The following is a 432,887-nucleotide window of genomic DNA, read 5'->3' on the forward strand; positions in this document are numbered from 1 at the left end:
ATTACTGAAAAGTTTTGAAGAAATCCAGTTATTTTATTTTCTTCCATCATTTGCATGTCCTTTTGTATTTTATATGTAATCATGAGAGTACCTTCAATGGCTTTATCTTCACAGAATCTTATAATAATTAGAAACACTGTAATTGAAGACCTGAAAATCTGATCAAGTTCAAAACTACAACAATCCTTCTGTAATCACTTCACAACTGTGTATATACCAAGCTGTGTTTTCCTGAAACTTGTGTATTCAACCCATCAGTCTCTCTTCTTCTGGTTCCCCAGTTGATTCTCGTCTACACAATCTAGATCTACACTCGGAAGGTCCCTATATTACTGCACAACATGAGTGGAGAGTTCAATATGATTGTTAGAAGAAATTTATAAATATCTTTCTACTCGTTTTCTTCCGAATGCAATATTGATGTTTCCCATAAGTTACGTATATTTCCATTCCTAGGCAATGTCTATGACAGTCGAAGTTGCCTCCAATAAAAACTGTTCACATTTAAGTTAAAACAGCAAAATTCATTACATAAAATCTTTGAAAACAATAAAGTTACAATAAAAATTAATGGTGTTTCATCTCCTGTGTCTCAAAATAAAAAATTAAAACATGCACAACAATTTCGTTCTGAGCTGCAATAAAATTTACTACTGCATTGGAACTTTTTGGACAGCATAAAATATGAGAATTCAGTAAAGGAATTATATGACAAGATGTATTCTTTTTTATTTTAAGGAACCTATATATAACAAATCTCAATATAACAAAGTTCAGAGACATCAACTTCATTATAGAGAGGTTTCACTACAGTTGGTAATTTGTAAAAAAAATTATGACACGACAAATGAAATATTGCCTTAATGTTGGTAGCCTAAATCTAGAGCTTTAAGGGTGAACATCTCTCCTTGCGTTCTGTTTTATATATATTCACTTTAGTTATATTACAAACAAATATTATTAATAATGAATAGGGACAGTAATTATTGCTATCAATATTAGTGGCAATATTAATACCAATAATTATTCATTATTAATCACCTTAACAGAAATAATTACACAATAATATACAAGATTAGGATATGGTCACCCAAGTCAGGACTGGGGATCTGGAACAAAAATCTCTCAGCTTATGGCATAACCTCTTTTGCCATTTTGAATATTCTTAGCATGGTCTTCTCGACTCACACAAGAACATTATCTCAATATGACAGGTTATACAGACTTACGGTGGGATTGGTTCTAAAGAAATAAAAATTTGAGCTTTCATCAGTTCACTGGCTTATTCCCATGAACATCAGCTACAAATTCCAGAGATGACAACTGTAAAACTAACAACTTGAAGGAGAGCTATACGAATTGTTTTATAGTTAAGAGAAAATGGTGAAAAAGAGCAGCAATTCACTATTTCCCAGTTTCTCTCTCCATACAAACTTGTTGCTAGCTATCAGTGTCAGAAGGGTGGATGTTGCATTTTGTCTTTCTCAGCATCTGTAGGATTCACAAGTAAGAGCAATTTTCTACGTAAATGAGATTTATAGGCCACTATACATAACATGCCAATGAAACTGGCAGGTACATATTGCAGTGGGAAAGGGTGGCATGTCGTGAATGATCTGTGCTTTTGGGCATCTGCTCATATTTACTGGAAGAACAGAAAGAAAGGACACAGTATTGCAAAATTTCACAACAAAGTACACACATTTTTATACTGCTGATGTATCTGATTATAAGTAGGCCCGCAACAGCAGTATTGTTAATTACGAAATTGTGATGAACACATCTTGCTTACTGCAACAAGTGATATGTTAAAGACGACTAATGAATAATAGACATCAACAGGCTAGGGATAATGACAGTAAATTCAATAAAAATTGCAAACTTACAAAACTAGTGTATACACACTTCTTTGTATAAAGTTTATAGTAACAACAGTGTGCAAATTTTATACAAATTGGTCAATTAACTTAGCAAAAGTTTAGATGAAAAGTACGGTCATATGTCGCTACTTTTAACAGTGCAATCTGTAAAGTAGTAAATACCAAACCAGATGTTCGAAACTTTTTCATATTGCACACATCTTTAAAGCTGTAATGTGTGAACAGGGTTCTGAGGGATGTAGCCACAGCATTTCTGATATTGGTTTTGTTAAACTTTAATAGCCATTGCGAGCAGCATTACCACCAAAATGTGCCATTAATACTTCATACTCTTTTAAATATTTTAGTGTTTGACGTGATGAAAATAAATACAGTAAAACCTGGCTAAAGCAGCCACTCGCCGTTCTTCGAAAAGAAATGGCCAATAGTACAGATGACCGCTAAAATAAAGTTATGAGTGACATTTTCGAAAGGATAAGATTTTATTTTATTACATGATTAGATGTATTGAAAGTAAAATATTAATTCACTGATTAAGAGAACACTCAACTATATTTTGGAACTTTTTTCCTATTTGACCAATCTTTTTCAAATTTGGAGAAAAGGTTTAATATACACATGGAAAGTAACATGCAAAATCTCAGCTCATTAGATCCAATACTTTTCAAAATAAAAATATTTCAATTTTTAATCAATCATTAATTGAAATATCACTTTTAATTATCATTTTTTATTTTTTTGGCTTTGTGCATTTGACTGTGACTTCTCAATGAATAGGGGAAGAATTCTGCGTATTGATTTAGTTCTGTCACGTAAATTAGTGTAGAAATTTAATTTTTCATTTCTATGACACTTTTTCTCCAATTTTTAAGTTGAGTGTGGCCGTTTTAAAGGCTTCCTTAATTAATATGCTATAATAATAATAATAATAATAATAATAATAATAATAATAATAATAATAATAATAATAATAATAAATGCTAATAATGTTAAATCAGACATACGTAATTACTATTTATTTGCACTAGTATGACTTCTTAATTAACTCGTAAAAACAATTTTTCAATATTGTTCGATTACTATTCTTACAACTCTTTTTAGTGACACAAGCCACCCATTGCTAGCAGAAATATCTTCTACATTGAGTTCTTTTGTTTTCTGTCGTGCTTTTTCCTGCAGCATTGGTCCACTGTCATCAAATTTGCATGTGTGCATTTAAACCATTTGTAAACGAAATCGTCCACTACTCCGCACTTCGACTCCCTCTTTCTCTTCGCTCCATGATTTGCATTTCCTTCCCATTCTTTTAAAATGCCTTCTTTGTGTTTAAGAATTTTATTGGCTTGTGTTCTGCAGCATTGGGAAATTTTGGCAAGTTTCCTAGCAGAAATTCCTTTCTCGCTTTTGAGAATAACTTTTCTCCTTTCCTACAAACTTCCTAGTATGACTTCTTAATTAACTTGTGAAAAAAATCTTTCATTATTGTTCGATTACTATTTAAACAACTCTTTTTGGCGACACAAGCCACCCATTGCTATCAGAAATATGTTCTACATTCAGCTCTTTTGTTTTCTGTTGTGCTTTTTCCTGCAGCATCAGTCCATTGTCATCTCCTTTGCACATGTGCATTTAAACCATTCGTAAACGAAATCGTCCACTACTCCGCACTTCGACTCCCTCTTTCTCTTCGCTCCATGATTTGCATTTCCTTCCCATTCTTTTAAAATGCCTTCTTTGTGTTTAAGAATTTTATTGGCTTGTGTTCTGCAGCATTGGGAAATTTTGGCAAGTTTCCTAGCAGAAATTCCTTTCTCGCTTTTGAGAATAACTTTTCTCCTTTCCTACAAACTTCCTAGTATGACTTCTTAATTAACTTGTGAAAAAAATCTTTCATTATTGTTCGATTACTATTTAAACAACTCTTTTTGGCGACACAAGCCACCCATTGCTATCAGAAATATGTTCTACATTCAGCTCTTTTGTTTTCTGTTGTGCTTTTTCCTGCAGCATCAGTCCATTGTCATCTCCTTTGCACATGTGCATTTAAACCATTCGTAAACGAAATCGTCCACTACTCCGCACTTCGACTCCCTCTTTCTCTTCGCTCCATGATTTGCATTTCCTTCCCATTCTTTTAAAATGCCTTCTTTGTGTTTAAGAATTTTATTGGCTTGTGTTCTGCAGCATTGGGAAATTTTGGCAAGTTTCCTAGCAGAAATTCCTTTCTCGCTTTTGAGAATAACTTTTCTCCTTTCCTACAAACTTCCTAGTATGACTTCTTAATTAACTTGTGAAAAAAATCTTTCATTATTGTTCGATTACTATTTAAACAACTCTTTTTGGCGACACAAGCCACCCATTGCTATCAGAAATATGTTCTACATTCAGCTCTTTTGTTTTCTGTTGTGCTTTTTCCTGCAGCATCAGTCCATTGTCATCTCCTTTGCACATGTGCATTTAAACCATTCGTAAACGAAATCGTCCACTACTCCGCACTTCGACTCCCTCTTTCTCTTCGCTCCATGATTTGCATTTCCTTCCCATTCTTTTAAAATACCTTCTTTGTGTTTAAGAATTTTACTGGCTTGTGTTCTGCAGCATTGGGAAATTTTGGCAAGATTCTTAGCAGAAATTCCTTTCTCGCTTTTGAGAAAACTTTTCTCCTTTCCTACAAACTTAAAACCATCCATTTTTATCGCCCATTACTGCACGTATGCACTGTCATAGATTCACTGACTGCACACAACTGAACTCACTAAATTGAGGAGTGTTTTTCTGTAACAGTGATATTGTTCACGTAAAACTGCTCCAAATTTCAACCAGTATTCAATAGATTCCCGAATAAGCATTTTTAATGATCTTGCACATTGTTGGCTTGTTCAATGATGCTGCCTCATTCATTGTTCTGAGTAATTTACAACTTTGTTTACTGACAGCCTAAGGAGTGAATAACGAAGGTGCATTTATTGCACCCCAGAAAAGAGAAAGTGCGATATATTGTACGAATTTGATGGATCAGGCAGGCTTGATGATGCATGTCTCAGGAAAGAACACGGGGGTGTGCAGTAGTAGTGTTTCGAGTAGTTCATGCTGACCATCTAATGAGGTCAATCTATGAAAAATGCCTGGCTGCTGACCGCAGTGGAGGGTGACTGCTTAACTGAAGAATTATTTACACAGACTTTATGGGAAAATATATCGGTTCCAGAGAAAAACGACCATTTATTGAGGTGACAGTTGAGTGCAGGTAGTCATTTCATCAGGTTTGACTGTAATTTGTGACAATTGCTCATTTTTTTTTTCATAGCATAGTTTCGAACATGGACAGTGCCAATAACGTTTATGAGAACGGTGCTGTTGGTTATTGTTACAGTAGCGTTCTTCTTTGGCCTTCGTAATAAAAAGAATGTCAACTCTGAATTCTAGTTAGGACAGAAAAATAAATAATAAATCCACTAGAACCAAAGAGTATTGGCCACCGGTGTAGCTCAGACATTAGCGTGTTTGCCTGCCAATCTGGAGTTGCGCTTGGATATGTGTTCGATTCCCACTTGGATAGGGCTTTTTCCGAGGTTTTCCCCCAACTGTAAGGCGAATGTCAGGTAATCTGTGGCTAATTCTCGCCCTCATCTCGCAAAGTACCATCTTGGTATCACCAATTCCATGAACACTACGTAACACAGTAGTTGATACAGAGTCATTAAATAACAAAGTAAGAAAAAAAAATATTTGTGGAATTTTAAATGCTGGTTGCCACAACAAAAAATAAAAAACAGCCAGCTTCAGTAAAAAATTCTAGTGTAGTGAAAATATCGAAGGATTAAGTTAAAAATAAATTGCACCGTCTATGGACCCAAAGCAATAAAGAGCTTTCAAAGTGAAGAAATAAATAATCTTCCTAAGACACTAGAAAATTGCCATCATGGTGGTCTAATGGCTAGAGAGCTGGGCTTATAATCCTGTGGACTCTGATTCGATCCCCAGCAACCCCTGATTTATATCTTGTGCTGGGCAAGTATGTGATCCAGGTAACACAGGGGTTTTCTTCGGGAGCCCCAGTAGTTTTCTTGTGGCATCCCAACAAATTTCCATCATCATCTCATCGTGAGTATAGCAAAGATCAGCCTTCTATGGTGCACCCTGTGCAACAACTCTTCGGTAAATTGATCTATAAAACTGGCTTCATATGGGTGAATGAGAAATGTCAAGTACCCACCATTAGTTAAAAAGTAATATTCAAAAGTTCGTATAAAGTTATTCATCTCCATCATAATAGTTTTTCGAAGGAGATTGTTCGTAACTCTACATTGTATTCTATTATTTTGTTCTCTCTTTGACCAAGCACCTTCCTCTTTTTGTATTTTGGCACTTTGTTTTCCATTTTATAATTAAAGCAGCTAATAAGCAAGCAGTCAATTGCATTTCATCATACAAAAATCTAACGCAAACATAATCACAAAATTCATTGTAAAATCAACATTGAGGTGCAAAGCTGTGGCTAAACTGTGGTTGCAAAAGCAGCGCCTCGTGTGTAAATCAGCTCACAACCTCAGACCTCAAATTATGCAGCACACTGGATACTACTTTTCGCTTGTGTTGTGAACAAATTGCGAAACTTTTGCAGCTACAGAAGATAAGTTGCACAGCAAAAGTAGTGATGTGTGACCGTCCCTTAAAAAATTACCGGTATTCTCTTTGAATCTGGTTATTAATACAGGAATTAGTTGAAATTCTTACTGCAAAATTTAAGTGTAGATTTGGAAAAGTAAACATTACACAACAATTACAAAAGCAGTCTTGATTTTTAACAATATCAAATATATTCTAATAGCTAAGAAAGAAGATTCCAATAATCTTCAACATGATCAGAATACACTTATGGGTATTTCATAGCATCATGAAACTTATATACTTCCAAAAAATTGGAAATTTCACATTTCAGGACATAGTGGAATACCCAAAAGTCTATTCTCATCATATTCACCACGAAAGTCTAAAAACGCGCATCTTCAACTGAAGAATTTTTTATGCTTGCAAATTGAATTAATCTGCTTGCTATGTATTGTATATTTTCGTATAGATCAATTGCTGAAGTATGTAAACATCAATTGATGAACTGTATATGCTTGTAAGTCGAATTAATCTGCTTGGTACATATTGTATATTTATGTACACCCACCAGCGTAGCTCTGTCAGCAGACTCACTTGCCTGCTGACCCAGAGCTGAGATTCCCGCTTGGGGTTTTTCCGAGGTTTTCCTCAACTATAAAGCAAATGTCAGGTAATCTATGGCGAATCCTCGGCCTCACTTCTCTCCTCGCCAAAAATTGTATAACTGTTGACACCCTAAAGTCTCAATGCAATGTAAGATTCAGGATGCGAATTGACAAGGGTGATGCTGGAGATCGTCCCCTCTCCCCCCCCCCTAGAGAATCTGATATCTCTTGCTGAAAACAAACTAATTTGTCTCTGCCAGGGACGATATTTATCTCTTTCAGCTGCATAATTTATAGTTTCCATATTTTTATATGTTATTAATACAGTACATAACAATTATACTGATTTATTTTTTAATATAAGTTGAGCACGATGATATTAAGAGTCGGCCAACACTCCAAATTGTTATGGACAGTATTTTTATCGGCAATTAACATATTAATGCACCCCCCTCGAGAAAATATTCAATTCGCACCCTGGAAAGATGGAATAAGAGCTTACAATAAATTAAATAAAAAAAAAATCACTAACAATTTTTGGGTTTGACATTCCTGTACTTTAAAGAAAGTATAACCTTAATATAGCTTATTTCTGCAGATCTTTGTTTTGAGAAGCAAAAGTTAAGCCATACAACGACAATGAAGTTTTTACAGTACTACAAATTTTAAAATGGATTAGAAAATTCATTAACATTCATTAATGTGAGACATATAATACAAAGGGAAGAAGACTAAAAAATTCCCATTCCCAACTTAATTTTTGTTGGGAAAATGCATGAGCTCTTAATAAAACAGTATAATAAATTAATATGCAAATTTTCATTTGAAATTTTAGATTTTTCAAGAACAGCACGAACACACATTAATGTCCTATCTTTCTTTCTTCCTTCCTTCTTCATTTTTTCTTTCTGTGTCTATGAGATTTAAGATATGAATGAGCAGGTGCCCCCAGATTTTTCTACAGAATTTTTTTTCTACAAAACTAATTTTAAACACATTATAAATGGAGCAAACTGTGTAACTTAATTGCCTGTACAACCACAGTAAAAGTAGTGGCACATGACCACAAAACATAAGTTAGAATGTTGTCACGTCATCAGGTTTCATAATCACAAATCAAAACACAAGCATGCTCATATTTACACCAAACATGGAATCATAGCTTTTGATTACAAGTCTAAGAGTTAGTTACATCTTCTTGTAATTGAAAGCGATGTGAGCTGGATGTTCAAAAGAGATGCAGACATTAACGAATACTATATATCTGTTCCACAAACTTTTCAACAACTTTGCAAGTTCTCTGGTCCTGGCAACAGATTCACTGGCACATGGACAACATCCGGGAAGTGTAGGAGGAAGGAAATATATTCTCTTAAAAATGTCAAAAGCACATTTCGTTTTTTGAGGTATCACAACGTCACAGTCTAAATCTTGTTCAAATCCTGTGTGCCACCATTCACCTTCAGCAGATCAAGTGGAAATGAGAAACACTTTTAAAACATCGTAGGTTTTCAGATGTGCAAATATTGGTCAAATTTAACTGTGTCAGTAAATCTCTGTGTTGCTATTACCTACAGACTTACAAAAAAGTAAATTCTATGAACATCCTACTCATGGTATAGTAATAATTAAAGGCTCTACCATTCTCTTCGATCTGAACAAGATGGCTTTAATAAATAGTAAACTAAATCCTTACTTAGAAACATTCATCTTAACTGGAATTTGATCAAAGAACACGAAGAGGAGAGAAATAACAATGGCTATTTTGAATTCAGGAAGAAATTATAGTTTTCACCAACAAGGCAATGAAATACTGTACTCATAATATTAAAATTATTTTTCTATCACATATGAACATGAAATACAAAATTTGTTCATGAAATTGATTTCATCACTTCAATAGTGATCTATCTCAACAGGCGACAAAATAAAAATAACTGATTAATTTTAATAACTCCATAGTAATTATTACATCAATAACATATTTGTTTCCGCACTTCTTTAGAAGTAGAAATCTGTATCCAACAGAAATCTTAAAATAGGAGAGGCCTTCAAAATCAAAGTTGATATTGAAAGGTTAAAAATAAAATACAACTTATAAAAGAAAGTACGAAATTCCTAATGATATAGTGAAATCTAAAACGTAAACTAGTTTAAATAATAACATACAAATACGCATATTTAGTTGATGCTTTGTGATAGATCTCTATTCATGTATGATGAGCAATCAAGAGCCCTTTTCTTAGGCATACATTTTGAAATACGAAAAAAAAAAATCAACGTAAAACATTCTCACATGAATATATAATCAAAAACCAATGTCCTTAAATGAGAGAAAAAAAAATAACTTCTATAAAATCTCACTATATTGTCATATTAAGTCTTTTACAGTTAAATTAAATTCTACTGGAAATTGTGCAAATTTGTGTACATTTATCTATACTGGTGGTTAATAAAAATTGATGTTAAATATCAATCTCACAGCAATTATCATACTTATTGTTATATACAGCAATTGAATATGAAACTGGAAGTATCCAAAAGTGCTATATCTCTCAAAATCTTATACTTTTATCATATAATTACATATATATAACATAAATTATAATTTTTTAACAGTGTAACGTGTAATTCAAAATGCATGCCTAAATACAGAGTGCTCTTTTAATCAAGTCTACAGAAAATATTACAGACATATAAACAAAAATATTTTCTGGCAGTATTCTTATGTATACTCTTTTACAAGATGTTGCTTTTAAAAATTGTTGTCCTGAATAAACTATGCAAAACAATTTAACATTACTTAGAGTCATGATAAACTTCACAACAAAGCTTATTTACGTCTTCATGAGTAATCGTACACAAGACAGAATGAAAGGTGAAAATTAAAAGCCAGCACTATATTCTGTCCTTCATTTAAAGTAGTAAGCAACACTCATGTCACATTTCAAAGCAAAAACCAAGAGTATTGCATTTGAAACTACTGGGGTGTGACCTCCGTCCTCCACTTTTGTAATGGTAACAATGAGCTCGATCTTCACTGTAGTGTGAGAAAGGGGAACTATTTAAAAAATCAGCAGACTTGCTGTTTGTACAGTTCTTGTAACTCCAATTTAGCATGAAACCAAGCCACTGTTCTCAAAGTATTTCCTTTCTTCTGTTTTTCTTCTCATTCTTCATCACTATTTTTATTTATTTATTTATTTTATTTTTTTGTTATTTTAGAATTTATATGAAGATAAATCGGCATTACTTACATTAGAAATAAAATGTTATGGACAATTTAATGAGGCACTTGTAAAAGTTCTACAGGTGTATACAAATTGTTATACATGTTCTTCCTAAGTGGATATAACAATATTATGTATGTTCTTCAGAAGTGAATATAACATTTTGCAACCACATATAATACTTCTACAGATGCCAAGTTGAACATTAATTTTCAAGAACAAGTGACTGATTAACTGGTACACATATTTCTTGTGTTTGAAAACCAAATCTGTTAAAAAATTATAATAATATTCCGTATGACTTCTAAAACATGTTCTGTCATCATATAAAGAAGTTATTACACATCTTATACAAACATTACAATCGAAATACCACGAAAGGATAAAATTTTGTCGAATAAAATATACTCAAACTATGTTCCTGACGATTACACTAGTGGGATGAAATTGTAGGCCTACCTCTAGTCAAGTCACAACCCACCTTCATTTGTGCGATGCAGAAATTTGTGTACAATAAAATAATGCGGTACCTAAAAAGTATATTTGTAAAATAACTGTAATACAGTTCACAACTCAAATCAGACATATTTGAATTACACGTATCTGGAAGGGCTGTGTATCTGTATACATTTCTTAAGCAGGAGGGAAGTGAGAGAGAAAACATAAAATTAACGTTTGTATTAATTTTGAATTTTACTCCATTTAAGAGATGTTGCGAAAGCAAAACAATCATTCTCAATGTAAAAGAATTTCTCACACTTTGGTTTGACCAGCTGGTACTATATATTTTTTTTTTTTTTTAGAATTTGTACAGATTAAAAATTTTACAAGGATCAACACATCTACACAGAATTCATTCCAGCCACTTGCAAAGTTTCAATTCTAGGAGACTTGACAGAAAACGAACAAGCTGATCAACCCGAAATTTTGGAAACGTGTTTAGGGCATGTGCCACAACCAGTTCTAGGTATGTTTCTCCTGATGGGTCGCTTGTTAGATGACCACGACCACCACTTGTATCTACACAATACTACTACTGTTGGTGTCTTGCTTAAAAGGTATACACAATTATTACCTAGATCACTGTCTCCTGTGAGGGTAAATTATGGACATTCTGAACCGTCTTCAAGTTCCCCGCCAGTAGGTTCGCAAATGTCCACATGGGAAAAACACTAAACACAAAGGTGGGTTCCCTTTTGTAGCTGCATCATTACAAGGACAAACATTTATATCAATGGAATGCTCATTCTAACACCGACACACATATTTCTCCACGTTTCTTATCAGTAGTAACCCTGAACCTGAGATAAAGACTCATTAGGGGTCTTTGGATGGCACTTTCACCAACCTGACGTCAACAGGCAAGAAACTGCTCCCACCCCTTTCTTCCGGGGAGGATTTAAAGCAAAGACAGATATATATATGTACAATTATTTCATTTCAGTACCAACTGTAAAATATACACTAATGATTTTAAAACAGGATGCTGGTGGGTAATCTGAGCACTCTGTAGCCATCCAATAGAAAGGTATGGTACAACATCTCTTCAAACTTGCTACAATACTACAAAAGATGTTGGCGTGCCAGGATTTCAGACCCACGAGTCACCGCCGGCTGGAGTACTCCTGTGTCCATCCATCACCATCCCCTTTCCCGGTTCTTCATAACCCCACATGTCACCTGGCCCTGGAGGGAGTTGGCCATCGTATTGCGGCTGTGCACCTGCCTCATACTGACGGTTCTTTTTCTTTTCTCGATTCACTTGAGCGTAGAGAGGTTCTCCTGGTTTGGCTAGCTGGAACATCCGCAATATAGCACCTCCATTAGGTTTACTCAACACTTTTCATTTAAAAGTATACTCTTCGTGATAGATCTCACATGCAACACTCGGTTCTAAATGTAGGCAGTCATAAACTATACTTTCCTTCAAAACACATCAACTTTACTGCAGAGATATTCAAGTGTGATATTTATCTGTTGTTTTAATGTATCTCAATGTGTGAACCTTTATCAAATACTGCTCAGTTTTAAATACATTAACAACATCAAATAAAAATATAAATGAAAAAATATATAAAGAAAAATTACTTGCAATGCAGATTGATGTTTCTTGCAATAAATTTAAAGTTATAGCACTGATTTCTTGTTGAGTCCTACAATATAAAATAACTAATAATATAGTTTAAAAAAAGCCAAAAAGCCACAATATCAATTATGTTTATACATTATATAAATAGCTACGCATAGTTAGCTCTCAAAACAGGTCTCTCTTTCATTCCAGATGACAAACATATTGTATGTCAAACATGCAATTTTTTAATGTTGTGCATGCGATCAGATTTAGAAAAAATGGAAGTATCAGTACAAAATTACTAGAAACAACTTTCTTCATATGTATTCACTTAAGAAGATGCGACATGACGACCGTATCATGGGTTACTTTAGAACACTGAACACTTACTTAAAGTGTAATGGAAATGAGATTATGGCGGAGTCAGGAAAACAAGGCTGGTGTAACTAAAAACAATTACAAAATTTGTAATAAATCTTTATTATCTATGGTCATACTGATACTGGATGGGAACAAACAGTCCTAAGTAACGCAAAATATTGTCCTATACCAGAGTTTTACCGAAATACCATCCCAGCACTGTTTTTTAAAGAATTCATGGATACCTAGCTTTAGAAATGGAAATATGATATTAATAAAAATAAAGTCTACGAAAATATTAAATAAGAACATACTGTACCCAGAAAGAATGTGAAATATTCATAAAATGGTTTTTAAGATGAAATACATTTTATTATGAGATGTACAAACTGTATTCATATGCTTGTTTTTACCCCTATAACATATTTTAAAGAGTCCAATTCGTACAGTGAATAAAAAGTAACAAGAGAACAGAAAGACATACCAGTTTATCGTGAAAATTATAAAAAAATGAACACTTCATAATATTCAAGAATATTCTACTTTTATTTTGTTCCTTTGAACGCAAATGTCTTTAGCATACATTTTATTATTTACCAGAATAATGCCACGTAACAATAAATTAAAATTCTGAAAGTGTGTTTCATTTTTCATTAATTTAAGAACCACTTGCATTTTTCTATCTAAAAGAGAAGTTTCTGTCAGCTGTGGTGAACACAACAGCTAAGGTGAAAGTTTTAACAGTATGGTTGTGGTTTAGAATTGAGCCTACAGTGTGAGGTTTGTATGACGTCAATGTGGTCTCATATGTTATGTGCAGGTTGGCATTATGCTATGGAATTGGAATTTACAGGAGGGAGCCACTATGGCCCAGGACTGCAACCTGTTAAAAACTATTACACTAACCCTCAAGCTAGACGCATTCCCAAGCCCACACTGGCTGACTACACCAAGGTTCGTTGAATATCTAGGTTTCGAGCAGGCAACCCCCCTTGTGCATCACAGCAGGCGGTTGGGGAATGCTATGGAAGGATGACGAAATGGAAAAATGGTGATGGAATGATGTAAATGCCTAATATGGGGAAAAATGGGAGAACCCTGAGAAACTCCAACTGCGACCTTGTCTGCCACAAGTGTCACTATAGATTTTTAATGAAAAATCCCAGACCTGACAGAGACTCGAACCTAGGTCGCCTGCGTGATAGGCCGGAGGTCTGACCATTCAACCACCGCAGGGGTTGGCTTTATACTAACTTACATCATACATGTCCTGCCTGAGTATAACATAGCTTGAACAAGGCATCTCCCTTAAAATAATGTAGTTGGAGGGGTAAGGGTAAAATACCAACAGGAGTATGAATTTCTTCCAAATATACAACAGATCGTCTAAAATTTATTCTGTGGAAATGTTAATGTTATGTTTTATTTAACGACACTCGCAACTGCAGAGGTTATATCAGCATCGCCGAATGTGCAGGAATTTTGTCCCCCAGGAGTTTTTTTTACATGCCAGTAAATCTACTGACATGAGCCTGTAGCATTTAAGCACACTTAAATGCCATCGACCTGGCCCGGGATTGAACCTGCAACCTTGGGCATAGAAGGCCAGCGCTATACCAACTCGCCAACCAGGTCGACTTTCTGTGGAAATGTTTAATTACTGCTGACTGGTATAAGAGGAAATAATGGGGAACTTCTCTCATTTTACAGCATGTCAGCATGGTGATAAACAAGATGATGAGTTTTACAAATTCTGTGGTTTTACAAATAATTTATTTTTAAAACACACATTAAAATTCATATAAATTACCATTATATTTTGAACGTCTTTTAGTTTCATGCCAGTTTGAATACACAAAACTAAAAAATTTCGTGGAATGCAGTAGGATAAAATAACTTCAGATTTCTTTTCCTATACATTATATATATGACTGGTTCTTGATAAAATTATTAACCCACAAAATATATAACTCGAATATTACAACTTCCATAATTAAAGAGTGTGAAAATGTACATAATACTACTGACCTATGTTTTTCTGAAAATAATTAGAAACACTTAAATGCTATTCTTAAAAATAAATGCTTCTACAACATACATTTATTTATTTTCGTGGCAGTAATGAAAACAGGAGGAATTTAGACATCATTCCAACATTAACATTCGGTTGGCTTGAAACACATGCAAAACTTAATAATTATGCGATTTAAATAAGCACTAAAACCATTTCAATAAAAGAGAATAACTGTGCACGCTACATAACTGCTAAACTGAAGTCTGCACATGTAAAGTAACTGAAGTTGCAGTAGACTGAGAGAAAATTATGAGAAAAGATGTGCATATTTTTGGGAAGAAAGTATTTTGTAAGAAAGAAATAGTGCCAGAACATTTACACTACTAAAATACAGAGATTTTTTAAAGAGTGTTTTTGTGTTTATTCATGCAGTTAAATTGATAAGCAACCTATTCCATGAGCACAACAACTTGTCACGTTTCCATTGAAATATGAATCAATGATCCTTCAAACATTTATAAACAATCTTGAGAATGTCACACACTCTCGTGAACGTCATATTGTCCACTAACTTCAAAGTAACATGTTTATGAACTTGATATATATTTCAAAGGCCAGAAAGTCTTCGTCTGAAAGTTGTCACAACAAATAATATTTAAAACTGTTAAAAAGGAAACGAAAAACTCTTTTAAATAATTCATAGAAACATCATCTCTCAATAAGATATTATGATGGAGTTTTCTGAACAATAAATATCAGTAACAGCTGTGTATGTGTACGTGGATATATGTGTGTGTTGCCAAAGTGTGATCCAATATTGTTTCATAATATTTTTATAAAACCTGAGAGTAACAACTCTCTATCTTTCATTTACATTTTTCATTGCAGTTCTTTACTTAATTTTGCAATAAAGAAGACATATATGAGAAGGCCTACTTCATTAAGCATGCATTACATTGATTCCATAGTTTAAGGTGCATCATTTCCTTTAAAGTTACATATAAAGGAAAAAAAATACTCTTCATAGTGGTCCAGTTTTGATTTTTATGATACGGAATGTAAGGTTAAGTTTTAAAATAAAGGAGTAAGAAATGAAATAACATGGGATGAAACATGCGAAACACTTCTATGGACACTAAAAATAGTATTAATGTAATTCTAAGGACTTATCTAACTACCTTAAAGTCAAATTACAAGAATTTTGAGTAAAACTGAACACAATATGAAGTGTGTGTACATATTACCCTATGTGAGATCACACTTCTTCACACACATAGTGTAACAGTTGATAAATATTAATGCACAAGCTACAGTAATGTCTGCAGCCTCACTTCTCTCAAATTAATTATTTTGTCATCTTATAATATACTTTCCCACACCTGTCATATCAAAAACTTCTCTTAACACAACTATTACATCTAGAATCTCCACTTTAATCTCGTCATTAGCTGTAAGAATGAGTGACGGAAAATAGAAAGGACAAACACTGCACACAAGTTATATGCACATACACTTTTATACTACAGTAGTAAGATAAAGGGAACATTCCTTCTGTCTTAAGTTGTATAATCGCTACACAAGTTTGTTACAAATGTTTACTCTGTGAAAAGATTTATTAAATCTACATACTTAGACTTCAACAAACAAAATTTAATAACACAATCCCAAGGGAAAAAATGGAACTCTCTGCATCAAAATCCACAGTTAATTCCCGATTTACCACGAAAATCGTCTGTAGCTGCATTTAGATTGGCAACAGGCCATGATTGTTTGGCCAAACACCTGCATAGAATTGGAATATATCAGTCCCCTAACTGTCCATTGTGCAACTCAAACCAAGAAATGGATTCGGAACATCTCAAAATCTGTGCTTCAGTGGCTGGTCATGATAATATCTTTGAAAAATATTGGAGTGCAAGAGGTCAAATGACTTCACTGTCAAATGCCTGGCATTAGAAAACAACAACAACTTAGTTACTCTATTGTATATTATCAAAACAATTCTATTACTCTAATGCTTGCAACATAAGAAAATGAATGTCTGTTTACTAATAAGCTGCCTGATGTCAAAACATAATAAAATCGAAAGAAACATAAGCGACAAAAGAAATGTCATGTGTTCTTGTCATCCTCAAAAGGAAAATAAGTTATCAGAAGTATTTACTGAACAGAACTTCAACGGAAGTTTATAGTAAGGAACAAAAGAGCTAATGCTCTTAGTAAAACTATGTTAGTCATCTGGTTCAGAACTATTTAATTTCCAGCATTTAAACACAAATGAAGAAAATAATCACTCTGCTGTCATGCTGTCATTTTATATTATATGGACTCAGTTATTTTCGGTCATCAGTATCAAAAACAAACATTGCTGGTTGATGAAGTCCTCATATTTTAAAGATCTGTCTTCAAAATAATAATAATGTGTGTTAAATATTAAAATAACCTCAGCGAAAGGGATCTTAGTGTATTCACAAAACTTAATGCTTTAACATGCACATTTATTTTCGAAATTTAATTTAAGAGTCTGAGCAGTCACAGAAGATATAACAAAATAATTCTGATACTTTTCAAATATTATAAGATGTATACTGTAAATGAAGAGAAAAATATGTATACAAAACACTCATGCAAGGAAGCGCCCAAACAGATGAAACTTCATCACCCATTCAAGATTCTTCATGAGACCAAGAATAATACAGTAATAATGATAATAATAATAATGCTACATTATTTTGTAAAAATCCCTGGTGTTATTAAATAACTCAATAACAATAAAAATACTTGCATTTCCATTACATTTAGTGCAGAAGCATTAACAGAATTATATTTATTATCTTACCAAGTAAGTATGACGTGTTAAATAAGAATTTTGAAAATAAATTTCTGTAGTAAATTAATTCCAGATGTCTCAGGTTCAGGGCTATTCATCAAAATGTTCCTTTGCTATTTTGCAGTTAGAGCACATATGAAACTACATGCTTATTAAGGCTCATTCACAATGAAAATTAAACATAACGTAAGCGTTAACTTAAGAATATAAACGTTATGGTAAAATCAAGAAGTCATACCATAATTCACATGGAAACATAAACATAACCGCAAACATACTTGGTAACCATGGAAACATAACAACGACTCCATTTCCTCATATCCTGTTGTATACTTCAGCGCTCCACGATTGTGTTCTGTTTGCAAATCACGTAAGCATAAGCATGAAAGTTTGGAGTTTGCAAACTTTCATGTTAACGTCTTACGGTAATGTTTATGTCAATGCTTATGTGAATCATTGTGAATGATCCCATTTGGTAGCCTGGGCGCAAACTTCTGTGTTTATGTTACGGTTATGTTTAATTTTCATTGTGAATGGGCCTTTACTTGTGACACTTCTCTTCGGAAGTAGTGCCTTCCAATAAAACTCTTGTGACTACAGTACTTTCCTCGACATATGACAGGAGGAGGACGTCACATCATACCAGAAACAGAAGTTTCAAACGAAAAAAAAAATTGATACATATTACAACTAACAAAAGAATTTTGTATGAATAATTTCGGCTGTACAAGAAAGTAGAAGAATTAAATATCAATAGGAAAATACACGTGTTGTAAGGACTTCGAGTTGAAACTGCTACATGTGGAAGAAACCTTTTACAACAGAAAAAACATTTTATTCTCTGAGGGACTGCATTACTTTTCACTGCTTTCATGTACATACAACATACATTTACTTTCTCTACAATTTCGTCTTAAAATTACAAGCAAAAAAGCACTCCTCACCAAACTCAAGGCTCATCTTGCTTATAAATACATGTTTGTCATAGTTTAGAATCTTGCTGACCAATTTAAGTCTACATACCATCTCACCAAGTTGAGCTGAGATTGAACAGAATTTGGAACTTATATTACCATCCATTTCATGTCACTGTTTATATAAACATCACGAAAAATAGTGATATCTTTACACCATTTGACAGTAGTTTACTAGGAACTAAAATTATTTAATGAAAATGAAAAACATTAGTGTTGGACTAAATATTATTTATTGTCACTAATAACTTCATGTTCACAATGTTCACGAAAATCCTTTTGCATATTATTATTTATCTAATATTAATTCTAAAAATAATATGAAAAATTGTATGAAGATTGCTACAATCAGTTTGAAATTGTAGTTTTATTAGAGTGAAAAACAACATTTACTGTACACGAGCTTTGCTTAATAAATGCTAGTAAAGGCTGAGCACACACTTATGCTATTTCAGGTCAATTTTTCTACAGAAAATGTGATATCAGTCCTGAGGAAAACACAGTAAGACATTTATTTCTGTATGGTTAACAGTCATGAAAATAAAAGAAAGTCTGCGAAAGTAATCTTGCTTTAGCTATAATATAAACTTTGAACAGAGTTGTGAAGGGAAAATGCAGTATCAACTATATTAATCAGTCTTGTTAGTTCTCTGGCCTCAAGTAACAATATTTCCACAAATTTAGAAGTCTACAACTGTCAGTATTCGCTTTACACATCCACAACTTTATTTGCAGCAATTTTTTGTACAAATAAAAGCAAGACAAATGTTACAAAGGTGATTTGACTTCCCACAAAATGCAATTGAAAATATTAAAATATTTTACTGTTCGTAATATTAATGGCTTTTCTTTCTTTAAGGGAAATAATATATATATATATATATATATATATATATATATATATATATACACACACATATACATATACACTGTAACTTATATATCTGTGCGTGTGTGCGTGCGTGTGTGTGTGACGAAGATAGTCTAGAAGGAATATGTTTTTAGGTTTCTATACACTGTATCAATCTTTAACTTAACTGGGTATCTGTTTTCTGACTTGTTAAAATAAGAAAACATGTTTTAAACTTCTGTCTATTCTTCTAAGACTTCTCAATATAATAATCACTCAAGTTCACTAATTAAGATTTTTCGAAACACTGCTCATACAAAACAGAAATTTTTACATAACTTCTTACTTCTTAACAAGCATTTTATTTTTAATCTTGCAAATGATTTTTTAGGGAATGTATAGTATGCAACTCAATAGGAATATATACCAAAATTTCAATGAGGAAAGAAAAGTATATGACAATTAAATATTCATAAACCATCTCGTAACACCATAACCACATCAACAGATGCTGTTGAAAATATGTTATCTACTGTAGGTGAAATTAAATGGCATATTTTGTATTAACATTTCAACAGTTTATAATATTAATAAAGTTATTTACATGAGGAACTAAATGAATATCAGTAATTCATATCATAAAATACATCGATTTTTATTCAAATTACCTATGTGTACATTTATGCAACAGTTGTTAAGAAATACTAGATATACAAATCAAAAACTAATACCAAGGGAGGAAACCAGAGAGGGTTCAAAGTTATTTAGGTGTAAATAAATATATATTTATGGTTCTCGTTTCAATTAAATGATAAAGGAAATAGACAACGTTCAATTACTAGGATTACGTACCGGTACTGTGTTTTAACACAAAAACTGCAGAATTTACACACATAACTAATTAGGAGAGGTGACCTTTTATAGTGAAATACAGGGTATGCTTACCCGATACCCTACATTGGTCCCCAAAAATGGATAAATTCTTATATCTTGACCTAATTTCTATGAGAGTAGTGCTCCCAAGTTATGTGTTTGTGAACAAACTGGAAGAAAAGGTCCTCCATAAAAACTGCATTTTTTGTGTCTGACAATGAATTGACAATTGCTACAAAGCCTCGTTTATTTATCTTCAGTTACATGCAATAATAATTCCAGTACATTGCATATAACACTGTCCAGTAGTAAATGAGAGTACAGAACTTTGACTTCGTTCAACGACCTTCGTGAACATTAATTAGCACAAATAAATTGCCCTGAGTAATGAAAGTAACTGCATACTAAGAGTAAGGGGGAAAAATCTCGTTTAGTTTATGTTTTGAATGTAATATATGTAGTCGCTTAAGTATTATTTTTATTCAACTTCTTTAGAACTTAATTGTACCCTTTAATAAAACCTACTTTTTACATTTACTAGGTTAACTGCACGTAATTATTAGATTACTTAAATTTACAATAAGTGGACCTATTTCACTTGTACTTTTAAATATTAATAAATAAAGAAACACTTTTAAGAAAGGAATACAATTATTTTGTACAACTTGCAAAGAATTCACAAAAAAAGTCTATGAATAGCGATATTCTGCCAGAAGTAATACTGAAATAAAAAAAAAAATACGAAATTTTAAGGTGAACTGTTTTAGCCTTCATTTCAGCAATAGGATGGAGTTTCAATTATCGTTCTTACTAAGCATTATTCGCTATTTCATACTTTTATATACCATTATCGTTGAAATTCTACTAACCTTTTTCTCCAGCTCATATACAAGTACAGTTCTTTTAATTACTAATATATGCACAACATCGAGCATCCAAGTATATGTATGTAAGATGCTAATGAAGTCTGTAAGTAGACGTGGTGTCCTTTCCAAACATGTGATCGGATTTACTGAATTTTACAGAATTTATTCAGAATTTCTGTTGAACTCCTGCGATAAATGTAACGAGTTTAATCATTTTTCATGAAATTAAATCAATGTGTGTCAAGTGACGATATTTTTGCAATACATAATTGTGTTCGAAGTTGTAACCTATGTGGCTAGGTTTAATTTTTGGAAATAATTTTGCTATAAAATAGGTTTAAATGATCTGATTATCGTTGTTCAGATAATTGTCGCAGTTCTGTGGCAAAGATTATAGCGGGGATATTCAGAGCTCCAATGTATTGATTAATTTTACTTATTTTTTTAACTATTAAAACTCGAATTACTGAGCCAGTCTTAAAGTTGACAGGTGCACTGTTAGCCAAACAGGTAGAGCATCGGCTTTCCATGCTGTTAACTCAGGTTCAAATCCCAGTAGATCCAACTGGAATTCGTGGTGGACAAAGATGGTGTTTGATGATGAGTTTTCGCAGGGTACTCCCGTTTCCCCTACCAGCATTTCACCATTGCACCATTAATCATCACCATCATATGGTGTTATGTAGTTCACCTCTTACGGTGCACCAAGGGCAGCACCTTCATGGCGGCCAAAAGAACTACAACCTTTGGCGCATTGCCCAGTAGATGATGTGGACACTTGAGTGAATGATGAAGTGCTCGCCATTAGTTAAAAAAAGTAGCCTTTCTTCTCCAAAATATCTTGCACTACAGCTACTTTGTCCACTGCATTTCTACTTAATTTGCTCTGGTATGAACATGGCTTGGCAAATTTCAGTAAAAGAACTACTTTCCATTTCACAGTACAGTTCTGGTTGACCAATAGAATGCATTTGTAATTTTTATGCAACCTCAATTATTATATAACTGAAGTCAAAATATAACAACAACATTTTCTGCGTACTATGCAGTTATCTAGTTACAGGATAATGTTTGTTGTATTTGATGAAAACCTGCAACCAAAGTTGCAAGTCATACGCACTTCATACTGTTTCTTTGTGTTCTGAATTAAATTTACAGAAGAATAAGCAGTGCTACTGTAGTAGCTATTGCTACGTATATGGCTGATCTAGTCTTTATTTTAAGCTACATTTAATACTCTATTAATTTGCTTCCAGCTCAGTCTTAAAATACTAGAACAAAAGAACTGTACTGCATTTACATACATTCTGATTATGTCCACAGTGAACAAAGTTGCCGTCACCATCATATCATCATCATCGTCGTGGTCGTCACCATCATCATATTATAACCACCACCATTGCTTTTAAGTTCACTTCAGTTCTGGCACTTTAAACAATGATGTACATATTTGTCACAGCCAAGTATAAATATTTGCAATAGGTGGCCTACACCAACTCAATAGTTCGTAATTAATAAAAGCTTAGGGTAAATTAAAATTAACTAGTGACAGACCTACATATTTTCAGGGATAAATTTCAATAAATAGGAAATATAATACAAATAAGTACACTCTATTTCATTTTTCTTGGTGTAGTTAGTTGCTCCTAAAGAGTTCTTACCTCCACGCCTAAGTAACTTACCTTATTAAGACATGTTTTACATCTAAGGAAGGTAACAGGAGAAGTTTTCACGAAATAATGAGGGGAAAATCTTTTGTAATAGATAAATAAAAATATGTCCACAGACGTTTCTGTCTTAAAGTCACAAAAATGATTCTTCCTCATATTTACAGCATACAGTAAATTTGTCTATGTAGTTTTACAGATTGTGGATATTGTTATCCTCAACAAGAGTAAAATTAATGTAAGATAGAAGAAAAAAATTAATGTAAGATAGAAGAAAAACATAAGAAGAGAATGAAAAACAATCTTTCAGTGTTATGAAAATTATATTGTAAAAATCTCTCGGAGAGAGAAGTGCAGAGGAAGGGAGGGAGATAGGATGGTAGTAGTAGTAGTAGTAGTAGTAGTAGTAGTAGTAGTAGTAGTAGTAGTAGTAGTGTGGTGGTCGTGGTGATAGTAGTAGTAGTAGTAGTAGTAATAGTAGTAGTAGTAACAGTGGTGCAGTGGTAGTAGTAGTAGTAGTAGTAGTAGTAGTAGCAGCAGTGCTGGTAGTAGTAGTGGCAATGGTGGTGATATAAGCAGTGGTGTTGTAATAGTGGTGTTGGTGGTAGAAGTGGTGGTGGTGGTGATAGTAGTAGTAGCAGTAGTAGTAGTAGTAGTAGTAGTAGTAGTGGCAATGGTGGTGATAGAAGCAGTGGTGTTGTAGTAGTGGTGTTGGTGGTAGAAGTGGTGGTGGTGGTGGTGATAGTAGTAGTAGTAGTAGTGGTAGTAGTAGTAGTAGTAGTAACAGTGGTGCGGTGGTAGTAGTAGTAGTAGTAGTAGTAGTGCTGGTAGTAGTAGTGGCAATGGTGGTGATATAAGCAGTGGTGTTGTAGTAGTGGTGTTGGTGGTAGAAGTGGTGGTGGTGGTGGTGGTGATAGTAGTAGTAGTAGTAGTAGTAGTAGTAGTAGTAGTAGTAGTAGAAGATGAAGATGATTTGTTAAAAATGCTTTCAAATGCAGAGTTATCCAGCATTTAACTTCAATGTTTGCAACATATGGCCGACAAATTTTGCCTGAAGCTCTCTGTAAGGTAGAGGGTTTTTACATGCCGGAAATCTACGACACAGGCCTCCTACCTTTACTCCCTCCTAAAAGTAATTGAGACAGAGAAGGTGGAAGGAAGAAGTCGAAAGTGAAAGAGAAGATTAATTGTGATGAATTGGGGGACAGAGAAAAAAGGGAGGAGAAAGATGGGAGAGGAGTAGGTGTGGAAGAGAGAGAGGTGGGAGGAAGGGAAAAAGAGGGAGAGAGAAGATGGAAGAGGAAAGTGATCGAAGGAGAGAGAGAACAGCATGTATACAGTGCGATTCACAAATTATAATGGCACTTACGGAGCTTATTTTGGGGTAATTTTATGTAAAAATTCATGTGAATATCGATCCAATTCAAAGCAATAATAATGTCACTTCAAAAAAGGTAATATTATGTATGTGATCTATATTGGGTTAACAAAATTTCAGAAAAGAATGCTTTCAATTAGTCCAGACCTGCAGAACTGTAGCTCCTCAGAGCAACTTCTTTTGTACACTTCTACCCCACCCACCTTTTCTACCAGTGTGGTCATAGCATTCTAGTTGCGCTCAGCTATATCAACATTCATTCCCTCGGCGGCAGGTACACAATACGCTATCAAGAATTAAAAATGAATAGATAATAAAATCCTTAGGAACATACTTTGGGGAACTAAGAGAAAAACGAATGAAGGAAATAAATAAGTTAAAGGACATGTAAAATAAACTTTAAATTGTATGTGTGCATATAATGTAAGAAGGTCTACATATGTATGGGCCTATATATAAATTATTGTATGTTTGTAAATGAGTGATAGAGCTATATGACCAGAGATCAATGCTGTCATTCAACATTGCAACGCACTGAAACCATATATATATATATATATATATATATATATATATTTATATTTATATACAAATGCATACTGCGGTTTGAAGAGAACTGGAACATGGCAAAATCTAAATCCGTGAAGAAATACTACTTCCAAAGGAAATGAGAATATGATTATTTTGTTGTTGAGGAAGACGAAAGATTTGCTTATTTACTGTGTCCCATCCAATTTATTTCTACTCGTCATATCAATATTAAACGACATTTCAACAAAGCCCATATTAAGACTTATGGAATAGACAAACTTTCGGGTAAATTCATTATTACGAATTATATATTGAATATTTATTATTTATTTATTTATTTATTTATAACATAAGATGTTGATAAGCATCGTAAAATAACCTACTAACCTCCATCAGACATTCAATGATAGATGAGAAACAGCAGATATTCTCACAATTACATTAAATATAACATATAACTTTATAGATACAGTAGTGTTATAAAGCCTGTTTCATAGTAATGTATTTATGAAAATCAGAAACAAATGAATAGCTATACAAAATCAGACCCATTTTCACATGAACTTTCGTACTCATAATTGCCTCAGGAATAACCTTGACGTATGGTCATATAATTTAGTCAATGTGTACACTCACACGATTCCATCAGTTGGGTTATGAAAATTACTTAAGGGGAATAGTTCTCAACTTGAACTTAAATTTCAATTTACAGTTATACTCCTAAGATGCCAAGTTAATTGTAGAACAATTATTAAATAAAACAGTCGCATATCTCTCTATATTTGAAAACAGTGCTACAGATCAAATTATTCAAAAATTAATTTGTTTGAATATATTATGAATTTGGTAGTATGATAATGGAGGATATTTATATATTTATTCCTTCCTACACAGATATTATTGCATCTGTAATATTATCTAAAAAAAAATCAGTGTCACAGAGGTAATACATTTTCACGGCATACATTTTATCTATTCTGCAACAATTCCGTTCTTGAGGTTGCGAATAATAATGTTTATAGTTTATTTTCTTCAACTATCATTCAAAAGACGAAAATCAAATTATTTACTGCGTATGTACTTAAACAAGGAGATACACTTCAATTTTCTACAATGAACACAAAAAAAAAAAAAAAAAACTTTATAATGTTGGCAAATTAAGAAATCTAAATTCATTAATAATTATATACCAGTAGTTTAAAATAGTCACAAATTTTGCAAATTTCATATCAAATGAATCAGTCGTTCTAAGAAGGGATCATCTTCACTTTTTTTAATTTTACAGAAAAAGTAAAAAACTATTTCAAATCCTTTATAATGCCGACAAATTAAAACAATAATTAAGGATAGTGGACGTGATATGAAAAAGCCTACATAATTATTGTTGGTCATATGGTATGCCCAGGAAAATTATTCTTCTTTCCTGGAGATGACCTGTTGTCAAAATGAATCTCGGTTTTTGAAAGATTAAGTCCACTTTTATAACTGAAATTTATACTTTTATGAAAGGTAAGTTGAAAAAAACACAAATAGCACTGCAAAACCTTGATAAAAGAATGTATAATAGCCAAACTAAATGTAAGGAAAGTTACAGTTCTTCAGGAAAACTTCATCCACTGAAGTTGTCTCTTTAAGGAACGCCCACGCATATAAATTGAGGGAAAGAAGACAGAGGACGGACACTGGAAAGTTTTCTTTTCTCAATCGTACTATCAGGGACTGGAATGCTTTACCTGCAGACTTACTAAAGGCTTTACCAACAACCAAAAACGTATTTAAAAATAGGCTTAAGGACTTTACTAATAGACGATAATTATACACAGTATGTAAAGAATGTAAATGATATTTTGTTATTGAAGTGTTGTATCAGTGAAGAATTATGTTGTGTCAGTGAAGTGTGTTGTGTCAGTGAAACGTGTTCCTGTCACGGAAGCTTTATAGTTTATAGTGGCAGTGCAAAGTATTTGAACAGTGAAATGTTTTTGAAGTGTTAGTGAAATCAGGATAGAATCAGTGAAATGTGTCGTAGTTCCAGTGCAGTAAGTGAGTTGACAGCGAAATGTAATGTGGAAAGGTACTTGTGCAGATATGAACATATCATACTCGTGGGCTTTAGTTCGAACTTAGATTTAAGATACAAATTAGATTTATTTTAAATGTTATTTTAAGTGATCGTGCTTCATTTAATTTAGGATATTCCCTATTATTATTATTATTATTATTATTATTATTATTATTATTATTATAAATTATTGTTAGTATTAATTATTTGTATTAATTATTGGTATTATTATTATTAAGTGTATTTTAATTAATAAGTTTATTATTGTCATTATTGAGTGTAATTAGTTACCACTGTCACCGGGTATATACCCATTGCAGTGTGAATAAATACATACATACATACACATACATATTAGTCTCCCTTAAGGGAAGGGGCACGGGTTAGAGACTGCCCTCGCAAGTAAGCTGCTTATGTGGGCCCATTGTATTACCTGGAATGGAATGATGTGGATGCCCTAAGCTCTCCAATGTCTTTACCTTTCCGCTTAGGCATTACCGTGGTCCCTCAGCACCAGTCCCACGAGCTACCAACAAGAGTCCATTGGATAGCCCACAGTATGTAGCACTACAACTAGCAGCTAATGACCACATACCATGGCATCTACGTTCGGTTGCAGCCAGCAGCCGACACAACGGAGCAAGCCCGGAATATGGGAAAGAAACGGAGAAGATGATGAAAGAGGCAAGTGTAATTATGATGGCAAAATATGTCCAAGATCCAACGCCTAAAGTTAGCCAGCAATTCTGCTTCAATTGATTGAAGGAAAACCTCAACCAGGTAACTTGTCCCAACCAGGATTTGAACCCCAACCAGCTCCTTTCATGGTCAGATGTAAGTGATTTAAAGGATCTAGAACGTCCTGTTTACATATAGAATATCTGAGTAGACGCTCTAGGAATGTGAAACCGTCAAAAAGTGAATTAAAAAAAAATGGAGATGAGCCCTTTTCAAAATGACCGATTCAAATAGTCATTTGTGTGCTGTAATCAATCCCATTATTCCTTCCACTTACGAAAATAGGTATTTAAAGTGAAATAAATGTTAAATACATTATAATTAGAGAGACAAAACATGCTTTCCTTTGTTAATGCAAGGGACATTAATTCATATATCAGCATTAAAAAAACCCAACACAATACTATGTGAATCAAAGTTGTTTGGGAAAGAAATGCGGAGGATGCAATACATCACCAATGATAAAACCTAATTCAGCCTTTTCATGAAACAAATCCCTTTTATTTCGCAAACTGGTAGCTGTAACAAATTCAAATTATTTAATTTAATCACTACATGAATGGAAATGAAGAGTATTTGAAAACTGAAGGAAAAACCACAAAATTTAAAAGTGAACATCCATTTAAATGGAACCTGATTTTCTCCTTGATAATTTCGAAACATCTCCTGAATTTTTATTATTGACTAATATGATGTATTGCACAGAATATGAATAGCCTAAAAAAATACAACCTCTAGAATATAATAGTAGGCTAACTTCTGTTCAGTTACATTTGTCTCTGCTAAATGGTTCAAAAGCCAGGTGTTAACCCTGACTACTGTCGCACCACACTGCAGTGCACTAGTGTTTATAAATGATCTTGCCCCCCTAATAAAAGATGTAGGTCATCCCATATTATTTGCAGATGACACAAGTATAGTAATTACAGCCAATAACTCCAACACATTCCAATCTTCAACAGAGGAAATTCTCTTCAAAATATGTGACTGGTTCTCAGTCAATAAATTAGTATTAAATTGTAACAAAACTAACAAAATTCAATTTAAATCCTGTACAAATTCAAGTCGCAAATTTCTAGCGCAATAATTTATAATAGATCCCTATTAGAAACAACAACAACCAAATTTCTTGGCTTAAAAATCGATAATGTGTTAAATTGGAAAAATCATATTAAAGAAATTACCCCCCAAACTAAATTCAGCTTGTTTTGCTATTAGATCTATGCAAAAGATAGTAAATATTAATACCTTAAAAACAATATACTTTGCATACTTCCACTTGGTAACGAGATTTGGAATAATATTCTGGGGAAATTCCACAGATAGTAACAATATATTTCTATTGCAAAAAAGAGTAATTAGAATAATAGTAGGTGCCAAATCTAGGGAATCATGTAGGACTATTTTCAAACAACTACAAATAATGCCCATGGCTTGTCAGTATATCTTTTCATTAATAATCTTCCTCATATGTAATCGTGAAAACTTTGTAACTAATTCAACAGTTCACAGCATAAATACATGTCAAAAAATTACTTTCATACTCCATCGGCAAGTCTATCGTGCTATCAAAAAGGAGTGCATTATATGGCAGTAAAAATTTTTAATAGCCTTCCTATCGATATAAAAAATGAAACTCAAAACATAAAATTATTTAGGGCCAAATTAAAGAAGTACCTAATTTCTCACGCCTTCTATTCTGTATGTGAATTCATGACATTCAATAACACTTCATGAAATTGATACTAAAACTATGTGTTGTACTAGTAGACTATATTGTAAATCTCGTCTGTATATTTCATCTAGACTGTGACTATAAATTAAGATTTTATAATAGTATTAAGTTCTTTGACTTGTTACATATTCTAGCTGTAAGCATGTATGAATACCATGGAACGTTAATAAATACAATACAATACAATACATTGAGGTAGATTCTTATTATGTAACATAAAGAACGATTCCATATACAATGCTGATAGTTGTAAAATGGAAAAATGCTGTTATACCAAAATAAAATTTCGATAATAATATTCTCAATAAGGAAAGTGGGAAGAGAAAATATGGAAAAGTATTCACGAACTTGCATTCTTGTAATGTATCAGGACCAATGGAACAGTTATGAGAGCTCCAATCCTATTAGTTACACTTCTCACTCTAATGTTCCAATGAATGGACTCGGGTAATTATGATGTGAAAAAAGTACAAAAGATGGCTTAAAATATATGAGGGGCTGGCATATCACTAAGAACTAGTCCATGAAGCAGAATTTCTCCAGTCACACAGACGGATCACTCCTTAGTTTTTGTGAGCAGTGTCATCTGATTATTATAAAATCATCAGGACTTAGGACCTTAAATTTAAGTGATTTCCATTTTTCATGAGCTGGCATTCAAATCACATCTCTTGCATACTCACAGTTCTTGACACCAATGTCAAGAACCAATCAGTGAGAAGTGACCACTTTGGTCAAACCCTTCAATTAAAAAATAAGCTATGATATAAGTACAATTTTGCAGAATTAAATTATACTAAATCACAAGACTTCACTGGAGTATATATACTAATTCCTAGACATTTCTAAATGAAATAACTTTGCAAGATGATAACAATGTCAAGTGCAACAATTCTGTGTATAAAAGTAAGACCAAATATTTGAACAATTTGTTTAAGAGAAAGCTGACAATATACAGTATTATGATTAAATATGAGAAATTACAGACACATAGTTATACAAAATGTTACTATATAGTATTGAAACTGGTGACATATTACTCAAATGAGAGTTAACAGAATTTAATGAACCTCAAAAATATATTACAAACAATATATAACTTGATTTGCAACTGTGTTTCATTCATTTCCTGGTTCTCATTAAATAATAATACTTAGTCCCACATATTATAGAAGGAACACCTAATATTATACAGCTTTATAAAAATCAATACAAGATAAGTCTTAATATTTGTGCTCATACCGTTGCTCACTTAGGTCGACATTAACACTGCACATCTTATAGACCAATTTTTTAACTCTTTACATTTATAAATTTACAGCACAATTCCCACAATACACACGAACTAAAATTCTCGGAGTAGAGTTTAACTTCCTTTGCAGTCTGTTTCCTCCAGTGTCTGCTTGTTGGACACATGACATCCTAAATGTATTCACAGTTTTAGTCCTCCTTGTAAGTAGAAGTTGCCAACGAAAAAAAAAAAAATCCTAATAAGCTGCAATAAGCTCTATGACAAAATTCAACAAGTCTTTACAAAGTAATTGTAAAAGTACAGTTTCGTCTTTAAATGTGCACTGTTCGACAAGTGTTTTATTAACAAATACAAAAATAGTGCTTTTATGGAGGAGAAAGAGGGTCATTTCATAATACAGCACATATAGTGATGTTCAGCAACACTACATTCAACAATACCACGTAAAATCGTTCTATATCTATCTCATTGTAACATTTCTAGCCACAACTTCATGCTAATATTACATGCATAAATTCCATTAACAAATCCTTCACAATTACTACTTCAAAATGAGAGAAGTAAATCCTTTATACAAATAAGACATAGTTTCATATGTCTATATCTTAAAATTAAATATGACCTTTGTTATCTATTAATCCCATGCACTACTGCATCCTACTATCAGTCCTTAGTTCTAATACATTGTCCATGTATAACAATACTGACAAATATACGAGGTAATATTTGTTCATTTTGGCCACCTTTGTCATCTACCACAAATTTCAGAATACCCACCCTTTAGCATGGATAAACTCAGAAATGAACAAATATAAGGAGCTCACGTGACTGTTACAAACTTACAGTGATGGTATAGGTGGTCAGAAGGAACAATTTGTCACGAAGAACCCATGTCCTGAGTCGTACAGTTACACAATAGAAACCCATACATATACCTGCATCTTTCCGCAATATAGGCTACCTATTTGCGATGTGTGAGTGCTTTGTGGAATGTTGGTAGCACAGTGATTGTTACTGCAAGTTATCTGAACAATTTTCTTTCATTTAACTTACAAGGAATACATTTCGCGGAACGACCAACCTGACTGTGGTTTTTCCGTGGTTTTCCACAGTTACTTAGGGAAAGGCTGGGTTGGAATTTTCATTGCCATGGTTCATTTTCCTTCCCCTCCCATGTAGAAAAAGAATTTAGATTTCATATCATTCATCTTCTTCATCTCATTTCATAGACATATTCAGGTCAAGACGCATGTCTTCGTCTGCTAACAGGAGGGGGCGTCCTCTCCGCAACCATCCCTGGATTCCCAGCCTTCCGCAATATCTCTGCCAGGATTCATTACTTAAGAGCACTTCTAAGGATGCTTCGACACCTTGGCAGTATGGACTTAGGGCAGGGTGTAGGAGGCCCCCATTGTGTGAGGGGTCACATCCGATCAGTGGGCTAGTACACCTCATCCTCATTCATTCCATAAATTCGGGGTGCACAATAGGCCTCAGTATGACAGACGTGCAAAGGGTCGTCCCTAAGCCATCTCTAGCCACCGTTACCTAACTGACCTACAAGGAATACATTCTTTATCAGAAGGGTAGCAGAAGTTATTCCAGGAACTTACATCACAAGAGGTGTCCGAAATGGCACCCCCTGATATCAATACAAATTGTGCAATGCCACAGCATTAACTGAAGCATGCTTTCAAGAACACAGCTGTAGATCAGATCCTGCCACAACCAAGACTCCTGCCAGTGGTTTCTTCTTGGTCTCAACAAATGTTTCATAAACAATTGCTTTGACACGGCGCCAGAAGAAGAATTCAACTGAGCTTAAATCACAGTGGCCAAACAACACTACTTGTTATTCCAATCCATCTCGCCTGTAAATAACTTTTCAGACGACGTCGTAATGGATTCACTGAGCTCCTTTTTTACTACTTCCAGCTGTCCCATATTCAAACTGCTCATCGACAAATTTTGCTAATGTTTATTCAGCCATATTATCAAAAAGGTAAACTAGACTGACGACCTAGAGGACAAAAGCTGACATTTAAAAGAAAGCAATACTTCAATTGTTATAAATGTAATAATAATCCGTGGCGCTACAGCCCATGAAGGGCCTAGACTGACCAGCCGGCTGCTGGCCTCACGCACACATGCCGAAGCAGAGGTGGACGATCATCCAACCAGAATGGAGGTATCGTGTGGTTAGCGCGATGATCCCCCCAGCCATTATAGCTGGCATTTGCAACCGGATTTCGCTATCTACCATAGCTCCCCAAGTGCATCATAATGCTGGGTGGGCACCGGTCCCATATACTGGCCGAAATTTCATGAGAAAATTTCTTCTCCCATGAGGACTCGAACCAGCGTGCATTCTGTAACGCGAGTCCTAGGCAGGATGCCTTAGACCGCGTGTCATAAATGTACCTAAATGAAATGGCCTTGTATTCCAAAGCGCCTAAACAGTAAGCAACAAAATCAACAGATTTACCGAAAAGTTTTCCTATTGCAGGATAATATGGACACATTAATTATTAATTGCTTTAATGGCTTATAATGGTTCAACAATACATTACTGGGCACATGTTCCTCATTATTCTCTCTGACTATCATCACTACAAGTTTGTAATATAGTCAAGTGAACACCCTACATATGCAATGGAATTTGATACTAATAAACTCTTATCATTAACTTCAGCTTTGTTGAAACCCAAAAACTATAAGGATCATACTATGTAATAGCCAGAAGTTGTATGAAAAAATATATTCCCCGCCATTTTACTCAAATATACAGTACTCTGCACATATAGTCAGTCATTCAATGTAGACAATTTGGCACTTGGCACCTTATTTAGTACCATTAATGGACACTTGGAATTGACTGCAGTCTTCACAACATTACAACTTAAGAACTACCATTTGAAGTAAGAAAAGAGAAACAATATAAACTGGAAGTAAAAGAAAAGTGCTACTAAAAAAGAACTCATTGCTCATGAACTTGATGAACACTAATAATTTACTGAAGGGAAGAAATAGATTTATTTAATATTTACGTTATATTTAGCATTCTCTTTTAGGCCAACAAATTTTAAATAAATTTTAAAATTCCTAATTTTTTTAATGTTTTTTATCATTTGAAATGTCTCTACAAGTTTTTTTTTAATGAGTTATAAGATAATTTAATACATTCATATCACAAACAAAGGTATGCTTTTAAAGAGCCTAGTTTAATGTATTTACTTTCCAATTCATTCTCTACTTAGTCTTTAATATAAATCTAACACCAAGTCTCTGGTGTTCTACTATATGAAAACAATATTGTGAAGGGCCGTGAATTTTTTTCTTGTATTTCATCAATCCGTGCACTATACTCCGAGTTTTCAAATTTCAATTGTCAGCTTATGATATGGTATGTTAAATGTATATATAGTAATAAATCCATTCACAAAAATGTTGTGTATAAAGAGATATATCTGATAACAGAGTTGCAAAACTAATAGTAGCCAACCAGTGTGAATAAATTTAAAATGGAGAACACAAATGTGTAAAATAATTTTACCACACAAGCTTCTTTGTATTTGAAAATAAAGTAACAAAAAACATTTCTGTGTATGTATAAAATGTATTTCCTACTTAAATTTTGTGAATACTGTAAATCCTACTAAGTATTGTAATTTTACTAATAAGGTGGAAAATCAGATATTAAATAAAGGAACATACTATACACGAAATGAAGAATGAATATTTGACAATATTATCAAATACATGATATTTTAACCTTTAGTCAATGACATTTATTCTTATGTAACATCTACTGAAAGTAAATGTATAATCTTCTACATCGAATGGCTTTATAATTATCTGTCATCGAGAGTTCAAAGGTTAAATTATTACTCACTCAAACACAATTACTTCGTTAGTACAAAGTACAGATCTATACTTTAATTATCAACGACTAAAAATATTCTGTGAAATTAATTTGAAGAAACATTTTTAAAAGCTATTCGGTACTGTACAGTGGTATAGAGTATATTACCTTTTTAATAATGTTGAATGCTTTTAAAAGATTTTATTATTATTATTTTTTATATTTAAAATTCCTGCCAAGTTAATAATACTCAAAATATAATCTCCGATTGTATTACATTAATGTGTTCAGAAAATGAAGAAACTTTGAGCTTTCGAAGGTATTTATTTTACTTTGTAGTTTTCATGCTTTAATAACCAAACTGTAATCGTATTTTACAAGTATCGGTACTGATGGTAATGGAGGTAAATGGCATGCAGTAACACTGCAACTTCACAATATTTTAAGAACGTATTTAAACTAATTATTAGTGTCCAACTAATGCATACGCACAAGAATTATTCTCTAACACATAAGTGCACAGTTCTTAAAAATAAATTCTGTAAGTTACATTATTGATCTTAATTAATTTAATTAATATTTTTTTTGGTCATTATGGAAAATAAATTTGAAGAAAGAAGAGATGTTGGAAGGCCGAAACTGCGATGGGTGGATGGAGTTTTGGAAGACTTGAGAAGGTTAAGAACAGTGGCATATACTGGTTAAAGGGTTTGGGCTACCGCTGACCCTATTATTACACAAAATATATCTAACAATTACTTTAATTTAAATTACTATGGTAAAACTAATAATACAAAATTATTACATTATGTTATATTATAAACTTTTTCTTTTGTAATTTCCTTGGGCTACCGCCGGTAGCCCCGGTAGTCCGCAAAATACGCCCCTGGTTAAGAATCAAGGGATGGTGGCTGGTTGCCAGAGACAGAGAAACCTGGGGAGGATTCTAAGAGAAGCCGAGGCTCATAATGGGCTGTTGTGCTGATGATGATGATTTTTTTGGTCATCAATAGGGACCAGAAGTTCATGCATTTAAAGGGTATGACTATAAGCTTAGACGTTATCTATACAAATTATCAATTTTTAAGTTTATTAAGTGTGGTTCTATGTTACATGTAAGTGCATATTTTCGTCATTTATATAAATGCATGATATTTTCAATACTTTTAAGACCTACACAGCATATTTATAGATTTACAATTGTTTTTCCTTGTGAGTGCAAAAATGGAAAATAAAAAAATGTGTGAATCACCATGATGAAGTACGAACATTCAAACATCACATGCTAGGTCACTGATTCACATGCTTCATAATAGTACATTATGCAACGAGCCTATAATGATAGTAATTAAGACGCAAGGATGTTTATGAAACGAGCGCGAGTTTCATAATTTTCATACGAGCGTCTTAATTACCATTATAGGAAAGTTTCATACTTTCTATGCTTGACCATATTTCTAACTTGAAATTATTCATAACTTTCACGTTATTTTATGTGAATGGGAAGGGAACTGACCTTGTGCAATCTCGTGAATTGTGAGATGTGCGCAGAAGCGAAAGTATTGACTTTTTCCCTGAAACGAATGTCGACGACCTTGATGTAATCTCGTTAAACTTGATATAACCTTGAAATTGAATTGGACATTGAAAAACGAGATGACAAATTGAATTTATTTGAATATTATTTACAATTAACGCTAATTATTATAGTAACAGAACATAACCTTCTGCGACAGTATTGGATTTCCAGCCTGCGTGACGTTTTGCTGGTTGTCTTTTGATTGCATATCCAAGAATAATCGAAAACCTGAACTTTAATGAATAGGTGTACTTTAATGACATGCATTAAAGGACTGCTACCAGGTGTATAATTACTACATTTCGGCATGGTCAAGCATAAAGAAATTTTTTGTTGAATACCCATCGAAGAGTTCAATAGCACATAATACTCCACTTCTACCTGCACCAGTGTTAACCCAATGGAGAATGTGACTTGATACAGCCTTATATTATGCTCAGCATCTACAAGCAGTTAAAGAAGCGATTAATTCGTTGGACTCGAGTAATGCTGCACCTTTTGAGACAGCACAAAATATACTGGCAAACAATGAGTTGGAAAGGAATCTTGTAATTATATCTGTTTATTTTCTGGTTTACAAAGGCGATTGAGTGAATGGAAACTGTTGGCATTACTTTACATGTGTCACTAGCCACTTTTTAAGAAACAAAATCTAATCTGAGCTCTGTTCCTGGCAGTGTAGTGCAAAAAGTAAAGGAAAAAGTGCGTAATACACGAGATATTTGAGACATACTTGAAGAAAAATCTTCCATCACACCAAAAGATTTATCCCCGTCTGCAGTACAATTAAAATAATTTAAGTATGCCCCAATAACCTGGTGAGACATGGAATTTCATGATACAAAAGCATCTTCAGGAACAGCAGATGCAGTTTCTCAATTGAAAACCTCAGCAACATGTTGGTCGTGAACTGCAATTCATTGTCATCTCAGCTTCAACCTCTAAGGAGTAATGTGAGTTCATACTCATTAACATTCGTACTATTACAGGGACCGCAATGTCTCTTCATTTATCAGTGCATATTTTGCATTTTTACGGATATAATTGCATGCATATATAGTGGTGTTCAGAATATTAACTTCTGGGCCCTAGTCATAAAAAATAATAAATAGAGATGAATGGCATCAGAGAGACCAGCACCTTCAGAACACAAAAATATACAATTTGCCTTGGTTTTCTCAAATGTTTGTGGACCGACACTCATGAGAGGTGAGAATGTGTGAGAGGAATGTATTCGAGAGAAGTATTTATTTAAAAATGACTTCAACTGCAGAGGACATTTGAGGTCGAAATTAAATGTGAACTAGAAATGGGGGACAACATTTTCCTGGAGCCCACTATCAGGTACGAGCTTGTTTTATATGCTGTAAATCTATGACATGGACCTCCCAGTTTTCCCTCCATTCCAGAGGAAGCCACGCTAAAGATTTTACTGCCCTCGACCAGATTTGAACCTGTGTATCTCAGATTCAACAGTTAGCATGGTATCTGCTACATTATTGAGAATGACTCAGGTGTATTTGAGAAGCTAGCAAATGTAGAAAAAAGCGTTGGGCAATGAGCTTATTTTGAACCAGTTTAAAAAACTGGAGTTTTCCTAAGAATAAGTAAGCAGTGAGAAGTTAGGTTCACACTTGCTCCAGGTTTAGTGCTGGTGACAAAATTTAATGTATGCTGAAGTACAGTGTAATCGAAAAGTCCCTTTGCAGCTCCAGTAGTTCTAGTAACCCAGGAGAAAGTTGGCAATCCTGCACGCATTCCAGTTTGACAGCCTCACATCCCCATAGTCTTTCAAGACTAACACCCTCACACCCCTGCATTCTTTCCAACAGAGCAATGGTTGTAGAAAATGTTAGTTCATACCAGTCTCCATCTGATTGTGAATAGGCAGGTGTAAAATGTTTTCTAACGAAGAACAAGTGTTTACAGTGGAGAAAGTTTTTTGAAAAGGTGTAAATTACATGCTAAAGTGAAACAAAAATGCGTTGAAAGGTTTCCAAATTCAAAGTTATTGCAATGGCATATTGTCCGTGGATTAGTCGATTTTGCAAGACAGGTTTGGTGCATGATGTCTTTATTTTATTTACTCCCTCTGTCCCATAATAATTGTCCAGTACGCCAAAATGGTATTACAATAATTACAGACGACGGGGCAAATGAGAAGTGCACGCATGAGGAGAAGCGCAGTAGATCAGTGCACAAGGTTATGCAGGGCAATGACGTGATCTTATTGAGACAAGCAACACACACCACCCAGAAGATTACTGAAAGTGGGTATTGGTTTTCAACTCACCGGTGTGGCACTATATACAAACCAGAGTAGCAAAGCAAGCTGGAAATCGTTAGTAGAGCATACTCCTGCAGTGAGTACGTACGTTTGAACAGACATGGACATCCTGGGAACACAACTGGCGGTAGTGAGTGACAGGGGTAGCAAGAACCTTACAAACAGTGAACGGCAGGCAGTATAGGAGTTTTTGTTGAAAAACACTACGGCTGACGTAGTGAAGAAAGATGCCATAACAGAGCAGAGAAATTTCATGTCAGTAAAAGAACAGCACGCTGCATTTGGCAATGGGGGTGGCAATCTTTGGAAAGTGGATCCATGCTCATCACCAAATTAATCCCAGCAATAAATGCAAAATGGCCTCCTGGACTGCGCACAGGGAGAATTCGGGTATCAGTTCAGCAGGGCAATGCGCATCCGCATATTGCTCCCAATGACCACACCTGGATGGACGCTGCAGCAGCCAGTGGAATCACTTTGGAACTCATCTGCCAACTGCCAAACAGTCCGGATATGAATGTTTTAGATCTGGGTTACATTCGGGAATTCAGTCTCTCCAGCATCAGTCAGCTCCTCAAACTATTGATGAGTTGATCCCCGCCATTGGAACAGCTTTCTCTCAGCTGACACGCAACAGGCTCAACAATGTCTTCCTCACTTTGCAGTCCTGTCTCGTTGAAATAATGAAAGTCAATGACGGGAACAAAAACAAGATTCCCCATATGCAAAAGGCGCACCTGGACCACAACATCCTGCCATCTCGCTTGGAGTGTCCTCGGAACATTTATGACGAGACTACAGTAGCACTGCAGCAATAGGTCTGTGGTTCTAGGCAAACTGTTAGAATGACAAACTTCTGGGTCTAACAGGCAGTTTTTTCGTCTTTACTCGTAGGAGAATGTTTTTCTTTGTTTCACTTCTTGGTCAATTTATACTACTCCTGGAGTTAATAAATTTGCACTCCTAGAAGTATTTATTTTTGGCTCAAAGACTAGCCAATTTGTACTGATCCTGGAGTCAAAAAGTTGTACAAGTAATATTCATGTTCTTTTTTGACTCAATGATTGGCCAATTTATACAGATCCCAGACTAATATATTTTTTTTTCTTTTGCTAATTGAGTGACAATTTTGTACCGATTCTGGAGTAATACAGTTGTATTACTCATTCATGTGTTTCATTTTGCTCCTATGTAAACGCCAGTGTAAAATTATGGACATTGGACAATTATTATGGGACAAGAAATAAAAGCGTACCGGACAATTATTATGGGACAGAGGGAGTATATATTTCTATTTATTTGTTCTATATTATTATTTCTCATTTCTGTTTGTTTGTTCAATGTTTATTTCATATTTGATAAATTGTAAGTACTCAGCACTATAGTCCCGTCACTCTAATTTCCGGCAGCCAATCGCGTTGCAGGTCGGCTACATTTAAACGTGTGCGTCTTGTGATTCGCTGATGAAGAAGTTATTCATTTCTTAAGGCTCGATAAATACTTAATATAATCGCCCGCCATTTTGGCTCTTTCGTTGGCGTTTGCAGAAAGCACATGAAGACGTTATTTGCTGCTAAATTATTTGCTGAATTACAGTGCGTTTGATTCATTATCATAGGAGCTATGACATGATAATGTTTAACGGTGTGGCAAATAGATTCCTCATATGGTAGCTCAGCAACGAAAGAACAAAAATGGCGAACGATACTACCTACCTAGACTTTATAGAGCCTTCACTTCCTAAGACGTAGGCAAAGAGGAGAAGTCACACCGGGAATAACAGCGTCGCGACTATAGTTCTTTACTAGAGAAATATAGTAACCAGTTACCAGTGAGTGCTGCCACTTTAATTCTCGTATGTAACGTATTCTTGGCTATGCAAGCACTGTGGAGGGACTTTTCAATCACACTCTCATGTCTGCAGATTTATAAAATTGAAATAAAATTAGAATTGAAAGACAAGTGAAGATAGTATTTAAAATAGCTATGATCACTCCAGTAGTTCTATGCCACAATGTTATGCTATCATATCCAGAACATAGTGACAAAGAAACAACTAAATAATTGCGGAAAACATATTGTGTGTCTTTCTCGTGTTAAATTTTATATTACCTCGTTAACATGTTTCAGCCTGTTATCGACCATCACAACTCTGAAAATGGCTGATGCTGAAACATGTTAACGACGTAATGTAAAATTTAACACGAGAAAGACACATAATACGTTTTCCGAAGAGATATAATGTTAAAAGTTGTGTAATCAAGATTATAAAACTAAATAATAATTAAAAAATATAACTCGTCAAAAGTATATTACACCTGTGAAGGTTGTGACTTCACTAACACAAGCCTACGTAACAGATCCCAATCAGTCATCAATGATCCAAAAATTAATTTCCTGCTAGTTTTTTTAATGGAATAAAAATTAACAGCAGTGACTGCTGCTACATCTCAGTTCTTCTTTTGGACTGGGACTAATGAACTTTATTGTTCATAAACATAATATCTTCACATTACGATACACTGGGATAACAATTTACCAATCTGGGTTATTCTGTACCATTTCTAATTCCAATTCACTTGGTTGCTGTCCCATTTCTTTGCAACATTTATGTGTAATATTGTATACAAATAAGATAGGTGAATATAGTCACTTAAGGGGACACTTACACGAGTTTTAAAACTTCCTAAATTTTCATCCAAAATTTGTGACAAACTACAAAAACAGGCCTGTAGTACTACCATCTATACAAAATTTGGACTAATAGTTTTGAAATTAGATTTTTTGTTGAGTTGAGGGAAGTGTTTGTTTTCTTAAAACTGTTTTTTTCGACTTTAAAACTTTAAGCAAGGCTTGTTCTAAAAATCTGTAGTGCCTGAAGAAGACGAATAATCTGTTGGAACTGAATTACGTATAACTGCTGGAAATATCCCTACTTGAATTATAATAATTTACACATAAGAACATTGCAGACATTTCACCAAACAGCAGCAAAATAAATTACTGTTGAAAGGGAAACCGCTGCTTTGGAAAAATGTAAAAGACAGTAACGTCAACAGTACCTCTAATATATAATATTATATATATATATATATATATATATATATATATATATATATATATAATACAAATTTAAGATCAGAATGTGATCTGATAAGTAGAGTGACCAATGTCCTGCTTTTTTGCAGGATATTCCTTTTTTTTAGCCCCTTGTCCTGCACCTCACATAAAGGCTTTCTATTCACCGAGATAAAATAAATAAAGAGGAAAACAACAGGAAATACTTCGCAGAAGTGAATAAAATGTAGAAGAACAGATAATAAATATAGACTGAAGTCAGAAACCTTAAAACATATGTTGACCATAAAGTGTAATCTGAATTACAGCTGTGTTGAATTCTGTAACTTCCTTCTTGGACAGCGACAGTTGTTGAAAGCAATACATTCAAATCAGAAATAAGTAGTTGCTCAGTAACTAATGCAGAATAATCATGCTACAGCAGCTACATTGTGTATGTGTATTAATCTAAGTCATGTTAGAAAATAGGTTAATAGTGGGCATGAATAATAAATACATAGTATCAATTTATACCTCCTCATAAAAAATTTAATTTTTTTTTTATTATTATTATCCTTTGTTGCAGTTCTATGCGATAGCTACTAGTCTAATATTTGAAAACTTGTATTGTATTAAAACTGGTTCTGCTTTGGTATGACGTTTAAATATTTTAGATAGGTAGGCCTATATGATATATAAGGTGAATAGCAAAAATTCAGGGCCGAGCTTTTCAGTAAAATTTTTACGGAATGCGTCCTGCTTTTATTATCTGAAAATCTGGTCACCCTGCTGATAAGTAGAGTCGATATGAACTGTTGATTTCAAATAATGCAAATATTTTTTTCTTCTGTGAGAAACTAGTTTAAATATATGAGGTAAAATATGTCACTATTCAAAATAGGTAGGTAACCCGATCGGTTTAATAAAGTAACCATGTATTTATCATGTCAAACAAAAGCCAAATTTTTATTTCAGAAAATCTAAATTATTATTTAATTGTTCTTCTAATAATTGTAACTGTCCTATTCTAAATGAATCTCCTCCTCAGAATAATAATCGACCAACATTTACATTGGGATAAACATGTTATTTTCCTGTGCAAGTGATTAAGAAAAATTGTTCACTATTTTGTTATCCTACGAAATTACTTGACTGTTCACACTTTACGACTGTTTTACCTCGCATTAGTACAAGCTATATATTACAATACGACATTATAGGATGGGGTAGTGCTTATAGTACCTCCCTCATGCCAATAACTCTGCTATAGAAAATAATAACAAAAATATGTCTCAATAAACCTCTTAATTATCCTTCAGAACTGTTGTATTCAGAATATAAAGTATTTGACTTCCATTAAACTTATAACAATGTATTATTGAGCAAATCTGGCTTACAGGAAGCTACTACCTGAAAGCCAGATTTGCATAATATATTCATTACTGGAGGTACGTTAACAGGAAGCCACAATTTAAGTCACACAGAATTTGTATGCACTCAAGGTTGGGTTCTGGCGTCTTGTCAGCCCATTTGAGTTGTGTGGATATAAAGGAAAAATTGTGACTGTGTCATGTATAGTTCCTGGGGTAGCTCAGTCAGTAGAGCATTCGTGCGCTAAGCGAAGGGTTCCGGGATTGATACCTGGCCCCGGAACAATTTTTCCTTGAAATTATTCAATGTATTATTGAATTTCGTACATAAAAACCGAAATATATTTAATTTATACTCAAATATAAAACCAAAAGATCAGACAACATATGCTTGACAGAATCTAAATGTACCACAACAGTAGCATATGATCACAGTATCAACTTCGGTTCAAAGCTTTATAACAAGAAATAGCTAAATTCCCAAACATACAATTTGCTAATGCTCATTTTAAAAATTTGCTGTTTAGAGAGAAAATTTAAAGTTCAATTATTGTGATATCTGTGTTTCTTCTTTTTTTTTCACTATGTTATTTAATAAAATGTCTTAACATTATATGGAATGCCCTCTGAGCATGAGTATGTAACTTTTTCTGTGGGTGCTAGAGTGTTTTTATATAAAAAAGGAATGTTCTGGCAATAATTTATTATTATTATTATTATTATTATTATTGATGGAAACAAAATTGTAATAGTTATGAAGTGACTAAAGACAACAAAATAGTGCAGAAAATTAATTTCACAGTATATATGTTTAGGTAATGTGGAGAACATGTGATCACAAATTTCACTAGTATCAAATAATACAGTAACTTGCTTAAATTAGTGAGGGGCACTATTTCTTGAATTGAGGGGGTCAGCGCAACAGTGGTCTAACCTTCCTCAATGCGAAAAATTAAATATTGAGCTTTCTGTTGATTTTGACGTCAACTATCTTCCTACGAAGTGGAATAGACCAATCCACCATTACATAGCTTGTTAGGAAGCATGTAATTTTTCCCCTAGAAATATCACTTATACATAAACTTGCTTTTTCTACATTAAAAAAGTGGCTTAGACCACTGTTGCGCTGACTCCCTCAATTGTAAATGAATAGCTTTATTAATCAGTAATTCTAGACTTACTGTAAAGATTATGTTGCTGTGCTCATTAGACAGTGTCAGCAGTAAAAGAAATTTAGCTTTTTGATGGTATTTTGAAATAAAAATGTAACCTCTTGGAGGATTTGATGTAGGAGAGTAACACCTCCATAATTTTTCATAAAAGAATTATGCTGCGAAAATGATAATTTGTAGATGAACATAGAATATTTATATCTGTTTACTAATTATACCTACTTTACACAACAATCAACATTAAATTATTATGGACGTTATTATGAACACTGGCATAACTAATGTACCAGAAATAACGTTTATAATGTATAAAAGCAACTAGTAACCAGACTTCATATGTTCTCCTAAAAAAACTGAATACTCCAATTATGATTTGATATAATGATATTTCATGTAATTATTGTAAAGTCACATCTTCCTATAAAGGTTGAGCCACACAATTTGAAAAGATTTCTGGTTCCTGACATTGTCCTTTAGGTTAGTTAGTAACACTGAAACCAAAATTTTAATACTATATAAGGATAGGATTTCTGATGCTGTGTATCAGGTCTAAATAGAAACAGTAATTCCCATGTGAATTATTATCACTAATTTCATTACATTATACATAATGAAATAACGGACATCAATTCTATACTGATCATGAGTGGCAGTATACAACATTGAAGTCTAATAACAATAAACTTGTATGTAGTTGATATTGCAGACTTTTCTCCATTGCCTTATGCAATATTCTGAGCTGATGCCTATCAGTCTTTCTCTTCAAAACTACCCTCTGGCAGATGCATCTCAGCCATCTTTCACACTATGCATTCTTTTCCAGATTTCTGGTGCCTATAGGAAATACAACAGTATTTTCACCGCAATAAATTAGTCATATTAAGATGCTCAGAGACAGAGTGGTATATGGCTTGTACATGTAAAACGGTGCTTAAAATGACTGGCCCCTGAAGTTTCTTAGCACTATAACTGGGTAGGGAACAGAAAATAATTTTCATAACCTTCCCCTCTATTCCAGAAACGTTGAATTGTTTGGTTTGACACCACATAATTTACACATGACAAAGGTTGAAAGTTGTATTCACTATTCAGAATCAGCCATACCTTCTTGTTACATAGTTAAGCAATGGATTTTTGTTTCATATTCTATTCAGTATAAAAGTGTAGGCTTAAATAAGTATGTAAATTATTAGTAAAATTTAACTGACAAGCAAACATTCTAATGGGGACAGATAAGAAAGTTAAATTTTTTTCTTCCAGTATGTTAATAATGTCAAAAGAAGTGCTTATACAAATTTTGGCCACTCAACCGCAATTACGAGGCTGTCCAGAAAGTGATTTTACCTGGGGACGTTTACAGAAAAAACACAATTGCATGGAAAGATTTACTGAAACAGATACAGCAATTGTTGCGCTATTTGTCAACATATCACCCACTGAAATCGAGCCATTTGTCATTCCATTGGATCAATTTTTGCATTCTTGTGTTGTAGAAGTCAGCTGCCTGGGATCGGAACCAGTATTTGACAGCTGTCTGCACCTCTCTGTCGATCCCATGATATGACAAAAGTCTCAGTTCCAGTGGGGAATATGTTGAAAAGTAGCTCAACAATTGCTGTCTCTCTTCCAATAAATTTTTCCAATGAAATTGTGTTTTCTTTAATGGCCCCTGGCGAACTTATTTTTTTTACAGCCCTTGTAATTGCAGATGAGTGGCCAAAATTTGTATAAGCACTTTTTTTTTGACATTATTAACATGGTGAAAGGAAAAAATTTAACTTTTTTATCTGCCCCCATCAGAATGTTTGCTTGTGAGAGAAGCAAGAACAATATAATCACAAAATTTCTATTATTACAATACGCACATACTTTTAAAAGTATACATACTATTAGAAATGTGATGATTCAATACGATGTTTGAAATAAAGTATTAATATGAAAAATAAGAAGGTTGTTTACATTGCATCTGCAGTATAAAAAAGTAACACCAAAGCAAAGAATTTCTTTCCTTCACATGCATAACTGTTACAAATATCCTGTATGTTGAAATTAAAACTATGGTTAGTATGTGAAATTTATTTTGTAATTTTATAAATGCATAAATTATATACACATGTTCCTCTTAATTTAAACATATGAAATAATTCCTCAATAGTAATTAAATTTCTGTTAGGTATTTACATATCTAATAAATATTTAAGTGGCAGCAAACAACAAAACAAACACATAAGTGTACAACTTGAGTATAAGAGCGCTTGCAGACTGCAGGCAGAGTGATGGAGGCAACTTCACTCATGCATCATGCAAAGTTACTACAAAGCTGTTCTCACTTGATCCAAACAATTTTTCTATTACACAGTGAAGAGACATGAGATGGAGTAATCTGTAATGGTTGTAACAATGCATTTAATTGTTAAAGTATTGACATTCCACCTTGCAAGGAGAGCTTCTAGATAGAAAGAAGTGCCCCACGCTAAAACTTCATTATCTATCCTTGCAACAATTTTCTTACCTTTCCTTTGTTATTCTTCTGTGTACAACTGTCAATAAAATGCGATCAGTTGTCACACTGGATCGTGAAGGACATTTCTGACATAAGGAATTGACGTGATGCTAGGAAACTTAGGTTAAGTCTGAAAGAGATTCCAGATTTTCTGGCTTCCTTTGCCAATGGTGATAAAACAACAACAGTGTTTCATTATAACGAAGCAATCATTGCAACGAGAAGAGTGTCAAAACTGTGCAACAATCAGCTGCAATGCAACCATCTTCTATATGTGAATCCTCTTTCAATGCAAAAATGTTCACAATCAAATGGACCCTGACCTACTGGAGTCAGTCTGTGAGCACTCTTAGTGAAAACTCTCATCAAATAATGCGGAAATTTGACGAAGCTATCAACATTTGGAAACTGAGCCATGATATCTACAGCTATATGACAAAGAGAAGAGAAAACATACACCCACCAGTACAGTAGATACAAGCAGAGGACAGGTTAGCTGCGTTGCACAAGCTGGCAAATGGAAAAGAACAAAATTTAGTTGTGGACACCAGAACAAAGGTGACAAAGAATCCTTACATGGATTCTTACATCTTGTTCCCAAATGATGGCTCACAGGAAGGTAATGTGTTTCAACTTACGTCTTTGAACACATTGCACTAAAAGAATTATCAGCTTTCTTTTCTTTTTTTATGTATATACACATATAAAATGCAAAATGTAATATTGGAGTAGCAAAACTGTGTTAAATCATATGGGACGTGTTCCCATCTCTATTTGTGCATGCAGCACAATACCTCAAAGTGCAAGAATTGGTGTTGCAAGTCCACTGAATTTAAAAGCAGAAAATGTACACATTACATGTCACAGAACAGTGTGACAACAATTTTTTTTAAACAAATAATTTGAATAAATTGAATGCAAAATAATGTAAAATACAGTATATATTTACCATACAAACATTTATTTTTGGAAATATATAACTTACACTTATTAGAAAGCACGACAAGGTCTGTAGTTTTGAAAACAATTAATTATGAAACCTGCTCTGACGTCACTGTACTGGTCTACATAAGCCCTGCAGTAATTTCCCGTGAATGTGACTGCAAATGTGTCTCACTATAGAAAGCGCCTACAACAATTGTGTTGGATGTACATTAATTGCTCGTTATTTTTATTAATAACCATAATATTAACAGTGATGTGGTCATGCAGTGTCAAATGGTAAATGGCAAGCACAATATGAGTGGTGAGTTGGGTAGGAAATTGAAGACAATGGCGTGGCCAACTGTAAATACTACCAAGGAAACTCATGAAAAATCTTCAGTCTCAATTCAATGTCAGATGATCATAACTATGACATGAGCAGCAATGAAAAGAAGAGAGAATGTCTCAAATTATGAACTGCTAGAAAGAAGCAATTAAAATTCTTATTATTAATCAAGATTATGAGTATAATTTATAAGTTTCCAAAACCAAACTTGCATATTAGCTTCAGATATCTCACTCTAATAGAGTAATCATGTTTTAATTTTTAACATTCAAGTTCCGTGGGATGAATCTCAGCAATTGTTACCTTATTACAATGCGTAAAGAACATCTATCTAATTTCTTCACTGAATCTCCAAGTTCTTTTAACACGTCTATAAGATGTATACAAGTTCCTTTTCTTGTCTCTTCTGAACATACCACAGCCTGAAGGTCTATTGTGCTTGTCAGTGGAACTGGTGATAGCGAGATGATATTTCGCAATTGAATTCGAGGATTCACCACAAGATTACCTGACATTTGTCTTACATTTGGAAAAAACAAACCAGGTAATCAGCCCAAGCAGGATTCAAACCCACGCCTGAGCACACCCTATGATATCGAGTCCATCTCGCTACTGTCTGAGCTTTGCTGGTGGCTTTTATTAGCCTTTTCTCTTAACATATTGGATGACCTTCTTGCTAGCTACCATTTACATAGCTTTAAAGAATTCTAACATTTGAACAGACGTAACTGCAAGATTAAAAAAAATAATAATGGGTTAAATCACATCAAACTAACAAATATTTTTATTTCAGAACTAAAGGCCTTGTCCGGTTTCTAAAGAATTTTAGAAAAAAAAAATGTAATTTTATAAAATATCCTGCAACCAGAACTACTATTTTTCATTAGCATTACGAATATTAAGAACTGAATAGAACCTCAATATCTAAGACAGTAGTATTAAAAAAAAAAACAAAGAAGCTAACATATATAGTTAAAAACTATCTCACCCCATAATTTAGAAATTTCAAAGGATATGTTACTAATAATAGTTATTTACAATACGGACATGTAACCTGCATGAATGGACAAATTTTTCAACAGAGAAAAAATTACATTACACCACCAATGCTTGCTTCCATTCCCTTCTCATTTAGTGCAACTACAGGTGTCAACATTATTAGTCAACATTTGTTAAGAACACGGAACATAACAAATGGGGTTACTGTAACAGATCGATATTAAGATATAATACACATAAAAACAAACATTCACCATAGTGAAGGATGAGTAGTGAGTGTGAAGGTCGATTAAACAAAAGGAAAGCAAGACAAGAAGCATACAGTGATAATGCGCCCCATCTTAGTAAGAAGGAAATGGATAGTGTGGTTACAGAAAGGGGAATAGAACCAATAACCCAAAAGAAAGTTTTAAATTAAAAGAAGTCTGATATCTTTTCAAATGGAATTTAACTCAACCTATGTATCGTTTTGTGTTTATAATTAATCAAATAAGTTGAACTGAAAATTTCATGATCATGTGATGAACTGCATTATAATTCTTACACAGCTGGACAGTGAATATCGTTCCAGGAAATAAAGAAATTTCAGTTAATAATTCATCAGCAAATTAATTAAAAACAAGATAATTTAGTTTTGATATCCTTAATAATGTCAACAACGCATCTCGACATTCAAGAGTACCTAATTCAATGAAGACCCAAATGTAAAGTCTAAACGCACACATTTTTAAGTGTACCATAAAATGAACAATAAAAGTGGAGAAAATACATGCAGAGGAGAGGAAACAGAGATGGAGCACACCTGTATGTTTGTACACTCAAAGTCTTTGCTTCAAACACAAACAATAAAAACAAAAATAAAATAAAAATAGTTATCTTTAATTACATGACAATGTAAAGAACTTACATGAAAATGTTAATACTGAATTCTTTCAAGTCTATGAATGTACAAGACATCATCTAGTTGACTGTAATAGTTGGATTTTTTAACGTAAACCATGTAGAATGACTACTATTTCGTCCATCCAACTGCCAACAAATTAGATGTGTTAGAAAGAAAACACAAATATTTCTTGCCATTGTTTTTTTTTTATTTATTTATTGATAACGTAGAACCAAGTGTTACAGACAGTAATTCAAAAAGTAAAGAAAAAAAAGTTATGCCAAACAAAACATTCTTTTTGTCATCTGCTAATATAAATACACATCATATGAAGCTGACTCTAAGGTGTTGGGCAGTAAGGATGTTAATGTGTCTAGTGATAGAAGAGGCAACTCCTATATATATATGTCTGATTATGAAAATAGATATCTTAAATCTTAGTTGTCTGTTCTATCTCCAAATGCACTTTATCAATGAGACTAAATATTACATTCCTAAACATGACTTCACAATACAAAACATAAAAATATATTACTTATATGAAAGAATCGAATTTAAAAAAGCACTGAAATATATGTAAAAAAAAATTATATTGGCCCAAAATTAAGTTCACCTAGCAATCTACTTATCAACCATAAAAATCATGGTTGTCATGCATAAAATCATGTGCAAAAAGGCCAAAACATGCACAATACCAACATGTTTGTTACATATTTGTAAGAAAGTGAATGCGAGTATGTGAGCTTGGTTCTGAGTGTGAGTGTGTCTTTTATCGAGCAGCATCACTTACTGGAGCTGGAGGATAAGCTCGAACTCCTCCGGGAGGTGGAGCATGTGTGCCGCCTTCTGGATATGACATGTCTGCCATAGGAATATCTTCACCCTATAACAAAAGTGATACAAGAGATACAGTGCTATACTGTATTCTAATGCCACATTACAATGATCATGATTTGTCTTCATTTGTCCAAGAAAAGTAAATGCATCACTTCCTTTAAGAGAGAGAAAAAAAAAAGTACAGTACATGCTATTCAAAGTAGTGGGCACAGTCTTCAATTCAAGGCTTAAACTAAGCTATCTGAACAGATCATAAGAGATTTTAGTCTTTCTTAGTTAAATCTGATCACAGTCTACATTTGCTGTGCAGCTGCAAAGATGCGATGCTGTTCACACACACATAATACTATGTTTTCAGCTGCAGTTTTATATTTCTCTATTCATTCCTCATTGCATTTTGTGGTTATGTTCGTGACGTAATATAACTGCGCAGATTGAAGGGGGGAATAGAATACATTAAAATACATGAAAACCTATTATGCGTTTTGTAATTAAGTGCATGGTTAATTAGAAAATTAGGCTGAAAGTCTGTGTAGTTTGGCAACAGTGCACTGTTGGCTCATCTATGAATACACACACGAACTCAGGCCTGAATAGCAACATTCCGTCCCTTAGTCACTGTGTCAGGGTTGCCAGACCTCCTAATTACAGGAAATAATGATACATTGTGTGTTAACTGCAAAGGACTGTAGAAGGTGGTTTTGAGGAATCGCACCAAATTCAAATTTTTCACATTACAAACTTATTTAAGGAGAATAATTACTTTATGCAGTGGGATATAATCTTAAAACAAGAAACACAAAATATCGTAAGACATTAGTTTAACAAAACTAACGTCATCTTTTTTTGTTTCTTAGAGGATTGTTAATTTTATTATGATTTTAGCTCGCAAATTCCATAAGAGGAAGGGAAAGACAATAAACAGAGTGAAAACGGAAATGACGATACTACGTCCCCCCCCTCCCCATGAAAAGGACGCGAATTATCCACAAAGCAAATTAACTGCATACGAATTATTGGGAGTTGACTGTATTTTAGTATTTGGCATAATGAAAAAAAGCAATCTGTGCAGTTGTTGAAAGTACAACATATATCATAACAACACAATTTATTATTTAACTTTCCATAGTAGAATTTCAAACAGAGTTGCCAACACTGTTCTCGAGAAGAGTGCAGTTGGTTATTATTAAACATTAGGCTTATATTAGTGTTTTTCTCACGGCTATACAATAAAAATAACTCAATTAGGAATTCTCACTCACTAATGTCATGTTACTCCACATGGAAGCATAAGGCTGCACTTGAAATATTAGTTATTACAAAAAATAAATAATAGACCTAACTTAACCACGAGGGTACTAGTTTAATTTTACAAATGCCAATTGCCAAAAAAAAAAAAGAAAATAAAAAATGGTCGGCTTCAGCAGAAATTGTTAGCACAGTGCAATGCAAGCGTCAGAAGACGATGTTTAAAATAAATTACACACTCTTTGGACCCAATACATTAAAGAATAAGTTAGTGTGCACTCAGTGTTGGTTGCTTGACGGTTGTCAGCCCACTTTGAGGTCTGTGGATATAGAGGGAAAAATTGGATCGGTGTCTGGTAGAGTTCCCGGGTAGCTCAGTTGGTAGAGCATTGGTACGTTAAACCAAAGGTCCCGGGTTCGATACCCGGCCCCGGAACAATTTTTCCCTCAAAATTATTCAAATCAACTTTACAGGGAGTTATACCTGAAAGCTTGATTTGCATAATACACGTCACTGTTCATTAACAGAAAGCCACAATTTAAGTCACACGGAGTTAGTGTGCACTCAGTGTTGGTTGCTTGACGGTTGTCAGCCCACTTTGAGGTCTGTGGATATAGAGGGAAAAATTGGATCGGTGTCTGGTAGACTTCCCGGGTAGCTCAGTTGGTAGAGCGTTGGTACATTAAACCAACCATTCGATACCCAGCCCCAGAACAATTTTTCCCTCGAAATTATTCACATTAAAGAGTAGTTTCAAAAAATTTTTTTCTGACACTTGCAAGAAGTTCTTACAACATTGTTCACCCACTCCACCATGGTACTCTAAGGAAACTGTAACTTCATAATGTTCTCTATTTTTATACACTTATGACCATGCATCTTCCTCTTTTGGAGTTCGACATTTTGTTCTCAATTTTATAACTGAAGCAGCTGACAAGTAAACTGTCGCATTTTAACATCTGAAAACCTAACAAGAATATAACAAAATGCATTAAAGTATCGACACAAAGCCACAATAGCTGTGGCTGCAAGATTACTGTGAGCAGGCTTAGAACCTCCTGTCACAACTTTTGCAACTCTCGAGTTGTGCAGCACTAAAATTAGCGAGCTGCATGCTACTTTTGGCTTGTATATGAACACGACGTGCAGATTTTGCAGCTGCAGTATCCCTTAACAATTCTAATCATGTGTGTTGTTCTAAAAATTAGACCCTGGTTCTAAAATGTTTGAGAATCATTGCTGCAAGAAAAAAATTGTCATTTCGCTTAAATAAAGTAACAATTTAAATATACAGTAGCGTGCAAATTAATCCGAACACGACATATTTTTACATTTTCTGTCATTGTTGGCCTCACAGCTGCTCATACCGCTTTAATTGACATTTGTAGTACGTGTAATTCCATTGTTGAAGGTCTGTCATTATTTTTTTTATAATATGTGACATTTTGCCTGTCGTTTTGTACTTATAAGCATTTCAGTTGTGTTGAAGACTTAATACTGCAATCCTGTGTACATTCTGTCGTCTTCACAAATGGATACAACTCCATGAAAACGGTCTAAAATTATAACATTAGCAGAGCATTCTTCTATGACACAGAGGCAAATTGCTGCAGAATGTCACATCGGTTTGGCTACTGTTAATTCGATCATAAAACGATACAGGGAGACTGGATCCATCACACCCCAGAAAAAAAGGAAACTGTGGCCGGAAAAGGAAGACTTCACCTGCAGATGATTGTTTAATTGTCAGGAAAAGTAAATTAAATCCTAGACTAACTGCTGTCGACTTAACCCGCGAGTTAATGGCTACCACTGGGGCGAATATTCACGTCACAACAGTGCGGCGTAGGCTTTTGGAAGCTGGACAAAGGGCTCGTAAGCCTATTAAGAAGCAACTGCTAACCCCTGTTATGTGCAAAAAACGCTTAATATGGGCAAAATTACATCAACACTGGACAGTGAATGACTGGAAGAATGTACTTTTTTCCGATGAGTCTCATTTCGAGGTCCACGGCCACCGTGTTTCTTACGTACGGAAAGGATCCGAAAAAGTAACAGCAACTCATCTCCAACAAGCACCCAAATAGCCCCCTAAAGTAATGTTCTGGGGTTGTTTTACACATGAAGGGCCTGGAGCATTAATACCTATCAAGGGAATGATGAATTCTGACAAATATATTCACTTATTGGAAACCAGAATCGTACCCCAGCTGCAAAAATCATTTCCGGATGGCAGAGGTGTGTTCCAACAAGACCTGGCACCATGCCATACGTCTCGAAAAACTACAGAATTCTTCAACAAGAAGAATATTCAGGTACTCCCCTGGCCAGGAAACTCACCCGACATCAACCCCATTGAGAACTTGTGGTCAATTTGCAAAAGAAGAATGCAAAAAATGGATTGTTTTACAAAGGAGAAGATGATTTCTGCCCTCATTGGTGTATGGTTTCGCAATGAAGAAATGAAGAATATTTGTGGGAAATTAGTGGAATCCATGCCAAATCGTCTCAGAGCTATTATTAGGAACAAGGGAGGCCACATAGATTACTGAAGTATGTCTTAGATCCTTTTTTTTATCCCGTTTGAGTGTTTTTGCATAAGTAATTACGTTGTTTGGATTAATTTGCACGCTACTGTAAGCCAAAGACAATATTTAAAGAGAAAACAATAATTATGAGTACTACAGTACTACTGCTAAGGTCTTCTTTTGGCTTCGCTACAAATTACAACATTATATTAAGACAAAAGTAATAACATCACTTCAAGGGTTATGGCACAAAAATTGTCATAACCAACCACCATTTTATGAATAGATGTGTGTAAGACACTACAGTGACCAAGTGGCTAGAGCTTTCCATGCAAGACACCTGACTTCGAATTCTGGCAAAATCAATTTGGACTACAGTCCATGGACAGGTTCTCTAGGAAGTAACCTTATTTATCCCGTCATTAAGCCATTGCTTCTCTGATATTTGCTAGCAATATCTTTAAGGATAAATAGTTCGGTACTACCATAATGTCAGTGTGACGTCCCAACAGATCTGATAACCAAAGTTTGCAGTATTAAAAATGGAGAATGGTTGAAGAGTGTATGAACATTAAGCCAATTAGCAAGGCATAATAAAATCCACGTTGTATGAGTTCCTACACATACTAATGCCACAGGTAAAGAAGAGGTTGATGCCCAAGACAAGGAAAGGCTCTAAATGCCCCTATTGGACCAAAGCCCTGTACTTACTTACTTACTTACTGGCTTTTAAGGAACCCGGAGGTTCATTGCCGCCCTCATATAAGCCCGCCATTGGTTCCTATCCTGAGCAAGATTAATCCAGTCTCTATCATCATATCCCACCTCCCTCAAATCCATTTTAATATTATCTTTCCATCTACGTCTCGGCCTCCCCAAAGGTCTTTTCCCCTCTGGCCTCCCAACTGACACTCTATATGCATTTCTGGATTCGCCCATACGTGCTACATGCCCTGCCCATCTCAAACGTCTGGATTTAATGTTTCTAATTATGTCAGGTGAAGGATATAATGCGTGCAGCTCTGCGTTTTGTAACTTTCTCCATTCTCCTGTAACTTCATCCCTTTTAGCCCAAAATATTTTCCTAAGAACCTTATTCTCAAAAACCCTCAATCTCTGTTCCTCTCTCAAAGTGAGAGTCCAAGTTTCACAGCCATATAGAACAACCGGTAATATAACTGTTTTATAAATTCTAACGTTCAGATTTTTTGACAGCAGACTAGATGACAAAAGCTTCTCAACCGAATAATAACAGGCATTTTCCATATTTATTCTGCGTTTAATTTCCTCCCGAGTGTCATTTATATTTGTTACTGTTGCTCCAAGATATTTGAATTTTTCCACCTCTTCGAAGGATAAATCTCCAACTTTTATAGTTCCATTTTGTACAATATTCTGATCACGAGACATAATCATATACTTAGTCTTTTCGGGATTTACTTCCAACCCTATCTCTTTACTTCCTTCAAGTAGAATTTCCGCGTTTTCCCTAATCGTTTGAGGATTTTCTCCTAACATATTCACGTCATCCGCATAGACAAGAAGCTGATGTAACCTGTTCAATTCCAAACCCTCTCTGTTATCCTGAACTTTCCTAATGGCATATTCTAGAGCGAAGTTAAAAAATAAAGGTGATAGTGCATCTCCCTGCTTTAGCCCGCAGTGAATTGGAAAAGCATCAGATAGAACAAAGCCCTGTACTGGCCTTCTTATAAGTACTGAATTCTGAGCACAGATAGAAGATCTTTATAAGAAATTCCACAGGTCTTATAGTGATGTACCAGCCACGAGACAGTCTAAACTTCTTATCTAAGGACCATGGCCTGACTTCAGTCAATCCGTCCTAGCACTAAACAGAAGTATGACTATTGATGACAAGTATACTGCCAGAAAAAAAGACACAAATCATGGGTTTCATTAATATGATCTTGCATGAAGGCTTCTTCACACATCCTGCTCGTGTCCAGAACTGGATGTAATTGGGTGTGACCTTTGGAACCATTCCTTGGTATCCAATGATATAAAAGGGATTAAACCAACCACTCTAAGTAAGTTCACACCTGCCTCTTGAGTTGTCTGTATAACCCTGTATATGGACAATATGGGCCAAATTCTCAGACCTTAGTGCTTTAGACTCGAATTAGGTAGATCTATTGGTAGAAGAAGAAAAAGAACATCGAAAAGGAGATTCTCATGGTCCTATATAATACTCAAGATAAAACAAAGGGGCATAATACCAGACATTATATTTCACACACCTTCTTCACAACAAAATATCTAAAGGTTTTACACAATATTACATAATTTGCAATGCACACTTGTCCCAGATAGCTGAAAGCATGAAAGCAATTGGGATTTGACTATGTACTAAGCAATGGGTATGTGTGAGATGATTGTGTGCAGCACAAAAGTATTCAACCCACTTCAATTCATCATGTTGCAATCACTATGAGTCGTGATAATTTCTAGTGTCTTTGTTTTTATAATAATACATTTGGGTGGCATAGGTAGTGATGTTGATAGTGACAATATTGCGGGGAGAGTAAATCTGAAGATGACAGAAAATTGGATGGTACAGCTGTGGCAGTTTAGAGGTAAATGGTTACAGTCAATACTTTCATCTCAGCATGTTCATGTCTGTATTGAACTTCTCAAAAACTCTCTCCATAACGTCATCCATGCTTGCAGGTATCTAGCAACGAGTCTAAACATGAGATTATTACTGGCGGAAGAGAAAGAATTCAAGGGAAAAAATCACTGTGGTTATTTGACGGAGAAAGCAGAAAGGTAGAGAGGGAGATGGACAGACAGATAGGTGGACAGACAAAAGCCACGTGAAAAATATTCGTCAGTATCGTGGTTGCTGAAAATATTGCATGAAAATCTCGAAAAGGATTTTTGCACAATCATAATTTTTTATGATCCATATAGTAAAACTGAAATATGTGACTCAAGCACTGTCTGTGTAAATGTCAACTTACCCGTTGATAAATGGAAGGCCCAGGACTCCGAGAAGCACTATTCATGTTGGTAGATCGTTGCATAGTTCGATCTTCATACCGTGTACCTCCCTGGCTAGCCATTGGACGATTCAATGTGCTGTTTGCATTATTTGGAGAATTTGGACCTGCATTTCTTGCTGCAACTGTTTTTGTTACAAAGTCTTGTTCTTTCCAACCATGCTTTTTGTACACTTCTCTTAATTCTTGATGCTGCCACATTGTGAATAAAACTTGACCTGCAAACTTGAGCACCCTTGGTGTATACTTCTGCCGCTGCCGTGTAATGTTCATTAAACGTTCAACACCACCAGCTTCAAGCAAAGACCTGAGAAACACAATGCATTACATAGCAGTAAGTTATGATAAAATAAAAGTCAGGGATACAAAAATAGTAGTAATAATGTGAACAGAATCTTATGAGACTTGAAATGTATGATTTTTTTTTTTAATTTTTGTTGATATGGTTACCAAATAATTTATTACATTTAGCAATAGGCTATCCGACATTTCCATGAAGGAATTAAAAAGATACAAAACAGTTCACTCATGCTAGTCGATCTAAGGATAAAAAACCCCATTTCTCTTTAATTGTAAGCCTCTTATTACACTTCTCAAAGTCAAACTTTGAGAGTTCTATATGGGTAGAGGTGTTCAAAGTGCCAAGTTAATAATTTATTTCTTCCTACAGTAGTTCCAAACATAAAGAAATCATTACAGGTTTGCATTATTACCTTCCCTTGTGATTGTATCTTCTTTATTTTATTTTAATGTAATTAACTGACGAATTACATCGAAATACAAAAATCAAAACAAAAGTAATTTACAAAAGACACATATTAAACAAATTAAGAGGAATTACACGATGTTATAAATTATCACCTATACTATTTACTGTCAACATCAATGAAAGTCTTGGAATGGTAAAGAATATATATTACAGAATTATATTCAATTAATTCTAATCAGTGATTTAGTTGGATTTTTTGGGGGGGGGGGGAGAAACCTTATCAATTTAGCAATTGCCAAATGGACTCTATGCTATAACCGTCTAGTTTGGTATCCTCATGTTTTTGATAGGCATAAATTTTTATTTTCTGGAATGGCATTCTAATGTGTTCCAGTCCAACTAAACCACTGACTAACACGAAGTTGAAAGCATTACTGTAAGGTGGTGGCAATCGTAGTAAGTCGGAAATTAATGTAAATACAAGAATATTTATTCTGAACAAATATTTGAAAGTTTTTAATATGTCAGCTTCCTCTACAAGTCTAAAACAATGATTATATTTTGGTTAATCCACAAGAAGCAAAACTGTTATGGACAATAAAATATTCAAAAAGATGTATCAGATTATATGAAATTCCAGTTACTGTACAAAAGGAAAAAATGGTAGGTTTCACAGTCAGAAGTAAACCCAACATAAGTAGCAAGGGATTAGAATAAACAAACATCACAAGTGATTTAGAATGCAGTATGTTATACTCTACAGAAGTAGTAATGAGAGGGATTTGAGTATTTACAATGTGTCACTGCAGTAAAAAAAAAAAAATGTAATATTGCTCAGCTACAAGATGGTATTATCATAATAGAAGGCGTGAAAATGAGGGAATCTGTTAAATGTTATGTTTTATTTAACGACGCTCGCAACTACAGAGGTTATATCAGCGTCGCCGGATGTGCTGGAATTTTGTCCCGCAGGAGTTCTTTTACATGCCAGTAAATCTACTGGCATTTAAGATCGAACCCGCAACCGTGGGCATAGAAGGACAGCGCTATACCAACTCGCCAACCAGGTCGACATGAGGGAATCTATCTGCAGAATCTATTACCAAGATTTAATCTATACAGAATTGGACATTAAATGTAATACATAGTTAGTACAGACGTGGTGAGCATGAGCAAAAGAAGAACAAATGCCATACAGTGGAGAGGGAGGACTGGAGCTGAAGAATTGCTGTAGTTTTTGAAGACATTCTCTCAATGTCAGTGCATTTATCACTTCATCTCTCATAAACAAAAGAGAGTGATTTCAAGTAAATCACCATTTTGTATTACTTTTCATTTTTTTTTTTTGTAAAATAATATTAAATTAAATTTTCAACATGACTTATAGATATTAAATATGAATAAATTCCTTGCAAGAGTTTGGAAGAAATAGCTGTACGTGCATAATAGGCAGGCAGAAAAACAGGTAGATGTCATGCCAAAATCCATGTTCACAGTAACAGAAATATTGACGTGTATTTTCTATGAAATTCTCCAAAACGATTAGTAGAAACATCGTAATACTTTCTCTTTTCTATTTCGGATAATGAGACGGTAATAACTGAATATATTACAGTGCTTTTCTTTCACACTGCGGCCAGTGCATGGCGGTTCACACGCCGGCCGCTGCAACTCGGACTCCCATCGAAACAGTTATTATATCCCCGCAATCACTTCATGTTCTCATAGTTACAGTTACACTTACAATGATAATAAGCACATACCTTATCATAAGAGATGTTGGAAATGTCCTTCTCTATCCACACATTTCTGGCATCTTCTCAGGAAATTTTCTTTCACGTTCGAGAGTTCAATATCCGAAATTGAGTCAATTTCTCGCTTGATGTTTTCTTTTTGAGTTCTTCCATGTATGGGGGTTTGTTGCATACACTTTATTTTTCAAGTTCCCCCATAGATAAAAATCGCATTCAGTTAAATTAGGGGATTGTGTTACTCTTCGCTTTCTATCACAAATCAACCCTGTTTCCCTGAATTTGTTCACAAGTCTTTGCACAGTTTCTCTGTGTGGGATAGGTAAACCAGGAAATTGTGTTTCAAATCACCTTCTAACTTCCCTAACGAGTTATGTTATGTGTCGTACATAAAAACCCTTTGTGGTAATGTGTAATGGTGTCGAGGCATTATGGAAAACTGCGCAAGCATTGATAATACAGTGAAACCTGTTCAAGACGGAAGTGACATGGTCCTAATTTTTTTCCGTTGTGGACAGGTTTCCGTATTATTCAGGTGTGACATTAAAATGGAATATTTTGTCATTCATATACATGAAAAACAAAATGGCATGTCCCAAACTGCAAGAAGTACAAAATATTCCATTTAACACTCATCACATTAAATCAGCTTTCTGTCGCTTATTACATTGGTGAATCATCTCGATTAAAATCTCATTTTCTGTATAAATATTATCGTAACTCAGTCATCAGTCATTAAACATTACTAAAGTTTACTAATCTCATTCATTTTAATATCTAACACTATACTCTAATACTATACTGCATATCACTGCACATTATTAGTTAAGTGGACTAGAAGCCATCTATTAGAAGCCTTGAATTCTGGTTTATTTCATTTCTTTCCCAGTTCAATAGCTTGCTTTGCAGAACAGATCCAGAAATTGGCTTGTTCTTTGAAAGGTCATGAAGAATCAACTCTCATAACAGTTCATTTATTTTCACATAAACAGTTGCCTTCTGGTTCCTTTTGTGTCACCAATATTGGCCGCACGCCACTCACTCATTATGATCTTTATTTTTTAAAGTGTCACAACTGAGTTTTCCACAATTGAACTTCAATATTATTTCACATAGACTTTGTTTCTAATTTTCCTTTATCTCGATAACTTTTACTTCATCACTTAATTTTAATGCCACATTTTATGCAACTTTTTTTTTTTACCTGGAAATCACTACACTTGCGCTCTGTTTAGCTACGACAGTATACGGGTGTGAAGCATTGAAAATCTTTGAAGGGACTTGTCTGCCTAGTCAACAGGGTAATAAAATTTATGACAGACAGGCCAACACACCCTCATACCCTCTAGAATTTTGCAAAGAAAACTTGTTTTTATCTTAGTGACCTGCATATTTCGTATATTCCTTGAAATTACATGCCGTTTCAAAATATAATTACAAAATATAGTGTGTCCAAAATATTGTTTCCGTTTTGAACAGTAGCAGACAGTTTCCGTTTCCGCATTGGACAGTTTCCATTTTATTCAGGAAAAATTACACATAATACATACAAATTTCGCCGGGACCAATAAATTGTTCTGAAGTAGACAGGATTCTGGATTATTCAGGTTCCGATTTGAACAGGTTTCACTGTACTTGTAACTTAATTAGCACTTAAACTCGTACATTTATATAAATGGAATAGGAACGAAACAAATTTGACAATTGCTTCGTATACGCATGGAAAAAGAGCGAAACAAACTAATAACACTCGTAACTTAATTAGCACTTAAAACTCGTGCATTTATACGCATGGAACAGGAACTAAACAAACTTGACAATGCTTCATATACGAATGGAACAAGAACGAAACAAACTGATAACACTCGTAACTTAATTAACACTTAAAACCCGTACATTTATACGCATGGAACAGGAACTAAACAAACTTGACAATGGCTTCATATACGCATGGAACAAGAACGAAACAAACTGATAACACGTAACTTAATTAGCACTTAAAACCCGTGCATTTATACGCATGGAACAGGAACGCAACAAACTAGACAATAGCTTCAGTGCAACTGCTGTTCACTCACACAATCTGCAAATCTTATGAGTGGGCGACAGGAGTCCCAGCTATGGGGATATAACTGTTTCGGCAGGAGTCTGAGTTGTTGCGGACACCATACAAGCCACCGTGCGCTGGCCGAAGTGTGAAAGAAAAGTATTGTAGATATCCATTCATGAAATTTCCATGAAAGAATGCAGAAAATAGCAATCATTTACAATACCCATAACTACATGTTTTTTATCGACATTAAAGGTCAGCCCTTCGTTCAATATGGGCATGTGTGACAAATTTCTATGTATAAACTGAGAAATGTGTACAGTAGTGGCAAAAAAAACCGGACCAAATCTTGTAGCTGATTTCAGAGCCTTGTTCACTCCAGAGCACGATAGACTGGTAACTAAGACTTTCGTGGTTCGAATCCTGCCTGGGAAGGAAACTTTTTTTTTGTTCCTTATTCAAATTTATTCCCAATACTTTTCGATTGCTGGTAAAATTCATGTTCTGGGAATAATAAGTTAATTAAGTCGTAAAATATCGCTGCAGTCTAAAAGTACTGAGAATAAATTTGAATAAGGAACAAAAAAAGTTTCCTTCCCAGGCAGGATTCGAACCACGAAAGTCTTAGTTACCAGTCTATTGTGCTCTGGAGTGAACGAGGTTCTGAAATCAGCTACAAGGGTTGGTCCGGTTTGTTTTGTCACTACTGTACATTTAGAAAGGAAAAAAAAAATACTAAGTGTGGGAGAGAGACATGTAAAAATGAAGTTCTATTGTACAAAGTATGTTTCTTCAATTAACTTAAGTTTCTTTCGATCATAAATGGATAGAAGGATGTTTAATTATAAATGGAAACACAACAATTGTCCTGAAAAGAAATTGCTGAATTATCGATCTCCTTCCTTGTTATTAACACAAACCTTGAAAATTCTGCATTCTTCTTTATAACTTCATTCAGAGTTGCAAGCACAGCTGCTATCGTGTCGTCCGATGTGCCCTGGTCATGCTGAGGATTTCCCGATGGCAATTTCTGCACAAGATCCCTCATAGCATATTTGCCTAAAATTACCAAGAAAACAGAAGATAAATGTAACAGCACGTGCAGCTTTAATGTTCCTACAGAATGTTCTCCAATGTGAGAGACTGTCCGCTTTGTCCACTTTGGTTAGGCTATGTATGTACATCCAACATGCAATATGTGTTGTAGCAGTGATGCTTGGCGAAGTATATATGAGACAATCGATGCTCTGTAAATACGCAAGCTGTGAGCTCATTCGCAGTCTCATCAGTTAGATATCTGATTCTAGTTAGAGCAGTAACATCATTAACAAGATTCTCAAGAAAGACTTTGTGAATTTTGTAATTTGTGGAGTAAAACTCACTTATTTAATAACCTTTTTAAAAACAGTAAAACCCCGATAAGATGCTGTTCAAGGGACTGGGTGTAAACCACATATTAACCGGGACCATGTATTAGGCGGGTATACTAATTTTGACTTATAATACAGTATCTATGAGCATTTTTCTTTATTGAAATACATGATTCATGAAAGGTAATATAGTATTACTCAATTATGTAATTACTGTACTGTACGTCAAAGACATTTACAATATGTACTGTACTTAATTCTTTCGGAAAAAAGTCATTTATAGTTGTTTGCCATGTGTGTGTTCTCCAAGTCCTCATGTTTACCACACTTCAGTTTTCTGTGATTATATCCTCCCGACGACGTCGCAACTACAGTATAGTGATTGAGTCGCAATTTTTTATTATCGTTCTTAATATCGAAGATGGGATTCCTAATGAATCAGAGAGTTGTTTCGGAGTAAGAGTACTGTTCTCATCGTACTTTCGTAAGATTTCCAATTTTTCCGACAAAGAAAGCGCTTTTCGTTTAACACTCATTGTAATCACATTCACAGACATTTCAATACACAAAAGACAACAAACTGCCCAGCAAAAATTTCCAGAATTTTATTACAGCCGAGTGAGGAATGTTGTTTGAGAGAGAGGGTTAGCAAGAGGGTGAGGTATTGTAACTGTATGTAGGCTTTAACCACGCAGATAAGGAGTCGAGTAAGAGAGCGTAAGAAGAGAGTGGGGTATAATAAGGTATGAAGTATGAAGGTTTAAATGCGCAGGTACAGGGTCGAATACCAATACTTTTCAGGTTAATGGCACCAATGAGTTCGGTGACCAAGATGTTTCATTGCTGTTACAGTACATTGCTGAAAATTACATCGAAAATATTCCACAGAAACAGTGTATTATGCGGGACTTGAGCGCAACAAACTGGGTATTTTATACAGGCATTATATATGAAATGTGCAGGGACTGGACAAAAAAAAGCGTATTACACGGGATGGCGTAATAAGCGGGAGCGTCTTATCGAGGTTTTACTGTATCTGCAATTGACTAAGGACACATGTGATTTCTTTTCGAAATAAATTAGAAGAGAGACTAACAAATACAGGATTTATCATGTACGACACAATCGTCTGCCCACATCTCCCACGGCACATCTACCACATATGTCTAGCACGGTTGACGCATCACAGCCCAGCTCGTCTCCCCTGAGTTGTGCGTAAACTAAGTAATGTGACTAGATTAAGCTTACCTTTATTTACAGAAGGTGCTCAAAATTACGTCCTTCTGCTGCTAGAGAAGCCTGGCACCTTTTGAACACGTTATTATACACTTGACGAAATTCTGTTACCGAAATTGTTGAAATCACAATCACTGAAATGCTAAACGAGGCAATGATTTTCTCGGACATTTTTCTAAGATTGCTACTATCTCGTCTAATTTTTTCTTGGTCAGAATACTTGGTTTTCTAGTTTTATTTACGTTTAACATGGATCCAGTCTCTCTTAATTTTTCTAGTAATCTGTATATCGTCGATTTATTGGGAACATGTACGCTGGGAGATTTCTGTATAAAAGCAAGCTGACATTGCACGTACGACTCTGTTCTTGCATAATTTAACACAATAAACACTTGTTCCTCCCTACTGTAACATAGTGAACGAATCTACACACAATAAGAATGAACAAATGTGTACTCAATCACACAGCAAACTAAACTGAACGAGCTGAGTAATACGCACTGTTTACAGCTAAGGCGCCTGCAAGACTAATCTTGTTACGAGAAATGGGGGAGGTCACCAGCTGCGCAACCGGTGAGTGCTACCTTCCTGCCAAGCTAATGCTTTCCAAGCAAAGTCAGAGACCTCCAGTTGCATCGTACATGAGAAACCCATTATTAGGACAAATTGTAAAGAAGAACTCATTACTCTAAAAAACTGGTAATGACATCATACTGCAGTTGAATATAATAATAATAATAATAATAATAATAATAATTTATTTCTCTTATAGACCTAAACTAGCCATGTTGCTATGATATGTGAAACCTGCCAATATCAACACATTACAGATATATAATTACATTCCCTGCAATATCCTCTCAGTCTCAACACACTCATATTTTTGTGCAATAGATTATCCAAGTCCTACAAATCTTTTCTTTGGAAAACTTCTGGTGTTATTTCTTCACTACTCTCTTCTGCAATCCCATTTTGTGTATCCAGTCATACGTCGCATAAACCTCATCTCAGTTGCAGTTATTCCAGCATTATCCTTCTTCCTGACAGTCCACGCTTCACAATCACATGTCAGAATTGGTGTTGCTTAAGTTTTTTTTCTGGTATGCTTTTGGACCAGTGATGGTTTCAATACAGAATTTATGTTACCCTTAGTTTTAACAAATTTACTAACTTGTTTAATATGCCTGTATCATTCCAAGTTGATGATGTATAACCTAAATAATTAATGAATCTGGGCTGAAAATACCAAGCATTTGTTCCATTGTCTATTCTACAGTATACTGAAGCTTACACGAAAAGAATTTAATTCAGTCAATTTAAAAATTTTTTAGTGTACACTTAATAAATTTCATTTTTTAATTTTTTAAATATTTACTTTGTCCAAAAAATCCTATGTAATTCAGACATGCACAATAGATCTCGAACTAGAATATTATCATGCAATGATGTTATAAGATTTCAAAATGAGTATGAATTAGGAGCAGCATCTTGACAGAATTACACAGATTTTTGGGATTTGGTCCCTTTGTGAAAAAAGGTTTTTAGTCGATTTGCGGAATTTAAGAGGGGATAGAACCTCTCTTAAACTTAAAGTTAAGAGATAAATAGAGGGTAGAAGACCTTTGGAGGAAGTGACTGAAGAAAAAACAGCTGTAGAGAAGACGGTACAAGAAGACCCTGCTTCCCCCCTCCCCAAGTTACATATTGATGGTGTTTAGTTAAAAGGGCTTAACCCCCATTTCTTTAAATTAGACCTTTTTTTTTGCTGTAATTAATGAAATTAGTTAAAATTTAATTACAAAATATGAAGATATGTTTCTGATAATAATGTTTACACTCCTACCATATAAGGTAACTAATAATAATGTGTTAAAATTTAATTTTTTTGTTCCAGACAAAATCTTTCTTTTGTGGGTTAAGCACTTTCACGTAAACATCATCAATATTATGACGATATAGATTGGATCGGTGAATGTTTAAAAAATACTGCATCAGTATTTAAGGCTCAGAAAAATTTCATCCCACTGACTGTTTCACAAACAATGAAAATCAAAAGATCGCTCAAGAAGAAATGTGTTAATGTTAAAATAATGGGGACTCTCTTTGTTTCTAAAAATCATAGGTAAAGTGCCAATCATTGATCTGAAGATCTTTCCCAATGACATAGACACACACCACAGTCTACTATATACAGTCGCGAAGCTTGAGGTGTTTTTTTGCAAATCTCGTGATAAAGCGCTCCAAGCGGTTAGCAACTAGAAACAATAGACTATCCATTGTCGACTTTGGACTGTGTAGTATTTCTATCGAGTGCTAGCTCGTTGCGTATTTCACATTGATGCTTGTGAAATGTTCGTTATTGGTTATAATGAAAATGTTAATGGCTAAAATATAATAATTGGAATAATAATATGGGACAAGGAGGAGACGTTTGTAGTGCTATAAACTGTAGCAACAGTAAGAGAAAGAGGCCAGAGTTATCCTTTTTCCGATTCCCGAAAGATTCAGAAAGGTTCCTGGGTTTCCACAAGAATGCTGTGCAGAAACAAAACTGTTAATTTGAAGTTCTTTGTGACTGTTAGAATACATTATATCCTTAAATTTCACAATGAAATGTTTCAGTATAACCGAAAGGACATTAGATACCGGTTAAAGCTCTGTCACTTAGGCTGCTAAATTTCCAGAGAAATAAAGGTTAGGTCCACTTTTTTTTTCAGAGGATATATTTTTAATTGTAGCTATTAAATTTGTTATTATTTTTATGTGTTATTTTACTAAAGACGTAGAAAAATTAAGTTTGTTTTAATGAAATTTATTGATCACGTTTTATTTCCAATTCTGGTGTGATTATTATTGCTTAACCTCATCCCACTTTGTTAACTACGTAAGCCTACACTGCAAGTACCGGTACACGTAAGTTACTCCATTAATTCATATTTCCATTATTATTGTTTTAAAGAGAAATGCAAATTAATATTTATTGGTTTTATAGTTAATTATCGCTATAATCTTGAATGAGTAAATTTCAGTTCGTTTTGCACAAACAAAAATTATATTAACTTATTTCTTGTAGGTATCTTCGAGTTTATGGTGGAATTTAATATACTTCATTAAAATAATAAATTAACTTTATGCATTTAATATTTCAATAATGGAAGGAAGGTGTTAATTTTTCCAAAAGAACACAACAACGGAAGTGTAACATATTTTGTCGGCTGCTAGGAGAGAGATCTGCAATGATGAGGCGATAGTAGCGATCCTAGTGGTGGGCAACTACCCATGTTTGCATTTTTACTACATATTGAGCTTCGCGACTGTATATAGTAGACTGTGCACACACCCTACAAAAGTTGAATGAGAAATTGTGGGAAAGAAAATATTCGTGACTTTGTACTCTATTATTGGTTACATGGCAAAATTTATACTTCAGGGTCAGAGGACAGTTATTTAACAATGGTACACAACAGTTATCTCCCAGAAGTTTTCAAAAGGAGCTTAGAAAACGGTCAAAAACAGGGGCATAAGACTCCATCACTACAATGCTTCTGCACACACAGCCAATGCCATTCTAAATTTCTTAGAAAGAATCTCCGTAAAGCTTGTCACTCATCCTCCCTGCATACCAAGGCAAGCTCAGCATGAGTGAAAATATTGAGTGGTAGCGAGGATGAGGGAGAATACTTTTCAGAAGCTGTAATGGTCAGTTTTAAATTATCATTAATATTTGTTCCGTACATGGTAACTTTCTGAGTGACCTTCGCAATATCAATACTACTGTCTAAGAGGAAAAGAAAAAAAAAATAAAATAAAAGAAAAAAATATGTATTACGAATTTTAAGACTGAAGTGTAAAAACTCTAGGAATACTTTTTATTCTTACTCTTTGTTCACACATGTTTATTTTAAATTTAACGACATCACAAGAAGCTAAATTTTATAGAAAATCACATGCCAATGATTGATGCATGCTGCAAACTCACTTGCAATTCCTGCACTTTTTTTTACAAAAAAGTTTTTTAAACAAGTTAATAGATTATATAAATCTTTACCTTCGTGAAATTAAAGTTTAAGTACCTATGAGTTCTTTGTTGCGCTGATCAATGGCTAGATTTCTTAAAGCAGTGGCTACTGCACAAACAACACGGTCCACCTCCATCCGTAACAATTCAACAAGGATTGGAAGCCCCTTTTCTTTGCGAACAGCTGCTCGGATTTCAATGCTTGGTTGCCAGTAGCAGGCTGCCAGATTTTGAAGGGCCCCTGCTGCGGCTTCGAGTGTTTCAGGATTCGAGCAACTTTGCAATAGCGAAAGGTAGGACTGCACAACCTGCAAAATTCAATTTACAAATACATGTAATATGATATAATTTAAGTTTACACTCTTCATCCAACATAAGGCTACAATTCAAAACAGACACAAGTTTCTTCACAATCTAATTATTGCTTCTGAATTGCATGAATAATATTCATAAGAGGAAGGAAAAAAATTCTCATAATGATTACATATAGTTTCCTATACGTTTTATACATTTCACAACAATTCAGTTCTCTTAGATCTTGTCAATTATAGTTTGAGACAACCAGGATGACCTTATTTCTTAGAAATGGCAAAGAATCCTGTCCCTTCCAGCCATTTACTTAAAGGTACTAACCTCACACCGACAAAGAAACAGTATTGACCAGATCCTCATTAAGAGAAAATGTGGTGTTGAGAAGTATCTAACATTCTAACCAAAAACATTGTGGAGTAACAATTAGCAGGTCTGGCCGTGAAATGAGTGGGCTCGAGTTAAAATTCTGGTTGGGACAAGTTACCTACTTGGGGTTTTTTCCGAGGTTTTCCCTCAACCAATTGAAGCAGAATTGCTGGGTAACTTTCGGAGTTGGACCTAGGACTCATTTCGCCATCATTAATTCACATACCACCACTCTGCAACTCTTTAAAATCTGATATGTTAAAGCTGCTTTCAGGCAGGCAGATGGAATAACTTTTTTTACAGAAACATTCAATCTGTGTTTGGTATCGGAAGTATGATCTATATACAAGTGGACGATTAGTTGGACGGCTCATATGAGGCAGATAAAGCTTAGATCATGCAGTTATATTGAATACTTCACAATTTTTTTATCTGTACTTATGACTCAGATGAGGCAGATAAATCTCAGATCATGCAATTATATTGAATACATCACAATTTTTTTATCTGTACTTATGACTCAGATGAGGCAGATAAAGCTTAGATCATGCAGTTATATTGAATACTTCACAATTTTTTTATCTGTACTTATGACTCAGATGAGGCAGATAAAGCTTAGATCATGCAGTTATATTGAATACTTCACAATTTTTTTATCTGTACTTATGACTCAGATGAGGCAGATAAAGCTTAGATCATGCAGTTATATTGAATACTTCACAATTTTTTTATCTGTACTTATGACTCAGATGAGACAGATAAAGCTTAGATCATGCAGTTATATTGAATACTTCATAATTTTTTTAATTGTACTTATGACTCAGATGAGGCAGATAAAGCTTAGATCATACAGTTATATTGAATACTGTCACAATTTTTTTATCTGTACTTATCTGTGTCTGCATTATTCTGCTAATTTATTTTTCATGTTTCCATTCTTTTGTATAAACGATTTGTGTTTATTTATTTTTTAATCTTTACATATATTTTCTTACTTTTGTCTGTAATACATTTTAATTCCTAAATAACACTCGAAGGGTTCATAATGTCTTATAACATATTTAGCAAAAATGTGGCAACTTTGTAAAATCTGACGTTTGACACGTGCCAAAGCTGCTTTTAGGCAGGGGGATAGGGCGAGGATGTTAAGACTTGTTTCGAAGGATACATCACTGTTTATAGTTTATTTTCTTGAATATAACAGGTGTATTGTGGAAACAGGTTTTGCTTAGTACCAGTATTTGAACAAGTAAACAGCTGTTAAGTAGTGCTTTACATTGTCTGCTTTCAGCAATAAAATCTCGAGACTTATACATTACATTACAGATGCAATTTATTGGCTTAACTTATATGACTGGGTCATCCAATTATCTTCTAACCAGAGCAGCGGTGGGAACTGCCTCAGCTGATAAGGCAACACCTAAGGCCAGATGGGGAAGTGGGTGGGCGGGGTTAACTGATTTTGACCTAACTCTCGCGTGACACAGTTAGTGTTATTTGAACAGTGCAAGCAACTACACATGTACAGTCTGCTAAGAATAAATAGCAATATTAAGTCTAAGTATCCTATTCCATATCAGGTATTTATTTATGATTCGTATGTCCATACAGAATCCGCTCATGCTGTCATGAGATTATTTCAAGAGAAATTCCCAGTTGATTGAGTTCCAAGTCACGATACGATTCATAAATTACTCGCAGTTAATAAATTTCGGGAAATGGGAAGTGTTCAAGATAAGCGAAGAAGGCGACATACAAACTACAGACTCAAGTATTGCCCAGCTGGCAGGAAGTGATAGCTTATCGGCCGGCACAATCCCTGCTGTAGCTATGGTCAGATGATAATTGGATGACCCAGTATGTGCTGAAACTGTCCACCATGCTCTCTAATATACATTTTAGATGTTTTGAAAATATTCCTAGACATACAGATTTCATCACTATCAATATAAATGAACTGTAGGTGCATAGCACATTTCATTTAATTTATGAACGACTATTGTCTTATAGCTAAACCTCGAATTTGCAACATATGTGCGAAACATACAAAGCATTTTTATTGAATTTAATTACTGTCACATACCTCTGGTTGCCACAAAAGCTCCATCCCTTTGACAGGCTCTGTTCTCTGGGTAGTGCTACGACTGGTACTGGCTGTTTCTTTCTGCTGAACAGGCTGAGTTTCTTTCTTCTTTTTACTAGCACCGAAGCACCCCAAGTTGTCACCTGTAAAGAGGAAAATATCTGTTAATTGTGTTATCTTATATTAAATATTAGTAAAAAACAACAGTAAGCATGATACAAGAGCAAAAAAGATATCATGAAAACACTTTTTATTAAATATGCTCAATTTTAAAATAATATTTATTACCTACATAAAATAGAGTTAATAAAGAAATCTCTAATAACTAAAACAAAACAACTGAACATCGGAATTGTTTCCTGATTTTTATGTTACGATATTAGAAACGGTTTTAACTTGTACAGACCCAGGAACAAAATTTAAGCCACCTGAATTTTCCAAGTTCCAGTTATAAAATACTGCGCATGTTGTACATAATTAAAAAAATTGCTTTATAAAATGATTATGGTTCTTGAAAATGTTTCACGTTGAAAGCCATAGTGAACTGAAGACAATAGTTACTGTTCAGAAAAATATATAAAGACAAGTTACTGTGAAGAAAAATATATGAAGGCAAAATGTACACGACTTTTACATTATTCCAATCATATAATTTATTTTCTCAAAGAAAAAGGTAGCTTTGATTTAAACGGTCAGAGAAAGCATTTTAAGTTCTCTTTGGCATATTTCAAAGAGCATTTTGTAATTTTTATTTTGTATTAACAACTTTTCTATTAACTTATTGTTGATGTTAATTTGTTCATTATTAACATTCCAGAGGTTTTCAGCATTGAGTAGATGACAACTGCTCACAAGTGAGCAAAATGCAAAAAACTTCTAATCAAGAAAGAAATTGTTTGCATTGCATCTGTTGTAAAACAAACGTATAGATTCAAGCTCATTTCCAAAATATTCTCGATGCTGCAGCTATTTAATAAATTTTAAACTTCTTCTTAAGCAGTCGTATGCACTTATGTTCGTTCTAATAATAACACAGAAATGAACAACACGTAATTTTATTATGCTGGGGCAAAAATTATAATGAAGTAAACACTATTATTATTGGAGATAAAATTACACTTCTCTCTCTCTCCCACAATGGGCATAATGTCTAATTATGTCATACCATTCTTTCTAATCTGGATGATCTAAGATAATGGATAGCAGTATGAATGACTAGGGCTTGTTTTTATTCCTTCTGATTAGTTCTGAGAACTATCAAGTTATCAAAATCTGTGTACAGTTCAAATGTAAACTTACTCCATAATGGCCGATTATAATATGCAATGGAAAAAGTCCAACCTATGACAATACCTTGGCATTATTAGGATCTAATATTATTTTAGCATTGTCTACATGAATATATTACATATTTCAATTTAATCTATAATGTAACCTATAAATTAGTAATTTATTCTACTCAACTTGTGACTTATTGTGTGCTGTATAGGCAGGTCCTCACTTTTCTAAATTATCAATTTTGTTAAACAGTACCTTAATGCTTTGTTACTGCACCTGATGTTCCTGTACAATCACTTCATCCTCTTTCCCCCCCCCCCACTATTCTTTTCACTATCGGCTGTTCTCTATTTAAATTTTGCTAAACATTTTAGGTCTATTATAAATCAAAACACAGACTGTTTCTTATTATCGACTACACCGAATAACCACCAAACTAACAATGATATTTCAATCTTCAATATTTCTAAAAAGCTGTTGCAGTAGTAGTGCAGTGTTACAAAATCTACTGAAAGAAATGTAGTTTCAACTTTTGAAATAATAATTATTGTATTTCGGAAAAAAATAACTGTCAAATTAAGCATTTAAAAATATAAAGTACGGACATTTTACTCTCTGGAATTAGAAAATCATGGTGGATGGCAACCCTAGCTTCACAGGGAGCTATACCTGAAAGCCAGATTTGCATAACCCTAGTGTATACCCAGAACATTTTAGATATTACTCACTGTACAGTACTATTAAATACAATGAAACTTCTTGATATAGTTAAGCCTATGAGTTTTGACAGGAAATGTAGGACTCATGAATGGAAAGCCACGACATCAAAGAAACTTTGACAACTTCAGCTGCAACTTTAGCATGAGTCACGGTTTGCTCTGTCTCAAGTCATCAGATTTAGATTACCAGCCCTCTATGTAATGTATACGAGTCTGATAATAAGTGACATTCAGTACACTCCCTTCATGCATGTTCTATACAAGGTGCATCATAATACATGGGACCCACATAACCAACTGGTAGGAGACATCAAAACAAAGAGAAAAATCTATACGAACATGGGTCCCATTGTACCTTGTTTCCGAGTTTTCATTAGGTGCTTGTACTGCTGGATGTTGGCAAGTGGTGGGGAGGCGAGGTTTGGTGTAAGATGGAGGCACGCAAACTGGCATTGTTTGAAGTTCAACTGCCGCCTGTGCACATCCAGCCATACCATACTCCATATCACGTGAACTCTTGACTAGGTAGAGTGTGTGGGTTATTTCAGATTCTATACTTAACAAAAGCAGTTGTGCGCCAGATGTGACAAAGTGGATTATGCAAAGCAGAAAATGGCAGATATGGATTTGATGTGTGCTCTCAAAATGTAACATTACCTAGAAATGGGCTGTGCGCTCCCCAGACTTGAATCCAATGGATTTTTATTTGTAGGGCTATTTCAAAGAACTTGTTTATTCAGAAGCCATTCCCACCATTCATATATTTCGTCAGCAAATACAAAATGGCTGCCAACGAATTGACACACATCTGGTATGTTTGAAAGAATGCGAGATTCTACAAGACGATGACTGCATGCTTACATTCAAGCCACAGGTGATCATTTTAAGCATCTCTTGTAAGGGTAAACATCTCTACCATTATTGCAACAGAACTGGAATGATAACTTGGAAACACTGTACAATAGGATGCATGTTCAAATAGAGTTTTTCTCTTTGTTTTCGTATCTCCTATCTGCTGGTGATGAGGGTCCCATATACTACGATAAATCCTGTATATTAAACCATGTTCTAAAACTGAGTGTTACGAGAATGACACACATGTTCTAATTAAACATAAAATTACGCATTTCGCAACAATTCAGTCTTTTTATCATGTTGTGAATGATATTATTATTTATAATAAATTTTCTTTAATGATTATTTAAAAGGCATGCATAAATAAATAAATTTAATTTGTAACCAAATAAGATGTATTTTTGTTTTCTGCACTGTACACAAAAGCATTCTTTATAGACTACAGTAATTTCAAAAGTAAGATATCTGAATTTATTTATAAATTGTACAGTGTGTTTAGGTTATTTTGCACAAATTTTACACTGTAAACATTTCTAATGTATTTACAAAATTTTTAACTAAAAAAATTATAAACATATTAAAATATATTAGTGGTTTATAATGAGACACGGAACATATTTCTACTGTTTCATTTAAAGAAACACAAAGACCAAGTTGAATGGAAATTTACATGTTATAACAGAGATGTTTACAGCTAGCGCTGTGTTTCTTTTAAGAATAAGAGACCCTCCATTAACTCTTTGTTCATTTAGCCAAATGAAGTAAAAATTTAAGGCTAAAAATCACAACTATTATCATCATCATCATCATCATCATCATAAAGCATCGTTTCTGAATTCTTTGGGTGAATACATGAAGAGCTTCCTTAATTCTATATCTATATTATAATAATTAATTGTCATTAAAAAGCGTTTCTCCATCAATACTCTTTTCTCAGTTTATTGTATGTAACACATAAAGTCACGAAGATAATCTTGCAAATTCATTTTAAGTTTATTGCCAATGTGTGTTTTTGATTTCAAATAAAGACCCATTAACTTTTTACTCACATGTATTATATTTCATGCACATCATTACCAAATTGGATATTAACAAAATTTGTCCAATTGTATCGAAGAAATCGCTGTATACATACAACATGCTCGAAACCATTTTTCCAGTATTATGGTTTTTGAAAACGTGTATTTCCGCGAAAATATCAAAACTGATATCTTACATCATAGTAATATTTTTCCTTTATATTTCATAAATAGAAATAGAGATAATCTTTATCATAAACATAAATTGCTCAATACACCATTTTAAAAAACTTAATCATCTTCTGTTTCTCATACAAATTTAAATGCCTAAGAAAATTTGAATATGCCATTGCGAGAGGTGAGAGAGGTAAAGTCACTGAAGCATATGGTTAAACTGGTTAAGTAATACTCAATGCCTATGAATGTTCTAATGGAAATAGTATGATATAAATACACATGGAAATACATTAACATGTGCAGTGGATTACAATTACAACAAACTTGAGGCTATGAAGCTTTACACCTAAAATACTTGCAGTTATAAAACTGCAATCAAATAACATTGTAACTAAAAATGCTTATTTATTACAAGAAGTTCCAGAATCATGCACTGAATTACGTTCATGCCTCTTTCAATCGCATATGGATAAATTCTTTATTTGAAAGGGACATCAACTAAACATCTGCCCTGCCTGCCTTAAAATTTCCTACTTCTGGAAAAGTAAAGTACTTGTAATTATTTATAAAATCCTATTATATTTTATTTTCTTAAGTAAAAATTTACAAAATTTATGTTCTAGTTTTCATAAAAAATTTTAATGAAGATATAATCGATTTCATTAACTTAGGTCTTTTATTATATTTTAAATTTTCAAAGTTGATTTTGGAAAAGTGAGTGTCCCAACTGCAGATAAAAACAAAATGCAGTAATATTTATTTTTCCAATGAGTGAGATAGGATGCATCATTTTAGGAACAAATATGGGGTTATTGTTAAGAAAAACAGAAAGAAACAGGACCAGAAAATCTCTGATATATTATTTACACAAGAATATTAATTTAATTCAGTCACGAATTATACAGAAATACTCTCGGTCAAGACATATTTTCTAATTTCAACTTTTTTCGACAATTTAGCTTATAGTTCATGTAAAGTAATGGTATATGAGTAGAAAAAAACATTATTATGAAGAACAATGGAGACAATCAAATATGTGTGTCGCACTTAAGATTCACATAAACTTATTTACATAAAAAAAAAATACAATTTTGATCAAAACTCATTTTTGACTACATCTACGAGAAAATTAGACACACAATATACAACAATATACAACATATATAATATACAATTTGACATAGTCTCTAAATATGTTTTAAATATTTCTTAATTTAACATTCTAACTAAACTGCCTATGGCAAAATATTTCATTACTTAAAGGAGATGAAACAACAATACATTCTCTAAATGTTTCTCAAAACGTAAATTAACCAACAAACGGCAAGTTAAAATAATAGATAACTATCACTGAACATTCCAAATTATAGGGGAATACAACATCTAAGCTCATAAGCATTCCTACTTAAAAGCATTCCAAAATTGTATTTCCTTCCACAAGACAATACGTGCATACAGATAAAAACAAGTTGATACAATCAACATACAATCTATTGATATTAAAGGCCAGCTATCATTTTGAAGTCCAACAACAGCTTAGAATTTTTAATAAAAAAAATATTGCATTAGACACAATTCAGTATCTCTGAAAACCTTACATATGAACATTTTTATTGCACTGCAAGCATGGGAGGGAGGGAAAAATATATGCTCACATAATTTCAGCAAGCTTTACTCTACCACCCTTCTAGCATCCATGCACTTCTACAGTTCAATGTAGACTGTGGGGCATACCAGCCCAATTTGACCATTCGGTATAAGTTCCAAATAAATACAAACGAGGTTTATTTACAATTATAATTGGTGAACATAAATTTTATTTAAAATTGCTGCGTCAACCAAAATATTCATTTAAGCAACTTAGAAAATATGTATAATTAATAATTTATTTACTGAATTTCACAAGAACTTTTGAATTTTATTTGGAAGTTGAAACAAAAGTGAGGTGTTCTTTAAAAGGTCATGCTCCATTAAGTATTGAAATTGTTGCTATTTGGAATAAAAATACTAAATTAACATTTTACGAACTTGGCCGAATGAAGCTGGAACGACCCAAATATAAGTGATCATCCACACTCTCAAAAGTAAATGCAAGTTCTACATATTGAAAATTAACTATTTTCTACCATGACAACAAGTCACACGTTTAATCTTGTCTTACCTTGGCACAGACTGTATGCTACAAAAGACATTTCAATGATAAAAAACTAAAGTTGCTAACCTATCACTTTTAAACAAAGTATGACAATAATACCCAAGATATAAAATGGGACCATAGACTTACAAGTATAACTTGAAATAACAAAATACAGAGATATGACTCCCGATGACTGCAGTTAAGAACGCTCAGGTTGTCTAAATACCTACATATGAACCCAACAAAACTGTCAGTAGGCCTATAATAGTTCCTACATTTCTGATATGCAACTAACCATATATGCATGACCATTTCGTGTTTAGTATTAAAAGTATCGGTAGGTTAATCATGAATCACTACTTTCACATGTCACTATGGAGTGTAGAGTAATGCAAACTGAATGGATAGAAATCCACTATGTCCATAACTGGTCATGTTCCACAAAACACAATGCACTGTCATGTTCAATTAACCAAGGCTCAACATAAGTTAAACTGTTACCAGAATCACCATCGCTATAAACTACTGATACATAAATATACTGTAGGGAATTCAGGACAGATGGACACAAATCATTCTTCGCAGATATTATAACTAATCCACTCCCAATCAACCCTAGGATAAACTCAGCACCAGACATTGTGTTAAAGAAATGCAAGGTATCCCTTTTTAAATGTCATGAAGGGACGTGAAGTTACAGCTCCATACTCTCCTGACCTCAGCATCAGAATGAAGTGCTGTGTCAGCATTAAGCTCTGACCACCTTATACTCATGGTAAAGGTGTGTTATAGAAGCCATATAATTGATCATGGCACTTTGTGTAATAAATTTTACAGAGATTTCTACAAAATGTACTTTCCAGTTTTTCTTTTATACTCCACTTTCACAAAGGAACTTTGTCTCAACACCATCACTATTTTTCAAATCAAAGGATTCATATTTATATACAATGATTACAGTATTTCTAAACAAACGTAACCAGGGAGTAATGATTAATTAAAGCACACTGCATCTAGGGTCATTTTCTTCATATACGAAAGTAGTCGATCATTATTTTCAATTAAATGTATTTTACTAATAGTGTGATATCACTAAAATATAAATTTGATCATAACAAATTATTCCTTTCACGAATTCCATTATGTTTATCGTCATATGGAACAATGTTCTATGATATACTCACAAAATGGTTTAAGATCTAATATTTTTTATGTATAAACATTGTTGTTTGTTGTTGTTTAGACAACTGTCCGAAGACAGGTCAGAATCTCACAAGTGACACCAAGAAGGCACCACTTATGAGGCAATTAGGCCAGGAGATAATAGGGTAGGGTGGCCAGTTCCTTTCCCCCTCCATTGCATACAACGCCCAATAGCTACCGTACATATTACACTAGTCAGACTTCAGATGCATACAAAGAATTGTTCTTCTGACACATATCGTGAAGTGAGATGTACTGCCTGATAATAGATGTGCATGTCAGAACCTCGATCAGAGGATTATTTTATTTGGTTATTTAACGACACTGTATCAATTGCTTAGTTATTTAGTGTCGATGGAATTGATAATAGCGAGATGAGGCCAAGAATTCGCCACAGAATTACCTGACATTCGCCTTACAGTTGGAGAAAGACCTCAGAAAGAACCAACTAGGTTATCAGCCTAAGCGGAAATTTAACCCACACCCAAGCACATCTCCAATCAACAGACAAATATGCTACACCTGAGCTACGTTTGTGGCTAATAGTCTATTAAATGTGAATAATTTATAGTTACCATTACCACCACCTCCACCACCACCACCACCACCATTATTACAGCCACTGGTGTAGCTCATATGGTAGCATGTTTGCTTACTGATCCAGAGCAGCACTTGAGTGTGGGTTCGATTCCCGCTTGGACTGATTATTTCTCTTGGTTTTTTTCCAAGGTTTCCCCAACTGTAAGGTGCAATTCAGGTAATCCCATGGCGAATCCCCGGCCTTCTCTCTCTATTACCAATCCCACCGAAGCTAAAACGCCTAACAGTTGATACAGCATTGTTATTATTAGCAATATTATACATTATTTTGAATTAGAAAAACTGTCCTAGTTTCATGATTTTGAATAGTGACTCGTAACAACATTTGTTTCCATGCTATTTTTTCAGAAATGTACTCTATAGAATAGACTGTATGATTTCGAACAATATACAGCTGTTCCAACCTTTATATCATTCCTATCAAACTAAAAACCTGTCAGAGTTGGTTATATTCAGCTTTTCTCAGTATATTAATTATTCAGGCAGGAAAAATATACAAAGAGTAACACTCAAATTAAACCTCGATTTTAATTGATTCTTAAAAAAGAATTAATATGAAGACCTGTCATTCATTTCTATTAAAGCAGATTTTAATGACAAGGGAATTTGTATCATATAGTTGAAACTTTTTCTCTAATCTGGGGGGGGGGACAATATATACCTTAGCCACTTATAATGCTGTTATGTGCTGGTTTCTCCTTAGGTTAATTGAGTAATGGACACAATGGAAAATGAAAATGTGAGGTAAACTACATGAATTACCCTAACAATTATCTAACAGGAGACAGAAACTGCACTCTGCAGACAATGCAAACACTCAATCTTCCTTACCTTTGGGTTGTGCTCCAACTCTGCTCTGTGTTGGAAGAGGATGCTTATCGTAGTTAGGATCTTCCACCTCTTGGCATCTGTAGGACAAGTTGCGCAGAACACAAACGCAGTTTTCTACGCTCTTGTTTCCAATGTTGGATTTCTCTATGGCCGACCTTACGACATAAAGTAACGAATCTACAAGACCTTCACATTCTCTCAGCTTTTTTCTTGCATATTCCCCAGCAGAGCTAACATTTCTGGAAAAATTAAAAAAAAAAGTATAGCAATTATAAAACCGGAGAAAAATTTATATTAAGCAGGAGGCCTGTAGTCTGTATAGCAAACGACCAGATCTAATATGTCACCACTTGTTTAAAATATATGAGGGCTTATCAGAGAGTATAGTGAGAAAATGTAGTCATTACACTTTTGCTCTTAGTCATTACCTGAAGGCACGAAGAAAATTTGTGTTTGATTTATCAACCTAAGTTACACTGACTGATAAGTAGAGATAAAAATTAAATGCAAATACTACACATATTTTTACTGACACAAATGTTAGTTCGTATATGTGCATATTTCGATGTTAAAAGTGTATTTCTTGCATAGGCCTATATTTGTAATTTTTTGTAGTGAATGCTACTTTCTATGTTTTACGGACTTTTGAAAGCATTTTTTTAGCTATAGAGTGGATATAAGGAACAGTTACTTGTTATATTAAAGGTTCGTTCCAACAAGTAGCTCATGGATCAGTTCATGTACGGTTCCTGTACCATCTTATGTGCATGCGCTAGTTGAGCATCTGCTATGGGATTGAAACTGACTGGATGCTGTTGGAACGCTTTCGCGGATCGTTATGTACTAAATCCAGAGATGCTATAAATGTGATTATCTTTGCTAAGAACGGGATGCTTATTATTATTATCGTTTCGCAGCTAATTATAATTGCAGAAAATAGAATTTCGATCATTTTCTATAAAAAAGATGACAAAAAATATGGAAGGCAAGAATTCCACTAATTCAATGTCGTGTACTGGGGAACTCTCATCTAAAAATAGTTCTTTTTTAATTATTAATGCAAGTACGTTATTTATTATACTTTTAATCAAAGCTGCATGTTGAAATTGTAATTAACTATTTCAATACCCAAATAATTTCCATTCCTTTTCATTTTGGTGAAAATTTAAATGAAATCTCTAGTTTTATTATTCGTCTGCACTGTCACTTTTCATCTTAACCTCATTGATGTGAACAGTCGATCATGACTTTCTTCAGTATCCAGGAGACGTTGGTGAGCTTATGCGCATGCGCGTCTTGCGTACTCTTCCGTACATGCCTCAATCCGCGGACTATTTCTGACCGTTCCGAACCCGTGTCAAAAGCTTGTTGGAACGCCTGACTGCAGTACATGTTACCGGTTCAGGACTGGTTCAAATTGTGTTGGAACGCTTTTTCTGTACTGCACATGCTCACGATGGTTACGGACGGTTCCTGGCTGTTGTTGGAACGAACCTTACGTGAAATCTACTGGTATCCTCAATGTTCTGCATCTGAATATGATACACACGACTTTTGCAGCTAATGGACTGCTTAGGTGGTCCATCATTCATTCCTAAATGCGAACAGTGTCATGCCATCTATCAAGATGGTGTTCCTGAAAGCACCTTCCAGGACAAGAAACTACTGGGAGAAATTATCAAATGTTCCTCTGCCTCCAAAGACTCTGATAACAATATATGGTATTTGGCTTGATGCTGCTGTCTTATAGTGATCATTTCTACGGGAAAAAAGAAGTATATCAGTTGAAGTCTGAAATATAAACTAATTTATTAAAAGCTTCTACTACTGAAGGCACAGATGTCGGAGATGAGAGAATGGTGGAACATGCTGGATGCTGCCATGAAATGTGTAAAGCAGCATGCGGCAAGGAAGAAGCCACACAAGAAGATAGACTTAAAAATAAACTCATTAACTGCTTTTACTACTGCAGACAGAGTTTGAAGGTAAGAGAAGTGAATGTGTCAGATGCTGCCATGAAATGGGTCAAGCAGTATGTGGAAAGGAAGAAGTTGTCACCAAACAAAAGACAGCAAACATCTTCGAAAAAAATTAGCAATTACAGAAGATAAGAGAGATTAGTGGTGGTGATGTGGACATTAATTCTACTGTATTACCAGTTTGGCCTCGTCACTTCATCTGATGTGGAGAGAATAAATGCATAGAATAAATACGTTACATTTTGACAATTTGGAAAATATAATCATTTTCCAAGTTTCATAAATCTTTCATTAAATGAGGTGAGGGTTTCTCCTCTGCAAAAATTGACTTCAATTAAATTAGTACTCAGAGATTACACTAATTTTGCTTTCTCTTTTTAAATCCTATAATTTGAACATTAACTACTTCACAGACAGTATTTCTTTAATTCTATGAAAGCCTCTACCATAGTACGGCAGGTTTCTAATTTTAGTGTCTATGCAAGTCCACTAGTTCGGAAATTGTACATATTTTAAGGATTTTACTGCATAAAATTCTGAACCCTGCTGATAAGTAAACAGGGATAAAATATACATCTTATTCTCTTCGTTAACACCAATTATTTTTAATGGCACATATCACATTCCATTAAATTCTTGTAATTATATTACCTTACCTTAGAACCCCAGATGCATTCCGGAATATTGTGGACCAACATGTCTCTCCAGCAGATGTTGGATCCCAGCCAGAATGTGGAATGATAATATTGTTTACAACTACTGACAGTCCATCATCAATTATAGATCTCTTCAGATCCTGTATACAAAAAGTGAGACACATACAATGGAATGAACATATAAATATAAACAGTGATTATTTTAAAGTTCATGAAAAACTCTACTTAAATGCAAGAATAATTCATATAATTTCTAACAGTAGAAAAAAGCCGCAGCTTCCATTTGTGCTACAAATAAACTTACGTTTTATATGCTGCCATATTTTGGACAATATACTACTTAGAAAAGGTACAGTGGGACATCGATCTTCTGAACGTCAATCATCCAATACGTCAAATATCCGAACTCATATTTTCTCTGATTATTTTTTTTAATCAGGTACCATACACACACTACAGTACGTATTTATTTTCTTCTGTAACATATTGAGAAAGATCCCAGCTGACACGAGCTATTAACGAGATACTGTACTGTACACTGTATTACAAGGCTCTTCTCGGAAATTCCTTGTACACATTGTTTACGTCAATCATCTCGCTTCGGTGAACTTTGACAAATTACTGACCGTAAATGCTTAAGAACTCTCTCACTTGGAATGCTTATTGTTTGCAGAAATAACCCAATTGTGTTCACTGCCTTTTAGTGCAAGGAATCTAATGGTACATTGACAAGCAGTAGGCTTATGTTAATGAATAAACACGAACAGTTTCATTTTCAGTTTGAAGAAGTTTGAATGTCTCTGCACTGGATAATATCCTACCAGAAACCTTTCTGCATGCAAGCGTTGAACAGCACGCGAATTAGAAAATCTCAGCACTGCAATACACTAAGTTGAATGACAATACAAAGATTGGAAGACTCAAACACCCACTTCCACTGGATATTCACGTAATAATGCGACAAGACACCTTGACTACCAATTACTTCCTACCCCTATCTAAAGGAAATCGAAAACAGCTGATCAGTGTTGCCATGTCTAGTCTTGTTAGTCAGGCAACAAATTTGCAATACTTATTTAATTTACATGAAAATCGTCCATGCTATCAAAATACGACAAAGGAAAAAAAAAAATTCTTTATTGCATTCTCTATTCTTAAGATTCTATGCATAGTAATTATACACAATGGTGACGTTAAAATTTTCGGGGGGAGGGAGAGGGAGAGATTTTTTTTTTTTCGAAAACTATAAACTTCCCACCGATATTATACTCAATATGACCAATTCGCTCTGCATATCTGCAGGGTTATTTCACTTCCACTCTGTATTCAATAAAATGTACTGTCATTAATATAACACTTTTTCCACATTACGTACCTCACATGATGAAAGATTCCAAAGAACTCCCGTTACCAGTTCTTTTACTTCAGCATCAGATGACTTCCGCAATAGATTTATGAGAGATGGAATGCCACCAGCATTTTTTATGGCTCTCTTGTTTTCATCATTTTGCCTTCCGTATGACAGATTCCTGTGCATATAAAATTACAGAAATGTACAGTGACATCTACTTTTAATGATCCATACAAAAGTACTTCAGCTTATTATTTGTGGAAACTAACAATCGCTTAAATGATGGCAAGTGGAACAAGATTCCAAACTGACGTAGTTTAAAATGTTACACCTCCCTGAATGAATTTCACTTTAATATGTTTATTACTTATATTACATTACAAGCCAGATTTGGTATTTTAACAGCGAATAACTACATCATTTTTAACAATTAGCAATAAATAGCGTTACAGTTAGACTCTCGATGCAAGATTTTGTTTTTGCATGTTAGTAAAGCAAACCACTAAACAAAATGAGGAGACAACTGCGAAATATTTTCACCTGAGCAAAGTTTAAAGATACTGTTATTAGAATTAATGTAATTGCACTGAATAAAGTGTTGTGATTATATAATATCATGGAATAATATCTAATATATTGCAAAAGATTAAATAAAATATTCAGTATGTTTTCAGCACAGTAGCAACTTACTTCATATAACTGTAATTTATGAATTACATCTACAGCTCAATGGTAATGGCTGCAGACACTAATTGCACAATTTAACTAGGATATAAACATCGAATCTAATTATTTAGCAAAAATTCTATAAACACTAGCCGTTTTTAATATTTTTCCAATTTATTAAGACTTAACTCATTCTATTAGATTTTTATTTGAGTTATTTCACTACATTACACAAAATATAAATTACATACCTTACAAAGATTTGCACTAACACTTCTCAATACTTAGAATTACTGGAAATATTGTAGAGTTTAATTTTATGGCAATATATTTCTTTAACGTTATAATACTGGAAGTATCCTTGTATCATTATTTTCAGTTGAAATCATATTCTACAGTATATTTACTTCTCCAAGTCTTAAAAATACGACATAAAAACATGCAATTTCAACTCTTTATCTGAAGCATCTTAAAAATATTTAATCAAATAAGACTTCAAAACTAAATGTAAATGTAGATGTTCTCTCATATTGTTGAGACCTTTAAATACTATGAAGCTCTGCAATTTTCAAGTGCTGATTAAACTTGATCAGTTAGGGAAATAACTGAAACTCGCAGAATACAAGACAGTGGCTGTTCTGTTCTTTTATTTCTGCACTTGATAATTTAGTAGGCAAAAAATAAAGTAAATCTAAAACAACTAATACTGTATTAACTACATTACTGTCTAATATAATCTTTACCTTAAAGCTCCACATGCATTTCGATAAACATCGGGACTTTCATGACTTAGTAACATCACTAGAGGAGGAATTCCACCCAATGATCTAGTCTTCTGCTTGTTGGGGTCATCCATATAACATAAATGTTGCAGGTATGCCGCAGCATTTGCTTTTATTACGTTATTTGGATTATTGAGAAAGCCAATAACTTCTGTGAGGTTTGGGTCACGCCACCGCATTCCTAAAATATACAAGTACCTTAGTGCACACAAACATGCAGTGTTATGCGAACAAATTTACTTTATTAAAAACAATAAATTAAACTGCCACAACATTAATTATTATGGAGCACTATTGGTCTTTACTGTAATGTGAGACAAATTAATTTCATAATTTAGAACGTCTTTAATAGGGTACTTTAATTCATAATAATTTATCAATAAATAAAATCAGCAAACATGTAACTATTATGTTTCGCTGACCGCAAGTTTCATATTCAAACAATGATTTCAACTACCTGCTGGCATTATTTATTTAAACCTCCATTGTTGAAATAGTAACTTTTCCAGAGCAGTAATTCTCGAAAACTCTAGTATGTAACACTCATACATTTCTTCTATTTATGCCCCAAATAATCATATAAAAATCGAAAATGTACTAAATTAAAAACGTACTTACAAAAAAACTTCAAACAAAATCATTCTAAATGCAAAGAAATGTTTGGAATTACTGCTCTAGGAAATCTGAAATTTGTTATTCCTTTTGTTACGAACCGATTTACATAAATATTTGTTTTTGCACCATGTAATTACTTGTAATGAAAATAATAAACTAAAAGCACAGAACACCATTTGATATATCCCATGTTAATTAGTTTATTATATTCCTTTTTTGAAATAACTGTAAATTATGGTAACTTCTCTTTCAATCTCCAAAAACCAATATTGTATACCAAACTAAAACTTATCTTAAATAATGTCCCACGACTAAATTAACTAACTAATAAATGAAAATTAAGTTACAAGTACCATTTTTACTCGTATAATCTCCCCCTTTTTAATGTCAAAGGCGAAAAATTCAGGAAGGAAATTACACAATGACAATATATAGGGAATAAAATGGTTATAAATAACATCTACCATTTCGTATACAAACAGAATTGATATTTAATACTAAAAAACTGCAAATAAACATTATATAAAATTAATCATAGCAAATAATTTGAGTAATTGGCAGTTTTGTTGCTTTTCTATGTACCACTGTGTGTCAGTTCTAATGGCAATAGGCTGATCTTTACTAACTTCGGAAATATTCATCTTATAACAATTTTATTATTTAAGACTGGTAAATTTCTTATATAAACAACTTTCCTGTATTAATTTGAAACTATATTGGTGTTTTATCTTAGTTAATAAATAGTTCCGGCTTGATTTCTGTCTAACTAAGATAAACTACGAGCATGGTTTCAAATTTACACAGAAAAATTGTTCACATAACAAATTTACCAAATCCTTCATAAAATATTTGTATAAAATTAATTCATTAATTACGTAAAGAAAACATATTTGTATTTTACACTTCACTAATTTCATTAGACAAAAAATTTAGATCCTTCACGTCGCGAGTATCACCAGCATTTTTCACTGGAGAAGGTATGGATGATATTTGGTTTTCCTTGTCAATTTTTACGATATTTGGAAACTTCACGAAAGATGCTCTTGAAGGGAAAGGGAGTGTGTAATTTTGTTTGTGTAAAAGGGGGAAATTACGCAAGGAAAATAAAATTTTGAAAAATATGTCCTAAAATCTTGAGATTGAAATTGAGTAAACATAGTAATTCATATGTCATTTCACCGCAGATATGTTTCAGTGTGTGCAATAATAATAATAACTATATTTTGCATAAAAAAAGCATACTTTACATACACACAAATTGTGTAAGGTTTCAGTTTTGTAATTCGTATCTGCAATATACACATGATGGGAATGTGAATTGGAAATTTATATCTTTTACTAATGAAGTTACATTTATTAAAATATGTGAATTCCCCAGAAATTACTTTTGGAGTTCTAAAGCACCTTATCAGCTACAAAAGCGTCCATTACATGGTAATCGTAATATACTTCATAAATTTACACAAATAGAACAGGGACTAGTGCAAATCTAGCTTTCAAGTAGAGCTTCCTGTGAAATTATTCAACTGGAGCTAGTGTTCAGTAATTCATTGAAGCTTGTCTACAAGCAGATGGATATCATTTCGAACATTCGTTGTAAATTACGGTCAGATTAAACACTGTGATATTACTTAATTACACTCTCAATTCTGTTTAATCATAACATTGAAGAGCAGTCTCTGTATGCGTACTTCACAGTAAAAGCAAATCCTGTTACAATGGGTGAAGGTCAGGAAACAACTGATATGAATTGGGGCGCTCGAGATTGGAAACCCTATATAACTAAACTTATTCTTCATGAACACAACTTATGTTCAATAAATTCACTTTAAATTTAAAATTCTGCTTTCTTGAAATAGACGACACAAATATTGGGACTGTCTATATACAAAATTGTAAAATCAGAAGGTTATTGAAGGCATTAATCACAATATTACAGAGAAATGAAATATAAAAGCCACAGAAGGACTAAAGCATTCATCCTAAATGGAGACTTAAGACTTAAAATGTAGTTCGTATTCACTGTAGAAAAATGTGTATGTTATTTGATTATGAATTTCACACATTGTTCCTGGACAATTCTCGTTCATGTGCTAATAAGGCAAGTCTTTGTTGAAAAGATAATGGTTTAAATATAACTACTTACCACTACAAAATACACTTCAACACACCCCATCTCTTATAAACAAATCGTGTTCTTTGTACATAAGTCTTATGACTAGGCAAAATTTAATTTTCATATCCTCTCCGTGAGGGATCTGAGTGTCAAAAGACAAATGAATGAGGACCACACATTCATCAGTTGATTTCAAGGCAAGCAATACACAGTGTTTCACTCCACAATTTCTTGCATGAAGCAGAGTGCATGAAAAGAACAGATTATGACAGAAAATACACACTAACACAGTGCACATCAGCTATCATCACATAAAATGGCAACAAAAAATTTTAGGTCATGGAAATAGTTATTTCCATATTGTGAAGATAAAAACATAACATGTAAGCCATATCATTTCTATTCAGAGAGGAAACAAATTTTGATGTATATAATTATATCTTTAGTGAACATTTCACAGTTTGTACTTTTTCAATCTCTTTTTCATGGGAAAAGAAGGAGGAGATGATATAACGAATTCCTATGAATTTATTCTATACTGAACATGTTCGTTTTTTATAAATATTTAGAAGATATGTTCAATACAGAGTAAAATTTTGATATCGTAAGTCACAGAATATTAATTTCTATAAAATACTATAAGAAGTAAATTAAGAATAATTACTTAATGATTGATATCGAAGAACACTTTCTTCAATAATCCCTCACTTGAAACCATCTTAAAATTACCCAGATTTAAATCTTGAACAAAAAAATGAAAAAATAACATCTACATATTAAATAAAAAATACATATATTTGTTAGGTAATAATAGCTGTTAAAAAACTGTGTGTATTCTGCACCATTATTTTTCTTCGCATGAAGTGCTAATTCTCCAAAATCGAATTTACAACAGTTACAATAATGATACATCACAGTCATTTTTATCAATTATTTCATTATGTTACTTCCAACAGCATTTAAATTTACTGAAGAAAATCAGAAGAATTGTTAAAACTTTCATATGTCATTTGGATGCAATAGATTCCTAAAATTGTAACTTCATTATAACCTTTTTTTCTTCACATCCAAGTCACCTCTAAATTATGTTAACTCATTTTCTGGTTCTATTAAATTATTTTTTCTGCATACATTTTTAAGGATTCTGCATGTTAAGTCTGATGACACATTTCTAATTCTGTTATCACCAAAATACTTTACTCTTTTAAATTCATGACGGAAGTAAATATATTATAACACAATGACACAAAAATAACACACATTTTTACTCAAATTACTATGATTTGTGTTCATTATTCGTCATGATTCTGTAACAGAAACTCGGGTTTAATTTTCTTTAACTTTTAAAAATTAAAATTGTAAGATATTTTTTCTTTCTTTCTACGTTTGTTTTTAATTCCTCTGGGTGAGTTTTCAGCTAACTACGCAGTAATGAAATTAAAGAACACTGTGACATCAAATTTTATTGCACTGTTTAGATTTAATAATGGTACAGTAAAACCTCAATAAGATGCACCCGCTTATTACGCCATCCCGTGTAATATGCTTTTTTGTCCGGTCCCTGCACATTTCATATATAACACCTTTATAAAATATCCCATTTGTTGCACTCAAGTCCCGCATAAAACTCTGTTTTTGTGGAATATTTTCGATGTAATTTTCAGCAATGTACTGTAACAGCAATGAAACATCTTGGTCACTGAACTCATTGGTGCCATTAACCTGAAAAGTATTGGTATTCGACCCTGTACCTGTGCATTTAAACCTTCATACTTCATACCTTATTATACCCCACTCTCTTCTTACGCTCTCTTACTCGACTCCTTATCTGCGTGGTTAAAGCCTACATACAGTTACAATACCTCACCCTCTTGCTAACCCTCTCTCTCAAACAACATTCCTCACTCGGCCATAATAAAATTCTGGAAATTTTTGCTGGGCAGTTTGTTGTCCTTTTGTATATTGAAGTGTCTGTGAATATGATTACAATGAGTGTTAAACAAAACGCCCTGTGTCAGAAAAATTGGAAATCTTATGAAAGTACAATGAGAACAATACTCTTACTCCGAAACTACTCTCTGATGCATTAGGAATCCCATCATCGACATTAAGAACGATAATAAAAAATCGCGACTCAATCACTACAGCTATGACGTCGGGAGGATGTAATCGCAGAAACTGAAGTGTGGTAAACATGAGGACTTGGAGAACACACACACGGCAAACAACTATAAATGGCTTTTTTTTTTTTCGAAAGAATTAAGTACAGTACATATTGCAAATGTCTTTGACGTACAGTACAGTAATTACATAATTGAGTAATATTGTATTACCTTTCATGAATCATATATTTCAATAAAGAAAAATGCTAACAGATACTGTATATAAGTCAAAATTAGTATACCCACCTAATACGCAGTCCCAGTTAATACGCGTTTTACACCTGGTCCCTTGAACAGCGTCTTATCGGGGTTTTACTGTAGTATAAAATGACAACATGCTCCAAAAACTCTAACCACTGAACCAAACAGCATCATTGCAATGTGCATCAAGAATGTTTACAGTGTTGCCATACTCTCAATTTTAATGCGTAATTCTGAGAAAAAATATGCATGATTTGGAATTACAGAACTGTGTTTTTATTAAAAAAAAAAAAAATCGCATGGTGGAGTGTTTGTCCTCCAATTTTTCTTCACTCAGTATGTAATAAAAAAAACCTAGAAAATCGGCAGACTTTGCATTTTATCAACGGAAATAATAAAGTTTGCTATATAAGATACTGTACTAATAAAATAATTTTTTATCAGTATGATGTTGGCATACACTGCTTATGACATCATAATAATGACTGTGATGGGTAATGTTCCAAATCTGTCTGATTAAAGAACGAATATTCAGTGCAAATAACTACGTCATAATAGACATGTACAGAGTAACACATCTGAACAAAATTGATGGAGTTAGTAACAATGCATAATACAGGACATGAGCTGTAAGATGTCAGGTTTCTCTACTGGCCTGGTCTTTGTCCTTTTCTACAAAACAGTGAAAAGAAGATATGGGCTATAATATATCTCCCTGCGTCAGAATTCTTGGAACTATCAATCCCTTTACAGCCCCCTCTTCTTGCTGAAACTGTTACATATGTGACCTGTAGACTTGTCTTTGGTGAACTGTGAAAAAGTAATTTTGTTGTGTTTTATATATAAAAATTTACAAAGTTGCGGGATAGGGGGAAGGAAACTACTTCAAGATTTGTAATGCATGGCAATTTATTTTTACTTCCGAGCACTGCAGCCTGAGGTTTACTGTGCTGACCTCCTTTAGATACGGATGATTATTTTAAGCCTATAGGACCACATTCCTGTAAGCCCTGTGATTCACTGTTTGATGCCATCTACTGATTCCGCTACTCATCACCCAGTTCCGATGGAGTCCGCTATGTGAGCCCCTCCATTCACCTGTATTTCTGCAGCTTCCTCAGATCGATGCCATCTGTATGCAAGTCACGGTACTATATCCTGCAACATCCTCGGTCAAACTGAAATTATTGAATATGACAGATGAATTTGAAATTAAAGAAGCAGAAATATAAGTCCGAATTACAATGTCGAAAGTTACCCAGCAATTCTATTTCAATTAATTGTGTGGGAAAACCTCGGAAAACCCCCAATCAGGTAACTTATCCAAACAGAATTTGAACCAGGGCCCACTCATTCCATGGTCAGACATGCTAACCATTACTCCAAAGTGGTGGACATGCATGGTCATAGTGTAATATGACTTCCATTATACCATTATATCTTAATGCAAAGTAAATAACAAATGGTTTCGTAAAACGTAATTTATGATTTAAAACAGCAATATAAGCGTACTGTTTAATAGTAGTATGGGAAAATAACGGAGAAAAACTGAAGAAAATCTTGCGAGCTAAACACTGAACAGCTTTACTCGGAGATGATGGATCAGTTGATGAAACTAGCGACAGGTTCCTAATTAATTTAGAAAATTCTGATATGGAAAGGAGCCAGGAGCAAGAATCAGAAAAGGAAGCACATTCCACCACTGACACTTCGAGCCCAATGGAAGGTCTTCCTGTCTTATCCCGTGAACATAAAAGAGGGATGTCCAAGATAGAAGAAAACGTCTACAAGTGACCTGACAACTTAAAGTTCACGAACTGTAAAACACGGAAGGATATTGGAAAATTGTCAAGGATACTGGAAATGCAAATTAATCAAGAATACAAAGTCAGAAAATAAAAGACCCAAAAATTAAAACCAACCCCTTTGTTCATCATCAACTGAAGGAGAAGGAATGGAAGGATGCATCGAAAGATGTTTTCGTAGTTCCTCCTCATCCTCAAAGATAGCTCTTGGAGGTGGACCATTTTCTTCGTAAGTTCGGGGGTCTGCGCCATTGCTACCGTATGCAGCCGGAACAGTGCCATATGGAGAAGGGGGAGCAAACCCATACACTAGTTTGGGGTCCTCTCCTACAATCAAGAAACAAAGCAAATAAAACATGCAAAGGCACAATGTGATCTAGGAATTGCTCTCAAGGTTCAACTCAACAACAAGCAGGACTACATTGACTGGTAAATATGCCATGCAAGACTGGATTCATTGCTTAGGTGCAGCACTTCAATAATCAAATACATTAAGTTGTAAACCAAAAAGTTTGCAGAAATTCACAGCCATAGTTCAATTAACCTACCATGTGGTAGTTGTGATGGTTCCCCTGAGTCATCTATGTTCCAGGGATGCGTAATTTGATCTATCAAAATTGCAAAACAAATATAATCACTAATAAACCAATGGTGTACGAAAGTAGACATCAAACACAACATTTTAAAACATTACTCTGGCTTGAATTTACGAGCTTCGTGAGAGACAAACTTTAGTATTCTCAAATTTAATCACAAAAAATCTGATATGATGTCCATTAGCTGGACATAGCAACCAAAGTGTAATAACATGACTGTCCCAAAGTGGATTGACAGTATGACTGATGTTCTGTACTACTAATTTAAACACATTAATTGTTGTTGCCTTTCTAGCAGCGTGACCAAGTGTTCTGTTGTACATTTTGCGACTTGTGTTTTTGAGTCCTTTTGTGCAAAATGTTAAAACAAGAAGATAATTTTTATTTTTCCAATAATTTTTGACAACTACATTCTCAATACAAGCAAGAAGCATTTGAATTGTTAACAAGTTATTTAACAACAATTTAATCAACTGCAAGGTTGCCTAATTGGTGAAATTGATGACAGTGAGATGATATTTCGTTGGAATCAGACTGAGGATTTAGCATATTGGTCGACATTCGCTTTACAGTTGAGGAAAATCTCGGAAAAAGAGACAACTCAAGTGATCAGCGCAGAGGGATTCGAACTATGCCCAAGCACAGTTTGGAATCACGATTCCATATCATTACCGCTAGGTTAAGCCAGTGGATAAGAAGTATTTCATGACAGATTAATTAGTAGGCTTAAAGAAGTGTGGTCAACAAGTTTACTGGATGCAAAACTTGTGATTTCTAGCTTTGGGATAAGCTGAAAAGAGAGTTTACAAATCAAACTCCTATTACACTTTGTAAGACCCTCAAGAAAATATTCAGAGAAAAATTAAATAACAAATCGAGAGGGAATTCCAGAGGTATGAATGTTGTGACGAGGTAGACAGGATGACATTTTCAGCATCATTTATAGAGAAAGTAAGAATTAAATTTATCATACATCACAGTAAAAATTTTCCTGATATTGCGAGGCATCTTTTTGTTTCTGCTGGATTACTCATCAAGAACAGAAAACCCATTCCTTCATTAAATCATATGAACGATACCATTTCTAATACAGTTGAACCTCCTTATAACGAAAACTGATATAACAATAAACTCTATCGCAACAATAAATTTTTATCAGTCCCAGCATATTTCCTACATTTTAAATATTTTCTATTCATCATTATAATGATGGTCAAATTTTGGAGAAACTCTGATAGAATGATAAAATATTATATCATTTACTTGTTCTTAATATGTAATATTTCACTTTTCACTTGGTATCACCCTCTTAAAGATGTTTTCCCGTTATTTCGTCTACTTTCTTTCATACTTTTGCCAAATGATTTAATTTTATTGGGTTATTTTACGACGCTGTATCAACATCTAGGTTACTTAGCGTCTGAATGATATGAAGGTGATAATGCCGGTGAAATGAGTCCGGGGTCCAACACCGAAAGTTACCCAGCATTTGCTCGTACTGGGTTGAGGGAAAACCCCGGAAAAAACCACAACCAGATAACTTGCCCCCACTGGGATTCGAACCCGGGCCACCTGGTTTCGCGGCCAGACGCGCTGACCGTTACTCCACAGGTGTGGACTTGCCAAATGATTTTGCATTCTGTGCAAGGAGTGTGTTACAATAGAACTCTACCTGCTTCAAGGGCACATGACCTTTAGCTGGATTTGTCTTTATAGTTTCTGTCCCTAGCGTCTTTCACATTTGAGAGTTAGTTGTTAATGATGTATGTATGTATGTATTTATTCACACTGCAATGGGTATATACTCGGTGGCAGTGGTAACTAATTACACTCAATAATGACAATAATAAACTTATTAATTAAAAATACAATTAATAATAATACTAATAATTAATACTAATACTAATAATAATAATAATAATAATAATAATAATAATAATAATAATAATAATAATAATAATAATAACAACAACAACAGGGAATATACTAAATTAAATGAAACGATCACTTAAAATAATATTTGAAATATTCTAATTTGTATCTTAAAACTAAGATCGAACTAAAACCCACGAGTATATGTTCATATCTGCACAAGTACCTTTCAACATTACACTCATTTCGCTGTCAACTCACTCACTGCACTGGTAAATGTAAATGTAACACGAAAACAAATCAGTTTGGAGACTAAACTAGCTGCAGTTGAGTGATTTAGGTAGGGAATTGAAGCAGACTGAAGTGACTAAAAAGCATGGAGTTGCGCAATTGACACCCGCAACATTCATAAAGATATGCAAGGAAATACATGACAGTGTGGCAAGTGGTAAAATTAATCCTGACTGTAAGCATTTAAAAACTGCGGCAGCAAAAGATGTTGACACTGCTACCTTGAAGTGGTTTAATGAAGTGAGGTCACTTAACATTCCTAGAACAGGCCCTGTTGTGCATAAAAATGCGCTCAGTTTTTACAACAATTGGCTATAATGCCTTAAAGGCAGACACGGGATTACCTTCATTAAAGTGGTAGTGGGAGTAGAAAAATCAAGCAAGGCAATCAAATGGAGAGTAAATGTTATTTCATAGTATGTCATATTGTTTTATACTTATTTCTACTATATCTCTTTCAGAACATAAATTTTAACAAATTTCGTAACCCCTCAATACAATAGCCCTCATTTAACAGTACAATTTTCTAGTCCTCAGAAAATTGTTGTATGGAGGTTCGACTGTATTACAGGATTTTAAATACATACTGTAATTGTTCCACATTTTAAAAGATGTTATTCACAAATAAACGACACGAGAAAATTTTCTTTACTTTTAATCGAATGCACACTATGTAAGAGTGTGGTTAGCATTAATGCAGTGTAGAATGTACGAAAATTTGCACTTTGATGAAAACTCAAGCATAGGCATCACACTATTTCTCTCTCTCTCTTTTTTTTTTTCAAAGCCTTTCAAGCTAATGAAAAATTTGTTATATGTTACTTGTGCAATGTGTGCTAAACTTGCAACTTGTACTTTAGTAAACTATCGAAGATTTCACTGAAATGGCTTGGTACATTTAGATTTCTTTTAAAATCTTAGAATGCCACAATGTCATCTTAAGTCATTTGCTGCCATATTGCACCTATGATCCAACTTACATTATATGTGAAATATTGTTTTCGAAACTATAAACCGCAAAATGAAATATGTGATTCTGCTTAATCGGCAACCACATGTTTGCACAGTTAAAAGACGCCACTTGTGAAAAGACAAAATATTTTAATAATGTGTTATACAAAACTGTACAATTTACTGGAGGGCCCAGACCGACCAGCAGGCTGCTGGTCTCACGTTCACATGCCGAAGCAGAGGTGAACGATCATCCAACTAGAATGGAGGTATTGTGTGGTTAGTACGATGATCCCCTCAGCCATTATAGTTGGCTTTTGCAACTGGATTTCGCTACCTATCGTAGCTCCCCAAGTGCATCACGATGCTGGGTGAGCATCAGTCCCATACACTGGCCGAAATTTCATGAGAAAATTTCTTCCCCCATGAAGACTCGAACCAATGCGCATTCCGTAACGCAAGTCCTAGGCAGGATGCCTTAGAACATGACACCACAGCATGAGACACTGGAGAATATTAGATATTATTTTATTGCGCTGTACCACTTTTAAATTACAATATACCACTGGGCAGGAAATGGAATGATTTTCTTCTGTAAATAATTTCCCTTTTGTGTATTGTGCATGGTATTAATTGTGTGATTCCTGAACCCTGGTGTAAGGGCAGTATTTAAGTAGTGAAAAATACTTTACTGAACTTCTAAAATAAATACCGGTACTACTAGTACAATAAAAAATGTTCATCTCTTCAAAACTGAACAAGCATCACAAGCATAAGAAATAAGATCCAGTGCGCATTTTGACTTCAATATATTATTAGAGTGTATAAAAGGACTAGGACACTAATTTATGTGTGCAAACTAGTTACTGTAAATAAGATGCTAAAACAATATACGAGAAGCATTTCATAAGTCATGGCAACTATATTATATCTTCCGAATAACCGAAAATGTGATTAGTTCAGTATATACTTTTGAAAATCTGTTGTACACTGTATGGAATGCCATTGCCAGAATGCGTCTGTGTGCACTGGTGGCTCGTTGACAGCACATGCAAAAGTTAGTATGCTAGAAGCTGTGCTCCAAGATGGATGTAAGTAAAGTTGAACCACAGTCATACGTGAAAATTGCAGTGCTTCGCGGCGGAAATGCTCGTCAGTGTCATTCTGAGCTATGAGCAGCACTGTCAATGCCCAATACTACACATTATTCCTGATGTACCATCTGCATCGTGCAATTTGGAGGACACGTCCAGCACTGCTGGACAATGCCATAATCATTCATGATATTGCAACACCCACACTGCAGCTCCTATCAGGAATCAGGTGGAGGTGGGAGATCTTGGAACATCCTTCCTACTCGCCTGATCTCAGTCCATGTGACTATGATCTCACTCTCCAATTGAAGAAGCCACTGCATGGGAAGCCGTTTGCAAACAGGGAGGACATCTTAACAGCATTTTGACGAGAGGTGATACACATAGACGAATTGCACACAGCCAATGGCATTCAACGCCTGCATCATCATTGGCAAAGATGTGTGGAAGCCTTGGGGAATTATTTTGAATGGTGTTAGATGTGAATAATGTACTTTGTTTCCTCTTGTGCATAATAAAACAATGATAACTATTTACACAGCTTTCAATTTCTCTTACCCATTGCCTCCAGTACCCAGACCCAATTTGGTACTAGCACTGCGAAGCACATTCCAGTAACCTTCAATTGCATATAGTGAAATTTTATTCCTGCAGCTTTATTGGCTGATATAATATAGTTGCTATGACTTATGAAATTACCCTCGTATAAGTGTGAAAAGAAATAAACTAATTTAATCCATTTTATGCAATTACCAAGGGTGTAAGTTTCAACATCTGAATTAATAATACAAAATTATTAAACATTTTGTAAACCACTTATTTCTAAAACATTGCATTGGATGTCTAATATTTTAAGATTAAATTAAATTTCTGAACTAACACAAGCAAGAACAATATGTATTTTTTTATGATGCACATTACATGCTGGTTTCAGAGATATTAAATCTTTCGTGTTAGGGAGTAAGGATATAAGTCAAAACATAATTCGTGAGAATTTGAAATTAACAAAATGTCCAAATAGTTTGTGAATCTGATTTATTTGCATTGCATTGTAATTTTTTAAATTCTACTTAATGCTAAATGACTTGTATTGTGAGGAATGATGAAAATTGAATTATTTTACTTATACTCTTAGTCCCTGGCATGAAGGAAATCTTCTGTAAGACACACACACTATTTTCTAAGCAGGAAATATTGAAATACGCACAATTCTGCAGCCAAATAAACTGAGAGAGTTATAGACTAAAAACATTTAATGATTAACACTAATACCTAGATTAACATTATATTAGGTCATATGGAAAGTTAACAAAGGAAAGACGTTTGTAAGTTACCACATGCAATCTTTAACTTTCCATGATTAAAAGAGTCCCTTTAGAAATAACACAAGTTTCAGTGTGTCGAGGGTTATAATTTTAAGTGCATTAATAAATTGGAGCATCGGAAATATTTCCCTTCATTTAGATAAAATATGGATACATACATTGCACCAATTTTCCTCCACATGCTCACAAAAGACAGTCTGGAAAGAAGTGCAACATACTGAAACATGTATATTATAGTCCAAATAATGAAAAATATATCAACAAGATCCACAACCAGTTCTGTGACCAGTATGACTAAACGAAATATATTTTGTTCCCATTAGTCTTCTTACAGAATTCAAGTTACGAACACAGTAATAATGAAAAAGTGGCTGTTCTTTATAAGTACCACTTCATGTATGTGGTTGCTATCAATGTCACTGTAGACTTTAATGCACTTACAGAGGACTACAAAAGACGAGGTTCATAAGGTGGTCATGTACTGGAGCATCTTATTGGAATAATTCAGTTTTCATGGCGAATCTAATTCTCCTACTACTTTCTTCTTGCCAAATCATGTTACTGCCGAAGGGTCATGCAAGGAAGAATTATCAAACCTGACAAAAAAAAATTATAGCCTCTACTAACTGTCATCTTGTTATTTTATACCTGTTGACGGAAAAAAATTATAGGTGTATCTTGTAAAAAACTACTAACCCATTAATGATACAAAAGTGTTACTTATTTGGTCTCCAGAACATAAATATGAATTAGTGCACTTCTTTCTAGGCCATTCTGTATACAATTACGTCAGTTTGAAACTATAATAGGCAGTGAAAAATATTAGACTACATCGAGGAGTAAATATGTAAATTGAAACAGTGGACATACCATATCGATCAACAGGACCTCCTGGAGATGGTGTTATCCTGTAATGATCCTGACGAATTAATGCTGGATCCAATTCATCGTATCCGGACTGAGGGAAGGGAGCACCTTTTCGAATGTAATCTGCAAATAATAATAATAATAATAATAATAATAATAATAATAATAATAATAAAGTTAATAATGATAATAATAATAACTTAAAAGTTATACCATTTAAAAATAAATGCTACTGCTACACATCACTGCAGATTTAATACAGTACAAAATACTAAGGACTTCACGAACATCCTATACCAGTGATTTCCTAAGTACTACGCGACCAAGGTGGCAACCGTCGTGGCAGAATGAGGAACTCCGTGCTCGCTGCGTATGTTTACTGCTAGAGTATCGTCACATCCAATGCCTAGTGTTTTAATCTGGTCGTAATGCCGCGTGTAGAAAGTGTGTTTCGTAGCCAAGCGCAGAGCGTTGTAATGCCATAAAGTTTTGTGATGAAGAAAAGACAACGGGTTTATTCCTACCTCTGTCGAAGGCAACAGAGCGTGCTGCAACTATTGTGAAGACAAATAAGGAAACAATTAGTAGTCCACATCTGTGGAGTAACGGTTAGCGCCTCTGGCCACGTAACCAGGGTTCGATTCCCGGTCGGGGCAAGTTACCTCGTTGAGGTTTTTCCGGGGTTTTCCCCTCGACCCAATATGAGCAAATGCTGGGTAACTATCGGTGCTGGACCCCGGATTGATTTCACTGGCATTATCAACTTTATCTCATTCAGACGCTAAATAACCTAATGTTGATAAAGCGTTGTAAAATAACCTACTAAAAACAATTAGTAGGATTAGAAAGGAAGGTAAAGAATGAGAAATGCTAAGATAAGAAATGCATATCAAATGCAATATCATATAAAATACGGTAGCTACTTTAGTTTACGTTACTTTCGATTCATGTTCTCTCCTTTACGAACACCGATGTTGTGGTGTGTCTTCTGAATAGATTTCTATGTGTGTAAGCATATGATAAATAAAACTAAACAATAAACTATAAATTATAAACTTATACGAAAATATAATATATAAAATGTATTAATAATAACGAAACAAGAGAACAGTTCAGCATGTGCTTCATTTTGCATCTGATGCGGATTTTACAGCATGGCCTGTGTTGTGAAGCGAATCGCAGCGCCACCAAACAAAACGGTTCCCGCCTTGGTCGCGTAGTATGTGGCAAGCTTTTCGTGCCAAACAATACAGAAATATTAATTTTATTACTCATTCCTGTTCAGAAGTTAGGAGCTGTGAAAGGAATACATTTAGTCAATTAGCACCAGACTGTAATGAAATACAATTATTTCCGACTGGCTGAAAGTATTTTACAGTATTAATACAATTCAGTTTCTTCTTGTTCCTGAACACAAATTACATTATTTCTAATCAGATTCAAAATAAATTAAGACATAATGTTTCTAAAACTTCTTCACTGACTGGATATCGAATTTGAAGCCTTAAGTTCAATGTCTGTCAGCCGTCCGTCATATCTCAATTCAACATTCAATAAGCAATTACGATTTATAACACACAAATAGGGCGTAATGTTCAACGTCTCTTAGTATATGATGTTGAAAACTACATAATAAATTTCATTCACAGCACTTACAAAGGCAGTACACATTTAAGAAAACTCGATTACTTATTTTAAGAAACGTTAAAAATAATGAACAATTAATTGCCATCACCTATGAATGAAAATATGAAAATTTCCGAAAATTTTATTTTCACATTACATTTAAACTCTTCATGCAAACTCAAGTCATTTCATTATATAACAGCAGACGTATACATACGTTAAAATTACGAAGATATATTGGAAGAAAGGAGATTGTCGACACAGAAAAAGTGAAGAAGAGAGTGTGATCTGAGGGAAAGTAGGATAATAAATTCTGAATACGAAGGCCAAATACATATTGATTCAGTTGAAATTGCCCAATTAAATTTTACCATTCATTATTACATTTATATTTTGGTGGTCGCAGTTGTGGATTTACAATTCTGTCGGCTATAGGCAAGAAAAACTTTGCATTCCCCGTTTTCCTTCCTATATGCCTCAACATTCATCCTTAATAAGCGTTGGAAAATAAAAAATAATAAAAAACCAAGGCTTGTAAATTGTGAGTTCATTTTCAAGAGAGAATTGGAATTGAAACTTGCATGGTATCAATTTGTAAACACCTCTTGCCTTCCCTTCTGAACTGGTTAATGATTTTGGTCAAGTCCATTTTCTCTCTCTAAACGTCACCTCAACTAAAATTTTCCGCTCCACTGTACTTACAATTAGCCTATTGGCAAATAAGCGTGTCCCTGGGAATAGAATTTGAAACTTCTTTCCGAAACCAGTGGAGGTTTTTCACGTGAAGCTAGTGAAACGTCACTGTACCTATTCACTTACAAGAGTATTTTTATTTCGGAATATGTATTATATGTCTTGTTCGTGTTAAATTTTACCGTACCTGGTTAACATGTTTCGGCCTGTTATTGCCCTTCTTCAAAACTGGTTGTTGCTGGTCTTGGCGTCTTTTGTTTTGTTTCCTGTGGGAGTGTGTTTGTGTAGTGTAATGTGTAATGTTAACCAGGTACGGTAAAATTTAACACGAGCAAGACATATAATACATATTCCAAAGTGATAGTGTTAAAAGTTGTATAATCAGGATGTATAGTATTTTTATTTTTAATGTTTTATATCATCTTTTTTCCTTACAAAGTTATAACAAAAAATATCTGTAAAACTGAAAGTACAGTAGAACCTCTATTATCCGTGGTAGACTAGACGGTTAATCGAAAAAATCGGATAATCCGTACCATAAAATATTTTCGTAAATTAAGTGAATAAAAGCTGAAGTTTCGTAATTTCCTCCGTGATCTTATGTTTAAGATGCTACGTAGTGGATAAGAAGTTCACTAAATTAAGTTCTGTTGTTAACGGCGTGCTTTTAGGGGCAAGGAAACTCCTTGTAATGGCTATCAGCGGAAATATAGGAAAGTAGGCCTAGAGGTCTCATGTTGTAGATTTACATACTCTATACACTTTATCCTTGATTTTTATTAAATCGCGCACAGTTGTAACATCAGTCTCATATTCTGATGCGAGATGAGCCACAGTTTCTCTTTCCCTAAATCACTCAATTATTTGCATTTTTTTTCGATACTTATCACAAAACGTTTTCTTTTGACACTCATGGAAAATTATAGAAGTTGTACAGTACGGCAACTCGAACAGTAGACCAAGCTGGATAAGTGTTAAGGTTTGCAATAACACACTCTAGAAAAAAAAAATGTACTAATTTTTAGTAGGTTATTTTACGACGCTTTATCAACATCTAAGGTTATTTAGCGTCTGAATGAGATGAAGGTGATAATGCCGGTGAAATGAGTCCGGGGTCCAACACCGAAAGTTACCCAGCATTTGAGGGAAAACCCCGGAAAAAACCTCAACCAGGTAACTTGCCCCGACCGGGAATCGAACCCGGGCCACCTGGTTTCGCGGCCAGACGCGCTGACCGTTACTCCACAGGTGTGGACAATATGTACTAATATAACGTACAGTAGTACTTAATATATGTTTCTGTGGCAAAAAAAAAAAGTGAGAGAAAGATAGTCGGATAATCAGTCAATCGGTTAATAGGGTGTCGGATAATCGGGGTTCCATTGTAGACATTAATTTTTGCTATATATAAAGAGGTCACTACGCTAGGTTTGAATTAAGTTGAGAAGCGGAGACGAGAGGGAAGTGAAAGAAACTTGGACCACTGAACTAACCGTCAGAGTGAAGGCTGACGCTACTTTTCTTGCCCGTGCAAAATAGCTGCATGTTTACATCTGTTTGCCACGGCAACCAGTACTGTATAATATATACACACCCGCCTCCGAGAGTAGACTGCCTCGTTCGTACACATTTTGTATTTTAGCTGAACCCTCTTGTACAGTTTCATTATACTACTGAAGGAAATGTGACAGCAACTTGAGCACTGCAATAACACAAATATCAGCTCTTGCTTAGTCTCATCAATTAATTTCTTCATTCTCCTCTTCGGTTTGTGAAAAATCTGAGTAGAGTGGTTACAGTATCAGGCTATTAAATTGTGTTTTTAAATTACCTGTTATGCGATTAAGTTTGTCAATAGTTCACTTCTTTGCAGCTATATAGGGTGTAAGGGGTATAAGTGCCGTCCTTTTCACAGTCGTCACGGACGGTCTGCAGGATCAAAAAATGTCCATACAACATAGGGTCAAAACTTGATAGTTTTCCCAGAAAAAAATATTTCTTCTCTTATTTTATTCGCGTTATACTTTTAGCGTCGACGAGATTGGTGATAGCGAGATGGTATTTGGCGAGATGAGGAAGAGGATTCGCCATAGATTACCTGGCATTCACCTTACGGTTGGAGAAAACCTCGGAAAAAAACCCAACCAGGTAATCAGCCCAAGCGGGGATCGAACTCGCGCCCGAGCGCAACTTCAGATCGGCAGGCAAGCGCCTTAACCGACTGAGCCACGCCGGTGGCTATACTGCTTATATCGTTTGTAAAATTACGAAAACAATTACATCAGTAGGTATATCTAGAAAAGCGTTAATATTAGTTTAAATAATTGTTTGTGTGTTCTATTACATTTTCGCGAAATTAAATAAAATTGCATGCTTAAATTTATTAATATTCTGGCGTGAGAGACGTGGCAACGTATTCAGCAGGCAGTACTCTGCACAGACGTACTGTACGTACATGTCAGCTGAGTTCAAGCTCCCTGTCCATAGGTCTACTGCCGAGCCGACGACAGTTCAGTAGGCTACAGGTATTTGATAAACAACTTATGTCATTCACAGTTTAGAAATATCATATGTTATTAACTTATGGAGAAAGTCGTCGTAATTCAAGTGAGGCAAGATGATGTACAGTCAATGTTTTCCGCAAGGAATAGGAGAGAGAAGGAGGAATACTGTACCTCTGATCACGAACCGGATTGTACACCAACGCACAGGTAAACAAAACCCAACGCGCCACCTCACTCCATCTGTACTCCGTTGCACTGTAACTTCACTTCATTCATAAGTGTCTCGGATCCTAACCCTGGTAATTACATATTATGATAGCAAAAGCCTCTCTGAAATTAAGTAATGTAAACTGGACAATGAATTCCAAATACAAAGCCAAACTACAAGCAGCTCAAATGAGATTTCTATGTACAATTTCAGTTTAAGCAGGATAGACAAAAAAGAGAAATAAAGGCCTTCTGAAGAAATTAGAAGTTCAAAATACAGTAAAAAAAAATCCAGATACATCAAAATGTCGGCTTCGGTAGCGTAGTTGACATAGCGCTGACCTTCTACGCTCGAGGTTGCGGGTTCGATCTCGGCCCAGGTCGATGGCATTTAAGAGTGTTTAAATGCGACAGGCTCATATCAGTAGATTTACTGGCATGTAAAAGAACTCCTGCGGGACAAAATTCCGGCACACTGGCGACGCTGATATAACCTCTGCAGTTGCGAGCGTCGTTAAATAAACCATGATTTTACATCAAAATAACTGGTTAAATGACCTACAGAAAATGAAATCAAGCCAACACGAACCCAAAGGGCCCGAAATAAAAGAAGATTTAAACGATGTTCAATACTAGGTTATTTAGCGTCTACGAAACTGGTGACAGCGAGTCAGTATTTGGAGAGATGAGGCCGAAGATTCGCCATGTGATCAACTGACATACGCATTACAGTTGGAAAAACCTAGGAAAAAACCCAACTTTGAAATCAGCCGAAGTGGGTATCGAACCGACGTCCGAGTACAACCCTCGATCGGCAGGCAAACGCGCCAACCGCCGGGCTTCGTCAGGGGCACTTGAGACACAAGGAATAGGATCAAAAGAACTTAAACCTAAACAGTTCATGGTATCACTTTAAATAGGGCGCGCGGTAACGCTGCAGTTAACGCGTTGCGCTGCATGCCACAAAATCGCGGGTTCCATTTCCGATGGGGTCATGGATTTTCTACATTGACCTAATCCCTAAGGCCCTTTGGTTCCTCAGCATCGAACAAAGATGAGTACCAGGTGTATTTTCTAAGGGTAAGAACTAAGGAAGTGTTTTGTGTGGAGTGTAACATTGTATGGTGCACAAAATGGGCATTACGACGAAGTAAAGAAAAACGCTTAGAAGCACTTGAAATGTAGATATGGAGAAGAATGAAGCGTATGAAATGGACAGAGAGAATAAGAAATGAAACTGTGATAGGAGTGGGTGAAGGAAGTATAATGCTGAAACTGATCAGAAAGAGAAAAAGAAATTGGCCGAGTCACTGGCTAAGAAGAAACTGGCTATTGAAAAATGCACTGGAAGGAGAAAAGGTAGGGGCAGAAGAAGATACCAGATGATCGACAACATTAAGATATATGGATTGTATGCAAAGACTAAGAGGAAGGTGTAAAACAGGGAATACTGGAGAATGATGGGTTTGTAGTGAAAGACCTATTATTGGGCAGAACACTATGAATGAATGAATGAATGAAGGGCGACAAACATGTAGGAATGACATCTCTACTGCTAATGCCGACTATCTACAACATTTGAGAGACAACCTTCTGCTCTCCTGTGTTCCTCCAGGGATGAAATTTTGGGAAGGGGCACTGCGATTCAGCACTGCGAACATTTAAGATCTTTTGTTAACCCTTAAGCTAGGCGCATTTCCAAATCAACACCGACTGACTACACTAAGGTTCGCTGCGTACCCAGGTATCAAGCAAGTAATCCCACTCGTCCCTAGGCCAGTCCCCTTCATGCTTCGCCAGCCGATGTTCGGAGAATGCTGTGAATGGTGACGGAATCGAGAAATGTTGACGGAACGATGTAATGCCTAATATGGAAAAATGGGAGAACCCAGAGTAAAACCCAAACTGCTACCATGCCCGCCACCGGTGTCACTATGAAGTTTTCAATGAAAAATCCCAGGCCTGATCAGGAGTCGAACCCTGACCACCCGCGTTAGTCTGAAGTTCTGACCACTCAGCCACCACAAGTTCCTACAATACGGATACTTTTATATTATCGCTTTTAAATAGAGACTTCGGTAAATGCAAAAACGAATATAAAATTATTATAATAAGAATTATTATAGTATACGAGGTGTGGCTATTTGAAAAGGAGATTTTTCTTATGTCGAGGGTGGAATAAGAGGTGCGGATCGATAGGGAAAGTTGTTAGCCTTGAAGGCTGAACTTGTCGGAATCATGACTAGTGTAAAAATATTGGGCAGCATGTTCATCTCAAAACTGATTCTAAAGTGAAGTCCACAACTGATTGCATGAAATCATTAACGGATGTGTTGTTGTTCAGTCAACTGTCTGAAGACAGGTCTGAACCTAATAAGTGATACCAAGAAGACATCACTTATGAGCCAACTAGGCCAGGAGATAATGGGATAGGGTGGCATGGGATAATTTTTGGGGGTGCGCGGTTAAGTCGGAAGGAATGGGGTTCGAATCCCGACGGAGTCATGGATCTTTTGCATTGATCTAGTTCTCACAGCCGCACTATGGCCTTGGGGTCTACTCAGCCTGTAAGAGACATGGGTACCAGGGACATTTTCTTGGGGTAAAGACGGCGGGCACCTAGGACTGGCATCCCTATTGCCATTAAATGCCGATTTTCCGTAAAGGTGAGAGCCTTAACTTCTCGCCATCCTCTGGGCCGATTTGGCTTGTCATGGGGTTGACTACCTTTAAAGGGATACTTTAATGTCACGCTGACGAGCGTCTGAGTGGCACAAATGGTTTGGCGAAGGTCGGAAATGGAATATGATGAACATAAGGTCGTTCCTTGACTTCAAAAATTGAAGGAACATTCAGAAAATCTCTGAAATTGTTCGTAAAAATCAACGTCTGAGCATCAGACTGAGTCCAGACATAGTAGAAATTGCCAAAGAGTACGACTTTTGCGCGAATAACTGGACATAAAATCGATGCATTGGAAATCTCCCAATTATCAGAGAATTGAAAAAAGAAGGATGGGCGAGTCGAAAATGAAGACGATGCTAATTGCTTTCCAGGACATCCAGGGTCTGTCTTCGTCGAATGGGTGTAGAAAATTACTAAATTGTAAAACTATAAACATTTGTAAAAATTGTAATTTAATATTGTAAAATTTTGACTTGTTCCACATTTTAAAGCTTCATTGCTCATGTAAGATCTATGGAATAAAATAAATGAATGAATGAATGAATGAATGAATGAATGAATGAATGAATGGTCTGACAAATTTGATTTGATTACCTGGTTGGGTTTTTCCGAGGTTTTCCCCAAACCAAAAGGCAAATGCCGGGTAATATTTTGGCGAATCCTCGGACCTCACCTCATCTCACTACATCTCGCCAAAATATTGTAAAAAATTGCACAAAATTGTAAAAATTGTAGAAAATTACTAAATTGTAAAACTATAAAAATTTGTAAAAATTGTAATTGTAATATAGTAAAATTTTGACTTGTTCCACATCTTAAAGCTTCATTGCTCATGTAAGATCTATGGAATAAAATAAATGAATGAATGAATGGTGAAGAGTTAACCAGCATTATTGCATGGAGTTTTTGGCCAGATTGAGGAGGAAGAAGGGACAAAATCTCTAGAAGAGTAAATTCTGCATCAGGACAATGCAGCTGCCTACAATGTCCTTTCCGTCAAGATATATTTAGTCGGTAAACTTACTCCAGTGCATGAATATTCTCCGTATTCACTAGTTTTGGCGCCACGTGACTTTCTGTTTCCGAAAGTGAAAAGAGTATTTTGGGAACTCATCTTCGGTCTGTGGAACAGGTAAAGCGGAAACGGCAGAACTGCTGAAAAGGTTGGGGGTTGATGAACTGCAGTATTGCTAAGAACAATCGAAGATACAAATGTAACAGTCTACAGACAGAGAAGGGAAGTGCAATGAAGGGGATAACGGTTAATTGGTAAGAATCTGACAATAAACCTAATTTGTGGCATCAGTCTCATTTTATATACACCTCGTACTGTACGTACAGCTACATTAAGTAAATTTATGCAGATTTAATTATATTAGTATTTAAGCAGTGTGATATATAAACAAATTCAAATATTTTATTTTTGGAATTATCAAAAATGTCTTGTATACAATCCAGAAAACCGAAGTTGATCTTATTTGAATACATATTATCTAAAGGAAATAAACTATACGCATTAACATCATTCACAACATGATAAAGGAACTTCATTTTTGTTGCGTAACGCTTAAAGCGTGTAATGAAATGAGAACTTACTGATCATCTTCGTGGATCAATTTTGTCTCCACAGGAAAAATTTCATAAGGCGTTCCGCATCCTGCAATTTGAACACTCAGCGGCAATAATGGAACGGGGTTCCACAGACGTTTCGGAATTAGCCCATCAAAGAAGAACAACATTAATTCATTGTAACGGCCAGAGGGGTGGTCTTGGGGCAGCAAGAGGGCCTCATGCTGAGAACCTGCACTCGCGCGCGGGTTCGTATTCCAATTGGCACGGTCGACTTGTTGGATATCCCCACGTTTCCTTAAATATAAGTTAATACCTTAACGAGGCTATTACGAGTTGCATTGACGCTTGATAACCAATCAGCTGATGCAGGGTCGTTTAAGGCACACTGATTATTAGATATATTAAGAATAAGATTCAAAATGTTCGATGCGCATTACATTAAAATACAGCAAGTTAATTATTTTTTCTTATGGGTCTCGATTAATGGAAAATATTTTAAAGTTGATAAATTCACGACACTTAGGTTACTTTAGACATAATAAATTTTCGAAAATCATACATTTATTTATTCATATCTTTATGTACAGTAGTGGCAAAAAAACCGGACCGACCCTTGTAGCTGATTTCAGAGCCTTGTTCACTCCAGAGCACGATAGACTGGTAACTAAGACTTTCGTGGTTCGAATCCTACCTGGGAAGGAAACTTTTTTTTGTTCCTTATTCAAATTTATTCCCAATACTTTTCGATTGCTGGTAAAATTCATGTTCTGGGAATATTAAGTTAATTAAGTAGTAACATATCGCTGCAATCGAAAAGTATTGGGAATAAATTTGAATAAGGAACAAAAAAAGTTTCCTTCCCAGGCAGGATTCGCACCACGAAAGTCTTAGTTACCAGTCTATCGTGCTCTGGAGTGAACAAAGCTCTGAAATCAGCTAAAAGGGTCGGTCCGGTTTTTTTGCCACTACTGTACATATTTTTTTCTAGCTTTAATTTCCAAGATACTTAAGACATCCCAACGTTAGATCTCAGATAATACTGCATATGCATGGGCACGTAAGAATATGTTAATTAATTCGGTGAAAACTGTATGTACATGAATTATTTTGAACATCTAAAAATGTAGTTCCCAGAAAAAGTCAAATTTTTGAAAGAGGATGCAATACTAACCTATGGAGCAGGCCTACATAAAATCGCTCCTGTAACTAAAAGAAAACTTAGATGCAAAAAAATCTCTTACTATTAACTTCCTAAGTACCCAAGGAACATTTTCGTACAAAAAATGAAAACTCATTTTTGGCCATATTTTGTAAAAACTCAGTCATATTATCTCTTAATAAATAATCGACTGAAACCATTCACCATGCATCTTCCAAGAAAGTGGTTTTATCTTAAAAATGGAAATCACTAGTCTTCCTCCTTTATCGCAATAGAATGTGGACGGAATGAAGAGAGACGATTTACAGTTCCATAATTCCGTATGGCGCGTTCTGTAAAAACTGTCACGAAAAGTTACATAATGCAGCTGCTGCCATCTCTCAAAATCATAAAGCCAAATGGTCTTGTAATTGATAAATGGGAAATTTTAAATGTTTCGTAGCACCCAAACTTAACAGTTCGATTATATATAGATTATACGTAGAAAATTGTTAAATTTTAAACATACTATAATATTTATAGATATGTATAGAACCTTGTCAAAATGCAGCTTTCGTGATATTCATAAACAAAGCGACATCAGGAATGAAAATCAGTGCGCAGGACTGGGCGATGAACAGAATATCCCATAAGAATGGATGTTGAAGTTTGCGTCATTTCCCGACGAAAGGCCTACAATTCTGTTTTCTATATGAGAAACACGATCACATAGATAACTTAGAGAAGCATTTTGTTCCCCGATAGTTTCCAAAAAGGTTCTGTGTAATCACCCATCATCCAACGACATGACCTTGATGCCCACCGCTGTCGAGTAACGGTTAGCCTGTCTGACCGTAGAACGAGCGAGCTCGGGTTCGAATCCTAGTTGGGACAAGTTACCTGCTGAAGTTTTCCGGTGTTTTCCCTGAACCGATTAGGAGCAAATGCTGGGTAATTTTCAACGCTGGACCTGAACTCAATTCGCCGGCATTGTCACAGTCATACCGTCCGGACGCTAGATAACCACGGCAGTTGATAAAGCGTCGTAAAATAACCCAGTTAAAACTGACCTTGAGGAAATGGTCCCCCAAGTTATCAGACCTCAGTTCCTGAATAGTACCTCTGAATGCTACAAGATATTTAGGAATTACAGCAATGAATAATTAACCGAAGTGGTGACAACGATATCGATATTAGAGCAAGTACGGCGGGAATCGTACCATCTACATGATGTATGTATGCTGTGTAACACGTCATGTCGACCTGGTTGGCGAGTTGGTATAGCGCTGGCCTTCTATGCCCAAGGTTGCGGGTTCGATCCCGGGCCAGGTCGATGGCATTTAAGTGTGCTTAAATGCGACAGGCTCATGTCAGTAGATTTACTGGCATGTAAAAGAACTCCTGCGGGACAAAATTCCGGCACATCCGGCGACGCTGATATAACCTCTGCAGTTGCGAGCGTCGTTAAATAAAACATAACATTTAACATTAACACGTCATTCTCCCATTGAATAGTGTAATCTAAAACTTAAAAACTTGTTTTAGTAGTTCATTTAATTACTAGGTTATTTAGCGTTGAAGAAATTGGTAATGGCGAGATGAGGGCGATGATTTGCCGTAGATTACTCGACATTCGCCTTACGGTTGGCGAAACTCTCGGGGGAAAAAAACCCAACCAGGTAAACAGTCCAAGCAGGAATCGAACCCACGCCCGAAAGCAACTTCGGATCAATAGGCAAAAGCCTCTGCTGACTGAGCTACGCCGGAGGCTTTGAAAACTGTCGATAATGATTACTGCATATTGGGATAACAAGTTACTTCGTGAATTGCATAAATCCCACAAGTCACAATTTTTCTCAAATTCAGTTTTTCATATTTTCTGTAATATTCATACACAGGCCTTTCAAGTGGAGAAGAAACTCCACACGTCCAGTGCTCAGAAGTTACAGTGAACTGCAGGAAATTGTAGGAACACCACAAGCCCAGGGGATGTGGAATTTTTTACAGACTAAAAGAAATTCAGTTTGCTTTTCTTTGTTATTTTAATGGGTTTAAACGAATTTGAAGGATTGTATATGCCAGCGTTTCTCAAACTTTTTTGAAGTGGGGACCACTTTTTTAAGTTAGAACAGTTCCGCGGACCACCTTACTTTTGTTCCCTTCGAAAGCAAATTTATTATTTTTGTAGCATATTTTAATATCAATACACTTATATTTTAAAATAGAATCAATTAATTAAAATTAATTAAATTAAATTAATGTTATATTAGTATTAACTAATTAAGCTAATGTTAAAAGAAAATTCATTTTTGTTTCTTTAATAATTCAAGGCTATTAGAGTCTGGATAATCTTTAACTTATTAACTAAAAATAAGTAAATAAATAAATAAATAAATGTTGGTAATCATATTAATGAGATGGATGAGCCTGCTGATTCTTGTACAGTTGTTCTATACTTGGACGTATGCTGGTAAGCTTAAGTTGGAGATCGTCACATACATCAAGTCGATTTCAGTACTTTGTTCTCATGAGAGTTAGTGACGAAAACCCTTTCTCACACATATACGTAGAAGCAAACTGAATTATAATCTCTAAACCACCAGTCTCATTCGAGAGTTAAATTAATTGTTCTCTTTCACTCAATGAAAGTTTGTTAGTTTCAATATCGCAATGAAAGTGATCAAGAACTCATGAAAATTCGTCATACTTGGAAAATAAGCTTAAAATTGTGACCTCAGAGTTGTACGTGACCATTTCAATGTGCAGACTGGGTGTCTGTAAATTATTAAGAAAGATTGAAAAGATTCGGTCCTCTGTTATGAATTCGGGTGGTCCCTGGCTAGGTTACAGGGGCGGCGCCAGGGAAAAAAGATGGCGGGAAACACCACGTTGATAGTGCTTTAAATCCCTCTTTTGTTTTTGAGAGTAGAGTGGGAAGTCAGTAGACGAATAGGGTAATAAATTTCATAAAATGCCAGTAACTACTGAGAGGAAAAGTGAAAGGCGATTGCCATGTGTCATTTCCAAACTCTGAGATTTTCAGCTATAGAGTGATATGCAATTCGTTTGAATTATATTTTTTCTTCTGTCTTTTTTGAAGGACCACAAGGGCAGACCTCGAGGACCACAGGTGGTCCGCGGACCATAGTTTGAGGAACGCTGGTATATGCTATTCACATAATTTTGCATTTTTTGTGTGTTTGTGTATCTTTTCCCTATTTTTTGACTTAAATATACATTTAAAGTTCTTTATACGATGAAAAAAGTCCTTCATTTTATTCATCTAAAAACTGTTTTAAAGAAATATAAAATTATTGTTACTAGTCGTGAATTGCAGAAACGCCTAATGTCTAGCCAATTTAGATAATACTAATAAAAAAAATTGAAGTTCATGTATGTCAAACACTAGACCTTATCATTACGCTTTAATAAAATGAATAGCCACTTCAAAATACTAAACGCTTTTGTGTTTCTGAAAATTTTACTCAAAAGGACAAAAGCGCTTTCTGCAATACACAATTCAACAAATGTGTTATTCGCAGTTTCGAGTGATATAAAAGAGATAATGAAACGTCAAGTTGGTCTGAATAGAGCCAGAAAATCAATTCATTATTCATGAAACGGACAACATTGAACACAGAAACAAATTTATTACGAATTCCTTTTAACCTTTCATAAGCTACCTTCATACTGAATAGAAATGCGAAGACAAAAAATCATTTTACGAGAACTACTGTACAAAGACAAGTAAGATGGTGTGGCCGGCCATATCGTGTGAATGCAGAGTAGAAAGAAAAAAATTTGAGCTACTCTATCCTCTCGCAAGACAAAAAATTTATTAAAACACGAAAAGTACAGAATGGACACAAAAGTGTATTTCGTGACCAACAATAGTAATTGTCACCATTTGTATAAAAAAGATAAAATTATCGCGTTCAATGGAACTCGCTAAACTAAGTTATCAATTAATTCCGTTTAAGTGGATATCACGTGTCACATTACTGAGCACTGAAATTATGTACAAGAGTTTAAAAAAACTACTCAACTTCTATTGTGAACAAGAAATTCATATTACGATATTTCGTAATATAGAATATACAAAAGCCGTTAGATGAGTAAAGGTCTATATTAAATGATGAAAAATGTGTTTTCACTAGTAATATATTCGAAAAAAAAACCCATTTACACATTTAAAACTTAATTTTAAGGTTTACGATTCTAAACATAATACTTTGTATATAGACTTCCTGTGATATATGGGTGACAACTGCACAGAAAACTGAATTCAAAATGACGAAATTAAAAATTAAGGAAACCGTTTTCACAATTTAATAAGTAGTTTACAATTACTATGTATTCCTCATTCCGAACGTTTAATTTCAGGATTTCTTCTAAAGTAGTTTCTAAACGGAAGTGTAGTCCCACCCATTCATTGAACTTCACTGTGTCCAACAAAAGTAAACATGGCCTCAACGGTGAGAAATGGTGCAAGGAACCTCATGAGTCAGCGATGTAATTCAGTTTCAACAGCGGAAAGCTTAACACGTCCACTCTGTCGAAGACTTAGACAAATAGGTATCTATACGAAATCTTTCACTCACTAGTAGTTTTTACGTGAAATCAATATACTTTAAAAAGAAACCTTAAATGTTTATCCGCAATGAACACGTTTTACTATATATTACTCGGTAAATTAACAACTGATTTGCAAATGGGGTTCCTAAGATTAACGCTATTTCATTTCTTTAAGAAGTCAAAATTTGTAGGGTTTATTCTATTCACATCACACAAAAGTGCTAAATGTACGTACCGTTCCACTACCGGAAGTCCAGTAAGAATATTTTTTTCTCGTCTAAATCCAGCTAAGTCCTTTCATGAAATCTAATTGTCGTTGCGGTATGATACACAACTTATACTTCTTCCTGTAGTTCACAGATATTCACTGCCACTTATTCCTGATGTAATTTTCGAGATGTCGTGTTTCTCTTTGAGATTAAATCTTAGGGAAAGAAGAAAATCGGATTATTTTTATCTTTAAAAAGGGAAAATTTAGTAGTTTGTGCATAACCCACCGTTGCTTAGTTGAATGTATACACTTGATTTCGGCATCCAGACGACTCCTGCAAGTCAAAGCGGGGAGATATTCCGCATCCAGCATCTCGCGACGTTCGCATCCTCCACTCCTCACGAACTGACACACACTCCAAACTTCATCTCCTCCTCACTCAATGGGTTTGTTTCGTGCTATAAATATACCCAAGGCTACCACCGTATGTACACCGCCCGTCTCTTACTGGTTGGTTTCTCGTTCCAAATATGTGATTCTGCCGATTCGCTTAAAAAACAACCGCAACAGAGGGAAAAAAGGTGCAAAGAAAAGGGGGCACTCCTCGCCAGTTGAAGTACTCTGCGCTGCCGAGAGGATGTCGAAAACTTCCGCGAGGATCAAACGTGCAGAAGCGATGGATCTCATCGAGTGACATCACTGTGATTTATAACCTCCGAGAGCTGAGGTAAGTAATTCAAACGAGCTTTATCTAACTCGAGCACTCCACCCACTTAACAACCCATAAATTCCTCTACTTCCTGTCGCGTATTCGAACGGCCTTTGAAATTATTTTAGTCTCTAATGGCTTCTAGAACAATGTACTGTCATATTTTTAAATGACAACTCATCATAGTACATCACACACCTTCCTAAATACAATTTATATGACTCAAGTGTACGATTATGGTAAAGAAGGTTAAAGGTGTCCGGGTACATACCAAGAAGGCGTATGGCAAAGGAAGGAAACGACAGAACTAGAAAACCATAATTTACCTCGACGCTAGATGGAGATAACATGGTCAACACCACGTTTTGAATGCCTTTCACCCCCGGAAAATTTCAGTACTTAATTTTGCAGGAAGCATAATGACACCGGGGCCGTTTTGAAAATTATGACGAGATGAAATATCTGACATTCTTCTTGACTTCAAAACGAGCACTTCTCTCTGAAGCCTATAGCTTTACTAACATAGTCAATTCAGTTCCATATTAACATAGCCAAGTCAGTTCCGTAATTTTTTATTGTAACTAATTAAGATAACAATCTTACGTACTGAACTAAACTACTGCTTATTTTATTGTACTCTGCTTTTATAGAGAGGAAAACCTCCCGCAGTTAAATTTAAACTTTACGATGAAACTTGTCAATCAGTAACAAGAGGGGTTGGGGGCGTGTTCTTATTACCGCATACCTGTTTGATAGAATGCCCCTACATGTTAACGTTGTTTGTTATCTTCCCCCAGTCAGTTCTGCTTGGAACCTAGTTAAGTTCCGTTTTTAAACATGTCATATACTAGTACATTATGCAACGAGCCTATAATGATAGTAATTAAGAAGCTCGTATGAAAATTATGAAACTCGCTTCCGCTCGTTTCATAAACATCCATACTCGCTTCTTAATTACCATTATAGGAGAGTTTCATACCACTTTTTATGCTCGACCATATTTCTAATTTGAAATTATTCAGATGTATACATTTTATTTGTATCTGGCAAGATCGGAAGTGACCTTGTTCTAGGTCGTGAATTGTGAGATGTGCGCAGACGCGAAAGTATTGATTTTTTCCGAGGAACAATAATGTCATTGACCTTGATGTAATCCCGTTAAACTTGATATAACCTTGATTATTGAATTCGACATTGAAAAACGAGATGACAAATTGAATTTATTTGAATATTATTTACAATTAATGCTAATTATTATAGTAACAGAACATAACCTTCTGCGACAGTATTGGATTTCCAGCCTCCGTGAATTTTCGCTAATTCTCTTTCGATTGCATATCCGAGAATAATCGATACTTGCTGTTTTATAGCGGTACAAAGCTGACTTGTCATTGGCTGAACACCTGTACTTTAATGACATGCATTAAAGGACTGCTACCAGGTGTATAATTACTACATTTCGGCATGGTCGAGCATAAAATTATTTTTCATTCGGGATGAAAAATACTATGATTGGTATGCTGGTGTTGGTGTTCCTAGTAATTACTTTCTACTGTATTTAATTGGTGGTAGATAACATTACATACACTCTGATACAAAAGAAGTCACGGGTCGTGTTTATATGTACTTCGAGATCGAGTATGACAATGCAAGGAATGAAAGACAATCCTTTTCCATTATTCATGTTTTGGAGGGAACAGTTAAAGAGACGATGTGTCTAAAAATGTGGAATATAGATAGGCCTACATGCAAGAAAATTAATCGGGGGGGGGGAAGCTTAAAAGCCCTTCCAGAAAAGCGTACTTGCGACTATCCTGTTACAACATTGGATATATTTAATCAGGAAGCTTTAAGACGTACTGTACTTGTTTTATAAGCTTGTAAAGTAGACTTTATACCCAGTTTAGACGAAAATTTGCTGGAAGCCTCCAAATAGGAAAACTACAAATTAAAATTTCACGTTCCTCATTGTGGAAAGTAGAAAGTACTCAAAAATATTTGATTCAAATATAGCAGAAACAAGGACAATAAGAAATATTCAATCGAACGTGGCGGCATTGATGCCCGTCGCAAATAAATTTTAAGAATGAGAAAAATGATAAATTATGAAAACTTGTAATATTTTCCCATAAAATAATTTTTAGTGTAGTTCTGTATATTATGTTCATATATTTCCTTCAGTTGAATTTGTTTTTGTCAATTTATTGTAATTCTAAAACGTTCTATACAGTAGCCCCGCCTCGAAGTTCAGGTAGTCAGTCCGTTTGAAATTCCAGCAGGAAGCTTCCCTCTGTATGGAAAACAGTACAGCATATTATTTTACTTTGTTAGACGGTCAGACTAAGCATAAACGGAATTTAAGGTACGGTCACACGTCGCTACTTTTGCAGCGATGCAGTACAAAAATCTGCGCAACTCTTGTACTGCGACGTGTGAATTACAGCGCAACCCGAAAAGTAGCGGCTGACGAACCTGCTGCCCGCTACTTTTCCATGCTGCGCGCAGCTTAAAAGTAGCGACGTGTGAACAGGGTTCTCAGGGTTGCAGCCGCAGCATTTTTTGATATCGGTTTTGTTGAAACTTTTGCTGCGGTTGCAACCAGTGTTGCCACCCAAATGTGCCAATGACACTTGTATTGTTTGGATGTGTTTTAATGTTAGATGTGATGAAAATAAATTATTTGTAACAGTTATTAAATGCACAACACAGTCTGAGCATATTTGCTGACGATATAATTCACTTTTTTAATTTTCTGTAGCGTAGTTTCAAACAGGAGGGTTGCCAACATTGATTACGTGAATATGCTGTTTGTTATCATTTAAGTATATAGGCGTTTTTAAAAGCTTTATAGTAAAAATAATGCCAATTTCTGAATACTAGTTAGGACAGAAAAGCAAATAATAGATAAATAAGCGTTCGCATTAGTTTATTAATAATACGAACATAACCACAAAATGTATATTGAGAAGTCAACACGGAGATGGAAACCTGCAGCATGACTGCAGCTGCAAAAGTAGCGCCTTGTGTGTGAACAGACTCGCAACCTCCAGTTGCAACTTTTGCTGCACTCGGGTTGCACAGCACGAAAAGTAGCGTGCAGGGCGCTACTTTTGGCTTACGTGTGAACACGATACGAAACTTTTGCAGCTGCAGTACAAAAGTTGCGCAGCGAAAGTAGCGACGTGTGACCGTACCTTTAAGGTACGGTCACAAGTCGCTACTTTTGCAGCGATGCAGTACAAAAAACTGCGCAACTCTCGTACTGCGACGTGTGAACAACGGTGCAACCCGAAAAGTAGCAGCTGCCGAACCTGCTGTCCGCTACTTTTTGATTCTGCGCGCAGCTTAAAAGTAGCGACGTGTGAACAGGTCCTCATGGTTGCAGCCGCAGCATTTTTGACATCAGTTTTGTTGAAACTTTTGCTGCGGTTGCGACCAGTGTTGCCACCCAAATGTACCAATGATACTTTTGTTGTTTGGATATATATTTATGTTAGATGTGATGAAAATAAATTATTTATAACATTTATTAAATGCACAACACAATCTAAGCATATTTGCTGAAGATATAATTCATTCTTTTAATTTTCCGTAGCGTAATTTCAAACAGGAGGGTTGCCAACATTGATTACGTGAATATGCTGTTGGTTATCATTTAAGTATATAGGCGGTTTTAAAAGCTTTATAGTAAAAATAATGCCAATTTCTGAATACTAGTTAGGACAGAAAAGCAAATAATAGATAAGTAAGCTTTCGCATGAGTTTCTTAATAATGCGAACATAACCACAAAATGTATATTGAGAAGTCAACACGGAGATGGAAACCTGCGGCATGACTGCGGCTGCAAAAGTAGCGCCTAGTGTATGAACAGACTCGCAACCTCCAGTTGCAACTTTTGCTGCACTCGGGTTGCGCAGCACGAAAAGTAGCGTCCAGCGCGCTACTTTTGGCTTACGTGTGAACACGATACGCAACTTTTGCAGCTGCAGTACAAAAGTTGCGCAGCAAAAGTAGCGACGTGTGACCGTACCTTTACTCTAAGGTTCTTGACAGTAGATTACGGATTTTCACAGAAACACGCGTTTGCAGCACCGCTAACAACGAAAAAGTTGTTTTGGAAGGCGTTTGTATGTCTGTCTGCCTCTCTTTGTGCACTGTTTTCACCTACTCAAAAAAAAAAAAATGGTATGAAAGTCATACCCATCACAAACCATCAAAGTCTGGAGTGAGGCGGGAGATTCGGGTCCTTCCGTATCCAGAAAATCGGCACTAGGAACGTCAATCTTACTGTCGAGCTGCCGACCGCCTTTGTCCCTAAGGAAATGCCACTTGTACTCGTTTGTGTTGGAGACCGTGTAAGCTCCAGAGCCCATATTCGGTACATACGAGCAAAATTATTAAAAAATAACATTAATTTTATTACTGGGTTCTTCGTAACTATTTAACGAAACTCTATTCGAAATTAACAACACAAAACGTCAATTTACGTCAAATAATAATGTCTTTTCTTAGAAATTTTCTTCTTTTTAATTACAGATAAACTTACAAACGAAGTGCTATAGTTAGACGCAAAGGAAACACAATTTATCCAAATAAATGTATTATCTACAGAAGTATTTCTAAGTTTAGTTGTAAAGTTTGCGACTTACAGTACAGAATAATTAACACAAAAGGCCACGCGGCATGCAGATACTAAAACGGTCGTAATTTCATATGTATTATCTTTCGATATTTATTATCTCCCCTTGTTTTGTATGAATTTCGTCCTATGTGATCGAACACGATGCAGTCAAGAATAAAGTAGATTTTTTTTTTCAAGTTTCTTACACATGCGTCCCAAATAATTGCAGTCCCTTTTGACATTGTATTCACAACCAGTAGTGTTTTGATTCCCCAAAATCGTCGCCATACCCGTTCCTGGAGAACGAACAAACTTCAAATTTACTTTTTCTTTGTGAGTTCATGTAATTCCATCCCAATATACAGGGACATCATTTTATTTTTACTAACATTTTTAATATTAACTTGCCTATACCTCTGGAGCAACGCCATTTGCTACCCCCTTCCACGACTGGAGTTCGATGATACTGACGTAAGATACAAACAAATCACTTTACTAGGTATAGGAGAGAAGAAAAGTAGTTCACCCATTTACGTAAACTAGGAAATATTGCGCTTTTGAGTTTGATCATTTTCATTAGGTTTTTGTTTAATAAAAATACAGTACAGTATTAACAATGAGTGTTTTTACTTACGAACTGAGCTGTCCATGTGGACGTATTCATTATGCAGTGTATATTATACTGCCTACAGCACATTAGCGTACAATATAGAGAATGAAGTTTAATCATAGTATGGATATTTAAACACATTTTTGAAAATGGTGGCCGTTCATTTCGATACAGGCTTCAGTTCTAATGTGCATATTATCGCACTATAGACTATTGTACCTAATCCCAGTTACCAGTTTCGTTCTTCGTACTAGTAACTCATGTTGAAATAATTCTGTACCTATTCTATAAAAGAGTACCTTACGTACTGTAAATTCAATCTTCACTTCTGCCCGATCCGAAAATATAAAATTACTCAGACATACCATCTACTGTCCGTCCAAGTGGTTATGTCGTAGAGTCGTAGAAAGGGAGAAAATCACGTGACAGTTAATTAACGAGGGCCTTTTATTTAAGTTATTTTAAATAATTGTATGGATATAATATTACATAGACGTCCAATTCCTAACAGAAATTAATGTTCTCAGAAAAGAGCTAAGACAGCCCAGCCAATACCTGGCGAATAAAAGCTGGTGGGGGAAACCGGGATATGACGTAGGCAAATGGACGACAGTACCTGTGCTAAAATGATTCAGTATTGAAAGCTCTTTCGTCACTGGAAAACGCGAACATATTTTTGGAACGTACTGTTTACTATGACCGTAACACTACTATGATTGTATATGCGGCTTTGGTTCTGTGTGGAGGACAGCTGAACTTCATTAGTAGGGAGTGAAGTACATTCAAAAACTCAGGTAAAATAAAAAATTGAAGTAAAAATAAAATGATTTCCCTGTATATATAGGTTTCAAGTTCAAAATGGTGAAGTCATGTTTCAATCCCCGTCACGATTCTTCAAAGAAATTCATCTTCTTCACACAGTTCCAACAATTTGACGCAAATGGCTTTACGATTTTACAACTCGTAGAGACCTTCGAAAACGCCATTTCCAACATTCTATACACGATTCTCCAATATCAAATCGGTTGAGTAATTTCTTTCACAGTGATGCCCCTGCGGAACACGGCCTGCCGCTACGCGGGAAATTGCGAACATCAGTTTTAGTATGCAATCCTACATGAATGAATGAATATTTATCAACTACAAATGCGTTTTCACCCGTGGTAGTTACAGGAAAATTAAGATACAGTATTAAAGAAAATACACAATTTGCGAAGTAATAAAACCAATATGTGTAGTAATAAAAATACAATAGAATAAGTGAAAACAATAGCCTAAATTTTCCAAGTGCAAGATTCAACGCAATGCGCAATGTACTGCTAGTGTTCCAAAGCAGTGGTACATACGAGATCGCTTTGGCAGTTATTGAAATTCATCTTACGTCGATTGTTATAACTAGGGACCGGATTTTTATGTAATATCAAGGTGTGAAATCTGTACATATTTATGTAATAAAAATAAGCTGAATATGTACCAAAATATGTAAAATCATGAAAATATTTAATATCAATATCTGGCAGGTATAGGATAGGTAAAACTCTCCAGTTGTGATTTCATAGAGCACCCGACTTTTTTACCGCACACTTGACACATTACTATTTTTCCATCTGTAGTGAAAGCTTCGTCCATCGCACTCCATGATTTTATTTTTGTCGTTAGGGTTGAAGATACAGGGGCCATTTTAGTTAGTTAAAAGCAGTATATAAACTCACTTGAACTTTATACTGTATTAAAACTAGAGAACTGAGTGAAATGAATGACACAACAGTACTCCAAGCACTGTTTCGCTTTACTGGATTAGGAGAAAATAAGAGAAGATGGGGGACACATGCATTTTAGCTGCTCCCTGTAAGAAACAAAGTACCTACTAAAATCTCAAACTATAGGCATTTACAAATTGTTGTTTGAAAAGTGACATTTCTGTCTCATTCAGAAGGGTAGGATTATTCCAGCCGAGAACCATACTTTCTAATTGCTCGGAAAATCTCATTTCCGTATAGGTCTACTAATTTTAAGTAGAGAGGTCAAGCAATAACCTGAAAAGCTGTTTATTTTAATCTTTCAACATCTTTCCAGTTTATTCTTTTACTCCAGCTTCTTTTCAAAAGCCGGCTACTTTATTGCGGCTCATGTCAGACTTCACACGGGTTTTCCGAGGGTGGGTAAGGTTGCAAATTGCATGAGAAGGACTCGTTAAGACGTGTGCAGAACAATTATTATAGTTCGAGGCAAACCATGTCGTCCTCGTCCCACTTCATCACATGAAGACAACGCTACTTTCTGAGTGATTTTTACAATACAAGGTAGTTGTATGAGAAAGACTGCCTTTTGTTCACTCATATTTACAGTGGGCGGTATGGGATGAGTGCCTCTATTACTTCCTGGAACTAAGGACGTTATGTTTCGTCCCGAAATATATATTTTCTTGGGTAGGTAAAAAGGCCTTTTAAATCTGTGTATTTCAAATTGTAAACTTCCCAGCAGAAGTTTTTTTTTTCCTTTAGAGAAGTAAAAATGAATAAACCCCCTAAATATATAGGTTTATGTAATACCAAGCCATAATATGTAATGTGGGGTAAATATGTAAAAATATGTAGTATCAAATTTTAATACATTAATGGTAATTACAAGATTCGCAAAGATTTGTTATTTATATACGGTTAGTTTGAAAGGAATATAATATGTAATTACATAAAAATCCGGTCCCTAGTTATAACCCCAAAGGCACTTGAAAAGATGCGATGAAAATTGAACGGTTCTTAATAGTATATGAATATTCATGAATCGTGCTGTAAAACAGTATGATGGTAAACGAAATTACCTGCAAAATTAATTAAAAATACTCTTTTCTCAACTGTATCCGAACAAGAAACTTTGTAGTGTGTGAGCAAGCACGCTAGCACAGAGCTATTGGAATGCTTGCGATGAATCGTCATAATAGGGATTGTCGTACTGTATCGTGCTTGTTTAACGACTCTTAGGCATTAACTTGATCTTATTTAAAATTTCAAGTACACAACAATCTGCCTGCCTAGAGATTTCAAAGTGCCAATAAATGATCAAAGTGCAGAATTCCGTGGATTATTTTCTCTACCATGTCAATGCGTCAGCACACAATACATTGCAAACAATGAATTTTCTGCAAAACTCTGGAGTAAAACTGGTGTCCTGCGACTTTTTCCTGTCTCCTACAGTTAAGGAAGAACTCCGTGGCCATCAAATTGAGAATCCATATGAGACTGTTCTGTACCACGAAGGAAGCTGTGGCTGTCTCTAAAGAGACGTGCCGGGGCTACTTCGACGATTGATTCCGGAGGATGCAACTTTGTATACAGTCTGGAGAAAGTACTTCGAGAAAAAATATGCAGTATCGGTGAGTTACAATCCTTTGTTTACGAATTGACTGTTTAAGGCAGCGTTTCTCAAAGTTTTTGGAAGTGGGGACCACTTTTTTAAGTCAGAACAGTTCCGCGGACCACCTTACTCTTGTTCACTTCGAAAGCAAATTTATCATTGTTGTAGCGTATTTTAATACCAGTATACTTAAATTTTAAAGTAGAATTAATTAATTAAAATTAATTTAATTAATTTAATTTTATATTAGTATTAACTAATTAAGTTACTGTTAATAGAAAAAAATTCAATTTGTTGTTTTAATAAATCAAGGCTATTAGATTTTGGATAATCTTTAACTTATTAACTAAACAAAATAAATAAATGTTGGTACCCACATTAACGAGATGGATGAGCCTGCCAATTCTTGCAAGTTCTATATTTGGATGTATGCTGGCAAGCTTTAGTCGGAGATCGTCACATACATCGAGTCGATTTCGGTACTTTGTTTCTATTAGAGTTAGTGATGAAAACCCTTTCTCACACAGATACGTAAATGCAAACTGAATTATAATCTGTAAAGCACTATTGTACAGTTCACTATATTCTCTTTTCACTTGTGATGAGGTCCAGAAATTAACCATACCTTTCGTTTGCAATTTCATTTTAAGTCCGGAATCATTCGAGAGTTCAATAAACTGTTTTCTTTCGCTCAATGAAAGTTTGTTATTTTCAATAAGACAAAGAAAGGAAATACAAACCCATGAAAATTCATCATATTTACTTGAAAAATAATTTTCAAATTGTGACCTCAGAGTTTCGAGATGCGAACATATGTCCTTGCACAATTGTTTTCCAATAACGAGTTCATTTTCAACCAAAAAGGCTCTAGGGTTGGAAATAGTGAAAAAATCCTCTGTTTTACGGAACTGACCTACAAACCAAGTTTCCTCTCGAACATTTTATTTTCTCATGCGCATTGAGAACAGTCAAAGGATTAAAAAATTACCTTGTAGAGAGAGATATAGTTCGTTTAGTTTTGAGAATACATCTGAAAGATATGCCAATGTACTTAGCCACATGTCATCAGCTGATGTGCAGGGAAAAGATGGCGAGAAACACCACGTTCATAGTGCTTTAAATCCCTCTTTTGTTGCTGAGAGTAGAGTGGGAAGTCAGTAGATGGGTAGGGTAATAAATTTCATACAATGTCAGTACTGGGAGAAAAAGTGAAAGGAGATTGCCGTGTGTCATTTCCAAACTCTGAATTTTTTCAGCTCTAGTGTCATACGCAATTCGTTTGAATTTTATTTTTTTTCTTCTGTTCTTTTTGAAGGACCACAAGGGCAGACCTGGAGGACCACAGGTGGTCCGCGGACCATAGTTTGAGAAACGCTGGTTTAAGGTATTTCTGAAGAGATTAACAACACATTACCACCTACATATTTAATGGAATTTACTGCTTTATTCTAGATGAGAAAACTTGCTTTTCTCAACTAGACAGCAATTTCAAAGTTCCATTTAGCCACATTTTGTTAGATATGAATCAAATATTCAACACCATGGAAAATGAAACGTGAAACTGTCGAAAACACAGACAAAGAGTACAAGAAAATGAACCAGTTAGCCTTCCATCTATCCAATGGCTAAACGGCTCAAGTTCGAGCTTTGGCCTCCCTGTCATTTCTATTTTACGCGGCAAGTATCCAGTTGCGACAGCTAAGCAGGTTTGCAGCATCTTCCTTAACACCATCCTCCCATCTTTTCTTCGGCCTTCCAATTCGCCTATTCCCCATAAAACTTCCTGAAAGCACTTTTGGTACTCGGTCTATTGAGAGCCTTTGTATACGATCAGCCCATTCTAGTTTCTTTAATTTAACAAAAGTAACAAGGTCAGATTCATTACATTTGTCGTACAATTCCTTATTATACCGTATCCTCCACTGGCCATTAACTTTTATCGGTCCGTATATTTTCCTAAGTACTTTCTTTTCAAAGTTACTTAAGGCTGTTTCTGATCTTTTAGTGAGGCTCCATGTCTCACTACCATAGGTTAAAACGGTTCTTATTAAACTTTTATACAACCTTATTTTAGTTGTGGAGTGTATATATCACATTACACTCTCTATTCCTAAACACAGAACATCCTTCTACTCTTCATCTTTTACCGTCTCTGCAGCTCATCTCTGGAACTCTCTACCACAACATGTCAGAGACTGTCGGACATTGTCTAGTTTCAAAAATAAACTAAAACTGCATTTTTTCAATTCTGATTCCTTCCAGTTATAAGCCCTTTTCTCTGCGATAGTTTTGTAAAAATATATAAATATCTTTTTTCTTCCTTTCCCCTTTTTGTTCTCTTGATCACCAGATGAATTTATTATCATACCCTTTTTATTGTGAATTTTATTTAATTTTCGTATTTCTTTTTTTTATTATTATTTTATTACATTCCATTTTGTTATATTCTTCCTTACGTTCTTCATATTAACTATTTGTACTAAATGAGTTGCTTTTACTATATTTCAATGTATTTTACTTTTTTTCTATTATGGTATTATTTTCATGTTGTTTAGTGTCGATTTATTATGCTATTATCTTTCTTTTTTGTAATATGTTAGTATTCTGTTCTTTAACATTTTGTTAAATTTTTCACTGATTGTATACTTTGTGACCTGGTATGGCCTTAACTCTGCCAGTATCAACAATAATAATAATAATAATAATAATAATAATAATAATAATAATAATAATAATAATAATTATTATTATTATTACTATTATTATTATTATTATTATTATTATTATTATTATATTATTGTTCTTCATTATTTTGTGTAGTGAGTAGTAGACTTTATTGGCTAGTTTCAATCTCCTTTGTACTTCTATATGTTGATCATTGTTGTCTGTGATACAAGATCCAAGATACTTAAAACTTTTCACAATGTTAAAACCTAGAGGTGCTATTCATAGTCATTTCGCAGCACGTGCTACGAGCGTACTAAGCTAGCCCCGGCTATCCACTGGTTACTTGTACAGAATTCAAATCATATCCTATCGCTGACACTGGTTTATGAATACGAAAAACGATGATCATCCACCGGAAGCCCGCGCTAAAAATGTCTATGAATAAGGCCCTAAATCTTTAATACTGTTAAGTTGCTGTTCTGTCATTGGTTTAACACCTGTCTGTGTCATAACTTGTGTTTTCTGATTATTAATTTCAAGGCCTATATCTTCTGTTGTTACTTTAAGTTCTGTGTACACTTCTAGGACAGCTTTGTTGCTTCTGCTTAATAGACATATGTCATCCGCATATCTTACTACCTGCGTGGTTTGATATTCAAGAGTCCCCCTTAGTATTCACTGATAACTTTCTAATGGCGTACTCTAGAACAAAATTAAACAGGCATGGAGCCAGCCCATCTCCCTGTTTGAGTTCTTGCTCTATTTTAAAGGATTCTGTAAGTTGTGCTTGTATCTTAACTTGGGCCTTTGTATCTGTCATAGTCGCTTTGACCAATCTTATTAACTTTTTAGGGATGTTAAATTCACTCATAATTTCGTAAATTTTATCTCGTACACTATCACAGGGTTGCTTAAAGTCTACATATATTTTATACACACTAATAAACCTGTTAGCCTATAACCTAAAAATCCGGTCACTAACTTCCTGATTCACATCCTTCCTGGCACACCGTTATTACAAATGACCGCAATTTTTATGTTGTGGAACCAAATTCAAACTCCTGCGAGCTCTTGTGAGCATTCTGGTAAACTTATACATAGGGACAGTTCTATCACTATATAGTCATTCTCGCCATTCTTCTAAACAATAATATTATTCTTCGAACTGGACAGAATCATATGTTCGAATACAAATTAAGAGAAACACAAAGTTACCGTTCTCTTCTATGTGTATCTAAGTTCAGAATTTTGTCAATTTAAATGTCGTAATGTTGGGGTAAAAAATAAACAGTTCTATCACGATGGCATTCTTCATTATACGTTTTACATGCTTTATTAACATTCAGCTCAATCGTGTCACCAACTATATTCCTGTTTACAAAGTATATTTGTATTTAACCATCATTCACAAATAAAATACGGTGCACCAAAATATTGTCAGCTTTCATCTTCTGTAGTGCACAAAAGGCATATTTATAACCACAAGTAAACGGTTCGATTTTATTTATATAGTCTACAGTTAAAATGTCTCATTTTCTACGCATTCAAAAGAAACTGTAACTCATACCCTAGATCATATATGTAACAGATAGCCCATCCTTATGTTAAAATTTGGCAGTACTTTGAAGAGAACCGCCAGGATCGCCACCCGTCCGCAGTAAGCGAACACGAGATGGCAGTACAGTCGCTAATGGAATTCAAGTGGAAATTATGACGTGACTCCTTATGTTGCAACTATACCTGGTAAGGTTTATCTTGTCTCAGTAGCAATAAAACCAAGTACCTTCAAATGAGGGTGAAGATTATAGGAGTGTTGTAAATTTTCAGGATTCCTTTCAAAACCTTATTGTACTGGCTACCGGAACTCAGTTTCTTGAAAGACAAGCTCAGTGACGGAACTACACAGTACGAAGAGAGATATTTTGTAATTTTATTTTGCGCTACAGAATGTATCAACTGGTCCCTTCCGCCACTGGATGGATGGACGGCATCGCTCCAATCCCCCATTGCCATAACAATACAGACGAAGTAAGACATATCTCCTTTCTCTCTCTTTTCACAGTGAGCCAAGATAGATCACACAGGCTTTAGATGACAGCGTAGTAAACCTGACAAAAGTTGTTAACCGCAAACCCTATACGGCAGAGCTATCTGGGTATATATGATCTAGGCTCATACACTGTAATGAGAGTTATTAAAAGTTAACGACGGTTTCTAATAAAATTCAAACTATATTAATTACACAATTAGCCAAAAGTACGGGGAAAACCTATTCAATCGTTTCAGGGGATGTTTAAGTGTATTATGGATATTTGCAAATGCATGCGAAAGTAGTTATCTCAACAGTTCTTAATACAGTTTTGATTAGACCTAATTCTCCTAGAAATATTGACACCAGGTGGTTCTTTTCTTTAGCTGATTATTTTACGACGCTTTATCAACTGCTATGCTTATCTAGCGTCTCAGTGAGATGAAGGTGACAGTGCTAGAGAGATGAATCCAGAGTTCAACGCCGAAAGTTACTCAGCATTTGCTCTCATTGGATTGAGGGAAACACCCGAAAAAAACATCAATCAGGTAACTTGTTCCAACCAGGATGAACCCGAGTTCGCTAGTTTCACGGTCAGACTTGCTAACCGTTACTCCGCAGCGGTGGAAACAGGTGGTTCTGCCTGGCCTTTTATAGAAATGCAATTTTAAGAGAAAGTAAAATCTTCATTATCCCACTCCCATAATATATACATTATGTTCACAAGTTATTTCGTCTAATCTACGAAACATAAGTACAGGGACATCATTTTATTTTTACTAACATTTCTAATATTAACCTGGCTATACCTTTGGATTAACGATTGAGAACCGGAAATACCGTTTGCTATCTCCTTCAATGACACTGGCGTAAAATACAAACAGATCACTTTATTAGGTATAGGAGGGAAGAAAAGTAGTTCATCCATTTACGTAAAGTAGGAAATATCACGATTTTGAGTTTGATAATTTTCATTAGGTTTTTGTTTAGTCAAAATAGAGTACTCTATTAACAATAAGCGTTTTTACTCACGAATTGAGCTATCCATTCGGACGTATTCATTATGCAGTGTATATTATACTGTCTACAGCACATTAGCCTACAATATAGAGAATGAAGTTAAATTGAAAAATAATCATAATATGGATATTTAAACACATTTTTGAAAATGGCGGCCGTTCATTTCGATACAGGCTTCAGTTCTTTTTTGCATATTATCGCACTTTAGACTATTGCATCTAATTCCAATTACCAGTTTCGTCCTTCGTACTAGTAACTCATGTTGAAATAATTCTGTACCTATTTTATAAAAGAGTACTTTACGTACTGTAAATTCAGTCTTCACTTCTGCCCGATCCGAAAATATAAAATTACTCAGACATGCTATCTACTGTCCGTCCAAGTAGTTATGTAGCAGGGTAGTAGAAAGGGGGGGATTACGTGACAGTTAATTACTTAACGAAGCTTTTTTATTTAAGTTATTTTAAACAGTTGTATAATATTACTTAGACGTCAAATTCCTAACAGAAATTAATGTTTTCAGAAAAGACCTAAGACAGCCCAGCCACTAACCTTTACAGAGGCGGCGAGCAGAAGCGAGTGGAGGAAACCGGGATGCGACGTAGGCAAATGGACAACAGTGCCTGTGCGAAAATATGATTCAATATTGAAAGCTCTTTCGTCACTGGAAAACGCAAACATATTTCTGGAACGTACTATACTCACTGAGTACTGCTTACTATGACCGCATACACAGCCTTGGTTCTGTGTGGAGAACGGTTGGAAGTTTAGCTACTAGTAGAGGGGGTGGGAGTGAAGTACATTCAAAAATTCAGGTACAATAAAAATTGAAGTAAAAATAAAATGATGTCTCTGTAGTTGTCTTAAGTTTTCAGTGGAAGTATAATTCCGTATATAACAGATTCCTCTGAAATAACAATTGTAAAGTTATATATTATTATTTATTACATTTCTTACTTCATCTTATGTAAAAACATTAATCAAGATGAAAACTGTCATAGTCGATGCAGAGAAGTCCGTGCTTTTTTATTTCTTCAAATGAATTTACTCAAAACTGCTGAATAACAAAGAAATTAGTTTAATACTGGATATACAATTTCTGGATATACAAAACAGATAGACTAAATGCCAAAATCCAGTTTCTCGGCAGCAAGGATGCTGAAAAGTATATTTCTATGAACATATAAAAATAATAATTTCTTTGAAGCAATAGAACTTCGTACAATGAGGAAAAAAATGCTAAAAATTTTTATTCACATACAGGTTGATGGTAGACAAATATTAGGCATTAGTAGGATATGGGTTCACATTGAAGGGTCCACTCAATGTGTACCGTAATAAGTATGCATGTGTCCACTACTGAAAATTTATTCTTGTAATAATCTTCCTCTACTGTTTTTCCTCCGGCCGCGCATGCAATTTTCATCTACCTGAATTATATCTCCCGTAGCTCCATGGCTGGTGCCTCTTGTAAAGCTCTATAACAAACTTCACGAATGTAATTCCTCCAGACCACGATAACTTCATTACAATTTCCGACTAATGGTCCCAGTAATGCTGTGGTTGTTGTGACAGACTTAATCTTGCTCCAAGTACACAGGGTGATTCACGAGGATTTACCGCCACTTACGAACCTTACTTCCGAATATATTCTGAGCAAAAAATGTCATATAAACATGAGTCCTAATCTCAATATTTTCAGAGTTACACTAATTTTGAAGTTCTTAGTAAAATACCTTTCTTCTTTAGTTTTAAAGGTAAAAGAATAATACAAATAGAGAACGAACTATTCAGAAGTATCATTTCTTTAATTGGCTAGTTTTCTGAAGCTAAAAATGTTGATAATTGCTTTGTACAGATTTTGTTTTTCATTTTTTAACTAAAAAATACATCACTCTTACGCAATTATCACAACAATTGTTACAAATCATACGAATATAGAAACTTCGTCCACACCTGTGGAGTAACGGTTAGCGCGTCTAGCCGCGAAACCAGGTGGCCCGGGTTCGATTCCCGTTCGGGACAAGTTACCTGGTTGAGGTTTTTTCCGGGGTTTTCCCTCAACCCAATATGAGCAAATGCTGGGTAACTTTCGGTGTTGGACCCCGGACTCATTTCACCAGCATTATCACCTTCATCTCATTCAGACGCTAAATAACCTAAGATGTTGATAAAGCGTCGTAAAATTACCTACTACTAAAATATAGAAACTTGATTCTTAACAGTTTACTTATGCAACCAAACGTACAGTCTTAAAGAATTTACAACAGTGGCGTGATTTGTAACAATTGTGATAAATGCGTAAGGAAAATATAATTTTGTAGTGAAACATCGGTAAAGAATTCTGTACGAAGCAACTATGGAATTCACAACACATTTTTAGCTTCAGAATACTAGCTAATTAAAGAAATGATACTCCTGAATAGTTCATTCTTTATCTGTAATATTATTTTACCCTTAAAACTAAAGAATAATGGTATTTTACATACAACTTCAAATTAGTGTAACTCTGAAAATAGAGATTTGGACAAATGTTTATATGACATTTTTTACTCAGAATGACTTCGGAAATAAGATCCGTAAGTGGCGGTAAATCCTCGTGAATCATCCTGTATATTAGTGCAAGCCCCAACTTTAATTGACACTTTTGTGTAGGACTGTCAATCACGAGCCACTGAAGCAAAAAAGGAGCGCCTCGTATCTGTCCTCCAACAACTGCATTCCTCGCGGACGAAATCTCTTGCATCCATTACATCTAAAAACCTTCGTAAGATTTACACCTATCTCTACGAAATTGTTTAGCAGTTGAAACGACTTCTGTGCAATTGGGGGTTCCTAACAGACAATGGCTTGAGGTTGCGGCAGTTGACGCTGTAACAGCAATAAACCATGTTCTCTTGCACACACTGTTGCCATATCCTTAGTACTTGCTAATGCACAGAACTGAAACAAGTTTGGGTCCTGCCTGGCCATGTTGACAGTTAATTTAACAGAAGTTTTGAGCTTGAAGTGTTCTAATCAAAGTCACAGTTCAACGTTGCGTAGTAATTGTCAACAATGACACAGTGGACCCATATCCTGCTAGAACATCTCCAAGGATACATCTTCTGTGGACCCATGGCATATACATAAGTGGACCGATATCATACTAATACTCAAATATTCTGTTAAAAACATTTAATTGTTCATTTGCTAGAGTCTACACGCTCAGAAAGACGTTGCTTGCTCAAAACGATTAAATTTCATTCTTCCAAGTCACATTTCGTTCGAAAGAAACGGTTTTCCACAAAGTTTTTATTTTTAATTGATTATTTTACGACGCTTTTTCAGTTGCTATGGTTATATAGCGTCTGAATGATTATCACCAGCGAAATTAGTCCAGAAACCAACGCCGAATGTTACCTAGCCTTTTCTCTTATTGGGTTGAGACAAAATCCCGGAAAAACTTCAAACAAGTAACTTGTCCAACCTGGATTTGAACCCAGACCCGCTAGTTTCATGGTCAGGCGTGCTAACCATCACTCCACAATGGTGGACGCCCATCCCCAAGTTAATGATGCAAGATGCAAAATACTTAGGCCATGTCTCAAAGCTCAAGTCCAAACTACACACTAGTGACTAGCAACTAGGTGACTTGTAAACTACACACTAGGGAGCTTTGGAAATGTATGCTTGAAACATGGCCTTCTTCATAGACTATTTTTCTAAAAACCATGACATCACGGTGCAGCACTGAATTAAGAAGGCAGTGTCCTAATGCAATTTAATTACGAGATATGTGGAAAAGATAAGGGCTTAATATATTACAATAATGTTTAAAACATTGTACAGAAGGTACTAACAATGTCAGTGTTCAAAGTCAACGTGTTATTCTACATTATATTTATATTATTTCACTTCCAAAGGCATTTTCAGATTTCATAACCCCAATTGCTGATAAGGTATCCATGTTTGTTTAGTGAACAAGTCAACAATCAAGCAAGCAAGCATTTTCGTTTACTAGCTACTACGGACTTGATTGCTATGCACTATGTAGCTTTGGATCATACTTCTGACGTCACATCCGGCTATTTAGTCAACAATCTAGTTCACTTCAGCTGAAAATGTAGCTTTGAGACACGGCCTTACTATCGACGTAAAGTAACGAAAGGTTTCCTATACTTCTGTCCTCAAATTAACGCTTAATTGCTTAACCAAAATATATTAATTTTAATCAATATTTCTAACTCAAAATGTACTTCATTACTGTATTTAAACTCTTAAAACAATAATACCAATACTTTTTTCCATTTGTGATTCATTTGCAGTAAATAATAAGACTAGATATTTACGAAAAGATCGAGTTACAATGAATGTATTATTGAGAGTGTTAGTTGGGAGACTGGAGGGAAATAAACCTTTGGAGAGGCCGAGACGTAGATGGGAGGATAATATTAAAATGGATTTGAGGGAGGTGGGATATGATAGAGCGTGAATTAATCTTGCACAGGATAGGGACCGATGGCGGGCTTATGTGATGGCGGCAATGAACCTTCGGGTTCCCTAAAATCCATTTGTAAGTAAGTAAGAATGTATTATTGGGATTAACTTCGAAAGTAAAGAAATAAGAAGTTTGTTAGAATTTATTTAGCTGTAATCTTTATTTTATATCACCAATTTACGGTTTGAAACAGAAGTTTCGAAAATTCATCGGGTTACTTTCTTGCAATATTAACTCGCTAATATTAGACGATGTTTAAATATTGTTGTAAGTACGCTGCAATTTGTAAGGGTATGTAGGTTCCAAAATATTAATACAATGCTCTTGCATCAAAAACTCAATCCATGTACTAGTATTATATTCATAACTAATATGAGTTGATTTAATCCCGAAAATGCAGGGTGTCGGCCTGGGTACCACAGTCGGTATAGCGCTGGCCTTCTGTGCTCGAGATTGCGGGTTCGATCGTATACTTATACTATATAACGTCTTTGGTTCGATCCCGGCCCAGGTCGATGACATTTAAGTGTGCTTAAAAGCGACATGCCCATGTCAGAAGATTTACTGACATGTAAAAGAACTCCTGCGAGACAAAATTCTGGCACACCGGCGACGCTGATATAACCTCGGCAGTTGTGAGCGTCGTTAAATAAACCATAATTCTGAAATGCAGGGTAAATTCAAATGAAACTTGTTACTTATATTTAATTAATAAAAAGTGTGTGTGCGCCATACGATTGCTTACCACAAAGAAGTGTCATAAAAACACACGTCCCCCTGTATTTTACGTACTATTAAAACTATTATGGACAACCTTACGTCAAATTAATTGTGAGCAATCACTCGTAACTCATATTTTCATTCGCCAACTCTTGCATTTCGTCATTCTAACACAGTTATGCCAAAATTAACATTTCAGTTCAAACAAATAATGTCACGTTTTGCGTGTTTCGCAACAATTCAATGGCATTATCGCACATGGCTCTTTAACTTTCCAGTAGTCGCACGCTCAAATGTAAAGCTAGTAGTCGCGTGGATCACAGTTGTGATTCATATTCTAAGTTACTTTTGTCACAAATATATATATATATATATATTTTACTTTTCTGGTTAATTATTAATGATTACACATTAACAGAGTCTAATTACATTCATTTCTTCAAAATTCACAAAACAACTGTTTGTCCAATTACATATTATAATAAATGTGTAAAATCGTAAATTCAGAGACTAAAATTATCTGTGCGGAGCACAGTTGTAATCCAGGAACGCACCAACTTAATTACGCACCAAGAAAATATTTGCTCGTCAGTTACAGCAATTAGCTGAGCGAGTAGAGAAATTTACGAACGAAAGGTGCCCGAACAAAGTTTGTAAGTATTACAAACTCTTTGTACCCAGATGACAGATACAGTAAGTGCTGCCATCTCGGATCACCAATCATAATATACTGTACTAAATCACTATTGTGATCCACGCGACCACTGTAATAAAGTACTGTCCACGCGACCACTGGAGGGTTAAAAATATTATTGAGAAGACAGACATAAATTATGCCTGTGTAAGATAAACTTTGCTTTTCTAGGTTACAATTCGAAAAGTAAAGAGTTTCGACACTTCAAGCAGATTTACATCACAAGTTTTATAGGTACAAATGCATATAGGATACCTAATGGTATATCATTCATTTATAATTTTCTGCCGAAGGGCTGGTTTTTCACTGCAACCCAGAATTCTCCAATCTCGCCTATTTTCCGCTTTCCTCTTAGTCTCCGCATACGATCCATATAGGCCCTATCTTAATGTAATCATTCATGTGTAATTTTCTCCTGGTCCGAACTTTCTTCCCATTCACCATTCCTTACAGTGCATTTTTCAGTAGGAAGTTTTGTCTTATCCGGTGACCCAGTCAACTTTTTCTCTTCCCGACCACTTTCAATATGATTCTTTCTTCACCCATTCTGTATGTCCACTTCACACGCTTCATCCTTCTCCATATCCACGTTTTCAAATGCTTCCAGTCGTTTCTATTCACTTCGTCGTAATATTCATATTTCTGCTTCATACAATGCCACATTTCACATAAATCAATTCACTAGTCTCTTTCTCAGTTATTTTTCAGTGGTCCGCAGGAGATGCTCCTTTTCTACTGAAAGCTTACTTTGCCATTGCTATTCTTCTTTTGACTTTCTAGCAGCAGCTCATGTTACTACTTATAGTACACTCCAAGTATTTTAAGCTGGCCACTTGATCTACTGCCTCGTTTCCAATTCGCACGTTTACTTTCTTATAAATATATATTTTTTCCGGTTAGCTATGGCCTTCGTCTTGTTTGCTTCTATCTTCATTCCATACTGCTCACAGATGTAATTTAATTCCAGTAGCATATCTGTAAGTATCATCTTTCCTCCTGCTAAAAACGCCATACCATCAGCAAATTTTATGCACTTTATTATTCTTCTTCCTACTATAATCCTTCCCACGTTTTGAAAACGGCTCTTTACTAAATCCTCCAAATAGATGTTGAACAATGTAGGTGGCATCAGGTTGTGTAATGTTTTGCAAATTCCTGTGCCCAATTTTCAATCTATTAATCTTCATTCTGCAGCTTCTATTCCCCAGGTCTTCCTCTGCCAATCCCCTTTCTTTCATCAGTCTGTTAATCCCTTGTTTACAAGTAAGTTTAAGCCTGCTTCGTTTCCTTCTTCCTGGTGTATATCAGATCATGGCTTTTCTGGTGTCCTATCCTCTTCCATTCTCTCAACATGTACAGTGGCTCTCATAATTGATCGTACACTATCATTTAAGCGTAAAATTTTATGATATTAATCACTCAGAGACGGTTTTACTTAAATAACGTTAATTATTCCAAGGAGAGTATGTGTTTACACATTACAATTACTATTTTTTCCTTCCACCTCTGTTTGAAGATACAGTAAGCACTACATAATAATTTTATTATGCTTAAATACACGATCAAATACATCACAAAATTGAACGTACACCTGTTAACATGCCTCGAACTCACCTGTATTACTATCTGGAGAGGAGGTTCAGCAGTTGCGTCTTGACCGTCAGTATGTGTACTACACAGAGTGGACTGTATTTCCGTGCGCTAGTTGAAATGGGCAAGAGGAAAGAAACTTCCTTGGAGGAGCGCAAATCAATTATTAATTTGGCTTTAAAAAGGAAATCACGTAGAGAAATAGGTTCAATTTTTGGAAGAACACATTCTACAATTCAAGGGATAGTAAAGAGATACATATAACGGAAAAACACAAAATGAGAGAGGTAGCGGTACAAAAAAATACTTAACGAACGAGATGAACGCCAGATAGTTTCCAGAGTTCGACGTAACCCACGGCTTAGTGCTCCGAAACTGACCTCTGACGTTACTGCAACACTTAGCCAACCTGCATCTACTGAAACGATTCGTCGCACCTCAAGAAGAGCGGGTTATCACGGCAGAGTAGCGAGGAAAAAACCATGGATCACGGAAGTAAATCGACGTAAGAGATTGGACTTTGCAAAAAGATATGTAAATTGTAGTGAAGAGTTCTGGAAATCAGTCCTCTTTAGTGATGAAAGTAAATTCAACATTTTGGTTCGGATGGACGAAAATTCGTGTGGCGCAGAGTTAATACAGAATTTAAAAAGGAAAATCTCTGCCCAACTGTAAGACATGGTGATGGTTCTTCTATGGTTTGGGGCTGTATGTCTGCTAATGGATTAGGGAAACTGGCTTTCATAGAGAGCACAATCAACCAGTACGGCTACCTTAACATTTTGAGGCAAAATCACCAACAAAGTGCGGAGTAAATGGGCTTGGGGTCGTACTATCAATTCCAGCATGACAACGACCCAAAACATACGGCTCTCGATGTTAAGTTGTGGCTGCTATATAATACCCGAAAACGCTTGAATACACCACCTCAATCCCCAGATCTCAATCCGATTGAGAATTTATGGTGGGAATTGGAAAAAAAGGTACAAAAACACCATGTGACAAGTAAACGTCAGCTTAAGGCTGCATTAATTCAAGAATGGTCAAATATTTCTAGTTCCATCACAAATAAATTAGTATAGTCCATTCCAAAACGACTGAGAGAAGTTATTAAAGCCAAGGGACTGTCTACAAAGTATTGAGTTTATTGTTCTGTAAATAATATTATGTTTTTTTTTTCCTGTATACCATCAATTATGTGATGTTGAATTAAGATGTATTTTGTTAAATTTCATTTTATTTAATTAACATTGTAGACAAATTACGTACAAATTATGTTTAGTTGGAGAAATGATAATAGACGTTATAATTATATTTCTTTTGTATGTAAATTATAATGCTAAATACAATATATAATTTTATTTATATAAAAAATGTAAGTGTACGACCAATTATGAGAGCCACTGTAAGTGATGATGAAAATGTCGTGGTAAAAGTTTTTTTTTTTTTTTTTTTTCGAAAATTAAATTAAGTTATTGAGATAAGGAACCCTAGAGAAATACTGATTGCAGGCCATTTTAACACCAGAATCATTTAGGCTAAGACTGTGATGTACCTATCCGAAAATGACAATATTTCACTATTCTGCCTACTACAGTATCTATATAGTGGAGATAAACACTACATTCGCGCCTCTGCGATATATACCATCAAATGTGACGGCTTAGAGTGATTTTGGATAGACAACAGCTGGCTTGAGGGTTTTGGTGAAGAAAGGAAGCCCTTAACTTACTGATTTTAGCACTAATGGGCATTGTGCTGATCCATCATGGCGTAGTCTTCAGGAGTAGATGAGACAGAGAATTTTGATACAGGGTATTTTATAACTTCACAAATTAAAAGGAACGTAGATAATTTGTTTGAGAATAATTTACTGATAATAAAATTGCATCTATTACAGTCTTCGCTCTGTGAGCTACCGAGGCGGTGTACGATCGATGTATTACTGCAGCTGGAGATTAAACAACTGTCTTCTTCAAAAAAGCAATACCATTAAAATACATTTTTATCGTTATAGATATTACGTAATATCACAAATGATTCATTTTTTATTTTAAAATTGCAGGAAACAAATTCACAAGTAAATACAGTAATAGCGAATATTTCACTCATGCACCTATTTATCAATTTCAACTATCACAGCCATCTGTCACTGCAATTAGGTTTTAAATCAGGGATGGGGATAATGTTCCCGAGTGGGCATTACTTACAGTGTAAACAGGAACATTATGCCCATCCCTGTTTTAAATTATTATTATTATTATTATTATTATTATTATTATTATTTTATTTTATCGCTAATGCTTGGCAATTTTTTCTTTCTATGCAGACAAGTTAGGAGATCACAGCGGATATGCTGCATTGAATGATTTTACAGCAACAAACACAAAATAAAGCTACATTTATAAATGAAAGCATCTAGTTTGTGATCAAATGTTATCTCAAATAAAGCTTCAAATTAATCATAGCTTATTTCTTTCTAAAGCTAATGTCAAATGTCCATTAAATTCATACTGCAGGAGGCCAAGCCCATATCGGCCAATTAAATATAACACTAGGATAGATTTTTTACTTGGTTATTTAACGACGCTATATCAACTACAAGGTTATTTAGCGTGGATGGGATTGGTGATAGCGAGATGAGGCCGAGGATTCGCCATAGATTACCCGACATTTCCCTTATGGTTGGGGAAAACCTCGGAAAAAACCCAACCAGGTAATCAGCCCAAGAGGAATCGAACCCGCGCCCGAACACAACTCCGGATCGGCAGACAAGCGCCTTAGCCGACTGAGCTACGCCGGTGGCTACTAGGGTAGTAAATAAAAGTTCATGTAAGAATATACGCTATTTTATTCCGTGCACTAATTATTTACCATTCTACTCGCGAAACTGTCCTAATAACACTAGAGATTTTAATTTTCCTTGGATAAATTTACTCGTAGCTCGTAAATTTATGGACAAAACGAAGGTCCTATTCTGTACGGCAAGATGAAGAGTTGGATACTGATAATTATGTCATGTGACAAAATTGAACTGAACACACACCTGGATAAAACTCAGATAAAACGTGGGTTACTATGTGCATGTTAATTGCGAGAACCAACTTTATCCAGGTGAGGTAAAAACTGTCTAAAGTGATACAGTTTTAGTATCTGTCACGATCAAGTGTGGAATCTATTGAAAGTGGCCTACCTAAGAGGACTCGACCTGGTATTTTTACGAGATAAAAAGAACTATTAACAAGCCTACTCAAATTTCCAGAAGAAATATTTTTGAAGTGTCTGAATTGTTTTAATTCATGTTAAGTTTTTTATTGTTTTTTTGTCAGATTGTTATTTAAACTGATATTTTTTAAATATGATTGCATAGAAAATTTTGTTCAGTTTTTAGTCAATAAATGCATTTTTCTTGAAAATGTGTAATAATTCTGTTGCTACAGTATCTACCTCTTATAAAAGTGAAATGAGGTTATGGCAACTCACTTGTTTCGGAGAATATTTACTGAAAACTAAGCTGGCATAATCTCACCCCCAAGTCATGGAGTGAAATTGGGCCATACAAAGATTTTTTATACTCATGTGGCGTGCTAATAATTCCAAGTAGCAATAATTGAAACGCCGAAGGATTATGATATTAATTTCAATCATGCCTTCAGAATTATTTTACTTACTTTCTATTAAATTAAAAAGAGTGGCACAATCTTACACCAAGTTACATTACCTGATGATGAAAACGCATCAACTGAATAATTTCCGGATTTCATATTGGTAGGCCTAATCATCATATATCATACATGTATTTGTAGTATGTTGCGATCCATAGAAATAGCATATTTCAGCTATTAATAAATAATTGCTTCTGTTTCAGCAGTGAACAGGGACGAATACTAAAGTATTCATATTATGTTTATGAGTCTCCTCACCCATTCCGTTCGTATGATGTTATGCATACGTAAATGCTACGTACTCACAATTAATGGCCTTCCTTGTCATGTGATGAGAATAGCGCCGGGCGACATACAACGAAAACTGAATTACTACAGAAACTGGAGAGAATACCAACCACGTAAAATAGAGACCTATTTTCAACTTCCCCGACTAAAGATCGAATGCCGGCACTGAGTCATAAATAATTCTTACCACAAAACCAATGTAATGTTACACACGTCACATTGTACTTACCGCGACGTCCAATTCTGATCATGGTGCCTCATGATACGTTCTGAGCGCTGTGTAAGCACTTCCACAACAAAAGAGCAAGTGACTCCTACTGCTTCTCATATTATCATCATCAGCAACAGGGACCAGCGCTCGGAACAGCCTTGTTAACGAGTGTGTTGCGAGTTACGTATACAGCGTGTACAAAAACTCGCTTTAGCCCATCCCTGCTAACTTCAAATTAGCTTACATCCGTGTGTCGAACAGTACGCAGAAAAGTTTATTTAACACAGCTTTTCAGCTATAGAACCGATGCGGTATTACCCGACTCAACATCGATTGACCACAAACTGATGGAATAAATCAATATCAGTAAAATGTAAACAAGTATAATATTTATTTACAAGTCAAGCACATATCTATAGCTAGAAATAATAGATTATTTATGGTTTAGACACACCTTCCCGCCCAACTACCTTAACCAAATCCAATAGTGTTATTTGTCCCATTTCTAATTCTGTGCATTTGTTTTCCACACAGCAGTTTTCATTTGAATTCCTTTTCCTAAAGTCAGTGCCGCGTAAGTATGTCAAATTCGATTTTCTTCAGCTTTTAAATAGTCTCCTCTCAAAATTAAGGAGATTGATAGATTGTCTGATAAAAAATAAATTCATTTTAAAACATGGTCAAATATCAGTATTTTCTTGTAACACAAAATAAAAAAATATATATATTATTTATTAGGGAATGTAGGCTAGTTGAAAGAGCATGATATTGTAAACATGAGTTTCAGCAATACAATAAAAGAGAAAGAACATGAAAAATTTAAAACGTTTATGAGCTATGAGGGAAACGCTTTATCACTGCACAGTAACTGCCACCATTTTTAATTTGGAAAATATATATATATATATATATATATATATATATATATATATATAAAATAGTTTCTTTAAATCGTAAAAATATTTTGTTCATATAGCAGAAGGACAGTGTTTTACACATAACTATTTTTATTATTGCACAAGATACAGTAATGAAGGAAAAAAAATACTGAATATTTCCAAAAATTTTACTGCTGTACGCAGTACCTAACCCCTTAATATGACTTCGTGTCAACGAGAAACAAGTGCACGTATGCCTTACATGTACCGCATAGTGATTTGTCCTGCACATGCATTCACGATCTCACGGCCCAAATCATGCCATCGTCCTCAAATCTCGTACCAAGAGGAGAAACTTTCAGAAGACTGAAATGGTGGAATTATGAGAGAATTAGGTCAGGACTATGCTGTATAGTGGCTGCGACAAAACTGTCAAACCAGTTTTGTGATGCCATTTCGAATTTTTAAACTCCTGAGTGCGTGCTTTGTCATGTTGAAACAAAATCTCAGCAGAATGTTTTAAAAGATCGAACTCGCCGATAACGCCTCTCGAGTTTCAATGCCTTAATGAGTTGATGGTTTTCCCTTTTGACATCACATCGAAATAAATCATGTCATCGTAGTCCTAGAACACACAAATCGTCTCTCTCCCTGCGGAAGAACTTTTTTATTTTTATTTTCGAAGACACTGGAGATGATGCCATTTCATTGACTGCATTTATGTCTCTGGTTCAAAATGTTTTACCAACTGTAACAATAAGGGGAAAAAAAAGGCGTCCCTATCAATTTAAAAACGCTGTAACAATTCAGCAGAATTGTTTCTTTCTCTGAATGCTCTGATCAAATATGAGCTATCGCAGAACCCTTCTAGCATACACTTTAAAATGAGAGAATCTGCAAAAATTTCATAAACACTTCCTTCGCTGATTGGAAGATGCATCCCCCGTTGGCGAGTCGTGATGTGTCGATCTTCCTGAATGTCATTCCCAGTACAATGCAACGTATCTGATGTCACGACCATAGAGGGACACGAGCATGACAAATTATAGAGATCAGTTCGTCTTCCATAACATCTTCACTCTTCCTGCTCAGCGACTATTTATGTTTCTATCAATTGAAGAGATTCCATAGACTTTGCAGATACGTCTGTGACGCCCACGCACGTGCATCAACGTCGGTTAGTGTAAACATCGGTTAAAATTGCCACCTAACCCCTGGTTAAGCATTTTTACTGTGCATCGATCTCGGATAAGATTTAAATAGGAGGTTAACCACGGTAATCTCTAACGGGCCATATTAGAGCGGTTAAAGAAGATAACCAGTGATTAATTTGCCAAGTAAAACAAACTGGCGGCCAGATTCACAGGTGATTATTTCAAAGACGATTATTATTGTACAGTACTTGAATTACTTGGATAGAGATGAGATGAGCGTGAAGTTTCTTTAGTGAAAAGAGAGAATTTTTACGAGGAATTAGGTGACAGAAAATTTCAGGAAGGTTTTCGTTTATCAACATCTACAGTGTCACAGAAATAACATAGCAACAGTCATATTAACTCCTATGGATCGGCTGCTTATATTACGATTCTATGCAACTGATATTTTCTGTATTTTAAGAGGGAACACTGGAGTATCTCTTTCTCTATGTCACTGGCTGAACGAAGAGAGGTTATGAGGGATCTTAGGATGATGCACAGTTCCTGGTATAAATGGGATCCTGGATCGTACACACAGTCGGCCTGGTTGGCGCAGTTGGTATAGCGCTGGCCTTCTCTGCCCGAGGTTGCGGGTTCGATCCCGGGCCAGGTCGATGGCATTTAAGTGTGCTTAAATGGGACAAGCTCATCTCACTAGATTGACTGGCATGTAAAAGAACTCCTGCGGGACAAAATTCCGGCACACCGGCGACGCTAATATAACCTCGGCAGTTGCGAGCGTCGTTAAAGGATATGATATGATATATGATATGATATGATATGATATGATATGATATGATATGATATGATATGATATGATATGAATCCTGTACAAGTAATTGGTCGATAGCCGGGGCTAGTTTAGCACGCTCGTAGCGCGGGCTAGCGAAATGTCTATGCATAGCACCCTATTTCTTTAACACAAATCTTCATATTATTTGGAAGGGAAAGACCCTCTTAATTTTATTGAGGGGGGGGGGCGACGCCCTTGGGTATATAAGTTGAGGGGACAGAAAGTGCCTTGCCTAGGGACATTGCGATACTAGGATAGAAGTAGGTATCGATATTTTACTTGCGATACTGACTATAATTGGATTCGATACTGGGATTTAAATATTTTGCTGGTATCAATAGAAAAATAGAAGTCTCGAAACAAAAATAATAAAAGCGGCCAGACAAATCGGATTTGTATTTAACCAAAGTTTATTTGGAAGTATTTGTAAGGAAGAATGGATCAAATAAAATGAATTCAATGAGGAATAAGTACAAAGCAGATGTCAATTCTGTCGGAACCCTAAAATGTCATTCGTTACATCTACTTTGTAAACTCATCTTTTATTGGAAAGTGTGTAATTTAAATATTTCATTCTAATATTAAAGGTTTCTTTGCCAACTGTATCACTGAATATTATTTTATTTAGTAAATGTAACATTGCTCCTTAATGAATTTCATCGATGCCAATCTATACTTTAACGATACTATCCTTTCGATATTATGGAAGGTATCACAACGTCCTTAGCCTTGCCCCACAAAGCCGGCGCCTATGAGCACTGCTATCTCGTGGAATGAGCCGTAACTCTGTTCATAAACATACGAAGCCTGAAATTAATTATATCTAAAATTTCACATTCTTAACATTTTGAACTGAAAAAAAAGCAGTTTATTACTTTCTGGGCAACCCTCGTACAGCGACAAATCCAACAAAATTGTCAGAAAGGAAGTCTGCAACATGTCGGGTACGGCGACCGCAGTAGACGTTGGAATATCGCCCGCCACTTAGCGACGAATTCTGACCCGACAGCTGGGGAAACGGAAGACTTGTGCCAAGTGGAAACAGCATGTGCTTGAATCCGAAGCTCACGTGGTGCTATTCACCATGCATTATCAACGATGTACACGTGTACAAGTAAGGACGCATTCGCGTCAAGCATTCTGGATATGAATTAATCATGGATGTATTCTTTCAATCCGCAACTGAAGCGACAAATTGCGGATTGGCGTTACCCACGGTTACCGCGCAAGAAGGTTGCAAGAGGAAACAAGGTACTCTCAACGCCACTGTATATATGCAGGGTTGCCATATGCCGCAGATTTCGCAGACCGTCCGTGATTTTATAGTGTAAGAAAAATCCGGGCCAAAATATGAAGTCCGCGATTTTGAATGCAGTTAGAAAGAAATTTGGAATATTGGAATAATTTGTGGAATAGTGTCGAAATAACACTCAAGCGGATGCAAAATAATATGTCTTGCAAACTAAAACAGATCATTCTAATTGATCCGGTGATCAAAATTAAAATCTTCCTTATCGGACAACAAAAAGGAAGCTTCTAAAGATAAGCTCTGACATATATCTGAGTAAATTTTCATCATACCTGTGTTTCTACAGAGCAATTTCTGGAAATTGTAGAATTTTATTTCTTTGTACCTGCATGTAATGTAGACGTTGAAAGAGTGCTTTCATTCATGAAAAATGTTCAATGGACAGAAGAAAGGAACAGATCATCACTTAAGTCAGTAAATGCAATTCTGCAGATACAGTATTAATATGAAAAATGCCACCTACCCTGTTCAACATCTACTTGGGGGATTTAGTGTATAACTGTTTGCAGATCATAGGAGGAGTGATAATAAGTAGAAGAAGAATAAAGTGCATAAGATTTGCTGCTGATATGGCGTTGTTAGCAGAAGAGGAGACGATACTAAGGGATATGCTACTGGGCCTAAATGATAGCTGTGAGCAGTATTGGATGACGACGAAGACAATGGTCACAGGAAGAAAAATAAAGGTAAACTTGCGAATTCTAAATGAGGCATTAGAACAAGTGGACAGCTTCAAATACTAGGGGTGTACTATAAGCAGCAACATGAGCTGCTGCCAGGAAGTCAAAAGGAGGATAGCAATGGTCAAGGAAACTTTTAATAGAAAAAGAAGCATCTTCTGCGTACCTATGGAAGAAGAACTAAGAAAGAGAACAGTGAAGTTCTTTGTATGGAGTGTGGCATTGTATGGGACAGAAACGTGGACATTTCGACGAAGTGAAGAGAAGTGATTAGAAGCATTTGAAATGTGGATATGGAGAAGAATGGAATGTGTGAAGTGGACAGACATAAGAAATGAAACTGTGTTGGAAAGAGTGCGTGAAGAAAGAATGATGCTGAAACTGATCAGGAAGAGGAAAATGAATTGGTTGGGTCACTGGCTGAGAAGAAACTGCCTACTGGAGGGATGCACTGGAAAGAATGATGAACGGGAGAAGAGTTCGTGGCAGAAGAAGATATCAGATGATAGACAACATTAAGAGGAGACATATGAGGAGACAAAGAGGAAGGCAGAAACTAAGAACGATTGAAGAATGCTGGGTTTGCAGTGAAAGACCTGCCCTTGGACAGAACACCGAATGCATGAATGAATGAATGAATGAATGAATGAATACTGCATCATCCGTAAAGATCGTTCTCTATCCTAGTGGCTACAATTCTTGTCATCAGATCAGAGGTACGTACACCTGTCCAATTCTGTCCGAGGGTGATTAGCATTTGAAGCAAAAATTTGTACCATGACTAGAAAATCTGTATGGTAAAATTACGGTATGTAAGAATCGAAGTGCTCTCGGGCGTGGCTTCGATTCCCGCTTGGGCTGATTACCTGTTTTTTTTTTTCGAGATTTTTCCCAACTGTAAGGCATTGTAGGTAGTCTGTGGCGAATCCTCGGCCTCATTTCGCCAAATATAATTTCACTGTCACCAATTTCATCGACGCTTAATAACCTAGTAGTTGATACAGCGCCGTTAAATAATCAATAAAAAAATAATAAAAAAAATGGGAGGCAGCTATTTCTAAATGAAGCAAAATACTGTTTGCAGCTTCTTTCTACACGCTTAATACAGAAAAATTATACAGCACACCATCTGTATTTTGTGCGAGATCGTGCGTATTTGCTTGGTTTCCGCACAAAACCAATCCGCGGAAAGTCTAAAATTCCACATTCAGTATTCCCAACGTAACACACATAACAATTTCCCTCTTCTTACCGCTTAAGTGACATATTGATTTTACTGCTTTAGGCTTTTAAAATATTATTTTTAGAGACGTTCAATATAGTAATAATTATAAATTGGCAACTTACCACTGCAATTTCACCTAAATTGCACTGTTAATTATTGTTTTTAAATATTTGCAAAAATTAAGTAAACTCTAAATCATTACATAACCTTACCGTTTGTTTTAAGTTCGCATTTATAGACTGGGGGGGGGGGGGAAGACAGACGTATATCACGACCTGCTGGAGTATAGTAAACACAGAAAACATTTTAAAGCAACAATGTTGAAGATAGATATTTTTGTTTTGCAAATTTGCCGTCATTGAACAGAAACCAAGATGGAGATTTCATTGCAACTAATTTCAGGTATGTAATAAACGATCTTCGCACAAAATAATGTACGATACACGAGCGGTATGTTTTCTTTCAATTCTCGGAAATTAAAAAAGCTCAACTACGTTTCGCTTTTTCAAACTTTTCCTCGAACATGAAAACTTCAACATACAGCTCTTGTAACGCATATTACTATTACGACATTGAAATCAATCTACATGGCAATGACTTCCCTCTCACCTATTGGAAAAACATCCAGTGAAGGGGTTGTTCGCCAGAACACAACAGACTACTGTGCATTCAGCCACTGATTACAGCTTTCCAAGACTGCATAATTCGCGTGTTTAAAATTGCACCTTCTTCTGGAGAACCATCTAAGCACAGCAAAACGGTATGACTTTCGGTCCATTCAGTATATATCGAAGATAAAAATACAAATATCACAGATAAACTGTTCAGTGACACAATACCTAGCGTTTGACAATCAAATCATAGTATGTGAACAAATATTTTTATTAGCTTAAAGAAGCTGGTACCGTACTCAGAGACCAAAATCGACATGGTGCTTCAAATTTTTGTGATGCTGCAGAAAAAAAATCTATATTTTCGTGAAAATACATTTTCAGCATTCCTGACAATGAAGTGGTTTTAGGCATGCCTTTCCTTTCAGTACCTAAGAGTAAACTGATACGGAAATTACGTGCATTGACACAGTATTTCTTGCAAAAAAATCATGACCCATTATTTGAAATCAACAAAAAAAAAAACACTTTTCTCACAATTGTTACCAGTACGTAATATTCTTTGTGATGATTTTGTCGCATAAAATAAACTGCTAAATGAAACTGGTGACTTGTTACCGACGAAAAAGTCTCCAAATTCTATTATTCTATAGTATTCTTTCTTCCCTGTTTCATGATTTCTTTCTTTGTTTGCTCTTTCATGGCAATGGAGGAAAGAAAACAAAGTTGAAGGTCGCCACGTCGTGTATACATGTTGCAGTCAACAGTTCCTGTTGAGGTATGAGGCAATAAACTAACAAAAAAAAAAAGTTATGATGTATGACAAAATTATAATACCTAACATAATTCATTTCCGTTTTAAGGTGTGACAGTGTTATTCGAATTTTCAACTAATTGCCGGAGAAGTTTTTAACTCTTGTCTTGTCATATTCGCCGGTTTCAGTTTAACAGCATTATTACAAAACAGAAGGCAGGAATCTCGGAGATTGAGTATTACAATCTGCAGGTCTAACAATGATGTACTATTCACAATGAAACGCATGACTTTTTTCTAATTCCACAAAAGTGGGCGATGAAGAAACAAGAATGAAAACTTTGGAATTGCCTTTATCATTGACAACAAATTGAGCTTCAAATACATACGAGTTTCTGTTGAGTACCGTACTACTGAAATGATTCCACAACAATCTAAAGAGGAATTTAAGAAGCTCTCCATTGCCTCTGCATTCGCGTATTACTCAATCGAATCAGGAAGACCACAAGAAGTTAACTCCATTCACTAAAGGAGTTATTAACCCCTTGTAGAGTTCAACTTCTAAATTCTTAGCAGTACAGAATTCTAGATGCTTTCGAAAAGCTACTACTGAGAATTGATAAAAAAGCTAGTTCCTGTATCAATCCAAGAATTGCTTGAAGCTTAGTGACAAAGCATCATGTTTTTGTATCAGTTTTTGGCGATCAGTAACATTAATATGCATGCCTTTCCACACCACTCATCAAACTTCCCACCTGAAGTCTACTTTTTGTTCCAAAAAAAAAAAAACAGTAAATGAAGTTCATAATATTTTAAGAAGCAGAACAGCAGCATTCCAAAAAGGATATTTCTGAGGAAATAAAAAACCTTTCGAAAAAACATACAATCGTGTCAGGTATAGGTGTTTATTTTAAATTACAAATAAATTACTTTTCTTTGCCATTTCTGTCAATCTTTCAGAAAAAACTTGAATTACTAATGACAAGAAAGTCTGCACTTAACAAGTGAGAGATCTCTTCACGTATACTGTAGATGGCACCTGAAGATGACCTCGGTAAAAGTTTCATATTCTACTGTTAATTTTTTTTATTGGGTTATTTTACGACGCTGTGTCAACATCTAGGTTATTTAGCGTCTGAATGATATGAAGGTGATAATGCCGGTGAAATGAGTCCGGGGTCCAGCACAGAAAGTTACCCAGCATTTGCTCGTATTGGGTTGAGGGAAAACCCCGGAAAAAACCTCAACCAAGTAACTTGCCCCGACCGGGATTCGAACCCAGGCCACCTGGTTTCGCGGCCAGACGCGCTGACCGTTACTCCACAGGTGTGGACTCTACTGTTAATTACTGATAGTTTACAATACAAAGATTTCCACTAATAACCACATTTCACACTTCAGTGACATCAGTGCGGAGTTCCTGATGTGCATGACATTGGGTGATCGTGTACATTAGTTCGATTCACATAATTTGTTTTGAACTGGAAGAAAACTTTGAGATTATATCGATGGTGTTTCGGTAAAAGGGCTTATCGCACAAAAGAAAATTTTTTTTTCGAAACAACAAAAATTAAATTTTAACACATTATTAGTTACCATATATTAAGAAATGTAAACATAATTGTCAAGAAACATATCTTCGCGTTTTGTAATTAAATTTTAACTAACTACAGTAAAAAGTCGTACTTAAAAATAAGGGTTAAGCCCTTTTATATAAACATCATCGATATGAAACCTGACTTCAAGTTCTCTAGTGAAGGAATTACCTGTATTATAATTTTCCTATATTACATAATATTTCTACATTAATTACATTTTTCCTTGTAAATTTCCTTTCATATGCCTTCACGCACTTCTAGTGAGACATTTCAGGTGCCACAGTAATGGTTGCCAATGGATGACAGCAGCAGTTACACAACAGCAGACTCTTTTTAATTCAAACTCTAAAATAATTCGAAAGAAGTTGGAAATTTATGTACTTCGAAGTAATTAGCAAATTATTATTTAATGTATAAGAATAGAAGAATTGTACACTTGTATACAGTAACTACAGTGTGGCACATGGTAGCATCGTGGTTTAGGCATAATGCTGTAAGCCGAAGGTCGTGAATTCGATTCCTGACGGGGTCATGGATTTTTCCATTGGTCTAATCCTTCCAGTCGCACTATGGCTCTAAGGCAGACGTCTCCAAAAGCGTACTCGCGAGTAAGCCCCTGAAAGGAACCAAGCCAGTACGTAATGAGCGCGCTCCGCCTCACCCATCCCCACCTGTACTGTACTCAATGTTTATGCGCAATCGAAGAGCAGTGGCGGACTGCCATTATCATTGTGTTGGTCGGAGTGTTCCACCATTTCACAATCTCTTCTCATCATGGACGTAGTACATTCAAGGATAAATACAAAGAGAAATTTTTTTGTTAGTGGGGAGAATGTGAAATGCTTAATTTGTTCGAAAAATTTTAAGGGTGTGTTGAAATTCAACATGCGACGACACTACTTGACTCTTCACAAAGAATATCATACAAATACAGGCATGTTGGACATGTGAAAATAATTTATTTTGAGGCTATCTGTATAACTGTTGGGTATACATAATAATCAGTATATTACTCAGTTCCGAATGACAAGCATATAGTTTTTCGTTTAATTTTAGGTGAAATGCGTAGGCCTACAAATATTTTGATAAATATAAAACAAGAAAATACAAACACAAATCAAACACGTGTCCCCAGTCAGTCTTAAACAAAAAAAGCTTCTTGCTAGCTATGTTCTAGCTTGGAATATTGGAAAATCAATGAAGTCCTTTACAGAAGCATCATTTGTAAAATCGTGCATACAGAACACTACAAAAATGCTGTGTCCAGAACAAAGTCAAAGTTTAAGAAAATTAAATTGTTTCCAATTACAGTTCAGAGAAGGAATTTCAAGATTGTAAATGTAATTGAAGTCGAAACCACAATTAACCAGTTTGTAGCTTACTCACTTGCATTGGACGAAAGCACAGATAGAAATGACAAAGCTCACCTAGCGATTTTCATCTGAGGAGTTAATGAACATTTTACTGTGTCTGAATGCCTTCTAGATGTAATTACAAAATACAACTGGAGAAAATCTTTTCCAGGCACTGAAAAGCACCATAGAACAGAAGAGGTTTAATTTGCAATGGCTTGTGTCAATAGCAACAAACGGGGCTCCAGCTTCATAGTATGTCAAAATAATATACAAACGTATGATATTTCTTATTCTTTTGATGTTATTGGTTGTAAACATAAGCAGACCATTGCCGCGATCCTCCACTGACTGCTCCCATCTGTTGAGGTACGTGTCTCTTCCCCTTCTCTAGCCTTACAGCACACTGTGTTCGGCGGGCAGCATCGAGAGCATGAATGACGATACGCTTTTTGGAGACCTCTGCTCTAAGGTCTACTTAGTCTCCAAAAGAAATGAGTATCAGGGGTATTTCCTTGGGTTTAAAAGCAAGCGGCATTTAGGAATGACATCCTTACTGCAATTTAATGCCGATTGTCTATAGAAGTGGGAGTCTTATCCTCTCACTACTCTCTGGACTGATTTGGCCTGTCGTGGGATTGACTTTGCTTTTATACAGTAATGACAATGAGTAATAAATGGTCACTGTACTTTACCTTAACTGCAGCCATATTTTATTCGTAATCACACAAAAATTTGACTATCACTAGAAGAAAACACTTAACTTCTTTGCTAACATTAAAATTGTGTATGCTCCATTCTTTGATATTGTGAATTCAGAAAAACTATTACTACACTAACTTTGGACATACAATAATGACTATTCCCACAAATTTAATCTCTTTCAATTTAATGATTTCTGAGTACGATAGAAAGGACACATGCACTTGTAAACAATAGTGTTGGACATCCCACATGTTGCCTTTACCTGTGATCAGTCAATGGACAAAGCTATGAAATCTGTTAAGAGTAGCAACGAACTTTTCATATTCCAGTACCCGTTCATCACAATGAAGTTTATATGAATTCTTGGAATCATCAATAACAGAGTTTTCCACAAAATGCTTTCGGACTCTCTAAAATTTCACATTGGACACTATTTTAATTGAAATCAATTTCGTTCTGATTTCAAATTATCCAAATGTAAGCTTTGAATATTTAAATGAAATGTGAATTTTTTTACAATGGTTTAAATAGGAATTTGGGAAGAAATATTTACTCGAATTAACTAATGCCGAATTACCCAATCTGTACTGCACTTCATGTTGACTGCATTATGATACTAGATATGTATCTGCATTTTCTTACAACTTCACTCTCTTCACACATGCGTAGCATCATTTCCTATGACGTGGAAACAAAGAAAAAAAATAAAACACGCATTCCACTTCCTGAAATTCTTCTGACATATCTATCTAAGCATGAAACACATATTGAAAATTTTATTGTATTGGTTGTGCTTAAATCACAAAGTGTAGCTCATCAAAAACATTTTGGACCTGAGTTTATCATCACAGCAACATCGTAGTTTATTTAGTTATGCTCCATAAAGTTCACAAAATCATTTCACATACTAAACTGAAATGGATTAATACTGTAACACAATAACACGAAACACACAGAATGCACTTCAACTATTGTATGTATACTATGTGTGAGGCGCATAGTTTGTACACAGTTAATAATTTATGTACATATTATATACACAACATCATATATCAGAACTGCTAGTATATCCCTGTATTAAAGAAAATATTTTAACTAAACTTCAATTTATACAAATAGTTGGCTATAATTCCATATAAACTTGTATTAAGAGTCAAATGTATGTAAATGAGACAACTGAGAATAAAATATTATGGACTGTACACTAATACCAGTTGGTGTATAAAAACAACTTTAAATTACAGATTAACACGAGCAAGAAAAGTTTAATCACCTTAAATAACATGGTTACCATTATCTCCACCTCATAAGGGAACTCACAATGCATACCATTGTTCCCTCTGCAGTTACACCATTCTGTTTAGTAAATGCATTATATGGGCTGCTAAGCATAACACTAAGCATAGCAAATTTCATCTAAAATAACTATTCATGTGTTACTTTTAACTATGCAGCATACATATTTCAAGACACACTAGATCACATATTTATGAAAGAAGCAACATACTGATTAAGTGTAACAAAAATATTACCTGCTACTTTAAATTACCCCATGACTTCCTTAAAAAACAGCAGTATTCAATTTCATTCCTTCACTCCCTTTCTACAAAAAATATACGAATTTTATATATAAAAAAACATTATTGAAGCTTACACACCAATGAGATGTACCACACGAGGAAAGATTTAAATCTGTGAAACACGGAAATATACAGTTGGAATAACATTTCAGTCATATAATTATGAATTCTGCTTCCTATTTAATGAGTGGTTAGTTTTGGCATACAACCCAGCTTTCTTATATGGACTAAACAAGAAATATTGCAGCCTTAGAACTTAATTAGTAGTCCATATGAGTGCTATTCACAGACATTTCGCTAGCCCGCACTACGAGCGTGCTAAACTAGCTCCGGCTATCGACTGGTTACTTATACAGAATTCATATCATATCGCTAACACTGGTTTATGAATACAAAAAACGTTAGTTTGCTGATCATCCACTAGAAGCCCACGCTAAGAATGTCTATGAATATGGCCCTAAGTGTTTTAGCAGTTTTGAATATTTGCTATGAATGAAATTCGATTGCTGACATTGAGACTGGTTTTACAGAAAGGCAGCCCTAAGCAGCACAAGAAAAAATAATGATAACAGTCTTAAATTCATCAATGTTAAAAAAGCAAGCATCACAAAGCTAACCTTTTATTAGGACATAAAAAAAATGAAGGTGTAGGGAGACTTTATTCAAGTATGATATAACTCAATACTAGAACAAGGACTAAAGCACAGATAAGTGGAGAATGATGCAAAAGAAAGATTTAATTGGAAAGAAAGATATGCAAATAAAAATATAATTAAGTTAAAAATGTTGATTATTAAGAAATTCATTGCGCCCATGGTAATAGTCAGTAGCAAATTCACTTAATGTTCATGACTAAATAAAAGGACATCAGCAGCCCACAAAGCAGGAACAAAAATGAAAAAACGGAACTTCTTTATTATGTTCACATAAACATACAGATTTTTTTCCTTCGAAAAGCCTTCCAATGGTGTTCAAAGCAAAACCCATTTTCTAACTCTTCTCATTAATGTAATGCTTTGAAGGAGAAACAAAATATCACTTTGTATCTCAAATGAAGACAAACTTGTTTACCACTAAGTAACACACCAACTTCTGCACAAACACCACCACAGAAAATACTAACGATATTTTTTAATTACGTATAGTAAAATAACACAATTTTTCCGTAAGCATGTTGTATGGGGAATCTGCATATAAATGGTTATATACATCGTGCCTCCTATCACAATTTGGACCCAATTTTGTGTGAGAAAATGGTAATTGAAAGTGAATGTGAGAGGACAGACAAATTGACAGACAGAAAGACAAAGAAACAGAGAATGAAGTAATGACTTATGAAATACTAAAAGAAATTGCCACCAGGAACTGCTATATTTACCCAGAATATCCACCACATATAGTACCAAAAATAAATAAAATTACCAGAACAGTCCAGGGAAGAAATAAAGGTGGAATGTACGTAGAAAATTTTGCACATATTAACTTCACGAAAGTAACATTAACATAGCCATAAATGATAGATTAGTTTTCACTACAAGTTGTTTACAGAAGTTCATTAGTGTCCCTTCTGGTTATTTTCAGAGTACTTTACATGTAGTGAAACAGTATGACAGATTTCAGATAGAACTTTTCAAAGACACTAACGAGGGTAGAACTCGGGATGAATAATTTCATTTGCATGTATGCTTTCCCCAGACTCAGTCTAGTCTGGATAGTTATAAGGAAATGTAAGTGTAATCTAAAGGAATTACTTTCCAGTGACATTTTTATTTTCCGTTCTCTTTGACAGTGCTATTCTTTCAGAACCATATTGCTTTTCAACATTTCAACAGCAGTAATCCAGCTCCAATTCCCAAGACATTCTTTTCTAAACAGAGGAAGAGAACAGCAAACAACATTCCTTGTTTTGTTATGCATGTCATGCTTTTGGAAAATATTTTCGGAAGATTTCCGAACCCATGATATAGAATGCTTAAACCAAAATACTATATTCATGACATGATTGCAGATGAAATTTTACAATCTAGTAACGTAAAAAAATGAGATGTACTGAAAGTACAATTACCAAATTTCTGTTTCATCTCTATTATTCCAGTCACAGCTCAGCTGCCTGACAGTTTCTCAACAAAATGACTGAGGTCCAACTCCCTGCATGTGGAGAAATAGAGAGGAGTAAGTATTTATAGAGGTGGGTTTTCTATTAACGCAATGTGGGTTTGTATCAGTGCTCTGTAATTGCTGTATTACAAACTCATCAATTCTGAATTGACTCAGTAATTAAAAAAACTACTGCACGAGATACACAATGACTATCTCACTCTAACAATATTTTAGATGCATAATAATATCCAGTACGAACAATTGCATATTCATTGATTAACTTTCAAGAAAAAATGGTAGGAAGATTAAAGATCTGGTTAATATTTACTTACAGAAGTTGCTTATTGTTTAGCTAATACTCAAATTTATCTCAGATTTTGAGCAAATGTGTAACTTAATAGGATATATGCATATTCCCACGTAAAAATGGTACTGAATGATTTTAAATCTGATGTGTATTTTAATTTAGGCTACCTACTGAATTATTTATTTCTTGTTGCCCCTGATTGATACCCATGTGCTATGTCACAGAGTAACACTGAATTTTAAAAAGAGATGTAAACTTCCGGTGTAAATTATAACTAAACTTCCAATGAAGTTTCAAAATTAATTAAAAAGTATAGACTGCGAAATTAATTAAATATTTATAAAACGAAAGGTCACGAAAGAAGTTGTATATATTCAAACTTCTTATAGAAAATCTCAATTCTTCAAGTTTAACTATCAGCAAAACTAAACAACAGTTTGCAAGACAAAGAAATAGTTTTAAAATTGCCTCATTTCGAAATTACTACTGTAAAAACGAAGATATAGCTTCATATATCATCTAAACATTTTCTTCTGCATTAGTACTTAAATCTGATCCCACATCATAGATCTATGCTTTATGGTATTAGGTCTTGAACTAGCATTACAGAATGAGAGTTGGTTCAAGTCTTCACGAGGCAAGAAACTGACCCACAAATTCTGGCCAGCGCATGGGACTGGTGACCACTCAGCATCATAATGAATTTGGGGAGCTATGATGAGCAGCAAAATCCGGTTTTGCTAGCCAACTATGACTGGGAGGTGGGGTGGATCATCGTGCTAACCACGTGATACCTCTGTACTAGTTGGATGATCGTTCACATCTGCTGAGACATGTGGCTGTGTGGACAGGAATCGGATGGTAGGCCTTGACCATCAATGAGCTGTCACATCACTGATTTCTTTTACTTATATCTGAACAAAATTCAAATTATTGAGCACAATCTGTCATTTACTAAATGCAGAAATGCACTGTATAATGAACAGTATGACTGCATATAAAGGCAGGTAAATGGGAAATTTTTAGCTTCAATAAAACATTCTTACATTTTTGATTCTATCATACAAAATGGGATTAGGGGGGGTTTTACAGAGGAATGTTCTAATTTGTTCTAGTATTCATCCACAACAATATATGTAAACTGAATTGCAGTTCTTATATTCATCAACATTTTAAACACAGCTGTTGCTCTCAAGCAACAGAAAGGGGGACACATTTATTTTGTGTTAATTGTGAAGAACAGGATATTTGATGCCTTCCTCTCATAAAAAGGACACAAAAATAAATTAGAGGCCGATGATGATGATGATATGAACTGGCATAACAATGTTGCAGAAATTATTGATCAAACTTTCACTAAGAAACTTTGTTTCAGTAAAGAGAGGGGAGTCAAATGTTAAACATGTTCCCACCGAACTTCTACTGAACAGAAAAATAAAGATGCATTGAGATGAAGTTAACCCAACAAACAGAACTGTAGTACATAAGAAAACAGATATATTGATCTTGAACTTTCAGATCAGAAGCATCAACGTAACTGATACAACTTTCACTATTGAGGATGTTGTAGTGCTCATATCATGCACAATGTGTTGCAACAGAATATTCGAACCAAACTTCTGTCTTCCTTCATGCTGGAACAGGACATGCCCCAACCCTCTCATCTGAGCGACTTGTCAAAGGGTAGCTTTACTGACACTTGGCTGTCGGCACATAGCCTGGCTAAAATATGGGGGGAAATGAGCACTCCGGATGACAATATTTTCAGAAGACTATGACGTAAGCAGCATCACTTCGCACCCAAGGCACACTAAGGGCAGTAAGATGGTGCGCAGACAGGCTGGGATATATAAGGGAGTGCAGTTCCTATAAGATTCATTTGTTTACTGGCCAGGGAAAAAGCTACAACACTCTCTCTGCCAGAGACAACATTTTTAGGCGAGCATGCTACCACTTCTTCAGACGTGTTTGCATGAACAATATTCTCTTTGGAACAGAAACGCATGCCAGCTCTGTCTCCGCTATTCCACATCAATCTTCCTCATTCACCTACCTCGATATCTTTCATCCTGCCTTCTTTTTCACGGACATCATCTTGCCTATGTCTTCGCCTTACTCGACCCCCTAGAAAAACTTTGCATTCTGTTCTTGGCTTCCTTCTCTGTGGACTCCGATTGCGGGTCATTGTCAGTGGACCTCATTAGAAGAGAGTAACCCTAATTCCCCTTCAGTGGGCGTTGAGTCGTGGGCCAAATCTGCAGAGCTTTGATAGTCGAGAACCTCCCCAACCTGCTTCCCACCTCTCGTTTTCCTACATGCTATAATCGCCTTGTTAAGTAAGCCCCGTTTTGCTAGCCCTGTTACTCCTGTTTCCTCTCTCTCCCCATTTCTTATATAATCTAGCGCATCCATTCCATCCTCTTCTCTCTCTCTTGCCCAACCTCCACCTTCACCTTTGTTTCTGCCTCACTTCTTTCTAGGCACTCCTATTTCCTTTCCCAACAACAGGTGTAACACATAAGTAACAATAAGAAATCTTCCACACACAAAAAGAATTTTTTCAATCTATGTAACCTCCTCCATAACCTCCTTTCCGTAAAAAGAAGCACCGAGGGAGAAACAACATTCGCCACTGATGAGGGATCCAGGATCAGGGCAAGCAACCATCCTGTCGACGTCTGCAAGTGTGGAAAGGCCACTGAACTCCCATAATACCTCTCCCCAGATATTTTCCTGACTACCTGGTCCCACTAGTAAGCCACTTCCAGAGACTGTACCCCCACCCTCATCTCTGCTGAGAAAGAAGAGAACCTGCAGGCAGCAACTGGACTGGAAGCTCATCTCCATTGTAATCAGCCCCAGACCACCCACTGGCTCCCACTGCTGCTGGATCACACCTTGTCCCTGTATCAGAGGCCTGACCCCAACACCAGCACCTCCAAAGAGACCACTCCCCAAAAAAAAAGAATTAAAAAAAAAACAAATGAATTATAGGAAAAGGATGAGTCAAAATCAAACTCCTGACCTCGGCAATTCATTGGGTTTGTCAGAGGTCCTGTCCCATTCCCGCAACAATGAGGGAAGCAATCAGCCTATGTCAAAGGAAACTTGCAAAGCAACCCATGTATAAAAGGCAAATAAATATCTATTATCCATCATAATTACACAACTTTTAACACTATATCACTTCGGAATATAAAGTATATATATGCTCTCACGTTTTAATTAACTAGGTTACCTTGTCGACTAGTCAATTAGCACGTGAAATCGCATATATATATATATATATATATATATAGACACACACACACACACACACACACACACACACTTTATATTCCGAAGTAAATATCTGTTTATCCAATGCCTACCCACTTCACTTGTGTGATTTGGGTTGCAAGTAAATATCTAAATTCAATTTGAGATATATTGCATTTAGAAAAGAAAAAAAAATCACCTACAGAAAAAAAAAAATCCCAAGCAGCAATCCTTCAACTGCCAATGAAGAATTTGAAGCACAAAATGAGCCCTCTTCGATATAGCATATGTTGTCAGCAAGTTCCAGAGTATGTGTGAAATGTGAGGTATGAACTGTTTAATACAACCAGCTATTGAGAATCCATCCATAATGAAATGATGGTTTAATAACAACGATCATGTACACACGAAAATGTAAATACAAATATCTTCATTCCAGAAATAGATTTAAGGGAAAATGCTAAATACATCTGAAAAATTATCCACATACTATTACAAGTTTCCTAACGCATTGCATACTCAGAAAATACTTACGATTTCTTAAGAGTATTGTGCTTCTTCCATAAAAATGAATGAACCATGAGTCAAGGATAATTCTACTCACCATGTTGTAATGCCTGCTGAAGAGGGGGAGATTCACTGCGCTCACTGGGACTAGGCGGAGTAGGCGGTCTCTCTCCATAACCAGGTTGATCCACGTAGTTGGCACTATCCCCATAGGCTGGGAAGGCACCAGGATATGGCGGGTTTGGATAGGGGTACTCCGGCCGTGGTGGATATTGCTCGTAGTCTGGATAGCTCTGGCGATATGGTTCCGGATACCGCCGAGCTGCAATGGATTGAAAGCAACATGCAGCCACCCCAAATCTCATCGCATGTCCTAGAATGCACTGCCACGTGCCGTAATGCAACTATGAACATGCATTACTTGCCCATGCAAGTTACTAGCATTAATTATTCATGTGTCTAACAAGGTAGAAATGTTTGGTTCATGGGTAAAAAGAGTCGGCATAAAATAAATATGTTTAAGAAACTGCGAAACTGTACCTCTGTATATGTATGTACACATACAAATTCTATGGTGATAATGAAATGCATCTGAGCTTTTCAAAATTATGTATTTATAATATTATGAATGAAAATCTTTTAAATTAATTATATTCATCTACATATTTCTCAAATTAAATAGAACATAACATTTATATTTATATCATGAATAAACTGCGGAATAGGGCATAGACGCACTTCCATCAAAACCTAAGACGTTCAACACCACACCATCTGCTCTTGGGTAGGTCTTGGAATGACCATCAGAGATCTATTATTGTCCCTTCATTGTCTGTATTGTATTAATTTCTTTTGACAAGATTTTGTTTTCCACCATATTGCCTATTTTTAATTTTTCTATCATAACATGATTTCTTTGGTATTTCCTTGATTATTCAAATTTTTCTGAGCCCTGTGAGAGATCCTAATCTGTGTGTCTTCCAAGTTTCGGTTCATTCCTTTCCTTTAAAATCCAAACTTTCTTTTCATACATCAATTGATTATTCTAAACATAATCTGTAATCTTAATTCTACGTATGTTAAACAATATATATAGTCCATCCTTACTATCTATTTGTTCCAGTTTGCAGATTTGCTCATTTGAACGAAATAAAGTATAATCAAATTTTTTCCCATTCATGAATATTTGAGCAGCTATTCATGGTCATGAGCAGCATAAAAAAATCCTTAAAAGTTTTCTATGTTCATTTTTTTTTTATTTTGTAATATTAAATGTTCTGTGTAAATACTTTCAATGACCATTTTCCAGGGATGTAGGGATTTCTTTTTTTTTTAATTTTGAGTGAGTGAGTGAGTGAGTGAGTGAGTGAGTGAGTGAGTGAGTGAGTGAGTGAGTGAGTCAGTATTGGTACAATGAAAGACTGTACATACAGAATTATTGCAAAGGAATCAGTTTTAAACATAGTTATAAAATACACAAGTAAACTGTTCCTTACAAAAAGCATACACGAGATGAGTTTATTGTGATACATAGCAGAAGTATATAGTGAACAGAGCCCTACAGAAAATATAATTTTTCATATAAGATAAGTAGTTCTACATTCACCGAGTTTTCTACATACCTAGCCCACACTAATAGGACGCACTGACTGTATGATGATTCAGATAAACACCAATAAATTTTCAGAAATGACTCGGGACTTACATGAGAACAGATTGTTTGGGTCAGGTCTGGGCCGAGAGAGCAAGCCAAATTGCAGTCAGCTGATGTCATGCCACCTCAAAGCCATATTATAACAAGCATGTAGTTACCTTCATTGTGCAGTGTGACAAATCACTTAAAAATGTGTCATTTCTGTTAGTTTTTTCAAATGTAATTTCAACGTGTTAATTGTTAGACCATTAAAATGCCAGCAGAAAGGTTCACACTAGAACAAAGAATCTCTATGTATGAAAACCAATTAATTTCAAGACTATGTAGGCAATTTAGAAAGAGCTTCTCTGGTGTTCCACTTCCAAATAGAGAAACAGAAAACTGTTCTTAGATTAAGGGAAATGTGATTGCTTATCCCTAGAATTCTAACCCAAAATGAAGAGTTGTAATGGAAGAAAAACTTGAAGTTGGTGCAAAACTGGAACATTCTCCAAAGTAATCCCTACAGCACGTTTCTCAGGAAGTAGGGCATTTCAAAACCTCAGGCCTTATGGCTCCTGAACTTCTAAGACTGAAACCTTACAAAGTGGCTAATGTCCAAAAATTATGATCGCATAACAACTTAAGTTGAAATTTCTGTAATTGGGCTCTACAGAACACTATTGGTTATTTAACGACACTGTATCAACTACTAGGTTATTTAACATCGATGAGATTGGTGATAGCGAGATGGTATTTGGCAAGATGAGGTCGAGGATTCGCCACAGATTACCTGGCATTCACTTTATGGTTGGGGAAAACCTCGGAAAAAACCCAACCAGGTAATCAGCTGAAGCGGGGATCGAACCTGCTCCCGAGCGCAACTTCAGACCGGCAGGCAAGCACCTTAACTGACTGAGCTGCGCTGGTGGCCAGAATATTGTTGATGGTATAGTTCATCCATATCTAATCATTTTCTCTGATGAAGCATGGTTTCATTTTAACGGAAATCACTGATGTAGCTTCTAATAACGATATTGGAGCACAGATAACCACCAAATAATAGGCCAAGTTATGTTGCAGAGAGCAAAATTGGTTTATAGTGTGCTCTAACTGCAAGAAGAATAATAGTGCCTATATTTTTTTAAGAGAGGTTCCACACACAAATATTTGCTGTCTATGCCACATAGCACAGGAACTACAAGGAAGGTAACAGAATGAAATTGTCAATGTCTATGCTGCACACCACTTGTCACATACGCTGTGCTTTATCAGCCTATGCCCAAACTTTATGTGCTCTGTACTGTGAGATAGGGAATATGTAACTGTTGATGTCTTGTTTTGGTGCTGCAGAACAGTAATAATACTCATGTTTATTCAAAGTCCCGTGAGAAAGGCAATCCTCATGCTTCTTAACAGGTTCTTTATGTGCTGCATACCTCTCTCACTGCCCTCTGAATAAGACCATGGGATTCACTGTAAGAGTATAAATCCATGAAAATCCTGTGTAGGCAGGTAATTTTGTAGTTCATTTAGACTAGTGGAACATACATCATTTAGCATCTATGGAAATGGCAGACTTAAATTCTGCATATGCTGCAGTGTGTTGTTTCATCAATGAACTCACATACCTCATCACAGCACCATTTCAGTCATACAACAATGATTATGACAGAAATTTTCCGCAAAATGCACAATCCTCGGTGCACAAAACAACAGTGCAAACTGCAGTATTTCATGACAAGGCTCGCTAACATACAGGTAAGTTTCCATCCACAAGCATTTGAAATACAGTCCATGCCTTGAATACGAGACAAAATACAGTTTCTTACAATTCTGCATGAACAACAGTTGTTGCATCCATTTTATCCTCAAATGGCATATATAATGGGATTGAATGATCTTCTTTATTGTCTTGATTTTGTGCAATAATCTGCCCAATGCTATGTTAAGTAGTCACAGTTCCCTTCTGTCATATTGTGGACAGACAAACAATGCTTTATATAATATAATAGATTTAACATTCAAAGTTCATATCTGAGCAGAGGACAATGCATGTGCCATTCATATATGAAATCGACAGGCAGTTTCTAATAAATCTCTGGACAGGAACTGCTAATGATTATACGAAATCGACAAGCAGTTTCAAATAAATCTCTGAACAGAAACTGCTAATGATTATACGAAATCGACAAGCAGTTTCAAATAAATCTCTGAACAGAAACTGCTAATGATTATACGAAATCGACAGGCAGTTTCAAATAAATCTCTGGACAGGAACTGCTAATGATTATACGAAATCGACAGGCAGTTTCAAATAAATCTCTGGACAGGAACTGCTAATGATTATACGAAATCGACAAGCAGTTTCAAATAAATCTCTGGACAGGAACTGCTAATGATTATACGAAATCGACAGGCAGTTTCAAATAAATCTCTGGACAGGAACTGCTAATGATTATACGAAATCGACAGGCAGTTTCAAATAAATCTCTGGACAGGAACTGCTAATGATTATACGAAATCGACAAGCAGTTTCAAATAAATCTCTGAACAGAAACTGCTAATGATTATCTCAATGGGTCAAGTCTTCCACCTGCACGATTAAATGTGTTTTCTGGTAGAGTTTACATATTTTGCCAACATACCTGCAGGGTTTTTCACTGGAATTGTGTCAACAAATATGATATCAACTGCATGGGAATCCAATGCATTACGAATAAAAACGCAGATATTACCTAAAAACAACATCCTAGTAGCTTGATATAAATTCTTTCGGTTGGCTAGCACATTTATCAGATTTTATGTCTTTCGGCTTCATTTTTCCTGTGGGAATACAGTAAAAATCTTGGATACAAGACTTACATGGAAGCAGAAGAGGACCAACAAGAATTGCAGCTGCATTTGATAATATTCACGATATGCCAGTCATTTTGAAATGGACTCACAAGTCAATGCAATGACAAGTCAGTAGTCAACATTTTGAGCAACTCTGTGAGCCATGCTCAGAGAGTCAGGATGAATAATGGCAAGTTAAGAGCTCTGCCATTGTGTGTAAAAAAAAAAAAAACATTCTGAACAACTTTTACGAATGTTATATGTACCGGATTATTACATAATCCTAGAGCATGGGAATACAATTTATGTTCGTGAATTACAGTGAATAACTTACCTTTAGTGCATTCATTTACAGCATCAAAACTGGCAAAGATGAATATAATTGTGTTCTCTATCTCAAAATCCTCATATAAGTTCCCAAGACATCCATGGAAATGTGCTGATGTTTATATGAATCGACTTGTACATGTGTGTTTAAGAACTGAACAAAATACAGTAGTATGTGGTACAATACGAAAACAAATATGTTTATTAGTGCTCAAGAATGCCAAAAATTGTGGAGTGGTAGGAAATTAAGGAAATGTTCTATTAAGGCACACACACGAAAGTAAGGGCTTCAGTACTTACATAATGACTTACTATTTTAAGTCCCCATATAACAAACACTATTTCAAATTATTAATGTCTCACGTTTATTGTGTTGAATCAATTCTGTTAGTAGCCTTAAGATCTTAAACTTCAGTCTAGAAGTAACAATGACAGACTAAATTACATTCTCTTACATATTTAGTATTTATATTCAGAATCAATCATAACTGAGTTCGTAATGTATTAATATACCAGAAAAATTGTCCCCAGGAAACAATTTAGCAAAACCAGCTGATACATGGTCTTTATCGCTATATTATAACAATAATTAAAATGGCTCCTGATAGTAATTTTCTGTAATGTACTAATTCTTATGCCACGAGCAATAAGTGATTATTCTTCTATGAAGTTTTAACGAGATTGCTCTCAATTATATTCCATTCTTTCAGCAAAGTAAGTTCAATTCTGTTGAACTCGCGTACTTGTGTCATTCCTATTTGATTGCTTATCATTTTATAACATTTTTCCTACCTCATTACATTAGTGTGAACTTCTATGAGGTCTATAATTTGGACAGATCTGTAATTTTGGCGACATTCAAAATTTTGTCTAGGTAGGTGATGTGATTAGTGCATATATTCATTATATTTATATTGTTATATTTGTATTTATTTTAATGAATTTAAATTATGAAAACTGCTTTTCACACTGTTGTTGTTTAGTCAACTGTCCGAAGACAGATCTGAACCTCACAAGTGATACCAACATGGCACCACTTATGAGGCAACTAGGCCAGGAGATAATAGGGTAGGCGGCCAGTTCCTTTCCCTCATTGATAAATATTAATATAATGGGTAGCAGATAAAGAAGAATGAATTATCTATTTTGCCCTCTGTACAGTTAATGTCAACCTGCCAGCAGCAATAAAAATGATCACAAATTGTATTGCTTCTCTTTTGTATAAAATTTAGAAGTATTATATATCATAAAACATTTTCTTTTATAAATTGCTTTCACTGTCGTTTTAACCTTCGTCTCTGATTTGTTTAGAAATATTCTCATATACTTAAAATTTTAATTCTTCATCAACTTCTTTATATTTACACACAAACTAACCTAATTATTTTAGAATGATATTCTAAAGATAAGATTAAGTAGTAAGACAACTAATAAGTTAACTGAATGGCAGGAAAGTTAGCTATATAAATCTTCAATGAAATCACCTCACGACTTAAATTCTGTAAACACATACAATCTGTTCTCTCTAAATGTATGTTTGTTTCGCTATTATTAAAAAATATTTCACTGCAACTTCACTTATTGTAAAGGTCATTTTTGCTTACTCAACTTTTTACTTCAAATGGGTACTTTTCTACAAGAATTCCAGGTGAAGGATTATACATGCATAATTCATTCTAGATAAAGAAACTTATCACACACAGTAACACAGTTATTTATCAGATTTACATTCCAATGCTGGGAAAGGTTATGTCCTGTAATTTAATTGCATGTTCCAGAAAAACACATGCACAGTTAATGTGTTCCGAGCATTTATCCTAAATTTACAGCATGCAATATGCGAAATGTTTTAATATTAGGATTGAAAAACATCCCAGAACATGCAAAAGTTATTTCCATCAAAAAGAGAATTTTTTTGCAAATATCCAAGAAGATGAAGAAGGAACTAATACTGTAGCACTTCACAAAACAGAAGAGAATTTATGTTAGTGACAATCACACACTGTACACACCACTCATACATCTTTTTTTTTTACAACTTTCTCCTCTAATTTTCTATTCGCCACTCAAGTTCACAACATATCATTAGCTGATATACAAAAACCTTGCACTTCACGCATTTCACACGAATGCCTGTTAGATTAAGTTTTATTTATGTTATAAATCTTTGTTTAGAACATATCATCATCTCTCATATCATAATATTGTTCTGAATAATATAAAATAATAATAATTCAAAATAATATCTTGAATGGACATATTTCTGAGTCTGTCAGTGCTAATACAGATATTAAAACATATTTGTAGTTTATACCCTACTTTGTTTAACACATAGGTTGACCGAATGTTAAAGAATGGGGGGAAAATATAAGAGTTATAATTTTCATCACACCAACGAAGCCTTCACCTTTCTGGCTGATATGTACATATCAGACCGAACCTCAATCAGAGGTAATGCTCATGATAAGAGTACGTATTTGTGAATTAGCTTATTTTATCATCCTATTACGCACCCTCAAGGAAACCATTGATCTCAGCCTATGCGCCATAGTTTCAAAACTTGTGTGTCCAGTTTATTTCAGTCATACATTTTAAACTATCAGTGACTTTAGAGTTTTACATTTTCCTTCCGGATCACATCATAGTATCTTATGTAATGATGCTTTCAATTACAAAGATTATACAGCATCAAAGTTAAGCTTATATGAACTACTGATTTAGATTCAGATTTTGCATTACAAATTTGGTATCCATTATTTCATGTGATATCATGAGTTCTCATTATAATCTAAATCCATTTTGTCATGGTTAAACTGCACATGCTTGTGCTTATACAGGGAATAATTTATATGATCTAGCCAAAGAAGGTTTTGCATATTGAGTGGATTCACACCAGATAACAGGAAAACCCAGGGTCAATCACTACTCTACTGCTGTGTTTCGTCCACTTCAATTTTATTATTTCCTCTTATATAAACTTTACGGTAGTTTGATTTCAATAGTCTTAAAGCTAGACGCACTGACGATTTATTTTTTGGAACAATGTGTTTTTATCTGTGGTAAATTTGTCAGGAAAATGTGTGCAAGAAAAGCGCAAAAGAAAAATGTAGAACGAAGATTCTATGACTATCTGTGAACTCATGAGCGGAGAGTATGAGTGCTGCTCACAAATATGCAACACTTTCAGAGCTACATATATTGGGGGTATGGTGGCCGAACGTCATTTCCAATACATTACTTTGGAAGACGATGCAACAGAAGCCCATTGATCTGGAGATAAAAAGAAGAAAATGGTTTGCTGGATTGGACACACACTGAGATGCTGAGAAGGAAACATTGCTAAAGAAGCACTCGAATGGAATCCTCAGGGGAGTAAGATAATAGGAAGCTCCAGGATAATGTGGCGGTGATATGTTCAAGAAGAAGCTCAAAATCTAGGGAAGAACTGAAGAGAAGTGAAGACCTTGACAGCAAATAGGTCAAAATGGCGCTCTTTTGTTGTGGCCCTATGCTCCCCATATGGAGACGCAGGACAATGTATATGTATCAGAACTACATAGCGAATTTAGATCAAAAAAGAAATCTCGATACATTCCTGCCACATTGAAATACTCACGAAAATGTCCCTTAGATGTTTATGACACATGTTTGAAAATATCACCTGATACAGTGAACAAATCACTGAAATATAAAATACATAATATAAAAATTGTGCATTCTTTACATGTTTGTGATTCCGGTATGAGAGTAGAGAGCAGTATTGTGAGTGATTTTGATGAAGAGTTCAGAAAGATGAGCTGGATCCTTGTGCTTATACTTGTTCTTGATATTTTCAGATGAGGCATGGCATATGTCACATGAATATGTACATCCACAGACAGGCAACAAGAAATTCCTGCACTTTTCACAAAACTCTGAGAGGCATTAAATGCAAATTGCATAACTGACCTAATTTATGCCTGAATACGACAATGAAGAACTTGTGAATCTTTTTTTTTTCCAAATGTTAAAAGAAGGCAGAAACATGGTAAGTATTTTTCCAATCAATTTCAGAATACTGCAAATATAAAGGTACTGTAAGGAAGGTTTGATGACAAATTAATTAATGAGGGAGAATGACCAACAAGTTCACTAGATTTAATGCTATGTAAATTCAATCTTCGTTACAAACTAGAAGCAATACCTACATATCACATCTCAGCATGTTTTATGAATTCAAAAAAATATTTGTAGAAAAATTCAACAATAAAGACTAGAGGAATTCCAGCTTGTCAACAGAATCCTTTTCTTCAAGTACGAGGCCTGTGTTAAGGTAAAGGGAAATTTTCAGCATCATTTACAGAGAAAACTGAGAATCAAACACATATAATACAGTATAGTAGAAACAATCACAGACAATATTAGAATCACCTGTGCTTGTGATGCAGTAATTCACTTAGCACACAAAATCTGTCCACATAAAAGTTTCCCTCGATATTAAATTCTTGCAATGTAATAAACATTTCAAGAAATAATCTTCAAACTCAGACATCTTCAAGTGTTATACGAAAATATTCTGAATGCCAATACGAGAAGAGACATCATTAACAACGGAATCACAGTTTGCTATCAACAGAATTGCAGGTATTTCTGAAAAAAATTGAGAAAATATTCTTTCTTAACATAGAACATGTAAGTAGGCATCTATGCACGAAAAATGTCTAATACCATTTCAGTAATAGAGTAATCCCTTCTTATCTGCGGAATCTGTCTTCACGGTTAACCTCAGTGACATTTTTTGTTTTACGTACTTTAGTGCCTAGTGTCTTAATATGAAAAGTTTTATAGAAAATGTAGAATTTAGTCAAAATGTGTATTCACAATCTGTGGAAATACAAATTACCAACACTATCCTTAGTGGCACTACCCTCACTATTTAATTTCACAGTCCTGACTCGTACTGCAGTAACAACCTACCAAAGGGATATTTATAGGGTTCACTGTTATCTGCGGTAGGTTTCAGAACATATCCTCCACAGATATGGGGGATTAGTGTACCCTACGCAATCTTGCTCCTTAGTGGAAGCACAACAATGCAACATACAACTCATTACTCCTTAGCAGCAGCAAGCTGATGCAACCTGCAAGATATTGGAAATATAAATTAAGTTTGAATATGTAATATATATTTATGGCTCTTAGAGAACCCGAAGGTTCACTGCCACCCTCACATAAGCTCACCATCAGTCCCTATCCTGAGCAAGATTAATCCAGTCTCTAAAATCCTATCCCACCTCCCTCAAATCCATTTTAATATTATCCTCCCATCTACGTCTCAGCCTCCCCAAAGGTCTTTTTCCCACCAGTATGTCAAGTAATACTCTATACACATTTCTGAATTCGCCCGTATGTATTACATCCCCTGCCCATCTCAAACATCTGGATTCAATGTTCTTGATTATGTCAGATGAATATAATGCATTCAGTTGTGCATTGTACAACTTTCTCCATTCTTCTGGTAACTTTATCCCTCTTAGCCCCAAATATTTTCCTAAGCACCTTATTCTCAAACACCCTTAACCTTTGATCCTCTCTCAAAGTGAAAGTCCAAGTTTCACAACCATACGGAACAACTGGTAATATAACTGTTTTATAAATTCAAACTTTCAGCTTTTTTGAGAGCAGACTGGATGACGAAAGCCCCTCAACCGAATAACAAGCATTTCCCATATTTATTCTGCGTTTAATTTCCTCCCAAGAGTCATTTACATTTGTTACTGTTGCTCCAAGACATTTTAATTTTTCCACCTCTTAAAAGGATAAATTTCCAATTTTTGTATTTCCATTTCGTACTATGTTCTAGTCACGAGACATACTCATATACTTTGTGTTTTCGGGATTTACTTCCAAACCTATCTCTTTACGTGCTTCAAGTAAAATTTCCGTGTTTTCCCTAAGTCTGTGAATTTTCTCCTAACATATTCATGTCATCCAGAATATATAGTACGTATAATATATAAATATTATAAGTGGCTTAAGGAGAGAATGCTGCATTTATTTTCTTTCCCTGGTTACAATGTTAAGTCCTTTGTTTTATGAATGTTCTAAGATGATTCTCATCAAGTAGTGACATACGATTATTTAAAAATAATTAAACAAAATTTCATTAAGATAACATCTTTTAACAGTTATTTCATACAAATCATAATCAACAAAGTCCCAAACCCACACAATCACACAACCACCAACTTAAAGAATGTCCCGCAATCTTTTTGTTAAGCATTATACTTTACTGTAGTTGCTTCTAATGCTCTTTCATCTTGATAGATAAGACAGATGCGATGTTTTCTCGTAGATTAATTTTAAATAATGATAGACAATTACAAGGCTCTAAAAGAACTAAACATTTTAATAAAATAATATTCAGAACAATATCATGATTTGTATATTCATGCATGAAACATTTTTACCTTCTGCAGGATAACATTTTGTGCACACCACGTAGGGATTTCCCTGAAGCCACATCACCACTTCACCTAATCAAGGACATCATTTCTAAAACACCGCATCTACACTTGCAAGATAGGTTCAAGAAGTTTACAGAATTCCTTTTAATGACACAAATCAGTAACATTCCAAATATTTACACAACTCCTTCAAAAGAATGCCTTTAGAAAGCTACACACTTTTGTCACTATTCGTAAATCATTACTCTTTTACAGTAAATAACAATACAGAAGTAAGAAACAGACGATGCCAAGTCAGGAGAATATGAAAGACACTAAATGCTTGAACAATGACAATTACTGTACTGGTACATGTCATGGAGAAACTAATTGTTTGTTCTACATTTTTACTAAAGTTTCCTTCTGACTGCATCCATAAGGTGACTGAGGATATTAATATGAATTTCTTTACTGATTAACTTTATAACTTATTTACTCTGTTAACATTATAAAATTACCTGAGTGACTAGTTTCGAAGTGGTATTCTTCATTGTCCGAAGCCTAGTCAATTACTGTGAATTACTGTGTGTATGAATATCTTTATTCTTTTTCACCCTACTGCAATAAATTAATAATTAATAATACATTCATGACCAGTTTCTCCAAGAAATGTTTAATTTGGCCTAACTAGTGTTAAATTAACAGTCTGTTTATTTTTAACGTTTTGTTAATGTTTTTTTCCATTTCTTCAACATCGTTTTGTTTAAAACAACCAACACTTAACTACAACAGTCGTTAACACTATTTTAATCATTCAATAGCAGTTGGTAATGATTTTGCACATGTAAGGCAATTTTTTATTGGTTGATATTATTCTTTAAATTCTCTATTGTAGAGTATGTCATGAAACACGTATAAAATCATAGCCTGGTACAGTAGGCCATGGCCGATAAAGAAGAAGACAAATGAAAGTTGCAGGTGACTACTGTTGAATAATAATATTATTACAAAGTGAGGTTATAGTACTAATGCTAATAGATGACTTCTCAAAGAAGCGATTTTTGCTGAAAACTTTTTAATATAATACTCACTGTATATTTTGAAACACTATTGACATTGGCTATAATAAGTTGAAAAGAGCCAGTATCATAGAATCAAGAGTAAATAGTAGATGCTGAATTGGAGTAAGTGGTCTATTTCTGTTTGTAGGATTTCAAATCTGGTTTAAATTTCTTGTAAATTTTGAGGCCTACTTGTTTTGAAAATCTATATTGTCACAAATTGAGTACCATGCATAGTATATAAATCATCATTCCTAGTTACCTTGCCACGTTAAGATCTCACATTTTCTAAACATTCAATAAATACTAGCTCAATATCAAAATAAGCAGCCAATATGACAATCAGTTCACTTTTGAAGATTGTCTTCCCTATATTAGCTTTCTAAAACGTCTTTTAAATGTTATGTTATCAGTAATTCACGAAACTTTGCTTAAAGAGAGAAATAAAATATTATTTTCACAACTTCTGTTTGAACAGCTGTGATGTCATCTGCCATATTTAACTATCTGTTAAATGAGTTAACCAAGTTCAACACCTAACAATCTGTTAAACCAAACTAGTGTTGAAGATATGAAAAAACTAAATTTAACAAACTCTTTAGAGTTTAACATTCGTTAAATGTTCTAACAATACTTGGAGAAACCGGCCATCAGTCTCACAAAAAATTCTCAGAATAACTTCGCCTTTGATCTTTAACAAAGAAAAGTTTCCAAAGTTGTGATAATTTCCATTCATAGAATTGACTTTTAATCTGTGAATCATACACAAAAACCATTACTCATCAATTATAATTATATTATTTATAAAATCATTGTCTTGAAGGCCAGGACAGTCGTGTTTCTTTTATTTCAGGTACTGCAGTTTTGCAACCAAGTATTAACAAAAGTAATGCATGCTGAAATCTTTGTTAACACTACTATGGGGATTTGCAACTCACAAAATGGGCACAAAACTAGACAAATGCAGGTGATCGCGGATATCATATGGGCACTCCCATAGGAAATGTCCAAAGATTCACTGAGATGCCATATGTTTATGCAGTGACTTTCACAGGCCATCACTGCAGCAGTGTTGATGTTAATTTCTGTCACAACATTTGCAGATGTACCTAACTTTCCTTGTTTAACAGTGAAAAGTTAGCCTTCTTTCAACTCTTTGAATCATCTGCTGACAGTATCATGATGTAATGCAAGTTTATAATATGTTTCCTGCAACATCTTTAAGTTTTTAATGCTCTGTGCTTTAGTGGAAAACAAAATGTTACTGCTGTGTATGGCTCCTTCCATTCACTTCTATTTTGTAGAAATCTGAATTCTGTGTACGTGACAGAGCAATGCTATTGCATGTAGTCTAATATAGTGCTGTCATTTACAGGTCCTAAGTAAGAAATTCCATGCTGTTCGAATACAAAAGATGCGACTTCACAGTGTATCTCATTAACACAGTTTCCTAGGGACCAAAGGAATTTAAAAGTCATAAATGGGAAAACTTACTTAAGTTTTAACATGTATTTAATGGAACTGGGATTTCCATATACAGACGTCCTATAGGAGAAAATGCAGCAGTGAGGAATGTACTAACAAGATTCCACTGTTTATTGTTAACAAATTTGTTCTCAGTCTTTATTGATCAGCCTACATAACCATATATAAACATTTCAATGAACACTTGAAAGTAGGCATCCATGTATGTCTGTATTTAACTACTTCCAAAGTATGTATCTAAATAAAATTATAAGCAACCTTAAAAAATTCACAGCAATAGAAGAGGTTAAGTTTCTCTCAAACAAAACCTTCAGAACAAAATTGTTTAGAGTGTGTATGTAGAATTAAATTCTGTCCAGGATACACACATATTTCCTGTCAATGTATTTTGTTTCATTTTAGGTGGAGATCTGGCAATGTACCAACCAGCTCCACGTCAGTAAGAGTCTCAATGTTTGTTCATTCAGTGTATTTTTTATTTTATTGGGTTATTTTACGACGTTGTATCAACATCTAGGTTATTTAGCGTCTGAATGAAATGAAGGTGATAATGCCGGTGAAATGAGTCCGGGGTCCAGCACCGAAAGTTACCCAGCATTTGCTCATATTGGGTTGAGGGAAAACTCCGGAAAAAACCTCAACCAGGTAACTTGCCCCGACCGGGATTCGAACCCAGGCCACCTGGTTTCGCAGCCAGACACGCTGACCGTTACTCCACAGGTGTGGACCATTCAGTGTAAGTGCGAGGAAAGTTTAAGAATGGATTTGGTTAAACTTCATTAGAAATATGAAAACATCGAGAGAAAACTTACGAGTCATGCAACGAATAGGTACCACTGCTGTGGTTTCAATATATTAAATAAGAATTATGTTGGAATAGTACATTATACAACGTGCCTATAATGGTAGTAATTAAGACGCGAGTATGTTTATGAAACGAGCGCAAGCAAGTTTCATAATTTTCATACGAGCGTCTTAATTACCATTATAGGCAAGTTTCATACAACTTTTTATGCTCGACCATATTTCTAACTTGAAATTATTCATAAGTATTCATGTTATTCTTATGTGACTGGGGAGGGGAACTGACCTTGTGCAATCTCGTAAATTGTGAGATGTGCGCAGACGCGAAAGTATTGATTTTTTCCGAGGAAGAAATGTCATTGACCTTGATATAATCTAGAGAGTATAATGAACATTAATCTTGATATAACATTGAAATTGATTTAGACATTGAAAAACGAGATGACAAATCGAATTTATTTGAATATTACTTACAATTAACGCTAATTATTATAGTAACAGAACATAACCTTCTGCGACAGTATTGGATTTCCAGCCTCCGTGACGTTTCACTAGTTGTCTTTCAATTACATATCCGAGAATAATCGATACTTGCACTTTCATATTGCTACAATGGCGTATTCTGATTGGTTGAAGAACTGAACTTTAATGAATAGGTGTACTTTAATAAGGGCCATTAAAGGGCTGCTACCAGGTGTATAATTACTACATTTCGGCATGGCCGAGCATTATAATTTTTAGTGTCATGATGGCTGCAAACTCTCCTACTCCCAATTCGGCCCCTTAAGATTTTATTTGTGGGGAAACCTAAAATGCAAATTTTTACGAAACTAATCTAACACATGTTGGAGAAATCCAGTAATGTCTAAAGGTAAGTGATTATTTTGCACCCTATGTTTACTCTATTTGCTGGGCCTATGAAGTCAGCACTCTTGGAAGTGTTGTTCAGCCTACCAGCTGAAAAGGAACTGTTGGCAAAAGGACATCAAGAAAATAATAGCACTGTGTTACATTATGTACTCAGTCCTTTTCTTTCTATAATTGTGAAAACCAGTCCTACTAAAAGGAGAATACATGCAAATAAATTTGTTGACAATTGAAGAATGGATTTAAAATACACAACCCATAAATCAAACTCGCTTCATAAAACAGATATACCATTAGCTAACAGCCAGAGCTGCAAAGACATACAACACTGGAAACCCAGGTTCAAATTCCTGTGAAGTTCAAATGAAATTTCTTGTGAATAAATAGTGTTTTGGGCAGGCACGTTTTCTTGGGTATTCTCATCTAACTTGCCAACATTTCACCAACCATTGCATAATGATCATCATAATCATCAGCAGTAGTAGTAGCAGTAGCAATACTAGCAGCAACAAGGGCAATTTCAAAGGTGACAAAGTGATCTACTTCTCCTAGAAGAAGATGCTTAAGATCAATGATCAAGGATCGAAGTATCTATCATTAAGAAAATAATTTCTGCATGAATGAAATAATTTTATACAAATGAAATGACTTCCTTATACAGCAACTCTCAGGTAGCTTTAATATGTACAAATAATGAGAAAGATTGTGTATATTCCTTCTTTGTTGGAGTAAATAAACAAATGCTTCCTTGATTCATCAGCTATACACTATTACTGAAAACTCAACAAACACTGCATGTTTCGAAACAGCTATAAAATATGTACTACAGTAGAACTCCGATTATCCGTCACTCTATTAACCGATTGCCGGAATACCTGACTTAATTCTCTCGCTTTTTTTTTGCTACAGAAATATATAAAGTATGTACTGCACATTATATTTGCAAGTTTTTTTCTAGAGAGTGTTATTACAAGCATTTACCCTTACACAGTTTGGTCTATTGTTAGAGTTATAACATTATAAGCTTACTTTATAGACCCCCATAACTTACATATAAAATGTCTTCCACTGGTATGAAAAGAAATCGTGTTGTGCTAAGTACAGAAAAAAAAGTGCAAATCATTGAATGGTTTGGGGAAAGAGAAACTGTGGTTCACCTCGCATCAAAGTATGACACTCGAGTTACAAGTGTGTGCAATTTAATAAAAATTAAGGATAAAGTGTATAAAGTATCTAAGTTTACAACAAGAGGCCTCCACTATTCCTATCTTTCCACAGACAGCCATTACAATGAGTTTCTTTGCCCCTTAAGAACCCGTCGTTAATGGCCAGACTTATATTAGTGAACTTCTGATTCTCTACCTAGCGTGTTAAATATTTTGATCATGGAGGAAAATACGAAAATGTTAGTATTATTCACTAAATTTACCAACATCTTTTATGGTACAGATTATCTGATTTTATTCGATTAACCGTTCAGCCCACCCCTTTCACTACCACAGATAATAGAGGTTCTACTGTACTGAACTGTAAATTCTCTGTGCTGTTCACTCAATGCATCATTGAAGGTAGAGAAATTATGAAAGAATGATACAGAAAAGATTATTCAGAAAATGAAAATGTTCTGGAAGATATTGAGGTTGAAAACAATTACAGGAAACGTGATTGAATAAATAGTGCAGCAAGTCTCCAATCACAATAAAGCTGATGCACGAAGTTGTTCCAGAAGAGAAAAACACAACTTTTAACAAGTTAGTAAGAACCTGAGAATTCTAAATGAGATCGATCCTCAATCATCTGAATACTAATTCAGACTTCTACTCCCGTTGTCAAGTATTAGAGAAGATTGAAATAGGAAACAAGAAACTAGAGCCAGCATAGCACTCATCCCTTACAAAAGAGAGAGTGAAACAGAAAAAGAAAACTACTTAGCATTTTATCCCTCTATATAATGAGTAATGTATGGAATGAACATTATACACCAAAGTAAAATGTGGGGCTTAATCTTCAACACAAACCATTCAAATATTTTCGTGGTTCTTTCAGTTTTTTCGAAAGCAAATATGTATATGAATAGCATATGTGAATAGCACACAGCTCCTACCTTTCCAATCTACTGAGTGATACAGTCGACAATCAACTTCCACACGGTAGTGTGCCAGGGCAAGGCTAGCCTGTACATGTACACAAGCTAATCATCGAGCACTTGCTTTCCATGTGGTCAAGATATAGCTTTTCTTTGTGCTTAACTGAATTCTGAACAAAGCAATATGACAATATAACTACGTCACAAGAGTTTTCATGTCCTATTCATGTATGTTAATGGAGTCGACACATGAAGTTTTAAAGATAAAAGCTAAACAAAAGCAGAGAATGCTAACTGAGAAGACTTTGAATGACGTCAGTTTTCGAATGGTAAATTCTCCTTAACATATTATTTTGGTGCATGTCACAACAAATGGGCTTTTTTATCAGGTTCCATACAAATGTATACAAAGTTATTGAAGTTAAAACCATATTAAATTACTGGAACATAAAAAGTACGATTTTGTGAAAGGGTTCTGAATATCCATTATATAGAGGTAGGCCCCAATTTCATTCATATGTTGCGAGATAGCATCCATTTCTTAAATGAACCTACTGCAACTGATACTGAGTTTTATTAGCAGATGTCAAAAATGCATGGAACAAGATGGTCGAGATTTTCAGCATCTGCTTGCTTAGTTAGGATAGGTACATCTTAAAATGTCTATATTAAACAATTTCTTATGGAATTGGTTGCTGTTGCATTGCATTAACGACAATGAGAAGCTTGTAATGCCAGTATGTACTGGCTTCCTTACCAACAACACAAATACTGACTAATGGTCGACTGGATCACACTGTATATTCACCCAGGTATCACGAAATATCATCTCTGATGTAAGTTAAATGTAGCAGTTCAATAGCATTTTTTTAATTAAATATCAAATAAAAAAATAATTTCAAAATGAGATAGATATTACTATTTAGAAACACGAATATTCAATACTAATATGAATTATGAACGTTATAGTAGGAAGAAAATATAAATACAGAGTGAGTCAGCCAGCGCTAGACCGGCATCGGCAGAAAGTCGTAAGCATAGTTACTGCTGCGCCATTGCAGTGATCAGACCTCTTGCTCGCGTATGTTTCGTATTTAGTTACGTTAACACGTTCACGCATTGAGGGTGCAGCTGTATACCGTACATTTAGAGTACTGCAGTATGTCCATTATGAAATACAGACTTGAACGAGTGTTTATTTACGACAACTTTGTGAAATACGAATCTTGGAGAACAATTGTAACAAACTTCCGTCAGTCATTCCCTGATTCGCCAGAACCTTCTAAAGTATGATTTACAGTTTAGTGTAGAAATTTCGTACAAATGGATCAGTACTGGATAAGAAACGGAACATGTGTGAAGCATGTTCCACTGAGGAGATGTTACATGAAACTGGTCACCAACTAGAGAGAAGTCCTACAACATCATCCTACCATGTGGCTCAGCAGGTAGGGGTGTGATAGTCTTCAATGATAAGAGGTACGAAAGAATTAAAATCAAAACCTTACAAAATTCGTGTAGTTCAGAGTTTAACGGAACCCGATTATCAAAGCAGATTTAGGTTTTGCATGTGGTTCCAGCAGTCAGTGTATGATGGACTACTTGATCCCACCTTAATTTTTTGTAGTGCCAAAGCATGGTTCCACCTCAGTGGTTACGTGAACACTCAGAACAATCATTATTGGGATAGTGAAAATCTACACTTTTTTCATGAACCGCTACACGACATAAATTCGAGCCATTTCGGAGAACTGCGGCGAGTTGCTGGACATATCTTCGAGAGATGTCCAGCCTGGCAGATATCACAAGGACGTCATTTCGAACATGAATTGTGAATTCGGTAAGTACATCATTAGGCAATACTAACCACAAAAGTGCAGAACGAATCCTTTGCATATGGTAGCATCGTTACATATGAATAAGCCACTGTGAATGCAGTTAGGAGTCTAACCCTGGCTGGTTCACCCTGTATTAACACTTCAGATGCAAGGCAATGACAAAATTTAGTATATTCCATACTTTTCAAGGCTATATAACAAATATTTTATCCAAACAAATATTTAAATATTGGAAAAATAATATTCGGCACAACTGGCCATCTCATTTGCATTGATGTAATATAAACAACAGAATTATCACTTGTTACTAATTTCATACAATGATAAGAGGTGTATTAAATTCCATTCTATTAGCTCTTTACACATTAACCTATATAAAAAATAGTGCATAACATTACCCGATACATACATATACTCAAATGGGAGTGATTTCTTCATGCAAGAATCTGACAGAGCACAGAAATACATCAGGTAATTAAATAGAAGTTATCACGAAAATATTTGTGAATTAAAATAATTCCATTACATAAACAACAGCATTTCACATATAAAAGGATTCTATATTTGACTTCTGAAGAATTTATAAAAAATAATTGTGAAAAATTGTTTCAATACAAAAGACATCATTAATTTTCTTTCTTTTTGGGTAAATATCTTGTTTCATTAAGAATTTACACGAATACAGAGTATGTATACATGTTTGTCACCAGTTCCAATATTCGTCTTACATAAACCCTTTCCATATAGGAAAAATCATAACATGCAGACAAGAAAATGAGTGCATATACTACAACAAGACTTTCAGGCACAGTTTCATGTTACAGAGTTTACTGAGAAACCCAAAATATGTTACCAATTCGTCAGATGATGTGTCACTATTTGTGGTAATATGCAAGTTCTTATATTGCTTCTAAAATTAAATAGAAGATCTTGATGTTAGAGACAGAAATCAGTGTGATCATTAAGTTATATACAATATATCTACTAATTTTAAAGTAATACATTTCTAGTGTCCATAAAATATCTTCAATATAAAAATAAATATTAACGACTGGGCTAGTGGTTCGGTTAAGTCATAATCCTAATTTCTGAGTCTTAAATCAGATGGAACTTATAAACCTTGACCGCCAAATGTAGTTGAATCATGTAATAAGTTTAATGCACAAGTACATAACAGTTTCTGCATATTTTCAAAACATCTCATAGTGAGACGCAATAATTTTCAAAAGATTATTACATTAACCTTTTAACATCTAATGTCAACTTTATTCGACAATAAATGTATCACTGAAAAAGCACAAAATAGACTTTATAGTAGTTGCACACGTGCATCGGAATGGTTATTACGACATTTAAATCCCAATCAGCTACATATAACAGAGGTATTTAAATTCTGGTGATGAAGGGTTGAACAAAGAAACATACACTCTTGTATGGAGATTAAAGAAGTTCATTGCAATTTCCACTAATTATCTTCCATTATTCTTACACCAAATTATTTACTTTATATGTAGCCCTACTAAAAAGCATATTACCAGTAGGAGACAAAAGGTATTTATTTATTATTTCCAGTATCCACAATAGAGACCTTGTTTCAAGAAAACTGTGTGTTCACTTCATTTTACTTCCAAAATATGTAATTGCTTTATTAAACGATTTCTGCATAAAATTTGTGATTATATGTTCATTCTTTATCGTAAGATGCATGAGTTCAGTATTTGTTGTTTATCAAAATGGCAAAGAAGCAAAAAACTGTGGGTTTCTACAGTGACAAGTTGTATGCTAGCAGCAACTGCTCCATGCACTATGTCTGAATTACTTCAATACAACAATTAACATGCATTCTATGATGCGAGTGAAGCAGCATATCAAGCTATAGGCTCAGATAAACTTTCACAGATATGGCATAACTGCTAACTGATTCACAAACGAACAGATTACCATTCCTCTTTTCAAATTATTTATAAACCCTTTTCGCTAACTTATAACATGTAGAAACACAGACTTTTCTTGGCTCATGATCTACACATTACGTGGTTTATTTTAATATTATGTAAAGTTTCAGTATCTGTGTTATACAACAAAAGAAAACGTGTACAATTATTTAAAAACTACAGATATGTAGAACTTCTTTTTCTAAAGCAACACCTCCAGTAATGTCAGAAGCAAGAGAACTGCCACAGAAACAAAAAGTTCCAGCTTCAAATTTCCATGTTCTTGCTATTTTTATTGCTAGCATAAGAAACCTGATAAAAAGATTTTTCCAATGTACATGAAACATCAAACATAGTACTAAAATACAGTGGCATTTTAAACACGTAAGCTCAACTGCAGGAACCTCCCATATAAGACATCACAGGTTCCAGAAACAAGAATGTAAAATCAACTTAAAGCTCTTAACAAATGTAAAACACATTATAATTTATAAAAAGAAAAAGATCTACTGTATTATAAAAATAATATAAATATTTACTTGATCCACACTTCTAATAGACTTTCACAAACTGTATTCCTAACAGTAAACACGGAAGTTCCTGTAAGAGCACAATAATTAAAATATTGTTTCAAACTCGCTGTTATTTCATGTTGAATATTAAAGAATAGACTTGTTTATCTCTCGAAATTGTTTAATCTCTTCTCAAGACTTTGGAGTATGGTAAATTGTAATTCATTACATATACTTTGTTGTTTCCTAAATTTGAAGTGCTATAACCTCTATCAGACTAACAAGAAAAGTTGCATTTCATTAACATGTTTGCTAAAACAGAAATAAATAATGGATTTAAAATTTAGAAACATAAAAATATGAATTTTAAATATTACCTCAACATTGCAACACCACTACTGTAGTTGGAAGATCAACACAAACAAAATTAAAACGTGTTAAAAATAGCTATTTTTTATGTTGTGTGATTATCTATATTGTTAGTAAATTTTGTATGGAACTGGCTGCAGATAATATTTATTTTATCTCTCCTGATGAAATTATGGTTGAAGGACGATCATAATCTGTCTCAAAGTGACAAGCAAACCTGCCTCTCAAGACATAATTGAGCAATAGTACGTATAGTACAAACCCAGAAACAAAATTTGGGCCCCTGAATTGTCCAAGTTCCAGGTGGCCCAAATTCTGTTTCTGGGTCTGTACATATTACAATTAATTAGAAATGAAGTTCAATGGAAGTACATAATCTCACCTGAATGCATAATAACGAGATAAGAGGGCATAAAGTAACTAGCATTTAATCACACGAGAAATTTAGCGAATATTTTACATTTATACAGGTTTACAAGAACACAAAGTCCAGAGCCTTTGCTAGTTTCTCCACTTGTCGATTCCAAGTAACAGATTCTTTGACTTCTAGTGGATAGTAATGACAAATATGTCAACAGTTCTGAGAAATGACATCAGATTAAAAGATTATTTGAATAGGGTTAAATAGGATGTTGTGTCACAACCTTAGTAGATAACTCTATACAGAACCATTTCATACAAATCAGAGTTATTAAGCTTGTATTATTACAACATGTCACAATCTGAAAGACGACATAATTCAAAATTGTTTCTACTGCAAAATTTTAGTTATAATTTTCAGCAGTTACAATGTTACTAATATTATTAATTTTCTAAATTTATTTCTCTTGTTTCGCGTTAAAACTCTAATTTTCCCCATGGAGATTAAACGAAAATTTCGACGTAATTCACCGACATATTAATGCAGCATAAAGGATAACAAACTTACTTGGTATCAAACAATATCTGAACCAGACATGAAACATACATAATGTAAAAAATATCAACACACATCAGAGGCTACAGATTGTCCTCAGAACCATGAAACTATAAATAAATATTATCTCCTACATATACATAATTCGAAGTTAAAATAAATTACTCTCCAGGACAAAAAAAAAAATTCAAATGTGGTACATACGCTACTCGAACCAAGAATCACAATCTCAATAGTGCAATATATCTCTGTGTGATTATAAGTGTAAAAATACTTATGAACTAAGGCTCACCTGGATCCAAGGGAGGATATGGCTCTTGACTGGCCAGGAGTTCGTAATTTGGAAATTGCGTATGAGGATAGTTGGAAGGTGCCGTAGATGTGGGAAGAACTGGTACTCCAGAGTAAGGTACACCCACATAGTCAACTGGTTGTCCATCTGGCCCTACATGATGGACTTCTCGTACTACTTTCGTCAGTGTTGTCACCTGCAAGAAATCCTTTTGTCAGTATTCGGTATTATTATTATTATTATTATTATTATTATTATTATTATTATTATTATTACAAAAAATTAAGTTCTCAAACTGGATACTAAAACCATGTAACTCATTATATTTTAAAAATTATTGAGAGCAATATTCATACACACAATCAAATAAAAACTTTCATGAACTAACACTCTGCTATACTGCTATTTAGTTTGTTTAATTTAGAAGAATTTTGTTATTTGTAATTTTCCTCAGTGGTTGAGTGATTAACATTATATTCAAGATTTGCAAGGTTAAACCCAACTAAAGACAAAGGATAATTACGAATGACTATTACACTTATACTACGTCATACTACTTTTGACCAATAAAATGATACGGAATGACGTGTTTCAACCAATCATGGCTGCTTATCTTACAATTTTAATCACCTCTCTAGCATTTGTTTTTATCACCTCCCTAGCATCTGTTTCTTTGTTTTCAACACTGTACTTTCAATAATTGTACCTTTTAAAATGATTCATGTTTATTTCATCATACTTAATTAAAACTTATCTATCATTCATCTTGTTTATATTATTTAGTTTATGTTATAGTTTCTGCTGTATGAGATTATGGACAGTCACATATCGAGATTGTTTAATATATTTTGATAACTAAAATGGAATGCAACTGTTTTATACAAAAATGCAACTAAATCAACAAAACCTTCTTGACTAGTAATTGTTCATAGAGTTCAATGAAGATTGCATAGTTGGCACAGCTGGTAACAAGACAACAGCTCATCATAACACACTACTGCCATTTCGTGGAATATTTGTAATGATGATTTGGTACAATAATACATTTTCAAGACAGTTCAGTATTTTAGTAAGTCAATTAATATTTTATTGTATTAGAGTACTTTATTTCTTCTAATCTTTATATATTTTCTTTTAATCGTGTAATAATCAATTAAATCCCATTCGAGTTTTGATTTTATCAAGATAAAAGCGAAGTAAAACTGGGAGGCCTGTCTCCTACATTTGAGGCAGTGAGATAAAAGATGGGACTAGTCATGCTGAGGTAATTTTGAGTAAAACACAAAAAACTTCACAAACCGCATTGTATTTGCTTTAACCCCTTACTTTTTGTAGTTACCTGGCACTTGGCAACATCTCCCTTGTCCCACAAGGTGTTAATTTTTTTAGAAAAAAGAAAACACAGAAAAATAGGTTTTAAAACTGCTTACATGTTCCCTTTATACACAATTTCACAACAAATAGTAAATAAATTAAAAATGGTAATCATTTTTGGTATTATACTGCATTACTATTGTTATATATATTATTATATTTGTTATTATTATTATTATTATTAAGTTAACACGGCTTTCTCTGAAAGCGAAGTAAAACTGGGAGGCCTGTCTCCTACATTTGAGGCAGTGAGATAAAAGATGGGACTAGTCATGCTGAGGTAATTTTGAGTAAAACACAAAAAACTTCACAAACCGCATTGTATTTGCTTTAACCCCTTACTTTTTGTAGTTACCTGGCACTTGGCAACATCTCCCTTGTCCCACAAGGTGTTAATTTTTTTAGAAAAAAGAAAACACAGAAAAATAGGTTTTAAAACTGCTGACATGTTCCCTTTATACACAATTTCACAACAAGTAGTAAATAAATTAAAAATGGTAATCATTTTTGGTATTATACTGCATTACTATTGTTATATATATTATTATATTTGTTATTATTATTATTATTATTATTATTATTATTATTTTTTTTTTTTTTAAGTTAATACTTGTATAGTGGTATATATTTTTCTGTATGTGATTTGATCCTGGTTGAGTGGAAGAGAAGGCCTGATGGCCTTAACTCTGCCAGGGAAAATAAAACTATTATTATTATTATTATTATTATTATTATTATATACATACACACGTTAAAGCAAGAAATTATATATTTATAAACAAGTAGACACCTCAGTACCACACTATTCAATTAAGTCATCTTCACTGTCCCTTAACTCACTCCCAGAATCTTGGGATTGTGACAAGTCTCACTTTTCAACTTAACAGTAGAATTCTACAATATTTAATTTTTTACATTAAATGATGAAGGGTCACTCATATAATATGGGAGCACTCTTAACTCAGATACCCCAAAATTGATGAAAAGTCCCGTTTTTGATCTCAGAGCATTTATAGCATATCAAAGAAAAAATTCCGTGGAATAAGAACACTCCAAGCAAAGAAACAAACAAACCACATGAAAATGTAACACTTAAACATCAGTAGCACTATAAAACCAGAAACCAGAAGTACCCAACGTACATTTTAAATGTTACACCTGGTTTGAAATTTGAAATAGATTGTACATACACATTTACTGAGATCTGTATGCAATGCTCTTACCTGCTGAGTTGTTTGCTGCTTTTGTGTGCGAGACACCAGTGTTGCATCTCCACTCTGAACTGACAAGTGTGACGAGTTTGGTGAGTGATTGTCTGGATGTCCATTTGTTGGATGGTATGTTACATCCACCGAGTATGAACTAGTCTGCTGCAGCTCAGGCTGCCCCCTGTAATAATGGATACATGGTTTCATAAAAAAAAAATCTTTGCATTCAATGTGTTCTTAGCATTTATGACATATTTCATATTAAAAATTAAATGCTGCAGCAACTGCTTATGTCTAAATTTGCAAATTTCTTATCTTGTCACTCTGTAACCACACCAGTGCTTGCACATGCACGCACACACATATACACACACACACAGACACACAATTTTAAAATTTCTAACTTCTATCATTATTGAAAATAAATTAATACATTCAAATTCTCGGTTAATGAATTACACTATACATTCACAAAACCAAAGAGCACCTAATAATAAAGCATTGTAATTCAAATTACACAGTTTAAAAACTCAACATGTGTGAAATATGTGAAACCCTCTTTTCTATTCAAAATATCACATTCATCTCATATGTATGAGTGCCTAATTTACTAACTGCAAACACCTTTCACAGAGTACTACTCTCATTATTCAGAGATAGTGTTTACTATGGATGGAATCTCACAATAATGCTAGTAAGTCACATATGAGGGGGGACCCAAAAATAACCGGATTTTTTTTTTTTTAACTCTGCATTCACAGTTCTTTAGTCCCCTTCAAAGTATTGTCCATGTGCATTAATGCACTTGTCCCAATGCTTTTGCCACTGCTGAAAACAGTGCTGGAACTCTTGAGGCAGGATACTGTTCAAAGCCGTTAATGTGTTTTCTTTGACGTCATCCACATCACTGAATCGCTTTCCTTTCAGACATTTCTTCATCCGTGAAAACAAAAAAAAGTCCAAAAGAGCCAGATCGAGTGAGTAGGATGGATGAGGCACAAGCACCATGTTGTTGTCAAAAACTGTCTGACCGTCAGAGCTGTGAGGGCTGGAGCATTGTTGTGGTGAAGCAACCAGTTCCCATTTCTCCACATTTCAGGCCATTTTCGTCACACACACTCTCGTAATCTTCGTAACACATCCAAATAGAAATGTTGGTTCACTGTTTGTCCTGGCGGAAAGAACTCTTTGGACAATGCCATTCACATCAAAAAAACAAATCAACATTGTTTTCACATTGGATCGCACTTGACGTGCTTTCTTGGGTCGTGGTGAATTTGGAGTTTTCCACTGGCTCAATGCTTACTTTGATTCTGGATTGTACCCATAGCACCAAGACTCATTCCCAGTCACAATTCTTTTAAGAAAATTTGGATTGTTCTACACTTCACTCTTCAAGCGTGGCAAACTCTCACGCGGTTTTCTCTTTGGTCATCTGCGAGTAAGCGAAGAACAAATTTTGCAGACACCATCTCATGTGCAAGTCTTTGGTTAAAATTGTTTGGACTGTGCTCCATGACAGGTTCGTTTGCTCAGAAACTTCGTCAATGGTCTTTCGACGATCTTCATCAATTGCACGTTTGATTTTGGCAATGTTTTTGTCATTTCTTCCCATCGAAGGATGCTCGGGGCATGGCATGTCTTTAGTTGACATGTTGCCAGATTTGAAACAGGAAAACCACTTGTAGACCTGTGATTTCCCCAAAGCATCATCATGAAAGGCTTGCCGAAGCATCCCAACGGTCTCGGCTGCAGTTTTCCCTAACAGAAAACAAAATTTCACACACACTGTTTGTTCCTTGTGGTCGGCCATCTCACTAATCGCCAAACTGTTGAAACAGGAACGCAAACAACACAGCACCACAGACAAACCACTTAACTCAGACTGATGCCAGCTCACTAACGGTAGCGGGAGAACCCAAACTAACACTACCTAACAGCACAACTCGTAACTACAAAGCATGTGCGCGCAACAGTTCGGTTCCATTTACTTTTGGGTCGACCCTCGTATGCGCATGAGACCAATGAAAAGTTTTCAGCAATGGCAGACAAGTTATACTATGAATACATGAGTTTTACCATTAATACCATGTAGTATCTTATCATGAAACTTCCCTTTCCTAAGTCTAAATTATCTTCAAGATATAATTCAGTAATTACATTGAATACTGTATGACTTCATAGCTTACTGTGAAATGGAATATTTCAGCAGATATATACTAATGTGAGGGCTATTCATAAAGTAACTTCCATTTCATTGTTAACAAAAACGGCATCTGGTTACAGAATTTGTTTACAATAGTTTGAAACTACCGTATTTACTCGCGTAATTGCCTCTCTCGCGCATCCCCCCCCTTAAATTTTTAAGGCATATTTTCAGAATTTTATTTTTCTAGCATACCATATAAATGATGATTTATTTTTCTACATAGTTTCTGGCTAAAATGAAACACTTATCATAGCGTTTAATAATATTTCGAACACTGCAAGCATAAAAGTCTCCAACTGTGGCCGAAGCCAATCTATGATACTGGACTGCAACTCATCATCGTCAAAGCATTGTGATGCAAGTCATAAGCCACTTAATATGCACGAAAAGAAGATAACCACCAGGTGCCAACTCAGGACTGTATGGAGGATGGTCAAACATTTCTAAGTTGAACTATTTCAGTTCGGACAGTGTGTGCTGTGCAGTATGCATGCGGCCATTGTGCAAAAGAAAATCACCCCAGAGTGCAATATGATGAATTTCAGCCACTTATAGTTTTCATCACAAGAAATCGTACCACCGAGCATATCTCACAACTGGCGAGATTCTCAATTAGAGCACACATTTTGAACATGTGTAGCACTGTAACAGCCACATGATCCTCTCTGTACCACTGTTTAAAGCAAACTGAATCATGCAACATTCACTGCAAAGACAGCATCACTATGCCAAATACTGCGCACTCTATATGAAAACAGAAGTTACTTTATGAGTAGTCTTTGTAGGGGGACTACGTCGTAAGTCAAAGCAACAGTTTTTGGAGGGAGGCTAAGAAAACGCATTTAAGTGAAGAAATTTTGAAGGACGTAAATATACTTCACCAATTAACATTAGTCTGATCAGTTATTTGTGGAGGATTTGGATTTTGAACATAGGAACAAGAAATAACGAGCAATTCGAACTGCCATCTTGAATCTCGTTGTGTTAGAAATGTCTTCTCGTGTACAAAAGCATTTCTGATGAAATGGCTCTCTCAATTCAGGTATCACATCATACTCATAATGTGAAATGTCCAGTGTGTATGGTGAGTGCTCTAGAACCTCACACCTTCAGCATCATAAAGGAAGTAACTTAACAATGTTTGCTGTGTGGGCAGTTACACTGTTGCGAAGAATGATGGGACTGTGAAACAGTTCATGGTGTTCATTCCAAATTGCATGGCGCAGTTTATTCTGCTGATAGGTCTTATAGTACACAAGCTAACACCTTCGGTGCAGTATGTAAAATTATCATTAACTTCAGATGAGATGATTATTGTCGAAACTTGTGATTCCACATTGATTCTAAAAGTCGCCATTCAGAGCACTGACATTCAGGTTTAGATTCACAGGCCTTGGCCCAAGGTTCATAAATGGCAATGATCTTATTCAATGTACAGTCTCCTTCATATTCGTATCATTCCAGCTTCACACGTTTCATAACACATTCACTTTTAAACTTTATTCAGTTCGTACAGAACCTGTTTGCAGCAATCTTCAACATGTGTAGGTCTTACACAGGAAGATCCAACGAAAAGAGTATCTGCCACCTGCCATCTAGTTTTGTTACTGCCCATCCCATATATATGGAATCTATTAAATTAACAAATAACTTAAATAATAGATAATATATTCATGAACAATAAAGGAATATACGAAATGCATAAATAATAAATAAATGAAGCACGACTTAGGTCTACTTACCATAAGATATACCAATTTCTTGGTATGAATGTCAAAGATTTTTTGGTACTAAATTCCAAGCACATTTAAATATCATAAAACCCTTTTTCGTCCATAAGCTTTTTGTTTACAACAGCTTTTTATTATTACACAGAGATCCCATAGATCTCCACTTATAAGTTTATAAGCATACGATTGTGAAGGAACTCGTGTTTCCAGATACTATCATCTAAAACGTCTCTTCAATTTTTTGTAACCTTCCTTTCTCACTAAATATTCCACACAATAAAAATTCCCTTGGCTACAGTAACAGCTATTTCACTTTATTTGCAACAGTAACACAAACATTCTCTCGCTCACTCACTCACTCACTCAACTGACTCACAAATAATACCACATTGAACGCAACACACAACCAATACAACCACACTCCACCAAAATGGGCTCTTGACTGCTTGAGGAATTCCCTTGTCACAACTTCCCACAACATTCATGACCTTGTGTGAGCAGCTCGTTGGATCTCACAGTACAAGCTATGCACCGTTATCTGGTCAATAATAGCATGGGTCTCTAAGTCTTTCAGAGACCAGTCATGCAATATGTAATCACTACATGAGCAACACCAGTACCAGCAGTCACATGACATGTCAGCACTTGCTCCTTTTCCATGTTATGATGCTACCCACATTGAGACAGTTGTGTATGGTATATGATATATATATTTCGTGTCAGTGGCCCTCACAATTTCGTATATGGTATAGCATGATTACCTTAATTTTCCACAAGTTCTGAGTGACATTCTCTTGTGCATCAAGAATGCTGTTCCATACAACTAACATCCATTCTTGATGAAAACTGAAAGAGCACTGAGTTTGTGCTAGATTCCCTTTGATGTCTAAACTTCTACACTATCTAGTGACGTCATTAGATGGTAGAGATTACGGTTTCTCAACTAAATGTTTGAAAATCGAGAGGAAGTTTTCAAATAGTAGAAAAGAATATGTTGCCATAACTTACGAAATAATTGTCGTATTCTTTTGCAAGTCTATAGATAAGGAACATAAAACTGCTGCCACTTTTACTGCAAACTGAAGTAAATAACTATGAAATAAGAAGAGTTTATTTGGGTTTAAGCCATTCAACACTGGAACACTTAAGTTTTATTAATTTTTCCAGTAAAACGATATAGAGAACATAAAATTTGCAAAAAAAAAAAAATAAATAAAAATAAAATAAAATAAAATAAAATAAAAAAAAACAAAAATAAAGTACTATCCTAGGTGAGCAATAAAAAACAGGTAGCATGGAATGTTTTACCGTGGTATTGTGCTTCACTAATGACAATGGTTGCTGCGACCTGACACTTGCTAGATCAATTTGGGTGGAAGGTTTCTGATCATCTATCCTACAATCCGGACCTTGCTCCTAGTAATTTTCACCTTTTCACTTTTAATCATCCACCTTACAGTCCAAGCCTTGCTCCTAGTGATTTTCACCTTTTCACTACGCTCAAAGAGGTTTTTGAAAGAAAACGTTTTCGAAGTGATGACGAGTTAAAGAATGCAGTGAAGAAATGGCTTAATAGACTGGAGGCAGCCAAGTATGATGAGGGAATTTTAAAGCTAGTGGACAGGTGTGAAAAATACTTAAATGAAGGTGACTATGTGGAGAAATAAAATAAGCTTCACTTATGTAGAGTAAATACATTTTTTAATAAACATTTATTTTCAAAGTTATTACAGCCAAGTGGTAGTTACTTCCTGGATCACCCTCATATAACAGTATTCTACGCAGAAAGATTTAATTGGAGTTTTTCAATGTAAAAAGAAAAAACCTGATCGTAAATTTACTTACAGGGTAGTAAGTCAAAATTACTTACGTATATTGTGGCATATCAGGGGTTTTCTCCTGCAGCACTCTCCTGTAACAGACAAAAATGTAAGTTGCAAGTCTTGAAAGAGTTTCTGCAATAATGGACGGAAACAGAGCACCATTCCAACAATTCTTCACTTGTTGCTGTAGGCATAAAATAAAATTAAACTCGCAATTACTACACAGGATTTCTGCCACTCAAGTTGCTTTAACTGGTAGTCATGCAGTGAAACATTTTACTTTATTTAGAGTTTATAGGAATTTATAATTTAAGGGAACGTTTGAGTGTTAATATTAATATTATTATAACCTATTTTTATTTTGTCCGTTAATGTTAAAACAGGCCAACCTACTGTACACACACTTCCACATTAGGTAACAATGTTCCAAGCAAAGCCAATTTTTACTAAATTATTTCTACACTTACAAAACATAAAAATTAAAATATGTTTCAACTGGAACTTTGCCAAACGAAACTCCACAGATGTGCCAAAATGATCACCCAACTAGCCAAAAAAAAAACTTACAAGTATCTCAGTACCTTGCAAAAAACACACAAACTAAATATTCTCGAATGGAAGAGGTATTACAAGAAACAGAAACAATAAAAAGCCTGAAACTGCACATGCAACAGTAGTCTGAAGGGAGTTTTATGGCATCTACACCAAACTACCACACTTCAATCTACTATGTTGTCTAAAATACATTTCAATAAAAATCTCTCTCCTTCAAGCAAAATAAAACTCCCAGGACCAACAATCATTAAGATTGTATTTTACTTGCTTAGCTCAAGTCACTAATTACAATATTCACTGACTGTATAGAATTATGGTACATTAACATTAGTTAATTATGTACTATTATCATAGCACATGTATAATAATAATAATAATAATAATAATAATAATAATAATAATAATAATAATAATAATAATAATAATAATAATCATAATAAAAATAATAATAACAATAATAATAATTTGTTAAATCAGCAGCCATGAAAGAATTAGATTTTCAAGAAAACAATAAAACCTAACCATTAATCTTTTAAAAGTACGTATTTAAGAAAAAAAATGACATTATTGAAGACTGCTTGAAAACATGACAATACGTCTGAGAAAAATAAGTTATGATGCAAGATTACAATTCTGAATTTTCAGTTACGATTCACGTAATCTGAAATGAAAAATAAGAATTTCAAATTGCATGCTGTATAAACCCGATATTTAAAGGAACTCCAGAAATCATATGAAACTGGTAATACCACAGTAGATAATAGTTTTACAGAATGCTCAGTTTCTAGCAGTCATTGTGTTGTTGCAGTGAAATGGTGACATGCACTTTTTCTGCCATTATATACAAAAGGACATTTCCATTGAGGACAGATTTGACATGGCAGTCTTACTTATTTCCATACAAAAACAGAGGTCTAAGTAACATTTTTATTTGCAATATCTACAAGTGTGTCAGCATGTTCCTGGTGAAGCTAGGCCAATCTTAAAGAGTTGCATTTTACAAACAGAATAGATTGAACCACAAGAGGCCACCATTAATAAACATTTCCTTCTTAAGACCTCTTGCTATTTCAGCATATGCTTATCATTTGCCCAATAAAAGCTACGAGAAAGGTAAGAACTTAAATAAAATAATGGGAATCTGTATGCAGAAAGTATCTATTCCTGAATTAATTTCTTGGATTCGATAAAAGTTCTTCTTTAACTCTATATAATTTGAAGTGAGCAAATGGTATTACTATAAGTGAAATTTTCCTAATTACCTTTGGAACACAATTGGTCTAATTCGTGTCATAGACTAGAATGTAATCAATTATATGATGAAAGAGTAATGGAACGGAGAAAAATTCTCTCCGGCGCCGGGACTTGAACCCGGGTTCTCAGCTCTATGTGCTGACACTTTATCCACTAAGCCACACCAGATTCCACCCCGGTGTCAGAAGAATTGTCTCAGTTTTAAGTTCCAACTCTTGGGTTCCCTCTAGTGGCCGCCCTCTGCACTACGTCATAGATATCTATGAACCTAGGACCAAAGTCCATACATGTGCTGAGGTGCACTCGTTATGAGTGACTAGTTGGCCGGGATCCAACGGAATAAGCGCCGTCTTAAATCACGGAGTGATTTACGCATATCATGTATATTATTATATCAGTTTTAAATTCCAACTCTTGGGTTCCCTCTAGTGGCCGCCCTCTGCACTACGTCATAGATATCTATGAACCTAGGACCAAAGTCCATACATGTGCTGAGGTGCACTCGTTATGAGTGACTAGTTGGCCGGGATCCAACGGAATAAGCGCCGTCTTAAATCACGGAGTGATTTACGCATATCATGTATATTATTATATCAGTTTTAAATTCCAACTCTTGGGTTCCCTCTAGTGGCCGCCCTCTGCACTACGTCATAGATATCTATGAACCTAGGACCAAAGTCCATACATGTGCTGAGGTGCACTCGTTATGAGTGACTAGTTGGCCGGGATCCGACGGAATAAGTGCCGTCTTAAATCACGGAGTGATTTACGCATATCATGTATATTATTATATCAGTTTTAAGTTCCAACTCTTGGGTTCCCTCTAGTGGCCGTCCTCTGCACTACGTCATAGATATCTATGAACCTAGGACCAAAGTCCATACATGTGCTGAGGTGCACTCGTTATGAGTGACTAGTTGGCTGGGATCCGACGGAATAAGCGCCGTCTTAAATCACGGAGTGATTTACGCATATCATGTATATTATTATATCAGTTTTAAGTTCCAACTCTTGGGTTCCCTCTAGTGGCCGCCCTCTGCACTACGTCATAGATATCTATGAACCTAGGACCAAAGTCCACACATGTGCTGAGATGCACTCGTAATGAGTGACTAGTTGGCCGGGATCCGACGGAATAAGCGTCGTCTTAAATCACGTAGTGATTTACGCATATCATATATATTATTATATATTCTTCTGACGCCGGGGTGGAATCCGGTGTGGCTTAGTGGATAAAGTGTCAGCACGTAGAGCTGAAAACCTGGGTTCAAGTCCCGGCGCCAGAGAGAATTTTTCTCCGTTCCATTACTCTTTCATCGTATGATGATGCAGAATATCTGCATGGATATATCATATGTACTTCGGTATATTATAATAATATAGTAATCAATTATATTTTCTGTAAGGAACAATTGCATTTTGTTCGCCTCTGTAAAATATCATATTATTGACAAATATTGAGCATTTTTTATTGTTCAAATTTGAGTGTAGGCACTGTGTCCCTGTAAATCACAAGTTATATTTAGAATGTGTCACAATTGTAATCTACAATATCTAAGGGGGGAGGGGAAGAGTAGAAGTAAAGAAATAAAAGCATGTACAATAGTCTGGAAGCAAAACCAGTGCCCATTCTTATTTCCATATGGTAATGGAAGAATCAGAAGCAAATCATGAAAATTACACTTGATCATTGTGCACTATTGACCAAACAGCTAGCTCGTTAACTTTCCATATCAGAGACAGATATATTAAAAATCCCCGTAAGTCCAAACACAATTTCTGGTGGACAAAGATGGTGTTTGTGTTGAAGGCAGATTTTTCCTGGGGTATGCCCATTTCCCCTGTCAGTATTTCATCAATTCTTCTATTAATCATCATCAATACAGAAGTGAAATGTAAACTCAACTTTCCTAATGCAACAAAGGTAATGCCAAAAAATGGTGCAGTGATCTATTTTCAGAGCATTACTCCTAAAGGACAATGCTAGAATTTACTGACCAAGAATAAAAACACCTGCCATTGGGAGAGAAAGAAAAAACTCTTGATCGCAATTTCATATATATCAATGTTGTAAAGCAAAAAATTAATTATTCTAGATATTTTATACTACTGTGCTTCCCTTCCTCCTATTTTTAGGCACATACTAAATTTGGCCAGCCCTTGCAAGAACATCTTATGCACAAATACTACTCAAATTTCATTGCTGCACATAGTACCTCAAAGTTACACACCATACAATACATTTTTCAAAAGACACCTTGCATTTGAAGACACTCAACAATACTGTCGACAACCCTCAATGATATCGGCAAGGCTTTCATGCAATGTAGCTTGCAAGGATGCATGTAAGTGATGTGCAAACATGCATGACTGCGTGATTATTAGTGCAGTGCGATACCTCTGTGTAATCTCCGTGTGGGTGATGCTGTGCTCCTGCCGTTGCTCTATCCGCCGGTTCACCAGCCTGCGTGGCCAAGCGGCCGAATGCAAAGCGGACACCAATCAATAAAAAAAAAATGCCACAATAGCATGTTTTTACTAAGTTTCATCACTTTACCCAGATTCTCCAGAAATTAGTCAGCCAAGAGCCATACAAGCTCCAACCTCATACAGTAAGCCTTCAAAATCTACTAGAAGCCAGCATTTCATTGGGTTGGTTAAATAGCACTGCATCACCCCATGTGTTTAGCATCTGGAAAATGGTTCATTTGTTAATTAAGAGTATAAGAACTTAGCTTCTTTCTCTCTCTCTCTCTCGCTCTCTTTTTTGGGGGAGAGGGTCAATATGTGAAATAGTTCTTATATCATGAAATCAGTGTTTAACTAGTGGAAAAAAAAATCCCAACACAGCATTTGAAATATTTATTAGGAAGGAAAATATTTATTCTGAAATTTTGTTACACGGATGTGCATGCACAATTTCATTCAATTCATTGCAACATCCACCTGCCTATAATTTACAGACTCTTATATCTGTCCGTTTTTACAATTCATGGCGCACACTGATGTTTTTTGTATGTATACACAATTATAAGTCTTACTTTATGATTCATTTCCACATTTAAAATATTTTTGTTTTCATTTTTTAAATATTAGAAGTGGCAGCAACATTTTAAGTTAACCCTCGATGCTCAGACACAATGTTGTGTTTCAGAATGTCAGTAGTTCACATCAGCATGAAGTATATAAAGTCCTTACATCATAGGGCCTGAAGGATATAAAATTCAAGTGTAGTTTATAAAAACCACATGCTTTTCTCTCCATATGCAACCCATCACCAGCTCTCCTATTACAGCAAAGGATTTTAATTCCAAAATTCTGGAAGTGAACACTATATTTGGTACATTAGTTAAACAATACACTAATAGTTAATCAATTCTAATTGTAACATTTTAATTCAATAACCATTTCATTTTGAAGAACACCATTACATATGTTAATATAATGTAAAAATTTTTAATCAGTTACTTAATGATGCTCTATTGAATGTACAGCTGTCTACGATTAGTAAAAATGGTGACAACTACATAGTAATTGACGAGTCCGTGGATTCACCATGAGATTACCTAACATTCGCCTTATAGTTGAGGAAATTCTCGGAAGTAAACCAAACAGGTAAGCAGCCCAAGCTTCGCTATAGGTGTCCAACTTGTTATGAATGCGGCATATTGTTGTAGGGTGGAAAGTTTTGGGAGAAAAAAATTACCAATGAAAATTAATTACATAGAATTGTCATATGAAAAAATAACTTGGATATAGTGAGCAGAATCACAATATGATCATGTCAACCTAGCCTGACGTCACTTCAGCTAATACAACAGGGAACCCTTCAAGTAAAATTTGAACTAATACAAGAAATCTCGAAAATTGTGCTGAGAAACTATCATCATCATCATCATCATCATCATCATCATCATCATCATCCGGAGGTGAAGCCATGATACCGTACTTTAATGCGAATTTTTAATATATCAATAAATAATTGCAGTATCCCAGATGACTGGAAATCGGCTATCATAATCCCTACATATAAAGCAGGAGACAAAAGCGATGCGAACAATTACAGACCTGCCAGTCTCACATCAGTTATCTGCAAAATAATGGAACATCTAATAACACAATATATTCGCAACATTTTAGAAAATAACGAATGGCTGAACAAAAATCAACACGACTTCAGACCAGGATACCCTTGCAAAAGTCAAATCACATCCTTATTGAAGTTGATAGGGGGGAAGAATAGATGACGTTGTGATCAATCTCGCTAAAGCTTTCGATGTAGTGCCTCACGAAAAAATTTCAGAGAAACTAAGCCAGCTTTCAATAGATAATCGAGTAGTAAGATGGATATATAAATTCTTAGAAAACAGGACCCAAAAGGTCAGACTAGGAAAAGAAACATCGGAACTAGGAAATGTAATATCAGGCAGTAAGATGGATATATAAATTCTTAGGAAACAGGACCCAAAAGGTCAGACTAGGAAAAGAAACATCGGAACTAGGAAATGTAATATCAGGCAGTAAGATGGATATATAAATTCTTAGGAAACAGGACCCAAAAGGTCAGACTAGGAAAAGAAATATCGGAACTAGGAAATGTAACATCAGGCAGTAAGATGGATATATAAATTCTTAGGAAACAGGACCCAAAAGGTCAGACTAGGAAAAGAAATATCGGAACTAGGAAATGTAACATCAGGCATTCCTCAAGGGGAGGTTCTTGCACCTCTATTGTTTCTTATATAAACGACATAAATAGAAATACTACATCTCAGGTAAGGTTATTCGCAGATGACTGAATAATATATAGACAAATTAGTGATGAATCCGAATCCGCAGCCTTACGAAACGATCTTAACATTATTGAAACCTGGACGACAGGAAATAAAATGAAAATCAATGTGAGTAAAAGTAAATAAATATCCTTCTGTAGAACGCACAAAGAAATTTGTCTCAAATATTAGCTGAATAGTACACCGGTGCCACAAGTGAACACTTGTAAATACCTAGGTATATATTTAAGTAACAAACTGGGTTGGAACAAGTCGCTAATACTACAAGGAAAGCCTGGAAAGCACTACATTTCTCTATGCGTATTCTCAAGAAATCTAACCAAAGGTCAAAAGAATTAGCATACAAAACCCTTGTTTGCCCAATTATGGAATATGGAGCAGTCCTCTTCAATAAATATAGTTGCCTTGACTTTCATATTTAGCTAACTATAAAATCATATTATTCTGTAATAAAATAAATATTAACATACTTTAAGTATGATATAAGTCTAAATCTGTAAATATTTTGTAATAAAATATATATCGACGTAATTTAAAGTATAATATAGGCCTAAGCCTAAATCTAAGTAAATATTTTCTGTCCTCTTTTTTTTTTTTTTTTCAAACAATGTCCTCCTTTTTTTAAGCTTTGTGTCCTCTCTTTCATCGATGTGGGTCTGGTCACCCTATGAAAGATCAAATGGAGATATAACAGATTCCAGTGAGTCTAAAGTGTAATGGTATTGATGACAGTGTATTGTTTGAAGACTACTATATAAATGTAACTTAAGAATTTAAAACAAGATGTACACACTTGAAATTATTGTTGGATGACATCGAGCAGATGCTCTGAATAATAAAATAAAATGAACTTGGATGAAAAACTAAATGACAAGAGATGATCTGCATAACGTGAAAGAATAGTATCAGTTATAAAGCAGGCCACGAGAAATTCTAACAAAATTTGTTTATCTAGATGATGTTCACCAAAAATGAGAGCTAAAATTCTTTAAATTCATTTTACCCTTTTATTCTTACAGTTTTCTTCAACAATAATTATTTCGATGTTGTTAACTTTTGACAGAAGTAATATGACATTCTGAAAATATGGCTTATTACAAATGTAATTTTGTTTGAAGTTCATCACTGACAAAAATTCATCATTCTGTCATGAGTCAATAAATTATAGGCATGAAACATTTCAAATGCATTCTAGAACAACCACAGCAAGTTGCGGTTAATTAAAATGTTATATTTCATTACATTAATGTAATCAACAATGCCTTCCACATCTCTTGAAATCACACTTATATTGGGTGAACCATGCTATATCAAAAGATGTGAAAGCAATGTTCTATGTCTACCTAATCATAACTTGAACTCAAACAGTCCACGTATTGCACAAGAATAATTTCAGCATTCCATTTCCTTAATCTTCACTTAAGGTTTTGATAAAATTAATGTGATGATAAAAGGAATTTCCGTACTCCAAGAAGTAAAACTTGCACAATTCTCAAACTTGAATACACAGTTACAATAATTGCAGGGTAAGTGATTGCTAACACAAAAGGAATTCTGTATGAATTAAAAATGTGGGAATGACACAATCAGCAAATGGTGAACAAGATAGGGTCTTGTAAGCATGCAAGTATCACTTACATCAAGCTAAACACTGCGAAAAAATATCAATCAATGGCTTTAAAATGTTTAAAGCCATCACACTGATATTAAATCAGCGAGTTGAATCTCTGTATTTAACTAATCCCAGCAACCTCAACAGAAGATGTAAGTTCCCATTTAAAATCTGGTAGATAGTCCTTCTATCTATGCAGCGTTTAACAGACAAAATTTAAGGCGGTGACTGGAGAAAGTATCTGAATGCTCTATCACAGTCTAGTATATAAAGTCACGAAGCTCTATACGTAGGGAATATGCATCCATAGATAGTTGCTAACCACTAGGATTGCTACTATAGCCTCATCACAGACAATGCGAAATAGTACCGGCACAGTCTATTGTTCCTAGTACCTTCAACAACTCAAGCTTCGTGACTGTATATACTAGACTGTGGTTCCATGGTATGGAATCAATGGTCATTCAATTTATTTAACTGGTTACTTAACAATGAGGATGTATTTATTTGTATTGGTGCTTTAAGTGTATTAATTTAAGTATCAAGTTAACAGAAGATTTAAGCCTCTTTCTTATGATTTTAAAACATGAGTTTAACATTGATGGCAGTGATAACTGTGAGCTCAGTCTGAAAATTCACCATGGAATTAACTACTGGACATTAACCACATCTGCCTTACAGCTGGGGAAAACATTGGAAAAAAAAAATCCATCCATGTAAACAGCCCAAGCATAATTTGAACCTATGTCTGAGTACAGCCTCGCAACATAAATCCAACTCACTACTGATTGAGCTTCATTGATGATATGACCACTGGAGCTTTGATTCAAGAGTTACAGAGGTCTTAAAATTGCTTTATGACTACCACTCTTCTTACCCTACCAAGCTAGGAATCACAATTAAGATTTCCACACCAATGGATTGGTCATGGTGGTCTTACCACATGGTCATTAAGATCTCCTGGCTTCACTTGTTAGACTTTATTTTGTGGGAAAATGACAAAAGTTTGAATTACACTACACCTACACAGAGTGCAACCTTATTGCTCACATTATTTCAGCCTGTAATGTGATACATGAAACTCATAGGATGCTAGAGTGAGCATTTCAGTTCTTGGTATGGAAATGTACAATTTGGTGTGATGTTTCTGGCAGACGTTTTGAATACCATCACGAAATTACCTTGTCTTATTTATCTTTAATTTGAATAATCATATCTTTTTCTGACGATTTTTTAACTGTTACTTAACAATACTGTACTGGCTGCATGGTAATTTATCATCAGTCAAATTGTTGAAAGCGAGATGATATTTTAGAGAGATGTGAAGATGAATTCCCCACATGATTAACTAACATTCGCCTCATGGTTGGGTAAATTTCGAAAGAAGTACAACTAGGTAACCAGTCCAAGTAGGATTCAAACCGATGTCTGAGTACAGCCTTGGATAATGAGACTAGCTTGTTATCCCTGAGCTATGACATCGTGATAATTTAGTAAGACAGTTTTACCATCCAGAGTTCTTTATCACAAAACATTCAGATACTTCACCAGAACACTCCTAAAAAATTTGTCAGGAGAGTTCAACTAAACCTGGTATAATAATTAAATGTGAACATAACTGAAGATCCCAAATTGAACGTGAATTTTCTGCCACTACAAAAATCACTTGTAGTGTATCTAAAAATATAATTTTACAGCACTGCCTAGTTCATAAGATAGCATCATATGAAAAATATACAGTAGATCAAGATAAACATCTTTTTGGAGGAGGGAGGGCTGAGGGGAAAGAGAGAGAAAAATGTAAAATGTTTTTAGTTTTCTAAGACCACCTATTACTTCAGATGATAACCATGATTCCGTGTAAAATTTATGTAACTATTAACAAAATAACATTTAGATATGGTGATAACTTAATTGTAAAATTCAACCACATCCTAACCTCAAAAATCACTACTACTTAATAGTGTATGACTTTACAAGAACAGAAGTTAAAGGCATTATGAATAGTCTGTATGACATAGGCTACTGCAATTAAAAAATATTGATAATTAAAAAAAAAATCTATATTAACCTTTCCATCCTTATTCAACTAAACTATTACACAAACAAAACTGATAAAATGGCTTCAACTATTTGAACTAGGTACTGATGTTACTGGTAACATTTAAATAAATACACACTACAAGCTATAACTGACGTTCATTTTATGTTCTATATCCTGCAAGTACATTATGCCAACAAATCATAGAACACAGAATGTTACCTCAAATACTGATTGTCTAACAGCAAACTCACTGTGAATATGAAATGTCAATGGTAAAACCCAGTCTGGCAAAAATCTGGTTATTCATATTCCATTTTCTGATGGTATTCTCAGTCTCTCCAGACAAAAAAATTAAAATGCACAAGCAGCTTTGTAATGCATAATTACCTGCTTAAAATGCATAACAATGTTTCCTCTTTCATTTTAAATAAAAAATGTAAGATATATGTAAAAAATGCAAATTATAAAAGATTTACTAGATATAGTTATTAAGTATGCAAAAATGACTATCATGAAGATGACATCACTTCCTCGCCATATTTTTATGCATTTGGTAGCAGTTCAGTTCTTTCATTATGTGAATGATGTTACTGGTTTACAAATTACTTCCTTTTAAATCAATATCTACTCAAATAAGATGAACTTTCCCTCCCTGGATTACTCATAAACGACTTAACAGGATATTAGACTTCATTTATAAACTGTATAGACTGATTAATTAGATATATGCAATTAATTTTATTCAAATCCACATAAAATAGCTGTAAGTATACCATAATAATATTTATACATCCTATTTACAAAAATCGGTATTTAAAAGTAGGGTTGCCTGATGTATTTTTAAGGAACAGTACGGGATTTTTGTTTTTTGTTCTGTATACAGTATAAAATGTGTACTGTATGGCAATTGTTCCTTATTTTTGCTGTTTCAGTTAATAATGATAATTATTTTAAATATTTAAAATCAAAATCGGAAAAAAAAGTGATCCTCACATTACAAATCTCCCTATATAATTTCCTATTTTACAAGCATTGATGATTTTCCAGCTTCTTACCAAAAGGAAGCTCACTGGTGAGTCAGACTTGCAACAAAAAACTGTTACAGAAATATTTCTATACTTCTGCCATAGCTGATAATTGTTTTGGATACCTTGTGTAGTTACCAGTCCTTAAACAGACAATATATACAAATGACAAGAATAAGTATATGAAAGAATTTCATGATGTATAAAGTGTTTGTGAAGTTTACATAAGTTATTTGATTTTAGCAATAAAAGTGTTTTCTCTAAAGCGGAATGAATTACGCGGATCTCTGGAAAAAGAACTAAGGTAGAGATTAGTGAAGTGCTGTGTGTGTGTGTGTGTGTGTGTGTGTGTGTGTGTGTGTGTGTGTGTGTGTGTGTGTGGCATTACGACGAAGTGAAGAGAAACAACTAGAAGCATTTGAAATGTGGATATGGAGAAGAATGGAGTGTGTGAAATGGACAGACAGAATAATAAATGAAGCTGTGCTAGAAAGAGTGGGTGAAGAAAGAATAATGCTGAAACTGATCACAAAGAGATATAGGAATTGGCTGGGTCACTGGCTAAGAAGAAACTGCCTATGAAGGATGCACTGGAAGGAGCAATGAATGGAAGAAAAGTTCAGATCAGAAGATGTCAGCATTCGCTGAAATGGGTAACAGGTAAGCAGTGTATCGGAATATGCACCGTCGTGTAAAAGAGAGAGAGAGAGAAAGTATACCTGCTAGCATCCACGGATGCATGATAGTGCAGTCTTTTATCAGCGGGTAAGAGATGCTAGCTCGAGGGTGCACTGTGCTAATGACCACTGTATTAGATGATCTACGGTAGTTAACATTATGAGACATGGATCATGCACAGACCAAGAGGAAGGTGGGAAATAGGAAAGATTGGAGAATGCTCAGTTTGCAGTGAAAGATCTGCCCCTGGGCAGAACATCACTATGAATGAATGAATGAATGAATGAATGAATCAATCAATCAATGAACTCATTCATGTATAACAAATATTCTTATAGCTAGGGACCAGTAATCCTTTATAAAAAGCATTCTCCAATACCTCTTTGTCGTTGAAATGGGTAGAAACTTACAACTGCATCCGTATGTTTTTTTAAAGCGCTTCATGCCTTTGCTGCAGCAAAATGAGGGTCGAAAAAAAGCGTAAGTAGGTAAACTGACTGCAAAATGGTGGACAATTAATATTGGCTTCTATTACTGCAGTAATAAATTAAACCTTAAATGAACCGAACATGTTAAATAGTTTCGACTCCCATGATAATGACATAGAATTATTATTACTACTAGACGATTTTAACAATAATAAACATTACAAAAGACCAAAACATGCATTCCGCCATGATGGATCGTGCAGCAAACTCGTAAAGCGATGTTTTGATTTGCTGCATGCTTGCTGCAGCGACGGTGAAGCAAATGTAATAAAAGAAACGTCTTCCTGCAGAGCTTTACGTCTTACTTTAAAAAAAAAACGCACGGTATTCCTAACGAAATGTAGACTTCTATATATAATTTTGCTTAACCACTGAACAACTGAGGATGACTTAAATATACTGTAGATAAATCGAATTCTGACAATTATTAATTATAGGTATGGGCACAATTTTAAGGCAAACACGAATTCAAGATTTTCACAAAAAAAATCATTTCAGTATTAATTTGTGGCGAATAATACGAGGGTCATTTCATAAATAATGCACAGGTTGGCAGTACTGGAGACTGAGTGACGCAACAACAGTGAAAATTACGTTAGTTGCAATTGAAAGCTTGATGAAGAAGCATGTGTTTTGTCATCCATAGCATATGCCGTGTTTAAATAATGAGAGCTAGAAATGGGGCCTGTACATGTCTCGGGTGCTGTTACTGTTGAAGATCAAAGGGTGTATATTAAGATCGAAACTTTATGTGGCAAAAACACCAAAGAAATCCACAGTGCTTTAAGTGAAGTTTGTGGTGAGTTCACAGTGGACCATAGCACAGTTTCTCAATGGGCTCATTGTTTTCATGGTGGTCTGACGAGGATAGACGATAATCCAAGACCAGGAATGAACAATGTGTAAAACTTGTGGCAGATGCTCTTGAAGAAGATCGTCGTCCGACATATGGGGAACTTTCTGAAGCTATGGAGATTCCACCAACGTCAGTATTCTGTATTCTGACAAACGATTTAAAGAACAGAAAAATTTCTGGGCGATGGGTCCCTCACTGCTTGACTGCTGAACAAAAGCAGAAATGCCTGGAAATTACAACCTTGCTGAAACAAAGATTCGATGTTGAAGGTAGAATTGCGTAGAATTGTCGCTATTAATGAAACTTGGGTTAGAGACTTTGAGCCAGAGTTGAAATCAGTTCAACAAGTGGAGAGGTTCAGTTTCCTCATGACCAAAAAAATTTTGACGACCTCAATTGAAGGTGAAGCAAATGATGATCTTTGCTTATGATCACCAAGAAATCATCATGACAGAGTCCCAGTTGCAACAAGTGTCACAGCAGTGTATTATCATAACTTGATACAAAATCTGCGCAGAAAAATGCACAAAAACCGACCTCAGTTGCTTGAAGCTGGGCCACTGATTCTCCATGACAATGCTCGCCCGCACATCGGAAATGTTGTAACCCAAAAGCTGCGCAAATACGGATGGGAAGTGTTACCTCATGCTCCCTACAGTCCGGAAATGAATCCACCAGACTTCGACTTGTTCCAATGCTTGGACATCATTTGCTTCTCTGGAAGAGCTTTCTGTGAGAGTTACCCGAATCATTCAACATATGAACAGAAGTATTATCTTCGATGGGATATTAAAGCTTCCCAGACATCGGGATTCGGTCACTGAGAAGCGGGGACACTATATTAAAGGACTGTAAAAAAATAAACGTGTAAGTAAAAAAAAATTGTGTGCATTATTTATGAAATGACCCTCGCAATTTATTTCGTTTTTATTTTGTGTAAATAGTGTATTTTTGTCGTCATCAACACCGTTCACTTCAATTTATTCTCAAAGGTCACTTAAAATAAGAGATGAGCGGTAAAAAAAAATCTCAGAATTTAAGTTATATTTCCTGTTTTTAATACATTTCCACAGTATCAGAAATTTAAATTAAAAGAACTGAATCATTCACCAAGTCTCTGAAGTAAATCCCACTTCCAGTAATTTAGAGTGCATAGCCTGGTGGACAAACCATGCATTTTTTTTAAAGCAAGACGTAAAGCGCTGCAGCAAGACCGTTCTTTTATTACATTTGCTTCACCGTCACTGCAGCAGCGCTGTAGCAAGCGTGCAGCAAATCAAAACTTCACTTTACGAGTTTGCTGCACGATCCATCATGGCGGAATGTGTGTTTTGGTCTTTTGCAACATTTATTATTGTCAAAATCGTCTAGTAATAATAATCCAATGTCATTATCATAGAAGTCGAAATTATTTAACATGTTTGGTTCTTTTAGGGTTAAATGTATTACGGCAGAAATAGAAGCCAATATTAATTGTCCACCATTTTGCAGTCATTTGACCTACTTACGTTTTTTTTCGACCCTCATTTTGCTGCAGCAAAGGCATGAAGCGCTTTACTGAAGCGCTTTAAAAAAAAACGCACGGAAACTATGATGAATCAGGTAACATGTCTAACAATAGCCCTTCTGATTTTGTTTTATTTTCATGTCGTTGCTCTTGTTGCTCGTAACAATACAACAGTGGTGTTTAATATTGGAGATAAATCCATTTTCGTCCTACAATTCGATAAAAATGGTTCTGCTATGCAAGTGCAATGAATGTTTTTCTCGAAAAAAAAAAATGGAAAGAAGGCACCCACCATGAAGTCGATAATCAAGTGGTATCACCAATTTGTCATGACTGGTTGTTTGTGCCAACAAAGAAAGACAGTTTTTTTAATGGAGGCCAGTCACTGGCATATTGTCATGCCTCAGATGAACAAAGGTTCTAAAAATTACTTGTACCAGCAAAGAGCATCTCCCCACTATTACTGTAAAATTCGTGACTATCTCAATCGCACACTTTCCAGGACACTGGACAAGATGAGTGGGAAACATTGACAATGCTTTCGTGAAATGGCCTTCATGATGAAGGTGATGATTTAATCCCCATGAGATTTTTTCTTATGGCGTCAAATAAATAAAGTGTCTATGTGCCGCCCCTACCACGAAAAGTGCAGGAAATCTAAATGAGGATTGAAGAAGACACAGTGACATTTACAAGTGACATGTTATCCATATTCTGACAGGAGTTGGATTATCAATGTACAGTATAACTTTGTTATAGCAACCTCGTTTTATGCGACACCTCACTTGTAACATAAAATATTCTGTGGTCCAAACTAATTCCCCTTAAGACATAAGCTTTTCCACCTTGCTTAATACAACAAACATATATGCATCTACCTCGCATATAACGTCATAATTTCAACCTCAGTTTGGAATACGATTTTCTAAGAACCAAAGTATTTTAAGATATATTTTGTTGAAATCTGGTAACCTGGCAAATTCTTTACTGCCCCCTTCTGTCATAGACCCCTGAAATGCAGGCAGATTCCCCACCCCATTGTAACCCACCCAAATTCATGTGGTATTAATGGTAGCTGCGTGCAATCAATTTCGATAGGAAGTTTTCACTAAATGGACGTATTTTAATGCAGTATGGCGACTAAAAGAAGAGTTTTAACATTGGAAGAAAAAGTTAAAGTGATTCATCAAGTTGAGAATGGAATTAAAAAAGCTTACATGTATCATGAATTTGGCCCAGTTAATTTCACAATCCAAACGATTTGGAAGAGCAAGGATAAAATTGTTGCTGCATTTGAACAGAATGGATCGAAGCTAGAGCAGGAAGCAGTGAAATTGTAACTGAAATGATGAACATACTCATAGAACGTAATTTAAAAAGTGTGTATTGGGCAAGCATGAGACAACAGAGTAAAATGACTGATTACTTGACTCCTAAGTAAAGAAGGTTAGTGAGTACGGAACAAACTGTTTAATACAGAATACTGTATTGTACGTGTATTTTATTATGTTCATGGTAGGCTTAAAAAGTGAATACATAAATCTAAAATAAGCCTAATTAAGTTTGTTATTTTTCATTTTCCACCTCACTAGACTGATAATACTAATCTCGGTTACTACGACACTCGTTTATAACAACATAACTTTTAAGGTCCCTTGAATGTCGTTATAACCAAGTTCTACTGTATGTCGCATCACATACAGTGCTCATATTAAGTCACTCTAATGAAATAAACTAGGAATAAATTGTGCATCATATGAGCCACCAAACATTGCCTAAAGTAAGGTAGTAGTTTAATAAAAGAATTATTAAGTGGGACTTATTTTAGAGACACTGTGCTATTATTTTAATTCATCTCCTTTAGCATACATGTACAAAATGCAATTTCACATTTTTTTGGCAATATCCATTTGTCTCTCAGAATGTCTAAGTGGACAAAGCTCTCTATGAATCTTAACTGTTCAGGAAGACGAAAATACCTTACAAGCAGATTAGAGCAATGCTGTAATAATCTTCCAACTTCATCCATAAGACTTCATGGACAATTACCTACCTCATTATTGGAGAATGGTTTTGCACATTCAACAAAAACTGAAATGCTACCTAACGTACACAAAATGTTATGAATTCTATATATGGAATTTCTTAAAAAAATAAATTGTGTTTTATTTTTATTAGTGAATTAATTATTTTAGTGCGAAAACTTGGGATGTAAGGGAGTTTGAAGCAGGAGTCAAAATGGAAAGTTAATATTTCCTCTCCCTCCTGTCACTGAAAGGTTATATTTTAAAATTCTGCATGATTTTTGGACATATCGCATTTGTCTGTAACAAAATTTTAGTCTCTTTTGAGATGGATCAAGAATGTAGAGGAAAAAAAATGGCTTAATTTAATGTAATAATCAAAATACGTCTTTGGTGAGAGAGTAACCTCACATACCAAATCTTGCACTTGCAAGGTTAGAAATCGAGAAAGAAGACCATTTATGAACAGTAATCAGAACAGGCATAATACTGTGCACGATTATGTTAATGATACATATTGAGGTTGCTGTAGTAAATGACTCTAGTTCACAACAGAGAAACAAAACAACGCAGCAATGGCTAAATTGTATTAATGGCACAAGAAAGGCAGTCTTTCAAAAAAAAAAAAAAGGGTGTATAATGACAAGTATCTAAGAAAAATAAAATTATGTAAAAAACGTAAGGTGATCAATTTCCATATATAATATAATACATTATGTTTCTTATGAGAACATGCTTCAGGATTAACAATCATTCTGGAATCTGCAGAAAATTTCCTGCAATACAATAACAAGGTTATTTTTCCACAAGCCTTAATGTAAGTAAACATGTGTTCAAATTCACTTATGCATAAATTGCTAACACCAAACATGAACAAGGTCTTCATGCGTGGTATTTACACATTCAAAGTGTGCGTAGTTATAAATGGGACAGACAGGGGCACAAAAATTAATTAAGTATGTCTCGGAATATTTTATTCAGTTGTATAATCAGATTGATAGAATGATACTTAATGAACTAATGGAAGTTTATCGTAATGTACTACTGATAACGAGATAGTTTAACTGTGAAGTTAATTCCTGCAAGACTTGCCCTGTACAGATTTTTACAGGAACACATTCCGCATGATTTGATGGGGAACTGAATTCAGATCTAAGAAAGATGCTTCTCTCATTTTCATATATATATATACACAGAGTAATTGACGAAGTTCAACTCATAATTAAAGAGTTCATTCCTTAAGTAATTCATGGTGAAAAAGTTCATAGAAACAGTCCAATCTTAAGCAGTTACAAAATTATTTCTCATTTTGAAAAATGCATCACTTTCAACCCGAATTCTTTAGGCTGACGAAATTCTGGTTACTGACAAAAGGATTACAAGTTTCTGTTACAATTTTACTCCCATACAATACAAGAAAACACAATAATAATGAGACATGAGCAACTCTCAATATAATAACAGTGACATCAGCTAACATCAGTTAGGATCATAAAGTCTCTAGACACAATTGTACTCTACAATCAGCTTTTTCGTCCAACTTATTCATGCTCGTACAGCCAGCCACATTACAGTGGAAAGTGAGATTCCAGAAAATCTGATGTGACTTCATATTGCTCTGGGATGTAATACTCTACCAGTAACACACGTGACATTCAGAAGTGCTCATTAATTTTTTATACTGCATGAACTAAAGTAAGAAAAGCAAATCTTTTCTATGATTAAAATAAATAAAACTAGTATGTAGCTTCAAGTAAAAATGTGTCCAATATTCTCTATTCTATGCAAGCACTTATGATTTAATAAAATATTACTTTTACAAGCTTTTCCTGTAGTTATTCTACTTTTTTTAAACTACTACATCTAATCTTAGGCCCAATAATCAAATATTTAACACAGTAAATACTGAAAGCTGCAGGCCTATCCATTAGACCTCTGCATTCTCTTCAAAATGGCTGACTGAACTCGCCAATCAGTCCTTGGTTGTGAAGAAGGCAGATGGGAGATGATATGCTCGAGCACATGCAGTCGAGAATTTATAACTGGCAGGTTGAAACATTTACTCAGTCAGTTGTGAGCACTCAAGATTGTTGCACTACAATTACATCATATTTTATTGCCTGATACCCAAAAAATCCTAGCTAAGGTGATTACTATTTTGTTTTTATTTCAGATAGCACGAAAATTAGAAAGTATTTGAACATTTAAACAGGGAAACATAATTTTCAAATAACACAATTCTTTGAATGAAATAATGCTTTGTATTATCAATAATGTTATGTCGAACTCATATCAGCAACGAAAATGTTTAATGTAGCTTAGTAAATATGTGAATGCATAAAAGAACAGACATTTTGTGATGTGTCTCGAATTTCTTCAAAAACAGACATAATCAATTTCAGTCACAGTATTTAATAAAAGTAAACCAAATCTACATGTTCACTTTACTTAACATTTTTGCAGTAGTATAATATTAAGAGATGCTTAATTGCAGATAATGATTGACGTTGGAGCTACTAATGGTAAGGCGTATGCAGATTCTATTATTCCACATTCAGCAACCTTATCACGAAATATCAAGGATGGAGCAAACAAAATTCATGCTGAAGTTATTCCAAAATTAAAGGAATCAATGGAAAAATTGCCATTTGGTTTTATAATTAATAAGTTCTGTTCAATCTTATCTAGAATTTTCTCCTTGTTTTCTTTAATGTATTTACTTTTGTCCTGTGCCATTACGAATATGACACTGTTACAAAATAATATAAGTTACCTGTTCCATTCAACTAGAGAATAAACACAAACATATTTTTTTATCTTTTTTTTTTTAGTGCTGCTTATACTTTATATTTATAGACTATTCTTATAGACAACATAGTTTGCTAAAACTTTAGGCCTATTTTATTTTATTTATTTATTATTATTTAAATATTTTATTGTAATTTTTATTCAATCTGATAGACTGTACAACTTCTAGGTTCACTAAACAGGCAGTTTAATAATTTCCATAGTACATACTATAAACATATCGATTGAAGACAGTTTTCAGTCTATGATACCCTTCTTATAACTGGGACGACCGGTCATCCATGATGCTTTGGTTGGGTGTTTTGCTTTCAGCAGAGTCAGGGCACACGGCAGCCAGTCTGCAGAGCAAGGAACCGATCATGTGTATTATCATGACTTTCGGTCGGTTGTTCTTAATGAACAATCCTATCCATATGTACATGAACTGTTTTCAATTGAAACGGACTCAACAATAAGCTCCTTGAGATTAGGTTAAAATCCGTTAATGACTCTGTATATACATACATATGATCCATATATACGCACATTTACAAGGCACTTATCACAGTTTTTGGAATTTAAGTAAAATAAAGACTATTTGTAATTAAAAGTGTGCTTTTTTACTATGAAATATAAAACTCATTTTGTTGTATTAGGATTACCGTTTTGTTTAATTTTGTGTGTCCTTTCCATAAAACAATGTAACAAGGTAATAGTGTTTCAGATGTGAAGTAGAATATTTAAAATGGAAAGTAGCATTACTTAATTATTTCTACTTATAAAGATATAAAGGTGTTATTAGATCTGTATTGCAAAGAAGGTGCAGAAATGAGTAGCATAACACCAATCTGATGTGTTAATAAAACAAACACACTCCTTTCTTTGGTACTGCAGAACAAATGACACAAACAGAAAGTCTAAATAGAAATCATCACCTCTTATCAATAAATATATGGATGACTATGTAACTTCCTTTTCCTCACTGATCACTGCTCTAAATAAATTTTCCTGAAAGAGAGTTCAATTATTCACATCCTTTTACAAACAATGATGTAGATAAATTACAGGCTATAATGCAATATTCAAAGTATTTCAAGGAAATTCATCAATTTTAAGATAACCATGAAGTAAGAGAACAATAACACGTTTTAAAATGAAAAGTGAAAAAGTAAGCAGATAATTGAAAATTAATTATTGCTTTTTGTGACTAACAATCAGACGAACATTTCACCTGTTTTCATTTAGAAAGTCAATGAACCACAATATAAATTGTATACATAACAGTTTACTCACAGACAGGAGTCGACCAACTGGTTGCTACTCGTCATAGCGACCTTCATTGATGTCTGATCAGGCTTGTGATCTGTGGGGCCATTCAAACCCCATTCGAGCTGCTCTTCCTGGACATAAAATTATGGAAAACACTTTAATGTGTATGAATATTTTAAATACCCGTATTAATACTTATGGTAATGAGGTTATTTCAGTGTCACTGTGATGGTATAATTATGTGCAGCACAAAGATACTGAAGTGGTTACGTCCTATCTGAAAGAATATTCGAACAATATTTGGAATGAACCTGCTGAAAATTTCAGTACAAAATACTCCTCAAATAAAACACTTGCAGGGAAAAGTCTTATGATGTATTACTAATTATTTTGTCTCAAAGCTGTAATTTCTGAATAGTACATAACATAACAAAATATACATAGTACATATATTGAAGCAAATATTTGTATTTAAATTAAATAAATAACAACTTCGCTGTGTTAATATTTATTTTACCTGATTGACTAGTTTCGATGTTATATCCATCATCTTCTGAACTGAGACTACAAACTGGTCAATCAGTCAAAACAGTACCATAATTCAAATATTAACATACAGTAGTAAAGTTATTTAATCTAAATAACTTAATAGTCCATCAGTGATTATATAAGCATTCACAGAATGTATTCAAGAATGAACAAATATTTATATGCTGTATTAAAGCATTACAAAAATGTTTACAAAACAACAAAGCAATCCGATTAAAATAAACGCTGAATTAATTTTACAGTCCCTTTTGGAAGGATTTCTTTTTTTTACATGTTTACACTAAATTTATCCGAAATTCCTAATAAAACATTCACATCATCGTCCATTTTCTCAATACTTTTGCTATTAATTTTACTTTTACTTTACTTTCCTTAGACCACTCAATTATAAAAAGGAAAAATTATATTTAACAGAAACTCTAACAACGCATTACATAAAATTAGCACGAAAATCTAACTATGCAACCGGCAACTAAGGCGCTTCCCTGCCGATCCGGAGTTGCGCTCGGGTGAGGGTTCCATTCCCACTTGGGCTGATTATTTGGTTGGGTTCCCCCTCCCCTCTCGAGGTTTTCACCAACCGTAAGACAAATGTCAGGTAATCTTTAACAAATCCTCGGCCTGATCTCGCCAAATATAATCTTATCACCAATCCCGTCAACGCTAAATAACCTCGTAGTTGATACAGCGTCGTTAAATAACCAAGTAAAAAATCTAACCAGAATATACTGAAAATCACATGCCGGAGACTGTTCACCTTAGCTAGTAAAGCTCTTACTCATGCATGAAACCCAACACATTCTGTGCTTACGTTTGGTTCTAAATCGCCACATTTATCTTTTCATCATGTTCGAAACACTTGTACTCGATAAAATTCAACGCAATATTATTTTTAATCTGTAATTTAACAATGGTGTATCAACTGCGAGGTTATTTAAAGTCAATGGAATTGGTGACAGCAAGATGGCATTTGGTGAGACGAGTCAAAGGATTCATCATGGTATTGACAATTGCCTTACAGTTGGGGAAATAAAAAAAATCCCAACCAGGTAATGAACCCAAGTACGATACGAACCCACGCTCAAACACAGAACCAACCTCGGATCGGTAGGTAAAAATGCTACTGCACGAGTTACACTGGTGGCCAGTACTAATGCACTCCAATGAATATATTTCGAACTAAGCACCTCGCATTATACGCCATTTGATTTCACAAATGCGGTATTTCTTTATTATTATTATTATTATTATTATTATTATTATTTATGTACAAGTACTGACACTGCATTAATTTAGACATTCTGAGAAAAATACAGATACAGAATTAATCACACATTGGATATAATTAATTGTCAAATGTACTCACTCCTGTTTTACTTGGGAAGATATAACACTGTTACGGTAATTTATAAATTAAAATTTGTTCATATAACCAGCATGAACATCCATCTATTGAGCTACAGAATGCAAGTTAATTGATATGTCAACTGTTTATGAGAGAGTGCAAACACATGTGTTCATCATTCTTTTCTATGCTTCCTTAAGCTCTATGATAAGATAACACCTGCCTCACCCTCTTTCGTAAGATTATTCAGAAATGGAGAATTGAGTCATGTCGCTGTACAGAACTTCCCTCCAATGGGAATGTGTAACATAATGACGCAAAGTTTCTTCCAGTATCTTTTAACTAAGAGGCCAAGTCAAAAACATTAACCTCGCATAGCAATCACATTTAACAGTCACAAATACCATGTTTCTTAATTGCTTATTTATAATTGATTACAATGCATAAATGTCTTTCATGTTTGTTGATGCCTTTCTAATTGGTTATTTAATGACGCTATATCAGTTGCACGATTAGCTAGATGTTTCTTTGGGGATTCATCATTTGATTACCTGGCATTCGCCCTACAGTTGAAAATCTCAGAAAAAAATCCAATCATGTACCATGCGACCAGTACATCTCAGCTCAGTCCCACATCCCAAGAAGACACAAACTAACTCAGTTCCAAAATACACATCAACTGAGTCACGGGCCAACCATCAACTCAAAAAATGTGGTAAACAAAATTTCTCTTCTCATTTTCATAAACTTAGGACTATGTGCACAGTACGGCTCTGCATTTCATTAAGAACGACTGACTGAGAGTTATGATATACTCAAGGACATCACTCGCTCCATACTACACACAGTACACTGGCTGCTGCATGTCCTGATTCCTCAGAAAGCAAACACCCAATGAAGCATCGTTTAAAGGGTATCATAGACTGAATACTGTCTTTGATCAATGTGTTTACAGTATGCACTATGGAAATGTTAAACTGCCTGATTAGGGAACCCAGTAGGTATACAGGCTATTACAATGAACAAAAATGAAAACAAAAATGTATTTAATAATAATTAATTATTAAATCTATAACATAAAATAAAATGAAATTTTAACAAGGTATGTTGTCTATAAGAATATAAATACTGTATAAGCACAACTAAAAAAAAAAAAAAGATAAAAAAAACATGTTAGCCTTTATCCTCTAGTTGAATGGAACAGTTAACTTATATTATTTTGTAACAGTGTTGTATTCGTAAATGGCACAGGACAAAGGTAAATACATTAAAGAAACCGAGGAGAAAATTCTAGTTAAGATTGAACAAAAATGATCAATTTTAAAATAAAATGGCAATTTTTCCAATTTTGGAATAACTTCAGCATGAATTTTGTTTGCTCCATCCTTGATATTTCGTGATATGGTCGCTGAATGTGGAATAATAGAATCTACATACACCTTACCATTAGTAGCTCCAACGTCAATCATTATCTGCGAATTCTGTGAATTTGATTACCAATTGCACCGTAAAACATGCCTAATTAAAAAGCAATGTTATTCACAGTTATGATAATGGAAAAATTATGTTACCGTGTAATTAAAATTTAAAATAAGTTATACATCTTGATTACACAAAATTTTTAACACTATATCACTGAGAAATATAAAGTATAGCCTATATATATATATATATATATATATATATATATATATAAAGCATAAAGCCTCTCTCTCTCTCTATATATATATATATATATATATATATATATATATATATATATAGAGAGAGAGAGAGAGAGAGAGAGAGAGAGAGAGAGAGAGGCTTTATGCTTTATATTCTTCTTTAAAATAAGTACCATAAAACCAAAGAACTCATTGATGACATTGTGGTCAGTTGCATTTTCAATCAAGATGGCAATTCTAGTGGTAGTTGGAGTGCAGTGTAGTGACGAATTCGATCTTGGCAACATGTAACACTGTCTTGAGACAGACCTGCAAGGACCTGCACCCTCCACTCGGTAGGACGTAAGTAGATGTATTTCGTTTTTTTATTATATTTTCTATTAACTGTCGGACTATTACTCTCTTATTATGATTAGTATTATATTATAGTGTTAGCAGTTATGTCATTTTTTATATTGCATTTAGGCATTCATTCTCCATAAGGCATGACACTGAGGTATTAAATCCAAAAAAAAAAAATATATATATATATATATAAAGCATAAAGCCTCTCTCTCTCTCTCTATATATATATATATATATATATATATATATATAGAGAGAGAGAGAGAGAGAGAGAGAGAGAGAGAGGCTTTATGCTTTATATTCTTCTTTAAAATAAGTACCATAAAACCAAAGAACTCATTGATGACATTGTGGTCAGTTGCATTTTCAATCAAGATGGCAATTCTAGTGGTAGTTGGAGTGCAGTGTAGTGACGAATTCGATCTTGGCAACATGTAACACTGTCTTGAGACAGACCTGCAAGGACCTGCACCCTCCACTCGGTAGGACGTAAGTAGATGTATTTCGTTTTTTTATTATATTTTCTATTAACTGTCGGACTATTACTCTCTTATTATGATTAGTATTATATTATAGTGTTAGCAGTTATGTCATTTTTTATATTGCATTTAGGCATTCATTCTCTATAAGGCATGACACTGAGGTATTAAATCCAAAATATATATATATATATATATATATATATATATATATATATATATATATATATATATATCTGTAAACAATACTGGAAGAAAGATTGCGAAATACTCTCCAAAGATTTACATAAAAAAAAATAAAGCAACATTAGCCCTAATGATGCCCTACTGCAAAACACATTCTTAACAATTACCTTAAGTGTGTGTGGTTTAAGAAGAATGTCAGAATTAGTATCATCAGAGGCCGATGAGATCACAAGAGGTGCGTGGTTATCCCAACTACCCGGCATGGTGTGGAATATGCCTTATTACCCCTGGCCCCTGAAATAAAATTAATATTTACTCCATCATACAACAAAGAATCACACTGTCATAACATGAAACCTCAAATTAAAAACAAATCAGTTGACTATGTACACATAGGATTGTTCCACCCTAGCATCTTCAATCCATTTAATTTCAAATATTATAGCAAAAAGAGGCATGAAAATATCTACCAGTATATACAAATTCGTACAGGCTAAATATATAAAATGGAAAGGAATAAACAAATTACGACGAATATTTGCGGTTATTAGTGGTCAATTATTTATCATGCTGCACTGTTTCAACTGTGTAAAAAAAGTTTCAAAGCCGTCATGTTACAAAAATAAACTAATAAACCTCTGTTACACCAAAATTAAATCAAAATTGTTCACAAATGTCTTGTCCACAAATTAAATCGATAAATTCAGATTTCAACTGCATTGTTTACCAGTTCGATTTCCGAAAAATGTGGAATTCCCTGCTGGCAGTGGTTTTTCCTGGTATGCCTGCATATGTCAATGAAGACAAATGGATAGCAGTTGGTAATTTCAATTGTTACATTAGTTTTATCGTGTGTAGATTATAACTGTTACTAGATGTGTCGATTACAGCCTTTGTATAATCACTTATTACTGTATTTCTTGTTTACATTATTAATTGCCCTTTCTCGTGTAGTTATTTAGATTAATAATATTAATATCGATCTTAACCTTTGTTTAATAGTATATACATTTAAAATGTTTAATGCTTTTGCATTATCTTTTTTGTTTTGTGTTATTGTCATTATAAACGTTCTTGTTTTGTTTGAATGAACATTATTAATTTGTTTTTTTGCTGTATGTATACATATAGTATGTAGAATTGTATCAGCTTCTTTTGTTTCTGGCTAAGTGGAAGAGAAGGCCTGATGGCATTAACTTAGCCAAAATAAATTATTATTATTATTATTATTATTATTATTATTATTATTAATTAGTTGTTCAAACAACTGGGGAAAATATGTGCATGAAATTTATTTCTATTGGTAAAAATATCATTTTCGGCTTAATTCTGTGTAATTAAAATGAAAGGAGAAGACCATAGTTTTCTTTCGTAAACCATATTTCGTAATATATGTGGTACAGTTGTCTTTCTAATATGCCCAAAATGATAGTGACCATCATTTTATATAAAGTGACCAGACGTCCTGTTTTGAATGGGACAGTTCTGTTTTTGAACCTTCTGTCCTGGTGTCCCGACAGTTCTTATTGCAAAGACCATTAGTCCCATTTTGTTGGAAAGTGCAAAAATGGACCCATTTTCAGCTTTTAGACGTGGGCAATATACAAAAATCTTCGACATGTATTATAATATCTTAGCTTATGTAATTGTTTTAACCAATAATAATAGGGGTGCTCGGTTGCAAGATAAGCAAATATGATCAGTGTTAAGACAGAAGGTTATCGGTAGTCAAGAATTTTTCTCCTTTATGCTTATTTAGAAACATTACTAAAATTGTTGAATTTGTCTTACCTCTGTATGGAACTAATGATTCTGTAGAAAGAGTTTTTGCCAAAGTGAACAAGATGTGGACTTTGGAGAAAACATAATTGAAGGTTGACACATCGAGGCATTGTTTATTACCAAAGTTAATTTTAAATGCCATTTTAAATTACCAAATTACTGTTTTAAAGGACCAAAGTTAATTTTAATTCAGTTTCTTGAAGGAGAATAAGAAACTTATGGAAATTCATTCATCAGAAGAAAAAAAAAGTGCCCAATATGAATGTTATCAATAAGCTAATGTAATTTTTGTATTCTGTATTATGAATAATATAATTCTATAATTTCGTTATATAATTATTTCATTTTCAAGAGTTTTTACGAAATAGGTTTTCTTGTAGGATATAAACCGGTTTGGTTCTTGGTGATGTGGATTATATACACAGGGATTGAAGTTCTGGCTGATATGTACAGTAGTGGCAAAAAAACCGGACCGACCCTTGTAGCTGATTTCAGAGCCTTGTTCACTCCAGAGCACAATAGACTGGTAACTAAGACTTTCGTGGTTCGAATCCTGCCTGGGAAGGAAACTTTTTTTTGTTCCTTATTCAAATGTATTCCCAATACTTTTCGATTGCTGGTAAAATTCATGTTCTGGGAATAAGAAGTTAATTAAGTAGTAAAATATTGCTGCAATTAGTTTTGTCCTCTCAATGTGCAGAAATTTTACCCAAACAAATGTAATTTTTCGTTCTGCAAAGGGATTTTACAATGTTACATACATTAATATATTAAATTATAAATATGGGACATTCACACCACCACTTTACTGCATTCTGTTTTCCTTGGCTCTTATCAGGAAAATATTATATATGGCATAGGTGGCAATGTTGTGTTTGAAGTACATAAACTTATTTGTACATCTTGCCAAACTACACTTCATATCACAGTAAAATTAATACAACCGACATTTAAGAAATACAACTGCACGTCCTTAAAGCATAGGAATTTCACCACCTACATCTGACGAAATGGGTTGTCACAGCATTCTGATGATGTCATTCAAATGATAACATACACGGAAAAAGTATTTCAATTCTGTACTGTTACAAATAGAACGTTCATTGTAACCAATGTAGATAAATTAACAGTTATACTAAATGTAAACTATAATTACTTACAATGAATAAATAATTTTTTTCTTGTTATTGCGAAAAATTTGACTGTGAAGACTTGCATAATGACTGGTAATGAAAAATTTTGTTACAGTATATTTATATAGAAGCTAAGGACAAATGAGGGAAATAGTGTCACGACATATCTTTTGGCACATGTTGCAATAATTCAGTGCCTTTACCATAGTGAGAATGACATTACCATTCTTGCATTTTTAAATGTTATTATTCAAAAGGCATTAAAATTAAATAAGTTTATATTGAGATAAGATGAGAAGTTTATGGATATAGACAAATGCATTCTCTATAACCCAAAATTAATGAGACAGGTGAAATTTTGACCACTTCTGGTCAAAAATCACTGTTTCGTTTTAATGCAAAAATAAAATTTCAGAATCTAATCTATGTGTCACCAAAGTGTCAGTACTGCAGCACACTTGTAACTCTTAGTAATTATGTAACATTTAAATAACTGTGCTCTTTAAAATTTTCGATATATATTTTGAAAGTGGACTTTCGGCACTTCCATTTCGAACACAACTCTACTTATTCGAAATCTAAAGGGTTCTACAATTTTAAACCTATGAAGCTGAATTTGTTTTCCATGCTCTGTGAAGTATGGTTAATATAGAGATAGATTCTGAAAATATGTCACATTTTCCAAAAAAGGAAAAGCATACCGGTAATTCAATATTTACAAGACAAAATGTTGTTGTATCTATACATATTGCTAGAGGAGCATGTGTGCAAAAAATAAATTCTAAGACTAAAAAATAGTAGGTGTTAGAATTTTCACACATCTACTATCTTAAGACAAGACTTCTTTACAAATTCAGTTTAAGTACATAGACACGCAATTATTTTTTACTAATTTACATTAAGTAGTTACATGTATATTGAAATCATTTTAATATTATTTCTCTATTTAGAGGAAATCGGAATTTAAAAGTGATATGTTTCATTATGTTCAACCAAGTGTAACAAGTAGGCTTAAAAGTGATAGTAAATTCTTAATAATAAGTCCAATCCATCCTGTTCTAAGCTGCACCCGGGCGTAGGCATTGTGACAGCTGCTGTAGCTTCTGGCATGAAGCCTCAGAAATATTTTGTAACAAAAAAGCAGACCCAAGTCTGCATAATATAAGAGTTAAATTTCTCTTGACATATTGAAGGCATAACTACTGGGCTTCTTCCTATGTGAGAAATAACACAAAAAGGAAACTATTTGAGCCGATTTCAAGTAGTAGTCGATTAATTCATAGTGTTCTGCCCAAGAGCAGGTCTTTCATTGCGAATCCAGCTTTTTCCAATCTTTCCTATTTTCTCTCTTCCTCTTTGTCTCCGCATATGATCCATATATATCTTAATTTCGTCTATCATCTGATATCTTCTTCTGCCCCGAACTCTTGTCCTGTTCAGTGCATCCTTCAGTAGGCAGTTGATTGTCATGCAAGTCGAGGATTCATATAGTTATTTTGAAATACGCAGTAACTAATGGTGAATACATATAGACTGAACTTGTTCCATTGCTGGTGATAAATAGCAAAATCTACGACGTTTTGAAGTTTGGCACTGATTTCATTTCCAGATGAACAAAGAGAACTGAGGTGAGAAGGATGTCTTACTCACTGGGGACATTACAAATAGCTAAACCACTTCACTGACCAATGACTACCAGGAGAATGTGGGGTAATATGGATAAAAGAACCAAGATCGTATGGGGGTTTCGAGACTAGTACGTATATACAGTAGCGGCTGGTGATCGAAATCCTCGGTGAGGCCAGATGCAACTAGTATAAGTGCCTCCAATAGGAAATGTTTATCTATGATATTCATTATTACTGTTATTGTATTATTAATATCATTATTACTGTATTATTATTATTATTATTATTATTATTATTATTATTATTAGTCTATTATTATTACTATTAATGAAAAATAATAATTTCACTCACCAAATAAGCTGTTATGCTGTGAGTTTCAGTGATTGTTTCAGTGTGATGAAGCAACCCATATTATATGTTGAAAATCCCATTTCTTTCTTTTCTTTTTATTTTTTTCCCTTGACAGCAACAAACAAGGCCAACAGAGAAGTTTATTTTGCACCACATTACCACTTAACCATTTATGTTGCCCATACCAGGATGCAGTAGAAACTCGCGTTTTAAGATTATCTGTCAGAAATATTGTCAGCGATGTCATAGGTATCTCGATAGAGTCTCTCTTTATTTAAAACTTACTTTCTTTCAATATTATATCTTCTCGAAAAAGGACACTCTAACAATGAATTAACTACACCAGCATTATTTCTCGCATTTGTTTCTGTTTATATTTTCCCGAAACACATAGCAACATTGGCCCAGATTCACTACTGTACTACGAAGTACAATAGTACAACACCCTCGCTTACGTCATAAACTAAGGCATAAGGGGAGAGAATAGTGTGGGTCATTGCCTGCCAAACAGCTGGAATTTTTGTTATTTATGGCCTATTTAGGAAGACAAGTCACAATTGCTATTCCCACCCCACTCTACCCTTGAGGCCGGCCCATGGATGGGAGGAGTAAACCTGACCAGGCCACGAGGCCAGACGAATTGTGCCTCATCTACAATGTTTTAAGCGCAAACTCAAAACCCGCGAAAATATAGGAAATGCAGAAACCAGACCCGGCACGAGCGATCCTGGCCTCAGGAACAAATTTTACTGCAAAACAGATCTATATACATCACAAGCCAGACCCGGCACGAGCGATCCTGGCCTCAGGAGCAAATTTTACTGCAAAACAGGTCTATATAGATCACAACGTTTTCAAATGCTTCTACAGCAATATATGCTTCATTCAAATAACTAATACATTATATAAAAACACAAAATTTGATTTCAGTTAAGCCAAGTGACTGAGGCCCGGCCTCACTTGCCTCAGTCAATCAGCCACCACTGTGTATATATAAGTACAAGGAATAAAAAGGGAAATATCTGAATTCGTCACCAACACTGGAAGAAGTCCAACCTACATTTCCTCTGAAGAGTCACATGACTGTTTCACTTTCTTCATTGTGAGTTCTAATATTACCTGGCATGCTGTCAATTTGCAATATACCATGTCCATATAGTCTTATTTGAAGTATGATTAATGATCTGTTGCTGTCTACATTCTTAACAGGAGTGGGAAGTGAGATGAATATTTCAATCATGCATACATTTCAGTTACTTCACGTTCACAGTATAATCACTGATATCTCAAATTAATTTCCATGCAACCGATTGCTTAACACAAGCCTACCAGACACAAGACTATCACCAAAACTTTTTGCACAACTAGTCACACCTTTCAGCAATATGATTAAGTTAAAAACTCCACCTATAATTACAGGCCAATGATACGAAACTTCTTCAGTTTCAGGGATGCTGTAAACAGACATAGTTCCCTGGAAAATCTCAAAATCGATTTTATACATCACAATATATCATATAATGAGAAAATACGCTAGTAGTATTCTAGCAATTTAGTAATGGAAATTTTTACTGATAACCAATTCTCCACATGAAATGAAGTGTCCACTACAAGAATAATGGATGTCATTTGGAATACATTTTGCAGGAGAAGCAATTGAAAGTTTGAAATGCTTAGCGCTCAAAGATTAACTGTGATTTTCCGATCATTACTGGACAATGACTATCAGTGTTAATGCCATATAACTCTCTATGTACATTCTATATGTCTTAAGCTATGCATTGACAGTTCATTCATTCATTCATTCATTTATTTTATTCCATAGATCTTACATGAGCAATGAAGCTTTAAGATGTGGAACATGTCAACATTTTACAATATTACAATTACAATTTTTACAAATTTTTATAGTTTTACAATTTAGTAATTTTCTACAATTTTTACAATTTTGTACAATTTTTTTACATTTTTTTACATTTTTTTACATTTTTTTACAGTCTTGGTTCATTTTCGACAAGTGACATCCATCATTCTTGCAGTGGACTCTTCAAATGTGAATAACCTGTCTGCTAACTTCTGGTAAAGAAAACGACTTTTCATATTGAGAAGACATATTATAATCTGTTTAAAGTCACAGAACCTATGTTCTATTTTCTGGTATTCTTTTTACGAATTTTTAATGGTTTATTTTATTAGTTCTCATATTTTCGAATGCAAATTACAATTCTTAGGCTACATTAATTAAATTACTAAACTATTTTATATTATTCTGGTCAGAATAAAACACCAAATCAGAAATACTTTGGCTAACAGTAATTTTTACTCCATAAGATTTGTTCTAGTGCTTATTTAAACAATTTTAAGAGCATAAATGGATGCATATTTTCTGAAAAGTGTGTGCATAAACTTTCGCAATCTAGTTATTACACACAATAATACTGCTGAGTTTGACTTTATTAAAACATGCTGTACTTGCCAATATATGTGGTTTTCAATTAATGGATTTATGAGCAATGATGAAAAAACTCAGGTGTTAACTTTGTTTGAAATAAACTCCCAATAAACTGTAAAGTAAGTCCTTAAAGCTGTTGGATATATGTGTTTATGTGTGTGTATATATATGAAGTCAAAATGAAATTGGAAAAGAAATGTCAGTTACTGTATATATGTGAAAGAAAGTTGTTTCTTTTTAAATATTAAATCTAAAAAACTTAAATCGTGAGCACTGCAACTATGAGTGAAGCGTCATTTAATCTTTTTAAATACTGTATTCCACTGAGTATTTAAACAGGTTATCTGGATAAGTAATTGTTGAAAATGTGAAGATTTCTTACTAAAAACACAGAGCTTCCTTATTCAATTAATTACCGGTACCTACAGTATTTTAAATAAATACTCTGTAAGATTCAGAATGCTGTGTTTGCAGTGAAAGGCCTGACATTGGCAGAACACTATGAACGAACGAAGAGCAGGTTTTCTGAATATATGTCAAAGTTCAGTGTTCTTGTGAAGTTATGCGAGGTTCTTTCTCAATACGTCTGTAATCCAATCTCGTATCTTAAACAAAAGTGAGTGGTGTTTTTTTTACGACAATAGGTATCAATAACCTCAAATGTAAACACTACTACTAGTCAGCGTTTTATTGACCAAGGCTAACAGAATACACATGTTGCACAGCTGTATCAAAACGTTATATTGCAACAAGGCAGTTAAAGTTTTTATTATTGTATTAACTGTAGTTTATATATGAGGCGCTCAACACACAAATGGCCCAACCCACAAAATTTGCATATAGAGTTTATTGCTTTAAGGAGCTCCTCATATCGTTCTCTTCAAAATGTAAATAGGCCTAATCATCATTCCCAGTTTTTCCGTTAGATTTCAGCACAATTTTTGTTTGTGTATTGTATTTCACGCACTGTTACAAAAAGGTAAAGTGGAAATACAATTTTGTGGGTTGGGCCATTTGTGCGCTGAGCGCCTCATATACGCAGCATGAATTTAATTATGCGTAAGATAATTATAGCGCGTTTTCCTTTTTATCTTCTATAAACGTAACTTTAGCCTTCCCTCTCCCAAACCATCTTCTTGTAATAATGATTTCATTCCTTTCTTATCGCTATTCATTATTATTTCAACATTTAATATATATTTTATCATTTTAAATCCCTTTCTAAAGACAGAATTCCTTTATTTAGTATCCTTACATTCAATAACTAGTCGCAATAATTTCGAACACTCTTCTAGTAACTATCACTAAGGCAATTCACTCAACCTACGGAAACTAAATATTTTCTTTTCAGACTTTCACGTATTTATTTGTAAATTTCATGCTTCATCATTTTATGGCACGAACGAGTGAATTTTCTGTACACAACTTTCAATATAAGTCTATCTAACTTTTTATGATATCATTCTTGTCAAACATGTATAATTATCTTTTATATAATTTTCTGATGACAATACTGTATAATTATCATTTACTACTAAATACCACATGATTAAAACAAATGTAATGATTTATTACTATGTTATGATCTAAATGTGAAAACAAGAGTACATACAATCAAACAGAGGATTGTTAAGTTTTCAGTTCAGTTCATATTACAAAAGTTATTTTTGTTTTCATATTCTTTTTCCATATGAAGAGTTCGCGGGAAAAACGATGAATGTCACATTTCTGTTGAGGATTAGATAATGACCTAATTGAGTCTATACTGCAAGATGTAGTGCTGTTTCTATAGAAAATAAAGGAAAGGATTACTGTATTAGTGGTGTTATTCTCCTTTTTTTTTACCATTTTTCATAAGAACAACATTAAATTTCGTAGTGATCCATTGAATTAGATAATGACATCAACCTTAACAAAACTGTGACATTCATCGTTTTTCCCGCGAACTCTTCATATCATATTAAATTTGAAATTGGCTTTATTTACAAACCAAACAAATCGAAGCTATATTCTATTGTCAAATGGATATCAAATATGTACAAATAATTTCATCAGTGTAGGTCATAACATCGGTAAGGTACCTAGCATTAAATAAAAAAAGTTTTCATGAATATGAAACACACCTTCCTTCTCATTACATATGTTGTGTGTTCTGATACAAAAAAAAAATCCTTTTCATATAGTCAACATTTTTTAGTGTTTTTGGGAAAGGGAGCGCAATCATCCACATTTTCCAAATAAGAAAAACATGCGAAGAGAGCATTTTTATCTCATATAGTAAGATAAATCGGACCTCATTTACGAACTGTACAGTTTAAGTAGATGTAATAATTTCTTCACAAATTTGCATAACAAAGTTATTTGGATATTATAAACACTTCTACTATTATTGGCTATTTACAAGAACCAGCACTTTAAAGTGACAAATATATTAAAACAGATTAGTTATTTACAATACAATTTTAAGTATAATATTGTGACAAATAACAAGCACATAGTTTAAGGAAAAGTGGACATTCAGCTTCTCATTACAAAATTAGGTATAATCTTTCAACAAAATGCAGCACTCAAATGGCTTTGACACTGTACCTTGCTAACAAATTGTCCGTAGTAATATAAGATTTATGAGAATAACACAGCAACTACAGAAAATTATAGACTTCATATGAAAAAAACAGCAATTTTATTTTGTTTCATTTCTTCAAGAGTAAGGGTTAAAGCTACTACCACGCACACTGGAAAGATGAGAATAATGAGTTTCAAGGGCTGAGAGAAAGAGAAACTATAATGCTTTCACATTTCACACTTCGGTTTGTTACTGGTTTGTTTATAGCAACTATTAGCATGTTGTGGTAAGTAAAATAAAGTAAATCTACATATTACCTGAACAGAAATGAATTTTTTGGAATGCAGCATTAAAATTAAAAGTAGTGGATAATACAAAGCAATGTGGTACTAGGACAGTGAAAGACACTTCGAACTACCATCAACTGAAGAAATGATTAGTGTGAATGGCTAAAGCCAGCTGCCAAAACAGCAAAGATATTTTTCACTGAAATACCATCCTACAATAAAGGTGCATGTCATTGTTTTGCCAGTCTCGTGGTTCGAATTAATACAATAAAGAATAAAATGATTCAACAAACGACTCATAGCATCATGTGTAGAAATGACAAATCATAATCAAAATTGATGTTGTTCAAGGCATCTTTAATTCAATTGGATTCGAGAAACAGCAATAAATATAGTTCAATCCAAATCACGCTATAGCTGATATTGGTATATGGCAACACCTCTGTATACAAATCTACCTGTCACTTTAACGGAAGAACAGTTACATGAAATTATATTTTCGTTAAACTTTCTGAGAAAATGAAGTGATGATAGCGCAAAATTAATGGAATAATAGAATGCTTTCTGATGAGCGGGATGATATATCTTTACTAGGATAACACATGAATGGAATGAAATGAAATGAAAAGGGAGACCAAAGTAACAATAAGCAACCTGACCCACAGTCACTCTATCACGAAACTCAAAAACATCTGTCCAGAATGGCATATTATTTTGTTTAGTGTAAAGCCAGCAAGTGATTTGCACAGGTGAAACTGCAGCTTTTAATGCGATTGAAAATTCTTTCGAGATATTCATCATCATCAGTAATCACCTCTACAGCCATACATGAGCCGTGGTCTTTTTCAACTTCCATTTGGTAAACAGCTGCGAAAACTAACTGTATATGTATGCAGAAGTAATAGATTTTACAGAGTGAATATGGGGCTGAATCAAAAAAGAATAGCAGTTTTATGGCATATGAAGGAACAACATATATGTTTATACATTATAGCAGACATTCTTCACTAGATTTGTACAGTGAAACGACAGTAACATCTTCTAGAACAAATCTCAGAATTGATGATGAAAAATGTTGCGAATTATGTTAGTGTTTATAGTTGTTTCTTGAACTGTTATTCAAAAGACACATTCACATAATAATATGAAATGATTTAATATGAACCCAAATAAGATGAACATTTCTGTACATAAAAAACGCTCTTTTAACCCCCAAAAATAAGATATTTGGCTTACTTTGAAGTTGTATATGTTAAAATTCCAGGTAGGTATATGTAATTAAATTTTTGTACACTTTACATAAAACTGCTACATACGCATAATAATACAATAATTCCTAATATTGTTTCTTTTTAATTACGAAAATGTGTATTTGTAAGTTACACACAATCTAAAATATGTTAGTGATTTATAGAGCACTGTCTTAAGGTTTTTTCTTCAGTGGTTCATTTACAAATTAGAAATGTTTCACTATTAGCAATGGTGATCCTCTTAACAATAAGGGACAAGCGTCCATCCTCTTTTACTGCCCAATCTGGACATTCACAAATTTGCAACGAAATTTAGAAATAATTATAACCTATGTATACATACCAATAATAATAATAATAATAATAATAATAATAATAATAATAATAATAATAATAATAATGGACTCCTTTTCAAAACACTTTGCAATCAATACTAACACGACTGCCTTATTTGCCAGTTTATTGTGCATAATATAAAATTCACGACGAAAAAACCGTTTGACAATTTTCCAAGTGGAGCATTATTCTAAGAGTTCATATAATATTTTACTGCAGATTATAGTATTTCATGTACAATGTTCCCAAGGTAAATTCCTTGTAATGTTGAATACGAATAAAATCCGTTCAAATTTTTCAGAGAAACTGTTGTCAGTAGATGGTCAAACGAAATGCCATGAAGAACTTTTTGGATATCAAGAATGCTGAAAACGTGAATTTGAGCGGAAACCTCGAAATCGATATTTTGCAAAAAAACTTTTTTTTATACATTTCACATAATGAGAAAGAAAAAAATAATGTAAACAACTACAGACAGCTCAAATGAAATTCTTAATCCCAATTTCTATCAGTCTATAATGGGTAAAATTAGAAAACCCATAAGCAGGCTATGTGGAGAAGAGGAGGAAACAGCCTCCCATATTACCTTCCAATGCGACGCTTTAGGACAAAGGAGACACAACCTTCTAGAAGGCAATCTTGAAGGGAAACTGCTTATAAAAAATGTAGTAAAGAAGTTGCAGAACCTGATTCAGGGAAGTAGGCCCTAACCTGTTTACGCAGAAAAAAAAAAGAAAGTGGGGAATACAATAAGCCTTAAGACTTCAGTATTGGAGATATAAAAGAACGTCTGCTTGTAAATCGATCAATAAATCAGTCATTAATCCAATGAATGAATCCATCAATCAATCAATCTTAATTTTACGATACTCTCATTTAGATGATTAAAGAATTTGCAACATAAAAGTAAAATTAAAAGTTCCATACAGGCAGCAGAAGAAAAACAGAACTGCTCGTCCATTTGAATTCAACGAACTGACATGATAAACGATGATTTACTACAGATGACCAGACCTTCTGAAATTCTGAAGGTTTTGGTGGGAAAAGTTTTTTGAGATTTATGGACCAGCACTAAATAGTCCCGAACCCTCTTCAGCTGATAATGATCTCGAACTCTCAATGTCAAAAGTATCAATTCTTACCCAAATTTATAATCGATGTCTTATTTATTTATCTAGGGAAGTCATTTACTTCGAAATGTAGAACTCTAAAGTTAATATCCGTTACATGAATATGTTCAAACCAAAGTAACACAACAACGAATCCAAACCCATGCCTTTTTAATACATACATTAGACACAAACGAAAGACTATTAATAATTTGTTAGTTAATACTTTGGTTAAAGTTACATTCTTCTAAACCTGCAGGACTCCAATGAGAAGTCAGACTTCAAAATAAGAAAACGATACACATTATTTTAAATTTCCGTACCAATCTCCGGTATACATCTAATTAACGGCCTGTCTCATTGCAGATTAATGAATGCTCCTTGTCCAGGCTATCTCGGTATTCTCTTTTTTACTTTCACACAGCACAAAGTATAAACAGAATATAGGCATGAAACTGCAAAAAGTGATTTAGTGATTTTCGGGTAAATGCACTTTTCGGAATCCTGATACTAAAATAGGGGGTTCTGGACACGCTGTCTGCCATGTGTTTGTGGACAGTAATAGCTCCTAAATTATTGAACGGATTTTGTTAATATTCAGTTTGTATGAGTTGATTCAACCGGGAATGTTACATGTAAAATTTAACAATAAACACTAATGAACCTATATTTTAAATAAAGATATATAATATTGGTTTAGTCGAAATCAATATAATGATTTGTTTCATTTTTATTCTTAGGTAAGGTGAAGATAAAAATGAAATTATAACGTCTGTTTGTCCCTAAAAAAATAACAGTTACAAATTAAACTTATGTTACTTCTCGACACTTACCTGAGGTCTTTTCTGATGCCACACCATATTTTATTGTTAATATCTACATCCATATACTCAGAAACGTTTCAGTAACCTAGATACGTTATCTTTGGTTATTTTCGTTTTTTTGCAATTAAAATTATTATTTCGTAATTGAATCGGTGAGTGGAAAAGGGGTAACATTCCAAAAAATGCGAAAATAAACTGAGATAGCGAAATTGTTCATATATCATAGTCCTACCTATTGAGCAGAAAAAGAGTAATTCCTATCATCCTAATGCCAATGGCATGACCCGTGTTCTGCAGTTGAGTAGAAGAACGGTAACATTCCAGGAATGTTACTTTTATTCCACTCAATAGTGGAGCACTATTGTGTTAGTTTTCATACGGTATGCTTGGAGCGCTGACAAGCACTGTAATAATCGTTTAGTTTCTTAACTGTTTTAGTGCTTTGTTATTACAGGTGTTCCAGGTTATTTTTGATCATTCTTTTTTCAGTAGGTTATTTAGGACGCTTTATCAACATCTAGGTTATTTAGCGTCTGAATGAGATGGTGATAATGCCGGTGAAATGAGTCCGGGATCCAACACCAAAAGTTACCCAGCATTTGCTCCTATTGGGCTAAGGGAAAACCTTGGAAAAAACCTCAACCAGGTAACTCGTCCCAACAGGGAATCGAACCCGGGCCACGTGGTTTTCCGGCCAGACGCGCTAGCCGTTACTGCACAGGTGTGGACTGTTTGATCGTCGGTATTCTGTCTGCAAGATTTGGAAAATAGTTTTTGAAGTTAGTGTCTTTGAGTAAAAAACAACAATGTTAGAAGAGGAAGATAATGAGCCAAGAAGAAAGAAAGGAAAGGTGAACTTGAATACACATACAAAAGAAATGGAGAAAATATCTAGGAGTAGGGGAGAAGAGGTGTATTAGTCGAGACCAAAAAAACAACATTGTAACACCGTTTTTATGATTGTTTCTTTGTCCACATTTGAAAAAAAAAACATTTGTACATTTTTTCCACAGCTATGCTATGAAGAAAACTTACTAATTGTTCAAAATATTTCTGTTCATTTAAACGAATATTCCATTTGACTGGAAAAAGAGTAACATTCCCAAACTTTAAACAATCAAATCTAAAAAAAAACAATTTATATATTAACAAACAAATATAAAGGCTGAGATACTTGTAACTAGTAGTAAATGTGACAAATTATAAGGTTTTTGATTAAATTAAAAATAAAGTCGCAAAACAGTTTTCTTTTATTATCTCGAAAGCATGATTTTGGAATGTTACCCCTTTTACACTCACCGATTCAATTATATATTGATTTTGTTTTCATACTTATTGCTTGGGTTCGTGGATGGCCCCAGCTATGGAACGTCTTTATTTTGTAGTTAGAATTATTTTACAGTGATAGTGTTCCGTTGTAAGCAAATTGAACATGTACTTTGAAAACAAATATAGCATAAACTGCCCTGTAGGCTATGGGTAAAATGTTGGAGATTGAACAGTAGTTGTTTGTATTTTTGTAAAATCAGCTTCTTGTTCTTTTTTCTACAGCAGGGAATGAGACTAAATTAATTAATTGTCTAAACATAATAATTAACACTTGCTGCAATAATTTTGTGTTTTAGTTCAAGGAAAGTGAATGTGTTCTCTGATAATTGATAAAATAAAAACTGAGATACGTAATAGTCTGCCATTAAACTAATTAAATTAATTAATTAACATAGTGAGTAAATCTAGGTACAATAATATTCAATTTGCTTGTAATGTATATGAAACTGCAGTAAGCTACAACAGTAATCTACAAAATATCCAAATTGTTAAAAAAATATTACAAAATATTACAATTACAATAATTACAAATATTCTTGGGGTCAAGAAAGACCCCGGATAAATAGCATGAAATTCTAGAGCAGCTGAGTTGCGAGGATAGAAATGTATCTGAACTGATGAAAAAATTTTAAAACGAACTAACTAATTTACTTTGAAGGGAAATTATCATTTAGGCATAACTACATTAATTAAAATGATGGGAAGCCTGTGAATTTGCGGAGAGAAACATATGGTTAGATACTGCCTGCTTAAATTCAGTTGCCACAATTTTTCGTAACATAGCATGGAATTCGAGTGCGTGTGTTATTTATTTGATTATTTAACGACGCTGTATCAACTAGCCCACGAGATTATTTAGCGTCGATTGAATTGGTGATAGTGAGATGATAGTTGGCGAGATGAGGCCGAGGATTCGCCATAGATTACCTGACATTTGCCTTACAATTGGGGAAAACCTCGGAAAAACCTAACCAGGTAATCAGCCCAAGCGGGAATCGAACCCGCGCCAAGTGCAACTGCGGATCGACAGGTAAGCGACTTAGCCGACAGAGCTATGCCGATGGCTGTGTGTTTTTTTTTCGCGTGCGTTTGTGATACAAGGTGGAGTAATATTACTGTATAGATTTATGCAGATTTTCGTAACTTATTTCTTGGACAGAGTACAACAAGAAATTCTAATACCATGTAAGTCCCAAATTAATATTTTCCCCAGAAAAAAAAAATTTTCTCCTAAATGTTAACACCGTTTTACTAGAAAAGTACTATTCATACAATTATGATTTTTACTCTTAGCATTAGGAATGATTTATCCCTCTGCAATTTTTAAATAAAATAAATGGTTTTCTTGCAAATTGAATATTGCAAAAAAATAACAAATATCGTCATTTTCTGTTTTAGGAAATCTGGCAACTTCACTGCAGTAACTAAGGGACGGAATGCTACTATTCAGAACTGAATTCGTATATTTGAGGATGAGTTTGGGATGCGCTTTTGCCAAAATGCGCAGATTTTCAGACTAATTTTCTAATTAATCATGCAATTAATTACAAAACGCATAATAGTTTATGTTGATGTAATCTATTATCTCCTTGAACAATTTGCACAGTTTAAAAAACACTACAAAAAAACACGCACGCACGCACGCACACACCACACACACACACACACTAGAAGCAATACGAAGAAACAACAACATCGCAAAATACAGGAGAATACAAAGACTCGTGAACATAAAAATTGCTAAAGCCTATCGGATAATCTCTTACGACGCCTCATGTATCATAGTTGGAGTACGACCAATCAGTATAATAATAGAATAAACAGTACAAACCTACATTGCAACGAAATTTCACAATGAAAAATACGACGCCTCTTTGGAACTAACATTTTGGCGACACCCGTCAGAAATTCCTGAAATTCATGAAGTGGGAAATGGCATTAAGTATACAACTGAGGCTTACACAAACGGCAGTAAATCCGGAGACAACGTCGGTGCAGCAGGAATTATACAGGCCGTTAAAAAATTATGAAATATTTTAGGAGAGGATAGTATGCAACAAAACAAGAAAATAATGTCTAATAAACTTGGGTCCTACAACACATACTTTCTGAGATCTGAACACTTGTTCATAGGAGGTGCTGAATGTGACGTCCATTTATGGCAATGCATTTCTCTGCCTACAATACAGCAGACCACCAGATAATCATACCGTAGCTGACACCCCTGGCATGGAATAATGACACGTCGCAAGGAATACTGAAAACAAAAGTCTGGTTGCGGATATGAATGGGGGTTTAGCAGAGATGGTGTTGTGAATTTTCGTAATCAGCATCTGTGGGCCGATGAAAATGCCCATGCAGTTGAAAAAACAAAGCATCAGCACCTATTCTCAATCAACGCATGGGCAGGCGTTCTTGGCGATAGATTAATAGGGCCATACGTGCTACCACAGAGATTAACTGGGGCTCGTTATCAGGACTTTCTTAATAACATTGGATTAGTAGAGGAAGCCGCACACCTAGGCTTGCTCGTTCCTCAAAACTAAATCCCCTAGACCAGCCGTGGCGAAAATGCGACTCACGAGCACATTGTGGCAAGCAATGATAGCTGTGCATTTCCCTTGCTTCCTAACTCCCACAACCCCCACCCTCTCACTCAATGGAGTCAAACTCCGTTCCATCTGTATTTATCTCTGACCTGCGAGTGGCGTATCGTGGCAATTTTATTTTATTTTAGTTGGTTATTTTAAGACGCTTTATCAACATCTTAGGTTATTTAGCGTCTGAATGAGATGAAGGTGATAATGCCGGTGAAATGAGTCCGGGGTCCAACACCGAAAGTTACCCAGCATTTGCTCATATTGGGTTGAGGGGAAAACCCCGGAAAAAATCTCAACCAGGTAACTCGTCCCGACCGGGAATCGAACCCGGGCCACCTGGTTTCGCGGCTAGACGCGCTAACCGTAAGGCTGGTTCACAATAAGCCGGGAACGGAAACGACAACTAACAATTAACTATTGTAAATGCTCACATTTAAATACATTTATTTTAACATTATTTCCGTTCTCGTTCTCGTTTACGTTTCTGGCTTATTGTGAACCAGCCTTTACTCCACAGGTGTAGACTCGTATCGTCGCAATGTCTCTCTCGAAACCATGTACACTTATCGGCAAAAAGAATGAGCCGCTGACAATTTCGAAGTTCCAGAGACATAACTTTGCGCATGCTCGTCTCGTCAAAGCCGTAGTCTACCAGGTAACATAATTAAACCATTTAAATTTGCTGTATTTTGTTTAAGAGTCTAAAATATGTTATAAAATCGAATGGAGGATTGATTCTAGATACATCGGGGCCTCTGAAGAGTGAAATAATAGTAAAATTGATAAATACAAAATCAACCGAAGCGAATAAGAATAGGAAAACCACGGATTGTGGTGAAACGATATTAACAGTCCGAGTAGCGTAAGTCATTAAGGCATTGGTCTACTGAACGAATTAATAGTAGTAGCTCAAGGTTCGAATATCTCTCTCTTTTTTAATTACAAACTTGCTATCACATACTTCTCGCAAAGCTATTTTTATGTGGTGACACCTCTTAGAATATGCCCAAATCCTAATAAATAATAAACTTCCCTCTCTCTTCCAAGCAATACTCCTGTCTGTTAATAAAACGTTGTCTCATCATTACGCTTGAAGATGGCAGAGAGACAATAGAGAGCGTGACATACGGTGTCGTCGACCTGAGGAGAGAACATTTGACGATGGAGGATGCCGTGGAGCGTCTAGCGTATGCTACTCTCCGACAGGACTTCGATTGGAGAAATGTCATTTTTTTCGACGAGGTAAATAGCAACGATGGTCCTGCTCTATTTTATCGTATGGTTGGCCACGGATACGATGAACGCTTCGTGGGACGACTAAACAAATCGGGTCGCGTCAGCGTCGCGTGTTGGGGGTGGATGTCATACGATGGGGTAGGACTTCTGGAACGCATCAACTGTTGGTTTACGGAAGGTCTACGAACACATTTTGGGAAATGTAATGATGCCTTCCGCCCGAGAACGATACCCAGAAGGAACACTTTTCTTCCAGCAGGATAATCACCCGGGACACACAGCCAACCGGATTCAAAGATAGTTTACGAGGAGGCGTGATGTCGACCCAGTCGACTGGCCTCCAAATTAACCACATATGAATCCGATTCAAAATTTGTGGGCTGCAGTCAAAAGGATCCTACGTTCTAATTGGGCAGAACAACCACCCGTTCAGACACTTGAGGAATTGTGGGACAGAGTTCTAGATGCGTGGGAGGAGGTGGCCATGAATTTAGACCTATTCCATAATCTTGTGGACTCCATTCCGCACAGAATGAGGGCAGTTGTTGACCCAGGTGGTTTGTGGACGAGATATTAGTCCCCAACACAGGCCTTTTTTGTTAATGTATAAACAAATTGTTTGTTCTTTGTTTATTTAATTATTTATTTATGTTTGGTATGCGTCCGATTTTTTTAGGATGTGAAACAAGTTTTTTTTTGTATATACAGACCAGGTCTCGCCTATTAATAGCCAACAGGTGATGGGCAATAATATTTTTACAAGGCAGGCATTACGAAGTTTATGAACAAATGCAATTTCATATTTTAAACTAATAAATTAATTAAAAAGTAAAAAAAAAAATAATAATTTTACAGTACCGGGAGGCGAACTCTCACCCGCTGGTACGAAAGTCAGACATCTTACCACTGAGCCACACATAGCTCGTAACATTGACTACCTTGTAGACGTACGACTTTCAATGAAGAGACACTACAGCAGTGGTGAATGCCTTGCAGTGCGTTACGTTTACACGAGTGAACCGCGCGGTAGAACTTAGCATTTCTATCGACCAAGAGTCGGCCCATTCTTTTTGCCGTTAAATGTACACTTAGCGGCAAAAATAATGGGCCGGCCGACAATTTCTAAGTTCCAGAGACATAACATTGCGCATGCTCGTCTCGTCAAAGCCATAGTTCACTAGGTAACACATAATTAAACCATTTAAATTTGCTGTATTTTATTTAAGAGTCTAAAATATGTAATAAAATCGAATGGCGGGTTGATTCTAGATACATCAGGTTCCTTGAAGAATGAAATAATAATAAAATTGATAAATACAAAATCAACCGGAGCGAATATAAACAGGAAAACCAAGTATTATTCCGAACTCATATTAAGAGTCACAGTAGCGTAAGTCCTTACGGCATTCGTCTATTGAACAAGTTGATAGTAGTAGCTCAAGGTTCGAATCTCCCCCAAACTTCTTTTTTTTTAATTACAAATTTGCCATCATATGTGTCTCGCAAAACTATAATTATGTGGCGATATCTCTTAGAATATGCACAAACTCTAATAAATAATAAACCTCCTTCTCTCTTTCAAGCAATACTGCTATCTGTTAATACAACATTCTGTCTCGTCATTACGCTTGAAGATGACACAGAAACAATAACTCATTACCCTGGTTCGCATAGGTTATTCTGCGTATGCTACTATCCGATAGGACTTCGATTGGAGAAATGTCATTTTCTCCGACCAGGTAATTGTCTCCAGTAGCATTCTGCGTATGCCACTTTCCGACAAGACTTCGATTGGAGAAATGTCATTTTCTCCGACGAGGTAATTGTCTCCAATAGCAACGATAGTACTGCCCTAGTTTATTGTATGAATAGCCACCGATACGATGAACGCTTCGTGAGACGAATTATTAACAATTCGGGTTGCGTGAGGGTCGCGTGTTGGGGGTGGATGTCATACGATGGGGCAGAACTTCTGGAACGCATCCACGGGCGGTTTACGGCAGAAGTCTACGAACACATTTTGGCAAATGTAATGATCCCTTCCGCCCGAAAACGATATCCAGAAGGAACACTTTTCTTCCAGCAGGATAATCATCCAATACACACCGCCAACCGGATTCAAAGATTGTTTACGACGAGGCGTGATGTCGACCCAGTCGACTGGCCTCCAAAATCACCAGATATGAATCCGATTCAAAATTTGTGGGCTGCAGTCAAAAGAATCCTACGCTCTAATTGGGCAGAACAACCACCCGATCGGACACCTGAGGAATTGTGGGACAGAGTTCTAGATGCGTGGGAGGAGATGGCCAAGAATTTAGACCTGTTCCATAATCTTGTGGACTCCATGCCGCGCAGAATGACGGCAGTTGTTGACGCAGGTGGTTTGTGGACGAAATACTAGTCCCCACCACAGGCCATTTTTGTTAATATATTAACAAATTGTTTGTTTTTGTTAATTTAATTATTTATTTGTGTTTGATATGCGTCCGGTTTTTTTAGGATGTGAAACAAGTATTTTTGTTTATACAGGCCAGGTCCATTAACAGTCCACAGGTGATGGGCAATAATATTTTTACGAGGCAGGCATAACGAAGTTTGTTAACAAATGCCATTTCACATTTAAACTAATAAATTAATTAAAAATTAAAATTAAAAAATAATAATTTTACCGTACCGGGAGGCGAACTCACAACCTCTGGTACGGATGTCAGACATCTTACCACTGGGCCACACACTGCACGTAAGTTTTACGGCATTATAGACTGATGACTTTCAATGAAGAGACACCACAGCAATGCCTTGCAGTGGGTTACGTTTACACGAGTAAACCGCGCGATAGAATTTACCATTTCTATCGACCAAGAGTCGACCCATTCTTTTTGCCGCTATGTGTACCTCTAAAAAAACGAAAGTTTCAAGTAGGATGAGAGGTTACTACATATTACTGATGAAACATTAAAAGGTTAAGTATTGTTATTATTATCATCATCATCACCACCACCTCTGTACGTCGAACCTTTTTCAGCAGTTGTACGAATAATGCGGTTAGATCTTCAATTTAAACTCACAGATTTACAATGTGATATGAAAGCTAGATGTAAGGACTTGATAAATGTTGAACTTTTCAAATCTTTGCCAAAAAATAAATATCCGAACCTTCGTTCCTTCGCTTGGTCTTTTGTTCGCTACAACTTACGTTTATGAAAAATTATTTTCAACAATGAAAATAGTAAAAACCAAATTCAGATCACGACAGACACACAAATACCTTCGTGATCAACTACGACTGGCAGTAAGTGACGTAATTCCTGATTTTGAAACTCTGTCGCAGAGACATTCTAAAGACAATTAATTTTAGGTTGTGATAATGTGCCCTATGTTTTCTTGTTCATTTATTTCTTCGTTACACATACTAAACATTAGTCTGTAGCCTTGTATTATTTATTTATTTAACCTGGTAGAGATAAGGCCATTAGGCCTTCTTTTCCCCTCTTATCAGAGGATTACAACTACAATATTAAGAATTCAATTACAATTATAATTGCAATTAATATTAAATTTACAAATATAATAAAAAGCAAAGTACTAAAAGATTAACTGATTAATAAAGGCTAGACAGTTTATTGTAAAAGTTAAGAAGAGAGAAAACTTTTCTATTAATTAAGTAAAAATTAAACCCACTCTACGCAGTAAGAAAATGCTTAATAAATTTGCTTTTGAACGCTACTAAATTCAAACAGACTCTGATGTCACTGGGTAAGGTATTCCACAAACGCGAGAGCGAGATAGTGTATGATAATGAATACGATGTCTTTTGTGTTGGTATGGCTAGTATGCGGCTATTTTGTGTGTGTGTGAAGAGATTATGATATGACAGGTAACTGAAACGGGAGGCAAGTTAAATAGGTGTAAAGGTGTGAAGGACTTGGAAAAAGGAGAACAAGAGAATGAAAATTTCTACGTTCGTTAAGTCGTAGCCAGTTCAGAGTTAGGAAGGATGGGGTAATGTGGTCAGATGTATATAATTTTATTTAGTGCTTGACGTAAGGAAAATGAAAAACCGTTAATAAGTCAGACAGTTGCTTCACTTCTCCTTCGGGTGTCCGCCTCCCTCCACAGTGCTATGCACGTTGCAGGTTACACAGTGGCTCGGCGCACGATCGCATTTTCGCCACGGCTGCCCTAGACTTTTGGTTATGGGGACACATGAAGAAATTGGTCTACGTCACTTCAATCAACAATGTGTAGACGCTACAGGATCGCGTCTTCAGAGCATGTCAGTAGATACAAGAACAACCAGGTTAATTTCAAAGAGTGATTCCTTACGCCAAAGGGCAGAGGAATGCATTGCCATAAATGGACGTCACATTGAGCACCTCCTATGAACAAGTGTTCATATCTCATTATTTTCTTGTTTTGATGCATACTAGCACCTCTTAAGATATTGGATACTTTTTTAACACTCTGTATACGAAAATTGCACTGTAACAAGCGAACTAAAATTCAAACTCCACAGCCAGTGTTCCAACAACCAAGCGGAACAAATCGCGATATTAAAAATACTGGAAATATTAGAAGAAATTCAGAATGAAGACAACGACAAACGTGTTGCATTATACACGGATAGTAAAATTAATTTATATTTATTGAAAAACTACAAAAGAAATCAATTAATAGAACTTACTAAAACAAAAATCATTAGTTTGACACGTTCGAATTGGAAATTACACTTCGACTGGATTAAAAAACACTCAGGAATAGAGGGAATGAAATAGCAGATAGATTTTCAAAGCAAGCAGCAGCAGAAGACCGGGAAATCATTTACGATAGAGTAGCGAAAGAGGTTATAACGCAGGAAAAAGAACAAGAAATCGGTAAGTAGCAACAACAATGAACACACACAAGGAATAATTAAGGCTTACTTCCCATCAGTGAAGAATAGACTACGATAGAAAATTTCTTTCTTCCCAGAGTTCACAGCAATGGTAATTGGCCATGGAAAGCTGAGAGCATTCCTTCACAGATTTCGATTTACAAACAACCCAACATGTCCATGTGGAGAAATACAAACTGCAAATTACGTCATATTCCAGTGCAAAAAATTATGTAAGGAAAGAAATTAAATGATTAAAAGAATAAGAAACATTGGCGGAGAGTGGCCTACGACCCATGACAAACTAGTTAGCAAGTATTTACAAATTCGTCAGTTTCATCAGATCGATAAACTTCAATAATATGCCAATTAATCATGATAGATTCCAATTAAAATATAGGGTATTTCAAAATGTCAGTTCAAATATTAAACCGCTATAAATATAATATTTGAGAAAGGGAAAAAACAAAAACATCACAGTGTTGGGCAAACAACGGGGTTTACAAAATATTGGGAAGATGTCAGCCGTTCTCTTGTCAACGTACAGCATTCTGTCTGGGACACAATGCACAGCATTTTGCATATATTGTCCTTGAATATTGGCAATTTCTTGCAAGATGGCATCTTTCAATTGCAGTAGGATTGTTGGATGTGGTAGGAAAACTCGTTCTTTAAGGTAACCCCACAACCAAAAGTCGGCCGGATTGAAATCTGGAGATCGCAGAGGGCACATTGTTGGAAAGTGCCTACTGATGACACGATCGCCAAACATCTGCGTAATTAATTGTTTTGCAGGGATAAAGATGTGGGGTGGAGCGCCATCTTGCATGAAGATTATGTTTTCCATATCGTGATTCCTCAGTCTAGGGATGACGAAGTTCTGTAACATGCTGTAGTAACGCTACCCGTTTACAAAAACAGTCTGTCTTATTCCATTATTGTCCACACCTGTGGAGTAACGGTTAACGCGTCTGGCCGGGAAACCAGGTGGCCCGGGTTCGATTCCCGGTCAGTGCATGTTACCAGGTTGAGATTTTTTTCGGGGTTTTCCCTCAACTCAATATGAGCAAATGCTGGCTTGTACTAGTGTTTCATACATTTTATAATATTCTTTATTACTGTAAACACAATGTGTACAACTTGAGCCATTCTTTATTCATTCTGAAGCTTCTTTATTATTTTGTTCTGGAGACCTCACAGAGCGAGAGTGATTCTAGATTGGTGGGATGATGATAATGGTGAGGGGAAGCGGGAGAGTCACGAGAATAACCTCTCATGCCCGCTTTGTCCTCAACAAATTCTTTAATGACCCAAACAGTGATTTAACCTAGATCGTCACAATGGAAAACAGCAGACTAGCGACTGGACCAAGGATATTTTATTATTTCAGCATGGTCAACAGCTTCTCAAATTCCAGATTGTTTTCGATTAGCATACAAAAACCACAAGGGCATTTTATTATTTCAGCATAATTAACAGCTTCTTGGATTCCAGGTTGTTTTCGATAATCATACAAAAACAATTTTTGTTCGATATTATGTTTTTCGTGGTAACACGAATCCTATTTCAAACCTTTATAGGGAAGACAGGTTTACGTACACGATAACAGTAATTCACTACGTAACCTCTTTCCTCCCTCTTTCACAAAAGCCGGTCACTTGTCACAGTAATGTTATTTTCAAGATCATCTCTTTATGGGCATACAGCATTTCAGACAGGAATAACTACATCTTCATTACATTATATGTATATTATACACACGGTGATTATCTCGCCCGTGGCCCAGCGGTTAGCCTCTCTGCCTTCCGCCATTGTGACCAGGGTTCGCTCCCCATCTAATTCATAAAGAAATTTGTGGTGGAAAATCAGGCGCTAGGGATTTTCCTAGGGGTTCTCTCATTTCCCCTCATTACAGTATCATAATCACTTCACCATACTCCACAACCACTCTCACTCTGTGAGATCCCGTGCCAGACAACCAGGACTAATAAAAAAAATGGATAAAAGTTGTACATATTTGTGTTTAATAAAGACTGTATAATAAGAGTCGTTTATTTAACAACGCTGTATCAACTACTAGGTTATTCAACACTGATGGAATTGATTATAGCGATATGGTATATGGAGAGATGAAACTCACAGTTCTTCATATAATTACCTGACATTCGCCTTACAGTCTGGCAAAGCTTCTCGGAATAAAACCCAACAGGTAACCAGTTCAACCCGGAATCGAACCTACACTACTGTATTATGCAGGTGTATGCTTATACCATGCAGGTAACTGTTACTGCATGCAACGAATATTAGGAATATACACTACAATGCTATCGAATAAATGCCTTTACAAAATGTATCATACGCTTTCTACGATTTGGAAAAATTCAGTTCTTTATCATGTTACTAACGGTGTTTTTGTTCGTATTTTATTTTCATAAACTGACATTTTATAGACATACAGAAGTTAGACCATGTAATTAAAAAAGGTTCCCGCGCCGTAGCATACAGGCACGACATACAGAAATTAGACTATATACTAAGAGAAACTCCCACGCCATTGCAACGTAGTCTAAGGCATCAGACCTAGGACTCACATTATGAAATGCGCGCTTCGAATCCTCACGGAAGAACAAATTTTCTCATGAAATTTCGGCCAGTGTATAGGATCTGTGCCCACGCAGCATCGTGATGAATTTGGGGAGCTACATCGAAATTCGGTTTCTAAAGCTAGCCGTAACGGCTGGGAGGATCGTCGTGCTGACCACAAGACACGTCCGTACTAGTTGGATGATCGTTCACCTCTGCTCAGCATGTGGACTAAGTTCATTAGCCAGCTGGACGGCCTTGTCCCTTTATGGACTGTCGCGCCACGGATTATTATTATTATTATTATTATTATTATTATTATTATTATTAAAACACATTTGCACAAATTTCCGTGACACAGCTATTGTATTCTGTATTCGAAACGAAAATTACTTTCACTATTTTCGAAAATAAGTGATTACCCAAAACAAAGAAATATTAAGTTCCACCTTTCCCCAAACTCTTCTATACAAAATTTCTTCTCCTGTTCTTTAAGTGTCAGTTTATGCTCTATTTCCATAAGTGCTAAGACAATTATATGTTTAATTAATTAACCAATTTTTAAACAAACATAATATGATCAGAATATTTTCAATTTGAGGTATTATATTTATTTATTTTACTGGCAGAGTCAAGGTCATAAGGCCTTCTCTTCCACTCAACCAGTATAAGAACAATAGTAAATATAAAAATTACAGCAATACAGGAACAATTAACAACAAAAACAACGATATTAATAATAATAATAATAATAATAATAATAATAATAATAATAATAATAATAATAATAATAATAGCAAAATGAAGAGAAGTTTAGTAACATGTAAGTCTAAGAATCAAACAATTACAGCAATGTGAATCGAAGTAATTATTAAAATAATAAAGATAATTTTTATATTAAAAATAAAAATTATATATTAGAAAAATTATGTTTTAATAAAGCTCACAGCCTAAGCAGTTTGACAACCGCGTTTTGAAAGTATAAGTGTATTAATGCTAAGGGGTAATTTAAAAATGATTACTTGTCTATTTCCTTAATGGAGCTCTATTTTTTTTATGTTTGAAGCAATAAAATTTTAGATTTGAGATAAAATTACCTACGGCATACATGTAGTAAATATCTATGACAAAACATTTATAGGGACATGCTGTGTGTATCATTTCACTTATAACATGGAAAATTTCCGTTTCCGGGAATATCGCGAGTTTGTGAATGTTTTTTAATACAGAGCGAGCAGTCTTCTGGTTTTATTTCCTGTTTATGGGATGCACAAATGGGCCATTTACACTGAAGTGCTATAGTAGTCTACACCTTTAATTTAGAAGAAGAGACCGCACCGTGTTACGAACTTTGCGAATCATTCCAGACTGCATCGTAGACACTGAACAGGAACAAAATCCGCCCAGGAGTTTTGGAGAGAGAGAGAGAACGACGAAAATTGCTTTTTGTGTGTCTGGGATGCTGAAAACGTATATTCCCGTGAAACTTCTTTTGCAGCATAATAATGCATTTTATGCACTTTTCTTCACTAACACAAACAGAAGAATAATACGCAATCTAATGTGAGTGAGACGGTTTGCCGAGTGTTGCATGGCCTTCGTGCCAGTTGCGCGCCGCCTGGTCGACCTAAATTATGTAAGCGAACGCTCTGTACTTCATATAATTAGATAGTACAGTAAAACCCCGATAACCGGAACTATTTATGACCGGGGTAGTTCGGATTATCAATTCGTTCGGATTATAAAATATAAGGAATTAATCTACCTGAACTAAAAAAAAAACAACTGTACATTACTAAATATAAAAGGTGGTAGAAATCACTGTCTTTCTTATTATGCTTAACATTCCCTTTCATCCGATTTACACAGCAATGAGATCTTTTCCAGTATTCTCTCGTTTTCTGTGCTTTCCGGTATTGTACGCAATTTTGGTAGTGTGTTCGGATTACCGAGGTTCTACTGTACTTAATAGTAGGATACCAATTCGGACATACTAATTTCATGCATATTACAAAACACTTAAAAAGTAATCAAAGCTTTGTCTCATTAATGGAACGATAATTTGGCGCTATATAACAGGTCGGTTTCCTCCTCCACAGCTTCAGAGACCATGCAAACAAAAAGTTGCCACATTACCTTTGTTCGTATGACCATTTATCGACAGGACCGGCTACAACTTCTTCTATTGGGTGGACTGCATTTATTTTCAATATGTACACAAAAACAATTAACTTATTTCATGCAACTAAGCAAAAAAAATATTCATTCACTTCAAATTGATAAATCATAAAACTAAAAAATTCGACAGTTGAAAAAACACATGACCATGACCAACACGTGTCGCTGCTAATTAGGCCACCTCTATATGCAGACATATTACTTCGTTGTGGTTTCTGCGATCACTGATCTTTCCCGTTACTCTTGAACACACTTAGGCCCAATTGTATAAAACTCCCTGACTGAAGATCAACTTTGATCGAAGATCGAAAAGTAAACCGAGTTCAGGAACTTCTTCTATTGTATAAAACTTTTCTGAGATCAAATTACCTTGGTTCAAATGCAATCTAAGTTCACGTGAAAAGGATTTGGCAACATCGCATAAACAGGTGAAATACGTGATGCGCGGACCATGTTATACAGGTTTGTTCAGTGTTGCCAATCTAGCGATTTTAACTCTTTATCAACAACAATTTCTTTTAACTTTTATATTGCTTAAATAGGGATTTAGTGACCTTTTTAGCACCCCATAGTGACAAAATTTAATCTTTCTTTGTTGATAATGAGAAATCTAGCGACTTTACAACTACTTTTTCGCAACTTTCCGTATTACACTCTGTTGGAGACACTGTTTTTTTTTTGCAATGTAAATAATGGCGGACAATAAGAAGAAGGTTGACTGTTCTCCAAATTGTTATCATATTATGGTGTTTGATACTGCTAAACATAATAATGCTTTATAAAACGACAATTTTCGTTTAGTAATACAGTTAATTGAACATTTATGAATGTACCTATCATATCCATTAATAATTAATGGTTGTTATAAACATACTATAATTATAGGTTATGTTATTTGATAGTGCTGAACACGATACAGCCTTATAAAATATTAGAATGTTTGTGTATTAAGGCAAGAAATTGAAAGAAATATATATAAATGTACCTAACATATCTATTAATATTAATAATAATGGATATTTTATTTGCACAATCTGTTACTCGTATATTTCAAACAGAAAAGAAATAACTGAACTGGGATCATCTAACTTAATCGGAGAAATTTCTTCAGTCAAAGTTGACTTTAGTTTGAGACAAATTAATCTCAGATTAGACTTTATACAACACAAAATTCCAAGTTCAGCTGAAACAAGGATCAATTTAACCTCTGATCTAAGATTAAATGGTTTATACAATCGGGCCTTAGATCCATACTATCAGTACCGTAAAACAGCTTCTGAGCAGATCTCACTTTTTTATGATAAGGAATAGGCTATGTGTTTGTTTCTGCTTGTTATAAGTAAAATTGTAGTTGCACCAAACACGAGGAATTTATTACGGCACAATAAGCTATATGAACATATCAGGATATAAAACACGGGGAATTTATTAAGGCACAATAAGCTATATGAGCATATTTATCAGGGTATCAAACACGAGGAATTTATTAAGGCACAATGAGCTATATGAACATATCAGGATATAAAACACGAGGAATTTATTAAGGCACAATAAGCTATATGAACATATTTATCAGGGTATCAAACACGAGGAATTTATTAAGGCACAATAAGCTATATGAGCATATTTATCAGGGTATCAAACACGAGGAATTTATTAAGGCACAATGAGCTATATGAACATATCAGGATATAAAACACGAGGAATTTATTAAGGCACAATAAGCTATATGAACATATTTATCAGGGTATCAAACACGAGGAATTTATTAAGGCACAATGAGCTATATGAACATATCAGGATATAAAACACGAGGAATTTATTAAGGCACAATAAGCTATGTGAACATATTTATCAGGGTATCAAACACGAGGAATTTATTAAGGCACAATAAGCTATATGAGCATATTTATCAGGGTATCAAACACGAGGAATTTATTAAGGCACAATGAGCTATATGAACATATCAGGATATAAAACACGAGGAATTTATTAAGGCACAATAAGCTATATGAACATATTTATCAGGGTATCAAACACGAGGAATTTATTAAGGCACAATGAGCTATATGAACATATCAGGATATAAAACACGAGGAATTTATTAAGGCACAATAAGCTATATGAACATATTTATCAAGGTATCAAACACGAGGAATTTATTAAGGCACAATAAGCTATGAGCGTATTTATCAGGGTATCAGACACGAGGAATTTACTAAGGCACAATAAGCTATATGAGCATATTTATCAAGGTATCAAACACGAGGAATTTATTAAGGCACAATAAGCTAGGAGCGTATTTATCAGGGTATCAGACACGAGGAATTTACTAAGGCACAATAAGCTATATGAGCATATTTATCAAGGTATCAAACACGAGGAATTTATTAAGGCACAATAAGCTAGGAGCGTATTTATCAGGGTATCAGACACGAGGAATTTACTAAGGCACAATAAGCTATATGAGCATATTTATCAAGGTATCAAACACGAGGAATTTATTAAGGCACAATAAGCTATGAGCGTATTTATCAAGGTATCAAACACGAGGAATTTATTAAGGCACAATAAGCTATGAGCGTATTTATCAGGGTATCAGACACGAGGAATTTACTAAGGCACAATAAGCTATATGAGCATATTTATCAAGGTATCAAACACGAGGAATTTATTAAGGCACAATAAGCTATATGAGCATATTTATCAAGGTATCAAACACGAGGAATTTATTAAGGCACAATAAGCTATATGAGCATATTTATCAAGGTATCAAACACGAGGAATTTATTAAGGCACAATAAGCTATGAGCGTATTTATCAGGGTATCAGACACGAGGAATTTACTAAGGCACAATAAGCTATATGAGCATATTTATCATTTCACTTGAAATATATGAACAAATAACAAGATTGTGATTTTCTAAAAACAACTCCGACTTGTAACTTCTCTATGTATAAGCAATTATATAATACATAGTAAAAAATTACGTTTATGTCTTATGGTTCGGAATAATTTGCCTATAATCTGAAAACACCGTGCCTCAAAACGAAAAAAAAAAAGAAAGTAGTATGTTTGAAATTCAGACATATGTCTATACCAGTACACAACTTAGAAGGCACACACAGATTACCGCTTGAAACATGACGCGTGTATTTTAGCACTACTTTCAAGCTATAGTTGATAATGTGAACACAATCTGACACAAGAGCTACCCGTTTTAGTTGCTGTAACTGTGTAAATTGTACTTAAAAGATCCAATATTTTTCTGCACTTGCTACTATACAATTTAAATTGTGCTATTTTAATTAACAATTCAAATAATTTACTTAATTCACGGTTTCAAATTATGTTCCATCTTTAATTAAATTCTATCTTTCTGCAAAGAAAAAAAATACAAATTAAAATGCTAAATTCAGCGAAAGTTTAGGCCTTGAGGAATCAACAATCGTACAAGAAAACGTTCATTTACTTTGTAATCAATTAAATGCATGCTTCCCCTTAAGCCTGCAACTTTAATTCATAAAAGTTTCAAAGTTGAACCACATAGAAGAAAATACTATTTTAAACCGGATATATTTAAAATTCTTTACTATTCATAAGCCTATAAGAGACATATTTTTGGACGAAATTTCGTAGATTTCGAGCAGTTTACAATTTGTTTTATTTATATCAAGTCCATCTATCTTCCCACAAGTTCATGTAGTGGAATTAATGAACAAACCCCAAAATTCGGAAGTTTAAATAAGCTAATAAAATCCCTTAAGGGCATAAGGCTGTGGTCACCCAAACACAAATTGTCGCCAGTTGACAAAACTAGCATTTCTCTTACATGAAAGAAGTTTAACTTAGGACCTTTATTTCCGTAAAAAGCTTCAAAATGAGTTCCGGTAACATTGCAAGTCTATTTCGTATAATTCCCCGAGAAAGTAAGATACTCAGTTAATAAGTTATATGTGGAACATCAATTTTAAAGTCATGCAATAGATCTACCACAATATAAATTTACAAAAGAAACACATGGAGTAATAAAATTACGGTACCAATATGTAAATTATGTTGTTTGTTTAGTCAACTGTCTGAAGGTACGTAGGTCTGAACCCCAGAAGTGATACCAAGAACGCACCACTTATGAGGCAACTAGGCCAGAAGATAATGGGTAGAGTCGCCAGTTCCTTTCCCCCCTCCATTGCATACATCGCCCACTAGCTACATATTACACTAGTCAGACTTCAGAGGCATAAAAACAATTGTTCTTCCTCTAACACATATCGTCAAGTGAGATGTACTGCTTGATAATAGATGTAAATTATGGAAAAGTTTAATAAAATTCTGTCAAAATCTTCTAACCACAATGATTCCAAAGAGAAAGCATCATAATTGTGTCAAAATTGACCTTATGATTTTTATGAGACTTGACTATGACTCACTGAGACCGTAGCGGGCCTTGGGCCTTATACTTGTTTGGATGATGAATGATGATTTCTACTATTTTGTATTAATTACCTACGAAAATTGCCAAACAAATGTTTCATTCATTTAGTGTTCTGTCCAAGGGCAGGTCTTTCACTGCAAACCCAGCTTTCTTCAATCTTTCCCGTTATCTGCCTTTCTCTTTGTTTCCTCTTATGATCCATATATCTTAATGACATATCTTCTTCTACCCTGAACTCTTCTCCCGTTCACCATTCCTTCCAGTGCATCTTCTCAGCCAGTGACCTAACCAATTTCTTTTCCTCTTTCTGATCAATTTCAGCATCATTCTTTCTTCACCCACTCTTTCCAACACAACTTCATTTCTTATTCTGCCCACTTCACACTTTCCACTCTTCTTCAAATCCACATTTCAAATGCTTCTAATCGCTTCTCTTCACTTCGTCGTAATGTCCACGTTTCTGCCCCATATAATGCCACATTCCATAAAAGGCACTTCACTAATCTCTTCCTTAGTTCTTTTTCCACAGGTCCGCAGAAGATAATCCTTTTTCTATTAAAAGCTTCCTTTGCCATTGCTATCCTCCTTTTTCACTTACTGGCAGCAGTTCATGTTACTGCTTATAGTACACCTCAAGTATCTGAAGCTGTCGACTTGTTCTACTGCCTCATTTAGAATTCGCAAGTTAACGTTCTTTATTTTTCTTCCAATGACCATGGTCTTCGTCTTATTTGCATTTATCTTCATCCCATACTGTTCACAGCTGTCATTTAGCTACTGTAGCATATCCTTTAGTATTATCTCCTCTTCTGCTAACAAAGCCATTTCATCAGCAAATCGTATGCACTTTATTCTTCTTCCTCCTACTATCACTCCTCCCATGTTCTGAAAACAGTTCTTCACTAAATCCTCCAAGTAGATGTTGAATGTTATGAGCAAGAATTAAACAACTAACAGTTTCTAAATATTATTTTATAAAATACTAATACCACTAGTAAGAACACAATTTAATCGGGCAAAATGCGGGACATTTTAGAGTTAAAAGACATATTATTTGCAGTACTATTTTTGATTAGTATGGGCAATTTCAAGGTACATTGTAATTTAAGCATATATATCTACAACAGTTCCTTAATCTTCCACTGTCACGAATACCACACGCTACCTGCTCTTACACTATGAAAAACCATGACAGCATTAGTAATCTAATGTCCGTCATACGAACTAGTGCAACAATCATTCTTGCTGTGAGCTTAACGATAATTGTTATTGCTACATTAAACTAGGTTCGGTTATATTAAGATCGACCTTCAATTAGAGATCAACGACCTTTCCAGTGTATGTTTACATGTTGTATATAAACGTCAACATACTTTTACCCGCGTTTCTACACCTTCCGCATTACTCATTCTATACAATGTTGAGCAAAAAAAAAAAAATGTATTTGCACTTCATTTTTTGCCCATTCCCCGCAATGTTTAGTAAAAGAAAGTATTTGCATGTTATTCTTTTTCATGATTTATTTATGTAGACCACAGGGGTACGACTGAATATTGTGTGCATTGATATTAATGGGATAAAGCAGATCTAAAACAAAGATAAAAAAATAATTCGCCATTTAATATTCAGCGGACAGTATAATCTACACATTACGCAGGTTTTGTCAGAAATTCTGTTATTTCTTAACTCCATGCCTCAAAAGTACCACACACTCTACAGCTTTAAGTAGTTACGGTAAATACGAACAAACGGATTTTAACGGACGTTGTTCAGCAACCAGTTTTTCTTTATTAAAGTGATACCATTTGGGTCACTGTACTGCTGAAAAACAGTAGGACTTAAGGCTGGTTCACAATAAACTGGGAACGGAAACGTCAATGAGAACGAGAACGGAAATAATGTTAAAATAAATGTATTTAAATGTGAGCGTTCACAATAGTTCATTGTGAATGCTATCATTTAAAAACATTTATTTTAACAATATTTCCGTTCTCGTTCTCGTTTTCGTTCCCGGTTTATTGTGAACCAGCCTTTATACCCAATTTCAATATCCTGACTGTAAGCTACTGCCCAAAACTTCAATGTATATAATTTGACGTCTATTATAACAAAAAAAGATGCAGATTTCCAACACTACTTTAAGACATAATAACCTCGCACTACCACATGTGTGCCTGTGTGTTTCGCTCTTACCTTTATATTCGTTTGTGAAATTCGGCGTTTTGTTACTGTCACAAAAGTTTCTGGCCATTTAAACAAAATAAATGAATAAATTCTTTCGTCGGAAAAATATAATTTCCCCAAATACCATTACTTTATTCACACGTAGGCTATTTTAACTAACTGCAGCCCATTTCGTCCATTTGTTTTACTTATGAAAGGTATTTTTCTCGGTTTTTCAACATGTCTTTGGATTATGGAAACATTTATAATGGTCTGAGCAAGTACCTGTTTATCTGAAATTGAAGCGATTTGATTAACTATAAACTGAGCACTGGAAAGGGGTCGTTTCCCACAAATTGCCAAAACTTACACAGTTCTTACACTGCTGACTGTCAGTGGCGCCAGTTTCTTTCAGTCTAGCCTATTTAACAACACAACGAAAATATTACGAAATGAGGATGTTTTAACACATTTTCAAACCAGTTATATGTAAATGGACTTTCCACCTTAAAACAATAGATAATCATTTTCAATTGCCTTAATTTCGGGTATGTACACAAAGTACGCATAACTCTCTGAGGACCAGGTGGGGTATTTTGACATCACATTGATCTTTTTTTTTTGTTCAAAAATAGTAATGTTTATTGTTGGGTTATGGCTCTTCTGGAATGTGTCACATGTACTTCCTGGTTTCAAATTCAGCACGAAAGAAAGCTCCCTGTCTCAGATTGTCTTTATAAAATTAATTATTAGTGGTCTGAGTGTCGAAATACCTCACATGGTCTTTTATGTTGCCTATCATTTTTTTCTTCCTTGCGACGAGATTATTAATGTGTAGTTCATTATTACTGATAGCATGGTTTGTTTAAATTCAAATATTCGTCAAATTGTCACACTGGTTTTGCATTATGAGTTCATTGTTGAAACCAGTCAACTGTATCTGTAGCTCGTAGACAATAACTAATATGTAACTATGACTCAAACTGATTTTGTAAAAATGTCAAGACGTAAAAGTGGAAGGTCTAAAAGCTCTTACAGTTCACTTACTAAAGAAGCATTAGAAGTACTGGCGAATGAAAGCTCTTTGATTCTGGAACAGGAGATGTTATAGAAATATTAGAAGAATTTGGTGATACAATTATCGTCAATAAAGAGCTTCATAATGATACAAATGAAAATGATGATCATGTAATGGATCAAGATTCAAGAGACACCAGTAGTAATGAATCATCTATGTTTGCAGCAAAAATGAAGAAAAATGGAAGAAGTCTCCCTACCCACCTATGCGTAGAAGTTGTGCTAACATTTTTAACAGGTGTGGTCCGGCTGGTCGTGTGAGACTAACAGCACAGAAAATAATTATTTTCAAACAATTTTTTGACAATCACATAGTGGACACCACAGTTCTACACACAAATCAGAAAGGAGAAAATGCTATGCACAGTGTTGTTTAGCATCTTTGAGCTTTTAAGATATCAACACACGTGAAAAGAAGAAAGCCACTGATAAAATACCTGATTTTAGAGATATTTCCAATATTTTTGCGAGGCACCGTCAGGAAAATTACAATTTCCATTGCAGTTTATATGATTGCTGAAGCTTGAATACTGTTTCTAGGACACAAACGTTGCTTTTTTAAACAGTAGGGCCCATATAAGTATTTATTACAGTTAATACTACAAAATTAAAACATTCACAGTCGCATTAGTGATTTTTGTCTCATTGACCTGTAAGATGCTTTCAGAGGACATCAAACTAGATTGGGTGAGTTTTATCTTCAGTATCTTAAGCATTTTAAATTAAATAAAAATATGTTTAGACAACCAAATTGCGTAAATAACGAATGGGGTGCATAACACCCCACATAATCTTCAATCCTCAGAGAGTTAATTTGCATTATGAAATTATTATAATGGTACGTTTTAGCTTTTCCAATTTGTCTCAATATAACATAAATTACTGTCACACACTGTTTTTGTGTGTTGCACATTTAGAAATATCGTTTACCTAAATGAACTAATTTACATCTTGAAGACAAAAACATCGGTTAGCATGTATAAATATCAGTGTCTATTGCAATTCTAGTCTCCTAATTCTACTCCTATTTATTCGAAAAATTACGGTGTACATCTCCTCAACTTTTATATCATACTAAGCTTATACTACTACCACAGGCTAGTATATACAATCACGAAGCTAAATACGTAGTAAACATGCATCCACAGATAGTCGCTAACCACTAGGATCGCTACTATCGCCTCATTACAGACAATGTGAAATAGTACCTGCACAGTCTATTGTTCCTAGTACCCTCATAAACTCAAGCTTCGTGACTGTATATACTAGACTGTGCTACTACGCCATCATCATCATCATCATCATCATTATTGTTCGAAGGCCAAGTTATATCATACTATATCATCATTTGAAGGCCAGTATTGCATCTATTACATTATTCACTTGACATTCGCAAGCAATAGCCATGTTAAATAAAAAGCAGATAAGGGAGAAGAGGGAGGAATTGTAATAAAAGCGTTCTGAAAGCCTAAACAACAATTATATCTACAATTACAACGAAAATATAGTTACTGTATTAAAATGCTAACCTCATAATGATAATGATTATGACAATCAAGTAATTTCCTAACCAGATCTACCTTTCGTCCGTATTCTGTTAAGAGTAATAATCACCATTTATGATAAGATAAGATACTTCGGTAAATATATGAAAACTAACAATGACGTAATCAACTGATCAAACTGATGTTTCTTTTGGTATAAGATGTAAAGAGCATATCTATGTTTGTAGAAGCACACACATATGATTTGATATATCTATAATAAAGGAATGGATTAAGTATAGCAAGAGAAACCAACATAGCAAGAAAAGTACAGCAGAACCGCTTTTCTTTTAGCTCGAATGTCAAAACAAATACCGAATTACACCTTTTTAATGGGAAGTCATCTAAAACAAAAAAAAAAAAAAAAATTGGAAAATGCAAAGAAATTAAATGACACGGCATAACAAATTTTAAACCTTCAATCACATATTAAAAGTATACCAAAGCTCGAGACAAAAAAAGGCAAATTTCATTAGTGTTAACTACAATTAAAATTCCTGTTTCCACTAGCCATTACGAAAATTACCGACATAAACCGAAACGTTCATCCGAAGAAATAATACCCACATATTAACAAATGTTTTAAGTGCAATAGTTTATAGTCTAACTTATTTCAGTTTTCACACCAAATTTCTGTTAAATGTGAAACAGTCCAATGACATTATACTGATCCCTATTCGGAAAAACAGAAATTCGGTTCAAACTGATCCTGAACAGTGAAAGTGCCAATTACTAAACAAATTTTGCGACAATATAAACGATTTTAAGGAAATTGTGGTAATAAAATCAGTGAACATACCAAAAAAAAGCTGACTTTCCCGTATAGCATATAATAATATTGTTTTTCCGTAGCGCGACAGCTCATGAAGGGTCAAGGTCAACCAGCCGGCTGCTGGCCTCTCGTCCACATGCCTGAACACGGATGAACATTGTCTTCGATGTCTCCCCACACCACACACAGAACTGACGTCTGATTTGCGTTTTTTTTATGGATTAGATTAGTTAACTGAAGGGATAACTAAGTGACATGAGGTCGAGGTATATGACAGGGTTAGTGGGCTTGTTGAGACGATAGCTATTACTCGTTGCACGAATGATTGCCGGCGGCCAGTAGGTGAACTAAAGCATAAACACTGGATCGTATCGTATAATGCAGCGCTAATGCCTCTCTCGAAATCGCCAATCATTTTGTGCAACGAGTTATAAGTAACGCGACATGTTGTGAAAAGATTTCTATGATTTAATTAGGCCTACGTTTTGTCTCCAGTGCGTAGTGTGGGGAGATACCTAAGTTTCACCCATAGTATACAACCACTCAAATGCCTCTTTTGTAGATGATCACATTATATATATATATATATATATATATATATATATATATATATATATATATATATATATGCATGCGTGTGTTGTTGTTTAGTCAATTGTCCGAAGACAGGTCTGAACCTCACAAGTGATACCAATATGGCACCACTTATGAGACAACTAGGCTAGGAGATAATGGGGTAGAGTGGCCAGTTCCTTTCCCCCTCCATTGTGTACATCGCCGATTAGCTACATAGGTACACTAATCAGACTTCTGATACATAGAAACAATTGTTCTTCTTCTGACACATATCGTCAATTGAGATGTACTGCCTGATAATATATGCACGTATCAGCCAGAACTTCAATCAGAGGTAGCATATATATGTTATAACAGTAAATCATCTTTATACAGCCTCTTTAATTATTTTCCAGAAAGAATGTGCAAATTATAATTTTAGCCCATGTTAAAGCTTTAAGACGACTGTAGTATTTTGTTGTTCGCTAACTTTCATGCGCATTAATTTAGAACAGCAGGGCCTACGTTTAATGGTCCACTTAACATTGAACCCAATTTGTGCCTAACCTCAAATTCATTTAACCCCACCACTAGTATCTAGTGATACTGCAAATAACCTAATGTCGTTTGGTGCATAGGCTTAATATTGTGAGCGAAAATAATATTATTAATACTAATGTTATTCATATGTAAGTTTGTTCACCCTGCACATTGCATATTTCACGCAGTACAGCAGTCACATTTACCAGTCTACCATTTCTTCTCTTTTCACAATAACTTCAACTTTTTGGAGCTTAGTCATACCAAGCACTTTGGTTACGTTAACTGCACAGTTATTTACAGATTGTCACAATTACATAAAAATCTTGTGTTCGATGAATAAGACCCTACAGCACCAGACTGGCAGTAATAGTGCCTATTAACAGTGTTTTTGGTACTGCAGGTAATATTAGTCATAGAATTTACCAACAATATGACCGCAATAGGAAAATAATATTATGATATTTGTGATGAGATGAATAAACTTGTCTACGTTGACACTTCTATTGATGACTTTTGATAACAGTTCTGAATCGTAAAACCAAGTACTACGATATTGAAAGAACTAAATGAAATCAATCATATACCTAGATTAAAACTTCTACGATAACACATGTACCGCCTCCTAAAGGAACACCCTCATAAAGCCTACAGCCAAATGTCACTCCATATGACATGACCTACTATTTACAAACAATAAAAGAATTAATAACAGTGAAACTATTGGAGACAACTATTTAAAGAACTTTCGACAATTTTAACATAATAATCCGTTATATATTAAGACAATAATTAGAATTCTTTTCAGTATATATGTCACACTTTTCTTACAAACCTACTATCAGATATTTTCCTGTCATTTCTTGTAAACAATTGTCACAATTTTAAAGAGCTCTGAACACCTCATTACATTTAAGAATAACAGTGCAAGTTAAGTACTTATATGCAATTATATAATTAGCCACAATACAAAACCACAACAGTCATGACTCAACTAGCCCTTCCCCACCCACAATACTTATCATGATCTAGATGGCTTTGATGATGAACATGATGTTTGTTATGAATGACAATCACTAAACCACTATTTCACCAAATCCCTAAGCAATAACCCACCTTTAATTTATATTTACGGTGAAGTTCAAGTACCTACACTTAATCACTCACACCTTACCTAAAGCCATAATGTCCAACGGAGCAGTGATTTTAAACAGGCTATAATTCTTGAAATATTCCTTTTCTTCTCTTCGGATGAATAAACAGAATGAATGAAGCACAAATGTAGGCTTATAACTCTAGGAATAACTCAGATGCACCAAATGGTTGGCAAACATAGGCCCAGGTTCTTACGATAGGCCAGATTCATAGGCTTGGCCTGACACTTTCGAGCAACTGGAATCCGACCAGAAACACGTTATTGTGTCCGTATTAAAGTCACACAGCACTTAAAACACAAACCTCATTATCCAAGCGTTAGTTTTCTTTAAAAATGTCACAAACAACATAAGCACAATAAAATTATGGGATCTTCTTTCACCGTTCTACGTCAGCAACCAGTTTTACCTTCCGTTTATGCACTTTGAAAGGGTTTTATCGAAATGTCCCTGTGAGCAATTATTGAACCTATATCAGCTAATCGAGGAAATAGGCACATGAGTGACCATTTCTCAGTAAACTAACAGCAAAAACAATGTATGTAACCACTGTATTACCCACTCCCATTTCACAAGGACATTCTTCTACTTCCACGCCCAGTGCACGCTGGGTAGAATCTCACCGAAATCGTTCCATCCACTGCCGTCTAGATCACATACAGTACATACACAGGTCTTTAGCCTCTTAGGTTTTACTACTCAGACGTCATATAAAATTACATGTGTTTTGCGTCTCTATTTCACTTTGCTCTATCTACAGAGGCTACAAAGATGAAATAAACCGAAAAACTGAATGGCAGTTTTACTGTTTATTATTTCAAAATAACACATCCATATTAGAAAAGCATTTTACTATGTCACATGCATTAAGGTATTCCTTTTGTGACATTGTATCAATAGGCAGCTACGAAAATATAAGTGACTGTGTTTTATAAACACTTTTTCTTCCCCAAAAAAACTACTTAATAAGATAATTTTTCAATGTATGTGATTAAAATTATACAATATTATATTAGAAACCTCACAGCTTAATGCTATTAAAAACCGGACGAAAGCACCTGCATTGAATTTAGTTGTCTCAACCGCCATTTACTCGAATTTTACGAAAGCGCTTAAATGTCGCCATTTTGGTACGTGGGCGGAACCCAATGAACTCAATACAATGGACAAGCAGATGCAAAATGTTATTCCTTTCAAATATAATATGAACTTCGGATTCTTTTTCCGGACTTACTTCTCACTGGATAGTAGCCTTTAAATAACCTTCAACTTGTAAATGGAAAGTTATGTCTATTGAATAATATAGTAGCAATAATAACGCACAGCAGTTGGAAATTAAACGTGACACTAAACGAGTAATTTACGAATAGTTAAAATTAATTTTGAAATAATAATTGAAGGAATTTTGTAAAGGAAACAATGCAATTTAAAGGTCATTTTTGAAAAAAGTTATACGACTGCGGCATTTAGCCAAGCGCTATTAACTCTTTGCGTAAATAGGCTAATTAAGAGCATCATTATTATTGATGTTTAATTCTGTCAACTTACCGTACCGGTACTATAAATTCGCACTTAAAATAATCGTTGATAAGTCTTGATTATGTACGGAAGGGACGCGGATTTTTAAATATTCTGAATCTTGTCTTATTTAATGTATGTTAATTATTCTATTTATTTTAATGTCTTTGTAAACTGAAAATGTATTATGTATCTTGTTATTTATTGTATCTTTCGGTAGTTTTATTATTTGTTTGAAGAACTTAAGTATGTTTAAAATTAAATTAATAAAGGCTACTAGAAATCTTTTTTTTTATTATGTGTGCGTGCGCGCGTCTATTGACGGACCTATAATCTTTAATGGATTGTACAGGGAATAAATACAATACACCACTACTATTACTGCTACAATAATAATAATAATAATAATAACAACAACAACACCGAAAAACTAAATTCTATAATCTAGACGCCTTGGTTACCGGAATTACTTTTAAAATTAATTGTCATTCTTAGGTCTTAAATAATCATACCTGTAACACATATATATTTAGGGACCTAGGTTACAAGTGAAAGGCGATTCCATATTTATTTATTGTCACCAACAGTAAGTATAATTTAATGAATTGGAAACTATATGCACAAGAATTTTAAATTAAATTTATTGACAATGGTGAAACAGACCTGTTCTCATGTGCCAAAGAAAACAGCCTATCATAGTTTATATGTGACAGGTATTTCAAATTTAATTGTGGTATTATGAGCAGTGCTTTGTTTGCCATACCAATCACTCGTGTCAAGCTGTAAGTTAATTGTTACAGCCAATAAGTTACTAACGTACTCTGTATTTGTCTATGCTTAATATTCTGAATGACAGCAGTCTTTGAATTCCACGTAGACCAAATGCCTGTAATATTAGTATTACCATATATTTTCGTCTAGTTTCAAGTTAGTTTGCTTGCGGAGTTTCATAGGCATAATTTAGGGTGATCAGAAATTTCTTGACAAAAAAGAGTACAGGCACAGTTTAATACATAGACTGTGGTATAGGCGTACTATATGCTTCGGGAATGGGTATTCAACGGATTGTCCTCCGGTCCTCTTGTGCGTGAAGAAACAGTTGAGCGCATACGGACTGCTTTCGCGTACGCATTCGTGATAAACCAGGTGCCTAGTTCATAAAACTTGCCAATTGTAAATATGTCATTTTGACAAATAACAAATGACAACTCTACAAATTGTCAAATTTCTGTTTCATAAAGCATTCCGCCTGTTAGGAAAAGTCGTGACTATTTATATAATTGTCACGACAATTTGTCAAATTCCTGTTTCATAAAAGTTTTACCATGACAGGCAAAATTTTACAATTGTTAAGACTTTTCTGACATATTTAGTTTTATGAAACAGAAAAGTGTCAATTCATTTGTTGACTATTCTACTTACACATTCTAGTATATAGTCACGAAGCTTAAGTTGTGAGGGTGCTAGGAACAATAGACTGTGCTGGTACTATTTCGCATTGTCTGTAATGGGGCGATATTAGCGACCCTGGTGGTTAGAAACTATCTATGGATGCATATTTTCTACGTATTGACCTTCGTGACTGTATATACTAAGACTATGCTACATATTGGTAGAATTGTCACGAAATTCTGACACTTCATGTTTCGTATGTCATAGGAAGTTGACAATTTATTGTTGCAGTAGTTTGGTCATATTGTAATTGAGGCTATTGAATATTGGTGTGGATTTTGGGGAATAACTTTAAAATTCATGCTCAATATTAGCAGCAGTATTAGAGAAGGTGATGATTATAGGGAACTACGCAAGACAAAAGTTTTTAAAGGAAGGATAAATTATATTGTCTTCTTCTTCTTCTTCTTCTTCAGTCCCTTCTGCTGCTAAGCGTCGGGTTTGCCTCTCTCCGTCCATTTCATCCATTTTTCCCGGTCTCTACACATTCTCTTCATCTCTACCATTGTTTTTCCTTTCTGTTGGCCTATTCTTTCTATTGTATCCTCCCATTTAATCCTTGGTCTTCCTCTTCTCTTTCTTCCTTCCACTCTCATTTCCATCACCCGTTTAACCTTCCTTTCTTCTCCCATACGATATACATGCCCAAACCATTTCAATTGCCTTTCATTAATCACCTCTGTTAATGCTTTTCTCAGTTTAACTTCTTCTCTTATCCTGTCATTCCTTATCCTATCTCTTCCAATTATATTTTCACTGAGTCTATATTCATGGAACAATTTCGTATTAGCAAACATCAGCTGAAAATATAATGAACAAAATATGAGATTTGCTACACAAAAGAAAAAGAAATAAAGCACTTGAACGGAAGTAATTATTAGTCCTATAATTATGTTCTTATACTGGATGGAAAATAGAGCTCAGTATCACCTAACTGCTGATGCACATGGTTTATCGAAATCAACTGTCCACCATTGTGTTACAGGAACATTAGTGATTTGTTGGTACACCCATTACTTGGGGAAGAGATTAGCTGGCAACAACAGATGTGCATACCATTCCACAACTCCACATGAGAGTAACAAATTTTCCAAGAGTAGATGGTATTACCAATGAGTCCTTGATAAAAAGAAATCGTGCTTCTTTTGAAAAAGAGGCTGTATTTGTTGACTCGAATATCGTTGATTTCTTTAATCAAATTTAGAATTATAATCTTATCGCTGTTCAGAATTGATTTTCTAATGGTAGTTACTAGTAACAAATTCAATCATGGCGTACAATATAAGATCATCCAATCAACTCGTCTCATATTGATTACTTATATAAAAATATGAAATGAATAAGAAGAAATAATTTGTTATCGATCTTACATGTTTACAGATACTTTATCTGTCATTGTCATGTTCATGAAACGGTTGACAATTCACAAATTTTATTTGTCAAAGCAGATAAGAATTGTTAGAAAATAATGCTACAATATTCTGACATATTTGTAGAATTGTCATGATTGTAGAACTTGTCAGCTTTATGAAACAGGTCTCTGACTGAAGAACCGGGTGGATTGGCTGTATCGGGAATGATCATTAAAGCCCAGTGTTTGAGCACATTAAACACAAGTTTGGTATGCAGTGACTATGTGCTCAAGGCTATGGAAAGGAGTGTTAGTTCAATGTTTTTAGGTCTTTTAAATACTGAATTCTAAATAATCCACTATAATAATGATGTTAAGTGACTTACCATACTTGGAGACTCCATCCAGTGACATCCATGATGAAATTAATATTAGAGGAGAAAAATTCCCTCCGGCGTGGGGATCGAACCCGGCTCCTTGGTTCTATGTACCAAGCACTCTCACCATTGAGCTACGCTGAAGTCCAATCCACAGCACCAGATCGAACTCCACTCCTCCAGTGTTTTTCTCCCTTTGTGGCCTGACTCCAAGTTGGGCATGTATGTAGACATTTTATATTATGTCAACTGGTATTGTACAAGGAGCGCACTCAGTTAAGTGACTTGGTGGCCGGGATTCCACAGTAATATGCACAGTAATCTATACATAATTATGCACTGCTGCTAGAAGAATTTACTAAAGATTATTATTTTTTTGGTCCTACAGAACATATCTGTTACGGTAACAATTAATATTAGAGGAGAAAAATTCGCTCCAGCACCGGGAATCGAACCCGGGTCCTTGGGTCTACATACCAAGCGCTCTCACCGGAGCAAATTTTTCTCCTCTAATATTAATTGTTACCATAACAGATATATTCTACAGGACCAAAAAAAATAATAATCTTTAGTAAATCCATGATGAAAGTTAATGTTAACATTATTCTAGTTCAGTCCATCACACTGTATTAAATATGTTTTTAAACATACTGTACATGGTATTACTTTCAAAACTTCACATTAACTTTTATTTCACACTGAAGAGTTTTTTTAAGAACACACTTTCACCACACTACAAAAAGTTAAACTAACCCATATCCTTACACAAATCTTCTGCACTTGACTTTGTTTTATACGAAAGTGCTAATCATTTGAAAGATCCAAGTTTTGGATAACTTCATTCTCAATAGAGATGTTAGCTAGGCATATGGATTTCAGAGACTGAGAATCTGGTAATTCTGCATGTTGTACAGGAATCCTAAGCAGTACGCCACACTTCTATGCCAGGTTACATCGGGAAGCTATTGAAATTCATAAACACAAAAATAATTTTAACCGTAAGGAGGAAGGACTCAAGGTCAACAAAGCTTGGTATCCAGCCCTGAGAAGCACACACATCAAACCCTTTCTCTGACAATTAGATAATATGACAAACAATCAGAACACCGAAGCCACTGGTGCGGACCGCGGCGACGACAAGCAACAACAGTCCCACATCTTAAATATCGAAGTGCTACAAGTCTCAATGCCAATTCCTGATACACACAGCAGATATCTCCGCACACGTGTACCACGCCACTGAAGATGTCCACCGGAGTAGTGGATGAAACATTTGGTTGTAACAGAGACAGACCACGGCCCTCCAGCCCGGAAAATACGCATCCTATCGTGCATTTTGTTATTGAGCATTTTTAAAAAAATGCTGTTGCAATTTCATATTCATTTTAGAGTAGGTCGACATGAAAGAATTCCTGATAAAACCTACTGATATGGGTGAGAAATGTCAGACAAAAGTTCAACTTTCAAACAGAAGTCATCTGGTAAATGTCGCAACGTTTGGGCTCCTGATAATATTGCAGCAGTGAGGCATGCTGTTACCACATCTCCTAGACTTTCAGCCATTAAACATATTCTGGTGTTGGGAATATCTGATCGGAGTGTCAGACAAATCTTACACCTAGACCTCAAGTTCCATTCCTGCAAAACTATGGTGGTTCAGAAACTTCGACAACATGACTGGTTCAACCGCCAAGATGCCTGGGAGACCATATTGGAAAATGTTTCGGGTGATGCTGTTGTGCTCAGTAATGACTACACTCATTTTCATTTTTCAGGCTGCATCAACAAACAAAACATTCCATATTGGTACCAGAAAATGCTTGAGAAATGCATCAGTGACCCCTCTACAGAGACGTTTTACTGTTTGATGTGCTGTTGCACAATTTAAAATAATAAATTTCAGGAAGAAGGACGTACAGTCACTGTATGAGGAGTGTATAGCTCGTGAGGGCAAGCATTTGGAAGATACTTACTTACTTACTGGCTTTTAAGGAACCCGGAGGTTCATTGCCGCCCTCACATAAGCCCGCCATTGGTCCCTATCCTGAGCAAGATTAATCCAGTCTCTATCATCATATCTCACCTCCCTCAAATCCATTTTAATATTATCTTCCCATCTACGTCTCGGCCTCCCTAAAGGTCTTTTTCCCTCCGGCATCCCAACTAACACTCTATATGCATTTCTGGATTCGCCCATACTTGCTACATGCCTTGCCCATCTCAAACGTCTGGATTTAATGTTCCTAATTATGTCAGGTGAGGAATACAATGCGTGCAGTTCTGTGTTGTGCAACTTTCTCCATTCTCCTGTAACTTCATCCCTCTTAGCCCCAAATATTTTCCTAAGAACCTTATTCTCAAACACCTTTGATCTCTGTTCCTCTCTCAAAGTGAGAGTCCAAATTTCACAACCATACATAACAACCGGTAATATAACTGTTTTATAAATTCTAACTTTCAGATTTTTTGACAGAAGAGTAGATGACAAAAGCTTCTCAACCGAATAATAACACGCATTTCCCATATTTATTCTGCGTTTAATTTCCTCCCGAGTGTCATTTATATTTGTTACTGTTGCTCCAAGATATTTGAATTTTTCCACCTCTTCGAAAGATAAATCTCTAATTTTTATAGTTCCATTTCGTACAATATTCTGGTCACGAGACATAATCATATACTTAGTCTTTTCGGGATTTACTTCCGACCCTATCACTTTATTTGCTTCAACTATAATTTCCGTGTTTTCCCTAATCGTTTGTGGATTTTCTCCTAGCATATTCACGTCATCTGCATAGAGAAGAAGCTGATGTAACCCATTCAACTCCAAACCCTGTCTATTATCCTGAACTTTCCTAATGGCATATTCTAGAGCGAAGTTAAAAAGTAAAGGTGATAGTGCATCTCCCTGCTTTAGCCCGCAGTGAATTGGAGAAGCATCAGATAGAAACTGGCCTATACGAACTCTGCTGTACGTTTCACTGAGACACATTTTAATTAATCGAACTAGTTTCTTGGGAATACCAAATTCAATAAGAATATCATATAAAACTTCTCTCTTAACCGAGTCATATGCCTTTTTGAAATCTATGAATAACTGATGCACTGTACCCTTATACTCCCATTTTTTCTCCATTATCTGTCGAATACAAAATATCTGGTCAATAGTTGATCTATTACGCCTAAAACCACACTGATGATCCCCGATAATTTCATCTACATATGGAGTTAACCTTCTCAAAAGAATATTGGACAAAATTTTGTAAGACGTCAACAAAAGTGATATTCCTCGAAAGTTACTACAGTTAGTATTGTCCCCTTTCTTAAAGATAGGTACGATTATGGACTCCTTCCATTGATCTGGTACAATTTCCTTTTCCCAAATAGCAAGTACAAGCTTATAAATTTCGTTAGATAATGTGCTTCCACCCTCTTGTATTAATTCTGCTGGAATTTGATCGATACCTGGAGAATTTGGAAGATACTATCTTTAAAACAAAGTGATGTCAAAATGACAAACATTCTTCTGTAAGATAGTAAAATAAAATTTTGAATAGGATCTATGTTGCTCTTGTTATTTATGTTTGTAATCAGGAAGATCATTCTGCTGGACACTGTATGTATTGAAATTCCCCTGGTATCATTTTACTTCAGGTTGCTAAAGCCCTCAGTTCTTTTTTTAACAGCAACACGCACGGTCAACAGAAAAGTTTATTTTGCACCATATTGTCACATAACCATTTATGTTGCCCTTACAAGCATCCACTGGAGTCTTGCGTTTTAAGATTTTCATTATGGAAAATGGTCAATGATGGCGTAGGTATCTCTTTGTTTAAAACTTCTCTTCTGTCAATATTATTTCTTCTCGAAAAAAAAATCTATAAATCCAGTCTCTAATTATCACCTATCACCACCACCACAATGTCTTCAATTTGTCTTTCCTAACTGCATCTTTAAGTCTCTAGATAAAGAGAAAATACAAGAAAGGGAGATGGTATGGCAATGTGTAACAATACATGGGAGAAACATAAATAATATTCACTTAACTTCAATCAAACATTAGAAAAAATTTATTAATGTAATATGTAATATTCAATGCATATAATTTAGTATAAAATTTGTTTACTCTGTCATATTTTTGCAATATATTAGAAAATATATATATATATTTTTTTATTTAAGGGCCGCAATAATGTTTCATAAATGCTCTACAGAATATATTATAAATATAATTATATTTCCTGTAATCTACTATTTGTACTTTACATTGTACATTGAGTCTCTGCTTTCTTCCTTGAAGATATTTCATGAAATATAACACAATAATATATTAACATCAACTTGAACATATACATGACATTAGAATCTTTTTTTAATACTATTTTATCAGTAAAAATATAAATATTATTTTACATTTAAATTAAATTACGCAAATATTCTGGCCCATTCTGCATGGAAAACATCAAATATTAAAAAAAAAATCACACTCATTTCAGTCAAAAGATTGGAAATCTAATTTTCCCAAAGCAATATTTCTAAATGAATACATGAAATGTAATATGAAAATTCTAAGGTAACAAATCTCACTTCTCGTTTGTACAGTAATTAAGAGATTAGTGTCATTTCTTCCGAAATGTTACACAAATTAAAAACTCACAAATTTTAAATGTAAACAGAATTTACTCATTATATGATATTTCTAAAGAAACCGAAAGAATATGAAGCTATTAAAAAAAAAAAAAGTAAATATGAAAGACAATGTTAAGTCTCTGCTTTTTTCCTTAAAGATATTTCATGAAATATAACACAATAATATATTAACATCAAACTTGAACATATGTATGACATTAAAATCTTTTTTAATAATACTATTTTATCAGTAACAATATAAATATTATTTTACATTTAAATTAAATTACGCAAATATTCTGGCCCATTCTGCATGGAAAACATAAAAAAAAAAAAAAAATCATACTCATTTCAGTCAAAAGATTGGAAATCTAATTTTCCCAGAGCAATATTTCTAAATGAATAGGCCTACATGAAATGTAATATGAAAATTCTATGGTAACAATTCTCACTTCTCATTTGTACAGTAATTAATAGATTAGTGTTATTTCTTCCGAAACGTTACACAAATTAAAACCTCACAAATTGTAAATGTAAGCAGAATTTACTCATTGCATGGTATTTCTAAAGAAGCCGAAAGAATATGAAGCTATTCCCCCTCCCCCCCCCCAAAAAAAAAAGCATATATGAGCTGCTCAGGTGAAGACAATGCTAAGTGACATTTTCATTATTCATGAAAATAATCTTATGTCACATGCTTTTTTTCAGTGCTATTTGTCTTTTGTATGTGAGACGTTTTATGTTGAAGTTTCAAATGCTGGCAATATGTGTCAGTGCTACTTGAGCATGAGTTTTTAAAACATTGAAGTCACTGTATTTCAAAATGTAGTTTTAGTCACTTAACATTGTCTTCACCAGAGCAGCTCAAATTTAGAAAGATAAAAATAAATAAAATTATTCTGTTGATCTTAAGAAGCTACAAACAATATTCAAGATACCACTTTCAAACATTACCATGGTGTTCATCTGCTAGGCATAGTATTATGAATCATAGTTTTTCACATTACACGAACAGATCAACAAAAATATTAACAGTCTTAACTTTTAATAGTCAAAAATATTATGGTAACATTTACATTTCCATGACTTAATTTTTCTATACTGCAGATATCTAACAAGACAAGGAAATGCTAATAATACTGGTATATGAAGATTCAATCTCGTACATGTTCTTATATGCAGTGCTGTAGTTGGGCTGGAATGCAGTGCCAGTTAAAATAATACTAGCGTTCCACAGTTCCAGTATAAATAAAACAGAAAACAACTGATAAAGCAGTTTGGAGGCTTGTGAAATAGCAGAATTCCATTAACTTTTTTTTTTCAACTACAGCACTGATTATATGAAGAGTCATTCTTGTTTTTTACCACATTTCTACACCAGTACATATGTTTTGGCACGTTTGATAAGCAACAGTCTTTCATATATTTTCATCAGAAATCATAGCATCAGATTGATTAAATGTACCTGCAGCTTTCATTCTTTATCTTTCACAACTAACTTGACAACACTGTTCACTAAATATTGTACGAAAAAGTAGGCATATATGTACTCTCAACTCATGACCAGAAGGAGGCTTGGTTTCCAGCAAATATTCTAATGAAGATCCATTATATTAATATCCACCAAAGCAAAAAATCCTTGTACACAACATGAAACCTACAACATATACAATAATATACTTAGCACATTTGTACAGATTAACTTGAATTGAGACATTTTTTATGAATTCTATTAAAGTCTCTTTCTTTTAAAAGTAACGAAGATTATTGAGGAGAATTTTAAGCCCTAAGTTGAACAGCATTTTTTGAGCCTTAAATTACTTCTGTGACACAACACTGTACAACATGTGGGAAGGAACTTCTATACATTTTTTATGAGCTGGACTATAATGTCGACCACAAAGGACTGCTGAATTTATACAGTCATGTTCTTCATGTTACTAGAAGTTAAGGCGTAAAATTATTTTACCCATTTTGGAAACTGATAATTTTGTAGCACAATTAAATTAAATTTATTCAGTGGAATTATGTGTATTCTAACAAACGTAGTATCTGTTAAATACTTTGATGATACAATTAAAGTGTGTCAACGAATTAAAGAAGTGAAAAATATAAGTGAAGTAGTTTATATAATATAAACAAATTTAAAATTATAAGGTCAATGTTCAAACTAATAAATTCAATACTGTAATATAATCACACTATAATATATTACATTAACATTTCAAACAGTATTATATCAAACTTGTCTAATCGCATTTATATTATCGAGACATTACATTTATAAAAATAAATTTATTTTACTTACCGAAAAACAATGGGTAAGAATCACAACCTATGCCTCTGGAGCAGTATGTTTAATTAGTTTCTGTTATGAAAGACATCACCATAATGGTCATTTCTGTAATTATAAATAACATTGTCAAAAATAAACAGTATCGGAAAATGCCAACTATTAAAAGTATTTCACATCCTGTTTCACTATTGGAAAATGCTTCTATCGTAAAATACATACTGATGGCATTCCACTGCTCTGATAAACAGTCTACAAGCCGGAAAAGAGAAAGTCACCGAGTTCGAGAGGGCCTTAATATTGTGACAGCCACGTGAGATTCGATCTCACGACCGGCAGAAGAAGGCAAGGTCGGCAGTAGTTCGGTGCGGAAGTTGCACACACATCTGCTTCCTGGGGCATGTGCTGTGGTGTAGAGAGGAGAGGAGAGAGAGTGACCGCAGCAGAGAGGGGAGAAATCCAGAGATTTCGAGAGTGCCATCTCTGGACATCCATGGAAATTTCTAGCATCGTACATTCTCGTAGCTATGGTTTGGTTATAAATTACGACATGCAAGTGAACTTGAGCAGTGTTGTAGTCGGTAAACAGCAAGTCAGCCAGTCTTGTGTAGCAGTGAAGCCAGCTTCGAGACCGGGTTCGACTTGAGTGTGTCCACAGCTGTGTGAGCCGGAAGTCCTGAGTTTGAGTGCAGTGGACCACAGTTGGGGGACCTGAGTTCGAAGTTCAGTGGATTGTCTCTGAAGGTCTGGGGTTCGAGATACTATGAACTCGAGTGACTGAGCTAGATGAATTAGTCAAGGCAAACAAACTGTGAATTGAGAACTAACGGCTCTGTTTTGTAAATAGCGCTTTGTGAACATTAGTTAAGATTAACAGTTCATTGTTGTTCTCAATAATCCAAGTAAATTGTCATTGTCGTCTATGGAGTGCAACGAATACTGTGTGGAGTGGAAATCCCATTGTTGACGGGAGTATTTAAACTAAACTATAGAAAGTGACTATTGTGAAACGATAAAATTACATTGTTGTTTTGAATAAAAGTTACAATATTTTAAACAGATCAACATTACAAAATTCCTGATACTTTTGTAATTGAGCCCATCGTTTACTACAGTGTTTGAATTACCCATACACATCCTGGCGAGTTCTTCACATTTCCGGGGTAACAATTTACTGCACATGCTTCACTGGCACATAAATGAAGAGAATGGCAAATGCATTTAAGAGTCATAAAGCCATGGAAGGACTGCCTAAGACGACTTGCTACAGAATTTCCAACTCCAAACATGGAGTTGTATCAGTCATTGGCAAATTCTACGGTATTAGTGAGGAGCACACTGACATCTCTAAATGTCTTAACTAGTTCATCGTAAAGACGTGCAGCAGTAGCCTCTTCATACGTGGCATTGGGTCGCTTCTGCTAAATATTTTTGCACAAAGTTCCAAAACTTTGTTGCCATGCCCCCTTGGTGTTGGTTTATCCATTTGAAACCTAATTGCACACAGACAGCTAGAGTTTTTATGGATCCTATATCCATGGACTCGTCTATTATGATGCTAAATTTATTATTTCTAAGTTCATCTGCAAGTTCTTCAAAATGACACTTGCCAATTACATTTTTTTATTACAGAACTTGCTTTTGTTCTATTTAATGTAACTGCCTGAGACGTTTTTACAATCAGAATAGGCAGCCTTGGACACAGCAATAACATGGTCATCTACCCGGATTCAAAGATTGTGCTCAGCTATTAACCCAGTCCATAAAATTTTTTCTCTTTTAACAGAAACATTCGTGTCCGCATGTAAGTTCCTACATGGTTGTGAATTGCACTGAAACAAAGTACCAGTACATTGCCTCTGCACAAGTCCTTTGACAGAGTTCAAATGTTTCTCAGTTTTTTTATGTTCCCTCAAATACTCAATTTTGCTACAATTTCCCATCTACACGCATTGCAATATGCTTTATTCTGCACCCCTACTACAGGTGATATCCATCCTTTAAATATAGAATCTTGTTCCCATTTCACTCTATATTTTTATTGTCGAGTTTCGAGTTTCAAATTAGATTCACCACGAATTTTTTTCTTGGGAGTCTCTGTACCTCTTCTCCTACACATGATTCACTTTCACTCTCCGAAGGACTCATACTTAAGCACTATTGTAACACATTGCACATTGACAAACTACAACAAAACTGGCAAAACTTAGGTCAAGATTAACTAAGTGAACTTGACTGATTTTTCAAACTGAAGCTAAAAAAAAAAAAAAAAAAAAAGATATGCATAGCGAAGAACAGGGGGAAACAGAAAGTTTATGTAAAATAAGTCTATGTTAAAAATTTCACTTTAAGAATCCATCTCAAGGATAATAAAGTTAACCTTCAAATCTAGAATATACTGCAGGCCTTTTGTTTAAGACAGTGGCCGGCAGATGCTGCAGTTATGACGTAAGAGCCAGTCAGGCCTCAAGAGCTTGGAAGAGCGAGCAGTTGAGTCGTATTACTGTTATCACGCACCAGCGCAGTGGCGTCAGTGTAGCAATGATACTACAGTTCTTGGAGATAAATTGATGGAATCACATTCCTGTATTTTGCTAGGGAATAACTACTCTGCGGTCATGATGGCAACATTCTTGGCAAATTCCCCGTCATTAAAAGAACGCATGTTCTTTGCAATGGCTAGTGAAATCCTATATCTTAAGCCTTAAGCTTACTATTGATTCACTGACAGTGTGTTCCCTAGCTTCACTTAACAATTTATCTTTCAATTGCTGCACTAGTACTTGTCGATATTCTCCCCCATATTTGTCATAATCATTTGTGTGGCATAGAGAATAATGGCATTGTATATTGAATTTCTTTACATGCTGAAACAGCTTGCCACAAATCAAACACTTCGACATTCCTCCATACTCCATAACACAGTTTGATCTCGACAAAGCATTTAACTTGGGCACGGTAGTAACACAAAGTGATGGTGTGTTTCAAAAGTTGAAATATACTTTGCATACTACTCACCAAGTTAGGGCCTATATGGTTCAATCTGTATATTGTGTAGGAAAATGTCTGTTAAAAACACTTGAACTGTTTTCAAGTTTCTGAGTAGACAAAGTGTTGTAGTACTGCTTAAATTATTTATTTCTATATTTGTATATTTATAGCAGTTTCGGAGCCTCATTTACATAATGCGAACGCTTCTGCAGCTGGCTGTATTATGAATTTCATATTATTATAAGTATATTAAATTTGATTACAAACCAAAATATTTTGTTACATTGATTTATCACGGATGTACAGTTTTGTTTTCGTACAAATGTATTGTAATTGTGCTGTTCCCATACTACCTCAGACGAATGGATTGCGCTCTGTCAGTCTATAGGCGCCATACCGCCACTGTTCAGTTGAACCTTCTCTCCTCGCTGTGCTCAGTATGCAGAGATTGCCGAGCAAAGAGAGTGGTGGCTCCATGGTATAACGTCACAGAGCACGGAACATGCCGGTCACTGGTTTAAGACTTCGATGGCTTCACTCGGAAGCCCATTCAAGGTTTCTGTTTAGAAAGTTGACTCTATTATTTTTTTAACTCAAGAAAAAATATACAAGCTTCTTCTGTTTTTATTACTTGATTTATAGCTTTCCAGAGGACAGAAATAATGCCGAACAACCCTTGTTCCCTTTCATGAACCACCTTCTTTAAACCTTAAAAAAGTCACAGTTCTTGGTAATATGTAAGAAGACTTTCTCATCCCTTTTTATGGCTATATTCAGAATCTTTTCAAGAGCCTGTTAAAAACTTCTCCACCCTTCCTTCCCCCTTTTTATGTCCATACTTTGACTCCTTCACTGCGCAGCCTTTTCAGGTTTTCAGCTTAGAAAGTTGACCATAATATTTTTATCTCAATGTGTTTCGCAATGGTTATATATCGAGTTTGTGAATGTGTATACATCTGAAAACGTAATTGAAGAACTTTAAGTGTACACTCTAAAAAAAGTGTCTTAAACCAAGAGTATGCATAACATACTCATAAAGAAACATTCAACCTACCATGTCCTGTGGCTGTGTGATTTAAAATGCTAGTGTAAGATCTCAGGATCAAATCCTACCTCCATCTTATTTTTATTTTTTTTATATATAAAAAAACATTCAGCATGCCGGTTAGCTTCTATTTTTTTTTTTTTTTTTTTTTTTTTTACATTTAACTCGTTTGTGAATTGTGGTATTGATGTGCACACACAAAAACCAAAAATAAGCTCTTTTCTTTCTTTCATCTAAGATCAATGAAAATAAATAATTAAGGAACAAATCCCAATAAAAATAAATAAACTCATATAATATCGGGTGTGAGACCCCTCAGTCCGAATTACCCGTCTCAAACTTCGAGGCACGGATGAAATCAAATTTCTACAGTAACAACAGTCGACACTGTGTTCCAGGCTTCTTGAATTTGAGCCCACAAGGTATCCTTTCTCCTCCGTTGATATGCAGCCCAATTCAACTCCACTTCTTTTTTCACCTCTGCCCATACATTTTCAACGGGATTCAAATCGGGTGAACAGGGAGGCCAATCCATCACAGTAATATCCTCTTGGAAACCAATATGAAACCGCACTGAATGTATGGACAGGATGATTATCCTGTTCGAAATCAGTGACTCCATTCGGATAAAGCATCCTCACAGAGGGAATCATGACATGTTCAAGGATGATCTTGTATTGTTTCCTCTTCAGTGTTTCCTCGAGCATCCACAAAACACCCAGACCATCTTTCAAAGAATAACTCCTTGAAATTAATGACATTACTTGCAGTTCACCTTGTGCATATACATATTTTTCCATATAATGTGAAGGGTTATGATTAAGTCAGTGTTACACTTGGTATGGTATATCTTATATTTGATAGCACTACCGACTGTAACTTACTGGAATTTGAGTAATTGATTCCTACTATTCCTCTTGGAGAAATAGGAGCTTGAGTGAGGGACAGAATGTGCAAAGGAGTAGGAACAGTGACCTGAAAAAGAAATAAAAAGACACGTCAAAATACAGAAATGTGAGAAGATATTCAGTATAATGTTACAAAAATTTAATTTCCTATGAAATAAAGAGCTAATAAAATCTGGAATACGTATACTCTGAATCAATTACATTTCTCAAATTTCGCAAATGTATCACTAAATCATAGGATAATTAGATTTCCATCTTGGAGAACAAGAATTAAATGATGATATTCTACACCAGGGGTGGCAAACTATGGCCCGCAGGTCAAATAACGCTCTTTAATGTGTTGTATCAGAGCTGGGGAATAAATAATTTCTCAATGGATTTTTATATTGTGGAAAATAAAAATGTATATGAATATTAGACATAAGATGGCAACAGGCAAGGCTAACAGTAAATTAAAGACAGTTTTCACACTTCATTGTTTGTAAAATATAACACAATGTATGTCTGGTTGATTCTCACTCAGGTAAAAACTTCAACTTTGCAGTATAGCTTACATTCTAATGTTACTCACGACTCAGTGGTTGAGTTCTGTTATGTATTCAGCCTGACATCTTTCGTCTATGATTATTCTATCACAACACCATACCAGCTACATTGTCAGAATATGACATCTAGTTCCTTTGCTTGCATGCAACCATCGTCTTGTGTTCAGATTGTATTTGTAATACAGTATCTGACTTACAAACAATAGCTACAGCTTCTGAGAAACAGAAAGTTGACGCAGAATACCAAGCATTCAAAGATGAGTGACAGTGGAAGTATTTTCTCACATCATACAATACTAAGCCACTCTGTTGAAACTGTCTTTTTTTTTTTTTTTTTTTTTTTTAAATGAATACTGGTTTTTAGATATGTATGATTCTTTTGCAGTATTCAGAAAATGTGTGTATACTTACTTACTTACTGGCTTTTAAGGAACCCGGAGGTTCATTGCCGCCCTCACATAAGCCCGCCATTGGTCCCTATCCTGAGCAAGATTAATCCAGTCTCTACCCTCATATCCCACCTCCCTCAAATCCATTTTAATATTATCTTCCCATCTACGTCTCAGCCTCCCCGAAGGTCTTTTCCCCTCTGGCCTCCCAATTAACACTCTATATGCATTTCTGGATTCGCCCATACGTGCTACATGCCCTGCCCATCTCAAACGACTGGATTTAATGTTCCTAATTATGTCAGGTGAAGGATGCAATGCATGCAGCTCTGCGTTGCGTAACTTTCTCCATTCTCCTGTAACTTCATCCCTCTTAGCCCCAAATATTTTCCTAAGAACCTTATTCTCAAAAACCCTCAATCTCTGTTCCTTTCTCAAAGTGAGAGTCCAAGTTTCACAGCCATACAGAACAACCGGTAATATAACTGTTTTATAAATTCTAACTTTCAATTTTTTGACAGCAGACTAGATGACAAAAGCTTCTCAACCAAATAATAACAGGCATTTCCCATATCTATTCTGCGTTTAATTTCCTCCCGAGTGTCATTTATATGTTACTGTTGCTCCAAGATATTTGAATTTTTCCACAAATGTGTGTATAACTAAGTTAAATTAGTCAGATACTGTATTACAAATACAATCTGAACACAAGACGATGGTTGCATGCAAGCAAAGGAACTAGATGTCATATTCTGACAATGTAGCTGGTATGGTGTTGTGATAGAATAATCATAGACGAAAGATGTCAGGCTGAATACATGACAGAACTCAACCACTGAGTCGTGAGTAACACTAGAATGTAAGCTATACTGCAAAGTTGAAGTTTTTACCTGAAATCTTGATTTGCATAATACACGTCGCTGTTCATTAACAGAAAACCACAATGTAAGTCACACGGAGTTAGTGTGCACTCGAAGTTGGTTGCTTGACGGTTTCAGCCCACTTTGAGGTATGTGGATATAGAGGAAGGAATTGGATCGGTGTCGGGTAGAGTTCCCGGGTAGCTCAGTTGGTAGAGCGTTGGTATGTTAAACCAAAGGTCCCGGGTTCGATACCCAGTCCCGGAACAATTTTTCCCTCGAAATTATTCAAAATTATTCAAGTTAAATTATGTATAACTTCACGGCAATACATCAAGTGCGTTTTCAGATATTAAAATATGAATAATGAACAAAAATTATGAAATAAATTATTTTCACCAGCCAAAAAAATTTGGTTTATCATTTGGCACTCCTAAAAATAAATTTGCCCAACCATGTCCTACACTTATAGCCAGGTATTTCCAGTGAGACAAACATCACATCGTCACAAAATTTTGCAAGAATTCAATTAAGAGGCAAAAGGGTTTTAGAAAAATTCTCCAGTTCTCTAAATCATCTCCCCCTCAAAAATTCATAGCCCTATTTTTGAATGACAGCTCGTTCAGCATTGCTGCAGTTAGTTCATATAACTACAAATTTGACTATTCAGCAAGTCATTCCTATGTCCTGGTGCACCAAACAGAATCATCCAGAATTTAGTTGGACAATCATTACTAAAAAGAATACTAATGCAAAAATTATCAGCAAATTTACAAACCTGAGGAAAATGGCTGTAGTCATCAGGGCACACTGCAGTCTCTGCTGAGAGACAGCCGTAAGATTCTGGACTTATCTGACAACACATCTGTTTGGCATTACAGCTGCTTCCATCAGGATAGTGACTGGCTACAGCCACTGTGTATGAAAAAAGGAAAGAAAAGTGTGGACATAAGAACACACATTCATACTGAAATTACAATATGAGACATTTCATGTTGAATTGAACACGTTTTGGGGAAAATTTAATGCACTCTTTTTATTGTCGTTATTTATTAGTACAATTTAGAAATGAAAATATGAGTTATATATTTTTCTTTTGTTAATTCAGTCATTTTTAAAGTAGTCATGATTTTTTTAAAAACTGGGGGGGGGGGGGAGATTATTCGGCACACATTCCTTCAGCTATTTCGAAATAGCTTGACAAGTGCTTATCACAGGAAGTTGAACGTAGACTCAAATTAAAGCTAATTAAATTATCTTCCTTTTAGTATAAGTTTACTTTTATCTGAATTCTGAACGTACAAATTAATTATAAAAAGTCGAAAAATATTCAATCTCAATTATGACTCACTATATGCCAAGCTTTTGTATCATTATTATTGCCAAAAAAGTACTTCCTTTAAATACCCTACAAGAATCAAAGGGTCTTAGGATGGAAATGCTATGGGATTTTCTTTTCCTCAGCGATGGAGCTTAACTTCCTTCTGCCTTCTCTTCCTTCGAAGAGTGAATAGTATTTGATAAACGGTTTATACCAATAAACACTATACACTTGTTAGTGAAGGAGTGATATTTTAGTGTTCACAAATGTAGTATAATTTATTGCGAGATTTGTGCGTGGATAGAACTAGTTTGTATGTGGTAATTCTATTGTAACTACAAAATTGAATACTGAGAGCCAAGCAGCCTCGTTTTGATGCCTGCTTTAACCCTTTTAATTTAGAAAAGCATGGAAAAAGAGTAGGAAAAATTTAAGAGGGGTGTTTCCAGTTATGCATAAGAAGATAAACAGAAAAAGTATTCAACTGAACCCAGGTCTGAAAATATGTAATTCTATCGTATACGAATTTTAAAAATATCCAGTGCTACAATTATTGTACCAAGAGATGAAGGAAATTCTAGCAGTTTCACAGACTTCATCAATCTCTCGTCCATCGAAAGAATTAGACAGTGATGGAGTTTTAGTATCACCAATGGAAAGAAAATGCATCAAAGCTAAATGAAATTCTGATAATGCTCGGTGTGATCCCAATGAAGGAGACAAAGTTGTCAAAATATTCAGCAGATAATACGACCTTAATATTAAATAATTTTATAAACTGAAGGAAAGATATAATGCCACTGATGACAAATGAAAAAATTGGAATTTACAAAATATTTGAAGTCTGGTCCTACAGAAAGATTCAGATATATTCCGATACTTGTAGCAAAGAATGTAGCAGGACAAAAGAGAATTCTTTCAGCTCCAAATACAAAAATGAACAGGTGTTTACCTGCAAACGTGAAGCGGAAAGTAATACCATTCTACGAATTTGATGAGTTCAGCTTCATAATGCCTGCGAGGAAGGACTATATATCAGTGAAGAAGGATGGAAAAGTACACAAGTACAGAAAAGACTAATTCTCTGTAACCTGAAAGAAGCGCTTACAATTTTCAAAGACAACAATCCAGACTGTAAAATATTTTCGAACTTCGTGGAGCTTTGACCAAGACATGGGATATTAGGTGGGTTTATAAAGTAATCTTACAATTTAATTTGTCATCTAGTTTAAGTAGGTATTTAAGTTCGATAATCCCCTGGCTTCTGTATTTTTTTTCTGTTTAGATCTTGTCTTAGGTATACCTTCTAATTTTTGTAGTACTAACATAAGATCATCATGTATTTCCATTTTATCCTCTGTTTGAGTGGAAGAGAAGGCCTCACGGACGTAACTCTGCCAGAAAAAATAAAGAATTATTATTATTATTATTATTGTTATTGTTGTTATTATTATTATTATTATTGTTATTATTATTATTATTATTATTATCATTATTATTATTACTTACTGGAATGCGAGTCATTGATTTCTATTATTTCTCTTGGAGATATATGAGCCTGAGTCAGGGATGGAGTATGCAGAGGAGCAGGATCAGTGGTCTGAAAAAGAAACAAAAAGACACATCAAAATACAAAAATGTCGGAAGATATTCAGTACAATTTTATAAACAAATTTAATTTCCTATGAAATAATGGGCTGATAAAAACTGGAATACATATACTCTGAATCAATTACATTTCTCAAATTTCGTAAATGTATCATTAAATTATATGATAATTAGATTTCCATCTTAGAGAACAAGAATAATTCATACAGAAATCCAGTTGGACAAACATGACTAAAAAGGATACTAATCTTAATATAAAAATTACCAGCACATTTACAAGCCTGAGGAAAACAGCTGTAGTCATCACGACACATTGCATGCTCTGCTGGGCAACTATCACAAGATTCTGGACTTATCTGACATGTCTGATTGTCATTACAGCTGCTTCCATCAGGACAGCTATTGAATATCAACAGCTATTGTGCCTAAAAAGAGGAAACAAAAGTGTGGACATAAGAACATACATTCATATTGAAATTACTGTAAGAGACATTCCATGTTCAATTGAATACATTTTGGAGAAAATTTAATTCACTCTTTATGTTGTTATTTATTAGTACAATTTAGAGAAGAAAATATGAGTTATGTAATTTTTCTTTTGTTAATTCAGTCTTTTTATAAAGTCATCATGATTTTTTAAATTCAAATAAGTTAGTTGAATGAAGACTAAAAAATGAAAGCTAATTAAATTATCTTTCATTTAGTATCAATTTACTTTTCTCTGAATCCTGAACCTACAAATTAATTCTAAAAAGTCGAAAAAAATTTAATCTCAATTATGACTCGGTACACACAAAGCTTTTGTGTCTTTATTTTTGCCAAAGAAGTACCTTTAAATATCTTAAAAGTATCAGTATTCTCAGGTTGGAAATGCTAGGGGATTTTAAGTTAATACCGGTACGAATTTATTTTCTTTTTCTCAGCAATAGGACTGAACTTCCTTCTCCTATAAGCTTATCCGATCTCGTTTCGTAGTGTCAAAAGTGCATTTGAAGGTCGAATAGATACCTAATGGTATTTGATAAATTGTTAATACCAATAAACATTACAAACTTGTAAGTGAAGGAATGCTATGTTGGTGTTCACAAAGATGGTATTATTTAGTGCGAGATTTGTGCGTGGATCGAGTTAGTTTGTATGTGGTGATATTCTTCTTACTATAAAATTGAGTGCCAAGCAGCCTCGGTTCGATGCCTGTTTTAACCCTTTTAATTAATAAAAGCATGGAAAAAGGGTGCGAAAAATTTAAGAAGAGCGCTTCCAGTTATGCTTGAAAAGAAAAAAAACAGATCAGATATTCAACTGAACACACGTCTGAAAAGATGCGATTCTTGTCACATATGAATTTAAAAAATATCTTGTGCTCAATAATTGTACTAAGAGATGAAGTAAATTCCAGCAGTTTCACAGACATCATCAGTCTATGGTCCACCAAAAGAATTAGGCAGAGATGTAGTTTTTTAATCATCAATGGAAACAAAGTGTAACAAAGCTGAATGAAAGTCTGAAAATGCTCAGTGAGATCCCAATAAAGGAGTTAAAGTTGTCAAAATATTCAGAAGAGAAGAAAGAGAAGGTACAGAAAATTAGGCCTATAGCGAAAAAATATTTCAAGTACAAGAAGATGACTGTAAGAATGAAAGTGGAAAAATTGTCCAAGTTTCAGAGGGAAGGTAGTTTGTAATGTGAAGAATTCGTATAGGACGTCATTTGACTTGAAAACATATTAGAAAATAGAAGGGGGGGGGGGAATTGATCGGTGTAGATAACATAAAAGTGATAGACATGTGAAATAATGAGGCAGAACACATCAAAATATAACGCGAAACGCACATTTCATTTCACTTAGTACATGTAAGGCATACGAAAAGCCTAAACTAACCTGTAACAGATTCGTTTATACAAGAAATACGAAATGCCTAAATTAACATAACCTAGCTTAACCTGTCACAGATTCCCGCGCCGGAGAATTTAAATTTTGCAGTTCCTTACCTTGATCCCAATTAAATGTGCGAGGTAACTCATTTTGTTGATCTGTTGTACAATTTAAATTACATTTTTCTAGACGTTTGTCATTGTCAGTGCACTGTTCTGCCATAACCTCTAAACCTGTAGCATTAACAAATATTTCACCACCATATATGCCTCCTTCATTTCATTTCTTCGCTATACTGGAGAATTAGCACGGCCACTTTGAACCGTGCCGTTACGTTTACCACCAAATTTAAGTAAATACACAATGTCACCAACATAAGAACATGACGTTGGTGTGTGGCGTAGATGGCGGGAGAAATTTTTTCTCTCTCTGTCTACCTCCTTCGTTCTGAACATTATTGAGAGATAGCACCACTGTTAGCGACAATGTGTATTTGCGTAAATATTGCGAGTAAATTATGACGAGTGCCTTAGATGAGAGGCTCGGGACAGAAACAGTTTTGCTGTAGCGCATGCGCGGACCTCTCATGCAGTGGGAGCGTGATCCTTACTTGAATTTATTTTTGCGTGTACTTGCAGATTAAATGATTGAGATCCCTTCTTGCTCCGGTTACAGGCCTTGCATTTACGAAGGTTATGTTATGTTAGCTTAGATTAGGTTAGGTTAGCTTAGGTTAGGTTAGATTAGATTAGCTTTGGTTAGGTTAGATTAGCTTTGGTTAGGTTAGATTAGTTTTGGTTAGGTTAGGTTAGGTTAGCTTGATTTGATTCGTCCATGTAGTAGTTAAAATTATATAATATGACAGTTTTTGATTCGTAATATTGTTAAAAAATAATAGGCTTATAATGAAAGCGGTGAATAATTTCATGGTCCTTAAATTTTTTTTCGTAAAAGGCTAGGTATTTTTCGATAGGCCAGAAATAAAACAGCAACGCCGTCATAATTACGTACTTTACGCTTTGGCGAACATTAACCGGAAATTTACTTTCCGTCATTTTAATTGTATTCCGTGAAACACACCTTTTTTCCTGTTAATTTCCTTGTGATAACCTAGTTTATTATCTTATTACATCTTCATTTTCCTTTAATGCATTCAAAAAACCGCAGTTGTACTACATAAAACCTTGAACTGGACTAATGGAGTGAATTATTTAAGAATATAGTCGCGAATTTGACTACCACCATTTCGATTATATTTTGTTTGATACGGCTCGGTACGGCCCGGTGACTAGTGGCCAGCGAGTAGAGTCGACTATCGATATTGGTCTGCCGTGCGTATTATCCAGTTGTTCCCATTTCTTCTTTCGTCATTATTTTCACTGTACACGCTTCTCCTTTTCAAGTTTTGAGGCATACCGATAACTACACTTAAAACGCTTTTCCAGTATTTACTGCACAAGTAAGCACTACAGACTGCAACCTGCAACGCTAGGCTCCTGTTTGTGACCTGTGCTGCAACCGAATAGCTTTCAACTTCTGCGCTCACCTGCGTTCAGTGTCACCAGGTTACTGTAACAAAAAATCCCTACTGCTCTTATAAAATAACCCTACTTGACGCAAAATCTCTATAGAAATTATTTTATGTGAACATATCCGAAAATTGTGTACTTATGCTACAAATATGTGCTAGCGATTTTTTTAAAACATATAGCTACTCCACCACCTATGTTTCCCTGCTCCCACCGGTAACCTATCCTAATTGATGCTGATAAAAACATGAACTCTAATGTGTATTTTTAACATTATACATGGAAGGATTTTTTTCCTTCTTCTCAGTATATTTAATGGCGCTGCATCCACTGCATTAAACTTGTAGGATTTTAGCATAAATGATAGCAACTTACAAAATCATGTTCACTATAAAATGATATTATTATGTGATATAATTGGAAATACATTAAGTATACCGTTAATTGCCTACATATATAAAAATCACTGTAACTGTGCATTGAAATGTTATATACAGTTATGCATTTTTCGCGCTTATTTTTTTTTCTGAACTCAAGCAAATTTCTATAAATTTACTTGTTAATTTATTTTGGATATATCTTTCCCGTTTATTCGTTTTTTACACTTATTGGATCGTATTTTAAACATCAGGAAATATGAAACAGTAAAACTTTATTTACACTGTTTAACCAACTTTTCTCGAAATCAGGTTTTCGTGAAAATGTAAGTGTGCCCTAATACAGTGCATACTGTATGTTCATTGTTAAGATAAAGTCAGCTTTCAAATTCGAATTTGCCCATGCTCTGCTAAGAATACTTACAGCAAATAATAATAATAATAATAATAATAATAATAATAATAATAATAAATATATATATATATATTTATATATATATATATACATATATATATATATATATATATATATATATATATATATATATATATATAAAGCAACATTAACAAGAAGAAATGTCAGGGAACATGTGCCCCTGCACACTTTAAGGCTGGCTGCCACTGCACACATCCCACAAAATAATATAATGTTATCACCACCACCACTACCAACACAATGTCTTCAATTCGTCTTTTCTAAACTACAACTTTAAGTGCCTAGAAAAAGAGAAATACAAGAAAGGAAGATGGTATGACAATGTGAAACAATATATGGGAGAAGCATAAATATTATTCACTTAACTTCAATCAAATATTAGAAAAAATTTATTAACGTAATACTTAAGTTCGTATAAAGTAGTATAAAATTTGTTTACTATGTTATATTTTTACAATATAATAGAACATATTTTTTTTTCATGTAAGGGCCGCAAGAATGTGTCATGAAAGCTTTGCAGAATATATTAGAGACATAATTCCATTTACTGTAGTCTACTACTTGTATTTTACATTATACATTGAGTCTCTGCTTTCTTCTTTAAAGTTGTTACATGAAATATACCATAAGAATTTATTAAAATCAAGCTTGAACATATATGTCATTAAAAATCTTTTCTTTATCAATAACAATTTTAATATTATTTGACATTTAAATCAAAAGACAGAAGAAAGCAAATATTCTGGCCCATTCTTCATAGAAAATATCAAATAAAAAAAAATCACAAACATTTCAGTCAAAAGATTGGAAATCTAATATTCCCACAGTAATATTTCTAAATGAATACATGAAATGTAATATAAAAATTCTGTGGTAACTATTCTCATTTCTCATTTGTACAGTAATTAATAGATTAGTGTTATTCTTTCGATATGTTACACAAATTAAAACCTCACAAATTTTAACTGTAAACAGATTTTATTCGTTGTATGGTATTTTTAAAGCAACTTAAAGAATATGAAACTATTTGCAAAAAAAAAAGTATACATTTAGAAAGATAAAAATAAATGCAATTATTCTGTTCATGTTAAGTGAGAAGGAAGAGACATAATTCAAGATACCACTTTCAAACATTACCATGCCGTCCATCTGCTAGGCATAATATTAATTGTTAATATTACAGATATTATTCTGTAGGACAAATTATGAAACTTAGTTTTTCACATTACACAAACACATCAACCAGAATATTAACAAAATAATCAATACAGTCTTAAGCTTTAATAGTCGAAAAACATTATGGTAACATTTACATTTCCATGATGTAAAAATTTTCCTATACTGCAGATCTCTGACAAGACATGTAAGTGATTGGTAATATTACTGGTATATGAAGATTCTTCTCATATGTAAATGCTATTATATGAAGATTCATTCTCGTTTTTTACCACCTTTCTATACCAGTATGTATGTTTTGGGATGTTTAATAAGCAACATACTTTCATATATTTTCGTCACAATCATAGCTTCTGATTTGATTAAATGTACCTGCAAGTTTCCTTCTTTAATTTTCACAACGAACTTGATAACACTGCTCACTAAACATTGTAAAAAAAATATATATATATATGCATATATGTGCTGTCCATTTATGACCAGAAGCAGTCTCGGTTTTCAGCAAGTATTCTAAGGAAGATCCATTATATTAGTATCCATGAAGGCCAAAAATCCATGTATGCAGCATGGAACCTACAACATACACAATAACATCTTAGCACTTGAGCAGATTAACTTAAATTCAGATAATTCTTATGAATTTAAAATGAAACAGACACAAATACATTAATGCACTACCGGTATTAGTGAAAATACTTCATGAACTTCTGTAATGTTAGTTTTAAGGGATTTTTGGGTCTCTTTATTGCCTACTAATTGTTGAATATTATGCACTATGATCTGGACAATGCACGAACTGAAGAACTTTGTAAATAGTAATCAGATGAATTAGCTACTTCTGTGGTGAGATTTACTTATTTTCATTAATTGATTAACTAGCGGACTTACTCGTGTTAATTACGTAAGATCTGTGCGGCTTACAGCTGTTTCAGTGCTTCACGCACCATCCTCAGAGCCTACTAGATCTCAGCGTCATCTCGAACTTCTCTGCCTGTTATGTGGGTGTGTTTGATTGTTGAAAGGTGTTGAAGAGCAGAGTCAAATAGTGTGTGTGTACTGAAATTGATCTGTGTGTTGAGAATTTGATCGGGGTGTGTTTTAGTGTGTTTGTATATTTCGTATTGTTCTAGTGTGTTGAGTTTTTGGTCCTTGGGTTGTATGTGTAGGATTTCCATGTCCGCATTTATGTTATTGTATGTATAGTTAGCAATGGTTATGTGATTGGCGTATGTAGATGTATTGTGTCCTCTGGTTATTGCTTTAATATGTTCTTTGTAACGTGTTTGGAATGATCTGCCTGTCTGTCCTATCGCAACTATTACATGTGAGTTTGTATACACCTGTGTGGTCGTATGGTGCGTGAAGCACTGAAACAGCTGTAAGCCGCACAAATCTTACATAATTAACACGAGTAAGTCCGCTAGTTAATCAATTAATTATATTCAAGTATTAAAATTAGTGTACACAAGATTCAAAATGGATTATCAAGACATTTCTACTTATTTTCATTAACGAAATGGTGTTCGCATATGTTTGTGGATCCAAACATGCACAGTATGTCAGAAACGTGCTGATGAAGCCTAAGAAATCTGACTTCTGGAAAATGTGAATAAAAACCACACAAACTTCTTTCTACTTTTATATTTCACATTCAATTCACTATCACAATCTACATCCACAGTGGATCGGTCTATGATAGAGATAGGGAAAGAATAACATAACAGTACTTTCGGAACAGTTCCTAGAAAAGAACAGTTCCAAAAAGGAACAGTAGGTCGGAATACTGTTCCAAAATAACAGTCGAATTTTCTGATGGACTGTTCCTCATGGGAACTGGAGTGCTGTACAACATACAAATCAACCATCTTGTCTGGAACACTCCAGATACTTCATCAGAGACCATAACAGTTCCAACCAAAATGGTATTGAATGCACAGTAGTTCCTTCACATGCGAGTATTATGGGGGGGGGGGGCGAAATTTTTAACTCCAATGAATTTGTAGGGTGCGTTTCAATATTATACAATCAGTCTGATTGGCAAATCACCTTGAGTTACGTCGTTTGCTATTAATGTAGCAACAAGAATAAAAAAAATTCAAATTGTAAGATTGTCTATTGTTATTATTTTTATTATTATTATTTAGTCAACTGTAAGAAGACAGGTTTGAACCTCATAAGTGACACCAATAAAGCATCACTCATGAGGCAATTAAGCCAGGATGTAATTGGGTAGAGTGACCAGGTCCTTTTTCCCCTCCATTGCATACATCGCTAACTAGTAACATACTACACTAATCAGACTTCATTATTAATATTACTATTATTATTATTATTATTATTATTATTATTATTATTATTATTATTATTATTCCAAAGTCATTGTTTTATTATATCCAATAAAGAAACATACTATTAAAAATTTATACAGCATATTGTTGAGTGTTATAAATTTTGTGTATGGTAACATAACAGTGCATATGTAGCCCAAATAACCTTAATGTTTATTACAAATAAAATTATAAACCTTTAATATAGACTAATGTCAGATAGTAGTAACATTCTTTATTTAACAGAAGGAATGATCAAACCATTGCAATGTTACATAGTTTGTATAAATTACTGCACTTACACCTGTCGTGGTTCGAATTGCATTATGGTCTGAGATTTTGGAAAGGAAATTAGTTCCGAAACAATATTTCGGTGATTATTACATCATGTCAGATGCTTGCTGTTATTTCGGAACTGTTCTTTAGAATTAGTACCTTCTTGGAACCAGAACACTCGGAAAAGTTCCGGAATAAGAATGACTTTTCCCTCCACTAGGCTATGAAAATCTTAAAATCCGACTCCATATGTCCAAGTCTTGAAAAGGTGAATCAAATTCTTCTTGAAGGAGACAACGACTGTTGAGACATACTACATCTACTGGGTGTTCATTTCAAAGCGTGTCATGACGTCACTGTTGATGAGTCAGCGATTTGAAGCGAGTTTCAGCATTTGTGTCAGAGAAGTTGCCTATTAATCAAGGCGTTCAATCTGAACTTGAGAATGTGTACGGTATAACTTGAACGTCGTAGCAACAAATGGCGGTCTGTACGGTCTGTGTGCTACCATAACCTCTTTCGAACTGTGTTTTGTGCGGCCAAGTCGTACGCAGGGTATTTGTTATCATCGGTTGTGTACGGAAACATTCCACAACACAAATCAAATGCTCCATGTCCATGTTGATCATCGAAGTTAATGTCAACAAATACGTAAGTAATCGTCTTAACCCTCTCCACATATCCCGACAGTAAGAAAAAAACTCACCTCAGTACGTGTTTCCAAACAGTTCACATTCCTGCCACTACAGGTGTTACTGTACGTATTGGTAAGTACTCTTCTGAATGAACGCCGTACTTGCTAGGCAACTTCTCTGGCACATAAGTAATACACCTCTGCGAAAGTGTAGGAAGATTGAATTCTCTAGGCTCATCGACTAGCAACATGACGGCATACAGCGAGCCATGATACACTTTGAACTGAACACCCAGTATTCAACATGGCAGCTAGTTAGCTTCTGCAAAAAGTCTCTAATGAACGGGAGATAAGGTTGCATAATGCCGAGGATGAAATAATGCCCACTTGCCCTGCATGCGAGCAGTGTTATGTGCCTGCGCCCTCTATCGGCCAAGATGACGATTACCGGTATAGATAATAATTGAAGAGATGAAAAATAAAAGTGAAGTAGGTAGTTTATGGAAGAAAATATAAACAATTTTAAAATTGTAAGGTCAATGTTCACATTTATAAATTCAATACTGCAATATAATCACACAATAATATACTACATTAACATTTCAAACAATATTATATCAAACTCGTCTAATCCCATTTACATTATCGAGACATTACATTCATAAAAATCAATTTCTTTTACTTACCGAAAAAAAAAAAAACAATAGGTAACAATCACAATCTACGCCTCTGGAGCAGTATGTTCAATTACTTGCAGTTTTGAAAGAAAAACTTCACCATAATCGTCATTCTGTAATCATAAATAACATTGTCAAAAAATTAACAATATCAGAAAATGTCAACTATTAAAGTGTGATGGTCTGCAAAGGCTTTGTACAACAATAAGGCTATCATAATCTCCTGCAGTGGCTGAGTAGTCAGACATTCAGCCTGTCACGTAGGCAGTTAGGATTGGAGTTGCAGTCTGACCTGGGATTTTTCATCGTAAGTAAATAAGTAATAATAATAAAAAACAATAATTTAATTATAAATATAATGATATAGAGTAAACGACTTTAATAAACACACACTTTCAGAAATTTCGAAAACCTCATTACTTATCAATAATAATAACAATTTTACTTGATCACAAAGGAAACTAAATATGGATTTTGTGACAATCCCTAGTGGTAAGCTGAAAGATATGAACAGTTCGTCTGAAGCAAGATGGTTGCGTATCTGTGTAATAATATTCTCTATGTCAGCCAAATATTTCCATAAAGGCAGAGAAAATGTATCCTGAAATATTCACTACATATGAAGTGAGAGACAAAAGCCTTAAAAAAAAATTCTCCTCTTCTCTAAATTTCAATGGTCTATTGATGACTACAAGCTCCATAAAAACTGCTGGCTTTGGTTCAGAGAATCATAGGCACAAATGAAATGATTTCCTTAGGGGCATGATAGGACAATGAAATATTTTAATTCATAAATACCTGCCTAATGAATGATGACTTTGGATAACTGAACAACATATACGAGAGTCATTCCGAAAGTAATGCTTCCTATTTTTTATGTTGACCTGTCACGTCTGAGCCGGATGTTAGTGGCGTTGTAGTAAAGGTTGAACCTTCATGCTAATGTTCTGTTAGTTTGGTTGTCATGCAATAGAAAGCGGCAGCAGGACAGTCTACCAATCTATCGAATCTGACATAGAGGTGCATAAGAAATTGAGATGTGTTACTGAATTCCTCACTGCCGAACAAATTACAGCCATTGATATCCATCAACGTTTGCATGCGAGCAAAGTAAGACTGTGAGTAGTGCATTTCAACAGTGACGAAAATGGCAGTCTTCTGGGATAGGCGAGGTGTGATTCTTCTAGATGGCCTAGAGCCTGGAGAAACTGTCAATTCGGGCTAAGCTGAAAGCCTGAATTTCCAGTCAGGCCAGAGAAGAAAACCTTTCACTTGCAACCCAATAAGGCCAGGCCCCTCACTAGTTTCGTGACAACTGAGCAAGTTGCAAAATTTGAATGGACTGTCCTATCACATCCACCATATTGTCCAGACTTCCATGTCTTTGAGCCTATGAAAGATGGATTACGTGAGCAGCAAAATTTTCTAGACAAGGATGCTGTCATCGCAGCTGTAATAAAATGGCTTGCCTCTGCTGGTTCTGATTTTCACGATCGTGACATGCAGGCTGTTGTTCATCGCTGGCAAAAATGCATAACGAATGGTGGTGACTATGTGAAAAAATAACTGCATGTAGCTGAAACCTTCCTCTATTTAACTGTGTTATTATGCTCTGTGTATGTGTTGTAGTTTTCATGTAAATAAATAGGAGGCATTACTTTCGGAACGACCTTCGTATATTCTTATCATGAGCATACGAATGCGCCCACATGCATAAAAAGACAAATACATACGGGCTATTCCATATGAAATAGATCAGTAAAAAAACCTCGCATTTTTTTATACTCTAATTTTTTCCCTATTTATACAAGGTGCTGAGGAGAGTGCATTTTCAAAAATATACTATCGAAAGTCAAACGGTTTTCGTATTGTTGAGCGACAAATTTAGCATATTTTATAAAATCAAGCCTCTGTCAGCACTCAGAACTCTGGAACCATTTACTGCAGAACACTGAACGGGAGCTCATTTTGAAGCTGACATTTGGTAGGTTATGTTAAGAAGTAATCCTTATTTTTATTGTTCACAGAAAGACAGATAATCTGATTTTACTTACTTTTAGGCTTTTTGTCCATTTGTAAAAATGTAAAAAAAATATTGAGAAAAAACCTTGCATTATTAACAGGGATTCGACATTGTTTGCTTAGTGGTATGGCAAAAAGTTTCGAGGGTATTAAATAGATTATTTTTACCCGCCTGGACTTGAACGGCGCAGTACCACATGCATTGGCCGAGAGCTGAAGATAAGCAAGTGTTGGGCGTCATTTTACTCCTGTGTTTATGAAAACTTGTGATAAAGCTAGCCCAGCTATGAGCTACTAGAAGAAACATCACGTGTTTGTCTCCTGGCCTTGCTTGTCTCGGCTAGCTCCCGTCTCACAGTCAGCTGGTTAGTTCACGTGCGTACTATTTATTTTCTTTATTTGATATTTTCAATACTTTCTTATCAATATGCCATCAGTAAAAAATATGTGTTTATTTGTACTTTCCATGGGGAATCTAACTATATATTTTTAAAACATTTTTTCCTTGGCAAAGGCGTCTTAATGAGGAAAAATCTAAATTTCTCCATTTCCATAAAAGGTAAGAAAATCTGTTTATATGTCAATATAAACTTTAATTTCTCAGCATCAAAATAAACCGTGAATTTGATCATTGGGTGAAAAGGTTTCGGAGCTACAACAGTTTAAAATTGCTAATTTTATGAAAATACGATAAATTTAAATATTTTTAATTTACACACTATGAAGTTCTGATGCCTCAAACTTTGCACAAAGCATTTTATCACAGTTCTCTACGTATAAAAAAAGTTTCATTGTATTTAGAAATTGTAAGGTCAATTTTCTCTATATTTCGGTCGATTTGAGATGGAATAGCTCATACGTTTTTTTGTACAGGAGGAGGAGTCTGAAGGTTTACACCACAGCCCGTCTTATTGTTTTACCACTCCTGCCCTGTGAAATATATTTGTCACAGAACATTCGCGCTCTTTTACGAAAAGAGTATGCTGCACCATGAACTTAACCCACGCTATGGCAATGATCATAATGACATTTGAATAAATTATGGAGAAACGAGTCCAAGGTCCATCGTCGAAAATTACCCAGCAATACTGCTTCACTTAGTTGAGGGAAAAGCTCGGAAAAAACCCAATCAAATAACTTGTCCCAACCAAGATTTGTACCCAAGCCCACTGGTTTCACAGTCAGATATGCTAACCATTACTCTGCAGTGGTGGGCAATACATACCTACACATACACAATGAAGCAATAAACATTCATTATGTCCTCTGAAACCTATACATTGGTTAGTTAAGTAGAGTAAAATGTCAATTATATCAAATAAACATTGCTGATTTTTTTAATGACATCCTAAGATTCTAGTGTGAGCTAGACAGCTGTGCCATCAGGGATTCTGTGGGGTACTTCATGTTTGTCCACTTCGCAATTTGTTATTACTTGTATCATTACTAGATGTAGGTTGAATGGCATCATCTCCAATAGGCCTAATAGCTGCTGCACCAATGCTTGCACTATTGAAGGGTTCAGAACCATAGTGGGCCAAGCGCCATTTATTAAAACCGTACAAAACAAGGGTTAAAATGAAGTTATTACCATAATTCAATGGAAATATATAGCAAGTAATATAAATTATACACATTCAAACTAAATGATATGTCAATCTTCATTAAACTGTGGTATTTACTTAACTTTAACCCTTGCTTTCTCCGTTTTTAATAAATGGCACTTGGCCCACTATGGCTGTGAACCCTTCTATTATTAGTAGTATTAGCAGGTTCTTCATCATAGATCAGATTGGAGAATGCTGCGTTTGCAGTGCATGACCTGCTTTTGAGCAGAAAACTATGAATGAATGAATTCCACTTTATTTATTCCTTTAAAGAAGGAACGGATATCTTGCGAATTCACTGTCACATGAAGTTAGTTGAATGAACTTTCTCTAGAAAATGTTCCAGGCTTTACTCTATTCCTTCTTGCCCATTCTATAAAAAATAAATCCCATAATGAACACTTATACATAGAAACATAACGTTTAAGTAAATGTTGAATTGCATATTCATTTGTAGAATTAGGTTTTCTATTTCTTCATACCTAATGTTAAAGAAAGACAGCAGCCTACATCACTCTGACCTGTAGGAACATTGCCCCCCTTATGCCCCCACACCGTATCTCCAGCTATGCACAAATCAAATCAAACACCTATATCTCTTTCATAAGGAGCACAAGGCATTCACAAAGTGCCTCCATCGGACCCTATTTGTAGCCAACTTCTTCACTTCGCTCCATGTTTTCCCCTCCCTAGCAATTTCCTCCAAAACTGTTCTTTTCCATGTATTTTTTGGCCTTCCTCTTGTTCTACTACCCTGGGGGTTCCAATCCAAAGCCATTCTTTCTGAATTTAGATACTATTATAGTCACAATCATGCCATGGTATGAAAGAAAAATTTCACAACCTCGAGTGGAAATCGAACCTGCGACTTCCCGTTCTCCGGTCAGGCGCTCTACCACTGAGCTATCGAGTTCGTCTCACGCCAAAGGCTTGGAATTATCCTTTCATACTGGCGACTCTGTTATAGAGTACTGTCCATAGCGTCTGATCTAGTCAGCACTGCTTATGGGTTGAAAGAAACTTTACAAATATAATCTCTATCTTACTATGTTTGTTGACGTATACACGTCCGTTGATGTGACATATTAATGAATTTAGATACTATTATAGTCACAATCATGCCATGATATGCTCCATCTTCTTTCTTGATTGTGTGCCCTATCCAATTCCACTTTCGTCTTTTGATTTCTATTGTGATTTCTTCCTGATTCATTATCTTCCATAGTTCTGAGTTTGTGATTATCCACCTATGCGCAAAACTAGAAAATTTAACTATTCAAACAAGTCATTTCTATGCCCTGGTGTACCTAAGAGAATGGTCCAGAAATCTAGTTGAACAAACATGACTAAAAAAATATACAAACCTTAATGCAAAAACTACCAGCACACTTATAACCCTGAGGACAACAACTGCTGAAGTCATCACAGCATACTGCATGCTCTGCTGGACAACAGCCGTAAGATTTTGGACTTGTGTGACAACACGTCTGTTTGTCTCTACAGCTGCTTCCATCAGGACAGTGGATGTCAGCAACCACTGTGCCTAAAAAGATGAACGAAAAACGTGGACATAACACACATTCAAACTGAAATTACTATATGAGAAATTCCATGTTGAATCGAACACATTTTAGGGAAAATTTAACGCACTCTTTTTAATGTCGATATTAATGCAGAAAAGAAAACATGAGATATGTAATATTTCTTTTGTTAACTGAGTAATTTTTAAAGTCTTCATGATTTTTTAAAAATTGAAAGAAAAAAATGACACTATTTGGCACACATTTCTTCAGTTATTTCGAAATAGTTCGAGAAGTTTTTATCACAGGAAGTTGAATGTTGACTCAAATGAAAGTCAATTAAACTATCATTTATTTAGAATCAGCTTACTTTTGTATGAATCCTCAACTTACCAATTAATTATAAAAAGTCGAAAAATATTTAATCTCAGTTATGACCCACTATACACTAAGCATTTGTGTATTTATTATTGCCAAAGAATCTAACTTAAATTCCGCACAATTATCAAGATGTCTCAGGATGGAAATGCTAGGGGCTTTTAACTAAATATTTATTTTCTCTTTCTCAGCAATGGGCTGAACTTCCTTCCACTATAAGTTTATCTGATCTCGTTGCACAGTGTCAACAAGTACACTTGAAGGTCGAAGAGAGAATGGTATTTGATAAACTGTTTATACCAATGAACATTACACATTTGTTAGTGAAGGAATGCTGTTTTGGTTTTCACAAAGGTGGTATAATTTAGTGCGAGATTTGAACATAAATAGAGTTAGTTTCTTTGTGGTGATTAAGTTCTAACTATAAAATTGAACAATAAATGTCAGGAGCCTCGGTTTGATGTCTGTTTTAACTCTTTTAATTTAGAAAAGCATGGAATAACGTGCGAAGAATTTAAGAAGAGTGTTACCAGTTATGCTTGAAAAGATAAACAGAAAAGATATTCAACTGAATCCACGTCTGAACATATGTCACTCTTGTTGCGTATGAATTTAAAAAATATCTAGTGCTACAATTATTGTGCCAAGAGATGAAGGAAATTCCAAGAGGTTCACAGACATCGTCTGTCCCTGGTCCATCAAAAGAATTAGGCAGTGATGAAGTTTTAGAATCACCAATGGAAACGAAGTGTAAAAATGCTGAATAAAAAATCTGAAACTGCTCGGTGAGACCCCAATTAATGAGTCAATGTTGTTAAAATATTCAATAGAAAAAAAAAGAAGGTACAGAATATTATAGCGAAAAAATATTTCAAGCAGAAGAAGATGACTGCGAGAAGAAGACGGCCTTAATATTAATTATTAGATAAACTAAAGTAAAGATATAATGCCACTGAAGACAAATTAAAAAAATTAGGATTCTCAAATATTTGCAGACTGGTCCTATAGAAGGATTCAGAGATATTTTGATACTTCATTCCATATAACAGTAGCAAAGAATGTAACAGGACATATTTCGGCTCCAAGTATAAAATTGAACAGGTGTTTACCCGCAGACGTGGAGCAGAAAGTAATACAATTCTACGAATTCGATGAATTCAGCTTCATAATGCCTGAAAGGAGGGACTATGTATCAGTGAAGAAGGATGGTAAAAAGCCACAAGTACAGAAAAGACTGATTCTCTGTAACATGAAAGAAGTGTTTATAAACTTCGAAGACAACAATCCAAACTGTGAAATGTTTTCTAACTTCGCGGAGCTTAGACCAAGTCTGTGTATTAGCTGGGGTAAGTGGTACTTGATCTGTCTGTGTGTGTGTATGCGTGTGTGTAAAAAAAAAGGGTAAAGGTATCCCCGTATCATGCCATGAAGGCACTTGAGGGGCATGGAGATAGAACCCCATGCTTTCCATGACCTCGGCACTAGAATGAGGTGGTGTGGTCGGCACCACGCTCTGACCGCCTTTTACCCCCGGGAAGGACCCGGTACTCAATTTTATAGGAGGCTGAGTGAACCTTGGGGCCGTTCTGAAAGTTTGGCAACGAGAAAAAATCCTATCACCACCTGGGATCGAACCCCAGACCTTCCAGTTCGTAGCCAGCTGCTCTACCAACTGTGCTACCCGGCCGCCGTATGTGTGTGTGTAATTCATCAAAATGTTAAACTCTTGTTAGATGGTAGACACATTTCAGTCCCTACTGAATCAGCCTCACAACCAATAAAATATTATAAAGCCTATTTGGCCCGAATCATCTGCAACAATTACATGAAATTACATCAATTACAGTCTAGTGAGTGTCCGGAAACATTGAAATTAATTGAACAAATACAGCAAATTTATGAGGAAAACGTGCCTGAACATATAACTTATAAGGACAATGTGTTTCTGTGGACAGGTCTTCATTAGAAACATTCCATACGTCAGTTGACAAATTCTTAGAAAGGCTTGCCAGTCAGCTGCCAGTGCTGCTAAAGCAATCATGTATTGTACAACAACAATCAAATTCCTGAAAGAGCAGAAAGTAGGTTTAGACGGACACTTCATAATCATGTGTGATTTCGCTGAAAACCATTACTTTGTGATTCAAGACCCCATTCAAGGGATGTACTGAAACAATGGCCAAGTTACCATTTATCCATGCCTTATTTACTATAAAGTAAATGCTTATATGAAGCGCAAAATTTTGTAGCTATTTGGGGATGTATAAACCCAGAAGCCAAATTTGGGCCACCTGAATTTTCCAAGTTCCTTTATAACATACTGTGCATGCTAAGTGCAGAAATTTGATGCGAACAAATATAACTTCGTTCTGCAAAGGAATTTTTACATTTGTTTGCAAGAAATTTCTGCACATTTAAAGAACAAAACTAAAATTCTTTAATTCATTTATTATCATAATACACTGCGTTCCTAAATTGCCTGAGCATACTGGGAATTGAATCAATGGCTTTCCCAAAACACGCTATGGGGGGGGGGATATATATCCCCCCCCCATATATTGGGAAGGCTTATGATTAAATCAGTGTTTCAATTGGCATGGAATGTCTCATATTTGACAGCTCTGTCAACTGTAACTTACCGGAATGCGAGTCATTGATTTCTACTATTTGCCTTGAAGAAAAATGAGCCTGAGTAAGGGACGGAGTGTGCATAGGAGCAGGATCAGTGGCCTGAAAAAGAAACAAAAACACAGGTCAAAATGCAAAAATGTCAGAAAGATATTCATTCAGTACAATGTTATAAAAAATTTAATTACCTATGAAATAATAATAAAAAATTGGAATATGTATACTCTGAATCTATTATCTTTCTCAAATTTCTCAAATGTATCACTAAATTTTATGATAATTACATTTTCATTTTGAGAACAAGAATCAAATGAAGATGTTCTATACTAGGGGGTGGGAAAACTGTGCCCCACAGGTCAAATACCGCTCTTCAATGTGTTAAATTAGATCTGGGGAATAAATAATTTTTCAATGGATTTTTTTTTTTTTTTTAATAGAAAATGTAAATGTATATGAATATTAGACAGAAGTTGGCAACAGCCAAGGCTAACAGTAAATTAAGGACAAATTTCACACTTTATTGTTTGTAAAATATAACACCTTGTATGGCTGGTTGATCCTCACTCAGGTAAAGATTTCATCCTTGCAGTATAGCTTCCATTCTAATGCTACTCATGGCTCGGTCGTTGAGTTCTGTTTATTTATTTATTTTAGTAGGTTATGTTACGACGCTTTATCAACATCTTAGGTTATTTAGCATCTGAATGAGATGAAGGTGATAATGCCGATGAAATGAGTTTGGGGTCCAGCACCGAAAGTTACCCAGCATTTGCTCTTATTGGGCTGAGGGAAAACCCCGGAAAAACCTCAATCAGGTAACTTGCCCCGACCAGGAATCGAACCCGGGCCACCTGGTTTAGCGGCCTGACGCGCTAACCGTTACTCCACAGGTGTGGACAGTTCTGTTTATCTCTCCTCTCAGATTATTCTATCACAACACTAAACCAGCAATTATGTCAGGACACAACATATTGTTCCCTCGCTTACATGTAAATATCGCCTTGTGTTCAGATTGTATTTGTAATACAGTATCTGATTTGCAAACAACAGGTAGTGCTTCTGAGAAACGGAAAGTTGACGCGGAATATCAAGCATTCAAAGATGAGTGATAGTGAAAGTATTTTTTTCACATCATACAATACTAAGCCAATCTGTTGCAACTGTTTTTTTTTTTCTTTCTAATTTTTAAAGATGAATACTGGTTTTCAGATATGTGATTCTTTAGCAGTATCCAGAAATCTAGCTGGACAAACATGACTAAAAAGAATATACAAACCTTAACGCAAAAACTACCATCACACTTATAACCCTGAGGACAACAACTTTTGTAGTCATCACAGCATACTGCATGCTCTGCTGGACAACAGCCGTAAGATTTTGGACCTGTGTGACAACACGTCTGTTTGTCTCTACAGCTGCTTCCATCAGGACAATGAATGCCAACAGCCACTGTGCCTAAAAAGAGGAAATAAAAATATGGATGTAAGAGCACACATTCACACAGAAATCCTATATCTGATAGCTTCGTGGACTGTAACTTACTGGTATTTGGGTAGTTGATTTTAAGTAATTTCCTTGGAGAAACACGAGGTTTAGCCGAAGATTCAGTGTGTATAAAAACAGGATCGTCACTGGCCTGAAAAGAAATGATTCGTCAAAACACAAAATTATCAGGTCTTGTGGTGCTAACACCATTACTTTGAGAGTCCTATAGCTTGCATTTATTAGAGCAAAGATGATTTATTTCTGCGCAATATTGCGTGGGTCTGCTTAAAGTGATATTAAGAAACTACAAATGTTAAAATATTCTGCTCTGAGAATAAGCTTAGTCTATCTACAGTAGCTAGTGTGAAAGCATTGGAAGTAGAGCATTTGGTTGAACCATTTTGAAGGACACAGAAGAGGTAATGTCTGGAAGAAATACTTACAGCTGTTGACATTAATGGCTAATCACCTCAGCTGTCAATTGGTATTTGATATTGCCATTTGCCACTCAACAACACCCAGAACAAATTAAGTTCTAATCTTATTATCCTGAGTCTGAAAGCGTCCCAATATTTGCCATGAATCACCATAAACTAGAGAGACATCCTTGATTTTATTGGAACTGCGAATTTCATTTTGCAAAAAGCAATAAACATTCAATTGAAATTAACAGACCTAAATGTTACTAATACTATATAATACATATATTGATCTTAACGAAGGCACTAGAAACATGACAGTTGATGGCAAATATTCCAAATCAGGAGCTGGCTACTATTGTCAGGTTCTTTATACTCTGTGAACTCACGTCAAGAATGAGCATAGAAATACTGGTCATTAATGCAATTAAATCAGCTTTGACATTCTATATAGCTGTGGTTTCATTGGAAATCTGCATCCTGTTTCCATATCTTATATTTAATTGATTCCATTACAATCAGCTTTGGATTATTCATTTTGGTCGTATTGAACGAGATATCATCATCATCATCATCATCATCATCATGTCCACACCTGTGGAGTAATGGTTAGCAAGTCTGGCCATGAAACCAGGTGGCCCGGGTTCGATTCCCGGTTGGGGCAAGTTGCCTGGTTGAGGTTATTTCCGGGGTTTTCCCTCAACCCAATATGAGCAAATGCTGGGTAACTTTCGGTGTTGGACCCTGGACTCATTTCACCGGCATTATCACCTTCATCTCATTCAGACGCTAAATAACCTAAGCTGTTGACAAAGTGTCGTAAAATAACCTACTAAAATAAAAATAAAAATAAAAATAAAAATAAAAATCATCATCATCATCATCATCTGCAGATCAAGTATTCGATCCAAGTGCATTCGTCACGGTCTCCTGCCAATGCTTCATAGGACGTCTCAAATTCCTGTGACCTTGTGGCACATAGGACAGGATCTGTTTAGGTTTTCTGCTTGGGACATCTGTTCTACATGTGATTTCCAATTTGCAAGATATTGCTGAATGTACTTGAGATTTGGATCCATGTTGAGGTTTATCATGAGACATTAATTGTTAAACAAACTTTAAGGAAGTCACTGTGGCATAGAAGATAATGAAATTCAGATAAAATGATAAAAATAAAACTGGATTGTAACATTGTTCTCTTAAGAAGTGCAAATCAATTGCAGTGAAAAGATGATGAGTAACCTTCCTAATCACATATAACAGATTGATCAGCCTAATGAACTTTCAAGGCAATGAATAATTTCGAGGGAAAAATTGTTCCGGGGCCAGGTATCAAACCCGGGACCTTTGGTTTAATGTACCAACACTCTATCAACTGAGCTACCCGGGAACTCTACCAGACACGGATCCAATTTTTCCCTCTATATCCACAGACCTCAAAGTGGGCTGACAGCTGTCAAGCATCCAACGTTGAGTGCACACTAACCCTGTGTGACTTAAATTGTGGCTTTCTGTTAACGAACAGTGACGTGTATTATGCAAATCAAGCTTTCAGGTATAACTCCCTGTAAAGTCAAGCAACCAAGCTTGACAGCTGTCAGCCCATATTGATATAGAGAGAAAAATTGGATCGGTGTCTGGTGTCTGGTAGAGTTCCCGGGTAGCTCAGTTGGTAGAGCATTGGTACGTTAAACCAAAGGTCCCGGGTTCGATACCTGGCCCCGGAACAATTTTTCCCTCGAAATTATTCAAATCAACTTTACAGGGAGTTACACCTGAAAGCTTGATTTGCATAATACACGTCACTGTTCGTTAACAGAAAGCCACAATTTAAGTCACACAGAGTTAGTGTGCACTCAACGTTGGTTGCTTGACAGCTGTCAGCCCACTTTGAGGTCTGTGGATATAGAGGGAAAAATTGGATCGGTGTCTGGTAGAGTTCCCGGGTTGCTCAGTTGGTAGAGCATTGGTATGTTAAACCAAAGGTCCCGGGTTCGATACCTGGCCCCGGAACAATTTTTCCCTCGAAATTATTCAAATCAACTTTACAGGGAGTTATACCTGAAAGCTTGATTTGCATTTCAAGGCAATGTTTATCAATTTCACTATGCTGTCATCTAGAGACTGCAAAAGAAGTCACATTATAACCCTTATGGAATTGCATGGAGTAATGATAGCTTCCATCTAGCTGTCGTTATCAAAAAAATGTCTTTTCGACAGTGGAGGCTCTGGTGGTGATTCTGTTGTTATCTTTCCATATCACAACATGGGAATGGCTAATCTCATATATGTGAGGTGCTCAGTGCACAAATGGCCTAATTCATAATAATGACAGAAAAATAAAAATTGTTAGATTTTATCTAACAGAACAAGTGATTGCATATTATGGTGAGTACTGATGGTTGATATTTTCCAATTAAATTCATGGCAGGAATGCCCAGTACTGAAAGCAAGAGAGATATCCAGAATTATACTTGCTAATGAAGAGATTCTCAAAAGGATCCTCAGGAACAAGGCCTTTTGGAAATGGAAGTGCAGAACTATAGGAGACATAGAGCCATTGTTGTTTTTGTTTCTCGTTGCTTGTAGACAGAATTAACAAGTAAATAAGTAAATACACAAACAAGAATTGCTGCGTTTTGTTCATAGCAACAGAAATTTGAAATATTCACATAAGCCATTCCTAATGTCCCTGTTCATCTAACACAATGATTTAAATACCTAGGAGGACTAACAGGACTCTGAATACAAACCTTAATGCAATAATCATCAGCGCACTTATAGCCCTGAGGACAACAGTGCTTGTAGTCATTACAGCACACTCCATAATCATTTGGGCAACAGCCATAAGTATTTGGACTTGTCAGACAACACGTCTCATGGCCTGTACAGCTGCTTCCATCAGGACAGCGAGTGCCGACAGCCATTGTGCCTGGAGAAAAGAGAGAGAGAGAGAGAGTCGAAAAATATGGACGTGAAAAATATATTCGCAATTAAATCCCTACTTCTGACACACCTGTAGACAGTAACTTACTGGAATTTGAGCTGCTGATTTCAAGTAATTTTTTCGGAGAAACATCAGTGTTGGTCAGAGCTGAATTGCGCACAGGAAAGGGAATGTCACCAACCTGAAATACAGCAAAACTCGCCGAAATGAAAGATGTTAGAATATCTTTATTACGAATACAAGTTATTAAAAATGTAATTTCCTATGAAATATTTAGGTAACATAACTGGTACACTATTCTTTGAATCTGTTAATAATTTCAAATTTCGCACATGTGCCACTAAATTGTTTAAGAATTACTGGTAGCTCTGCGTCTTGAAGTACATGAATTATACAACGACGAAATATTTCGAAGTTTATGGATGAAACGAAAATTTTCTATAATAATGCTCTATACTCGTAATGAGTCCTCTGACTGAGGTTCTGGCTGATATGTACAGTAGTGGCAAAAAACCGGACCGACCGTTGTAGCTGATTTCAGAGCCTTGTTCACTCCAGAGCACGATAGACTGGTAACTAAGACTTTCGTGGTTCGAATCCTGCGTGGGAAGGAAACTTTTTTTTGTTCGAATAATTTCGAGGGAAAAATTGTTCCGGAGCCGGGTATCGAACCCGGGACCTTTGGTTTAACGTACCAACGCTCTACCACTGAGCTACTCGGGAACTCTAACCGACACCGATCCAATTTTTCCCTCTATATCCACAGACCTCAAAGTGGGCTGACAACCGTCAAGCAACCAACTTCGAGTGCACACTAACTCCGTGTGACTTAAATTGTGGTTTTTCTGTTAACGAACAGTGACGTGTATGTTAGAGTTCCCGAGTAGCTCAGTGGTAGAGCGTTGGTACGTTAAACCAAAGGTCCCGGGTTCGATACCCGGCTCCGGAACAATTTTTCCCTCGAAATTATTCAAATCAACTTTACAGGGAGTTATACCTGAAATCTTGATTTGCATTTTTTTTGTTCCTTATTCAAATTTGTTCCCAATACTTTTCGATTGCTGGTAAAATTCATGTTCTGGGAATATTAAGTTAATTAAGTAGTAAAATATCGCTGCAATCGAAAAGTATTGGGAATAAATTTGAATAAGAAACAAAAAAAAAGTTTCTTTCCCAGGCAGAATTCGAACCACGAAAGTCTTAGTTACCAGTCTATCGTACTCTGGAGTGAACAAGGCTCTGAAATCAGCTACAAGGGTCGGTCCGGTTTTTTTGCCACTACTGTACATTTATTATCAGGCAGTACATCTCACGTGACGATGTGTGTCAGAGAAAGAACATTTGGACGGAGTTACGCAATAACAAACCAACTAACAATTTGAAAAAAAGTGAGATGTTTGCACAAATGTGTTGATGGCAGACTAATTTAACTCGGAAAAAAATCAAGAATGCGAAATCTGAATTTTGCTGCTATTTATAAGCAAAAATTCGTTTATTGCATAAAATTCATTTATTTATTTTGCTTTGAAATATTAATTCAACTGCTGGTCTCTTATCAAAAATCGGTTTGCCTTTTTTTTTTTTTGGTATTATTTGTGCTATTTTTTGTAATAGTTAGTATGAATGTTATAATACTTCTTGCGTAAAATGTTTTATAAAAAAAAAAACAGATTTTTTTCAGGGCCAATATCTGGAAACAGGTCTTTAGCACTTGGTCTCTTATTGCATAACTCCGTCCAATTGTTTGTATGCACCTGAAGTCTGACTAGTGTAATAGGTAGGCATAAACATGTATAATAAAATTCCAAGCTCCATAATAAGTAGTAAACAAAAGAAGTTTAAAAGCATAGTCAACAGGTTGCTGCTGCATCATATGCAATATACTGAATTTATGTCTTTAGATCTTGCATGAAAGTGCCTACTAATGTGTAATTGTGAAGGCATATAGGTCGTTATTGCTGTTAAGAACATTTCTATTATTATTATTATTATTATTATTATTATTATTATTATTATTATTATTATTATTGTTGTTACTACTACTACTACTACTACTACTACTACTATTATTATTATTATTATTATTATTATTATTATTATTATTATTATTATACTATCTTAGATACAATTCTTCTTAAATCATGTCAGCAGATGTCCTGCAATAACAAAGCTACAAATTCATAAATATGCCTATATTATAATCAGAAACTAGATTAAGACCTAGAAATAAGATTGACGAAGCCATGATTTGTAAAAATCTTTATGGTGAATAAATTACTATTACTATGTAGCTAGTCGGCGATGTATGCAATGGAGGGGGAAAGGAATTGGCCACCCTACCCCATTATCTCCCTACCTAGTTGACTCATAAGTGGTGCCTTGTTGGTATCACTTGTGAGGTTCAGACTTGTCTTCGGACAGTTGACTATACAACAATTCGTAATGATAGCCAAGTATTTCCATTGGGAAAGGAAGTGATATTTTGACAAATTTAGCTGGATATAGATTAGAGACTATAGGGTTATAGAAAACTTATTGTTTTAAATAAACACTACCACCTAACCATATGGGAATATTAATAACTGCCAGCTCCATAAGCACTGTTCAATGGCGATAATTCCTCATGACATCAACATTTAGGCAAACAAATATATGAAATAGCAAGAAAATTCTTACAGAACATTCTTGTAAAGATTTCACTTTTTGCTCAAAGAAGGCAGTTTGTGATATCAATATCCAAAAGCAAAGTAGGTAAATCTTCTTTCATAAGTTTCGCATTTATGCGTTTATCACACTAGCAAAATCCCTACATTTTCCATATTAATTTACCCGTTATACGTTTTTCGTTTATTCTTTTTTTTTACCCCTCTACTATTGCATGCATTTTAAATTCCTGGAGATATGAAACATCAGTTATTCGTTCTAAAAGAATATCCTGGAAATTAGGTTGCCATAAAATTGTAATGGATATCTGAGAAGTGCTATGCGTCAGGAAAGATTAGGTTTAACACGTCAATCCATCAAACAGTCCGTGGCTAAGAACTTTGAAGTAATATGCAACTTTGCCAAGATCAAAGCAAGAAGGAATGAGATTCATGGTTTGAAAAATGTTACCCATACGTTTACAAAATTTAACCAGAAATAAATTATGAATATTCATTTTTGTACTTAAATTATATTTTTAATATACACTGCGTAGGAATTATTCCGATATTATAAAGAGTGCACTTTGTAGAAAACAAAAGTGGTGGGAGGACAGTCGTAAAATATTTGCAGCATCTTCCAAGTCCCTAGTTACGCCACTGGTCATTCCTATGGCCATGCTCAACTAACACAATGATCCAGATAAGAAGCAGAAATAAAACGACTCTGAAATATACAAACCTTAATGCAAGTATCGCCACCACCAGAGCATTTATAACCCCGAGGACAACAGTGCTTGTAGTCATTACAGCACACTCCATAATCATCTGGACAACAGCCATAAGTCTTCGGACTTATCAGACAACACGTCTCATGGCCTATACAGCTGCTTCCATCAGGACAGCGAGTGCCGACATTCACTGTACCTGTGATTCAATTCAATTCATATATTATAATCCACAGGTGTTAGTCAAAATTGTATTTTTGAAATGTAGATGAAGTCAAAAGTTATAAAATATATACCGGTACTGTAACATAATAAACAGACTATTGAATTTACAGGCACAATTCAACGGATCAGTAAAAGATGTGAGAATGGAGGAAAATTGTTAATTCTGTTGTGAACATTTTATCTTGAACCATCAGAGCTTTCAGATAAGAAAGCAATGAATTGTCCATAATATATAAACAGTAAACTCCCTTTTAATACAGCTGAGACTAACAGAGGATAGATGGAGATATGATTAATTACTTTTATTAAAATTATTAATGTTTTAATTAGTACTAAATCTATCTTGGTCCTTAACAAGAAACACCATAAGGAAAGAAAATATTCTTACAAAAAAGCTCAACATTTATACATTTTGGAAATGCTTTTTTGCACGATCGTGTTTTTCGTTGCATTTACAGTTATTTTTGTTAGGCCTTGAAAGTTAGAGAATTCCTACACAGAAACTTGTTGCTAGGGAAACCATTCTTCATAACATAAAACTACACTGAAATAGACTCAATGCAGTGCGCTTATTGTTACTTAGTTATCATTACAGTGTAGTTTTGCGAAGGCTTTGGAATAATATTGCTCTAAATTTTCAATGCAAAATATATTGTATTTGCAATTTTAAATATATGATCGTGCAAAAAATGTTGTATAATACACGTTTATGCTCGACCATGCCGAAATGTAGTAATTATACACCTGGTAGCAGTCCTTTAATGCATGTCATTAAAGTACACCTATTCATTAAAGTTCAGGATTTCGATTATTCTCGGATATGCAATCGAAAGACAATGAGGGAAACGTCACGGAGGCTGGAAATCCAATACTGTCGCAGAAGGTTATGTTCTGTTACTATAATAATTAGCGTTAATTGTAAATAATATTCAATTAAATTCAATTTGTCATCTCGTTTTTCAATTCTATATCAATTTCCAGGTCATATCAAAATTAGTTCATGTTATTCTCTTGATTATATCAAGGTCAATGACATTATTGTTCCTCGGAAAAAATAAATACTTTCGCATCTGCGCACATCTCACAATTTACGAGCTATGCACAAGGTCACTTCTGCTCTTTGGTCAGATGCGAATAAAATGAATACTTCTGAATAATTTCAAGTCAGAAATATGGTCGAGCATAAAAAGTCGTATGAAACTTGCCTATAATGGTAATTAAGACGCTCGTATGAAAATTATGAAACTCGCTTGCGCTCGTTTCATAAACAAACATACTCGTGTCTTAATTACTATCATTATAGGCTCGTTGCATAATGTACTATTGTGAAATGCATTACAAAATCTCGGAAACTGAAAAACTCGCAGAAAACTCGCTCTCCTCGTTTTTCAAACTTTTCTTCGATTTGGAAAAAGCACTTCCCAATCTTGTATCCTAATATACTATTGCATGGTGGTCTTTTATCCAGAACTGTGATTAACACTAAGACTTTGTTTAACAAAAATGGAACATATTTAACATATGAGTTACCCGGAATATTACTTCATATTTCATTATACCAAATGCTCCATATATGTCATGGAACATAGAGAAATATTGCCTCCCAAAGTGTGCCAGTCGTTAATTGTCGAGGTTCAAGGGCATATGTCGGACATTGCATACATGCGTGCATACAGTTCACTTTAATCTGTTGTGAGTTACTGAAGGGATTATTCAATTATGCGTAATGTAATGCAAGCTAAATTGTGATTTCCTGAAATGTTTGAGAACACTTGAAACAGGAGGAGAACACTACGAACATTTCTTGTAACAATTGAAGCAATTACTAGAAGAAGGTCCCAACTAGTGATTTTTTCAAACTTAACTTTTTTCAATTTCCTTGCACTTCTTCTGGAGGCACATCCCATGAATATAACAAGGTCCCAGTCATTTGTATAATTTACGGAGAAATCAGACATTGTATTTTATGGTTGGTAGAAGAAGGGCTCAATTATTTCACTTGGGACTTTGTTGTAACTCTCCTATGTACATTTGTAAAAGAATTTATAGTTGGGCTCTTATTCTTCCTACTAGGATTCTTGAGACTAAAAATACTGTATTAAAATACCTTCATTCTTTTTAATATGGCAATTTAATGTTCAGGTTTGAATTTATTACTATAGATGTCAGGCTAGAATCTAGATTGGTTAGACAGATGGCAGTCTATAGTACGAATAAGAAAGTGGGTAAAGTTTTAATCTAATAGGCCACTAAATCAAGCAGGTCAGAGAAATTATGCTGTTGCCAAGGTTCTCTATTACCTTGCATAGAAATGTCAGAGTGAACACATCATTTCAGAGTGCAAGACAGTTTTTTCTCCCCCGAGCTCCTGATGTTATCGCCAACATTATTGCAAAACAAATTATACTACTAGCTTCAAGAAAGACTGCTGATTTCAACAGTACAATTAATTATTTTTCATATAAAATGCTTCAAATAATTATGAATTTTAAAAACCAGAAGAAGTAAATTTAATTTCGAAAAATAGTGTATTCAAATATTCAGTAAGCAAGGATTTTTTTGGCTTTTGGGCCAGTAAAATTTTGTCTCCGAAAAAATGTAGAAAATCATCTCAATTAAACTTTTGTCTGAACCATAGAAAAACCATGTCCAATGAATGAATCGTAATAAACTTCCAAAAGGCATACTTCAATAGCATTCCCAAGTGAAGAGGCCTTCGAGCCACAAAAAAAAAGTAGACTTAGAATAACTCACTGAGACCATAACAGGCCATGGGCCTTATATTTGTTTGGATGACGATCGATGATGATTAAATCTGAATAATGTTTTCACAGGTCACTTCATTTCCCCTGAAAGTGGCCATATAAAAGTCATTCTGTTCGGATGGGTGCCAAAACAGAACTTGATATGTACTTTTGGATTCCATTAATAATGTGTTTCAGATCCATTTAAATATTTTTATTTGTTTATGGTTTGCAAAATCCATACTTCAATAGCATTCCCAAGTGAAGAGATCTTCGGGCCATCTTAAAAAAAAAAAAAAAAGACTAAGAATAACTCACTGAGACCATATAAAAGTCATTCCATTCGCATGGGTGCCAAAAAAGAACTTGATAAGTACTTTCGGATTCCATTAATAATGTGTTTCAGATCCATTTAAATATTTTTATTTGTTTATGGTTTGCAATATAATTTTCTACATTTTTGGAACATAATTCGATGTGTATAATCGATGTTTCCAAGGCTTTTAAGTGTTACATTTCATTTATATTTTGCCTTTCTGTGTTTTATTTCCCACAATTAACTTGCAATAAAAGCTTAATCACCGTTTTTTTTAATTTTTTTTTTCAATTTTTCCTTAAATACTATATGCTGGGCTGTGTAATATGCATAAATAACTACTATAAAAATTACATTTATTATTTTTTTTTACAAATAAATTGAATAATTAAAGGAAGAAAATTTCATCTAAATAAGAGGACTCGGGGAAGGATGCAAGAATACTTGTAGCATTACCGCGCTGAATGGCAATACCAATGCGCTGACGTAGATATTGACTGCTTCGAGGGTCCCCAGAAAGCTGCACTAAACTTCTGCTTATGGTGGAGATGAGAGCTTTGGCTTCACTACACCATGATCCAAACGTTTCAACCGCAAAAGGGACAAAAATATAATTATCTGCAAGATGTTTATATTTATGGTGTTTACTGACAGCGGCACTTTCTGCTGCAGATCCTAGTGTCTTAGAGGTTGAAGACAGATGAGAAGGGGCCAGTGTATCCACACATGTGCAATCCCAAATTAAGGATTTGCCTACATGCCACGGGACTAGAGCCAGACCATCGGGTCTCTTGCCATCTGAACTGCTGATCCCAGAAGGTTCTAAGATGGATGGAACCCCTGAGGATGTTAATGCTCGAAATTAAATTGCAATGTGTCACAAATCAGTTTCATGCTTTAAGATAGTCTATGATTTCTTCGTCGTTTTCATTGATCTCACTATCAGTAAAGTCGTCATTCAGATTGTTGATGATGATGATGATGATGATGTGAGAATAACAGCTGCGTGACAGAGAACGACTGTGTTCAGGAAGACCGACATGGCATGCTGGGGATTGGTTCTTCCACTAGACAGCACACTCAACATTGCCAATCCGTGCATGGAGGTAAAGAACTCTCGACCATCTGTCACTTTGGTGTTCCCCAATCTGACAAAAGCGCAGTTTTCCTCACGAGCTTGATTTAATGGCAGCTACTACAATATATGGTTGGATTCCGGATAATGATAAAATCCATTATACAGAGCGTTCGCCTACGGGTGGGGCCAGGAAAGCGGCCTGCCTGCGGTGTCGCTTGCGGAAATCGTCTATCCGTAAGCTTCCGCTTTCTATACTATACTCTGTAGGGTTTTAATTTTAAAAGTTTAGCAGCAGTAAAGACTGATGTTTTTGAAACACTAACTTCCTGTGAAACACGTCTTAGAGATTTATTAGAAGAGCGTGTAAATGATACACTGATTTCATCAATTTTTTCTTCCGTCAATACTCTTTGTTTTTGCTTAGGAATTGTAGCATTTATCGACCCTGTTGTCCTTAATTCGTTAACAAGACGTCTAACAGTTTCTCTACCCTGAATTGGAGCACCCGGATATTTCACTTCAAATTGCCTACACACCTCTCTACATGACTCTGTTTTCACATATGCATCATACATAAAAACTCTCTGTTCAAGCGTGAATTTTGCGTTTTGCATTGTTAACAAAGTTTACACACACGCTGAATATTTAAGCAACTGTGTCAAGAAACTGCACTGTACGTGTTAAATGCTGCAACATCTGGCTCACAACTGATAACTTGTCGTCCTTGATTGTCGAGCGTGTCTCAACAACTGCGAGCACAAAGCGGCGTATCAGTATGGGCCGCTTTCCTGGCCTCACTCATAGGCGAACGCTCTGTACATAACTTTCTCAAGCAATTTTTAAAACAATGACAACGAAATCTGTATTGTTCATAGCTCATTCGACTCAAACTTACTAGAATACAAGTAGCTGATTTCAAGTAACAGACTTGGAGAAACATGATGTTCAGCCAGGGGCGCAGTGTACATAGGAACAGAATTTTCAGTGGCCTGAAATGCAGAAAAACTCGCCAAAATAAAAAATGTCAAACAATATTCATCACAAGTTACCAGAAATTTAATTTACTATAATACATTGAATTAATAACAATTGGAATATTCTCTGAATTTGTTAACTGATTCAAATTTTGCTCAAGAATCACTAATGGTTTCAGAATTACCTTTGCAACTGGAGAATGAGAATTGCATAATAATGACATACGAGGAAAAAAATTTCATGGATAACAAGACACTATTATATAATAATGTCCTATACTGAAAGTCGACTATTTTCATCAATAAAAACAAGGTATCAAAACAAAATTTCACTGGCTGTAAAGTGAGATAGAAAAGAGTGACAGAAAAAAAAATATATAAATGAAATCTCCACAATCTCAAAGGAATATTACTGATTCCAATTTCTATAAGCACTGCTACATTTAAGTAATTTGAATTATTTGGTCAAGTCATTCCTGTGACTGTCCTTCGCTAACACAGTGATCCAGATACCTAGGAGAAATAAAAAAAAATATGAAATATACAAACCTTAGTGCAAAGTTCACCACCACTAGAGCACTTATAACCCTGAGGACAACAGTGCTTATAGTCATTACAGCACACTCCATAATCATCTGGGCAACAGCCATAAGTCTTTGGACTTGTCAGACAACACGTCTCATGGCCTATACAGCTGCTTCCATCAGGACAGCGAGTACCGACATTCATTGTGCCTATAATTCAATTTAATTCATGTGTTGCAATCCATAGGTCGTATATTGGCATTATACTGGGTGTTCATTTCAAAGTGTGTCATGACGTCACTGTTGTGAGTCAGCGATGTGAAGCGAGTTTCAGCTTCTATGTCAGAGAAGTTGCCTATTAATCAAAGCGTTCAATCTGAACTTGAGAACGTGTACTGTATAACTTGAACGTCGTAGCAACAGATGGCGGTCTGTAAAGTCTATGTGCTACCATAACCTCTTTCCAACTGTGTTTTGCGCGGGCAAATCGTACGCAGGGAATTTGTTAACATCGGTAGCGTACAACAACATTCCACAATACAAATCAAATGCTCTGTGTCCATGTTGACCGTCGAAGTTAATGTCAACAAATACGTAAGTAATCGTCTTAACCCTCTCCCCATATCCCGACAGTAAGGAAAAAAACTCACCTCAGTACGTGTTTCCAAACAGTTCACATTCCTGCCACTACAGGCGTTACCGTACGTATCGGTAAGTACTCTTCAGAATGAATGCCGCACTTGCTAGGCAACTTCTCTGGCACATAGGTAATATGCCTCTGCAGAAGTGTAGGAAGATTGAATTCTCTAGGCTCATTGACTAGCCACAGCGAGCCATGACACACTTTGAACTGAACACGCAGTAGATTTGAGATATAGATGAAGTCAAAAGTTTATACAAAAGTATACAATATATTTTAACAAGCAGATTATTAAAATTGCAAGCACAATTTATCAGATGAGTAGAAAGTGTGTGAATGAAGGAAAATTTTTAATTCTGTTGTGAACAATTTGTCTTGGACCATCAGAGCTTTCAGATAAGAAGATAGTACATTATCCGTAATATATGAACAGTGAACTCCCTTTTAATATAGCTGAGACTAACAGAGGGTAGATAGAGATATGCTGTTCACATGCGTGCCAACACAGAAGGCGGTAGTACTTTCAGATTCCATTACTAATGTGTTTCAGTTTTATTACAATATGTTTATTTTCTTTTAATTTTTTTTTCCAACTTTTCCTTAAATACTATATACCAGTGGCGTAGCATGAAATTTTGAGCAGGGGAAGCTAACTCAAATTGTCTTCCATGTACATATGAAATAACGTATTGGAAAAATATGGCCTTAAAGTAAATAGTAGTCAATGTCAAGTCAGCAGTCCGAAGATTGGTTGGAACCAATAATACCAATAAGGCATCACCTCAAATGGTACGTAGTAAAATATGATTTCATGGTTTACACATATCTCTAACAAATAGACATGTATACGTATAAACACTAGTTTACTCTCTGTCATATTTAGAGAAATCACAATATTAACGGTCAATAAATACAGTATTAGTAATTACGTAAGTTATGCGTCTGTCTTGGTTGTGTCCTTCATTGATAGCAAGGGAGTCGGTCGTTTGTTTTTTAAATCACACTTTTGTTTATAAGTCAGTCTTAATAATGGAATTGCCCTAAAAATTCAAGTAAATTAGTGTCAGCAACAGTTACTTCACTCATTATTATTATATCAGCCACAATGCACACTAACACTTCAACTAAACAAAACTCACGAAAGGGATAACTCGGAAACTAAATTCTTTTCAATGTTAAAGCTAGCTTCTTGCGAGCCTTGCGACCAGGGTAGTTTTGTTAGAAAGAGATGGAAAATCTGCAGGTAGGGTATACAGAAGAATGAGGGGATTGGAAGCTGGTGTGTGCAGGCTTCATGTTTACTGCTGCATCACAAATCATCTTAAGCTGCCGCATCACAATATTTAACGCGTAAATATAAATTGTATTAAAATTAATAAATAATTTTGTCCATAAACTGCAGGTTTGTTATGAAATTATTATTAACTGGGGAAGCTGAGCTTTTTAGCTTACATTGACGCTACGCCACAGCTATATACTGGGCTGTGCAATATGCATAAAAAATACTGTTAAAATTATATTTCAATTAAATTACAATCTATCAGGAATCAGTTTCTTGATTTAAGGTAGTCTAAGATTTATTTGTCATTTTCATTCATCTCACTATCAGCCTTGATTACATATTATATAACACATTGCTCAGCCTCATAGGCTTTGACGCAACAACTTTGATCGATTTCATTATGCTGCCATCTAGCTACTGCATAAGAAATCACGTTATAACTCTCATAAGAATGGCATGGAGCAATTGTACTTCCATCTAGCGGTCGTACTCAATCGATGGTGGCGATCCTGGTGGTTGTTCTCTTCCACATGTTATCGTTTTTAACATGAAGATGGCCAATCTGTTATATATTTGATCAGGGCTATCAGTAAAGTCGTCATTCACATTGATTGGGTTATTTTACGACGCTGTATCAACATCTAGGTTATTTAGCGTCTGAATGATATGAAGGTGATAATGCCGGTGAAATGAGTCCGGGGTCCAGCACCGAAAGTTACCCAGCATTTGCTTGTATTGGGTTGAGGGAAAACCCCGGAAAAAACCTCAACCAGGTAACTTGCCCCGACCGGGATTCGAACCCGGGCCACCTGGTTTCGCAGCCAGACGCGCTGACTGCTACTTCACAGGTGTGGACTTCACATTGATGATGATGATGATGATGATGATGTGAGGACAACTGCATAACAGAGAATGACTGTGGTCAGAAAGACCGACATGGCATACAGGGGAGTTATGCTTGTACAATGCAGCACGATCACCATTAGCAATCCGTTGCCAGAGGTAAATGACTCTCAACCATCTGTCACTTTGCTGTTCCTGTATCTGACAAAAGCAGAGTTTTCCTCACAAGCCTGATTTATTGACTAAATTCCAGATAATGAAATCTGTATTGTTGACAGATCTTTGGACTCTTAACTTACTGGAATTCAAGTAGCTGAGTTCAAGTAACAGACTTGGAGAAACATCAGGTTCAGCCAGGGGCGGAGTGTACATAGGAACAGAATTTTCAGTGGCCTGAAATGCAGAAAAACTAGCCTAAATTTAAAAAAGTCACACAATATTCATACAAGTTACCAGAATTTTAATTTCCTATGAGACATTGAACTAATAACAATTGGAATATTCTCTGAATTTGTTAATAGATTCAAATTTTGCTCAAGAATCACCGATTGTTACAGAATTACCTTCGCACACTGGAGAATGAGAATTGTATAATGACGAGGTAAGTGGAGAAAATTTATGGATTTCCTTTTTCATTTACTGTATTCCACAGATCTTACATTGCCAATGAAGCTTTAAGATGTGGAACAAGTCAACATTTTACAACATTACAATTTTTTGGCGAGATGTAGTGAAATGAGGCCGAGGATTTGCCACAGATTACCTGGCATTTACCCTATGGTTGGGGAAAACCTCGGAAAAACCCAACCAAGTAATCACACCAAATGCGGAAAGAAGTGAGGTGAGGCCGAGGACTCGCCATCCACCCCATGACTGGGGAAAACCTCGGAGGAAACCAACCAATCAGACTAAACGGGGGACCAATCACACCAAAATTATAAATAATGTTCTATCCTGAAAGTCGCGTATTTTAATCAATTAAAACAAGATATCATACAATTCACTGTTTGTACATTGAGAAAGAAAAGAGTTACAGAAAAAATCGATTCTTTAAATGAAATCCTTACAATCTCAATAGTATAATAATGATTCCAGTCTCTATAAGCATTGCTACCTTTAGTACAAAGGACTAGTAATTTGAACTATTTGGTCAAATCATTCCTATGATCAGTGGCGGCTCGTGATAAAATATTGTGTGTTCACAATTTTGTGTTCCAAAATCGAAGAGAATTTGAAATCGTACATTTTTAGCCTAATAGGAAATGTCATGATTCCAATGTTTCACTGTCGAAAAAACCGTATATAAATTCAAAACAACATATAATAATGATAATAATAATAATAATAATAATAATAATAATAATAATAATAATTTTATAATATTAATGTACGAAACAACAGCACAAGACCAATTAATAATAATAATAATAATAATAATAATAATAATAATAATAATAATAATGATGATGATGAAAATTAGTCTTTTTATTTCCAGTTTTTCCTGGAAAGCCAGTTTACCCAGTTCTTTACTCTTCAAAATTACTTGAACAGAGTTCATTGTTCAGTTCGATAATATACTGTATTTTGATTCACAACACACTGATACACTATAACCTATACCAGTACTGTAATCCCATTCGCATAGATTGATTACTATAAATACATGCCAGTAAATATTATTCTTAAATAATACACACCACCATACAGATATTTAAATTCATACCACCATCACATTCAGGCAGCACGTCTATGAAAGCCAAACTATGCTATATGCCGACACTGAAGTATAGTAATTCACAAACTACACTCTCGTAGCAGCACTGTACACACATCCACATAAAGTAAAGATTCCGACAGTGAGATACTGACACCTGCAGGCTACAATACAGACTTATTAAATTTTCTCCTCGAGATATACTGTAGCACGTAAACGATAGGCATCGATGCACCTGACATCTGTAGGATAGATTCACTGTTCACTTAATGCTTTGTGCTCTTGACGAGTCATAAGTGGCCAGCGAAAGAAATTTTCTCCCGCGCATGCATGAAATTTTTGTAACCTTCTTGAAAAGAGTACGGCTTGTACGTGAACGGATGTTGCCAAGTTTACATAAGAAGTTTATGCAAGATGCGAGAAATTTTAAAATACTTGATCTTGATATTATAGATCCCCACTACGCCAATACGGTATTAAATAATAAAACTAGTCATGCATTAATGGAAACAAGGTGTTCACGTGCTCTTGTGCTCTTATTGACGCACTGCCACTGCCTATGATCGTGATTCGCGAACACAGTGATCCAGATACCTAGCAGAAATAAAAAGACTCTGAAATATACAAACCTTAATGCAAGTATCGCCACTACCAGAGCATTTATAACCCCGAGGACAACAGTGCTTGTAGTCATTACAGCACACTCCATAATCATCTGGGCAACAGCCATAAGTCTTCGGACTTATCAGACAACACGTCTCATGGCCTATACAGCTGCTTCCATCAGGACAGCGAGTGCCGACATTCACTATACCTGTGATTCAATTCAATTCATATATTATAATCCATAGATGTTGGTCAACATTGTATCTTTGAGATGTAGATGAAGTCAAAATTTATACAAAAAATGTACTACATGTACAATAAGCAGATTACTGAATTTACAACCACAATTCAACAGATGAGCAGAAAGTGTGAGAATGGAAAAAAAATTGTTAATTCTGTTGTGAACTATTTGTTTTGGACCATAAGAGCTTTCAGATACGAAGTGCAAAACAAATTGTGCTACTAGCTTCATGAAAGACTGCTGGTTTCAACAGTACAATTAATTATTTCCCACATAAATCACTTTGAATAATTATGAAATATAAAAACCATGACTATTAAATTTAAATCCGAAAAATCGTGTGTTGATATGGTCAGTAAGCAGGACTTTTTTTTAATTTTGGGCCAGTAAAATTTTGTGGGAAAAATGTAGAAAATCATCTGAATTATATTTTTTGTCCGAATCATGGAAAAATCCTGTTCAACGCATCAATCGTAATAAACTTCCAAAAGCAATGCTTCGATGCTGTCCCCAAGGGAAGAGATTTTTGGGCCATCCCAGAGAAAGTTGAACCGAGAATGACTCACTGAGAAAGTAACAGGCCATGAGCCTTATAATTGTTTCTATGATTACGTCTCATGATCGTATAAATGCCAATGTGTTCGCATGCTTGCCAACACAGAATGAGAAGTACTTTCATATTCCATTACTAATGTGTTTCAGTGACAGATACTAATAGTGATAGATTTATTGATATTAGTTCACAAAAATACAAAACTTAATAATTAAAAAAAATGATCTATACAGAGTGTTTAAAAAATACGGGGCATAATTTCAGGTATGTATTTCCCACATGTAGACAATCAAAATAGTTCATTACAATATGTGTCCGGAAATGCTTCATTTCCGAGTTATGGCCTTCACAAGATGGAAATTCACTGGAACGTTTTTCTTTCCGCAGGTCGTTGTCATTACAGAAGATGTTCAAAATGTCCACCTCCTGCTTGAATACAGACCTCATATCGATGTCTCATTGACCTGCGAACACGATCCCAAACTCCAGGAGTATTGCGTATGTCCTCAGAACATGCCACAATTCGATTCCGAAGGGATTCCAAATCAGGCACCGGAGACGAATAAACCAATGATTTTAAATGGCCCCACAAGTAGAAATCGAGAGGGTTCAGATCAGGTGAGAGTGGAGGCCAAGCAATTGGGCCCCCTCTACCTATCCATCGATCAGGAAACCTTCGATCCAAGTACCGGCGAGCCGTACGACTGAAGTATGCAGGAGAGCCATCATGCAAGAAGTGAATGTGTTGACGACTGATCAGTGGAGTGTCTTCTAAAACATGAGGTATGGTGTGTATGCCTGCCCCGTAAGTCTGTTTACAAGTACATGGGGTCCAACTAATCGATCGCCAATGATACCGGCCCACATGTTGAGGGAGAACCGCATCTGGTGATGAGATGAAACAGTTGCACGTGGGTTTTCATACGCCCATACATGCTGATTGTGGAAATTTGTTATGCCATCTCGTGTGAACTGTGCTTCATCTGTAAATAATACTAAGGCAGGAAAGTTCGGATTTACACCACACTGCTGCAAGAACCACTGACAGAACCTAATTCGTGCAGGGTAATCTGCTGGTGACAGGGCCTGTACACGTTGTAATTGTATCAATTGATATTCTTTCAACAGTCTCCAGACAGTCGTATGAGGAACATTGACTTGCAACGCTACCCTTCGTGTGCTGATAGGAGTCATGTTCACAGCCTCCAGAATCTCCTCCTGTACTTCTGGAGTTGTAGATCTTGGTCGTCCCCTTCCCAAACCAGGAGAGTTAAATTTTCCATACTCGCACAGACGGTAATGGAGATGTACAAATGTCTTCCGATCTGGACATTGTCGCTGTGGGTACCTCTCCTGGTACAAACGACGAGCCAGCGCAGCATTGCCGTCCACCTTACCGTACATGAAGTGTATCTCTGCCAGCTCTTCATTTGAATATATGTCGCACAGTCTAACGCCTACACAACACGGAATGTAACCTTCGCCTCGAAATGAACTGTCAGAGTGCCCTCTTAATGTCTCCTTTGACGGCAACGACCTGCGGAAAGAAAAACGTTCCGGTGAATTTCAATGTTGTGAAGGCCATAACTCGGAAATAAAGCATTTCCGGACACATGTTGTAATGAACTATTTTGATTGTCTACATGTGGGAAATACATACCTGAAATTATGCCCCGTATTTTTTAAACACCCTGTATACAAAAGTAGTTATACATAATAAATATACAATTTCCTAAACTAATTAATTTATCGCAAATCTCAATAATTTATTGGTTCAAACTTGCACTTATATGTTTCAGTGACAGATACTAGACTACTGTAAAAATTACATTCAAATTAAATTACAATGCGTAAGTAATCAGTTTCTTGCTTTAAGGTAGTCTTTGGTTTCTTAGTGGTTTGCATTCATCTCACTACCAGTAAAATCATTCATATGATGATGATAATGACGATGGTGCGAGTACAACAGCTGTGTAACAGAGAATGACTGTGGTCGGGAAGACTGGCATTGCATGCGAGGTGGTTGTGCTTCTAATAGGCAGCATGATGATCATTGCCAATGAATGCTTGGAAGTAAACGACTCTAGACCATCCGTCACTTAGCCATTCTCATATCTGACAAAAGTGCAGTTTTCCTCACCAGCCTGATTTAGTGACCACTACTATACAATATATTTTTGGAATCCAGATAATGATAAAATCCATTAGACATTACTTTCTCAGACAATCTTAAAATAATGATAATGAAATCTGTATTGTTTACAGCTCTTTAGATTCTTAACTTACTGGAATCGAAGTTGCTGGTTTCAAGTAAAAGACTTGGAGAAACATGAGTTCTAGCCAGGGGCGGAGTGTATACAGGAAGAGGATTTTCAATAGTCTGAAATGCAGAAAAAACTTTAAAAATGTCAAATGATGTTCATTACAAGTTATCACAAATTCAATTTACTCTGAGACATTGAACCAATAATAATTGGAATATTTTCTGAATTTGTTAACAAATTCAAATTTCGCACACGAATTACTAATGGTTATAGAATTAATCTTGCACACTGGAAAATACGAATTACATAATGACGAGTTTCGTGAAGTTTACGAATAAAGTGGCGTTATTCTATAATAATAGAATAACTCTTCTCGGGTTCTCAGCCAGGTGAGTTGGAGATTAGCTTCCAAGCTTTCGACGGCTAGCTCTGCCATCTTCTTCAGGGAAAGAAGTGATGTGGGACCATGTCTAGCCGGTATATATGCAAAAGTAGGGCTTCCCGCTCTGGGCCAATCAGGAGCTAGTTCCTAGTCCCGACCGCCAGGTGCATTCTGGGTGGTGGAAGCGGCAGCCAATCAGGAGCTACTTGCTGGTCCCGACTGTCTGCCGTATGCTGGTGGTCTAAGCATATTGATGCCAGGTTTCCATGCTGTACTCAGCTGTAGACACCATCTCTGTTGAAATTATTGCCATCTAGCTGGATTTTGATGGCTTCCTTGATAACCAAGTCCCAGTAACCTGATGTCTTGTCCAAGATGGTGGTGGCGCCGAAATCTATCTTGTGACCAGTATCTATTCTGTGTTGGGCTACTGCAGACTTATCAGGGTAATATAGTCTTGTGCTGAGTTGATGTTCCTTACAGCATTCCATAATGGTGCGTCCCGTCTGCCCGATGTAGCATTTCCCACACTCGTAAGGTATTCTGTAGACACCAGGTGTCCTAAGACCAAGGTCGTCCTTAACTGGTCTCAGCAAGTTCTGGATCTTTGTGGGCGCCTAGCGGTCGGGACTAGGAACTAGCTCCTGATTGGCCCGCAGCGGGAAGCCCTACTATTGCATATATACCGGCTAGACATGGTCCCACATCACTTCATTCCCTGAAGAAGATGGCAGAGCTAGCCGTCGAAAGCTTGGAAGCTAATCTCCAACTCACTTGGCTGAGAACCCGAGAAGAGTTATTCTACATCAAATGCCGGGAAAGCCTCAAGTCGTACATTCTATAATAATGTTCTATACTTTAAGCCAGGTATTTTCATCAGGAGAAACAAGATATCATAACAAAATCTCGTTGGCTATCAATTGAGAGAGAAAAAAGTTACAGAATAAATCACTTCTTTAAATGAAATCTCCACAATCTCATGGGCCTACTGATGATTTCACTCTCTATAAGCACTGCTACCTTTAGTTCATAGGACTAGCAATGTGAAATATTAGAAAAAGTCATTCCTATGTCTCTGCATACCTAACACAATGGTCTAGATATCTAACAGGACTTTGAGATATACAAACCTTAGTGCAAACATCACCAGAGCACTTATAACCCTGAGGGCAACACCGCTTGTAGTCATTGCAGCACACTCCATAATCATCTGGGCAACAGCCATAAGCATTCGGACTTATCAGACAACATGTCTCATGGCCTTTGCAGCTGCTTCCATCAGGACAGCGAGTGCCCACAGACAATGCTGCAAAGGGAAAAGATTTACTGCGATACTGTATAAATATGAAATATATTTTTCGTACAAATTGCAATGATATTTTAAACAGACTGCCTTTTCTCTCAAGACTCTCAGAAATGAGATTCTCCTTAATATATGGGGTAGAAATTATTTATTTATTTATTTATTTACTCATTCATTCATTCATTCATATCCTGTCACTCCATGCTGGAGCATGGGACTGCAGTAAATGTTTCCCATCTGACACGATTTGATGCCGTTGCCTTCACTTCACTCCAGGTGTCCAATTTCGTTATGAACAGTTCTTCTCCATGAAGAATTAGATCGTCCTCTTCTACAGGATCCCTGAGGTTTCGAGTCCAGAGCTTGTTTCTGTATCGCAGAATCAGGTTTCCTTAATGTATGGTTTATTCGTCGCCATTTTCTCTTTTGTATCTGTAACTGCAGTGATTCCTCGCCTGCGAGTACCAATACAATTTCATTCTTTATTTTCTCTGGCCACAAAATTTCGAAGATTTTCCTGAGACATTGGTTAATGCACTTCTTTTTATGATTGGTGCATTTAATTCCAGGTTTGAGAATCATAAAAGACGATTGACTTAACATTGCTATTACAGCTGTTTAATTTTGTTTTCTTGGTTAGGAAATTTTTCAGACATCTTTAAAATGAGTTATTAAATTTCTTGAAATGGAAATATAGTACTGGTATTAAAAGTACGAAAATGAAACTCTCATATTCTGTCCAATAATCACATAAATCGCAGCATCAGTTATTGATTATTTTTTTTAATAAATGAAACAATATGTTTATAGAGGTGTCTGAATAATTGACTTATGAAGGATGCAATATTTCTTAATGTATGGATAATGTTCACGAATGTAAAAACATTTGAATGTAATTAAAAAACTAAACATATATATTTTTATACTAGGCCTATACTATATATGGTTTTCTGAGAACATCGGACGTTCTTCTTATGTATAATGGTCTACCAAATTATCTTAAAGAAATATCTGCACATCAAAAATTTAAGAAAACTCTTTACAAAATTTTAATCAAAAACTGCTTTTACAGTATGAACGAATTTATTGAAAATTCGTCATAACTGAATAGAAAAAGAACGCCTTACTTCAAAAATTTTACTTCCTCTTTTCCAGATCCTGACTTCGAGAAGGATGTCTTCTCATGAAATTGGTTGAAATTTACTCCAGACTGCTAAATGAAATGTCCCGACTTCAAGATATATTGCAAACGGGACTTACAGCAGAAATCGACCAACCTGTAGTTTTCTACAATGAAGTTCCAAGTTTCGTATATTTGTATTTGTGTTTCTTTTAATTATAGTTATTACTTTTATGTATATTATATAATTAATTATTAGTTTGTAAATATGACATGTCCCATATCATGTATATGATCAATGGATGCAATAAATGATTATGATTATATTATAAGGAAGACCTAATGTAATTCCTGGCCACGTTAGGACGACCGTTTCTTCCAAGAATTGCTGTAGTAGATATCCCCACATCAACACACAGCTCTGTCAATTAGTGGTTACAAAATTTAATGCTCGTAGTTTAACACAATGTTGCAATATCTGTGCCATAGCACGTTTATTTCAGTTTGTGGTTAGAAGTAATACAGATTGGTTGTAAAAAAATTTTTAATTATGGTTTATTTAGTGATGTTCGCAACTGCAGAGGTTATATCAGCGTCGCTTTTTATTTTTATTTTAGTTGGTTATTTAACGACGCTGTATCAACTACTAGGTTATTTAGCATCGATGAGATTTGTGATAGCGAGATGATATTTGGCGAGATGAGGCCGAGGATTCGCCATAGATTACCTTGCATTCACATTACGGTTGGGGAAAACCTCGGAAAAAACCCAACCAGGTAATCAGCCCAAGCGGGGATCGAACCCGCGCCCGAACGCAACTTCAGACCGGCAGACAAGCGCCTTAACCGACTGAGCCACGCCGGTGGCATCAGCGTCGCCAGTATTACATTGTGCGTTAATTACTGTAGTTAAGACTCCAACTAAAAACGATCTCGTAGTGATACATGAATCTCCTGTATGCAATGCAATCAAACAGAAAGGTGCAAAGTGAAATGAGGCAACTTCTGTGAAGAAGATTTCAACTAGAGAAGACGTGGTTTTGTGAATGGAAGAGGTGCAAGAACGGAAACTGTGAAAATTGTGCAGAATGCACGAATTTTTTTCGACACATTGTAAAAAAACAATGGGGTTTCGTCATACAAAAATATTAATAAATTGTTGTCAGAACCAAAATAAAATTGGTATGACAGGTACAAAAAAAAAATTAAAATTTCTGACCCAGATATTTATGAAACTCCAACGAAGAAACGCACTATTTTCTCAGTAACTACTCACTATATTTTAATGTATGCCCATGAAAAAGTAATGTAATACTTAGAACCCGGATTTTATGTAAATTGGAAATGAGAAATGTGTACATAAATATATAGCTAAAAGTGGCAAACTATGTAAATAAATAAAATAAATAAATAAAATGTAGCTTAAAATCTATGTTTTATTAGATGTATTTTTGCACACTGATAAGAAAACAGAACAGAAAAAAATTACAGGTGCACACGTGATTCAACCTCATTTAATTATTGTCTGGAGGCGCAATTAATAAAATTACATATTTTTCCAGATTTTCTGCGGACATCCATTGCCTTCTGTCTGTTAGAACGCTCTTATAAATTGAAAACGATCTCTCAATTTCACACGAAATAACTGGTGCGTATTTCAGATGAGGATTGATACTCGGAACAATGTTCTCATAGTCACACACTTTGGCACAGTACAATTTTACCATCACTAATAAAGCCATCATCAATTGAAATCCAATTTTCTGACTTGGCTGCGACTGGCACCATAGCACCTGCTGTCAGAATAAGTTTCTCAAGAAAACTGAAAAAACTACAGTTTTCTTTCCGAGCAACTAATTGGAGGTGTCTGTCATACACACATGGTAATTTTGACTCTGTCCTTTACCACGGTAGTAGTACAATGAGTCAGTGATCCACCTTACGCATTGGTATTTGTTCCTACTTTACCATTAATTTTTAAGGGATATACAAGCAGTTAGGATGGCAAAGAGATGTCCATTTTTTATAGAATATATTATTTTCAGTTATTAAATTATTTTTATGCATTAGAAACGAAGGGACAAGCTTTATAAACAATTTTGATATGTATAAACTATGAATTAAGTCGAGGGAAAATTGGTGAAAAAAAAATGTGCAGTCTTTCAAATATACAATATCCTTCAAAATATTTAAAATAAGTAATATGTAAATTATTTTGACTTACTTTTCAATAAAACTGTGAAACAAGCTAAATTTAAAGCAGATCTCATCAAACTTTTACAGTAGAGGCACATCTGTCTTGGTGAATCCTGAAGAGTATATCTGCAGCACTTTGGTGCTTTTCAACCATTCTTTTACATATTGTTCTGGATTCCAGTGTTGTAGAGGTGGTGACCGTTTATGTTCATGGACATTAAAGGAGATATATTAAGAACAGCAAGAGATGATTTCCATTGTACAAAACTTAGGCACCCATATGCTGTATGTCTCCATATGGGCAAAATTTTCTCTTCGCCATATGATCAATTAAAAAACTGTAGGTTTCCATATATGGCCTCCATGACACCACTGCCCCTCCCCCATTGCTTGACTTTCGGAAATGGATGGAGAAGAGGCAACATTGGTAGAATGCATGTGGTTACACACTGTCAGTTAAGATTTTCGGAACAAGTGAAGAATGTTACTGTGTTATGTTACAGAAACTGATAGTATGGGAAGAAGTTGTCATAACGTGGCATGGATAATACATACCCATAGAACGACTTCAGTGCTTCTATCTTAACATGAAAAGTGTGAGTACAAATTTTACTTACTTGTATTTGTCACCTTGTTGTTTATGTTTACTTGTTCAATAGCATTGCTCTCTCCACTGCTCCCAAGCAAACTGTTGCTCTCTTCACTGTATTCCATTATTCGCTCTCCAGGAATATGATACCAATACATTTGTTCTTTCTTGCACCGTCCATTCTTACAGAAGTATCCTAAAAAGAAGCAAAAAAGGAATACAAACTACAGTCAGTAAAAAATGTCTCCCTACAACTTAATAATTTATTCTCTTTTATATAATAACATATGATATGATATGATATATTTATTCCACCAGCTTACATTGGTCGTGATGGCTCTTCACATTTCTGTATACAGTGCCATCACTCCCTTGGATACATGATTTTCTGCTTACGCTTTTTCTAAACCTACGGCTATTACATATAAATGACCCTGATCACTTTTCTATCACGTCCCTCACCTCTGTTTCCCTCCCTTCTTCTTATATTTACCCTTGCCTTTCCTAGTTATCTATCTTATTCTTACTGATCTCATTTAACTAAAAAAATGACTTCTCTCAATCTCTTATTAATTGGTCCGAACATTGTTTATATTTGTTGAACTCTTCTATAGTTGTTAACTTATTTATTCATTTGAATCACTAACATTCACTAACCACTTATTGCCATTAATCTAATCTGTATATTTTCAGACGAAGTAGTTTCTACCGTTTCATTACCTTTCCATTCCCACTTTCTTTATTATATTTGTATCACTACATATTATCACTCTCTGGTTATTACTTGTATCTTATCCTTTTTTTAACCATTATTCCCTTCCCTTACCGTCTTTTCTGTCACTATCACTCTTTTCACTTTGTCACTTTTTTACGTTTTGTCACTCATGCCACTCATGCACCAACCTCTTAAGTTATAAGTTTTCTGTCCCTTACTGATATAATAACATATACAAAAGTAAAACAAAAACTTGCTGTTCCGTTTCTATAGATTATCCTGATGTATACTAACGGAATTATGTACAGTAATTTGAAAAATAAACAAACAAACTTGTAAATTATATTAAATGAAACTGAAAACCAAAAACATAATAAAACAAAAGTCTCCGTACACTACAGTTTCTATGCATTCAAATCACTAACCACTCTTCATTCAGTGAACAGTTGGACTTCCTTTTGTTTGTATTGCATCCCTCATTCGTTTAGGCATATTTTGTACTACTTTTCTTGCTTTCTCTGGCTCAATGTTGCCCCATTCTTCTAGAATTTTTCCCTCAATTGTTGCTTGCTTCTTATTTTGTTTTTTTTTTTTTCAGCCTTCGTTTCATTTCATCTCATAAATTTGTTACGGTAATCAATGTCAGGGGATTGGGGAGGAGTATGGAGCTGTTTTTTTTTTATTGTATAATAACCAGAGCTTTACATTTGAGGCAGTATGTTTAGAGTCATTGTCTTGATCAAAGATAAATGTTTCACTGGTGTTTAGTTTTTCAGCATTGTCGTGTAGGTCTTCCTTCAGGATGTTCAAATATTGTATTCAGTCCATAGTCCTGTCCACAAAAACAAATTTCCCAAATCTGCAGCACTCATGCAGCCCCAAACAAAAACACTACCTTCTCCATGTTTTACAGTAGTGCACAAATTCTTGCTCTGTAATTGTTCACTTGGCTTTCTCCATACCATTGTCCTACCATCCGAATCATTTAAGATAATGATTGAATTCCAAAAGTCCTGCCATTTGTTAAAATGCTCCTTTGCGAAAGCAAATCTCTTCTGCTTGTTGACGTTGCTCACATAGGGCTTCTTTCAGGCAACTCGGCCATGGTAACTTTCGTCTTTTATGACATTTCGTATAGTCTGAGATACCACCTCTACCCCATAATCTTCTTTAACCATGGCCGCCAGTCTCTATGCAATTATCTTTGGATTTTCTCTGACGGATCTCAATACTGCCTGTCTATGGTTGGATTCCAGATTCTTGGATCGTCCTGATCGACTTCTATTAACCAGTTATTTTGTGTCATTGTACCTTTCAAACACATATTGTACAGAAGAGGTTTTTTTTTTTTACATTTTCTGATATTTTTTATCGACTGTCCCTCCTTTCTCAACTTAACAATTAACTCTCTAATTGGTATTGGTATTTCCATTGTAGTCCCAAGTTTTGTTGCGTCTTACCTTACTACAGTCATAGGCAATTCTATACTGACTCTATAGTTTTCTGAACAACAACAAACACAGGTTCTCTTACACCAGTGCTATCCGTACGGAGACTTTATGTACTCTCCTTTACTTTTGAGTTGTGTTGTGTCGTGTTTACAAGAAAATGTACAGAGGTAACTGCGCTGTTTTCTGTAGGTATTAACCGTAAACGAGTATATTTTATGTAATAATAAAATTTATTTTTTCACTCTATATTTAATCAGATTTTTTCACAAATGTTAATATGTGAGTCTGATGTACGGAGCCATTTTTTACTGACTGTATATTCTCTACATACTTTCCCATGCATCATTCACAAAATCTCCTTTACATAATGTTTTATTTTGATTCATTTTCATTTTTGATTCGATTCGGTGCTGTGGATTGAACTTCAGCATAGCTCAGTGGTTAGAGCACTTGATACATAGAACAAAGGACCCGGGTTCGATCCCTGGTGCTGAAGCAATTTTTTCTCCTCTAATAACCATTGTTACCATAACAGATATATTCTGTAGGACCAAAAAATTAATCTTTACCTAGACTTTATGCGTGTTTTTCAAAAGGAAATAGAAAAATTTGTTCGGATAATGATTATTCTCAACTATTTCTCATCAAAAACTTCTTCTAATGCTTGTAACAATATAGTGGCTGAATGAGCAGTGGCATTATCCTACGGAAAGTAAACTCTGTTTTTCTATCTCTAGTCAAAATTGCCACACGGCCACAATGTGTTTCACACACAATGTTGTGAGTTGACTGTATCATAATGGTACATTATGCAACGAGCCTATAATGGTAGTAATTAAGACGCGAGTATGTTTGTTTATGAAACGAGCACAAGCAAGTTTCATAATTTTCATACGAGCGTCTTAATTACCATTATAGGCAAGTTTCATACGACTTTTTATGCTCGACTATATTTCTAACTTGAAATTATTTATAAGTATTCATGTTATGGTTATGTAAGTGAGGAGCAGAACTGACCTGAATTGTGAGATGTGCGCAGACGCGAAAGTATTGATTTTTTCCGAGGCACAAATGTCACTGACCTTGATATAATCTAGAGAATAACATGAACATTAGTCTTGATATAACCTGGAATTGATTTAGAATTGAAAAACGAGATGACAAATTGAATTTATTTGAATATTATTTACAATTAACGCTAATTATTATTGTAACAGAACATAACCTTCTGCGACAGTATTGGATTTCCAGCCTCCGTGACTTTTCACTAATTGTCTTTCGATTGCATATCTGAGAATAATCGATACTTGCGGTTTTATAATGGTACAATAGTGATTTCTCATCGGCTGAACAACTGAATTATAATGAATAGGTGTACTTTAATGAGGTGCATTAAAGGGCTACTACCAGGTGTATAATTACTACATTTCGGCATGGTCGAGCATAAAAGAAAATGAGACCAATTATTCTGCATATAGTAATGTTACACCACACACTCAATTTCTGATCATAAAGAGGAATTTCATGCACTAACTGAGAGTTTGTAAGCGGTGGACACAACTACTAAAATGAAACCAAGCTTCGTTTGTCATTAATTGAGACGAATTAACAGTAACAAGCGCAATATTAAAATCTTACCTTGTGGACAACAGTGTACTTTGTCTGCACAACATGTAGCATTGGCATAAGGGCAGCAACCTTCTCCACCATGGGGCAGTTCGCAACACGTCATCGATGCAGCACATGTTGTGCGTCCTCCTGGGCATACTATTGCAGCAGCCAGTTGGATGGTCGTTAAGACCAGAAGAGGAAACCACATTCTGAAGTTCTGAAGAAACAAACATGATCACGTATGAATTAAAATTTTTCCATTAAAATTTTACAACTAATACAGGAAAAGATTTGGTAATTATGCAATATATCATGTATGTCAGTGAGATATTGTGCTTGGCATTACAGTTTAAAGGGAAGTCATCATTATCGCGGTAAGTAGTCTCTCCTACTTCAAAGAAGAATACTTAGGTCTAGTAAATATATTTTCTTTGGAAATTCCTTAAAGAAGTGAACCAATGCTGCTTCTTCCCCCACCACAAGAAGCATTTAGATCAGTAGTTGCCAAATTGTGACGTAATAGAAATGCAACCCGCACACCACTATCGCAGAGAGAGGGATGGAGTGGGTATCTCCTCAGGTAATGCAGAGTCGGACTGTGACCAAAAAACAAAAACAATATTCTTCTACTTATTAACTACACACACTTTTTCCGTGTTAACTTTTATCCTCCTATTCATTATTTTTGTATTATTAATAAAATAAAATACATTTTCTTATTTACCATAAAAGGAACGTGTACTTTACATCAGCAGATATTTGAAAAAGCCGATAATTTTTATTGTTCGTTTATTAATGAAATATTCAAATTACACTACATACGTCGAAAAAAAAACGTCGAAGTATTTTACCCCAATTAAGACATAGAAGCCGATACTTTTTATTGTTTGTTTATTAATGAAATATTCAAATTACACTACATACGTCGAAAAAAGCGTCGAAGTATTTTACCCCGATTAAGATATAGAAGCCAATACTTTTTATTGTTTGTTTATTAATGAAATATTCAAATTACACTACATACGTAGAAAAAAACGTCGAAGTATTTTACCCCGATTAAGATATAGAAGCCGATACTTTTTATTGTTTGTTTATTAATGAAATATTCAAATTACACTGCATACGTCGAAAAAACGTCGAAGTATTTTACCCCGATTAAGACATAGAAGCCGATACTTTTTATTATTTATTTATTAATGAAATATTCAAATTACACTACATACGTCGAAAAAAAAAACGTCTTAAGTATTTTACCACCGATTAAGACATAGAAGCCAATAATTTTTATTGCTTGTTTATTAATGAAATATTCAATTTACAGGTAGAGGCGTGGTAGTCTTTATAACGAGAAGAATAATAATAACGTGCATTGTTCCTTTATACTTCATTTTAAAATTTACAACAAATTAAGTATCTCATATTTTTGCCATCTGCACAAAAGAAATACTTTTCCTCCCATGCTCCTTAAAATTAAGTTTTTACATATTATCTGTTTTCTGTTCTGGAAAAGACATCGAAACATATTATCCTACACACTTGTAACATTACATGCGTACGTCCGCTGCTGATAAATGTCTTCACTTATATCGAAGTGAAGGCTGTAAACAGAGGGTGGGAGTATGATGCCATGGTTACGCTTAAGTGGAGGCAGGGGCATGTGTAGCGTCACAGCTTTTGGTGATCACTGATTTAGATGATGGGGAAAGAACCAGATGATTAGATTACAAATTACTTTACTAGATGTCACTTGAATCTAATCCTCAACAGAGTCAATGTATATTGGAGAGTACCGCATTCTCTGTGGCGGTGGCCATATTTACTCCTCGCTCGGTACAGAAGCATATGCAGTAATGCTAGAACGAAGGTCATTGAAGGTGATATCATACATGTTGTTGTGGTTCACTGAATGAGGAAGTGAAGCTGTTCTGAAAGTTACACTAAAGAGATAGTTTTTCTTCTTCGTGTTGGTTCCATAAAATTTCAGAACTAATTCTACCAATTCAGCGAACTCTGTCTCATGTATTACACTGTCTGCATTTTGCGGTGAGAAGTTTTTCGGTTCTCGCACCATGTCACAGATATAAAAAAAAAAGTTTGAGGTATGTCTCAGCTCCATCAATGGAGAATGAAAGGAAAGCTGAATGCCAATATGTACTTATGAAAAGTTAAGTGTTCTTACATTTAAGTTCTCCTGTGATCTAGTGGTCACCATTCTAGTTGTTGGAACAAATGTTCACAGGCTCAAACGCGATTGAGGGCAATGAATTCAGATGTCAATAAAAGCCTTAACATGATATAATTAAAGCTGGATCCCGTGTCATAGATCTAAGACATATAAAAGAAACTGTCCCTGATAAGAGAGCTCTTGGCAAAATTTGTCAACTGCAGTGAGATTATTAATTCATGAGTCAGTTTTCATGTAGGTGCTGACCTTGGCATTTCGATGTTCTTGTCACAAAAAATCTGAGCCTAAGGTGAGTCGGTGTAATTTGGGTATATTGAGATAATTTGGGTATATTACAATTTAATGAATAAAACTTGACCATATCTTCATACACATGCCAATTTAATATTTACTGTCTATTTCACAATTGCCTATGATGGAATGTTAAAAATTTGTGTTAATCACACTGATAGAGCCTGGTAAAGAAATGTTTTTGTTTATAAGTTTATGAATAAACACGTTGTATTCAAAGCAATAGTGTTGGAAAACCAGCTGTGATATGGTAACGAAATTCATATATGTGTACATTACACCTGTTTTGAACATGTTTTAATAAATTTCGTAATATATCACTAGCAATCTTTTTAGTAAATTACAATTTACAAACATGGGGTAATTTTGGTATAATTTTAGGTTAATTGACAACTAACCTAGTTTTTTGTTCCAGATAATGTCACATACACACATGATGAATAGACGAAGGACAAATAAATGTCCGAAGTGTTTTCTGTCCCATATATTAATGGTAGATATTTTAAATTTACAAAATAAACCTTGTCAATAACTTTAGTATTGCCTGGCAGACTTTTTTTATCATGTTAATTAAGCTTTTTTATATACCAACTTGTACATTAACTAATGGTTCCAGTAATTTGAACGCATAAGGACTTTAAAGCATATTTTACTTAAATAATCCACATTAAGTTATACCCAAATTTACCCATCCAGGGGATAAAATTGGTATAGTTAAACTTAGGATTATTATTTTGACAAGAAAAGGTCAACATACTTGAAAATAAATATAATATAAAACAACTGACTGGAATATTTTATCATGGTAACAAACTACGGGTCTTTAAACTTAAAAAGATTGTTTTTATATTTAAGTTACTCAGATCCTACGGTAATGAATTTTTCACACTACACTGTAAAGAAATATTACTTATCTCATAAAGATGAGAGCACAAATGATGGAACTGTAAGCTTATTCACTAAGGATGCTATTCATAGACATTTCACTAGCCCGTGCTATGGGCATGCTAAACTAGCCCTGGCTATCGACTGGTTACTTGTACGGGACTCATATCATGTCAAATCGCTAACACTGGTTTATGAATACAAAAAACGTTAGTTTGCTGATCATCCACCGGAAGCCTGTACTAAGAATTTCTATGAATATGGCCCTAAGTGCCTAACTGATTGAATACTCCTTAACAGGCAAGGTATCATACTCAAATGACCACACTTTGCTGACTGGCGCACATTACACATGATAATATAGCAGGGAAAGCTGACTCACGAACAAATAATCTCACTGAATCTCGTGCTCATATTGAATTATGGCACAATAACCTCTTCAGAAGAAAGCATTGTTAAATAGAACACTGCTAATCCTACACTTATGACAGTGCAAAACCAACAAATTTCTCATGTTGACCACTGTGAAAGTTTCAAAAATATATTTTTTCCTCCTAAACAACCCATAACCCATATTACTACTATTAAGTGCCAGCTGACAATTATTTTTAACTTAAAAACTATAATTAATATTACCAATATACTGTAACATTACTAATTTAATATTATGGTATGCAGAGATTTTTATAACTATAGGCCTAGTTAGAAAGTTCATTTATTCTAAAAAATCGCAACTTTCGTTAGGAGAGTTTGAACTGAGATGGGAATTTGAAAACGCAGAACTAAGTGCTTAAATGAACAACTACATATAACTTATATCTAAAACACACTTCGGATATTTGGTCAGTATTTCAACATTGTGGTGAAATATAAGAATACTATTCAGAATACAAGATTCAGAATGCAATAACGTAATCAACATTTTTATTCAAACTACTTCGATTATGTGACGTGAATGTCCCTGATTATTTCTGTCACTCATCATCACCAGCATACTATCTGTGTTCTTATGAGAGCCCAAATGGCAAAAGCGAAAGAAGAGAATACGACTCATGACCAAATCTAAAAGCATATTTTCTCATGAGATCTATGTGAAAACTGTAAAGTAGACTATATTCATAAAAATTCATTAACAATATCTGTGACATTCAATAACAAATTCTCATAATTTTTTAAAAGGCACAAAAACTAATACAAGTTTCAAGCATGGGGGCCTACTTGTATTCTGAATGTACAAGTAAAATGTAACAAGTGTTGATTTCTAAATTATTGTAATTTTGGAAAATTCCACCTAATATTGTAAACTATCACATGTATTACAAAAACCGAGTGAGGTGGCTCAGTGACAGAGATGTCGCTATGGAATTTGTCCGCGACACAGAAACCAATTTCTGGTCAGTCACGCCTATCTTCAGATCACGTGACAGGAGTCTTCCCCTTTCTACACTCCTCTTTCCGATACTGCTCCCAGCCACTCAGTTCACCATGCAGAATTTTTATCAGCATGATAGCCACCTCATCCCGATCCCGTTCTTGCCTTTGATGCATGAAAATAAATGAGAGGCGCTGTATTTTCACAAACTGATCAGGCTGTAGGCTCCACCCTCCTGTCCGCCCGCCCTCCCGCCACCATCTGCGCACCTCGTGGACAAATTACATGGTGACATTTCTAACGCACTGGACTTGCATTCGGGAGGTCATGGGTTCGATCTCTGGAGCCGACCAGTCTGGACAAGGTCTTTTCCATTGTTTCTCTCGACTGAATATAACTAATTTTCAGTTTAGTAAAGGTGAATTCCGGATTGGACCCCCAATTAGGCTACCACAAAACAGACACAGTATAACATCAACAAACATTCCCAACAGTAAACTGCAGACAGTTGTGATATGACCTAGGAGTATAACGACTATATAAATACAGATTTTAAAAAAGTACTAAAATAATATGTATTATGTATAATGAAAGTTAAATATTTAATCAATTGTTCTTCAACAAAAAGTTTTATTTTTATTAGCCTACACTGAATTATTTTTTTTAAACATGAACATTAATATACGCAAGAAATGATTTAACCAGCCATTATGGTCTATTCAAAGTAACAAAGGTGTACATCACACTCACAAACTGCATGTACTAGACTAGCAGTATTACAGAACAGTTCTACAGTATATAACAGTGTTGTTTGTCCAGTTCTATTTTCCAAATAAAACGCTAATTTATCTTATGAAAATATATAATTTAATTTATTTTCATATGAGGGAACTATTACACATGGAGTATGGAATATATTCAAGTCAAAAAATAAAATATAAACTTCTGAATACATTAAACAAAACAAAATAAACAAAAACATCTAACACTCTTGTTTGTACACTTTGATTATTTACACTTTTGAAAAACAATTAATATCTTGTAGCATAACCCCTTAAAATCTTCTATGGTTGTACACTTCTGCTTTCTCACACTCCTTTTCAAAATTTCCAACAAATATTCGATGAGGTTTAAGTTTGGTGATTGAGGAGGTGTTCGCATGTTTTGGGATATGTTCCATATGAGCCAATCCTTATTGATTTGAGCAGTATGTTTACTGTCATTGTCTTGTTGGAACATATACACAAGTAGCATCCCCATTTTTTGTGTACTCTACCTAACATTTGGCCTTAAAATCCATACTAATCCATAATCCCATCTTTGAACTCAATATTTTCCACACCATTTGTAGACATACATCCCCATAACAGAATGCATCCACTCCCGTGTTTCACTGTAGGTATTGGTAATGTGTTGTTTCTGTTGTTATCTGTGTTGGGCTTTCTCCATATCCTATGAATGCCATCAGAACCATAAAGATTTATCTCCGTCTCATCTGACCAAATTACCCTGTTCAAAAATTCATCATCCTTACCAACATGCTCTTTATCGAAATACAATTTTCGAGCTTGATTTGTGTCACTAATGTATGGCCTCTTTTGTGGTCTTCTATCACAGTAACCATTTTTCCACGACACACACCGGATAGTTTGATTACTGATCTTCGTGTTTGAAGACTCTTCAATCATGATTCGAATTTGTGGAACACTTATTCTTGGATTTTTACAACTTATTAACTGTGAATCTCTAGTCACGTGCATTTAATAATCTTTGCTTGGTTTTTCTTGCCAAGTTATTCCAAATTTCATAATTTCGAAATTGTTGTACATTTGCATAAAGTTGAAGTAAATGCTATTGCTAAGGTTTTCGTAATAAGTACTAAGATCTTTATGTATAAAAACCCATATTAAAGTCTTTCCTGTGTAGCAGAAAGTTGATTTGGAAGGCCATGTTTAGTTTATGCTAGAATTCGTAGTATAAACCACTATTTATATGCATAACAAGTAGTATATACTTCTACTTCTAAGTGTAAACTAAGAAAAATCGTGGTCTGCCGTGTTTGAGACTTTGTTAGCTCAGCATAAGCATTTTTACGGTTTAATATGACAGAATTTACGCAAATTCGCGCTAGAAAATCCTACAAGGAAAGACGAGAATCATCAGAACGTGATTATAAGAAGTTATATAGATTTTATAAATAAAAAAACCTATATGGAAAATTTCTGTAATGGACTACGTACTCAAATGTTGATTTTGAAATAAATGGAATTCTGCCACTTGATTTTTGTTATTGTTACTTAAAATAATACATTTTTAGCAAAATGATTCTATGATGTATTTACATGAAGAACTAGATTACATGTAAATTTATTGATTAACATTTTGTGCCTGTCTGATTTATATCTGATTTTTACTTCACTTGTTATTTATTTTTTTCATAATTTGCTTTTCGTCCATTTTTTTCTTGCTGTAAACTTCCACCTCAACTTTCATAGCCTGGATGACTTTTTCTTTATCACTTCTTGCGGCGGAGTTTGCGACTTGTTTAATAATGCTAGGTATTTTACTAGTGGATTAACAAACAGTAGTTGTTCTCATGCTCGCTCGTCTACACTTCCCACTGCGTCGTAAGTGTCCTTTTTCTTGTTATACTAACAAGATTTTGAGGACAACAATCAATTTTCCCACAAAGAAATTAACATAAATGCATGGAAGGCGAAAACTAACGAATCTTAGGAGATAAACCCGAAGTACTGTCGATAATCGATATAATCGAATAGTCTTGATAGTTTATACTACCGCCATGTAATTAGTACATACTTTGTAGTAGTAGTAGTAGTATCAGGTTTATGCATACAAAACGAAGTATATACTTCTGCTTCAAGTATCTTCTACAGTCGAAGCAAAAGGTAATGCTACAATTTTATGCATACCACCCAATAGCTCTCTTTAAGTCGGAACTCAGCTCCTTAACGACGCTCCATTGTATACAATTCTGAATGACAGACTAACAGCAAGTGACCACTGAAAGACAACCCTGTGCACACTGCAAGCTTGTTTACTATGCATTAAAACCAGGGGCGTATTTTGCGGGCTACCGGGGCTACCGGCGGTAGCCCAAGGGAATTACAAAAGAAAAAGTTTATAATATAACATAATGTAATAATTTTGTATTATTAGTTTTACCATAGTAATTAAAATTAAAGTAATTGTTAGATATATTTTGTGTAATAATAGGGTCAGCAGTAGCCCAAACCCTTTAACCAGTATACGCCTCTGATTAAAACGTATAACTATCCTCTGTCTGTGGGGTAAGTGTACGAACAACAGTGTTACATGAGTTTCAAGGAATATGTAGTTTTAAATTTTTATGTAAGTAACAGGTATATGTAAATTAATTTTATTCATGTCACTGTGTTTGTGTTTAACTCATCAAACATAATGAATTTAGTTTTATTGATATATTTTGAATTTTAAAGTTATTTCAAAGATCGGTTTAATAATATATGAGGTGTACAAACAACACTGTTATATACTGTATGTGCTCTTAGGTGACTTACCAATTTTGGAATTGATTGTCAGTGTGTACAGAAGTCGGAATGCACTCATAAAAAGAGGGAAAGTAAGTTTTTCCCTTACCAGTGCCAGTATGTGATAATGATTTTCAAAAACATACATTTCGGAAGACTAGATCTATGTACGCTCATTTCATAATAAATTGCTCTGTCTTCTTAAGTCAACGTGAGTTTGGGCCAATATTGAAAAAAAAGAGCACAAAATGATATGAACAGAACCTTAACATTCGTATTCCCCTGCTGAAAAATGTGTCTAATGCCATAGACAAAACTCATTGAAACATATACAATGTGTATTTAGCCTATTTAGGCCCAACCCTCACATCTCTCAGATATCATAGGTCTCCTCCTCCCATCCTTATCATATAGCAAACAAGGACTTATGGAGAGTGATAGAACAAATGCAATATGCTTCAATGGGACTATTCCTTCTTCCTTAATACTGGAGTACACTAACGAAATATTGAGACAGAAATATGACGGAACTACAAAGAGATTAAATAGTAATTCAACACAAATATTAGTGAAAGAGTTAATATTGTATATTACTAACAGTACGGTATCGTTCTCGTACCACTAACATCGAAATAGTCCATACATAATCAGTGATTCATATGATTGTTTAGGCTACGAGATAGCGCGGAATTACAGCCTATAGTGCTAAGTTCAACCCCATTTATGATGGTACTATAGTCGATAAATAAAAATACCGAATTACTACAGACCTCCTACTGACACCACGAATACCTTCAGTAACTCCGAACTACTTCATACATATACAGTGACCTAAAGTTAATAAAAGTCTACAAGTTAACATACCGGTACTGGTAATGTTTGTATCTATAATCTATTTTCAAAATTGTTTCTACAGTACCTCGTAAAATGATACTCCTTACAATTGACAGTGTCAATATTAGGTTTTGACATTCAATATAATAAAATAACGACACAAAAAGTGAGTCCCCAAATTTTTTCTATCCTTCAAATAGAGCGTTTTCTTTACAATTGCGTTACCACGTTAAGGTACAAATATATTTATGTACTTGAGTTCTAGTCGAGCCATATGTACCGTGAACGAAAAAAAAAATTGAGTGCCGACACCAATTTGGCACCGAAATAAGGGTGAAAGCTCCTATGAAAGTGGGGGCCGGTGGACAGGTGCAGGCAGACGGGATCGCTTCGTCCAGGTGAAAGGGTTAGGCAGCAATGAGGTGCAGCACATCTCATTTACGTGGGTTTCCTTACTGATCACAGAGAAAAAAAAAAGAAAAGAGTTTTCTTATGGTCAAATCAGTGAGAGGTTAGGTTAGTTTAGGTTTTGGTATGATTTGCATATACTAACAATATCTAAGAATACGTCTTTTCTTCCAAGGCATACCAAAAGCCTAAACTAACCTAACCTGTCACTGATTCGACCTTAGGAAAACTCGTCTTTTCTCTGTGATAAGTAAGAAATAAGCTGTGCTGCCTCTCCCTGCCGCCTACCCCTTTCACCTCCTCAAGCGATCCCGCCTGCCCGCACCTCTCTGCCGATCATCATTTTCACAGCAACTTTCGACCCTTATTTTCGGTGTGAAAATGACGTCCGCACTATTCTCTTTCGTATACGATACGTATGACTCGACTAGAACCAAAGGATGCAAATAAATTTGTACCTTAATGTGGTAACGCAATAGTACATAAAGTATATAAACAGGAGAAAAAATTATCACACGTATAACCGTTGTAAATAATCTATAAAGTCACTTCATTTCATTATAGCATATGGAATGTAAGTTATTTTCACGGGATTAGAATAACTATTGGAAATTTTACAGAATTATGAAAGGTCATGCTTATAACATCATTCTAATATTCATTATCTGAATATCAGATTGCGTTATATTAAAATACATATCCTTACAAAACGCAATAGGAATAAAGCAATGATCTCTAACATTTGGATATTGTTAGATGTCGTTACATATGTCACTTTTACACGAAACATGGAGTAGTTGTAATGTTGCGGATGAAAGCGAACTATGTCGTCAGTGATTTCGGCAAAAACATAACCTCACTTCTATTACCGGTATTTTTTTTTTACCGGTACCAGTTGTGTACAGAATATTTTTTTTTTAACAATTACATTGGAATCAATATTTTAAGTGGTTCCATCAATCAGCAAATAACGTTATCTTCGTAGAAACGATGTTACTAAAGTACAGTCCAATAATAGGTCTATAACAGACTTCCATGCGCGACAACTTTCACTGTCTATTGTAAGAATAACATTATTAACGAGAACTCAAACGGATTATATGAAATACTCTAGTATAAATTAATTTAGGCAGTCAATGTGTAAATATAAAAATAAGGGATTAGATTCTCATGTCAGTTTCAGATCCTTCCGCTATCACGAACAAAATAACACTCATCTGTATCTGACCTGTGCCATCTAGATCTACTGTTACATAATGGAACAGTATGGCTGCATTCATCCGTCATACGTAAATATTATGTTTTTTTTTTTTAAGTATACAGAAATTTTTCTAATCTTGATTTGGTGAGCTTAAGTTTATTTTAGAGTCGTTAACAGTTCACCTGGTACTTTGCTATCTCCCAGCAACCATACTAAAGTCTTTTCGGCATTATTTCAATTATTGCGGAACGCAGTTTTCCTCATACAGTACGTAGTTCGATTCAGAGTTCTGTTCTGCGCTGCGCACTATACTTCGTACTTCATGCTAGTCAATTATTAGGACACTGATATGGAAACTTCTTCTAGAAGCTGTTATGAATTTAATTTACTAAAGTTTGAGATTACGACCACAAATCGTTAACTTTGAGAAATTTGTACTTCCGTTTTTCTTTATGGAAAAAGATGCTTTGATATGGATACTGCAACGAATTAGAGATATTTATATTACTTACGTGACAATGGTTCAGACTGGTGCTCCAATAGTTTCCGCAGCAGTGTTTCAAAATAACCACACAGATCGAATATAACTTTCTTCTACTTACAACATGGAAATTTATACATCCAAACTGGTCTGTGTACACAAAAGAAACGATAACGGATGCGAACAAGGACGAACAAGATCGAACATGAACGAAGTATAAGTAGTATTACTCAACATCCTGTGCAAATGAACAATGGGAATCTCACACAATGTGGCCAAATTTCCGAATCCAAATTTCGGCTTTTTCTTTACATTGTGTTATCAATTATCATCTACTATGTAAATCAAAAGTGAAATACGTTATGTACGTACCACTTAAAGACTAATGAGTACATAAGTTATTGTAAGATTTAGAACACGTTTATTAGCCTATGCTCCCTATAGAACACTTCATACTGTTGGGCACACTGTCAAGTTCATCAAGGTCAACATTCATAGCTGACGCATCACGCGATGTTGAGTCAGTCATTCTCCCTTCCTCATTTGCATTAATGAACTAGAAGGCTGGTTATGCGAAGCTTTCTGCGTCGCAGTCACTTGAGTGTAAATTGGCTGTAGACTTCTGTTACCATTTATTTAATTATTTAAAGAAATATGTTGTTTAGTCAACTGTCCGAAGACAACTGAAACCAATACGGCATAACTCATGAGGAAACTAAGGCAGGAGATAATGGGTTAGGGTGGCCAGTTCCTTTCCCCCTCCATTGCATATATCGCTTACTAGATACATATTTTGCTAAGACCTCAATAAGAGATATAAATATATAACTTTAAAACAAGCAATTTAGTATCGTGGTTAGGCCTACTAATAAAAGAACTCAACTATAAAATATAACATTAGGACTACTTGTAAACGATGACGATATGATATAACAATAACATAATATTAATATTAATAGTAATTACAACATTAACAGGTTTAATACATAATCACTAAATATCGTGATTCTGTCCGACCATCTGTGTACGCTTGTAGCGCCAAAGTTATTTAACGATTTTATTCACTTTTATGAGTAGACCTGGAATATTTAAACTCTAAAAAATCACATTTAAGCACATAAATTATGTTTTAAAATCTTAAAATAAGCTCTAAATAGGCACATTAGAAGAGGACAGCAATATTAGAATTAAGATATTAAAAACTTAACTCGTGTATCTAAATAGCCTATGCAAATTTGATTTCATTATGTAGATAGTTTAGAAGGTGACTGTAGTGTTGGAATTAAAATATAGGAAGCTAACCTAAATTTAATGATATAAACTTAATTCTACGTATTTTAAGTATCTTGGAGGAGAATAACAATCTTTGAATTAAAAAGGAAGGAAAGGGATTAGTAGAATCGCTATAATTGCGTGAAATGTGGCTGCTCAAGCCACTGGTAATCAGTAGCGTAGCATGAAATTTTGAGCAGGGGAAGCTAACTCAAGTTGTCTTTCATGTACATATGAGAAAACGTATTGCAAAAATATAGTCTTAACCCGTAAATTGGTGAGGTGGTGGCTGTGAGTACTCCAGCCATTGTACGAAAAGAAGCCTGCGCCAGGTTGATGTGCGGAGATATATATATATATATATATATATATATATATATATATATATATATATATATATATTTTTTTTTTCATTGCTTATTATGCAAATATTTTCCATTATTCACTCATTAAAGCGACTGAAGAACTTTCTTCCTGATAAATTAAAATTAATCCTTGTACAAACACTCGTGATGCCACACTTTGACTACTGCGATATTATATTAAGTAACCTAAATGCAAATTTGAGCAACAGGCTACAACGTGTGCATAATGCGTGCGTCCGTTATATTTGTAATATTCGTAAGTATGATCATGTTTCCCCGTCTTTCCAAACTCTGTCTTGGCTAAGGCTAAGCGATCGACGAGCCCTGCATTGTCTTGTTCTCTTATTTCAAATCCTGCGCACCGCTACCCCAATATATTTGGCTTCTCGTTTTCAAAATTTATCCGCATATCATCAGCTAAGTACAAGATCTCATTATAACAATTTACTCATTATACCCTACCACAAGACATCTTTATATTCTTCATCCTGTACAGTTTCAGTTGCTAGAAATTGGAACTCGCTTCCGAGTGATATAAGGGGTTGTTGTTGGACAATAGCTTCATTTAGGTCAAAATTACATAAATTCTTACTTAACAGATGAATTGCTGATTAATATTTGTTACTTATAATGAAACTAACATCTGTCCATTCTTATTATTATTATCTTTAATTTCTCTAAATAGATTTACAAAACCTCTAATGGCAATTACATTAATATTCTCATTATAGAAATAGAAATATATATATTCTCCCTGTAACATAGTCCTAGTAAGCTTATATTAAATTAATTTTCATCATTTTACTATCTCAAATATTAAATTAATTATAATTCATTGAATTAAATTAGCTCATAAATTAAGTTACTACTTTACCTTATAGATTTATCTAAATTTAAATAAATGTGTAGTGAAGATTATTGCTGGAGAACCTTTTAAGTGTAATGAAAATATTTGTAATTTAAATTTATGTATTGTATTGATTAAGGCTGGTTGAGTGGAAGAGAAGGCCTTATGGCCTTAACTCTGCCAGCGAAAATAAAACATTATTATTATTATTATTATTATTATTATTATTATTATTATTATTATTATTATTATTATTATGCTGCCTGCTTCCCTAATTTTGAAGAAAACCTAGTTAAAACTAATAAAAGTACTTGATTATATAAATTAAAAATTCAGTTTGATTATCTGAGTGCTACGATACAAGTTTCTAAGTTGGGGTAAGTGCAATCCCCACCTCACCAGTTACGTGACTAGAAAAATACCTCACCACTTACGGGTTAAAATAAATAATACTCAATGTCGAGTCAGTAGTCCGAAGATTGGTTGGAATCTTGTAAGTAACACCAATAAGATATGACCTCAAATGGTACGTAGTAAAATATGATTCACGGTTTACACATATCTCTAACAAACAGACACGTATAGTATAACATTAGCTCACTCCCTGTCATACTTATAGAAATCACAATATTAACGGTCAATATATACAGTATTAGTATCATTACGTAAGTATGAGTCTGTGTTTTGGTTGTGTCCTTCATTGACAGCAAGGGAGTAGGTCATTTGTTTTCTAAATCACACTTTTGTTCGTAAGTCAGTCTTGATAATAGAATTGTCCTAAAAAATTCAAGTAAATTGGTGTCAGGAACTGTTATTTCACTGATTATTTATATCAGCCACAATGCAACTAACACTTCAACTGAACACAACTCACGAAAGGGACAACTCGGAAACGAAATTATTTTCAATGTAAAAGCTAGCTTCTTGCGAGCCTTGCGACCAGGGTAGTTTAGTTAGAAAGGGATGGAAAATCTGCTGGGTGGGTTACACAGAAGAATGAGTGAAAGAAACCAGTCTGCTTGGAAGCTCGTGTGTGCAGGCTTCTTGTTTACCGCTGCATCACAAATCATCTTAAGCTGCCGCATCACAATATTTAACGCATAAATATAAATTCTATTAAAATTAATAAATAATTTTGTTCGTAAACTGCAGGTTTATTATAAAATTATTATTAACTGGGGAAGCTGAGCTTTTTAGCTTGCATTGACGCTACGCCACTGCTGGTAATATCTTGAATGTAATACAGATAGGCCCTAATTACGATGAAATTCAAACTTCATTTATTTTTCCAATAGGCCTAATGTTATGTTGCGGGTTGCATCGATCCGCTGCCACTAAGAAACAACGCTTTGTTGCAAGTTGTATCGGCGTACTCCCACTAATGCACAAGAGACGCGTGGAGTGTTACAGAAATGGTGACGAACGTTTTTCCCGAATAGATGTCCACATAAACGTTCCATGTTAATACAGAAAAGTAAAATTACTGTATATTCCTAAATTTAATTAAACGAATAATAAGATATATACATATGAGGACCGTTTTTCCAAAACTCGCTTTTTGCAAAATTACAATTTTTCAGGAGACTCAAAAAAAAACTGATTACAGAGTTAAACTTTTATGAAAATTTTTCGAACTTTGTTCCATGTCCTTTATTCTTTAGACACCTTTTGAGACATGCAGAAATTAAAAGTACAATTTAAATTTATCTACTGTAACATTACGTGCAAAAAACTGGAGTTTTTTTTCAAAACTCGCCTTTTCCATAATACTCTGAAATGAAAAATATTATTTAAGAAATCACAAATGAAAGAAACAAACAAAAAAATAACAATGACAATACACCATTAAGACATGAATTAAACATAATATTTACGGAAAACGATGTTGTTAGGAACATTACTTTTTCAAAATCAATATAAATCAGTTTATTACACTGAATGATGAACTAAGTTATTTAAGAGTCTTAGTATGTTTCCCCTACATCCATACTTTCCATCACATCACTTACATTGAGGCAGTCTTTTGTATGATTTCCTTTTAGTACCTCTTCATAGAACGACTTGGCATCATCCGCCATTTCAATAAATTTCATTAATTTTGCTACATCTAGAATCGTTTCTTTGCTTACATGGTCGACATTTTTCATTCTTGAAACTGTATCCATCTCTCTAAATGAATGTAGAAAGCAAGTTTTATTTTATCAATTTCGTAGCAGAAAGCGAGTTTTGGAAAAACGATCGAACTTTCTCAGGTTTTTAGGCTAAAACAAGTTGCAGAATATGAAAGCCAGTACCTTCAAATGGTATAATCCATATACATATAACTGAATTTCACCCATTTCTGCAGAAAGCGAGTTTTGGAAAAACGGCTCTCACATTCAAATATTAATATATTTATTTCTCTGCATTAAATTTCTTTAATACCTCTAATAGTAGCCAAATGTCATTTTCTACCCATTCATTTTCGTTTCTCTTTCATATAATACAATGGAAGGGGTAACACAATTCCACAGCAGAAGCTATCACGACTTCCTAAATAGGCCTAATATAAATCAAGGTGATTCTAAACCAAAGATTAGGCCTACTAAAATGTTACTTTCGTCCACTGGACCGTGCCTCAGCGCGATTATCTAGTTCTGGAAGCAGGATTAAGCTTCTGATCGCGATCGGGACGGTGACACACTAAAACCACGATCGCGATTAGTGGCTGTAGTCTCTCACTAGTATTAGAAGCCGTTCCACCAGCGAATAGGGATTATAAAGAATGGACACTTCGCGTCGGTACCTTTGATGTAGCCGGACTGATTTCAATGACCTTCAAGCCAGCTAGAGCGTGAGATTCTGCTTTCTCTCTAGAGTTGGCGCTGACATCACACCAGCTAGCAGTCGACACAGCGGAAATATAACACATATAATTAATACATGTAGGTACATTATGTACTTAAATAAAATAAATTGGATCCATAAAATAATAAATCCGTCATTAACTGTAATGTCTAGACTCTAGAGTTCCTTTATAATGAGAGTTGAGACGTTGACCCCAACAACAATTATAATATGTAATGATTTGATAGCACTGAAAATGGAAAAACAAAACTCTTATGAGAAGTAAAACCATATACCTATATTATACAGGAACATCATTTTATTTTTACTTCAATTTTTATTGAACCTGAGTTTTTGAATGTACTTTACTCCTACCCCTTCTACTAGTGAACTTCGAACCGTTCTCCACACAGAACCAAGCGTATACAGTCAAAGTCGCCTTACGGTCATAGTAAACACAAACAATACTGAATTACTGAGTATAGTACTTTCCAGAAATATGTTCGGTTTCAATATATTGAATCATATTCTCGTACAGGTACTGTCATCCGTTTGCCTAGCCCACACATCCCGGTTCCCCCCAACGGCTTCTGTTCGTCTCTCTGTAAAGGGTAGTAGTTGGGCAATCTTAGCTCTTTTCTGAAAACATTAATTTCTGTTAGGAATTGGACGTCTACGTAATATTATAAAACTGTTTAAAATAAATAAAAGGTCCTCGTTAATTAATTGTCACGTGATTTCCATCCTTTCTACGACCCTGTGACAAAACCACTTGGACGGATAGTAGATAGAATGTCTGAGTAGTTTTATCTTTTCGGATCAGGCAGAAGTGAAGATTGAATTTACGGTACGTAAAGTCCTCTTTTATAGAGTAGGTACAGAATTATTTTAACATGAGTTACTAGTACGAAGGACGAAACTGGTAATTTGAATTAGGCACAGTAGTCTAAAGTGCGATAATATGCAAATTAGAACTGAAGCCTGTATCGAAATGAACGGCCACCATTTTCAAAAATGTGTTTAAATATCCATATTATGTTTATTTTTCAATTTAACTTCATTCTCTATATTGTACGCTAATGTGCTGTAGACAGTATAATGTAGGCTACATTGCATAATGAATACGTCCGAATGGAGTAAAAACATTTATTGTTAATACTGTACTGTATTTTGATTAAAGAAAAACCTAATGAAAATTATCAAACTAAAAATCGCGATATTTCCTGCTTTACGTAAATTGATGAACTACTTTTCTTCCCTCCTATACCTAGTAAAGTGATTTGTTTGTATCTTACGCCAGTATTATCGAACTCCAGTGGAAGGAAGTAGAAAACGGTGTTTCCGGTTTTGAAACTTTAATCCAAAGGTATAGCCAGGTTAATATTAGAAATGTTAGTAAAAATAAAATGATGTCCCTGTATTATGTACAAACATTAAACGAATTTGATACATAATTTTATAATGTATTATATTATTTTAGAATATAATTTATTATATCTGAAATATAAAAAAAATATTATTACAACTAGTTTGTCACTGAGAAATAAGGAAAAGGTGTTAACTTGAATTTATTTGAAGCAAAGCGTTACTGGATTATGCAATAAGGTAGGCGATGTTTGAACCCTGTGTCTCAACTCTAATCTCAATTATTATCTTAGCGTATGCTCGATTACACTAACCTCTATCGCTTGAAAGTAGAACTAAACGCTGGCGCACAGAGAAACAAAACACAGGAAAATTCGCTCAGTGTCCATTCTTTATAATCCCTATTCGCTGGTTCCACTGTGGTTGAAGCATGACCTTGGATACGCTGTGGATGAAAATGCGTTTACTCTGTAAGATTTCCACGTGCTGCCGTCCACAAAACCTGTATGCTTCAACTACGATGGAACGGTTTCTAATACCCGTACCATCCCTTTAACTACCGGTAATATTTCCAACTATGTCATGCGTTACTACATCAAAATCCTCATCGAAATCAGTAATAACAGCAGGCACCCTCCCACCTTTATCTACCTCGTCCACCAGATCCACGTATAAGACAGTTTGTGTTCCACAAGCAAAACCTTTCTTGAACCCGTGTTGGTCTTTGAACAAGACTACTTTGGCTTTTAAGAATAAAGTTCTGACTTCTCTTTAAACACTAACTAACAAAAACAAAGATCAAAGTTGAGCTGCCTTCAAGCGGTGGAGTGACATGAGGTCATTATGCAACGAGACTAGTCAATCATCTACAAAGTCTTTGGTTTTTCCAGAGTTGAAAACAAAGTTCAAGAGGCAAAACTGGGAGGGAAGTAAAAACCAGTTAATACCTGAGTGGTTGTTCTTTTTTGTGTGCTGAAATATTGGCATGTAATTAAACCACATTTGGTATGGATGTGTTAATTTTATTTAGAAACATGTAATTACCTTAAAATAGTAATATGTAAGAAAATATACAATAGAACCCCGATTATCCGACACCCTATTAACCGATTGACGGATTATCCGACTATCTTTCTCTCACTCTTTTTTTTGCCACAGAAACATATATTAAGTACTACTCTACGTTATATTAGTACATATTGTCCACACCTGTGGGGTAACGGTCAGCGCGTCTGGCCGCGAGACCAGGTGGCCCGGGTTCAATTCCCGCTCTGGGCAAGTTACCTGGTTGAGGTTTTTTTCCGGGGTTTTCCCTCAACCCAATACGAGCAAATGCTGGGTAACTTTCGGTGCTGGACCCCGGACTCATTTCACCGGCATTATCACCTTCATCTCATTCAGACGCTAAATAACCTTACATGTTGATAAAACGTCATAAAATAACCTACTAAAAAAAATTAGTACATATTTTTTCTAGAGTGTCTTACTGCATACCTTAACACTTATCCAGCTTGGTCTACTGTTCGAGTTGCCGTACTTTACAACTTCTATAATTTTCCATGAGTGTCAAAAGAAAACGTTTTGTGATAAGTATCGAAAAAAAAATGCAAATAATTGAGTGATTTAGGGAAAGAGAAACTGTGGCTCATCTCGCATCAGAATATGAGACTGGTGTTACAACTGTGCGCGATTTAATAAAAATCAAGGATAAAGTGTATAGAGTATGTAAATCTACAACATGAGACCTCTAGGCCTACTTTCCTATATTTCCGCTGATAGCCATTACAAGGAGTTTCCTTGTCCCTTAAAAGCACGCCGTTGACAACTGAACTTAATTCAGTGAACTTCTGATCCACTACGTAGCATCTTAAACATAAGATCACGGAGGAAATTAAGAAACTTCAGCTTTTATTCACTTAATTTACGAAAATATTTTATGGTACGGATTATCCGATTTTTTCGATTAACCGTCTAGTTCATCCCCTTCATTACCACGGATAATAGAGGTTCTACTGTAGTGTTAAAATTAAATCTTTGTAGTCTAATTCGCCAACATTTCGAGTTGTAGTATTAAAATTAAATATAATGGTCTTTGTATTCTAATTCGTCAATATTTTGAGTTTTCAGACAGATAGGCTACATAAGAGGAGGGTAAAATATGTAATTACATAAAAATCCGGACTCTAGTTATTACGTGCCAGTAACCCACTACAAGGGACATAGTTTTAATTTCTTCGCGGAGGAAGCCATGCTTAGGATTTTATCAACAGTAAACTCACTAGAGGTTTTGATTTATCCAGAGAATCAAAACTCGTTTGGGATTTAAATGACTATTACACGATTAGAAGAAAGATTAGTAGAAATAAAGTACTCTAATACAATGAAATATTGACTTACTGAAAATTCTATGTCACCAATGTTAGCTTCAACAAAACCTTTGAACGGAGCCGTCATTTTCAGTTCACTGTCAATGCTGCAAACAAATGACGATCGCAAAGCATGTTTTATAGTACTGTAAAGAATTTGCAGTTTGAAATGTTGGCAAACAAAGAAACAGATGGTAGGGAGGTGATAAAACAAAAGAAAGTATATAAAGAGTAGAAGAAATAAAGTACTCTAATAAAATAACATAGATATTAATTGATTTACTAAAATTCTATTTCACCAATGTTACCTTCACCAAAATGTTTGAACGGAGCCGCCATTTTCAGTCGGCTATCTCTGCGGGAAACAAATTACGATCGCAAAGCATGTTTTATAGTACCGTAAAGAATTTGCTGTTTGAAATGTTGGCAAACAAAGAAACAAATGCTAAGGTAGTGATAAAAAGAAACAAATGCTAGGGAAGCGATAAAATTGTGCGATAAGCAGCCATGATTGATTGAAAGACGCCCTTTCGTGCCGTTTTATTGGGTCAAAAGTAGTATAACGTAGTAAAAGTGTAATAGTCAGTAATAAGCTTTCCTCTGCAGAGGTTATTCAGCATCAAAATTTGTCTGGAGTTCTCTATGAGGGAGAGGGGTTTTGCGTGTCATTAGTCTACTACTAGATATACAGCTTTAATTCCCTCGCGGAGGAAACCATGCTTAGGATTTCATCAGTAACAGACTGTAGCTTTCAATTGTAGAGATTATTCAGAGTCAAAATTTAACGTGGGCGAGAAATGGACGACAAAATTTGCATGGAGCCCTCTACAAGGGACAGGGTTTTTACGTGTAATTTATCTACTACAAGGGCCACAGCGTCAATTCCCTCCCGCAGAAAGCAATACTAAGATTTTATCAGTAATATAAGTATGAAAGCTAGCATTCACAATGAAGTACGTTTACATAACTTACTTACTTACTGGTTTTTAAGAGACCCGGAGGTTCATTGCCGCCCTCACATAAGCCCGCCATTGGTCCCTATCCTGAGCAAGATTAATCCATTCTCTATCATCATATCTCACCTCCCTCAAATCCATTTTAATATTATCTTCTCATCTACGTCTCGGCCTCCCTAAAGGTCTTTTTCCCTCCGGCCTCCCAACTAACACTCTATATGCATTTCTGGATTCGCCCATACGTGCTACATGCCCTGCCCATCTCAAACGTCTGGATTTAATGTTCCTAATTATGTCAGGTAAAGAATACAATGCGTGAAGTTCTGTGTTGTGTAACTTTCTCCATTCTCCTGTAACTTCATCCCTCTTAGCCCCAAATATTTTCCTAAGCACCTTATTCTCAAACACCCTTAACCTATGTTCCTCTCTGAAAGTGAGAGTCAAAGTTTCACAACCATAAAGAACAACCGGTAAAATAACTGTTTTATAAATTCTAACTTTCAGATTTTTTGACAGCAGACTGGATGATAAAAGCTTCTCAACCGAATAATAACAGGCATTTCCCATATTTATTCTGTGTTTAATTTCCTCCCGAGTAACATTTATATTTGTTACTGTTCCTCCAAGATATTTGAACTTCTCCACCTCTTCAAAAGATAAATTTCCAATTTTTATATTTTCATTTCGTACAATATTCTCGTCACGAGACATAATCATATACTTTGTCTTTTCGGGATTTACTTCCAAACCTATCTCATTACTTGCTTCCAGTAAAATTCCCGTGCTTTCCCTAATCGTTTGTGGATTTTCTCCTAACATATTCACGTCATCCGCATAGACAAGCAGCTGATGTAACCCGTTCAATTCCAAACCCTCTCTGTTATCCTGGACTTTCCTAATGACATACTCTAGAGCAAAGTTAAAAAGTAAAGGTGATAGTGCATCTCCTTGCTTTAGTCCACAGTGAATTGGAAAAGCATCTGACAGAATCTGGCTTATATGGACTCCTGTTGTAAGTTTCACCGAGACACATTTTAATTATTCGAACTAGTTTCTTGGGAATACCAAATTCAATAAGAATATCATATAAAACTTCTCTCTTAACCGAGTCATATGCCTTTTTGAAATCTATGAATAACTGATGCACTGTACCCTTATACTCCCATTTTTTCTCCATTATCTGTCGAATACAAATTATCTGGTCAGTAGTTGATCTATTACGCCTAAAACCACACTGATGATCCTCAATAATTTCATCTACATATGGAACGTTTACATAAGAAATAGCTAATTCTGGCGGATTTTAATTAGTGATACATTCCATTAATGAAATTGATTTTGCAGAGAAATGGATTGCATAACGTTTTGTGAAAAGCATTTTTATCTCCATTCTCTTTCATGAATTATGAGTGCTTATTGTGTTATCGAAACCAGTTTCTAAAGTCCTGTACGTTTCCTTGTAATTTTAAAGGGGGAATACACTCCTGAAGATATGATCACAGAATTATTCTCAGTGCTCTCTTGTGATCTGCTTTCACTTTGTTTAGAGGTAAACTGAAACACAGAAATTTAGAGCTAACAACGTTATTTTCCGTCAGAACGTTATGTCTATGTAAACGTACTGTGAATGTATGTATTTAACGATAAGTTTTCAAGCTTCAGTATCAACGTTTAGTTTACTTTTTAAAGAAGACCTCTCTGTGAGTACGTGAAATTTCAAAACTCTCGCTTTTATTTAGGAGTCATTCCACGTCAGACCGGACACATTTTTGACCTCATATTTTTAGAATTGTTTGAAATTTTTTTTATGCTTTCTAAGGGTAAAATTAAGGGACCCATATTTTTTTGTTGGCCCCAAGTCTGATTATTTTGAGATATATACAGCATCAAAATTATTGAAAGATTACACACATTGACATATATAAATATTCGTTTCTCCCATTACGTGTATCGTATGAAATCGAGGTTAGTCTCTTTTGGAAGGTTAAATATATGGCTTTTAGCCTGTGTATATTCACTTTCCATTTTTATGTATTCACAGTACTTTATGCCATAATAATTATATAAATCTTTATATTCGTAATGTTCGGACACTTAGAATACCATTTTTAAGTTATCACCGTGTTCTCCATTTAATTATCCGTAAGTATGCCAAATTTCATAGTGGGAAAGTAATAAATGACTGAGAAAAAAAATACTAAACAAATACGCGCACAGAATCCCTTGCAGCGCCGCCACACCATTAAACTGCCTATCCTGTGATAAACTGTCAATTGCTGCCTTTGTCTGTTATCACCACACTGGCGACTGCCCTCATCTTTGTTTACGTCTGCAGAAGCTTAGCTGGGATATATAATACTTAAACTAGGTCCAAGGCAGAATGAATTCTCTTCAGTTTGTTCCGAGATTTTCAAACGTTCCGGCATTAATAACATAGTAGTATAATATTACTGTGAGTGTGTGTGACGTAGTTCCTGTTATTGTTTTTAGTTGGTGCAATTAGTGTGTAGCCTAATCACAGTAAGTAATGTAATACAACCTAGACATTATCAGTGTTTTAATCCTTTCAAAATAAGGAAACACAGTCGTAGGTTTAAGAAAGGGAAATTAAGGTGCGTGACTTTCAACATGCTTAAAAAATTGAACATGCACCACATTAAGTTGTCATACAATCTTAGGATTTGTGAAAATTGTCCTAAGAAAATTGCGTTAATGTCAGATGTTGGTGAATCAAGTGCCGTTCAAACCAGCAGTGTTGATATCTTAGCCGGTTCTAGTGTCCAGAACATTGAACAAGAAACAACAGACAATTCGGAAACTGATAAATGTAGTGCGTCAAGTAATTCAGAGGTGTCAGTGACGGACATTGATAAGAATGGAAGTTTGATGTCAATGGGGGAAACACCAATTAAGAAGAAGAAATTATCGCAGAAGAGGTAGCCCCAACAGAAATATCAGAAAATAAAACAAACGCTTAAGGAAAATATTTTTCGCGTTGAGAAAAAGGAAGTAGAAACAACACTAGATGAGAAGAGTAGCAGTGACATAATGAATAAGCCAGCAGAGTGTTTCAGGAACACCATTCACAGAAAACTTAAAATTCATATTTAAACTATATTTGAGGACTGGTCATACAGTAAAATTAGGGAACACTTTGTCTATGTGCTTATCATGAGATTGAGAATGTAAAGTTGTTAATTGATGGTGGAAACCTGGCGAAATTGACAGCCACTCTAGAACTGCCACTGAGAAATTACAAAGATCTGATTTCACAGATTGTATGTAACCCTGCATCCCCTGATTGTTATTTCAGAAAGTGTAAAAATTGTCCATCAACAGCAGACTTAATTCAGTATTTACAGGAAGCATTTTAAACAGAAATGATAGATGTAGCCAATTACAAACAATGTGTAACTATTGACCCAACTAATTTAGAAATGTTGCACTCTTTAGTAGAAGAATTTTAGATAAACTTTCGGCCAAGTTAGAAGCGCTAGCTCTTCACGCAATTGTATAGCAGCAAGCTGCGTTTCTGGTGGAAAAGAAAGAAGCTCTCCAGGACGGTGAACGCTTTGTAATTTGTGACTTCCGAAAATTATGCCTGCGTGATTCAAGACTTAGTACAGGGTGTTCATTGGAATAAAAGTCAGGTCACACTCCATCCCTTTGTAATTTATTTTAAAGACAGAAGTGAATTAAAACATAAAAACTTTGTACCAATTTCAGAGTGTCTTAAACACGTAACAAATGCTGTCCAACTTTTCGAACGACAATTAATACGGTTTCTGAAGAACGAAACAGGAAATATAAAAAGAGTTATTTATTTTTCTGATGGGGCTAGTGCCCAATACAAAAACCGAAAAAAAATTGTATATCTGTGTTTTCACGAAGAAGATTTTGGCGTAAGTGCTGAATGGCTTTTTTTTTTGAACTTCACATGGGAAGAGCCCTTGTGATGGGACTGGCGGCACCACTAAAAGACTAGCAACAACAGTAAGTTTTCAGCCACATCAGGACCCCATTACGACACCAAGAAAATTGTTTGAGTGGACTGAAAAGAATATTAGTGGAATTCATTTTCTATTGTTCACCAATGATGAACATAAAAATGAATGTGACTTACTGCAGTCTCGATATGAGAGGGCAAAAGCAGTAAGTGACACAAGAGCACTACATGCTTTCATACCGGTCTCAAAATCTGAAACACTAGTTAAAGATTATTCTTTGTCCCACGAAAGTAAACGTCTATTTATCTGAGTTGCTTAAAAGTATGTTTCAGTTATCCAATCCGGTTGACTTGTTTTTGTGTGTTTTAAGTTAGTTTTGTGGAATTTTACGTTAATAATTGTGCTCCAAAAGTGTTTAAATATTTCGTAAGTCGACTTTATGGTGTATAACATACTGACACTGTGTGTACACACGTATCCATACATAGCGACGCGGTCTTGCAGTGACGCTCCTACTCAACAGCGTGCGCCCGGCTGGGTAAGTTAATTTATTGCAAATTCATTTATGTATATCCCATTCTGAAATTCTGTACGCATATAGTTGAGAAACTAAGGAATGCAGTGATATTTTTTATATTTCGAAAAAAGTTTCCGAACTTAAAAAAAAAGGCATTTTAAAAATATATTTTCGAGAAAAAAATACAACATAAATTTGTATGTAATTGAAGGCCAGATGTGCTAAAAGTATATGTTATGAGTTTTAATATGAGCCCAATTTGAATAAATTGCGTTAATTAGTAACGGAGATATTACCGTTTATATATAACAGTGCGCACGCTATTACACAAATTTTAAATTTAAATACTTTTCGAAAGAATCAAGTTTTATGAAAATAAAATTATACGTATACTTTATTTTTGTTCTTTCAATCGAATAAAAAAGTTTGACAGAAATAAAAAACATCAAGGTTAAATTTCCTTTAAATTTGTCCGGTTTGACGTGGAATGATTCTTAGGTAAATGTATCGTGGAAGTCAATGTCAATGGAGAAATGGGAGGAGAAACAATTAAATTGTATTCGAAAACGCGTCCTTGCAAGTGAGTTTGGAGTGAGAAGAACTGAACATTTGAGCTCCATGATTGTTGACCATTTGCCTCACTCCGAGTTTCGCTGTTCCACTGAAGGAACTTTAAAGAATTTGGAAGGGGAAAGCCGAAAATGGATTTAACCTAAGCGTAACAGAACAGCCGAAGATGTTAAAAGCTTGCTCATCAAGTAAGACTGCCGCAGTCCTCGCAAGAGAAGGGATCCGATCCCTTGCACTGTGCGAGTGACACTCGAGTAAAAATCGTGGAAATCTGAATCGTGAATTGCACAATCCCTCATGTCCAATTGAGTAAATTTTTCAGGAGGCACAAAAATTGTCTTCGAAAGCTTTTGGTAGTATTTTCAAGTGACAATTTATTTATTAAAGCAAAATAAATTCTAGTGTTTAACGTATATGAACTTCAATTTTTTTCTTTAATATTTTCTGAGAAAAAGTCTGAATTGCCTGGACATGTACGAGGTTTCGTAAGGTTTCTGCAATCCAAGGCTAGTAATAGCCATTTTATTTCTTTAAAACAATTATTTTTCGGTGAAGAAGACTAAGAAGAAATTTTTTACCTTATAAAGAAATTTAAATATATATTTCAGCCAAGAAATTGAAAAAATTATACAAACATACAAAAATCAAAATTATGTGAGTAGCTTATTTCATTCTTAAAATTTCTTTAATCCTGTAAAAAATCAAAGAAGAGCAAATTGAACATTTCTTTAGTTCCAAAATAATGCCATATAGCACATTTCTCGTGTTCCTTTAATTTTCTGCAATTCACTGTAACTTATTGCCGCTGTGAAATGTACACTGAGCACGGACGTGTGAGATTTCTGCACCACTTGCAAAGCCTATGTATGAATATTACAACCATATGAAAAACTTAATTTGAGAAGAATTGTGACGTACGGTTTCTGCAATTCACGATTCATCTAGTGTGACAATACTGGAATTACAACTGTAAATAACACGTTTGTAATAATAATAATAATAATAATAATAATAATAATAATAATAATAATAATAATAATAATAATAATAATAATAATATTAAAATAGCATAACACAACACAACATAATATAATATAATATAATATAATATAATATAATATAATATAATATAATATAATATAATATAATATAATATAATATAAATTTAGCTTCCCTTATGAAAAGGTTGCCAGATTTGACAAAGCGTATTACATATAATTTGGAAACACACCTAAAAGGTAAAATGATATACATTTGAAACGGTTAGGGAATCGAATATACAAAATGTCAGAAAAATTTACACTTAAATAGCGTTTGTGCTCATTTACAGTTAAGAAAGGGGGAAAAAAATATCGTCAGATAGGTTAGAATGATTTGAATGCCATATACCGCGAGAAAAATACGGATTTATTGGCATTGATATCTAAACCAATCAACAGCCATCGGTTAAGATAACTTGAAATTTCCATTATCACTCCCATACAAGTGATTTCTCAATATCTGCACCGATCCTTTGAGGGCACTAATGGCTATTTCCTTCACAATGCTGTGTGTTAGCCCCAGGTTTTTACATTTGTTGGCAAAGAAGGCGGGTATGGTACCTCGTGCTCCCACCATCAGACCTATTACATCAATGTGGGACAGGCTATATTTATCTTTATAGAACGGGATTGTTGGTTCATAGATCCATTTCTTTTCACTGTCCACCTCATGCGGTTGATCTGCATGTGTCTCAAATCTGATGGTGGGATCGAGAATGTATGCCGAGTTGTTCTTAATGGCAATGATATCAATTCGCCGAACACTTCCTTGTGTGGCTAGTCCCTGCACCTCTTGATATAATATAATATAATATAATATAATATAATATAATATAATATAATATAATATAATATAATATAATATAATATAATATCTCAATTTATTTTTTTTCATGTGGTAATTTCACTCATAATCGCTGTGACCTATTGTCGCCCCAAGGAATTAATTTAAGCTAATCTTGATAGCAGTGCTCTTGGAGTTCATTTATTAATTTCGTTTGCTATTGACTTTCATAGTCATAATATTGTTTACTGTGATATACGGAGTAATGTCTCTGAAGATTGAATTTCATCAACTGATTTAATGTCTTCGCATATATTAAAAATTTCGAAATTCCTTAAAATTCAATAAAGAACATTTCTTCCCAATCACACTTGAAAGTACGCGTGGTAATTCTATGCATATCGCTTGGACTTTTTTTTTATTTACGTGCTATTTTACAACCTGTGTTTTGCCATAGGCATATCACAAGATATTTACATTAGTGGTGACTACAATTTTATTGTTTAGAGTCTATTCTTGAAGTGTGCGGAAGATGTTGCTGATGAAGTTTGTGACAGCGACAGTGTTGACGTGGAACTTCAGTATCTGGGGCAGCGTTTGGGTTGTTAGAACACGAGGCCGGTCTCTTGAGTACAAGGAGCATTCTGTCAGAAGGTGTCTTGCTCTCTGAGGTGACTTTTCTGGGCAGTTACATAGGGGAGATGGTGTCTTGTTGATCCTGTGAAGATATGTACGGAAACAACCGTGGTTGGTCAGGAATTGGGTGATAATGTAATTAGGCCATAGGGATATAGAGAGCCTGTGGTGGATAGAGGGGATAAACTGTTTGGTGTGATGTGCTACCTCGGCGTTGATGTAAGTTGCATTCCAAATGTTTATGTAGTAATTTTCCAGAAGTTGCTTAGCTCGAGACGTAGGGATGGAGTTGTAGGCTATAGTACTTTTATAACTGGCAGCTACCTTTGCTAGATAGTCGGCTCGTTCATTGCCTCTGATTCCTGTATGTCCTCTGACCCAGTTTAATATCGCTTGGACTTGGTTCAGACATATTCTTTCTCTGTAGGTAATGTAACGGTAACTCCACTGGTCTCATGGAAGCAGACATCACACGAAGCAACCCTGGAACTTGCCACGCGAGCGCTCTTGCTGCTGTTTGCCCGTAGAACGCTATCGTGCACGGGTCTGGTTTAGACTAGCTTCAGACAGTTTGCAAACAGGTGTTACAATGCAATGGAGCAAGGTGCGAAGAGAAGAAAAGTTAAAAAAATTGAAAATAAAGTTAGTTATAAAACAAATCACGGGTGGTAAAAAGGAACCTGATGTGTGCCATGAATTTGGTTTGGTTGAGGAAGAACTGAGAATGATTTACAGATGCAGTATTATGTAAAAGAGAAGCAGAAAAATAGTTACAGAATGTTTCAACGAAAGTTATTAATAACTGTGAGCATTCTATGCAGTTTAATTACTACAACATAGTATTTTATTCCGTATTTCATTATTTTGTACAATCCAGTACAGTATTTTTCAGTATTTCCATTTAAAAAAAAAATAGTTACAGAATGTTTCAACGAAAGTTATTAATAACTGTGAGCATTCTATGCAGTTTAATTACTACAACATAGTATTTTATTCCGTATTTCATTATTTTGTACAATCCAGTACAGTATTTTTCAGTATTTCCATTTAAAAAAAAATAGTTACAGAATGTTTCAACGAAAGTTATTAATAATTGTGAGCATTCTATGCAGTTTAATTACTACAACATAGTATTTTATTCCGTATTTCATTATTTTGTACAATCCAGTACAGTATTTTTCAGTATTTCCATTTTTTCAAAATAATAAAAACAAACAAAGCGATGCAAAGTATTATTTAAATAAGTTGTAGTACTTAGACCTGTTAAAATTACAAATTAAATTATAGTAGTGTACGAAAAGTGTTATTATTTTGTATGTATTTATTATTTGAATTCTATTTACTCTATTTTACGGAGGAAACCATGCTATTTTATCTATAGTACTGTCACAAGATTTCTGAGATTTGCCAATAAATCCACGAGCGAAGCGAGTGGATTTATTTTGGAAATCTCAGACTTCGGGTGATATTTATCACGATTATTTCGTGAATAAAATAAAAATTTAAATAATATATCCCTAAAATTCAGTCACTAAATATTAATAATATTGTATATTTATGAATACTTAACCTATTCAGACATTGTGAAGTCGAAATAGATGAATAACGATTACTGCAATAAAGAAATTGGATGATATTCAGTAATGCCAATTGAGAAAAACGGAATACAGGTTTAAAAATGTTACTTACATGTACTGCACTTTCCTCTTGTTATTATAACAGAAATACTTTTTCATTATTTGTTGAAATCATAATTTAATTTAAACATTTTATAGTATAATTATTACAAATAATCTGATTAATACATTAATTAAATGAACAATTTTTATGAAGGAGTGTCATTTTCTTTAGATGCAATGGACATGGAATTAGAAGATGAAGATGTAGATGTGGAAGTAGGATTCATGCTCATCGATTTACGTGGAAACAGTAGGCGATACTGACTAAACAAAAGAACGACCATGCGATAAATTGATAGTGATAAATGGAACTGCAGAAATTATCGCGATATATGACTGTGATTGGTTGGAAATCAAAATTTCATTACACTTCAATGGCCGAAAATGGAATGACGTCATATAAACGAAATAGTCGCTTTAAAAACCATCGCGCTCTGCTGGATTTAAACTGCCACTGCTGGCATGGTATTCGATAAACCGCCGCACAAGTGGTCTAAAATCCATATTTAGGAGGACAAATGCAGAAAAATGACATGTAAAAAAATGAAATTAAACCCTTAAATTATTTTTCCTATATAACTGAGTAACACTCAATTGATTATCTTAATCAGCGGAGGTGGCTGCATAGCGAGATAAGAAGCCGGTAACATGCCACATTTCGCCACTCAGCATTCTTACTCAGCAAGCGCCGCGAATCTGCCGTTTTCTTTGTGCTGTAACTCTGTTGTAAGTGGTCGATTCCATTCATATTTGGTACCAACATGTCAAGTAGTTCCTTGGGTATGTAACACTGTTTGTTTTTGTACATTTAATGTTATTATAGTATGTAAAATTAGCATGAATGGACACGGGACAAAATATAAATATAACATTGAGTGCAAATTTTGCTAAGGTAGAGAAAAAAAAAAACCCTTTGGTTCGTCCAAAAACGATTTTTTTTTCACTTCCTCCACTATTTACCTCTATTTTAAATCTAGTCTTAAGGTGCGCAGATTTGCGGAAGTAATAATTTATGAGCACTATTCTTTCGAGGTGCAGTAGTGCAATTTTTCTCGGTTGCAATTATTTCAATATCTGTGAACCGAATCTGCTTCCGCAGTATAATTGAAGGAATTAAAGATGACAGCTTGTTAATTATGTACCAAATAAGCTTCCCGAGTGTCCAAAAGGTGCAATAGTACCTAAAATGTTACATTTTCCCACCCATAAGGTTTTGTCTAAATGCATCCCCCTGTAAGGGGCACTTCTGCTTATACCAACGTAAACAGAGTTTGTACACAAAACAAATGTACTAAGTGTAACTACTGTATACAATTTCATAAAAATCTGTTAGATAGGACAAAAGTTACTAATTTTGTCTAATTGCGCCCCCCTATAAGGGGTAGTTACACTTAGACCAACGTAATGAGAGCTTGTATACAAAACATACATGCTACCTGTAACTACTTTGTAAAATTTCATAAAAAATCTGTTAAATAGGAGAAAAGTTACTAATTTTGTCTAATTGCGCCCCCTATTAGGGGTATTTCCCCTTATACCAACGTAATCAGAACTTGTATACAAAACATATATGCTACTTGTAACTGCTTTGTAAAATTTCATAAAAATCTGTTAAATAGGAGAAAAGTTACTAATTTTGTCTAATTGCGCCCCCCCCCCTATAAGGGGTGGTTCCCCTTACATCAACGTAACGAGAGGTTGTATACAAAACATATATGCTACCTGTAACTGCTGTGTAAAATTTCATAAAAATCTGTTAAATAGGAGAAAAGTTACTAATTTTGTCTAATTGCGCCCCCTATAAGGGGTAGTTCCCCTTATACCAACGTAATCAGAGCTTGTATACAAAACATATATGCTACTTGTAACTGTTTTGTAAAATTTCATAAATATCTGTCAGATAGGAGAAAAGTTTCTAATTTTGTCTAAATGCGCCCCCCTATAAGGGGTAGTTCCCCTTATACCAAAGTAACGAGAGCTTGCATACAAAACATATATGCTTCCTGTAACTTCTGTGTAAAATTTCATAAATATCTGTTAGGTAGCTGAAAAGTTACTAATATGTCCCGCTAAATTTGCATTCTAGACCACTGTGCGCCGAAGACTTTTTATTCTAGTCTTGCAGCAAGACGTAAATGTCTTTCCAGCAAGTGAACTGTTTTCTGTGTATGGTCTATATTCCCTGCCCTTTGGACATTTGATGTCCTGGAATGAAGGACGATCTGGTAACATCTGCACAACAGAGTGACAGTTTTTGCACACTGCCATGCATACGAAAGTAACAGTAAAACTCAACAAATCACGACGTATCCATTGAATCTTTCAACAGTAATACTGCATCGCCACTGATGTGTCTAGATACGTATAACGGACGGGACTCGTGCCTCGAGGCTAAACTGGGGATAGATATAGATTCCAGTATTGCAGATTACCTGGTTGGGGCTTTCCTAGATTTTACCTAACTGTGAGGCCACTATCAGGTAATATTATATAGAGAATTCTTATATTCTTCTTGCAAAATACCATTTCTTTTTTATCACCAGAAACCTGCACAATATGAAGATTTTTTTTTGCAAAACATGGAATTTATTTTGGAAAAATATGAAAATGTGAAATAAATATTTCAGTGCTAAAGTATCTTCGTTCCTAAATCATTTAGAGCAGGTTTACATAATTATTTACAAAATAAGTCTTTAGAAATTAATAATTTGGTCTATATTTAATATCCTACCAAATAAAATACACCAAATCTACATAATTAAACAGTTTGTCAGCATCATAAAATCCTTACCTCAATGCAAGAACTAGATCACTCAATTTTGTACATTGAAGAAAAAATTCATAAAATGGTTGAACTGAACACTGGTTGCGTCTACCGCTGTGCCGTAACGGTTAGCATGTCTTCACTGTAAAACGAGCGGGCCCGGGTAGAAACCCTGTTTGGTTAAGGCTGGTTCACAATAAACCGGGAACGAGAACCAGAATGAAAACGAGAAGCAGAGGACGTGAATATGAAAATTTTTTATTCACAATAAACCGAGAACGTAGACGACTATGCATATCGATATGCATGTCAATAACGATATGTATAGTCGATATTACGCATTCTAATTTTATTTGTGTATAATTGACCAATGGCGTTCTCTCATGAGTACAAGGCAGCCAACATAAACACAAGTTAACCAACTTCGAAATTTCAACTGAAACATTTCATTAGGTACGGTACTATAAATATGTCCATGCATCTTTATTATCACAACCTATTTTAAGTCTACCATAACGTAAAATAATTATAGAAGAAACATTTGTAATAGAACAAAAATGAACACAACAGTAGTAATTGAACTGAAGCATGAATATGTAGTGTGTAATACAACCAATACAGTAATAAAATATGATTCACTTACGATCGGTGTTCAAAGACGCAGCTATTGAAAACCACGTATTCTCCTTCATTTTCTCATCTTTATACGAGGCGCGCCGCTTATCGAGGATTTTCCTCAACACTCAAAATTAGAATCTCATCAAATAAAACTTGCTCCATGATGCATAGCACAGAACAAAATAATGTATAGGTTATGTCACGGTCTTCTTGCTACGAAATATACGACAAAATAGCTTTTAGATGGCAATAGAATGAATCTAGTGGGCTGTGATCGGAAACGTGAACGCCAAAGTTGACACTTGGCCAACTCTCCGTTCCCGATCCCGGGCTCTGGCAAGTTTTTCGTTAATTGTGAATGCTCACATTTAAATGTACACGTATTAACAATTTTACCGTTTTCGTTTTCGTTCCGATTCTCGTTTCCGGTTTATTGTGAACCAGCCTTTACCTGGTTAAGGTTTTCCCGGAGTTTTCCCTCAACCCATGAAGAGCAAATTCTGGATAATTTTCGGCGCTCGACCCTGCATTCATTTCGCTGGCGTCATCACCTTCATTCCACTCGTACACAAGATAGCCATCGCTGTTGACAAAACGTCGTAAAATGAACCAATTAAAAACACTTGTTGCAATACAACACAAGTAATTTTTTATGTATTTTTTGGTATTGAATAGGCAATGCACATGTTGTTATTATATACAGAAACGAAAGCTTAAGAAAATTACTTGTAAAAAAGAAAATTCTGAAAATAAACAATAGAATATCTTGGCTGAGAAGAAACTGCCTACTGAAAGATGCACTGGAAGGAATGATGAATGTGAGAAGAGTTTGGGGCAGAAGAAAATGTCATATGATAGACGACATTAAGATATATGGATCATATGAGGAAACAAAGAGGAAGGCATAAAATAGGAAAAACTGGAGAAAGCTGGGTATGCAGTGAAAGATTTGCCCTTGGGCCGAACACAGAATGAAAATGAATGAATGAATGAATGAATGAATGAATGAATGAATGAATGAATGAACGAATATATGTATGTATGTATGTACGTACGTATGTATGTATGTATGTATGTATGTATGTATGTATGTATGTATGTATGTATGTATGTATGTATGTATGTATGTATGTATGTATGTATGTATGTATTAATTTGGATGTGAAGGCATGACGCCAAAACCAATCTCGTCTGGCAGTAATTAAAAATTATTTATTCGAAAACTCATTTTGAAAATGCAGTATATCCGATTTGAATACATCCTACAAATGTCAAATAAGTACAATTCATTCAAAACTTAGGAAAATTCTCTACAACTTGATAATACTTCCCCTCAAACTTTCTAAACCTCAAGGACGGGCCTACGAACCATTCGAAGGCTATGACGTTAATCGAGAAATAAATTTCTGTCTCTTAGAGTCAGTTAAAAAGTGATATAATGTATATATTTACTGCTCATAAAGTCTTGAATGGATGTCTATTTATAGTCATTCGGAAGATAGCCCTAATACAGGAAATGCCGACAGGAAAACTAAACATTGATTCATATCCTCGGCAGATACGAAGTTTAGAAAACAAAGACATACACTGATCGAAATAGTACGAAGCGTGTAAAGCCGATGACCACTTGGAATTTAGAAAGATGTAATTCCTTTTCTAAGCGGTCGGTGGGACATAGTCTGCTCATTTAGATGCTCGAATTTTACAAGGAATAATGAAAGGCTCTACACAATATTCAATTTAACAGACATCGATATTGATACATTAATATAGATGCATATAGATATAGGTAGGTGAACAGGTAGACAAGTACACAGACACATAGGTAAACAGACAGGTAGGTATGGGCAGAAAGATAACCAATGCGGACAGAGAGACAGGCGGACAGGTATAGATGGACAAGTGGGTAAACGCAGACAGACATGTAAATAAATACAAACAAACAGGGAGGTAAATGCGAATAGAAGACAGGCAGATAGATACAGATAGACCAACAGACAGGTGAGTACAGATAGAGGATAAGCAGACAGTTACAGATAAATGGATTGGTAGGTAACTGCGGATAGAGGATAAGCAGGCTGTTACAGATAGACGGACAGGCAGGTAACTGCGGATAGAGGACAAGCACAGTTGCAGATAGATGGATTGGTAGGTAAATGCGGATATAGGATAAGCAGGCTCTCACAGATAGACGGGAAGGCAGGTAAATGCGGATAGAGGACAAGAACAGTTGCAGATAGATGGATTGGCAGATAAATGCGAATAGAGGATAAGCAGACTGTCATAGATAGAACGAGAGGCAGGTAACTGCGGATATAGGATAAGCAGGCTGTTACATAGACGGACAGGCAGGTAAATGCGGATACAGGACAAGCAGGCAGTTACAGATAGATGGATTGGTAGGTAAATGCGGATATAGGCTGTTACAGATAGACGGGCAGGCAGGTAAATGCGGATAGAGGACAAGAACAGTTGCAGATAGATGGATTGGCAGATAAATGCGAATAGAGGATAAGCAGACTGAAATAGATAGAACGAGAGGCAGGTAACTGCGGATATAGGATAAGCATGCTGTTACAAATAGACGGACAGGCAGGTAACTGCGGATACAGGACAAGCAGGCAGTTACAGATAGATGGATTGGTAGGTAAATGCGGATATAGGATAAGCAGATTGTCATAGATAGCACGAGAGGCAGGTAACTGCGGATATAGGATAAGCAGGCTGTTAAAGATAGACGGACAGGCAGGTAACTGCGGATACAGGACAAGCAGGCAGTTACAGATAGATGGATTGGGAGGTAAATGCGGATATAGGATAAGCAGACTGTCCTAGATAGACCGACAGGAAGGTAACTGCGGATATAGGATAAGCGGGCTGTTACAGATAGACGGACAGGCAGGTAACTGCGGATACAGAACAAGCAGGTAGTTAAAGATAGATGGATTGGTAGGTAAATGCGGATATAGGATAAGCAGACTGTCATAGATAGAACGAGAGGCAGGTAACTGCGGATATAGGATAAGCAGGCTGTTAAAGATAGACGGACAGGCAGGTAACTGCGGATACAGGACAAGCAGGCAGTTACAGATAGATGGATTGGGAGGTAAATGCGGATATAGGATAAGCAGACTGTCATAGAACGAGAGGCAGGTAACTGCGGATATAGGATAAGCGGGCTGTTACAGATAGACGGACAGGCAGGTAACTGCGGATACAGAACAAGCAGGTAGTTAAAGATAGATGGATTGGTAGGTAAATGCGGATATAGGATAAGCAGACTGTTACAGATAGACGGACAGGCAAGTAAATGCGGATAGAGGACAAGAACAGTTGCAGATAGATGGATTGGTAGGTAAATGCGGATACAGGATAAGCAGACTGTTACAGATAGACGGGCAGGCAGGTAAATGCGGATAGAGGACAAGAACAGTTGCAGATAGATGGATTGGTAGGTAAATGCGGATACAGGATAAGCAGACTGTTACAGATAGACGGGCAGGCAGGTAAATGCGGATAGAGGACAAGAACAGTTGCAGATAGATGGATTGGCAGATAAATGCGAATAGAGGATAAGCAGGCAGTTGCAGATAGACGGGCAGGCAAGTAAATGCGGATAGAGGACAAGCACAGTTGCAGATAGATTGATTGGTAGGTAAATGCGAATAGGGGATAAGCAGACTGTCCTAGATAGACCGACAAGCAGGTAAATGCGGATAGAAGACAAGCAGGCAGTTACAGATAGATGGATTGGCAGGTAAATGCGAATAGAGGGTAAGCAGACTGTCATAGATAGACCGACAAGCAGGTAAATGCGGATAGAAGACAAGCAGGCAGTTACATATAGATGGATTGGCAGGTAAATGTGAATAGAGGGTAAGCAGACTGTCCTAGATAGACCGAAAAGCAGGTAAATGCGGATAGAAGACAAGCAGGCAGTTACAGATAGATGGATTGGCAGGTAAATGCTAATAGAGGGTAAGCAGACTGTCATAGATAGACCGACAGGAAGGTAACTGCGGATAGAGGACAAGCAGGCAGTTACAGATAGATGGATTGGCAGGTAAATGCGAATAGAGGATAGCAGACTGTCATAGATAGAGCGACAGGCAGGTAATTGCGGATCGATGACAAGCACAGTTACAGATAGATGGATTGGGAGGTAAATGCGAATAGAGGATAGCAGACAGTCATAGATAGACCGACAGGCAGGTAAATGCGGATAGAGGACAAGCACAGTTACAGATAGATGGATTGGCAGGTAAAAGCGAATAGAATATAGTAGACTGTCACAGATAGAGTGATAGGCAGGTAAATGCGGATAGAGGACAAGCAGACAGTTACAGATAGATGGATTGGCAGGTAAATCCAAATAGAAGATAAGCAGATTGTCATAGATAGACCGACAGGCAGGTAACTGCGGATAGAGGACAACTCATCCACAAAAGGCGGTGTGAAAACTATTAATACAAATGATCTGCTGGAATTCCGATGAAACATTGCTTTCATACTTCTGAATATTTATGGAACATGAAGATCCAAAACAGGACCAGAAGACACCAATAGCTTCCCGAGTGCCAAACGATGTAAGATTTGACAACCTTGGCCACCTCCCTCATTCTCGAGCATAGCGCACAAAATGTGTACTCTGTAGATCCACAACAAATAACCATTACATAAAGTGTAAAGTAGCTCTCCACAATGAATGCTTTGTTGCATTTCATGCCCGTTAGAAAATAATGTAATTTTGGGTATGAAACTGGGGGGGAACAGGCTGTGACCTATTTCATGTAAACACTACGGCACGAATAACTGAATGTATTTTTTTCTAAGTCTGAATTGCAGTTCTGTTTCGTATGTGACGATGTTATTTGCCGTTATGTATTCTGCCATATAATTTGAGTAAAATGTAATTTTGATTGTTATAACATCATAAACATTGGCGTTCCTGATTAATAAAAGTGCAATATGTTTGCTATAATACCCTTGAAAATACTCATCATTAGTCTCAGCTATAATTTAGTCACCAATTTTATTCCAGGGTAAAAATTATACATATCTGCCTAGTGTTGCGTTTTCGCAACAGTCATTTCTTGAGAAGTGATCATTTTTTTCCTTTCAGAAACAAGTTATAACTATTTGTACAGATTCACATAGACTTTTGTGTAAGTATAATAGAAATTTCAAACAAAATCGTTTTGGGCATTTACAGGTTAAGGGAAATATTAATTTTCAACCTAGGAAGAAAAAAACATCTCTATTTTTAGATTCATGTATAGGAGCGGGACAAGTCAACTCACCCGATAAACCGCTTCAGAAATAATCTTGTTTACAAAGCAGAGCGCAAATAACATACTGGCGAATATTTTGCTTATTGAGCGTTTTATTATACAAAGACATCCGCTTATCAGTAAGATTAGGAATTATACGGTCTAGACTCCTTCAAGGTCGTTTTCAATAGCCTTGCGGTTACTATGCTACCAGTGTTGTCAATTCCAATTTATAAAAACCACTGTACACTTTAATAACTTCACTATAGACCACAGACTACAACGTGTTCACAATACATGCTTTCGTTTCTTTTGTGATATTAGAAAATTCGATTATGTAACACAGTCACTAGAACTGTTGTCTTGGAATCCACTTACTTAAATAGTACTGTTATATTTAAATTAATCCACACCTTCACAACCACTTATCATCTCGTTTTGTTTACCTTTCACTACCGCGAATCTGGAACAAGCACCTCCTCTCTGTTCCTCTGCACAGAACATCATTTCTGCAGTGCTTGGAAAAATTGACATAAGTTAGTTTCCACAAACCTTTTTTGATAATTTATTGACAATTTACACTGGTTTATGTCGATTTGATTTTTTTTCTGTATGAATTATTGTAATGGGAGGAATATCTATGTATTTTGTCTAAGCGAACAGATGTTCCTTAAGTTGTCAATAAATTATCAAAAAAGGTTTGTGGAAACTGACTTGTGTCACTTTTCGCGAGCACTACAGATTTTACTCATCATCATTCAGTATATAGATTCCACGGCTCTGGAAAACTCTCCCTGATCATGTCAGAGACTGCCAGACAATATCAGATTGAAATGTAAATTAAGGAATCATATTCTAGTTCATGGAATTGCTTGCTAAACACCTGTCGAGTTGCGCAACTTCGGCTTTAGCCATAATACATAATATTACATATATCAATACTTTAATTCATATTGCCCAGTTTTACCCTCAATATTCAATAAATTTGTTATTATTATTTGATGTCTAATCTTTTATTTTATTTTAACATTACGATAATTAATTACAAATATGTGTTATTAATTATTATAACATATAATATCACAAATAAGGAAAAATAATTAAAATGAAATTAGACTGTATTCCAAACATATTTCGGATAATATTTCAGGAGTGATTAATTTTAACCACGCCATGTTTCCTGGAGTTCTCGAAAAACGATATAAATGTTTTCTGGGATTTCTAATGTACGACAGTGTAAAACCAATCAGGAAATTAAACAATATATACGGTATTTATAATTTGTACATATAAAAATGAATTTAAATATTTATTATTTATAGTTTTGTAGAAAGACTCATCATGCCACGTTTGCAGTTTTTGGGGGGCGAGAATGATAAATGGAGTAGCTTCCCATTGCTTTCCGCATACTCCATCCAAAAGTTTCCTGAAGACCCCACGATAGAAGTGGGGAAAGTGGATTTGACTAATAAAATTAGACCTTCCCGACGACGTTACTTAAATTTACAGAAACCAATGGCAAAGGAACCTTTTGTTATAAAAGAAGAATCTTTTGAGTTCTTCTGGAAAAAGAATTAAGGAAGAGGCTAGTGAAGTGCTTTTTATAGAGTGTGGCACTGTATGGGGCAGAAACATGGACATTGCGACGAAGTGAAGAGAATCGGCTGGGAGCATTTGAAATGTGGATCTGAAGAAGAATGGAACGTATGAAATGGGCCGACAGAAGAAGAAATGAAGCTATGATGGAGAGAGTGGGTGAAGAAAGATAGATGCTGAAACTGATCAGGAAGAGGAAAATAAATTAGCTGGATCACTACGTAAGAAGTAACTGCTTAATGGAGGATGCACTGGAAGGAATGGTGAACAAGAGGAAAGTTTGGAGCAGAAAAAGATATCAGGTGATAGACGACATTAAGATATATGGATCATATAGTCTTAAGCAAGTTGCAGAGGAAGTCGGTTCGCTTTGTGCAAATTAAGTGATAGTAACGTGTAGTAGAGGCGTTGACCTGTGTTAAACCGGTGAATAAGTGTGCGTAATAGTGAAATGGAGGACAGTACAGTGAAACAAGACAAAATGGAAATGAAGGAGAGCATGGCAGAGCTAAGAAAGAAGATGGAAGAAATTCAACTGGAAAACGAAATTCTGAAAAGCAAATGGGATCAATTTGAGAAGGAAAAGAGGAGGAAAAACTTGTGTTTTTTTTTTTCGGGATAGAAGAAAAAGAGAACAGAGTATCGATACATATGAGAAGATATTAGGAGTGTGCTGGGAGTGTTTTGGTATGGACGCGAGCGATGGACAAGTACAGAATGCATTTAGAGTAGGAAAGAAGCAAATACAAAATTCAGAACAAGTTAGGCCGACATTAGTAAAATTTAAGAGTGTGGTTACGAAGGAGAGGATTATGAAGAATAGGAGGATGCTAGGGAACACAACGATCAGAATAGATAACGACTGGAGCTACGAAGTGAGAAGTAGAAGAGTTTTAATCCCTTTTCTTAAAGCAGCACGAAAAAATGGACAATTCGCGAAACTCATCAAGGACAAAATTAAGATAAACAATTTGGTTTTTAGTGTAGAGGAGTGCTTAGTAACGTTAAAGGAACCGTTTGTAGGCTCAGAAGAAAAGGAAAGGAACAGAAAAATTTTGAAAGAAAAAATCAAGAATATCGTATCTAAAGGCGAGGTTAATGACACAAGTGTGGTGAGTGTACGCGAGACAAATGCAAACGTGTCAAACTCAGCGAACATTTCCGGAAAGCAGGCAGTGACGTCAACTGAAGAGGAATCAAGAGTGACGCGAACTGATATTCAGCAACCACAGCAGAACAAGACCTCAATGCAAGCGAATGGAAATAGTGGACATCAGATGGGAGCAATTCCGAAGCGGGTGAAGGAACTAACATCTACATAAATCGAGGCTGACGAGAAGTAGAGTAACGCAAGTAGGAGATAGTTCAGGGAGCTGTGATGAAGGAAGAGGGGAAAAACAAGGCGAAAAAACAGTATGACTTAAGGAAATGGTGTGGAGGGGAAATAAACCGTGAGAAAAGAAAACTAAGACCTAAAAAGTAGCAATGTGGAAAAGTGCAAATAATAAGAGATGTAGATTGAGGAGAAATGTGTCATACAGGATGTGTCATAGTATTTTTGGTATAAGTAGTGGAAGAATTGATGACAGACAAGAAAAGACCAGTGGAAGAATTGCAATAATAAATTAAAAATAAGTAATGTCTTAATTGACTTGTATGAGAGGCGTGTAAAACGGCAGAAAATAGGAAAGATTTGAGAAAGCTTGGTTTGCAGTGAAAGACCTGCTCTTGGGCAGAATACTGAAAGAATGAAATATAAAGAACAAATAAACATACAAAAAAGAAACAAATTCTGTAAATAAATAAATGTGCAAACGAACCGAAGAAACCGAGTAAAATAAAAAAAACTAGTAAATAAATAATAATGAGAGAATAAATAGCTACAAAAATAAATAAATAACGCCAAACAAATCAAATAGAAACAAAAACAAAATAACAAATAAATAATATTATGTATAAATCAATAAATAGGTAGACATATAAATTAATGAATAAACAGACAGACAGACAGACAGACAGATAAGATAGATAGATAGATAGATAGATAGATAGATAGATAGATAGATAGATAGATAGATAGATAGATAGATAGATAGATAGATAGATAGATAGATAGATAGATAGATAGGCAGGCAGGCAGGCAGGCAGGCAGGCAGGCAGGCAGGCAGGCAGGCAGGCAGGCAGGCAGGCAGACAGACAGACAGACAGACAGACAGACAGACAGACAGACAGACAGACAGACAGACAGACAGACAGACAGACAGACAGACAGATAGATAGATAGATAGATAGATAGATAGATAGATAGATAGATAGATAGATAGATAGATAGATAGATAGATAGATCTTGCGGGTAGCATTGATATAAATAACGGAATTTTACGATCTGTTTGATTGAATGATATATCCATTTGTTGCAATAGATAATGTAGTTTCAGAAACCAACCTTCTAAGCGTAGACAAGAGAACTGGCCCTATGTACATAAACGCATCATCAGAAAATGATGCCATCCACAACAGTGGTTACTACCGTTTCCTTTTGCGGTATCTCACATGTCAATGAATCATCTTTGTCCGGCAATGTGGCCAACATAATGACGTTTCTTTTTACCGTATCTCGTTTCTGAATCATTTTTGTGCGACAACGTTTCCAACTTATCGACGAAAATATATGCATGCTAGTTGTGGCACAAAATAAATCTTCCTTGCATAAAAAGTATCCCGATTGTGAAACAAGAAATAAATTCCAAATGTCTATTGTTGTGTAGTCAACTGTCAGAAGACAGGTTTGAACCTTATAAGTAACTCCAATAAGGCATCACTCATGAGGCAACTAGACCAGGAGATAATGGAGTAGGGTGGCCAGTTCCTTTCCCTCTCCAATGCATACATCGCCGATTAGCTACATAGTCCACTAACCTGTTTTCCGACAGTTGACTAAACAACAACAATGTCTATTGAAAAAGCTAAATTAAACCAAAACCGCATATGGGAAAAGAAGCTAGTTTACGTTCTCAAAATTGCGATACAGTATTTAATGTTAACTTGACATCCGAATTTCCATTTTTCATTGTCTTTTGTTAGAGTTGTCTGGATAAGAATAGTGAAAATCACATCTGGATCGCATGCACTCGAAGTGATCGCTGTCGAAGTGGAGGGCTAGGACACTGTAGAATGCCGTTGTCCCATTTTTCACAGCATTTAGAAGTTCACAGTTCACGTGACACTTCTGGGGCCGCGCGAATTGTTAACATATTTATTCCAATTCTTTTCCTAGCTTTCGTTTTCAGACACTGAGATTAAATACTTAAACTGTGCCTTTGGCCACGGAAGGCAGAGCAGCATAAGAGAGAATGTCGAAATATCATTAAAATTTATTTATTTATTTATTCTGGTGTAGTTAAGGCCATCAGGCCTTCTCTTCCACAACACCAGGAATACAAATACAATAATAGAAATAAACAGAAAAAATACACTATATACAAAATAAAGCTACACAAAAAATAAAGAGAGAGAGAAAAAAACACTATAAACAAAAATATACACAGGTTGCAGTCATACAAACTTTAAATGAGTGATTAAGTATCATAATTAATTGTATCCTAACTAATTAACTAACATAAACAAGTTACTTGCAATTTTAATTTAGATTAAAAAAGAAAAAGAAAAAAACACACAAATCAATACTTCTAGCAATACCTAAAAACATTAACTAAGACAAAATTTTCCAATTTAATTTTGAATTGTGATAAAGTCCGGCAGTCCCTGACGTCATTAGGTAACGAATTCCAGAGGCGAGGTATTTCTACAGTACAGGAAGATGAGTATAAAGACGTTCTATGATGAGGGATAGAAAGAAGTGCTTGATGTCGGTTTCGAAGAGTTGTAAGAAATTGAAAGCGCGATAACAGATAATTCGGAGTAGAAGTATGCATGATTCTAAACAGAAGAGACAGTGAATGTATTGTTCTTCGTTCCTTCAGACGCACCCATGAAAGTAACGGGAGGGAAGGTGTTATGTGGTCAAATTTACGAGTATTGCAGATGAATCGTATGCACACATTATGAACAAGTTGTAGTCTCTCAACTAAGAGTGAACTTACATTAGTTAGCAAGGAATCGCAATAATCGAAATGGGGCATTACAAGCGTCTGAATAAGATTCTTTTTTAGACTAATAGTTCTTGTCAGAAGCATTCATGTACTGAAACATTTCATGCCAATGTGAAACTGTGTTCAGTGTTGCCAGATGGAGGGAAATTTCCATCGCCGTAGGGGAAAATTACTGAAAAATTGCAGTGAGGGGGAAAAGGGAAATGTTCACTATTAGGCCTAAGACCCACTGTCCTGTAGATAGGACACATTCACTTACACTTATATTGACGTCCCCTTGTCTACAGTTGCGGTATGATACTCGGGCTGAGTCCGTCTAAAGGTACGGTCACACATCGCTACTTTTGCTGCGCAACTTTTGTACCGCAGCTGCAAAAGTTGCGTGTCGTGTTCACACGTAAGCCAAAAGTAGCGCACAGCACTCGGGTTGCGCAGCACGAAAAGTAGCGTTCACGCTGCTTTTCGTGCTGCGCAACCCGAGTGCTGCAAAAGTTGCAACTGGAGGTTGCGAGTCTGTTCACACACAAGGCGCTACTTTTGCAGCCGCAGTCATGCTGCAGGTTTCCATCTCCGTGTTGACTTCTCAATATAGGCCTACATTTTGTGGTTATGTTCGCATTATTAAGAAACTCATGCGAAAGCTTTCTTATCTATTATTTGCTTTTCTGTCGTATCTAGTATTCAGAAATTGACATTATTTTTACTATAAAGCTTTTAAAAACGCCTACAGTATATACTTAAATGATAACCAACAGCATATGCACGTAATCAATGTTGGCAACCCTCCTGTTTGGAACTACGCTACGGAAAAAAAAAAAAAATTATATCGTCAGCAATTATGCTCAGACTGTGTTGTGTATTTAATAACTGTTACAAATAATTTATTTTCATCACATTTAACATTAAAATATATCCAAACAATACAAATATCATTGGCACATTTGGGTGGTAACACTGGTTGCAACCGCAACAAAAGTTTCAACAAAACCGATATCAAAAATGCTGCGGCTGCAACCCTGAGAACCCTGTTGACACGTCGCTACTTTTAAGCTGCGCGCAGCATGGAAAAGTAGCGGGCAGCAGGTTCGTCAGCCGCTACTTTTCGGGTTGCACCGTTGTTCACACGTCGCAGTAAAGAGTTGCGTAGTTTTTTGTACTGCAGCGCTGCAAAAGTAGCGACGTGTCACCGTACCTTAAGTTTGGTGAGAATGCACACCTACTTATGCAGTAATATACTATACGAGGGCGATCCCAGTGACGAAACATACTGTAACGTTGTGAAAATCCATTATCACTTAATGCTTAAAATTGTAGAATTTTATTTCTCTGTACCTGGGCATAATGCCAACGGTAGAAGAGTATTTACTTGATGAATGCTCAATGGACAGAAGAGGGGACAGATTATTACTTAAGTTACTTTTTCTGACATTCTATTTTATTTCTACTGTATCTTCTTATTTAAGGCAGTAACATACAATCGCAACAAAGAATCGCATTAATAAATGCAATTCAGCAGCTACAGTATAATACGAAAATTGTAAATTGCAGTGAACTTCACAAGCTCATTCAAAAACAAAGTTCCTTCCTTTAGTTCACAGTTCTGAGAAGCATGTCTGATGCTGTGGTGGTGATACACAGATTTTCTGTCTCTAAAATAAATGGTAATAAACTAATAATGCAATGCCCAAGCCAAATAAGAACGTGATAAGATAAAGTGCATTACTGAACTGTCCAAACCTCTCCATATTAAATAAATAAGTGATACTGATATTATGCCTATAGTAAATAAATGATAGTGTCCATATTAAACACAGGATAAGTTTCTTACAAATTCATACGTTTCCTGTTTTCGATCTAAGTGAGGCGTCTATCATGTCTTGATTTTGAGTTCATTGGGTAACCCTAATCTTAATATAAGTATGAAAGAGAGCTGTAAGAACGTCGTACTTTAAATACTACAGCCATTAATACACAGTCACCTGCATAAACAAATATTTGCGGCAAGATAAGTCTACCTCTACTCGGGCTGAGTCCGTCTAAGTTTGGTGAGAATTCACAACCTACTTGTACAGTAATATACTATACGAGGGCGATCCCAGTGACGCGACATACTGTAACTCTCAATAGAGCGTGAAAGGTGTATACATGTAAATACTGTTATGCTCGACCATGCCGAAATGTAGTAATTTTACACCTGGTAGCAGTCCTTTAATGCATGTCATTAAAGTACACCTACTCATTAAAGTACAGGTGTTTAGCCAATGACAACTCAGCTTACAGGTGTTCGGCCAATGATAAGTCAGCTTTGTACCGTTATAAAACCGCAAGTATCGATTATTCTCGGATATGCAATTGAAAGAGAATTAGCGAAAAGTCACGGAGGCTGGAAATCCAATACTGTCGCAAAAGGTTATGTTCTGTTACTATAATAATAAGCGTTAATTGTAAATAATATTCAAATAAATTCAATTTGTCATCTCGTTTTTCAATGTCGAATTCAATAATCAAGGTTATACCAAGTTTAACGGAAAAAAATCAATACTTTCGCGTCTGCGCACATCTCACAATTCATGACCTAGAACAAGGTCACTTCCGATCTTGTCAGATACAAATAAAATGTATACATCTGAATAATTTAAAGTTAGAAATATGGTCGAGCATAAAAAGTCGTATGAAACTCGCCTATAATGGTAATTAAGAAGCTCGTATGAAAATTATGAATCTGCTTGCGCTCGTTTCATAAACATCCATACTTGCTTCTTAATTACTATCATTATAGGCTCGTTGCATAATGTACTATTAGAGGTCCTCTTTTATAGTACACTGAACCAAATTATTATTCGATGAAAGAGTAATGGAACGGAGAAAAATTCTCTCCTGCGCCGGGATTTGAACCCGGGTTTTCAGCTCTACGTACTGATGCTTTATCCACTAAGCCACACCGGATACCCAACCCGGCGTCGGACAGAATCGTCTCAGTTTAAGTTCCAACTCTTGGGTTCCCTCTAGTGGTACATTAAAGTAATATATATGATATGCGTAAATCACTTCGTGATTTAAGACTAAATCACTTCGTGATTTAAGACGGCGCTTATTCCGTCGGATCCCGGCCAACTAGTCACTCATAACGAGTGGACCTCAGCACATGTGTGGACTTCAGTCCTACGTTCATAGACATCTATGACGTAGTGCAGAGGGCGGCCACTAGAGGGAATCCAAGAGTTGGAACTTTAACTGAGACGATTCTGTCCGACGCCCGGGTGGGTTAGTGGATAAAGCATCAGCACGTAGAGCTGAAAACCCGGGTTCAAATCCCGGCGCCGGAGAGAATTTTTCTCCGTTCCATTACTCTTTCATCGTATGATGACGCAGAATATCTGCATGGAAATATCATATGTACTTCGGTACATTAAAATAACAAATTATTATTATTATTATTATTATTATTATCATTATTATTATTATTATTATTATTATTTACTTCCAAACCTATCGCTTTACTTGCTTCAAGTAAAATTTCCGTGATTTCCCTAATCGTTTATGCATTTCTCCTAACATATTTCCGTATGGTTGTGAAACTTGGACTCTTACTTTGAGAGAGGAACAGAGATTAAGGGTGTTTGAGAATAAGATTCTTAGGAAAATATTTGGGGCTAAGAGGGATGAAGTTACAGGAGAATGGAGAAAGTTACACAACGCAGAACTTCACGCATTGTTTTCTTCACCTGACATAATTAGGAACATTAAATCCAGACGTTTGAGATGGGCAGGGCATGTAGCACGTATGTGCGAATCCAGAAATGCATATAGAGTGTTAGTTGGGAGACCGGAGGGAAAAAGACCTTTGGGGAGGCCGAGACGTAGATGGGAGGATAATATTAAAATGGATTTGAGGGAGATGAGATATGATGATAGAGAGTGGATTGATCTTGCACAGGATAGGGACCGATGGCGGGCTTATGTGAGGGCTGCAATGAACCTTCGGGTTCCTTAAAAGCCATTTGCAAGTAAATAAGTAAATAATAATAATAATAATAATAATAATAATAATAATAATAATAATAATAATAATTATTATTATTATTATTATCATCATTTTGGCTGCTGAGTTTACAATATAGTATCACTGCACCCTGTCTTGACAAACAATTTTCCAGTTATAATATATTTCTAAAATATGTAGGTCCTCTTCCAGATTGTCCAAACATCGTCAGTTACCTGCTCACAGTGGTGGATAGCAGAATTTCCGACCCCACCAATTCCAGACCGCTTACAAAACAGGCGAAAATGTAGGCCTATACTTAAATTATAAGATATTTTCAATATAAGTGGGAAGAAAGTATTATTTTGTTTATAGAGGAGCATGGTAATCATTATATCTTACATCCCTGAATCGTTTCCAAGTATCAGGGTTAGTAATGTTAGTCTGTCAGATTATGGAAATGTTCTTGGAAACGAAAGACGTGATATGCTTCAGAGATTAAAAACGGCAAGAGAACAACGCTGAGTTTGTTGTGTAATGCTTTATTATTATTATTATTATTATTATTATTATTATTATTATTATTATTATTATTATTATTATTATTGCATAAAACATGCATAAATGTTCAATTTCTTCCTCTCCTTATAATGAATAATACATCATGTCATGTTCTCTTTTTGATTCATTCTTAATCAGGATGTGTTTAATACGAAGACTGATAATAGAACGAACTGTTACCACATTAACAGAGCAGCGACAAAAAAAACTTTGAATACAAGTCTGAAGGTGAATTAAATCGGAAAGTAAGCAGACCAATGAATGGTCTTATACCAAGTTCAAGTGTCTGGACATTAAGTTTAGACAATGAATGAAACTTCATTAGGTATACAGGCCTAATAGAAACAACGTAATATTTCTACTTATTGTGCTTGGTCGAAAAAAACCGTAGTATTTCCTATAAAATTCTTTACGCGTCAATAGAAATCCGCTGAGTTCGTCCCAAAGACGTTTTATGCTCGAAGAATGTAACATAGAAGTTGGGAACGAAGTTGGTTACCCTGGGGAAAATTCCAACGCGTATTTCACAAAGTTTCCGTGTATGGGACGGCTCCTCGTGCTGCTATCTACAAACGGAAGTGATGACTATTTTCGTAAGCTGACAGAGTGAAGCTTCCCAAAATTGTCGATAGAGAGCAGCACCAATAAAGAGAGATATATTATATAAATGAGAGGCGTCATATCAAAGTCAGCAATCTCCATTCTGTGATTTTTTTTTTTACTTTTTTGTTGCAGAGCGTTCTATATAAACATATATTTCCATAGGATGAATCGTTTGCAGCAGAACCAGCAGGATCCTATCTAAAAAGCTAACTAAAAATTGGTGTCCACTGCAAATACAACAATCTCCTCCTTAAGGTAAGCGTTCACTACATCGTATCGCACTCATCGGACGAATCGCACGGATCGGAAAGCCTATCTTTGTTGTAATTGTTAAATAACCGCGTTCACTACATGGTATCGCACGCATCGCCTCTCGGCAAATCCGTCCACGTTTCTCGGTTGAGCAACTTTTCCGATGCGTGCGATCATGGCCTTCTTTAATAAATCTATTTTAATTGGTCAACTGTTACTATTATGTTGTGCCATGTTCAGTGTTGCGCCAAAATGGCAGACGGAAAACTTATTTCGCTTGTAGAAAATTGCGAAGAATTATATAATTTGAGGCGTTCCCATTACAGTAATCAAGTCATTTCCTACATATATATTATGTAACCAATATTTCTTTCGTTTCTTCCTATTCAATTAAGACGCATGAAGAAATTACAAATTCTTATTCGCTAACAGTCATAATTAATAGACCTAACCTCAACTCCTCTGTTTTCACCAATGTTAATATTGTACGACGTCATGTTTCAAACAGCTGATAGGGGAATCCGATGAGGCGATGAGATGGAGCCGTTACAGTGAACGCACTGCACTTAAAATATCCGTTGCTTGCGATTCGTACGAGGAGTGCGATACGATGTAGTGAACGCTTACTTTAACAATTCACAGCAATGACAACAATCTCCATTTCAGCCAATAGGAAGCCATTGAAGTGAATATTCAATTGATGCAGACTATACCTATGCAGATGAAAAACCGAAGTCGTCCGAATTGTAAGTGTGGGCAAAAGAAAGGGAAACTGGCATCTTACAGCTGCAGGGTCATCAGACAACTGTTATGTTAAATGTCAATGGCAAGGGCACGAACACACGTGTGTAACATAATGCAACACAATTTTTCCTCGTCTGTGACCTTCGACACTTCGGTATTTACACAGCGGATGTTTAGACTTCACCTGACACATTGGGAGTGTAATTACGTCACTAGCTCATCCTCCGTGACTGGTTGACCCGAACTGAGATAACCTCTCCTCTTAGAAGGCCTTGATGCATGTAATGTATGTCTTATAAAATAAGTTTTTATTAAAAAAATGGGATTCCTAGAACGATATTAGGAGATCATATTGGTGGAAAATATACAGGAAACATGGAAAACAGCCTGTATTTAGTTAAGAAGAAGAGGATGCAATTGCCGATATTAGTTTCTAAATGGGGATTTCCATTCTCAAAATTTCATTTACATGTGCTGGCCAAGAATTAACCTATTTGGACAGTACTGGAAGAGTGAATGAAGGCCGTATGAGTTAGGGAAAGTTGCCGAAATTGGACCGTTGCCTAAATTGGACCGCAGTTGTATTTCCATATATAGAAGTATTTCAAACATTTCAGTTGGCACCACTGCTTGCTAACGCTGCCTACGGTACTCGCAAGAGGAGTACTCCTCTTGGGTACTCGTCTTGAAGTTCAGTGAGCTGCAGCACTGCCATCGTGATCTAGACCAGGGGCCTGTTTCACAATGTTTACAAGCTTTGTAATTTGTAAACTTTGCTTGTAGATTGTAAACTTCTGTTTCACAATCTTTGTTTGTAATGTTGAACTTTACAAAGGAAATAAAATCTTTACAAATTAAATTTTGCTCACTTTACAAGCATTCTGTTTCACAATGAAGGGTAATTTTACAAACGTGTAAACTTTACTTGTAAAGTTAGCACATTTTTCTACAATAGTTCTGAGATGTGTAAAGTTTGCTATTGCAACAAATTCTGAATAAATACAATAAAGATATATTTATTAAATTAATTTTTGAGTAACTGGGTAATATTAAGAATTAAACTAGAGCAGTTTTGATGTTATTAAGTAGTTCTAATGACTCAGACGAAGATATTGAATTTAGGCCTAATCAAACAAAGACGTATATGTAAAATTTTCCGGTAAAGAATTAATAATACGTTCGTATCATTGTATGAATATAATGAAAGGTTTCGAATGAGTCCCGCGCTATACTTCAGAATACCGCATGAGTATTTATATACAAAGACTGTATTTAATAAATAATCGCACTTAAAGAAGAAGTTCCCTGCACCAAAAATAAATTAATTCAATAATACAATAACGACACTGAAGTCGTTTCGAGTCCCGTTTCGCTGGAATCTCTCCTCCAAGATATGGGACATCACATCCAACATGGAAAAGTGGTGTCCTAACCTCAAAGCGAGAACTGTATTGTTTTGCATTGGTTTAATATACTAGCTGTCAGTCTTGTCAGTTCCGTGCGTTAGTAGATAAGCACGGAATTTCTAAGTTATGTGTGCAAAAGTGCCCATAGGGTAACTGATTTGTTAAAAGAGTTAAATTCGAGACAGGTTTTTGATAATAAATACAATAAATAAATACTTATTAAATTGATTTTTGAGTAAGTGGCTAATATTAAGAATTAAACTAAAGTAGTTTTGATGTTATTAAGGAGTTCTAATGACTCAGACGAAGCTATTGAATTGAGGCCTAATTAAACGAAGACGTATACGTAAAATTCTCCGGGCAAGAATTATTAATATCACGTTGGTATCACTGTATAAATTTAATGAAAGGTTTCGAATGAGTTCCGCGCTATACTTCAGAATACCGCGTAAATATTTATATACGAAGACTGTATTTAATAAATACTCGCACTTAATAAAAAAGTTCCCTGCACCAAAAATAAATAATTCAATAATGCAATAGCGACATTACTTACGCGGTATTCTGAAGTCGTTTCGAGCCCCGTTTCGCTGGAATATCTCCTACAAGATATGGGATATCATATCCATCATCCAAAAGAGAAAAGTGATGCCCTAGCCCCTAACCTCAAAGCGAGAATTGTATTGTTTTGCATTGGATGCATACTAGCTGTCAGTTCCGTGGGTTAGCAGATAAGCACGGAATTTCTAAGATATCAGTGTGCAAAAGTGCCCACAGGGTAGTTGATGTTGTTAAAAGAGTTAAATTCGGGGCAGGTTTTTGATCACCAAAATGTTATTTACTATAGCACAGAATTTTTATGCTGCTGATGGGATCACTAGTGTTTGTGAGGTTATGGATGCAACATTAATAAATACTGATGGATCAACACAAAAAATTAACCTGATTTTGTGGTTAGATATCGTAATTATTTTATCAATTGCATATTTGTACGTGAACCAAATCTGTTATTTACTTATTTGACTGAATTTTGTGCTAACTTTGCTTATTTAAGTAATACTGTAGACGTATTGGTATTCTCGACCAATCACAAAAACATGAAATTCCATTGTCGCCAATATATAAAAATCTAAATACTTTTAATTATTTTTAACAATACTTTATATTTTCTGTTGGTGAAATATGAATCAGCAAGCTTAGAATAATCTATTTTAGTACAAAATATAAACATATGTATCGACAGTAGTAAAAATACAGCGATTTTAGCTCTGCTCCTTAGCGATTTTAGTAAACTGTCGTTGGCGATATTGTGTAACCAATAATGCGTATTTTTTAATTTCTTTACCTGATTTTGTAAAGTTCGTCAGACTTTACAAACTAATAAAATAGCATTGTGAAACACAATTTACAAGCATTTGTAATCTTTTACTTGTTATTTGTAAATTGTAATTAGTAATTTGTAAGGATTGTGAAACGGGCCCCAGTAATGTATTGGGGGATTCTGTGTCTTTATATTTCCAAGATGTCAAAAAGGGGAACCTACTGCAAATGAAATACTTTGAAGAAGGCGGTAGTATTATACAGGAATGGCGACTATGGACGAGTGTGCTCGCGTATATGGAGTGCCATAGGCTACAGCAAAGAGACATGCTGATTGCAAAAACGCTTTCCAATGAAGTCCTTCGGAAGGCAAGCAACCTTCAATTGAGATATGGAAAAAATTCTTGCCGACCACATTCTCTTGTTTGAAGAAAGGTTTTATGGATTGACAATCAAAGATGTGCATAAACTTGCTTTTGATGTCGCAGAAAAATATGATGCTCCCTACACCTTTAAGAAGGAGAAAAAATGGCCCGAAAGAAGTGGTTCTATGCTTCTATGATGCGAAACAGAAAACTTTCTCTCCGTCACCAGAAGGGACATCAATGGCCCGAGCTAAGGGGTTTAATAGGGAGAGTGTTAACCAGTTTTCCGATCTGCTGAAAAAAAAAACTGTCGATGAGAATGGTATCACAGCAAACACTGTGTTGAACGTTGATGAATGTGGGCTTACAACGATGCAAAAGAGTCAACAGAAAGTTATAGCTTAAAAAGAGAAGCTCCAAATCGGAACTATAAGTGGTGAAAGAGGTGTAAACACCACAGTAGTCTGTGTTGTATGCGGCGGGGTTCTTTATACTGCCACTGGTAACTTTCAAACGGAAAAGGAAATAATGTCAGATTTTTATTTTTTTTTTATGTCTACGTTTTCTTATTCACAGGCGTTTCGTAGTCAAAAAGGGAACTTTCCAGTTCTATGTAATACTTTTGCATTTTTTTTTTTACTTTTCTATGAGTTTTCCTGTATTTTTTAAATAGGCTATGTAACCGAGACAAGCAACTAATATAAAACTAATTCAGTGCAAAGAGAAATATTCTGAGTGTAACAATCAGCTTGAATGCAATAGTGTTTCTGTAATTTATTTGGTTTTCCTTTAATTTTTCATCAAAGTTGAGAGAATGGTGTAATTTCTTTCACCAAATGTTAATATCTGATACATTTTAACGTAAAATTGGGTAAATTAAAGATATTTATAATAAATACCCTTCTTCTACTTATTTGTTTACTACTACTAATGTATTTTTGCGAGGTCCAAATTGGGACACTATGAGTCCATATTAGGCAACCGGTTTCCCAATTTGGACCATTTCCATGATTTTGGTTTTACCTTTTTATATTTATTAGGAATTGTGTAATTTAAAATATAGCATTATATGATGAAAGTACATAGAATGTAGAATGTACTAGAACATATTTCGATTTAATTTAATCATTATTAAATATATGGGATTAAAAAACAAAAAACTGGTCCAATATAGGCAATCTTCCCCTATCAAAGACGACCAGTGCTGCGGTCGAGACCAGCGCTTTTTCATTGTTGCTTCACATAAGCTTTTTCAAACATTCTTAATGTCTCTGAAGGAGATTTGTCCCTTAGTGTTCTTATCCTTTAGTCCTTACACCTTTACTCCTTCAGTCCTCTCTTCTTTTCTACGTATCTTCCTTCCTTCATTTCTTACGTCTATTTATCCTTTCCTCGTATTTGTTCCGATCGTTTCGCTTACCTTCATACGCGTATTTATTTCCTCTTTGTCACACATTAGACACATTGTCACACCTTTGCCATTAACACTGTTAGTTAATTTACTCGAACTCCTCGCCATTAAATTAATAATGAATGCCATCACCGCTACTCAGAGGCTATCTCCATACAATTTATTAATTAACATTGACCGGCGATAAATCAAGACAACGCCTGCTTCTCTGAAGCAGCCTGACGTTATCTACAAGGCCGAGTCTTCGACCACATGCAAATCTGAACATAACATTGATATAACACTACACGAACGTGCAATTATATGGAAATGCTTGGTGTGCATTAGTTTGTTACCATATGGCGTACACGCATGCTACATTTGCGTTATCGAACTTACGGCTACAGTATCGTTTTAAATCCAACTTTTCAGTACTATATGCAACGTGGTACGTACATGATCTATCAGAATAGATAAAGTTACATTCTCTTAGCACAGTCCCCATGGCAGTGTGGACGGAATAACTTTAAACACATAATTCATCAAGTGACTTCATTACGAGTATAACAAAAAAATTGTAAAGTTGACGGTGGTGGCTATACCGGGTTGTTTCCGATCTCTGATAACGAACTTGAATGACATCATGTGCGCCAGGAGTCACACGACAGCTGAACTGTGGCGCGAGGTGACAGACCAGTAGTGATCTCATACTCAGAGTGCACGGCGATTCACAACAGAAATTCCCAAGAAAATCGAGCCTTTTTGGAGGGGTACATAACAACCCTTTCCGATGCTAAGTACAGTTAGGTGAAAATAAAAGAAGCCTGCAATAAACGAGGTTTCGTTATTTCCAAGAAAGGCATCTTCTGTGTACTTAATAAGATTGGTAAAGCTCGAATGGAATTAATTTGCATCATCTCGTGGGGTGCGGCGACTTGTGACGGTGGGTGGATTTACTTGCTTTCTTCACTCTGGAATTAATCCCATCCGAGCTTTGCCAGTCTCATTAGGTAGGCCTACACACAAGATGCCTTTCTTGGAAATAACGAAACCACATGTTTTGCAGGCTCTTATGATTTTCACGTAACTGTACTTGGCATCGGAAAGATTTGTTATGTACCCCTCCAAAAAGGCTCGATTTTCTTGGGCATTGCTAATGTGATATACCGTGCACTCTGATTATGAAATCACTCACTACTGGTCTGTCACCTCTCCCCACAATTCAGCTGTCGGTGTGATTCCTGACGCATATGAAGTCATTCAAATTCGTAATCAGAGATCGGAAACAACCCTGTAGTTTTCATCTATGTCTACAGTACATTAAGTACACACTTACTGTACGTCACCAAAGAATTTGGAAGTATTATTTCTCCGTTGTTTTTGCGGTTTTCTTTCAATGTGACAGCAATAAGACAATTTTTGTCCCTTTATTTGTCGCCAGGTGTTGCGACTGATAAAGTATGAAGTCGCTACTTATGAAGAAATGCCAATGAAAAGAAAGATTTACATCTAAAATTTCATTGTAGAACAGCTTAATTTATTTAAATATTTACGTCATATTGTAAGATTTGTTGTAATGAGTGGCCATATTGTGTAAGCTTCCTTAGCTTTTGGTGAGTGAAAGAGAAGGGCTGATGGCCATAACTCCGTCAAAATAAATAAGTAAATATGTAAGTAACTGCGTAATGATGATGAAAAACTAAAGAATTATTTTATTCCATAAATTTACATTACGATTAATCCATTTTTAACCACATGTACTTTTCAAAATTGCAATTGCAATAGAGAATCAGTAACTTTTCAAAACCTTCGGGACACAATTTACACTTTTTGTAAGTTAGGACAAGTTTGTAGGAAGAAAACGAACGCTTAGCGTCTATGATGTCACAGGAGCATACTTTAATTTTTTAATTGTTTCTGTTGCAGAGTCACATTTTCAATTTTGTTACACTTCTCCGACAAAACATTTGCTGCTGCATTGAGCTCGGAAACTCCAGGGTTTATGAAAACATTTTCTAGTTTTGCATGCACTATTTCGCAAACTGCTTTAAATATTGAGCTAAGATTTTCCCTATCATGAGCTGAAAAGTGAAATTACTCATATATTATTTTCCCTGTAATTTCCATATGAGCAATCGCAACAAACAAGAATGTAAAATGTGACCTAATATAAGCAACCTCGAAGTGGATGAAGTTTCAGTTGCTAGAAATTGGAACTCGCTGCCGAGTGATGTAAAGGGTTATCTCATAATAAATTAATTTAGATCAAAATTACATAAATTCTTGCTTAACAGATTAATTTCTGATTAATATTTGTTACTTATAATGAAACTAACATCTGTCCATTCTTATTATTACCGTCAATTTCTTTAAATAGGATATAAAATCTGTAATGGCAAAATCTCATTACATTAATATTATTCTAATTACATCAATATATTTTAGCTTTATATTCTGTTCCCTATAACATAGTTCTAGTAAACTATAATTAAATTAATTCTCATCATTTAACTAACTAGCTACTTCAACTTAATTATTTATTTATGTAATGGTTGGAAAATTGAATATAGAATCATTAACCTTCAAAGAAAACAAAAAATGAACAAACATTAGGGGAGAGTCGGGTAGTATCGGACATCGGGTAATATAGGACAGTGAGTTTCTTTCATCTACCACACGATGATAGTACCTGATTGGCATGGTTACGTTTCTGTGATGTCGCATAGAGAAACGTAACCATGTCATTCAGGTACTACCATATGGTGGTAGATGAAAGAAACGCACTGTCCGATACTACCCGATGTCCGATAATACCCGACTCTCCTCTAAGAATCAATTTTATAGAAAAAACATTTTTTTTTGGCTTCCCAATAGCGTTCCACTTTTGTGAGTGATTTTAGGCCAGGACACACTGAAAGGTGATGTCGGTCCATCTCTGTATTAGAATTACACAATTTGCAGGATGATTCCTCCATTATCCCAAAACGGAAGAGGTATTTCGACAGTAAATCATAACCTCTTGTTAGACGAAAGAGTGCGACTGCACTTTTTCTAAACTTAATTATAATTATTTGCATATTGCATATAGACTGAATTGAATTACATTAGCTCATAAATTAAGTTAGTCTATTACTATTTCATACAGGCTTCATCTCAAATTAAATAAACATGTTCTAGTTGTTAAAAATTAACTGAAGAATATTGCTGGAGAATCTTTATTGCATTGTAAATACTCTTAATTTAAATATGTATATCACTATTGTATTGATTAAAGCTGGTTGAGTGGAAGAGAAGACCTTATACCCTTAACTCTGCCAGTGAAAATAAAACATTCTATTCTATTAAGGAGGTGCATGTTGCCACATCTTCCAAAGACGTAATAATACCCGCAAATTCAACAAAATGAAACTAGTTTATTTTCATAGTTACAAAGAAGAAAACAGAACATTTGTGTTATTAATATTTTAAAGGATCGAATAGGTTCTAACGTAAAATTAGTCATTATAGGTCATATATAATTGACACTGTTACTTTCAGTAGAACTGAAGGCTGGTTCACAATAAACCGGGAACGAGAACCAGAATGAAAACGAGAAGCAGAGGACGTGAATATGAAAATTTTTGATTCACAATAAACCGAGAACGTAGACGACCATGCATATCAATATGCATGTCAATAACGATATGTAAAGTCGATATTACGCATTTTGATGTTGTTTATGTATAATTGACCAATGGCGGTCTCTCATGAGTACAAGGCAGCCAACATAAACACAGGTTAACCAACTTCGAAATTTCAACTGAAACATTTCATTAGATACGGTCATGGATGAATATATATCCATGTTACGGTACTATAAATATGCCCAGCATATTAGGTAGGCCCACGGTACTATAAATATGCCCATGCATATTTATTTTCACAACCTATTTTAAGTCTACCATAACGTAAAATAATTAGAGAAGAAACATTTGCAATAGAACAAAAATGAACACAACAGTAGTTATTGAATTGAAGCATGAATATGTAGTGTGTAATACAACCAATACAGAAATAAAATATGATTCGCTTCCGATCGGTGTTCAAAGACGCAGCTATTGAAAGCCACGTATTCTCCTTCATTTTCTCATCTTTATACGAGGCGCTCCGCTTATCGAGGATTTTCCTCAACACTCAAAATTAGAATCTCATCAAATAAAACTTGCTCCATGATGCATAGCACAGAACAAAATAATGTATAGGTTATGTCACGGTCTTCTTGCTACAAAATATACGACAAAATAGCTTTTAGATGGCAATAGAATGAATCTAGTGGGCTGTGATCGGAAACGTGAACGCCAAAGTTAAAACTTGGCCAACACTTCGTTCCCGATCCCAGGCTCCGGCAAGCTTTTCGTTAATTGTGAATGCTCACATTTAAATGTAAGCATATTAACAATTTTACCTTTTTCGTTTTCGTTCCGATTCTCGTTTCCGATTTATTGTGAATCAGCCTTTAATATGATCCTATCTCTTCAGGAATAAAATATGTTTTTATCTAAAGTCCGAAATCTAGTAAAAACTGTTTTAAGTTTGCCCTAGTAGGTGACTATTCCTTTTCATTATATTCCTAGGTTGGAAATGTTAACGGAGATTTCGAGATGAAGTGCAAGATTCCCGTTTTGAACGTATATGTATTCAGAACACAGAAATGAGTTTTGCAAAGTCGTAATACCTTGAACGTCGTAAAAGGAGGTAAAGTAAAGATTTAAATCGCTAGTGGGCATGCGTGGGAAGACCTGTGATGCGGCTTCGCCCACCCCTCTCCGCTGTGGTATTTATCACCTTCTAACCCCTACTTCCTCTTTTCATACTTGAATCGGTGACTGGTCGGGTCACGTGGAATAAGTACAAGCAACACGGCATGCACGAATCGATACGCCCTTGCGGCCGTCCACCTGTTCAGTGAGTCCACGGGCGTGATGGGGACGGGAAGCAGTCGCAACCAGGTGACGATCGAGACTCTGCCCGGTCCACCGCCCGCCGCGGACGACGACGCCGACGACGTGGTTGTCACCAGGGCGAGACGCCAGCCCGTGCGCCAGAAGACGATCGAGAAGATCGTGACGGAGACTGGCGCCGAGGTGGGCAAGCTCAAAGACAAGCAGGAAGACATCCTCGACGTGACCAGCATTCATGACGACGACGACCTCGAGGACATCCAGGAACTAGAGCAGACTTTCGACTCCCTCGGGATCCCCAGCAGTGACGATAGGAGTAAAGCCAGCAATGATAGGGAAGTCCCCCCGCTCAGGAAATGGAATGGTGCTTCTCTTTCGGAAGACTCTCCTAAGAAAGAAGTTGTCTTAGATGGTAATCCTGCAGCCGTGGGGTGGAGTGCAATTAGATCTTCGTCCGGGCCTCAGACTCGTCTTGACGTTCCGCAGACAACGTTTGTAAACAATAATAACTTCAATAACACAAAGTCTGCGCCTACGAAATTTACATGGACTTCTCCAGAACTGCCAAGGTCGAAAGAAGATTGGATTTACCAGAAGGTAAGGTTGCAATTAAGTACTTATGTGAAAGTGAGAAAATTAAAACATATCTATTGGACGTCATTCTACATATATAAAGTAAATTTCTAAAATAATACTTGGTCTGTAAACGATGAAATTAAACTTCAGTACATTACGTTGCTCCCTCAGTGACTAAGTGATCGTTTTTCTCTGCTGATGGATATGCACGTGTAGCCAGCAGTCATCTGGTCGAACTTGGCTCACAATGGGCTGTCGCATCACTGAAAATTTCCAGTAACAAATATTTTCATTTATTACTTTTCATTTCAAACGCCATGATAAAACCAGTTTCTTACTATTATGAGTTCATAACATAACCTGAAAATAGAGGTAAGAATTTCTTTGGTTGTCTCAGTTTATGTAACCCTGAGATCTGCAGAATTACGTCCAATTAGATTTATAAGATTTCAGGTCTTCTTGGTAATATAATTGTGAAGAGCACTTTTGGTTTTGCTACTTTGAGAGATTTAATTTCTCCGACGTTTCGGAACTACATACTGTACACGTTTCACTTTCAAGAGTCGTATCGCCTTAGACATGTTGTCAATTTGTAATCAATGACAATATGCCCAAATGAGTAAACAACCCCAGCAGATTTAAAGCAATACGACCTTGAGAATAGAACCTGTAAGAATTTCTTTAGTTGTCTCAGTTTATGTAACCCCGAGATCTGCAGAATTACGTCCAATTAGATTTATAAGATTTCAGGTCTTCTTGGTAATATAACTGTGAAGAGCACTTTTGGTTTTTGAGAGATTTAATTTCTCCGACGTTTCGGAACTACATACACGTTTCACCTTCAAGAGTCGTATCGCCTTAGACATGTTGTCAATTTGTAATCAATGACAATATGCCCAAATGAGTAAACAACCCCCGCAGATATAAAGCAATACGACCTTGAGAATAGAACCTGTAAGTGGATCTGGATAGTCAGAAATCCTCACATGGTTGTTGAATCCAGAATTTTCTTCACGAAACCAACATTTCATTGTCCTATGAATGTTGTTAATTTTATAAAGATGAATACATTTATTATATGAATTATCTCAGTTCAATTATGAATTCACATTCCAATAGCAATGGACAGAGCGATTTCGTCGGATGTTTTGTGTGTGTGTTACGTGATGATGTTTAGCACCGACTTACACTTTTCTTTATTAAATTCACAATAGCGTTAGCTTACTGTATAGTTGAATAAGTATAATTACGTTTGGTTTACTATTTCTTTATACGTAGTGCGGAAAAATGTTATCGATAATTAGGCCTACTTTCTAAAAACGGAATCAAAATAACTTTTTTTCCTTAGCGGAGAATTATACCGCTCCAGATCTTTCTAATATCTATAAACAGCCTAGTGTATAGAAAACCCAAACGCAATTCGTCTCGTGCAGGCTGTGTTAGAGTTATCGGGAGCGGAGCTAGTTTGACCGCAGGTGACACAATCAGCGACTAGCTCGCGATGTTTACTCTTGTCAGACAATCAATTCTGTGACGTAGTACTGTAGGTTATGTATGCATTGGAGTGGAGGTCACATCTCATAGCGTCGTTTCTATTTGTACTGTTTCCTTTAATATGGTATTATTTCTTTACGTTGTTTATTAATCATTACGCACTTCATGAATATCTACCGACTATATCCTATGCTCACTAATAAAATGTTTAATTCGGTCATTACCTTTAACGTAGTTGTTGTTTAGTCAACTGTCCGAAGACAGGTTTGAACCTCATAAGTAATATCAATAAGGCATCACTCATGAGGCAACTAAGTCAGGAGATAATGGGGTAGGATGGCTGGTTCCTTCCCCCCTTTTAATGTAGAATTGTGAGGAAATGTACGGTAATTTGCAGTAATGAAAATGTTAACAATTTGGATTGCGTGCGTGTTAGTTGGGCTGTCTCCACTGAAAAGCACCGCGATCTTAGGAGATAGCGTCGTGCATAACCGGTTACGGAAGATAGAAAATACATATTGCTACTGAACGCCTGGCGCTATAGACAGTATGCGAAGCTCTTGCGTCTCGCGGAGTGGTCTAATGTTCGGTTCGGTTTAACGAATGTCCGGACGGACGGCTCTGGATCATGAACGACAGACAATATTGAGCCATCCAGGAATTCCAAGAATCGTTGCAAGGAAACGATTATCGTGTACCTTTCAATTGATATTTCCTCCTCTCTTCCCATTCATTCATTCAGCAATCCAGGTAATGAAACAGAACGCATCATGAAGTTACAATCATTACGCTTAAGCGAGCTTTTATTTTTGTTAATAACTTTTTATAGCCCTAAAACCAATGTATTAGAGAAATAATAATACATCCATTTAGAATAATTAAAAGACATAGGCTATATTAACAACTACTCCTTCAGAGGTAGCCTATGTATTTTGAGCTTAAAGTATGAACGTTACATTAGTAAGTGTATACAGTAGTGGCAAAAAAAAAAAAACCGGACCGACCCTTGTAGCGGATTTCAGAGCCTTGTTCACTCCAGAGCACGATAGACTGGTAACTAAGACTTTCGTAGTTCGAATCCTGCCTGGGAAGGAAACTTTTTTTTTGTTCCTTATTCAAATTTATTCCCAATACTTTTCTATTGCAGCGATATTTTACTACTTAATTAACTTATTCCCAGAACATGAATTTTACCAGCAATCGAAAAATATTGGGAATAAATTTGAATAAAGAACAAAAAAAAGTTTCCTTACCAGGCAGGATTCGAACCACGAAAGTCTTAGTTACCAGTCTATCGTGCTCTGGAGTGAACAAGGCTCTGAAATCAGCTACAAGAGTCGGTCCGGTTTTTTTTTGCCACTACTGTACATATTTGCTCTTCTATTTTGTAAGTAATCTGCAGGATTATTTCACTTCCACCCTATATATTACATATAAATTAGATTATTTCTCAAGATGCTAAATTTTCACCACAATTAGTAGGTCTACTTTATTAGTAAAATGGAAAAGCGGAGAACAGCAGCTAGGTTACGAGCCCTAATGATGTGCACTAACTGGAGTAGACATACACGCAACATGAATTGATAATGAAACAACACTTAACTGTAACGAGCGAGTGAAGGTAGAACTGGTTATGTTAACTCCTAATGTATAAAATGCTTGTAAAATTCAGGAATTTAACTGCAATTAAAAAAAAAATATGTCTTCCTCGTTACTTTGTTTTTCACGTTTCGTAACAATTCATCTCCTTCACCATGTTGTGAATCATATTACCGGTCATAATAATTGATTTTCTTTTGCTATTATTCAAAAGGCATTCACAAAGAAAAACTTTTAATATGCACCCAAATTAGAGAAAGAACTATCGTTTTCCGCATTACATATCAATTTTTTTTTATAATCCAATTAGTAACACGAGTACATTTGAGTTATACGCACGTTGTACGGTTTAAGTACAAATAGATGTAAATTAATCTTGAACATGCTCGAATGAAACGAATGTAGATATATTTTAATCATTTCTAATACAATTTCACATTTAACAAAATCGGTACTTTTTCGTGGTTCAATGAGTCGCAATAAATGTGTTTATTAAAAGAGATACTAGTCTTCGAACAAAGGGACACTTTTCAGTCTCCGCTATCCTTGTATATGTAGCCAGAGAAATTTTAGAAAATTCCCTCTAAAATTATACAGAATTACACACCTATAACAAAATTACTTTTTTTTTAATTAGAAAAGAGTATTTTTCTCTAAAGCCTTCGTCTAATTTTCACCTTTATTACTCGAAATACAAATATCATAAAACATTGTTGAATTTAATTGGGACTATACAAATATCGAAATACAAATATCATTTAAAAAATGTTGAATTTAATTGGGACTATTTTGGTGTTATATTTTTTAATCCAGCATTATTTGCTAAAAAAAATTTATATTTCATTAAAATTTCAGAATAAATTTTTCCCGTAGATTCTTAAAGTACACAAAATTCAATGGGCAGTGGAGTGGCATGAGAAACAGTTATACACACATGCACAGAAATACGACATATATATGAATCAAATTTTCGGTATCAGGGAAGCTGCAAATTTGTATTTCTACTAAAATACCAAAATAAAATTCGTTTTAACAAAACCACATTAATAGACCAGTAAAGTGCTTTATGTGGAGTGTGACAATGAATGGGCAGAAACACGGACATTACGACAAAGTGAAGAGAAGCGACTAAAAGCATTTGACATATGGATATGAAAAGGAATGAAGCGTGTGAAATGGACACACAAAATAAGAAATAAAGTTATTCTAGAAAGAGTTGGTTAAGAAAGAATAATGCTGAAACTGATCAGGAAAAAAAGAACTGGCTAGATCACTAGCTAAGACGATACTTTCTATCGATAGATGGACTTGAATGAATGGTAAACGGAAGAAAAGTTCAGAACAGGTACAGTAAGATATCAGATGAGAGACAATATTAAGATATATTAAATATATGCGGAGAATGTTTAAGTAGTTTTTCAACGACGCTATAGAACTACTGGTTTATTTAGCGTCGATGAAATTGGTGATAGTGAGATGGTATTTGGCTTTATGAAGCAGAAGATTCGCCATAGATTACCTGACATTTTCTTTGTGGTTGGGAAAAACCTCGGAAGAAAAACCCAACCAGGTAAGCAGCCCAAGTGGGAATCGAACCCACGCCCGAGCGCAACTCCGAATCAAAAGACAAACACGCTTCCTCCTGAATTCCGCCGATGGCTATGCGGGGAAGACAGAAAACATTAATGATTGATCATGAGTCAAAATGAAACAATACTTTCCCTTATACTGCGTATGTTGTTATTAGTCAACTGTCCGAAGACAGGTCTGAACCTCACAAGTGATGCCAAAAAGGCCCACTTATGATGCAACTTAGCCAGGAGATAATGGAGAAGAGTGGCTATTTCCTTTCCCTCTTAATGCGTATAATTAAGTAAAATTATTATTATATTTCAATATAAAAAGCTCATGACATGTTCAGAGAGGTATTAAACGAAGACATTAATTAAAAAAAAATACATTGGAAACGCAAGTTTAGTAGCCCTACTATAAACTTCAAGCTGAGTTCCGATATTAACCCAGATAAGACTGACGTCCTATATATAGGACCCGGACGTTTTATTTTTTTAACATTGCTGTGTAAGATTTTCATAGTCGGCAATCATGATACCATAATCCTTATGTGTTATAAATTGCGTCCAATTTTTTTTCTTATATTTAGTCTGTCATAGTCAATGTTATTATCATATTTGTGTGAAACGTGCGGTGTCCTATATGTAGGACGTCAGTCTTATCTAGGTTAAAGAAATGATAAATAATTTAGCCATTTAGCGAAACTAACTCGGAACCGTACTGGAACTCCGTATTTTTTCCGTTAAAACTGTCAGAATGAAACGCCTGCGACAGTGCGTGCATGCTACCTACTAAACAAACGAGACGGAGAAGTTGCCGAAGCTTCAAGGCGACTCGCTAAGGACCAATTATTGCGTTACTGCACAGGAAGGCTGCATTATCGACAGAGTATGAATAAAATAATAGTAGTATCTACGTTTCAGCCATTAATAGTGTAAGAACACTTTACGGTGGATGCAATCCACAGGCGTGGGTTTATCTCGCCTATAATAGTGAATATTACTGTTCTTAACGTATATGATACCAGGTCTCATCATAACAATTTACGCATTATAACCCAACAAAATACATCTTTATATTCTTCAACCTATATAGTTTCAGTTGCTAGAAATTGGAACTCGCTTCCGAGTGATGTAAGGGGTTGTTGGACAATAACTTCATTTAGGTCAAAATTACATAAATTCTTACTTAACAGATTAATTACTGATTAATATTTGTTACTTACAATGAAACTAACATCTGTCCATTCTTATTACTTACTTACTGGCTTTTAAGGAACCCGAAGGTTCATTGCCGCCCTCACATAAGCCCTCCATAGGTCCCTATCCTGAGCAAGATCAATCCAGTCTCTATCATCATATGCCACCTACATCAAATCCATTTTAATATTATCTTCCCATCTACGACTCGGCCTCCCCAAAGGTCTTTTTCCCTCCGGTCTCCCAACTAACACTCCATATGCATTTCTGGATTCGCCCATATGTGCTACATGTCCTGCCCATCTCAAACGTCTGGATTTAATGTTCCTAATTATGTCAGGTGAAGAATGCAATGCGTGCAGTTCTGCGTTGTGTCACTTTCTCCATTCTCCTGTAACTTCATCCCTTTAGCCCCAAATATTTTCCTAAGCACCTTATTCTCAAACACCCTTAACCTATATTCCTCTCTCAAAGTGAAGTCCAAGTTTCACAACCATAAAGAACAACCGGTAATATAACTGTTTTATAAATTCTAACTTTCAGATTTTTTGACAGCAGACTGGATGATAAAAGCTTCTCAACCGAATAATAACAGGCATTTCTCATATTTATTCTGTGTTTAATTTCTTCCCGAGTATCATTTATATTTGTTACTGTTGCTCCCAGGTATTTGAATTTTTCCATCTCTTCAAAGGATAAATTTCCAATTTTTATATTTCCATTTCGTACAATATTCTCGTCACGATAGATAATCATATACTTTGTCTTTTCGGGATATTTTAGATTTATATTTTTTCTCCCTATAACATAGTTCTAGCAAACTTGTATTAAATTAATTATCATCATTTTACTAGCTATCTCAACTTAATTATAATTGATTGAATTACATTTGTTCATAAATTAAGTTATTACTTTATCTTATAGGTTTATCTAAATTTGAATAAACATGTACTAGTCGTTAAAACTTAACTGAAGAATATTGCTGGAGAATCTTTTAAGTGTAGTGTAAATATTCGTAATTTAAATATGTATTGTATTGATTAAGGGTGGTTGAGTGGAAGAGAAGGCCTTATGGCCTTAACTCTGCCAGTAAAAATAAAATATTGAATTCTATTCTTGTCTCCCGTCACGGGTCAATCGGAGTTTCTACATAATTGCTAGCGCAATTGTTTAGTTTCTGTTCTCGTCCTCATGTGGCTGAAGTAGTGTATGTAGGTTTGGTTCCCGACAGCAAAATTAGGATTTATTCGTCGTTCATAGCGCTAAACCTCGAGCCGGTTGGGGGCTGGTCTAGAAACGAGTATAATAAGCCTATGTTCGGAATGTGCCTAGCTCGAGGGCTAGAGCAATAGATTTCCTAGAGTGCAGCTTTGCGCATTCCCAAGTGTCGTTAAGATGTTCTACAATAGAAAACAAATAGTTCTTCTTGTACAAAAGCAAGCTCACATTCATAAAGGTAGGTAAATGTTTTAATAGTAGTATTTTCTGCAGATTGATTCGCTATATAGATTATAATCAAACTAAAATCACAATTTTAGTGACTGATATTTATTTACTACATACAACGGGTTCCGTTTGTGTTACTTTTTTTATAACGAAATAAAATTTTCTTCGAATTTCACTTCTCATAATAATAATAATAATAATAATAATAATAATAATAATAATAATAATAATAATAATAATAATAAATTTATTTATTTATTTATTTATTTAATGTGCTGTACAACAGCCAGTGGCCAATTACAGTTCAGCACAAATATAACAAAAACATAAAACAAAAAGAATTATTTCACACAAATATAAGTACAATTACAATAATGACGATGAATGGATAACTAAGAATACTATGAGAGAATGTTAATTGAGTATAATGCCTAAAAGAATACATAAATGATAAATCGTTGCCAAGAGCAAACAAAGTCTATACATTGAAGGGATCGAATTCGCAGCCATGCATGTTGGCATTTTTAATGCATCTGGAGACTGGTGAAAGAAATTTCGAATTTCTAATATAGAAAAATTTTGTGGGCTCTCATATCTTTTGTTGGAATACGTAAGGTAATATTGTTTAAGAAAGAGTCACAGGATATATCACCTTTGAGGACTTTACAAAAGAACAGATAATCTAGCTCATGGCGTCTAGCATATAGATTTTGACAATTAAAATATTCACATTTTCTCTCATAATTATACCCGGAATTAATGGGCAGAAATCTGAATGAGCATAAGGATATAAATTTTCTTTGTATATTTTCTAATTTAGCCGAGTCCGTAGTTGTAATCGAGTTCCAAACTTCAGATGCATATTCGAGTTTCGATCGCACCAATGTATAGTATAGCATTAAAAGAGAATCGGGCGTGGAAAAAGAATAAGTTAATAATAATAATAATAATAATAATAATAATAATAATAATAATAATAATAGTAATAGTAATAATAATAATAATATTATTAATAATAATAATATTAATAATAATAATATTAATAATATTAATAATAATAATAATAATAATAATAATAATATTAATAATAATAATAATAATAATAACAATAGCAATACATGAAGGATATTGAATGCACTGAATTCCTACAACATTTTAGTAACTCTATTCGTTTCTAATCTAGAATGTAACTACAGTGGAAATGTAAATCTTACAAGATTTCTCATTAATACAGTGTTGATACCTGTTAGTGTAAGTACAGAGGCATAAAAATCTTAAGTGGTCAACATAATATTTCTCCAGTACCTCATATAGTGATGATACAAAGGGCATATGACAACATAAACCGTTAATATCGACAAAATGTTAGAAAATAAGACTTAAGCCAAATTTTTACTCACGATGACATCACTGGACGCAAGCCGCAAAACATAAGATGTAATATCAATCGAGGAGTATAGAGCACTCCGTTCGGATCCCAGTGGCGGACTCTCAACACAAGCATCTAACATAGACTACACGATACTGATTTATAGTTTGAAAGATTATATTTTATTTCACCTTTATTTTTACTGTGTTCAAACAACGTACTGTGAAACTTTCCATAGGAAATTCGACAGTCTTTTTAACGTCAGCCGTCCAAATATTTTATAATTTCATTGAAACACTAAAATAAATACAGATACATCTATGTGTCTTTAGAAAGAAGGCGAATAATTATTTTGCGAAATAGAATACTTGATCTTCAAAAACAGACTAAATGACATCAGTTTTTAGGGCTGTTCATCTCTGTTTTACCCTTTGAAGCACAAATTAATTTTTTATGTTTTTCATATCATGGATCATAACAAAGCTTCGATCAATTTTTTTAACATTTTAACTCTGCACACAATTTCAAAATACAGATGGCACCTCTATGTATACTCAAGAGGTGGTTCCTTAGTGGAATATCTGTGCCATAAAATTTAGAAAGAAAGATAACGGTGGTTCTTCTGAACAACCACTATGCTGTAAAGGGTTAAATGAGTTAGTATTTAATGTTTTATACTCAATGATGGTATTATGATTAAGTATTTCTAACTGAATCTAATCACACTTTCAATCTTACTGGTAATATAAAATATGAATACGACACACTATTTCAGCAGACTCCTTATTAGCTCTTTTAATAAAAATTAAGATGATAAGTGTTGAATTAATAAAGAATCATAACGAAATATAAAATGCAAAAATTTGTAGACTATATAATGCAATTAAGTCATTTATCAATTAGTCATTACTAGCCTATACATTAAATGCATACTGGCATTTTTATGCATTTAGAGACTGGGAAATAGATTTAGAATTTCTAATATAGAACATTTTGTGAACTCTAAATTCTTTAGTACAAATAATAATAATAATAATAATAATAATAATAATAATAATAATAATAATAATTTTAGTAGATTATTTTGCGACACTGCATCAACATCTTAGGTTATTTAGCTTCTGAATGAGATGAAAGTGATAATGTTGGTGAGAATTTGCTCAAATTGGGTTGAGGGAAAACTCCGGAAATAAACCTCAACCAGGGTAACTTGCCCCAACAGAGATTCGATCCCAGGTCACCTGGTTTCACAACCAGACGCGCTAACCATTACTCCACAAGTGTGGACATAATAATTGTAATAATAATAATAATAATAATAATAATAATAATAATAATAATAATAATAATAATAATAATAATAATAATTATAACTTGATTGGCCATTAAACATACATGTAACAGGCCTTGTCATAAGAACTAGGACAAAAACATATTACTTAAGTTACTTACAAATGGCTTTTAAGGAACGCGAAAGTTCATTGCCGCCCTCACATAAGCCCGCCATCGGTCCCTATCCTGTGCAAGATTATTCCAATATCTATCCCATCTCCCTCAAATCAATTTTAATATTATCCTCCCTTCTACGTCTCGGCCTCCCCAAAGGTCTTTTTCCCTCCGGCCTCCCAACTAACACTCTATATGCATTTCTGGATTCGCCCATACGTTCTACATGCCCTGCCCATCTCAAACGTCTGGATTTAATGTTCCTAATTATGTCAGGTGAAGAAAACAATGCGTGAAGTTCTGCGTTGTGTAACTTTCTCCATTCTCCTGTAACTTCATCCCTCTTAGCCCCAAATATTTTCGTAAGAACCTTATTCTCAAACACTCTTAATCTCTGTTCCCCTCTCAAAGTAAAAGTCCAAGTTGCAAAAACATATTACATATAAAAAAAATTCGTCAAGTTTATAAAAACCGTTATCTAATAAAAAATCTTTTAATAGAAGCTTTAAAACTGCTCAAATTGCTACTCTGCTTAAGTTTAATGGGTAATTTGTTAAAGAGATTTAATTTTATTATTAAAAAGCTATTCAGTCTCTTAGTCAATCTTAGTCTACAAGTGAGAGTTACTAAATTCGTTCTCCTTCTAATGTTATAACCATTAACATCTTGAACACTCGTATAACTAGGTTTCTTTAGTTAATCATAATTCAAGCACTTGTTGATGTAGATAAGTGGGAGAGTCAAAATTGAGAAATCCATAATCAATTGTTTATATAAGGCAGTAGGCAGAGGCAATGTTATAATTCGAATTGCCTTTTTTATAGTATAAATACATGTTTTAGAGCCACCACTATTTTCCCATTACAAAATTCCTTAACTCAAAGAGCTAGTATGAAAGAAGCCATAACGACTTATCACATTAAGGCTATGGACCTGTGAAATTTCTAACTTATACATTTTTACACCAATTAATCTGAAATTTTACCACATATTTCTCACAATGTGGACATGCAGTGCACAAATTTTCACTTTGATGTTCCAATTAGTTTACTTATAATTAATTTTTGTTGTTTTTTAAATACTGAATTTTAATTGTCCCAATTTTCAAAGTTTACATATTTTTTCTTTAAATTTATATTTAATTTATTCCTGATAGATACATGTAAAATATGACACATGCTTTTAATATTTCTCGAATTACTTTTTGAGAAAAAATACCCCTTTATTTGTTAATTTTTTTTTAACTTATCACATCCTCAAAACATGGTGATTTTAATACCTTCAATAGCAGAAGAAAACACATGTGTCAGTTTACTTCACATGCTTTTGTGGACTTTTGTGCAAGCTTTCACTGAGATTGGAGAAAAACTAATTCAATAAAGCATTTTGAATGTTACAAAATGTTGAAAATTGGAAAATCGAGAAAGCGAGTATCAAAGTACAATATGTATATGATATATACTATCGATATCCTTCCTTCCTATACAGGTCTACCACACACATTTTTCTTCTACATAACAGCTCGAAATATGAAGTGAATGAAAAATAAAATTAGTTACAATGGAGGACATTTTACTGACTGACCTCTCCAGCGACAACAAAACGAAACTTCAACGTGCTCATAATTTGTGTGTACGTTTTGTAAGAAATGTTCGTAAATATGATCATATCACCCCATCCCTGGAAGCAATAGGTTGGCTTAAACTAGATAAGAAAATAAATTTACATTCACTTCTCTTTCTATTAGAAATCTTGAACTCTTCTATTCCTTCGTACCTGTCGTCTCGCTTCACTTACCTTTCTTCCCACCATAATCTGAACACACGCTCTCGTTATGAAACAATACTAACAATACCGTCTCATCGCACATCCTCATACTCATCCTCTTTCAAATAGCCCTGCCAAGACTCTGGAATTCGCTACCTGCTAGCATCAGGGACTGTCGAAATAAAATTGAATTCAAACGCAAACTAACTAGGCACTTGGTCAGTAATTGATTTCTTGTAAATAGTTTCCTTAATCTATCATAAAATATTTCAATATCCGATAATTTCATCACTATACAATTTTGTTATTCTAGGTTTAATTTGTAATTCAGTAAATATAAAATATTCTTTGTTTTTCTATGATAAATTATCTAGCTTTCATTAGTCAGGTAATCTTTTCGTACATTGATTTTTATTGTAATTGTAGTTGTAAATTTAATATTGTAATTTTATTTTCAATTGTAATTGCAAATCTAATACTAATTGTAATTTTATTCTTTATATTATAGTTGGAATCTCCTGGTAGAGGGGCAGAGAAGGCCTGACGGCCTTATCTCTACCAGGTTAAATAAATAAATACTGAACACTAATACTAAATAAGTCTGTCAGAATAACAGCTGATTACTGGAGCAGAGTAGCACAATGTAGGAAAGGACGGAAGGAGCTAGGACGACAGCTAGTTGAGTAGAGACAATGCATCCCAAGGACAAAGTGATACATATCCTAATATGTTAATTTAGTGAGAATTAAACGTAGACCAATGAGTAGGAACTGAAATCACCTGTATGACAAAGCCTAAATATTCTAATGTGATAACTAACGTACAGAAGAGACTAACAGCAATGAGTACAATCCTAAATGACAAAAGTGTTGAATATCTTAGTTATAATTAAGGGACAAAGTGTTAATATTTAATCATAATTGTCGATGAGTAGTACACAACTCCGCCCACGTGGACTAGCTCGACACGTGAGCAAAACGGAGCCAGAGCTTTCCCTCTTGCAGGAGGCCTTAGCCCTTCTAAGGGACACTAATAGGCTATTTCATTTCATTTCATTTCATTTCATTTCATTTCATTCAACAGTTTAAATAATAATAATAATAATAATAATAATAATAATAATAATAATAATAATAATAATAATAATAATGTTTTATTTTCGCTGGCAGAGTTAAGGCCATAAGGCCTTCTCTTCCACTCAACCAGCCTTAATCAATACAATACATAAATTTAAATTACAAATATTTACACTATACTTAAAAGGTTCTCCAGCAATATTCTTCACTACACATTTATTTAAATTTATATAAATCTATAAGGTAAAGTAGTAACTTAATTTATGAGCTAATTTAATTCAATGAATTATAATTAATTTAATATTTGAGATAGCTAGTAAAATGATGAAAATTAATTTAATATAAGCTTACTAGGACTATGTTACAGGGAGAATATATATATATATATATATATATATATATATATATATATATTTCTATTTCTATAATGAGAATATTAATGTAATTGCCATTAGAGGTTTTGCAAATCTATTTAGAAAAATCAATGATAATAATAATAATAAGAATGGACAGATGTTAGTTTCATTATAAGTAACAAATATTAATCAGCAATTCATCTGGTAAGTAAGAATTTATGCAATTTTGACCTAAATGAAGTTATTGTCCAACAACCCCTTATATCACTCGGAATCGAGTTCCAATTTCTAGCAACTGAAACTGTATAGGATGAAGAATATAAAGATGTCTTGTGGTAGGGTATAATGAGTAAATTGTTATGATGAGATCTTGTACTTAGCTGATGATATGCGGATAAATTTTGGAAACGAGAAACAAAATAGATTGGGGTAGCGGTGCGCAGAATTTGAAATAAGAGAACAAGAGAATGCAGGGCTCGTCGATCGCTTAGCTTTAGCCAAGAAAGAGTTTGGAAAGACGGGGAAACATGATCATACTTACGAATATTACAAATATAACGGACGCACGCATTATGCACACGTTGTAGCCTGTTGCTCAAATTTGCATTTAGGTTACTTAATATAATATCGCAATAGTCAAAGTGTGGCATCACGAGTGTTTGTACAAGGATTAATTTTAATTTATCATGAAGAAAGTGCTTCAGTCGCTTTAATGAGTGAATAATGGAAAATATTTTTTTGGAAGTGTGATTCACTTGTTCATTCCATTCCAGGTGACAATCCATATAAATACCAAGGTTCTTCACAGTCGTACTGTATGGAATAGTAGTATTATTTACAATTATCGGTGGCAAATTTTGCTTGTCACACTTCGATCTTTGATGTTCTATTAAGATTGCCTGCGATTTACTTGCATTTAAATTAAGTCCGTGCGTTTAAAGGGCTGCAGCTCCACGCACGCACTGGTCCTTTTTAAATTCTTCCTGGGGGTTTTAAATTGTCATGGGGCCAAAAAAGCACAGATTTAGAAAACTGAAACGTTACTTTATTTTTTAGATTTAAAATAAAAATTTTCAATTTCTTAAATGATTTTTTGTTATTTTCACTGATCCATAGCCTTAAATACACGTCCAAAAACCGTGACTGTTAAAATTCCTGCATTAGGATGACTTGAGTGCGTACATTATGAGGAAATCGTCATAATCATCGTTACTAATATAATCATAATCAAAAAATATACATCGAATGATTTATTCATGTACTGGCGGAGGAAGAAAAGCTCAAGTCCTTCCGCCTACATATCGATTGTCACTTGTTTATTCATAGGCAGCCGTAGGAAATGAAAGCATGTGCACGGCTCTTGTAAACATGAATATTTAGAAAGTGGAGCGCAACAATAGAGTGCTGACAGGAATCTGTTAATTCCGTTAATTGCTTCTCTTTGTCGATTTATGTTTTTTTCTCTCCTATGAGGTGTGAGCTGTCAGGGCGTTTGCTGTCCAACCCACACTTGCACAAGTTAATTAACCGAACGACAGAATCCCACGCAAGAGTGCTCGTTTCGTGCCTGAAAAGTCCCATGTTCGCTCTCTGAAGTCTGCTATCTAAACTGACGATTCCCGTGATCTTTATAATTCCTCTGGGGAATTTTCAGTATTATACTTTGTCAAAGACACGAAAACGGCCGTTACAACCCATAATCAGTGTACTTTAAGCCAGCTTAATTATTTCTTGCTTATGGGATCGCGATAGCTTGAATTAAACTAAGTATCCAGTAAGGTCATCTGTAAGAAACACAGAGTCACCGGCATAGTTCGTTCGGTATAGACGCTTGCCTACTGAACTAGAGTTGCGTTTGGGCGCGGTTTCGATTCCCGATTGGGCTGAATACCTAGTTGGGCTTTTTCCGAAATTTTCCCCAAACGTAAGGCGAATGTCTCGCCAAATATCATCTCGCTATTACCATTTCCATCGACGTTAAGTAACCGAGTAGTTTATACAGCGCCGTTAAATAAGCAACTAAAAAAAAAGAAAAAAACTCAACAAAGCTACATTACAGCTATCCGTTTGACTCACAAGGGAACAGATAACGTTCCAAAACAAGGCAATCACGAGAGACAAGCGAGTGTGCTCTATTTTAGGAATGACTATCGCACAATTAAGTAGGGTAAGGGAACCGAATGTGGATCAGGAACCTGTGAAAGATCAACACGTCTGACGTGTTAGTTTTGTCTTTCTTAGTAACAGAGTGAGCAGGCATAAAAAATTTGACACATTTAGGAGTCCCTTTTCACCATTGTCGCCCATTTACAGTTGAAAGTGAAGACGTGCAGTGAAGCTTTCCCCAATTCAGTTAGAATTTCTTGAGAAAAATAAGCTGCATTTTTCTGAAAATTATTTTTATGTGTACTGCCGTTATTATATAATAGAATTTATGGCAAAGAAATAGTGTAGGATATTATGTATCAGAAAAAAATGAAAGCTGATTTTTAGTGCCTCAGTTTTGTGTGTCCTGCCGTGATTGTATATTAGAATTTATGGCAAAGAAATAGTGCAGGATATTATGTATCAGAAAAAAATGAAAGCTGATCTTTAGTTCCTCAGTTTTGTGTGTCCTGCCGTGATTATATATTAGAATTTATGACAAAGAAATAGTGTAGGATATTATGTATCAGAAAAAAATGAAAGCTGATCTTTAGTGCCTCAGTTTTGTGTGTCCTGCCGTGATTATATATTAGAATTTATGACAAAGAAATAGTGAAGGATATTATGTATCAGAAAAAAATGAAATCTGATCTTTAGTGCCTCAGTTTTATGTGTCCTGCCGTGATTGTATATTAGAATTTATGACAAAGAAATAGTGTAGGATATGATGTATCAGAAAAAAATGAAAGCTGATCTTTAGTGCCTCAGTTTTATGTGTCCTGCCGTGATTATATATTAGAATTTACGACAAAGAAATAGTGTAGGATATTATGTATCAGAAAAAAATGAAAGCTGATCTTTAGTGCCTCAGTTTTATGTGTCCTGCCGTGATTATATATTAGAATTTACGACAAAGAAATAGTGTAGGATATTATGTATCAGAAAAAAATGAAAGCTGATCTTTAGTGCCTCAGTTTTATGTGTCCTGCCGTGATTATATATTAGAATTTACGACAAAGAAATAGTGTAGGATATTATGTATCAGAAAAAAATGAAAGCTGATCTTTAGTGCCTCAGTTTTATGTGTCCTGCCGTGATTGTATATTAGAATTTACGACAAAGAAATAATGTAGGATATTATGTATCAGAAAAAAAAATGAAAGCTGATCTTTAGTGCCTCAGTTTTGTGTGTCCTGCCGTGATTATATATTAGAATTTACGACAAAGAAATAGTGTAGGATATTATGTATCAGAAAAAAATGAAAGCTGATCTTTAGTGCCTCAGTTTTATGTGTCCTGCCGTGATTGTATATTAGAATTTACGACAAAGAAATAATGTAGGATATTATGTATCAGAAAAAAAATGAAAGCTGATCTTTAGTGCCCCAGTTTTATGTGTCCTGCCGTGATTGTATATTAGAATTTATGACAAAGAAATAGTGTAGGATATTATGTATCAGAAAAAAATGAAAGCTGATCTTTAGTGCCTCAGTTTTGTGTGTCCTGCCGTGATTATATATTAGAATTTACGACAAAGAAATAGTGTAGGATATTATGTATCAGAAAAAAATGAAAGCTGATCTTTAGTGCCTCAGTTTTATGTGTCCTGCCGTGATTGTATATTAGAATTTACGACAAAGAAATAATGTAGGATATTATGTATCAGAAAAAAATGAAAGCTGATCTTTAGTGCCCCAGTTTTATGTGTCCTGCCGTGATTGTATATTAGAATTTACGACAAAGAAATAGTGTAGGATATTATGTATCAGAAAAAAATGAAAGCTGATCTTTAGTGCCCCAGTTTTATGTGTCCTGCCGTGATTGTATATTAGAATTTATGACAAAGAAATAGTGTAGGATATTATGTATCAGAAAAAAATGAAAGCTGATCTTTAGTGCCTCAGTTTTGTGTGTCCTGCCGTGATTATATATTAGAATTTACGACAAAGAAATAGTGTAGGATATTATGTATCAGAAAAAAATGAAAGCTGATCTTTAGTGCCTCAGTTTTGTGTGTCCTGCCGTGATTATATATTAGAATTTACGACAAAGAAATAGTGTAGGATATTATGTATCAGAAAAAAATGAAAGCTGATCTTTAGTGCCTCAGTTTTGTGTGTCCTGCCGTGATTATATATTAGAATTTACGACAAAGAAATAGTGTAGGATATTATGTATCAGAAAAAAATGAAAGCTGATCTTTAGTGCCTCAGTTTTGTGTGTCCTGCCGTGATTATATATTAGAATTTACGACAAAGAAATAGTGTAGGATATTATGTATCAGAAAAAAATGAAAGCTGATCTTTAGTGCCTCAGTTTTATGTGTCCTGCCGTGATTATATATTAGAATTTACGACAAAGAAATAGTGTAGGATATTATGTATCAGAAAAAAATGAAAGCTGATCTTTAGTGCCTCAGTTTTGTGTGTCCTGCCGTGATTATATATTAGAATTTACGACAAAGAAATAGTGTAGGATATTATGTATCAGAAAAAAATGAAAGCTGATCTTTAGTGCCTCAGTTTTATGTGTCCTGCCGTGATTGTATATTAGAATTTACGACAAAGAAATAATGTAGGATATTATGTATCAGAAAAAAAAATGAAAGCTGATCTTTAGTGCCTCAGTTTTGTGTGTCCTGCCGTGATTATATATTAGAATTTACGACAAAGAAATAGTGTAGGATATTATGTATCAGAAAAAAATGAAAGCTGATCTTTAGTGCCTCAGTTTTATGTGTCCTGCCGTGATTGTATATTAGAATTTACGACAAAGAAATAATGTAGGATATTATGTATCAGAAAAAAAATGAAAGCTGATCTTTAGTGCCCCAGTTTTATGTGTCCTGCCGTGATTGTATATTAGAATTTATGACAAAGAAATAGTGTAGGATATTATGTATCAGAAAAAAATGAAAGCTGATCTTTAGTGCCTCAGTTTTGTGTGTCCTGCCGTGATTATATATTAGAATTTACGACAAAGGAATAGTGTAGGATATTATGTATCAGAAAAAAATGAAAGCTGATCTTTAGTGCCTCAGTTTTATGTGTCCTGCCGTGATTGTATATTAGAATTTACGACAAAGAAATAATGTAGGATATTATGTATCAGAAAAAAATGAAAGCTGATCTTTAGTGCCCCAGTTTTATGTGTCCTGCCGTGATTGTATATTAGAATTTACGACAAAGAAATAGTGTAGGATATTATGTATCAGAAAAAAATGAAAGCTGATCTTTAGTGCCCCAGTTTTATGTGTCCTGCCGTGATTGTATATTAGAATTTATGACAAAGAAATAGTGTAGGATATTATGTATCAGAAAAAAATGAAAGCTGATCTTTAGTGCCTCAGTTTTGTGTGTCCTGCCGTGATTATATATTAGAATTTACGACAAAGAAATAGTGTAGGATATTATGTATCAGAAAAAAATGAAAGCTGATCTTTAGTGCCTCAGTTTTGTGTGTCCTGCCGTGATTATATATTAGAATTTACGACAAAGAAATAGTGTAGGATATTATGTATCAGAAAAAAATGAAAGCTGATCTTTAGTGCCTCAGTTTTGTGTGTCCTGCCGTGATTATATATTAGAATTTACGACAAAGAAATAGTGTAGGATATTATGTATCAGAAAAAAATGAAAGCTGATCTTTAGTGCCTCAGTTTTGTGTGTCCTGCCGTGATTATATATTAGAATTTACGACAAAGAAATAGTGTAGGATATTATGTATCAGAAAAAAATGAAAGCTGATCTTTAGTGCCTCAGTTTTATGTGTCCTGCCGTGATTATATATTAGAATTTACGACAAAGAAATAGTGTAGGATATTATGTATCAGAAAAAAATGAAAGCTGATCTTTAGTGCCTCAGTTTTGTGTGTCCTGCCGTGATTATATATTAGAATTTACGACAAAGAAATAGTGTAGGATATTATGTATCAGAAAAAAATGAAAGCTGATCTTTAGTGCCTCAGTTTTGTGTGTCCTGCCGTGATTATATATTAGAATTTACGACAAAGAAATAGTGTAGGATATTATGTATCAGAAAAAAATGAAAGCTGATCTTTAGTGCCTCAGTTTTATGTGTCCTGCCGTGATTGTATATTAGAATTTACGACAAAGAAATAATGTAGGATATTATGTATCAGAAAAAAAATGAAAGCTGATCTTTAGTGCCCCAGTTTTATGTGTCCTGCCGTGATTGTATATTAGAATTTATGACAAAGAAATAGTGTAGGATATTATGTATCAGAAAAAAATGAAATCTGATCTTTAGTGCCTCAGTTTTATGTGTCCTGCCGTGATTGTATATTAGAATTTATGACAAAGAAATAGTGTAGGATATTATGTATCAGAAAAAAGATGAAAGCTGGTCTTTAGTGCCTCAGTATTGTGTGTCCTCCTGTGATTATATATTAGAATCTATGACAAATAAATAGTGTAGGGTATTATTTATCAGAAAAAAATGAGAACTGATTATTATCAGTGCCCCTGGCAATGTGTGCGGGAGCTCTGCAGGCATCCCTGTTTTCTCTTCGCGCTAATGCTCACGCCTGGTTAGAGCGGGCGCGGAATCGAAAATAATATTTTTCGCTGAAAATTTTCAGTAAAGTCTTATTAATTTATTACCAAAAAGCTATAGTTAAAATCGCTAGTTTGTAATTTTTTTAAATTTCTGAAGGTTTTAATATAAATATTTTAAAATATCATCAATGAATACAACGTAGAAAAACAACGTTTTCTTCTTTAAATATCAAGCAAATGCAGCATATTGATTTATTAGCAGTGTGGAATAGTTAAAAATATTAGTTTGTAATGTATGATATATTTTAAGATCATAAATAATGTCATAAATATTCTCAAAAAAATAAACACAATTGTAGAAATACAGAATGTTTGTACTCATTGTGGTGGTTATTATAAAGATAACTGTCATGGTAAATCCTGGATACAATGTTGCAAACCAAAATGTAAACTGTGGTACCACCAGACTGCCAAGGACTTTCAAATAGTAATAGATTAAAATAATGTTTGTATGTAAAGTGTAAGAATGAGTCAGGACTATCACACCAAGAAAACAAACGATATTGTTTAACTTAATAGCTTTCATTTTACAACTTTCATTGAACATGTGATTTCTAATCCTTATCTGATTCCTAGAACCAATTGTGGATCGGATGGAATAACCTTTTTTATATCCCATTATATTTAAGCGCAGGCTATTTACACTGCTCTTAGTCAACGTCCATTCGAGTATAAGCCAAAATATTACATTCTAAAACGAGATCCACAATGGTCCCTGGGTCCAATTCTGGATCATGTAATATAAAGCGTATGGACATATAGAATATGCATTGATTGTTTTTTTCTGAACTGGAAAAATACATTGTTAATTATAAGAGTTTGACAAAGAAATAAATGCAAATATGGCTATTATTTTTCTAATAGTCTGGGTGATATACATTTTTATGCTTAGACCGATCCGAAATTGGTGCATTTACCGTAAGTCTAGATTGGACTATAAGTGAGGGTCAACAATTGACCATGTATTAAAAGATATTAGAATCTTTTCAAGTCGTTTTATATTTTAAAAATATATATTTCAATCTTTCGGAGCTATGCGACTATTTCATCAACAGGGAAAGACTGAATGGACAGCCTATCTGTTGGATCGGTTGTCAAGAGCTGTTCTCCATCCCAGATAACATATCGATCAGATAAGTTTCTAATTCCTTATTTTTCCTCGCGGAGGAAATATGTAATTCCCAAACAGTAGCTAGAATATTATTTTCAAAATGCTAGAAGAATCGATTCGCAATTCCGAGACGCTTCAAGATTCAAATCTAAATTCTGAAACTCTCTAGCAATAAAATCTAGATTATGAACCGCTCTAAGAAACAAATATAAATTATGAAACGCTCGAAGAATCAAATTTAAATTCTGAAACACTCGAAGAATAAAATCTAAACTTCGGAACTCTTGAAGAATCAAATCTAAATTCTGAAACACTATACCAATCAAATAAAAATTCTAGATCAATTTAAGAATCAAATCTAAATTCTGAAACTCTCGAAGAATGAAATCTCAATTCCGAAACTATGGAAGAGTCAAATATCAATTTCAAAACTTGGTAGAATCAAATGTTAATAGCAAAGACCTGAAACAATAACCGAATGTCAATTGCAAAACACTAGAAGAATCAAATATCAATTCCGAAACTCTGCAAGAATCAAATGTCAATTGTAAAACGTTCCAAGAATAAAATGTCAAATCCGAAATGATGAAAGATTCAATTGTCAATTCCAAAACACTTCAAAAATCAAATATCGATTCCGAAACGTTGGAACAATCGAACATTAATTGTGAAATGCTCGGAGAATCAAATGTCATTTGCGAAAAGCACCAAAAATAAAATGCTTATTGCGAAGCGTTTAGAGAAGATTCAAATATCAGTTCCTAAAAGTTTGAAGAATTAAATATAAATTTCGAAACGATATAGGAACGGTCAAAGAAACAATCTCAATATACTTAACTGAAAACTCAAAATTTTGTTCAGAAATATAATATTAAGGTCCTCTTTCCACTTCGTCGATAAATAGATCAATTTCAAGTTAGCAACACGCAAGTATGAACACGCATTCTAAGGAAATCGATAGGTCTGAATCATTTAGAATACTAGATCTCTTCTTGACAAGAAGATTTCAGGAAGGCGCTCAAAAATTTATATCCAGGATGAATAGCAGTGTTTTACCCGGAAGAAAAGGAGAGCGAGTGCAAAGAAGTGAACGCCGGACTTGAGCAACACGCACACGGTTAGGATAAGCCACCTTCCGTGTTTCGTCGCAACCTTTGAGTGAACTTTGTATTCCTAGCGTATCATACTGTAGTTCTCCACGAAATGTTTGAGGGCCGCACGCGCACACAACCTCTTGATACATCCGCACGCTACTCACAGGTTAGTTTGTTCGTGAGAGAATTAGATCAATACTGAGCGATCGATGTTGTTACAATGTCACATGTTAAAAATATCAACTGTTTAATAATGTAGGTATAATTAAATCTCTCCACACACAACACGCTCTTATCTCACAAACAATTTTTGTAATGTCTCTAGCGAGCTTATTGGACATTTCTCCACAGGAACGTGTGATAATATTATGCAGTAATAAATCGATACCAGTCTTCTTACAGAGTATAGCTTATTATAGCATCGTATCATGTCGTTTCATAGGAAATGGAGAACACGTAAGCCAAATGCCGACGCAGAGAATGAGATTAAAAGATATCAGTGAGGGTGCTGGAAAACCGCGTCCGTGGATCAGGTGCTAGGGCCCTGGTCTTCTATCCAGACGGCCCCGGGTTTGATCCTCGACCAGGTCGTGATGGAATTTGTGGCGATTTTTTAGTTGATTATTTAACGACGCTGTATCAACTACGAGGTTATTTAGCGTCGATGAGATTGGTAATAGCGAGATGGTATTTGGCGAGGTGAGGCCAAGGATTCGCCATAGATTACCTGGCACTCACCTTACGGTTGGGAGAAACCTCGGAAAAAACTCAACCAGGTAATCAGCCCAAGCGGGGATCGAACCCGCGCCCGAACGCAACTTCAGTCCGGCAGACAAGCGCCTTAACCAACTGAGCCACGCAGGTGGCTTATTTGTGGCGAACAAAGACGTTGTAGAGGGGTTTTCTCGGGGTGCTCCTGTTACCCTCTATCATACCACCAACAATTTCTACCTCCGTCTCATTTCATCTATCTTCTGCAATGGTAAAAATATGCTGGGATGATTTACTGGGGATAATAAGGGTTTCCAATGCTGATATACAAAGTAGTTGGGGCTCCGGTTTCCTGCGGCTTATCAGGCTACTCGTGTGCACACGAGACCTGGTACTAACAGGGGCTGAGGTAAGATGGCCCACCTGTGAGCAGACGATAGCAGGAAGGGCTTGGGGATCCGGGCCACTAGGGCTTATCAATTTGTTTGTCCGCGAAACGGGACTTGGCTCTATCAGGGGCTGAGGCAGGATGGCCCACCTGTTAGCATCGCATTCATGAATTCCACCCAGGCAATCTGTCGGTCTTTTTACACTTGGTTATTTAACGAAGCTGTATCAACTACGAGGTTATTTAGCGTCGTTGGAACTGGTGATAGCGACATATTTGGCGAATGAGGCCGAGGATTTGCCATAGATTACCTGAAATTTGCCTTACGGTTGGGGAAAACCTCGAAAAAAACCCAACCAGGTAATTAGCTCAAGCGGGAATCGAACCCGCGCCCGAGCGCAACTCTGGATTGGCAGGCAAGCGCCTTAACTGACCGAGATACGCTGGTGGCTCTGTCGGTCTTGGACGATCATCGCATATACAGGAACGGGAGGGATATACGTGTAAATATTTTGATATTTGTTTAAGAAAAAATGCAAGTCAACGCTCTATTTAATTTTACCCTTGCCCTTATAGTTTGCCATACATGTATCACGTATTTTACGGTATGATGTTTAAATGAATGGTAATACTATGAAACGCCTGTCAGTTTAGACTATACGCACGTCTTTCGATGTCGTTATTATACTCCAGCATAAACAGTTAAGGATGAAATTCCAACGTATTACACTACAAAATAAATCATGATTGTAATCCATGTACTAACGTAGAAATGTGATTGTGTTTGACACAGGATAAATTATTTGATAACCTGTTACTCCACACATACCTTAATGGTAAGCCTGTACAGTAGACAACACCCACAAGCTTAAACCTCCGCGTTACTAGTGAGGCGTACGTAAAGGAAACAAATCGCCTGAAAGTATTAACTAACCTAAAATCATAGTAATTTTTCATGTCTAAAAAGAATAACTTCAAAGATTGAGAAATTTGTTACAGAATAGGGTTCAGTATACTATCCCCGATTGCCTCTAACCTGTTACTCCACAAATACCTTCATAGTAAGCCTGGACAGTAGACAACACCCACAAGCTTAGACCTCCGCGTTACTAGTGAGGCGATCGTAAAGAAAACAATCGCCTGGAAGTATTAACTAAGCTAAAAACATAGTATTTTTTCATGTCTAAAAATAATAACTTCGAAGATTGAGAAATTTGTTACATAATGTGGTTCAGTATACTGTCCCCGATTACCTCTAAAAATATTTGCACGTATACCCCTCCCATCCTGCATACAGCTCACAATGGGTCAAATTATTTGATAACCTGTTACTCCACAAATACCTTCATAGTAAGCCTGGACAGTAGACAACACACACAAGCTTAGACCTCCGCGTTACTAGTGAGGCGTACGTAAAGAAAACAAATCGCCTGGAGTATTAACTAACCTAAAACATAGTAATTTTTCATGTCTAAAAAGAATAACTTCGAAGATTCAGAAATTTGTTACATAATATGCTTCAGTATACTATCCCCGATTACCTCTAAAATATTTGCACGTATCCTCCTCCCACCCTGTATAGAGTGTACAATGGGCCAAATCATGTCTAAGTATGCGGATCCGTCTTGGGCCCAACCCTCGTAAAGTCAAGCCAAGAAAGTGTCGGTAGTTCTGTATGATTTTGGACCTTCCTTGTGTTTGACGTTAGGCGAAATTTGGTTTGAAACGAACAATATCGTCATAAGGGCCGTATTTACGCATGGGTCCGCTCGTTTCAAAGTCAGATATGCTACCAGTTAATCTACAATGGTGGACTCGGTTCAATTTGGTAGGGAAGACGGGAAAAGGTGGACTTATGTATTGGATCCGTTACCAATAATTATTAGGGCTACCCAAGACTGGAAGTTAATAGATATTTATAATGTTGAGAAAGAACATGTCTACCAGGAGCAAAGTTATTCACATTCATACTGTGTTGTCTTAAGTGGTGGATTACGACATATCTACATTTGAATGCCTACGCTCTATTTTCCCTTATAAGTTTCACAAGAACTAGAAAGAAACAGTCCAGAATTCTAACACATTTAAGATATTATTATTATTATTATTATTATTATTATTATTATTATTATTATTATTATCACTTTTGTTGACGTCGTACAAAATTTTGTCAATATTCTTTTGAGAAGATTAACTCCGTACGTAGATGAAATTATTGGGGATCATCAGTGCGGTTTTAGGCATAATAGATCGACTATTCATCAGATTTTTTGTATTCGACAGATAATGGAGAAAAAATGGGAGTATAAGGGTACAGTACATCAGTTATTCATAGATTTCGAAAAGGCATATGACTCGGTTAAGAGGGAAGTATTATATGATATTCTTATTGAATTTGGTATTCCCAAGAAACTAGTTCAATTATTTAAAATGTGTCTCAGTGAAACATACAGCAGAGTCCGTATAGGTCAGTTTCTATCTGATGCTTTTCCAATTCACTGCGGGCTAAAGCAGGGAGATGTACTATCACCTTTACTTTTTAATTTCGCTTTAGAATATGCCATTAGGAAAGTTCAGGATAACAGACAGGGTTTGGAATTGAACGGCTTACATCAGCTTCTTGTCTATGCGGATGACGTGAATATGTTAGGAGAAAATCCACAAACGATTAGGGAAAACACGGAAATTTTACTTGAAGCAAGTAAAGAGATAGGTTTGGAAGTAAATCCCGAAAAGACAAAGTATATGATTATATCTCGTGACCAGAATATTGTACGAAATGTAAATATAAAAATTGGAGATCTATCCTTCGAAGGGGTGGAAAAATTCAAATATCTTGGAGCAACAGTAACAAATATAAATGACACTCGGGAGGAAATTAAACCCAAAATAAATATGGGAAATGCGTGTTATTATTCGGTTCAGAAGTTTTATCATCTAGTCTGCTGTCAAAAAATCTGAAAGTTAGAATTTATAAAACAGTTATATTACCGGTTGTTCTGTATGGTTGTGAAATTTGGACTCTCACTTTGAGAGAGGAACATAGGTTAAGGGTGTTTGAGAATAAGGTGCTTAGGAAGATATTTGGGGCTAAGCAGGATGAAGTTACAGGAGAATGGAGAAAGTTACACAATGCAGAACTGCACGGATTGTATTCTTCACCTGACATAATTAGGAGCATTAAATCCAGACGTTTGAGATGGGCAGGGCATGTAGCACGTATGGGCGAATCCAGAAATGCATATAGAGTGTTAGTTGGGAGACCGGAGGGAAAAAGACCTTTGGGAGGCCGAGACGTAGATTGGAGGATAATATTAAAATGGATTTAAGGGAGGTGGGATATGATGATAGAGACTGGATCAATCTTGCACAGGATAGGGACCGATGGCGGGCTTATGTGAGGGCGGCAATGAACCTTCGGGTTCCTTAAAAGCCATTTGTAAGTAAGTATTATTATTATTATTATTATTATTATTATTATTATTGTTGTTGTTATTAAAATAGAACACCGTGTAGGAATGCAAGACACAGCAAAAGACAAACTGATGTCGACCATGGAGAGGAATATAGGAACTAGTTTGCAGAAATCTGGAAGACAGATATAAGTATTCACAAAGCAACATAAATTCCAAAATAGTCAAGTGATAAGTCTAGCCAAGTACTTGCGATGTGAAGAACGTGCTATTTTGTATATCACCTTATTTTCTGGCCGCGAGCCGCCACTGCGCATTTATCAGTACCATACCACAAATCGTATACCAATGTACCAAAACCCCACACCGTTGACTATAATTTATAATACAGTTTCTACTCGCGTCGTGCATTACAGGCGCTGTGTTCGGTTCAATTTATCGAGTATGACTAACTACAAGTTGATATTCGCCGATGTTCGCTCTGCAGGAGGAGGCCTGTCGTGTTTGATCCACCTTGCTATACAAATATTCGCTGTCCTTCACTCCCACCCCTTCATGTTTTAACCGCTTAAGGTATATGTACACCCACAAAACGCAAAAAATGATGAAAAATTAGAATTTTCAAAATATAACTATTTTAATAGAGAATTTTCTCCCATTTAATTTGATATAAAAATTTTCGATTTATGCCTTCTGGTTTTCCAGATAAGTCCCATTTTCCAAAATTCTGCGTCATCAGGCACGGTCACTTCTATGAAGATCACTCCAAAAGCAATGCACAACATTTTTTAAAATGTATTTTTATTCTAAACTTTTACAATTTATGGAGGTCATTTGAAAGGTGCGGGGATTATGTGGAAAAGTGACGTATTGTTTCTGAAGGATGTATCTACATTCTATGAAAATAGCAAAGCTGTAGGATAAAAATGTAATTTTTAAATAAATATTGTGGATTACTTTTGGAGTGATCCTCGTAGCTGTCAATCCCCCCGTCCAGCATTGCTTGTAAAATAAACTTCTTTCTAGTCTCAAAATAGATGCACAGATATCAGGGCATGATCATTAGATTGAAAACACGTTTTTACATAATGAAGTAATTTATAATCTTTCACTGTTAGTCATAAAACTGTAAATTTGTATGTCAGTGAAGTTGTACGTCATTTTAATAAGAGTCCAAAAGTAGAAATTAAAATTCTGAGGATGATGGGCATAAGCCCTGGGACAAACACCATCGCAGGATTTGTTGCATCAATGGAAAATAAGGACAAAAATGCCAAAAAAAAAAACATTCAACACTTGAAGTTAAAACAAGGAGGAGGTATTTGAGAGGCAGAAAGAAGCTGAAACTGGACCGACATGAAGCTGCTTAAGAGGTGACATATGATGATGCAGTCTTCTAGGCTCTGAAAGTTTGGGCTCATTTACTGCAAATAGTAATTTTAGAATATTTAATTCTTTTAAACATGATTTCTCACCCAAATGTGGTGATACCAAGAAGATATTGGTGTAATTTTGAAGCTTGAAATGTCCCCTAGTGCCTGATAATGAGTAAAATAACATTAATATAGTTAATAATTATCTATGAATTTTTACATGATTTATGCAAAATAAAATATTAGTATACGTTACATATATGGTAATATTTAATTAATGTGAATGAAAATAAAAAAAAATAGCTATATGTCAGGCACTAAAAAATAGTTTTAGCTATAAAACAGTGAAGAAACTGTGGCTCTATCTTAAAAACTATATGAGCTATCATGTTTCAAGTTGTTTATCAAAATTATGAACAAAATAATTTTTATAAATAATTTAGACATAATTTCAAGGGATCTGTTCACTTCATCCTTTTTCTGGTACCATTCTCAATTGTATAAACATTTTACAGAGCAAAATTATGCAAAACAAATTTTTTTTTTTTTGTATGTAAAGGTGAACATATACCTTAAGGATTTAGCACAGATCTTGCGATTAAATTTCATATGAAATGAAACGAAGTTTGTAATGTCTTGTTTGCCTCTATCATGTTCGAATTTTGCAGGACACTAGTGCCTACATTATTGGCAGTCATATCGGAAACTGTTCTTAGGCAACACACACAACGCTACATTTCTTGGTTCATGAACATGCAATCGATTGAAGCAGTTTTGAAGATACCTACGTCAATAGGAATGTGTCATTTATTCATAATCTGCCTTCAAAGAATGAGGTCGCATTTTTATAGAATCGCTATGGGGCTCGCGCAGGTTTGTAATAAATAAAACAAGAAATTCCAGACTTCGAATATGGAAACAATGTTTTCACATATTCATGTATTGCATTTCATACACAAGCAGGATTGCCAGATACTTCGATTTTGGCGCGATTTCCCCATATCTGCATGCTTAGTGTAGAGTCTCCCGTTTCCCGATTTTATGTTCAATTTTCCCTCCTTTTTTTACTTCATTTCTATTTTCATATTAATTTATTCGTGAACTGTTTTCTATGTGCTATTTCATGAAAAAAATATTATATCACACACTATTTACCTTAGATTCTCTCCAGAATTCATATCGGTTCATATCATCAATGATTGATCCGTTTATCGACAATCATTTAGCCACAAGGTCAAGTTAAACCGAAGCGTGTTACAATCGATTGATTGGTGCTGCTGCCTAAATTATTCGTTAAAGGTCTTGTGTTCATTTAATTTTAATATGTCTAAAAGAGCCGGAAAGTCTGAAGATGGGAGTAAGATATTAAGGAAAAGACAATCGTTATGCGTTATTGAGGTAAGGAACTTAGAATACTCTACCGCTTATTGAGGGATGTTCAATCTTCATGGAAATATGGACAATAGCTGAATTTCTGGTGTGCTACATTGATATGTCAAACTCTTATGCACGTGCAAACAGACCATAACGCGGCCTCTTGTTTTGAATATATCTTTATCTGTTCTTTTAATCTCAACTTTCATCCATCAAAACTTACCAATTTTATACATTTGTACAATCAGCAATGCATTTGATTATGAAGTGCTTTGTTGATTGCCACGGAAATTGTCCACAATGATTCGCCCACAACAGTGCACTGTCTACATGTTGTCAGATTACAATAAATACAATGTAACTATCGTAATGTGTTCCAATCTCTGCGTTTCTTCTTTATTCCATTTTTTCGACATTCCGTTTTCTGAATCTTGGAATAAGCCCATATTGCTAAAAAATAACAATTATGCTTTTATATGCGCTAAAACCTGAATTATGCCTTAACCCCTTAAATATGCATATATATTCAGTATAATATCTTGATTTTTGGTTACAAATAACTTGAAGTGCTTTCTTATATTTGTAGCATATGATTCGCAACTAAGGAATAAAACATGCAAATATACTACTTCCGTAATTGACTTCTAGCAGAATGGGGTGCCCACAAGTAGCGAGGTAACACGTTAAAGTACAAAGTGTCCAACATGCCCGACTGTCCAACAGACCTTAATTTACCCTATAAGATTTCCATATTGGGTACAACTGGACAAATGCACTATTTGCATTTTTATTCGGTCTTTTACATCCTCAAAGGCTCCACCATCCTTGTCAATTATGCTACCCAAATATTTAAATTCTTGAACAGTATCAATGATATTATTCATTATAACTTTATCTGTCTTTTTACTATTTAATCTCATTTCTTTAGTTTTCTTCACGTTTATTTTCATATGAGCCCCTTTTATTACTTCTAATAAAGTATTAACTTCATTCTGCATATCACCAAAACTATGGGAGAGCAAACAGATATCATCAGCGAAATCCAGATCTTCCAAGATATCGTTTAATCCCCATCTTATACCTCTTTTAACATTGCCAACAGACCTTTCCATAATATCATTCATAATAATCAGAAATATGATCGGAGAAAGAATACAACCCTGACAAGGTGTATTTGCACCCAAGTTATTGAAAAAATAAATAAATAAAAAAGAGGCCAAAACTGATCCTTGAGGAACGTTGACTAGAAAACATCCTGTTTTCTTTGACGACATAAGAGCTAATTGTTTGAATTCACTGTTATGTAATGCAGTGAAGGACTCTGTTACTGTTACGTTCATTCGAAGTAAATTATTTCTTTTCCTTTCTTTCCGTGCGTGATTTTTTTATCAAGATATGCGAACTGCCCTTAACCTTTCGGATTAATCGCAGGACTTGGGTCGCCAATGCTTATCTAAATAGCAGATCAGTCTAAAGCTATCGCGTGGCGAGAACAGTGAAACGATCTCGCGCTAAAAGTCGTGCCCATACCCAAGTTCAAAAGAGAAGGGTGCAGTGAAATTTTCAGCCACAGATATAGTTTCCATCCACGCTGATCGGTCGATAAAAGAAACACTGCATGCAACAGATTTACATTTAACATCTCAAGGCAAAGCGAGTCAGAATCTAACAGTTTCCTTACAAAATATAACTTAACTGAGGAATAAACTAAGAGGAGACATATCGCTGGCTCAATATTACAAGGTTCTACTGGGCGTTCATTTCAAAGTGTGTCATGACGTCACTATTGTTGAGTCACCGATTTGAAGCGAGTTTCAGCTTATATGTCAGAGAAGTTGCCTATTATTCAAGGCGTTCTTCAATCTGAACTTGAGAACGTGTACGGTATAACTTGAACGTCGTAGCAACAGATGGCGGTCTGTACGGTCTGTGTGCTACCATAACCTCTTTCGAACTGTGTTTTGCGCCGGCAAGTCGTATGCAGGGTATTTGTTATCATCGGTTGCGTACGGTAACATTCCACAACACAAATCAAATATTCCGTGTCCATGTTGACCGTCGAAGTTAATGTCAACAAATACGTAAGTAATCGTCTTAACCCTCTCCCCATATCCCGACAGTACGTATTTCCAAACAGTTCACATTCCTGCCACTACCGGCGTTATCGTACGCATCGGTACGTACTCTTCAGAATGAACGCCGTACTTGCTAGGCAACTTCTCTGCCTCCTAGATAATACACCTTTGCGGAAGTGTAGGAAGATTGAATTCTCTAGGCTCATTGGCTAGCCACATGACGGCATACAGCGAGCCATGACACACTTTGAACTGAATACCCAGTATGTCTATATCTGAAATATTACTACATACACCCTTGTAACATTTAGCCAGCGATATGCCTCTTCAATAAGAAATTGATTTTTTCCAATAACTATATGTTAATGATTATTTCTACAATAAAAAGGAGTCCACACCTGTGGAGTAACGGTTAGCGCGTCTGGCCGCTAAACCAGGTGGTCCGGGTTCGATTCGTGTGAGAAGAATTCCTCAAAAACATGTGTAGATCCTAATATTGCCATTAACCTAGCTCCAAAATCATGCATACGTGGGCTTTTCCTGAATAAGCCCTTTTCTCTAACAAGCAAACATTCTGATGGGGACAGATAAAAAATGTTAAATTTTTTCCTTCCATCATGTTAATAATGTCAAATAAAGTGCTTATACAAATTTTGGCCACTCGACCGCAATTACGAGGCCGTCCAGAAAGTGATTTTCCTTGGGGTCGCTTAAAGAAAAATAGCACAATTATTGCATGGAAAGATTTACTGAAACACATACAGCAATTGTTGAGCTATTTGTCAACATATTCCCCACTGAACTTTAAAAATTTGTCATACCACAGGATCAATTTTTGTATCCTTGTGTCATAGAAGTCAGCCTGGGATCGAAAACAGCATTTGACAGCCGTCTGCAACTCTGTCGATCCCATGACATGACAAAAATCTCAATTCCGGTGGGGAATATGTTGAAAAATAGCCCAACAATTTGCTGTGTCTGTTCCAATAAATTTGCCAATGAAATTGTGTTTTCTCTCTGTTAAACGGCCCCTGGGAAACTTATTTTTACGGCCCTCCTAATTGCGGTCGAGTGACCAAATTCTGTATAAGCACTTCTCTTGATATTATAAATTGTGAAAGAAAAAAAAAACTTTTTATCTGCCCCATTAGAATGTTTGCTTGTAAGAGAAGAATACTTATTCCTGATGTGCATGTCGTGTTTAAGTTCAATTACTTCCATTTGTAAGCTAACTCGAGAGGAACATCAATATTTTCTACTGCAGACGGATTCTAAAATAAACCAAATTACTTTTCTAAATTTCTGAAACCTTGGAATTCTTTATATTTCTTCTTGTAACTTTTCAATGACATTACCAGGTTGTTCACATCTGTCATCTGAAATATCTGGTAAAGCCTTCAGGGATGAAAAATGAAACAGTTCGTTGCGATTCATCTGTTCCTCCATCTGATGTGACGCACACGCCACTGTCATCTGTCCCGCAGGTAGCGTGTGCCTTCTATGCTCTAGTAGTGGGGAAAGCTAATAGCACAGTCTACTATATACAGTCGCGAAGCTTGAGGTGATTTTTTGCAAATCTCACGATAAAGCACTCCAAGCGGTTAGCAACTAGAAACAATAGACTGTCCACTGTCGACTTTGGATTTAGAGTCGACTGTGTCGTATTTCCATCGAGTGCTAGGTCGTTGCGTATTTCGCATTGATGCTTGTGAAGAAAAATCCTAACATCTATTTCTTATTTTACTTCTAGATGCAAAAAAGTGGTTAATAAACAGCAGGAGGGAAGATCTAATGACAAAGAATAAAGCTTATCTTTATAATAATATAAAGTTTTGCTCTCTTCATTTCGAAAACACAAAATTTATGAATGAAAACAAAAATAAATTAATCTGGAATGCAGTTCCAACTTTATTTGATGTTTCAAATAAACCTGTTCTGTTATTACCTGCAGCTGAGAAACAAAAGCTTTGCACTAATTCTACGTCTGTATCAGCTGATTCTTTTAATAATTGTGCATTTTCAGACAACTTAGGCCTACTTTTTTTTTTCAAAGGATATGTTTTTAATCATAGCTGTTAATTTTGTTGCTATTTTTATTTGTTACTTTACTAGAAACGTAGAAAAAGTAAGTCTGTTACAATAAAATTTATTGATCACGTTTATTTCCAATTCTGGTGTGATTATTACTGCTTAACCTCATCCCACTTTGTTAACTACGTAAGCCAACACTACAAGTACCGGTACACGTACGTTACTCCCATTAATTCATATTTCCATTATTATTGTTATTATATTATTGTTGTAAAGGGAATTGCAAATTAATATTTATTGGTTTCATAGTTTATTATCGCTATAATCTTGAATGAGTGAAGCGATTATAGTAAATTTCAGTTCGTTTTGCACAAAAATAATATTAACCTATTTCTTGCAGGTATCTTCGAGTTTATGGGGGAATTTAATATACTTCATTAAAATAATAAATGAACTTTATCCATTTAATATTTCAATAATGGAAGGAAGGTGTTAATTTTTCCAAAAGAACACGACAACGAAAGTGTAACATATTTTGTCGTCTGCTAGGAGAGATCTGTGATGATGAGGCGATAGTAGCGATCCTAGTGGTGGGCAACTACCCATGTTTGCATTTTTACTACATATTGAGCTTCGCGACTGTATATAGTAGACTGTGGTAATAGATTTGTTCGCACAGCAGTTCCAGACTGGTTTGAACGGTTCCGGTCATGCGCACATGGATTTTACTATTCGCACAGCGCAAACTTCAAACTCAAACTGTTTCTGACTAATCGTCACGCGTTCGTACAGCACGTCAAACTGATCTCAAATCGATTCCTGACAGTCAGAATTGATTTGCGAATCAAGTGCAAACCAATTTCAAATCACAGATGACGCATGCGTATCAAGATAGTTTTGCCATTGTTTTCTGCGTGTTATTTACAACATAACCTGTACGAACATGCCCTAAATAAATAATCAATTGTATTTTAATACTGTTTCGTATAATTGCCATTTTTCAGGAAGGTAATACTCTATATAAGCGTGCGTACTATTCGAAAGTTTTACGGCATAAGTTATAAACGTACTATTATTTCTTATTCAATAGTTGTAACATTTACTGTAATTCTCTTGATACGTCATGTCAAGCTATTTTTATTTAATTTATAAAACCAATATATATTATAGACGAAGTTAATGTTTTTAATTTAGTTCACTTTTAAAACAAAATCCACAGTTTGTGATTATGAGTATGCTCTTGATAAAGATTAACGCTCTACTTCAGAATACCGTGTAAGTACTTATATAGCAAGACTGTGCAAATTGAAAATATAAAAAAACGTGTTTTTTATTGATGATACAAGAGTAGGTAAATGAATAAGTGCATAAAAAAGATATCTTGAACCAATGATGAAATAACGACATATAGGTTATGTACTTACGCGGTATTATTCTGAAGTCGTTTCCAGATTAATTGTAACAAAATTATTTTCCGGAAGTGTTTTAAAATAGAAGTTAGGCTGATTTAGGCCTGTAATTGTTCTTTCAGCTGTCTGATTCAAACACTTATAGTGATAACTAAAGATGAAGGATTTGTGCGGTTTGTCGTCAGGTTGCGTGTGCACAGACGTTATACAGCTGTGTGCCCAGTGCCTGTGTTGACTTCCGACGTAAACAAACAACGCGAAGAGTACAGCCTAAAAATGACAAATGCAACACTCCGTTATGGTCTAGCAGATGACAATATACAAATATGAGGAATATGTTGAAACATTAGTATAGTTAGAAGAAACTTGCCTTTATGATTCATCCATAGCTTCAGAGCCATCACAAGCCGAATTGCACTGCACTACTAACTTTCTTAAATTATCGAATGTCAAACGTCGTCGTCGATCACTCAGACAGTTTTTGAACTGCGAAAAGCTTCTTTCAACGTCACAGGACGTTAACGGTGCTTATATCAAGTAGCCTATACCATCCTATCGTCTGATGATTTTGCATTATTCAGCATGTTACAAATTGTTAAATAGCGCTTATTTTTCTGTTATTTATTCTTTATTCTCTGTGTGCAAGGTTCTGGAGGCCCTTTCTTGATTTTTTCTTACACCTCTCTTATTATTGCTATGCCCTTGGATATTTCCAAATCAGATGTTTCTGTGTTATGCTTTCCGGTATCGTTTTGTGATTTTGGTATATGAACCTTATATCTTCAAACAGTTTAGAGGAAATAAGAGATTTGGCAGTATTAATGGGAGATCCATTTCAGTACTTAAAGCGTCATTTACTTTCATAACTGAAGTGTAATTTACTGCATAATATGAGACAGCCTCTATTCAGATACACCATCTTGTAATTACTGGTTTTGGTGGAAGGGAAATACCTGGTGCAATGTCTCGAAATTGTTGTATCTTTGCAGCGCCTTAAGAAATACTCGTATTTTCTTCATGGCAGATATGAAGGTGTTTTTTTAGTAAGTTATTTTACGACGCTTTATCAACATCTTAGGCTATTTAGCGTCTGAATGATATGAAGGTGATAATGCCGGTGAAGTGAGTCCAAGGTCCAACACCGAAAGTTACCCAGCATTTGCTCGTATTGGATTGAGGGAAAACCCCGGAAAAAACCTCAACCAGGTAACTTGCCCCGACCGGGAATCGAACCCGGGCCACCTGGTTTCGCGGATAGACGCGATGAAGGTGTCAGCACCACTAAACATAGCACGGATCTCCTCAGCCAATTTATTGAGACAATGAGCAAGGCACGTTATTTGAATAATGTTCTTATACCGTTCTTTTATTCCATTTGCTGCCGTCACTACGTCCGTGCACTGGACTACGAAGGCCTCTGTTCGTTCGTTCCGTGTTGTTAAGATAAGACGGCAATGGATAGCCTGTAGTTGCATTTCTTTTGGTTGCACTGGTCGTAGTCGTTCACCTGTCTGTCCACCTATGCTCCCTGTCGAGTCAACCTGTTTTTCGTGCCGCGCACAAACCCCTCATCTTTAGTGATAACAATATGGAATATATATCCAATGGGGATGAGTTAGACTTGGTGGAATTATCTGAGGAAAGAGACAGGCCCTAAAATGAAATTTATTTTCAACATATTATCCCTAGGTACAATAATACGAATTTATTATTTCCGTGTAACTCGCCATGTAGCAGAGAATCTCTCTCAACAATTTGAAGTACGTATCACAATATTTTAATTAATTGCTTCTGCTCTCGTAAGTTCAAATAAGTATCAAGACGGCAGTGGTTCCAACCAGTTTGGAAGTGCGTTCGTACAGCTCAAATCACGGATGGTTTCAAATTGGTTTTCAAGCCGATCATGCGCATTAGGTGAAGTTGGGACAGTTTGCAAACAGTTCTCAAACCATCACAAACTTGCTGTGCGAACAAACCTAATATATCATGCTGTGACGTATTTGGCTATTTTAGCCAAGTTTGCCCTTCCCTGCTTTAAGCATTGCTGCAATACGTGCATTAAACTGGCTTAAAGGAGTTGTATTGTATTGTATTTACATTCACTAGTATAGGTCGCGCAAGGAACTATTACCGAAAAGCAGTGGTGGCGTTACTGTTTGTTTTGACGTATGTATGTAGACGGAGCCCCTACAGCCGAGGCTGCGCAGAAGTTTAGAGTAGGGACAAATTGAAGCTTGCGTCCGCCGCCATGCTTTGGGAGAAGCACCGGCTAGCAGACGGCTGCACTGTACAATGCTGAATGTTGAATATATATGTTTGGTGTCTCTTATAAATCAATCTGAATGGATAACTGAAAAAAAAAATCTTATTAACATTTAAAGCGACCACGTTAAAGAAATAATCAAGCTTAGTTACCGTTAGTTTGACATGAAACTAAAGAAAACTGTAACAATTTGATACCGTAACTAAAGATGTTGTATAGTTATGGAAGCGAATAAATAATAATAATGACAACATATAGAGCGAACAGAAATATAAATGCATATTGTAGTAATAGCTCAGATGAAAAGAAAATTATTAGTATTAACTATTATTAACAAAACACTGCCTGTGTAAGACGTTACATTAGGCCTGTATTGTAAAAACGTTTGCTTTGATATGGACGAGAAATGAACAATTATTATTTATTCGCTTCCATATCACATAATAAAGGCCTATACCTGTAAAATAGAAACACGTACCTAATGTTTTAGTTAGAAATATAAGTAGGCCTACCGTGCAATAGCTTATTATCACAGATGTAGTATGAAATAAACGTCACATGCATGAATTAGTCAATTAGTCATATAATAGAACTCAGGCCTAGTGTACAGAACATCTTGCCTATTGATTCTTCATTATTATTATTATTATTATTATTATTATTATTATTATTATTGATTCCGTTAAATATTGTCTTACAACATTTTTATGTAAAGTCGTGTTGTAGTGGTAATCTTAAGCTGTGTGCTAACATCTGCTCTTTATGTAGTACTTTCTTTTGTTTGGTTATTTAATGACGCTGTATCAACTACTAGATTATTTAGCATCGATGGTATTGATGATAGCGAGATGATATTTGGCGAGACGAGGCCAAGGATCCGCCATAGATTACCTGACATTCACCTTACGGTTGGGGATATAAGGAAAAACCCAACCAGGAAATCAGCGGGAATCGAACCCGCGACCGAACGCGACTCCAGACCGACAGTCCTTAGCCCGCTGAGCTATGTCAGTATCTTTATGTACTTTTATGGCCAGTTTAATAAGTTTAAAATATGATTCTCGGGAGGAATCTGGAATCCATTTTCTAAAATATGTTCCTATAAGTGTAGAAAGATTGTTTTCACACGATGTAAGGGTGGGTGGTAATATGCCATTGAACTGTCAACATCTGTATAATCGCTCTTTCACTTAAGCGGCATATTTCTATAATCTCAGATGATGGTATGACAATACTCCCATTATTCTTTCGTTAAAAAAATAAAAGAGATTTTGTTTACTGCTGGTAGACTACGTACCATAAATTGAGCCTTTAGATTTATTTCACCATATTTTTCTTAACGATTTAACAACTAAGCCAGCAATGAATACAATCACATTTTGACAATATTGTGTCATTGAGAATGATGTCTGGAAATTACCATTGGGTATATAGATATTTTTTGCGGACATCCCTCTCTTTGTAATATAATTTAAATAAATTATTAACGTATTTTCTGACGTATATAAAATAACATAAGTAAAAATATTCTATGTATTCGATCATAGGAAATAGAAATAAACTAATAAATTTATTTATCAGCAATATAAGGCGTTTATATTTAAAATAATGCTTAGTTACAATATTAAGATTTACTTCTGTTATTTTATATTAGACGTTAGAAAATACTTAAATAAGTTTAGTTATATTACAGTGAAGGAGAAAATCCACTAAGAAAACGCCTATATACTCAATGGTATTTTCTAAACTCCGAATGCTTTATAGAAACAATCATTCGTGCTTCCCAAACATGGCGTCGCGCGAACCTGCGCGAGAGGTTTCAAATTTGTACACGACACCAGCGCCAATTATGTGTCTAGATATATAACTACAACGTCTTTGATGTAGACGCACCGAGGGAACGAGAGGTACGGGCAGATGGAAGTACTGCCTCTTCCAAGAAATTAACAGAAGGCGGCATCACCTGTTGAAATAAAGAGCGTAATAAGATAACAATCCGAAGCGAATTAAACGCGCAACATATATTTACGAATAAAATATGATACTCTGCGAGGGGAACGCTTCATCACTACATATAATAAAATAAACGCACTTGGAACAAGAACGTATTCACATGCAGTGGAACTGAACCTAAAACCGTAATGTAACTATCACAACGCAAGAGTGATTCTATCGATGTCGTTTCTCTTCCGACTGTACTCTTGAATCTCATTCAAGTTATGTCGCCCGTTCTTATCGAATTGTTTCGTTCGCATTTCTGTCGTCGCCAATTTCTGCTTACGAGACCTATACAATGAGGGACATAATACATGTATAAGCCTACATGTATAGTGAGGGTCACATAAGAACAGTTCCTAAACAGCAAATATTGCCGTCTTGTCAGTGTTGCCAACTGTTACCAGTTATCACACGATCCTACGTACTAAATTTAATGACTTATTTACTTACCGCACTTTATGTTGGAAGGTTATTCTAAATAATTCAATAACTTGTAATGTATTTTCATGGGTAAAGTATACGCGAAAGAGATCAACATGTCAAGTATTTTGTCTGGCAATACGAAATTCATTGGTTTGAATAAACCACTGCCTGCTGGATCACACCCTATAGCTGTTTACACTGCCTGCCCAATCAATGGATATGCGCGAGTATCCACTAGGTGGCAGGTAGTGACTTTGCATATACTGATAATATTGATAGCGATGGGTACTGCCTAGCGGCAAAATAACTTTGATTGAGCAGGCAGTCTACGCAGCTACAGGATGCGATCCAGCAGACAGTGCACTAAACAATTGACTCACGAGACACAACCTAAAAATGTATTTTGTTTGACCACATTAAATTATTGGTACTGCGAAAACTTACCTGATTATAGTCTTGAATTATAACCACAACGCAACACATAAAATTACTTACAAATGGCTTTTAAGGAACCCGAAGGTTCATTGCCGCCCTCACATAAGCCCGCCATCGATCCCTATCCTGTGCAAGATTAATCCAGTCTCTATCATCACACCCCACCTCCCTCAAATCCATTTTAATATTATCCTCCCATCTACGTCTCGGCCTCCCTAAAGGTCTTTTTCCTTCCGGTCTCCCAACTAACACTCTATATGCATTTCTGGATTCGCCCATACGTGCTACATGCCCTGCCCATCTCAAACGTCTGGATTTTAAGTTCCTAATTATGTCAGGTGAAGAATACAATGCGTGCAGTTCTGTGTTGTGTAACTTTCTCCATTCTCCTATAACTTCATCCCGCTTAGCCCCAAATATTTTCCTAAGCACCTTATTCTCAAACACTCTTAACCTATCATAAAATAACTATTATGTATTAATATTAATACTGATATTAATTAATTATTAGTATGTTCAAATTTCACTAGTTTCCAGTAACCGGCTCAGAAATCTAGTACAGTTTTAATTTCATGGAACTCCAACAAATATTGTCGATATTTGTCTCAGATGCCAACATACCAGTTACAAAATCACTATCATTTGTAGTATTTGTCAGTATCGAAATTCGAAACGAAGTTGGCAAAAGAAAATTCAACGTGCAAACTAGAAAATCACCACAATCCACTAGCATATGTAGTAATGGGGGAAGAATGGTTAGATTTCACCCTTAGGGTATGAAGTTAGCTGACTCGGACTAGTCCACACCTGTGGAGTAACGGTCAGCGTGTCTGGCCGCGAAACCAGGTGGCCCGGGTTCGAATCCCGGTCGGGGCAAGTTACCTGGTTGAGGTTTTTCCTGGGTTTTCCCTCAACCCAATACGAGCAAATGCTGGGTAACTTTCGGTGCTGGACCCTGGACTCATTTCACCGGCATTATCACCTTCATTTCATTCAGACGCTAAATAAACTGAAAAGTTGATACAGCGTCGTAAAATAACACAATTAAAAAAAAGACTCGGACTACAGGTGAGCGACTACAGTTTTTTCTAAGTCAAAGAATACCACACTGCGCATGCTCCGAACCGTTGTACAATGACGTTTTTGGTTCATATGTTGACGAGATACTCGCTTCTCTTTTCTGTTTAAATATTACACAGTTATATTGAGAAGGGTTTAAAACTATAGCCTCTTATAAACCGCGCTACAGATCTTGAAACTTTTCGCCCGCTCAGCAATTATGTCCTTCACTATACATTCACTTTTGATCACCGACCACTGTACAATTGAATGTATAAAAGTGTATGTCGGAGAGCGCGGTGTTCAGTATGAGGAACTGCTAGTTTAGTTCTGTGTACTATGTATTACGTGGGAGTACGAATATCCGAGCATCAAATTTCTTCCGCCTTATACAAGCGATGTTTAAAACGATACGCATTTTTGTCGAGAGATGGCAGTCAAGAGTGGATCTGGGGTAGACAGGTTCTGGATTATGGGAAACCTACAGTAAACGGATGGAATCATGTGTAGAATATTATACTGGCTGCGCATGATTTTGCATTGTACTTAATTTGGAAAGTGGTTGAGGATTATGCTGCAGTCTGTGTGGAATTTATGAACTACATGAAGTCAACTTCCTGAACTATTTGCACGGTCCTAGGAAGTACTTGCCCTATGCTGGCGTCAGCAATAAATACAAAAAATTCGTAGTGACCAAGAGTTTATGCAACATAACAGCAGAAAATGTGTTATACAAGCTGCGGCATTTCAAGCGGCAAGCCGCATCTTATGTCATACTTATGCAGGGACAGTTCACTAATACGCACTCACTCCACGTAGGGCAGGTAGAGTACATACGTAACTGGCGATCAGCATGTCTGTTTCCAAACCATTAGACATAAAGAGTGCAGCAAAACTAATATTTGTAGAAGAATGGGAAGAGAAATTCTTTTGTTGTGCACAGGAAGAAAATGTAACTTGTTGGTTATGTTCTAAACTACTTAAAGGGTTTCATATTACCACCATAAAGAGACGTTATACAAAACTCCATTGCCACGTGTACGTTGCCATAATATTAATACTGATTAAGGAAAAGGCGTTGCCGAATATCATTTTCTGATATTATAAAATTGAGACTATGCAAAGAAGCTTAAATAAGGGAAAATTTCTCAGATATAAAAATTTCCCGGAAATTCACTAACTACAATTCAAAATTGCCACTCCTCATTTTGTGCTATGGTCTGTCCAAAACAACTTCCGACCTGACATATGGCGCACTTAGCATGTTACCATGGCAACCATTCAAATCAACCAATCACGAGAGACGCGTAACCATGGTAACGGGACGGTGGTGCCATGTCTATGTTTACAAGTTGCACGTGCATACCACGGCTCGGAATGACTTTGAGTTGGCTGGTTGGCGCGTGCTTTGTGTGAATTAAAAATATTAATTAGTTATATTATTGTTTTAGTGTATCGATAATTATTGTGTTTGAATTTTATTACACGTATTATCTTCGTTGTCATTGGTGGAGTGTGTGGTTAGTGTGTGTTTTCTAGTTTCTGCAAGAATTTCTAAACAGGTGACTTGTGCAATGTCGGAAGGAAGGAAAGGCAGGCAGAGAACAAAGAATATTGTAGAAGGTGCCCCGTTAAAGAGTCAAGCGTGAGAGATGGTGTGTCATGTAAGAGAGTATTTTGAGAGGGAAAAAGATAATGGTGGGCCTCTTTTACCTTTGGCGCAAGTCGTAATGAGAACTGTTGCTTGTGTTAAAATTAACAAGAACACTGTTATTGATATTGGAAAAGAAAAAGGCTGTGCAGATTTTTAATCATAAATATTTTTATAGTTTACAATTTTTTCAACCTTTTTCTAACAATATTACATTCAAGAATACCGACGCTCATAAAAGTAGAGGCTTCGTATTAAATTTAAACCTGTTTTTACAGTTTACAGTCCTTTCGACGCTTTATACTACTACTTCTACTACTACTACTACTACTACACTACTACTACTACTACTACTACTACTACTACTACTACTAATGGTAATAATAAAAATAGCATACACAAATTTTAATGCAAAGTGTTCAACAAATTGGTTAGAAATATGTGCTTTCATGTCAGCCGTTCATTACTGCACTCTATCGGCAACGCGCTCGCTTACACGAAAGATGGACAACATGACAACAATGCTCCACCTTCTCTGTAAACTGTCAAGTCGGAAGTAGTTTTTTGTCAAGGTATAGGTTTATTTCAATGTTCGGCTCGACATATATAAATTATGTGAGCAATTTCTTTCAAAAAATGAAACACGTTAAATGTAAGCATTTGAGCAATTACAAATTGCAACTTATGACGGAGAACCAAATTTCACTTCATTAATTAAAATATCGGGATAGGCTCATGAGTACGGGGCGGATGTTGATTAAAAGTCATCTTCTTATTTTTCACATTAGGACGATGCCTATTAATATAGAAATCCTTTCTATGTTAATATCAACTTAAAAAATTAATTTCTATATTGCATTTTTTGACGTTTTTGAACTAATAGATCATTTTTACATTTTTGCGGCATTTTTGGTCATTTTTAATATTTTGAAGAACTTTTAGATCATTTTGAATGCATTTTACTCCTTTACATTAGGC

The 432,887-nt window shown here is 35.1% G+C and overlaps 4 protein-coding genes and 1 long non-coding RNA gene across 31 annotated transcripts in view; 2 read left to right on the forward strand and 3 right to left on the reverse strand.

Annotated features, from left to right (window-relative positions):
- Positions 1 to 281: 281 nt before the first annotated feature.
- On the reverse strand, positions 282 to 258,489 carry p120ctn (adherens junction protein p120). Of its 16 annotated transcripts, XM_069837254.1 has the most exons (24): positions 257,882 to 258,483; positions 217,268 to 217,394; positions 212,557 to 212,663; positions 195,848 to 195,913; positions 191,688 to 191,729; positions 185,894 to 186,059; positions 183,297 to 183,492; positions 171,157 to 171,222; positions 160,007 to 160,231; positions 99,190 to 99,309; positions 92,739 to 92,798; positions 92,308 to 92,517; positions 85,253 to 85,472; positions 83,868 to 84,021; positions 82,493 to 82,632; positions 79,858 to 80,096; positions 77,248 to 77,265; positions 71,039 to 71,181; positions 68,333 to 68,585; positions 62,574 to 62,712; positions 57,105 to 57,450; positions 50,300 to 50,392; positions 46,821 to 46,867; positions 11,992 to 12,121 (listed from the first exon to the last, which is right to left on the reverse strand). In XM_069837254.1, the coding sequence occupies exons 2-23, from the start codon at positions 217,361 to 217,363 to the stop codon at positions 46,850 to 46,852; spliced, it is 3,117 nt and encodes a 1,038-aa protein (XP_069693355.1). In that variant the 5' UTR covers positions 217,364 to 217,394; positions 257,882 to 258,483; the 3' UTR covers positions 11,992 to 12,121; positions 46,821 to 46,849. The 16 variants fall into 16 exon arrangements, with proteins under 16 accessions (XP_069693347.1, XP_069693358.1, XP_069693361.1 ...); XM_069837246.1 differs by lacking the exon at positions 46,821 to 46,867 and having other exon boundaries at positions 282 to 12,121; positions 257,882 to 258,484; XM_069837257.1 differs by lacking the exons at positions 46,821 to 46,867; positions 217,268 to 217,394; positions 257,882 to 258,483 and adding exons at positions 212,199 to 212,271; positions 214,448 to 214,579 and having other exon boundaries at positions 282 to 12,121.
- LOC138707611 (uncharacterized) lies at positions 114,832 to 174,032 on the forward strand. 2 transcript variants are annotated; one of them, XR_011334292.1, is made up of 5 exons: positions 114,832 to 115,124; positions 123,533 to 123,711; positions 125,008 to 125,076; positions 168,544 to 168,734; positions 171,166 to 171,526. It is a non-coding gene; the product is annotated as an uncharacterized lncRNA (long non-coding RNA). The 2 variants fall into 2 exon arrangements; XR_011334291.1 differs by lacking the exon at positions 171,166 to 171,526 and adding an exon at positions 173,569 to 174,032 and having other exon boundaries at positions 114,833 to 115,124.
- Positions 258,490 to 266,609: 8,120 nt separating the features above from the next.
- Positions 266,610 to 282,157, reverse strand: LOC138707612 (uncharacterized). Of its 8 annotated transcripts, XM_069837266.1 has the most exons (7): positions 281,138 to 282,157; positions 279,411 to 279,570; positions 279,047 to 279,137; positions 276,995 to 277,131; positions 274,399 to 274,489; positions 269,494 to 269,586; positions 266,610 to 268,842 (listed from the first exon to the last, which is right to left on the reverse strand). In XM_069837266.1, exons 2-6 carry the CDS (start codon positions 279,462 to 279,464, stop codon positions 269,543 to 269,545), a joined length of 417 nt encoding a protein of 138 aa, XP_069693367.1. In that variant the 5' UTR covers positions 279,465 to 279,570; positions 281,138 to 282,157; the 3' UTR covers positions 266,610 to 268,842; positions 269,494 to 269,542. The 8 variants fall into 8 exon arrangements, with proteins under 8 accessions (XP_069693367.1, XP_069693366.1, XP_069693370.1 ...); XM_069837265.1 differs by having other exon boundaries at positions 266,610 to 269,586; XM_069837269.1 differs by lacking the exons at positions 266,610 to 268,842; positions 269,494 to 269,586 and adding an exon at positions 278,841 to 278,931 and having other exon boundaries at positions 272,591 to 274,489; positions 279,423 to 279,570.
- A 1,572-nt stretch (positions 282,158 to 283,729) lies between these two features.
- Positions 283,730 to 367,289, reverse strand: LOC138707614 (progranulin-like). 4 transcript variants are annotated; one of them, XM_069837274.1, is made up of 18 exons: positions 367,239 to 367,289; positions 328,227 to 328,416; positions 324,451 to 324,618; positions 320,346 to 320,521; positions 318,856 to 318,949; positions 315,799 to 315,983; positions 313,755 to 313,848; positions 310,716 to 310,900; positions 310,088 to 310,181; positions 304,844 to 305,028; positions 301,547 to 301,640; positions 301,266 to 301,444; positions 298,151 to 298,244; positions 297,885 to 298,063; positions 296,620 to 296,710; positions 293,447 to 293,625; positions 288,463 to 288,566; positions 283,730 to 285,112 (listed from the first exon to the last, which is right to left on the reverse strand). In XM_069837274.1, the coding sequence occupies exons 2-17, from the start codon at positions 328,405 to 328,407 to the stop codon at positions 288,498 to 288,500; spliced, it is 2,247 nt and encodes a 748-aa protein (XP_069693375.1). In that variant the 5' UTR covers positions 328,408 to 328,416; positions 367,239 to 367,289; the 3' UTR covers positions 283,730 to 285,112; positions 288,463 to 288,497. The 4 variants fall into 4 exon arrangements, with proteins under 4 accessions (XP_069693375.1, XP_069693376.1, XP_069693372.1 ...); XM_069837275.1 differs by lacking the exon at positions 367,239 to 367,289 and adding an exon at positions 346,713 to 346,792; XM_069837271.1 differs by lacking the exon at positions 367,239 to 367,289 and adding an exon at positions 339,418 to 339,648.
- Positions 367,290 to 388,500: 21,211 nt separating this feature from the next.
- Positions 388,501 to 432,887, forward strand: part of LOC138707615 (uncharacterized) — a 108,207-nt gene continuing 63,820 nt past the window's right edge. Inside the window, exon 1 of the mRNA XM_069837276.1 lies at positions 388,501 to 389,076. Within this exon, the coding sequence (XP_069693377.1) occupies positions 388,501 to 389,076 (576 nt within the window). The remainder of the gene's footprint in view (positions 389,077 to 432,887) is intronic.

The sequence above is a fragment of the Periplaneta americana genome, chromosome 10 (assembly GCF_040183065.1).
Source record: "Periplaneta americana isolate PAMFEO1 chromosome 10, P.americana_PAMFEO1_priV1, whole genome shotgun sequence".
NCBI lineage: Eukaryota > Metazoa > Arthropoda > Insecta > Blattodea > Blattidae > Periplaneta > Periplaneta americana.

Bases quoted from the DNA above. Each gene is read 5' to 3' on its own strand.
- p120ctn (XM_069837246.1), bottom strand. From the start codon at position 217,363: ATGCCGGGTAGTTGGGATAACCACGCACCTCTTGTGATCTCATCGGCC. The intron at 212,664-217,267 runs GTAATTGTTAAG...TTTTATGTCCAG, and splicing joins TTAAACCACACACACTTAAG to GAAGAGCAGCTCGAATGGGG. The intron at 85,473-92,307 runs GTTGGTTTTAAT...TGTATATTTTAG, and splicing joins AGTTGATGATGAACAAAGGG to GAATGCGGTGGCGTGACCCA.
- LOC138707612 (XM_069837263.1), bottom strand. From the start codon at position 279,464: ATGCAATGTGTCGTGATGACTACAGCTGTTTTCCTCAGGCTTGTAAAT. The intron at 279,138-279,410 runs GTAATTTTTATA...TTTCTTTTTCAG, and splicing joins TCAGGCTTGTAAATGTGCTG to ACCACTGATCCTGCTCCTCT. The intron at 274,490-276,994 runs GTTTGTAAATTT...TTTCTTTTTCAG, and splicing joins ACTACAGCCATTTTCCTCAG to GTCACTGTTCCTACTCCTTT.
- LOC138707614 (XM_069837274.1), bottom strand. From the start codon at position 328,407: ATGTGGTTTCCTCTTCTGGTCTTAACGACCATCCAACTGGCTGCTGCA. The intron at 301,445-301,546 runs GTAAGTTACTGT...TCTTTTCTCCAG, and splicing joins AATCAGCAGCTCAAATTCCA to GCACAATGGCTGTCGGCACT. The intron at 298,245-301,265 runs GTTTGTATTCAG...ATTTCTTTTCAG, and splicing joins CTGATGATTATTGCATTAAG to GCCAGTGACGATCCTGTTTT.